At 41.9% G+C, this 576,716-nt stretch overlaps 5 protein-coding genes and 1 long non-coding RNA gene across 15 annotated transcripts; 4 read left to right on the forward strand and 2 right to left on the reverse strand.

Annotated features, from left to right (window-relative positions):
• The first annotated feature begins 44,915 nt into the window (after positions 1 to 44,915).
• Positions 44,916 to 105,469, forward strand: ches1 (checkpoint suppressor 1). 2 transcript variants are annotated; one of them, XM_071478679.1, is made up of 7 exons: positions 44,916 to 45,353; positions 52,704 to 52,786; positions 72,114 to 72,713; positions 85,243 to 85,394; positions 92,666 to 92,724; positions 100,243 to 100,351; positions 101,497 to 105,469. In XM_071478679.1, the coding sequence occupies exons 3-7, from the start codon at positions 72,132 to 72,134 to the stop codon at positions 102,050 to 102,052; spliced, it is 1,458 nt and encodes a 485-aa protein (XP_071334780.1). In that variant the 5' UTR covers positions 44,916 to 45,353; positions 52,704 to 52,786; positions 72,114 to 72,131; the 3' UTR covers positions 102,053 to 105,469. The 2 variants fall into 2 exon arrangements, with proteins under 2 accessions (XP_071334780.1, XP_071334781.1); XM_071478680.1 differs by lacking the exon at positions 52,704 to 52,786.
• Positions 105,470 to 110,256: 4,787 nt separating this feature from the next.
• gtf2a1 (general transcription factor IIA, 1) lies at positions 110,257 to 119,079 on the forward strand. The gene is made up of 10 exons (XM_071478684.1): positions 110,257 to 110,493; positions 112,285 to 112,386; positions 112,751 to 112,940; positions 113,198 to 113,262; positions 114,424 to 114,499; positions 114,699 to 114,820; positions 115,416 to 115,514; positions 115,904 to 116,206; positions 116,643 to 116,732; positions 117,408 to 119,079. The coding sequence occupies exons 1-10, from the start codon at positions 110,464 to 110,466 to the stop codon at positions 117,513 to 117,515; spliced, it is 1,185 nt and encodes a 394-aa protein (XP_071334785.1). The 5' UTR covers positions 110,257 to 110,463; the 3' UTR covers positions 117,516 to 119,079.
• Positions 119,080 to 124,783: 5,704 nt separating this feature from the next.
• Positions 124,784 to 143,370, reverse strand: tshr (thyroid stimulating hormone receptor). The gene is made up of 10 exons (XM_071478683.1): positions 142,934 to 143,370; positions 136,999 to 137,070; positions 135,865 to 135,939; positions 133,415 to 133,489; positions 132,627 to 132,701; positions 131,813 to 131,890; positions 131,048 to 131,116; positions 129,463 to 129,540; positions 127,496 to 127,684; positions 124,784 to 127,067 (listed from the first exon to the last, which is right to left on the reverse strand). The coding sequence occupies exons 1-10, from the start codon at positions 143,101 to 143,103 to the stop codon at positions 125,612 to 125,614; spliced, it is 2,337 nt and encodes a 778-aa protein (XP_071334784.1). The 5' UTR covers positions 143,104 to 143,370; the 3' UTR covers positions 124,784 to 125,611.
• An 894-nt stretch (positions 143,371 to 144,264) lies between these two features.
• On the forward strand, positions 144,265 to 181,904 carry LOC139621815 (centrosomal protein of 128 kDa). Of its 2 annotated transcripts, XM_071478682.1 has the most exons (25): positions 144,265 to 144,884; positions 145,118 to 145,204; positions 145,730 to 145,862; positions 146,175 to 146,293; positions 146,636 to 146,727; positions 147,574 to 147,646; positions 148,190 to 148,312; positions 150,955 to 151,041; positions 151,467 to 151,541; positions 151,711 to 151,858; positions 152,879 to 153,009; positions 154,336 to 154,407; positions 154,725 to 154,910; positions 157,609 to 157,797; positions 158,347 to 158,808; positions 160,885 to 161,049; positions 161,895 to 162,050; positions 167,389 to 167,448; positions 168,778 to 168,970; positions 173,208 to 173,257; positions 174,518 to 174,541; positions 178,408 to 178,485; positions 178,671 to 178,784; positions 180,256 to 180,364; positions 181,091 to 181,904. In XM_071478682.1, the coding sequence occupies exons 1-25, from the start codon at positions 144,693 to 144,695 to the stop codon at positions 181,162 to 181,164; spliced, it is 3,192 nt and encodes a 1,063-aa protein (XP_071334783.1). In that variant the 5' UTR covers positions 144,265 to 144,692; the 3' UTR covers positions 181,165 to 181,904. The 2 variants fall into 2 exon arrangements, 1 of the variants encoding a protein (XP_071334783.1); XR_011691089.1 differs by lacking the exons at positions 180,256 to 180,364; positions 181,091 to 181,904 and having other exon boundaries at positions 174,518 to 176,892; positions 178,671 to 178,725.
• Positions 181,905 to 193,661: 11,757 nt separating this feature from the next.
• Positions 193,662 to 483,832, reverse strand: LOC139621818 (neurexin-3b). 8 transcript variants are annotated; one of them, XM_071478685.1, is made up of 24 exons: positions 483,607 to 483,832; positions 478,515 to 479,636; positions 473,203 to 473,220; positions 472,829 to 472,855; positions 414,770 to 415,071; positions 413,225 to 413,269; positions 411,411 to 411,572; positions 398,476 to 398,914; positions 394,097 to 394,480; positions 369,536 to 369,739; positions 367,847 to 367,873; positions 366,116 to 366,235; positions 365,398 to 365,510; positions 364,764 to 365,032; positions 364,227 to 364,417; positions 363,277 to 363,450; positions 362,343 to 362,369; positions 360,148 to 360,267; positions 266,617 to 266,798; positions 238,491 to 238,662; positions 228,203 to 228,292; positions 226,159 to 226,469; positions 207,042 to 207,120; positions 193,662 to 196,616 (listed from the first exon to the last, which is right to left on the reverse strand). In XM_071478685.1, the coding sequence occupies exons 2-24, from the start codon at positions 479,209 to 479,211 to the stop codon at positions 195,631 to 195,633; spliced, it is 5,139 nt and encodes a 1,712-aa protein (XP_071334786.1). In that variant the 5' UTR covers positions 479,212 to 479,636; positions 483,607 to 483,832; the 3' UTR covers positions 193,662 to 195,630. The 8 variants fall into 8 exon arrangements, 7 of the variants coding, with proteins under 7 accessions (XP_071334786.1, XP_071334787.1, XP_071334791.1 ...); XR_011691090.1 differs by lacking the exon at positions 362,343 to 362,369 and adding an exon at positions 198,289 to 198,873 and having other exon boundaries at positions 196,477 to 196,616; XM_071478686.1 differs by lacking the exon at positions 362,343 to 362,369.
• LOC139621820 (uncharacterized) lies at positions 317,145 to 321,981 on the forward strand. The gene is made up of 3 exons (XR_011691091.1): positions 317,145 to 317,638; positions 320,206 to 320,323; positions 321,619 to 321,981. It is a non-coding gene; the product is annotated as an uncharacterized lncRNA (long non-coding RNA).
• Positions 483,833 to 576,716: the final 92,884 nt, after the last annotated feature.

The following is a 576,716-nucleotide window of genomic DNA, read 5'->3' on the forward strand; positions in this document are numbered from 1 at the left end:
ACCAAAATATAAACCAGCCTCAGCTCTGATTTTTGTAAACATAAGTTCTTTTAATGTCACGTTGTTCAATACATGAATAAAATGTACATGATATTAGTGAATTGGTGTTTGTACCACACAAGTCAGTACAGTAACTTTCACAGGTGGGCCTAAAAGTTCACACCTGTTATTACTCAAGTGGTCGCTGTTTATTATTGTAATAGAAACCATTAGTTAATGTGTTTCCATGTAAATCATATACATTTTATTATGATGAGAGACAAAGAAAATCTCCTTTCTCTTTGTGCCTTTAACTTGCAGCATATATTGACTCCAGTATTACTTTTAAGCAAATCACATATTCGCGGACAAACAAAATAAGCAGCACTCTGAAGTATGCAAGTAATTCTCAAGCGTATGGCAAATCACAGAAGTGTGTAATGGAGTGAGCTGAAATGAGCCTTGAAGATTTTCTCAAATAACATGCAAAGATTAAGCAAAGCAGTTTTCAGCAGAGTCACATACACTGTATAAAGCCTTGATTAAATTGGACTTTAGTTTATTTCAGAAACCTTTCAAATGTAATGACAGCCCTGTAATCACAGTAGTAACAGGTGTGGTGGTAATGGCAGAAGAAGTTGGCAGAAGCAGGATAAAGAAGACAGAAGAAGAATGCTGGACTCCAAGTTTTAGATCTTAAAGAAACTTTGAATCTCTTACTTCTGATCAAAGAAACATGGTGACTCAGCCCGAGCTTTAGTTTAGCCACTTGTTCTCTCCTCGGAGTTGGGATTCAAGTTCGCCTGGAATAATAATAGCACCTTGATGAGGCTCTGTGCCACACACAGCAGCATTAGGGTGAGCAGTTTGATTCATGGCTCTGACAAAAATCCTCTTGTTTATGATCACACAACATCTGTTGATGGTGAATCGCTGCATGTAATCAGCACTCTGCTGCCATTTGATGATTTTATCAGTCATAACTTTGTGTGGCCGTGTTTGTGTGTGTGTGTCAACGCTTTGTAATACAACACAATATGGGAGGTTCTATAGAACAATATATCGCTGTAGTTCATTTTCTTTTTTTGTGTATGTGTATGTGTATGTGTATGTGTTTGTGTGATTGTGTGTGTGTGTGTGTGTGTGTGTGTGTGTGTGTGTGTAGGTGCTGGGATAATTTCCAGCATAGATTCAGTGTCAGATGAAAAAAGCTATAATCGCGGCTCGTGATGGTGGCAGTTTTCTCTCATCAAAGCCGATAAACATCAATGAGCTGTTCAAACATCCTCGGCTGCCATTAATTAGAATGAACCGAAAACCAAAGACGATGATGTAGCAGCTCGAACAAATAAAGATGAAGCCTGACCCTGAAAATCAGAACCTGACTATTCTCCTGCCACTCCTAATCCAAACACTAATTCAGAGAGGATTCGTAGGCATTTTTTCTAGGTCAAACATCACAACTTTGAAAAGCTCTTTTCTTTCCCCCCCTCCTTCTCTTGCTGTTACTGTTTTTTTCTGGTGTTGCTGCTTTACTAAATAGCACTTGTGTAAAAAAAAAAAAAAAAAAAAAAATACGGTTGAAGATAAAATGCAAAATGCTCACACAAGTTGGTATTCTTGATCCCCAAAAAATACTTGTTACTCTGAGAGGCATTGCTTTTCTTATGTCTATTTGTTTTTGTGTCTGCCCAGCTAGACGTCATACCCCAAATCTTCTTCTGCTCCCAGCAGAGCCACGAGACAAAAACCAGAACATCAAGTGAGGCTGTGGGACCAAATATGACGGACCTTTATCCGGAGGGATTAGCCTTCAGATAGCTGTTGGGATGTGTTGTAGTTGTAATCTGTCTTTTTGTCTCTTTTTAATTTGGCTAACGTTGGTGCTAAATGATCATCTCTGTGGTGTTTTTCAGTCCTCTGCCCGGTGATCACTTCAGACCGGTGTCAGACTTACTTTGACTTCACTGGACTGACAGCAGCTGCCAAAATCACGAGCACAGGCTCCTCCACTGAGATGAGTAAAGAGACTATAAATAACAGGCTGAGATTTATGTGTGTGGACATTTATGTCTACATTATGCAAAGTCATCAAATATATTCTGTTTGGCAGCATAGTGGTTAATTTGGCTGCAAACAAATGCCTGAAAGCATATATTTACTTATATATTTACTTGTATACTTAGTCGTACTTATTGGGTCACAATTTTACACACACACAAAAAACCTTTTATTTCTCCACAGTGAAGCACCTCTTAAATTAGTGCTCCCCAGTGTTGCCAGTGGATGTGAATTTTTGGTTAAGAAAATGTTGGTACTGGTGAACTGATTGGATCAGTATCTGTGGAGACTGCCAAAATGGTTTGTAATATAACTTTAATTCCAGTACAGGCAGGTAACCAGCTGGGGCTTGACGTGATTTGAGCACTGCCAACATTTCCCTGTAACTTCATGTATTATTAATATGTTGTGATTTGTCAGTGTAATGTACAGAGAGCCTAAGTTTTATCCCAGGACTGCCCACTGCTGTGAGTTTTAACGATCTGATCATTTGCCATCACCACAAGTGAACTCACAACAGAGAAACTAGACCACTGTCTTTCTATAATGTGGGACAAACACTACACCTGGTGCATGAATGCAAACAAAACGTAACATAGAGTGGGAACCCCTATTAACGTTAGCAAGCTAGGCTAATTACCTTCAATTTTCCAAGTGGAAAAACAATACGTCCATCGGTGTATGAGCATGTGTGAATGGTAGAAGCGCTCTATGTGTAGAAGTATGCTCTGTATGACTGTGTGTGTGAACGGGTGAATGTGGCTTCCATTGTAAAGCTCTTTGAGTGGTTTATAAGACTAGAAAAAGTGCCATGTCAGTGTGGCCCATTTACCATTCACATGTACATATACATTTTTTAGCAGCGACAGTGAACTGACAACTCTTTACAATACTGACTAGTTAAAAGCTTCTAGAAAACAATCATGATGTGGTGACTCTGTTTTAAATAGCTGGCTGCTAAACTATTAAATATATGTTTGTACAGGTTAGTTTTACACTGAGCTGAACACAACAGCCTCAACCAGCAACAGAACTTACTACTGAACTGAATCGATGCTGAATGTCGTGATGACACATTCACTTACTGTCGTACATAGTAAAGGTGCATTTGAACAATGATGCAATGATGCTTAGTTTAGAAAAAGTGAACTAACTAAAGTCACTCAAAAGTGACAAATCTTTCAACTGTATGAAGAAAATGATTCGATTCATTATGGTTGCAGATGTTTGACAGACACAAACTCTGGTCTCCTACGTGAAAGTCAGGCACACTGCACCTCCATCTACCAACCCCAACCTCCACACTCACTTTCTGCTGTGCTCCATAAAGGGCAAACTGTAGTTCTTCCTACATTGGCACTGGACGAAGCCTCTGAATGTAAATTGTGAGGTGCTGAAAAATGAAAACAGACTTAAAAACACAATAAATCTGCCAAAGTCTAACACAGCATTTCTGTCTGTTCTGTTTCCAGATTTTAAATATCTACACTATTTCCAATACAAATAACACATTGAGTATGGACAGCAGCTTCTACGACATCTCAGACATAAAATCTACAGTAAGTCCAAATGAAACACTTCACTCCCCTTCAGTCCAGTCTCTTGGAAAGGATCTCATTCAACCTTTGGCATGAAGACACTTTTCTTCATCTGTCAAATAGTGTTTGATTTCCCTCGATTTTTCCGTCGGTGCAGTGGGTACTATACTGGAGCAGATACTGATTGTTTCTTTGTGTGTTTAGCCAGGGTGCTTTCTGATGCTACGTGCCCGGCTCTGCTATCTATTCTAAACAAACCACTATTTGCTGCTTCGAGAGAAACATCAAATTCATTAATGCCTGTGCACCCAAGGGTTTCTCCTTGCAAACACCGAAGAAACAGCAACCCGCTTATCAGTGTTTACAACCGCAAATACAAAAGAAAAAGTGAAAATGACTTTTATTCATATTAAAATGTCACATATTATTGCCGGGATTCTTGGCTTTTATGCATGGCCAGGCTCACAGACACTAATTTACAGTAATACATGAGTGGAACTAAAGCACTACCCTGGGAACTCTGCAGTCGATCAGAATGATCCTCTGAGGTCTATGTTTAGACATGAGAAACCCCTGAGGCTGAGGAGGTTTGTTTTGTTCAACAGGGAACACAGTTAAACTACACCATGATGAAAGTGTGTCACACACACAGCGTGGCACCCGCAGTGATAAAAGATCATAACTGACTATTCAGCTCCCGAAGAAAAGCAGCACGCTGACAACATTGGCAGCATAATGCCATTTGAAAACATAGAAATATGAGTGTTGACATTTCCTTTTAATGCCTCTGCCAGGTATTACAGTCTATGCTACAGCTAATGTATGAACTGGCTCCTTGGCAAACAAGTTCTTTGATCAAGCCAAGTTCATTCCTGTGCAACCACCAAAAAGTTTGCAATGGTACAAATGTTCTCGTGAAAAACACTCTTGTGGTACATTTTGGACACATTATATAAACAGACAGAAAACAAAACAGATTTCTCCACGTGAAAACTCCACATTATACAAATCCTTGTGTTTCTGTTCTGTGTCACTGTTGTTTGCTGGTTTGCTGAAGTCGCTCCAAAATGAGCTAGAGCAGCAGACTTTCACTACCACAAATGATGCTTTTTCACCTTTGATGTTCACTACAAGGTTGGCCAAATATCTTTTTTGCAATGATTTTAAATCACCTCCAAAATGGCGGCAAAAGAGTTAAAGCCAGGCCTGCACACTCAAGTGAGATGAAAAGGTGAGCAACTCTGAAATGAAGCCCCTGTTTAAATGACAAATTCTGGGAAACTGACAGAAACTAAACAGAAAAGACACATGTTGATCAGGGATTTATTTTTGTCTGTCAGTAATTAAAGCTGCTGTGTGGTCTACACATTACTTAGCAATGACGCACATTAAGACACCACTGGGTGTGTGGGCTTACATAGAAAACAATGGGTACAGGTGTTTTTAATTGCATAACTATGCACAGTGCAGCATCAGCCAATCACACTTTCCATTGTTTCAGTTAGCAGGATAATGTTTAGCCACCCCAAACAAAAAAGCAGGTCACAGAAGAGGAATGATAGAAGAGAACAGGATGAGTTTTTTGCTAACCTGATGAAATTAGATACCTTTTCACTCAGCATGCTTTAGGTTCAATGGAGTGAGATCAGGGATCAGGACAAGAATATTTGACCAGGGCCAATCACAACTATGTTGATGCATGTCGTACATCCCTGGGTAAACTAATGTAGCTGGTAGCTGTCAGTGGTCCTTGTCTCAGCTGACTTAATACTGCAGTACAAAGGTAGCAACCAAAGGCCAGCATCAGCCAAGTTACATGGATTGGGTCATTTGCTTGTAGAAGCTCTAAGCTCTAAGCTCTACCTCGTTACCCTCCACATGAAAGCACCAAACTCGACACATCTCTGAGTCGGGGGTGACAATGATAACCCACCCCCTTCATGAACATAAGCTGTTTCTCAATACAGACTAAGCCAAGTTCAGACTCCCATACTTGGGAGATTGAACTTGATAATTCCAACCCAGAAGTTCAGACCCCTGAGGACTATTTGCAGTTTTAACAGTAGCGTTCTCCCTGATATCAGCCACTCAGCTCGGCACTCATGATTACTCTTCAAAACAACTGTACCTGATTGTACTTTGACAACAACGCCAGAGCAAATTTCCAAACAGGCATTATTTAGATAAACTGACCACATATCAAAATCTAAATGGTTACTTTCTGGCCTGATAAAACACCAAAACTTAATGAGGTGATATTAACAATCCTACAACGAAAATTGTTACAGCTTTGAGACTGGCCCAGAATCTCTGCATTTGCCACAGCAAAATGCATTCTGGGATACTTAGCTGTCCCCAAGTCCGCACAAGTCACATCCCAATGGATCCTTGATAAAACGGGTGGAGCGAGAACAATTGTGGATATTTGATCTGTACTTGGCTAGTTGCTGACTTTGAACTGGAATGGGACTTGAGGTGCAGCTTTAGGAATGACACATAAATAGTTAGAGCAGTAGAAGGAAGAGACAGAACAGCCTTTAGATGAGCAGTGTGAAACAGGTGCGGCAACAAGAGTCAGCAGAACATTGGTGTGGTACATCGTCACCTTAGCAGTGAATATACGCAACCTGATCAACTGCACATCCTTGAATATAAATCTTAGCTCATGATGGCCTTTTTGTGAGTAGGCATTCAGACTCACGTTTTGTAGTTGGCATTGCTCCACTTGCTCCTGTTGCCTCCCTTTGGTTGCATCTAGCGGGTGGGTCCTCAGATTTGTTCTGGGCAGCTGCAACTAATTTTGCTGATAGTTTGCCGTCTATGGTGTACATCCCAAAATACTTCCACACATGTTTAGATGATTGTCTTAGAGCACGGCTCTGCCCACTATTGTCCTCCTCCCTTCATCTGTTATCTTAGTTTACTGATAGGTCAGTAGGGAACGCTGTAGTTCAAGCTTGACCTTAAAGCACTACTTCAAATGATCTGTTGCACTTGTAGACTGTAAAAATTGAATCCATATAAGTCAAATATTTCATATTTTTCCACATTCAAACAAACATTCAAATTCAGTTGAGAAGGTTCCTGCATCAAGCACAGGTATGTCTGCATGAACATTTACGTGCAAGAGAGGGTTTGAAAATCAAATTCAAAAAATCAAGTTCACCCTTATTTGCTTCACTTGCCCTGATCACAACAAACCGAGGCGAAGTTACAACAGTGAATGATCGGTGAAGTAATATTTTTGGTTGACACGAACCATCCGAATACATTTTTTTCAGTATCTGCTGTAATCTTTACAGATGCCGGATCTTTCAGCCCAAGGCTACATCCTTCTTCAAAGCAGACAGCTCATCATGATGAGTGACAGGTGTTCAGGTGTGAACTTGACCAATTGAGTAGGAGGAAGCGGGCGGAGCTGATGAGACACTTTCTGCCTCAAGGCACAAACTTGCATCTTGTAGCTGAGCATTACTATGATCATTCGAGAGGTTTTTCCTGTAAGGGCTCACAAGTGAAGTCTGAACAGCAGCAACCATCTCATCACACAGTAAATAGGATGGTAAAATCACTATAACTCATAATTTTGTTGTTGTTTTTAAAGAGAGACTCACATTAAAGCAACAATGTGCAACTTCTGATGGTACACTGACTTGTAATAGTGAGAAAGTCGCCTCTTTTATTCCCGCTCAGAAACCTGAGCACCTATTCTTGTGTAATGCTCAAGGGCCCTATGTCACATATTTGTGATCAGCTAGGTATAAGAAGAAACTAGCTTGATAGTCTTAGTGTGGACATTGTGGCAGAGGAAAAAAGACTAGCTACAGTATCAGTATTTTAGCACACAAGTTCTGTGGGTTCAGATGTTTTCAGATTAACCAAATGCTGACTTGACATGAGTGGACAGTGGGAATGCTGGTTTGTCCTGTGATGATGATTTTGTGTTTGCTGCCGGATTGACAGGCTTTTCTTTCTGTGCATGAGCTGCTAGTTTGTAGGGTACTCTGCCTCCAGAAGACTGAAGTTTAATGCACCTTGCATGTCCTGTAATTACAACATGTGGCTGCAGAGTGCTACAAAACTTGCATAGTCCAGCTTTGTAATGAGATAAAAATTACAAAGCTTCTCTGACACCTATTCAGATGCCATGGGCTTTGTGGCTTTATGTGCCTATTTATGACCACTTCCTGGGTGCAGCTGAGAGGAGGGGTGGCAAGCGCAGGGTGCCACTGTGGCTCTATCACTCTATTAACAAAGGGAGGACACACAGCAGAGCAGCACATTCATCATCTAGCCAGCAGCCGGCCCTGTGGAAAAGACAATGCACATTGCTCTGAGCTCACATTTGCTTGTGGTGTGGCAGGTGTGTGTGTGTGTGTGTGTGTGTGTGTGTGTGTGTGTGTTTGTGTGTGTGTGTGTGTGTAGTTGATGGTGTTAGATCCCTATGTAGTTGAGGTAAGTGATGGCGACATCCCACAGATCCTCTCCAGACAGCTGGGAAAACTCTAATGAGCCTGTGAACCTGCTGAGAAAAAGTGTGTATATGTGTCTGAGGATGTGCGAGGATTTGTGTGTGTGTGTGTGTGTGTGTCTGTTTGTATCTATTTACCTGGATGTGTACACAGATAAGAATCACAGATTTGCTTTCAAATCTGTGATTCTTATCCCCATACTCAATAAAAATAGGGCACTTTTAAAGTGATACATCTCCTATGGTTTGAAAATGCAGCTCTTCATATTCCCTTAATATTAATACAAAATGAAATCAACTTTGTTTGAACCACAACATCAGCTGTCTCCCGTGGTAACATGAAATCCTTCCTGCTTCCTGCCAAACCAGCCAAAAAAAAAAACAGTTGGTGATAAACAACATTATGTGCAGCAGTTTATTGTTGATTTGTGTGTGTGTGTGTGTGTGTATTTAGTTGTGTGTCATTCTTGACAGCCACCCAGCAGGAGGGGAACGCACACTCCATCTTGTGACCTTCGCGGGTGCTAACATCGTTGCCATGGCAGCACGGCTTGATGCTTTCTGACAGGTCTGATTTGCCCTTGACAGAAATACGGCTGCAGGCCTTGCATCTCCCCTTGTCCTTGTCTTACAGTATAGGCACGGTCATATTCACACACACACATATCCATATGCCCACACACATGCTCTCATGCAGTTAAATTACATTTTAACTGTATGAGCTCATGGCGAGCTTCCCGGCTGCGAGGCCCCCTGCTGGCCCGTTACAGCTCAAGACTAAAGTGAGACGAAGCCGTTTGAAGAACAGAGACTTTGCATGCTCACAGAGAGCGCAACATGCTCCATCTATCCTCCCTCCTTTTCTCTCCTCACTTGACTTCGCCTTGTGACTCTTTATCTTGGGCTGGTTCACAGGCTAAAGGTTCAATAAGGGTTGGATGGAATCACAGGATGGGGGGGGGTGTGACTTCACATCCCAGCCGTTAGTGTAGTGAGTCATGAGAAGATATTTCACTATATAATAGATGGTGGTGTAGTGAGATAACCTGATATATCTGATGATGGTGCAAGTACACAATAACACACACACACACACACACACACACACACACCACTTCCACTATCCTCCCTGCTCTTAATCTCTGTCTGGGCTGCATGGGGACCCTGAGTGCACCTCCCTGACGTTGACAAAGCGCTACGGGTGTTTTTGGCAGTCATCCTCCACTCACCTCCCCCCTCAGCTACCTGCTCACCACTTCATCAAAACCACGGGCAACAAAATGGCGAGGGATCCATCAACTTCCCACGCTGAGAGATGATGTCATCAGCGAGGGACGTGTCCTCTGGGATTGTTGCTGATGGCTGACATGTATCAGACACACAGAGCAGGTATGTAGCCTGCAGCACTGCAGAGGGAAACAGGAATAACACCACTTGTTAGACGTAAAAATATTTGTGCTTATTTCTCTTTACCCCAGTACAAGAAAATTTCTGCTCTCAGCAAACATGAAAGTTACTATTTATGACTGTTCATCCTTGACTCATCCTTGTTAAGTGGTATTGTAATTGAACAGCACAAACATGCACAGACACTACTGTATACTTAGGAATTGTGCAACAGAATGAGAGTTATGAGCTATCACTTGTTTTTATCTTGCACTGTGGGTGTGTGTGTAAGTTTTTTGAGTTAAAGTTTTCATATCCCAGGAAGCAAAATTAAAAGTACTTTCATAATGAAGATTTATAAAACACACAAAAAATATTTTCTAAAAGTGTAACTTACTGTGGCCCCTAAAGACAAAATAAATAAAAAATATTGAAAAAATAACGCAAATCAAGTAAAAACAGTACATTAAAGCAATGTACTTCAAATACATAAATGCTACATATACCAAAATATAAAGAAAAACCTAAGATATTGCATATAAAACAGAAATACCAAAGAGGCACACAAAAGTGATTAAGACGTTCTTGGATAACATTCAAAGTGAATATGTTTATTTGAAAATTACAGTCAGTCAAAATAAAGAGCATCCATTGAACTATGGGTAATTAGCAGTGTTACAGTTTCAGTTATCTGAAAAATGTGATCAATTATATATCCCTAATTACTCAACAGCAGAAGTAATAAGTTAATTATATTATATATGACTTACAAAGCTGCAACACTCACTTCCCACATCTTCTGTTTAACATACAGTAATAGAGTGCTGCAGGAATGAGTCCTGAAACCCGGAAACTACTTAGCATTTTTGCACTTTGGTTTCCTTTGCCGGTTTCCTTAAAAGTCTAATGGTTTTTTGGTTAGATGGCTGGAATATGGTATGTGGTTAACACAAGTTCTATTCTACAGCATTAAATATGTTGGTCAAGACCCCATTTCTTTCTTTCTTTCATTCTTTCTTTCTTTCTTTCTGTCTCTTAAAAAAGGGCAGTTGCTGACAAGAGGCTAAAGGAGACTACAGAGGTTATTGTGGAGACATTGTGGTTGAAAGGCCCTAAAAGTCTTTACCTACTAACCATCAAAAGCTAGCTTAGCTCTGGTGACTGTATTACAGAAGTCCCGTCCTCACTGTGAAGCTGCAGAGTTGTTTACCTTCTAACTCAGAACAAAACCAAGTTATTCTTGAATGCAGGTTTGCCACTTACTGACTGTTCACCAGCTAAGTTATGCAAAAATAAGACAACTTTGTAGTTACTGTCCTCGTGTAGGCTAGCTTCTTTGCTACACCTCATGCCTAGCTCTGAGCGAACACGTCCCTCCACTGAGTTCACAACCTTGTTCATCTCCCAGTAAGACAACAAGCAAGCAAACCCCTCAAAATGTTTCACTGTTATTATGAACTGTAAAGAAATGCAGCATTTCAAGCTTACACTACTCATTACAAAAAAATAAAGTTACCTATAACTCTAAAAAGTTACATGACTAGTACTAATATTATTAACACCAACTCACCAACAGCCCTAACCCTGGTTGAACCTTAACAGGACTTTACAGCTAGATTGATAGTGTTGAATTACAAGGTGAGGTTAACTGACTTGGTAATGTTGGTAAGTTATTGCTATAATGCTACAATCTCTTTCTTCAGGACAGCGGTTCTACTAAATGGAATTCATTATCATTAGTATTATTAATTACACCTGTGCTTTTCCTATTAAGCCAAATGAAAATGTTTGTTTTGAAGAAGTTCTGTTCGAGCAGTTCACATAAATGATGTTACCTGAATTTGTTTACCTCCAGCTCCTCCAGTTAGTCTTGTAAGTGTTTATGTGTGTGTTGCATCACATTTTCTATGCTTCCTGGGAGTTTTCTGCTGTACACATATTTTTTGTGATTTTATATTTCGAACGCATTTCTTTTAATGTTTGTGCTTTCACCCTTGTATTGTGGTATATGCAGCAAGTTCGTGGTTTAGCATGTGTTTTGCCTGCGTGTCAGATCAGCAAGGCTTTTTTGTTCACTTTGTCATCAGAGTGACAGGTCTTTCTTTCAGAAATTAGTAAATTGGGTTTTTGTTTGTCCTTGACCAACACTGCACACCCACCCCAGCTGCTACAGCATGTTTCAGTGCATTTTTGCCTGTTTTGTGTGTTACAGTCATAGAGGCAGACAGCCTGTAAAACAAATGACAAACAGCGGTCCCCCACAGGACTTTGACGTACATGATTAGTCCATGACTGTGTACCCTGTGTTATTGTGTAATCTCTCTCTATGGCTGCTGTAAATCCTATTTGAGGTAATGTACAACACTTCAAGGCTCCCTAAGTCCTTTTGCCTGACACTCATCCTGAATTTGCATTTTGCTCTTTTCTTCATTATTCCGGCTATATCTGGTTTTCTTTCGGTGGCTCTCAGTAATACAGGCGACAGTGATAGGACCTGGTTCAATTAAAAAAAAACAAAAAAAAAAACCTAACACAATAACTGAGAGTACATCCTCCTTTTTGTCTTTTGGGTGTTTTTGTGGTGTGTATGTGTCACCGTACCTGTATGGCATACACCTGAGTGTGTCATTTTGCTCTCCCTTCTTTACAAGAATTTAGATTCCCCCCTCCATTCTTCAGCCCCGTAATTGACATAATTACAGGATTACAGTGTAAAGCTGCTACTCTGTCACTCCTGGGCTGCAACCAGCGAGGTGACAGTGCCGAGGCAGGATCCGCACACTGCCTCTTGGTTTGACACCAACATCCAGGAGGACAACAAAGATAAGGGCGGCGAGAGGGAAAGCTCTCTTTCTGACAAGAGCAAATTAACCTGCTGTGCCCAACAGAGAGCTCCCACTATCTCCTCCCTTTGCCCCATTCATACTCATTCTTCCCTTGTTTCCTCCTCTCCCATGGACCTCCCTTTGAAATGATGGTTTGTGTTTTCCTCTCTGTTTTGAATCATTACAACTTAAAAACTTAAGCGCTGTCATCAACTGTGGTAGTGCAAGGCCAAATACTTTCTGGTTCACTGATATGTACTGCCTCCAGGAAATAGCCCTATGACTGACACAAACAAAAGCTTTCACTTTCTCCCACCTGCTTGCCTTTTAAATGTTACCAAACTAAATGTCAACCAAATACAGAACAAACTGTACAAACTTGACTCAACCCAGATGATGCTGATGCAAGCTTTCGTAAATACTTGCTGCCCTCAACACTTCCAGTACATGCCGAACTGCAGCCCGTGTGCTGAAGAGACCACCTGTAAGAGTGGGCTCACTGGATTAGTTTGTGTCAGACAATAAATTCCGTCCTTATTGGCCTGTGAACATTATTCCTGATTCCTGCTGCCTGCGGGATTTCTTAAGTTACACAGCTTTTATAGCCTGTTGAATTTTAATTTAATATATCTATGGTTCTCAGATTCTTTTTTTTGTATGTCATTATACAACATACAAACAAGTTGGTAGATTTTTTTAAAAATTTACTGTAATTATGCTCACCTAGTATCAACACAGTAATCACAGTAAGTAAAAACACATATTAATTTTTTATGTAGCCTTCTGCTTAATATTTTGGGAGGATCCAAGTGTATTGTTTAATTTACACTAAATACATATCATCCTAATGTGCCCCGTTCTCTTGTGGTCTGAAAGGTGTGCAACACCCAATAATAGAAAACTCAAAATACTCATAATACATTTAGAAGTTCACACCTAGTCTATACTGAGAAAAAAAACATTCAAAGATCCCAGCAAGAAATGGTGGGCGTGCATCTTTAATTATTTATTTCCAATTATCAAATTATACCTTTCACTCTTGTGTTCTTTAAAAGATGCATTTAATTTCCCTACAAGATGACCACTCACTCTTTCAAAGACTTCCTCCTTCTGCCTCCATCGCTATCTTTCTTCCTCTCTCAGTCCTCTCTCATTATTGGCGTAGCGGCGAATTAGCCTCAGGCATCTCACCTGGTGTGGGTCGTTACTAATCATATCCTGGAGCTAAACTGACTAAAATGGCATCTTTATCAGGCCTTTGTTGTCCATAATACCCCTGCAGCACCTCAGGCGTGGATTAAATCCTTACATATCTGAAGTCATCTGCTGCTGCCTAAGAGTGTGTGTGGATGTGTCTGTTTGTGAGTGTGTGAGTGTGTGTGTGTGTGTGTGTGTGTTTGGTCCTCTTCACCTCGGAGGAGCCCTAGCAGGAGGTTATACAGAGCAGCAGGTTGGCAAAGGGAAACTATGGCTGCTCATAGATACAAGTTTGTGATGTGTATAGGGGTTGCCTGTGTGGTTGTGTTTGCCCATGTGCACAGGGAGGACCCACAGTCTCCTGTCCAATTAAGAACAGCAGCTTGGTTGATAGAAGTGCTTGTTGGTTTGTTTGTTAACATGTGACCTCCCTTAACATTCTTTGCCACTAAAGACCTTTACTTTGCCCCCTGTGCTGAAGTTACAGGTAGACTCAATCTCTCACCATGACCTCTGCTGTCAGCACAGAGTCAGCCTGAGTGACGTGTTGTTCATTTGTCTCTCCCTCCCTCTGCCTCCGCAACATCCGCCCTCCCTTTGTTGTCATTCTCTATAGCTAAAGCTCTCACTCAGCTCCTTCTAATCACAAAGTTACACATCAGTTCGATGTGTGTCTGGTATACAGCATACTATGCAGTTTCCACAGCTACACGTAGCATTGTGCGTGCACACGTGTACACTCAGTGCACACATGCTAATTAGAGATTGATGAAATTCTACAGGTGACTATATAGAGCTTAACAAGGCCTGCATGTGTTGGCTCCTGTTGAAACAGGATGTTGGTGTTGGACAAAAGTGCAGAGAGGTCACCTTCAATCGTGCTGTCAAATGCAGTTTACTGCTTGCTTCCGTTGTTGTTGTCTGTGGGTGTAAGCCTGCCATTGGGCACCTATTTCAGGTGGCGTATGTCAGACTGCCAATATGTCATCCACATACTACACACATACATTACCATATTCTCTCATACCATTTGCTGTGGCACTTCAATTGTTGTCAGGTGCATACTGTTTGCTTTAATTTATCAATGAGATGAACTTGACTGGGGTCCACCGTTGGCAAATTGAACTGATTGAACATAGTTTGGAAAGATATGGTCCCAAAATTCACATTGCATGTCAAAACAAAAACCAAGCCTGTGAATCTAAGTAACTCTCTGTAGACCTTCATGATAACATTGCAGCGAGGCATACAGTAGGTCAGGGCAAGAGTATAAAACCATTTCTAAAGCACTGAGCATTCCCAGGAACATACTAGCCTTGATTGGAAGAAGTTTGACACCACCAGGACTCTTCCTAGTTGGCCATCTGACTAAACTGACTTACCAGGTAAGAAGGGCCTCAGTCAATGAGGTGACCAAGACCAAAACGCTTTTGGAAAGAAGGAAGGTAAAGGTGGTCATTGATTGGCTCTTGCAAACAACTCCAACAGTTCTTGAGGTTTGACAGCTTCTATAGGCGTTTTATCAGGAACTGGAGCTCTGTAGCTTGCCCCCCCCACCCCACTCACCACTCTTATCTGAGTTCATAAGGCATTCTCCTGGTCCCCACTTTTTCAAGAGGCCTTTGACAGGCTTCCAGACCCATTCAAGAGTTCCTGGTGGGGGTTGACTTTATTCTGGCCTATCGCCCAGGTTCCAAGAATATAAAACCTGACGCCCTCTCCCAGCAGTTCCGACATGAAGAGGATACCACAAAACCACAGGAAATCCTACCGCAGAACTGTATCATCACCAATTTTGCTCATTTCATTCCTCTGTGCCAAGTTACCCATTGCTAGAGGCTGCGAAGATCATACTACAACATGTTTTCCAGCTTCATGGGCTTTCCAAGGAATCATCTCTGATTGGGGGCATCAATTCAAATCCTGGTTCTGGAAGAAGTTTTTCAGTTTGTTGGGTGCCAAGGTCAGTAACTCCTTCAGATTTCACCCACAATCCAATAGCCAGGCGGAGCGGAAAAACCAGGATATGGAGATGGTGCTGTACTGCACCACGGCTTACCCCATCTTGTCCTGACCCAAGCAGATTTTCTGTGTAGAGTGCGTGCACAACACCCAGTTCACCCACAAGGTTATTCCCTCTCCAATGTACACCTGGGTTTTCAACCTCCCTTGCTCCTGGCCCAGCGAAGGGAGGTCAGTGTTCCCTCAGTCCAGGCATACATCTGGCAATGCCAATGCATGTGGCCGTGAGCCAGGGCCACCCTCCTCTGCACTCCAGACCAGTCAGCAGTCTGCCAACCATCAGCATTCAACCACTCCATTCTGTCTTCCAGGGCAAAGGGTAAGGAAGATAATAGATAGATAAAGGGTAATTGGGTCTTTAAACCATGGATTGGTCTCGGTATTTCTAACTGCAGATGAAATTGGTGTCCCTACTGTTGCCAACACCATATCACTAAGCAATGATGTCAATTTTCTGACCAAATTATCCTGAATTGTAATCCATAATGATCAGTTTCCCTTGCCTTGTCAGACTAAAGGGAAAATGAAAAGGGGTATAAAGTGCCATCTTCAAAATATATCAGAGCCTTTGACTGTTTACCCAAGATTTTCGGATTGAATATGGATTTCTCACTAAAGATCCTTGGATTAATATGGATTTCTGTGTATCTAATATATATTGCAGTCGCTCATCTTCTGCTGACAGTCAGCTGCTGAATATTCCAGTGTCTGTCTGCAGCGACAAAACAGATGCAATCATCAGGTTTATCTCTCAAGTACTGGAATGCATATTGTACAATTTACTAAATTGTAAAAACAAATTGATGAGGAGCACATGAAGACATAATTAGTCATAAAAACAAACGATCCAAAATGGTCTGATTGTTTGAGAGCACTGCTGGCTCCATCATGTAACAAAAAAATGTTGGTTCGAGGCCACTGGCAACTTGGCAAAAACAGGTTGTGCATTTATCCACTCCTCTTTTTTCTTGTCATTGCTGGTTTCAGACCAGTTCTGGGAACACACAGCAAATGTTTAAAAAAACTTGCCTCTTTGCGTGAGACACACAAGATATATACTTCACAATGCTCAAGAAGAAGAACACAATTGGGGCCACAATCGTCTTGACACAGCCGATTTGGGCTCCTTCAACATTTCCATAGTTTGTCAGCAAGAAATCTGCTTCTCCTAGAAACCTCATTCTGCCTCCTGACTCTGGCTGTAGCACTCACTTTGTCGTTTGGATCGCTCTCTCAGTTCTCTCTTTATTTTTCCTTCATTTACTCAGCCCCTTCATCCCACTTTCTCTCTGTCTTTGGCTCTTTTCGTATTGACTCTGCATAACAGTCCCAGATATGACAGCCTACCATTACTGATGTGAGTCAACCATTACGGTACAACCGTCTGCTTATTTGACCTACATCTCTAATTGACTGACAGCTGTGAACCCAGTTTCACAGATATGCATGTATGCATGTGTGTGCTTGTGTTTGTCACGTGTTAGATAGATTTATCCTTACATTGGCAGCCAGGAATAGCTCTCATGACCTCGCTTCGCTCACGTGTGGAAGCTGCCATGACAAGTTAACATGATACTACATCATTTCAGTATACTCTACATGGGCGTCTTAGCTGAGAGGTGTTACAGATGGCCACTATTTTGGGGGTTGAATCATCCAGTTTGTCTGTTCTTGTCTTTGTTTTTGTCTCATTTGATCTTGCTTCTCACCGACTTTCAACCCCGTGCTAAATACTTATCATTATTCTCTCTCTCTCTCTCTCTCTCTGTGTCCTCTGTCTGTGCGAGTCATCCCAACAGAAGGACGGCGTAGGTTCAAAGTGACGGAGCGCGATGGAGGTCACAGCATATTGTGTCAACACTGACAAATTGTCATGTTTGATGACGAAAATAATGTCAAACAAAAGCACGAGGGAGGCAGAGAGAAAGGACAAAAAAGACGAAAACGGCAGAAGGAATTAAAGAAGTAAGAGACAAAGAGAGAGTGAGAGTTAGAGAGGGAGAGATAGTGAGTGACAGTTGGAGAAAGTGAGCCACAGAGAAACAGGCAGATAGGCATTATCAGGATGCATGCAGGGACTTGTTTTCTGCCTGGACAGAGGCTGGCAGTGTTAGTGAGTCCATCCTGCTAGGAGAATGAAAGCATCTGTATCAGCCCACGGGCATCTGGTTGACATTGCAAAAAGCTGCGTGACCACTCGGGACCTGTCTTTACAGTGTTGGCCTCTTTTCCTTGTTGTTTTCAATGGTAAGAACACGTTTCTGTGTATTCCCAGCAGAATGGGAAAGAACATATTTTTAGCATTCAGTATGCCAGGTGCTGAAAGTTGAAAACATTTCAGATTTCCCGAAACCACATCGTTTTAAAACATGTTTACAGTAGGATTAACCAGCACAGTCTTCTGCTTAATGCAACTTCTCAAAAAGGCCCACACCATTATGGTGAATCCTGAAGCACAAAGAGTGCACTGAATTAATAAGCAGATGACCATGTGATTGTTTGATTTATACGCTCAAATTGCAACCAGTTGGAACAGTTTCTTGTTTCTTCATTTCTTTTCTTCAGTTGGCCAGTTCAGCAGAAGAAAAAAAAAAATAATGCATGACATGTTGATGGATGGTGATAATAACAGGTTTGTATAGGGTACTGCGGCATCCAAATGATCTCCAGTAGCCTACATACTGTAGTGTACCATATAAATATATGTCTCGGCTTTGCTTTGTCTGCATAGTTTTACAGCCATGTGGAAACACATGGTATGATTCTGGTTGCACATGTTTAGTCCTGAATATGGTTGCTTGGTATTTATTTGTCTGATTATTATTGAGATATTTGGCTTTTTGCATGTTTTTGAGCCACATAATTTTACATGTCCAGGCTTTGTTTTGATCCAATAAGTCTTGTTATGTAGCTTTCAGTGGTGTTGTTTTGAGATTAAAGCCTAAACTCTTTGAACCGGTCAGACTGAATGTGGACAGTGTCACTGATAAACACCACAGGAACTGAGAGCTGAATGTTACCTAGCGTTTCACGGAGATGAAAAACAGATTCTGCAGAGTGGTTCCACATGAAGCCGCTATCATAACTTCTTCTTCCTGCTGCATAAATCGGTTGCATTATTGTTTAGATATTAGACATTTTTCTGTCTGGCCAGCAAATACAGTATTTAAGGGCATTTTTATAGATCGACTTTGCAGCTTTAAATGTTGTAACTGGATACATTTTGTAATTCTTAATGCTATACTGTATGTTCCTGCTTTGAACTTTAAAAAAGGAATCTGTAGTGTCCATTAGCATGGCCAGGATGTTTCCTTGGTCAGTGGTGTTGTTATATGTATATAACAATGACCCACTTTCCTTTAGCAATGTTATTGATTGTTACTGGAAATTGGGTTCATCTTAGACATTGTCTTTTGTTCCTTGAGGAATCTGTTATCTGATCTGAGTGATTTACATGTTTCCCGTCTAAGAAACTGTAATTCATTACAAGTTTGTGAGTTCTTCACAATCAAATTACTATATTCTTTTCACTTGTGATGCATTTCCTTCCAAGCCTGGATCTTGGCTGCACAAGTAAGGAAATATGTGCATGCAGGGAGTGCTGGTGATGAAGGCCATTGGAAAAGGGATAAGTGATTCAGCAGGCGGATCAATAGAGAAAGATCCATGCCTCCCAGCCGGCTCAATCAGACCCCCTGGGGGGGTGAGAGAAACATTAGGAGACGGAAAGATGGACAGAGAGTGTGTGTGCGTCTGTGTGTGTGTGAGAGAGAGAGAGAGAAAGTGTATGCTTTCATTTAAGACCTGATTAGGCCAGCAGAAAGAGAGAAAGAGAGAAAATGTGGATCTTTTGTCTTGATGCTTTGGCATTTCATTCTCAACCGCCATGCCAATAAACCACATTGTGCTGAAATGAATTATAATAAATTGAACTGAACTGAAAAGAACTGAGAAATAGAGACAAAGTGCATTGGGATGGGGGCTTTTTTCATGGTTTGAAAAGGCACACAACACAAATAAGATGTTTGACTCATTAGTGGAGTCGGAGAAATGACACTGTGCCCTTGACACAATGCTGAACTTAAATGCTGGCTCGCGCTCAGGTTCATTAAAGCCCGTTCTTAATACCTAAATTACTCCTTTTCCTCCATCAGATGATTCACTTTCCACAGTAGTTAATACTCTTAACCATTTGATCTGTGATTGATTCAAATAGAAGCTGATGCATCACCGGTTAGGACGCCTCATCACACCGCTGCACTGATGTTCACATCTCTAGCTGCCGGTGTGGATTTCAGCATTGACCTCTGCTGAGATGTGTAAGTCAACCCCACAGCACCCCATTGTCCTTGTATGACCGTCACACTAATGCCCCCAAGACAGTTCAGTTAAGCCCTGACAAGCGAGCGCACACGGCAGCACACCTCCCATCCGCCAGCACTCACTCTGAGATGTTTTCCTTACTTGAATAATGTATCAGTTTCTACAGAAATGGCAATGTTTGCATTTCTCTCTCCCTCGCTCTCTTCCTCTCTTTCTGGATGGTTCTCCCTTTTCAGTCTGAAAATAGAGTGCAGAAGAAGGCTGTTGCTATGGTGATACATCCACTGGCGTTGCCCGGGACATTTTTAGCCACGCGATGCGCGGGGGGATTTAGCTCGCCTGTAACTTTCTGTAATTTCCATTCTAATTATATCACTCCTGCCAGCGCTGTGTGCCACCGCATGGGGTAAAACAGCAGAGCACGGCTGGGTGAGGATCCTAGTCACTGCTCTCTCCGCTGCCCTCACACCATATTATGCCATGCTATTGTATAATATCACCATTCAAAGACAGAGAAAAGACGGGGACAGGGAGAATGAATTTGTGCATGCATGCTCGTTGCACCGTTGTGTGAATGAAACACAGAGACAGACAGAGAACTGCCAGAGCAAAAACAGTAATGCTGCTGCTGCGCTGTACATGACATAAATCGTGGTTTTACAACGTGATATAAGACTCTGTTACCACTCAGTGAACAAATCACATGAGAGACAAGCTGAGATTAGTTGGGAGTTCTGTTGATGCTCACTGGACTTAGTGTTGAGGACCAGCAGGGGGTCTCAGCTATCAAGCCTATCAACTGTGCACATAATATTACACCTTGCTAAAAAATGGTGATGAACACACCAGTGAGGGTAAATTATGAATGCAATTTTCCCCCTTTTTCCCCATATTGGCATTCCATATACACTAAATCAGTATTTTTAACATTTAAAAGAAAAAAAGTGGACATGTGATGATGAAGAATTCAGTTGAGTTAGACAGATATGGTTTTAAAAAAGTAAATCAATGTGATAGTTTTAAAGGTCTCATATTGTATAAAGTGAGATTTCCATGTTTTATTTTTTAATTATAAAGCAGGTCTAGGTGATAAATTAATAATGTGAAAGTATCAAAGTCCAGAAACTGAGCCTTAAAATGAGCCGTCAGGACGTCTGTAACTTTGTGATGTCACAACAAAGCAATCACCACTCTCAGTCATGCCCCAAGCCCCGCCCACCTGGACCCACCATCCAACCTTGCAGGATTTGGTTTCTCTGAAAGTTTACCTGAAATCCACTATATTTCTATTCGCTCACTCAGCTAAGACGAAGAGAGGTTCAGAGCCTCTCCTCTGATTGGCTGACTGACCTGTTGTTACTGAGCTCCAGAGAGAGGAGATGTAAAACTACACTGAGATGGTTTTTGATACTTAAAACCACAAATACATCTTCTTATAGAGATTAACATTTTTAATAAAACACCAAAAAAGTGTAAAATATGAGACCTTTAATGTGCAACATTGTTTGAAGAGTAGTACACTGTAAACATACTGTACATACAAACATACTCGACAATAATAGTGCAAAAATATTTCAAAGTACATTCATTTAAATATTACACATTATGAAAACAGTAAATGATACACAAGAAATGATGACACGACAACAAAACTGTTTCACAGTATACTGATATGTACCTGTATCATGAAAACCTTTAATGAAAGTGGCTGATGTACTTCTGCATGTCAGTGATGTTATAGAAGAGGAATGTAAAGAAGTTCATGATCTATGTTCCCCTTGTGTGAATGACATATCTTCATGAGCCTGTGGCAATTTAAATATTGGGTATTATGGGTAAATATCACTGAAGCTGTTATATTTAATTAAAAATGATAATAACTGAGCAAATAACTGGAAAATTTCACCAATAATTACAATTTTCAACCATGCAGAAATTTGATTATCAGTGCAGGTCTCAGGTGAAACAGCATGTATCAAACACTACATTTGACATCAGATAAAGATATCTCAATGATAAAACATCTAATCATTCAGTTAGAGGCGACAGTTTTACGTGTCAGCGTGTCAGATTAGCAAACACCCAGTGAACACTGTCAACATCAAAAGTAGGATGGCTCTGTCCAGCGTTTTTTTAATCTAGTTTCTTTTTTTAAGTATATCTCAGCCTTAATCCTGTCCCAGCAGTAACACTCAAACAGCATCTTTGAATTTAACTTATATAGCATACTGAATGTTGCATTTGTCTTTTTTATGGTTTTCTCTGTCCCCAAGACGGAAATGAAGAGGGCAGATGACAAAGTGCAGGTAAGGGCTTCATGGACCACTACTTTAAAATAATACAAGAAAATGCTTATATTTTTAAGCCACTTACTGTAGGTACTTGGACAGCAGCGTCAACCAACTGTGTTAAAAAGAGTTTTGTTCCAAGATGAGATGCTGTGCCCACCATTTGGAAATAAAGTGAGACACCTACTCTTATGAAAACATCTGAGGAATAGCGTGAAGGAATTTTTCCTTCTTTAAGTCTGTAAGTATTAGACAGTGTTTCCACAGGTCACTTAGATGTAAGCCCTAAAAGCAAGACGTCATTGTCTGTCTCTGGGATGACTGCGAAGACACTGATAGAGTCCAGCTGGCCCAGTCTCTAATCACAGTTGCCATAGCAACCAAGGTCGTAGCACAGACCACACTCGTAAGAGATATGATAAACCGAGCCTCCGGTCAAGGGAGTAAAAAGTCATAATACTGGGGCCCTTCAGGGTCACAAGGCAGACGGTCTTGCTTTGGGGAGGACTTACTGTAGGTATTTCATTAGGGGGGCCTGGTTTAATGTTTAGGATTTTGTATCCAGCTGAATCTTCACTCCTGTATGGATAGGTGTTGCAGCCCCATGGAGAATAACCTTATTTGTACATGCAGTAAGTTTTGTATGAGCTTCATATGGGTTTAAAGAAGAAAGGTGACCTTCAGAATTCAATGGCATTGACCCTGGTTTTCCTCATCTCTCTTCTCCTCGATGGATCTAACATCATGAAACACGAAGCTTCTTCTATCGCCAGTTAAGATTTCCATCACAAATTGGCGTCACACACAGGATCCCAGGAGAGCTACTTCATCTTGTCGTTGCCATTTTTGTGTTTGATGGGATAATAAAGAAACTGTGTATATTTTCTGCAGCTGGTCTGTGAACATCTAAGGCCTGAATAATGTCAGGGTTCAGTGTCTAGGAGTGTCGACAGACCTCCTGGCTGAATGCCTCAAGATGTATGTGCTGTGCGAACCTCCCAGTGGATGCTCAGTCAGAGTTGATAAGTTTTAAGTACGCACAAAAGAGTGAAATAAAGTGAGCTAAAATGTGGTGTGTATTTTTGATCATATAAAGCCTATGTATAAATTACTATCTATAAATGTGTTAAATTATATCTTGAGGTGAGTAGCTGGTCGGTAGATTTCACATGAAAGACTGTGGCATGTGGCATGTGTTTCACCGTTGGTGATGCCATATGCATCACCAACGGTGTTTTTTTCCAGGACAACTTCAGGTTGTGCCTGAAACAGTGAGCTCACAACCGTGGGGAGAGGTTCTGAGAAAGAGAAAAGACAAGAGTTTAGGAAACACTTTTCCTGGTTGAGAAAATGTGCGAGTTTATAGAAAGATGAGTAGTAAACACGGTAGCACAGCCTCAGGCCTTTTCAGCTGTGCTTTTCCAGCCACATGCTTTATTGATTTGTGTCCCCTGTCACTTTTGTCTCTCATATCTGTCCAGGTGTCATCATCCCTCTAAGCACCACAGTGATAAAGACTTGGTGGGGCAGCACGGGGAAGTATTTACCAAAGTGAGGGATTATTTAAAAAAGTGTTGCCTTTAAATAATTCATGGACATCAAAGGCCTTCCTCATTGAACCTCATGAATAAACCAAAGCCTCGGTCAAGCTCAGTGTTCCACAGCACAAGTTCACACCAGAGAAACCTGGGGAAAATATTTAAAGTTATTAAAATAAAACAGAAGTAGACAGAGGGAGGAGAGTAAAAGGAGCACAGTAAATAGGACAGCTCAGATCTGAGCCGTTCTTACTGAAGTAGACAGATCAAGTTGTTGAAACTCTTTAAGAGTCCAAAAAAGTTAAATGAAGCATGTTTAGATGTTTAAATGTCGAAAATATACTCTGATCATAAATAGAAATGTGATGTCATGGTCTAAATAGACAGAGGAAGCCAGAGATGGGGAGCATCTGCAGTATTGAGTCAGCTTTCTAAACTGAAGCATATGTAAGGCAATGGAGGGCCTGACTGATGTAGCTGTTCCCTTGTTGACCACGACATCTTGTATTTCCTGTGTCATTTTACGCTCCATTAGGGCTGCTGATGTTCATTAAAGATGACTGCCCTTCAGCAGATGTGGCACCGCAAACTAATTACAACTTTTAGCAGCCAATGCCCCGCAACCCTCATCCACTGTCATGTTGCCTCGAAAGAAAAAAAAAGAAAAAATGGCTCAGGATATCATCTGGGATTATGTCACAGATTATGTTTTGGAAGTTTAGAAAGAGTCAAAAACACCTGTGTTCTAGTAAAAAAAAAAAGTGAGTTCAACAAGTGTCAAGTGCAGGAAACACTACCTCCCTTACTGCATCTTTTATTCCAGCATATCATCCTGCAGGTAAAAGGTCCTCTTTTTAATTATTCATTATTAATGTATCAAAGTTATAGGTTTGCAGGGAAGCTTTCCTGCCATAGCTAGTCCATTATCTACTTTCCTGTATTCTCAATCAATCTCAATCCCTCTCATGGTTTAAATTTACCCTCTTGGGATGAAAAACAATTATTGGAAGGTAAAATACTAGTTATTCTTCCTGGAAATTGTTCAATGTTTTTATTGTTTTAGGGGCCATTTAATGCTTTTATTTGATTGATTTGTAGTGATATGAGAGGAAATGAGGGAGATAGAGAGATGGGAAATCATATGCGACTAAGTATCCCGGCCCGACACAAACAGGAATATGGTTGGTGCAGTTTGGGTTTTTTTTTTTTTTTGTCATTTTGCATGTGTATTCATAAATTGAGTCTTAAAACAAGCCTTCAGGGTTTCTGTAACTTTGTGATGTCACAACAAAGCAGTCAGTGCTCTCAGCCATGCTCCAAGCCCCGCCCACCTGGACCCACTGTCCAACCATGCAGGATTTGGTTTCTCTGAGTTTATACCTGAAATCGGCTATATTTTTATCCGAATATTTAGAAAACAATCAGCCAATCAGAAGAGAGGTTCTGAGCCTCTCTTCTGATTGGCTGACTGACCTGTTGTTACTAGAGCTCCAGAGAGAAGCCTGAGAGAGGAGATGTAAAACTACACTGAGATTGTTTTTGGTGCTTAAAACCACAAATATACTATATATTGTTATGGATATCAACACTTCAAATAAAACACCAGAAATGTGTAAAATATGAGACCTTTAAACATGGCAGTGTTTTGAGCTAAATGCTAACATCAGCATGCTAATATGCTCACAATGACAATGCTAACATGCTGATTATTAGCAGGTGTAATGTTTACCATATTTACCACCTTAGTTTAGTTTGTTACCAGGGTAACATTTGCTAATTAGCTCTGAACAAAACATACAGCTGAGGCAGATGGAAATGTCAGAGTGGGAGACATGAATGTCTGTACCAAATTTCATGGAAGTCACTCAAAACCACAAACCTCATGGAGGCGCTAGAGTCCAGATCACAAAAATCAATAGACTCGGGGGACTATGAACGTCTGGAACAAATTTCATGCCATTAAATAGTTGTTTAGTTATCTCAGTCTGGATCAAAGTGGTGGACCGGCAGACTGACAAAAAACAAAAAAACAGACAAAACTGATCAGTCACAGGGGAAGGTGAACAGGTCAAGAGGGTTTCATCATTCTGTTGTTGTAAACCAGATTCTGGCTGCGTCCAATTGCCTTTCTTTGGAAACTTGTTTTTTTCAGACGCACACATGCTGCATCACTTCTGGCACTAATGATATGCTGTAACCACACTCTACATGCCATTTCTTACAGACAGGGAACAACTTTCCTCTGCGGGTCAGCATTGCATGAATCCTCCTCCCTCTGTCTCTCTTGCTCCCTGTTGTTAGCCCTGTACACATTTGCTGTTGTGCGTCTGACCCACTTTTTCCAGCCAGTACAAAAGATGGTTAACATGTGTCAGCTTGTGCAAACAAGTTCCCTGTACCTTTAAATACTCCTCTATTCATTTCTAGGATGAAAAACCTTTTTTTTTTTTTTTTTTTTTTTTCTTGCCTGCTGGTTTTTGCTATTGGTAATGTCTGATTTTAAATTGGCCTATGACAAATTCACAGTAGTCACTGAATCAGTCAGCCTACTTCTGCTTAGTTATCAATTATATTAATGTTTTATTTCACCACTTTCTGCTTCAGAATGAGTCTAACACAGATTTTATTCTTTGGTTGTGTGTATTTCTGGGTTTGGCAAAGGGTCCTGGGTCTTTCTGTGTGAGTTAACATTAGCAGTGCTAAACAGCACTTGCCAAGTCTTATTATTAGTGCCACTAAAATTACTCTAAGTGCAGCAGTTCAGTGATGCCTCTTGCTTATTTTAACAGCAGAGAAAATATTTAGTAGTTTGAACATGGGATCTAAATAGTCTCCACCATATATAGCAAGGTGGGTATAATTATCAAATATTTTCAGTGAGCTCTGGTGATGATCGGCCTCACTTGGCTTCTGGAAGTGAACTGGATATTATATATACAAATGTCCTTTGTAAGAGGCTGCACACACTAGCAAATATAGAACACTGCAGTATTTGGATTTAGCACAAGAGTGAAATCAATAGGATTCTGGACCCCCTACCCCCTCTCCCCCAGTCTTTCTGTGTGTGTCTTTTCCTCACACACACACTCTCTCCTCTTTCTCTCTCTCCATCTTCCTCAATGCCTCCCCCCTCACCCTCCTGATTGGAAGCGAAGCAGGCAGGCAGGCAGGCTCGGTTCCATGGGAGGGCCTCTCCACAGCAGATAATGGTCCATTCCACTCATTTTGGCTTCCTTTTATTTGTTCACATCAACATCAAAGCCTGTCCGTTTCCTCCGTTGGGGAGCGGGGCTTTAAGTCTTTGACTGATCTGCCTCGTTCACTCGTACCGCTGCCCTGGTGATGTCCATCCCTCAACGCATGTGCAGCAAACACACACATTACAAAGGCGTTCACACATACATGCTTGCACTCAAACACAGAAGACAAGGAGCTGGATAGACACACACAGTGCATGTATATACTATGACACACATACAAAACCTTTATGTGTGCTATAACAGAATGAATTAGGTTCTTCCCTGCATTAATTATGGTTGAGGTTTGGATACACTGAGCAGTGCTGAATTTACAGCACAACATAATAAACAAACACAACACAAATCACAGAACCCCCTCATGGTATTAAAGGTCCCATATTGTATAAAGTGAGATTTCTATGTCTTTTTTGATTATAAAACAGGTCTAGTTGCTATATGCACACAGCCTGTATTCAGTAATGGAGCCGTCAGGACTTCTGTAACTTTGTGATGTCACAGCAAAGCAGTCACCACTCTCAGCCATGTCCCAAGCCCCGCCCACCTGGACCCACCACCCAAATTTGCAGGATTTGGCTTCTCTGAGTGTTTACCAGAAATGTGCTATATTCTTATTCAATCACTCAGAAAACAGTCGGCCAATCAGAAGAGAGACTCAGAACCTCTCTCGTGATTGGCTCACTGACCTGTTGTTGTTACAGCTCCAGAGAGAAGCCTGAAAGAGGAGATGTCGATATATCATATTGATGGTTACATTAGATGGTTTGAGATGGTTTTTGGAACTTAAAACCACAAATATATCTTCTTATGGATATGAACACTTCACATAAAACAGAAAAGTGTAAAATATGGGACATTTAATCAGATAACAACATATTCTCAATCACCCAGACAAAAAGAAGCCAACAGTGATATTTCTGTACAGATTTCTAAACTTTGACTAAACTAAATGTGAACACCACATAAGAATTTTTGTTTTTCAGGTTTTCAGGAACAAAAAAAACCAAAAAAACAAAAAACAAAACACACATAACATAATCAATTACTTCTGTCTTTAATTTACTTGCCCTTGCTGCTTGATGTATTCCAAATTTTTGCTGGTTTAAAAGGGCTGCTTTGTCTTGAAGTGGTTCTTTATTTGGACTGCTTTCAGTGTAATTATTATATTTATATATTTTTCATAGTTGGTCTTAAGGAATCTTATATCATAATGTGATTTAAAGTTTGATTGTTTTTAAAGCTGTAAATCTCCATCATTTATCACTCCCCAGATATGGCCTCACTGTATCCCAGAGCACAGGGGTCATATGATAAGCTGCTCCCTTCCATCCCAAACAGTTGTTTCGGACATAAAGGTGACCATGTTTTTTTCTGTGGCCGGACTCAAGTTGTGGAATAGCCTCCTCCTCCATGTTCAGTCAGCCCCTATGATTGAATATTTAAAATCAAGGCTAAAAACCCACATGTATTTGTTGGCTTTCTAGGTGTGTGTGCATGTGTGTTTTCTGTCATTGGCTCTGTGGGTTTTTTTTTTTTATTTCTTTGTGCATTTTACTTTTCTTTATGTAAAACACTTTGGTCTGTTCTTTTTAAATGGTGTTGTATGAAAAAAATGATGATGATGATATTCATCAGAACAGACACTACAGTATTACTATAGTTATAACCAACAACTTATGCATACAAAGCTCCTCCTGTGCCTCAAGTACATGTTCTGAATATGGGTATTTTATCATGAAATAAAAGGAATTTCCTGGAGACTGTCAGCACAGCAAAATAATGTTACTTAAAATTCAAAGTAAGCTTGATAAGCTTGAATAATATGATAAAAACATGTGCTCTGCTTATCATTAATAAGTTCCCCTCCAGAAAGTGCCGTCCACGGGCTTAATGCTAGGAGAGGTCCACTCTTAAACTGTAGTTCAGTGCAACCCCCCCTCCACACACAAACACACACACACACACACACACACACACACACACTCATATGGATACAGGAGGTGCAATGGCACAAGATCAATTACTGATCAGAGGATGGGAGCTCCTTCTCTTGGCTTTCTTTAGAAGTCAGCCTCTCCAGTTTGCTCTTAATTGGCCCCTAATCTCTTCTTTTCTGAATTCTCGTCCTTCCTCTCTCTTACACTGGCTTTATTCTGTCTGTCTGAATATCTGTCCTCTCTGTCTTCCTTTCTCTCTTGGCCTGTTTCATTTTGCCCGTTGTCTGACCACCCCCATTTCTCCCCCTGCGTCTCTTGACACTGCTCCTAATTACAAAACACACAGGGGCCATTAGCGCAGACCTCCAGCTGACGCCTGTCCCTTTATCCATTCATCCCCTCCCCTCTGTCACTATCTCTCCATCTCTGCCCTCCGTCTTTCTCTGTTCTTGGTCAAAAGTCGCTTTGTGTGGGACCCGTTAGGCGAACAAAGGCAGTGGGCTGCAGCGGTGCTCAGAAAGGTCACAGTGATGTACGGCCCTCAGCGCTGCCGCCAGGGTCAGGCCTGTCTCAATGGGGACGCACTTAACGCTCACACAGCCAAAAGCATTATGGCATTTTGAAGGAAATGCATGTTGTCTTGGTTCTGCTTAAAGGGGAATACCACTCAATGTAAGAATTAAGATCTTTTCTTATTGTCAAGCAAACCTCACTGTTTTCATAAACATGGATAGTTTCCTTCCAGAGCTTAAAACCAAACATACATTTGTTTCTCTAAATTGTCGTTTTCAGCAAAGATTTAGTTTGTAAGGTTATATAATATTGTATGAAGGTGCAAATATTTCATAAAAGCTAAAAGAGCAATGCAAATTGGAAATATTCTGTAAGCAGAAAAGTGCTCAGAGAGCTGTGACAGTCTTATTTTCACTGCACTACATCTCTAAAGATACAACCAATATTCTGCTAATTACACTTTGGAGGAAGTGTAATTGCTGCCTGAAACATGCTCACTGATAATGTTGTTTTCCAATTCAGGAAGTGGCATAACGAGGAGGTCAGGGTGAATGGGAGGCATGCAAAGCACATGAGACAGGAGTTTGCTTCCTGCATCCCACATCGACAAATCCTCCTCACCGAACAACAAACTGCATTGTTTGTCAGGGCTTTTTGAAACTGTTACAGGTGACCATTGACTAGATGATTAAAATGGGTTTTGGTTAAATGCATACACAAAGACTGCTGTGGCATCTTTATTTAAAGAAAGAAATACTAATGTTGATTGACTGAATGCTCCCAGTAGTCTCCCATGTTAAAGTTACAGATACGTTAGGTTTAATACGTTTGATATGATACTTGTTTTGCTGTGGTGATAAGAAAATCACTGGCTAGATTATGTTCAGTGATGACTTTTTTTTTTTTTTTTATGAATGAAGTGCTACATTTATTAACAACAGCCAAGTCTCCAGGAGGCGGTTGGGTTAGATGGCTGGTGTACGTGTCACACCACAGACCAGAGTTTGCATCCACGATCCCTTCTGTGGTTTGGTTCAGGCAACAAAAGCAAGTTCTTAAAGGTCAGTGAAAGATTGTGGTTTTGGTTAGATTCAGATTCACATTCAGACATTTTATTATCCCAAGTGGGAAACTTAATTTTGCAATCAGGGGTACAGATAGAAAAACAGATAAGAACAACAGTATACACAATACAATAAAGACACGATACTGTAAAAAGACACTAAAAACATAAAACACTTTAAAATGACAGCTTACATGTGGAAATTTAGCAAAGAGTTTTTAGTCCTATCACATCTGAATTGGGGAAATGCAAATAAACACGTTGTGAACTTTTTCAGTGTTGAATCAGTGTGTGAACATTTTACTGATATGTTCAGTAAAATTATGTTTTCATTTTAAATGGCATTTGAAAACATATACCGGGCATGCACCGATGCAGTTTGTTGACTCTGAAGTTGTTTAGCTGCAGAAAATACTACCAACGAGGAACAGTGAAGCCAGTTCTAGCATTAAAATGCAGAATTAAACTGCACAACAGTAACACTTGTTATTGGTTATCCATGTTGCCATGCATTCACTGTTTCCAGAACACAGTGCAACCCTGGGGTTGGCAAAAGTGATGCGTTGTAAAACTAAAACACTGCAGCATGACTGTAGCAAGTATCAATGTATTTGCAGCTTGCCAAATATGTAAATAAACAACATATCCTCATTATGTTAATAAAAACGAAATCCAGTCGCAGTTACATTTCCTTCAGAACACACTTGCTGTTGCACATTAGTTGTATATAATCTGAATTTCCAGGAGACACAGTTACCAGAACAGACACTGATGTGGACAGTGGCTGGCTGCAAGGTCGGATTAATCTGCTAGTGGACGCCAGGGCAAAAACTGATCTGTGGGCTTCCGTTAAGCCTCCATGTTCCCCAGTTTAGTTTGGCTGTAAGGTGATTAAAGAGTCGCCTTAAGGCTATTCACGTTTCTATCAATATTAATCAGTTAATCAAATTACTACGGGCCCATGCTGGGGTCAGAAAGATTTTCAGCTTGTAAAGTGATGTTAATAAATGATTCCACAGTCTGTGGCTGTAGATCAACCTTTACAAACCTGTAAAATAAATCATGTTTGTGCATGTGTAAAAAAGATTTGTAAGACTATGAACAAAATCCGTGAACAAATGTTATCAGTGGTGAGGCTGCACAACTTTTGTCAACATGTGTGTACAGATCTAAAGCAGAAAACTGTGTGTAAAGCTCAGCGCTCAAAAGTTCCTACCCTGTGTGGAACGCTTCATGGATTCTGACCTTGTCTTTACACCTGCATCTGATTGGAAAACGACAATCCAATCACAGAGCAGAGTCCAGTCGGAGGGCAGTCGGTTCTGTTGCCTGAAAGGTGTAGTAGATTTTCAAGATGGACGCCGCCGTGGGCTCTTCCGTGACCCTGCTGAGTTCAATTATATTTGATGATGCTGCAGAAAATAGCGGTAAACATTTGACGTGCTGTGTGTGTGTGTACGCAAAAATTAAAAATGCACTTTAACATCCAAGTTTCTAAATTCCTGACTCAGTGTGGTACGAGCGCTCTCCGTCACACTGCTGGTGCCTTGTGTTTCTATGAAATTGTACAGCCTGTAGGAAGACAAGCTGTTTAAAGGGCTCGTATCCATTGTCCCTTCTCTTGTGAATGGCTCTCTGTGTTGTGTGCTGTGTGAGTGATATTTGTGTTAGGCTGTGCAGCTTGTATCGAGGCTCTGGAGGACCAAGAAAATTGAATCCCATTAGCGTTGTATTCAGCCTGTGTTTCTGGATATGTATACAGCGCTATCTGAGAACTGTGCATGAGTAGCATGTCAAACCAGTCAGGTACGTTGACGAGAGCTCAGTTGCATTACTGTACATTGTGTCTGGCTGCGTGGCGCTGATACCGCAGCCTTGACCCTGCGCGCGCTGTGCGAGCCGTACATCCGTCGGGCTCCTGTTGCCATCCATTTGTCAGTCAGGATGCTGCGGCTCTTGGTCATTACGGCAATCACATGTTAGATTTATGCCACTGCCTGATGTTTCATGGCTTTATAAAAGGAGATGAAAGTGGATCTCGATGGCTGGAAAGAGAGAGCGAGAGAGAGAGAGAGAGAGCGAGGGGGGGAGTGGGAGTGAAAGAGGAAAGAACAAGAAAATAAGAGAGAATAAAAGAGAGAGGGAGAGAGGGAAGTCAGTGGCGTCCTTAGCATGACGCCTCGTCATTAAATAAAAGCTCTTCATCGGTCACTAATGAAAATGGACAATTACTTTCTGCAGCTAAGTGATTGTTGTTTAAAAGAAGACGGAGAGATAAGCAAATATATTTTTCTTAAATTGGCATGGGTGACATGGGAGCAGTTATAGGCTAAACCAGGATTGACCCCCCCCCCCCCCCCTCCATAAACACACACACACACACACACACACACACACACACACACACACACACACATACACAACCCCCATCCCAGCCCCACTCTGGTTCACCCGGCTCCAAACGGCAGATGGAAGACTTCATTACTGCTGCAGACACACACACACACACACACACACACACATACACACACACACACAGATGCAACTAAAAATAAAAATAAATAATTAAAACCCGTGGTCGTGCCCTGTGCTGTGTTCCCACCGTTTGTCATCACACACACCTGTACAGTAGATCGAGATATGAAAGCTGTGACTCATACATGAAGAGCACAACACACAGTCCTCCTCTGTACAGACACACACACACACACACACACACACACACATATACATGTCACTCTTGCAAGACAGCCATCATGCTATGTCTCTGCAATACCATAAGCTTGTTGGTTTTGTTTATTGTTTGTCTCCGGGCACTGGGAGGCCTTTTTACACACACACACACACACACACACACACACACACACACACACACACACACACGTGCGCACACACATACATACGCAGGCGCTCCAAATTGTTCGATTAAGTGGGTCATCCTCTCCTACAGTCTCTTGAAAGAGAAAAGAGCTTTTTTGTGCGTTTCTAGCCGAGAGGCAATCGCGCCCTTCCATGGTTTTGGCTGCACCTTTTAAGAGTATTTATGGAAATGACAGTACAGCACTCTGGAGGGCTGCATGCTGCTTGGTTGCTTAATGTGTGTTTGTGTGTGTGTTGCATGCGTATCCATGTGTGTATAAGCACAGGGGGGGTGTTTCAAAAGCTCACTTGTGTGAATACCAGCCAGTTTGTGTGTGGATATGCACGAGCACAGCAAATGATATGTATGTCCAAGTGTGTGTTCCGTCATGACGGGAGGTTTATTATTCATATATATATATTTTTTTATTTTATTTTTTTAACGTTTTTTTTGTTTGGTTTTTTTGGTTGGGGGGGTGGACTGAGCTGTGACTCTGCTCCACATTTGGCGAGACTGCACAGAGTCTGACCTGTCCCTGCAAATGAAAGCCAAATATCTTACAGCCGATCCACTCTGGCTGTCTGAGAGAGAGAGAGAGACACTGACAAGGAGGGAGAAAGAAAGGGAGAGCGAGAGCTCAAGTGTCCATCTCTTTCCATCTCCGTCTGTCTCTTTAGACAGCTCCGTGGCAGGCCAGTCGGATCAGACTCCCTATCATTGAGTATTTGGACTGATACGCCTCCAAAAGCCACAGCTGCAGAGGAAACGTTGACGCTGCGTGAAATAAACAGGCTTCAAATTAACTGAGGGTGCACGAGTCATCAGACACCATTCAAGGCTCTGGGTTGAAGATGCATGTTATTTTTCTCTTCTTTGGTCAGTGGCTCAGGCACCTGAGATACTCTAGCTCTTCAGTATACAGTGTAGCCAGTACATTACCATAGCAACACAGATGGCACTGTTAACGTGTGTTTCTGTGTCGTCTCACAGAATAAATACTGAATAATGTGTCACAATGACAAGTTCTATTGAATTTTTGATCTATTTAAATGATCACTTTACCTAATTCAGTTGTTATTGTTATAAACTGACTGGCACTTTATATCATATCTATTTATTTATTTTTAATCTAGACCAGGTGGTTTTTAACAGTGCGATATATTGTGTGCAGTGTGTTCCTTTTAACTTGCATACACCACTCAGGAGTAGAAATCCTAATTTCATTCTATTTTAAATACAATGACTATTCAAGTCTATTCTATTCTATTCTGTTCTCACATTTTACCTTATCATGATCATATACTTTTGATTGTCCCTCTTTGTCTACATGTTCAGCTGGACATTTTTATGCTTCTTTGCAACTTTTCTCTGACACGTAGATAAATTGAACATTTTTCTGTAATATTCTCATACTCAACTACATTGAACTTTTAATCTTATTTTGTCAAAGAGAGCTAATGGGGTAATACCCTAATCTTGCCCTTTTCGAACACTTTGTGCAAACTTCAAACACATCACAACTTGCGGCACAACCAATCAGGTTTTGATATGCAAATTAGCTGTGTCCAATTAAACTGATGTGTTTTATTTTCAGTATTTGTACTCCAGTCAAAATATAATTTCCTGCTTAGGTTCTTTTCAAACATGCACTGCATGTTTGTCAGTTCCACACTGCACACCATTAACTATACACAAATGGTCCTCTGTCTTGCACTTACAGAAATATCACAATATGTGACCTGCATCACATCATTTCAAATCTGAAAAGATTTACTTTATTCTTTGTCTTGTGAGCTATTTGTGCAGAACTGTTACATTAGTGTTTTTAAATATTTTCATCTCTGAAGACCACCTTCATTGTCATCATGAGGGGCAATAGTGTCCTTCAACTAGTCCTTCAAAAATCAAATGATTTTTACATGTCTTACTGGCATTTCTAAGTACATCTTATTTGGTAATTAATCTTCCTTGAAGCTGGCTACATACTCACACACTTGCTTACACCAATGCCAGATGTCATTCCCATGAAATGTTTATATAGTTGTTATATTATCATCTCTTTTTTTGTTTTGAAAATATCAGGACTAATCCATCACTTGCCTCAGTGACAGGACAGATAAATTTCATCCTGGCCAGTTTGTCAAAAGTGGACAACAACACAGGTGGTAAAGTGACAGAGATGTATTGGCGCTGCTGAAAAGACTGATGCACATTACAGGTGTTTATTCTCTTGTCTGCCCTACAGGTGCAAAATAATTTCCCACTGGAGTCTTTCTGTGTTTTATGCTGTAATATAACGAGTATATTAAGAGAAAGATCTTCTATTGAGTCTTAAATTCTAATTCTATGTAACAGCAATAAACAATTGTGTTTCCATTTTTGCCTTTTTTCAAAAATTCAAAAAAAATTTGGTTTCCTTTAGTCGGTAGAATAAATAAAAACATTGTATCTGCTGTAATGCACGCCACTTAAAGGTACCCTGCAGTGTTTTGTTTGTACACAGTGCATGCACACATGGATGCAGGTGTATGTAAACAATCCTGGCTGACAAGATACACGTTCCTGCCAAAATTTTTTATGCTATTCCATTAATCGACAGCCGGCAGTGGAAATGTTCCAAGACATATAGCAAATGTAAGGAGGAGGAAAACGAGCTATAATATGGACGTAAACAATGCAGGGAAGATTTTTAGTCATTATATTTGTCTTGTAATATAACTGCTTATTTACAGAACAACTCAGGGTACCTTTAAATTCGACATACAGGGCCTTGAAAATAAGTGGCAAGCTACCTTAAAACAAAGTAGATGATGTGAAGTGATCTCACATTATTTTTAATGTGCAAATGAGTGGGAAAAAAATGTTGTAACAAAAGGTATTTCTGCTGTATTGTGTTTGTTTGTTAGGGATGGCAAATGTAAAACCCTTGTGGGTGACTTTATTGTTTACTAGGAACAAAAGTAGGTGGTCACAATGTAGGTGGTTCCATCCTATCATGTGAGAAATATTTACACAACAGTGCATTTAACACTAAGAAATAACTTGTATTTTTGGACAAAAGGCCGGTGAGGTAAGACGTTCATCATGGCATACACAGACATCAGAGTAAAGTTGTGTGTGTAATGTGTGTGTGTGCTATGCGTGTAGCACTCCTTTGGAGCTTACGTCTGGACTCCAGCAGCAAGGTTGACATGAAGCTGAGAGGGAGTGTGAAGGGCACAGCACCTCAGGAGGAATGACACAACACATGCGCGCGCACAAACACACACACACACACACACACAAATACATACAGTACACACAAATACACCTCCTCTCCTTTCTTTTCTTCTCTCTCTTCGATGACTCATCCCACCCAGGGACAGCGAGTGAGGGAGAGGGAGGGAGGAGAAAGAGAGAGGAGAAGGATGGGAGAGTGTGAGAGGCGACAACAACAGTGAAGAGGAAAATCTAGTTAATAGATTCACAGAGAAGACATATGGCATAAAGCATTTTCTTACTGACCTTTTATTTCAGTGCTATGCTAATCCGATTGTGTGTGTCATTGTAAAAGTTATTCACAGCTGTTTATTCCCAGCAAACATTATGCAAGCATTGTGATTCTCTCTATTCCCACATGGAGTCTCACAGATGATTTCCTCACCGTTCTTGTTTTGTTTTAAAATGATTTTTCCTTTTTTTTTTTTTGCAACGCGGTGCCTCAGCTAAAAACAACGGAAACCCTCCTAACCAGCTCAGCAACACGCTGAGCTTTGCTCCAGTCTGCCCTGCCGCTCTGCTGTGCTCATTTGATGGTATCTGTTAGAGAGATCCCAAACTTCTTAGGCGTTCCAAGTCTGTATCACTGTGTATCACAGACTGTGGACCCAAAGCTTAGCTCTCTCCAAATCCCATAGTCTCTAATGTCTTTATCTTATGGTGCGAGGGTATTTGAGGAGGTAGATAGACTCCTGAGAAGCCAGGGTTGTTGTCACAAGAGGTGATTATACTGCATTGAAGGAGGTACACTATTGAGCCGGCTGTATTGCTGAGGATAAGGGTGTTTTGCTGAGGATATGTCTGTATTGCTGACTGCTGCAAAGCCCAGAGATAGTTGAGTGGTCAGGTCCCATGTGCCTGTAGAGCAACATACAGCATGTGCCCCCACTGCACCATTATTCCATCCTTACTGACCTCGGGTTGCTCGGGTTAGATGTATCATCTGATAGTAGAAAGGTACGGTTGGTGGAGACAGTGTTGAGTCGCTCATGATACAGTCGAATCACAGTATGGTTTAAAATTAGCCTCAGATAATATCCAAATCGGACCTCAGTTTAAACCGTGAACTGCTCATTCAGCGTAAAAGCATTAACTAAATGGATTCAAGTTAGCAAAGATCAATTTCCTCACCGGTGTTTACTGCAGCGTGTCATTCCATACTGTGCACTTTTACGTTGAAAATGACACTTTTTCAGCTTTATGCTCATTCCCCTGCTTTTGGTCATTTTTACTGCTCTCACTTTGCCCTGCAGAAATGGCAGCGGGATTCGTTGTGATGCTAGATTGCCTCAGATAATGCAATGTTCTCAGGCGAAGCACAGGTGTGTGTGTGTGTATGTGTGTGTGTGTGTGTGCGTGTGTGTGTATGTGTGGTGTGTTGGCCAGCCCGGCTGCCTCTGAGGGGAGCGTCTCTGCCCAGAGATCCAAACTGATCCCCACAAAAGTCCCAGCAGCAAGCCCAGACAAGCCCTCACAGCATGCTGCCAAACAAACCCTCCAGAGATCTTGGTGTGATTATTGGACCCCGATACAAATCATTCGCAGCATCCTGTCTGAAAATTTATTAGCTTATTTGCAATGATTTCTTAAATTATATGCAAGAAATTGGTGTTAATTAGTAAAAGTGCCAGTGGAGCAACATGATCAAAAAACTAACTTGGCGCTGCAGAAAGCGGCACATTGGCTGTAGAGGCTTGGAGAGATGGTGGAGACACGAGCAAACCTGGGAACATGCAGGAAGTAGTCAGTCACAATAGATCCCCAAGCTTCTTTCTGTTTGTACTCTATTTTTACATTTACTTTCTTGTGGCTTTTTTTCTTCTGCAGTTTATTCAACACAGTGTTATCAAAGAGAGGCAGGAAAAAAGCTATCAGAGGTAGCTAGCTTGGTACTGGTTTTTAGCTGGACCACAGGGCCTAAAAATGTGAATATCTGTAAATGACTGAATGATCAAGCTACACCACTGGTCAGCTAAATGCCACATGACTGAGTCATGATGTTACACCATTGGTTGGTGTTGAGTGTTGATGTTTCCCCATTGGCTGTTGCTCTTTCAAAATGAAATTACGCAGTTTCTATTAGGGGAGTTTTTACAGCCTCCACTGTTTTCAGTGCATTTCTCACTAGATTTAGAGACTTTTTTCAAAAAACAGCTAGCAACAAATCTAGCAACTTTTTGGACACAAACTTTGGCTACTTTCCGTAGCAGAGTCACCAGCAGCGTTTAAAGTGGTCCGAAACAATCTGACACGTTCAATTAATAAGTAAACAAATCTGACTGTCTAAAAAGAGTTAGACAGTTATGAGTACACACACACACACACACACACACACACAGTCTGGGGAGAAGCTTCTCTCTGCACATCATCACACAAGGCAATGGTCCTTTTAACTTCATTGTTGCAGAACAAGCACCACCCAGTTTATTGATGCCAGCTTATCCAGGAACACATTAAAAAGCTCGACATTATAAATTCATGAGGCTATTATAAAGATCAGCTCTACAAGTGATTTAAAAAGAGCAGAGGAGCAGAATCATTTGTTGACCAGCGGAGAAATACGAAGAGCCAGACTACTTCTGGTGATACACAGAGTCAGAGTCACTTGTTCTTTTCTCTGTCAACAGACACAGAAAAAAACATGTTAATGAGAACATCTTAATTGTAAATTCAGCTGTATTAAAATACTATATTTGCGAGCATAGAGGAGGAGGGAAACGGATAATGGGCTAAAAGCAGCTGACACTGGGCAGAATGACACCATGATATCAGTTGTTTACAGTGGTTCCACAACAGTTTTAAAACACATCCTCATTTTCAACCACTGACCAAACACAGTCCAGCCATATACAAGATTTTGACCTGGTCGGGGACATGTTGGACATGACAGCTTGGATGCTGACAGGACAAAAAGTTAACACAGTTTATTCATGAGCCATATTTCTACCACAGTCTTTTAACTGCTTGAAGACTATTCTCAGGCAGATGAGCTGTTGAATACAGCTAACAAACTATAATAATATTACCCTCCATTTTAGACTCACTGGCTCTGACTCTCAGCATTGTGGAGAGTTTATTTATTTATTTATTTGATTTATTTTGGGCACCAGAAGTAAAAATCCCAATTTTAGGCAACTCACAGTTGGAGCACTTCTACAACTTTGATGGGAATGAAACCGTCCTAGTTGAATAATAAGTCCAAAAGAAAGAAAACTGTTAAGAATATCTGCTTAAAAAGTCGAAGGAACAAGACGTGTGCATGAAAAGGTAAGGCGAGAGGTTAATTTCAAGGTCCATTTCGGCAAGTGACATCCAGTCATGAAGCTTTGAATTTGGTTTCAGCTGCCGAGGCTCAAGGGTTTTGCAGTATTTAGTATTTGCTCCATGCCAAACTTAGGGGCAAAATCTGACTTCTTAGAAAAGAAGTTGAAATAATGGGAATATAGAATGGGAAAAAGACTTCCGCCCTCTCCCACTTCGTAACTTCATTGGTCAACAGTGCAAATTCACAAGTCAAAGTTCACCAGAGTTGAGCTTAACATGAAAGATGGTGGGGATTTATTATGACCACACGAGCAAATCCACTAATGACCGTGATTCCACTGAACTGATCTTGCTGAAATTTTGCTGTTTTATTTTGAAAAAAAATCACAACCTGACCATTATTCTGTGTCTGCTCTATTATATAAAAAAAGCCTTGCTTATATTAGGGATGGAGGAAAAAAAAGTTCCTCTGTGATTGTAGAATTATAAATTCCTGGCAGGACCAGACAGCCAGCGGCTTGGAGTCAGCATACAGAGAGCTCCAGCCTAGCCAGCTGCTGAGAGCTGCCATCCCCAGAAACAGAGACCTTGGCAGGGGACGGTGTTGAGACACACTGGGTCCCCTCCTCCAGCCTGGAGCCCTGTGAGTTCTGCTCAGTGGAGGAGGGAAGAGAGCCCAGCCCAACAGGAGGCCTTGCTTGTCAGGCCCTGAGCGTGTTGAGTGTGTACTTGTCGGCGTGCGTAAGATTGTGTGTCACTGTGTCTGCACCAGCGCGTGCAGTGTTGTGCTTATGTGTGCAAGTGCAGCACCAACTCCAGCTGCAGCGAGATTTATAATGTTGCACGCATGTGCGAGTGTGAATGTGGATTTTGTCACCCACTGGGCCTCACACATTCCAAAATAAACGGCTCCCACCGAGGATTACTATCGATCCGTGTGGAGCACTCAACTGCATTTGGAAAGAGAGAGCGTTCAACTTCCTTTCTCTCTTAGCTCGGCCTGTCTTCTGAGGAATGTAATGTGTCTGCAGAAAAAGTGTAAGGAATGATTTTGAAACACAGCCCACTACAATGACAAACCACTGCTAGCTGTCTTTCAGACATGTGAGACAAAGTGTGTGTGTGTATATGTGTGTGTGTGTGTGTGTGTGTGTGTGTGAGAGAGAGAGAGAGAGAGGGAGAGAGAGTGGTAAAAGGAGACAGGGAGACTCTTACACTTCCTTCTCATTTATTTTCTCTCTCTGAAGAAAGTGAAAATCTTTTGCTTGTCAGACTTGAAGGAGAGACGGGGTGAGAAAAAAGAGACAGTGAAAAGCACAGAAACACACATGGAGAGACAGAGCGGAGGAAGAAAATAAAGAGGCCGGGTGATTGACAGCCAATACGCCTGCCTGTTTCCTGTCACACACATGATTGCTGACCCACCCCTCTGCCCGGCTGACGCCCCTGGGTAGACAGGCCAAGATGGCAGCCCCATTTGAAGAATGAAGGACCATGAATGGATGGACGCTTCCCACTGTCTGTGAACTGTGTGTGTCACTGTGAGTGTATGTACAGTAAGTGCATATTCTTAGTGTGTGAATGGATGATTCAGAGGTTTAGTCCATTTCACCTTGTGGCCTTTATCCTTAATCCCTGCTGTTTATTTGCAGCATGTGAAGTCCAGCTGAGTCCTTCTGACGTAACTGGAACACAAACTTTTGTCGTTTTAATCAAGTGCTACTTTATAGCCAGGACATCGGTGCTATATACTCCAGGACGTATTTTTCAGGGCAGCAAACATTTGTTTCACATAGAAACCTTATGAGTGACACATAATTAACACAAGTATGTGTTCAACTGTTCCTATGACTGTTGAGGTTGTTGGTTATTATTTTCCAATCTGATTTTTTTTGCATTGTTTTTTTTTCAGTTACAATAACGTAACATTGTGCTCACCACAATAATTGCTGGGATCAGGGAACACAGAGCTACAGTGAAGTCTGACAGGAGCGGGACCACAAGCAGTCAGACGATGAGATGACTTGTACACAAGTTGACAAAGGAGTCAGATCGTCTAAACCACTTTATTCTGAGGTAGGACTGACAGTGAGGGAACCAGTGAGTAATAATCCCTATTTTGCACAGCAAGTGCAGCAGGTCAAAGTTCAAGCAAGACATCGGTTTGTAGACTTTATTTAATGTGCACAATGATGTAACTGCCAGTGAAAATAACGTCCAAAACAAAAATAAGATAGAAATTGTAATAAAATTTGATGATATGACTTCCCAGATACAAACTTGGCCCAACTTCAATTATAGTGAGAGCTGTCTATTCTGCTTATAACAGAAGTTGATTATTAGCAGAAAATGGCCCATGTCTGAACTCTAGTACCTGTGCAGATCTAGTTGATCTAGATCTGGTTGCCATGCATGGGCCCGAGCCATGTAATCACTCGGATGGTTGCCTTGGTTACCAGCTGGAAATGAAATTCAAGCATCTTTGGGATCGGTTACGGAAAAAATGTATGACTGATCTGGTTGGACATCATCGGGAATATCTGTAGTAAACCTAAAGTAGCCCTGTCGTTGCTATGGCAACATGTGTTCACCCTTTCAAACTAAAGCTGAGCAGGGTCAGACTGCAGCGCTGGAGTCATCAGCAAGGCTGCAGACCTATTCACACATACAAAGGAGTAACATTAACGTGTAATTATTCTTTACATTGGTTTTCATATTTATCTCTAACCACCATCAAATGCACTGGATTACACTCAGTATTTTAGTATAGTAGTAATAGTATGTTTACATTCTGTATAATAATCATCAATAGGAGTTAATTTCACACTGAATGATTTGACACCATTTTCACACTCTAGAGCTGTTTCAGCCCAGTTTCTTTAGAAATGTGAACTTGTTTTTTCAGTAGATTGACCCAACCCAGTTATATTTTGTTTGGTCACTTGTTGCTCGTAAAAATCATCATTTATCTCTGAGCTTAACCATGCTACATGAACTTTGTCTTGTTCTTTTCCTGCAACTGTGTCTTATCTAAAGTTCCACCTCAGTCCTCCTATTGTATTTTTTATTTCTCATTCTTCCTCCTCTCCTCTCCTCTCCTTTCCTTTGTTGTTTCTTGGACTTAGAGATAGGATTTCCCTCAATAGCAAACTTTGGAAGACATCTTAAAGATCCCCACTGTCACTTCAGCTTAATGCAGCCCTCCAGGCTTGGACTACAAACACACACACATATACACGTACACACATGCCCCCCCCCACAGTAAGAACAGGGGCAGGGAGAAGCAGCCTGGATTTGATGACTTGTAAACACACTTCATTCTCCTAACAATTCCCTTTGATCTTTATCAAACAAAACAGTTTCCTTGGTGTATTTTGTGCTTCCATCTCTCCACTTGAGCACTTGCGTTGCACTTTTCCCACTTCGATTTCCCCACCCATAAATAAAATGAGAGCACATTTGGATTTCCTGACTGTGGCTTTCAGTAGGCCGATCACTGCCACGTCTGTCAGATCCATTAATTCAGAAGCGTGTGTGCAAGTTCTGTTTAACTGTTTCTTGAGGCAACATGTTTACACCTCAAAGCAGTCCATTTGCATATCTCGTCAAATTAGCTTTATTTTTAGCAACATGCTGGGATGGTAGACATGCATTACTTGTGTTTTTGAAGGGCTTAAATGGATCAACACAGTTCCTGTCTACCCCAAACAGCACTCAGCAAAACTTCCTTCTGCAAAGCCACGCAGCGCTGCACTGGCTGTTTAACCAAGAACAAGTTCAAGCTTTCCTGTTAAGGGCTCCCACTTCCTGTGTTCACAGAAAAAAACCATGTCCTTCAGTTTCTGGATCCCATGGTCCATAATGAACTGATCTCTGTCTCCCATAGGCGGGCCGTTGCTATGGCAACCTGATGACGCTCTGAGAAAGGACGGGAGGGAGAAGAGGGAGGGAGGGGTAGGGAGAGGAGGAAGAAGGTAGCTGCACCAAAGATTGAATATTTTCGAGAGGATGAGTCACTCTGTCGGGGAGTGGGGGTGGGGGGAGTGGGGTGTGTACGCCATCACTCACATGTTTTAATCTTTGCCTGTGTCTCACACAGTGATGCAGCTCAGAGATCTGATTTTGGAGGTGGGCAGGGGGGCACTGTGGATTTGTACGCGGCGGGGTAGAGGGTGGGAAGGATTTTCACACACACCATAAAGGAATCAGGTTTAAAAGCTCCTCCGTCAGAGTCTGACTTCGCTGCAGACAATGTGAAATTATGATTTATGGTCTGAACAAACAGGTGAGACAGAGCTCAGACTCGATCATGTGCAGAGGACACGTCCCCTCCATCCTCCATCTATAACAGCTCCTACACCCTTGCATGGCTCTCAGCCTCTGCTTCTGCCCTGCTGTTGCCATAGCGACCACTGGGGTACAGACTCAAAACAACTTACTGACTAAAAAAAAGAAAAACCTACTACCTTTGGATGTTAAATTCTCTAAATGAGCCTCCTTGGATGGCTGAAGCAGCAGCTATCTGTAGCACTGCACAGTTGTCTCTCAGTGAAGCCCATTACAAGCTGATTTGTTTGCTCTGCAAATTTCTGACTTGACGTATTTTGCAATTATGGCTGTGCTACCTGGAAATGTATGTGCTTCCAATTTATAATTTTCCTGCACCAAAAACTCACTAATTAATTCAAGGGTGAAGTATTTTTTGTGATTTTTTTTAAAGATTAATTTTCTCCACTTGCTTCACTGTATGATGGTGTTGGTATAGTGTGTGTTTTTGTGTGGTATGGCATAACCTAAAATAGATTTTTCTGAGGCCATTGGGATAAAATTTGTGGTGAAACACATTTTTTGGTGACCCCCCCCCCCCCCCCACTTTTTCATCTATTACATATAATAAGCTATTATTATTTATCACACGTGCTTAAAGGCACAATTAAAGATGCGTTAATGCCAGAATATTTCCCCTTTTGTGCCAAGCTATTGAGTGAGTCGTCTTGTCAAAACCATAGACGATCTTTGGGTATACCTTCCGTACACAATGGCATTCTTTCAGTGAACCCAACTAGCGCTAGGACCCGGGTCGGGCGCCGGGGGAAGTCCTCTGCTGCTGGCGGGGCAAGGCAGAGCACAGAAACACACGCATCCCCGCACACACACATACACACACACACACACACACCGAGCTCTTTCCGACAGAGGAGAGAGAGAGAGTGTGTGAGCGCAGAGAGGGATAAACAGGGAGAGAGAGAGAGAGAGAGAGAGAGAGACTATAGGAACGCAGCGGCTTGTGTGCGTGTGCGTGTGTGTGTGTGTAGGTACGCTCGCTCGGTGGTAGAAGCGACTGGCGGGGCGGATATGGAGGGGCTCGGGAAAAACGCTGGGAACTGACCGAGCACCAAGACGAAGAGAGGGAGAGAGAGAGAGAGAGAGAGAGAGAGAGAGAGAAGAAGGACGGACGGACAGCACGGAAGGAAGGAAGGAAGGAAAGGAGGAGAGGAGGAGAGAGAGAAGTCTGACAGAGGAGAGGAAGAGTGTGAAGAAGGGGCTCGCCTGGAACACAGAAGGATCCTAAGGTGACTTTATGGGGCTTTCATGGCTGTACGCAGAGGTGTGTGTGTGTGTGTGTGTGTGTGTGTGTGTGTGTGTGTGTGTGTGTGTGTGTGCGGGGTGTTGACATATGCTGCATGGCTCCTCACTTAAAGGGAATAGTGGATGTGGAGGTGTGTGTGTGTGTGTGTGTGTGTGTGTGTGTGTGGAGGGGGGGGGGCACATGTGTCTGTGACTGTGTAAGTGTGTGTGTCGCCTATATATACATTGGTTTGTGTGTGTGTGTTTGTGTATGTGGGTATGTGTGTGTGTGTGTGTGAGTTTTAAGGGTTGTTTTTCCACAAGCTAAAAAGGGGGCCAAAGTGTGTAAGCGAGCTGAGCTGACCGCTGTAAACTGGAGTGAAGGGATCAAAAGGAGTGGATACTTTTTAGGGAACAACGTGATCCCATTCCAACACACACACACACACACACACACACACACACACACACACACACACTTCTCCAGTAGGCTACTTTAAGTTAAGCTCAAGCAAAATGGTGGGGGGGGTAGCACTCCCTTTTAAGAAGTCCCTTTAACCCCTCTTTCTCTTACTCTCTCTCATCTCTCTCTCTCTCTCTCTCTCTCTCTGTGTGTGTGTGTGTGTGTGTGTCCATTTGCATGTGAGTGTTAAGGAGTTTTTAGCGCAGCAGGTAACACACACACAGTCACTGCTTGGAGGTTGCACTGAATGAATTTTCTGTTTTCCCAAAGCTTGGCTGACACTGAATGAGGCTGGATAAGTAGTAGCAGCTTCTATATGTGTGTGAGAGTGCGTGTGTGTGCGCGCGCGTGCGTGTGTGTGTGTGCCATAGACGGCAAACAGGTTGAGGGAGGCAGATCTGATCAGACGCACAGCAACAGAGGAGAGAGCGTGGCACAGGCTGAGCAGCAGCACATTGGATTACACACAGACGAATACACACACACACACACACACACACACACACACGGGCGAGCTCTGTGGCCAGGAGAACAGCTGGGAGAAATGTGTGTGTGTCAGTGCCTGTGAGCGTTTCACTTAATGCATGCGTCTGCCTTTGCACGTGCAGGACTGTTTGCTTTTGTATTATCTTTTGCTACTGTGTGTGTGTGTGTGTGTGTGTGTGTCTGTGTGTGTGTAAGGCTGTGTAAATATGTATGTGCAGGGGGGAAGAATGTTCTGTCGTCTCTTCAGACAGACGGCGTGTGTGTCTACCTCCATCTCCCCCTGGTCTGGAGACAGGAGGTGGAGGATGAAGGGGGTGTGTGTGTGTGTGTGTGTGTGTGTGTGTGTGTGTGGAGGGAGGTAAAGCGATCAGATGACCGAGAATAAGGCAGATGAGAAGATTAATCCAGTAGTGAGAGATGAAACAGAGGCAGAGAGGAAGGGAAGGGACGGCTGATGGAGATTTTAGGACAGGAGGAGGAGGAGGAGGAGGAGGAGCGGAGGAGATGGAGTGAAGGAGACGGAGGCTGACATGCTCTCTCCAGGAGTGCTCAGAGTGCTGCTCATTCATAATTCACCTCCATGGCAAACGTTCATTCACATATTGACCCCCCATGGCTGCGCTCAATGGAGTTCTCGCCCCTCCACCTCTCCCTGTCTCTCAATGGACACCCCTGTGGTGCGGCGTTCAGTTAGCCCGCTTCTTTTTCACTTTGGAGACAGTTGGGGCTCTCGCAGGCAGCCCGCACTGTTTTTGTCGGTTCCTGGCGGTTTCTCAATCGGAAGCTCTGACGAAAAAAATTGAACAGTGTAAATTGAATATTGAATTCAGGCTCCACCCCAGACACAGATAATTGGTAAGGATGGCTAGTGTGCACTCAGTACAACTGTTGTTCGTGTGATTCCCTCAACACAGCTCAAACAGTCCATAATGGATCTATAATTCATGTGTGAATGAATTGAACAGTCTGGGTTTTGAATAAAAGCATCAGACCGTTTTCTTCATGATTTATTCAGGGTAAAAATACTCAGAAATTGCCATTTTAATATTTCTGATTGTATTAGCCTTGCCTGGAGCTACACTATAACCCACTGCTGTGCTGTGGTCAGCTGTGGCCCATGAGCCATATGGCAGCCTGTCTAAAATGCACAGTCAGAAAAAGTGTACTGCAGAGGTACAGAACATGTAGTTCTAAAAGGTAAACACTACAGAAGAGCAGCTTATCAGCAAAAGTGAAAAAAAAAATACCCCGACTTCTTTAGTGTTATAGTTATGATGGACTCGCTGTGTGTTTACTCAGCAAAAAGAGGACAGAGACGCTGCGGTGTTGATGCTGTGTGTTGGACTGTCAGTCGAAAAATCCTCGTGACCTTTTGTTATGCACTCGCGCAGCGCAATAAGTTGTGTTTCCCACAGATGCAGTAATGTAAAGCATTCACAGCGAGACACTCAGTTCAGTAAATCATGGCGCTACAACTTCTATTGTGAAGGGTTTGATTCCCACTGGATCCAAGACGACTAAAAATAGTTAAACTAATTAAAGGCATTGTTCACCCCCCCCCCCCCCCCCCAAAAAAAAAAAAGATTAAAGCAACCTCAGTCATTAACCGTTCATCTCTGGCTCAGTGAAAACTTGACTAAAGGTTGCACGAAAATAAACACACAGGAAATAACCTTGTACTTCCATCTCTGCCTTTTTCTAAACTCTCATTAACACAAAAACAGCACACAAATATTTTTAGGATTGCTAACAAATGTGCAGGTGTTGTTAGCCCTGCTAATTTGTGTACTCGTGGTGGAAGAAGGTGATCACTGAAGAAGAGCAAAACTTTTTACTGTCCTTGAAAAAGTAGCGAAGCACACACGCATTTATGTAAGTTACTCACCTGTCGTCCAGCAAAAACTTCTATTAACTCTGTTCAGAGTGAGTGGATGGAGAAATATCAGATTATTAAGAGGGCGCAGCTCAATCAGGAATAGCACAGACAAAAATCACCATTTTCTATAATTACTTCCTGTTGAACCTCATCCATTGTAAGGTGTTTAAATAAAGTTTAAATAAAGTCATGAAACAATGTTGTCAAACCCACAGCCGTTGTGTTCAAAAGGATAGCAGCCTGTTGTAGAGACTAAATTTAATTTTGTGTTACTCCATCCATTCGTCCTGACATTGTACTCATCTCAACAATTAGGACAGATTATTTTAGTGTATATTGCCCAAACCAATCAGTTGTGAGTGGTCCAGCTTCCAGTTAACACTGAAGCTGTGGTCGCGGTTGTTATTAATGGTTAACTTTTCAAGATAATCAAAGTATGTGCTGTTTTAAGAGTTGCTATTCCTTTAAGTTGACTTACCTTACATCAACCTGCACTGCTGCGTCAGTCTCATCACTTGTCTCTATTTTTCTGTTGCTATTTTTTATGAATATAGCAATTTAGCTAGCTAGGTAAGTAGCAAGATGATGCGTCTGATCTTTCTCTCAACTACAAAGCTCGGACCAGACGCCTGTTTCTTCAGCTGGCTGAAATAACAGTTAGTGGGCAGAGCTCCAGACTTGAATTGTTGGTAGCAGTCATATGGCTGTAAATATGCAGGCAGATTAGTTTGCTAGCGGTATCTTGTATGCTGTAGCAGCCGCTCGTAACCGTTATGTGTCTCAACCACATTAAAATTTCTCCCAAACAGCCTTTGCAGCATAACCCACGTATTTTGTGTGTTACATTTTGCCCCCAGCGGCACCTTCCAATGCTGAAATGCCCTCTCAGTTAACTTTATAATGTTTTAAACTTAGATGTGAACTGTGTTGACTTTCAAAACATTCACACTGAGCTGGGAGGAAATTTTAGGCTTATGCACAACAACAGACACAGAGTGTCTCTTAAAGGTTTTTGCTGTACTATTCACTTTTTTTTAACTTGGTATTAAGTGTGTTTTGCCATAATTAGTGTATGAATTCCTGAGTTATAGCTAAAAATGTGTTTTGTAAGGTCACATGACCTTGACCTTTGACCTTTGACCACCAAAAGCTAATCAGTTCATCCTGTGCTGGATGAAAGGAAATTCCCTCCAGTCTTTCCTGTTAAGACGTACTCCCAAGAATGGGATGGACCTGAGGTCACAGTGACCTTGACCTTTGACCTTTGACCACCAAAGTCTGATCAGTTCATCCTTGAGTCCAAGTGAATGTTTGTGCTAAATTTGAGGAAATTTCCTCGAGGCGTTACTGAGATATCACGCTCATGAGAATGAGACAGATGGACAGATGGCTGGACGGACAGATGCTGTTATTAATTAGAGTTTAGAGGAAGACGGTGACGTGTTTGGTTGTCATACTTTCTGTCTCTATAATAGGAATGATTAGGTAATACGCTTGCAATCAGTTATTTAATGTCTGCATGTTTTGGTAGGTGAACTGTGCCTTTCATGTTCTGCTGAATGTGTTAAAACAACTGAAGAGTTAAAAGCAGGTTTTAAAATTGCAGTGGAAACACAGCCGGCCTGAGTGGCCAAGATGGCTGAGAAGAATAATGCTCCTCTGTATCCCCCAGGTCATAATTGTCTTCAATAGGCCTCCTGCTGATTTGAAATGGACTCATTGTCCACAGTGCTGGGCACCTCAGCTCAATTAGCCTCCGTCTACTTAGGCGTGCTGAGCTATTGCTGGTCGCATCCTCGCACAGTGGCACACAAGTGCATGCGCATAAACACACACTGACACATACAGAGCAGACTCACAGACACATGTGTGTGCGCACTATCACGCATTGAAAGACGTCAGCGGGTGTAAAAATAGAACTTATAAATGGGGGAAAAAGTGTTTTATGTTTACAAGGGGTGATGTCATGTTTGGTTTAGATCCATAGCTGACGGACTGGAGGGCAGCTGTGGTGAATATCAGCCTGCTCAGCTCTGGCTCAGTTATCTGGTGGTTTTTTTTGTTTTTTTTTTGGGCGCTTTTAAAGGAGCAGAGTTCAAGGAGTCGCAGTTTTGTATGTGTGTGTGTGTGTGTGTGTGTCTCTGTCTTCATGTTTGTGTGTATGTGCTGTTTGCAGCGGTGGAGGCATGCACACGGTGACGCTGCTCTGGTTGCCAGGCAACACAGGAACGTGGGTGGAAGGATTTCCTGTCCTTAGGAAGCTTTGTTTATAAGTGGGGGTAGAGTGAGTGTGTATGTATATGCATGTGTTTGTGTGTGTTTGTGTTTGTGTGTGTGTGTGTATATTTCAGTGTGCGTTTCAGGAATATGCTTGAGTGCTTGTGTGTTTTTAATGTGTTCTTTGCCTCAAGTAAAAGTGCTACAGAAAAGTCACTTAAGACAAACGCACGCACACATACACACGTTGTGTATACACTGTACTCACACAGAGAAAAGACAAAAAAGGCCCTTTCTAGTCTGTTGAGTTGGATTTGTGTTGCATAACTCCTCCAGCCGGGTCTGTTCACAGCGCTCTGTCTCCTCCTCTTCTACCCAAACACTCTCAGCCATGTCACACTAACGCCAGGCCGCCACACTCACGCCAGGCCGCCTCCCACTAATGATGTCATAAGCATGCCTCATTTTATGTCTCCTCTCACACATGAGATTGCAATTATGTGTTCTTGCCCTGCATGCGATCACAAAAAAAAAAAAAAAAAAAACGCACACACACACACACACACACTCACAGCATGTCTGTCCCGCAGGCGTTGGACACCATGATTACGTAATTGACATTGAATGAATGGGATGACGTCAGCTTGGCTCTCTGTGACTCTCCTGTCTTTCTGGCTAGCTACAGTGATGTCATAAGTGGATGCAGCCATACACTGTGTGCGTGTGTGTGTGTATGTTGGCATGCATACTTGTGTGTGGAGACAAAAATGACCTCAGGAACCATCTGATTTATATAATGTGTTTCCTCCTCCCCACTTTCCCCCTCGTCCTTTCCCTTAAAGTGGAAAGAGTTTACAGCTGATAGATACTTTATTGTTCTTTATATGTTGTTCTCAGCAACATGAAGTGCTTAAAGATGCTGCTACAACACACGCACACACAAACACACACACACACACACACACACAGTGTTGCAGCCTGTTGCAGCCCTTGGAGAGTGGCTTCTATTTGAAATGGATACCCCAGTGTCTCGCAACTGGTAACTCCATCTCCTTGTTGCCCTCCGTCTGCGACTGTCTGACCTTTGTTGATTCGCATCCCGAGAAGCTGCTGTACTCACAGGCAGTGAATGAAAGGATAAAGAGATGATGCTGGGTCGTCTCCACAGATACTGTACGTGCCAGTTCTTATTTTAGCAAAAGAAAACAGCGTCATGGAGAAAGAAGAGTAATTTTTTGGTGGTTGGCCTTCTTCAGCTCCCGACAAAAATATCTGTTTTTAGCTCGCCGTTTGAGCTACGGGATGTTAAGCACAGAGGAAAAGAGCTCTATTTGTGTCTTGGGTTGAATAGGCCGCCTGTTGTGTTCTCCAAGCGTTGTGGTTGGAGCTCTGAACATCAGCCATCAGCCAGCTTTGGATTGGAGAACTGGGAGCTTTTAACAGACATGAATACGCACACAAAGACGCACAAACACACTTTGTCTTTTCTCCCGTCCTCTCCCACTTTTCCTCTCTCTAACCTCAAACCCCAAACCGAAGGGAAATCACACCACACAGTGACTTAAAGGTTTATGAACTGAGCAGCAACACACACACACACACACAAACACACACACAGACACACAAATGGTTTGAATACACACAAAAAAATATGCAGATTTTCAGGATAAACTGATTAGCATTAGCTCCGCCCCGCTAAAGCCACAAACTCTCTACTGTACATTCCACTAACCACATAAGAGCTTAACACCAAACAGGATGATTTGATGCCACTACACAAACATACACACACACAGACACACACACACACCCTTAAATACACACAAACATGAAACCCACACACATACTTCACACTGTAGCAGCACAAATAAATCATTTCAGCAATGATGTTGGAGCTTCACTTAACAAGTGCGACACAGATACACAACATTAATTATATACATATGCACACACACTTGTACACATGTACACGCTCAACCCCCCCACCCCAGAAGTCTTAAGACCTTAGTCAGCGTCTGTGTGTCCATGCGTGGGCCTGTTCCCTGGCAGTGTAAGGGGAAAAAATACCTTCCCATATGATGTAAACACCAAAGTCCCTGTGAGAGTGTGTTAGTGTGTGTGTGTGTGTGTTAGTGTGTGTGTGTGTGTGTGTGTGTGCGTGCATGCTTGTAAGCTTGTGTGTGTGTGTGACTGGCATTCTCTGAGATAGGGTTCGCTCTCTGTGACAGTTTTCCAAATTATTCCACAACACTGTGCAGTTTCTTTTTAAAGATAAGTTTCTCTGCCATCTCTGCTTTGTTCCACTGCGCACAGTGGAAAGAGACGGCAGAGACGCGGGAGACGGAGGAGACGGAGGGGCTGACATGTGACATCACTGACTAAAACAAGGCAGCAAGGTAAAAACAGAGGCCACTGCTTTTAACTCCATTTAAAAAAAAATCTCATTTATCGATTTGATGATGGTTTTAGTGCGCGCAGCAGGTTATTTTGAGTAATGCCAAACAAGTCAACTTCATTATTTTTTTTACTGTGTTATAGAGAATATAATTATTGAGTCTTCAGGAAGAAACGTATTTTTGCTTTGATATGACTCAGATATTAAATGTGTGACTGTGTGTGTGCACATATGAGAAAATGTCAGACTGACTGTAATTATAACGTCACTTATAACAACTCACTCCTCACTCACTGAGGACTCTAAGCTGAAATACAGTTTATCCTTCACCTAAAAAGTATTAAACCTGTTCATATAGATCAGGGATCAGTACGTAAGAATACAACATCACATTATTACAGCTACACTGTGTGATTTTGAGACAGTTTGAGACAGATAAAAAACAGAACGGGGAACATCAGTGCCGCAGAAGGCTGGCGTTCAATCTTTACTGTGGATTGAGCTTCAAAAACTACCCTTCCCATAATACAGCTCATCAGGATCTCTTCCTTTGACCCTCCCTTTTCATTTCAGCGTTAATTTATGTTCTGTCACATCCTGTGCCCTGAGCTACCATTTCCTTTAGGCGAATGATACAAATCTCCTGCGGGTGGTGTTTACCATTGTAGCCGGTAAGACATCTAAAAGTGGTCCATAATTCAGCTCCGGCAGAATCCCAAGTTCCTCCCCAGCTCACTGTTTGGAAAAAGTAGTGTGCACAAAGGGATAGAGGTAGATAGGACAGCAGCCTTGTTGCTGTGTTAACCTATAAAGAATTCAGTACACAGATGGGCTGAGCTACCTGCAGTCCTGATGAAACACACTTTTCTAGGTTGTAGTCAATGTCACTTTCCTGTTACTGTACTCTGTGTTTGGTAATGCTTTCTGCTGTACAGCAGTATGGCAAGCCTCAAGGGACAATAGCGGCAAATACAGAATGAGGAATAAGGTCAGAACGGGAATATGACTTGATGGATTTAACGTGTGTCTACTGATGATTTTATTGTGCATTTGTCATTTGCACTTGACTGAGTTTGTAAGACATTTACACAAAGAAGAAGATAAATATTTACATCCTTCAACCTGTGAGTGTATGTGCTCCTCTTTAACCCCACAGTAGTTGCAAACTTCCAAGCCGGCATGCCGCTAACTGTAGCCTTTGGTTTCACTGTGGCGTGCTAACAATGGTGCGAGATTTGCTGAGGTCTGTAATGAAGCACCAGCACATTGGACACATTTCTTCAAAAACAGGTGCGAAACAATCATCAACGGGCAACAAATTCATCATACATACATCCAGATCTGGTCAGGGGCACACAGGAGATCACTCTGGAAATTATGTGTGCCTTGTATTTGTTGCTAGGCAACTTTGTCACAATACCCCCTGTGACCTTCCGACCCTGCCAAGTCTGGTGTTACTGTCCCCGTCTCACACTTCTATGTGTGTGTGTGTGTGTGTTATCTGAGACGATGGTGCGACTGCCGCATAGCAACTGAGAACAGCTGTGATTTCACAGCAGTTTGGACGAGTGTGTGTGCGCAGTTTTCTGTGTGTGTGCGTGCATGTTGTGTGTGTGTGTGTGTGTGTGTGTGTGTGTGTGTGTGTGTGTGTGTGTGTGTTCGTGTGTGTGTGCGCGTGTTGTTGTCCGCGTCACTGTTCATCTATGCAAGCACCCACAACAACATAATATGGCACGCTGTCACTTCCACAGCGTGATAGCAGCATAGACTCAATCAGCCAAAATGAACCCCCCCCCCACACGCGCGCACACACACACACACACACACACACACTCACACTCAAGTCTGTTGTCAAATCGCAGCCGAAAATACAGAGCAGAGGGAGCGACGGAGCAGTCATTTCCCTGAAGATCCATTCATATAAAATACTGTTATTCAAACCTCTCTCCCCTCCATTCAATAGTCTTATTCATCTCTCTCTTGACTGCAAAACCAAACACGCCTTGTCTTCTGCTTCCCGGCAAGAGCCTTTGTGCCTGGGCACACGCGAGCGGGTGCTTGTGTGTGGGTTTTCTCCGCTCCTCTCCTTAAGAGGAATGTCCTTGGCCTGTCCGACCTGCATGCTCCCACAGAGCCCCTCCGTCAAACACCTGGGGCGGGCTCTCCCGCGCTCCTCCAGCCAATCGGGAGCCCCGGCGGTTAATGACATCAGTTAGCGGAGGATCTTTAGGGCCGGCCCCTCGAGGTGATTCGTCAGAGAGAGAGTGCTCTTATTGTTATGATGATTAAGTGTTATATGAAGGGCTATCAGAGGAGAGCCCCTTAATGAAAGTGGAGCACAGAGAGCAGAGGCAGCGGTGGCGGCAGATTGAGCTAGAAGTAGAGAAAGAATGGAGCGAGAGAGGGAGGAATGAGGAGGGTTTGAGGTGAGAGAAAACGAGAGATGGTGAGAGAAAAGAGGGAGCGCGGGGCTGAATATTCAGCAGCTGTGTCCAGACTTGCTGACTCTGGCGTTCATGCTCTGAATGTGCCATGAGACATAGAGAGAGAGAGAAAGAGAGAGAGAGAGAGAGAGAGAGGGAGAGAGAGAGAGCGCACAGGAAACTGCTGTAAAAGAGCAAAAAGGGGAAGAGATGTATGTGTAAATGCGTGCAAATGCGCATGGCTTTCGTCTTCCAGTATTCGGCTTTCATCTGTGTATCTGTGCAGGAATGCAAGCTTGTGTGCGCGTGCGTGTGTGCAAGTGTGAACACTGGAGTTTCCCTTGCTGTTTGGTAAAAGAGTGGAACGCCCTGCCTCAGAGGAAAATTCCAGCCTCAGCTGCTCCTACGCTGTTGTAAATCATTAGGCTGGGATGTCCAACGCATTCAGTTATTTTGTGAATAAGCAGTTGTCATTTTTTTTTTTTTTGTTGTATCCACATTCCCTCAGCTTCTCTCGTCATCTTTATTTTGTGTTTTCCTACACTTCCCTGAATGCCTTTTGACACCCCAACTCCCCGCTCATCCCCTACCTCAGATTGTGATTTTCAGCTGCTGGTGTAACATATCTGTGGAGCGAGTTAGAGATTTCTTTTCCAGTCAAGAAAAAGTGAGATGCATCCTTTCAAATGCATCCCGTCTTGAGCATTGCATTATGGTCTCCCGTGGATGCTGTCACTGGAGCTCCTCTCCTCTTTTATAACTGCCGATTAAAACTAGTGTTACGTTGTGCACATCGTCCAAAATCTGTCACTAAACAGCAACACTTGACCAGGTTTTTTTCAGCTGTTAAATTGTGTAAAGGGTGTATTTTTTCATCTGAGTAGCTTCCAGCAAACCTAAAAATATTTCATTAGTATGGGTTCCACTGGAGAGTTGTCGTGTCTGATGCTATTTCACAGGTTTTTCCACCCTAACAAGAATACGATTATAGGGGAAACACTAGAGAACAAAGTTTTTATTTGCCTGTCTAGTTGATGGCTTTTCTCCATGCTGTGGTATTTCTCAGGAGCAGTGACTGAAATTAACTTTGTGCCTCACCTGCCAACAGCTGTTAAACTAAAAAGTATGAACCCTCCAGGAATCATATTTACCATGGACTGCAACTATGACTGCTTTTTTAGATTGAAGTATGTTCACCGACTTGTTTTCAGAGCTTTTTCATGAATAAAATGAAATAAGAAACTCTCTCGCTAAGACTGTGGAAGAGGGATAATGTATACTGCATAACTGAAGCATTTGAATGTTACCAGCCAGTGACCCTTAATGAGTAGATCTTATCTGCAGCTTACAGATTACAGAATATGACTGGTTAGAGACATGCGCCCTTTAGAGACAGCTATGAATAGGGTAAACCTAAGGCTTTCTGCACATGATCAGTGGCCTGAGCTGCACTCAGCACACGCTCAGTGCTGAGTCCCAGCTCGGCTCAGCTCAAAGCTGATTCATCATAAATGCTGTGTATACAAGAACTGCTCAAGAAAAGCCAAAACACACCTACATCTAGACCATGAGACCACTGCGTTCAAGCTGCGAGGAAGCAAACACCAATAATCGTAACAAAAGATAGCTGCTACGATAACTTTCCAGGGTTGTTAAGTTTTCCTCAGAGCCTTATAGACCTCTGTGTGTCTGATGTGCCTTTGAAGTTATGGATTTATCGCTCAAACTCAACTTGCTGGATGGCAATTCTCACCTCTACCTGCATCAACACTTCGCACCTCGTCTGCGAGTTCCCCCTCTGTACAAAAATACTTCTTCATGCCTAATCTTCTGTCAGTCAGCTGTAATCAGATTGTACATCATACACAGGTCAGCAACCACCAGGGTTGAAATTCTAATAACAGTTGAGTGCAGCAATGAGGTGTAAAATCTGAACAAATGTAGCACCGCTGCAAGATTTGTCTTGGCCTTTTTTCTTGGAAACAATGGCTCAAAAGCCGTTCTGCTCAGAATCGTGCGTGGAAGGCATTCGGCTATGTTTAGACCAACAGTAACACTGAGTGAAACAGTGCAACATTGTCATTCATTTCACTGAGGAGCTTCTGTTGATGCACTAGGGGCACCGGCACCAACCATAGACTGTGAATAAAGAAAAATGTAGCCTCTGTGACGTCAGCGGTAGGTTTCTGAAGAGCGGTTCTGAAGCTCAAGGTGGGCTGCTCCATCATCGCCATCTTGGCAGCGCCTGACTCCACCTAAGTCCTAGCTAATTGAAAAATGGGCAAAGACGTGGGGCGTGTATGGAGCTGAGACTTTGGTTGATGCAGGTTTGTTGGAAGCATACTCTCACTTGTCACTCAATTATGTATAACTTTGTACTTTTGGAGGCAGCCTTAAGGAGTCATCCAAGGAACTGCAGTTTTTAGCACTTCCATGTTGGCTTTATTTTTCTGCCCCGGTGGTTGCTACTTGGTACCAACAAGGAGACCTGGAGTCAGACAAAAAATCCACAGTTGAACCTGGAATGACTTTGTCCTCCACACAATACGATGTGCTGTGGGAACTTGCTGCATTGACCAATCAAATACACTGATCATGTTACCAGGTCATCTTGCTGATAGATTAGTTTGTAGCATAAGCAGCATAGTTGTATTGTTAACCTCACGATTTTGACGACAAAGGATATAAAACATAAAATTCAGAACTGAAGGTTCATGAGCATCACCTTCATGGACCTTCTACTCCTGGATCATATCTCCTCATCACAGTGGTACCTGTGGCCCCACATCCACCACCACTCAGCCCCTTGTGTTGCTTTCAACTCCTGCTCAAGGGTTAGCCTGTCTTTGAGCGGCCGTGTTGGTTGTGTTTAGGGTTAATGTTAGAGTGAGTGTGTCTTTAAGTGAGTCTGCAACAGATGGACCCTTCTCAGTTTATCCAACAAATGCTACTATCACTGGCATTCATTTGGCACCAGGCAGATGGAAACTTCAGACTTTGCTCCAGAGTTGACGTCGGGGAGGAATGAGACAGAAAGCTGTAAGACGAACTGAAAGTATCCAGCAGGAGGTTTGAAGTACCCTCCTGAGGTAATGCGGAGAAAGATACAGGGATAGACAATTGTTGCATGGGAGCTCAAGCAAAGCTAGATCATGTTATACTGTAATAAAAGGCTGAAGAGGCAGAGGCAGATAAAGCATTATTTGCCCCCCACTTTACTCTAGAAACCTCAAGCTAACAAGGACGCTTCGCCGCATATTTTGCACTGGCACTGAGGATGCCAGCCCCCCTTTTTCTCCCACGCATCACCCCTGGCTAAAGGAATGTAGCGGAAAACGAGGGACTCGAGATAGAAGATCAGAGGCCTTAATATGAACCACATTGTGTGTTGTTCTCCTGTTTCCCATCTCCTGTGTTCTCCGCATCAGGAGTGAAACAGCCTTTGATGAATATCTACAAAGAGATTTGAGATTTATAAAGCGCGGCAATTTAGCCAGGTATGTTATCTTAAGCCTGGTAATTTGGGAATTCAATTCACTCATAGGGGGAGCCAGGGGAGTCACGGCGTTTATCAGGCTGACTCGCATCAGGTCTGTGCATTGAAACAGAGGGTCTGGGGGCTCTCTAATCAATGCTTGAAAGCATCTTAAGACTAGAGTTATCATATCTCTCTTCTCCTCACTCTTTCCTTCATGGTTTTTCTTTCTACAGCCGTGCATAGATGTGAGTGTGTGAGTGTACTGTAACCATGGCTCAGGCCCTGTCTTTCCCCTGAGTTACACATCTAATCACGGCACCATCATCCCTCATCCCTAATTCTGTTGGCAGGGCCTGTCAAACAGCATACGCTGAAATACCGGGTGACTTTGAAATGCTGCTAATGACCCTAGGATATAACTACCCTCTTTCTTTTACTCCCCCTCACTCTTTCTTTCTTGTCCACTCCTGTCAGTTGCACTCGTGGTCACCCTCTATGTGTTTCGCTGCTGTTCTCTGGAACTGCTGATTAGAAAAATGCAAGAGAGAGGTTGTGAAAGAAAGCAAGGAATCATAGCATCTGCTTTTCTGGGAGGCAAAGTTGTTAAGGGTTAACATGTAGACGAACTTCTGTCCAAATGTTATTTAACCTTTATTTAAACTGGGCAGCCCCACGGATGAAAAAAAACCCCTCTGTCAGGGGAGTTTGGCAAAGGCGCAGCATACAAACAGAAAAGTCCCAAACAGAAAAACACAAAAAAGCTAAATACAATCAAAGCCACGTAGCCGAGAGACTACTTTATAAGCCCTTCAATAGGCAACACTTCAGCGTCAAACCAGCAGGCTCATTGCCAAACCTATTTAAATCTTGACTAAACAAAGCAAAGACAGCTCCTTATTGAGTCTGCCACAAGAACCTTCATTAACCGTGTAAACTCACCGAGAGAGCTTTCAGCTTTAAATAATTTTGCAGCCAGCTCCATGAAGAGGGAACAGAGTACATAAAGGCACATTTGCCTAATTCATCTCTGACCTCAGGGACAGAGATAACTACAACAAATCCTGGGATTGCAGAGAGTAAAACGTGAGAAAGCAGAGTTAGCAGAACCTGAGTGGCCTTATACTGTATATTTATATAAGACTGTTAGGGGGAATAAGTCGAGCAGTGGATGAGGAGGCTGTCACCTCGAACATGGAAGGTGACACTGATCACAGACAGATGTGCTGTCAGTAACACCGCTCAGTGCTACAGCAGCTCGAACAAAAAAGTGGTAATGCATATGACAATAAAACAACATAGTGCTAGTATGTTAATGGGTGCAACCTCTCTGTCTCAGGAAAAGGAAAAAAAACATGACTTGTGTCTTGAGTAAAATCTGATTTCAGCCTTAAAGGACCAAACCTTTCATGGATTGTAGCTGCTTTACTCCTCTGCACATATTTTTCCTACTTTCCAGGCAGCCATTTTTTTCCATTGAGCTTAGGCTGCAAAGAAATCAAATTGCAGAGATTTTAAAGTTGCCTTAGAAAAATCATCCATCACAGTGAGAGCAACCTGCACAGGTTTATTTTTGTCAAACCTGATTCATCAGTCAATGGTCCTTTATAGGACTGCACACATCTTCTCATAGACTTCCAGCTGACTTTAAGAAATCTGTGTTACTTTGTCAGAAAATCAAATCTGGAGTCGTCTTGGTCCTTGAATGTGTTAAGGTGCAGCTGGTTCTCTGTGTTTCCTATTAAACTATCAAATAAAATATAGAAAACCATAGAAAATATACTATAAACTGAATATATACCTGTATGCTTTTAAAGTTCACAGTGCCGATATGATACATGAGGTTTGGATCTGATACCAAAAAGTTCCTCAAACAAATACAAATACCACGTCCCAGTGTCCCAGGTTTTCCACCTAGTTGGCAGGATGTGATGCAGTGCGATTATACGACCTATTTTTTTCTGGCAGTGCAGTGGGGATGAACTACAAAATAAAATACCATATGTTTTGAAATCTCAACATATACTAGTTTTTTATTTAACAAAAGAATCCAAACTTCTAAAATATTAGATTTTATCGTAACACAATCAGCCATACAAAAACTTAAGCAGAAGAAAAGATCAGACGTTTGATGCCAGGTGTTTGATACTTGACATTTTTGTGCTGTGGAAACATTTTGGTCAAGTAGCAAAAAAAGTAATGAGCTGTGATACCAGAAAAAAAGTCTAGAAATTTTGTGTAATTACATAGAATACACCTTTGTTTACATGTAAAGTTGATTCACAGTTTATCTGTTGGGGCTGTGAAGATATAATATGCTATGAAAATGTTCATAAATAAATAAAGTCCTCATGTGATGTGTTATTTGATTGGATATTAACTTCTGCTCAAACCTGCCCTCATGAAGAGAAAAAGCATCTGAAGGTCTCATACTTGTGATTCCTCATATCACTTTTCTGTTTTTGGCCTGTTTGTGAGTTTGTAAACAGCCTGAATTTTGTTTTATCAGCATTCAGAACACGTTTCATTTGACATCTTGTGCAGTGTTAAAAACAGCTTGTAGGAGTGGGAGGGAGGAGTGAAGGATGTAAGCAGAGTTGTATCATCAGCAGAAGCGGTGTAAGTATCGTCAGCAAAGGCAGGCTGGAGAGGACAGGACGGGCTACTGACAAACTGCTGCCTCACTGCCTTGTCCTTCTCTCACTTTTTTTTTTTTTTTTTTTAAATCCCACTCTCTCTTCCCAACCGGGGCACTTTTTTTGTGTGTGGGCTCTGACCGCCTTTCTCAGCCAAAGTTGATCTAATCAGCTCTACAATCTCAACCTGTTTCTCAACCAAACGTGAGGCCGTGCGGTTTCTTGATCACCACCACGTTTTAGGTCATTTGCTTATTGATCGAAATCTTCCGTTTCAGCCAAATTTGCTAAAGGCTCAAAGAGCAAGGGGAGTTGGAGAAGCCAGCGAGGGCGGACCTTTGGAACCGGACGGGCTCTTCCAGTGGTTGTTGCCATGGTTTTTTGTTGTTGGGACAAACTGTCGGCCAGTGGCTGAGAGCCTGAGCTGCTGTTTGTTAAAGATAAGTGGAAAAGCCAGAGGCGAAAGAGACAGAGGGAGACAGACAGACACAGAGAGGGAGCCCTGCTTAATTTTTTCTGACTGCAGGACATCCAGCTGAAAAACACTCACTACCTCAAAGCCTCATCCACCCCACTCTCCCCTCAATGTAGGGCTCCCAACAGATCGCGCTCCCCTCTTTAAACAGTTCACCGAGACTCTCTCCTCGTGTTTTTTCTCTGACCCGCACCCCTCCCTGCCTGCTATCAAAGCTCTGTTGGCTGTGCACTGGCTGCTTTGATATTGTATAGTGTTTCTGGCAGTCTCCCTCTCTCTTTCTTTTTCTCACTCCCTCTCTCTCTCTCTCTCTCTGTCTGTCTCTTTCTCCTTTCTCACAATATTGTAAAAGAGCACGGAGTGCCAACAGGGACCTGCTCACTGTCAAAGAGAAAAGACAGGGAGGCCTTAGAGGGAGCGAGGGAGGGACTGGGAGAGGGAGGGGGAGGGTTGAAGGAGGGGAGGAGGGAAAGGTGGCGAGAGTGAGGTGAGTGTTATCTTTTATCAGCATTACTGTAATGGTTGGCATCCAGGTTTTAGCAGCAGTTTATCGAATCTAAATCCAGTATCAGCTCCTTGTTGATTTTTTTTTTAGGTTCAGCTTTCAACACTTGCAAAAGTTAAAAATCACAAATAACAGATGTCGTCTTCTTACTTGTGCACACCTTATCTCACACATGCTGGTGGTCCCACTTCACAGTTGATAAATCCAATTTAGGCTTAACAACAACTTTTATGATAGGCATGAACATTTGAACAGGAAGACTACAGTGACTAAAATGAACAGAAGCTGATCTTTCCACGAGATAAGACTCACCACAGAGTGCATTAAAGAAGTAATGCATTTTGGGAAATGTGCTTAATGGCCTTCTTTCCAAGAGGTAGATGAAATGATCAGTGCCACTCTTACGTCTGTGTGTTAAAGGAGCTATTTGTAAGTTATGCTATTGCTACATAGCTAACATTAGCATTAACAGCTGTTTCCTCACCGGTCTAGAAGAATTGCCGGGAGTTCAGCATCAAACTTTATTCCTTTACTCAACAAGAGCCGTCTCCAGCGGTGGAAACCAATGCCAGTGTTAACTCTTGTCTCTATCACGTCTTTTCTTCTGCTGAAGTTAGCATGCTAACCAGCTAGCTCTGACCCTGATTCTGATAGTGACTCACTGTAGCCTTCAGTCTGCCCTGAAGGCGTAGAGGGTGTATTATAACCTCTTCACACTCACCACCACCCGCTCCCAGCACGAAACCACATTTAGTGGCAGAGAACACTTACAAGTAGCCCCGCAAAGTATGGCACGAAAGCGGGGAGGGGATTAGCTTAGCTTAGCTTAGCATTAAGACTGGAAGCAGGGGGAAACGGCTAGCCTGGCTCTCTCCAAAGTTCAGAAGTGACCAACCAAAAAAAGCTCATTCATTAACATGTTGTGTCTTCCTTGTTTTACACAAACAGCAATGTAAAAATCATCATTTGTTATGGGAGCCACACACACACACACACACACACACACACACACACACACACACTCTCTCTCTCTCTCTCTCTCTCTCTCTCTCTCTCTCTGTCTCTCTAACTGACATTTCTATGTGTCTGTTTCTGTATGAATTAAACAAATGAGATTCAACTTGCTAATGCTAAGCAAATCTAATCACTTCCTGGCTCTAGCTCTGTACAGAAAGATAATGAATATGCATGTTTCCTAAAATGTTGAACTGCCCCTTTAAGTTCATAAGCTGAAATCATATTTATGAAGCTGTCTGAAAGTTTAACTTAGAGACTCTGACCACTGAAACTGATATGACACAGTCAGCTGGGGAGAATAACTGCTCTGTTGGTCTAGTTAAACTGCACAAACACACAGTCCACTTGCTAGTAAGTGCTGTTTCTTTATCTAACTAATGATTGTTAGCCAAGTACACACTTCGGATTGCAAGAGCACATTGGCTAGACAACAGCCAAGAGTTTTATTTGGGCCTTTTGGCTACATTTGTCAGTTGAACCAACTGGCATGTCTTGTTGTTTGCTTTGAGACAAATGACACAATAATTGATTCGTTTGCATATTCGCTTATTTAATATGGCTGTTTCAACTTTTTGGATCCTGATCTGAAGTAGAACCTAACCAGAGTATTAGTGGTAATGATATTTTCTCACACACACATCACAGATGCCAAATTCTACGCCGGGAGAGCGCACTGACCTGACCTGAACAGAATAGGTGAGAACAGAACAGACCGAACGAACAAGCGAGTAAACGAGTGAGCGCGCACGATGGTGTGATCGCATGCTGGCCTGTGGTGTGTCAGTGCCATTGCCATGGAAGTCTAGAGCCCTGGGCCTGGGCTTTTTTTAAGCTTGACCTGACTGTCACAGTCAGTCCACCACACACGTGCACACACACACACCCATGTACACACTCCACCGAGGGACCTCCAGGCTGCACACACACAAGTCACCTTCAAGCGTCCACATTCACAACCTTAGTTTGCTTTTGTGTGTGTGTGTGTGTGTGTGTGTCTGCATGCATGTCTGAGTCTGATTGTTCACCATCCTCAGAGAGCGAGGGTGAGCGTGACTTCATGATCACTGGCTGCTGATGAATCATACCAAACTTACTCTGTGTTTGCTGGATGCAAATGCCTGTTTGCTTTGTTGGTTAGCCTACTTTGGAGGACGGAGGCAGTGTGTGTGTGTGTGTGTGTGTGTGTGTGTGTGTGTGTGTGTGCGCCTGTGCCTGTGCCTGTGTGTCGTCTTGAATTATTCACTGACAATATTTGGTTTTCTTGCACCATACATCACACGTGTCCCGTCTGAGCTTCTCCCTCTTACTTACTGTGTGTGTTTTTTAGTAAAACAGTGCAGTCTTCTTATGGCACAAGCAGCGGCCCCATTGATGTGTTATGTGCTATCATTTTTCAATTTGAAAGTTCTGGGGCTCAGTTCCTCTAAATATACTGTATATTATGTGCTTATTATCTGCTTAGTTGGTTTGCCAATAGACAGAGGGGATAATGTTTACTCCTCTGGCAGAACAGGCTCTGAACTCAGAGTTACAATAATGAGTGTGCAAAGCCAGAGCCTTGACCTCTTTTACTAGAGGCCCACATGATTAAGGTTCTTACACCATAAAGAGTACATTATGGCTATTCCAGATTTGTACTTTGGACATGATATATTATAACAGCAACTAACAACTATTTTCATAGTGATTTAATACTTTAATTATTTTCAGATTAATCAATTAATTACTCATTTTGAAAATAAAAAATGTCAGATTCATTTTCTCAGAGCCCAGTTTTTTTCTTATCAGTGGTTCAAAACGTAAAAATGTTTATTACATAAAACAGAGGCGCAGCAGATTCTCATATTTTGAGAAGCTGCAACTATTGAGCGTCCTTGTTATTTTTATTCGGGCTGCCCGACATGGCTCTGTGTATGGCATGGTGTGATGTTGGTCCAGATTGAAATATCCCAACAACTGGATAACCCTGCAATTCTTTGTCGTCCCCAGAGGATGAATCATACTGACTTTGACAGATGATTTTTTTTTTACTGTATTCCCACCATGAAGTCGACATTTGTGGTTAGGTTTACGAAACAAAAGCACTTTGGTAAAGGTTATGGAAAGATTGTGGTTTTGGTTCAGTGTAAATAAACATGTTGTGTCAGTATTAAACCAGACATTACCACATTAACTATCAACCTATTTAAATTAATATCAATATATATAAATTAATAACATGTCCTCTTTATGTTGCAATTACATTTCCTACAAAACGTATTTGCTGATGTACGTTGTATTTGAACGTCATTTCTATCAGACAGGGTTGGTCTATTTGTGTATGTCTGAATGCAGGCATATTTAGATGTGTGTGTGCATGTGTGTGCACAACTGTGTGAGTTGCCAGGCAGCCAGGAGCAGCAGCCTGGACCGAGGGGTCAGGAGCAGTCCTCCGGGACACCCCGACCCCTGACCTCTATTCCATAACTCTTTGCTGCTCCAGATGACATAAAAGGAAGACACACTCAGACCTTATAGGATGTGATTGGTCTTGCTCCGCTTCCTTAAAGCCCTCTGGAACCCTGATATTTGTCATCAGGGGAAAGCAGGAAACACACAGGGTGGAGGGAGAACGATTTCATGGGCTGAAAATGGGGAACATCACAAGGCTTCCTGCAACCGGTGTTGACATATATGTAGCAGAAGTTATTATTTCCCAGCCTCGGAGAGAGTTCTCATTTTCTCCTTCTCTCTGTTGGTCTTGCTCTCCCCTTCCACCCATCCAGTGTATGTGTAGGAGGGATAAAGGTCGTCCTTTTGTCATCAAAACTCCAGATTAGTTTTGCCTCGGTGCATCTGACTCTGCTTTATCACTGTGGCCAGAGGAGCCACAAGGTTCAGCTCACCCCTCTGCAAAGTAATAACTCCTACCAGCTACTATCCCATTCTTCGCCACTATCTCCTACACTACTATTACTACTCCATTCTGGGGTAGGAGGGGGGGATTATTTTCATGGCACTGGCTCTATTGGGCTGTATAGTGAAGACTGACAGGAAAGCGAGGAGCAGGAGGATGTGACATGCAACATATGTCATGAGCTGCGATCAAACTGACAAAGTTGTAATTGTCGCTTCAGTCCGCCGAGGCCCAGGGCAGAGCATAAACGCGCTGCTGACAGCATGTCATAAGCCTATCTTGGTTTTATTTAATATTTCTGCACTGATGTGGTTTTTGGGGGTTCTGCAACTTGATGACTTGGGTATTTTGCTGAAAGTCAGTTTGGCTAATATAGCAGCAGAATCTAGTACAAGACGGTGAAACGAAGTACATTATTGAAATGTTTCTTCTGGCGTAGGCACACAAAACGCCTGCGAGTCAGACAGAAAAGCTGCCAACAGGGACTGGAGATCTTCTGAGGATTACGTAATTGTGGCATGTGATTTAGACAAGTATCTGTGAGAGCATGAATGCAGTGTAAGATGATTACGCTGTCAATTAATGCAGATGAATTAGCAGAGGCCCTCTCCACTCTCAGAGGGGTTTGTTAACCTTTCTTCCCTCCATGTAAACACTGGTGGCCTGTGCCTCCACTTACAAAGGCTTCAGAGGGTTGGAGCGGGTCAGAGGTCAGCAGGGTTACATCAAGGTCAATGACATTCTTCATTTTCGCTTTTCTTTTTTTCTTTTTTCCTCACATTCAAACCCTAGAAACATCAAACTTCTCATCTTAATTTATTGAAATGCACCAGTTGTTTGCCACAGACGCATCTTTGAAAACTCCAAACTTGGATCATGTTTTATTGTTGCACTGTTAGCTCTTGAACCTAAAATAGCGCTGTGCCCTATCCCTTAATTTTTTGCAGATGTGACAACAACAGAGTGTATTGACTGTAAAAATGCTTTGCTTTTAATGGCACACCATTGTTAGCTGAGGCTCGATCCTGCTGGAACCAAGCACAAGACCGAGGCCGAGGACCTCTAGGTTTGTCAATATCCTGTCAGAGAACCGTGACAACCAAGTCCTGGCTAAAGCACAGCTGTCTGAAAAATAAAGCCCAGATTTAGCTTTCAGGGTTTCTTTTTTTTAGCAGACTGGGGTGAAATTGGGTTGCACATCTTATGTTGGTCTGCTACCTTAAAAATGGGACTTTTTAAAAATTGTTTTATGAGATGTTGTCATGGTTGTTGCCAAAGTGACCGAGATAGAAAGGACACTTCTGGGTTTTGGCTGCTATTTAGTTTCATTATTGATTAATTAGCAATTAGTCGTTTATATTAATTGTGCATCCCATACACAGTCTCTAACAAGTTTTTTATATATAAAGCGTGAGAGTTCATTTGTAACCTTGTAAATAATAGTTTGACAAAACTATCTCAATTCAACGTCTCCTCATAGCATTTTTCAGAGCTTTCAACCGTATCCTCATCAGTAAATAGAATTGCCTCAGTTGTGAAGTTAACTTAAGTCAAGTTGTTAAGTTAACCTTGTGTCGTTTGGCTATAAATCAGGGATTAAAAGGACCGCTCCAGATTTTAGGAGTATGCTCATTTGCTTTCTTGCTGAGAGCTTGATGAGAAGATCGATGCCACTCTGGTATCTGTGCACTGAATGTGAAGCTACCACCAGCAGTCAGTTAGCTTAGCTTAGCATAGAGATGAGAAAAAAGGAAAACCTGGCTGTTCACCTACCAGCACCTGTAAGGCACACTAGTTGACATATCCTGTTTATTTAATCCGTACAAAAACTGAAGTATAAAAATGACACGTTGAAGTATTATGTGGGTTTTCTATCTGACTGTTTCTTGACCAGGCAGCCCCCCCCCTGAAGTTACTGTGAGGTTGCCAGGCAACCAGTGGCTAAGCTAATAGTAACCACATGCCACATACAACTGGACACAGTAGCTGTGTCCAGTTGTATGTGGCACGTAGTCGTCATAGGCTGAACCGAAAGGAAATGGTCTGGCCTAGCTAGGATTTCTGCTTTGCATCTTCAGCTGTGTTGCGTCTCAAAGTGCCACTCCTGTCACCTAGCAACTCTGACGACTCATAACTTTTTTGTGTAAAAACTTGAGGTTTTAAGGGCAGTGGTTTTTAACAGTTGTGCTGTTCAACTGAGCTGAAACTCCATCCTTACGTTTAAAAGTGTAATCCTCAGGTCCTCATTGTTTGCTGCCGTATTATTTTCATTACTGGAGCACAATGAATCTTGGGATGGGCTGCACCACGTTGGATCCACCCGTTGGAGCCTACATCGCCAATGAAAAGACGAACACATTTGTTTGCTGAATTTGAAGGTGCATTCAAAATGGTGCAGCCCGGTCGCGCCGCTGTGATGCAGTCAGTCTTCAAATGCAGTCTCAGAAGGATGTGGCCCCTGAATTGGAACGCAGCTGCCATATATCATGAAGACATAAAAATGTCAAAATATCCCTTTAACTTTTAAGCCAACCGTGTGTGCGGTGAATGAAAACTTAAGAGTCAGCAGCTGTAGGGATCGCTGATAAAGACCATGTGATGAGGTGGAAACTTTGAATAAAATGTATCAAGTGGACCTTGAGTTTTCATATCCCAGAGCTTGTTATTCAGATTTGTTTTGTATGACCAAAGTACAATATCACCAAAACCTAACCTAACCTAAACTAAGACTTGAACAATTAATCCATTTAAGTAGTTTATTTTCCGGTCAGTTTCTGTTATCAATAAATCTGCTGATAATTTAAGATCTGCCGTCATTTATGTCAGTGCCACTGAAAAGGCTGTTTCACCTGTGGAGTCTGAGGATGTTTGAATGTTCAACGCAGCTGCCACAGCAATTTTCAGCCTTTGTTTCTTGTCACAGTCTTGTGGAACCTATATTCACAGGAGCATAATAACAGGAACAGTTTGACTTAAGTGTACCACCAGTCACGCACAGTTCAAGACTGGTGTTTTGAATGGAGAAAGCCATTTATTCTAATTGAATGCTGTCTTTTAAAATCCATGTTATCAGGGTGCAGAGTGCAAACAGAAGCAGTGTGGTGCCAGTGTTACAGTGTGAACAGACTCACTGTACAGATTACAGCAGCTTTAAATCACATCGGTATGCACAAACACTTAGATGGAGAGTGTACTTATAGGCAGATAGTCAGAGTGTACTGGTAGTCTGATGCACACACACACACACACACACACACACACACACACACAAAAAAAACACATGCACACGCTAAGCCAAATGTGGACATGCCAAACAGAGACGAACACAAATGAAAACAAAGCATGCAAACACAAACGAGATCCAGAGAATGAAGAAGACAGAGAGAATAGCACAGTCCCATCTGTCAAACAAATGTGAGGATGCTTCTCACACACACACTCAAATGCATTCCCACAGACACACACACACACACACACACACACAACAGGCATCATTTAGTCTGAACTTGAGCGATATCTGCCTTTGTCCTTTAGCAGTTGGTCCTCAGGGGCCGCTGTAGAAGTTGCATGAAAAGTTTGTTTAAAGCTGAGCGAGTGTGTTAAGCTTTATGAGAGCCCATGGGAGACATGGTGGCACACACACACATTCACACACACACACACACATACATTCACACACATACACACACACACACACACACACACACAAACATTCATCCACTCATACACACACACACACTCAGGCACGAGGCTTGGGCGGCAGCTCGCACTGGCCCCAACCAACAGTGAGGAGTTTGTTGTCATAGCAACAGTAAAATGAGATGACTTTACTGTCAGCCGTAATGTTTCATGGCCCCCTTGCCGCTATGGCAACATAACAAGGAGGAGGAAGAGGAGATTGAGAGAAAGGGAGCATCAGGGCCATCTCTGCATTCCAGTAGACTCCTACCAGGAACAATGTCACCACGATGCCCTCACTTCCCTCCCAAGACACACACACACACACCGTGACAAGCCTGTCAAACACATGCATAAACACACACACACACACACACAGCCACCTTGAAAAGCCTGTCAAACACCCTTTCCACCTCGCCCATCTCTTTGATTGTGCGTTCACTATTTTCAGCTACAGCGTTATCGTCGCCGGGGCAATTTGAATTCATTATGCTCAATGTCAATATTGGTGCAACAACGCCGTGCCTCAGACAGGTACAGCTTGTTGAATGAGCGCCTGTGCTGTCAGAAAGTGTGAGGAGTGAAAAGAGAGGAGAGAGGAAGAAGAAGAAGAAGAAGTGGAGAGGAGATCAAAGACATTCAGCTCCGCCGAGCGTCTCCCTGCGCCGCGGAGAGAGTCGGATGGAGCAGCAGGGTGACTATAGGCTGGCCGACTATATGCGGGAGCAACAGCGCAGCAGCCATACATCACAATGCTATATTTAGCTCAGTACTTCCACTACAGCCTATCAACGCTGTTAAGCAGAGTTTATCTGCGCTGGTAGAAAAGTGCAAAAAAATAAAATAAAAGAGGAGATAGGTGGAGGAGCGACAGAGGAGACGGGGGGGGGGGGGATAAAGCATCAGGACGAGAGAGGAGCTGAGTTGTTTTGCTCTGTTGCCATGGTGACACGGCGGCCAGAGCTGTAGCGAACTGACAGTTGTCACGGCACAGCGGGTTGCCATGGGTGACAGCTGTCAGTCAATCAGGCGGAGTGAGGGGACAGATCGGCAGATGATCACCTTGGATTAGAGAACGATCGCACTACACGGGGGCCAGACAGAACATATCTGGACTTAATTCATGTCCTAATGGTGCAGCTCTGTGGTGTGTGTGTGTGTGTGTGTGTGTGTGTTCATATTTGTATGTGTGTACACGCTTTTAGTTTTGCAACCTTTTTGTACTCCTGTCTGTTCGTGTTTGTGGATCTGTGCTTTTTTTTTCCCAGAATTTGTGTGTCCATGCAAATTTAGGTTCGCGCCTTCATTTGCATGCGCCTCTGTCTGTGTGTGTGTGTGTGTATGTGTGGGTGAGCACGTGTGCATCCTACTGAGGGAGGGTGTGTATGTGTGTCCTGACTCTGAAACATGTTCACAGGGCGAGTGGAGCAGATTACATTTTGCTGTAGCTGCTGCCTGGGTCCTTCCCACAGCTGTCTGTGCTAGAGGACAATCAAAGGCCTGGTTGTGAGCCTTCTGATTGTGGTGTGATACTCAGGGCCGTTCCCCTTCAATTACCACACTCTGCCTGCATCTAACGAGCACAGCATTGCTCTTATGTTAGGAGAATAATGGTCTGATTAGACTAGGGATGGATTTGAACTCACACTCTTAATTTGTTTCTTTCCCTCCCTGGCAAATCTTCTGATCATGATCATCTCTGGTCACAGATATCGTGCTGTGGAACTAAGCCCAGCAGTTTTAGTTTATTTTGCTCTCATTCACAGCTCGAACCTTAAAAATTAAATTTTCTCCTGCTGTCGAGATGTTAAAGCACCAGAATCGCTCCTGTGACCCTGCGACTATTAGACCTTTAACAGCATTCATATGTTATGACAGCAACCCCGTGTAATGTCAATACTTTGCTGGTACACTTGTAATTAGAGGGTAGTTGTACAAGGCAAGATTTCCTCAACCAGTGAAGCACTAAATTTGCCGTCCCACTCAGAGCTGGACAGAAAGCCCCAGAGAGAAATGATGATGTATACTTTTCCCCTCAGATCTAACGCAGCCTAATTCAGAATGTGGAGCCTCCCTTTGGCCTTTAACAAAAATGAAGGCTTTATGTGAGAAGCCAAGTGAATTTCACAAGCTGACCTTGTTTCTTTTCTCTCTCTCTTTTCTGTTTTCCTCTCTGCCTCTCTTTGGCCTCCCCTCTCCCCTGTCTCTGCTGCTTCCCTGTAGGAGTGAGCCCTGGGCTGGATGGGACCCACCATGCCCCCCAGTAAGAAGGCCCAGAGCCCCAGTAGTGGAGCCAGTGCCTCGCAGGGCATGAGCCCGCCGTACCGGCAGGGGGACGCCGCCACAGCAGCATCTGAGGCCGAGGCGGCTGACCTCTCCCTGTCCCTGTCCGCCTCCTTCTCCAAGGCTGAGGACGAGGAGCTCACCAGCCTCTCGTGGCTCCACGAGAGCACGGACCTCCTCAACAGCTTCAGCCACTCGGGACTGCGTAGCGTCTCCCCTCTACAGGACCCTGACGGTCAGCACCCCCGTTCGCCCTCGTCCTCGTCTCCCTCCCCAGACGACCCCCTGCTCGGCGATGCACACTCGGCGTACGACTTGGCGGCAGGGGCTAACCGAAAACCGCCGTATTCCTTCAGCTGCCTGATCTTCATGGCCATTGAGGATGCGCCGAACAAACGGCTGCCTGTTAAGGATATCTACGGCTGGATCCTGGAGCACTTCCCGTACTTTGCAAACGCCCCCACAGGCTGGAAGAACTCAGTTCGCCACAATCTGTCGCTCAACAAGTGCTTCAAGAAGGTGGATAAAGACCGGAGCCAGGTAAAGACATCAGCAGTTGTGTAGAGAAATGTTGGATCGTATTGACTTTCCTTCCAGCTAAGGGCTGTGGATCAAACCTCAGTATTTGATTAACAAATGATGTGCCCATCGTAGAAAAATCTGAAACCACTTTCATCATATATTTTCTGACCTTCACTACCAAACATTTCAGAACTCCTCAGTTTTTCCAGCTGTTATTTTCCTTACTTTACTTATTTTACTCATTTACTTCAGCAGAAATTTCATCTTATTCTGAAAGTTCGTCCCAACACTGTTTCATTTCCCACAAATGTGTTGCATTTGCAGTTTGCTTTGCTTTCGACTTCAGTCCAGTTCATCCCAAACCAGCTCCATGAGGTTTCAGTCTGTAGACTGGTCTGGTCTTCATCATGTGACGCCACCAGCTAGTTCTTCTTTTCTAATGTTGTGGGTCATGATCTTGCTGTAGGATGAACCTCTGACCGACCACACAGTACTACTTCCTGCACTACAGTGTTGTCTAGTAGTAACAGAGTTTGTTCCACCGCTGTCTCTGTACAGACAGCGGGTTTGTAGGTCCTCGACACCTTGATACATCTGGAGGGATGGTTTGCCTTTACTTTCATTTACTTTCATTTACTTTCATTTCTGCAAGAAAGCAGTAAGTGAATCAGTTCCTTAATCCATGAAACACATCTGTTTGGTTTTTGGTTGTTTTGTTGTTTCAGTGTTTGGTCACATTGAAAACTGGAAGCTGGAAACAGGGGGTGTTCTGGGACTTTTGACCAGTAGTTTGATTATTTAGATAAACCTCTTGTTAAGACAACATTAAACACTGATGCATTTTGAATTCTGGCTCATTTTGTTGAGTGAAAAAAGAAGATTGTGGAAAAAATTTGTTTATTTTCCATAAACTAAGACATTAAAAAAGTCCAGCCCAGAGTCACCACCTTAAAACATGAATTGTCCTGTCACTGAAACCTCCCTTCACCCAGTTGTCCCTGTCAAATCAAGGCCATATGTTCAAAGATGGACTGTCATGAAAAGAAAGCAGAGATAGCGAGCCGATTGTTGTCTTTTTTGCCATCCAAAAAAAAAAAAAACACCAGAGTGTGGAGTCTGTCTGAAACCATCTAGCATTAGCTATCTGTGCGTGTTACTCTAGCGCAGAGCCCCCCAGGTCAGCTGTGGGAAAAAAAAGAGCCATGTGTAAATCTGTACTCTCGGTTTACAAATCCATGCACACGGTTTATAAACCGTGCTCTCAGGTTCATAATCTGTGCCGACAGTTTTCCAATCCGTGCCCACAGATTAGCAATCCCAGACTGGGAACTGTGGTTCCGATCACTCTTGTGCTTTAAAACACGTCTCACAACCCGAGCAACTCATCCTATCAGTACGTGAAGCTAGTTAACATTAGCCAACTTTAATTTAGCAGCCAAAATGCAGATTACAAAGCAGTATGTGAAATAGCGTTTGCTAATGCACAATCCTGCCTCGGCTTTCAAAGGCAGTTTCACACGATTCCCACCCCTAATTCAAACTAATGCAGTGACTTCTCTCTATCAGTCTTCATTCATCACATTCTGAATTGTTAAAGGTAAAATAATTCTGCAGCCATGTGGTAAATACTGGCCCATTATTCGCTCTATCTTGTGTGGTTATAACTTATTTCACAGCCAGACAGTTATCAGCGGTTTGCAGGCATATCCAACTTGAAGTCAAATATATTCTGTATTTTGTCTACAGCTGTACCAGATTCGGCCTTATCAATAGTTGATGATCTCTGCTTTCATAGTTCTCTTTCACTCTGACGTTCTGTGCTTCCCCAGTGGGAACAGCATTTCGCTTTTGATTTAAGTCTTGATACAGTCTTTTATACTGGCTTTCCCATCCAGATTTTGCTCCATTAAAGACTCGGGGTAAATGGGGAATGAATCCCTCACTCAATTAGTGCTAAATTAATACTGGAGGATTTAATAACACAGATGCCAGCAGACTTTAGATTTCATCTTGCCCGAGGGTGTTGGGGGTGGGGGACAAACAGCGAGGATCAATGCTGGCTTTGCGTGTTTAGCTGATTGAGATTGTACTAGAGGATATGGGAGCTCTTTATGCTTTCCTTGACCAGCGTGTGAACCTGAACTCTTCCTTTTGAGTGAGCTGCGTGTGTGCGTAAGAACAAAATGGATGAAGGATGAAGAGGACAGGGTTTGTGTGTGTGTGTGTGTGTGTGTGTGTGTGTGTGTGTGTGTGTATTCATGTGTGTCTGTGCAGACGCCCTCACGCTATGCTGTCATCTGGCCCATGACTACGACGGCACAGAGTTTCTCTTGTATACATATCTCCATAGTAACTAGGTTGCAGTTGACATAAAAGTATGCTGTTGCTGTAGCAACGGGAAAACTGATTTGGCTTTACTGACTTAGGTGCGTGTGTGTGTGTGTGTGTGTGTGTGTGTGTGAAAATATGTTCGTGTGTATGAGCTTCAAATGGGCACAGAGGTGCTGAGTGGGGGAGAATGATTGTATGTCCTCATGTTGTATTATATGCACATATGTGCTGGTGCATGCGTGTGTGTGTGTGTGTGTGTGTGTGTGTGTGTGTGTGTGTGTGTGTGTGTGTGTTCTGCACATGTGGAGCAGCATGTGTAGAGGTGATTTTGGCAAGGACAGCCTGTCTTGTCTTCCTGTCACTGCACACCGTTTAAGACAGCACGCTAATTAACCCTTCAAACCTATTCCCCTCTCTCTCACACACACACACACACACACACACACACACACTCCTCCAAACACACACAGGGCATGTCTGACACACAAACAACTGCACACATATATGCACACACACTCTTGCAAGCACGCATGAATGCTTTAAAGGACTCACACACACACACCCGAGCGCTGTGTCGGTGTGGAAATGAGGGCACATCTCTGCAGACTCCTACTCTACCTGCCAAGTGCTGCGCTTTATCTGAAGCTGCAATTACAGAATCTCTGTAATTTTAGTCAGACTCTGCCATTCAACGCTTTTCACTGAGAATATCTGCATGTGAATACTCCTTTTTTCCCTCCCTGCTTTGCTTTTTCCTTACCTGTTTACGTCTTTTTGAATCGAGCACGCAATTACAGGGTCTCAGATATTTTTCTTTACGTTGCATTATATTTTACTCATTGTTTGCTGCGGAAAAGAAGAGAGATGGGTGGGGGGGGGGGGGGGGTTGTTTAAGGGGAGGTCAAGTTATCGTTGTGAGGGACAGACAGAGAGGCAAAGGGCCACAGTGAGAGAGAAGAAGGGGAAAGCGGAGAGACGTGGCTTACTGTGAACGCACCAAATCATATTTCCATCAATTTACAGAGGTGGAGATTAATATGACAGTGGCCTATTTGTTCCAGTGACTGTATTTCTGGGTCATATCCAGGCAGATGACAAGATGGGAGATTAGTTTAGAATAAGCTCGCTGCTCTATGTGTGTGTGTGTTTATGTGTGTGTGTGTGTGTGTCAGTCTTGCGTGTGGGAGTGCAAACTTGTGAGGGAGAGCGTGAGAGAGAGAGTGCGAGTCCCACGGTTGCCATGGCTTTGTTTACAAACAGGATTCTTGACTGTGCTGAATGACATGCCTTAATGACAAGTGTTGTTGCCCTCAGACTCCTGGATCAGTGCTGAAGATCAGTAACAGCAAAACACACACACAAACTCAAAAACTCACAGTGATATATCTCTCAAAGCCTCTTATGAAATCACAGCAGAGAGAACAGGCAGTTTTGTAATCCAAGACTCCCTATGAAGTCTCTCTGTGTTGCACTTAAGTGTGTCACCTCTAACTTAACCTTGTCCTGTTCAGATGAGAGGCGTCCTTGATTCTTTTACCCTTTAACTCGGATCATTTTGAACTGTAGCGTCGCGGGTGAGCGAAGGTTGTCTGCTTATGGTGGTTTGTCGATGTTCATTCATCAGCAGGTTATTTGTGGCACAAAGTTTCCACTGCTGTATGCAAAAAAAAGATATGATTTTTAAATTCATGTTTTTTCTTCAAGTGCAACTTTCTGGTTTTTTGTTGTTGTACAGTATGGATACGGAGGAACATTTGTAATCGACAGACGGATGGAAGTGAACATGTTGTGGTCATTTACAGCTCTATATTTTCACTCTGGGGCTCCACTCTAGTAGCTTTGTAGGATTCACAGTTCAAATAAAGTCTTTATTTACCTCAAACTGCCTGTTATGCAGCCGCTCAGTTAAGCCTCTGACTGAAACAGGTAATATTAGCTCAGGCCTCCTTAAGAGACCTCCTAAAAAACCCAGTTTCATCTGATTGGCCGAACATCTGGAAGCACACCCAGCACTTGTCAGCAGGACGTCTCTGTTTGGTTAATGTTCTGTCCATTAACTTATCAGCTTATTGTGTGACACAGACCTTTGGTGGACTCACTCTTTCAATAACAATCTGTATATAAAATGTTTCTGTACATGTCCCTGTATGTTAACAGCTGCACATGTGGGAAATGTGCTGAAATGAGGTGGAAAACATTTGCTGTCAGGAAATACAAAAGCCAACATTGCTAGTAAAATCTTACTCTGCTGTACAGTAAACCTGCACTGGTGGTTATTTGTATGCTGAATTACATTAAATGCCTGTAATACTACTCAAGCAGACTGTTTTGGGAGAAGCAGCTGTGCTTGGAGCAAATGATTGTATTAAGAAATCCATGATGAGCCGACATCAGCTCATCGCAGTAGTAGAAAGAACCACTGGAAACCCAGCAGCTTTTGTTACTTATACGTTTACCTCATTAATTGAAACTTTAGCCACATTTAATGTGAACAGCTAACATTATATATAACATACGATAGGGAAAAGCATAATAGATCCCCTTTAATGATTTTTTAAAAGTTGCTCTAATCAATATTTTGACTATAAAAATGGGTCAGATTACTGTGTGTGAGTCACTCACAGAGAGTGTGTTGCCACCCCGCTCTGCTTTAGGGAGCGTTGTAGCTTCTTTATGCTAAATGTTTTGGTTTTATGGTCCGCAGCGTCACTGGTGTGGTTCTGTCTCGCTGCTCTCATTGTGAATTAAATTCTTCCTTTCTTTTTCAATTAGTCTTTATTCCTTAATTCAGTGTCTGTGCACAAGGTCAGTCACAGGTCACCATAGTTCATTGTTTATCTCTAACCTAGTGAGTGTGCAGCTGCTCCACTCCCATCAGCAGTAACCATAGTAACCAAGGTTACAACAGGGCCCCTTATCGATAGCAAGTGTAGGGAGGTGTAAACATCTGAGAGTCCCAGGGACACATAGTGCACATCATGCTCTTCAAGACAAAAGTCGCGTGAGTTAGGAAAGAGGTGATCATGTTTAGATTTAGGTATCAAAGAGAACTTTCACACATGTAGGCTATATGAGAGACAGGGAATAGTTTATGTGGGAATATAGTTGGTGAAATGGCATTATACTAGTTAGCCTGTTAGCAACTGTAATTGTCCATCGTCTATCTCCTTGATGTATCAAGCTGTAATAAATCCTCCTGCTTAAGACATCGGGCGTCTCCTGTAAACACCGTCATCCAGCTCACAAGATTTCCATCACGCTCATCAACCCTATTTTCAGCCACAACAGAGAAATTTTCTTTGAGAAAAGCCTGGGGTAAACCCACTGTCTGCTACATGCTCAGAAAAAGTTAGTAACTAGCTGGTAAACAAAGTAGAGCATTTAGAGGCTAATGAGACAGATGTTTCCCACAGGATTTGATGGTGACCAAAACATGGCTAAATGGAGGGAAACGCAACCCCAAATAAACGCTAATGTTGCGTGTCTGCTAGATGTGTAAACTACCAGTTGTTTGCTAACATGTTAGCCGTATCAATTAACAAGGAGATAATGCGTTCATGTGTTTTCAGCTTGATCTTCTGTCCCAATGTGGCAAAAAAAAAACAACAAATGCCTAGCGTTGTTTTTGCTATCTGTTTTCTTACCTTGTTTAAAGGAGCTATATGTAAGTTTTGCTATTGCTACATAGCCAATGTTAGCATTAACAGCTGTTTACTTATCAGTCTACAAGAAACGTTGTGAGTTCAGGGTCAAATTTCATTCCTTTACTCATCAAGAGCTGTCTCCAGCTGTGGGAAACAACACTAATGTTAACCCTTGTGTCTATCACACCTTGTATTCTACTGAAGTTAGCATGCTAACTAGTTAACCCTGATCAGTCTTGCCACTTTCCAATAGTGACCCACTGACTGTAATGTGCTCAGAGGGTGTATTATAACATCTTTTCTTGTAAACACAACGATGGTCGAAGCTCTTGTCAAGCGACAATCACAACCGCCTGATCCTGGCAGGAAACCACGTTCAGAGGCAGAGAAAAATTCACAAATAGCCCCTTTAAAACTGGTGTGACATGTTTTTTCTGTCTCTGTGAGGCCTGAATATAAAGACCAGCCTCGTCATGACATACCATGCATGATGTAGCCTAAGGGAAGAAATTTAAACATCTATCAGACTGCTACAAACCAAAGACGAACCAAAACCCAAATGACCTCAGTGAAATGAATTGCCAGGATATCAGATTGTTTACATTGGACTAGGCCCCGTTTGTTTCTCTCATGTAATTTCAGACTTTTGCTTTCGAATCACAAGTAGAAGCTACTGTTTGGTCAAAGTAACAAACTTTTTGAAATCGATTAAAAATGTACTTTACAGCAGACGGGATATTTTTCAGCAGTAAGTGAAAATGACCAGCCAAGTTTTTAAAAGTTTGCCTTGTATTAATCTTCGAAGAAAACAGCGCCATATCTGTGAATTGTCTGTAATCTCTAATGCAGAAAAAACTGAAATGTAAAAATGATGTCTGCATGAGAAGCATAAACTGGGGCAGACTAAATTAAAACCACATGGAAAACAGGTTTGTGGAAGAAAAGTCAATTCATAACACCTGTAGAAGAAATTTCCACATATTACCCTGCTCAGTTTTTCTGTGCTCAGACAAAAAAAAAAAACCTGTTGTCCAAGCAGCATGTAACTTTTACACCCAACAGGCCGCCTTTGTCCTTGAGTCTCTTTGCCGTCAAATGGCCTTCAACAAGAACAGAAGTGGCAGGTTTCAAGCAGCTTTACCAGAAGAAGCATCGCTGCTCTCCTCCTGCCTCTCTTGTATACTAAATTGTATGTTATCACAATACTTTACATTGGTAGTATAGGTTAAGTTGTATTGCAGATGAAAATGTAGAGGACAACAAAGCCTCTTACACTGATGCTGCGCATGTTTCTGTGCAGGGAGAGAGGCAGCTGTGTGCTCTCAGTGCATCATACGTCTTCTTTAATCTCATCCGATTACTGAGTGGAAAACAAAATTTACTCTCTGCTCTCATAATAGACAATATGTCACTACAGTATATGCCATTGTTAAAGATAATTAAATGGTTTAAAGCTGTAGATTCACTGGTGGACACAGAGAGTATAAACTGTATTATTATATTATATTGCAGCAGCCAGTAAAAGAAAGGATGATTTTTCTTACTGTCACAGGCACTAGGGATGACAATATTAGTTGGTCGGTTGATTAGTCCACCACTTTTAGCCTGACTGAAATATCTCAACTCTCAGATGGATTACCATGAAATTTGATAAAGATATTCATGACGCCCTGAGGATAAATCCTACTCACTTTCATGATACACTGACTTTTCTTCTAGCGCCACCATGAGGTTAACATTTTTTTTTTTATGGTAAAATGTCTCAAGAACTATTGGATGGATTGTTTATTATATTATTGATGCCATAGTATGTGGTACAGAATTTCATGTTCTCCACAGGCTCCATCAGGTAACAATGTGAAAAAAAAAGCCTTATTCTTTAAATATAAGTAAAATGTATTAAATTGACAAAGTAGAGAAGTAAAGGTTAGTGGGTTAATATTAGCAATGTAAACTCTTTGTATTGCCCTTTAAGTATTTGTGTGTAGTCCATATTTTTGCTGTGCTTTGTCTGACAGGAAGGTATCCTCTCAATATTGATGGTTAATGTAAATGTGAAAAGATAATATTACAGTCAGGAGTGCAGTAGCAGTAATGTAGTGCTACTAGCGGGGTCAGCGGCAGCACGACTTTTTAATATCTCCCATTTCCAAGGGAGACCAGCCCCCACGGCTTATATAACACAGGAAACAGATGTTGGCAACACACAATCATCTCTCTCTCTTTGTTTTTGTCTCCCTCGCTCTCTCCCTGTCTCTTCGTTTATGTCCTCTTTCTTCCTCTTTTGTCCTTTACTCACACTGTGACATGTCCCAAGTATATATTGTATGTTTTCCCCATCGTGAAGATACCTGTTCATTGTTCAGTATCCCACAGAGGCTGCTTCTATAATCAAAACCACTACAAACTAGTGTAGTGACACAGATACATATAATTAAATCCATTTCTTTTAATATTGCTTAAACTTGCAATTTAGAATCTGATGCAGTGCCAAGTCACTTTTAGTTTCACACTGTGTGAAAGGAGGGGTTAATGTTTCGAGTGTGGATTATTTGTTGTGTAATCTGTCTCTTTAGCTGCAAACACCACAGTGACGTGATGGGACTATTTTATATCACATAGATGCAACAGAAATAAACACATGATCCAGACAGTCCTGGTCTCAGATGAGTAAGACCAGATGGGAGCACAGGATAGCGAGAGGAAAAATGGAGATCACACATATAGTTTCAGGTGGATGTCCTCCATCGCCTGCTTTGCTGCCGTAAGATCCACCATTGTGGACATTCTATTTTTAAAATCTGTGTCATGCTGTATCAAACTCAGAAAACGTAAAACCCATCTCTGACCTCAAATACTTTCTGTGATAATTTGATTTTGAGATGCGCTGCCTTTTTCTCAACTTTCATCAGGAAATGAAAAGTCCATTTCACCTCCTCTTGCTTCCAAGCCCAGATGATGCCTGTTGCCAAGGCGACTGCTATAACCCAGGTGACAGACCCTTCCTGCGAGCTGCGTCCTGTGATTGGCCTGTCGACCCTGGTGTGGATGGGGGAGGGGGGGTGGAGGGTGTCTGCAGATTGAGCCTTTTGATTGGCTGGCTGTTGGCAGAGGCAGGGGCCCCGGCAGACAGAGATTCAGTAGAGAACATTGATTTAATCGGCTGGCAAGCGGGCAGACAGTAGGAGCACGCGCACACACACACGCAGACACACACACACACACACACTTATACAAACGGCTGGCGGGCTGGAGGTGCAAGGGGAAATTTGGCCCAGTGGGGGTCACCTCTGTGGGAGCGATTGTATGTGTGTGTAATATCATGCTCTCCAGGAGAGGCGTTGCTGGCAGTAATAGAAGCACTCCCAGGAGCAGACCACGCTGGGTAATATCACACTCCCTAGGGAACTTGCCATACACACACTCACTCACTCACACTTACACACACACACACACACACACACACGGCGCGAAACACAGCACATATGGCCTGTGTTCAACATGAATGACATACTAATGCAAAGATCCAGACAGGGGGGACACAAATCAACAGTGCACACACATGCTATTAGCTTCATTCTTACAAGGTCAGATGATGTAGTGACTGATTCTCTGGACCTCGCAGGAATCAGGAGACACAGAGAGAGCAGTATTCACAGGGGCTCTGGATGGCAATCTTTCATGAGAAATTATTTAAGTTGAATTGTAATTTATTTTACCAGAGAGTCTATAAAACAGGAAAAATCAGGTGTCAGACATGAATGTGGAGGTTAATTTAATCTGGGTTTTTGAAGCCTGCAGCAGATCAGATGCCAGTGCTTTTTAATATTCCGTCTTTGCACTGACAGTGATGTTTATAAAATTACATTTCAGGTGATTTAATTCAAAACTTTGGATGGTATGTATTATATTCTGATTTTGCAACGTAATCAGAACAGAGCTCTTGCTGTTGTCAGTGAGACAACGTCTTTAGAGCTTAGTGCAACATAGTACAGTGTAGTGTGGTGGTGCTGAACTGATCTAAGTTGAATTTTGGACTTTTGGACTGAAAACAACAAAAAATCAGCTGCAACACCCTGTCAATATGTTGACCCTCTGACCCATGAGTATTTGGTGGTCATTACTACATTATTACACGACTGCTCAGAACTCATTCGTTTGGATCTCATCTACACACCTGTGAAGTTTTGTGACTGTATCTTGCACAGTTGTGACACAGTCTGTCCACAAACAGACAGACATATCAACACCTGTCAAAGTGCTCAAAACTGCCTCTGTGGTAGTTCTCGCTACAGTAGGTGTCTTCAGGACCACGTTTATCCATGATGAGACACACACACACACACACACCCACACACACACACACACTGACTCACACGGTGAAAAAATAACCAGCCATGCTGTCAGGGCTTGTGATCGTGTAGTAATGACTACTGAGAATCATGGGGTTGAACATCAGCATGTTGATGGTTTATGTGATGTCATCACAAGATGGTCTCTACTTTTACCGAATGTCTTGAATGGGACGGGAACTGAACAAACTGGGATACAGTGATAGACAAGTTATGTTTCCTATAAGGCCTGAACAGTTATTGGAAATATTATTGAAATCACAATATGGCCAAGTGCAATATCCAGATCACAGGAGCTGCAGTTTTTCAATTAAGGTCAAATGTATCACAGTAGACCATAATAAATGACGCACTGAGGTGTTGATGTCCCGGCCGACAAATCATATTCTCCAGACAGAAGGGAACACACTTGTTTGGTAACAGACTCCTGCAAAAATCACATCATCGTTATTTGTATTTATTTATTTTTTCATGTGAAAATGAAATTCAAATAAAATCAAAAATGACCATTCCCACTAAAATTGTGACTCAATCACAACACCTGTCAAAATAATTGCAATATGATTTTATTTTTGTGTGTTTGGTTCAGGATGCAGGATAAATCCTTGTCTCTGATTGGCTAAGTCTCCCCAGAACACACGTGATCAATCATGAGATCACTGGAGAGCTTGTTAGTCTTACACCTCGATGTGAGTGAGATTAAGATGCTTGATAAATATGTTTTATTTTTCACTTTTAGTGAAAAACTGTTGTACTTTTTCCACATTCCGAAGGGTTTTTCTTGTCCGTTGATGTTTGATGAATCTGGGCGCAGGACAGCCTAAGAGGTGGCAAAATTATTAAATAAATCTAAGTGGTCACAATTTGATTAACATGATAGTAAAGCAGAAAAAACATCCTCTCTCTTTCCCAGGGAATATGTTTTAGGTATAAAGTAGTTCCTGAGGACAGTGCACACAGTGATGCCTGTGGATTATCTTTTATTATAGATGTATATATATATATTTACCACAGACAAAATGTCATTCACTTTTGTTTTATTGCAGAAGTCTCAGATATCTCAAATAATGTGTAACTAAAACTAAAAGCATCTGCATGATGAGCAGAAACTATGATTTGGGTGAAGTGACCCTGTAAAGTGGCATCACGCCAGAACACTGGGAACCGCTGATGTCGTGGAAACATTTAAGTGTGTTTTTCTCAACCACAAAATGCTCCTCAGGTTTTAGAATTTGTCTCCGGCGCTCACATGCACGTCTCTGGCACATCTGACATTTCCCTCTTAATAGATTCCTTGCAGTATTTGCAGAAATCAGAAGCCTGCAGTCATGACATCTCCCCGCCCTGTAGCCTGTACCTGTAACACATCACAGAGCACTACAAAGTGAGCTGAACAGCTTTAATTTTATATTTACTTCTCCCTCGCTCTCCCTCTTCCTCTGCCATTCTCAGCCTCTGCCGTGCACAAACTCCAGATTTTTGCCACATTCCGATGACGGGGCAGATGAAAGTGTGCGGAAGAGGGCTGCGAGAGATAGAGGCAGGGAGTGTGTTTTCACGCCGGCCTGAGATCTGAGATCCCTCCCCATTTCTATAATCTATAGGCTGCTTTTCACTCAGATCGGGAGCCGACAGCTTCATTAGGTGAGGGGGAAGCTGCTTTGATCTAAAAATACACACCGTCATCGCCTCTGGAGTGGGAAAAGTTAAAGAGTTTCCCTGTGTCTTAATAAGAAAAAAAGATGATTTTTATTCCGGGGAGAGGCGGAGGATTGGAAAATATTGAGCGAGGTGGCATTGAGGATGCTTTCATTCTCATTCCTGCAAGTGTTATCTTCCTTGGGAATATGGGAATGTTGAGTGTGTGTGTGTGTCTGTGTTTTGTTTCTTTGTTTTGTTTTGAGGGGGGAGGGAGGCAGTAATCTATCTGTGTTTGAGCCAGTAGATGCTGTTGTTTTTCTCAGGCTCTTTATCTCGGAGGGACTGCAGCATTGCTGTGTGTACAGGTGGTTTGGTAAATAAGAATCCAGCACAAGGTCCGGACTTTGAGCTTGTGTTTGGGCTTCCGACTTGTTGGCTCAGGCCAGAGCGCTGTGATGTGTTTGTGATGTGCTTTGAGGGGCCCGATAGCACTTCCAATAACATCGCTCTCATCTCGCTCGCTGTCCCCTCTCCGCCCCTCCCTCGCTCACCACCTCTGTCCGTCTCCCTCTCTTTCAGAGCATAGGCAAAGGCTCCCTGTGGTCCATAGATCCGGAGTATAGGCACAACCTGATCCAGGCGCTGAAGAAGACACCGTACCATCCCTACTCGCCCGGCCTGGCCACCCCCTCCACCTCTCCACCCACCCTGCCTCAGACATTTCACCACAGGTAAGAGGCGTTAGCTGACTGGCTGATTGATAAGTGTATATGACGCATCTGATTTACTTAATTGCTAATTGCTTAATCACTTTGCTTAATTAGATTGGATTATTTAGTTTAATAAACACATTCACTGGTAGAGGGGGGACAGATAGATACACACATACATACAGTAGACATACACACACGTATAGATACATACACACACAGATGCTACAGCACACTGCTACTCTAGAGCCAATAAGAACAGATTCGTTCTGTGATTCAAGAGAATTTGAGGCGTTCACCACTTTACTCATGAGCAGTTCAGAGCTGTCGCACTAATCATCTGCCAGTTTTTTTATTTTATGATTTTATTGGTATATTTTGGCACAGTAACGTATACATTACAGTAGTGTTGCTGGTGTTTATGTCCAGGATCATCCTCACCCAACAACGTAACATGACCTACTGTCACTGTCACACCCCCTGACCACCTCCCATCTGACTCATTGACCACTTTGCTTCTGAGAGTTTTTGGTTTTTTAATTAAGTAGGTTTTAGACATAGTCTCTTTTTTATTTTATTTATTATTTATTTATGTTGTAAATTGTATTTTATTCTATTGTATATGTTATTTTATTAATAATATTCTTACATGGGTTTTTCTTTTGTTTGTTTTTTAATGTTGTTGTAGCTTTTAACATAATTAACTATTGTATCATATCTCATTGTCAGCTTTCTTATTTGATTTGTCCTTTTTTGGCTGATCAGTCAAGTGAAGCACTTTGAACCAAACTAACCTGTATGAAAAGTGCAATTCAAATACAGTTTGACTGATTCGTTGATTGATTGATTGATTGACAGTACACTGCAGCAGATATACTGTTAATGTTTTCTAATAGATTTTGGTCCCTTTAAAACCGACACTGAGTCTCCTAAAAGCCTTGAAGTTTCTTTCTTCTTCTTCTTTGACTCTTAGTTTTTTAACTAAACTTGTATAACAGAGCAGGTTGCCTTATATGGCAGTTTAGATAAGTTGATTATGCTAATGATCAAACCTCTCAAACACTCACAGCCTGATGAACAGGTGGCAGTTTGACATCAGCGACTTCCAACAAGTTTGTGCAGTTGAGACTTTGATGAGTCCGACTTTGAACACTGATAAAAACGAGCCACACAGAGGAAAGTAAAGGCCCATTTATCTGATTAATCGATTGGTCAGTTAGAATAAAATGAATGGGCAACAATTTTGATGATTGATTATTAAGTCAATTATCAAGCAGAAACATTCTCCAGATCCATCTTTTCAGATGTGAGAATTTTCTACTTTTTTCTCTTTAAAAAAAAAAAAGATTTACTGATTGATTGTAATTTTCACGTCAACGATTGGATACTGAGTCTTAAAATGAAGAATCTTTGCCTTTTATGTACTTGGTTGCCTATTTTCTTCTGCAATTTTGTGACAATTTTTGTAGCAGGGAAATGGGTTTTCAACTGTTGCTCACTTGTGGAATAAAAATAAAAATATTCGAGTTCCCAGGATAAATTCAGAGAAGCACTTTTGTATTTATGCAGGGTTGGTGTTTATTTGACGTTAGTGTTTCTTAAAGAATCAAATCAAAACAAATTAAATCTGGACAGTCCTAATTAGAATTTAATGAAATGGGAAAATCTGTGCCAATATTCAGCCATGTATATTTTATTAAATTTCTTTTGTTATTTCCTGAACAATTAATCAAAAATAGATCTATGCACACATAAAAATATCTGTGAGTTGCAGCTCGGAGGCAGATAGAATATAAAACATATAGGCTACACTCCTCCACCTCTCTCACTCTCTCCACCCACCTGCCCCTGGCGTTATGTAGCTGACCCGCCCCATCCTTCCTATAAATCTTTTTTTTTCTTTTTCTTACCTCTTTTTTTTTCATGCAACAACACTCCCGCCCCTCTTCCTATCTCCCCCTCCCTGAGGCACATCACAGGTAAAACCGCTCGTTTCCTTTTCTTCTCTCCACTTGTTCACTCCCTCACCTCCTCCCCAGTCTTTCCCATCCATCCCCCTGTTTCGCCTCTCCTCCAGCTCCTCACACTCCTCCGTTCTCCTCCTCTCACTCTCTTGTTTCCTCTTTTAACATCTCACACACCCTCCCGCTCATCCTCAGGCGTACATTACAACTGGTGGGGGCACCCAGTGCTCCGGCTTCTTTATTTATCCCTGCTGTGATTTATTCCCACTCTCTCTCTCTCTCTCTCTCTCTCTCTCTCTCTCCAATCTTCTCACTGTCTCTCCACCACTTTATCATTCAATTAAATCCTCTTTTGTCTACATTCACTTCTGTTAGTCCCTAACAGCCCCCCCCCCCCCCCATGTGCACACACACCTCTCCACTCCACTCCACAGCAGCATCCACCTGTGCTGTTTCCTCCACACTCCTCCCCTGACCTCTCCTACACCCTCCATCCTCCTCCTTCGCTAACGTCTTGGTTTCCGACTCTTTTGCCCATCCCTCTGGATATGTCAGCGAGAGCTACTATTAGTCGTCTTTTTTCCTTTCTTCACTTTCTCTCTCTCTCTCTCTGTCTCTCTCATTCCCTCTTTCTCTCTCCACGAATACCCCACCACCACCTCCCCTCCACCCCGCTCCCCAGTTGATCCGGGCAGGTTGGCTTGCAGAGCCAGCGGACTGTGTAAGACAGAATAATTGGTTCACCATAAAATGTAAAAGTGTCATTTTGAACAATGAGGTATGGGGAAGTGGAACAAATTGGGGGGATATGGGGGGGAGCGAAGGCTGGGTGTAGTGGGGGAGGAGTGGGAGGGAAGGAAGGGGAGGTTGTTCATTTGCATTGTGACACACAGTGGAGAGAGAAACTGAGGAGAGTCCATTTCTTGGTTGGAGCAGAGCCGAGGTCCCTTGTGATGCAGCACCTGAGGAGTGTGTGTGTGTGTGTGTGTGTGTGTGTGTGTGTGTGTGTGTGTGTGTGTGCTTGTTTTACTGTGTTCATAGGATTTGCTATACTTCTGGAATCTGTGGGATCTGGGACCCCACAACTTTCACAGGCTGTTGGAGGGTTAAGACTTAGTTTAAGGGTTAGGGTTAAATTTAGGATTAGGTTAAGGTTAGGGTAAGGGTTGAGTTGTGATGCTTAAGGTTATCTTAAAGGGACAGGGAATGCATTATTTCAGTGATGGGTCCCCACAAAGGTAGCTGTACAAAAATCTTACCTTCCCAGCAGCCATAAGTTTCCATTATAACTGCAGCTAACAATTATTCTCATTATTAGTCATCATTCCTTTCTTGATTCATTGATCAATTATTTTATCTACAAAATGCCATAAAATATTGAAAATTGTCCATAAAAGTTCCCTTAGAGTCCAAGGTGACATCTTCAAATACCTTGAGTGATCTAAAACAGAGAAAAGAAGCAAATGCTGTCAGTGAAGAAGCTTCAACCAGAGAACAGTGGCCATTTTTACTTGTTTATGAGAATAGTTGATACAGTTATTGACTGCAGAAAGTGTTGCAACTTAAGTTTCCATTAATTTCTTCACAATATGAAAATCAACAGAGGCTGAAAACTCCTTTGTTGCCTTTCTTGTTGACAACACAACAGTTGTTTGCAGTTATGAGCACGGTTCAGGTGCGTTTAAGTGCAGTTCAGCATCAAACTCTTGAGAATGAGCTGGTGAACAAACTGTAATGCAAGAAATACCTATTATTGTTTGTGTTTGCCATCTATTCTTTTTGCTTTTTGTCCAAGAGAAAGCAGCTCTCTTTGACTCAGATATCAGAACATATTTGAACCCTTGAAAGTGAGAACTTTCAAAAATGTCACTGCTTCACAATGACTACTATGAGACATAGAAAGGTTTCCAAATGATACCTATGATTGAATAGCAAGCATCTTTCAGGTCTCTGTGAGTTGACTTTTTCATATTGTCCTAAATTAATGGAAACCAGCAGCTGCATGGAAGGTAGAAAATCAATCTGAGAGAAACTGGCCAGCAGCAATGTAATGTACACGCACAGCATGTACAGTATATGCACAATTTGTAACTAATGGGCTACAACATGAAAACCACTTGCATGGTCCTTTAACCTCTTTAACATTATGCTGCTGCTGTATTATACAGTAATGCTGCTGAGTCCATATCCCAAAGTTTCCAAAGATATCAAACATGTCAGTCTCAATAAGCAAAGCACGTTGATGATTATCCACAAGATATCTGTACTGCTTCCAATTGATCCAATAGTGCAGCAATAAAAAATACATTTGTGTTGGAACAAGCAGATACAGAACAGATGTGTGATAGTTTCCTGCAGTGTGGAAGGAAAGTATTCTCTAACTTTAAAGGCACTTAGTGGTGAATTTAAGAAAAAAAATGGACATGGAGTTAGTTTTGCATCTCCTCTCTCAGGCTTCTCTCTGGAGCTCCAGTAACAACAGGTCAGTCAGCCAATCAGAAGAGAGGCTCTGACTAAATCAAAATGTAGCAGATTTCAGGTAAACACTCAGAGAAACCAAATCCTGCAAGGTTGGATGGTGGGTCCAGGTGGGCGGGGCATGGGGGATAGCTGAGGGTGGTGACTGCTTTGTTGTGACATCACAAAGTTCCAGAAGTCCTGACGGCTGGTTTTAAGGCTCAGTTTCTGAATACAGGCTGTGTGCATTTCTCTGTGGACTGAGGCTTTGATACTTTCACTGTATTAATATAGAACCTGGACCCGCTTTATTAAAAAAAAAAAAAAAAAAGATATGGAAATCCTGCTTTCTATAATATGGGACCTTTAAGGTGTAGATTAGAGGATCAGTGAATAAAGAAGACGGTCCATGTTAAAACAAGAGAACTAACACAAATGTACAGTCTGTGTTAGAGTAATGGAACAAGATATTAACAGTTTCCTTTATATGTATCTTGGAACTCAGTAGATCCAATCAATATAACACAATATCTCTTTGAAGAGCACTCACTCTCAAGAATATTATGTTATGAAGTGTAATGACTGTGAATGGTTACACAGCGTGTCTATTATGTTAAGGTCAAGGACTGTCTCAAGCTGTTCTACACAACTCAGAAGTGGACGATGAACACAGCGAATGAGAAGATAGAGAGAGAGGAAGAGATGGAGAAAGAGGCTGAGATGGGAGGAGGGGGTTAGAGGGAGAGCAGTGACGCTTCTTTGTCCTCTACTCTTTGTAGCTTTACACCTCTTGGTTTTTCATGGACCATAATAACTCACGCCGCACCGGTCGACCCCCACATGCAGTTTGCTCCAGTGTGTGTGTCCGTGTGTGTGTTCCTATCTGCATATGTGTGCAAGTCCAACTCTGTGCATGACATGTGTTTCTAAATGGGTGTATGTGGATGTGTCTGACATATGAAAGAGAGTGTGTGTGTATGTGTATGTGTGTGTGTGTGTGTGTATGTGTGTGTGTGTGTGTGTGTGTGTGTGTGTGTGTGTGTGGAAGGGAGAGAGAGAGCATGCTGGGTAGGAGGTCAGCTCCATGGTGCATTCCTTCACACCCCATCAGCATCTGGATGGGAGGAGGAGGGGAGGGAAAAATGGATGGAGGGAGAGAAGGGTGTCTCAGTGGGGTTGGGGAGGAGCTCTCTCCCTCTCTCCCTTCATTTCTTTCTTTCTTTCTTTCTTCCTCTCACCTCCCTCTCCCTCCTCCCTTGGAGAGAAAAGATGAGGAGAGATGTTGGTGGTGGTGGGGGTGAGCGTCTGCCACGAGTTTAGTCCCTCGCCTACTACATTAAATGTACAGGGTTGCCTTGGCAACGGGAACGCCGCCATGGCAACACATGTAGTATAAGGCAGGTGCTGTCGCACTGTGAAGCCATTTGTTGAGAGAGAGAGTGAGAGAGAGAGAGTGAGAGAGAGAGAGACAGCGCGGGGATGGGAAGAGAGACGGAGAGAAAGAGTGAGAGAAGGGAGAGGGAGCAGGGTTGAGTGAGAGGGGGGAGAATGAGCTGGGCAGGGGGTGGGGTGGTAGGGAAAACAGACAGGCTGTTAGCGCAGGAAAAATATGTTATCGCCGTGGCAACGCAATGTGGCAACTCTCCATGGCAACAGCAGGTGGCTCAGGGCTGAAATTTGCGTTCTGCTTTTGCTTTTTCGTGTTGCTTTGTGTGTGTGCGTGTGTGTGTGTGTACAGTAAGGGAGTGTGTCTGCGTGCAGCCACACACCTTTGTGTTTGTGTGTGTGTGTGTGAGTCCATCTTTTCCCTGCATCTGGTGGGGTGAGAGCCACATCACAAGTGCAGACGTCCAAATCCTCTCATTCAGCAGCTTAGCAGAACATAAAACAGGACTCATATTACAAAGGAAACTCTCCTGATGAGTGGAAACGAGTGGGTTGCTTTTTTCAGAGTTCACAGCGTCCCCAGGTGTTTTCCCTCCTGTTTGTGTGTGTGTATGTGTGTGTGTGTGTGTGTGTACATATGACCAAGATGTATGTTATCAGCTGCACGCTGACTGTGTTTGAGAGCAGCTTGTCTAACCACAGAGAGAAAAAGAAAGGAGCAGTCAGACGTGTTGCCTAATGGGGAACTAAAGACCACTCAACCTGGGAAAGCTCCTACATCCTCTCTCTGTCGCTCTCTCTCTCTCTCTATCCTCATCCCTCCATCTTTCTCCTTCTGTCTCAAAATTATGGATTCACCAGCAGAACTGTATCTCTTCTTGTGAGTGTGTGTGTGTGAGTGAAGATGTCTCTGTCTATGTGAGAAATGCCGTCATTACCTCCCTCATTAGTGGTGCAATGATCACGTAAACTGAATCCCCGGCTTTGTGTGTTCTTCTTCTCCTGTGTGTGTGTGTGTGTGTGTGTGTGTGTGTGTGTTTGCAGCATGAGTGTATGAGCGTGTGTTTTAATGTGTCACACTGTATGCACGTCTGTCTTAAACATGCCTGTGTGTGACATGAGCGTGTGTTAAATGTGTGTGCGCTGATGAGGTTTTTTTTTTTTTTTTTTTTTTGAATGTGTGTGAATGGACCAGTGGCGGGCGGTGGGGGGTTGTCATGAGAAATTACCCCCATGGACTACAGCAGCGAGGCTGTAATTCTCTGAGGTAATCACAGGGAATAATGGCAACAGTGGGACACCCGGGAATCTAATCACTATAATCAGAACCACTGGCTTATGGGCTCAAATTCCTGCTTTGCTATCTGCCTCATGATGAAGCCTGCCGGGCTGGTTGGCTGCTGCAACACGATCAAATGATTGACCAGTTTTCTCTTTCTCTTTCCTCACCCCCCCCTTCATCCCTTCTTCTTCTTTCCTCTCTAGTCCTCCATTGTGGTCGGGGAGTCCCCTCTTCAGAAAGAACGGAGGAGTTCTCCTACAAGGTACCGTTTCACCTCTGCAAGTCTTGCACTGTGTGATGTGTGTGATCTCCTCTCTTCCTCTCTCACTCTCTCTCTCTGGCTCTCTCACCCTCTTCCTCACCGCCCCACAACCCCAAACCAGCCCCTCCCTCCACCCTCCACGGATGTGCCTACTCCAATCATCTCAATTCCAAATCCCTCTTTTTAGAAGCGCACCTTGAGAATACCGAGCGCTGAGTTCTGACACTTGGCTCGCCGCCAGAGGAGGGATGTTTTTTTTTTGTTTTTTGTTTTTTTTTACCACGGAGGCATATTTGAAGGTTAAAAAAAAAGGAGTGATGGAGACAAAGTGAGAGAGGTAAAGAGAGAAAGAAAGGGGGTGAGAAAATCCCATCTTCAAATCAGAAGCTGGGGAGCAATCCCCCTGCCTCCTTTCCTCACTCAACACAGCATAGTGTCTCACTCTTTTACTCATACACCTTTTCCCTGTATTTCCCATTATTCCTCTCCTCCTTTCCCCCCCCCCCCCCACCACACCACCTCCTCCCTGGTGGCTGGACGGCAGTTTAAATGGACATTCAATCCCAATCAGGGAGCACTCCGGGAGCTCGCTGGGCTGCCGAGTCCTAAATGGAGGGGGAAATGGATACATTAGGCGTCTGCGGCGCGCCCTCCATTGCCGCTGATAATGGAGTAGTAATGGTCAAGGAGCCGAGGTTGGAGAGAGCAGCTGAAAACCTGGTCTCCCCCTAGACACACACACAGTCTGAGAGTGATGTGTCTGAGCAGCTGGATGGACAGACAGACAGAGAGGGAGACAGTCCGTCAGTGCACATGTGACAGGGCGAGACAGGAAAAGAGAAACTTTTTAAATGTGTAATGTGTTTTTGAAGGGAGAGAGGGTGCAGAAGGGCCGGGCGTGATATTTGGAGGCAGCAGGGAGAAGGAAAGTTGTGGCAGACAGCCAGAGGCAAAGACAAGGAAAAAGAGTCGGGGGGGGGCAGCCAGAGAGAGTGAGTTTGGGGCTGTTAGTGCCCTGTGTTATTACTTCCATCTCCCATTCCCAGAGCTTTCAGAGCTGCTCCGTTCTGAGGTGATGTGGGCTGAAATCTGCCTCTCCCTGTGGCCCAGCACCAGCTCAGGATGAACACACGGACAATGGCTGGCAACCGTGTCCTTAACCCAACCCCTCACCCCACCCCCATAACCCCCAAAGTTCATCATTCAGTGGCTCTAAATGATAGAGGACGGCTTCAGCCAAAGTGTTACCTGCTATTATTTAAGAAGGAACCTAATTTCAGAAGGATTAATTTGGAGCCAGTTCTAAGTCTTTATTAACCTGTCAGCTACAAACAAAGTGTGTATCCCAGCCAATAGAAACACTGACCAGCTCTTAAATGTTTTATTGCAGTATATTTGTTTTGGAGGATGTTTTTTATTGCAGCTGCAGACAGCTAGAAAGCAGCAGACTGAACTTTGAGTATTTTATGTTATTCTACTCCGAACTTGTACCCATATATGTTGCACTACAGCTCCACTGTAACCTATAATCAGCCTATAAAATATGATGCATTGTTATACAGTTAGCGAAACCAAACAACAGTATATAAGATTGCTAATATTAGCTCCACCTCAACATTAAAATGCTGCTTACATGTTAATGCATGGGACGGGGGCCAATCTGCCTGTTTAATGAGTGCCAGTATTTCTGATAAATACATTTTGCTGATAAAATGTAACTTTAAATAAGGAGTGGTGGAAGAAGTCTCCTGCTAAAATGAAAGAAATAAAATTTAAATAAAAGTAGCAATACTGCAATATAAATATACCCCTGCATTCAAAAATTGAGTTAATTAAAAGTACACAAGTATTAACAGCAAAATGCACTTACCAACAATAAAAGTTCTAATTGTGCAGAATGGCTCCTTTCAGATTGTGCTATGATGTTATTACCAATACAAACAGCATTTTAATGGTCAAGCTGAAGCTTAGTTAAACTATTTTATATACACTACTACATACTTTCATAAACTCCTAGGTGTTCTTCTCATATTCTGATGATACAGTTTGTTTGAAACTTGTGTAAAATCAGTAAAATAACTAATAACTAATAGTGAAATCAATGTTGTCGAGTAAAAAGTACAAGCATCTGAAATGTAGTGGAGTGGAGTTGTAAAGTCGCATAAAATGACGCGTGTCATTACTGAATTAGAAGCCTTTTTCGTCCATTAAAAAACCCTGACAATCAGCACTTTAACCCCCAAAACACTGGATCCTTGATGCAATGATTTTCCATAATGCAACTCAACTGAATATCATTAGACTGTGAGAAATGTCCATAGCTGCGTCAGGGGCTGCATCCTTCAGAGGCTGCATTTGAAGACCGATTGCATCACAGCAGTGTGACTAGGCTGTCCTAGTCAACAAAGGATCCTGCGGGTGGATCCTATCCCAAGATTCATTGCGTGCCAGTAATGAAATCAAACGACACTGACAGACAGTGAGAGGAAACAGTTAACGGTACCGCTGTTAATCCAAGAGGAGAAAAACCCTGAAAACCTCAAGTTTTTGTGAAAAAAAAGTCACGCGTTGTCACGGTCGCTAGGTGCTGTGCTTTGCGATGCAACGGTAGGGGGGAGGGCACAGGTGGTGACGCAAGGCAAAAATCAGGACCCCAGACTATCTCATTTCGGTTCGGCCTTCACGGTCTGCAACTGCTACGAAGGGCCAAACCTATGTAGATCACGTCCTCCGAAGGAAATGGCCCCTGAATTGGGACACAACTACACAGTTTGTATCACAGGCTTTGTGTCATAAATTTGTGCGACCAGAGCCACAGGAGGCGTAATACAACTGTTTTCACCGGCTGAGTTTGAACTCCTCATTACGAATAAACTGAAGGTCAGGTGTAAAATCGATGGAGTGGTCCTTTCAGTTTTCATCCCAAATCATCTGTGCCTAAATAACAGAGTAAAAAGTTAATATACTTATGAGAATAGACTTGAAGATCATAGAAAACGCGCAGGTAAACTGCATCACAGACCAGAAATGTAAAAGTTCAACCCAGCCAGCAAGGATGTGATTTATTTATTGTGTTTGCTGCTGATCATCCAGCCTGATATTCATGATATCCGTGTTTGTAGCACGGTTTAAAACGCTTACTAAGTCACTGTAATTAAGTGTTGCTTTTATTTTGTCTCACCCCTGGAAGTCATAGCACATGTCACTCAGCCAACCACTTAAACACTCAGCTGGAGTGTCAGATAGAGGAGCCAGTTAGCCATCCAGTTAAACTGCCAGCAACATCAACCCACCAGCAATCCAGTCAGTCAGTCAGTCAGTCAGTCAGTCAGCCAGCCAGCCAGCCAGCCAGTCAGTCAGACAACATTAGTATGCATCCTGCCCTCAGACTCTGTACTCAGTTTAACACACAGCAGCCAAGCAGGCCGATAGACAGGAGGGGATGGGAGGGGATGGGGGGGGGGGGGGGGGGGGGGGGGGGGGGGGGTGTTTTGACTGAATGAGAGGCCACTTTCAAACGGTTGCGTTCTCAAGGTCTGCTGGAGGTGACCTTTGAACCTTTGGACTGCATGTGTGAGTTCAGTGAGCGTGTGTGTGTGTGTGTGTGTGTGTGTGTGTTAGTGCGTGCTGTCTGCTGCTCCTCTGTCGGCCGTGTGGAGACTGCAGCCTGCAGGGCCATGTGGAACTCATTTAACAGGAGAGCAGAGGAGGCTCAGTGTGTATACGGCACATGAGAGCGGAGACGGGAGGGAAGCTGAGGGCTTCGCTTGCCCTGGAAAACAGGCAGGCAGGCAGGCAGGCAGGGAGGGAGACGGGCGGCGGGTGAAGACGTAGGAAGCAGACAGAAAAGGCAGAGCAGCTGACCAGACGTAGGAAAAAAGACAGACTAGAGGATATTTTCTCTCCAGGAAAAAGCCAGAGATGCAGACAAACACCTCTCCTCTTCTGTATTTACATTTTCTTTCCCTCAGCACATCCTGCTTTCTGCTACCAAGCCGAGTTTTTTTATTTACTTATTTTTTTTATTTTTTTTATTATTATTCTTATTGCTTTGAGCTTGCAAAATGTATTGCTCCATCTCAATCTCAGCGAGTGAGGACGGGCTTTTGGGAGCGCTGCCTGCTCTTTCCCAGCTTAGTTTGTCACCTCATCTCCTCAGCATATGTCCCTGGCTTTTTACCTGCAGAGACAGCATGCATGCTCAGTCGGAGATATGAGTCACCACTATACATAGAATGACAGCGAGACTGATAGAGAGAGAAAGAAATCAACAAGAGAGGGCGGACTTAGAAAGACAAAGAGAAGCGTTTGCTGAGAAATTCAAACAGCAAAGCCAGGAGGTAAAGATACAGAACGCAGACAGGAGAGGAGAGTTGTCTTGTGCTCGTGCTGGGGAGGTGTGTGTGTGTGTGTATCTAGGGTAAACACTGGTGGTCAGGAGTGTGTGGCTGAGCTATGAGAGGCCATGTCAAACAGAGCTTGGTATTTCCTTTCCCCCTCTCTCTCTCTCTCTCTCTCTCTCTCTCTATCACTTTCTCTGCTGATGCATGATCTACCACTCTGTGGCATGTGGAAGGGGAGTCGTTGCTATGGCAACCCAAAGCCTGACTTGAGCGAGAGGTGGGGAAGGAGGGGTGGGCGCATGTCAACCCGGGGAGACCTAATGCACTGCCCACACACACACACACACACACACACATGCACGCGCACAACCATGCAGCGAGTGATCAAGATTACAAAAGAGACTCTGTGCAGGGACTTACTTATAAGGTTATGGAGAGCAGAGCTGGAGATATCAGGGGCAGAGCCACACTAACTGGAGTCAATAAGATTACTGTGGACACAGGCGGCCGGGGAAAGCCTACAGAAACACACCAACAATGACAAACGACAAACAGATCTATCATAATTCATCTTTGTGTGTCACAGCATGAATCAAATACACGTTGTGGGATTGTTTTCTTGGGGTGGAGGGGGACCTTGTCATTACAACTTGTATGTTTTAATGAGCCTGTGGGTCCTGGGGGTGAATTAAATCTCTCCTCATGGCATCGATCATAAATTTACTGTATCGGCTTAAGATTAAAAACTCAAAAAAGATGAAAAAAGAGCAGCTTCAGCTACAGTTTATTGATGCTGTGGTGAAACGTTTTAAGCATTTACACCTTAACAAATGCTCCAGCCGCAGACAAAGCAAACAGCAGGTCATCATTTGTGAAATGCAAACTGACCCCAGAGATGAAAATGACAGCTGTTTTAGTGAACAGGGATGGCTGTGGTGAGCGGCCAGCCCTGAGTAATGAGAGCTGTTGGCTGACATGTCCGCACACTCTTCTCTTCTTCTCTTCTCTTCTCTTCTCTTCTCTTCTCTTCTCTTCTCTTCTCTTCTCTTCTCTTCTCTTCTCTCCTGCAACACATCATAAAAATGTAGATATAAATTCACTGCTCTCGCCGTGTTGAAAGCGTCTACGCAGCTCTCCCTTCTGGTCTGTCACAGTTTATTCAGTGTTTGTGAAAATGGTCTTTTCAGGTCAGGTCTTTTCACAAGTAGGAAACCAGAGGCAAGAGTTTGACCTTGATGGAAAGTCTGAAGCTGTGTAAGACACAGTTTTTTATTTTGGAGGATCTGAATGTTTGTTTTCATTCTGAAGTGGTTTTTATCCTGAGACACTGTTGGTTCTGAACCAGAAAATGTTCCAGTGTCTCAGTGGACACACTGGAAACTGAACTGAAATATTTTAAAATAAATTCTCTGTAAAGTAGGTTAATTTTTTTTCACTCATTCCTAATGGAAAAATGAAATCAGAAAGTTTTAAAAATATATATAGCTTGATATGTTGGGAAATGTGCTTATTCACTTTCTTGGTGAGAAGTGGATGAGAAGATTGATACCTCTCCTGTCATGTCTGTATCCAGTAGCTGGTTAGCTTATCTTAGCATAAAGATTTAAAACGGCTAGCCAAAACAAAATCCACCTATCAGCACCTCTAAAGCTCAATAATAAAAATTGTTTATGTCTGATTTGTTTAATCTGTACAAAAAACAAAATGTAACAATAACTTGTTGTCTCCAGTTTTTATGCTAAGCTAATCTAACCGGCTGCTAGCTCTGTTTCATATTTTAGCATATGCACACACAGAGCGGTATCTTTCCATCTGGCGTAATTCTCATCAGCGTATTTCCCAGAATGTTTCATATTACTTAACTGCAGGAGTATTAAAAATCAAACACTGAGTATCACTTCAATATGTAGAACCTGCACTGACAGCGATGGCAGCTTTAAGCCTGACGTCTACCAGCTGTCAGACTGGATCAGGAGCGTTAGTAACCTGTGATTTTCAGCTCTCCCCATAGATTTTCAAATGGCTTCAAGTGCGGGCTTTGGGTGGGCCACTCGAGGACGTTCAGGGATTTGTTCCAAAGCCTGTCTATTATCCTGGAAGTGTGGCTCAGGGTGTTGTGTTGCAGGAAGGTGAATCTTTGTCCCATTCTCTAGTGTTTTCATTGAGGACTTGTCTGTGTTTGGCTGCGTTCGTGATGCAGTGTAGTGACACCAGGTGATCAGCGGCAGCTGGTTGTTCAAATACCTGGTTTTCAGGCCTGAGGATTCAGGTTTTGTAAACTCCAGGTTCAGGTTTGCCATATGCCTGTTTATTCAGAGGAGCAAAATGGCACTTAGACGGTGTGCTATAGAGACGGTTGTCCTTGTGGCAGGTTCTCCAGTTTCTTTGGGTTAGCCGTGGACTCCTCCCTGACCAAGGCCCTTCCTGCCTGGTCACTGTTGACCAGAGCCTTAATGAAGGACTCTCTGTGGAAACTTTGAATCTTTCATCAACATTTTTTCTGCATTTACTTCTCTGCACAGTCCCCTCCTGGAGGTCGACTGAGGGTTTGTTGAACTTTTACTTCACAGTGAACTGTGAGACATAATGAAGACTGTTCACCTTGACGTGATGCATCTAAGTAAATCTAAAACAATTTGTTGACAGAAAATTAATAGTTGGCAACTATTTTCATAACTGATTAATTGTTAAAGTAATTTTTTAAGCAAAATACCAGTTCCAGCTTCTCCAGTTTAAATATTTCTTGGTTTTCTTGGTCATCTGTGTTATTAAACTAAATATTTTTGGGTAACTTGAACAGTAAATGTGTCAATACCCTCATATTTTAAAGTCTGTGTTATCCCCTTTTAAGTTCCAGCCGCCTGCTGTTCAGCCCACAGCATCAGACAGGCTGGATTTAGCCGAGCCCAGCGGTCGTTGGTAATTGAATGACTCGCAGCGGCCTTAACTCATTTATGACGCTTTCCCGCTCAATTTAACCTTGCCTTGCTCATCAATATTGCCCTGTTGGCCTCCTCAGACGGTCAGTGAATGCTCATCGAGTTGCTCCCGGGTCATATCGGGGTCCAAACACGTTTTGGAAGAAGCTTCCTGTGTGTTTTTCCTTCAACAATGTGGCGTGGATCTGTGTTTATATCTTGTGTAACTCCCTGCATCTCCTGTATCTTTCTTCTAGTTCCTCGTGGTGTGATCCAAAATGGCGCCCGCGTCAGGAGCCAGGCCCTCTTTCCTGTGATCAGACCCCTACCTGTTAGCCCTGTGGGGAGCAGAACCTCGGCCATAAGGTGGGTAAACTTTGCTGCTGTTGCCCTCAACCATATAATTAATGTCAGTCAGGGCTTTTCCCTGCTCAAACGCATTCCCGCACAGACACAGACAGACACTCCCTCACCCACATGCACACATGCAGTAGCCTCCAAACAAACACCAAAACACACACCTACACAAACCAGACCTTTGACTGAAAAATTTCCACTGATAGTTTACATAATTACATCTTTATTGTGTTGAAAAGTCAGAGGCATTCACACACTCCCCACGGTGCAGAACATTTTATCCAGGTGTGTTTATATAACGGTCTCTCACATGCACACACACACACACACACACACACACACAAACAGGTTTATTAGTGGGAGAGGCCTCGTGATTCAAAAAACATTCGGAGCATGCATGGACATGCACATCCATCACAGGAGCATAAGAATATGATGGTCTTCAGTGCATAATGAATTAAACATATCCAAAGGCTCACTAAAGGTATGCAGTGAATATTTGATCACTGTAAGGGTGCATGTTTTTCTTATAAGATATTAATATGCTAACCCTCTTATTCTGAAGGGGGTGGAAATGTCCGGAGGACAGGGCACGCTGCTGAAGCTCCTTTTGATTTATTGGTTGTCTGAATACGCCCCTGTCCTTTAATGCCTCACAGAGGAAGGTGTCTCCTGACTAATGGAGTAAAAGATATGTTGCAATGTAATGTATAAGCTGATGTACAATGGACAGTGGTTAAATGGCTTCGCTGCAGAGGCGTCACTCTGTTGTGATCTGACTTCAGAGCTTGCAAGGTCCTTTATGTGCTGAGCAAGTTGCACATCCTTAAGGAGCCCGAGAGCTGCTCAAAATACATGACGATTTGAAAAATGCATAGGTGGCAATCTGAAAATGAGTCTGCTCATTTCTAAAGGAAAGGTCAACTCTTTTTGGAGATACAAGGTTTTAATCTGACCGGGGAAATATGCACATTAGGCCCAAGGGGGCTATTTGTGGGTGATAGATTATCAGATGAACTTTTTTCCTGCTTTGCAGCCAAACGCAGAGTGAAGTGGAGCAGTGAGGGGTTTACAGGCAGGCAGGCCACCTGGCTGGCTGTGTGACAGCAGGAGTAACAATATTCTCTCCCGCTCTGTGTCCTCGCTTCATACAGATCATCCCTAGGAGATTATCTAAGCCGGGGACAGGACAGCCCATCCTGCTACTCTCCTCCGCCCGGCAGCGAGGACCTCCAGGATGACCACACTTACAGCACCGCCAAATCCCCCAGCAGGCTGTGCTCCTCCCAGGTCGGAGACCCTTCCTCCCCCCTGGACGACGACGACATCATCGCCGTAGAGATCCAATCAGACGTCAAACCCGAGCCCCGGGAGATCCCACTTGATTCTCACATCACCACTGCCGCCGCTACCTACATTTCCCAGCAGCCCCTGCGCGGACAGAGACGTAGTTCTGGGGCGGGAGCTGGGACTCTGGCAGGAAGCAGTTTGCCCTGGACCAAAAACCGAGCAAGGGGCATTAGCGACACACTGCCGCTGAAGAAGCGGCGCGCGGCGGCGGTGGAGAAGCCGCCGGAGAGCGACGACGAGGAGATGAAGGAGGCGGCGGGGTCGCTGCTCCACCTGGCAGGGGTCAGAGCCTGCCTCAACAACATCACAAACCGCACCGCCAAGGGCCAGAAGGAGCAGAAAGAGGCCCTGAGAAACTAAGACACACACATAGAACAAGAACATAGTCATGCAAACACACACAGGTCAAAGCACGCACACACACATTAACACACAGACACATATACAACACACAAATAGGTCAACAGGTAATGTTACAACAGCATTAGTCTCAACGGACAATTCTCATCTCCCTCTATCTATCTGCAGGGCATTAGGTGAATCCTACTTATTTGTGGCAATATCAAAAATCTATGTTTTCCTACATGTTCAGCAACACTAACATCAATGGGTATTTCTCATGTGTCTTTGTTGTTTTTGTTGTTTAAAAGGGGATGAAAGCCATAAAAAAAAGCATGTTTTGTCACTAATTTGGACACGTCGAACACGACTAAACTGAATCACATTGGAGGAGCGTACAGTACATGAGCAGAGGATGGCTGTTTGTCTTACCTGTTTGTTTCTATGTGAATCTGTAGCAATCTTGCAGTGGTGCCAGCAGAGACGGCAGAGCCGGCGAGACAAGCCTGTTTAACAAGACGTAGAGCCTCTCGTGGCCGCCCGCTGGCATCACTCTCCTACATCCACGAGCACAAATGTGAGACTGTGCCAAAGATAAGCGACCAGGTTGCTTCATGTAGCCGATATGACAGCTGACAAAAAAAAAGAAAAAAAAAAAAAAGAAGAAGACGAAGAAGGCATAGTAGTAAAGAAGAGCTAGAGAGAATGACCTTAAGTGTCAAAATAATTGTAAAACCCAATGTGATATATATTCATGCACTTCAGATTATTTTACGCCACTTATAATAAAAGCATCATGGGTAAAGACATGGTTTATTTCAAGAGCACTCATAGTATTTAAGAATAGATATATTAAAATTAAAAAAATGGTCATGTTTATCACCATAGAGATGGATAGTGTGCCGGGTCTGAGGCAATATCTCCTTCATTTTGTTGTTGTTGTTGCATAATGTAAACGTCCCTAAAACTTCCCCCAGTACTTCTGTCCATAGACGTAGACACCTGGTATAGATACCGTAGCTACCAGTAGCTACCACACCTTCCTATTCATTTGACAGTGTCAAAGAACTATATACATAAACTGTGGGTTTAGATTTCTGTTTGTGTCTGTTTACCCTCACTCTACCCTCATAAAGATATAAGCAATTTGTCCCGTGCGGACAACTCTGTAAAAAGGTTAGAAAATATTTTATTTTTTTCCTTTCTTAATTGAAGCAATTTGACCTGCAGGACTTTCTCAGTTATATTGCATGGGTGCTTGTAAATAAGATAAAAAGCAAATCTTTTTTATTCAAAGATCATGTAAGATAAACAATGTATTTAGCATGAAGCATGACTTATTTTCATATAAACCTTGATCCTAGAGGAAAGAAAAAAAGTTTTGCCGCCAATTCTTATACCCGTGATTATATTGGAGTTTTTTTGTTTTGTTTTGTTTTGTTTTGTTTTGTTTTGTTTTGTTTTGTTTTTATTTTTTTCTTTGAATCTTTTGGGTTCTTTTTTTCTGAGCGGGCTTTCAAAGACACGTCTTCAGGGAGGAACGTGGGAGATCACTCTGCAATTAGAGGCCCAAGGGTGCCACCTCTGGGCCTCGGGTTCAGGCTATGTAGGCCAGCTGAATCACCTCTTAGGGGTGGGCTTCCGTCTTCTTCTGCCTGTACAGTGATTTTTAGGTGTTCAGTGTTAACCCCAGTGTTATTTCAGAACACGTCTGTAGAGTGTGTGAGTTTGTGTGCCCAAGAACACACACCCTTTAACATTGTGCCTGCCTGCCTGCCTGCCCTCAGTACCTCTGTTGTCATGTCTCTGACATGTTTTGACAGAACGTTACCTGTCTTTATTTATAACAGTGTTGTTTTTATTTCTCTCCTGTGTGTATATGTACATGTGTCCTTATTTTCCATCAGCATTGTTCAGTGTAAATGTATGGATCCGATGGGCATGGGAAACTTTGTAGGTGTCCTGAAAGAACCTCATATCTCCAAAAAGGCTACTTGGGAGTTGTATTGAAAAGGAAGAGGAATGTAGACACAAAATGACACAAAAAAAAAAAGTTTGTTTTCTAACTTACATACAGTATTGTTAACCCTTTGATTAAAGGTACTGCTTGCCATTGTGGATGTCAAGCTTGTCACATATTTATCTCAAGAGGCCAATCTGGAGATCAGAGGTTGATTTTTTTTTTTTTTAATATGTTTTGCCACTCTACAACGTGTATGTGTATCTCACTTGACATTGACATTGGCTTGAGTGAAATTGGCAACGGCAGTATTGAGCTGTGACATTCTTTGCATCAGAAGCCATTATTCGGCATGCTTTTGCTTAAACAGCGGTGCATTAAAGTATTCTTTTTTTCCCCCCTCACCTGCAGAGATGCAGCGCATATAAAAAGCAGCTTTGTAGGAGAAAACGTCAGCTGGGTTTGGTCGTAGCAGCAGAGTCACACAGCTTTTGTTAAAGCTGAATAGACACTGAGTGATTGTAAGCGAGCCAAGCTGAAAAAACAAATGCATGTCCCATCCACTGGTACAGTCTTTTGCCACCTGTAGCATGCATCACTGGCTTTGCATTTTGTATGGTATCCATGCCGGCATATAAAAAAAGGCTAAAAGGAAACACTGTCAGTGTTCTTGTTGTGTGCCATCCGTCTCTTGTCTGATATCTGTCTGAGTGCTCCCGCGGCCCAGGTCAAGCACTCTGCTGTATTTGCAGTAACAATCCACTGTTGTGGTGACTAATAACGTGTTCAGTTGGCAAGAGGCATGTCAAGGGGAGTATGTGTTGCTCTAGCAACCATCGTTTTTTCCTCTGACTCACTCGGTGACATGCAGGAAAGATGAACTCCTGACCTACGCGTCCTGGAAAAACAGAGCAACACATAAAATATACCTGGGACATTTTAAAGCAAAGGAAATACACTTCACTGCCTGAAAAGCCCCTAAAACAAGTGTTTCTTTCAAACCTGCCAAACATACAGTGAAATGCTCCAAAAGATATAGATGCCATTTTTTATTTGTTGATGCTTTTATGCGCATTTTCATTTTCTGTTTTGTTTTCTCTCTGACAAAATTATCTCTACAATACTGCCATTATTTTTCGGTGACTGTCTGAGCTGAATATTGGAAAGCCATAGGTTAGAGATGTCAAAATGCAAAACTGTTATTGATCTGTGAGATGTGATGCAGAGTACGCCCAGGTGTTGGTTTTTTTCAGTAAATGTTCAATTCTCTTCTTATTGTGCAATCATATTGCCAAAGAATGATTTCAAGACCTATTTCATCACTACATGTAAATATCAACGTTGTCCAATACCGTGGCAAAAAATATATAAATGTTGTTTTATTTTGTTTTCCATTTTCTGAAAAACTACAATGATGTTTATGTGATGTATTGTCTTCCAGTTGGTTGCAATAATAAAAAAATACAAGTTGCAGAAGATTAGTTTGGCTGTTCTGTTCTGATGGGATTGAGAAGTCATTGGTAGAAACAGAGTTTGAATTAATAACAGCGGCACTGGCTGGCAGCTCATAAGAAAAGCACTATATGATTGCATCAAATTTAACAATTTTTCTGTAAAAGTCTCAAGCTGAGTTCCTAAGCCCCCCCCCCCTTTCACCACTTCATCATGCAACGCACTCTAACTCCCATTTCCTGGTTGTGAGAGTGGAGACTTTCTGATTTGCTCTCAAGACTGACCCCAATAATTAACCTCACATATTCCTATCAACAAGGGTCTTATCATAACCATGCCTCTTCCGCCAGTTAATTATTCATTTACTTCCTCTAATCATTTAAGTTCAATACTTCTGATTAAAGTCAGACTCAGCTCCCCCTTTAGGGAGAGAAGTAAAAGAGTTAAGTGAACCAAAGAATTCCTCAGTGTCTTATCAGTTTGAGTGGTGCCATTTTGGAGCCGTGTGGCAGTGGAAGCCCATTCATAATTGAAGCCGAGACAGGCTTAATCTCGAGCCAGTGCCTCCCTGTGCAGCGCGCTCCCACCACCAACACAACTGGAGCTAGCAGCTCCTCTGTTGCTATGCAACTACAGCAAAGAAAAAGGGGGGGGGGGGAGAAAAAAGTGTGCCTTCTCCAGATCTTTAGAGGGCATCATACTACTCAGTAACAGAGAGGGAGACTCAAAGGTAGAGACAACATGCACAACAACACAGCTTTATGTCTGATCACAGCTCATAGTTTGAGAAGCACCTGCGAGACACAAGTCTCCAATCATCTTTATCACAACACTTTCTTTTTTTTTAAAGAAATTGATGACAAGTAAAAACAAGCGCATGTCCCCGTAAGTGCCAGGTTGGCCTTCAATTTCATCTCAAGGAAATAAACGTAATGAAATCAATAGCTGTAAGATTCCAGCGTAAAGGAGGCACACTGAAGTGCTAAGTGGATTGATGCGCAGAGAGCTGTGTGTTCCCCGGTCTATATCATCCATATCCACAGAATGACCAGCGAGGCAAGTTTCCATGGAGACAGAAGTGGAGGTAACGTTCTCTTGTCAGTTCTCATTTATTGCAAAGCTCTATTGTTTTTGGAAATTTTCCCCTGGTAGTCAGGCCAAGTGTGTTTCTGATTAAGCATACAAGACCTATAGACATGGCTCATCCAAGAATTCACTTAAATCCCCCTTTATTGAATTACATGTAAAACAGTTGTGCGCTGCACAAAGTGAATGGACTGTGTGTGTGTATGTGTGTGTGTGTGCGTGTGTTGTGGAATTGGAAAAGGAAAGCTTGTTTTCTGGGGTTCATCCGAAGATGTAGTGTGATCACACTCTAGTGGCAGAATGATGGCACTACAGGAAATACAAGAAAACAAAACAGAGGTGCCTGTTTCAGGGTAGAAACTTATTATGAAAAGGATTAAAATGATTAACATTAAAAACTCATGTCATGTTTTTATGCACTTTGGGTCATTTATATCTCTCCAAGCTGTTAGAGCATCCCAGTAGTTCACATTAAACTTTTCATTAGAAAACGCCACCATCAACCACCATCACACAGGATCTCAAATGGGAGCTGAACATCAGCTCCCTCATCAAAAAAGCTCAGCAGAGGATGTATTTCCTGAGGCAGTTGAAGAAGTTCAACCTGCCAAGGACTATGATAGTGAACTTCTACACCTCCATCATTGAGTCCATCCTCACCTCCTCCATCACCATCTGGTTCGCTGCTGCCACTGAGAAGGACAATAACAGACTGCAGCGTATCATCCACTCTGCGGAAAAGGTGATTGGCTGCAATCTTCCAACCCTCCAGGACCTGTACGCCTCAAGGACTCTGAGGCGTGCAAGGAAGATTGTAGCTGACTCCTCCCACCCTGGACACAAACTCTTTGTGACACTCCCCTCTGGCAGGAGGCTGCGGTCCTTCAGGACCAAAACCTCTCGCCACAAAAATAGCATCTTCCCATCTGCTATTAGCCTCATCAACAAGGCTAGAGAGCCCCACTGTTGCTGATCCCCCTGATCCTCAATTGCACCAATCACCAGAAAAAATTCCTTGTATGTGAAAACATACTTGGCAATAAAACTGATTCTGATTCTGATCAAGGCCGTTAATGTAAAACAGCTGTAAAAGTTGCTCAAAGCGTCATTTATGATGTATCAAAGTCAGCACCAGTTTTTTTTAGACCCTTTACTTGAGAAAAAGTACTAATACACCAGGATAAAGTACTGCATTACAACTAAAGGGTCTGCATTTAAAATCTTACTCGAGTGAAAGAAATGTTATCCACTAATTGCTGCTCTTACTATAATATTCTACAATAAAATTATTAGTATTGATGCCTAAACGTACAGTCACCGAGCACTTTATCAGGAACACCATACAAATGCTGGGAGGCTCCTCCCTTCACTCTCAAACAGCCTCAATTCTTCATGTCATGGATTCCTCAAGATGCTGCAAACTTTCCTTTGAGATTCTGGTCCATGTTGACATGATTACATCACATCATTTCTGCAGATTTGTCAGCTCCACATTCATGCTGCCAATTTCCTGTTCTATTGGATTCAGATCTGGTGATTGGCGAGGCCACTGGAGTACACTGGACTATTTGTCACGTTCATGAAACCAGTTTGAGACGATTATTGCTTTGTGACACGGTGCATTATCATGCTGGAAGCAGCTATTAGACGATGGTCAATTGTGGCCATAAAGGGATTCAAACCATGATTGATTGGTATTAAGGGGCTCAAAGTGTACCTGCCGAGAAAACATCCCCACACCATGTCATCACCGCCACCAGCCTGGACTGTTGACACCAGGCAGGTTGGGTCCATGGATTCTGCTGTTGAAGCCAAATTCTCACCCTACCATCTGCTGCCTCAGCAGAAATCCAGATATGTCAGACCAGGCTACGTTTTCCAGTCCTCAGCTCTCCAGGTTTGGTGAGCCTCAGATGTCTGTGGTTATCTGGGTTTCCATAGCCTGTCAGCTCAAACCAGTCTAGTCGTTCTCCTCCAACCTCTCTCATCAGCAAGACGTTTCCATCCACAGAACTGCTGCTCACTGGATGTTTTTTTGGTTTTTTGCACCATTCTGAGTAAAATCTCTCATACCAGCCCATCTGGCACCAACAGTCATACCACAGTCATAGTCACTGGGATCAGATTTTCTCCCCCATCCTGATGTTTGATGGGAACATTAACTGAAGTTCTTCACCTGTGTCTGCAGGATTTTATACATTGCACTGTTCCCACATGACTGGCTGGTTGGATAACTGAATAAATAAGCAGGTGTATACAGTAGGTGTTCTTAAGAAAGTGCTTGGTGAGTGTATAAGAAGGAATTTCACTGCAAGGATCAATAAATCTTTGCAATTCTGTAGCATTTAAATGTTGTAGTTGGTCTTGGCTGTGTTCATTTTAACTACTTTATATAGCCTGCTGTTTATACTGAAGTCTGTAAAAATGTAAGATATTTTATGAACTAGTCATGTTCTGTATCTAAAATTTTAATCTGTAAAGTAACTAGTTACTACAGCTGTCAGACAATGAATGTAGTGGAGTGAAAAGTGCAATACATCCTTCTAAAACATATAATGGGTGTAAGGAACAGAAAATGGAAGTCCTTAAGTAAAGTACAATTAGCTTAAAATTGTACTTAAGTACAGTACCTGGAAATTTCTACTCAGTTATTGCAGCACTGGTACTATATACTATAGAGTAAAAAATGCCACCTGTAGCATGCATCACAAAAAGTGTGTATCACTTCCAAAGAAATATTTCATTTCATTTTAAATGCTTTTGGTTGAGAAAACAAAATTACTACAGTGCTTAAAATGTCAACTGTGAAAAGGATGGGAACAAACTTTGAATTAGAAGTTTTTATTTTACATATTAAACTAGGCAAAGTTTGAGAGACGTGAGAAAAAAAATCTGGTGATGCATTTTCTAATTTTCTTGCTTAGATTTATTTTCCTCCAGTGTTTATGACTTGAGAACAGGTAGGAAATAGGTTCTGCCAGGATTATCCTTCTAAAGTCCCTTTATTTTTATTTTTTTATTCTTGGAAACAGTTGGGAGATAAAGTTGTCCAACTTCTTTTTTTGGCATTTGTAAAAAACACTGAAAATTCTTTTTTTTACCAGGATAATTTTTCTAAGTTACTTTTTTTTCATTTGTGAAAACTGAAATTAATATTACAACAACAAACAAAACTATTTTTTTCCCACCCTTTGTCACTAATGAAAAAAAGACACAAAAGATTATCTTGGCATATACTTTTTAAATCTGTTCTTAAGTCTTAAACACAGGAGAGGAAACAGTTTAGATCTGACTTGAAAATGGAGGACTTGCTTTTCAGAGCTTCCACACTATACAAATGTATAAATTAACATAAATAAGTAGATAAATTAGACAGGTCATATGCTCACTCCCTTTGTACCGCAAACCTTAAATAAAGCTTAACCCTTTGCTTATGAATTTATTCTATAGCTATCATATCTGACTCTTATGATCAACAATTACCTACTAATGTATGGCTCCTGAAATATTGTGATTTACTTTTTTTCTTTGGGCCGTAATAGTTACAGTGAGCCCATTCTGTTACCAAGATAACCAACAAATGCACTTTTTTTTTAACCACTTGCGGCATTTAAACTACATTTCCCAGCATCAGCCGCACTGATTGGTCGTCATGTTCCGCACGAAATCTCGCGTTATGTGCGGTTTGACCCTGCCCTATGTCTCGCGCACTCGCAGCTCCATCGCTCAGTATATAAAGCAGGACAACGACGGAAGGAGGACGGCTGGGGAGTCGCAGCCCGGGATTGTAAATAAGACCGTTAAAACTGTGTTTTATTTACAAAAGTGATGCCGGCTGTTTTAAAATATCGTTCCCAGTTGTTTTAATTCGTTTTTCGTAATTTTTGGCTCTATTTATCGCCTATTTCCGTGTGGTTTTTACACTACGCGTATAATGGCGAGCTCGGCAAACTCGAACCCAGTGGTAAGGATCAATCTCTAAGGATTGTCAGCGGGGGAATATGGGGGTAAAGTTAATGGAAAGCTGTCGACGAGCTGGTTTTATTTGTTGCAGTAAAATGAGTCTGCTTTTGTACAAACACTTCACTGTTTGGTCAAATAAAATGAAGACTTAAGTTCAGTCAATCGGCCATTTTAATCAGTTTTTCGAAACTAGTTTTTTTTTTTTCCCCCAGGTAAAACCATCTGGTAGGAGCAGTGGCTAATGGAAGAGGGGCTGTAACGTGTTATTTCGTTTAAAAATAAGAAAACAAGTGAAATGGTGCAGAAGTTCAGGTCTAGTGGTGAAAATGCAATTTTAAGTTGTGAGTTATGGGCTGTTCGTCAGGTTGAAGGTTTCATGAGTTGGCCGTTGGTCGGTTCATGGTAGTGTCTCTCAGCCGTTTGACTTTAACCGTAACCGTTGAAGCTAAATACGGATTATTGGTATTTCATGTCTGTGCTCTTACTTCAGTCATGGGACAAAGCCTTGCCTGTGTCTTTTGAATGGGTGATAAAGGGACCAATTGTAATTGTAAGCTAAATAGTTTATTTTTGAATAATTTATAAAAATCCAAATGTACGCAAAGCACCTTGCCATCATCCACTGCGAATGAATAGAGTTAAACGTTTTTGAAAAATTAAAGTATCCTTAGTCGAAAGTCGTCAACGCTCAGTCAAATGCCTCATCATTGTCCACCATTCCACGCCCAGAAGGCAGGTCAGCCGTCCCAAACCACCACTTCTACCCATCTCATGTCAAATTTGTCCTGCTCCCTACCGACAGAACCATACTGCTTGGTTAAAGCTGAGCACTCATAAGATAATACACCGAAAAGATCCTTCACATTCCGCCACATCACGTTCAAAGTACGAGGCTGTCGAGCGCGCAGTTCGCCGCTCTGTAAAATGGCTTCCACGGCTCCTCTCTCTCCGGGTCTGGCCCTCCTCCTTTCCGCTGCCTGGTTTTATACAGCCATATTGGCTCTCTAATATAGACTGCCCGGGATGGGAAGGTGCTACTCGACGCTACGTCACCGGCTCTACATATAAACACCAGACTGTGCTTTAAATAGTGGAGAGCAGACAGGCCGAGGGGGAGGGAAGGAGAGACCGAGGGCCGTGCTGCGGACACGGGGGGGGGGGGGGGACAGTGCAGTCGGTGCGGTGGAGGCGGTGCGGTGGCCTGCGTGTGTGTGTGTCGCTTTTCGGTTAACGTTGTAGCCACCGCTTTCCTCTGGTGCTAAAACGCGACCGTAGTGCTGCGGTAGACCTTTAAACCCACATGCATTTGGCGGTGTCGTCGTATGCGCCATGTATGTCACGGTGTCCCGAGGGGGATGTACTGTATAGGTGGTGAGACACAGACACACGTAGACCTGGTTCATATGGATTAGTATATGGGGATGTTCGTTATAGCTAAATCCCAGGGATTATATAGCAGTAGACCAGGGCTACAGTGAGCTATACACCAGTTAATACCGTATTATACACATTGATGCTTATTGGCAAGGCAAATTGTAATGTAATGTAACACCAGTTATGGTTTGTTATACATGTGTTTTGCTGTTTTTATGATAAAGCTAAGTGTTCCCATTAAAAAACATAATTTTGAATAACAGACCATAATTTCTATGTAAAAGTTGGTCCTAACTGGTAAACATTAATCGTATCAGATATGTTGTTTCCTTAAATATAAAGTTTAAGTCAAGTTTTTAAGTTTTTTTTTTTTTCCAAAAAAGTAATGAAGAAGTGTTTTGTCTCCTGTTCCTCATAGCCTAAACTATATAAGTCTGTGATTGAAGATGTGATCAATGAGGTGCGAGAGCTGTTCCTGGACGAGGGAGTGGATGAGCAAGTGCTTCTGGAGCTGAAAACGGTAACTGTCCTCAGCGTTATTGTTTCTGTGTACAACCACTACAGAAGAAATATCACCGGTTCAGAGATGGGCTGAGATGTGCTTCATCTTCTGCTTCAGATTGGTGTAGAAAGTAGTTAGTTTCAAGCTTGTCCCAGACAGTAATAAAGCATATGTCTGTTGAAGAGAACCCTGGAAGACTTGGATTTATTTCTTAATAAAGTATTGCATCACAAAATTATTTAAAGCCTGTGCTTGAATAATAGTCTTAAATCAATTCCAAAAAATTTACAGTCACAACTTATTGCTCATTTTTGGTCATGCAACACTGAGATGATCAAAGATGGCCAACTAACAAAGGATGCCCTTCTGCCCAACTCTTCAGCTATGGGAGAACAAACTGTTGCAGTCCAAGGCAGTGGATGGCTTCCACACTGAGGAGCAGGCAGCCCTGCAGGCTGCTCAGCAGCAGCAGCAACAGCAGGTTCAACAGGTCCAACAGGTCCAACAAGTCCAGCCAGTGACTCAGCCAGCACAGACCCAGCAAGTCATCCTGCCCCCCCAGCAGCAGCAAGGTTGGTCAGCACCAGCACTCTTCTTTAAAAAACTAGAAACAAATGCATATAAAACCTGTGAATGCCATTTCTATACACTGCAAAAATGTTGATCTGAAGGTTATACACTGATTTCTTGACAGAATTTGAAATTCAATTGATCATGACAACTTAGATTTAATGAGTCAGAAGTATATTAAATTATTCAATAAATAAAGGATGTTATCAGTTGTTTTGGGGCATGTTACTGTGTAACTCAAACATGTTTATCTCTTCAGCTCCCCAGCAGCAAGTCATTGTTCAAGATTCCAAGATTCTTCAGCACATGAGTGCAACGGGGATGGTAAGTGGATTATGTGCATATAAATTGAACGTTAAATGGTTTTTTTTTTTTTTGCACACATAAGAAAAACAGTGGGACCGTTTTGCAGTATGTAATGTTTAATTGAGTAATTTAATTGAGTACTCTGGGTGGCAGCTTATGGGGATTCAACTAAATAAATAAGTATGATCTCGTTTACAAGTTGCAGGCGACAATTTCTGATGGGCAGTGAACAAGACTGCAGGATTTTCAATAGGCTCAACTGATCTACCTGTACACACTACAGTGATTAAAGCTTCCTTTTGCTCACAAAGTTATGTTGCCTGTGACATGATGCCAAATTCAGTGTCTGTCAGATTTATTTTGTTGCAGTGGAACTTGTCTCTAAAACTTACAAGGACTCTGTTAGCTTTATATATTTTTATTGAGAAAACACAAGAGTTCAACATTATTACAAGTTTTTTCCACTCATACACCGAGTAGCCTGCCAAAAAGAAGACAGCAAAGGATCTTTGTGTCCCTGCAGGCCTTCTCCTCAGAGGCAACAGAACAGAGCAGAGGAGTTGTTTAGTAGCCTGGGTTATAGTTAAAGCCAGGAACAATACATCCTTTTTCGCGCTCCCGTTTTGTCTTGTACACTGGCAAACACCTATTTCCGGATGAGTTTAAATTTCACACAATGGAGCATGAACACTTTCCTTCCTTTTTGTACTGGCTCCTCTCAACAACACTTGTGTTCAGCACGCCATCTGTTAATGTCAAGGCCTGCATCTGTGCCACTTCAGTAAATTGTCCCCTTAATCCTCCAGCCTTTCACTATCAAACCTGGAAGATAAAACAAATGAATGAAAGTATGTAAATGTTGCCTTTATCACATCAGCCAAGGGAATACGAATATTAGTGCTTTAGTTGTTAAGAGGTTGTGCTGTGTTTCATAAATATTTGAATTTCTCCAGAGAAATGTACTTCACACTAACCTGTGTGTGTACCTGGGGTGTACTTTGATACCTGTATACAGCATTTACACCTTGACAACCATTGATTTCCACATTGATATATCCAATCCTTTAGGCCACAGTTAGATATATTATTTTGCCTCAGGACCGAGTGCTGCGTGTGTGAATGAGTTTTCCCGACTGCCTCATTTCAATCACTCTTGTGTTTTCTCCGTTTCTCCTCTAGAGTGCAGCAGCTACCGCGGCAACGCTTGCTTTGCCCACAGGGGTCACCCCGTACCAACAGCTCATCACCAGCCAAGGTAAAACACTCACACAAGCATCTCTGCACATCATGTTGTGTGTTTTATGACCCCATGTAAAAATAGTCATATTAAGTTAAATCATAGATATCATTTACACAACCTTGTTATTAATGCAATAAGACTGACTGCTCCAAATGTCCTTGTCTGCTGACAGAGATCCATACAATCATCTCTTCTCTGTTTTGTGGTCTCTCAGGTCAGATCTTGCAGGTGGTCCGTGCTCCCAATGGGGCTCAGTACATCATCCAGCCCCAGCAGCAGATCCTCCTGCAGCAGCAGATGCAGCCTGGTGGTGTGCAGGCACCGGTTATACAACAGGTACGCCCAGCCACACGGAAAGGAACATCTAGCTTTGATAAAAAGAGAGAAAGAAAAGTGGGTTGGAAGTACCACACAGCTGCATGTACCTTGTTTGTCTGTGGTCTTCAGATCGGTAATCAACAATTTACACTATGTAATAATTGTCATCCTGTCTCTGAGCGATCCATAAATCCGCTCATGTTAGGTTAAATGAAGCAGTTTAGGTGCATAGCTGTGGGTCCTCTGGCATGGAAGCAGTGGAAGAACCAAGTTTTGGAAATATGGGAAAAGAAATGCCATGAAAAACATGAAATGATTCTGGGAAATCAGGACTGTCTGCTCACCTCTTTTCCCTAGAGAAATATTCTCCATGACCCTGCTATCCATTACTTCAAATGAAGCAGAAACAGTTAAATGAGATGTAATACAAAAACTACAACTCTGCTTTTTAACTTTTAGCTTATTACTGCTTGAAAACTACCATACGTTTATTGAGACTTAGCCATGCTTGTAATATAATTCCCATAGAAAGTCCAAAAACAAGACTATTTTCCAAATGTTAATCTGAGTGCTTCTATAAAATGTGGACTCGTCCTGTTTACTTTGTGTCCAGGTCCTGGCTCCTCTGCAGGGAGGCCCCCAGCAAACAGGTGTCATCATCCAGCCACAGCAGATTGTTTTAGCTTCAAACAAAGTCCAAGGCAACACACAGGTCAGCACTTCTCCAGTTCCTTCATGACTGATTATATTATTCTTATCTGGAACATTACAATGCAGTTCTGTTTTTCTCTAGTGTACTGCGCTGCTTTCCCACCATATTTTACAGCCTTAATTATCTTTTCATATTATAGATGGAGATATAAGTGTATTCTAGTTTGTCAGCTACTTTGGGTTTGTTAGAATTATTCTTCTGTAGTCAGCATTGACGAAGCCTGGGTGTAAACCTACAGGAAGCTCGGCATAAATAGTTATTTTTCCAGATTCATAATTCTGCGTATACGCTGCTCTCTGATTGTTAATTAGATTGATGACAATCGCACATCAAAGATGAACCAGCATCATCTTGACCTTGTTTTCTCTCTGGGTCCATCTACCCATCAGGTGATGCAGGCTGCGGCTATGGCACCGCAGCCTGGTCAGGCAACAACAGCTGCTCTGGTGCGGCAGATTCAACAGGCCCAGGGTGCGGCTGCACCACAGGCTCCACCACAGCCTCAGGCCCAACAGCAAGACCAGTCCCAGGGTCAACCCCAGCCTCAGGCACAGCAGCCTCCTGTGATGCTGCAGGTGGACGGAACTGGAGACACTTCCTCAGAGGAGGACGAAGATGATGATGATGAGTATGAGGATGATGAAGAGGAGGAGAAGGACAAGGATGGGGGAGAGGATGGGCAGGTGGAGGAGGTGGGCACAAGAGGAGATCTTTGAAAACTAAACAGAAGACCCTAAATCAATGCTACTGTTTTATGGCAGCTGATTTTCAGTGATTTTTCTGAAATGGTTAGAAATCATTTTTTTCATACAGGACTTTGAATGAGGACTTAAGAACACAGCTCATACAGATGTCAAGTATTTTTCACATGCATTTCTTTTTTAGTGTGACAGTTTGACAAAAGTTTAAAGTTAAACTGGTCAAAAACCAGAATATTCCAAGTTCTTCTCCCTTCTTCTCATTAGTCGATAGACACTTCACTAGCACGTTTCCCTTCAACAGAATCAGCAGGATGTTTCATGTCACCAAAGATGTGTTTTAATGTTGTATGCACCAGATGCCATTTAAAGTCCTCCTCATCTGGGACATAACACATTGTTCAAGCTGTTGGTTGTGTTTGTTTGTCAGGAGCCACTGAACAGCGGGGATGATGTCAGTGATGAGGAAGACCAGGAGCTGTTTGATACCGAGAATGTAGTGGTGTGCCAGTATGACAAGGTAAGAAATGATCTACTCTGTGAGAGATGACCATCTGTGTGTGTGTGTGTGTGTGTGTGTGTGTGTGAGTGTGAGAGAGTGTGAGTGATATAGAATGTTTATTAGAATATACTGGTTTGTTAAATCCGTAACTCATGTACTGTTACATATGAACATGTAGACAAAGATAAGAGTAATATAAAGAGGTTATAGTTTTTGTGGTGATAACTTGGGAGAAAATGAAAGCCACAGGTTTTATAGATATTTTGATAACGCTGATAATAAGTTATGATATTTCATCCATATAATACAACTCCAGTGTAAAGGCTATCATGCACTAAAAGATGAGCATATGCTAAATACATCATAAATTGTTTAATCGTTTATTTCATGGCTTGTTCTGTCTTCTTTCTTTATTTTTAATTTATTGCCATGGAGACATATTCACAATCCCTCATTACGTCAGAGCCTACTGTTGACGCACCTTTTTCTCTTGATCTCCAGTATCAAGTGTATTACAACACTATTTGTTGCTAATTCACTGCTGCGAAAGAGCTATATGTCAGTGTATGTGTCCCGCTGAGCATTCGTTGTGCACGGGCTAAAGACATTACAACCTGTGTCCACTGTAAGCTGAAACAGTGTCCAACTGTCCTTGACGCCCACCACGTTCATTTCTTTCCCTCTGCTTCCCAGATTCACAGAAGTAAGAACAAATGGAAATTCCACCTGAAGGATGGGATCATGAATCTGAACGGGAGAGACTATGTCTTCTCCAAAGCCATTGGGGATGCCGAATGGTGAATTAAAAGAAGAAAAAAAAGAAGAGAAAAAAAACAGGAGCAGGAACTCTGTAACTCCTTCTATCCAGTTAACAGACACTTCAATATCCTTCCATATCCTGTGACTGGATTCATTTCAGGAAACTTCTTCTGAGTCTTTGAGAACTCTGACAAACCCAAGGACTTTGAGGGTACTGTAAAAACCTGGGTGTCGTCAAAAATACTCGACTAGCCTTGCGAGATGAGAAACTTACAGGAGAAGGGAAAGCCTGTGTGAACAGAGCATTGTTTCTCTCTTTTTTTTCTTCCTCTTCCAGGCTTCTCCACCTTTTTTCCTGAGAGAATTCACATACCTTGAAAGTAAGCATTTCACATCGTACAGGTGTAGTGGACCAGGGTGACGCGACTTGCTCTGTCACAGGAGGTCAGAGGTCATTCATTATAACCCCGTAGATGAGAAACATCTTCATAATGCACTGTAGTCGGTTGACTGGATTGACTCGTGTCTACATTTAAGTCTGAACTTAGTGCCACCAGTCGAGATCGCTGCCTTTAGAACGACCAGAATCAACCCTTTTGGCTTCTAATTTTTGTTCTTGGATCGTAATTCTGTCTCGATTGATGTTTATGAAAATGGTGCTCCAGAGTGTTTTATGTAGTTAACAGCCTGTTATTGTTTTAAACATTTTTTAAATATGTTCAATGAAGGGTTAAGACAAAGAAGGTAAAATTACATTAATCTCTAAATAAGTAATAGTTGCTCAAAGGCATTTTTTAAAATCTCGTAGGGAGTGCTGAATCCATAAAAAAGATTATTTTTCTCATCTGCTTCTCTGGAGCTTCATTCCATCTTTATCACAAAAACAAAACAAAAAAGGAAGAACAGATCCAACACCGAGTTCATTTAAGAATTGTACAAAATGTTTGTCCTGTTGGTGTTTCTTCTTTGCTCTTATTTTAGTTCTCTGCAGCCGTCTGAAAATTTGCACTGTCAGGTTATCAATGTGTCGTGAAATCAGTCAAGTTAATCAATAACCATAGCGTGCTCTGTTCTGTCCAGTTGTGTGTGTGAGTGTGAGAGAGGCATGTGGTGAGTGTGTGTGTGATGACTGATGTGTGTTGTCACTGCTTTTCTCTGGAAATCTGTTAGTTTATTTTTCTTGCACACCCCCATAATCTCAGTATCAGTTAAAATAGTAAAATGTTTTTTTGGTTTTTTTGGGGTTTTTTTGGTGGTGCAGGGCGGTGTCCTGTTTTTTTTTTTTTTTTTTTTTTTTTTTATATTTATTCCTGAAAGTTCATGAAATGTTCTATTTTTTGAAAAGGTTGGAAAGCCGCACCAAACTGTGCTCTTATAATCTAATAAGTGTTCCTTTTTTTCTGTTGGCTGGACAAAGCTACATAACGCTGTGTTCCAAACTATTTCGTCCACCATATGTTCTCCTGTGCTTTCATTTTACTCATGATTTTTAAAATGAGAATATTTTCTATCAAAGTGAGTTTAACTTGGGGGCCCGTGTGTTTCTCTGCAGTTTGTTTTTAGTGCCCCTGTTGCAGCAATTTGAAATAAAGTATGTGTTTTTTGACTTCTGCGTTGATTTGGTTGTTGGCCAGCTCTATAGAGTAGAAAGGTTTTAAAGAAATCACAAACACCAAGGAATCACTGATAAAGTCATTGAACCATTCAACCAAGAAGTAAAAAATAAAAGATATTATAAAACTTTTGACATAAATAAATTGGACAAATTTATTCATGATTTTTTCCCACTGACACTGAAAAAAATTGCATCTGTTTTGTTTTATGGACACTGAAAGAGAGGTGTCTACAAAAACGACTCACTTTTGAATAGACACTGTGAATGGCCCATTATCATCTGTAAAAAACAAATATAACTTAGGGAGACATGTCCAACATGTTTCAAGTGGAGCACTTTTCAGAAAAATATCACCCTGCAAGATCTTGGGCAGTGAGAACAAAGCATCCAGTAATCAAAAAAAAAAAAAAATTAACTTCATATTATTTTATGTTAATCTCCATATTTTTGGGTGTTGGATCTGCCTGCTGAGCTTTATTTCAGTTCATAAATGAGAGATGAGTTTATGAAAAGGATGTCTATTAAAAATGTATTCGCCACATGCTTAACTGTTTTGTCATATGTGTTCTAATGGATAATTAAGGAAATGTGTTCATGTTATTCATTACATTTTTTAAATTAAATCAAGTTTGGAACAAAAGGAGGTTGTGCTTTTAATGCATGACGTTGTCATTTGCAGAACAAAAAAGTGTCTCTTTTACTTTTTTCAACTCAAATTTTCATCAGGTGGATGAATCAGTGTCAGCCTTTTTAATTCAGATCCAATAGTCTTCAACCTCTTGCTACATTGCCTTCCTTTTTTGTTGGTACCCACAGCTTTGAACTCCAGCTGTGTTCCTAATGTGCTCTGATGAACTGATTTTAACACTGTTGATATTGGCAATCAGTGGATATTGTCACCACATTTTTTTAAATCACGCAGTGAATTGTTTCAGTCAGTTTGGTAATTTGTACCACTACTGCTTTAGCGGCAGTGGCTGAATGTTTCAACCATTTATCCATTACAGTTATTTCCATCACTTTTAGCTAATGTTACCAGTTTTCTCCATTACTTGTTCCACCTTTAATCCATCACTTAAAGCTATTTCAACTGTTAAAGTTCCTCTCCAGACATGTTTTAAATTATATAAACATACTCTGCTATGATTCATATTTTGTTTAACATGGTTTTCCCCAATAAAAAGTGACTAAACAAATCAAAAACAGGCTGTAAGCACATCAACTCGTACTTCCTCATTGAAATGCTTGGATCAGGTCTTATGCCTTGCCCACCGCCACTGCTTGTGCTCGGCTGACAGGTGAAACAGCAGGGCTATCGAGATGATCACTGGGTGAAACATCAGAGGCACTCAGCCGCATGTTTGAGCCTCAGTCAGAGTCTTTGAACGGTAAGTAGTATATTGGTTATGCTGTTTGTTAGCTTGTAACTGGCAATGGCTGACAGTGTTAGCGGCTGTGCTAATGCAAACGATTGCTCTGTGCTGACAGGGTTGCGGGGACCAGTGAGGGAGCAGCATGTGTCAAAGTGGTTTGCGTTAGAGGAAACATCAGAGGGGCTCAGCCACATGTTTGAGCCTCAGTCAGATGTGGAGTTTGTTGTGCACCAAAATCAGAGATTGGCAGACGTATCGGAATAGTCAGTATAGTTAGCATCTTTTGTTTGTTTATGCTGTTTGTTAGGTCACAACTGGCAGCGGCTGACACAGTGTTAGAGGCTGTGTTAACGCAAACTCTGGCTCTCTGTACTAACAGGGTTTCAGGTTTATTTTTCCTACCTCTCCGGAAGTTGACCGGGTTGGATCTTTATTTATATGACGTATGAATCTCTGGCTGTCTGAATCTGTTTTTATGAGACTGTCATTGGTTCACTGTAGTTCCAAGGTGCAGCCATGGCGTTGTCTGCTTATATGTCTTGTAATATATAAAAAACATCATATGGACATGTTAACAAGGTTAAAACTTGATTTTCATCAGAGGGGGTCTGTTATCGATTACTTTAAGCAAACAGTTTCAACTCTATCCGTTACTTTTACCTGTTAATTTAAACCATTTATCTATCACCTTTGCTAACTATTTAGATATGCTCACTTGCTAACTAGCTTTCATTCACTCTGAATGCATCTGCGACGCATTGTGTTACAGGTGCCTCAATATGAGCATAATTTTGATTTGACTGAATCTTAATTTCTTTCTTTCTTTTTTATCAGTCAAACTACTCCAATCTTTCCACCTATCTCATGTTAACTGCATAGGTACCCCCTGGAGTACAAGCACTCCTGAATGGTATCACTTCCTAACAACATCTGATCCCACGTGCGCGTGAGACCCAGAATCTGCCCCAGCCTGTCTTCAATTCCACTTTTCTAGCTGTATAATCCAGTGTCTGGATGGCTGTCAGGGTTTGCACAGCATGGGCGTTTTCCCTGCCTTCCCTCTAATTCCTACCCAAACTGATACAATCCCTGTGTATTTCCTTGTGGGTAATTATGAGATAAAGGTGAGGTGCTGTCTGGGATTACGGCTGAATCAGAAACTACATGGAGATTTTTGCCCTTGATTGTAAATGGATTTGAGGCAGGCTGTCACTTCTACAATATATCACACTTCACAAAGACGTATTCAGCCCTGAACAGACCTAGTGGAGGAAGAATGTATCCCTGGCTGCTCCTGATGAAGTGGGCCCTCCTGCTACTCCTGGGCACTCAGACATAAGAGTCTGAGTTGCTGGCAAATGAGACATATAATGAGGCCCTGGAGATGTCTAGCTTAGACTCTATAGCTTTCTCTGCTTACCAGCTAACTGATGATGACTGCCAATCAGCTGCATGGCAAAATAGAGTTTGTTGGCTTCAGTGCAGTGTAGTAGCCAAGGCCTGTTGGCCGTGGCATTTTGAGTTCACCACAGTCTCAGAAAATGTGAAGCTCTTTGGAACAAAGAGCCTCTATCCATTTCTAATGGAGATTCCTCCTTTGCTGGTTTTTCTCCATTGTCTCATGAATTTTACAGTGTCCCACAATGGATCCAGTGTGTCTGATAGCCAGAGCTGGGTAAAAGTCTTGGCTATGAAGTCTTGACTTAAGTCCCACATCAAGAAAAAACCCTAACTTTATGTTTAAAGTCCTAAAGAAGTTATTATTTATCTGTCTGCCTGTATGCTCCATTGAATACACCTTTCCCACAACGTGACAGACCTTTGTCACAGCATGAAAAATATTGATGTAAATAATAAAATTAATTATTTCTATCCTTAATGTTATTAGTAACAAGTATAAACATCTGCTGTGAAAAAAGCCTATAGGCTGCTGATTTAATTATATTGATGATTTGCTGTTCATGATGTAATTTTTCATCTTTGGGTCATTGGGTCATAAAGCAATTAGCCCAAGCAATGTTACAAGTTGTGTTAAAGTCAAGATGCAAGTTTGTCAAGTCTAAAGGTGTCAGTATACTTTGACCAAAGTACATACAGCGTCTGAAGCCTCCCCTCACGCTTTTCTGACCTTGATTTTGAAGGCAAACAGTGTTCAGCAATTTCTGCAGTTTTTCCAAAACCAACAATCGGACAAGCGTGGCCTCTGAGCAACCGAGCAGGGGTGTTGAGGTGAGAAGCTGGTTTTTCACTCTGCCTTAAAACATGGTCATTCAAAACAGCTAGAAACACTTTTGCCTTTTAATGTGATCTGAAGACACAATCAGACACAATTCTTCATTTTGAGAATACCCCAGCAGAGTTCAGCAGTATGGCTTGAGTGCACACCTCTCCTGAGAGGTCACAGTTTCTTTAGGAAAAAAATGTTGTGCAGGAAGCTGGATAAAAGTGCAGCCCCAGCCTCTTTTGGTGTCTATTCCAAGATTTTTTAAAAAATGAGATAGGTAGCAAAATCCTTTTAAAATACATACAGCGATTCTTAATTTACTACATGAATGCATGAGTAACCTGTATGCCACTGTGAAATATAGTTTATTAAATGATATAAAAGCAAAATAAATAAATAAAACTCTTATCCTGTTTTTGTGTGTGTGTGTGTGTAGTGATTGAAACAGCTTGCAAAACACAGGGACAAATGTTTTCATACAACTCTGTGGTACAATCAAGTAGTCATTCAAGGGTTTTCTGTGAGAGAGGGGAACTTGACTCTTCAAGATGACGGTGCTTGTCTGGTGGCCCATGGAATAATGTGAGGAATGACATCACAAATGCAGCTCATGTTCCCAGGAACAAGACCTGGATGGATACTTGGAGACGCTGGCCTCCTCCGAGTGACCGAGGCTATTCTAAATCTCCTGACGGAAACCTCAATTTCTTCGCTCACTTCTTCTCATGATTCGGTTCCCACTGTGTTTGACTTCGGCAACCTAATCTGGTGTTAGAGAGGTGCATCATTGGGCCCTGCCCTGCTCAGGAGAGAGACGGGTTTATTTGAAATACTGGGAGAGGAATTATCAGGCCGGCCTGAGAACCAGCTAGTAGAAGAATGTCAAAATAAATCCAGTCCAAGTCTCAATCGGTCCGTTTGACCATTTCTGTCTCTCGGTTGGGCTGTGCACCTACCCACAAATCTCTGTGAAATTCTGTATGATGGTCCTGATGGCTCTGAGGAAACACTTAATGACTGGCTGAACGTGGAGGTGCAGATTCAGAGGGTTTTACAGATACATGTCACCACCCGCAGCCTCTTCCTGTGCACCCAGACACCCCCACACAATTTGTGCAGTGACTTTGATTTTTATCAACCTTGACATGCAAACACTTGTGAAACAAGTATGAACTGTGAGTTAACATTAACTGGCAGTGGAAGGGAGGGGGCCCTCACAAACGCAGCCAGGCACATCATGCTCCAGCTCTGAGTGCCTAGCATTTGAAGGGTCAGCACTGGATTGTTGTTAATGGGTGACTGGAAGAGATGGACACAGCGCTGTGGAAAACATTCAGCTGAAAATGATGTCCCATTAGTCTGTTAGGAATTTACAGTGTGAGTTAAGTCTGGAACAGAATGAGCAGATGCCACTCTTAATTTTTCAACTTTAAAAGTAGAAATCCCTCCAGTTTTGAGGTTTCAACCAATTCAAACTCACTGATGCTTGGAGATTGCAACAGAGTTATATAGGTTTAGGAACATACTATATTTTCCACACTGAAACAAACTGTCCAACATTTTTTTTTTAAAAGTCTGAAATGATCCCCTTTTCCTGGAAAGTCCCCCCGTTCATCTGTATATTTCCTCTAAAAAATGTCACCCAGCAGATGAAATGCTAACCAGATGTTAAGCTGCCATTGGCAGAAGGTGTCCTTTAACTCCTAATAGCTCAATATCGCACAAGCTACAGCGCTGCAGCTCACACACGTCTCAGCTGTATTTGCTTTAAGCTCTCCCGGCGAAGGCAAAGCTATCTCCACTGATTGTATAAGTCACTTGTTTCCGTAAGAGGATGGAAAAATATCACAATCATGCTAGAAAAACAACCATGACATTCCAGAGGAGAGACACGGCCTTAACAGTATATATTTGTGATTATCATACCGGTCTGTAATTTGTAGAAAATGGCTAATAATCAAAATATGCCTCGTGTTTACTTTTGTAATTGGATCACATGCTCTTTGGAGATGAAGAGGCACCTGCAGATCAATGCGCAATGAGTCAAAGTAATAATATTTGATAGCATTAAAAAAAAAACTCATAAGAACATAAAGAACAAAAGTAAGCACACATTTTATGAATCTAAGAAAGTGATATGTATCAATTTGGTGCAGGTATAACATTAAAGTACAAGTTCAGAGTCAACTTCTTCTGTAAAAACACTCTGCTCAGCCCAGCTCTATACTTTTCAGCTTCAGGTAAACACACTTCAAAAATGCATAAAAATCAAAGACAATGTATCCTGCTTTACATTAGCATGTTCTTACATTATATACAGAGGTACTGATAAGACGATGAGAAATGTAGTGTTTTTATATTTGCATAAACTGCATGAACGGCACTGAGCCAGCAGGCTGTCCTTGAACACAATAGCCAAGTATAAATAGTTTACCCCAGAAAGGTCTTCTTATCTTTGGAAAATGAAGTGCTTGATACAATTTGTCATATTTCGTTTGTGTCTCAATGCCAGACTGCTCACAGATAATTTGAATTAAACTCAAGATATAATTAAAGATACAGAAAAATAGATTTTATTTATAGTTATATGTGTTATGTTTGAGTATTATCTTTATGTTTTCCTTGCAATAATCTCTGTTCTATTCTAGCCAGTCCGTCAGAATAAAAAAAGGGCTACAAGTGAGATGAAGTCAAGCTCATATTTCAGCGACACTTGATATTCTCCAACAACTGGAACCATAAAATCATCACAGCCCAAATTGTGAAAACAGCTGAACTTGGCCTGAAAATTGAAGCAGATACAGAATACTGGAGCTTTCTGTTAAATATCCAAACAGATCTGTCCACAAACACTTCAAGGCCTCTCCTCTCCTCTCCCACCTGAACTTGTCTTACTTTTTTTTACTACTTCAAGCTGGTGTTCGGCTCACGTGTTCAGGCTCTGGCTCTCTTCATGGCTTGTCTGCTGGCCGGCTGCTTGATGGCAGGCATGTCCGGAGCATTTCTTCAGGTGGATGGGCACCTCTTCCTGGCCTCCACTTCCTCCTTTCCTAACCTTATCCTTGTCTCGACGGACCTGAGATGTCCCACTGCTTCCTTTTGACGAGACCGTCTGGCCTCTGAAAAGCTGCGCTTGCTGCTGACATAGCCCCACCTTACTGAGGAGGATGAATACATCGCCCCTGAATGCTTTAGTGAAGATGGCGTAGAGGAACGGGTTGGCACAGGAGTTGAGTGGGTAGAAGAGCACCAGTAAAATCTTTGAGTTGGAGACAGTGATGAGCGGGCGGTCCAGCACGGCGGACATGGCATAGAAGGAAATGGGCGCCATGCACAAGAAGTCAGTAAAAATGAGGACAGCCATGCGCTTGGCAATGTTGGTATCTTTGGATCCAGAGTGGTAGTGAGGGTTGTGCACTGCGCAGTAGATCTTGACGTAGCAAGCGCAGATAACAAGAAAGGCCAGAATGTTGAGGACCAGCACTGACAAGATGTAGACCTGAGCCACCGTGGACTGGGTGTCCATCGGGAGACAGATGCTGACCTTCTGGTAACTGCTCACCCCAAACAGTGGAAGCAGCGCCAGGACAAGGCAGAAGATCCAGCCTCCTAGCATCACAACCGCTGCATGGTGCAGCCGCAGCTTGCGATCCAGCCTCATGGCAAAGGTGATAGCGTACCACCTCTCCAGAGTGATCACTGTCAAGGTGTAGACAGACAGTTCACTGGCAAACACCGTAAAAAAACCTGCAAGTCCACAACCAGGACCTGTCTGCCAGTCTATGGCATGGTTGAAGTACTCAGCCCGCGTGTGGAGGTCCACAGAGGCAATAAGCAGCAGATAAATCCCCATGCACAGGTCTGCAAAGGCCAGGTGACACATGAGGAAGCGGGAGACTGACAGCTTGTAGTGGCTGGTGAGCAGCACCAGGAGCACCACCACATTTCCCAGAATGGCCAGCAGACTCACAAACCACACAGACACTCGCAGGAAGCCAAAACCCATTATGTCCTCACAAGGATTGAACTCATCGGGCACTGGTGCACACGCCACCTCCTCTCCCTCCTCACACACCACATAATCGTAACGACTGTCAAAATCTTGGCTGGTGTCCTCTTGGGGATTCTTGAGGGTCTCTCCAAAACCCACATCCTCATCTGGCTGCCCCCCAAAATAGGCGTGGTAGTGGAGGCTGCCATGGAAGTCACCTCTCCTCCAGTCTTGCTGGGACTCTCTGTGACCTCCGTCATTTGGCTCCTGGTCTGGGACAGTCTCCACTACGCTGTCCCCCTGGAGGGAAGGCATGCGGAGAGGCCCCACAGAGCGTTTGTGATGCTGGTCGTTGAGAGCAGTCAGGTTACAGAAGAAGTACTCCAAAAAGCTGAAAAACAAATGCACACAAATACACATAAGAGTGAGTCTGTAAAGAAAAATCTGACCTGGCTGCAGTCCTCACTAGCACTAAGAGTACTATCAAATCATTTATATATCCAATTGAAGAAAAGGGATTGCTGTTTTGAGAGTCATTATGAGTCTGACTCAACCTTCTTCCTACAATAACAGCAATGAGTGACACTAATTATGGCAGCACTGTATGAAGTTATAGGTAAACACGTCAGAGAGTTGATTCAGTGCATGCCAAGATCCACACCATACAAGTGCAGCTGCCCTATTCACTGTGGTAGATCATCCAAATACATTACATACACAGACTCTGGACACACTTCCTGTGATGCCTCCGCTTCACTCTTCTGACTGTCATTAGTTTGTTTGACAAAAACAAAATGAAGACTTGAGACGAAGGCTCACCCTCGTTTCTTTTTGAGGTTTTTGAAGCCGCAGCAGTGGCTGGGGTAGGTGAGGTTGGCGATGGTGAGGTGCTTGAAGGTTTTGATAGGTGGCAGTTTCTTGAGGGCCCAGGTGTTGCGCGCTTTCAACTCTCGGAGAGAGTCCATACCTGTGGTCGGCAGCGAGCTGATCCCCGTCAGGGACACATCTCTTTAAGAGAGAAAAGAGAATGAAAGAATTTAAGAAGATCCAGTTACATAAAGTTTTACTTTTGCCCTCTACAGTGGCGGAGGGGTAATGAGAGGACGGTGGTGGGGTACTTAATAATTCCTGACTTTGTCCTAAACCAAGTCTGACCTAACAACTTTTTACATTACTCCCTGAGTCAGACATAAACAACACAGAAATATTAGGGGGAAATGTCAGAACATTTTTTCCCCCAACATTTTCACAGTGCTGCTCCACTCTGCTCCTCTTCTTTGCAACGTACATTAAGTCTATAGTGTGTGAAATGTTTTGCTATGGGAAAATACTCAACAAGGATTACAAGAAGTCCCTTGCAGATACAACTTGCTGCTGGATATCAGGTTAAAAAAATAACATTTTGATTTTTTTCCTTTAAGGATTATGACAGGAAAACTATGTCATTGAGACTAAGCTACTAAGCTACTCTCTGTTACGGTTGATAATGTGCAATTTTCTGAATCCCACCATCCCATTATATTACACACTGTATTCTAATAAATAACACTGAGCACCACCTGTCATCTAAGTGAAATAACGGCCCGCCGTCACCACCCAGCACCTTTCAGCTGTAGTTTTAGCAGCTCTACAGAGATCTGATGAGACCAGAGAGCTCGCAGATGGATTAAACAACATCCTCCATCTGTTTCCTTGAGTGAGCTTCTCACTCCTCCTTCATCTTTAAGCAATTACATGTGGTATTTCTTGTGCTCGGCTGTCATGCCAAAGCCAGCTCAACCTCATCGGGACAAAGATGTGCAGGGGACTGACAATCTCACCAACATCCTGTGTGATCCCATTATCAGGACATTCCTCTTATCGGGACATTCGGCCGTACAACGCCGGACACAAGGGGCCAAGGAGAGGCCAAGTTCTCTTGTGCTTTCTTTAGTTTCCTAACCCATTACACCTCTAAGTCAATGATTAATTTTATTAAATAAAATAAACATAAGACAAATAATTTGATATTTGCCAAGAGCTCAATTGTTCTTTTTTAGTCCCATTTGCTCTCCCCACTTCTCTGTCCTCTTCTCTCTTTTCCTCTCATGGGGCACATTGTGTAAGGCTGTACAAAAAAAACGCAGCACATACCCTGTGAGTGTCAGCCTGATTTTGTCATTCCCAGATGTTTAGCTCATGACCTCAAAGAGGTGACCTCACTCAGGACATGTTACTCAGTGGAACAGAAGAAGAAGACCTGCACACGAACCCCATTTACCTAACCAGATACTGAGAGCCTAGATTGGAGCCACAACAGCAACTAGATAGCCGTGGTAAAGGGGTTTGGCATCGAGCACCTTTAAAAACAAGCGACTCGGCTTAAAAAAAAAAAAAACCTTGAGAACGGCAAAAAGACAACAGTATCAAACGTCGGAAGTTTCTCCCTCACATGCTTGCACACTATGCGTGTCAGTTTTCCTGCTCCAGCTGTGGATTTTTATTCTTTGATGATATCCAATGTCGCAGACATGTCTCATCCAGTCTGCACATTATGAACGAGGAAACTGTTGACACCTAACTTGACATGATGTAAGTAATGTAATTACCAAACTAGGCCCATTTTTTATTGATTTGCTATATGTAAATTTGAAATACATCATTGAAATAGTCATTTGCAGAGTGTTAGATGAGCCACTTTCAGTTCAAAACACCACGAGTGGATGCGACTCACCTTTTTGGATTGTGTGTAACTATAAACAGTCGATAAGAGGGGCTCAGAGTACTCAGGTAGTTCAGGTACTTACAGAAGCATGGGGCCGGTGATGACGCCAGCAAAAGCCCTTTCATCCATCTTGGTCAAATACTTATTCCTGTGAAGGTCGCTGGGACAGGAAAGCACAAATTTAAGTTTATTAGGAGAAAAGTTATCCTTCAAGTTTCAATCAGACTGACAGAGGCGAGGCATGGCATAATATTTTCCCAAGCCTCATCACCGCACTTTTCTGTGTTTATTTTCTCTCATTTCAGGGGTGAAACATGGCAGAAAAAAGGTCTCAATCAAGATCAAGTTGTTGATTCAATTTAGATAGTATAAGATGCAATGGCATACTCCTTAAACATACTGCACCCTCACTACACATCTCCCTGAATCCCGTAAATCTAATAAGGATAATAGACTTGTGAGGGATGTGTTTGTCTTGGTCAGGCTGCGCTGGGATCAGTTCTCCCCTCAGAGCAGATCAGGTGCCAACACAAACACCCATGTGGTAAGACTCACTAGTCACAGACCAATGGCTTAATTAGGCTCTTATAAAGACCCGAGCTGTGTGTAGGTGTTGTAAAAGAGGAGAGGGGCTTTAAATTAATATCATTAATACCTCATATCCTGAATATGCAGGACCAGGCAGTGAAAAGAAGAGAAAACTCGTCAAAAGAGAAAAAGGAAGCAATACTTACCTATTCTCTCCTCACTGAATCATAATTCATCCTAGTGAGGCTATTGAATATACAAGTGTGAAATTGTTTTCTGCAAGTCTGACACAAACCTAGGGTCCAGTGTCACTAAGTGTATGGGAGAGGGGGACTCTTAATGCAGACTTCCTGATACCTACTTTTGGAAACATATTTTCCCATGAGAACTCCAGCTTGCTAATCAAGAGCTGGGCTTAAGCCCTTTTTCAGGGCATATGAGAAGGCCCATAGAGACCCAGCTGTGATCCTCCTGCTTTTGTAGTGTAATTTGGGGTAAGGAAATACACATGCCAGATGTCAGAAATGGTTTAATCCAGGCAAAACACCACCTAATTTTTTGAGAAATAAAGTAAAGCTTCTAAATCGACAGATACCACACCAGATAAAATAAAATTGTGTCTCCCGAGTTGAATATATTTTAAAAGATATTTCAACTAAACAGTTGGCTGATCTGTGTCTGAAACTGCTGAACAAAATGATTAAAGGAACAGTTTGACATTTTGGGAAATGCCATTATTTGCTATCCTGCTGAGAATTACAAGATTGAAACCACTCTTATGTGTGCACGATAAATACAGCCAGACAGCAGCCAGTTAGCCTAGCCTAGCCAGATTGGAAACAGTTAAGAAATAGTCTTGCACAAACTCAACCATTTTTACACTCCAGTTTTCCTATGGATTGAACAAACTAGCTATGACGTGTTAGTGAGCTTTTCAGGCGCTGGTTGGTGGATTTCTGCTTAGAGCCAGGCTAGCTCAGTCTTTAAGCTAGGCTAGCTAACCTGTTTCTGGCTGTGGCTTCATATTTATCGTGCAGACATGATGTTCTCATCTAACTCTGTGCAACAAAGCTGCATTTCCCACAATGTCACACTATGAAAATCATTTTTTTCACAGAATAGAAATACCATCGACCTACACTTGATCTAGCTTGGTCCCATTGAAGGCATGATGTTGTATTTCTCGGAAGCCATTTCCATACAGCATCCTGGAACAAAAGAATAAGTTTAAACAATTATTACTGGTAGTATTTTCTTCTTTAGGTTTAATAACCTTTCCACTGACTGAAAATATTTCCCATGTGTTGATGTTTCAGAGACAGCAATAAGTGGGACTTATTCTACATTTTATGGTGAGGTTTTGCGGTTTTCCCTCCAACATTTTCTGTAACATGCTGCTCTGTGCATTAAAATTGCAGTCCCTCTACTTTAGCTCCCAAACCTAACCACATATATGTGATTGCCTGCTCTGTGTGAGTGCCTGTGTACTTGTTTTTGCTATCTCAGTGAGATTGAACTTAGTTCAGAGTGAGGACATGTTTTCAAAGTGAGGTCATTTTGGCCGATCCCTGCTTCTTCTAGTGGCTATTTTGGGGTTTGGGTTGGATTTAGGGATAAAGGACAATACCAGTGTTACAGCACTCATTTTACTAGGGTCTATATCATATACAGTGTATAGTTCGCCTTTACTTTACACAGTTTGCTAATTGGGTATGAGTACATTTATGTACATTATATATATATATATGTATATTAGGAATTGTTGGGTCTCTTTAATCAGTGTTAAGAGTATGGTCTCGCTCTATTGTGTGTAAAGTGCTTGAGATAACTTCTGTTGTGATTTGGCACGTTATAAATAAAAACTGACTTGACTTAGAATATGTGTGTTACATGTGATATCTTACACTGTCAGCACATCGCTGGTGATGCCACAGAAGGAGTTGGCTGGGATCTCAGTGATGTAAGGATGATCAACAATTTCCCTGCAAATGCAAAGGCACCGAACAGAGAGGAAATGAAGTGGTGTTGTAAGTAAATACCTTTCACAGGAAAATGGCACAGGGAGGAATGTAGGGTTGATGAATGTATGCTCAAGTATTCGGCTGGGTAGGAAAATTAAATTAGATAGAACAGCTGTCTGAGAGGGTGATGACAGAGATGTGGATGCAGCTCATTTCATAGCGACATGGAGAAGCAGACGAGGTGCACACACACACACACACACACATACACGCGCACACACAGCACAAACTGCTTAGCTAGCATTTTGTATAGCAAATTTATGAAGTGGTCTTGTTAGTGGTACCATTTCTCAAAATTGACACCACATTACCCATGATCCCTGCTGTGTTGTGTTCCAGGCAAAAATGCTCCTACTTGCCCATCTTTACATGGAATATAATGAGAATAAACATGTAAGGGGTAATTTTTTTCATTTCCTTTATATTGCTTCTACTTTATTACATTGTCAATCAATATCATGAAAACTTAAACACTCCCTTCGCAGTGGAGCACATCCATCCATCTACCTGTGCTTTAAACAGTGTGAATATAGTGCAGGAAAGCGCTGGGGCTTATTGTTTTCCTGAAACAGCCATGTTTGTTTGTTGTATTAGACAAATGACAGCTGATGTTAAGATGATAGAGGGAGCAGTTTTAGCTAGCATAAATGTTGATTAGTGTGCTCGAATTAAAACCTGTAAGGTTGCAGTAACTTACAGTATGAAGTTCATGTCATCAGAGTGGATGTTGCTCAGGTCAGGAAAGAAGGCAAGGCCGGTGTTGAAGATCCCCCTGAGCAGCACAGGCGGAAACAGTCAGGATATACAGGAGATGCAGCAGAGATTACGCAGGATTTTGCAAAAGTGCACATTATTGCTCCATTATTAATCCTCTGCAGAACTATATAACACAACAGTGTAATACAAAAATGCAATATAGTGAGCATTGCTACCATTAATACAGTCCCAAGATCTGATGTGGGCTTTACACCTCAATACATTATTGTTCAGAGGAGACTACATCTTTTAAGAATTAGCTAGCCAGCTAATTTATTTAATAGGCAGCTTGAAGAGTCACTGTCAGACTCTGGCTTCTTATTGGCCACGGCCTATTAAAAAGATCTTAAGTAATGGTGGCATCACTCTAAACTTTGGAAGGAAACAACAGCTTATGCTTGTCTACCCGAGTTAAGAGTTAACACGAGATTGACATCTTTCATTTTTAGGCCAAATATGTTTAACCAGTGTGTAGAGTGTGCAGTAACTTTTCTGAACTCAGCCTGTACCACTGCATTAAATCCAAATGAAGCATGACTCAGTCTTGCCCATACTGCCACACATAATTCTATGAATAGATCACAATGTCTAAATTATTACCAGACGTTAAGTATTTTAAATCTACACCCTCATCTTTTTTGGCTTGCCATAATGTTGTCAATATGTGGAATTCAATGGCAAAAATGGTATGAGATAAAAAGAAAAGAGCATGCAGTGAAAAATACTCACAGGTATTTCAGGTTTGGGAGATTCTTAAAGGCTTCTGGGTCGATGTAGTTCAGACTCTTTGCGTTACGTATCTCTCTGGAAGAAAAAACAGAGAGGAAAGGGAAGTACTGAAAACTTTCTTACACATAAATATACGTTAAGGACAGAAATGTTGTGACCACCACAACCTTATTTGCAGAAACACACTGTTCAGTCTTAAAACCTGACAGAACATAGAAAGGTGCATGCCAGTGTGCAAGAGAAGGGAAACTCAGTGCAGACAGCCAGGCCTGGAAGCAGAGTCCAATTAGTGTTTCATTAGTGTGTTTACTCTGGTCCACCCTGTGTTGGACTGAACACTCTGCTGTCTGAAGCCTCGTGGTGCTCTTGAACGTGCATTCTGGCCCTTCTTCACACATCTGGCAGACCACACTGAACCCAGGAGACAGACGTGGTCAGGTCAGTGGAAGTCCCTGAGCTGGTGAGGTTCATCTTCCCAGTGCTGCTGGGTAAAAACTAGGGCTCAAACCTCAAAGGTCAATTAAACAGTGTCAGTGGGAATTAGATTTTCTTTTACTTGGATTTTTCGCTTGATAAAATTTTTCTTTCTGTGTGTGGTCCTCTTTGATTTGTAATGCCATGGTGACTTTGGCTGGTCGTATTAATTAAACAATATGGAAAGTTTCGCACTCTTGAATCTATCCTTCCTATCAGGCTCGTGAAGCCAAGGTAAACAATATCATCATCACATAGGAAGAAGGCCTATGTAAATGTTGCAGCGGCTATTCATATGCAAACAGGTGCCAATCTTGCTTCTACCAGACAAATGTAAGTCACTCTCATTTTAGCCCCTGCTTGATCTCCAGCAAAAGCGTCTCTTAGCTGCTAATTGCTCAACCAAATTCATCAGCCAGTCGCCGGCCAGGCAGGTGGCATAGAGTTGTATGTTAATCAGGGCTGCGTTAGGCAGCTTGAAATTGGGTTGATAAGAAGCTTGAACCACAACAGTAAAGTTAAAAAAAACAGTTTTTAAAAGATACTAAAACACTCCAGAGAGTTATGGTAAGTTGCAGAGTCAAGTGATGATTCTTGGTGGGTTTGTCACTATATCACAACACATTTATGAGTTGAGTTATTTGACCCATAGTTAATGCAGCTTATCCAAATGTATTTCCTGTTTATAATTCAAACAAACTGCCGTTGCTGCTGCTGTGAAGATAAAACATATACCTGTCCCACAAATTACCTAGAATGTAGGAGTTTTTATAAACTGAGTGTGTATCATTTCCCACTACAGCACTGCAACAAAGATTTATCTACTTTAGTATTAAAATATGTGCATTTTTACATCTGTGTATCCTTGAAAGCGGTGGTTTCATCGATGGTGGCAGGATACAAACTTCACCAGCCCCTTCTGAATTTTCAGCTCCAACTGCACTCCTCGATCCACAGCTGCTGTCGGCCTCAAGCAGCCAACAGGAAGCGCAGCATTAATTTGTGTCTGACCCTGAAGGAAACCTGAGAGATGCCATTTTCTGATGTACGGCAACTACACCCCACCAATCAGAGGCAAATAGGCTCCACAGATCCAAAATACACCCCCAGAACACAGATACAACCGTCAGCTAGCGGTTTGAATTATTGTCTCCGTCTGCATTTTGATATCTGGATTTAGGAAGCAAATAAAGAAAGACTAAAGGGAAGGATAATTAAGATAAAAATGACAGCCAAATGATATGCACATATGCATCAAGTCATGTCAAATTAACGTCTGTGGCTGTTAATCATAGTTACTGTCTCAAATGGCTGCACATGCCCACATTTTATACAGTAATTGAAGAGTGGAAACAAACTGCGTGCATGCAAACCGCTGTGTTACAAGACGCTGTAACTTGGAACAAATCATTCACATGGGCAGGAAGTCTCACAGTAATATATGAAGTACTAGGAGGTGTTCTGCTGGAAAGTGTGTGGTCCACCCGGGGACTCAGCCATAAATCTCTATCCCATAATTGAGAATAGAGTGCACCTTGCTAGACTTTTTACCCTGAGCTGCTTCAACAAGAGCTGGAGCATGAAGAAGACGCAGAGAGAAGCCAAATACCGGCTGCCGTTTAGGCTCTCTGCTCTAACATGCTTATTAGACTGGGCTCTGTAATAATGCACCAAATACATCCAGATAATGAGTTACTTCATTGAGTTGAATAGTTTCTTATCTAATCTGCATTTAGTAATCCCACGACAGGGTTATTTTTTCAGCCTCATGAATTGGCAAATCTGCTCTGTACCATTCTGATGAGGAGCAGTAAGTGATGTGCAGGAGAGAAATTAGCTTCTAATGCGTTTCCTCCACACTTCCATTTGCTGCCGGCAAGGTTTAAAATTAAGGTTTTTTCTCTTCAGAGAGCAAATGGAACAGCTTAATCAATACAGATCAATAAATAGCATGCCCTTTTCCTTTAGGTACTCACATGTGGGTGATTTTCCTCAGGTTGTAGAATGAGTGCCTCTCCAGCCTCTGCAGCGTCATGTCCACTGACATATATCTAAAAGACATAAACAAACTTGCACCAAATCTAATGCGCAAATCACCTCTGTAATATTGAAAATAATGAGTTTTCATAACCATCTGATTTTTAAGAACGAAAGCACTGTTTTCATAACCATCTGATTTTTAAGAACGAAAGCACTGTGGCACCGTGAAAGTGAAATATAAGACCTGTTTTCATAAATGACTGTAAGTATGTGGTTCTAAAAATGATCCCAAAGCCTGCAACTCTTTCCTGAATTTATCAACCCAAATCGTCTCCCAAACCCCCCAAGTCACGGGCAATTTTAAAGGTATGCACCTCACATATACATTTCCTCAACATCAGTCACTCTGCTCTCATTTGTTATTACTTGGTAACAAGTATGCACTTAAAATAAACCATGAACCTAGCACTGGATTAACTTAAAAAAAAAACAACACATATATTCTGTTTACTTAGAGATATTACTGGACCACTACTACACACCTCAATATTCACAAACTAAAAAAGAACTTCTATTTGAGAGTCCGCTGGCATTTTATTGGTTTTCTATCATGTAGTCAATCACTTTATCTGGGTAGCGAACAGGGAGTCACTGGCTGTGAGCACTTGTAGCTGTTTGAGGCTTCCACAAAACCTCTCATCCGCCTCCGTTTCCCTTCATGCATGACTTGGACGCAGACGTCAGTCTCAGCGGTCGAGGATCAAGTCTCAAGTGTATATTTTACCGCTACACAGAGGAGACTCCACCTCTACAGGGAGTCTACAGTCACCACACATCTAAAAAGCTCTGCTGGAATGCCTAACCAATGTCCAAGCCCCGCTGCGGTCGAAGGACCAACATTCCTGATGAAGGAACGCATTAGTGCTTCCAGCTGTGATTAGGAGCCAGCAGTGATGCTAAACAGAGAGCATATCATCTGCTTGGGTGGGAGACAAAAAGGAAAGGGGTGGGAAGCTTGAAACTGGGAAAGAATCCCATTTCTTAGGAGAAGGAGTCGAAAGACAACAGGTGCACGAGAGCAACTTTGAAGGCTCTGTGAACAGAATAAATTTAGATAAATCGATACTCACATCCTTGAGATGTTGACCATGTTGGCAAAGACATCTGCTGGAACAGCCGACAGACGGGTCTCAAAAAGCCACCTGGTTAAAAAAAGAAATAAGGACATTTTAGTTGTCACAAACACATTTTGCTCTTAATATCATCTGTTTGTTGGACCAAACGTTTGCAAAGTGTTGCTGACATTTTCGCAGGAACAGGTTGATATTTTGAACTATTACTCGCTTGTTGCTGAGAATTAGATGAGAAAATCAATGCACGTAGCAAGAGCCAGCAGACTGTTAGCTTAGCTTAGCACAAAGACTGGAGACAGGGAGGAACAGCTTTTTGAACCAGGTTAGCTTCTATGGTTTGGAGACCTTATGCTAAGCTAACGTCTCCTGGATATACGTAGCTTCATTTTAAATGCACACCTTTGACAGTGGTATCATTCTTCTCATCTAACTCTCAATAACAAATACATTAAACCATTTCTGTAATGGACAATGTTAAACTCTTGCACCTGAAGATTCCCTCAGTATATGAACTCCAATACAGGACTTATGGAAAGTGATTCAATCATCAATAAGTAAATTCACATATAGAACAGAGAAAAGAGAAAAGAGAAAGGGAATCACAGATAAAGGCTCAACACTGATGAATTTCAGTATTGGATAAAAGGTTTCTTTGAAGTTAATGGTAAAACAGATCCCCCTATTCTAGGAACAAGGGAAAAAACAAAAACTTGGAACTGAATGGACCTGATCTGGCAGCTAAATCAAACAATGTCTGGGTCTGTTTAGGACAATGTCTCAGAAAGCAAGGTTAAGACCTAAGTATGCGATACACACCTCCACAATAAGGTTTAAGTTATGAGTTATATAAAATATTTAAAATCTGATTTATATTTCTGTATGTCACCCACAAGTCAAACCTGTTAGCTTGCTGCAAGTTTTTTTTGCATAAAAGGAACAGGAATTGATAAAAAATTATATATATATATATATAAAAAAAAAAAACATGAAATTTTGGGGAGAATATGCCATAATTAGAACATTTAGAAGATCAATACCACTCTCATTCTGTCACTCTGTCTTTAAATATGAAGCCATGTTTGCCTTAGCACTGCAAACAGGCTGGAAGTAGGGGGAAGCAGCTAGCCTAGGTCTCTCCAAGCGTTAAAAAAAAAAATCAGCATTTCTACAGCTCACAAATTTACATGTTGTATCTCTTTTGTTTAATCCATACAAAAACTGAAGCGTAAAAACAACATGTTGGACTTTTATGAAGGGTAATGTGCCAAACTATTTCTTGGCAGGGAGCAGTGAATTCCTGGAGTCTCTGCTGGCGGCTGTCTGGCAAGAGTAAACTGTCATTTTAACACTGGGGTTCTTGTTCATATTGATAAGTTCAGATATGATGTGTTAATGTGTGAGCTATAGATGCACTTTTAGGTGGGATTTGTTACCTTTGGACAGTGCAGGCTAGTCCCTGTTTCCTGTCTTTGTGCTGGTTAAGCTAACTTGGTGTTGGTGGTAGATTCATATGTAGCGCACAGTACAGGCGTGAGAGTAGTATTGATCTTCTCATTTAACCTTTGGCAACAGAAGCAAATACGCGTATCTCCCAGAATGTCGAACTCGTACCTCTACGTCGCTAGTGAAAATCTGTTGCATCTTTTCTATGATCTTGCCGCAGACTTTGTTGTGGTGAATTTGGGAATCACAACATCATAATAGAAGAAAGAGATTAAGCTGGTATCCACATGTGTAGACGTCATGCGGTATTCCAGGATGCACACTCAGACTTTGTTCAACCGCATCCTGTCTCAACTTGCAACATTACGTGTGTCCATTTGGAAACAGGTATGAAAAGCGACTCAGCCGCAGTCACCATCTTCACGCACCTCTGCTTCATCAGAGGAACAATAGACTAATTCAGAAGTTGCAGATCTGAACCAGGAGTCTGAATCACGCTCACATGGGGGGGGGGGGTTGAGTCACTAAGTAGACACCGGAGCACAGCGCCCTGCACACGCTTTGACAAACTCAAACAAACAGAGGGACACAGAGCAGACCCTGACACCAAACACCCCTGTCAGAACCACGCTGTTTCGCCGCCGTGCTCAAACCCAAATAACCAGCACGCATTTTCCCTCAGGAGCGAGCGCGAAGAGAGAAGACCAATGAGCCGATTTTGCAGGCTTAAGGAGAAAATTACTCCTTCACTTTGTCATTTTGGATAGAAACCCGAGAAAACAAACAGGCTGGGAATTGAGTTTGAAGTGGGGAGAAGCCACATAATTCATAATAGTGTCAACATTGGATTGACAACATAGCTGTGTTTACTATGGGCTCTGTCTCATTTTGATGTGTAATGGTCTGTGGTGACTGGTAGAGAGGGTCGGTTACATATTCAACCTGCTCTTTCTCCAGCGTGATTCAGTGTAAATCTCCTCTCATGTGGAAATGCTGTCGCAGTAAAAATCCTTAGTGTCTTCTCAGTCCGCATGCTTGAACACATACTATGAGTTAAGAGACAAAACAACAGTATTTAAGACAATTAATCATTTTTTCAATGATTTTTATTTAAGATTTTAGAAAAGATTACAATCCTGTTTTCTCATAAACACAGGAGGTAATTATTGTAGAATATGACGTAATAGGAACAATTTCCATTATATGATCCATCGGTACAAATTAATAGCTGGGAAAGTGTCAGTATTTCCAGTAATCTCAGCTACAGCTCATCAAAGTCCCACTTCTTATTTTACAATTAATCCCAGTGCTCATCTGTTACCATTCAGGAAACAGCATTAGAATTTCACTCTTCAGTCAGTTTTATTGGATGAGAGGGCGAGGGACAACGAATATCACGAGTTATCACTTTTATACTCCAATCCAAAAATTCAGAGGCTTTTGAAAGACTGGAACTGCTGTGTCCCCCCCCCCCCCCCCGTTTCCCTTGAAGTCTTTTTTCCACCTTAATTATTCTCAAATGGAACTCTCTGGGTGTTTGAGAAATGTGCTGTAAAAAGTAAATATTGTATTTGAATGCATCGTCCAGACGCAGCCGGGAGTCACGCTACGCAGGCTTTTGAGCATGTCTGTGCTTTCCTTTCCACCTCCCTGACTCCCAGTGGCGCATGGAGTAACCTCTACAAGTACACACACACACAAAGGACTCCAAACTCTAAGTATCCACATGTGCACACTCATACACAGACACACACACACACAGACGTCTGCCTTGCATTCACATTTTGTTTTGTGAATAGAACCTTTACTCATTTTATTCACAAAGGCGATTTTAACCAAAGTCCTACATTAATAATCAGTGTGAAAAATAGAAAGCTTTGAAAGGAGCAGGTTTGGGAAATATGTTCAATTGCTCTCTAGCAGAGGGTTAGAAGAAAAGACTGACACCACTCTCAAATGTGTACGCTAAATATGCTAAAGCCAGCAGCCAGCTCCATCAAGGCTAGCTTAGCATAAAGACTGCAGACTGGTGATAAATTTGTCTCATTTGTTATGTCCTGATCTGTGCACCCCTGCTTCTGGTGTTTGTGCTGAGCTAAGCTAAGCTAACCAGACGCTAGCTTGTCTTCAGAAAGTACATATTAAAAACTTTTCACATGCTATTTGACCCAAAGAAAGCTTGAATTGAGACCCTGTCAAAATGAAGTTAAGTGTCTTTGTAAGCTCAGTAAGCGTCTAAAATACCAAGTCTTGACCACTGTAAAAATTTAGTGTGATTTCTCATCAGTCCCCTTCATGAAACTTGTGAGGATTTTGAAATTGTTTGCTGACGGACAGAGTAACAGACCAAATCGAAGCTCCTTGGCAGTGATAACAAGCCACAGGATGAAAGGCCAATAGCACAAATGAACTGACAGCCAGGCTTGGCCAGAATCAGTGGAGCTGGATGCCACTGGCCTGACCAGGGCACAGGGGTCATTCAATCCTCAGTGTGCTTACAACAAAACCAAACTTCCTTACGCCTCATCTGCTAGAACATCCCCCTCAACACACAGTCTATTTTGGGATTATTGGCCGATATTTTTATCAGGGTGGTGACAGGACAGCGCTTGGTGGCATGCTTTCATGTCTTTCTATCCTCCTAGAGGGCTCTGGGTAAACTTTGGGCAGGAATGTGAGGAAATCGTAGGGGACATCGGGGCACGTGTACACGTGAATTGGAGCAGTGATCGGGAGATAATTTCATGTGATGGGTGCTGTTGGAGGCGATGCAAAGTGGTGTTTGGGATTGAAGGATGGAGGGATGTTCCAATAAACTGTAAGAGAGGAATGAGGATTATCATAACACAGCGCAGAATCCTCTCCTTGGCTTAGTGAGCCCTACATCAGTGCTTTAGAGGAATTTTATGTAAGAGTAGCAAGTGTTAAAATAAACACAATGACAATGATAACATGCTGATATATTGCAGGTATGATATTTACCCTTTTCACAAACAGTACAGCTGACGCTGATGGGAATGTCATCCATTTTGCAGGCCATAAACCAACAAAACTATTCATCATATATATTTAAAATAGTGTTTGAAATATTAGGAAATGTACCAACTTCCACAACATTGTTACCAAAAGTGCAGTTTGAACAATGCAAAAGGTTACTGTCTGATTTATCGTTCAAGAATGCTGACTTAAATGGAAATACCCTTTCCCACTCTTCCAGCTCTGTGTTTCCACATCTGCCATGGAGTCCCTCTGAAGGGCATGTGTTTCCATCACTCAAGGCCACAGCAAACCAGTCACTCTCTATTGCATAATTTTTTCTTTTTTGCCCTATACTTAAGCAATTTAGGAAGTGTAAAAACCCTGAAACATTTTTCAGAGGTGACCCTGACATATTACATCATGTCGGCTCCCAGGATCCTTGTCAGATGCTCTGGGTTCTCAGATAACAAGATAGCAGAAGTGTATCAATAGCGGTTTGGCTGTAAATTAGTTGATTGCGGGTATGGTGTGTCTGTATGCAAAGGTCAAAGTAGAAACTGAACTAATTTAGATGAGAAGTTCGGGTTGTTGTTTTTCTATTTTCCTCACTAAATGCTGGAGTGGTAAGGTGTGGTAACCGCATTTAGTAATGAAGCGCATCCCTGGTTTCCAAACTTCCTCTTGTCTACGGTCTTGTCTGCAGTATGGGCGCTTTGCACAAGGATTCAGTACCCTGTAGCACAAACCTGATGAACTGCACATCTCACCTCTGTCTCTCTTCTCTCTCTCTCTTTCTCTCTGTCCCTGTCTCTTCCTCCACCTCAGTTTCTCATACAGTAAATTCATAAAAGCACAAAGACTCAGGGGACAAACCATGTTGATAGTAGGTATCTGAAGTGCTAGGAGATGCTGTTTTAGTCTAAATTTCTATGGGCAAATTATAGATAATTAAACAATAATCCCAATACAGCTGTGGCCATTTTAAAGCAAACAACAACCTGAATCAACTATATATATGTTCAGCTGCACTTAACTGCTGTATGATTTCAGGTGATAAAGGTGGGCTTTTGGTTTTATGTATCTTTTTAATAACATGCTTGAATGAATTATTTATTGCAGTAATTGCAGTCACATTATCCCAATATTAAAGTACTTTCAAGTTAATCGTCATGAAAAGAATTGTGATAAATGCAGTGCTCTTTTAAAACGTTTTAAGAGCGGCTGTATTTCACACCAAATCAAGAATAAAAGCCTCACTGACAACTTTGGAGCATAGCTTGTTAGCAACCTTATAATAGACACAAATACCTGGAAATGGAATAAGTGCTTGACATCACAGACAGCCTCGAAATCCCTGTGGGAACACTTTGAAGGAACATTCATGATATAATGATTTTTCCTCGGGGTTAAGAGCACTTTACTTTCAAAATGCACGGGGAAAAAAAAAAAAAAAAAAAAAAAAAAGACAGTAGAATCACTTTTACAGATGCGTTTTTTTACGCCTACTTACAGCGTCTCCGTGCTTGCAGGAAACCCTGGGAGAATATCAATGTCAAAGCAGGAGATGGTGCGAGTCCTCCACTCAGCGCACTCGCAGACAGCAGGGCAGGAGTCAGCCTGAGACACGCAGCTGACAGGGAGAGTGACGAGCACCAGCACCGCGCATGTTATCACCCGCATGCCGGGGAGCTGCTCTGGCAGAGTCGGTCCAAAATATCCCCCAGGCCACTTCTTCTTCTCCACCTGACAGTCCTCTTGGTGTCCACCTCAACGGACAGCCTGAGTGTATGAATTTAAGTAAAGTTGCCTACAGACTGTGATGTTTGTTGTTGGTGTAGGCTACAATCAGTGGAGCTACACCGTGATGCTCAGTTTTCTTTACAGGGCCCCAGGAGTCTCTGTGAGGTTGTGAAGGTGGAGATGCTGTAGGACGGACAGCTGCAGCTCGGTGGTGGGTTTGGAGGTGGTCTTCAACTTGAGGGGAGGGTGGACTTCTGAGGCACTCTTGTGTTAGACTTGAGAATAGTATTTTTCCATTTTTCGATTTCGTTTGTTGCATGCTGCATGCTTTTAAGAAAAATATATATCCCAGGTTTTCATATTTGTAACTGTCGGTATATTTCCATAGGCCTAAATCTTTTATATATCAGTCATTTCTTTTGTTAAATTCTTGAAGCTTGTGTTGAATTCTTCCTTTAGTCGTTGACATAAACTGTCCTATGCAATATATGTCATAAAGTGTTTCAGTATGTTTCTCTAAGTTTATATCCCCAACACAGTGTTTTAAAAATCTTTTCTCCTTTCTGTATGTTTTATTCTAGTCCGTTATTCTGATCAGTACAATACAGTCGGTTGACATGCAATTTCTAGGTCTAGTCCAATAAATTTAAAAACATTGTCTGACTTCTCTTGCCTTTTCTATTCTTTACTCCTTTTACTGACTGGAGAAAGAGTGGACCTTTCATGTCTTGAGAGATACACAATTATTTTCTTTTCTTTTCTTTTCTTTTCTTTTCTTTTCTTTTCTTTTCTTTTCTTTTCTAACTGAAAAGCGGCATAACTGGCGCAAACGCATTAAACTTTGGACAATGTAGTTCACTATTAATAAATTGCCACACTGCTCCATTGTGAACATCCTACAGTTCCCGGCGTCCTTTGGGGCAGCCGTGGTCTGTTATTTTCCTGCTCAGACGCGGCTAGTTCAAGTTGCCATAGCACAGTGAAACTGAGGGCTGTTCTTCTGTTAGCTACCACTTGCAAGGCGAAAAACTAACGTCTCATTTGTAGTGTATTTAGATCGATTGCACGTATTTCCTCTGTTTTCTCTGGACACATGCAGTATTTTGCAGTTTTACGGTTTTATTTCAGAGCTAAATTAGTTGGCTAACGTTGGGTTAGCTAGCTAACGTTCACAGTAGTTGCCACTTGTTGCTAACCAGGAGCAGCATCACTCACAACAATGCGCTGGACTGTGATTGATTGGGAAGGGGACAGAGTGAATTGTAGTGTTTTGCTGGTCAGATAGTTTTTTTTTGTGTGTGTCCACCGGTTGTGAAGGTAACGATGACAAAGCTTTCATATCAGTTTGCTATGACAAAAATATCTGTTGTAAAGAAACTTAAAAATCATCCCACTTTGTGCGTTAATCTGATTAACGTTACGGTTGACAGTTAGCGTTTTGCGCCGACGAAGCTAGTGCTGGTCACTAATCGTCATATTCGCCCAGTCAGCCGATTTTCGTCGCCACTCCCGCGGATTTGTCCCAAACTATGGACACATCCAGCGAGTCGGATTCATACGACAGGACCTCGGGACACAGGGGTCGGGGGCGTGAAGCGCACCGCAGACCCGGTCGGGACAGGGACAGGGGCAGGGACAGGGGCAGAGGTAGCGGGAGTGGAGGTGATGATCGAGCAGTAGATATCTCCAAGAAGATCAGCACCCTGGCCAACACTTTACAGGTACAGACAGATGCACCTGCATGTTCAGATTTCATCCAGATACAAATATTGAATATGTATCTGTTTTTGTAGTCTTCCCATACTACCAAGTCAAGTATTCTGGCTGTACCAAAACTAATGGCGGCAGTATATAAATTTCCGTTCACACATTTTGTGTCTATATGTTTATAGTGTGTATTGATCCCTACATTTATTCCAATAATTGTTAACTAATGCCGTCTTTTCTCTGGTAGGACACCAGTAGAAACTTGACCAAAGTAGACCGAATGCTGGGTCAGTACAGGGAGCATACAGATGATCAGGCTGAAGCCATGACACTGGTGAGACACCTTTTATATTATCTATGTATTTACACCCTAAAGATACAGATCGTTGCACATATGGCCATATTTTGATGTCAGGTTTGCTTCAGATGCATGTTGTTGAAGTGCTAAACTGATACTTATTGGAACGATTTAGGATAAAACTAGCCAGGCTGAAGGAATCTTTGGACAAAATGCCATTTTTTTTCTCTGGCAGCAACACTGCAGAAGAATAGATGAGACAGTATGAGGGGTTTGGCAGTTTCATAAATCCACATCTTTAGTGCATAGCCATAACATACCAATCCGAATACCTAATGATATTATTCAAGTTATCTTTCAGTCATTTATGGCATTGTTTATTCAGTACTCGGTATTCAATGTAATTTTTTTTTTTTTTAAAACCTTTCAATTTCTTTGACTCCCTGTCCTCTATTTCTCCCCCTTCACTTCTCATCTTCAGGTGTTTGATTTTAAGGAGCTGTGATATTTTCTGTTTCCTTGGTTAGTCAATCCTGTGTGCTTTTTTATTTCCTGCACCAGCTCAGGGAAAACCTGGAGGAGTCAATCAGTCAGCTGCAGACGCAGAGGCTGAGCAGATCCAATGGGGCTCGGAGTGCTTCAGCCTCGGCCTCAACCCTGCATACCAGTGACCTGGAGGCTTGCTCAGGGTCAGGTATGGAGAGACAGAAAGGCTTTAGCTGACATGTATTCTGGCTGAGCTTAGTTTTGAATGAAACATATTGGCAGATAACACAGAGGTAAAATACAGAAGTGAAAACCAAAGACCACCTTAATTATTCATGTCTGCTGCCAATTTAATGTAATAGATAAAAACAGTAAATAATCTAGTGGTTTGTGTGGCACCATTAGCGATTTTGTGGAGTTGTGTGTGGCTAAACATTTTTCTAAGGCTTCAAAAGCTCCTGCTCATCCTTAATCATATTGTTTGCAAAAACAAACACTTCCTATCTTTCTGTGATTTCAGAAGGCCAACGTTTCTACCCTACCTCTCCTCTGAGGGACTACACAGGCACTCCAGCAAGGAGGAGGAGGTCTCAGTCTGCCGGTGTTCGCTTCAAGGACTCCAGCGTGAAAGGAGAGGATGTAAGCAAGGCCGACAGACCAACTACCAATCAGCTCCACTTATTGTGTCATGTAGTTTCAGAAACTTGCCACAAGAGAGTACACAGAGTCAGCAACATAGAAAATTTGTTATGCTAATCTTCATACGTAAAAAAGGGTTTGATAAGACTTCATTAAAATCAGATATTGATCATGCTGGTATTTTTCTTTACAGATGTCTACAGTGCATTCGCAGTCAAAATGTAGTTTGAATGTATACCTACTCCAGTTGTTGCTATAAATGTGCAACAATGTTAATGCGATCACGGCTACCCCTGCTTTGCTTTGCCTGCGTCTTAAGTTTTGTGTTCATGTCTCACATAGGTTCATTCTTTACACCAATCATTGAGGGATCTGCGTTGTGACCAGCAGAGAATGTCTGAAGACCTGGATAGGGAAATCCTCAGGAGGAATAGGTACCTGAGAGGAAGGACAAAGTCTGAACATTAAAATCCAAAAACCAAGCTTTCTGATTCCTCACAGCAGAGCGGTTAGTTATTTGAAAAGCTTCAACACAAACCTGACATGGTGATAATGCACAGTAAAAGGTGTTTACTGTCAGATATTCCTGTGTAATTGTCTCTGAAATTAAATCTTATTAAACAGGCTTTTTTTCCTCTTCATTTTGCAAAGGAAACTGATAAATCTGTGTTTATAAGCTCCACACCGCTCTTAATTTATTAAAATGAATCAATAAATTGTCTTTGTTGCATTCCCCTAAAATTTAATTTAGATTCCTTTTTCTGTTTTAACACCAGTTTGGATGTTTGGATGTTTGGATAAGGCTTTACTAATTTAGAACACACCGGTCCGCCCACAGATTTGCTATATTATTTTGTTACGCTAACCACTGCAGGCTATTCATCTAATATGTTCATATCCACTGTACATAAAAAAAAAAGTTTTTTCTTGAGCTTTAAAAATAAATGCATGAATTTCAGGTCTTTGAAATCTCCTTGATGAGAAAGTGATAAGTGCCATGGGAAGCTTAAGTCAAAAGGCAGCAGATCTTTCTCTCAACATCCATTAAAATTTGACATTTTGAAGTTATTAAAAAATCTCTCCATCCTAGCCCCGCTGACCAAACCAAAATTGATCCACCACGATATTTCAGCATCTGAAGCTGCATAATTAATTTTAGTGGCGTCACATTATGCATTCATATTTTGATCAGTGATGTCCTGGAACAGGATTTTGTACAACGGTGGAGAACTCTGCTGTGTAAATATCTTCAATCTGCTGGATTTGTCTGTTTTTTACAGGTCTGAAATTGACACCAGGCGGGCGATGGAGAGCCTCACAGGGCACCTGACAAGTTCTCAGAGACAAGACTCAGTGAGTTGTGGCTGTGTATTTCACTACCAATACTTCAAGTTCGCTTTCTAGTGGATGCATCCTGAATTTAAGGACATCACATCACGCTTACTGATGGATGAAAGCTGTGGTACAAAGCATGAAATATGTAAATGTTTTTATTTTCCGATCAGAAAACAGCTACAGACAAATGGCTTCCCTTTTCATAAAACTCTAACTTTAGCAGAATAATATCCAAGTACATGGCTCCTCACTACACCAGCACTACTATGACAGATATGCTGTTTGAAATGACGGCCAGCATATTTAATATTTTTTTATCTTGTCGTGTCTGTGGATGTGACAAGATAAAGGTATTAACTGTCTCATACAGGTGGATGTGATGCTTCCTGATTAGATGGGGAATTCTTGCATCACAAATGTAATACATCCAGTCAGCTCTAAAAGATATTTTTGTCACCCACCCTTTTAATTTCCTGTTGTCTCATTTATCATATCTTGCTGCCATTCCTGTACCGGTGATGTTTGCGTGACCTGAAGCCTCCTCTCTCTGACGGTCTGCAGGTGTCGTCTCGCGTGGAGCGGCGTCTGCTGGAGCTGGAGAGAGAGATGCACGCTGATGAGAGGAACATGGAGAGAGAGAGAAGGCCTGAGCAGCGGGTGGCCATGTCTGACGAGCTGCAGGAGGTGACACTGCTCCCCACCACTCATCTGCTGCAATCCCGTCGTCCCACACCTCCCTGTTAACACTCATGTTCTGTCACATTCAAAAAGAAAGCCAAAAAATCTAGAGGCAATGTGAAGGCACATAAATTCATAAATTGTTGATAGGACAAGATGGAACATAACTATATTTAACTTTACTCATTTATTTATTAAGGAAACCACACAGAAGCACAAAGAACAGTCAGAAATTTACAAGAAAAAAATCGACTAAACATCACAAAGCAGAGCAAAACTACTGTATTACAAGCAACAGCGAAGGACACATGATGCATACACACATGTAATCATAAAAGGACACACAAGTCAATCAGTGTTAGACATTACATATGGGATGCAGACTTCAAATACACTAGAAACACAATGATTGTCAGAGCAGCTAAAAAGTATTCCAAATGTCATCCTGACACTGTTGTGTCTCCCATTTTTCAACTTTCTAGCAAAAGTATTGTAGTTGGTTAAGTTCCTCAAATTAGTTGGAGCATTCCAGTCAAGTGACTTCAGTACTTTTGTGTCTGCGACCTTCAAAGCTGGAGTGGATTTTGTCTCTTGAGGGTGGCTCTGCAGGTCTGAGACTGACTGGTCAAATCCCACTTCTTGAGGGAGAAGAATTTTAGTCATGTTTTTTAATACTAAAAGGAAGTCAATGAAATTCAATCTTTAGCCTCAATAGCAGCAGCTATGCAACATTCATGGTCTCCAGAGGACGAACCCCGTTGACTTTTTATGATCCTCTAACTTTTTGTCTCATACCACCTCAAAGTCAAAATGTCATTTTGTGGCATGTGCTGGTTTTATGACTCCCACACCTTCCATTCATTCCCAGCAACCTCAGATTTACTTTGTTTTGTGCTAATTGGCAAATGCTAGCATGCTAACATGCTGAATTAAGATTGTGAATATGGTAGACCTGCTAAACATAAGCATGTTAACGTTGTCATTGTGAGCATGTTAGCATTTAGCTGAAAACACTGGTATGCCTCACAGTACAGCCTCACAGAGCTGCTAGCATGACCATAGACTCTTAGTCTTGTTTTTCAACATGAGGAGAAATTTAACAGATGCAGTACAGGGAAATAAAGTCAGTGGACTAGCAGAGGGAATAAATGCCTGTTGGCAATTCTGGAGTAATAATACAGACCACTAACATTTACACAATATATTAAACTTCAATATTCTACAAAATGAAAGTCATAAGCTATTCTGACTGCCCACCTTCATCAAAAAGATTATAATCCAAGTGTGGTAGTGTTAAAGAAATGACAGCTGAAACATTTTTCAAGTGTTCTCTGTTGAGTAGTTATTCCTCACCTTTTGAAAAAGAAGTCAGAAAAGATGTCAACCGAAACCTCCTTATAAATGGTGTAATTAGTAATCTTCCAGGCAATTAAATACTAGTGATTTATTGCTGTGGTGACAAGTGTTGTCCATAAAATTACAGTCACAGAACATGGAAAAAAAATCCTAATTTCTCCGTACTTGCTGGGTCACCGTGTCTTACTGAAAGGTTTTCTCTCTAATGTACCGCCTTCTTCCATTGTTTGTTAAAGCAGCGCTCCCACTGTGTCACCTAGCCCTCTTGCTCTGCTTTATGAGACTATAAAGCACACCTAGGCAATTACTTTGATGCACTGCAAATGTTCGCTAAGCAAGCAATTACAGCTTTTCTGCATTTCAAGTCATGTGTGGTTTTTTTCGCCATGCATTTGTCTAAAAGCATTAATAGCTGAGAGAGCTCTGTCATTAGGTGCACTTTAGTGATGTAGACTCATAGCTAGATGCACTCAGCATGCCCACAGTGACAGTAAAGACACATTATCCTGTATTATTGCTCTCTTACATTGCTACTTTGCATTTAGCAACACAAATCATTCATATTATACATCATCAGCATAACGTTATTTCATATGAAATAACTGAACCATGTATTTCTTGGTTACTGGTGTGGAGGACAGTGTTTTGTATAAGATAATGAGTGTCGTGGCATGTGTCTGTTTTAATCTCTCACGCCTGCTGCAGTTTATTATTAGACCACACAGGGTCACTGTGTAGCTGTATGCAGACTGATAACCTTCTCGGGTAAGACTTTTCAACATACTGTGTAATGATAGTAGCTAACAATTCATTTGCATCCCTTTTCTCTGTAGTGCCCTAATGGGACACCAGCGGGGCCCGGGGCGATGGGAAATAATGCATTTGTCCAAAAATTAAGGGTAAATAAACAAGCTTGAGGAAATGAAGAGGAAAATAATCTCTTTTACTACTAAAGAGCAGGAGAGGAGGGAGAGCAGAGGGCACATTTATTCCCCACCGATGGGCCCGCTGTGATGTGAATCAAATAGATGATGAGTCACTTGGGTAGCTGTTATTGCTAGCAGCCGGTAATTCATCACCACAGCCTGCTCAGAATGAGTGGGATTGAGTGGGATCTAAGCTCTTGTACAAATCCACCATGATGCCAGCATCTTGTTCCAAGAAGATGAGATGGGGGGCATACTGTGATGCAATAGTACCTCTCATGTTGCATTCGTACAGTGCTCATATATATGTGTGCTCTTATAATAATACGTGTGTGTCCTGTGTGTGATTTTGCTTGTATTTTGAAGGTTTTAGGGAGACGCCAAGTTCAAGCCCATGAGAGAGAGGAAGCCATGACAGCCAGGTTGTTGAAAGCAGAGAAGGAGAAGTCCAAGGTGACAGAATTTAGTCTTATAGGAATATTTTTGTGTTAAAATAGAATTCCTCTGTGGTTTAGTTGTAAAAGTTTGTCTTATAAAAGTCCCTACCTCATTTTTTCTAGCATCGTTTTACTGAATTTGGCTGCGTAGGTAGTTGGCATTCAAAGTTTTTTTTTTTTTATTCAAAGGTACAGAGTATATCAACACTTTTTCGCCATAAATGAAATTAAAGTTTGTAATTAAATTATTTCTTGATTGTGCCTTAACTCAAATTGTATACGTTCTAAACTTGTAGATCGTATATGCTGCAGGCCTAATGATATCCTTTAGGAGCTCATTCTGAAGCTTGCAAGACATCACACCCCCTGCTGACTCCACATTAATTTAACTCTTGATTATGTTGTATTGGCCTGACAGTCTTGTTGTTATTCTCTCCTCAGGTGGAGCAGGATCTGGGGAGAGCTAGAAGACTATTAGAACAGTCAGAGGACACCAGAGAGTCACTCGCTCAGCAGGTTTGTCTGTTGGTACTGTGCCTGATTGTATATGTAGATGTACATTAAACCCCTGTGAGACAAAACAAGAAGCTGTGAAGAGAAACCGTCTGTGTTGTTTTTTCAACTGATGTTTTTTCAGTCAGATGCCTTTCTCTTTGTGTCTGCTCACATGGCTGATGATCCCCAGGTGGAGGACATGCGTGGTGAGCTGCTGAGGACAAGGAAGGAGAACACTGAGCTTCAGAGGGCCCGGCTGGAGACTTCTCAGCCCACTGCTCAGCCACATGGCAGCCGCACTGACAGGGAAGAGGGAAGAGGTGGACTGCGAGGGCCAGGTACTGAATTTAGGTCTGGACTCTGGAGATGAGGGAAAGCAGCATAAACAGGGATGTTGGTGAAAGGGACAGGTTAAGATTGTTATGCTGACCCTGTAGCCATATGCATAGCTGGAAATACAAAATGGTATTTTTGTCAGTTTCTCCTTGAAGAAGAACTTCAGATGGTACATTGGCACTGCAAACAGGTGAATCAAAATACCCCTTAAGAGTGTGTGAGAATGGGTGAATGCAGGGCAGTGGGAAGGGAGCAGCCTGGAGAGGGTTAACATGGACTGCTGGTCATAGGACAGAAAATTGATTAGACTGTGGCACAAAAAGAGAGGAGAAAGAGAATGTCAAAGTTATGACCAGAAAAGGGGAGAAAATTGAGAGTAGATTATAGAAAAGTATCAAAAATCTTACCTTTCTGTGCCTCACTTTATTTTTGTAATGGTATTGATTTTAGGGCATCAGAGGGCCTTAAGAAGCAGTGAAAGCTTGAAAGTGACAGATTATTATAACAGTGTCTCAACTGGTATAGTATTTCAATATGCAGTAGGGATTTTCAGCTGATTTAGTTTATATATTGGATAAAAGATGGTTCATTGCATCATGACATCATCACAATCACCACAGATTATTTGTTTATACATCAGCATATTTGTTTATTGATATCATATATAGAAAGCCCTGCATCATTCACTTCTGTTATCACTTCATTCGTATTCTGCTCACATCTATCAACTTTTGTTCTGCCCCAAGTGACCAAGGGAAGTGATTGACAGTGAACCATGCATAGTAGGTAGAAAAGTGAAAAAAACAGGGTAAGGTTAGAAAATAATTCTAAATTCACATCTGCTTGAATATTTATCCTACAGAAAAGATGTTCCCAAGAGTTTTTTGAAAGATAATTTGTTCCTCTTGTTTCCTAATCCTATTTCCTAGTCACTATATGTTCTGCTTTTCCTGTCTCCACCTCCAGTAATCAACAATTTGCTTATGTGTCCTTGGGTGTGTGTGCATGTATACATGTGTTAGACCTAGAGAAAGAAGTGGCGGAGCTGCGAGCCCAGCTGTGCAAGGCCTCCGTCCTCGGTGAGGTTGAAGAACTGAAGAGGGCTTTGGAGCGTAAGGAGAAGGAGAGGGTCACACTCTGTTTACAGGTGGAGGTGTGTGCGTCAGAGAAATTGTTTCACACTGCGTGTTTATATAAAACAACAGGAGCTTATAACAGCAGTGATTCAGAGAAGGTGTCGCATGTCTTCCCTGAGTCATCCATTTGGCTGTCTTTGCCGTATGCTATAAAGAATAAATGGGAAATACTGAGGAGCTCTCAGCTAGAGTGCAAATGAGCACAACACAAGCATGCCTTTTGACTTTGCCCATGTTGGCGTCCCCATCCTGAGCTGGGTTATTTCAGTTTGTAGGGTGCCTCTCATCCGTGGTCGTATCCTCCGCCAACTCCATGCCACTTGATCCTCTTAAGATCGTCAGATGAAGTGACAGTTGGAATAGGAGATCAGAAGTCACCCAGCAGTCATTTATCCTTCTCAGACTGGTGCAATGTGTCACTTCCATCACTGTAACAAGACATTAAAAAAAAAAAAAATCGAGAAAAACACATCCCCATGCTAAGCGGGGCTATTCAAGGCCATGGTGGGTATCAATAAAATGTTGGTAGGAATCACTGCTCTTTAAGCTCTGGCACATTCCTCTAATCTCTGATGTTTCTTTCACTGAAAATGCGTTTAAACTGCCACGCTTCTCCTATTGCTGAGTAGGCGTTAAAAGATGAAGTGGGTGGATGTATCACCTGGGGCGTCTCTTATGGTTTTTATGTCTAGATCAAAATAGACGTCTGAAATGTTTCATTTTAACGGTAAATGAGCAAAAATGAAGTACGATGAGGAGAATGGTGTGGAAGATTAAATTTTTCAGTCGCTGAATTTATATACAGTCTAATAGGTCTATGACTAATCAGGCTACGACTAATTACTCCTAACCGATAGACTTATTCAGTATAAATACCTAAACGGCACCATGGTAACCTTACTTGCCCTCAGTTTAGACTTCAGTCAAACCTCAAACTTTAAAGTGATTGTGATTTTCTTGTGGATATGAAGTTAATCCAGTGCAGCTCTCCTCTCCGACTACTTTTCAGACCAACATAGCAGATAATCCCATTGTAAGCAGCATGTAAACACAGTCTCAGTCTTCTTTGACCTTTTTGTCTTTGTCTGCTGTCCTCTTCTTTGCTCACCATAGCTGCCCTTTACTGTTTATCTTTTCCTATGATCTGTCATACTTTTTTTCTCACTTCCCTTCTTAAACATCGCCTGTCTTTTTCTACCTTTTTCTAGCTTCCATTGCCTGAGCACAGTCTTCCACAACCCTGTGTGTCCATTTGCTTTTCTGTCTTTTTTTTCCTCCATTTAGCAGTAGCACTCACACAAGTAAACACTCATCCTTGACCTTTTCACTTCTGTATATACTAGGAATTGTCATCAGACCTGGCACGGCGGGAACAACAGCAGCTACGAATGCTGGAACAGCTGAGGGAGATACAGGTATTTTTGATTGGTTACTATGTTGCACGGCAATTCATCAGTGCACCGGTAATTTAAATCAGTGGCTCTACACAGACGGTGCTTTTTCTAGTGGTAATTTAAATTAGAAACATGCTGTGTTTAGTGGCTTGTCTGGGCCATGAAATCACAAAATGACACTGCAAAGAACTGAAAAACTAAAGTTGCAATAATGAGATCCTTCACAGTCAGACCTGTGAGACATTTTAGAATCCACCCCATGTTTAAAAAAACACCTTCAGATTGAGATTATAAAGAATGAATATACACCTTATTCATAAATTCTATCATCCTTTCAGAGCCGAGGGCAGGCAGAGAGGAGGGATACGGAGGCGTTACTCCAGGAGAGCACAAGGAGCAGAGATGAATTGAAGAACAGGGCCCAGGAGGCTGTGCGCCAGTGGAGGGCAAAGTGCAAGAGACTGCAGAAAGAGCTGGAGGAGACCAGGGCGGAGGCTCAATTCCACACTGACAAGGCTTTGCAGGTCGGTTGAGGCGGATGCATTCATTACACGAGTTTTGACACCATCGCCTACCTACAGTGGCAGCTGTGACTAAGTAACGGCTGATCTTTATAATGTTGGCTATCTTTCTACATTGAAAATCTATCTCAACTACTTAGTGGGAGTCCAGTGAACTGAACGGCTTTATTCTCTCTTCTTGAGAAGTGTAAAAACAAAATAATCTCATCATGTTTACTTTAAAGGGCCACTCAGCCGATTTATCACGAGAATTTCAGTTTACTTGTTATGAAGAGTACTCGTCAGCCTGTGAACACAGTTGTAAACTCTTCTGTAGCCGTGGACGGAGCTTTCCAGAGATTAAAAAAAAAAAACAACCCTGATGAGGTCAGAGAGCTAATGTCAGCTTGAGCCTGAGAGTTTTTTTAACAGGAAGTCTGCATTACAGACTGGAGGAGTGGGGTTTGAAGGCATTCAGGAAAGATGCTGTTGAGTTGCATTGTGGAAAATGTAGGATTTGGTGTCTTTTTGGTGAGCTTGACCTGCTTGACCCATACACAAGATTAACAGTCAGGATGTCTCTCTCTGTTTCTATTGATTTAGAAAAGTGCAGCACTAAATCACTGATTGCCTCTTAAAGCAACATTTTGCATCTAAGTATATGAATGTCCAGTCTTTATCTATGGCAGGCATGGGCTATTAAAACTAAAACCACTGTAACAACAGTGATATTGACAAAGAAATTGCCATTCTTCTGTTTAGAAAGTATCAATATGCATTGTTTATGAGGTACTTGAAGGTACAGCCTCTGAACAGCCTGCAGGAAATGTACAAACACACTGTGTATTGCAGATACAATAATGATATCCAATAACAAACGTATGCATTTAATAACAGCCATACGGAACTGTGATTGTTATTGTACATTAACTGGAGTTAAACTATCTCCGTGTCTGTGTCTGTGTACGCTCTCCAGCTAAAGTTATTGACTACATATCAGTTGGCACTGTTGAGCAACAGCAGCACAAATATGAGTCTCTCTCACTCTACTCATCTACATCATCTCCAGGCAGCTCTGTCTCAAACATTGCTGCTGCTGCTGGCTGGACTAGCAGCGAACCATCTGGCTGCACTATTAGCAGCAACTGAGCTTCTGACTCTTCTTAGTTGCATTTTCATAGCAGCGGACTCTGGCTAATGCTTAACTGCTTTGACTTTGACAGTGTGTTCTGAAAAGTGAAGTAATCAATAATGTCAGTACTGAAATGCATTTTTCAAGCCCAGCAGTAGAATGATTTCAAGTTCCACCCCAGGCGGTGAGGAGAAAACAAAACTTCTCTCAGCCAAGTTCCCCCTGTGGTTGTGCAACCCACTGATGTCAGGATACATTAGTGGATGGTGGAAGGTTGCTACATCTGACTAAGAACACAATATTGGCATGTATTGTGGAAATTATAGACATCACAGCACAAAAAAGTCCACGCCGTTACTACTGTGTTACTACTGTCACGTGTCAAATGTGTTTGGCAGCTCTGTGTTCCTGAGCCCCTTTATTCATTTACACTGAGGAGATGTCCTCCATACAACATAAGTTAGATCTCTATTCATTCATTCTATTATTTCAGAGAAATGCATTAACACCCTCACATCACCAGGGAAATACAGAAATTGAAATATTTTTCAGGGTCCGAAACCTCCATTAGCTTCCATACTTGAAATGGGCTGGAAAATCAGCAAATCAGCACCTTCTGTACCTTTAAGTATAATGATTGGGAAGGGGCGGTATAAACACATGCATCCTTCACAGTCCATATTTATCTGACACATGAGGAGAAGGAAACTGGTCTCAGCATTAAAGGAAATAATGAAAGTGAAATGCTATTTAGAAATTCCCTATAAAAGTAAAACTGGAGAAATGTTATGGAGGTCTTTATCAATGTTGCTATTCAATCTGAACAAAGCAAATAGGTGAAATACCTGTGCATGCCTTTCTCTGTTCATTTCAATTCATACTTTGTTTTGTCTTTATAGCCAAGAGAACTTAGTATCATAGCAAGATTAAAACTCTTCAATAAAGTATTTTGAATTAACTTCATAATAATATAACCAAATATGAAGTCAAGTAGTCTGAGTACCTTTGCATGGTATGTAACGGTGTTTGTGCGTAGTTGAATAATTAACAGCTGACTATTACTGTTGGCTTGAAAGTCACCTCCCAGTGATTTCCATCCCATTTGAACTGAGTGAGTCACCTCCAAACTCACAGTCAGCAGCCTCACGCCTCACAGAGACAGACAGACAGACTCCCACCTGGCATACTCGACGTGACGCGAATTAATTACAAAATCATTTCTGCCCCCTTAATGAATTAGGGGAGAGAATCAAGTGCTCAATTAAATGATTAGGTTCTGAGCTACAGCAAAGACTTTGCAAATTCCAGTCAAAGCCAGAGTATTAGAAGCAATCTGCTTTGAACAGACCTGACCATTGTCCCTTATCGGGGAGCTGAGTGCAAGCATTTTCCTATCAGTGCAAGAGCTGGTACTGCATATGTTTCTCCCCCTCTGTCTCTCTGTCACTCTTTCTCTTGCTCTCATCATTATTGTTTGAGCGCCTCTTTGTACACCATCTTCCTCCTCCTCTTCATTTGTCATTCTTCATTTCCCCTCTCCCTCTCCCACCCCTTCTCTCTCACTCTCGTGCTCTCTGTTTCTCCCTCCAGGCAGCCAGGGAAAAGGAGAGCTCTCAGGCCCAGCTGAAGGCGCTGAGCCAGCAGACTGAGGCAGCCCGCCGGGAGCTCGCTGAAATCCTAGTTCGTTTGGCCCAGCGAGAGGAAGAACTCCACCGCAAGGACGTGGAGCTGTCCGAGACCCGCCAGCGCCAGTTGTCACTGGAGCAGGAAATCCGGGAGGTGTGGGGTTCAACATCCAGAAATAGAATTTCACTTTCAGATCACTAGAGACGCAACATATTTTTTTCACTTATATGAGCAAAGACTGTGGGTCAGGTTTTCACTGAATAATGTGCTTCTAGTGATTTTTATTGTTCCTTAATTTTAAATCCATCGACCTACCTGCAAGACAATTTCATGGTTTCAAATCCAGTTTCCTCAGCTTTTCAAAAATTACTTCGATCAGCATTGAGGTTGAATCAAATAGCATCATACTACCACCATGAAACATGCTATTTGGATGTAGTGTAACAATGACACCTATTTGAAAGATGTCAGCAAGCACTGAAGTTGTGCTGTCTTGCCAAGATATACATCTCAAATCTCCTTTCCAGAATGCTTGTTAGTTGGTCACAAGCACATTAGCAGTCTTATACAAATCCCAGTGTAACCACAAGTGGGGCTGAAATTTGTAGAAGAATTTGAAGTGAAAATTAATTTGTAACACAAGTTCAGCTAAAGAGTCATTAAAGAGCTTTGATAAGATCCTAATAGTTCTCCTAACCCCAGGTAAGAGAGGCCTCAGCTGCCCTGGAGGAAGAGACTCAGCGTCAGGCCGCCATCCAAGCAAGACTAAGGGAAGAGAACCACAGGCTGGAGGAACAAGCTGACACCCAAGCCCGACGTTGTCAAAGAGACCAGGGCACACAGGCCGAGCTCCAGGCCTCCCTGAAGCAGATGACTTCAGCCTGTGCTCAGCTAACTCAGCGGTTAGCTGAGGAGGAGAGCTCCAGGAAGGAGCTCCAGAAGGGTGCTACAGAACTGCAGGCGAAGCTGACAGCGGTGCAGGAGGAGCGGGCTGCACTGGGAAAGCAGCTGCAGCTTGAGAGAGAGGTTCACCAGAAGGAACTGGACAATACTAAGGCAATGATGGAGGACAGCAGGATAAAGAAGGATCGGGAAGTGCAGGAGACACTTCAGCTCTGCCGTCAGGAGCGAGATGAAATGCAGGCACTCCTGAGGGAGGTTAAGGTAGGTGCTTTTTAGGAACATGTATTCATTAACATGTCCTTTTTCTGTAAAGACAATGTACAGTTACAGGAACAGTTTAACATAATAGAAAATAGGCTTATTTGCTTTTTTGACTAAAGTTAGATGATACTACTCTCATGTCTGTACAGTAAATATGTCACTAGAGCCAGTAGCTGGTTATCTTAGCTTAGCATAAAGACTGGAAACAGCTAGACTGGGTCTGTCCCAAGCTAACAAAATCTGGTACCATCAACTTCCTGGAGTCTGTACTGGTTGTCTGGCAGCTGGCAGCCAAGAAATATTGTGGCACAAAATCACTTAGGTTTTTGTACAGATTAAACAAACTGGACATAATTTGTTGATCATGGAGCTTCAGAGGTGCTGGTAAGTGGATATTGTGCCTTTAAACCAGAGCCAGGCTAGCTGATCTGAGTCTTTATGTTAAGGTAAGCTAACTGGCTGCTGGCTTTCACTATATATTTAGCTGGAAACATGACATGAGTATCAATCTTTACATTTAACTCTTGGCAAGAAGATGAATAAATGTATTTCCAAAGATGTTTCAAACTCACCTTTAAAAAGCGGTGCAGAGCTCTGGTTAATGTATCAGATGTAAGTGCAACACACTCTTGTCTTTTGAGATGTCAAGGTCATAAGTCAACCAGAGAGATTTATTTTCTTCACACCTTGGCATGGATCACAGAGTGCCATACTCTAATTGACATTTAGAGTATCATTGGCATGCACTTCAAATTCAGCACAGGGTAACATGCCTCAGCCACTAAACATCTGGCATATTTCCGACTCAGCGAGACACAGACAAAATTCTCATTTAGAGTAATTTTCCTCATTGGCCAGGGCTCTGTCCTCTGAGTGTGGGTGAATCGAGGATAGCTGAGCTCTTAATGGTGTGTGGTGCCCCGTGGATCCTCACGGCCATTCCACAGCTCCAAGCGTGAATATTTAAAAACCCTGATATCAGACCTCTGAAGTCTCATCAAGGCAGTGTTAGAGATAGGGGACTCCTCTTGATTTACTCCTGCATCACCCTACCCCCGTGATGAGTCCTCATGGGTACATTGTTTCTTAAGGGGCATGGTCTTCTCTGATATGGCTGAGTTTAGCCCATTAGCTGCGCTGAATGGTATTAATATCTGACATAGCTCATTGTAATGGTGTCATTTCAGAGTGCAGGAAGGACAAGGGCGTTTGCTAGAGTGTTTTTAAGTGCTAGCCTAGGGGTGCTGCAGATGTCCCTAAGAAGCCCACCCAATATTCATAGAGCATAGCCAGGAGCCTATATTACAATTTTGATACAGTCAACTGTCAGAAAAAGCTTAAAATATTCTTATTTTCTTGTCCTTGTCCTCTCACTCTTGATTTCTCCCCCACTCTATCTCCCCTCCCACCATCTCTCTCTGTCTTAATCCCTCTCTTACTGCCTCCCTCCAGTTCTAATTTTGCATTTTCCATCTGTTTTTCTCTCTCCTCACAACAAGCAGTTCTGTTTTTCCATTTTTTTTCTTTGTTTGTGTCATTCCCGACTTTCCTAGTACTCAGTCATTGTTGTTCATTCCACTTTACTGTATCTTGAGCTGTGTGATAATGTGATCACTGTAGATAGAAAGCTCTAATGTCTGAGCTGCATTTGCCTTTGTAAGCCTGAGACATGCATCAAGGTCTTAGACAGTGATTTCAGAGACTTGGTAATAGCATTTACCCATCCTCTTGGCCCATTACATGATGTTCTCTGTTTGAGCAGAACAGGATGTCATGTCAGACTTTACTGTGAATTCACCCTGTACCTAAGATCTTTTACAAATTGTTTGGGTCCACTAGCAAATTTGGGATGCAATATGTATGATCCACGAATGAAATGGCAACTTTGAAAACTTAATTGCACTATTTACTCATATTCATATTCGCTTTGGGTGAATATGAATATGTCACACAGAAATCCCAGAAATCCAAACTGTAACTAGCTTTAAGTTGATATTTTTGGAGCAGATAAAGACCTGATTCTCTGAAGTTATTGCCTGTGTATCGTGGCCTTTAACACATCCACTCTCTTACTAGGCAGATGCAGTGTCAGACAAAGATCTGTGTGGGGTGCTGCGCATCAAGTTGGACAGGATGAAGGATGAGTGTGATAAGCTGGCAGCGCAGCTGAGCACAAAAGACGGGGCGCATGCACTTCTCCAGAGAAAGTACCATCTACTCAAACAGGAACTGGATGACAAAGTAAGCCCTGCCTCCTTTGCTGTGTTTTTCAAGCATAGCAACTAATATCAAATGACATAAAAAAATTCCAATAAATGTAGAGTATCCATTGTCTTTGCCAATGTCAATAACAGGACATTGCTTCCCCTCCATCCTTGTATTAACATCTAGGATATCTGATAAGGTCATGTGATCATATAAACCGGAGAGTCGTTCGAAAGGTTAAGTGGTGCCAAATCAGCACTATTTTTAAAGGGCCCTTATCAATACGTCCTCAGGTGTTTTACAACAGCAGATGAAGTATTGAATACCTATTCACCTCTGTGACAGGCCTCTGATAAGTTGTGTGGAGCTCTTTGGGGGGATCCATGTATTGATTTGAAATCGGCTAAATGGAGAAAAAAGGGGGCACTTATTAATGTAACATGGATGGTTTATTATCCCAGGGACAGGATAACGATTCACGGTCCCTGGGCAGCGCTGATATGTTGGTTCCTGTGCCTTGGACATATCGATTGACTATGTCCTGGTAGAGATCCTGAACTATTGACGGTGCTGACCAGAGAAGGAAACTTGACCAGATCTGTTTGTGTGAGAAGAAATTGAATTGGCTCTCAGATGCACAGAGTTGTCTATTTATCTTTCTGTGTATTTGTATTATTGAGTAAACTGTAATAACCACTCACTATTGAACTTGTCATAAGCAAAACTGGGTTTGTTTACTCTGTTCACCCTCAGAAAATCTGCTGTAAGTGAATGTTTTTATACGGTCTTGTAAAATCCAAATGACATAACTAAAAACACTAGAAAGTGGTTGCTAATTTGCATCCATTGTACCCCACTCAGCTCTCTGCTGCCCTCCACAGGTCAGTTCAAATGATCGGAGACGTGCTTTGGAGTCGGAGCTGGAGGAGAAGGTGTTGCGGATGGAAGCAGAGCGAGAAGCAGTCCTTACCTCCATGGGTGAGGAGCTAGATGCAGCCTGCCACAGCCTTGCAAGGAACGGTGAAGACAAACTACAGGTATTTCATTTCATTACATTATATTTTCTTCCATTTTATTTAGTTAGTTTGTTTTAAAGCTGCATTTAACAGTGTGTGGCCACTTTGGGGCAGAAAGGCTGCAAAACAAGCTCACAGAAACACAATGCTGATACAACATTGGCTTGTTAATGAACATGAAGGCAAACCGTTGCCCATGTGCACAACCAGCATACCCAGAGCAACATGAGCATTAATTGCAGTTTTCAGATACTGGTCCAATATTGAAAAAACCTGCTGGGTCAATAGTTTACTAGATGGTCAACTTTCCAAACCAGTCACTTGTTTATTTCAGCCTTTTGTTGATTCATCCTTGGCTTACCCAGCCAGTGCTGGCTAAAGAACATGAACAGTTCTGTCTATACAGCCTTCATCTGAGCACACACATGCATGCACCCTCATCAAGGAATGCTTATCTTACACATGCATACTGTACTGAGTGCAAGGATGAAGGCTGCATCATCTGGAGGCCTGTATTGAAGATTAAAAGAGGGTGAAGTTGTTTGTTCTTCTAATGGGTAAAAATTAAGTTGCTGACTAAAGAAAAAATCATGTTTATATAAGACTGTGTTTTTTGTACAAATAGGCAGAATTACTGTTTATTTGTATTACAATTACCAGGGCTCTGGCCTTGTATGAGAAATGCTGAGCTACGTTGTGGTGTTAAGCGTCTTGTGAATGTAAAGCCTTTTATACTAAGTTCACACTACACAATTTCAGCCCTGATTGTCCTCTTGCTGACATTTTTTGGAGATCACGCTGACAAACGCCCAACAGGTATCTAGCAGGCTAAATATCCGGACATGTCAGGGCATCTGAATTTGGTAAGGTGAAAAATGTTGTGACTCGGATGTGACTGGCAGTGAATGCAGCAAGGAGCTATAGCCAATGAGAGCGCAGGTCACGTTGCAAGGGGAAACCTGGGGGAGAAGTTGTACAACATCAATCCCTGTTGCCCATCTCATTCCATTCTCTCACCCATATTCTCTTCTTCTTCGTCTTTCTTGTTTTTTCACTGCATATCATCCCATTTGGAAGGAAAATCAAATCTTCTCTCGTGCATGTATGGCGTCATTTCCGGTTTTACTTCTCACCTGTTTATGTGAGTGTTAAGACTCGTTGGAGATTCCTCCTGGTGAAAGATCTTGTAATTTGTGACCCCCCTATTGGTGATCAGTCATGTACTGTGCAAACCACAACGATTCAAGATTCCTGATTACAAGACAACAGGTTGCGCAGTGTGAGCAGTTGAAAGTCATGTAGTGTGCACATGGTGTTACAGATGTCTTAGCACAGGTGTAGTTTACAGTATATTGTATATAATAATAACTGGTGACTTCCAATAAATGTACTCCTGTACATTCTGATAAATGCTGCTTTGCTTCTTGTTTGGATTTTGCATGATGACAAAATGTCCAATGGAAATACTTCTCTCATCTCACTGTGACTTTTCCTCTTTCTGTCTTTACCTGCGGCTGTTTCATGGGTCAGAGTTTACTTGACAATAGTTACTGGATGCAGCTTTTCAGCTATTTCTAATGTCAAGCCCACTTACCATCACACTGCCACAGAGGTCCATTCTTGGCCCAGTACTATTTACATTATACTTAAACAAGATTATTCTTCCTTATCAGTACCTTAATATCACATCTTTTGTCTGCGTTTGATGCTTTCAGATGATCACTTCTTAATCATAGACTTGTTTTAAATGCAGATATGTCAGCCTGCTGTTAAAACGTTAAATAGTACCAGTATCACTATTTCTGAGTCATAGTTCTTTGTCGATTTGTGATTGAGTGTGCTGTTTGTGCTGCTGATTGTGTGGTTGTCTGGTTATGAAAAAAGATCTCAATCTCAACAAGGCTACCTGATTAAATAAAGTTTATACTAAAATGCCTATTATGCACTATAACGTTTCCAGTGCCTACTGACAAACAGTTTAATGCATGTTGCCAATCGGAAATACCCACATCTTCATACACTAATAAACACATTGTACACACACATACACACACACTCACTCCCCCCTACATGCATGGAGCCAGTTTTCCTCTACTACTCCAGGCTAATGAACCCAGGCAGCTCTTATCTGCTCTTATAGATTTCCCAATCGGCTCCAGCAGTGCAACAGCCAGACATGCGAGCCAACACCTCTCCTCATCTGTAATCTGTCATGTTGAAAAGAAGTCAAACTCGCTAGTGATTGGCCTAATGAGGGGAATCATTAACGGTTAAGGGGTGTATTAGATTTCAGTTACCTTGTGATACTCTCCTTCCTTATTTCTTTTTAGAGGCAGGAATGCAGGAAGTTGTAGGACAATATAACACTACTTTAAAGTTAAAGCAAAAGAAAAGAAGCAGTACACTGTCATACAGATATTACCACTGGGCATTTAGTGAATGTTGGTAAATCATTTACCAAGGGAGATTCTGAGTTCGTGAAACTGCTTTCTTAACCTCTTGACCCCACTTGACTCACTTGTGACCTACTTCCTGTAGACATCTTTTTCTATTCTGTGCACAGCTGGCTGTGAGTGCACACGCTGTAACAGCAGAGTTCTGTGTGTGAATCCAGCCTTGGACATTTGTCATTCTATGTTGTTTCTCCTCTGACTTTCCCGTCTCCTTTCACTTTAAACTGTTTGATGAGGTGAAATGCCCCAGTGAAAATATCTATAAAAACATCCTCCTGTGTCCGTCCCACTCGTTGTTAGTTGTAACATCTCTGCTTCTGTGTTTCTTAGCTATCTTTACCATTCTCACAGCGGGAGGTGAAACAAACTGTAACCAAAGACGTGCAGTCACAGATTTACTCGCTTTCTGAAAGAGATACATAAACCACGCAGTCACACATTTAAATTAGCAGTGGCAGACACTTGGATTCCACGGCAGTGCTGCTGACAAAATAGTGGCATTTCTTTCACTTCAGACCCACAGACAACACTTTCAACTCCCAGCCTACTTGTTCAGTTTTCCAGCAGTTTCACCTCCTTTTTGTCTGCCACTGCACCGAGCTGCCTTCTTTACTCTTTCAGGAAAGAGTAAAGAGAGAGAGCGAGCAAGAGGCACACAGGCATGTTTTATCCTCCCACACAGTCATACTCTCTGCCATGTGGTTGTACTCCCAGAGATGGGGACCTCTGTACAGCAGCACTCCATTGGCGTACTTTGTGCTGCTGTGGAAACAACTTGGGAAATTTGTTTTGCTTGGATCTGGATTTGAGTGACAGGTTGAAAAAGTGCAGTGTGCAGTAACAATGTTGTCTGTCATGGCATGGGACAGAAAGGGTCAAAAGGAAATCCTGCAGTGTGACTTTCCATGTCAGTGGATTATGCATAAAAAACCTTGCCACTAGTGTGTGTTTTACTTTTTTGTTGACTTTGTTCATGGCTGTGTGTGTACCTGTGAATATGTTATGTCTTTTTACCTATGTAGCAGGAGGGGAGTTAGGTTTTCCTCTGTCTGCTTGCGTGTCACCAGCGAAGCATAGGTTTCTGTATAAATGGGTTTGCACATAAACCTTTTTGTAAAGATTGATCATGGTACAAAGAGGCAATTATTTACTTTCAGTTTTTCTCAAATGAGTGTGTGACTTCTTTTCTGGTGTGTAACATCAAGGCAGATTTGAAATGTTTTGCCATTCTAGAGGTATGGCTCTGGGGACCACAATGTCTGTTAGTTGCTCTACAACTTTGGTTCAGACTGAAATATCTCAATCTTTTTGATGGGCTGTCATGAATTTTAGTACAAATTGCCATTGTGTCCTGACAACGAATCCTACTGTGAAAGTGTGGTCCTACTGTAGCGTCACTAGCAGGGCAGAGCTTTCACTTTGTCTGAAATACCTCAACCAACCTCTATTAATTATTAATTATTGGTGCAAAATTCTGTAGAAACTCCAAGATGATGAATCCAACCAACAGGCCTTGGTAACTATTGGATTCTCATCAGATTTGGTACAGACATTCATGTTTACATCAGGATGAATTGTAATATCTTTTTTCTCTCTCTTTTTTCTTGTTCCATCTAGTGTCGCTATCATTTTATCATCATTTTACTTTACTTAACTCAAGTATGTCAACATTGTCTTTGTGCTCATGCTGATGTTAGCATGTAGCTCAAAGCTGTGTCATAAGCTGTGTTCAGAAAGAAGCAGGACCTGGCTCAACTGTTGCACCACCTCATCATGACATTATCCAGCAATACACTGCAGTGACTGATCAAATATGTGCAAGCACACATTTCTGTTAGCTTCGTAACAAGAATGAAGTATTTCTGATTCTTCGCAGTGTCGTGGAGGCCTTGTGGTTAAGATGCATAATGTATAACCACAGTGTCCTTTGTTGCATTGTCATTTGTTTCTCTCCATGTTTCTGCTTTTTGTCAGAACCATCAAAAAAATATATATAAAATTACATTTATTCCAAAACTTGGCACAGTGGTTAAAGTGGAGCCATAATGGCCACAGAACAGACAGAGACCAGTGTGGCTTCTGGAAGTTATAATAATCAACTCAGGTACTTGAAAGTGGTTAGGATATCTAATGTTTCATTTTATGTACTGGCCTGCACATGTGTTCACCTCCTTATTTCAAACAAGCAGGTAATGAAGCGTAGGAGAGATTGTTAACCTTTGGTGAAACAGCCACATATGGAGCTGGCACATTTCAACAGCTGCAAAGCTTCAGCAGAGGTGTGCTCTCGACTGAGCATCAGCTAGTTATGTGACTGTTTATCTGTATCTTTTTGTCTTGAGAGTGTGTGTGCGTGTGTGTGTGTGCGTGTGTGTGTGTGTGTCAGCAGTCATTAGGAGTTGGAAGACAGTCAGTTTGTGTTGTCGATGCTGACAAGCTTGTCTGGGAAGGATGGAACCTACTCCCTGAGCTCATTTTTATGACACACACACAACCTCAGTGTGCAGGTGTGTGTATGCATGTGCACCTGTGTGAACGGTGTCATATGCTGTTTAACACATACGCATGCCACTTTAAATTGGCAAAAGTCATTCTTCACAAAAGTTCAGGGTTTAACAGGAGGCTGTTCTTCTGATTGTTATCCTGTTTTCTGTCCTTCCACATTTTCAGTCACTATTTGTTTTTTCTCTCTCTTCTACAGTGTCTCTTATATATTATATTATATTATTAATTAATTATTATATATGTAAGACAACTTACATCCATAAAATCCTGATTACAAATTCTCTCAGATTTGCACTCTTTTGCATTGAATCGCCTTTTAAGAGCAGAATTTTATATAGCATGGTATCAAAGGCCAGAAAAGCTCACATTTGCATTAATCTCTCTCTGTTCTGTTCTAACAGGCGATCTCACAGAAACCTGGATTAGTAAAAGACCCCCACCGTTGGCTAGCTGAGACAAAGGTATGATCATTACATGCAGAAAGTGCTATCTTCCATACACAGGATTTCTCTAAATAATCAATTGTATAATGGATTAAGTAACAGTGTTACCATGAACACCAAGACCATTCATGCAATATAGGAGATTAATGAAAGACAACAGCATAAAGTATATGGAATCAATGATTTGATCTTTGCAAACTAGAATTTTTCATACTGTAGTATAACCTCTGAGAAAAAGATGATTCATTGTTGAGGAAACCACTTTGAGCGGCTGAGCACTGATGTGTGGTGAGAGTCAGCAGTGATTACAATGAAACTGTGATGTTCAGGGATTTTTGACAGAATGTCTTTCCATAATAATCATAAGAGTATGGCACCTGGCTCCTTTCTAAGAGAAATCAGTCTCCATTTGTTATTGCAGTGGTGCACTGTACGAAAGAAACATGTAATTATGGCTGTGGCAGTGATGCATGATACTGTGTTAAAATGTGTTTGCACAATTCACAGTGTTTATCACCATAATGTATATCTCCTGTCAGAAATGCTTTCAGAGAACGGTGCATTTACAAAAATAAAACACTGGAGAACAACAGAGATAATTAGCGCCCTTGTTAAGAGTTTTCATGTTAGTAAAATCTAGACATGATTTACAGGCTTACAGAGCACAGTTAGAATATCCATTTAACCAATAATTTTCCTTGGCTGTAACAATCCGTTATATGAAACATTGTAAATTGATTTACCTCCCCTTTTGTATTGACACTGTGCCGCATTTTAATTTTTCTTACTGGGCCACTATATTTTCTCTGAGCTTTTATCACACTCATTTTGTCTGGACTCTTTCCTGATCCTGAGGTTAAAAGTCAAAATGACAGAAGACTGATAGACTTCATGTTGCGTGGACATTTAAGCAGAGATTTCAAGAGAATCATAAACTCGTTGATTGGACAATTCTGGAGGTTTTAAATAGAAGAGGAATTAAAGAAAATTTTTCATGAGAGGATTTTACTTTACAGGGAAAACAGAATTCCCATGTGATAGTCTTATATCTGACAGGGGACTTAATTGAGTTCCTGTGTGAGGTCTTTTGCATTAATTAGTGTGCAGACCTTTGCATGAGAAAACCTATGGGAGCAGTATATATGAGGACAATAATTTTTATTATCAGATGGGCCTGGAATGCAGGCTCTCAAGGTGGACTTAAATCAGTGACTTCCCCTTCCCAAGGCGCTAAATCTCTTCATGTCTTTAATTAAACCTTTGAATATAAGAACCCATCCAAAGCCATCCCACTACACCTCTATCAAATACATTCTGCGCTGATCATATATTTATTTAACCAACCAGACAAAGCTACGCTGGCTGTTTGAGGAGGTGCGGGAGCGTGACACAAGAGAGCAGCGCCTGAGGAGACAGCATCAGCAAACCAGGGATCAGTTGAAGACCCTCAGGCAGAGCCGGGACTCAGAACAGGCCGCTCTCCTGCAGCGCCTGGACCAGCAGGAGAAGTTACTACACTCCCTCAGCACTGAAAAGAAAGGTACACAAACAGTATTTAGTTAAAGAAAATTCAATGTATGTGCAGTGTGTGGTGTTTTTGTTTTTATGCCTCTGTGCCAGCAACAGCCAGAGACGGAGGCATTATGTTTTCAGGTTGTCCGTCTATCTGTCCCATTCCTGTGAATGCAATACCTCAGTAATGCCTGGAGGGAATTTCGTCAAATTTGGCACAAATGTTCACTTCGACTGAAGGATGAACTGAATAGATTTTGGTGGTGAAAGGTCAAAGATCAAGGTCACAATGACCTCACGTTCTTGTGAATGCAATATATCAGGAACGCCTAGGGAATTTCATTACATCTGGCACTAACACATACTCAAGGATAAACTCATTAGATTTTGGTGATCAAAGGTCACATAACGCGTTTTTGGCCATAATTCTCAAATTCATTCACTAATTGTGACACAATTTAACTCAAATGTGTATAAGGATAAAATAAAGTGATGACATTTTATATACAAATGGTCAAAGGTCAACTTCACTGTGACATCATAATGTTCTGCAAAAACACCTCTGGCTATTATTCAATGCTGTAGCTCAGGAGGAGGAGAGTGTGACCATATTTCCTGCAAAGTGGCTGGTTTTGCGGAGGCATACAACCATGAGGTGGTAATTCCATTCTTTTTTTCTCGTTGTCAAACTGTGGTACTATGATCATCAGAGCATTCCAGTGAGTCACATTCCCATGCTATATAAAATTTGTCACAGAGCAGCATCATGTGAGACTAATCAGACCGTTTTCTTTATTCAGCAGCCAATACCTTACCAGAAAAGCATTGGACAGGAAATCCTTTGGCTGTCCACGTCTGAATTTATGATTATTTACTATTGCAGGCTCCTAATGAAAATGTAATCGTTCATTGACTATGTCTTTTGATTGACACAGCCCAGTCATATGCTGACTTCCTGTTTTCTCCCTCTCCCATTTACACTTAATCACACTGTCATTAAGAGCAGAAACTAATTCATTGCCTTCATGTAAGTGAAGTATCTTTGTCTGTCTGTGTTGTAAAGGATGCTTGGGGAAATGGTTGTCTGTGCCCATGCACACGGGACAGTCTGTTTACGATTACAAATGTTTGAGAAAGCATCTTAATGTGTGTGAACTTTGAGTCTTCTATGGAAAATTGGCTTGTTTTTCTTGTCCAGAGTCGCATTTCTGACTGAATTTCTTTTAATGAGCTGTAAGGCAGAGGAAGAACAACCGCGTTGTCCGAACAATACAGGGAAATGAGCCTAATTTGTGTTCCATTAAGAGAAAAAGAGAGTTAATAGACACCCCGAGACCATGGTGGGAGTCATAGATGGAGGAGAGATGGAAGACCTGTACAGAGAGACAATAAATTGTCCATAATTTCACTGTATATTGTTAGCTAGAGAGGTAAGGCATGGCGCCAATAAGCAATCTGATGTTACAGCCTCACCTACAGACCTCTCTCTCTGAAACACAGTTCACTGTCTTTGGACCCAATCAGCCATTTGACAAACTTGTCTGTCTTCTCTGCAGGCAGAAGCACTGATATGGTCTCCTTAGTAATTAGACCCAAGAATAATCTGTGCGTCACAACAGCTACAAGATCTGGCTGTTTGTATTGAAGGTGCGGGAATTAAGATTTTATCGCCTGTGTTTTGAATATAGCTCCTCAGTAATGTGGCTTCTCGGTGATTCTGTTGTTGTATTATTGCAGAGCAACACAAGACTTACAAATCCCTACCATGCATGAATGCATGCAGCAAGCAGTGATGACATGATGCATTTGCAACAATGCAGTATGGCAGATAGGTTTACCCTTCCCCATCACAACTGTTTATTCTCAGTTCTGCTGTATTATATTATCAAGCTGGGAATTGTATTTTTATGAGATGTATTTTTCTTATACATACTTGTCTTCTTATCTTAGGAGATTTGCTGTTAATACCTACAGTCTGCAGAAGCCTGTCTGACCCACTGTAATCGTCTCACAGTGAATTATTAGTGTCAGATTAAGGTTTACAGTCTGTGTATTTCACTGGTGCAGCACTCTCTATAGGCCTCCCCCTTTCAAACAAGTCTACACTGCATATGTAGATGACAAGTCCTAGCTATTACAGGACCTACCACAGGTTTTACAGTAGGCGTGATGTGAATGGGTGAGAGTCAGAACAGCACCCTGGCAGAGGACTAACACCACCATCTCTCTTGGTGACTTCAGGGTGCATTTTAACAGGCAAGCTAAAAACAGAGGTTTAAGACACTGGAGGTTTATTTCATAGCCAGAAATGGAATTTGGCTTTTTCAAGCATTTCTGCCAAGTGGGTTGACCTGAGTAGAAAGATGTTTGTTCACATATACACATTTTTGAGGAAATTCAGTCATTCCCAGGTAAATGGATATTGAACTTAAGAACATGTTACGTAGATGAAGGTGAGGCGAATTAAAGAGCACTTCTAGTTATACTAGTTACACTTTAGTCATTAGTCGTTGGAAGAATAATACTTCCTAATTATATTTTACAAAGAGGAATTAAATGAAATTATCTTTAACATTTTCTTTCTTTTTATTGTTCCAATAGTATGTTTGTACCATTTTATTGAAACAGCTGCACAAAGCTTACCCTGCTCAGCTTTTATGCCAAGCTGAGTAAAAGTGGGTAAATATTGTGGCATTTGTTTAATAAAACTCTATTGCGACATGAATTCAGAGCTATTCCTCTAAAACAACATCTCATTAAGCAGACAACCAGTGCTTATAATTGAAAACAAAATCATGGGTAAAAATAATCCAGTGGCAGCAAACTGTGCTTGAAACAGTCGGACCTGTTGACATGAGCAGCATTTATCACATGATTAAAACACAATTAATTGATAGTAAAAGAATAATCTTATCTAGTGTGCTGGGAGGTTAAATGTCTGAGTCTCAACTTTTTCGTAACTCATAGATTTAAAAACTGATCGTTGTTGTTGTTGTGTGCGTCTGCACTTATTCCTAATTGTTTCAGATCTCAGGTATGCTACCGTTGAATAGCTCTGCAAGAGCAGACATTTAAATCCTTTATAACATTTTCATTTTTAATAATAGGTTGGGTAAATGTATAGACATAGATGTTTAGGGTGAAACTTTTTTTTATTTATTTATTTATTCTAATTGTCTATAACATGTCAGAACTAGAATTACCACCTCACGGTTATATCCCTCCGCCAACCAGCCAAGTTGCAGGAAATATGGTCACAATCTTCCTCAGTTACAGCATTGAATAATGGCTAGAGGTGTTTTTTTTGCATAACATTATGATGTCACAGTGAAGTTGACTTTTGACCTTTTGGATATAAAATGTCAACACTTCATTTTATCCTTATAGATATTTGAAGTAAATTGTCATAAACGGTGAATGAATTCATGGGGCCAAATACATGCTTTGTAAGGTCACAGCGACCTTTCACCTTTGATCACCAAAATCTAATCAGTTCATCCTTGAGTCAAGGTGAATGTTTGTGCCAGCTGTAATGAAATTCCCTCTGAACATTCCTGATATATTGCATTCACAAGAACGTGAGGTCACTGTGACCTTGAATGTTGACCTTTGACCACCAAAATCTAATCAGTTCTTTCTTGAGTCCAAGTGAATGTTTGAGCCAAATTTGAAAAAAATCCCTCAAAGCGTTACAGAGATATTGCATTCACGAGCATGGGGACCGACAGACAATGCAGAACCATAATGCCTCTGGCTGTGGCTGTGGCTGACGCAGAGGCATAAAATCCCCATCACTCCTCCCTAAAGCTCATGGTGATGCGTGGAAATTGCTGTTTGTCTGACCAACATTACAAAACCCAAATTTATGACTGCACCACTGTCACTTAGGACAAAGAAAAGCAGAAGGTTCTCGCATTTGAGAAGCTGGAACAAGGAAGTGCTTGGCATTTTGCTTAAAACATTATCCAAATAATTCTGGACTGACTGACTGTTGGACTAATCATGTAGCTTCTACAATTGTCATATGTTACACATGCAAATGAATAGTGCGTGTACGTGACACCTGCCGTTAATGGAGCACGCTGTCATAAAAAAGACCACTGATCAAAATGTATCTGGCTTAATACAGCCAGTACTCATCATTTAACATATGCATAGTTATACACAGGTATCAGTACTTTAAGACCGGACCGGTAAGTCCGTAGTGCTTCTCAACTCAATTCATCAACAGCAGCCTCTTGTCTTACACAGTTTTCTCATTTCAGAGCTGCTGGAGAGGAGTCGCAGGAAGGAGGAAGAAATGAGGAGCCTTCAGGTCAGTGTCGTATGTCTTTACTAATCTGTTAACCTGCCCTCTAGATAGTAGACATTTATTATCTAGCTGAACTAATTTCAGCTGTGTGTTGCCAAAAAGTGACAGCTTGTACTGTTTTTGTTTATAAACAATTTTGGCTGCAAAGACTCTTTCCTTTTTGCATATCAGTTGGTTTGGTTTTGAGTAACTGCTGGGCTTCAGTCATCTGAGTCCTGTGATGCAGTGCTACAAACATTAGTACACAGCCGTGGGCCTGACAGACTCCTTGCAGCCTTGCTTGAACAAGTAGCTAATTACTGCAGACACAAGGCCTTGGAGTTTAAAAGCCACCAGGGGCCTTGTCTCTGTCTTTCAGTACCGCAGCATCTACACTTGGCAGGCCACCAACTCACCTAGTCTGTAGTGGACTGGCCCCCAGCGCCTCACTGGCCCTTTACTCGCCATTAAACAGTGTCACAAACGCGCAGACACACACTAAAATGTCTGCTAAGCAATCGTTTCCAAATGTGTGTGTGTGTGTGTGTGTGTTGGGTAGCGTGTGTGTTGGGTAGCTGGGTCCCATCTGTGGCTGCATGATGGCACCTGCCAGAGCTCGTGTGCAATTAATCAGCCCTCTCAGACCCAGCCGAGCTTTTAATTATGAAGGATGAGGAGAGAGAGATGTTGTGAGGAAAGACAGATAGAGTGAGGAATGTGGACGAGTTTAAAAAAAAAAAAAGAAGAAGAAGTTGGGGGGTGGGCTGATGAAAAGAACGTACCCTTGTTACAAACCATCAACACATTGCAGGCAGAAAGGGAGAGGCAGCCGGTTGGGGGAGGGAGAGCAGGTGTGCGTTTGAGTGGCAGATAAGAGGCATAGCATCACTTATGCATCGTTAGAGAGGGAACATCAGTCAGGAGCTGGATGAGCGGCGAGAGCGGTTTGTCTTTGTGTGTGTGTGTGTGTGTGTGTGTGTGTGTGTGTGTGTGTGTGTGTGTGTGATAAGAAGCCTGTTGTGTGCTGCAGACTCTCCCTAGCCTCTGCATTTCTTTCCCTTGTTGCCCATTTGTTGGAACACTCTATTCCTCTCTTCTGTCACTTTTCTCCCACACACATGTTCTGAGTTTCTCTCTGCTAATCCACCATTTGGACATTGAGTCCAGTTACCTGGACTCAATGTCTTGCAACGTTTTCTGTCTCATTTTGTTACATCAGCATTGGTTCTTACTTTATATGCATATAAAGTAAAGTAACGTTGCTGTGTTTGTGTGTATTTACAGGACCGCATTTTGGATCTAGAGATGGTAAGGTTTGATTATTTCGATCAAAGTAATGAATTTACCGTAAAACTTCAATTAATAGGCCGGGCTTTTATTTGCTTCAGTCACTGGCCGGCTTATATTAGAAACAGGGATTTACATGGGACAGGCTTTTAATTCCTTTTGCACAAAACTCGTACACAGCAAAGATGGGAAATGCTTTCAAAGTGATTATTTAAACCAGAATGATTATACTCATATAAGTGTTACTAGGCTATCAAATAGGGTTGGCCTATCATTTGGCCCATCATTTAGACCAACCCCATGCACAGAGAGAGAGAGAGAGAGATATGTCAAAACACAGGTAGCCTACCTTAGAAAGGATGAAAGCCAAAGGTTTCCATAGTTATTTAAACCTTTATTTGCATGAGGAAATTTGCTCTGCTTTGCTGCAATCGTTTTTGAACGCAAGCGTCGTTCACCCTCATGGCAATACATCCACAGAGCTGGACGTCTAATTGAGACCTGCGTTTATTTGACAAAATGTGCAGCCACACCAGGACAGTAAAAGGGACTCCACATTTAATTGGGACTCACCTTCTAACTGAGGTTTTACGGCAGTTAAAAGAGAATTGCTATGTATGTATTGGTTTGGCAAACTGTTGTGAAATTGTTAAATTCAGTTGACTTCATGTTGACTTTCAGCAGGATTTGTGTAGGCAGATTCACCTCACAGCAAACACAGGGTAAAACAGAACACAGGGTTGGAAATTACAGCTTCAGTCAAGACTCAGACCTGTGTTAATCATCATAAGTCTTGCTGACAGGGTGAAGAAAGGAGCTGTACTGACAATACAGTATTGACCTCACCATCCAAACTGTTAACGTCCACCGCTAACATCGTTAATCAGCTATTAGATGTCAGGCAGAAATTACTTTGCACTGCTGAAAGGTTATATTGACCCAAACCCTTTTTACTCTCTTGAAGAAAAAAATAAATAAATGAAGCTGTCTAACACACGCTGTCCATCCATCACATTTATACACCTCGCTTGACCACTTCAACCTTTAATTGGCCATTGTGGAAAAAAGAAGAGGAAATACCTCAGACCACCATCAAATGAAATCATTTCTGCTTACCACAACAATGCAGCAGCGGGATGCATCGACCCGTCCTCCACTCAGCCCAGGTGGTGGGGATCATCCAGCGACTCTTTCTTGTATGCCAGTGTGCCATTCAGTGTAGCGATCAGCGTGACGCCTTGTAACACCCAGTTCTTTTGATGCTTAAATGCTCCTGAATGGGAATGGGAAGGCTATTGAAACGTACAGTGGAGGAATGAATAGAACAGAGAGCAGCTAAAGTAGTTACTTAATCAAAGAATGTGAAGTGTGTTGTAACAAAAGTCCTCAATTAGCCTTTTAATTGACCAGACGGTATGACATCAGTGCCTATTACTGTGTGGGCTTGAGCACATTCATACACAGCAGCTGTGAGTGTCATAGCATCCAGAGAAAATGTTTGAATTACATTTCCCAGCAATGCCCCTTTTCTGTCAGTCTTGTACACTGTCACTATCCTGTAAAGACAAAAAAAATCTCCATATTTTCCCCCTCACAATTTGAGAGATTTAATTAAAGTTTGTCTCTTGCACCTCTGATGAGGATTTCAGCTGTAATTTGTTTAGATTTAAATCAGTCACAATGAAATCTACCAGTGGCCCAGAGTCATGGCCGAAAAACAAGTGTGTAAAACCTTCTCAACACCCCTGCAGCATAATCCATTTCTCCACCATTAATCCATGCCCTCTATATATACACATATGCTGTTTCAAATGAAATATTTTTAGTCTTGTGTTGATTACATCCATATTTGCTAGCTTGTAGTTTTCTTCCTCACTGACTTTGTTGGCACGTAGCTGTTATATCACTCACCTGAATTGTATCAAACCAGCAGCAGCATATGACTCATGGTGCGCACATGATCACATACAGAAAAAAGTTACTTATTTTTACTTTGAAAATATATGAAAACTGATTTTTTTTAACAATCATACAATAAAGATATAAAAAATATATGTAGTATATAGTAAGCATTTCAACAGGAACAATGGCTAAAGTGACATCTGCATTAACAGAGCATTTCGAAAGCATTCACACAGCTTCACTTTTTGGCCCATATGGTGACACACTGTTGTTTTTTTCGTTTAATTTGTCACCTGTGGTTTGAATCTTGTGAGCTGGAGAAAAAGAGGATCGGCAGGAGTTCAGATGTCTCAGCCAGAGGTATTTATTGTAAGCTTGGCACCAAGGAGAAGAAGGTGAGCGGTACACAGCCAGCAAGGGACTCAGAGCAGTGCCACACCAATTTCTGAAGATGTTTGGTTCTACAGGGTGTAGGTATCACATGGTTGCGACACTCTTCTGTATCTTACCAAAACAAGACTAAATTATAGTTTATAAACCAGATTATTTAAAAACATTACTTATATTTTTATGTTTTCATGGTTATTTTTTCACCAAACCACTTAAAGTGAGAGTTTGGGTTATTTGACGTGGGGCTGTGTAAGGCAGTCACACATACTCAGTGTGTTACCTGCAGTAGATTCAAAATAAAGTGGAGTTTAGCTCTTTCTGATTCACTCAGCTGATCTGCAGCTGTAATACAGTGCGTGCTGTAGCTCCACTTGTGTGTAGGAATACAGTAATTCAGCAGTTATGAAAAAATGTAGTAGTAGACAGGAAGATAAAGCGCTGAAAATATTCAAAATGAAGCAAACATTTAAACAGATATTGGATTGTTGCAGTGGGCATCTTTTAAACGTGTATAAAACAAGTGAATTTATTCCAGGTGATACACTGACTATGGACTATGACTACTCCACGTCAAATAACCCCGACTATCCCTTTATCAGTGAACCATTGCCTAACAATGTGAGTTTGTTATAACCAGAACTCTTGAGTGAGTCAGACCAAAAAAATAATAAAACACTAAAGAAAGAAAATTCAGTCTGTAGGTCTGTGGTCGATGTGTCAGTGGTTCTCACCCAATTTATTTGAAAGTACCTGACATATTTTATATGCAGTCCAATATTTCACATTCCTTTTTGTCATGCGGGAGGAGGTAAATAATATATAACAGTGCTAATAGTATCAGCTGTGCAGCCCTGTTATTTGGGCAGTACATCCCATTATCTGTGCAAATACTAAAGCATCAGTCAACTTCACAGAGCAGCTAAAGCCCACAGACAGCTGATCCAGCTGTGCAGCCGTCGTCAGTGATCATTGCCCTGCATGACCTTTGACCGGGCATGATGTTTTACTTCACTAAATGTTTTGTTTCATCGATTACTCCCTCCTTGCTTCTCTCACCTCTCTGTCCTCTGTCCTTTCACCCTCTCCTCGGTTTAAGTGCTGAGGAGCGATCAAAAGACACGTGAGGGAAAAGGAGAGGAAATTAAGGGAAATGGGATGATGCCCTAATATTAACCACCTGTATAATTCTGTATCATAATGTATAATTCTCCATCTACTGTTCATGTCTTGTAGTGTGCAGTGCCTTCTGCTTGCCACTGACTTTGTAATGTATAGTTCATGTGAGCCTTTACTTAATTTCTTTGTTTTAAAAATGATAATCATGAAAATCATTACACTAAAACAGTATCTGTGACCTACCGTCTCCTGCCCACGCTTCTTAGCTTTTCTCTTTCACTTCCAGGTTCATTATGTTGAGATTTTATGATTTTAGCACACATATATTGTATTGATTTCTCAGATAAATCTTCAAAGTTAGTCATGTTTGTAGTTGTTCTTGCACATTTAAATGGCTGCAATAGAGTCTAAGATGTGTATTAATATTGATGTGTTACTTGTGATACTTCTAATTTTCTGTGTGTGTCTTGCATTTTCAGAACACAAGAGTAGCTCTGGATCACTTGGAATCAGTTCCTGAAAGACAATGTCTTATGGAGAACTTCAAAGATCTGGAAGTGGGTTCACTGGATTTTTTTTTTGATTGTCTATTAACTTCAGTGTTTTTCCTCGACTATAATACCAGGCTGAAGAACATTTAGATGCCCAGGCTTCTGTCCTTTTGCTTGGTTAAGGACTGTTGTGTCTCTTGTGTCGTTGTGTTGTTGTGTGTGATGACACAGTCTCCATTTTGTGCCTTCAGGAGTCACAGCGGCAGAGGGAGATGGTGGAGCAGCGTTACACCAAATACAAAGAGATCGTCTGGGACCTGCAGCACCAGCTGGACGAGTCCAAACGCAGAATCCAAGAGTACAGAGTATGACACACACACAGACAATTGCAACTCTACTTTAGAAAAATGAGCTTTATAATGCCTTACAAGAGCTTGTACTCCTAAACAACAACCCACACTTTTTCTATTTCAGTCGCTAATTGCACTGCTTTGTTCCAACAGCAGCCGTTTGGATAAGGATAGCCTGACTTTGAGAGCCATTTATGAGTCTAGCTCGCCCACACTGGTGCCAATGTGTGCACCGCACCTAATTTGCAACTTGTATGAATAAATGAATAATTTCACATGCTGGTAATGCATGGCGGATGGACAGAGAGGGGCAAGCTCGAGCTGTGGCACAAATACAGAGTCAAACAAAAGCTGAATTTTACCAGTCACTGTTAATTGCTAGTCATCTTCTGAGTTATAGAGCAGTCAAGGGAGCCATCAAGACATCATTGCTGACAGCTGATTGCCATTAGCAGTATGCACCGTCCCCAAAACAGCCATACAGTCACTTTTTAAATGGTTTTAATCTGCCAGATTACCCCCTTGGTTTGCCAAATGACTCCTGTGTTGAGTGATAAGTGGCGATAGCATTATCTTAATAGCTGCTGCCCACTCGGGGTTTGTTTAAGGAAAAGCGATGAATGAAATGTCTTTACCAAACTTCCATATTGATCAGTCAGCAAGTCAGCAATGCCAACAAACAAACAACCCGTGCACCACATATAACAGTGGTTCTCTGCTTGAAACACTAGTCTGTAAAGCTGTATTCAGACAGCATTATTGTTGGGTCAGTGCTTGTCCTGGACATTACAGGACATCTGTCAAATTTCAAGAGACTGCACTGACTTGCAACAGAATCGCAAAATATTTAGAGATATCTTCAGGCTGGGTCACTTGAGCCTGCATGTTCACAAGCAAATAAATGTCTCTAAAAGAAGCTTGTATCATACATGGGTGCACTCACTTCCTGAACAGAATATTTTATTTATCTGTGGAACACTTGGGATGTCCAAACAAGCATTTTGGGGAAAAACCAGATTTAGTCCACAGCTCTCATTTTATAGTGCACTAAATTAGACTTTGTGTCGTCTCTGTGCTCTGTAAAGTGCAGCACTGTAAAACATACAAAGCTGCTCACATTGATGGATGTAGAGCGCCCAGGAAATGTTCACATTTGGAAATTAAGCCATGCAAACGTCACTGTCAGTAGTCATTGCCAGTCATTGGTTGGATAGTTATTAGACTGTGGCACAGGCATTTGGTCCATCTGTCACTGACGTTTGTTCATTCAGTTTGTTAAGTCTTCCCATCATCACATCATGAGCTGAATGTCATCAGACAACTCAAGATGGCAGTTGCCAGCATGTACGCTGGCGCCATCCTCAGGCTAACCCCCTACTGGTTGCTCTCCTTTTTTTAGATTTTTTTTCTGGTGTGTATCATTACAGCCTCACTGTTCTGCTAGTGCAGCTGTAGACTTTTAGTCTTGTGTCTACTTGTCTTCCAGGACGAGAGGACGGACACCACGTCCAGGAGCCTGAGACTGGCTGCTCTTTCTTCCTCCATCAAAGACCCCAGCACATTCCTTAGCAGCTCACTGATGTCCGACACACTGTGTGAGTATCCGTACTAAAACCTGTGTCCTGACAGCTTATCTATTGGCTGGTTTGATTGTTTTATTTTCTGCATTGCTGCATAGCTAGATCATTTGAAAATCTACACTTGTATCTTTAAACTTTTTGTACTATAACATCACAAATGGAAATCCAGCTCAGATTATGCACATCGATTTCTTAATCATTTTCAATCAAAGCCAGTATTTTAGGGACAGTTTTAACTGTGTATGTGTTTCATGTAGCTCTACCCCACACTATATCATCACTGTAAAGCTTACATAATATCTCGTGGTGAATTTCACCATGACACCCAGAGCTCAACTTGATTGAACTTTCCATCAATGCTCTGGATGTGTGTGTGTGCGTCTGTATCAGTGCCAGCAACTCACAGCCAGAATCAATTGTCGCACTTTCCTAAGCTGCTTACAGATATTTGGCACCGTGTGAGTGGAGCGTACTTTTCTGTGGCTTTGTGTCTGTTTTACCTCCAAGAGTGATGGTGTCCAAAACATATTTATGGCTGTTGAACACCACTGTTAATCCACAATACAATTATCACACATATTCATGACTGCTTTGGCAGTAACAGGTGGCACTAATCATTTAGGCTCTACTTTCTATTAGGAACACATTCATGGAACAATAGAAAGGAATAATAGACTGGGAATAGAATTGTTTTTCTTTGTTTTACCTTCCTTCTTCACTCGATCCATCTCTCTGCTGCAGCTCCGAGCAAACGCCTGACCAGCTCAGAGTTGGATGACTCTGCCGTCCAGAGGCCTAGACCCCTCACAGATTAGCTTCAACCTCAAGTGAACCTTTATCTGTATCTCTGCAAACCCAAACACATGGTGCTTAAAGCTGATTCTACCTGCCTGGTGTTCATCCAAAACAAAGAACAACTTGACTATCCTAGGAGGCCTTGCACTCGACACTAATCCACCTCGACTACCTCAAGCAGGCAATCACTGAGGGTGCTCGACAGCAGAGGGTGGGTGAGACTGTGAGATTTAAGAGAGATATTTTGAAGGAGGAAATCTGTTTGTACACTGTGAAGGAGGATATACTGTCCATGGTTTTAATGTTATTTATAAGAACCTGAACTGAATGTATGGTTTGGAAAAAGGTTTAAACCAAAATAGATTCACTGTTACATGTTATTTGCCATTATTCCCACATTTTAACTACTGTTGACCTTATGACCAATCTGTACTCTTATTATCATGCCAATGTGTTTGTGCTAAAATGATTTAGAATAGTTACTCTACACAAACAGAACTAACAGTGCCTGTATGCAGGTTATAAATATGCAGTTTTGTGTTGTTTTTTTACCAACAAACTGAATTGTCTTTATCATGAAGATGAGACAAATCTGTTGTTTTTTGTTTTACCACCCCTTTTAATGTATTGACCAATTTTATGACTGTTTTTATTTCATGCAGTATATATTTGTAAACAGAGACAATGAGCACAAATGGATGTCTATTTTATATGAAATGCTAAAATATATGCACAAAGAATAAATCCCCATGCAGCTAAATGTCTGTTTTTATAAGCACACTTGATGTCCCCTTCATTTCAGAGTGAAGTGTTTGCTTTGTAGCAGCCGAGAGACTCCAGCTACTCTCACTAGTGTATCTTTTGCATTTTGCTAAAATCCCTCATCGGAGAGAGCAACCTAAAGACACACAAAGAAAAATGTCCTCTTAATTTACTGCTCGACTTCAAAGGAGTAAACACAGTACCTGCTGTGTAAACATTTCTTAAAGTTGTACATTATCTTGTTTTAGCCGTATGTTTCGAGACTTTGTGCTGTTCTTTAGAGAGGTAATGTTGTACAAACTAAACCTGTAAATGCTCTCAGAACTCCTAATGTGACTGAACATGCTGGCAGACCACAAACTGATCAAATGTAGTAAAAGGTTAGAGTCAAAAAAACAACTGAATGCATCATTAAATAACGCATTAAATAATTAAAATGGGTGTAAAATGAAATAAAACTTTCAACAATCAGTTGGTTTAAAAAAATGCAAAAGGCATTTTTATCACAATGATGAAATAAATTTAAATGGAAGATAAATTTAAATAAATTATATTTCACTAGGTCATTTTATTTTCCCTTTCTCAACTTGGCACACATTTATCTATTTAATGTTTTTCCAAAGTAAACTTTACTGTTTAATTTTTTTTCCCCACCACAATTTTATGACTACATGATGATGGGTGTATCCATGCATGCTCAGAGCAGCTGTGTAATAGGCTACTTTTGGGGATAAATTTCATTCTAAAGACCAGTTATTTGGGTACGGCTTGTCTGACTGGGGATAAAAGCCATGTCCCCTATTGAGAAGAAGTCGATTTTAAGGGTTTAGGGAAAGTTTCCAGGAATTGAAAGTAGGAAAAATGTGTATAAAGTGGACCCTAGAACAACATCTGTCTGTCTCTGCGTTTGTGGTTTTAACAGCAGCAGAGAAATGGAGGAGGCTACATGGTTAGCTTAACAAAACACTGGTGGCCAAAGACATGTAACACCAGCCTGTACAGGTAGCAACCCAGCCGAACTAACGCTTCTCACAAAACTATCAGCCAGTGCACAAAATGTTAATCATCCAGAAACTGCACTGCAAACTGCGGCAGCATCACTGTGCTAACTGATAACTAACATTAGTTACTTAGAGGTTTTTAGTGTGGTCTGTTTGACATTGAGAAAACATTTATGTTACAAAATGACATGCATACTGCGTAAATTTCTTTAAATGATTAGCGTACACTGGCTGCTGCAGTTTTATGACGAAAGTTAGCTTTAGCTGAGTAGCTAGCTGAAAAAGCAGTTTTTTGTTTTGTTTTTTAAGTTAAGCTGGTTAGACACACAGAAGGAATTGACTAAATTACATGATGAAAAATATTCACTACAATATTAAATTTGCTTAAGAATTTGAGCCTCAACGTAAACTGCCCACTGTCTTTATAGTGCCTTTGTGCTATTTCTGTGCTTGATGACTCTCCCAAAATTATCGATTACACCACTTGGTAATAATTTCAGCTTCACTCATTGCAATCATGTTTCTCTTGAGAAGCGTTTTAGCTTTTAAATCTGAAAATAAACATACAAATTTATCAAGCTAAACTTCTCAAAGGAAATATGCTTCATGCACCCTTTCCTAAATCCAAGCTTGTGGGGTTTTGGAGCTTTGTGTGTGCCAGCTGTACAACACAAATCCTCTTCTTTAAAAGCTTATGCAGGTGTCTTTTGTACAGCAGCCTGTAATATTCAAAGAGAAGGGGGGGGGGGGGGGGGGAACTTAAATCGAAAGTTGTCTTCCTCATAAAAATGAAAGCTTAGAAGACTTTAGGCATTTCTGAGCACACTTCAGTACTAATGTGGCGTCTTCATCCTCTGAAGAAGCAGCACTGTTATCTCTTTAACATCATTTTCAAAAAGGCTTATTTTTAAAATAAGTTTTTGTTGGACTCAATGAAGGCAGGAAAAAAGGTGTTTCACACAGTCCAGGCGATTACGAGTCCAGTCTGACAAAACGCGTCTGTGATTTATGAAGCAGCATCCAGAGGAAAGCAAAGCTCAACCAAGCTTAGAGCAAAAATGAGCTGCGAAGCTGTACTAAGCCTTCGCTCAATCCATGTTTCCCCTTTAAGTACTGGTTCTAAGCACATTTGGAAAGCTGAGGTCCAGAGGAAAAACTTACTGAATGACTGCACTTGTTTGATGACTTCTTAAACTTCAGTGCTTTAGTGCTAAATGAGTCAATAGATAAATGTAAAAATCTAAACACCGAGGGACGATGAGGTCTCAACCACTCCAGAAAGTCTAGCAGATAATCAGGAGTATAAAATTGAAAATTCAGGATCGTTTTTGCTGTGTAACTCCTATTAAAGTCAGATGAGAGCAGAGTCTCAGTTTCAGCAATGAGATTTGTTCAAATAAGGGATCAAACTTATGCTCAGATTTAAATTTGAAGATCATGAGCAGTCAAAGTTTTGCTTCCCCTGCCTCTCATTCATCATATATTCACATTTGTTTAAATGAATAACATTTAGCAGGTTCTGTCAGAGCTCACACACACACACACAGAGACAACACTGGCTCCCTAATGTCCTTCTTTATACTGTAACTGCGTCCCTAGGAAAGTGTCTGCTTATCTAAGCTATATTAGGTTGCAAAACACATGCAAACTCATAGATCAGCCCTGCTGCTCCCTGCAGACTAGTTTCCCCATTTACATTCTGCCCCATCATTAGTCCAGCTTTACTCCACTTTGTCAGGTTGAGAGATGGTAATGAATAAATTCAGAGGTTTCCACTGGTTTGTGTTTGTATTTTCCAGCAGAGGAAAATACAGCCCCCTACCTCAAAAAAAAAGGAGTCTGTAATCTGCATTTGCACAAGCATGAGAAACTTAACACACATCTATCTGAGCTTGTCAAAATAAATTGCCGCGTGACAGTCAAAGGTATTTAAAATGTGCCAGAAGTATGCAGATCTATACACAAGGACTCAGAATGATTCTTCCCCTGCCTGAATGAATGCAGAGAGACTGAGGGATCAGGTCATTAGCAGGGTGATGCGTGTTCAGAGCTGACAATCATCACACACAAACATGTGCCAGAGCATATTCGGACACACAAGCATCCTTTCTCAGAACCCAGCCACATGTATTGTTGCGTGACTAACATAAGAAGGTTCGCATGTGTCGCCTACCCTCAGCTGCGCTGTGCCCTCGGTGTGTCTCAGCTCAACTCTCCACCTTTGCACCACCGGCGTCCCTCAGGTGTGTCGCATCGGTGGCTAATTACAGCCCTGTTGTTTCTGCCTTGATTCCACCTCAACACAATGGAAGCTAACAGGATTTAGTTTGTGGTGCTCACAGCACTGAAGAATTATATTCTATATTTAACAGACTGTTACTTTAGTAGAAGTACGTCCAGTGAAAAGTTTGACTGTTCTGTGAATTACTCAGTGTGACAAGCTTCACGTTGAGTTTGAAGGTTCAGCGATGACCTTAGAAATATCAGTTTGGCCAAAAAACACCCAAAAATTCCCAACATTAGCGTTTCCAAAGCTTTTGGCCACATCTCATGACTTTCTTCAGCAGATAGATTTGCTCAGTTGTCATGGAGACGGTCTAGTTGTCATCAAGTGACCTATGCTTGGAATATTGGTCACGTGATAACAGGTATGGGGAGAGACTGTAACCTCTGTCTCTGTTCAAGGATGGTCTCTGATGCTGAATGTGAATGGCCTCCTTGATCTTTTACCGACCCTCCACTGCCTCCTGGTTGATGTCTTTGACCCCTTCCTTCTCCTCCTGTTACCATCTCCATGACAACTAAGCAACTCTGTCCAATGAGAAAAGCCATGGAATGTAGATGAAAACTTTGGAAATACCAAGTAAGTTGTGTTGAGAATTTCTTTTCTATTTTCTGTCGTATTTCTGTGTGTAATGTAATTTTTATCCTGTCCTTCAATTAACAAGAATGAAATTCCATTTGTCTCCAGTTTGCTGTGATTGCAGGAGAAAATTTCTGTCACATATCTTAAAACGTGGGCCAGTGGAACGTGGCTACATTCCAATAGGGATAAAAAAAAAAAAAAATAAATAAATATATTAATAAAGATAATTTAACTTTAGATATCTCCACAGGAAATTCAGAATATTGGGTCAGCTATGTAACAGTCAATGTTTAGCTCAAGGGCACCATGGCAGGATGTCTAATTTTAAACCCCTGTCACAGTGGAGACACAATAAGACCACCTGAGCAAGCGAAGCCTGTCACACAATGTGCACATACTCATGCAAACATGCACAAACCCTTCCTCAAAAATCCAGTGGTTCCTAAAGTCAAGGCTCATTGAATATTACCCCACTAAAACGGCTATTAGTAAACACAGCAACCCCTTAGCGTTGCCTCTGCCTCTCATAGCCAATCAAACAGCGATGGGGTGTTTGCAACTGCTGCTTACTGCTGTTGTGGCACTGGCATAAGCCTCTGCAGCCGTCTCTGAGGCTGATTCCCATTAGAACAAACCTATTTGGCTTGCATTACAAACCCATTCAATCAAGCAACCATGCTCTGCTTTTTCGTTTAAGCCCGGAGGCTGAGAGTGTATCCAGCCGCTGTCGTTCAATAAGTGAATGGGTTATTGCAGCTGAGTCTCCGTATCAACCTCATTTTCCTCTGGGCTTAGAATAAAAAAAAAACAAAAAAAACATGTTTTTTGTGCTATTGTTGTGCAACAATCTGTATTTATAACCCACTTTGAAATAAGATAAAGTGCTGCACACTGTGTTTTCTCATGGAATATGCAACAGTCACGGGTGAGTAGGGTGATTTCCATGTTTGATGGCAGACAGGTGTGGAGGAGCAGCCATTCAGCCTGACAATCGTGCTGCCAGAATGACCTCTCCTGGCACTGTGAGCGGGAGCCTCTTCACACCCTTTATGCCACACTCGAGTGTCATCACTTGTGAGGACCTGTGCTAAATCACATGGAGCAGCTCTACCTATCCTCACGACAACCAGATGGTGACGGTTAAAACCCAGGTGTGAATTTACTTGAGTGATGTGGCTGAAACAGTCACAGATTTCAGTGTCGTTAGTTTATCACTTATCACTCACTGCATCATATGAATATGCGATTACCCTGCAGAGGGGGATAAGGGTACTGACTCAGGCCTCCAGGCAGAGTCTAAACATCTCTTCATAATCCTCTTGTGTACATTTCTAATTAGCTTATTATACTTTTATTTCATACTGTGTTGATTTTGAAACTGAGTTTGGATGAAATCTACAAAACAAATGAAATGAAACCTGCTCTGTGCAGCTGCTGTATTGTCTGTGACCAACTGGAGTCAGCAGGGATAAAATTTGGCTGGCCGAGACAGATTTGAGCAGCTGTGGGAAAATTATGGTAAAAACAGGTGCAGTGTAGAGTTCAATATTATGAAGGCCGAGCCAAAAAACACCAAATTTCAATTGGACCGGGGCAGTTGATGGGAAGGTTAATGTTGGATGTTGATTTAAGTTGTGGGTAGACATGAATGTTTAGATGAAATAATGGTGGTATGGGATCAGGACACTGAGAGAGAAAGAGAGCAGTCACCTCCTGCACGCAGAGCCATTTAATTCCTATAATTCCTAGCTATCTGTATGTAGCATTAGCTGCACCTGCATTTACAAATAAAAAAAGTTAACACCTACATTTACAAATGATTGGCAGTTAAGTTTAATACATGTTTTTGCACCTAAAACTATCATTTATGGATGTTATGTTGCACCTTGTGATGCTAAAGAGACTTTCTGTTGATATAGCTGATTGCTTTAGATGGGATGATGCTAACAATGTTGGCAACTTATTCATCCATTACTACTAGCAAAGTAATTTAACTCCTCTCCAGAGGTGTTTTAAACAATGTAAAAATAAAAATACTTAGCTACAATTAATATTTTCTTTAACATGATTTTCCAACATAAAAAGGCAAAAAGAAATTGAAAGCTAGGGCTGGAAATAATTCTGCCTCAACCACATCCACTGCGTGGTCTGGGTTGAAAGGTGGAAGAGCAGAGCACATGAAGAACGTAAGTGTTAGAGGAAACATAAGAAAGACCTGACGACTAGAAGACGTATCAGAACGTTAAGTGTACTTATTTGTTAACTTGTAACTGGCAGTGGCTGACACAGTGTTGTGGCTGTGCAAATGCAAATTCTTGCTGTCTGTACTGACTGAAGTTTTCGGTAACCGGTGAAAGAGCAGACAATATCAAGATGTTTAGTGTTAGAGGAAACATCAAAGAGGCTCAGCCGCATGTTTGAGCCTTAGTCAGGCCAAGACTCAGATGAGGAGTTTGTTGTGCACAAAAATTGGTGATGAGGGGACATATAAGAACAGTTAGTGCGGTTAGCATCTTTTATTACAATGTTAGTGTTTGTGCTAGTGCAAACTCTCACTCTCTGTTCTAACAAGGTTTTGGGGTTTACTCTGATTGTCATCAGAGGAGTGTTTTCATGGTGCGAGCAAGTGGCACCCCACTCCGTCACCCATTGGTTTGTGAACTGCCGTTTTGAAGCCTTGAGTTTGTAATTTGCCCGTCGCCATCTTGGTTTTTTAAAACCACAAGAAACCATATTTGAATGTGAAGGTGGAGCTGCTCTGTATCCCCTCTCTCTCTATCCTCATTTTCAGGCAGGTTGCTGTGTGTGGTACAGTCTGTCAATCACAAGGTAGCCACACCCTAATGCATAGCCTGCTTTATTTTTTATTTTCCTGGAAATGGGGCCATAATTTAAAAGGAACATCATGTTGTAATGAAGAAGCTTGACACTAGTGATTGAGACCATAAACTCATTAGGAAAACGTTTTCTGAGGTAATGAATCAAGTCAGAATTAGAGCCATTTTCCCATAGACATCAATACTTCAATACAATCGGACTTCTGTTTGCAACCAGTGGAGTCGCCCCCTGTTGGTCATTCGACAGAATATAGGTTTAAGGCACTTCCACATTGGTTTCACTTTTCAGACCTGAAGTCTACATCCATTTTATATACAGTCTATGGGTGCAACACAATTTAGTGAATCACAAGTTTGAAACTTGCTAGCCGCTTAGAACTTAGGAAGGAATGAGAACACAAACCTAGTGACAGATTTACGAATGGCTGGTGCAGCCTAATGCTGGTAGTGTATTTCTGTGCGCCTATAAATCTTGTTTCACCTGCCAGAACCAAGCTAAGAGCCATTCAATTCAACCAGATGGATGTTTTTTAAAGTTTTATATAACTTGGCAACTCCATTAATAACAGATTGTTATTTGCTATGACTGACTGGCAGGAGACAAAAGGCCTCTTTAAGTAGTAAATATGGAGTGTCTTTTCAGGAGGAAAGTCACCTTTACAAGCATCACTCATATCTCACTGCTTATGTCTCATTGTTTGAATTTTCCATTTTTGTCAATCATTATCACGTCTGTGTCCAAAACATTTAAAATCCATGATGTGATGTTATGAACTCAAACTGATTTGAGCTGCACACAGAACCCCCATTAGACAGCCTCAACAATTATCTGCCACCATCACTTACGATCAGATAACATTTACCGCTGGTTTTGCCGCAGTCACCTTCACAGCAGTTGAGGCGGTATGAAGTTCACTTGCCTTTTTTCCCCTTCCTGGGTCCAATCTCGCCTCAACTCTCCATCTGGTCTAAACAGGCAGGGCTGGGGCCGACCTGTGGGCTGCCTGGGGGCCCTGGGGGAACGGAGCTGCTACTGAGATTCTCATTGCTTCATTGGGATTCTCACTGGATCCAATCACCCTGTCAAGCTTGGATAGGAGGCCTGTCTGTCTGGTAAACGCACAAACACACACACTCGCTCAAACAGAGTTTTGAACAACGCTCACTGACACATACAGATGGAGACAGACACATACAGTATAAATGTGCACCCACGTACTCATGCACTCTCCAGCGGTATAATACAAGCTCTGTCTTGATCCTCACAGGCCTGTTGATGCTCTTGACTGCAGAACAATAGTGAAGCAGTGTTTTAGTGTGCAGCTCAGGCTCGCTCCTGCATTTTGCATCCCAGTCTCATCTGGGCGAATGAACCTGCTTTTTTTTTTTTTTTGTTCCATTTCAGTGATAATCAATTCAAAGATATGGAAATATTACTCTAATGTCTGTAAAATTAAAACACCAAGGAGATTCACTTTGAGAAATTGCTCAAAATTACGGTATATTTTGGTGCTTGTGGAGGTTTTATAAAAAAAAAAAAGTAAAAAAAGACTTTTTGAGCATATGCTCTGACATTCATTATGTATGGCAACAAATACCCTCAAGACTGAAACGCTGAGCTGCCAGACTTGGTCCCTAGATGGCACTGTGTCCTCTAGACGAGAGAGCAGCCCTGCTGTTTATCATGCAGCTGTGACAGCCTGTAAAAGCTTTTGTCAGTGGAACTGAAGATTTAGAGCCCAGATTAGCGCATTCATATCTTGGCAGTTAATTAGGGCTGAGGAGCTAACTGAAAGCTTTGGCTGCTGAGTGATGGAGCGGAAGAATAAGAAGGAGGTGTGCTCCTCGCAGAGAGACACAAAAGTGAATTAAGTGCACATATATACACCTGACTATTCTGCTAATGCATCACTGTGTGCACCCACTGAGATGTATGAATATGAATGCATAACCCACACATGTGCAACCACTTTTTTTTTTTTTCGGTGAACTTTGATGTGGCGTGCCTAATGTGCACACATGCCTACACACACAGACAAGAGAAACACACATACTTCTTTTTGAGGTCTGCACATGTATGTATGTATGTGCCCTTCATAATGCTGGAGTTAAGGTCAGCGGGCTCATATTTTACCTGTCAGGACAGATCACCATCGCCTTCACAGCTGCTTTGCTTCGGTCCCTGGAGGATGTAGCATCTCTCCTGAATCTTTACTGGAGAAAAAACTACAATCTATACAGGAGAGCCATAAAATGCTACAGCTGCAGACACTCCCTTTGCTCGGTGCTTTACAGCGTCCTGCCTCGGTGTAGGGAGCAACAACAACAGATTTCATCTGTAATCAGTGACAGAGCTGATGTATTGCTCTTATAAAGCCGCTGTTTATTTGAAAGGAAAAACATGCTATAAATTGTTTAAGTGGAATTAACCAGTTCATTAGCTGAAGTAAAATTTCATGACAGGTCAACTGTCAGCCTTTAAATGTGTGAAAGGGAGCCGAGCTGCTCCCTTGTTGGCGTACCAGAGACCTTATACAGGGCGAAGGCAGAGCTAATGCAGTCAAATGCACACAGAAATCCATTTGGAAAAGCCATTAGCAAATGTAAATTGTTTTTCTGTCAATTAAGATATGAATTATCCAGCCGACATCAGCGGGATTGATGTAATCTACTTTTACTAATTTGACTAAAAGGAAAAGTAGTTGCTACACATAAAATCTAATCAATAAACTTTGTCAGCCAACAACTGTGTAAGCAAATGGGTTGTGAATTTCAAATGGATACGTTTCCTCTGCTGGCACCCTGCTGGTATAAATTTGAAAGTGACTAATGGTTGTGAAAACGGCAATACCTCACTGTTTCAGGGTTTGTGCGAGGAAGCTTACAGGAGCTAAATGTAGACCTGCATTCCCTTTTTCAGCATTAACACAGCTCTTGAATTAATTGCAAAAATATATTTATTTGCTATTTGAAAAAATATCTCGCTCGACTACAATGCTTTTTTAAATTCTTTGACTCACTTTATGCTGCAGTTACCTTCCCTGGTGCTTGTTTTTGTTTTTCTCCTCTCTTGATGTTAAGTGCCTCATAGAATTTGCTTTTTATTTTAATCTCTGCCCTCTGCACCGTGGAAAAGGCCAATTACTTTTCACCAGGATGTCATAAAAAGCAGCTTTCTTTATGTACAATTAGACCGAGTTTCATATTCCAGTGTAATGTGAATGAAGCTAAGTGTCGCAGACAGATTCTCCTGATCACAAATCAGCTCTGACAGTTCAGAGATAAAGGCAGAGAAGTTCTACCCCGGTGCACAGTGAGCTGCGGCTTGAGGCTCAATTTACAGAAGACCAGATAAATATTGAGTGATTCCAAAAAGGGCAGTCAGCTTAGAAAAGAACTAATCAGAGATAGCAAACAGCCTCACAGCTTCACATTCCTCAAGCTCTGAAATACCTTAAAATGAGACTGTGTGATATTAGTATTCTGTCGGACAAAATGCAGCAGCAACATATTTGGTCAGAACTGAATTAAGACTCTGACATGCTGTACATCCAATTTAACATAGGAAAAAAAGATTGTGCAGTGAAAATGTAAAAGTCCTGAGAAAGCGGCCTATTGAATTTGCTGTAAGAACAAACATCAAGTTAAATTGTTGGGCAGCCACAGTTAGCCTAAGCTAAAGTTAAAAAAATAACTTTACCGTCTGATTTTTGCCTAGCTGTTAATGAAAATGAAAAAGTCCACGTATTTAAATGAAGCAGTAACTAAAACCAGTCATAATGGAGTGAAAATTGCTAGGTCAGGTCCTGATTGCTAAATTCCTGCTAGCTAACTAGGTAAATGAATAAGATTTGGTGATGTTAAGCTACTTTTAGAATGCTTATTATATTCAGCAAATTGTAAATTTAAGTATTTTATTGACCTCCATATAAATATTATATATAAAGGAACGCTTGTTCCTTTAGCAAAGGAGAGATATAATAATTTCCTATATGGGTTGTAAATAAAGCTGATTTCTCAAACAAATTTAAAAAAGTAAACAAGAAAGCTTAAGGGACACATTTTGTTAATAGATTGTATAGCTGCATAGCAGAGGGGTACTACAGAGTTCAGCGACTCCCTCTACATACAAGTAGAACCATTGTTAATATGACATTATTGATTATAGCATTTTTGCTAAATTGCACTGCCCCTGTAGTTTCTGGTGTCTGCCTTTAGGGTGCTACTGCAGTGAGATGAAGTGTACAAGGACTGACTGTCATTACTTGCTAAAATTAATGTTGTTTTGTTACACATACATTTTTTTTTATTGTGTTGCCTTATGCAGAACAAATTTCCACACATTTTTGGTGAAGGACAAAAAAGGAATATTGAAATGTGGGTCTGCCTCAGAATGTAAAAAAAGAAAAAAAAAAAACAGTCCCCACAGTGGAACGAATCCCTGCTGGCCTCCTTGTTCCCATTGCCTGTGGCAGGATGAATGAGTTAATATGTAGTCATTGTACGAGCTGGATATACTCACACACGCTGCTCTGATATCCTACATCAATGGGCTATTGCAAGTTAATGACCAGCTCTGTGAAGGCCCATTTGCACGAAATATGGACAGTGTAAAAACGAGGTTGGAAAGCAGGTGCTGCTGCCATTGAGTAGCTCATAACGCGGCCATATGGTTGTGGAGAATCTCATTTGACTGCACACTCACTGAAAGACCTGACTCTAAAGAAACCCAAAGCCATTCCTCTGTTGTTGTGAAGACTCTGGACGCTCTGATAACCGTTTTCTCCCCTCATTTCTTTTTTCTCTTGTTGCATCAATGAACAGTGTATGAATTAGCATAATCATCTAAAGGTAAATGATAGTGTTGAGCTACTCTGCTCTGGACTTCATTTGAATAGAAATGATACCACTTTTTAGTATAAAAGGAAATCACTGAAGTGATAGCAAATGGATGAGAAATTCAGGTTTCGGTGAACAGTATTCTGCGTAGATGGTTCTGTATCTCCATCTCCTCCCAGTGTCTTCTCCCCCGCAGTCTAACATCCAAAAAGTTTGGGAACAACATTTTTTTTTATTTCTGGGAATTGTTTGGAGTCAAAGGAGCATAAGACAATAATAATTAATTGGTCAAAAAAGCCAAGTACCAACACAAAAAATGAAAGTGAACAGACACACTGACTGATTTTGCATGAAAATGAATGAGAACAAATAACTTCAGCAATAAATAATGACATAAAAAAAAACCAACATATTGCCGGAAGATAATGTCATAAAAATGAGACATAAAATTAAGCTACACAATAACAGAAAAAACCCCCAAAAAAAATCAAATGCAAAAAGACAAGCTGAGCAGACGAGAACACTGACGTCACAGATAAAAAAATTAATCATAATAAGAAAAGAGAGAAAAAAACACCTGTAAGTCAGTAAGGTGCTAGCAGTAGATCTCCAAATCCATCATAATCTGTCTTTATTCTCTTGTTCTATTTTTTTTAAATTTCCAATAAAAAAATAAATAACATGATGAAAGTAATTTCAGAATAGGAGGAGTCCCTAATACAAGATCTGAGGGAGGCATTTTCTATTTGACTTGACAGCTTCCAATGGTCAAATATTCATGCGACTGAAGAGAAACACCATCCAGAGAGACTAGACTTCTAATCTAACAACATTTGCTCCTGCCTAAACAAATGTTCCTGTGCACATCATTTTTTATCTCCAGGCGTTCCTGGCAAAAGAATAAAAATGATTTTTTTGTCATGTTGCTACAGCAGAAAAATCAAATCAAATGGTCCGTCTATACAAGAAGAGGGTTTAAAAAAAAAACCTGAACAGAAACTTGAATTTTCTGTACAATATTGACCTGCAAAGCACAACGGCTATGATGTAATAAAATATGTAAACATATTTGCTGTTTTTGACACAGTCGTCTGTGACAACAGATAGGATCACACTTGTTCACACTGGAGTAAGTCTTTAGCCTGGATTTTTTTTCTTTTTTAAGATTGCAACAATTAAATCTCAGCCGAACACAAATTATGATAATGCATTTTGCCACAGCATCTCTCAGGAAATGTAAAGGAAACTGGATGAAAAAAAAATGAAATGAAAGAAAAGAAAAATGCTATCAGAGATTGTAAAATTCAGAGAAATAACAATGTGTTGTGCAATTTGCCTGGTGGATCCACTTTTGCACGCTTGAACACCATCTAGAATTTGGATGCCATGCAGAGCAGTCCAATCCTTAGCTGAGACATGAGGGAGAGAGAGGGAAATATTGAGATACATTACTGTATCACATCCTGCTGAGCGGTCACTGAGCACTGCCTAGTCAACCCTAGGACATCATCCTTCAAAAAAAAAAAAAAAAAGATCCAAAATAAATAAATAAATAAATAAATGAATGAATAAATAAAAAACAAACAAAAAAGAAATAAAAAGACAGCTTTAAGTTTACATATACTTTACCTCACATCGCATCCATGAAAGCTACATTTAATGAAACCATTTGTAATGCAAAATCATGTTTTGACTTCCAACTTTCCCGACAATCATTGTTTCTTGAGGTCCCTCACTTACACAGATGCCAGCACCACGTCACATACACCTCACATGCATGCTCAGAATGGCTGAAATGACAGTGATCGTATTTTACAGGGTTACAATGGACAAGGTCATTAGAACTCCAAGGATCACACACCTCTTGACAGTCACTTGGGGTAGTGTGGATGTTAGCGATGTTATTCACACTGCCAAATGTCTCCAGCAGGGACTTCTTAAAAAGGTCCACGCTGAGTCCCGGTGAAGTTGTACTGCATTGTCTCTCTGTAATGCTTACAATAGTAAGTGTGCTTCCATAAGCCAAAGTTCTTCTGTAAATGTCTCAGTGACTCAGTAAGTCTTGAGTTCTCAGGAGGTTTTATCCTTTTTAAATCACAGTTGCCAATATGGTACTGTCAAAATGTTTATAACTTTGTTTCAAACAGTTTATTTTTTATGTGTTGGGAAATGACTTGATTTCTATACATAATATTCCTTGTCCTTGTCTTTCGGTCTCTTGCTACTGGCGCTGCCTTTGGCGCTGCCACTGGGTGTTTTATCCTTCACCACGGCGCCATTGGTTTGCGCTGAGTTGCTGATGTAGTTGCGCGTCTCGTCCACCTGGTAGGAACCCTCGTCCCTGTTCCTGTACTTGTACATGGCGTAGAGGAGGATGAGGATGCAGAGGGCAGCGGCTGAGACAATGCCTACCACCATCCCCGTTGTACTGCTGGATTCTCGGATCACCTCTGAGGCCCCTGGGGGCACCCGCCGCACCACGCCAGGCACTGTGGGCAAGGCCGCAGGCACCGTGCGCAGCATGGGCGAGGTGATGAAGGGGCCCCGTGGCTTGGTGCCGTCCAGATCGAAGGACGTGGGCAGGGGAAGCAGGACTATGTCCGGCTGTGGGGGTTTTACCTCGCGGTTGTTCATTTTCCCGGCGGGCAGCTTGGGTGGCGTGTCTGAGGGGACTGCCACCGGTGGCGTGCCCCGGAGGTCGGGTAGAGGCGAGGTGGGTGTAGTCCTACCTGCCTCAGAGGCTTTGCTAGGCCTCAAGTCCTTGGCCTCCCACTTGGGTGCGAGGGCTTTGTAGCCACCTTCATAGGCCGATGTGGTCAAGATCTTATCTGTTACCAGGGAGAAGGTCGTGTAAAAATCTTCATCGTCAGTCGGGGGCAGGCTAGAGTCGAAAGCTTCGCCAGAGCCAAACCCCGAAATCACCATGCCATCATCATCATCATCATCACCATCATCACCACCATCACCATCATCACAATCATCGCTGCCTCGGTCCGACAAGCAAGGTACCCCCGCCTCAGTGGCCATGGCCAAGGATTCTTTGGTGGTCTCAATAATGGTGAGGACGGGACGGAGGGTTGGGGGAAGGGGGATGAAGGGAGAACGGGTGGATACAGAGGGGATGTCTATGGGGTCCTCGACTAGCACGGGGATGACTAGCTCCCCTCCTGGAAAGTAAAGGAAAGAAACAAACACCAGTCAGAGGGCAGAAAGTCTTTCGTCAGCAAAGCAAGAAGCAAACACCAAAAGAACCGGTAACCAAAAAACGTAAAAAGCAAAGCTCAACATAGGGAGGAAAGGAACTGAAGATAAACAAAGAGATAAAGAACAGAAAATACTATACCAGTGCAAAAACAATGAAACTCAGAACCAAACAAGACCCAAACTGAAAGAAAACAACAGCCATAAATAAAGTATACATTGCATCAAAAGGCTTTGAGGGATGCACAAGGGTGAGCCACAATAAACTGACCACTCATACATATCCTACATCTTGGCAGTATGCTTTATCAGAGTTACATCTCTACTGCACTATGAACTAGTCATGGTTATTATATGTTCTATGTGCTGCATGTTAATTCAGAATTGATCAGTGTGAATTACTATATGTGTATATTCCATAGAGTTTTGGTCCTTTATTTAGCTTTATCTGATAATTCTGCATATTTCCCCACATAAACTGAGGCTTTTAAGAGGCTTGTTTCATTTATCATATCAAATGTAAGTCCTTTTCAGTCTATTCAAAAACTCTAAATACCAAAACATGCGCTCTGTGGGTAAAAAGAAGTATTAGCAATTGTTTGCAATTCAAGTGCAAGCCAGTGGACCTGAAAGCAAGTTAACTAAGTCTGAAATGAGAAACTTGTTTGTAGGTTGTTTCATATAGCTGCTCAGAAAGAGGCACTTTTTAACCCTGCTGACCTACATGAGCGGACAAATACTAACAACGCCAGCATCATAAAGCTGAGAAACAACAGAAAACTTATAAGGGAAAGGTAATGTTTATGGACTGGAAGTGCTCCAAAGTCAAAAAACATTGTTTTGAGCCTCTTAAAAACCTGACTGGTACTTGAGGTCTAACAGAGGGTGACACATTGATCTAAAAAAGAAAACTGTCAACACTCACAAGTTGTCCTGAAAAACTGAGGGAACTGTTCTCTCTCAGCTTTAGTAGGCTCCCCTATTTGCCCTAGCCTCTTGCCTTTTGACCCCTATAGTCACCACAATGGCACAAAGTCACCGGGCAGTTCAGTGACACCTGAATGTTTGCTGATTTGTACCGTTTGATGGAAGAATCCTGCTTGTAAGATCGTTGCGTACTTCATTTTAGAGAGAGATATTACAATATGATTCATCAAAGTGTCAGACTCAAGGACCTAAAAACATTTCCACGTTCACCCATTTATACTTTTATACTTGATGCCACATGCTTTATTGATTAAATCTAATGTTTAAGCACTAAAAAAGAATTTGAAACATTCAGATGTCTACTGAAGCTGCTTATCCTCTTGCCAAAGTGGCTGGTTTGTACATTGCAAAGGCTCACAAACAGGGCACTATAAAGAGATGCAAACCTTTTGGAACAATAAAGAAAAAGAACACAACAGAAACGAAGGAAACCAAAATAATAATTAAGGCATTGCAAAAAGAGTTCAGAGTTAGAGCAAACATTGTAAAAACATTCACAAAGTAAAGCCACAGATAGAGCTATCCAGAAAGGGATTAGTAATAAGTAAGTAGAAAAAACAGGTAAAAAGAAAGTCAGCTCGGAAAATCATAAAAGCCTACAAAAAACAGTTTTCAAAGGAAGAAAGCATACCATCAGTTTTGTCAACTTACATCAACAAATTGCCCGCATGATTTTGGCAGGAAGAAAAAAAAAATTTACAAAAGAAAGTTGTGTAAGAATGCCTTTGGACAAGTTAGGTTAGTTTCGTTTTAACAATTTCTGATTAATTAGTATATATTTCTCTTTTTAGACAGGATGGTACAGGGAGGCAACAACACATACATCCACACATCATGACATGAAAAATAATCTTCGCCATTCTGTTCAGGATATCTTTTTTTTTTGTTCTTTTGATAATCATTTAATTTTTTTATAAAAAAGAAAACTGTATATCTATAATTCTTGCTTTGATAGATAAGTTTCTTCATAAATATCTACAGCCTGATTAGATGACTCTCTCTTTTTTTTTTTTTTTTTTGCTCGACTTTAACATGTTCATCAGTAATGAACAAATGGATGACTGTACATATCTTAGAATCTCTACGTAAAGGGTTTGGGAGCAGGGAATGTGAGACGGGGTGGGACCTATGAACATACTAGGAAGGAAATGACATAGATGGGGGTGAACGTGTACATCAGTTGCCATGTCCATGTAAAGGCGGCACGAAGCGGTCGGGCGGCATTAGAGCTTTTGGCTGTAAGGAAGGGATGGGGATATACAAACAATGAGCATATACATGCCCATCTACAAAAGAGAACAGCACTCTCAACACTGACAGTTTTACAAACCCTAAGCTGCAACTTCTTTGCCATGCACAAAAATTAACCGACTCATTCATTGATTAAATCCAAATTTCAATCAGATATAGCTATTGTCAAATAACAGGAGAATATTAGAGATCAGCATAGAAACAGCTTGGAACAGTTTTCACAGATAGTGGTGAGGGTCTACTTTGGAGGTAGCTTCTCTTTTTTCTCTATGAAAGCATTAATTTGAAATTCCAATACAGCTGCATTGTTTTGACATCCAATCTTAAAAACCTTCTGCTGTTCATTAAATAGCAATTAATTCATAGAGAAAAGAGGAAGTTTCATTCTAATTAGGGAAAAAAAAATCATCAAAACATTGGCAATAGTGATTCTTAGCAAATTAGCAGATAGTTAAAATTTGAACATTTTCAGAAAAGAAACAGAGATACACATATATGTGTTTTAACATATATGTACAAAAAGACAAAAATAAAACAGATTAGCAAGCAAGAAAGTAAGGCATTAAATTTCTCACACTATAAAAGATGAACAACCAGAAAGCACACACTGAGGCAGACAAAGAGAGGGGGACAGTTTATAGGCAAAGTGTCACCACCTTCACTTAACTAATAATAAACTCTTTATTATTAGTTACTTCAATACATTTCTCTTGTTAGTATTTTAAAACACAGGACAGGGCGTGCAATCTGGATGTACGTCAGAGAAAGAGAGGTAAATCAGACATGGTTTTATTTTGGATTTTAGTTCCACTATAAGAAGTTGGGTTAATGCATGCTTAAGTAAGTTGCATTTAGGGAGAGTAATATACAATAACAATACAGCAAGCCAGGGGTCAGGTAGGGGAAGGGGCTTGAGAAGGGGTCAAAGGTCAGTAAAAGGTCACTGCCACCAAAGGGCTGTAGGATATTCTCTCAGGCAAAGAAAACCATTCATCAGCAGTTAACAGGAGGGAGACGGTGCACTATGGGTGATATATAACCGACATTATGTGGCATTTAGCCCCACCGCATACGCTAATTAATCAAGAGGGTGAGTAGACTGATAATTAATGAGCTTCTTTTTTATTAAATGTTTAGATGCTTTTGTGTTATGCGCATAACCAACAGCCTTCGTTTGACAGATTAACACAGTGTTGGGAAGGAGTTCCACAAGAGGGCACATGGTGGCGCGTTTATTTGTGCCGCTGGTGAGTTTAAGGAGATGTGAGAGGCACATTTGTCTTCAGATATCGGGTTTTGGTTCCTCCTCTGCAGGCTGGTAGCAGAAACCTATTTCATTTAGCAAAACTGGGTCTAAGAGCTAAGCGCTATTGAGGAAATATGGCATCTGTCACGCTGCACTGACTGTGTATTATCAACACTGACGTCTTAAATGTGAATTCCCTGACTGTCCAACCGTGCTCCAGAGGACGCAGCAACATCTGACATGAGAACAGAGTGGCTTTTTACTGTATGAATGTAGTGCCTGATCTTCTCTTTTACAAACATTTAATACTCGTGTGAGAATATTCCAATAACAGAGCCAAACTTGATTTGTTAATCAAACAACAGCAGCACATAATAAGTGATTTCAACCGAGGCTTTATTTATCCAACTCTGCCCTTGTTGTCTCGGCCTTGTTTGCATCCGTTTGCTCCATTCTTGGTTAACTGCTTTCGGCGACTGTTAGCTTTGCGCTATATCAACAACACCCTTGGATGGGAGGGGAACCGCTGCAGTTAAGGGTCTCCAGGAAAGCCAGTGCAGAGGACCTTGATGTTTTGGTAAACACTTTAATCCTATGTAAGCTCTTGCACAAGCGTTGCACATCTTGCTGCATTTCTGAAAATGACAAACACTGCGGTTTCTAATGGGTTTGCTTAACCAGATTGCATTTGTTTTTCACCATCGTCAAGATGGATGGGGATTTTATTCTAAGCCTCTGCCTCCCTGGCAAATAATTCTCCACTCTGATAGACCTACAGCCAGTTACCAAAGAGTCAGGACTTCAGATTAAAAAGTGTATTTGTGCCTCCTGACTAGCCTTTGCTTCAATAAGAAAAAACTGATCTACAAAAACGAGAGCATAAAAGAAACTGAATTTTAAAGCCATTCCCCTTTTCATCCTGCTATGTAAGAAAGACACTATCTGCTGCATGCCTGTGCCGGCCTTTGAAGAGGAATTAAAGTAAATATAGTTACTACTAAATGGCTGATTGACTGACTAACTCAGCAGCTTGAACGCTACAGATGCAGAAATCTTGGGAGCAGCACTTTCTCTTCACTTTCCTGTACTCCTTCTTTCATTTCCCTCTCTTCTCTCTCCTGGCCTGATCCCCGTGTCCATCCAGCATTTGCTGAGGCTTCCGAATGGAGATGAATCCCAACGGTGTGTCAGGGATTTGACGCCGCTACACCATAAAAGCGGAAAGCCGGTGCACCAGCACCAGCCATGGATGAACTGAGTCAATGGGATTTCGACGCTGCAAATTGTGGGTGAGTCAGTGGTTTGGGGCCCTGAAATCCCATTGTAGCTGCGTGTATTGTACCCGGAGACCTTGCTGTAGCAGATTCATTCACCTCTAACCACTACAGGTGGGGAGCTGATTACCAGAGAGCCAGCAACACACAGATTCTCAGTGTGGACACACTTAAAGGGACATGCCAGGGATTATACTGGTGCGCTCTGCAATGGCTGTGCATTCCAGAAACATGTACAGCTGAGCACTTTACCCTGCCATTAAATTATCTTATCTAGCCGGTGCACACCTGTGCCAAGAGGAGCCTAATTTTGCACTGATGGACATTCACTTCCATCCTAAAATTTGAACGACGCTCCGTTTTCCACTCCAGGGAGTGAAGAGGTCTGCACTGTAAGGATGCACGAACCACCTCTTCTCCTGAAGCCACGGCGCATGGCAGATAGCTCTTAATAGATCATCATGTGACTGGGGGCAGCCTGGCGTATTAAATTGGCATCTCCACCAGGCGTGGCGACTCGCCCCTGTCAGCCGGTCGATTTGCTGTACAGCCATTAGGCTGCACCTCTGCATTCGGCAGACATGTGTCAGCTGAATAACCTTTAAACTGATCTGAGGCCTGTGTTGAAGTGACAGCTGGCCCGATGGGGCTTGACGGAAGCCATAGCTGACGCCACAAGTAAACTCAGTGATCCATTCCTCTCGTACTTCATTCTGTACCCTACACGTGGCTCATCATATACAGCAACGGAGAAATCACACAACATTATCTTGACTCTCCACTTTTCCCACCTCAGGTCAATGAGATTAGGACACACCTATACATATGTTACATCTGTTTGATCTGTGTTCCGCTTCATCCAAGACTGACAGGGTAATGGTTCATGCAGGACCTTTTATGGCCCTTTTATTAAATACACAATCATTTTACAATCTATTCGACTGCCACGAACAGTGCAACAGTTACCCTGTTTGCAGAGATTTGTAGGAGGGCTGTCTTCTCCTCCTACAACAACCTACCTGTAGGTTTATGCTCAGTAGCAGTGTGGGAAGTGGTATGATGTTTTTATAGCGCAGCAAAAAGTAAAGGTGTGGAGGCTGGGGTCATGGATGGGTGCAGAAAGCATATGCCCATCCACCAGAGTCTGTGTCCCATCTCCTACCAACAGTCAGTGTTTGTTCCCTTTACTGATACCAACAATTCTTCCCTATTTCTCAACCTGATTGTTTGACCTGACTTGGGGGCAGCAAAACAAGCCGTAAACACAACACTGACATATTATCATCTGTGTGGAGTGGATGTGGTAAATGTCTTAGCCGTTGCCTATTAACACATTCAACGGAGCAACATTTTCATTCATTTAGAGTCATATCTTCTGGCCACCTGGTGAATGTAAGTCTAATACTTGCTCTCCGTTTGGTTCTGTTTTCATCTCCACTGACTCCTGAGAAAAATATCTGACTCTGAAGCTTTTATGTTCACCAGCTAGTTGCTAACTTCACTTAGTTGTTTGGTGCTGGCATGGTAGCGTGCGGCGGATTTATCTGAAAACAGCTGAACATTAAAGTTGCTGGTTGTATAACCAAAACAATGATCTGAGAGAGGCTAAAATGCTCCATAGAGCTAAGGTGAAGTGCAGAGTAGGATAATAAATCTCTATGTTCACCATGAGCTACTCCTCCTTTCATATGAAACAGTATCTTTATTTATTGTTATTATAAAAAATATCACTGACAGCAGCTTTAACCAAGTGACTTCAGTGGCCTAGACTCACACATAGAGGATGAAGGTTAGAAAATGTTCTTGTGGATAATTTTGAAGACCTTGACCAAGAGTATTTTGTCATTTGGGTTTGAGCATTTCTTTGTAAATATTACAGGTACTGTTCATATTATACTATTTAGTTTGCAGTGGAGTCACTGCAATACAGCTTTCTCATGGTAGACATGTTGAACTGCTGTAGCAGGAAGTAACACAGGTGTACGTAATGTCGATAATGATGGCTCCATTCCATTTATGTGTTTTAGCTCCTAGGGATTGTGGACACTGTCTCTGACACAGTTTGCTGGCACCACAAGAGTAAATGGAACAAAACCATCATTAATGTGATTAATAACAACTCTGCTGTTCCTGGTATAACAGGTCAAAATCTCTGCTGTGACAAAGATCTGTCATTCTGTATTTTTAGCACTGGTTAGTCTGAGTAAAAGTTTTTTACATGAGCTTGTTCTGAGAATTATTTTCATCGGGTCTAAGTGTTAACATCTTATAGGATTTTAGAAAGTCATAGGTACTGCATGTACAAATCAAACGTTCTGATTTGTACTTGGATTTATGAAAATCATTTGCATCAATTACTACAATATAATTACATATTAATCACAAAATTGCTCTGATTACATGGTAATGACAAGCTGCAGCACTGTTAATCACTGTAAAATTAAATCAGAAATTGACTTGGTGTTTGCTGTTCTCTAAACTGAGCATCTCTTCTGTCTCATCTGTCATTTCCAGGTAGTAGTTTTTTTTTTTTTACAAACTAGTGCATTTCTGCATATAGTCAGTTCTTATTCAGAGGACTGTCAGGAATCACTGCACACTCTTTATTTGCTCTCTTGTGGAACTCACATGGGATAAAGGGAAAAGGTAAGGTTTAACACTTTTATTAAACACACAGACAACACAACCACGGGACGACCACGTACAGCTGACAAGACAGGCTGTTTGGCAGACACAGACGGAGCGCAGACAGAGACAGCAGGCACAAGCACAAACACAAGACGCCTCTGAGGGAGGTGCTGCTGCGGGGCTACAGCGGCGGTGCAGGCCCACCGCTGTAGCCCCGAACACACACTGACATGTAGTAGAAGCCAGCTGGGGGTTAGCCTGAGACTTATGGGTGGAAAAGAAGCAGCACACAAAATGGATGCCAATCATATCCATGCAGAAGCAGGGGAGTGGGGGGAGAGGATTATTAGTTAGTCTATAGAGCTGCGGTACAGTCCAGTACAGTGTGCATGCCACAAATGCCTTCTACTTGGAGCAACAGATAGAATAGAAAAACAGATATACTTTGTGGCAATAAAAGTCTTTTTATGCCATCTGCATTCAAACAGACATGTATATGCAGAAAGGCTGAAAGAAAAAAGGTGGGTGAGTCGGGATGGAGGGGGGAGGGGTGGGGGGTTAACGCTCGGGAGTGGAGACGGGGAGTCATTCTTTCACACACAACTTTCTTGAGACAGAATGGGGTTGCCTGCACAAGGCCAAAAAAAGGATGATGGCAAGAAAAGATTTTGTTGCCGTTCATTTCCCTATGTTGTATCGAAAATGGGGGGAGGATGTTTCTTTAGAAGCCTTATGGCACAAAAAAATAAACACAAAACTTGATGAGGAGGAGAACTTTGAAATTTTCCAACCACCAAAAGTTCATGCGGCACAAGATGAGGCAAAAACGGGAGGAGCGGCTCTATCCTTGCTTGGAGGATGGACGACGGATGATGAGGAGGACACCAAAGAAAAAAATAAAAACAACCACAACAAAAACAAGAAAATCAAATCACCCCACTCAACCCGCCCCGGCCCCAAAGTAAAGCAAAAACGAAAAAAAAAAAAAAATAAAAAAAAAAAAAGCTCAAATCTTAAGCAACCCAGCAGCTGGGTCCAAATCGATACAGAAGAGAGATGTTCATATGTGCATCACAGGAGAAAAAAATAAGAAATAAAATGCAACAGAAAAGAAATCAACATCATGTCATGCAACTGTTCATACGACTGGAAGCGGGGCAAGGAATGAGGATATGAATTTCTGTGTCAACACGGTGAAATGTACAGTATGTATGAGTGTGTATGACTACGTATGTTGCCACTATATGAGGGGAGGGCACCATGTTCTCTGAGTAAAAAAAAAACTTTCTTGCAGTTCCACTTTTGAGAATACTTGGGTTTGAGGTTTTTTATCAGTCGGGAACACATAAAATGAAGCACATGAGCCGTAAAAAATTTGCCCATTCAATTTCAATAATCTCTGATTTAAGAAAGCAACTCATGCTTCTAGATGAAGCACCTAAATACTGCATGAAGGCACGGAGAAAATGGCTTTCTCTTCACATCAAAAAGCCATAAGCACGAGGGCCTAAATGTGGTCATAATTTCAAGGAAACAAACGCTATTACAGTGTGATAAGGCTTCAAAGTAAACGAGTTCCTTTCACAGATTGGAGGAAAACGGTAAAATGACTAGCAGAATATCTACTAAATTACACGGAAAGACCTCCTGTTTCAGAGAGAAATAAATAAATGCTCAATTATCTGTTATGTTCTCTGAGCGCGCATAACAAAGTGAAAGGGCAATGCATTGTTCCAACCTAGGCTTATTATTAGCAGTGAAAAGTGGACATATGCTTGGTGCTATGCTGAGCCATATTTAGCCAGATTAACCCAGCATCAATTAGTCTGCTGTGATGGCGTTTTGAAGGACAGTGAAGCAATCAAACAGCCCGAGCTGTTAATGATTTCCAGGGTGCCTAAGGGGAGACGCCTCTCACATACTGAGCCAGTTTCAGCAGAGCTCATGCTCCCCTGCTTTACTCCATACTATCGGGATATGTGCCAACTGCTCTTGGGCACAAGTGCGATTTACAGCTGCTTGTTCAAAAGTCATCCAAACCCAAGTTGCCTCAAAATAACCACTCCTCTTAAATCTGCGGTTTTATTTCCAGCTCTGTTTTTATTTTCTAACTCCACTGAGTGAATGTCTTATCACTTTGATCTAATCACAAAGTGATGTGTGTGTTAGTGTGTGTGTTGTCAGTATGTGTGTGTGTGTATGTGTAAAGGGAGGAGGGAAGAGAGACGATGCGCACAGAAATTCGAGGATATCTGTTCTCTATTAGAATGTTTCAGGTAAGGCAAGCCTCCGACGAAGGAAACAGAGGTACAAACAAGAGAAGAAGGAGAAGGGAGGAAGAGGCTCTGTTGCAGTTAGTCTGCTACATATCACAGTATCTATGCTGAAAGCATCTTTGTTCTCGAAAGAATCTCAAAATGTATCCTCTGTCAAGAGAGACGCACACACACGCACAGCAAGAGGAAATCAACCATGTACAGGACAGATACATTTTGAAGCATCAGTGCGGGCGACATGGGGCTTGATACTAATTTCGTACTTTGTTGAGTAAAGTTTTGCTCTCGACCGAATGCTGAGAGAACAAAATTAGTATCAATGCTTCGTCATGTCTGCAACCAGTGGCCCCATAGCTAAGTGTAACTTGTTTTAGAGATGAAAGGTATGAGCTTTAGCTACAGTGGCTGACTATATGATGTGTGCATTTACTGATTTACACTTAAAGTTGTGACTTCCTGCAGACAGCGTGCTAAGGATATAGAAACTTAATTTTTACTGCTTTCATCCAGCTCCAAAGAGTTCTTTAAACTTTAGATATACACTGAGAACCCTTCACACTAGTGTGTATTACTCACAGTGGCTACTTTGCGGAGGGCTTTTTGAAGTTACACTTGAAGCTCCCATGGGACATGATGCTAAGAGGAGAGGCTCCTCGGTAGCAAATCAAAGAAAGATAAGGAGAAATAGACCAGGTTCAGAGCAAGCACAACTCGACACACCCATCCCACCTGCATGTCCGGAGTCACACTCTTCCAGGTCCTCATCATCGCTGGAGCACTCTGCCGATGAAACAATGTCATCTGTCGTCTGCGGAAAAAGAGACATTTTCACACACAAACACACACACACACGCGCGCGCACACACACACACACAGGAAAGTGTGGTTAGGCCCGAGGCAGCACAGTGAGTCCTCAGCTTGCACACAGCCATTCCATTCAAGGATATCTCTGCACACACAGACCTCTCCGCCTGTCCTTCGGCTTCCATATATCACTTGGAGTCAATCATATTTCACAGTGTTTATCATTCTTCACTTTATGTGCTTTCCACCTCCGCAGATAATTGTTTTCCTTCACCCTCCGCACTCTGCCTCCGATTATTTATCGCCCCTCTCCTCCTCCGTCGTCCACAATCAATGGCCCCACCAAGCCCTCACAGATCAACACCGTCCCGGCTTCTGATTTGTGCTAAAGGGTGTGGTGGGAGGGAGGGATGGGGTGGCAGACTTGCTAGCTACAGCCGGACCAGCGATGGATTATCTCCACCCTCCAGTTCCCACAATTCTGATTTATCCTCTGCCCCCGCCATCCCCCACCCCCTCCCTTCCCTTTTTTTCGGGTCGACCCATGGAGGACAGAGGGGGGGAGGTTGTATTTCAGCTGTGGTGCGCTGGGCAGCCGGCGTTTATTAGAATGAATCAGTGGGGCGATAAAATAAGCCCTGTCACCAGGCAGGGTTATGAAATCAGAGTACTGATTGAGTTTTCCAGTCCTGGCCGAGGGTGTGGAGCTCTAAATATCATTGAGTTTGACAGACTAATGAAACGCGCCCCCATGCTCGTGCTGCTGCTTTCAACAGGGCCCAGAGAAAGCTGTCCACCTCTACCATGAGCACACACACACACACACTCCCACACATGCTGATATTCAACATCCATGTCTACCGAACCTCACAGTGAGACAGTTGATTTTTTTTAAAGCATACTCCTAATGTGTCTCATAATTATGCACGACAGACTGTGCTATTCTCTGTATCCGAACATTTGATAATGCGTTAATGCGTGTTGATGCAATTGTGCATAATGCACCACATTATGTACTGTACTCCAGCATGAGGAGGCAAAAAAAACGAAGCAAGAGAGGAAGCTGTAAACTAAATTGCTGTAAAATATGGGCCCTTGGTAAACATGACATTATTTATTGAAGCCACATTAGGAGCGTAAAAGTCTTGGTTATTGTTGAAAGAGGGTTATTGTTTGTTATTATGATAGCAGCAGATGTGGGAGGCAGGGACACAGAGGGAGAGAGAGATGAAAACCTCGAGCCACTTCAAAGTCTGTTCCAGCAATTCCAGGCTGAGACCATCACACTATAACCCAGGATCAGCTGAAAACACTGCCTTTCTCTTGTCCATTCATGCTGAATTTCTCTGCAGCCGACAGCATCTCGGCACAGAGCAAATACTTTCACTGCCTCAGATTTAGCAGCTTCACATAGCCTCACACACTGATCCATATATTCAATATAAGGCAGTGTACGTCAATGCTTCTTGTGATTTCTCTGAAAAACTCATAACCTAAGTGCATAGGTGCAATGACACAGGCTGCAGCAACACAAGGTTACATTAAGCATGGAGAGAAAGATATTAAATGGCATCTTGTTCGACCAGCTTAAGTGCACTGTAATAAATGTGTAATGTCATTCATTTTTTATGCATAAGGGAAATAAAATCAATTGCATAAACCATGAAATGCTGTAATGAGATATATTTAAGTTGGAGAGGAGATTCTTTTCATGTAAAATCTGTCTTAAAAATGAGCTTTCATTTATATTCCCTCCTGCGATGGGCAAAAGAGGAGAGAACCCTAACCACAATAATCAAGTTTTAGATGCTTATAGCATCAGTGCAGCAATTCATGACATAAGCAGAGAGGAATTTTATGACAATCACAACCTAATATTTTGTTTGAACTATGCCTGGGCATGCTCACGTTTTAGGCTAAAAACAGAAATCTATCTAATAAATGATGAGAACATTTATTAGAGCCCCACAGCCTCATCAAATGAGCTCAAATAGCCTATTGTATTACTTTTTAAGTAAGGATGCACCTGATTTTATATTAATTACATAAAAGTGTGTGTTGTTGGGGTGCCTCCCTAGCCTAGGAGTTTTTGATAGGCTATTGATAGGACTTATTATTAACTAATTATTTTAAGGATGTTACAACTGACTGATGGTTTATTATATTATATTTAAAAATGATACATACTTATTGTTCAATGCTTTTAATTTCGAAAGTCAGAAGTCATTGAACAACAAGTGCCTCCCAGCTGGGTTCATCATTTTTTTGTGTCCTCTGGAAACACTTAGATTGTGTTGTGAGTATTTGCAACACTTGTGTTGTCAAATTGATGATGTTTTCTGAATTTGCTTGTGTTTTGTCTATTTGCATATGTTTTCTTGAGCTGCAGTGCCTTTGAGCTCTCAAGGCCACCACACGTATCTTTTGCGGTTGTCCTGGTGTTTTATTGATTATTTATTGTTTTATTGATGACACATCTGAAAAGATATTTGGTAATAGTTCTATGACTGGCTGTGACTGGGTCAAAGTAGGTGTGTTGGTCTAATCAATGTAATTGACAGTCAATTAGCATGGCTTTTAGCCCTGAGGTAATCCTCATAAGAAATGCTTCTACTGTCTGTGCTCTCTTGACTTGTCAGCACGCTGAGGCCAATGCCCTGCACAGCACTGCAGAAACTCCAAGAACTGCAAGGAGAAAATCATTAAGCACTTCATCTTTGAGCCTATCCACATTGAAGCAGAGGACTGACTGCCTCAGCTCATGCATTGTAAAGGTTGCATTTAAATGGTCTAAGGACGTACTCCAATGTATTCGCTTTCCATTCCATTGAAAATCATCCGCAGACTCGGAGTAAGAGACCCTCTCATCTGAGCAACTTTGATTCCACTCAGAGAAATTGAAGAGGGCCTTTTGAAGTGTGATGTATGACATTTGTAGATTCCCTAGATGTGTGCCTGATTCATTTTCATAAACACATGATGTATCTCCGCCCATCACAATGGTTCAGATTGAAGTGCTTCTCATGAGGGGCTTAGGGTGCTATTTTTCCGCATTTTGGCTAATGCAGAACCAATGAAGTGACACACAGAGCTCACAGTCTTCTCTCAGTTGACCAGAGATGTCGATAATAACATATGGCATGAGGCTAGATGTTGCAAATGCAAAGAGAGCTCATGGAGCGGAAAAGGCATAGGCTGCATTTGTGCAGCGATGGGAGCCTACAGCGGGGTAAAGCATAATGATGCGGTTGGCCAGCGGGACTACAAAAACTGATTTCACAGCTGGGGAAATCCAATTCTCTGTCTAAATCTCCATAACATAGAGTGGGATATATTTTGGCAGCAAAGTGATTTCTTTTTTGGTGTAATTATTCTCAACAAACATTCTCATCGTCATTTGAAGAGAAGCTGGGTGGTGGGATTTACAGTGCTGGTTTGTTGTGTGTGTGTGTGTGTGTGTGTGTGTGAAGCTTTAATATGTGTGCCTTCTACTTCCTGTGTGTGAAGAACGCATATTATACACGATGATTTCAGGACATAAAAACTCACAGGCTATGTGCATCATGCCTGATCATCCTGATTACCCTGCTTTTGAGAGATACTCAAATTCCTAACTCCACAAACAAACACCAGAGCCAGATCAATAGCCAGACTTCATTAAAACAGCATTTACCTCTGACCACTTCAGCACATCAACTAAAAGGATCACACTGGCAATCGATAAAGATAGACAGCCTCCTTGGGAGACAACTCTCAAAATACACAGCTTTTAGTTTCACAGCTGACGGCATTGACACAAACAAAATGAAGAACGTGCACGGATGCTGGGCGGTCTCGGCCTCGACAAAGCTTCTCTGGTGTTTAATCAGAAATTCTGGGCTGACTACTGTGATCCAGCCAGCAGCAATGCAGAGACCATTAACAGGCGAAGCTGCAATTACCTCAGCCAGTGAATGGGGTGTATGCTACATCACCAGTCAGGCCTGACCTCAGAGTGAACAAAGAGGCTCCAAGATTGATTAACAATAAACTTGAAGGTTGGGAAACAACACTTATTAAAAAAAAACTTTTTCACCACAGGAAAAAGAAGAGATGCCCGTCCAGAGGAGATTTATAATTTATTACACAAAGATGTTTGACTGCAGTTTGCAGACTGATGGGGCTGTGTGGAAACAAAAGCTTTGCCGATAAATGGTGGACCTGAATTAATGTGTTTGCTTTGTTTCATTTGTAAAAAGGTCACATTTTTTCCAAGTTTGTCTTAAAACAACACTCACATGTCCATGTGGAGATTCAAACTGTTTTTGGTTGTGATAATTGTTCCTCCAGGCTGCACTGGCCCTGACAAGATCGCTTCCAGATTATACTGCAGACAATCCTTACCTTTGTCAAATATATATCGTCTGTGTATTAGTCTGCTAAAGTAGCACTGCAGGCTGCGGCACCCTGCTATATCAAGTCCATAAATGCAACCGGTGCCCGACAGATTTCTTCCACAGTGAAATCAAATCCACTATTCAATATAGCTGAGCGAGTTTTCCAGCACAGGGCAGTCCACCTGGTTCAAACGGGGCATGAAAACTCTGAAAAAAAAGACATTTGGTTTCTAATGTTGGTTCATTATTTCTAATTATTTTCAGGATTGTGTTTAACTACTGAGGCATTCACACCCTCTCTGCACACCTGTGCATAATACTAAACGTGAACTCGGAAACTCATTTGCGTGCTAAATGGCACGTAAGGATTCTGAAACCAAGATTGAAACCGCAAGTCGAAAGTCTGCAATCTTGTATCGTGATACAGAACGACAGAACTGCAATACCGCAGCCCTCTACCACTCCTTAATAATGTAACAAAAATGAACATTAAAAAAACCAAAGGCAAACAAAAAATACTTGCCATTTCCAGCATACGTCCTTGCACGTACGCTGGAGCTGCGCAAGAGCTGCGCAAGAAGCCTCTGCAGACTGTTAAACTTAAAGAAGGTATTGCACACTATCGAATTGTCTGTCACAGAAAAGGAAGCACAACACTTTTTAAATAATAAATAATACAACCTGTAAGTTTTTTTTAAATGTCATATACTTATTTTACTAGAATTGTTTTGACAAAACAGACCATAATTTAATCATGTGCTGACACCTGCCGTTTAAAGATCGCACCAATATAACAGCGAGTGTTTCGACTTGCAGTGAAACTCTTCAAATACATGGATGATAACAAGAGCAGCTGCTGCATGCGCGGCTCTGGCTGCAGTTGAATATTCTGCTGAGCATGACGCTGATTTGATCGGTCACATCAAAGCAACAGCTTGTGCTCGGCGGGGGAAAGCAAGACATAATGTACTCAACCACTGTCTATAGTTTTCCCCTGGGTCAGTAAAAGCAGCGTAAAAGGCTAAAACGCAGCCATGGCCTCTGGGTTAAAGGCATGACATGAAATATGAGTGTGAGCAGCACTGTGTCTTCTGGAGGTGAGGGGGAATCACATGCTTAAGTACAGTGCATATTATCAGGGAGGGCACGGGAGGTTGCTCCTGAACAAACTACAGTCTTATCATAACTAATGACCTTCACATGTTTTTGTGCCCAGAGGGTGAAGGAAACACTGAGAAACAAAGCCTTTTGAGAATAAAGGAAGAGACACAATATTATAGATCCACATTATAGCCCTGCTATCAAACCTAATTTGGTTTATTTACAATGCCACAGTGCCCAATGGCTAAAGCTGATTTTTTTTTTAGCACTGATGGGAATAAACCCCAAACAAATCAATTTTCCTCAAGCGCCTTATCCTGGCAGTCAGTTGCCATGGATATCCAATATGGTTGCATGTTCAGAGATCAAAGTGACGACGCAGAGGCAAGGGCAAATCAAAGACACACAATTCAAAGCAACTTCTTCTTGCCCCAAGGTGCTCCTTGGTCACCTTGGAAATATTTGTCACACGTTAGAAGGGGATACATACGGCAGACTATTTCTCAGGTTGAGAAACGGCCCAGAGAGTGACAGAAATCAGAGGTCAGACTGACTCCCACTCCCATCTCTGCTTTCTCGCTATCTCACTAGTTCCCATTCCTCCACTCCACCAGCCCTCGTACCAAAATAAGATAGTCATCTCCATGGCGGAAGCCTCGCCTTTCTATTGACGGCTGTCTGATGTGCGCGTTATCATGTCTGATCTGGGCTTTGACAGCCTGACAAGGGAGAGGCTTGTATTACAAGGGGAATCAATGGCGCTAGGCCATATCCCTATCAATAGGCTGCCACAACTCTTTTTGCTCATGCTCCCTGCTCTGTGACAGATAAGATGCTTTATCAGAAAAAAAAAAAAAAAAAATAGGGAGGATGAAAAGGTGGGAGATGGAAACGAAAGCAGAGACTTGTCCTAAAAATAACACACAAAGGTGAGTCTAATAAAACATTTGATCATGATGTTTAATCTTCATTAGTAACCATATTATTGAAAGATGCAAGCAAACACAAGCAGTGCAAAAAGCTTAGAAGTCCTGCTGTTAACCTTCTCTGTCAATATAGTGGATAAATTACACCAGAATGAGCAGCAGAATCAACATGTAGGACCTTGTAAGCCACATGCTAAATGATTTCCAAGATCAAATATTGATATTGCGAATGGGTACCCTCAGTGGGCCTTTCTGAGAGGCCTCCTGTAGTCAGCACATTTTTTTTCTTTCTAGGTTTATGGAGAAATTGAAAGCGGGCGGGAGAAGTGGGTGAGGAGAGCAAGAGGGAAACAGCTGGAAAGGAAAAAAAATAAAAAAAGAGAATGCATTTAATTTGTTCATTATCACTGTGGTGTGTTGGTTTCAGCAGAATGGGTTTGGTGCCAGTATTTCTCTTTTCTCAAGGACCTGCCTTTGCACACAGAGCAGTGAGGGTTGCTGGCTCACAGCAAACTCTAATTGCCCTGAGGCCATAGGCAGCCGCTTTCAAACAGGGTCATTCATCTTCCCATGGAAAAGGAAATGGTCTTTGGCCTTGATCCTTAATCACCCCCCTGCTGCAGTGTACAAGGTCATCAGGGAAACCCTGTGACAAACACTCACACACATACATGTATGTACACACAAAGACGGAATAACTGAAAAATTGAGTAGGTGTATGTGTTGGTCACATGGACAGAGACAGGAAGAGAGTGATGTGAGATGAGCAGAGAAGAGATTGATGGAATTTTTTTTTTTCTCCATACAAGTCCATGACGTCCTCAGGTGAAATTGGAGCAGCGATTACAGCTCAGAGTTATGGTCTGTGTTACCGTTTGTGGTTCTCCCTTCAAAGAGGAAGTGAGGAATTCATGTGGATGTGGTGGTGAGCTGCTCTGAAAGCCGTGACCAAAGAAGACGCAGGGAGAAGATGAGAGTACCGGGGAGGAAAGGGAAATGGAAAGGGCTCCATTTCACTGAAGATCACAAGACACTGGCTGAAACTGGTCCTCTAAATGAAAATAAGGTAACAGTATTCCTGCTCGGAGACCAGCAGAGGGGGTGTTTCATAACCCAAGATTACTAGTTGAACTAGGATTACTTGAGTAAACCAGGCTCATTTTCACAAAATGTTTAATAAAGCAGGTTCTCTGTCAGGCTAACATCCAGGCTTAGCCTCAGTCTCAGTGCCCAGATGGTGCAAAACGGTCCAAAAGTTGAGTGTAACAAGAGCTCACCCTCAATGGTAGCCATACTGGCTACGTGGCGGGGGGGGGGGGGGGGATTTTCAAGCTTGTGAAAACGGCGACTGAGGAAGCCGTGTGAGCAAAGCAACGTGTGACAATCGTGGTCACAAGGCACAATGGCATTGTTAGATTTGGGACAACACGACCCTGTCAGAATCCACACACCATGTCAGCGAGTGTACTGTGTACTGTGTGCCACTTGTCAGTGTACTGACAGAAGGATCCAATTTGAGACACAGCGACAAGCTTTTCTCTACAAAATGCCAAGAAACTGTGAAAAATTCACTTCACAACTTCCCCAGCTGACATATCTGAACAGCTTGTTTTGTCCAACAAATGGTCAAAGAAATTCACTTTACTATCATACAAAACTAAAATAGAAAGTAAAGCAAATAATCACATCTTAGATGCCAGAACTATTGAATTTTTTTTGGCATTTTTTATTGATGAAATCAAATGCCAAATTTGTTGCCAATTCATTTTGTGGGTTTTAAGTCTCCACACTACTCATACAGGACTAAAATCCAAGATGATATGGTTACAAGAACAAGCTCATTCAACAGAGGAGCAAACAGTGACACATCAGTACTTTACTTACTGTGCTCATCTTTGGATTTTAAAAGCGCTGCCAAACTTTGTCTTGGTTTGTTTTTTTGCTGCATTATTTTCTTGTTCATATTAATTCATATGTTTGATATTTGCTGAACATCATCTAACATCTTTGTCCTCACTGTGAAGTGATGGGATCTGTGTTACAGTCATGAATATATATACAGTATTTTAACAAGGCTTGAATGAATCTGATCACATCAGTTATGAGTTAGTTTCATAAAACAATCTAATTCTGGATCAGTTTGTTAGACTCACTTAATCCAAGCTTTTCAAAATAAATTGTGCTTTTCTTTGCCTTCTAATTCAAAACACCAATGAAACTACATCTCAAACAATGTTGCTCTAATTGTGTCTTGTTATAGTAAACAGTTTTTGTGAATGGTTGCTGATTAGCCAAATCTAGCAAGGCTTGTGCTTGCACTGTTGTTTGGGACTTGCTTTTGAGTCAAAGAGCTTTATAAATAGACCTGAGTTGACCTCACTAATTGCAACGATACAATCAATGAGTAAGACGATATGTTCAATTGGGAGAGCTATTGGCTTTCTATTGAGAATGTGTGAAGTCTGAAACAAGTAGCTGCAATTGGACCCTGCACCTTCTCCTTGTGGACTACATTTTGAGCTCCCTATTCGATCCATTTCAATATTGCTATATTTCTCACAGTCAAAGACTATTATGACTTCAAGGCTGTAATACCAAATCAATGTAGGCGTTATGTAATGGCTGATGCTGGCAGCTTTATGTTTCCCAAATTAGCCAGAGGTCCCATTTGGGTTCAGTTCCTAATGAGCACAAACCAAATTAAGCATTCGATTTACTCTCTTTTTAGAAGATGAAAGTTGAAGCGTAATCACTAACCAACAGAGAAATGATTTTAAAAAATGCTGTACATCTGAGCCCTCCCACAGTACCCCCACATGCTTACACACGTAGGGATGACTTCCCATGGATGCACACAGACACACAAATCCTTACAATTATTCTTCACTCGTTGCTATTAAGAGCAACAGGTTTAAATGCAGTTTGGACCAACTCTCTGGCGACACAAAAACATTACTGGGCCTTTCTAACAGCTCAGCTGAGCAATGAAACAGAAGACATTATTGCTGTGAAACATCAAAGGCTGTGTCTGTGTGATACATACTTAATTAAATCCCACTGACTCCAGAAGACACATGGTGTATTCTGTGCACACAGATACAGTAATGCATATATAGATCCCCGAATACCCTTGCAAAGTCTCCCTCTTTCTCTCCCACATACAGACATAAACTCATGCACTCAAAGTGCATATCACAGGCTGGCAGCACATATATTCACTGTACAGCAGTCGGCAGAGATTCATTGCCCCCCACTGTGGAATAAGTCAACAGCTCTGTGAGCGCAGCCTAAAACACACCTGAAGTTACCATTTTTCATGTCTGTGTTGCATTCAATATATAAGATATCTCTGTGACAGGTTTAGCCTAGCTTGACAGTGTAAAGCAACTTGCATCTGTCAAGCGCAAGAAAAATAAAATAAAGACAGATATATGTCTATCATCATCTCCAAAAATGTCTCATTGGCATGTTCAGTATTAAGCTAGTGGCCACCATATTCAAGAGTCAACTGGGTTTTATTCAGTTAAGCTAGCTGTTTGTCGAGGACAGGATTTCTGCAATGCCATAAGCCGAAAAATGAAAAATGAACCCAATATTGTTGGTTTTATTAAACTGCAATGTCTAATTTGCATGTCTTGTTAGGTATTATGCTACTGGCCACCACTTGTAAGAGCAAACTGGTTTTATTCAGTTACCAATGTTTAAGCTAGCTGTTTGTCAAAGACAGGATTTCTGCAATGCTATAAGCAGAAAAATGTAAACATATCCAAATATTGTTGGTTTTATTAAACCACAATGTCAAATTTTCTATTTCTATAAATTAAATACATATAAATATGGCAATGATTAAGTTGTGCGAACACTCCTAAGACAGGTTAGCTGCATTTAGACTTTGAGTTAAGCTAGGCTAATTAGATCACTGAGCTACTTCTGTGTCAAACACTGATGACATTAATATTGATTTCCTCATGCAACCTTAATGACAGGAAGAAACAACTAGAATAATCTTGTGTGCTGAAAGAGAGAGAGAGAGAGGGGGGGGGGGGGGGGGGGGGGGGGGACTGACTGACTGACTGGTGCAGTTTTTGAACAGCAAAAGCAGCAACTTTCTAAGCCTGATATAAAGTTACTTGCAGTGTTAAGGAAAAAATGCTGGCAATAGAAGTTTCACTTGTGTAACAGTTTTGTTCCCAAAACCGGTGTGCTGGAAAAAAGTTAATTAAACACCATCAAGAGTGTGGGATCTCACAGCAACCTCACTACTTTTTTTTTTTTTTTTTAAATAGCTTGGCACAGGATTTAATACCGACTGTTCCACTTTGATAATCCATGTAAGTCTACTGGCATGTGCTCGGGGATAGATGACATCTGTACTGAACGAAGGAGAATCTGGATTTGATATGTAAGGCCCTGAATAACATTTGGGATCATTTTTAATCCACAGTTGTTCTGTTAAACTCAAGGACAGATATGCCGTGTAATTAGAAGGCATTTAAATTCTCTCAACTAAAGTGATCTGTTAAAGCTAATTGCATTGCTTAGTTGGAAATCGCTTTCATAAACACTATCAGTGTTTTGTGGCTGGCAGTGTCACTTTGCAGCTTCAGTTGTAAGTTTGAGATTTTAGCTGGGGATGTGTATCGTGTTTATAACCAGTCAGCCATGTCTGGAGGCAGCACAGCATGAGGTGAGTCTGTATACCACCCAGAGCATGTTCTGATGTCCTGCTGGTCAGCTCTGAAACAGACTGCACTGCATGTGTAACCGATGTGTGCTGTTTGCTTGCCCCTTTGAGAGTGAGTGCCCCGCCGTGGCAGTGGCGGCTGACAAGACAGCGGGTTTACACATACACAAACACATGCATTCCCGCAGGATCTATATAAGCTGTGTTGTGAGGCATGGGGGACATCCATTACAAAAACCCCTGTGGTTCAAAACCCCTGGAGCTAGCTGCTGGTTCTCACACACTGAGAGACAAACTGCTCCTGAGCATACACTCACAAACACACACACACAAAGCAACACATAATCTACAGACATGAAATTGCAAACATCTACAAACACGTTCACACAGAGAAGTCTAATGGAAATAGCTCTATGTACATATTCTCTTGCGCACCAAGTGACATGAAAAATTCATAAAAGGGAATCACAATGTCGCCTACACACTCCGGCGACAGAAAAGACAGACAATCCATGACAGTGCTGGAATGAGTTTGTCATGTTGATGGTAGGGGGGAACTGTTTGGCAGCGCACACTGAAAATCCTGATACTGTGCTACTGTTCTGTTCTGACACTGTGGCAGCAACAGGGTTGACTGATTTTTGAGTGTGCATGTGTGTGTGTGTGTGTGTGTGTGTGTGTGTGTTAGTGTGTGCAAATTTATGCAAGTTACGGCAGCTAAAATTGGCTGCGCGTGTATGCAGGTGTGTGAGATGAAGATGAAGAGATCCTAGTGCAAAATGTGTGCATGGATGTGTGTGTGTGTGCCTGTCCCTCTAATGAGCCACACACACCAGCAGGGTCCCCATCAGTCTGCTGTCTGCTAATTGGACCTACTGAGCAACTAGTGGACCTCCAGCATTCCTCTACCACAATTCACTGGGAGCTTGGGTGTCTGGCAGGGACAGCCAGAATAAACAGGTAGAAAGAGGGATACCAATGAAGAAAAAAAAAAAGAAGAGAAGGGAGGGAATGGATACGGAAAACATCCCGAGGAAAACCTGTCTACTAGTTTGACCTTTACAGGCAGGTTCTGGGCACTGGTTGTAAGGGAACGTGATCACATAGACTAACTAACTAAAAATAAGACGACTGTCAGCAGGTGGAGAAGTGGAACGCATCCGCCTACGCGCACTCATGTTCACACACACCTGTGTGCTTACACAATACGGCCAGATGAGCACACAAATGAACACACTCATCAAACATCATCTAGCAGACTACCACATGGAGACACACAGCGTGCCGCACAGCGCCTTCCTCACTGCCTCTTGAAGACAGCATAAATCAGTGATTATCGCATATCCCCAGGCGTTAAGCAACATCCCTGACGTCCTTTAGATTGACAGTGTAAAATAGACGAGTCCAGGAAAACAAGTGTGGAAAAAAAAAACAAGGAGGGAGAGTGGGCACTGTGGTAGCTTAGTGTGCAAAACATTATCTAGCAACAGTGTGAGTGGATTCTGGTTTCTGACCTCTGCTGCATGTTGCCCTGTTTCTCTTAACTTTCCTCCAACTCTGCACCTCATTGTATCTATCCGAATCACCTTGAAAAAGATCTGAAAATAGAGAAATCACACTGTGCCACAGAAGAGTCCGTCTCTATTCAATGTAATATTATTTTCATCATGGAGAGTCTATCCAAGCGCGTAGTTATGGCATTATTTCCCGCTTCTTGGCAGAAAAAAAAAGCCCAATTAAACTACAAACAATTTACCTCTCATTTTCCCGTCTCCTGAGCACCAGGCCAGTTGAAGATGATGGACGCAAGCAATTTCTTTAACACGGCAGCCATGCAAATCGCTTTCAGTGTCTCTCCTTCAGCTGTTTTCCCCCACGGTACTCTAGATTGCAGCCTCCTGTCCTAATTGTTCCCAAACATCTCAGGCCAGCAGCGTGAGTTAATTGAGAACGAAAGACGCTGATCTCCCACGAGACCCTTGCATAAATGAACATTCCCAAAAAGACTATCCACATCAAACTGGCAAGCGTAAAATCAGTTCTTTGGTTCATCCAGAATTCTGCAGAGCTGAAAGCTCAGGTAGCCACTTTGTAAACTATACCTGTGTCAGTGCATTTACTCATGGGCAGCTTCCAAATATTCCAAGTTACCAGTGTTAGCAATGTAAAACAGACCTTTGTGTCATCTATCACTTGGATTGATGATCAACAGGAATGAATGAATTTGCCTTGAAGAACTTTGGCCATCAGCACTTAGTACTCAAAGGTTACTGCTAAACAAAAAACTTTTTCCCAACTTTAATTGTTGTTTCAATCCACTGATTAAGCATTGCACTTAGTACCTTAGTACTGTCGAACTCACAATGGACAGTATCAAGTATCAAAATTGCAGCAGATCAAGAAATATCGTTTTTTTTTTATTCAACTCATTCTTCTTCTTTTTTTAAAAAAACTGGCACCTTACTCGAAAAGCAACACGTGGTCTAAAGTCTGGTAAGTTCATTTTCTTCCTAGATTTTTTTCATAATCAGACTTGTAGTCTTCAGACTCAACCAACGCTGACTCAAATGACATCACTTCAGGCTTTTGATTGAATTTTGTGCAGCTCTTTCTGGAGCCATGAAAGGCTTGATAAAATGCTTTTTTCACTTATGTAGTAACACTCAACAAGACTTGTAGACTTTGATGAGCAAAACTGGTTTCCTCCCTGAAGGGTTCCCCTTTATCATCCTCCTTATGGGCTTTTCATGCTGCAAGCTGCAAGCAGAATTTTAATTGTGTTGTGCAACTTCCACAATAATTGTCAATCCATTTAAATTTCAACACAAAGCAGTTATGAGCACTGGAGCTAACAGAGCTAATGTGAGGCTGTTTATTCTTTTAGAGAGAGCAAGCTGTTTGATAAAAGCAGGCCATGCCCCCCCAAGGGGTGTCCAGGGGCCCCAAAGGAGTGTGTACTTAGCCAACTGCTGTACGTCCTCTACACCCACGACTGCACAGCCATGCCATGCACAGCTGACACTGTGGCAGTGGGGTGCATCTCAGGGGATGACCAACCACCTCGGAACATCATAAAGACCAAAGAGATGGTTGTGGATTTCAGGAGGGCTTGACAGAGGAGCTCCACCCCCTCCGGCATCAACAGGACCCCTGTTGAGAGGGTGAGCAGCCGACTTGACATGGACCACACACATGAACACAGCAGTCGGTAAAGCCCAGCAAAGACTTTTTTGAGGCTATCCTCACTGGGTGCATCACTGCCTGGTATGGGAGCTGCTCTGTCCAGGAGCAGAAATCACTGCAGAGGGTTTTGTGCTTAGCCGAGCACACCATTGGAACTGCACTCCCCGCCCTTCAAGACATCCACACCAGGCGGTGTCTGGTCAGGGCTCTCAGGGTCTCCAGGGACTCTAGTCACCCCAGTAATAAACTGTGAAAGCTGCTGAAGTCAGGCAGACGACTCTGCAGCATGAAAGCTCGAACTGAGAGACTCTGCAAGAGCTTTGCACGCAATCAGACTGTTAAACAGACAACACTGCTAGGGCTCAGTGTTCCTCTCTTGCTCTCTCTCTTTACTCATAACAATACTCTGAGGAATATTGCTCCGTCTAACAGTTTATTTATTATTTATTTTCATTTAATTTATTGCTCACATGTTTAGATACAGTATTTGAGTTATTTGTTTGCACATTACTCGTTGCACATTTTGTTTGTTTGCAGAGCTGGAGAGTATCAGGGAAAAACATTTTACTGCACTGTTACTATGTTGCATGTTGCAAATAAATCTTGAATCTTGAATCAGTCAGGGGTCCTTGTGAGACTAAAATAAAGTAAACAGATTTATAATGGGACAATATTTATTCAGTTATTCTTGTTTATATATACTGACCGCTGCATTACTCCTCTTCTAGACCTTATTTGCTTGTCTTGCCAAGTCAACAAAGAACTAATAACATTTATGATGATGGAATAGAGAAAAGTAAAGGGATTTTTGAAGTGTGAGATTTGTTTACAGTGAACCTCTTGGTTTTACCAAAGCATGTTAAAGAGCAGAAATTCAGCGTGCAAATCTCACAGCAGTGCGACAAGTAAAATTACATTCCCCTTATGTTTGCATTTCTATGTGCATGAATTATCATGGCTATATACAGGGTATAGGGAAGAGTTGAGGGCAGGCAGCTGAAGCTAACATGGTTAGCATTAGTCACCCCCCTCTGAGGCACATGATCAAAGAAATGTTCCAGCTGCTAAGTGGATGAAACACAGAATGATGACTCAGGTTGAATCTTCAAAAGACGCGCAGGCTCTGATGGTGAGAACGAGGGGAGGCGGTGGGCACGATCTCCAGAAGGAGGCAGCTTGTTGACATATCCAACGCCAGGTCTCAGACCATTTATAACATTCATAAAGAAACGGATGCGATACAGCAATTGCTTGCAATTGCTTACAATTGCTAGTGTAGTGGTTTGGAAAATGATGCCATGACCATGATCCTCAGACAGCAGCAGACTTCATTTAATGGAAAATCAGATTACAAAAATATTCTGTATGGCTGATTAACCTTTGCTGAAAAACCTCTCAGTACTTAAAGACGCTGATTATGGCTGAGCTGATTAAGAGGACCATTCATTTGACATTTTCTGACTTTGTCTTTAAGCTGATTTTTAAGATACATAAGGCCCTGAAGTATTTCTGTATCAAGTTAATAATAAGAAATCAAAGTTGCAAACACATCTTTATTAAGACTGACTGACTCTATCAAGACTGTGTGTGGCTGTGGTTTCATTACATGGTTTGACTGTCATCACTTTCAAATTTTGATTGTTGCACTGAAATATGTGACACTATGATTTCCCCACAGAAGCCCACCCACCTCAAACCAGAGAGAAGAGAGAGTGCTAAGAAAAACACAAATACAGAATCCTGTTATGTGAAGTAACAAAAATGGTTCTGGATTTGGCAGAAAACATTGTGTTCACGTAAGATGACACTGCTCAGAGTAAAAAGGAGACTGAGAAAACAGGTTTTCAGGACTAGAAGTGGTGCACTGCATAAAAAGCTACTGTTTGGTGTAATAGTCTTATTATAACAAACAGTATTATTTACTTAATGATTTCTAAAAAACACAATCTCCCGTAATTAACCTGTGTTTTTCTAAAGCCATATTGTTGAGGCTCTTCCTCCTCTGGTTTAGGGATTTTCACAAAAAAATGATTTTTAAACTGGGTCGATCAGTTTAAACTGACATATAAAAACCGGATATTTGTCTTATATATTTTCAAAATCAGATTCCACATGTTATATTTCCAATAAATTCCCAACATATTTTCAAAATAAATAAGAAAACAATCATTTACTCAGACTTTGAGTTGAGCTGAGGTGAAATCTTTAAAATGTCCACGCTAATCCTTAGTCCCCCGGTTGACTGTTTGACCCACAGAGTGGCTAAGTAACAGAGACAGAGAGCGAGAGGGAGAGCAAAAGAGAAAGAAACGTGTGTGTCGTGTCGGTGCGTCCCTGCGGAGCTATCATTAATTAAGCATGAGATTGGTTCTCTTCACTTCCCACCCCTGTCTTTCATTCTGTTGATCCTGAGATGTCGAGGGATTCGCCACTTCTCACCTCTGAAAAAGAAGCAAGTGTTGGTGAGGTGGACCAAAAATAGATGTGTGAAAAGATACCAAAACACACACACACCCTACTCCTTAAACACTGTGTCAGGTGCCTATAGCTCTCTGTCAGCACTGCAATACATCACTAATGATAGCTCAACTCCCTCTACTCCCCGGCCCTGAGGGGTGGAGAAATCTGCCAGACAGGTACAGGTCCTCTCCCTACCTCTCACGCCACATATTTGACAGCCAACAGGGGAACTGTAAAATTAAAGGGCTTGGCAAATGAAATTCTGTGACACTGCAGTGTGAATAAAGGCAGATGCTGCGAGGGGAACGAACAAGGTGCGATCTCAGAAGCAGCACAAAAGTGAAGTGAAAAGTCAGCGAGGGCAAAAAAAAAAACCAAAAACCCTATTTTTTATTTTTAAGTGACAAAAGCGCAGTATCTTGTATCTAACAGCCTCATCCGGGGTATTGACAGAAGAGGTATCACATCATCATTTCACCTTGAAATGGAGAGTGATTCATATAAAAGCATTTCATAGCACACAGAACTTTATTGACTCCCTTTGATATAAATAGTGTATGACAGTAAATGCCATGTTCCCAGAGATGCCACGTTATTTTTCCTTATCTGATGTGACCTTGTTGATTGTGCTGGAGACAGTGGTGTAATGTATCTCAACTCAGCCATCATCATCATCATCACAGATCACTGATGCCACACAAACGGAGTATGACTATGGACTGCTCTACTTTTGCTCCAGACCTTCAAACCCCAAATATGACAGTTTGACACCAGGTCTCCCTGTGTCAGTTCTGTCCAAATCACAGGGTACTTAGCGGCTCTGACTCTGGTCTCCCCATACCTGCACCGACAGAGACATACAAGTGACAACACTGACATGAAAGGCCGTCATCACTGCACGCCAGGCAATCCGCTGTCGAGGTGAAGAGGCTGATAACAGTAGTCCCTGTTTGTCGTCCACCAACCAACCTCTTCCCCCCAACCCTGTCTCACCCGTGAGGGAGAGTTATTGCTTTAATATGAACAACGAATGGTTCAATTTGTCCTCTGGGTGTCAAAGAACTGCTCCGTGTGATTACTTTCTTGGCACGGCAGTAACATTCATTGGCTTGGACTCAGGACGTATTGGAGAAAGGCCTCTGTTAGGCTGGGCCGGGTGAGTGACAGATAGAGACAGACAGAGACAGAAAGAGAGGGAAATGTAGAGAAAGAGAGCAGTGGCGATGCCGGATTTGCACACCTCAATGAACAGCAGCACTTCAATCCTCGATAGAATGAGAAATACAGTATCCTGACCTTGAGTGATTTAGCTGGGAAAAAAGCAGCGTGGCTACAATCCACCCACGCTCAGCCACAAAACACATAAAAAACTGGAATGAGTGGAAAGAGGATTTTTTTTTTTTTTTTTGACACTTCACTTTGTCAATTTCTAAACCTGATTATCAACAAAACAAAACATTTAGCCCACAGATAGCTGTGTTCCACACAACTCAGAAAGCCAGTGTCTGAAGTATTCAAATCTCCCACCCAGGAAAATCCAACTGAACGCCACACTGCACCACACTCTGAGGGGTAAACAGTGGATTTAAGATCATTTATGATATCAAAGGAAGGGTTTGTCATTTAGGGAAATACAATCATTTGCTTTCTTGCTGATAGTGAGATCAGAAGACCAATAGCGCTGTCATGTCTGGATGCTAAATATGAAGCCAGCAGGCAGTTATCTTAGCTTATTTAACACATAATCCCCTGCAAGACAGCAAAATGTCATTTTTACACTTTGGTTTCTGAGTTTGAAGCTTTTAATTAGAGAGAGATGCTGGTAGGTGGATTATGTTACCTTTGAACAGCGCTAAACTGCTGTTTTCCCCTGTCCCCTGTCTTGTGCTAAACTAAACTAACCACCTGCTGGCTTTAGTTTCTCACTCTGCAAGAAAACAAATCAGTCATTCCCAAAATGTAAAACGTCCTTTAAAATAATGATTTAAAAAAATATTAAAAAGCATTTTCCACTCAGATTTCCTTTGAAATCCCCGGCATTCAGAGATCTGGTTACACCAATTATGCACAAAATAGCACAGTTAGCATGTGCACTGTAGTTCTTGAACATCTCAAGAATGTCCATGTTTCTTCCCTGTTTTATTGGGTTTTTTCAGTTATTGGAGCACACAGAGATCAGAGGTTGAAACTTCTGACTTCGAATTGGATCTGATACCAATTCAGTTTCATTTCTGCATTTGAAAGAGAAAACAGATAAACACACATGCACTCCTTCTGTATCTCCCCACGACTCTCATCAGTTGCTGCTGTACCTGAATAGTGGGTGGTGAGCGCTGTTTCCTGGTGGTCGTGGTGGACAGGGTGGTGGTGGTCTCGATAAAGGTGGTGGACATCTCAGGCGGTACCGAGGTGGTGGTACGTGCTGCGCCACGACTGGCCGGGACGTCGCCCACCAGCCGCACACTGCCGTTCACCTTGATGTTGGCGTGGCCCTCGGCGGCCATGTTGAGGACTTTGAGGCCATTGTAGTAGAGGCCGGAGAGCTGGCCCTGGTAGGGCCGCTTCCGGTCGTTTCCGCCAATGGAGATGGTGGCCTGGGTGTTGAAGATTGTCAGCTGCCGGCCTGGTTCAGGAGGGAGGAAGGACTGTTAATACGTGTTTGAGGCAGGAGGAAGGAATAATGTGAAGTGACAGATAAGGCTGTTATAAAAGGCACTAGATTTTGACATGCACCTTTACGAGCGTCTATACTTCAACTGCAAAGTAGATGCAGCGATAAAAGGTTAAGCATGTATGTTAAAACTCTATATATTACTTAACTGCTTGATTCAATGAGAGTGGATGAAATTACAACTGTAATGGTGATGTAACATGCTTTTACACTGAGAAAAAGTAGGTATCAGTTCACAACAACCCCACCTTTCTGTTCTTTTTAAAAGACTGCAGCTAGATGTCAAGAGTAGGAAGGCTTTTTCTTTTGATATATAAGAAAAAGCACCACTGAAAGAGACTACTAATGCTGAAAACAACAGACACTATGCAGCTATAGCAGCAATATCATAAAGTCAACACATGCAGGTGGGAAAAAAAATACTGGGACAAGGACACTCTTAATATTCTCTGGACAAAACAGTGGACTCATGCCGTAAAATGATTAATAAATATGTATACAGGCTTTGGCATATTATGATAAAGTATGAGCAATACACACTCACTACATGTCATGGTGAATTTCATTAGGAGAAGCCTAAATATCATTGTCAAAACACGCTGCTCATGCATTAATTATGAAATGAAAATACACAACTTTCACAATAAAGGAATCATAATTAAAAATCTCATTGTATAATTTACAGGCACATAGCACTGCAAGCTTGTTGCATTCTCGGCATCTGCACAATTATAATACATAATACATTGGGCATGGAATGACAGGGACAGGACATTCATATCACAGAAGCGAAAATGAAATAGCATGTGTGGAGTCATGCATGCAGCAGTAATGGGATTCTTCAGACCTGTCTGTGTTTTAGCAGTTGTTAAAGGGACTTTATAATCAGGTTAAGATGTTTACGTGCAATGAACTTTAAATGCAGTTTATAATGATATTATGTTGAAGGAGGTAAATCTCAAAACGCACCAAAATAAAAAAAAAAAGAAGAAGAAAAAAAAGTAGGGGGAGCAGACTTTTTAAATCCCCAGCAAAAATGTTAAACATAGACGAGGTGCTGACTTGATAATCTGAGTGAGAAAGCAGAAGTCTATCGGGGCGCAGTGCACCATGGCACGCTTTGCGTCAAAAAGGCTCCAATTAGCTCTCCATCGCCAAACAAGTGAGGATTTTATAGTGTGTGATGTGTATAACTACAATCAGATCAATTACAGCAGGGAAAGGTACCTGCTGTTTGGAAAGTTTTCAGGGGGATATGCCCACTGATTGGTTTGTTCTCAAACATTGCAGAGGATTTGAGCCAAGGGAGCAAATTCTCCTCTCAAAACAATCGGCCTACTGTTGCAGCATAGATAATGCCTTCTCCAAGTCAATTTTGCACAGAAGATTAGGAACACTTGATACATTAAATCTCGTGGCTGCACCATTTATAAAATCTCTTCTCAGTCCCTTTAACTGGACACCATGAGTCAACAGAATTTAAAAAGATGACAATGACAAAAAAGGGGGAAAAAATAAATAAAAACAAAGGAAAGGAAAGTACAAAAAGTACGGTTTACTGTTTTACTTGTTTTTTTAAATGGTTTAAGGGATGGTTATTCATTCTCAGAGGTCGAGGGGGAACAAGCCGATGAAATGACAGAAAATCAAAAGAAAAACATTCTAGAAGTTCAATAAAGATTTACCTTTCTCCTGAAGCCAATCTTCTACTGGCCGGGTATATTTGAACGGGATTTTCTTATTTGCCATTTGATAGCGCTCAATGTCGCTGTTGCCTTTAAAGTTTGAGAGTTTAACAAACAGCTTGAAACAGGTGGCAACAGCAACAGACATCACACATTTATACACTGGTTTATATTGAGTTTTATCTTTGTTTAGAAATATTTATAGAAGCTTTATGATGAGTTTTTTTTTTTTTTTACCAAGAAGATTAACTTTAGTTTAATTTTTTAAGATTCATATTTATAAAGCACACTCCACACCAATATTTAAGAAAATATCTATGGATTAAAAGCACAGCACATATATAGTCAAGGAAACAACAAACTGCATCAATAACCTGCAACAAGGTAAAAATACAGGAAATGCATCACAGTCTACATAACAAGTCCTAATAATACATTTATCATATTTCATTGTAAAGACAAAAGGAGGGTTATCAAGTGGTTAAAAAGGTAGACATGTATTAACTGCCTTTCTCTGAAGCAACATGGAGGTAATTTATGTGCACTAATTCTTCCCACTGGACACCACCCGCTTTTACATTTCAAGGGCCAATGAATGATTTGGTTTAGTAGCTCATTTAGAGGAAAAGGAGCTGTGCAGCAGGTTTGCAGGGAAGGGTGGGGGCACTGTTCGAGGAGGAAGTGGTAATTTGAGGTACTGCGGGCCCATTGGGAGGGAAGTCCCATAGTGACACAGATTTGAAGAGGACAATGCATACAAATGAGATCATTACTGACGTGGTAGGAGGCCTTTTGGGTAAAAAAAGCGCTATGCCCCAGCTGCCACATTCTCCTCTTCTGAGACCATGGCTAACGTGTTCCAGGTATATGGGAATAAAAGATAACAGACTAGCTTTTACAGGGGAATGTTGTGTGTATATATTATTTCTGGCATGATAAGATTTCTCGTTTTGTATATGCCAAGATGCAATATTTTGTCTGACAATCACAGGAGCAGTCCCTCTGAGAGCCACCGTGAGTCTGTCGACACTGACAACTTGAGACGTACAGCTCTGTCTTCAAACACTTTGAGGTATCACAAAAGAGTGTGAAGGCTGTGTAGAATTATGAATGACACCATGATGTCACTCAGTACCCAGGTGGGAAGGTATTTGGAGGAAAAAAAAAAAGGTGCTGCCGCGGCATCGTTTATAACACAACTGAAAGGGCAAGGCTTCATAATAATTGTGAGAAAAGACCTCCTGGAAATGTGTCCAGTTTGGCTGCGAGAATTCTCTCAGGTGACTGAACTGTTTACAACATCATTCACACACACACACACACACACACACACACACATACACACAGAAACACATAAGCACACACAGAAAGACACACAAACACACATAGTTGTTTTACTCGACTTGGGGGGAACTGTCATTGACATAATGCCTTCCCTTGCCCATTACTCTAAGCTTAACCATCACAACTGAAGCCTGATCCTAACCCTACCCCTAACACCAAGTCTTTAGCCATTTAAACCATTGAACCATTGTGAACTCAAGCATTTTGGTCACATAAAGCTACTGGACCCCACAAGCATAGTGGTTGCTCCTGATTTTTGGACCTCACGAATATAGTAAAACAAGCCCACACACATTCACACATGCTCATAGAGATCCACCTGACCGAGCTTTGACATCATGCGTATCCTCTATACCCAGAGGTCTTTTAAAGCATTGTATTCATGTAGTCCAACCTACTGATTGAAATTATGGAGTGAATGCACCACAGTTTGTATTGAATTATTAAATTTCATTAAGCCACTTACACTCCAGAGTAGTTAGGTAAATCATAAGCTTGCCTCCATTTCCTCCTGCATCTCTCAGTTCTATCTTTCCATCATTCCTTTCTACCTTTTCGTATTCAGAGAGAGACCAGGCAAGAGCTCAGTTCTTAGCCAGCAGGGAGGGAGTGTGGATATGGCTGCAAGGGAGCTCAAGGAGCTAAAGGACTGTGTGTGCAGCGTGCCAGCAGGTTAATCAGCAACTAGCAGGACTCCCTCCCCATTCCTTTGATCTCAAGCAGGTGTCGGGTGGCAACCAAACACACTTTGCTCTGGACAAGGGCCACAGAGGGAGGCATGATGGTTGTATGTGAAACCAAGGCGACAGACAGAAAGGTTAGGGGTTTTGAGGACTGGGGTGCGAATAACAGGGGAGGGAGGACCACCACCATCTCGAAAACGTGACTGCAATCTCTCCAACATGTATCTTTTGCTAAATAGACCACACTGTTATTTAGCTGGAGTGAAATCACATCTGGAACCAAGAAAGAGTGGGGTTTAAGCTTGCTGGGCATTGCTAATGGCGTGGTCTCAGGTATAGCTCTTACATTGTTCTGGGTGATTAATGAGGTGACAGTCCCCCCTGTAATGAATACACCACAAGCTAATTGTCCAACTAATGAGAAAAATCTCTCTAGTTTGTCAATTTGATATTCAATTTCCAAAGGTGACTTCAGAACGGATGACCTTGCCAATAAAAGCACTATTGTTTATTATAAAATCACTCTGCCTTCAAGGTTTTTTTTTTTTTGCCAAAGCAGAGTGGACAGATATTTCCTCTCAGATTTTTCATCAACCTTTCAGTTTACTGGAGGGAAGAGGAAAGTGCAATTTAGCACCATTATGGGTTTGATGTTTTGTCACCATCACACAGCCAATGTTACTGGAACCAAAATCCATATTTCAGTTTTTGGGTCACTCACATACAATACATGCACGCTTCAACCTAGATTTCTATGTTCGCAAGGGTAATTTTGGTGTTTTGTATTTTAATGTATGTTTACTTCCGTTTTGCGTTTATAAAGGTCTGGCTATGAACTCCCTTAATTGCTTTGGAGCAATATGTTGAGGCAGGACATTAGACAGTGAGGGATCAGTCTGAATGTGAGCTTATGTAGCTTTTTAAATAAGAAGTAACACAGTTTTATTTGTACAGATAAAAAAGTTGACTTCATAAGCAATAAAACAAACCCTCACTCATTTCAATACTCTCAGGGTTTTGGCAGCTACAGCCTGACTTGATCTGGTATGAGCAGTAGCTAATGGTGGCTAATATTAGCTAACGTTAGCAGTGTGGTTTGTGGCTAACTACTATGTGTTCTACTTTGGCATTATATATTGGTGCACATGTACTTTACCATCTTGAGCAAATACATCAAGTTATTTATATTCATTTTTAAAAAAATGTTATTTTATTCTATTTTTAGATAGTCATGCTAACATCTGACAGCGGTAAACAGATTATAGACAAATCAGCCCTCTAAGCTAACACATCTACTGGCTCATTTATAGATCTTTTTTTTCTTTTGATATATAAACTAATAATAGAAAATAAATAATATCAGGAATAAATACATTTTCTTGTTTTTATGCTAATGTTACACCACAATTTATTATTTACCATTATCCTGTTATTGCCACCTATTGCCAAAGTTGTGGCTGCTAAAATTACATATGATGGCTTTAAGTGTAAATGGTCCATTTGTTTGTACTGGCACAAAGATAGGTTTCTTTTGGTTGGTGTTTTTAGTGAAGCCTGATAATGAAGCATGAGGTCACTACAGAAGATAGATGCACTGTTTTCCTGGAAGTTCAAGTAGCCATTTAATGGGATCTTAAAAGACCCTCAAAACAAGTTTTTCTTACTCAGTTTTTTGTTTTTTTAAATCAGCAACGGGGTCCTACATGAACACACACCAATTGAGCAATATTTAAATCAAAATGTGATGATGGTTGTTTATATACACATTTTTCCTGATTTTTTTTTTAACAACATACAGTCTCAGAATATATGCTGATGCATTACACGTTTTAAGGCATGGATTGGTACATTCAAGTGGTTTAATGCAAACTTTTTTAATGCTAAAGAAAGGCCTACATATTACTGAATGAAGCAGCTAATTTTTGACACTTTTTTATGTTTGCTTGTGTGTCTTTTAGCCATAATGCATGCCTTCACCGTTTTTCTCCCCCAGCCAAAACAATGTCTAAATGTTTGGTGGCAGCTATTCAGTCAACACAAACACTGGCACGGCGACAGTCGTCTGCTGGTTTGTTGCTTCGTTTTATTCAGTTTGCTTGCCAGACTAATCTCACTGTGGGGTTCCATCACGGGGCCGGTGCTGAGAGTGCATCAAAACTGTGAAAATGGCTACCGTGACATACTCCTGGCATTTTCTCCATTTGGGGATGATAAGTACATTTGATATACCGCGGCCCTGTCCAAAAATCATCATTCTGCGGCTCAGCACCATAGCTAGCTGTTGCAGCCGCTGGTTATGAATATCCTGCACCACCCACCTGCTTTCCAATCTACACCTGACTTTCATCTTTGTCTCTCCTCCTCTCTCTCCCTGGCTATTCATCCATCTTCTCAAGTTTCTCTCTATTCTCTCTTTCCCTTCAGCCCATCATCCACCCAACTATCCTCTGCTCCTTCATCTACTCGTTGCTGTTCTCTTTCTCTCTGTCTCTCTCTGGTGCAATCAGCCCTCTTTGCTCTTCTTGGCTGAATCAGGCTTCTTCAGCTACAGCCACAATTCTGGTGTCATTTATCTACATTCCACTCACTCTCTATTCTCTTTCTCTTCTTTTCTTCTCTACCCATCTGTCTATATGTCAGCTGTTCCTCTCTTTTGTCAACTTATTCCTGTCATCTACTCCATTAAATGTTTCTGTATTCCCTCAGTGGCTGCATTTCTTTTCTGTTCATCCATGTCCCCCTGTTTCTCCTCCTTGCTTTCCTTCTATCCTCCTTCCATTCTCTCTCAGACATCAGACAAAGCCAGGGAGTAAATTCATCATTTATCAGGTCGCTCTGAAATTTATGGTGTTGAAAGGATGAATTAGACTGGCGGCTTCTACTCTCAGCTTAGTCTGAGTTCTGAGAGCGACAGAGATTGTGTCTCAGATAGGGCTAATCATGTTTGGCCCCGGGGAGGCGTGGGGATTTATCTCGCTCCCAAGGAATTGTTTTGTCTGTGTTTCAAGACAAAGATTGGCAGATGTGTTCGATGAGCCTGTTTCAGGTTGTGGGAGTCGTAACATTGTGTGCACCAGTGCACGGATTAGGGTCTTTGTATGTTGCAGTGCCTGCATGAATCTGAAAATGAACACAAGGCCATTCTCATTATGACCAACCCTCTTGTACCCACCACAAAGGATGGAACACACACACACAAACACACTTTCCCTGAGGCCAAAGCAGAGTAGTTAGGCCAATGGTCATTCATCTGAGACAACTCCTGAACCTCAGCCAGCACTGGCAAAGTGTGATGCACAATTTCCGCCCAGCTCGGTCTAGTAATTCTTTGATTCAAAGATTCAAACTCACGCAAAAAGATCATGTAATCCAAAATCAAAGAGCACAGGGATTCAGAGTGTTATATAAGGAAATTGGAACCCTCTCGATAAACAAAGACAAGCCCCTGCAGTAATGTGGGTTGTCACAAAAGTACACAGCATTGTAGGAGAGAAGCCCTGATGAACACCGACTGAAAAAGGATGAGAAACGCGCATGGAAAAAAAGGAATTTGGGGACAAAAAAAGACTGGGGATATGACAGGGCACCGTTAGAGGGGGAGAATAATTAGAGAAAGGGAGAGAACACACACACACACACACACACACACACACACACACATACACTCAACGCCCACACGCAAACACACACTGAACACGTGTAAGCTGCAGGAGCCTGATGGAAACGCTGCTGTATGGGATCAGTGTGGGTATATTGTTCTATAGAAGAATGGGACGGTGAGGCACAGAACTCATTCTCTGCCTTATTTCCAGCATTAAAATTGCACAATTTGTATTTTGTAAAGCTATTTTGTGAAAATCACGCTGGGTAAATCGTATATTGATTAAATAATAACTTAGTGGGAATTACATCTTTGGTGCTAGTATCTTAATCACATCTCATCCTGACTCATCAATAAAAACAAAAACAGAAATAATCATTATAGTACAGTATTTCTGAGAGTTTCAGAGTGATGCCACAGTATTATGGCATCACTCTGAGAACTCCAAGTAATTGCTGAGATCTGGGAACACATAAACATTTCTTTAACAATGTCCAACGGGGCAACAAAAGTAGTCACACCATCAGGTTGCAAAAAAAAAGCCAACGGTAACAGTTTGCATCATTCAGTTATGTAATAAATTCAATCCATCAAGTTCAATGATTCACCAGCTAGTGTCAGAATTAGCTTACCTCTGTTTCGTCTAACTAGACAAGTCAACACCTGGGACACACTGCAGAGGTACCAACAGGTCTCAGGCTGATTGTTGTTCTTTCAATGTGTGTTACTCGCTCCCTCGACACTCTGTCAGGTACACCTATTCAGTCTAATGCAATCAAGTACAACAGCTCCGCTACGCTGTGTTTATTGATGAAGTCACAGTTAGTGGTGGTGTTGTAATTGGACTACATTATATTAAATTGTGTTCCTAATATTCTTCCCCTCCTCCGGTGGGCAAAACATCAGAAACACCTTTCACTACAACGCAGACCAGTTCAACACCACTGCAAACTACAACCTTAATAATGAACATTTAGTTGGATTAATACCTCTCTGAAGGTGTCATGGTAGAATTTATGTCTTAACTGTTGTGACTGGTTGTAGATAATTCAGGTAAAAGATATAAGATAGATGCAGTGCAATATGCAACAAGTGTACCTTTGTACAGAATGTAATTTTCATATTATGTGCAGATTGCCCTGCACCTAATAAAGGTTACTGCTGAACTTATTCTTCTGACCTGGACGTTGCCCACTCCACGCTGCCTTTGCATATTGGATGTTACTAATTGTGCAAATTGGAAGATCATGTCTGCTGAACCCCAACACATACTGTGGAATAGATTTTAGAGAAAATGGAGACTTTGTATTATGCCACATTCATACTTGTCCTTGTCAGTTGTCCTTGCTCCAGAGATGTACAGTAAGCACTGCGATAACATCTTTAAATGACAACTTAGTCATGTTATCTTTTGACCGGCAGCATTTTTGTTCTGTCTAATTTCATTTCCCTTTCTCTTGTTTCATAAGTCCTTTATTTTGAAATTAAATAAAATATTGAAAAATAAGATCAAGGTTTAGCCAGGTTATCAAAACCACATCATTTGATAATTTTAAAAATAAACACACCAGAAATGTCAGCAATAATCTCTTATTGCAGAAGGAAACTGTGTATGCACAACTACAGCAAGTACAGTTAAAGGTGAAGTGAACTGTTCTTTAGCAAACTTCAACGATGTTTAAATAGATGGGTTTATTAACAACTTTACCACTGACCTCTTCCAAATAATTTTAGTTAATCTGGAGGTCTGTCTGATACATATATGATCATCTGCTCACTTCCTCATCCCACCAATATAAAGATGGACATAGCACCTGTGACAGCACCCATAGGTTTCTGAGATTCTGAAGTGGTTTTGAAGCTCTGCTGAGCTCCGCTGACGCCATCTTGCCATTATTATGCATAACTTTAAGCCTTGATAAAATTTAAATGGCTGAGTCATAAAAAACGTACCCCCAGTCACAAAGGGGGAAATTATCTATAGAGATGAAAACAGTTTTTTGTACCAGGTTGTCAACATATTTATTTCTGCTGTAAACACAAGAGTAAACTGGGGTCGACTCGGTTTTGGAGCCAGCCTCAAGTGGCTTTTTGAGGAACTGCAGTTCTTGTCGCTTGCTATGTTGGCTTCATTTTTCAACCCTGGAAGTTGCCTCTTGAGTACTCCCTGTACATTCCCAGATGTCAGTAATTTACTTAGTGATCACGTTATTATCAGAGTTATGAAGCTAAGGCCCAAGTTGTAATTAATTTGAATAATCCTTTAAGAAGTTAATGGACAAGCAATAAAAATAGAAATCTGCCCAAAAATTGATCAAGTAATAATTAAAAGCAGGTCATGGTGAAAAAAACCTTCTGCTGCCATTCAAAGCAGATCCTAACACCTCTATACTTTGGTGGGCCAACTTTACAAACATCACTTTTAAAATGTCCAATTTACAAGTCACAGGCTATTTTGCAAACAGCTTTGACTGACAAGCAATCCACCAACACCTTTGTCTTCACCTATTCCCCACCAGGGAGAGAGGGCATGCCCAGATCCGGTAACTGTTTATTGAACGACCTGTGATCCTTGTGGTGGCTGCTGCCTTCAAGTTAAGTGTTGGGAGTGTGAGAAAGCAGTCGATGAGTCTGCACCCTGACATGTAATTACTCATGAGATGACAACGCCTTTACAAGGGAGGGAGGGCGGGAAAAAAAAAAAAAAAAAAAAAAATCAATCATTGTTGAATTACTATCACTGAGTGTCCTGCAAATTACCTGAGCAGAAGAGAAAAAGAAATTACCATGCATTCGATCCTCCCGACCTCAACTCCTTTCCAAGACAATGGCAGGCAGACAGAAAAGGGAACGAGCCTTGATGGGATCACTTTGAAGGAATCCAAAGCTCCAAATGAAGCCTTCTCTCTGTTGTGCATCACTTGAACTGAGACGCAAACTGTAGGGCCATTTAGCAGTCATTTCTGAATGGATGCTGGCTTTGGATTATAGATATTGACAGACTTATTGATAGAAGGTTGAGAAAACAAAGCAAAACCATTCAATGCTGATGCATGAGGCACTTTGAGATAATTATAACGGCAGCAGGGGGTCAATTGCAACCCGAAATGACTGGCCATTAAAGATGGAGAGTTCTTGTGTACTGCGGGGGCCGAGATCTAAAGGCACACGATGAAACGATCTCTGTGCAGATATGCGGTCAGTGTGAACGTGTACGTGCCGGAGACGTCACTCGTGTACATGTGCGTGCCACATGTTATGGAGTTTCTCGGTATTTTCCAGCATTACTGCGGCTATGACGCAGTTATGAAACCCGTCCGACTTTATCTGATCAAAGATAAGCGAAAGACAGCCAACGGCAAAAGAAAGCCAGAGACAGAAGAGATTAACATCACCTGCGCTGGCACTGAACCAAACCAAAACAGCATGCCAGGTCACGCCAGGAGAGGATGCTGCCCTGTCCTCGGTGCAGGCATGCAACTAGGAGCTGTAGGGCTGCTGAGACATAGGGCTGAGAAGTGAAAGGGATCAACTCCTATTTATTTGCTCCTTGCCACTGTGTAGCATCAGCATTTTTTGAAAAGTTTTTCTGTTTCTTTATCAGGTGTTTTATTTTAGCTCGTGATGCACAGTTGTGTTCCTGCTCACGTTAGCCGCACGTCTTTGCAGCGTAACACTATTTAATCTTCAACATTATCTATTTATTCTACACCTGTTTCTGTCCAATTGTGTTGTGCCGCTGTGGCGCAATTGTACCTCGGAGATCAATGAAGTTTCATATTATCTTTTGTCATCCCAACTTCTCTTTGCCTCAACTGCCACTTTGTGCCCACGTTGCTTCCCTGTGCATCTGCTGTGTTTGGCTAAGTGAAATAACGAACAAGGAAACAAAGGTGGCTTCTCCTGAAGTGGCTAACAAGGAGACACAGATATCAAAGACCAGGAAAAGCAACTCAATTTAATGGAGTCTTAAATAGAAGCAGGAGGGGATTTTTTTCCCCCTTCCTTCCTCCTCTCTCTCACCCTATCTCTCATTCTCTCGCCTAGCAAGCTGAGCGGCACATCTCTGTTCCAAACAAAGGGAGTGCCTGAGCTCCCAAATGGAGCGAGCTCTGTTTGATGACCCTATTTGTATTCTGCTGCTGTGTTGCTTCTGCTGACCTGGGAATGAGAGATACAGGCAGGCAGCAGCTTTATCTGGCCAACAGGACACCCTTGGTTTCTGCCTCTATCCTCTCCTTGCTTGCCCACCTACCAAATGCCTCTTGGTCCCTTCCAATCCCTTTCCTGAAATGAACTGGCCAGATGTTGCACAGTCAATGCCTCTTGCAAGACAAAAGATTCGAGCTTGGTGTGCTCCTCTCCTGTGGAGCCAGGTGTGAGGGCATAAAAGAAGTTTTTTTTATTTTTTTTATTTTGAGGAATGGTTTGCCACAGGAGCATAAGTGTGTGCCACTAATGCAACTGCAAGCTACCTTGTCCACAGAGACGTTTTACCCAGAACAACAGGACAAGGTGAAACTTTCTGTATCAGCTGTTTTTCCTTCCTGGTGGTGCCCCTTGCTTTAACAAAAATAGGTGGTGTCCAGTGGTTTTAAGACTATAATTTCATTCTAAGTTTTCAGAATTTCATCAGAAAAAGCATTGAGGTGGACAGTACCTGTGGGAAAGTGCTCATTGACTGGCCAGTTGTCCACCTGCAAGGTGGCGTTGCCCCCGTTCCTGGTGAATCGGACCAAATGGTATTTGCCATCGTTTACCGCTGTGGTTGTCTCTTTAACACTGATGTCCACTGTCCCAATGTTGAAAGTCACACCGACTTTGCCTTGCTCCTGGAAAATAAACACAGAGAAGAAGAGCAGAGAGAGAGTTGGTGGCCTGATTTCAGCATTGAATGAATCCAAACCTTTCAATACAACATTTTACCAAACTGCCATTAAATGCAGTGAGCACGCCTTCTCAATAAGTACAAGTCACATCAAATCTGTCACGACTGTTGAAGCTGTTCAAATTTGAAAATTGGAACAGCTACTGTACCAAAATCCCACCTCCATGCATTGTTGTGCAGTAATGAATTAATTATACAATAAACTAACTGTAAAAAGTTCAATAAAGCTACTTGGATGAATGCCCTCGGCTGGTGCTAATGGTGAACTACTCAGAGAACCTGAGGACGCTAGCGCGCTACGCTTCATTATACCACTGTAATGTGATGAAAATAGGCTGCCAGCAGAGATTGTAATGATGAGTAATGCTCCCTGCAGCCTGTCACAGTAAAACTGGCAGGACAGATGCCTTTTCCGCCGCTGTCCTTACAAACTATATGAATACCATATGTTTTGTTTAGCTCCTAATGCTTAACCAGTTATACCATGAGCATAAATTGTGATGCCACCCATCATTTCCTGACTCCTCTCCCCTCGACCCCACTAATTTTCATGAGCGCTCCATTGTATTTCATTGTGCTTGTGTATTCGTGGGCATGTAGGCGTTACAAGCAAAAGATTTCAGAGCAGAGGCGTGAGGGGCTTGAGTGAGTGGCCATGGAGAAGGGCTGTGTTTTCTGTGTCATTTGTTTTAATCCCCCACAGGGAGTCTCTCAGTGTAATTACCTACTTTAGAAGCCCGGAGAAGAGGGACTGTTTCTCATAACAAAACCAAAATTAAGAAGGCTCGCACAGGGGGGCACACACACATATTGTTAATTGATCAGCTGAGACACTGGCCCTGCATGGCTGACTGTTACAGGGCAGACCCGGATAATGTCAAGCTAAATTTAAAAGCGCTCGTCAGCATGAAAGCAAGATTACAGCAACTTAAACGACACAACACTTAAACCTGCTGACCTCTATTTAATGTTACAGCCTCTTAATACTGTAGAAGAGCACTTAATAAGGCCAACCTATACTTAGCATAATCTCTCACGGTTTTACATTCTCAAATATACTACGAGTTGAGGAATATATTAAACTACCACCACGCGGTTTTTATAGAAAGCTGCAGCGCAAAGTAATAAATGAAATGTGTGATTTTATTGGTGCCAGCGTATCCTCAGACTTTTTGTTTTGTTCTTCAGCAACACATTCTGCTGAGTTAGCGCACTCTGCATTTTTGCTGTATTTATATGAAGGTGCATATATGAACTTTTGAATCAAGTTTATTCCTACATTTCCACCTTTTAAAGTAGAGCACAGAGAAAACCTTGGGGGAGAGGCGACAGGTCTCTTTTCAGCCCTCTAAATCAGGCTCCTGCTTCTTGTTTCTAAGTATCTTTTTTAAGTGCAACGGGGCAGGAGTATATTCTTGTCTTGGTTTAAGGCACAGTGCCTCCACCACAGCTAATATATCTTCAAGTTCTTAAGGAAGTAGAGAGTTGCCTAAAGTATGCAGCAAAATGTCTTTGTGCGAAACCCTGCGGTGACCGTGCATGCTGGAGTTTCCTCGACAAGTCCTTTTAACTGCCAAGACGTGTCTAGAAGACCTGCACATTATTCAATACCGCACCTGTGCTTACAGTTCAAACATCCCTTTGTCTGTTCAGGAGAAGACATACAGTACAGCATTACAACGTGGAGACCACAATGCAAGCAGTGACAGAGTGCCTCTCCTTTGTAACAATCTCCAGCTCGGCTGATAATGGAAAAAGAATGTCACCAAAGACATGAGGAAGCCATCTCCTAAAAGCCCAGGTAGAGCGCAGAGTGTGAGTCCCACGAGCAGAATATCTGAACACGCACTTAACATCTCTGTCAGAGATGCTGTAAATGGCCTCTTAATTGAAGTAGTTGTCATTAAAACTTAGAGCAACAGACAAACGCGTACAATAAAAGTGTGTGTGCACGAGTGTATCGACATGCACGCTGCTCATCTGGCAGCAGATACGCATAATCCGTGAATCCATGCACCTACACAGGCTAAAGTAAGCCCACACGCGAATATGTTGATGATTTAATGTGACAAGGTGATGTTCAGTGTGTGTGTTGTACCGTGAAAAATACTACTAAAGCATCCTGGCCCTCCTGACTAATGACAGGACCTTTCCCTGGTATGAAAAAACAACATGTCTGATGGCCAAAGCGCATACAAAGCACAGACAGACACATCAGCGCTAGTACATCCACTGTGACCTTCAGAGGCTCTGGCAGCCCTGGCTCTCCTGTGTAGTCGCATCAAAGCCACATCACCGACCCACTAATACCTACAAACAAAGACAGATCGTCACCCCCCTGGCCCTGGTACAAACAAACAACAAAACACAGCAATTGTACACCTCTGTAACCGTTGCTGAGTGCCTGCGGGCAGTGTGCAGAGAGGGATCTGTGTGTGGTGGTCTCTGTAACGGCTAAACCTCCTCCCTCTCTCTTTCCTCCTTCCTCTCTGCTCTACTCCTGTTGTCCGGCTACCCTCCCGCCTCCGCCACTGCCACCCACCCACCCACCCACCTGCCTGCCTGCCCACCCCCTCATCCCCCACGCTGCAGCAATGTTTGATTGACAGATCCAATTACGTTTTTTATTGGCCTGTCGCTTGCAAGGCGGGAAGGCACTTCATTGTCTCCCGAGCAAAGTGGGGAAAAATGGCTATTGTTCTCTTAGTGGAAAAGATGATGGCCACTGTTCTAGGCGTAAACAAATGATGCGCGGAGAATCACTTCCAAACTTACACACACTTGAATGCAAACAGACACCAAACCACACACACACAAAGTCATAGAGTGTAGTCTTACACTAAAGAAGCTTTGTGTCAGTGGCGTCACATGGCAAAATAATACAAAGCAGTGCCCAAACGTTCAATCAGTCGCCCTCACTAACTCTCTAAACAAACACTCTACATATAAAAGCACAGTACAGGAAGTGGTAATTTGCTGGTATGATGTGCTAAAGCCCTTTCATAGTCTAACATGCCCCCACACTCTCTGTCTAATGCCAATCACGAACATCGACTGTTCTACGGCCACAGGAATGGAATGAGATTATACTCGCAGTTTGTGTGTGCGTCACTTAAGTGTACAGTATGTGTGGGCATGTTGTATTCACGCTCTGTGTAACTAAGACTGATAAATGTAATTCCAGCGAGCAACCCTCCCCCCCCCAATCCCCTTCTCTGCTGCGAGCTGGCCTGGGCTTGGCACGAGGAGCTCCAGCGGTCCCACGTGACCCGGCACACACTGACATCAGTAATCAGGCCCGCCGCAATCCAATTCAGGGCCGATCAATGCCTCCAACACATGGAGCGCCCCAGGCGGAGTGAAAGAGAGAGAATCACTCAAAGCAGTGGTGGGCGATCCTGCAGACAGCCATCACAGCCCTTAGCAGACAGCTGCTGTACAGGGCACGAGCCGCTCACAACAGCCCCCATCCCCAGCTCGCTGAATGGTCATTCTGTTACGCCACAGGCAGACAGATACATACATTTGGAAGCCATTTTATGGGGGCGAGATGGGTAGAGTTAGCACATTTAGCTCTGGTGGGGAGGAAAGAGCTGACAAAAGAGCAATGGAGAAAGAGAAAGAGATGAATAAATGTATGTAGTTATGTGCCAGATATCTGCTGTACAAAGATGTGCACTGAAAGCACTTTAAGGTCAAAGAATGTTATTAAAGTGGGAGTTTTTCCCCCCACAAAAGGTATTGGATTGCATTCAAAACCTGATTGAAATCTGGTACGGGCACAGAGTAGTTGTAGTGGGATGACTCCAGTGGATCTATATTAAGTCTCAGTTGGGTAGGGAGGAAGATCTGATATCAAGAATGTGAACATGTCCCAGGGTGGGAGTTTGGGTTACATATCCACCCTTTCATCTGACATCAGTGCTCAAGTTAGCTTTTGTGGTCAGGGGCCATCAAAACTGGATCATGGAAGCAGCAGAAGTAGAATCAATAGAGTGGAGAAGCTAGGACAACGTGAGACGTGTTGGATTGATGCACCTGGCCTTCACAGCGCCAAAGCCATTTATCGTCAGTAATTGACAGAGATAACTCATAGACAGTGCAGTGATTTGTAGCTGTCTGTTCTTGTGCGTATCAGCCTCTAGAGTCAGAAATTTGCCAAAGGGTGGGATGTTACAAGCTGCTGAGGAGATGTCTCTGTGTGTGTGCTGGCCTGGATTGTACTGACAAGTTGACAGGCCCTGGGACAGACAAGAGCCTGGCATTTTTTTTTTTTTTTTTTTGTGGTCTTGAAATTGAAATTGAAAACACAATTGGTGAAATTGAAAGTCTGAGTCACAGAAGGAATGTCTCTATTTATAAAATAAATGATTAAGCCCAACAAACATATACAACTGAACAAAGTGTGAAAATTCATCCACTGACCTTGTCACACACCTGCCTGCATCTGAAAATTATGACCTAAAAAAGCCTGGTTCACCAAAATTACAAAAACATATAAAGCATACCCCAATTTGATGGAGGTAAATGGGATCTAGAGTTAAAGTCTATTTTTTTCTTGTTGTCAACAAATCCCATTGAAAGACTAAGACTACTGGTGGATTGATGTTGCCAGGAAGTATTTTCTGTGTCATTCCTCTTTGCAAAGACAATTTAAAAGACACTAATGAGCAACACTCTTACAATTAACGTGGGCACTGCAGTTTATTCTGACTCAATCCCTCATTTATTGCAAGAGGATACTGACCACTGTTGTTGTAAATACTTACTAGAGCAAAAAAATGTGTATTAATCCGCCACTGAAAATAGGTCCCTACAAATGCACTACTTAACTCCTGCTTGAGTAATGTTTGCTAAAACACTGCAGTGCCCACTTGTTTCAAGAAATCACTTGTTTCAAGTTTTCCTAAAATATGAAAGTATACATTTGTAATTTATTTTTAAACATTTACATCTTTAGTAGAACCACTGAGGAAGTCAGAAAGATACACTAATGGGTTGCTGATGTTGGTGTTTCAATGGCAGTTGTTAACCAAAAGAAAAATATATATCACAGCAGCTTCATCCTTTGATTTGTGATCTTCAAGGCGTTGAATAAGTTCATTTACAAACTTGAACACGAGTGTGTCTTTCTAAAAACAATGTCTCTGGCTATTTCTCTGAGAAAGTTGAAAACCTGGCACAGAGAGTTCTGGAGATTACACAGAGCAACAAGGTCAATAACTCCAAAAAGAGAAGTTATGACTTTTAAATGTAATTTCTCAGTGCTGTGGGCACCACAAAGAAAATTCCATTCACCAACATTGTGCCACTGTGGCAGCAGAAATCTCACAGACTGATGTCTCAAAATCTGGGCACAGATGTTTAGTACAAACATTATTTTTTTTAATGATTTGAATAAAGCTACAAATTAAGCATGTGTACTGTAACTCATGGGCAACCATCGGCTTTGTCTGGTTCTTTATAAAAGGGACATAAAGTCTTGAAAAAGAAAGAAGGGGGAGAAATATATATCTTAATGTCATGAATAAAGCTGAATTTGATATACTTGCAGTGATGCATATGAAGTGGTGCCGACAGACAAGAACCACAAAAAGCTAAAGATAAATTCTACAGTGGGACTGAATAAAACACTGCAGACACAGTTTTACTTTCTCATATAAGAAGACTTCCTGCCTTTGTACAGTGACAGGCTGAATGCACTATTAAAATAAACATTCCTCTGAAAACTGTGAAACTCCATTAATCATTAATTGGTTCAAACGTTCATTCAGACATTTATAATCAGCTGCAGAGCTGTTGTGAGAGGCGATGTGGGAGGGTACACGGCACAGAGGCCTGGTGCCTCTGAAATATTGATCACACCTAAAAGAACCCAGAGGTCTAACACAGGCTATATTTCACACCTGAGAGAGCCAGGAACAGCTTCATCGAATGGACAGGAACAAAATGGCTTCCGCCTCGCTTTACTTAGTGCTACTGTAGGTAATTGCTGTGGTAATACCAGCGAGTCCATTAGCCAGTTGGTTAATGCCCAGGAGTGCCAGGTAGTGTTAGCCCAGACTGAGGAGGAAGAGTCATTGCATTTTTAATATAAACACAAGAAGCAGCAGCGTTGCCGGGGAAGGTAATGGCTTTGACTCCTGCGCTCGGGCTCAATGTCAAACTCTGAGCCCCGCTCTTTGATCCTCTGCCGCAGAATATGAATCGCGCAGGGTCAGCCTTATCAATTATTTACACCCACTCTTTCTCTATTTCCTGTTTGTCCGCTCTTGTGGCTGTAACTTGCCCTGACACTAATGGTGGACGGCCTGGTGAAAACATTTATCAATGTTACCGCAGAGTCCTCTCCAGCTCTATACTATCACTTTCAACCTTTTGGAACTTAGAGTACTGACACTGCACTGATCCTAATCATCGCTACTTTAGTACTTTAGATACTTTACTGCATGTGTCTCGGCTGCATTGTCTCAGTAAAGTCACTGTCCCTGAAAGAACCTTTGGTTGCTGCATCCTGCACTGCCATCAAACCTGTATCTAATTTTAAGCCCTATAGTGTCTAATAGGTTTTCACCTAATGCATTTTATACAACTATAACTTCTTCTATCAGGCCAACAACATTGTGAACACCCCTTTGCAATAAACTCCTCCACAAACTGCATTTAATTAAAAAAAAAACAAAAAAACAAAAAAACATATATATATATATATATATATATATATATTACAGTTTTTCATGTGTGTACATTTCATATTTTCAAACCCTAAAAAAATATATTATTTATATATATCTTAATGCTTATTTTTTAATAAATCTCGTCTTAGTTATTAGTTTCACTCCTGCCTTTTCAGCAAAGCTTCATGAGTATGTCACCTGCATTACTTACTTTACATACCTGTATTGTCTGAGCATGCAACAGATAAAAGCTTTGAATCTTACATTTTGTCATTTATACATCACCATATTTAAGAAATTTTTGAAATGTATTAGATTTTTTGTTTTATATTCAAGTGATAAATTTGGATTGTTTGTTGCTAAAAGGAAAGAGCAGTGCTTTTGAGTCCAGAGGTTTAAGCTATTCATTTACATTATCGTAGGTTTTGACACAAACAGTATGGCTGATTAAAAGGTATCAGTACCTATCACCTTTTTCATCGTCTATATAATTATGAATCTTTCGATACATTAAATAAATATATAACCACAGACTAATTGGTCACAATATATTTTTATACATTGCAATCATAAAAAATAAAAAACACATTTATAGAGAGCAGGTTCATTTAAAGGTGTTGAGTGTTGTGCCATCTCTGTTCATGGACAGCATACGCCACAGCTGAAATAATTATAATGCATACTGCATAATTACAAGCTTGCTAAAACACAGCAGTGTGGTAAAACTTCAGCCGTGATTTTTTCATCTGCCCGACCTGCTGCTTCTCTACTTACAATGCAGGCCGCCAACAACATGGAATCAGACCGTATGCAAACTCACAGGCTTCAGTCACCAGCACCTTCGTACACACATGTTCTCAATGTGGCCACGAGTGTATCAATACTCTGCTTGGACTGATGTTTTGCAACAGCTGGAAAGAAGGTGCTGGGCATAAATCTGAAGTCTCACTGTGGCATCAGATTTGATTCCATTTACTGACTGCAGCTCTGCTCCAGCGTCCATTAAGGAAAAAGCAGGTTTTGTGTGACCTCACACTGCCTTGGGCCACATGGTCCTCACACGCCAGGGGCCTCATTTAGAAAAAAAAAAGAGCCAATGAATGGGATTTGTGCTAGATGAAATAATATGCTGTGAAAGTCCATTAGGGACTAGGCTAATGAAATTGAAACAGCTTGGTGATCAAATTAGAATCTGTTCGGCAGATATTTAATTTAATGTGCTGCTGAATTTAAGCACTTTCTGTTTGGTAGCCCCAGAATGAAACCAGCGCACGATAAATCAAGCGAGGACACAGTTCATCCTACAATCGCTCCTCTCCTCATTTTTCTGAAATGAACAATTCTCCAACGTCTATATTTGTAAAAAACCTACCTTGTCTGCTACATATTCTGAAACAAAACAGACTGAAGCTTTTGAGTAAAAACAGATGGAGAAAAAAGTAAGGACATACTACCACAGGAAAAAAAAAAAAAAATCACAAAGAGACTTTATCTTTGACCTTTCAGCATGTTTTCCCACAGAGAACACCTTCAGTCACAATCACATGCTTCGCTGCAGCTGCTTGGTAAAGAGTCACGGGGTGAAATTATTTGAATAGACATAGAAAAGATTTCAGCTTGTTTGAAGAGGTGCCCTCTGTATTTTGCACGCTCTCCTTACCATGTCTGGGCTAATATGCAAAGCAAAACCACACTGGGAGAAAGGGAAAGAGAGAGAGGGAGGGAGCTATATTCAGATAGCTGCACATCATACCAATTAACAGAATGCACCGTAATTACCGGAGCAAGAGACACAGATTCTAAATAGCAGGTAAAGCTGTACAGAGACTCTGTGGAATAAAATGGGATGGACAGAGTTGGTCTCGGGTCGTTGTGCGTGGCGGCCACAAACACGTCTGTGAACGCTGAGCAAAGCTTGGGCCACAGTTCAGTTAGTGAGAAAAAAGACACAGACAAAGGCATGGAGAGAACGACAGAGAGAGAGAGAGAGAGAGAGAGAGAGACGGCTCCTCATCCATCTGTTTATATAAACATCGTCTTCTGGGCAAGCACTTCCAGGCGTAAACAGACAGGCTGATGAACGTAAACACACAAACGTGCACGTGAACGCACACAAATAGACACAGGTAGTTCTTTTTTCATTTTGTCACAGTCCTTGTTTGGCCTATGTTGCGCCGCATTAAAATTAGATGTGCTACCACCCTTGCCCAGGAACAGGTGTTAAAATGCTAATGCTAATGGCTGGCATCTACAGTAGGCAGTGTTCTGATCCCTCGCCGGCTATGTCAGGAGAAGAGGGGAGGGGTGCTTGTTCGCCAATCACTGGAGACCATGAGGCAGGAGAAGAAAGGGCCTCCTCTGTTCTCTGAGGCGGGGTAAAGGGGGGGGGGGGGGGGGGGGGGGGTAGTTGCCAACATTCGCACCAAAGCTAGTTGGAGGGGTTGACAGCAGAGGGGTGGGTGGTCTGTTGCCAAGGGTAACCTGCCTGGGATCAAGACTGTACCCTCCACCTTGCCTGCTGAGGTGTCAGGGATGAAGGCAAAGGGAAGGGAAGGAAAAGAGAGAGAAAAGACTCACAGGATGAAAGTGGACGTGTAGAAAGAAAATACACGAGAGGCTATGAGGTGGGGGGGGGGGGTGGGGGTGGGGGTGGGGGTGGGTGGGGGGGGGGGTGGGGGGGGTGATTAACTGAGAACAGAATGCATTAAGTGTCCAGCTCCCAGCCAAACTCCTTTTTTTCCCCTCTTTCCATTTCTCTCTCTTTGATAGTCTACTGAGGAGGAGATTCATTTTATTTTGAGTCTCTATGATAATATCAAGACACTGATTGTCGCTGTTTAAATTCGCACCATTTGCAGTGTAATTACTTCAAGTTGGTGAGATTATGATTTGGTAAGAAGATAGTGTATCTTCAGTTGGTATAAACACTGTTGAAATGGAGATGTGTTAGTGGAGCTTGTGAAATTTGTACAAAACAATAACTACTTACAACATTATAAACCAAACCAACACAGTAAATTAAACAGGTCACGTTTACATCGCTGCCATTTGTCATCTTTCAGCAGTAATAGGAAGTAATTAAATACATTTATCAAGTACTGTGTGTCACTATAATTTTCAGGCACTTGTACTTTCCTTTAGTATTATGATACTCATATTTGTCAGAGGGAAACACTGTACTTTTTAATCCACTACAATTATTTGACAATTGTAGTAACTTTAGAGATTAAGCTTTTACACAAAAACACACAATAAGTTAAATACCGTGCATTATTAAAGATTAAACCTGTTCCCAGTCTTTTTGATTTGTGTGTCTAGTTTGGGCTCTTAATCATTCAGATGTCTATGAGTTATTAGCAGTCTCACCTTAGACAAATCCTCTCTAAACTTCTCAGATGGTTTCATTTAAATATTTTATTAAGGCGCAAAGAGGTCCAATCATCCTATATTGCACAAAAAAAGTGAGAGAACATGCCATAAAATTAAAGGTCCCATATTGTAGAAAGTGACTTCTATGTCTTTTTCGATTATAAAACAGCTCTAGGTGCTATATGAAGACTGGCAAAGTATCAAAATGCTCAATCCACAGAGAAATGCACACAGCCCATATTCAGAAACTGTGCCTTAAGACGAGCTGTCAGGACTTCTATAATTTTGTGATGTCACAACTATATAGTCATCGCCTTAAGAAATGTCCCCAGCACAGTCCAGCTGAACCTACTGTCCAACCTTCTGTTGTTTTAACATAATTAACAACAAAAACACCAAGCAGTCATTCCATCACTGAGCTAGCAAGCTACAACACAGAAAATGTCAATCACTGGATGTCAGGAAGCCGATATATCATTGCTCAGCCTTCTCTAGGATGGTAATATTAGAGACCAGTGGCTGAAGTTTATTTTTGCTGAAATACCACAGCATTTTAGAATTAGTTTGACTCATTTCAGTGCTGACTGACATTTCCATTTGCATTTACCAGTGAGTTTTCCCAAGCTAAAGGTTTTTCTCATGGATATAACACAGGAAATATGGGACCTTTAATACAAACTTGTGTAGAAGAACTGCTCAATTAACCACATCACAACCCCTCAGATTTATATTGTGTACCCTTAGGGACTAAATATAAAGAAGTTAACGCAAGCTCCACCTTTACCCGCCGTTATGCAAAATCCTACTCATGAATAGATACATAAATATTAACAATATATTATCATTAAATCATATAATAAACATTTTTTGCAGCAGAACCAGTACTTTCGATATTTCGAGTACATTTTGCTGACAATATTTCTGTAGTTTAGTATGCTTTTGAATGCAGGATCTGAATACTTCTCCCAGCACTCTGTTTCAGTGAGAGTTATCTAGAAGCCTCTTGCTGTAACCTACACTGTAACCTCAGACAGATCTGATCTAATGTATGAATGAACACCTGAATGGAGATAATGCAGCAGCGGAGTCAAAGCTCTCCTGTGGTGGTGGCTCAGAGGCCACACTGGGTAACATATGCCATCTCTGTGTGCATAGCTGTCATGTCAGCTTGATACTGGTCAACAGTCCAAGTCTCACTTTGCATTTATTCATTTCCAATTCATAACCACATCCGGTGCATTAGAGCTGTGTTAAATCAAGCAGAAATGCACCAATCTCCCTGGAATGCGTAACAAGATGATGAGCTCTGATGACTGATTAAAAGGTGTTTTTAAAGCAACTGTTTGACCACTTAATAGGCTTTACATTATGGAGTGATATTATATATAAGTTATCAGCTGGTGATGAATCCAGTGTTGTATAAATGAGATAAGGTGGGGTTTTTCAGGGAAAAGTAAAATTTGGGAGCAGGTTACACCAGGGCTTTTTGAGATAAGTCAAGCTATCAGACTCCTGCTGCTCCGCAGTATGGGGCATCTCAGCATCTGTCTAAATGTGTCACTGCCATTTAAAGCTACTTTCATGTATGTTTTTGGGAGTGAGCGGTGATAGACAGAGGGCACAGCGGAGGAAGAAAGAGCAAGAATGAACAACAAACAACAAACTAGAGCCAGCCATCACAGCAGCCAACGACACATGTCAACATGTTGACATTCTCATCCACAAGTACTCAGTAGTCATTACTACATTATTGCAAGAACTCATACTGAGCATATATTTTGATCTCAACTACACATCTGTAAAATTTCATAACTGTATCTTGCACATTTGTGATGCTATCGCTGTGACAGAATCTGTCCACAGACACATAAACACCTGCCAAACGACTCAAAACCACCTCTGAGGTAGTTCCCACTACAGGAGTTGTCTCCAGGTCCACATTTTGCCATGATGACACACACACACACACACACACACACACACACACACACACACACACACAAGGTGAAAACAATACCAGCCACCCTGTCGCAGCCGGTAAACAAAAGTGGCCATATTCGGCAGCAGATAATACAGACACAGAGAAAGGGGAGCACTGAAATGGAGACATGAATAGCCAGCACCTAAAATGGCTGAATAAACAGGAGAAAATCTAGGTCGGTCTGTCTCTCCCACTTCAAGGAACATTGAGGCAAGTGTCCTACTTCTTGAACGCTTTGGACACTTTCAGGGCAAAGCTGTCGTCAAACCGAGTCTCCCCTGTACTTCTGGATATGTTGGAGTTATGAGGCCTGTCTGAGAAAGATCCAAATAATAGTACATTTGCATTCACGTCTACTTACATCCTCCCTACGTGCTTGTCCTTCCTTGTCAATTATTCTTTATAATTATTTTTTCCTTGCTATTTCGAAAAGGCATTATTTTTCATGAAATTAATTGGCCCAAAAGTAATAAGGCACCAGTCATTTTTTAAAGGCAATTTTCTTTCCCATAATATTAAACTGCTAAAAGATAAGTGCGTATCAAAGGCTCAGCAGATAGCACTCATTGCTGCTCTCCTCTCTCACAATTAACAGGGCTGCCTGCAGAGAGGAGGCATGAAATCTAGGTGATTGGAATGCAAGGAGATGCCAATGTAATTCTGAGAAACGCCATTAACGTTAATCAGGGGGCTCCAAATGATTGATTATGCCGTCGCCTTCGTGCATGTTGGGAGCCCCGCATGCATGCCGATACGCCTTGCCTGCAGTAAGCATGTCAGAGTGCGCGATCAAAGAAACTGATGCTTTTATCACCGTGCTTTTATCTGGCCTTTTAGGATTCTAATTGCATGGGTGGGAAAAAAATTACGATGGCTGCTGATAAACGCGGCAAACGGCAGCGTGTGTGCAAACATGAGTGATGTGACGCCAAATCCTGTGTGCGCTTGCATGCATTATCCCACGCACTAACAGCACGAATGTGTCAGAGAGAGACATACAGATATAGATAGGTATGCTGGCACCTATATATCTTTATCTTTTTCCATTCAGAGATAAATACATAGAGGTTCGCAGAGGGCAGGGAATGGTGAGAGGTGAGGTGACAAATATATTGTCTATCTTGTGAGATGGTGGGAGGTTGTTTTTAAATGTCACGGGGACTCTCTGGGTCTGTCTCAGGTCGGCCTGTGTCACCGCTCTCGAACAGGACTGCAGAAGACTCATTGCTGCGTCACACGCACACACACACACGCAAACCCACATAATCAGGCCCTGCCACCTTGAATGCTCGAAAGTATTCAGAAGCACTGATTTCACACTGAAGGCTGGAGGAGGTGGAGATGAGCGCATGGCAACCTGATATATATATATATATATATAAATAAGTTTGACGTGTGTGAGAGAAGGTAAACTGAAGCAAAAGGGCTACCCTCATCTACAAGGTTTCCTTTTAAATACATAGTCAAATTTTCCCGAGGCCTTCCTTTGAGCTGCCTTCACAGTTTGACCGATGTTTGCTTGTTTTTTGGGGGAAGACTAAGCTGCAGAAACGGAGACGAAGGGCGGCGCAGCCTGACAAAAACACATAAAACTGCAGAGGCTTTCACAGGCAATTTTTCCTTCGCTAATGTCGAGTGAGTGCGCTGTACTCCAAAGGAATTAGGGGAGAGAGAAAGCTTGTTCATACATGGACTCCGGCGTGCATTATCTCAATCAAAGGCCAAAAAACCAAACAGGCGATGAACAGTTCATATGGCGAGTCCAGCCCTCCCTTAAAACCTAAACAATCCTCAGCACAGTGAAGGAAGGAGAGACTGAGAGAAAGAGAATCAAACAGCACCTCCTGCTGCTTCCTTCCCATCTGTGTTTGCCACAGTAGAGCAAACATTACTCTACTCGCTCTCCTTTTCTCATCTCCCTGCTCCCCTGCCCTACTAACAAAACCGCCCACCCACCACCACCACCATCTTCTCCTTCTTCTTTTTCCACCAAAGCTGTATGGAAACTAGGTGCTGCCTCCCTCCCTCTGCCAGATGCCGTGGAGACTCTGGGCCGAGTCGGGCACAGTGGGTCTCTGTCATTTCGGGCTGGCTGTCGGGCAAGTTTATCTGTCATAGGAGGCGTCCTTACACCGTCGCCCCTGAAGGGAGATTAGACACACTGCACTGACTCTCTCTACTGCTATCTGTTTTCCCTCTCTCTCCATATCTGTAGCCCTTGTCTGTTGCTCCCTCTCCCCATCAACATTCCCTCTCTCAAGCCATCACTGTCTGTCCTCTATCTCTTTCTCTCTACCTCCTCCTTCTCACTATTTGTCAGTGTGTGCTCCACTGAGCCAGGACTGTGAACAGGTTACAGTAGTCGAGAGGGGAGGTCCACCAGGATCAGCCATGCGAGGCACAGATGGGCCTCCTTGTCCGTTCAGCGGGACCGCTGACACAGGTTAAAGCATAAAAATGGACATGATGTATTTCAATCTCTCCTTTCCGCTGGAGTTGACAGCTAAACTAGTGCAGTAATGTTGTATAATCCTTTGTATCATGTCAAAAATACACGTCTGTCACTGTCAACATTCACCGTTCCTTCCTCTTCAGTTGCGGGACACATTTGTAAAAGACATTTGCAAAATTTAGACGTTTGTGAATTTAAAACCTGTGAAAAAAGCTTATACTGCAGGAAGTTTGACAATAATTGCACAAATGCCAAAAGCTCACAGTATCCATACAGTAGCTATAGAGTCTGGGGCACAAGCAGCTCAAATAAACTAAAGCCAAAACAAGGTTTAATCTCATCCCTGCCAGCACTGCAGAAGACATTTTTTGTAGTGGATTTTATAATTAGAGTGTTATCCAACTTGTGCCAACCCCCGTGTGGCAGCATTGGCACACAAGAGGAGAGGGCCCCTCGGAGGCTTTTCCGAGCAAAAGGCATATGTAATGAGTCATGAGGTCCCTCTTCGCTCCAAATGACATTAAATGCTGTCCAGGCAGAAGCCTGCTGGTAAAGGGCCAACACATGCGCAGGTCAGGGCAATTCAACACCAGGAACGCTGCAAAACAGCCACAGCTCATTTGTTTTCTAAAACATGTGCAATTACATCATGTGTATGTAAAGAACATACTTCTTATCTGGAAGAGAGAAAATATGAGGAATGCTGGGTGTTCGAGTGAATCTGCTGAGTGAACGTGCTGGGTAAACCATCAAAGAAGTCAAGGAAAAGATGTCTTTCTTTCTTCGGCTTTGGCCGGTCTGGCGTGTTCCAGCAAGATGTGAATGAATTAAAGATAACGTGGGAAGAATGAATTAACCATGTGCTCTTCAGCCTTCAAACCAACTTAATCAAAGGGGTCTTGTGAAATTCAGAGGGAGGGGGGAGGCGGGGGGTGGCGGGGGGTTGCGGTGCCTTCACCTGTGTCCATCGTCTCATCATGACATCTTTGTGCTTCTTCCAGAGGGTGGGATGGTCATCAGACGAGGTCTGAGTTTACACACACACAGTGAACCCTGGCCCTACTTTGAATTTCTACTGAATGTGCATATACTACATAGAAAATGAAACGTCATCATAATCTTAATATAATATCTATAATATAATAAGGAATATCTGACCTTAAATTACTTTTTTCTTGTATTTCTGGTTTAAATTTGTTGTTTGTTGTTTGGTATGTTGCTACTTTTTTTTTTGGTAATGCTCTATTTCATTGGTTCTGTAATATCTCAAACGGGTACATCAATGATTTAGCATGCCACTTCTGTAAAACTGAGACCTGTGAGAGACAGATTAAGAAAGCAGCAGAGGCTGACACATCTGTACTTTCAGTTCCTTGTATGGGTCAAGCTCCAAAATCACTGGATCCTACATTTCCCAAAATGCAACACGTAGTTGCATTTAGCTTAGTATTTGCATAGTATTTTCTACACAAGCCCCGTGGTAACAGCAGAGTTTCTGTTGATGACATCATTATGACAGGTTGAATCGTGCTCTCCATAATCACACAGTAACTACCCGCTCACCTCCTCAAGTTAAGTTTAAGAAAGGCCATGGACGAGAAGATTTAGATTGTGAGTTTATAAATAACTGCTGTACTGCGTTTATTAAAACCTGGATGACTGTAAAACTAACAGCATCTAACAGATCTAACACAATTAGAACTGAGCAGATGTTCAGCTGAGCTCAGATGTGCCCTGACTCTGTTTTACACTAACTCATGAGACTTAATTGAAGGTGCACCAGTTAAACAACGAGTCCATTCTCCCTGTAATTATTCTTCCTCAGAATCTCCTGAAGAAATTACAGTTGCAAATAATTTTCTTTCTGATTAGAGGGAAATTATGGGACCTGTAAGATAAAGCATTATCTCTCTTTTTGTTTTTTTCTCCTGCTGTGAATTAACCACATTCAGACACCGGAAAACTATTACCATCATGATGTACTGATCAATTATGATTCAAACTACATGAGCAGGTTTCTTTCTTCCATTTCAACCCTTTCGATTTAATCTCTGATCTTTAACCTTTAACCCTACGCAAAAACTATGAACCACACAGAAGGAAAACCTCAACCCAACTGACACACATGCATACATATCTCAGAGGCACGTAAAGTATGTCATCAGGATAAAAAGGTCATAACCTTATTGGTCGACTTGGGCGCCCAATCAGGCTGGATTCTATTGGGGTCTGCAGCCTCTTTGGAGCCAGCTTTGACCTGACAGGAAATGTAGTATGTGTGTGTGTCTGAGTGTGTGTGAGTGCTGGGGCATAGGAGAAATGCTTTGTAGAACTGGAGCTCAAACTAAAAATAGGAAATATAGTTTTCTCTTTCCCACTATAGAGGGACAGAGGAAATGGCTGAGGGCAATGGAGGAGCAGAACAAGAGATGTGGAGATGGAAGACTTGGCTGTCACGTCCTTGGCCATCTGCCCCGCTGCCTGCCCAGAACATTTGAGGATCAATAAAACCCCGAGATACACTCCATAACCTTCACTGATTCAGTGCTTATAATAATTCTATATAAGAGCCATCCAGTAGGAAATATCTTTCATCCCTATAGATTGGTTTTCTGATGATCCCAGCTTCATAAAAAAGTGATATAGTCTTTTTTGTCTCCTTGTCAATAGAGCTTTGTCATGGTGAGAGTCAATAATGGGAGGATTAAATAAATACAAACTGCACTCGGTAAAATGCACACATACTCACTTTCACATTTTCCCTCCATCTGTGAAGGAGCCTCGCACTCAAATTTGATCCCCTCTCTTTTTTATCAGCAGGAGAGAGAGAGAGAGAGAGAAAAAAGACACAACTTCTTGCTTCTTCTTTTTTTTTTTTTTAACCAGCAGGAGCTTAATCCTCCATGAATACATTTGCAGTGTGTACATATGTGTATGTACGTGTGTGTTTGTGAGTGAGCCAATCTGCCACACCGTCGCTGATATTGAAGGCAGAAGATTTTTTTTCTCCTTGGCTTCTTTCCGCTAGATTTATTTTCTAATGTTGACGTTTATCACTTCAGCAGGCCCGCAATTCATCACCCCCCCCCCCCCTTCTTGTCGATAATCCCGAAAGGGAGTCAATTTGCTAAAACGTGAATCTCTTTTATTTTGGTTTTACCCCCCACCACTCCCCTCCCTCCCTCCCTCCCTCGCTGCCTGCTACCTCTCTCTCCATCTCTGTCTTCCTATCCGTCTCTTTGTCCTGTGGCGGCTCAGGTGAGAGACGACACAGGAGCAGAGAGTGGCTGGAACAGGGTAACGCCGAGCCTTGTGGGAGGATTTAGGAGTGTCTTTGGAGCTGAGATGGCACCTAGCCTTCTGTGTGAGCTACACCTCAATCGATTCCAAATCCCTCTGATCTTTCATTAGCTTCTCGTCACAAGCTGTCCTGCTCATCACTCAAGCACACACAGCACAGTGACTGGAGCAGGGTAAATAGAGGAAATTATAAAATGATGCTGCTGCTAACTGAAGTGGGGTGCTTTGATCTCGCAGAGCATCTGTCTCCATCTAATGCAGAGCATGCTACTTAAAGACAGAGTTATGTCTAGTCAGGGCCAATGCTGGGCAGATACGAGTCGGTATGGTGAACCTGTCAGCAAACAGCAGCTATGTTTTTGGTCTCTACCAACTCCTGAGGGAAATGTCTGGCTCTTTAGCTGCTAAATGCTGCACTCTGTGGGACTCTGTTCAGCAAGAGATGCTCCTACTAGGCGCAGGCCCGTGGGCCCGAAAGGTCAGGGGGACCCTGGACAAGAGCATCTGAATGATGTGACTGGTAATATGTCCTGTTTGAAACTCATAGAGCTCGATTAAAAGACTCAAAATGACTACAAAGAGACACAGAATGACTACAGATGCAAAATGACCACAAATAGAACCACTAAGAGACACAAACTGATGCAAAATGACCACAAAGAGACTCTAAACTACAAACGCTGAATTATGGGAGGGTTGGGTTTTACCAGTCTGTGCACAGGAGCCTATTTTCTCATAATCTGTCCATACACTACCAAAAGTAATTCGACCGATTGTTAATATAAAAATATTGATTAGCGCAGCTTTAACCAAGCTAGCAGCAATTTGAGAGTTGTAACCCTTTGTTTTATGTTTAAGATAACGACCAGTCCGCTGATGTAAATTCAAACCTTTCACTAATTATTTCTGCCGTTGAGTAATAGGTAAAGTAATGTAATTACTTTCTAAATTAGAATGAGCAACCGATTACGTTTTTCAATACTTTGCTGAACAAAAGAGTTTTTAAGGTAAAATGGCCGCCACAGAATTGGCCACATTCTGTCCACAGCCCTGTGAATATAACCTTGGCCTCAACCAGGAGCTTCAGCAGAGTCACTTTGTGCACTGCAGCTGAATCCAGGCCGACTGACCGACCTGCTACCATCGCCCGATCTAGCCTTTGGTATGAAAACAATAGAGCTGTGGCACTGTGGAAGAAAAAGAAAGAAGAGCGAGATAAAAAGGAGCAAGAGATAAGAGGGAGAAAGCGGGTGGTGGGTGGCGTCAGAGTGAGACAGAAAGGCAACACAATTTGGAATTCACAGCCAATGTGCTTGTGTGCTGAGACCTATCTGAGCCAAGTTTGTCTCTGATCCTGCTCTGAATTTTAAAATACCCACATATCTCTATCTCCCTCTTCAACTCCTTTCCTCCCACCTCCCCTTCTTACTCTGTGTTTCTTTTTTTCTCTTTTTCATTCAGCCTCTTGTATTTATTCTACTTTCGGATGTACACGATGCTCTACTCTCTGTCTTTCATCTTCTCCTTCTGTCTCTTCATCACTCCGAGAATGGGATTCGTGTCCTATCATGAAGCTGTGAAAACACGAGCATCCCCCAGGGGAGTGGCTGTCAGAGAGCAAAGTTGGGAGAGGGAGGCACACTATTTGTTGTTTCTCATTGAATTTTTCATCTTAATCCATGAAATATACATCGCTGAGGCCAGGACTAAGGCCAGGGACCACATGGGTGCATTGTAATAATGTTACTCTGTTTGTCCAGCTTGAGCAGTTATTACTTGCTGTTGCTCTTCTGAAATAGGGGTGGGAGGGTGTTGCGGGGTGTGCATGTGTGTGTGTGTGTGTTTGAGGGTGTGCTACATGAACTGTTTCCCCTCTGAAGTGCCTTCGGTTGACATGAGTGACAGGCAGATGTCCCTGAAGAGCCCTTGTATCATGTATAGTGGAGTGTCAGTGAAAATATACCACAGTGAGAATTTGTTGAAGGAGCCTGTGGAAATGTGTCTGTGTGTGTGTGTGTGTGTGTGTGTGTGCGTGTGTGTGTTCATATATGCACATAGCTATAGCAGCAGGTGAGAGAGAAGAAGTCAGAGCGAGTGTGTGGGCGGGTGTGTATGAGAGCCAGAGAGGGAGAAAATAAAAGAGCGTGAGTGCTCGTGTTACATATGTTTGTGTGTATTCATGCGTGTGCTGCTTGAGAAAATACAAGATGCAAAAAAGGCCTTTGGTGTAATGTGCAATCAAGTGTGTCTGTGCATGTTTTTGCGTGTTCTCAATCAAAGTGAAAGGTGCCCGCTGAAGATGTTAATTATTAATAACCACAGGCCCCTCCTTGATTAGTCATCTCATGAATGTCAGTGACATGACTTAGCCCGAGGAGCAAATAAGTTTAAATCAACACTTCAGCACTTTTACCAATACCCTTTGTTTTTTTTTTTGTTTTTTTTTTTTTTTTTTTACAAGGGCAGACATTTTACTGAAAACTCAAGGTACTGGTGAAGGTCCACTTTTTACAAAATAAGAAGTTCTTATTTGAAAAAACAAGTCAAATTTAACTGCATGTTCCCAGGGGTCCTTTCAGTCTTTGGTACATCGCAGTCAGTTGGTGGTAATTAAGTCAATGCAAATTTGTTTGGCAACTTTGCACCACTAAAGTGTAACATCAGCTGAGGCGACTTCTGCATTATCAGCTTATCTTGTGGCCCTGTCTTGTTGAGGGGTGATGTGTGGGAATCTAATTTTAAGACTTCTGATATTTCAGTTAATAGTGTTTAATAAAACTGACACAAACTAACTGACACATGGAAAAGATGTGGCCAAGTAGCATTACTGTAGAGGAGGAGTAAAGGATGCACCGATCCGAGAAATACTCCCCTAATAATTAGTTTTTAGTGTCATAGCAATCCCAGAGCTCATTACCTTATACACAGAGATGATTCCAATAGGCCTCTTTTAAGACTGTCCCCGCAAGAACAACAACATCAGTTGGTTTAGCGAGAACCAAAAAGGTCTTACGCTTCCATTTCACATGACAAATTCATCTAGTGACATGTATAAGCGTCTTCTATGAAAAAATATTTTTGCAATGAGATGTGCTGGTTTTAAATGTAGGAAAAACACGTCAGTGGAAAGAGGTTGGTGCTTGGGATTGGATGATACCCAGAGATGAGAAAATAAAATTTGTATTGGGAGAGAAAAAGTTGGATTTGTGCGTTCTTATAGTGGAGCACTGTTTGGTTCTCAGGACATAAATAAAGCCAAATGAAGTATCGTCTGCTGTTTGAACTTTAGATAATGGAAACGCAGAGGCACCAGGGTACATACAAAATGCCAAGTTGTAGTTTGGGAGTGGGAATGTCAAACAGCAATTTTTTTTAACCCAGCCACAACTGCACAAACATCAGTGATGTTTGCCACCACTGATTAAGAGCAAATAAATCTAATTTTACATGTTTCCAGATTAAAAAAAACATCCATGAAAAACAGCTAAATTCTCGAGCCAATTCTGTATTGTCGATAAAATCTAGCCACTCACAAACCAGAAATTACCAATAAAAACAAACATATGATCATACAGTGCTTCCCAGCTTCTCATGTAAGTCCCCACTGTAGCATGCAAAGATTTACCTTGCACATACACGTGCACCCACCATCTGGTAGCTCGTACGCCTGTGAAGCTCAGCCCACTGTGAAAATCAGCCCCGGGGATGCTATAGTGCTAATAATCTGGTATTATATATTGACCTCATAAGAAGCAACCTGTGCTAGTGCCAGTAACATTATTGTAATGATAACACTAAGCTGTTTAAGGTGAAATAATGAAGTCTGTTGTTTCACAGGGAAAATCTGAATAACAAAGCAGCGGAGCTGAAAATGCCTGTGCTGTTCAGATTCAGAGAAATACTTATTTATCAACAAAGTTACCATAATGCTGACCGCATGTACTGCATGCAACTAGTTGTGAAAACAGCTGCGGGCATATTTTCACAGCTCTTTATTTCCATGGGGGGAATCAAATGTGGGAGGTAAGGAAATACAAAGTCAAATAAGAAGCTGTAATGTTATCAGAGGCCATGAGCCATAACCGCGATAATATCTATCTTTCCCTGCCGAGGTGGGGTAACTTGATAGAGGCAATACATCGCTGGCCATATACGCGCTGATGCACACAGGTACACATCAAACATCTTATATTAGGTCTGTCAGAGGGAGAGGGAGCAAGAGCGAGGATGGGGGGGGGTCGATGGGGAAACAGACACTGTTAGACGTAAACACATAGAGACAGGAGTGGAACTGATGGATGGATGGATGGTGAGAGACAGAAAAAGAGAGAGGGACCGAATGAATAATGCATCTGTGCTCCTGCATTAAAACATTAAAGTACACATGCATTTGTGTATGTGTGAATGTAATGTATGTAAAAATGGATACAGCATGGGTCCGTGTAGTGAAGCATTCAGCCTCCACAGCCATCATCTCTTTCCACATCAGAGTGTCTGCACTAGGGTTTTCAATTATACAACAGCCACACCTTTAGTCTCCCTGAATTAACACGAGGGGGATTTGGGGGGGACTCAAGTGGGTAATGGAAGCGTGTGTGTGTGCTGTTGCTCCATTTGAAAACAAGAGCCTGATTGGTTGTCAGTGTATCTTTTTTTTTGAGACAGAGTTAAGATTTAAAATGTCTCCGGGGATGGAGATGAAAGTGTTAAAACATGTGCTGGACACGTGCTGGGTGAAATCAAATGGAAAATATGCGCATGTTAAGACATCTGGAGCATCTGTCCATCCAGCCGGGAGACGTTTTATGAAGACCGTTAATATTATCACCAAGAACTTGTGCTCTTATTTTCCATGTAAAACACAAGTGCACACCATAAAAAATGTGACTACAAGCTTTTCTAACATAACTTAAAATTAAAATTAAATAATCCCTGTTACACTTGAAATGCTAAAAGCAAACAAACAAGTAATAAAGTAGACATTACACCAGGAAAGGTTTATAGTTTTTAAAAAAAGCAGCTCCTCTTTTAAGAGCTTTGAAATTGTATTTATGACTTAAATGTCATATTTATCCATTTTCTGGTAAATGGAGCTTTCATTGTTATGACGTTGTGTGGAGAGCGGCATAGTTTTAAGTTACCTGCTACAGATGATGTGTCGTAATACTTGCAGAGTCTTTATCTTGTCAGGTGTCTTGCTGTGATTTCCCACCTTAATTGGAAACCAAAAGAGTTGCCAGACAGGAAACATGATGGAGCATTCTCAGTGTCTGCTTCGCCTGACTCCAACCTGTCACCTATGAGTTTGTCTGGGCTCAACTTCATTCGTGCTCACACACTCTGTGCGGTGGTGTTCGAACGATGCACAAGAGAAAAGATGATGGGCTCTGGTGGCTGAGGCGAGCACAAGTGTTGCAGTGCTGTAATGTGATCAAACACAGCTCAGGCCTTTTTGTCGCACATTGTCACCCTCGCGTCTCCATTCTGAATTTTACCTCTTAGACAGCAGAGCACAGCTTGTACATGTGCAGATTAAATATTGGCCCATGTTAAGGAATCTAAAGCTTGAATCTGAGCTCTGTGAGACCACGAGCAGGTGAAGTGAGAAGGGGCCGTCACTGTAAATGAGGGCTGGATGTTTTCTGTTCAAATCCTTCGTCTGACACCATGCTGCTACACCAGCAAGTTTGTCTTCTGATATGTTTGAGATCAGTGGCTCTCAAACCTCTTCACCTCAAGGACCCCTACACTGACACAAATTAGACCATGGATCCCCATCTGATGAGATTTGTTGCTTTTAGAAAGTGTTTAAAAACCAAGAACCAAACAAGTCATACTTGCTATCATTGTGTTACTGATGCATCAAATTGTAGTGAAAATAAATGATTCCCTTTTTTGCTGAGGAGCCCCAGTGACCCTGGACCCCACTTTGAGAACCACTGTACATTAAGTTAAGTCTATATGCTGTGCATCCTGATTCAACGTGTGTATCTGACTCCTATGAAATGATCATGTCTTGTTTTGGACCTATTAGATGTACCTATGTAGTATAAGGCAGAAATGTATGGAAGCAGATCATGAACTGTGTTACCACTCAGCATACTTACCTGTAGGAGCCATGTATTTGATTGGCCACAGAAAACTTAAAGGCAGTGAACACAGTTGTTGCTCAGGGTGATGGAGCAAACAGCTTTTGACTGTTCTTGGACTTTGTGGCCATTTATTTGTTGTATACAAATCCTATTGGTTAATTATGGACAGTGCAGATCGTGGACACATCACGAGGCCATGCACTGGTAAGGACTGGATGTCATTATCCTGAGGACAAGTGTAAACTATTAGTCTGCAGTGAGCAGCGGGTAGCAGCTAAAGTATTTGGCCTAAGTCACTTCATTACCTGTGAGATAGTTGAAAACTGTGAGTTAAGCAAACTGTTTCAATTCAGATGAGAAAGTGGTTTTATTTTCTGTTATCCTGCATTAACTTATGTTTCCATAAATAGGACCAATAAATAAGACTCCCTCTTAACCTCCGTGGATGCATTAATAATGTAAGCCATCTTATATACTTTTGTTTATATTACATATGCATGGCAATATATGCACTTATATTGTTTACTGTACAGAGAAATCATCCATTTATCTTCCTACTCCCTCACTCAGTAAGTGTTTAACTGGCTCTTGGATCCTTGTGTTTAAATAAGCACATCAGTTAAAGGCTCTATGGTCCAGTCACCCTTACGCCACCTAATCAGGCAGGAATCATCTTTACAACACATGTAAGGTTTAGAGGTTGTATTTACGACATATGCTGAATCCATAATCTTATTTACCTTCAGATTCCTCCAGCTACTAGTGATTAAAATTGATGATATCCCAATCACAAGGTTGTGTCTTCAAAGAAATAGACGGCACTGTTTCTCCTTTAATATCCAGACAATATTTTGACCGATCTGAAGCTTCAGCTTTTAGTAGAATTTACCATCATCAGCAGATTGACGTCTTTCGTGCAGCTTCTTTAAGCTTGCACCATTAATTGTCCCGCCTTGTCTGTTTGTGGCAACTGCTCTTGTAATTACGAGAAAGAATTTCTGCCTAAACGATGTAGCAGAGGTGAGACTCTGAAGGATTTCTCTCTCGCTCAGTGCATGTGTGTTTGTGTGTGTTTGTGTGTGTGTGTGTGTTTGTGTGTGTTACATCCTTGGCAATCTTCACGTGCAGTCAAGTGCAGTCCCTGGCAAGAGACTGTGTGAGTCACAACCGGCAAATCTAGCCCACGGCTTAGAGTTTTTCTGTCATGGATTTAAGCTTACACAGACACACTTTAATGTGTACACCCCCCACATACACACACACACACACTTCCGCTAATCACTGCGGTACTGCCACAAGCTCCCCCCTTCTGACTCATCTTTTACCAAAAAGTCACCTGCGATACAAACACCTTTGATATTTGTTTACCAGGCTGCTTTAGGTTCATATCTGAGCATTAGATTTTTTTTTTTTTCCAACGCGCGACATGAAACACAAGATGTCACCTGAGAAGGGATCATCATCTGATTTTCCGACGCACATTCGGAAATCAAATGAACTTGTAAACGAAATACCAGCAATAGCAAAATGCTGCGCTCACCTCCGCAAATTACCTCAAATTGCCCCTCAGTTTTCAAACCAAGCATGCAGTTGTTCTTAGCAGTTAAAATGTAAACACTACAATCAGCATTTTAATTCATGATTGCCAAACAAGCCGTAAGCTAATCACAGAGAGGAGGGGGAGCAGATAATGAAGAAAGCAAAAGAGGGAGAGCTAAGGAGGGAGTTAGTGATTAGGTCTTGCCTCGAAATTGCTGCTGTTTTTTTTGTTTTGTTTTTTTTTTTTTTTCTCTGTGCTCTGTACGCAATAAAAATGTGAGTGTAAAACTGCAGAGGTTATTTTCCTTTTCTGTTGACTCTGCCACCTCATACATTCAGCTGTTTAAGACATTATACTGTGCCTATCTAGACTTTTAGTGTGCTGATTCTCAAGTAGTGACCTGATAATTGCAAAGGCTAAGGTAATGGCCCTGGGCCTGATAAGACCTTTGGTTAGACATATATCCAGAATCGACAGGCGTAATGCCTTTAACCTTTTCCTACGGATTCATCACCAAGTGCAAAACACTGACAACCAAGACCTGACACCTGTCATTAGGAGTTATTATCTAATGGCATTTTAGTGAAGTCTGGAATCTCTGCTAATTTAATAGCATTTACACCACACATAAATCAGCAAAGTTGTCTCACCTGGAAATTAGTAAGTAGATAACTCCCATATTGTTGTCATCATCCTAGAGAGCCAATATTCTGCATAACTGGAGAGCAGCAAAAGTCTAATGTGGAGCAAATGATAATGTGGTATCCAGATAACAACAACAAACATTGCAAGTGAGGTCAGGCAGTGGTTTATTTGCCTCAAGTTGCAACCAAATCCACAGCTAAATATTCACTCAAGGTCCAATTAATTATTTATACTTTACCTGTGGCAAAAGGAGCCGGCTTCCTTCATTTGGTTTCCAGTCAATACCGGTGTAATTGTGGAAAAAAGGGAGCCAAGAGTTTTTTTTTTCAAGTATTTTATAGTTTAAGGCTATAACCATTGTTAATATTAAATGAAGCCCACTTTGTTTGTACACCCTTGGCTGTCAGTAAATCATTTGGAATATTAGCGGTGCATTGTTGCCCATGTAGCAAGGAAAAAAAAAAAAAAAAAAAGGAGCACCCCTACACTTTGTTCCGGACATGCTGCTTCTCTGAATGAATTGGTGAAATCTCCAGTTGCTTTTGTCTATTAATAAATTCATTAGCACCATGAGACTGGAGGAATGAAGACATTCGCCGCCCAAAGACTCACAGCCAAATGATTAGAGATCCCTGCTTGGCTAGCGACGCTGTGATATCTAAAAAGCAGAATTAAAAATGCATCCCTTTTCCTTCCTTTAGAGGTTCCTGCAATTACTCAGCCGCTTAGAAACACACAGGGAGGCGTTTCCCCACATGGCTCCCTCACAGGCTACTGTACCGTCTTTATCGCCTCTCTCCATCAATGCCACTCCACTTCCTCTATCTCTTGCCCATACACACATGCAAACACACACACACACACACACACACACTCACACACACATTCGCTTCATCTTTCTATACTGTAAAGGCAGCCCAAAACTGCTTGTTGTTGGCCCTCATCTTTGCAGAGCAGATGGCTGCATTTCGGCGCCACATGGCTGGCACTCAGGAGATGAGGGGAGCTCTTTAAGAAGAAAAAGACTTTCAATCTGCTTTAGCAACTGTAACTCCTCCTCATCATCATCATCACCACATCTATTTATTTATTTATTTTTTTCACAAAGCGTCAGCAGCTACCACCTCCACCACCATCTCTACATACCTCCACCGTGGCGATTTGACGCCCTGCATTCGTCTCGCTGCTGTTGACAATCATGTAAATAGTTAATGCTTATGTAAACGAGTCAAACGCAAGGTCGCAAAGTGAGATTATTGAGATGCTGCGTGGATGCACAGTCCAGGCCAAGAATTCTAACTCCAGCTCCCCCCTCAACGCGCTTTCTATCATGTTTCTCCAACATGTGGGAACACACTGCATATGTATGGAGAGCTGCATTCATTATTCATGCTGGGAGTCAGCTTGAATGTGGTGGGGAAGCAGGGTGATTTGGGAAGAGGATGGCGAGCAGAGACTAGGGAGGCTAGAGTAGGGGAGTTTGTTATCTCTGTTTTTTTTCTGTTATAGATCTACACTATTTGTATAATTCAGTTTGCGCATGATGAGCTGGATTCAGCCTGAAGAGTGTAATGAGTAAACCTTGAAGAATAATTCAGAGGTGTATTTGTGGTCATCATGTCGGCCTGCCCTGTCGGCTGTGTGCTTGTGGTTGTAAAGTTAGAAATGCGTGAGTGCCTATGGACAGCAAGGAATGAGCGTAACAGAACGTGTAAGATTCTGTTCATAAAGAAGCATAAAGAAGTTTGGCCTCAAATTAATTACTTCAGTGACTTCATAAGAGTGGGCGATGTTAAGCTGTTCAATAATACCGGAGTCTGAGAGTGCAGAGGTACTACTCACAATGTGGAGCATGATGTAGTCACCCAGACGCGGGGCGCTGTCGATGCGGACGAGGATGCCATCCTTGATGGTCGTGCTAAAGCCCACTGCCAGCCGGTCTGTCCGTGTGCTTGGCCGCTCGTTGTTGGGCCACGTGTATGTGATCAGACCCCCTCCTTTACCGAAGATGTAGGTGGTGCCAGCTATGGAAACACAAGTGAGGAAAAAGGGTAGAAATTAGATTTGTTGTCGGAGAAACAGCAGCAGATAAAAGAGATGGGGTTAAATTGGATTCTGTGATGTACAAACATAGTCTAACTAGACACCAGGGAGCACGGTGTCATCACACCATCACCTTTCTGACAAAACTGGATCCAGTCTTCCTCTATGAGCAGCTAAGTCTGCTCTAATGCCTTTACAGCTACCTTGCCACAGCTCCAATGTAATTGTGTTGAGTTCTATTTTGGGTTTTAATGTTATTCAGCCACCACCACTTTTGGGTAGAAGTCAGTGACTCCCACGGCGCCATCTATGACTTATCCAGCTCTCAAATATAGCCCCTTTCCAGGGAATAACAGCCAGTATGGCCAGAACCGGATAAGTCTCCCAATCCTCATGTATTATATATGAGACCTGCAACCAAAGAACAAAGGCTGGCAGAAGAAAGGAGAAAAGAGCGGAGAAAAAAAAAAAAATATATATATATAAATATATAAAATATATAAAACATATATATATAAAACAATCCTAGAACCTTTGTTGGGTTTAATTTGACAAATACAGAGTAGGAAAAAGTGTCCCAGTGGGTGGGAAGATGAAAATTTTCATTATTACATGAGTCACTATGCAGATTTGTGTCAGATTAGAGGCTGTGATTGGATCAGTCTTGGCCCTGAGCCACAGAATATGGGCAAGTTGTTTGTGGATTTCCTTTTTCTTCTTCTTCTTTTTATCATCACGTGGAGCAGAAAAAAAAAAAAGTTTCATTATTTGGTTTCAGGGTCAGATTCAATTCCAACTTCTGAATGTTCCCTAAGGTGCGTCAGAATTAAAGCACTGAATCCTTGAGCCGCTTAGCCAAGTCGTCCACATTTAGGCAAAGATAATCAAGAGATCAAAGGCATTAGACCTACAGCAGATCGACTAGTGGGTGAATCAATATGGGAGACGAAACAGACTCCTGTGGCCCCCGGATAGTGGGAAACATTTGGCTAACCTCAGACGCTGATGGGGGATTGCTAATGAAGTCTCTGAGTTCTTTCTTGCATCAATGTTTTAATTCATTTTTTTTCCTGCCTCCATCATCTCTCTACCCCCCCCCCCCCACACACACACACACACACACACACACACACACACACACACACACACAGTTGCTCTCGTTTCCATTCACTTCCTCTCCAAGTCACCTGAACATCTGTTTGGCCTTGTGATGGGTGCCCAGCTGTCTCGCTGTTTCCCCTATGAAGCGGCCAACAATCTGCTCTGTGGTCCAAAAAACCCCGGGGACTGTGAGAACATATGGATATGAGGGAGTAAGAGAGTGGGAGAGACTGTGTGGACCAGATGAGTGTCTCTGTTTGCCTTCAGGCACACAAACAGGTCTGCATTTCATACTCCTCAGGTGTCAGAATTGCAAACCACCAACTAAGGTCGTTACGTGACATTAAAAAAAAAAAAAAAATATATATATATATATATATATATATCGAAACAAGTGAAGCATCCCGAGCCTCAAACAACTGCCTCAGCTTTTGTAACTAATAACCATACATGGCTGGTTTAACACAGACACCTCCCTTTGAGATTTCTTTTTTTTTTTTTTTTTTAATCCCCTGAGAAGAAACAAATCTGTCGATCGCTCTCAATGACACAGCAACAACTGAAGCTGATGTTTGCATCATGAATCACCTGCCCTCAAATAGCTCATTTCCTCCCTGGCAGCGTGTCTGTGTGAAAACAAGGCGCTGATGTCGTAGCAGCAGAAAGCAGCCTGCAGCCGGGTCGCACTGGATGTGGCCCCGCTGTCTCATTGCCTCAAAGTTTCTTCTTGCCAGAAGAGTTCAGACAGACTTGGGATCAGTTTCCCCTCCAAACGAGCAAACTTCGCCTATCTCATCTAACACTCTCTCTCTCTCTTTTTCTTTTTTTTTTTTTCTGGAGGGGATGACGATGATGAGCAGCAAAGATACAAGCACCCCAGGGAGCCAATTATCACATTGAGGAGATTTGCTTAGTGTTTCAAGAAGACAATGTTCGCAATGAAACACACACAGGATGCCACACGCACACTGACTGACTGACTGACTCATACACATACACACACGTACACACTCACACACACACACGTATACACACACACACACACACACACACACACAAACAGGCGGCTTGACGGAGGCACAAATGCACATTGTGACGCTCCACTGTATGAAAGTGTGCAAACATGTGCGCACACACACAAGCACTCAAAACATGATGGCTTCTCACGTACAATCACACAAGTGGGTGATTATCTGCACAAGTACAGAGAGGAGAGAGAAAACCCGAGATCGCCGAAATGTAGCACATTTCCCTAACAACCTGCTGGGCCCAGACTGCGCCGGCTGTATTTCCACACAGAGAGGAAGTCCACTGCATACCAGTTCATCCACTTTGCAAAACTGGAGGGTGGCATCATTTCTGCTTCTACTCATCTCGAGGTTTCAACAGAGGGAGAGACCTGTAGGCTGCTGATGGGTGGTAGAATTGTAGCAGCTAGGCTAAACTCCCAAGGTCAACAGTTCGATTTGAGTAACTTCACTACAGAGGGAGACGGCTTCTCCAGGTGACTCCAGTGATCCTGCAAGGAGCACACCGACATAATTGAATTTCAGTGATTTTTGCAAGGAGACTAATTACATGAAAGCGTGGATGAGCAATGGCATATTTTAGCATTTCTAGCATATTTTAGCATGCATACACCCAATTACTTCAACTAACACCTCCTTGGGCAATAACCTGGCCCCAAAACTGTTAATAAACAATGCACTTTTCAAGGTTTCTTTTTGTTTTTCTTTTGTTTTTGTTTTTTTATTAAAAATTAGCTTCACTGAAACGAGAATGCCAAAATTGGATGAAAATTTGGGTGTCTGTAATGAAATGAAATAAATCAACATGTACCTCTTGCTTTCAGTATTTTGTAACAACGTGTTCTCTACATTAGCATGAACGCCTCACATTAGTAAAAACCTTTTAAAATGTGCATCTAATTAAAAGTGCAAGCATGCATCAAAGGAAGAATGTCATTCATTGTCTGGAAAATAACTTGGTTCATTAATGGGACAAGCTATTAAAAGGGATCTCTGTAACAAAATGTGCCAAAGTGATGGGCTTGTGCACTCTCCCTTTACCTTGATTTTCTCGGTAACGGTGCAAATCGAGACTTTGATCCAGTAAAACACATTAAAGCAGTAAGGTAAAAGCAGCCCCCATTTGTTCTTTGCTTCTTTTCAAAGTTTTGTAACCACTCCTGTGTCCTTTTATTTTCTCTCTCTTGTAATTACTGCAGAATTTCCAGCTGCTACCGTGGTCATTCTTGGCGTTCTTTAAGAGCTGGGGCTCTGACAGCTTTGTGCCATCGTTGCTTACAAGGTACACGAGTGTTATGCCAGTAAACAGCAGAAAGGGTGTGTTCAACAGACACACACACCCACACACACCCACCCACACACACACACACGTGCGTGGCTTTCACTGCTATGACGACCTGGTGAAAAGCCAACTGCAGGGGAAATATCATCAAAGGAATCAAATCTACAAACAGATTACTGCACAAGATGTTATTTTGGTGGATCAGAGGGGACTTTCATCTCCATCTCTGAATAATGCAATCTTACCATGGCCAGTGGGTATTGGAGGGAGAAATCTAATTGTAGCATATGGGTGCTCAATTGATTTGTGAGTGAAGGGATGGGAGAGAGACAGCCCTCAGATGAAAATAATGGCCAACACTGATTTTCTTTGATTTGTTCTTTGATAGTCAAAATACCTCCAAATGAGCCTTAAAAACCCATGATTTTAGTTTTGAAAAAAAAAAAAAAAAAAAAAAAAGGCCTTTTGCTGGTGCATTTCTCTCCAGCGTTTTGATTCATTGCATCTGCAGCGTGCCTCGATTTAGAGACAAACTGTAGATGAGAGACTAGGTCAAAGCCTTGGCCTCTATTTCACAGAGGTCCCCTGAGGCGTGGGAGAGCAGACAGAAGGTCAGGACACCTGTCTGCAGAACAGAACTATGTCCTGTCCTTCAGGCCCCCACATGACATTACCCACCTAGCAAAAGAAGAAAAAAGAGCAGGATACAACATTTTCACACAGGGGCAGACACGACGGAAGGTCACTGGTATCAATCCACTTAACCAGCAGGAAAAATCTGGGTGGATCACATTTTTGCCTGTTGTGCCTCTGCTAAAAAAAAACAAAAACAAAAAAAAAAAACACAAAAAATAAACCCTATGAAAAACCTTTTACATGCGTTTATTTACAGGCGTGTGTGCACACTCTCTTCCCTCTCTATCTCACACACACACATTTAAACTGTACCAGGCAACAATGCTATCTATAAAAGAGCAAAAAGAGCAGAGCAGCTGCCACGGCACACGTCTGTTAAAACTGGGTAATTGGTTGTATTCAGGCTTCACACCATGCTGTGATAAAACCCTCTGTTTAGAGGCAGCTGGTAGAAGACCTACACTAAAAGACTGCTACTCTCTGTCTAACTGCAAAGGCTGCTGGGAGGCGGTGGTCAAGAGTTTTTTTTTTTCCTTTTTAATGGGGAAATTGGATGGGGTGGTGTGTCTACCTGTGTGTGCATGTGTGTATCCCTGCCACAAAGTTAAAACGTGGCAGGGATACACCTGCCAGCTGCTTAACTTGAACTCTTTCTGTAAAGTATGCATGCACACACGCACACACACACACACACACACACACACACACACACACACACACACACACACACACACACACACTCAAAATCATCTGCATAGACATGAATGAGTCTGAACTTTTGTACACACATCTATGAGCACATACTTACTCTCCCTTCTCCTTGCTGTGTATGTGTGTGTGTGTGTGTGTGTGTGTGTGTTGTTTATGTGCTTTTATGTCTATCCCCTTGTTATCTCTTGGGCTTTCTGCAGCGCCGGCACCCCGGGGGATGGAAAAAGAAGACAAACACGGTTTGATGTGGTCGAATTTTCTGCCATCGGAGAACGAGGAAAAGACAGAAGAGCATTAGAAAAAAAAATCCTGAAAGTGAGATGCAAAATGTAATTGCCTCCTCAATCACGTTGAAAAGCAGTCTATCATCACAATGCCTTTCCCTGCCGTGCTTCATACACGGGGAATTATTAGGCTTGCTGTCCTTCACACAACTACAATAAAGAATCATTGACAGAGGAATCGAATTGTGAGATACTGAGCTGTGTAATCACCGGGATTTATCTCCATTTTACAACCTCTTATCATTTCATAATTCATATTTCCAACTGTTGCCTCTCCCCTCTGGGACAGAATGAGCGGCAAGACAGATGATTGAACACACTCTCTCTCTCTCTCTGGCTCTGGCTTTACCCTCAATCAGCTGCCAGAAGCAAGTTTATAGCAAATGGCTAAAAACACTATAGATATCTGTGTGTGCATGTGAGCTGTTGGACTTTTAGTTCGCAATACAGCGTCATCTCTGCACTGTCACCACACACGGTGGCTACGTGTCCCGTCTTTCATCAGCGACGCCGGAGAAAATACTGAGCATGATTGATGGAGGACAGTGTGTGTGTGAAGAATGGCTATGTAAAGAAAACAGCCAGCCCTGAATGATTTACACTGTCTGTTCCCCTGCTATACTAAGCGCTAGGATTACCCGACTATATGGATTCACGCGCCAAAAACCAGGGTTGATAGCAGTGGGAGAAAAAGGGAAAAGAGAGAGGAAATGGTGTGTTGAGTGTGTGTTGTGAAAAGTGGAAGGTTGTTTTCCGACAGCCAGAGCTGCATTAAGATGTATGGGCAGACAACAGGCTGTGAAATACATACAAATATGGGATTAAGACACACACTCGTTTATGGTTTCTCACCAATGTTTGCCCTTAGCTAGACTGCTATTGACAACACTCATGACTTCAGCCTAATTAAGCTTTATATGAATGTAATTAGTGTGTGTGTCATGTGTGGTTCCTGGAGGGAACTTTGATGTGTAAACTCGAAGGGAAGCTAAAGGAGCATTAAGGTGGCGGAAAAACTGCTGGGTGATAACACAACATAATCTGAAATTATGTCTGTCTACAAACTGCATACAGAGGATTGTATGGATTTCTCCACATTCTGTAACATTTTGTCAGACTCGTATTCTAACTTTATGAGCCAGAGCCCTCAAGCAAATGCAGCAAATCGAGGCGGAGGCTCAGGCAGCTTCTGCTTCTGCTGCTGCCGCTGCTGCTGCAGCAGCACTGGTAGCCAGGATGATAAAGTCTGAGCCGCTGGGAAGCAGCTCCACTTGCTGGGATTGAGCAGTCAAATACTACAGAGGTTGTATTTGTGCTACAGTTGACCAACAATGCCAAGACAAGCTAAGGCCTCACTGCTGCAGTGAGATTCAGTGTTGACAGTTTTGTTGGAGTCAGTCGTTGGTGCCGGTGCAGAGAAAGTGCAGGTGTGTGACGGGAAACAACCAAAGTCAAAAGTCCCCCGTGCCGGGCTCAAACTAAGGATTAAGAGTCACTATTTTTAGGAGGAGAGAAATGTCTAAGACGGGTAAAAACTCTCTTCATTTTTACAGTTCAAAACTTAAAAGTATTTAGTTTTTTTTCACACTTGAGAAGCTGGAACCAGCAACTGTTCTGCTTTTTTGCTGGAAAAATGCCCTGAGTGATTATTGAAATAGTTTGCAGTTAATTTTGTTGATTGGCCAATCAATTAATCTAACAAATGTTATGGCTACTGTGCACTCAGTTTATCAGGCACACACGGCTAAAACTACACAATCCTGTAATAAATCCCTCCTTCATGGAGGTTATAAGCTTCAGCTGAGCTGCATCAATAAGAGCTGTGTAGTATTTTGTCCGGCTGCCCACAGAGTGGTGCTGTCTATAGTGTGACATTTTGAAAAACCCTGTGCACCCACACAGGTGTTTAAATTCATTCTGATCACTTACACCTCAGCTCAGGCTGAAGATGGGCAGGGTGTGCTGGGACTCAGCTCACTGAGAGGGCAGATTAGGCCACGAGAAGCTATTTTCCAACCTTTTCCACTTGCTTGAACATTAGTCCTGGGACTAGCTTGGCTAGCATAATGAATTAGCCAACTGCTAAAGGATTATTATACTGTAGGTCTCCTGCAACTGCTCACTCTTTCCTGCAACTTGAAATTAATGTGTAATGTACCTAATTGGTTTGAGTTCCAAAAACACTTGAGGTGCGATGACTTCCAACGACGCGCAGCACACGGTGAGACGGCTCAATCAAAAAAGTTCTTATCCTTTTCACCACCCTCCACTGGCGGGGGACATACTTGACATATTTCGACGATGAACAGCTTGATTTGCCATCTGTATCGTGTTGCTGAGGCAAATGTGGGGAGTTGTGGAGAGGGGAGAACAGTGGAGAGCGGTGAAAGAGTCACTTTTTGCAGGAGGAGAGACACGGAGAAGAGAGAAATGCAGTCAAGTGGCGGAGATGTAAGTCTGAGATGTAGCCCCCCCCCCCCTCTACTCTACCTCCCTCGCCCTTCTAAGAGCAACAGGAAGGGGCTTTGTAGCATTGGTTCCTTACTCACAGCCATGTCAAATCACTCTCAGATCGCGACAAGGGAACAGTACGACCGACCCACAGACACCTATTAACGAAGCTTCATGTTACACTGCAAAGGCACAAATGTGAGTACGCGGACGTGAAAATACCCCCCCACACACACACACACACACATACACACACACACACAGACTCCAACAGCAGAAGGTGATCCATAACAACTCCCCCCTCATTACAGCGAAAGTCGGATAGCCAGTCTCACCCTCACGCCCTCTTCTCTCCTTCTCCCTCCTCTCTGTCTCCTCTCCTGCTGCATTACTGGCACTCTCTCTGTTGTAGCGGCGAGCGGACAGAGAGGAAGAGCTTTAAATGATTTTTTTCTTGGCTCCCTGGAGATGTCAGCTCCTATTCTCTCTGGTTGGAAAAGGAAGAGGGCGAGGGAGAGGGAAGGGGGTCTGAGGAGGATTTCAGAGACTGAGGGAGAAAGGAAGGGGTGGGGGGCGGTGGGGGAGGGGGGCTGCAGCTGAGATCCACGCAGCACTCAAGGCTACAAAGAGGACCTGTCTGCTGACTTCAATGCTGCACGCTGCCACCAGTAGAATTTTTAGAGAGGGGAGAGAGACGTTGCAGAGAGATGAAAGAGAAGGAGGTACGAGGTAGGAGAGATGCAAAGGGATGCTGGGTAAAAGAAGAAGAGGCAGACAGACAAAGATGGGCAGAAAAGGTGGAGCAAAGTCAGTTTGAGATGGCGTAAACACACAGAGATTGCAAATAAATAGCTGCGACACTTCCACACCAGAGCTCTGTGAAAACCCCGCCTCAATCTTGCTCATTTCTATGGCCAAAATTTGCATTCTGTCAGCTCAAGTGTTAACGTTCACACTGCTCTCAGCAAAATTAGGACATGAGTGTCTCTTTCCCATCATTCATAATGCATGACACACAATGTGTGCAAGGCATATCACTTCAGACGCAGGCCACACCAAACCCTGCTGAGGATTAGGTGAAGAAGATCTCCTAAAGAATAAGGGATTCCAAGATGGCTCCGAGTGGAAGCATCATTTATAATTGAATCTTCCCCAGAGGATAGTGCAGCCTGTCTGCCTTTGCCAGGGCTTCGCGGAGAGCCCACTGCTCCTCTCTCACAGTCTGTCTCTGTCTGTCTCTCATACACAAATACTACACAGCAACCTCAGCCACTGATCGTATCCCAAGGCCTTTATGACTCAAACCTCAGTTGGACACATTTACTCATTCTGAACTTTTTACTTACTTGCCTTTTTTTAATTTATTTTTTGGTTGGTCCATGGAGTCGGAAAAGTTTTTACAAACAACACATTGTAAAATTGCTTGTGTGTTGTCCTTCACAGCACGTGGGGACAGTGATTCAGATGAGGACATGACGTCCACAGAGGTAGAAATAGCGTCAACTGCAAAGTCACACAACCTCTGGCATATTGCACTTCATCTGCAATTTTTAAAAGGTAAAAGGTGGGGTAAAAGGTGTTTTTTTTTTTCATGAAATGTTTTTCAGTGTGAGTCCATGTTTGTGAGGATGTTGGCGACAGATTCCTGCTACTGGTACCACTCTATTCTGCTAACGGACATATGGCAGTGGCAATGTGTAAAGAAACACAGTAAGGTGCAAATTAGCAAACATGTAACCATTTATATTCAAAAATGGCTTTACACATGTTTTATGAGGAAGGAAATGCACTCTAATACACTAAAAATACTAAATGATAATATTAATGTTAATATTTTTCTGATTTTAAATACTACTACTACTATCCTTATTTCAATGATTGTATTTTGTTATGGTGTGGTAACATTTTGTAATAAAACTGTGATTTCATTCTAAATCTTCTATCTATAGGCAGTTTTTTAATGACAAAAGCAGTGTTGGCTGAATAAAGAGCAGCCTCTTTCAGCGGGGCAGATAGTGTTGCAGAGTTATTTTTCACATGGTGCCCACAAACCACTGCGGCAAATGGATTTTGCTGGTTCTATTTGTTTGCCTCAGACTAGTTGTGTACACAATGTATTCAGTCAAGACTGACTGACTATCTGTCAAATTGGCTGCCACCTTTTACACACAGCAAGCAGCCAGCTCCAGCGTTTGCTGGATGGTAGGTAGCTGGTGTTAATTTCAAGCACTGATGATAAAGAAAGCTACCTAACTTCTTCGAAAATGTGGGAAGTGATAATTAAAGCAGCACTTCTGCATATAGTGCTCCCGCAAGTACAGTAATTGCAGTTTGCAGAAACAAACTGTTGCAAACTGAGGGAGCGATGCTTCCTTTTCCATGCCAATCATGTCTAATCCATTCTTTTGACATGCAGCCTGTGTATTTAAATTACAGGGAGAGTCCATTTACAAAATGACTTGAGAATCAGTGTCTCAGATGCCCACCTGCCTTTGAAGAATATGGATTAGAGAGCTGGACAGACGGATACTAAGAGGAATCGGCATCTTGTATGAAGCAAGGCTAATCTTCCCTTTGATATTGACAACATCAAATAGAAAAGTACTTGAACCTAAAGTGTTTTAGACAGTGATGGCTGTTCCTCACAGGGGAAAACAAACAATGTAATCAAGCTGACAATACAGATCTGTTTTTGAGATCAAAATCAAACTGAATAAACATGCCTGATGACCGTTTTTTTTTTTTTTGTTTGCTGTGTGTCTTTTGTCTGAATTTGACGATGGCCCACTGAAACACAGCTTCATTGTCTTCTCTAAAGCCAGACCAGCTGTGCCTGCAGTTGGCATAGCAACCCCACATCCTAGCCACCAGTGTCTGTGACAAACCTGATATCGTCTCCAACCCTACCTACATCAAACACCTTTACATCTCACTGATTATCTCACAAGCAGTTCCTCCCCAGTAATGATGAACAAAAAAAAAAAAAGTGCATTGCAATGTGGCTCCCACACTTCCTGTTCTCTATCTATCACAGGAACACAAATAGAAAAAAGCCATACACAAACAGACTGCAGGCTGGAGTGTGAGACAGGAAAAAAAAATTCAATCAAGTTTGTACTTTTCAGAAGTTTACTCAGCCACCTCCCTCTGAGCCAAGGACTTCAATCCCACAGTAACATTTAAGGCAGCGCTCGCTGTGGCCATGTGTTTCTCACAAAACAACTCTCCAATTCAAGCTGAGGCATGCCATCAATGGCAGCCTTGATGAAGTGATTGGTTTTGACAGGTAGCTCTTATTTCAGAGCGACATGCATTGCAACCTGTAAGGTACACAAGGTTCACAGCTAAGTGCACCACTCTCTTTCAGAAAGCAATCAGTGGACTACATGATAATGGTCATTCGCCACATGGATCAGAATCCATCTCTCTGTGGGGCTTCACCTGTGTGCAATGCCGAGCGTCATGCAAACCTCGATGGTGCTTCTTGTGCTCTTACTTCATGCAGAGAGAGGTGGGCATTTCCATGTAAAGGTCTTCAATGAGTTGCTCCTGCAATTTTTTGCTGCTTCTGCGATTTGGATGTTGCACTTGGCCATACTGCAGTTTTTATTATATTTCAATTAAATGTGCAGCCCAATTTGACAAGTATAAAACTCATATCTCGCTGAAGCAGTCATCCAGTGTGACTAAGGTGTTTGACAGAGCTTTCCTTCACTGTCATCAAAGCACCTCTGGTTCATCCCTCTGGTAAAACTCCAGAGTTGTCAAATCTATGCCAAGGAACATTAAAGTCTTGCTAATGTCATATGCACAACTTCACACATTGACAAATTAATGGAGATGGAAGTCATTCAATCCAACACATGGTGAATGACAGATGGCACTGGACTAGTGCCCCCTTGCAACCACTGAATCTGCTGGCCATCGGATCATGGGTACGTTTGGATCATTATTGGGGGGCTATGGTGCTCAGGAACATAAATACTTAACTTAGCATCATTTAGCCATTTTACTAATCATGACAGCCGAGCTACACACAGCAAGCTTCACATTTTGGTCACATTAACAGTCTGCTGTTGGGTCATTAAGGCAAAGGAACAGAGCTTCCTCCATGTTGTTTTGCCGTCATCCAATTCCGTCAGACAAGACATCCACTTTTCAGGAGGTGGGGATTGTGTCGACCGACATTGTATTAATACTATTTAAGCTTCGCTCCTTCTCTTAGTCTCAAAATCACACAGTTATACACACACATACACAAGGACACACTAGGGATAGATAACACACTCTGACTGAGACAGTCTTTATCACTGCTATTGGGCTCCGATATTGGAATGGTACTCTGTAGTCGCTGTTTTCCAATTCCCTCCGGCAGGTGGTTTGACTTCAGCCCTCTATTGAATGTGTCAACTTTATAATTAATGTCCTCCCTCTCTTCAATTCACCTCCACTCTCCCCTATCCATTCTTCTCCCCCTGATTCCTCTTCCTCTGCCACTGACCAGCTACCTTGACCAAGTCTTGCTGTTAGTTCTACCCCTGCTCCAAGGACATTGAACCTGAGACAAAACACAGCAGTGACTTAAGCCATGGAGGTCAGTCCTGCACCAACACCTCCTCTGTTATCTGTTTCCAAACCTTTATCAAAAGGAGGAGAATGAGTTGAGGAGGAGGGTAAGGGAGGGCAGCATCGGAGATATATGCTTAAAAGGCCACTGCCACACAGCCTATCTACAAATAAACAAGAAGAGTTGCAATCGATGAGCGAGCAGGGAGGAAGGGAAAGATGTGGGGTAAAGGGTTTTTCTTGAAAGCTGTAATTAACGAAATCCTTAAGTGGGAGTTATGGATTGGCGATAGGCAGGAGGGAGTATGCCAGTCTCGCTAAGGACAAGACAAAGACACCAAGTGAGCATGTGTTCGAGGAGCGTGCACACATCTGCATGTGCATGTGAGCCTGTGAATATGCAAGTGTGTTTGTGTGGAAGTACGTGCAGTTGTGTATGCTGATCAGCGGCCGAGGCTTAGCTGGATTTGCCCAGGGTGAGGTTGAGGGGGCCCGGGGGAGTTTGGAGGGCAGCGGGATGGAACATGCAGGCCTCTCAGTGTGTCTTAGTGCCGGCCTAATTAAAGGCGCGGCAAAAGAGCTCTCTGTGCTGTTGTTGTTACCACTCTTCTGTGTGTGTGTGTGTGTGAGCATGTGGAAGTGCCCGCAATTGAGTGTGTCTGTGGATGTTCAAGGGTTTGAAAACTTGCGTTTACATTTTTACGTGTTCCTAAATATTCTATGACGAGTTTTCCCAACCTTGTTTGACCTGTGACCCCAATTTTATGTCTGAAATCGCTCACAATGCCAGACACAAGAGCTGTTAAGTTGTTATGTGAATCTGAGTAATGCATATTTTGTTTTCAAGAACACATTAAATTTGATTAAATGCCCTGAGGAAGAGGAGGCTTTCCTGGAGCATATTGACACAACAAAAATGTATTGAGAAAGTCAAGTTTTCTTCCTGAACTGTATGTTCAGTGAAATGTCAAATCTCCATGGACTGTTCTACAAATGACTTGGGACCATATTTGTTTACTCATTATCACACTTGGGGTCCTGACCCCAAAGCTGAGAAACTGCTCTCCTGTGTGGATTAATTTGTAATGTGTAAGTGCATGTGGATTTTTTTTTTCTGGTGTGCAGATTTTGATTTAAGTAAGTAGATGTATACCTAGAAGCTAAGCTACAAAGTGTTTCTCTCTCATCTTCTACACTCGCTTTCTTCCTCTTCTTCTTCTCTCAATCACATACCTCCACCCCACCCATACCAGTCAGCACCCAGTTGCTGCCTTTGAAGATGTACTTAGCCGAACTGACGAGAAATTTAAAGCGAGTGACGGCGGCTTTCAACAGCTCATGAAAGGCAAAAGAAATCTGCCACTCTGTGTGTGTCAAATGGTTGGGGGAATTGTTGCAGTGGCATGGGTAGCGGGGATGGGGACTATAGGCGAAACATCTGTACAAAGCTTACTTCAATCCCCTCAGCCCAGGCACACATTGCACACATCTTGGCTCATATATCACGCATGAAAATGAGCAAATGCACAGGAAAAGACAAAGAAAGTTTCAGCCAGTGGAACCCCTGAGCTACCTCTGACAAAACAGGAACCAAAAATGCATCATTCAAATACATTTTGGCATGTCTTCATTCAGTAAGTTTTTTTTCCCTCTCCTTGCCTAGGGACAATACATTGGCACAAAGCACGGGCTTTCGAAAATTTTCCCCTCGGTCCGACGCCAAATTGAGAAATTTATTCCATCCCCCTCAGGAGTCAAGCTCATTAAAACATATTACTACTCCTGTCACATTGGGGACCTACCTATAGGCCCACAATCAATTTCTGTTCGAAAGAAAAAAAAAACTGTGGATGCTCAGTGACCTACACACTTTAAATATGTGGCACTAGAATGGCAAGGTGACAGGGGCCCATTGTATAGTCTAGACATGAGCTCTTGTTTCATTGGCTGAGCCAATAGGGCAACAGGTGCCACAGTCACACACGGCCTATCAGGATCTGACTTCATTTTACTGCGGCACTGGATATGAATACTGATAAGGATGAGTTTGAGTGTGTCACAGGAGGCATAAACAGCAGCACAGACACAGAAAGAAGAGCAATAAATATCTCTGAACTTTTACGCTCCAGCTTTATGTATGGATATACACGTATAGCATTATTTGTATTGCTCTGTATGTAGGTGAGGTCTCTTAACAGGAGATTCAATATTACAGTAATAGTCTCCTGTCTGGTGTTATGAACATATGTTCTATATTACATACAGTGGTTGAGCTTTTCACCTTGCAGCAGCACAGCAGGCTGCAGGAGTGGAATAATAACACACGGAGGAAAATCCATAAAAAAAGGTAAGAAAACTAGACTGCAGCTCTTTCAAGTCCATCATTTGTCCCCACCAGGACCCAGAGCACCGTGCACCAACACAATAGGATATGAAAAATGAATCCTCTCCTCTTGAAAATCCCCCCTCTGCCACCTGCATTTCAAAATCACCACTTATCAAAGCGCTTCTTGTGCACAACCTGGCACAACCCTCCCAGTCCCATCCTCGCACTTGACCCTTAGCTTCATCATGGAGGTTGTCAATGAATGGCAGATCAATGGCAGAAAAAGCAGCCCGAGGTGTGTGATATGTAGTTTGGTAAGACCCAGCAGTGCAAAGGGCAGGGAGGTCACCAGGGCAACTAAAAAATAGCTACTTCATCAATTTTTAGTAAATGGATGATTGTATCTTTTTACTAATCATAAAGACGGCAATAACGGACAGAAGTAGGCCACGGTGCACATTTGGGAATAAACTAGGTGCAGCACTGACCGATACCGTACGACTGATACAACGCACAACGCTCAAATCCTTCTCATTATTTCGAAACCTGGCATTAGATGCTCTGCTCGAAACACTAGGATATGACAATAATGGAATATTAAATGAAAGAGACGTCAGTGAAGTGAGCTGGGATGAAAGATAGGACTGGAAGGCATCTCTCTGCCATAACAGAGCATGTATACATCGACTGAACGAGCAAACCCTGACATCAAACATTGAAACAAAGCGAGAACATCAAAGCTGTCTTGGGGAGAACGTTTTGCTCCGTCAAATTTCACATTACCTTGATCAATTTAAACTTTTATTTTGTTCCATCAAGTGCACCACAAGCACCCTGCCAGCGAGCACAATAGAAGTTCTTCAGACTGATGGCATTTCTATCCAGGCAGAGAGGCATTCACTGCTTTGAAAGAGGGAACTGTTGTTGAGACAGAGAAAGGAAAAGCTTACGTGAGTGAGTGCCAGTGCCTTCGCGTTACGTGTGTCTGTGCATGTAAACACAGGTGCGTCTGCGAGCATGTGCACAGGTGCATGTTTGCATATGCAGTCTGCAAGTATAAATTTCATCTGGAGACTCTCGTACTTATTCAAGCTGGCTCTGGGTCTTTACAAAACAGCCCCAGGCAAATATTTACATTACAGTATGATGATTGCCTCGCTAATGGCCAGTGAGGAGTGCGCTATTGTGGCGAGATGAAGGGGCCAGTGAAGCGAGATACATGGTTTCTAGCATCGTAACTAAGGGTGGCAGGAGTGAGAGGCGTAGTGTTGGGAAACAAACTGTTAATGTGGCTGGCTGACAGAGAAAAACACACAGACACACACACACAGAAATGGGAAAATATGAAACCTCACATCCCATTACCCACCACAATATTCTCACACACAAACGTTCTCCACGCAGGCCTCCCATGACTAACTGTCCTGCTCATTCTGGCCAGCTGCGTTTGTATGTAAAAACGGGTGAAGAAGAACCATTACTCATGGGGAGTAATTTGTGCCGGCATAACTTGAACAAAAAAAAAAAACCATTAGTTGAATGCTAAATATTCCCATTTTATTGCATCAAGATTGTGGTTCTTCCACCCTCCTCAGAATCTAATAAAAGATTTAGACAGTCATCTGAGCTTGCAAAACCAAGCGGGAGAGATTAGACTAACAAACAAACTCCAAAGAAAACTCTTCTCTCCCTTTATCTCAGTTTGTTTTTCGGCATCTCTGCACGGAATTTGATGATAATCAGGCTTCATTGAAAGTGAGGGACGCTACAGTGCTTCTAAACATTTCTCTTTCTCTCAGAGACATGCTCGATTGTGTTATCAGATAGCACAACAAGTATGTGTGTCTGGGTTTTAGAAGTTGGAAGGAGGCATGGGGGGATCCAGTGTGTGTCAGGAGCAGGAGCCATAGTCAGCGTGCTGGCTGTGGCCCTGTGTAGCACTACGGGTCCTTTCTCATTATATCCAATCAGCGCTATCAGGTTTGGCTTGAAGGTATTTCACTTATCAGAGAGGAAACCCAACAGGCTCCGGAGCTCCTCTCTCACCAAACACTTTAATTGGATCTTTTAAGCGCTAATCTGCTGCCCCCAACACGCCTGGCTTTTAATTAAACAAACGCCATTTTAGATTTCACTTAGGGCTCCTTGAAATGCCACATTTAAGTCATTCTCAACCACAGTGCCACAGGGAGGTGACGCAACCCTCACCCCAAACCCCGAAATAATCATTTTATGGTGCTCAGTGTTTACAAACAATTCCTTGATAGCGCTATAATCCATTTAAAGCAATACATTCAAAGTGATGATTTTACTTTCCCAATATGATGGATCGGGGCTCCTGTGCTAAGCTCGTATCACCACCCCAGCGCCAAATAGCCTCATTCGGACGCCACGTCTACTGCAGACCCCCAACAGCCCAATCGCCTCATCTTGACACTCCTTGGCTTCGATTAATACCAGGATTATTCAGCCAGAACGCATCAAACAACACTCATATTTCTCTCTGAGATGGGGATAAATGGATCATTCTCATTCTGCCGATAAATCAATAAAACATTACACTGATGCAAAAAGAGTTCCCACGAGAAAGGTGACAGGCGAGGGAATGGCTGCGAATGCTTTGCCTATTTGTCTTTTTCATCTTTCTCTCTCGCTCTCGCCAGGAGGAGAGCCGCCTGACAGAGGACGGGATAAAGACATGAAAGGAGGAGAGAGACGCTTTCAATTTCATCATTCGCCTGTGTGACGGACAATTTCATCTCAACTAAAACATAAAATCATTTGTTACACTCAGATCAGCGAATCATCCCGAGGACCAATTAAAACTTTTAGCGGTTGATTGAAAGCTCCGTGATGAGTGGAGACTGAGGAGGGGAAAAAAAAAAATCACACCGTTCTGTCACTTGTTACCCAGACAGTGCCACACTACAAAGAAAGGAAGGAAGGAAGGAAGGAAGGAAGGAGCCACTAATGCAGCCTTGTGAAAGCCTAAGAGAGCTATCACCAAGTCGAGCCCAATGAGAGTTTGACTATTTCCTCACTTACAACCACTTACAGCAGTCACATTGAATCAGTGCCTGTGGATAGTTTGATTGGGCCAACCTCCTCACCCTCCCCAAAGCAAAGCCTGTCTCCTACTATATATCCTGAGCACACTTATTCCTTTGCATTGCCTTCCACCCAACCACTTCTACTCTTTACTGCCCAAGGGTGCTTTTTACGTCTATTACAAGATTTTAATTCTCTTTGATGATAGGCATCTAACACAGTGCCCTTAACCCTAATCTCTCTCACTCCCTGCCTCCTCCTTTCCTCTTTCACTGTGGCACTGGGGCGATCATTACTATGCATGGCGTGATTTTGAATTTGGAGCCGGCGGGTGGGGAGGGCTGTAGTTTGCGTCTTCCCATGTGAGCATTTCAGTGTATGTGCGTGTGCTTGTGTAGGAGCGATGTAAAGGTGTGCACATGTCCCCGAAGCAGCGAAAACCATAATTTAGCAACACTGCTGAGACGGAAGTGTGCTGGCGGTGGAGGTAGTCACGGCTTCAGTCCCCTAACTACCGATTTTATTACCGCTCATCGTCAATGCAAATGAGAACAGCTAAAGCTATCAACGCCACCTGAGCGGTGCCAGAAGGGACAGCAGGCAAACACATTCCTGCAAGTTGATAAAACAATTGTGTAACATTTGAAGAGGAATAACTCCATAAGTGATGAATATTACTGCCCCCCCCCCCCCCCTCCTCTTTTTTAGAGCACTTTTTGATTCTATCTCAAAGCGCACACACACTGCAGATTTGGGTTTTGCTGGGTGGTTATTGCACCATTTGAGAGCATTGGTATTCTGTTGGAACTGTAGCTTTTTGGATGTCTGCGACCACTTCGGGGGAAGAGGAGAGCGAGAAAAAAAAAAGAAAGAGAGAAAGGGAGAAGAGAGTGAACTGCATTAAAGTTTCGATGACGACAGTGAAATATCGCTGAGAGTGAAACCTCAGAAATTGATTTGGATATGAAAAGCAATGGAGAAGGCGTAGGGGAGGGAGAGACAATGTGACAGGACACACACACACACACACACACACACACACACACACGCACGAAAGAGAGTAATACCAAAAGTCTTGCAGTGGGGATCTTCAGGATTTGCAGGGGAGTAAAAAAGAAGGGTGACATATAAAGAACCAAACAATCTTTGTCGCGACTTTTACACATTTCCCTCCGGTGGCTCCGATTCCCTCAGTAGGCTCCAATCCCCCCTCTAGCTACAACAGGCCACTATCCCCTACCTTTGTGTGTGTCTGTGTGTGTGTGTTGAACTGGCTCTCTGCCTAGCCAATTATGTCCTTGTGCTAGAGCCATCTCCCTGTCCCTGACCTTTACCGTCCAGCTCCCAACAGACCGCCTTCCACTCCACCACTTTGTCTGAATGTCTGTCCCACTATTGCTCTTTGCTGGCCCAATAAAAAGAAAAGAGAGGAGAAATGTGCTTTCTGTGTTCTTCATTTCACATGAAAGCGCACAACCCCAAAATCCTCTCCTTTCTGCACTTGCCAAGTGTTAGAAATATTGTCTGTATCTCTGTGCGCTTGTTCTTACATGCTTTGTCTGCGCTCACCGTCTACCATCCTTCTCGCTGTGATCAAAGCTATTAATAGCTGTGAATATATTCCGGGTTTTTGTAGGTGAATTGCTATCTAGGGTGAGGACCAATGAAAATAAAATAATAATGCTACCAGATCTGCCCATTACTTCCTGATGGCGTTCCTCAGCAGGACTCCGCAATCCAATCAAACGGCAGATAATGAAAGCAAGGAAGCAATTTAAAACCTTGAGGGTCCTTCAAAAGCAAAAAAAAGGCAGAGAATAAAGCAGATCAGCCAACGTTATGGCAGATAATCCATACACCTCACACCTCTTCTTTCCCTCATTCCTCATCTTTCTTTCTCCGTCTCTCTTGCTGCACAATTTTTTTTTCTGCGTCCGTTCTATCACTTTGTCACTCTCATTGCGGGGCAGGATAATTAAAGTTCTTTGATGCTCTACCTCTCCAACTACTTCACAGGGACAGAGTTAATGGAAGTCCCAGGCTTCTACCAGACCTTAGACTTTAAATTGAATGTCTCCACTCCATTTGAGAGCTGCAGGAAGATAAAAGGGCAAAGTGATAGGCTCTTTGCTTCTTGTGCGTGGAGCTCTAACTAGACAACTGGAGACACTTTAATGGTCACTGTTCTGCATCACATTCAACACAAATGAATACCAGTTGAATTAGAGTGCCAGTATTATGGGTGGTGTATCTGCTGCATGGCAACATGTATGCACAATGATACATGGAAGAGTGGAGAGTGAAATGGCCTGCTTTGAGATTTGAGTCTGATGGTTTTGGCTGGAAAATCATCTGTCCACTCTCCTAACTTCTCTTTTCCTCAGGCTCTTACCTCGTCCCAACATTTCTGAAGATGCCATGCTTCCAATAGAAAAACCAAAAAAAAAAAGAAAAAAAAGAAAAAGGAAATCCTGGTGTCTCTAAGTGTGGTGCAGTTTGTGAGTGCCAGAAATGTTACTTCTCATTTAGCTGTCTCTCTTAACTTTATGCTGTTATCAAAAGCACAGCAGGGTTAAAGCAACAAACTGTCGGAAGCTTTGTTGCCGTCTACTTCCCTAGATGCCACTTCTCATTAACAACTGGGCACGAATCTTGTGTACAAATGATGTGGGAGTATCTTTACTGTAAACATTGGACAGAAATGACTCCCTTTTATTTTGCGCACCTTGTTTTTGCACCACAACGGGTAACCAAAGGGAGCACGGCCGGGGGGCAAAGTGTGTGGCTTTGATGTATCCTTAAAGCTCGAGCCGCAAAACGGACGCATACAGGACTGTCTCACATAAATGCACAAGTATGCACTCGTCAATTTATTCGCCCACGCGCTTCAGCTGTGTGTAGCATCAAAGCGGCAGCCTGCTCGCCACTGACGCCCCTAAACTGATTAGAAGAGCTCGCCTCTATTAGTCTAGGATGTGTCCAGTGTACAAAATGCACACATATATTTCTATCATTTTCTTCATGAAGCTGAATGACAGCTCCAATCAGCAGCCTCTTATCGCTCTTTTTTTTTTTTTTTAATTCTATTTTTATTTGCCTGTGATGTTACGGTTTCTGATGAGTCCTCCGCAGGATCAGAATGAACACACGCCCTCGTGCCCTGGCTGTCGGTGTGTACAGGCTTGTTCTGCTGGAGAGTACTCACTCCACAACAGACCTCATGACTTGTTCGCGCTCATTTCCCAAATCATTGTCAGCGCAGAGATGCGGGTTAAGACCTCTACTTTGCTTTGGCACTGAGGTTTATGTAAGTGCATTGTCTAAATATCCCTGGATGCACCAAAGTCCGCCTTCGTCTTGATGTGTGTGTTGAGGAAGTTGTGCAGTGTAGGGGAGGGTGCATATAGAAGTGTGTATATGTTTTTTTTCCCCCCCATACCGCCTGAGTCTGTGAGCGTCTGTGTGTACGTGGAGAGGCTTTGAAGTGGATCCATGCTAGAGCCCATTCCACACAGCAGGAGAGTTGCTCTTGGCCATAGCACGGCTACGTAACACGGTGAAAACGTGCACACGCACACAGATGCATAAACATGCAGTATACATGCGGACGCACACCGTTGGAGGCAGTTTGCGATGGAGGAGCAACAGTATTCTGTGAGACAGGAGAGTGGGCTGCAAAGCACCATACCTGCCAGCTCCTATCTAGTCGACAGGCTTCTGGAAACCAGACCTAACCAGACTCGCCAAGCTTGGTCGGTTAAAAAAGCATGCAAGTTACAATTCGGCACACGTTCGCTCATTTCTCTGGTTTGCCTTCCTTATAAATTTTGAAATATCATAGCCACCAGTATTGACATTATGAGCTTGCTTCATCATCCGCAGCGAAAAAGTTCCACAGCGAGTCAAGTGTTTTCAATTTGCTGCAACAGCCACGTGTAGACACTTCTGATTGTGACTGTGCCATAAGATTTAGTCATACCATAAAAAGTCTTAACAAGTGAGACATACATGCGCACATGCTCCACACAAAAGGTCAGTGCTGTAATTCCAGGCAGAGATCCGGGCCAAAATGTTAAACCAAATCAACACCAAAGGTCTGAACTTTAACAAAACCCGCTGGACAACAGTCTTAACCCCTCAATAAAAACCCATCTGCTCACTGAATCATCGTCCAGCGCACATCTCCCAGGGAGCCTCTCCACTTCATCAGCAACGGCCATGAGGATCAATACGGCACTTCAGTATTGATTCTGCATTCAGTGGTCAATGCCAGCTCCAATAATCACCTCTGTTCGCTCATCAATTACACCAGTTCCTCTGCTAAAGGTTAGATAAGATGTTGTTTTTTCACTGAGAATCACTGCCCAGAACCAGTAACAATAACTAAATGGATCCTAAGGAGAAAGATAATGAAGTTAGAGCGTGCGTCGTCTAATGGTGTCTGCAGCCTTGTGATTGCGCTCCACGACAAATCCTAATCGGTGATGATGAACGGCCAGAATTGATGGATGGTATTTTAAAGCGCGCATGTGAAATAGGTGAAAGTATTCCGTCAAGGAGAAATACTCTTTCAAAGGAGTGTCATACAGGACCATACATCACTATCAGTAACTGTGTTTGGAGTTGAGAAAGTTTCCGTACTTTGTCCTGGTATTAAAGAAGACGTATTTTGCTTTCTGTGCGTTAGTGAAGCAGAGAAGCAGAGCAGCCTTCTACACCGAGAACATTAAGGTCAGCTGAAACATTAATTCACTCAACTGTATGAGTTATTCGAGCCCAAAACTCGCACAGACACCCACACCCACACATATACATAAGAATTTGACATTTGAAAACTGTGACTATGTTGTCTGGACTGGCACTGATATGTACACTATGGCATTGCAGTGGGGTGAATATCCGCTTCTCTTTCCTCTCCTCTAGTAGAGCCTGATAAGCTCTGCTCCGGCTTGGCCAGATAGACAGAACGGGGGCTGAGTTTTTTTTTTTTTCCTCTCTGCTGTGTGTCCTAGATGTCTGCACACAGTGGCAGCACTGCGTTAATTCACTCAGACGCTGTCACGAATGCGGCTCAACGTAGCCCGAGCCTACAACTTGGCATGAGGGCAAAACGGAAGAAGGGGGAGAGAGAGAGTGAGAGAGAGAGAGAGAGAGAGAGAGAGAAAGATTGGACAGAGGGCTGGATAGAAAGAAAAGCAGAGATAAAACAAGAGAATTAACTAAGAGATAAAGAAGAAAAGACAACGGGACAGATAGACAAGGGATAGAGATATAAACGGAACATGGGCTATTTATGAAAATGAATGGCTTGGGATGTTGGTTTGTGGAATTAACGCTGGTGACAAATCATGCGTGGGCATCAGTATTGAATTCCATTCAGGCGACACATGGCCGCATGCTAACGCCTATGGATCTGGGAGAGTGATACTGTATCAGGATAAGCCTGCCTCTCTCTCTCTCTCTCTCTCTCTGCCGCATTCAGAGATGTAATCTGTACTTTATGCTGCCTATTCTAAGGCCAGGTCCTTTTCATGTAAGTCTCTTCAATAGAGAAAAAGAAAATGAAGGGTGCTTGAAATTCAGAAACACAATGCAGTTTTATCACTTGGGAGCTGACTAGATACCTGGACATCTAGGTAGCAGATTTCAAGGTGGCTAGATAGCTGATAGTTTGATACCATTCATTTTATCACTTAATCTTTGAGTGTTTAGCATGGATTAGCATAAATTCCATAAATACCACACTGCAGAGAGAACCAGGCCTTTATGTATTATATATGAATATAGCTCACATTAGAGTAAGGTCTGTATTTCAAAGTTATAGAGTATATATATATATGTATGTATAAGTATATCTTATCATATAGTAGATACATTTTCTGATTTGTGTCTGTTTTAATTCGCTGCTGATGTATCTTACCTGTTGTAGTCATAAATAAATATGGTAAAATGCACATTACTATGACACTAATTCGTACAACAACAGGTAAAAGTCATGTCATGCTCATCATTCTGCTGCTAAAAGATTAATATTTTCATTCACTATTGATTTTCAATCACTTCTAATTTGTCGTTTTATTGATCGCTGATAAGATACTGCTACTTTCCTGCAGAGGTGTTTCACATTAAAAGCCTTCCAGTGCATAGTCTTGGTTTTACATGAAATAACTGAAGAAAGTATCTCTGGTGAAATGACACGACTATGTTCTTGCAATATTAAATTAGTGTTATGAGTTTTACATCATGACAAATTTACAACATGCTTTTTTAAGGACAGATAACTCCAGTCCCTGTCCCCATATTTTTAGCTGACCTTTATTAACTTTTATTAACAGGTGATTTATGGCAGCAGGATACAGAGCGGAGAGAGAGAGAGAGAGATGGCAGAATAGCTAGATGGAGACAGATAAATAGATTGATTTTGCAATGTTGAAAGAATGGAATAGCAAGCCCCCTTTTTGTTAGATAAATCTGCTTAGTTTAGAGTCAGCACTGATAAGGGCAGGCAGAGGTAAGAGAGGAATAAAGATCAAATGTGGTGGCTAGAGGACAGCCATAGAGAGGAGAAAATCAATTAGAGGTAGAGAGGAAGGGAAAAGGAGTTTTTTTTTTTCTTTTTGTGTGTGTGTATATGTGTGTGTGTTAGTATCATCAAGTTCACAGCGCAGGGAGTAGAGTTGAGTGATTTTACGTGAGTGACGGACAAGAGAGGGGGAAGGTAGAAGAGGGGTGACTCATCTCTGGGTGCGGATACAGTAGCGCCAGCTGCAGTGTGTTTGTTTACATCCTGTGTGTAGACCTCACAAAAAGACCTCTCGTCATGGGCGCACACTTCAAGCTGCATCGCATAAGTAGATTACAAGCACGAACCCTCTCCTCTGTCTACAATTCAATCTGCTCTTCAAAGGAAAGTAGCAGCAGCACATCACAAACAAAAGGACAGACGTATTCAGACACGTGCAGCAAACACCATGCATGAACCACAATAACTTCTTCTAAACTTCAGCCTGCTTCCTATAAGCAGAGGAGGCACAGTCTCTCTCACACAAACACACACACACACACAGTTAGTAGCAAGTTGGAGTCAGCATCTTCAGATAAAGCAATGTAGATAATAGCTTGGCATACTATCATTGCTGTGATTAATCCTTCGGCCTGCTTTTGAGAACTTGATAAATCAAATCAAGGAAACACCCACTTCCACCCACACACACACACACACAGATGCTGGCACGCATGGAGTAATGAGCGTCTAATCAATCTTATTCAGGCGGGGCGGTTGCAGCTTCATCCTGCTAGCGTGGCTGAATTGCTCCTTGCACTCTTCATTCTGACAAATATGGGACATATATTGTTTACATCAACAGCGCACAAGGGGGCTTTTGGGATCCATATGAATTATCCATATCCACTAAGTGCCCTGTAAAACAGGATGAATCTCAGGTTAAGACTTGCAAAGTCTCAACCCGTTATGTAAGACAGTATGTAAGGAGAGGTCTGCCCCCCCCCCATCTTTCTCACTCTCTCTTATCTTTTTATGTTAATTTCTCCTGTTTATTTTACACTCAGGATTGCAGCAAAATTAAAAACATGCATTGCTTACTGTGGATGTACAAAGCATTATTTATGATTCCAAGCTTTCCACATAGTTAGAGAGAGGCGGCTACAGCAAGGCAGCTCTCTACACAATAAACAAGAGGTCAAGGAATGGGGGAGAAAAACACTCATGCCCTCTGACCCGCTCTTAAACTTGTGACCGACCATGGCACAATATTGCCCATCAGAGAGTGCTAATGGTTCCCGAGGGAGTGCTGGTGCTGTGCAGGGGAGTCTGTGTGTGCAGTGTGGGGTGCTGTGCAGTGCAGTGCGGCTGGGAGGCAGAGATTTGTAGCATGTGTCGGTGCACGTGCATGCCCTCGCTGATGGCGTCAGGCAGTGTGCAACTTTAACGCATATTTATTTTGCAAATGTGCAAGTTTGGAGCAAATTTCTAATAATAAAAAAAAAAATGGCCAAAAATAAAATGTGAATCAGCTCAATTATTTTTATGTGAAAAGAGATTAGGAGGATGTGACAAGATTGCATAATGAATTAAGCATCAGTAACTGGTGTCTCTAATCAGCCAGTATGGTGATTAAAGAGGTGTGACATGCAACAAGGGGTCCCCATCTGGACTCAAAACAGGGACATTGTGGTTATGTACATCCCCCCAGATAGTTTGCTGTTTTTACTGTTGAACTTTTGATCTTTCTGCTGGAGTGGAGGCAGGTAACAGTGAGTAGCAGTATGATATGAATATACATCCACAGTAGAAGAAGCAGAAGTGTTTTTTTTTTTCTTTTAATTTCCTGCATTACCAATCTAACAATATTTTGTGGGTCAGACAAAGTTGACACAATCAGAATAATTTGGTCTCCAATGATGCTTCAATCATTAGCAGCAAAGAAACAGGAATGAAAGTTTAGGTCTTTGACAATTCACTGAGGATTTTTGAATGACCTAGTTCATCCCATGACCATGACTCTGAGCTCCTCCACAACAGCACAAGCTGTGACACTCATTGTAAAACAGGAAGGAAGGAAGGAAGCATGTCAGGCTGGGAAACAGCATTCACCCTCTCACCTTGGCTACTTGTTAGTCATTCTTCAGACACATCCTCCTAGACGTTATTTTACAGGCTGTGTGCGTCAGGACACATCACGTGCATGTCAGAACACCTTCATTGACCCATCAGCGTGCCCAATCAATTCTCCCTACAGGTGTCCCTTCATAGGCTCTCTCAAAATTGGGTTCATGCTGGCTCGCCCTGCCTGCCTGCCTGTCTGTCTGTCTCTCTCTCTCTGTCCATATTAGCGGTGCTAGCAAGATGATATCATGTTTCCGGCTGGCCAGCGAGCCTCTTAGCCAACCCTGACTGTCTGTTTGCTGAGGGACTGCAGGAAGTCCCAACGCAATATCCACTCGGTGCGTCTGGGCAAGCCCATTAGCTACTTTAGCCTGGACTAGAGTGGGTCGGAGAGGCTATCCCAATCTCTCTTTCTCTGTCTGCCTCTCTGCTGTACCTCTTCTTCTTTCACATGCACACTCTCTCCATCTTTCTCTCACTTTATCTGCCACCTCTCTGCTATCTCTCTTTCTTTCCAAATAGTTCTGTATCTCCCTGCTGCTTATTCACTCTTTATGTCGCCATGCTTCGTTCTCCCTCTGCTATTTTTCCCCCTCCCCTTCCGCCGTGATAAACCACAATAAAAAAGAAATCCTACGTCGGGAACCTGGCAGAGCAAAAGATATTTATCCAGTCCTTGCAGGGCAAGATTGAGGGGATTACAAATATTATATTTACTTGGATGTAAACTTATTTATCAGGGGATGAATTATCTATTGGTTGTGCATGTGTCTGCAGAAACATTTTTTTGTCTAGATGCTTGCTCCCAGCTCTGGGGTGCTGAGCAATAACAAAAATCACCTTTGACACGGTGCTACTCTCTAAACTGGCAAAAACACAGAGTGCATTTAGGCATCTGATGCTTTACCCATGCAAATATGGCTACTACTTAGGTAACCTCATATTAAAAAGGAAGTCATTAATTTTATTTCTTTTGAAACACTTAATTTCTATGGCACACTCTACTATTAAACTATTAAGACAGCCCATTAACCCTCAGGTGAATATGAAAATAACTGACATTATGAATCATTGTCGATGGAAGTGCTCCATCTTGCTGCCAATAGCACTAAGAGTCTTTCTCTGAGAATCAAAAATCAATCACCAAAGTGCTAATTACTGCCAAGAGACACATCCTGCAGAGAGGTGTGAGTGTGACAGCGAGGTAGTGAGGTAGCGAGGTAGGGAGGCGGGGGTGGGGTGGGGGTTGGGGGTGGGGGGCTTTCTGTTCTCTATATAAATCATTAATCCCCTCTCTCTGTGACCCCTCAAGGTCACAGTGTTCAGTGCAAATAATATCCCAGTGACTCCAGTGAAGCGAGCCAGCCCGGATAACTGACTCAGTCTTGTGGTGTCACGTGGTGAGCGGCGGATCTGAGTGAGAAAATGAAGTATTTGAAATGTGTACTCAAGTCCTTTTTTATTTATTTATTTTTTTTTTGATGGAGACCATAATGAGCTCCGAGAGAAGTCACTGAAGGCTGCGAGGGCCAGTGAGCCACCTATTAGTTAACCATATGATGTCACTGTAGGTCACACCCAACATGTCTCATGACCTCCACAGGAAGTCTCCATTCTGTCAAGTCTCTGGAGGTGCTGTCTCTATCTCCATGGAGACAGACGTGACACAAGGGGCACAGCCATTCAAACTAATTGGCTCCAGGATCAACACTAGAAAGAGTAACTATTCTTCTACACCCACATTTGTGGAGTGAGTGATTATAGGAAAAATCCTCGCACAAAAAAAGAAACGATTTCATTTAAAAATGGCTGAATATTAAGAAAAATATAAAAAGGAATTAAATATTAAATATCTATAGGCTTTTTCCAATTCATGCTCATCCGATTATTCATTTGCATCAAGTATGGAGCTACAATCAGTAGGGGTTTGTTCAAATGAATAATCATTTGATGGATAATTATGAAACCTGTTCAACTACTTCCTGTTGGAGCCACAGCCATAATTAGATGAGCTAGAGAGCATAAATATAATTAATAACCCAAGGCTGGAGTGACCGAGGAGCAGCTATAAAAGCAAGTGCTGAGTTTCTGGAGGATGAGTTTGCGAGGACAGAGTTTCCTTGTTTTATCTGCAGAGCAAGCTGATTTAGGAGAGAAAAAAATTACAGTGAAGCAAAGAGTTTTGGAGAAAACAAAAGATGTTTATCTATATGGTGTGGAAGAAAAGGACTATGAGCAAAGAGGGAAAGTCGGGGGGAGAGAGAGGAGAGGAAGGTAAAAAGTGAGGCTGTGAGCTGAGCAGGCATAAAAGTGAGATAAAGGTCAGGATGAGAGGGAAATGCAGGAGCGGAGCCACAGCGATGTCACTGTCACCTCATTAACGTTTTCAACTTTGTTTTTTCACGTTTGTTTTATTTCATTCTCTCCCCTGCTCTCTCCTTTCCTCACCTTCTTTCCCTCCTCTCTGGCAGCCTGAAAAATGCTCCTGCCTTTTGCCGAGATATAATGCCCGAGCTTGTGAGGGCAGAAAGAGGGGCAGAGATTGCAAAAACCCAAAATAACCACATAATTAAGTCCCTAAAACGGCTCTTCATATTGATTTACTGTCATGGACATAAACAAGGAGCAGAAAGAAAAGTAAAAAAAAAAAAAAAAGGGCAAGAAGTCAAGCGAAGAGGAGCAGGATGAAGAGAGAAGGAAGGCAGGCGAGGAAATGTTTTCAAATGAGAAACCAGCTTGCTGTGTCTTATAGACACGGAGAAAAACACCAAGACCACCACAGGAATCTCTCCTCCTCTATCCCTCAACCATCTCACGCCCTTGTTCTTTACTCTGCTTTTTTTTTCTCATCTAATTCTGCACCCATCATGAATAGCCAGAGGGCAATATCATTTAAGTCTACCAATGTGCTGCATTATGCCTGCACACATGTACGCACACCTCATCAAGGTAGACAAAGCGCACAATGCTCCTGGTTCATCGGAATAATTTATATACATGCTACATGTGGGGAAAAGTTATTATGCAGCCGCTGCACCTGGCCCAATACATTTTACAGGAGACTGCGGGGTCAAATACATTTTTCATAACTTCAGCTGTGACAACACAAACCGTTCCAGTATGTTGACATGCCATCTCCACCAGCCACTGAACCAGCTGAGAAGGAAAACGAACACTTTTGCCATTTGGAATCTGCGGTTATTTCTTTTGCCCTTGTCACAGTATGAAAAATAATTTTCAACTATTGCCCTTTGTATACTCTGGGGTAATAGTGACAATGTCAAAGTTAGCATTTTTTCACTGGAAGCACATTACCCTGGTAGCCAGAGAGATTTAGTGCAGTCACTTGTGGCTAATGGTTTCTGCCTTTTAAAAGGAAGTTTCTCCTTGCTGCTGTTGCCAGGTTCTTGTTCATGGTGGGAGTTGTTGGGTCTACATATGAACAGTGTCCTGATATAACTTCTGTTATGATTGGGCTCTATGGAAATCCAAGTTGACTTGACATTTTTTCCCTCTGGTTTCAATGAGAGTACGGCCACAGGGGTCAAATTAGGAGAGGATTACAAGGAGGGGAAGCTAATTGTGAAAACCTAAACTGATAGAAATTTGTTAACACACATAACAGTGTTAACAAGACTAGGAGGTTACAGCATAGACTGTTAATAAAGATGAACGTAGCCTCTGTGACATCACCCATAGGTTTCTTTAGAGTGGTTTTGAAGCTCAGAGTGGGCTGTTCCACCGTCGCCATCTTGGCAGTGCCTGACTCCACCTGACTCCTGGCTAATCCAAAAATGGGCCGAGAGGTGGGGCATGTGTGGAGCCGAGACTTCAGTGCATTCTGGTTTGTGGCAAGCATACGCTCACCCACCTGTCACTTAACGTGGCCACGCCCTCAATTATGCAGAACTTCGAGCCTTGATATATATATATATATATATATATATATATATATATATATATATATATATAGATATAAATTCAGCCCCCGCACAGTTGTCATGAAGGAGAAAATTAGCTACACAGATCAAAATCATTTTTTGTACCAGGCTCTAAATATTTCTGCTGTAAAGTTGGGCATTTTGACATGAGAGTCTGTGGGGACTGATTTGCTTTTGAAGCCAGGCTCAAGCAGCCATTTGAAGAACTGCAGTTTTTAGTTTTTCTGTGTTGGCTTCATTTTTCAGCCCCGGAGGTTGCTGCTTGGGTTGCAGTCACACCAGCAACTATGTGATGCTGTATTTAGGCAAATGGGGCTTTGAGCTAGATGCTAATGTCAACAAATGATGTTAACATGCTCACGACAACAATGCAATATAACTAATAACATATGGTAGATATAATGTTTACCATGATCATCACATTTGCTTAGCATGTTAGGATGCTTATCTTTGCTAATTAGCGTTATATACAAAGTAAAGCTGAGGAACGTCATTAGATTTGCAGGCTGAAACTTTGACCTGATAATAGTGCTAGATGACAGGTTAGAGGCCCCACCATCACCATCATTATAATTCATCCTAAGGGTGACATGACTGTTTCATGGCAATCCATTCAGAGAATATGGCTACATTACAAAAACGTCAACATGCTTCCAGTGCAGGTTACTGATCGGGGAGCAGTACTCCCGCTCTATACCTGAGGTGAGCACATAGCATATTTTTAAAAATATTTACCACTTCACAATCTTGAATACACTTTGATCCAAAGTTTCAATAGAATCTTTTTGCACTCGAATTTGTTCACCTTCTTTTCAATTATTCTTGCAGCAGCAAGAAGAAGCCGCTCTTTAGTTAGACTAAGTGCCAATACTGCCACTTTTCCCTTGCAGTGACAAGGGCCCGAGGTTGAAAAACAGCAGACTCAAACTAAAAAATGTCAACCCTTTGATAATTTGTGAATGAAAAGAAGGATTTGATGCAGCCTTTATTTAAATCACAGAGCCAAAGCTTACCTCAGAGAAAAATACGACAGTACCTCAGCCTCCCTTCCACCCTCCATTTTAACCTTCTCAAGACGTTACAGGTCCACTCTATGTGGAAGATGGTGCTTCCAAGCCACTCTCTGCAAGGTGATCCTGCATCAAACAGCTGCTACACACACACACACACACACACACACAGAAGCAAACCACACACTCTCTCTCTTTTATTCTTCTTAAGTGCTAAGGGCAAAGCTTCAAAGCAAACCACTCTCACAGTTGCTATTTAGTTGACTCATTCACTTTTAAACAATGTCTGCTCAATTTATAGCAAAGCAACAATGCTTTTACAATCACTTGTAGTCTACTCTCTGTCCATATATTCAATGCACATTATTACTTGAAGCAATACCTGTGGGTGGAATTACTATATGTTATAGCAGAGATATTTTTGTCTAACTTCAATACTGAATAATTGATATAGTAGGTCAGTTGTCAGCATCTTAACATTGACTACAAGCTGCTGGAGGGAACATGAAAAATATATTGTACAATGTTTATTTCAGTTCTATTCATAAACACACAACCAAAAATACACACCCCTGAGCACGTACACTGATGCTGACACTTGATGAAATGAAGAAATCACCAGAGACTTTGTTGTGCAATGAGTCAAATCAAAAGATTCAATACTGAGGAAATAGTGTCTAATGAAATAGAACATATTATGCTTTAAGTAACTTATTACTGTTTCTGTGTTTCTTTCTTCCATCCTGAGGACAACTAATGAAATACTGACTATTGAGAGAGTGTTTCTTTTCAGTTTGGTGATACATAAATTAAAAAAAAAAAAAAGCAAAAATAAATTGTTATTGGATATTCATGCCTATGGCAGTCTGAACACATTCCCTTATTTATGAATACCTCCGCTCTGTTTTGCCCTAACAGAGAGGATCACTCCTAGTCACTGGCTCTAATTAAGAGTTTACATACGCAGAGGGCGTGAGTCCCCAGGGTGTGTTGTGTTTGTGTTTGCATGTGAGTGTGTTGTTAAGGTGTGTGACTGTATACATAAAAATATGTACATATGTATCATGCCTCCTTGTGTTGAGGTGTGTGTGCACATACTGTACAGTGTGTGTGTGTGTGTGTTTAAGTGAGTAGAAGCATGTATCTGTTGTGTCTGTATGTTTTCAAGGTCTCCTCTGCCTCTGTAATTACAGTCACGCCAAAACCAGGGTCACTGTGTTGCTGCTGAATTGTAAATACGCAACACACACACACACACACACACACACGTATGCACAGTAACGAGCCTCCTAATCTCCTGATTTTATCCTCTCTTATCTCACTCTGTACTGAGTCACCACATTCTGCATGCAAATTTACACAAGAGTCAACCAGAACCAACCTCAACCAACTAATATACAGTTATAAAAACTGTGACATATGAATCATACAGTAATGTGGCTGATAAAGAGCTCTCAGTGCTTATAGCAAGTGAAAAACAACATATATATGATTTGGGCAAAAAGCTATTTCATCCACAAACCAGACTCCATCCATAAAAGCAAATATTTTAAATGAATCAAATAGATGGAAATGATCTCATTCATGTCAAGACAAACATAATCTACAGTAACTTCCTAGTGTTGCACCCTCAATCTTAAGAAAATGAAATGAGACTGAGTCTGTAACAGCACATCAGGATGAAATTGATGACGGCATAAATCAATCAGTGTGCCGCTTTTGAATTTACACAAACAAGCATCATACCTATGGCGTTCTAAATGGCTGCCACCCAGTCCCTGCGCAGACCCTCGTACTTTGTATGGTCTGCACATTCCACATTAGTAATGCAGATCCTCTCTCTCTCCCTCTCCGCCTGTCAGGCTCATCTGCTCCAATAGCCCTCAGCGTGCTAAAAATGAGCCCTCGATGTGTTAAAAGGAGTCAAGCATAGACCTGGCTCAAATTTATTTTTCAAACAGATTCGATCCCCCCACAGGGACTGATTGATCTAGTGTGACACAAAAAGCACCGACTGGATTGTCCCAGATGCTACGAATGCAGAATTCAGCAAAGACCCCTTGAATTTGGCCTGCTATTTTTCTGTTTCAGGCATCTTTTGCATCATGTCTCAAAAAAATAAATAAAAAAATATTCTGTGGTATTTTGTTTAGACATTATAACCCAGCAGTGTTGCAACAATTTGATAAGGCAGCTTCTTGAAACGTGGCTACAGTATTCTATTGAGAATTCATCATTGTTAAAATGATGTTGCTGTCACTTTTCATTATAACAACAACAACAACCTACAAAACAAGATTTAAAAATAAATGGGCTTTAAATGCTGCACCACTTTTGAGTGGTAGGGACTATGTAATGTTCGTGGATGAGGGTCATTTGCTCCAATTTTAAATGTAGATTCTGACATTTGTTATAGAGGTCAACATAGTCAGAACTCATTATACATGCTCCTACACATGTGGTAACTGCTCACTCTCTATTTACAGTTACAGTTTAGCCATTCATTGATGCACAGGTAACTGCAGCACAGTTATGTAAGAAATTGATGATAGAAAAAATGAATAAATAAATATAGTTTTGAAATAACAGCCACCTAATGATGCCATGATAACACAGCAGAGCTGTGGCAAGCATGGACTTTGTGCTGCCAGAGAACCTGAAGATCCTTACACTGATATCTGTGCAGCCGCTAATGGTGCAAATAGATCACAGTAAGTACCTATAAAACATAAGTCAATATTGAAAAGGCATTTGATCACCAGTGCTAATCCTCCCTCCTGGGTGTGTACATCCAATTGCAGAGAAGAAAAGCTGGTGCTGCTGTTAGAGGAGATAACAGATGCATGAAATCCTGCCTGGAAATTTTTAAACAGGGTTATTAAATTTTAAGGCAACTTCAAAAAGCCAGATGTCATCGCGCATTTTGTCGAACAGAGACCTAACATGTAAGAGGACAAGCCCCTCGACAATAGTGGGGAACAGTAGCAGTCTTATTAAAGCTGAGGAAACCCAGCGTCCATTTCTCCGCGCCATCAATCATCAGTTACAAGGTGGGATCATGGTAATTCAGAGGAGCTGCTTGCTCCTCGGTTGATAGAGTCACTGTGGGTGTTTTGCTTGTCAGTGCCTTTCACTGACAATTAAACCTATAATCTCATAAACGATATACAGCTCCATGATGCAGAGCTGCTGTCAACTATCGTTAGCTCTCCGTGCTGTGGTGGATGGAAGAGTGAGAGGGAGAGCGGGGAAGAAAGACAGAGACAGAGGGACAGTGGGAGGGAGGAAGTGAGTGAGTCAGTTACAGAGAGAAGTAAGTGATAGAGAGGTTGCTACAGATGGCTCCTTTTGACTCCGATCAGTTAAGATGATAAATGGACAGAAACAGGGAGGAGGGGGGAGAAAGAGGCTGGAGGCGAGAGGTGGTGACAGGACTCACCGTGGCCGGCTCGTAGTGAGGCTGGGGAGCGGTATATGGACACAGGTGGCAGGTGGTGCCTGGGCCCCTGAGGGCCCTGAGGGTGATCAGGTCGGGGCAAGGCATGGGGCAGAGGGGCTCCGGGGGTAGGGGACAGGAGATGGAGGTCTGAAGATGAGGAGGAGGAGCCCCAGGCAGAGCCCAGCAACATCCATCCCACTGCCAGAGGCAACATCCAGAACAGCTGGCCCTCTTGGGACTTTCCTTTGGGGAGCATGCTTCACGCCCCCCCCCCCTCAACTGGATATTTAGAAGATAGTAAAGCAGATGTGCAAGGATCTCAGAAAAAGTGACCTTCCTGTGGCCAGGATACAGCAGCAAACTCCATAGCAGAGAGAAATCGACACAAGCTCCTTGTTAATGTAAGATCCAGCAGTTCCCTCCAAACAGAACGCAGCTCGGGCTCGTCTCCTGGACTCCACTCGGAGGAAGGCAGCAGATCTCCCGCTGGTCTTCGTTACCTCGCTGGCTCTTTGAACCAGAATCCAATATGTCTTTACTTTCTGTTCTCGGCAGGATCACCCTGTGGCTCTTCCTTTGATGACCATGCAGCCCGCTTGTGTATGCGTGCGTGCGTGAGTGTGTGCAGGCAACCGACGGGGTTGTGAATGCACGCTCTCGCAGGCGACACCTGGAATGTGTCCCCGCGCGCCCCTTCTTCACCTGCAGGTGCAGCGTGAGTGACAGGAGGGGGAACAACCTGCGCTGCAGCCTTCTGTCCGCTCGCTCCGCTTCGTTCTGCTCTGCACAGCTCCGCTCTGTCAAGCTACAGATAATACACAGCCTCGGCTATGAGACCGAGGAGGAGGGAGAGACGGAGGGAGGGAACAACAGAGAGACGAGGAGCTCCACACACTCCGGCACGGACAAACTGTCAGCTTTCTGTCTCTCTATCCTCTCAGCAGTAACCAGCTCCCTGCTCCCTCACAGTTCGGCTACAGACTCTCAAGGCAAGGTGAAGATCCCCACTCGTGCTTTATCTCCGTCTTTAAGTTTGGATCCAATATTTGTCTGACTTTTTTTCTCCAGCTCTTTCTTTCTTCTTTTTTTTTTTTTATGTCCCTAGAGAAGTGAAGTGGTCTGGCTTGTTAACCCAGAGAGACCCAGACTGATAGCTCTTTGTATTACTCCACAGGAGAAAGAGACAGATTTGCAGACAGATAAAGGAAGAGAAAAGCCAGGGAGAAAGAATCGGATGAGAAAATGAGAAACTGCTGGGAGGGAGCGAGATGGAGAGGTGGGGATGGGAGGTTTGGGGGGGAGAGAGAGAGAGAGTGAGCGAGGAGGGGAGAGTGGGAGAAAGAGAACGGAGGACAGAGAGAGAGAGAGAGAGAGAGAGAGAGTTGGGACGAGAGGATGAGGGCTCAGGTGAAACTAAGTGAAGATGATGGGGCAGAGGCAGGGAGGGAGAGGAGGGGAGGGAAAGGGGGAGGGGAGAAGCGGCAAGTGGGCCAGCCTATGCAAATCCTCCCTGAGCAGCGAGCAAATCAGGGAGGCAGGCAGCCACTGCAGAGGAGTGGGCTGCCTTTAGTAACAGGGAGAGGAGATGTGAGGGAGGGAAGAGAGGAGTAAGTGAGGGAATGAACGGTGGAGAGTGAGGGAAAAAAATGAAAGGGATGGATAATAGTCGCGCTACTAGCACGGCAGCAAGGTATTCCTAGGATCACATTTTCCAACCCAGCTTGGGGTAACTTGGTGTCACTTCCCCCTCCAACAGCATGTGACCTCTCCCTCTATGTTTTGATGGTTCTGAAAGCCCATTGAAGCCAAACCACTGAACTAAAAGAAGGGAAAAAAAAAAATACATGCATTGTGCACACGGCAACAGATTTTGTGAATTTCAAAAGAGTGAAATCTCTCCACACTCAAACAGAAATGACAGAAAAGAAAAGCTTCTAGTCCCTGTTCTGTCAATCTTTGAGTTTTCTGAGGGAGGGGGCAAGGGTGGGGGAGCCAGTCTCAAGGCCTTGGGAGGAATAAACACTCAAAGTCAAATTGCAGTTTAATCGTGTGGCATTTCAAAACGTAATTTGATTTGACACATGAGTTCAGTATTTTGCTGCTGACCTTCTGAATTACACTGAGATATTCCAAAATGACAAGAGGAGAGCACGCACACGTGCACATCCAGAGCGCCGCCACCGATGTGCTGTAAGTGAGGCGAAACTTTCCATATGCATGACTCATTGTTAGCTTTGAGGAGGCACTGTGCACAGCCCCTGCACAGCTCCAGCTTTACTGCGTTTCTTTGCATTTGTCAAGATGTCCCTTCATATTTTTTTCATTTAGGAGGAGTCCTTATCTGAGACACCCGGGGGCGCAATTATTGCACCGCTTGTTGTGAGCACAGAACACAGAGATAATGTTTCATGGGCAAATGAACGACAGAGGAGAGAGGACGTTCTGACAACCATCTATGTTAAAGGGAGGCAGCAGTTGAGATCAGAGTATATTTATATGAATATAATTGCCAATGCAAGGGAATGTGGTTCAAATGTGTAAGTGCATATATTGTACATTGAAAGATCCAATTTATGTCTTTGTGAGTAGTAGCAGAAGTACTATTTCAGTTGCTTTTTACTACCCTCTATCTTTCCTTTACTTTGTATAGACATACAGATAATTTTAGTTGTTCATGTGCCCAGGTTTTTGCGATACCTTTGAGATAAAACTTGAGTTAACCAAAATTTTGGTTGTTGTGCTTACAGCATTGAAAGATTACATTTAAAAATCTCTTTCCAGAACCTGTTTCACCTCCACTCTGGAAAATCCACAGATCTTGATGTTGACATTGTAGTATCTGAAGTTCTGTATGTTATGTTGTGTGAATTTATGGATTTGGTATGTTTAGCTAGTAGTCCCCTGGTCAAAAAGATTTAATGGCCTTAGTCAGAAGGTACTAGGGTAAAAAGATTTAAGGACCTTAGCTAAAAGGTCTTAAGTCAAAAGGTTTTAGGTCAAAAGGTCTAGGTGCCACTGGGAGATGGGTGACTCCCTCATTTTACGTAAGGAAGCCTTTTTTCTGCATTTACAGAAACCATATGTTTTACCTTAGGTTCACGAAAACAATCAGCCTATATAGACGGGGAGTTAGAGCAGTTATTCAGAGGAGATTCATATTGGCTTCGACTCCTCTCTCAGGCAATCCATGGTGCTTGATTTGATGCTGGACTTCTTTGTAATAAACCTCTTTATATACAAGTAAGACGGTGTCAGCGGAGTTTTCTTCATCATCATCACATCATCGCTGCTTAAGAAACAACAACATTTATTCAAAGGCACTATTTCTTTGGTAGAGAGTAGTTCCAGTATCTGCAAACTTCAAGCAAAAATAGCTACCACAAAAAGTATGAAAATACAATTTGTTTTTTTTAATTGAGGTGAAGTGATGCCTTGAACTTGGACAGTAGTTCCAGTAGCTTCCCTTTTTATTTTGAGAGCATGTTTTTTTCTAATCCTTCCGTTTTTATTTAGATTTTTTTATTTGAAAATATTTCAGAAGAAAAACATTTTCTTGAAAAAGTCTCCCTGTATAACATATTTTCCTGACCAGTCGGGTTTTGAGTCAAATGTTTCTCACGCCTGATTGGCGCTGGGAAGTATGTGACATCACACTTTTCCAGCTGAGCCCCACCCACATCAACCCAGCAAGAGGAGCACAGAGAAAAACAAAAACACAAAAATCTCTCATTTTGAACGACCAAAACTGTTCAGACTTTGAGAGGAACTAGTGTATGTGTCGACTGTAGCTAACCATCAGTCGTAGCAGGAAGCTGATTGAGGACCTTTAACTTTACATTTAACATGGCAGATGAACCGCAGATTTAGTCGTTTTTTACAAAAGGGTTTCAGCTTTTTTTTTTTTTTTGTGCATCTTCAGTTAACACAGCTACATTTTATCTTGAGCGCGCCTTTGTTGTACTTTTCCATGCGAAATAATTAGAGGCTCGGTAGAACAGTCTCTAAGTAAAATGTGAACTAGTGGTGCAGAGCGGATTGAGGTTCAACAAGACCATGGTCTTTAATACTGTATATCACCATGAGAGTGCTGTCTGGGCTAAATATATAATTACAATGAAAACTGAATTCGCATGCAATTTCGCTGAGGTTCATCATCTAGCCACTTTTTTGGTGAGCAGATTTTTTTTCTTTTTCCTCCGAGGAGGCCGCTGGAGTTAGCGCTCTGATATAGCTCTGTTTGCATGTCTTGCTCTCAGGGTAGGCCGACTGTCATTCTCATGCTGAGAGCCTGATGAAGTATAGTATGAAGAAAGCGTAACAGAAGCTGAAAAGCCGAACAAAGAGTTACATCACCACTGACATTTCATCCAAATTATCTGCTTGTGTCAATCACTTTTTGGGTGCGTGAAGAAAGATCCAAAAAAATGTCATCATCCTTTAATTTTGAAATTAACTAATCATCTCTATACCCTGCAATGGAATGGGGTGTGTTTTCACATTTTAAATTTCTTCCTTACACCTTATTGAAAAGCTGAGATCTTGTAAATTCAAGAACTTATGCATCAATTAATACCTAGAAATGAAGTGATGGCATTATAAATTTACAGAATGAAGACGAACTGCTGCTTTTAGTTTAGGTTTAATTGCAACTCAATCTATTGCTTTTTGTCTTTGCATAGTGCAGCACTCATAAATTCATTTCAGAAACACCCTCTAGGTTTGATGCTGGGTAATAGGCTGAATGTTTAAGAGAATCTCATTTCTGTTTCTCTTTGGTGAAGACAGTTCTCAAGCCCAAGCAGGAAATGGCTACAGTATACAGAGTTCCCACTCTTTTCTAGATATAATTTTCCAGGACTTTTCCAGGACATTTTCAGTGTTGTTGTAGCTCACATGACAGACAGGAATCACACCATACACTGATATGTTCCTCTCTGTGGAAGTCTTATTCAAAATAAGTGAAATCATCCAACCTGCACGCATGCAATGGGACTTTGGGGTGTGTTCACAGCACCCCAAAGTCCATAAACTAACCTACCATTGGAACGCCAGCACGATCCTGGACACAACTTTGCCTGAATGTTGACATAATGTTCCAGGACAACACAATATTTTCCAGGACATTTTACTTTTTCTCTCATTTTCCATGTGTTTTCCATGAGCCATGACCAATGGGAACCCTGGTATAAGTATATTAAGTTCAAATGACCGTTGATATCAATTTCCATGGTAAGATTATGAATGAAATACACCTGACTTTAAGAAAAACACTCATCGACAGATTGAAATTCTCTCTCCACACTTTAAAGACACATGTGCCTTGTTGGTGTATAGAAAGGAGTCATCTTGATCATTACACTCCCTCCTCTAGAACTAAAGTGGACTATCCAGGAAGTGGTTATTCTCTTTACAGCACAGTACATGACAGTGAGCAGCTGATCCGCAGTCTTGTTCAAATGACCCATCAGGGTGCTCAGCCTTTCAGCAGGGAATTCAGGGGCATTTATGCTGCAAATGGAGGCTCTCGCCTTTCTCCACGCCAGCTGCAACGGCCACTCGGCAACCCGGCACCTTCATTTGCATGCATACACTCATGCATAAGCAAAACAAGCCACCTGTACAGAACACACACACAAACACATCCGAACAGCAGCCACCACATAAAACTGATATTCCTATTTCAGACTCCGAGCCACACCCAATGCTCGGAGTCTGAAATGCTGTGTCTTCTGTTGCAAACCAGTCAACCAATAAGAATCTTGGGAGCGTGGAGTCTCATGCTGACTTGGTAATGAACCCTCGTCAGGATCAGGGCTAATTAGTGTTTTACATTCTGATTTCTCTGTGGTGTCTCTCTGTGACAGATGAAGTCTGTTCTGCCTGTCCTACACGCAGGCAAATGGAGCGCAAAACATCTTAATGTCACAGAGGAGGGAGGACACAGAGGAGACGAAGATGAAAACTCCTAACTCTATTAACCTCAACTCCTCATTCACAAATAAAGACGCATCAGTCCAAAGCAGGACGTTCAGATATGACACACTGTCCACTGTGCGCGGGTGAAACTTTAGTCATTAGCTGGGCTGCAACTAATAATTATTTTCATTATGATTTAATCTGTTGGGTTTCTTTGAATTAATCCATTAATCCGTTAATCAGTATAACATCAGATGTAGTGAAAAATTACCCAGAACCTCACGGTGACGTGTTCAAATAGCAGGTTCTGTCGGTCAAACTGTCCAGAACCAAATGATATTCAATTTACAATGATATAACATAAAAGAAGTAAATCCTTATATTTTAGCGTGGCTCAGTAAATGTGACTGCTGTTTAATTATCTGCCTGCTGACAATTTGACAGTTGGTTAAGGGGGGACACAAATGAGTATTTGCATAAAAAAAAAAAAAGGAAACATAATTTCAGAATAAGAGCACATATGCGTATGATATAGAAATCTGACCTTCTTTAGAGTTCTAGTCAGATAAAAGCTTATTTTTTTGTTGTGGTACCTGAACTGTGATTGTCAAGAGTAAAGCAAATCCATCAGGCTGCTTTCATGGTTAATTCAATGTCCTCTAGGTTTGTTCTTCCAGTTTTCTCCATTAAGTCTAAAGTAATTGCAGCAGTGTGATGTTTCAGCGTCCAAGGAAATAGCTCCAAACTTCTGCTGGTTTGAAGTGACTGGCTTTACAGGAGGATTGGCAGAGGACAAAGAGCGTTGCTGGGTATTTGGAGCATCACAGCCCGACACAGGACGCACTCCCATGTTGAACGGTGACAATAATATCGACAGCAATACGGTAAACAGCATTTGAAGCCGTTTTTCAAGTCAGATTCGCTTCTCCTCACCAAACCGTGTCTGCATGTGTGTGTGTTTGTTCATCTATTTGGAAAGCTGTTGTTTTATCTTCCACTCCGAAGTTCACATGCGCCACTGCTGTTAATCCTTTGTACTTCAGTAAGTCAGAAGAATGAAGCTGCTTCATTTCTAACACAGGTTTTGCTTTTTTAAAAATATGCCCGACACAGAACCATATTTGGGAACCAACTAAGAGAGAAATAACATCAAAAAATCTAAAGCCCCACTAGCAGCCCCTAGAGGCTGCAAAGTTTGTTATAAACAACAGGAAGAGTGTGGGAGGGAACAAGCATCATGCCTTCGCATCTCTTAACACCTTATTAATAAGTAGTGGGATAAAAATGTCAAATCTGTCCTGAGGATGGGGCAGGAAGAGGGACATTGGGGTCATTAGTGTCCCCTTGGGAATATATTTTTCAATTATATAAGATATCTAGTGTGCAGAGTTGATCTTCATGGCCCCATTTTAGTGGCAGAGAACACCTCAAAGTGATGTGGTTAAAGTGGCAATGACTGATATCAACTGAAGGGCTAGATACGTCCATCAGGAGCTGGTGGAGCGGAAAACAAAAGAAAGTGAATATTGGACTTGTGTTTGGCAGGTGGCCAGAAACACAACTCCAGATGAATGCTAATGTTCCTCTTTAACTGCTGGATGTGTAAATAAGCCACTCATTGTGAACAAGGGCATCATATCAGCTAAAATAATGTGTCAAAACCAGTTACTCCAGGTTTAATTTTTGGGGAACACTAATACGCCAAGTAAATAAGTCAATTTCATGGTATCTTACCCATTACTTTATTTTGTTCTTACTTGCTGAAGTGTTAGTTTGATGGCGATGCTACAGAAAGGATCGTGTGTTCACAAAAAACAGAAGAGATGTATTCATTTACTCAAGGACCAGATCTTAGTCAAGGGTAAATTTCAAGGCAGTCTGGTCAGTAGTTGTTGAGATACTTTGCTCTGGACCAAAATGTTGTTAAAGAAGAAGAATATACAGCAACACCTGCTATCACCATCTCAGTGCAGCAAAAAACAATCTCCAAATGAGCCAGTCTATAAAGTATTTAATACGACATTGACAACATCAGTGACATGCTGAGCTTGAAGCTTCATCCTTGACCTTGGAAGCAGCTCACTATCACAATATCTGGAAGAAATCTACAAAGAGGATCTTGAGTTTTTGTCGAGTCAGTGATACGGTTGGGACGTTTTAGATGTGTCACTGACCTGGACTGGTTCAACTCACATCTGCTGTGACACGACTAAGACGAACTTGAAAGCTACCCGTGATGAGATGCAAACTTGCACATGTTCAAGCGCTCGTTTGTCCTCCCCTCCCACAGAAACTCACCCCCCTCCCATGGCTAAAGTGCAAAAATCCATCCATTGCAGTGCACTGTAGCCTAACACATTTAATAATGAATGAATCATAAAATCAAAACTGACAAGCAGCAATTGAAACATGGCCGTTTGTTTGAAAGATTAAAAATGCAGTAACACCCGTATAACTTATGAATGAAGCTTGGAGCCTCAATTGGAGGACAGCAACTCAGGGCAAGCTGAGCTGAAGTGAGCTAAACCATGCCAAAAATAAATAGATAAATAACAGTAATACAAACAATTAGACATTTACATGATGGAAACATTCATCCTACAAATTAACATATCAAGTCGTCAACTACCAACATCCAGCTGTGCCAGCTTTTAAGTACTTGACCACTGTGAAGAAGCAGTGAAGATATTTCACCAACACTGGCTGAATCAATTAAAAATGAATGACTTAACTGCACAAATTTATTTTTGTTTTCATATTAAGCGGGAATCAAGATAAGACCCACATCACGGCATGTTCCCTTGGGTGCACCACCGGGAACAATACAATCCCCGAAGACCTAGTTTCTACAGAACAGACTATTATTCTGCACGTACAGATTTCTGTCTCACCTTTTATTTGTCACAAATAAAGATCTGTATAAGGGATTAGGCTGCTATTGCAAACCAGCTCTATGCAGGAACATGCATCAGATATTGAAGTTAGAGCCCACACTTTTTAAACACCTTTGGGAGAGGAGATTCAGGTGGTTTACAATGCTACCTTTATACAGGAGTGAAAGCAATGATAAAATACTGACCAAAGTAAATGGTGCCTGAAAGTAGGTAACTTCTCAAGCCTCAGACTAAAAAGCAGTAATGTGATGGTGTAAGAGAGCCTGATGTGTAAACTGGATCCATCTGATGTGAAAGCATGACTAAATGAGAGCTATTTATACAGCTATTTATACACCCTGCTGTATGAAGAAGAACACAGGCCAAAAGACAGTTATTAAGAAAATATGGCTGCCTTGTGGTTAGACAAATCATTCAACTGGATAACCTGGATTCAACTCATGTTGGCAGTCATCTATCTACATCTATTGCTGAAGTGTCCCTGAGCAATTCAGATTCTGAATCTATCCCAGCTCTTGGAAAGCTGTCTTCACTGGATGAGGCAGTGAAAAGAAAACTTCCCCATAGGGACAAAAGAAAACCTTCCTTGGTGTGAAACAGCTGCAGCTTCAAGAATCAGCACCATATGACATCTACCAGCAACACAGCAAACAAGTACTGTGTGCCTCACTGCTATATAGGGGATTTAGGAAGCGCAGAATAGGATGTAATCTAAAGTTCCTCTGACATTAGCTTTCATAATGGCTGCTTTTTGGGGCCTAACTTTCCACACAGGCAATCTGTACAAGACAGCAGGTACCACAGTGGACACACAGTCAAGCTCAGCATAATGCCTTGCATTGCCCATAGATATTACTTTGAAAAAAAGCAGATGTAAATTGATTGGCCTGGCTGGGCAAAAAAAAAGGAATAAATTACCTCAAGAGGGAGTCTATCTCCATTTTTATGCATCAAAGCTATCGAACAGAGCTCTAAGTGTACTCTTGTGAAAATAAAGCCCCCCCCCAAGAGTAGATAACTGCTCTCTGTGGGGTTACACTGCTTTGGCCCAGTACAGTCTCTCATCCAGCACTCTGTATATGGCCTTTCTCTACTATATTACTATAATAGTTAACAAAACAGTTCATATTGTATTTTTAAATTATCACGTGCAAGGTAAAGCTGGTGAATTCTGACAAAAAATAAATAAATTCTTAAGTAAAACCTACGAATATATTCCTGGCTCTGTTGTTATTTTACTGGCAAACACTGATCTGGTGATATCACACCCTGCACCTACACCCAGTCATGCATTTAGTCAGCACAGAGATAAGTGACAAAGTGATGTTATCATGTTGCCTTTTTGTGTGATGGGATGTCTCTGAAGGCATCCCATGAAAGGTCCTGGAGATAAATATACACTCTAAAAACAAGAAGAAAAAAAACATGAGAAAGGATGGAACAGTTTTTAGCATTGAGGTGGGATGTCTACAATGCAATGCAACCAAACACAATATCCATGAAATAGATACTAAATACTAATAACAGCACTACAAACACTGGCAGTAAAAATCACCAGAGCTGAATCAACAAAAAATCAACACTAAACCTTCACACAGTATTTATTACAGAATGATTGTGTTGGATTGCTTTATAGTGTGCAGAGGTTTCTTTAAGGAATGCATTATGTGAGTCATGTCTTGTATATGGTATTATATATAATGTACATAACTTCTGAATGTAATTTACTTAATTTTCTTACTTAGCCGTATTTGTCATTTTAAACAGCTCTTTATCTTATTCCTACCTCTTCAGATTGGTTCCTGCACTGCTGTAACATGTGAACTTGCCCTCTGGGAATCAATAATGTCTTATCTTAGTTCGACATTTTGGGAATACTCTTATGCACTGTCTTGCAGAGACCTAGATGAGAAGGTCAATATCACCCTTATATCCAGCTGAATATTTTTTTATTGGTATTTTCGATTGTTCAGTATGAATCGACTTCACACTGGTGTGTACTGCCTCTGGGAAATAGTCATGCTCATACTATAAAGTCCAACACAGACTAAGACTTTCACCTTCTTCTGCCTATGCTTTATCTTACCAAACTGTCAGCTTTATAAATGAAAACATAACAACCCTAAACAGTATTTTATCATTAAATACTCACACAAGTACTGTCTGACAAAGTTTAGCCTTAAGCAGTGCAGGTAGGGATTGACAGACACACATCTTCCTCTCGGGGCTTACTATAGTTGTATGTGCTCAAACTGCAGCCAGTATGCTGAAGAATGCCAAAGATACCACTTGGGCTCTTCAGGGCTCAATGGATTTGTTCATGTACCAGAGTCAGACAGTAGATTCAATGCTTGTTAGCCTGTGGATATTACTCCTGATTCCTGCTGCCTGCGGACTTTGCAGAAACTCATTGCTGCAGTTTGCTTAAGTTACACTACTTTTGGTGCCTATTAGTGCTAATAATTGCTTTACATTTTAGATTTTGTGCTTTTATCAGGTTATGTCTTAATTCTGCTAATGTCATGAAAAAACATAATATAAGTTGGTAGGTTTGTCTTTATTTACTGTAGAAGGACATATATTTAGTAAATAAATAATGAAGTATATTGTTTAATTTCCACTCCATACCAGTATATCATGTTAGTGTATCCTGGACTCTTGTGGCAACACCCAATATTGAATGACTTTTAGCGATTCGCACCCTTTACAGTATTTACTGAGGGAAAATAACATTTGAACCCCCCAGCACTACTATGCAGCTGGTTAGCTTAGCATAAAGGCTGGGAACAAGGGGAACTACCTAGCCTGAAGCTAACAAATTTTTAGTGACCAGCACTTTTAAACCTCCCCAATTAACATAAAAGTGTTCTGTATACTCTGTTGAACAGCTTATGTCTGTGTTATGTCTCTAAGTATTCAGACATAACCAGGATTGCCGTTTCCCTCTATTTCCACTCTTTATGCGAAGCCACGATAACTGGCTGCGCACTGTAACTTCATATTGAACGGACAGTTATGAGGAGTAACAATCTTATGATCTATATCTTGGCAAGAAAGCAAATAATAAAGCAAACTTTAAAATGTCCCTTTCCTTTAACTGTGTTCATCATATGTACATACAATAGTAAAAAATGTATGTTAAAAACTTTGGCCTTCGCTGGTAAAAATTCCCTTTGGTCTTTGCAAATCCCATGTGCAAAGGTGCACAAACAGAAACACACACACACACACACACACACACACACAACAAAACCTCTCACCCCACTGATCCCCTTTGTCTCCTGGTCCCTTGACATTAAACTTCTGCAGACGTTGCAGGTATAAGTACACATCCACATCCATTTTGTCTCCCACATGGCATTGCCTGAGCCACTGTCCTCAAGGTGATCCAGGATCAAAGGATCAGCATGTATAAACACACAGCCTCACACGCGCTCACACATGCACAAACACAGACCTGAGAGCCTACATTTAAGGAGAGGGAGAGATAAACTTTGACACTGAAGGATCAAGCTAAAACATTCAGGAAGCTCAGATGACACAGATGACTTGACAAAATAGTTTTTCATTTTAAAAACCCAGAGCAGTGTGCAGACATACTTGACAAATTCTGCACTAGTCCCTCTTCATATGCTTACAGTACAGATGATGTGTTATTTGATGTAAGACAGAGGGAGGAGAGGGCTTGTGGAATTGGCACTACTTTACAGCAGAATGGGAGTTTGATTGCTCTATTTCTCGAAGCCTGATGATGTCTTTTCCCATTTCTCAACATTTAATCCCTGTCTTAATGCACTCTGGCAAATTGGTTCCAATGAATACACACTGGTTTGCCAGTATGATGATAAACTGGTACAACACTCTCGATTGCTATATGAAATGGTAATAGAGAGCATTTCAACCTTGAAAACTGACACTAAAAATACCCATATACAGCATTTTACAGTTTCTGTGGAAGGCTTGTTTGTATTCTGGGTACAGTAGGAGTCAGGCACAGAGCCAATCTGCCCCCTGCCACTTCCTGGGCTTCGTCAAAACAGTTCTGGCCAAGCGATTTACAGGCAATATATGAAATATGGATCATACCTCGTTGAGGGAGAAAGTGCCCGGGGATTTTGTGCTGTGTGTGTGATACATGTGACGGCTGAGTGGGTGAGAGACAGAGATGATTGCTTATGGGATGGTGTAGGAATGAGAAACCATCACAACAGTAATATGTTCATGTTGCCCGTTCTCATCTGCACACTCACATGCTCGAGTATGGATGACAGACACATGTACACATACTGATACGAACACAGGCACATGTCCTCTTCCATGTGCCCAAAAAAGTGTGTAGCTTTAATATTTTGTTCAGACCGACAAAAGCACTGCATCCACAAAAACGAAACTGTCCTCATATCTTAATGACAACATAGGCCGCTTGTCAGTATCTTCAAAAGAACAACCAGAACAACCACAAAAAAAAAAAAAAGATGAATATGAGCTGATCTGCCAGCTCTATGATCAAGGTCTAAAATCAAAAGTTCACAACTCCTTGGTCATGGTAAGAGAAAGATCACGGGCACAGTTAAAAGAAACTTATGTTGACTGTGGGAATGAGATTGGGTGTGAACTTGTGTCTCCTGTGTCAAAGCTTGTTAACTCAACTATCTATCTCAGCCTCATCCCAAAACAACCACATTTTTTTTTTTTTTTTTTTTTAAATAAATGAAGCGCTGCATTTATCAACAGCAACGGAGTCACCAGGAGGTGGTTGGGGGAAATGGAGGGCGGTGGGTGAGGATTAGAGAAAAATTGTGGTTTTAGTAAAATGTAAATAAACACACTGTGTCTTCAGTCACTGCAGACACTAAAGATTTTCACGACCACAAGACGTTGCCTGTCAGGAGGCCATGAAGACAAGTTGCATTAAGTGGCATCCATGAGAGGATGAAATAGCAACCACAAAGTCTACTTAATAGACTTATCACATGCCAAGACACTGCGCAACAGTTAATCTTCCCCACGGGAGAGTTTTATAAGTCTGGGAATAGGTTTTTGTTGCTCTGGAGGGAAGCAGTAGAATTAGCACCTAGCTACCACGTACTACAATGTATTACACTTGGTATAGAAGGTGACTGGGAGGTGCAGCATATTTCTGTATGACCAAAAACTGCACTGCAAACATTGAATTGTGATCACTTTTTTTTTTTTTTTGTCACGACATCCCTTTCATGCTGGAGACCTCTACGCTAGAGCCCCATGCTGCACAACAGAGCGTATCCTCAAATGTTTGACACACAGCTGTAAAACGTAGCCTAACAGTGGATTTTGTGGCTAAAATGTTTTTTATGGGGAGAAGGGAACAAAATAACCCAAATGGCTACAAAACACTCAACAAGGAAGAGTCAGAAATTCAATTCAACACCTCCTCTAAAAGCCATCATGATGTTGTCCAAGATTCCACACACTCAGCTCCACTTGTGAGATGACAACAACACACACCAGTCTCCAGGTTGAAAAAAAGCATTATTGCGCGTTCAAGAGCGGCGCAGAGTGACTATTCACAAGCAAACCCCCCCACGCCTCCGCTATCGCTCGAAACCTCAATTTTGCTTGTTTTTGACAAAAGCAACACGGAGCAGCTACAGAGCTCTTGAATCGCTCGCACTTGCCACTCAGCCCACGTGTGTCACCCACAGGCCAGCTGGAGGTTGACTGGCAGCTAATTTGTAGAACAATAGACAATCAACTGTTCCCCTCCACTCCCACATACATACATACACACACACGCACACACGTGCGTAAACAAACACCCACACGCACAAACACCTCAGCCCTCTCCTGTCTCTCTGTCGGTCCTTCCCTGCCTCACTTCACCTGCAAACCTGACGGGGATGAGGCTCAGCTGCAGAGCTGTCTCCGTGCTCTGTTAGTGTGTATGCACGTGCTGGCATAAGCGCTTTTGCATCGAAACACACTTAATCGGGCCCGTATAACAGATGCTAGTGTACAGCAGGTATGTGGTGCTGTCCGCCAGGTGTGCCTCCACAACACTGCTGTCACTGCAGAATTGTCAGCACCCTGGAAGTACACATGATGTGCAGAGATGTTTTGGGTCACATCCTAAGGGGGAATGGAGAGGATGACATAATGCACAGAGGACCACTGCACCTTTTCTTCTGGCTCAAATAAACCAGTGCTTAGAAGCACAGCACTGTAATAGGTTTCGACCATCTTACGTTTGCCTGTTCTAAAACACAGCAGACCCATAATAACCTTGAATTATAATGGATTCCAATAATGATATCATGCTTCACCAGCCGGGTGTAAATTAAACGGAAGACATTTTTAATTACCCCAGGGTAGCTGAATATTGGCCATCCTGCCCTGGTGAGACTCTGTGCTAATACTGCGGTGGGGTGATAAAATTCAACCACAGGCCCCTTTGACCACAATCCAAGCTGGCTTCTATTTTCCCCTTCGCTTAGGCTACCTGTGCTCGTCCAATTAGAGTTGGCTGAGGATAGTACAAAGCATGGTGGGAAACACTGACATTTCACACTGGGCACTCTCTCATGAATATGGAGCAGAGTAATTATGGCTGTAAAGCAGTCTCCCCTTTCCCCACGTGCAGATGCACAGATTTTAGGTCACTTTCAGGAGAGGCAAATGATGCGACGGTAGACAGGAGGAAGACTGGAGGCGACTTATAATTGCATGCAGCTCTTCAATAACAAATGAATGTGTGATTAGTTACATGGAAAATAAGCTTCGTCTGTGCATGGTTTCCATTTTCAGTTCCTCTTTAGGTCACCAACACATTTCAAACAGGACTTAACTATTTTGTCAAAGCCAATAATGTCATAATTGCCAGATGCTTGGCTGGCATAAAAACAAAACCTCTCTCCCCAAACGACTGGGTGAGGGGGCAAATTACCTGTAAAGTGATTTCATAAATTCAATACAATACAAAAACTTTTCCACAGCATTTTCCATCATCATAACAACACAGTCAAACAGCCCCAAACTATTTCACTCTAACTTTGCTGTTTTCAGTCAGTAATCAATTTCAGATAAGTTAGTTAGTTATTATTACTTTACTGTTCTTTCTGTCAGTGTTAAGCTTTCACATTAAAGCCTGTTAGGCTACGTAAGGATTATGCAAATATGATCTATTGGGAGGCTTTTAATGTGAAATATCAATGCAGGAAGTGTAAAGCTTTGTTTAGAGGAGCATTTTATTGAAATAATTAGCAAGTGAGAAAAGTAAAAAAAAAGTAAAAAAGGGGAATTTAAGAGCAGCAGAGCCGTGAGTATGATTCTGTTCTATAATGATGCTTTGAAAACCTTCATTATCCCGACTGTCCTCCTGTAAAAAATGAGCCCGTAGGGGCTTTGTGCAGCAGGTTATTTATTTAACCCTTGTTACCTTTTGTTGTTAGGTGACGTCTAGTGGCCATAGTTATTATGACAAGAGCAAAGGGAAAAGTGCGGTGACGTAGTTTATAGAGCGACAGAGTCCATGTCAGGAGGAGGTTGGGATGAATGGGTCAACAAAACACAAGAATATGACACAGGTGAGCTGTGTTCGATTCCCACATGGAAGTAGCAGTTTATGTTGTTTCTGTTATCAGTGACAAGTTAACCACGTTGTTATAATTGTAACCATGGCAACAAAGATCTTCAAGTACTTATTTTAACCCAAATCACGATCTTCTCCTAAACCTAACTCAGCCATGATGGTTATCATAGTAATAATGACAACACAGGTAGAAACACTGCTCTCAGTACGGTCCATATGTTTATTTTTGTAACCATGACAACCAAGGTCCAATATGCCTGCCACTGTAGGGGTGCTATTTCAAGAGATACTCCTAAGGAGGGTGACGACCTAAATGGTTGTTCAGGTTGGAGCTTGTGTTAACAGCAAATTTAAAATGCTTGCAGATCAGAAATCAGGTGGTAATCTGACTAAAATATTATAAAATATCAATAAAACAGGGGGACTTTGCTCTATTATAAGTCTGTTTCATATAAAGGTTTGGCTCTCACTGCATTTCAGGTAAACACGAATAGGATTAGATGCAAGATGAAAGAAAGCACCATTATGCAAGAGGAAGTCTTTGGCTCATATTACTATCAAGTGTTACCAAAATAGTATGACCTGCTTCTCCCACCATAGTGTGCACCTGATAAATGTTGACATTTATCATCATGTTTTACATCTGAAATATCAAGATAAAGGGGTCCTTCTCTCAGTCTTAACCTTTAAGGCATGCAGCAGGTTAGCTTCCCAGCAGGCAGGTGACTGCACATGAGATACGAGCAGATAAAAAGATGCATTCACTCGCCTTCATTGATAGGCAGCTAAACAAGATATGAGCACACACACACACACACACACACACACACACACACACACATACACACACACCTCAGGCAGAATCATAATCTAAGGTAGAGAAACGATTCTAATGAAGTTCAAACCACTTGTTTCTCCCTGGCAGGAGTTAGTTTGCATAAAGATCAGATGAAAAGTTTTTATTATCAGGTCAGGTTCTTTCCATGTGCTGTGATTCATAAAACATATGTTTTCTGTTATTTTTAGTTTTCATTCTTTTCTGAGAACGGTTGATCCTTTATGAAAAGCAGATTCACTGAGAAGATATGAACTGTGTTAAAAGACCAAATAAAATAATTTTCTAAAAAAAAAAAGAATACAGAAATTAGAATCATACTATAAAACAACGATTGCCTTTGTTTGCTACTGCAAATTTTAATGGACAAATGCAACAAGGGTGACAAAGCATCACAAGTTAAAATTCAGTTTTCCCAACACTGTCCAAAAACTTCCACAGTTCATTGTTTGAATCATACATTCTTCTTGTGGTATTTGTCTGAAGCTACTGTGCATCACACTTATATTTATATTATATTTATATTTAGGTGAAACACCAAACAAGTAGGAAATCCTGATGTCTTGGCCAAACAGATCTTCAGGTTTTAATGTTTTGTGATGCAACATCAAGTTTAGAATGATGGACCAGCCAAAGTATGAAACTTCAGAGGTTAAACAGGAGACTGGAGACAAAAGCACATGGCTGTCGACAGCTTTGCTCAAACAGGAATCAATCAGGCAATGGCAAATTTGTGACTCTGAGCAGCTAGGAGAAAGACAAATGCACAAAAAGGCACTGACACAGAAATCTAGTCCAACTAATTCTTGACCTTAGGTATGCAAGCTACATGGAGGGAAGCAGTGGAAAAAAGCAAGCGGCGTCAATATTTCAGCTGTGCCTAATGGAGGAACTGAGCATAGCTAAAATAACTTGGGACTCTGTGTCTTTTTTAGCCAGCTCTAGCTAGGCTAAGTGCAATCCCTGATGGGCCTTGGCGAAGGCAATCAAGCCTGAGCAGGAACATCTGCCTGGATGTCTCTGAACATTGTGCATGCTGACAACAGCTTTAGGCTTTTAAAAAGACACTGACTTCCATATACTTGCATGTTACTGTGTCTCACGCCTAGGTTATGCTCTGTCCTGCCATTCTTTTCGCTTTTCAGAGGAGAAAGGGAAGCTGCCTGCCTCTATGTAAATGCAAATCCATTTCGGAAAAAAAAAACCTGCGAGGGGAACAAGCTATTCCCTTTGCTGTATCTGAGAAGTGGAAAGTTTGAAAGGTTTCATTTTAAATGAGGACTTTTTTAAATTTCAGTAGCTTGTGTAAATGGTGACTAGTGACAGCAATGAAAGAGCAGACCTTAAAAGACACTCTGTAAGAAAAGTAGTCCCACACCATCAATCGCTTTCATTAACCTAAATTATAAAGTTATCTTTGAAAAAGATTAAAAGTAATACATTTTTTTCCCAACTCAGGCTGGATGAATGTTCAAACAATTTTTATCTTGGAAACTGGTATCGTTTGATCTCATCTCATCTAACACTACCTTCATGCTTCTTTGGATAGCTAACCGGATTCCACTGCAGTTTAGACTCCACATTCACTGGCTTCCCTAATCTCAAATAATCCCCAATGGAATAGCACCCTTGTGCTAAAATAAGGGGGTTTATTTAGATTTCACACCAATTGTGACAGTTTCCCCAATTTTATTTGCTTTTTTTTTCTCTCTCTCTCCACTTTCCAGCACTGGGTTGCAACTCCCTCTGAAAATGGAAACCCTGGCACCCATCTGTGAAAACACCTGATTGTGAGCAACTGTGAATTGTCACTTCCTCATGGAAAAGAAACCCAAAGATGCAAAGGTGCAACAAAATCTGGAACTCTTTAACATGTGACCTAAGAACCAGCTGTTTTATAAGTCTTTTCCCACAAAAGCATAGGAGAGAGCGAGGTGACCAAAGAGACAACCAGAGTGAGGTTGAAAACAGAGGAACAGATACTGAATGATGGAGTTGAAGAAATTACAAATGGCTCCACTAATCAGGAGATTTTCAGACGAGGTAGTATCTATTTTACCCCCATCCCAGCCCCCATTTACGCCCGTATGAAAGAGCAATGAGACGAGTGCCGGTTTCCTACTTAATTATCTCTCTAATGAAGGAAGAGAATGGCATTTAATTACTTGGCCTCAGATTTAGACTCATGGCATGCAAGAGGTAAATGGATTTAATGTTGCGAGGATAAATGGAGCTACGGCGATGATATGCAGATGTTTGCACATGTGCAGCAGGCGTAACAAACTACCACACGGCACTTGATATGCCGTTAAAGCCTCCCGTCCAAATCTGCTGCGTACTATAAGAGCCCTAAGGAGTAATCACATGGCATTTAAAGCCCGAGCACAGAGCGACGCCTCTGTGTGTGTGTGTGTCTGTGTGTTCTTGAGTGATTATCTATTCGAAAGTGTGTTAAAAATAATGTCACTGCATAAGAGAACCGGGGCTGATGCCCAGAGAGTTCAGGCTCTGAAGATTTCAGGGCACCAACTTTCAGGAGCAGCTGCCAGTTAGGATTCGCTCAAATTCTGCAACATGGGATGAGGGCAGGGTTGGTGGGGTGGGGAGGGGTGACATCACATCACCCCGATCCTTGCTTCCCTTCATTGGCTCAACATCTGATGTCATCTTTTTATTTTATCTTTTATTTTATTTGTTTATTCTTTACTTTTATTTTTTTATATTTGTATTGTAATAATAATAATAATAATAATCATTATTATTATTATTATTATTATTATTATTATTATAAATGCTTCACACAGATGTTACGCACTCTCCTATGTGTCATGCTTTTAGTCATCAACATGATAACAACTAAAGTGGGTGGGTTTTTCAGTTTCACTTAAGGAAAAAAAAAAATCACACAGTTCAATGTCCATCAATTGTCACTTGTCCATTCAGTGAGACACATGAGCCTTTTCGTCCTCCAGACATATGAAGCCCTGAGAAAATAAGAGTCAAAAACAACTGTCATCTTTCAAAAGAGTAAACTTTTCTTATTTCTGAAGATGTTTATTTCCGAAGAATATATTTCTTGTCGGCACTTCTCTCATCAGATGACAGACATGGTTGGCTGTGCTATCTTTGCTTATCTACAGAAATCCACACTCTGGCGGAGAGGAGGCAGCGGCTGGGGGAGCCAGACAGATTGACGTGACTGCATCGGCTCTGCAACACGTGCTTCACGTTGGTGAGCAAATTGGAGTAAATGATTTCAGAAGACCAACAGGCTGAACCAAAACCATTTGGAACTGAAACAACAGCTGAAGTTACAAATTAGCTTAATGGCAACTTTTACCAGTCCACAGAGTTTTCCAGCCATCTGTGTGCAGTGATCCCACGCAGGGTATTGCCATGAGAGTTTTACCTATCAACATATTCATATAAAACACAGCCAGATACATTTATATCACATGAAGAAAACAAAATACATCTTTAACCCAAGGGACAATCTGAAAAACTAGGACACTTGAAGAGTCCAATGTTGGAGGCCATTATTTACCTAATTTACATCATCTCAGAACTGAGGAACCTTATTTAATATTTCTGTCTCCAGCACCGTTTTTTTAAACTTAACATTAATTTAGTCCTGCAGTACATACTGTACATGTACAAACTTACTTCTACACTCATCATAGTTTTAGTATTATTATTTTTAATCATTTTGTTTACTGTCTTATATTTTCTTTTAAATTTTTACTCTGTGAAGGAGATTTTCTTCACTTCCCAGTGTTCCTCTTGTTTTCCTAGGCCTCACACGCTCCAAGAGTTCAGGTCATAACAATCTTCGCATTATTAGACAATGTTTCACAATGTTTAGCTTCTGTTATGACTTTTTGTGTCTAGATGGAGCCACTGTTATCCTCTGTAACTGGGGTATCCAAGGTCTGAGAGATAAGACGGTAGAAGCACAAACTTAGAAAATACTGTTTAAGGTCTCATTGTTGTCGACTACCAACTACGTAGGGAAAAGACTCTAGTAATATCAATTTACTATAAATATGTGACAATGCGGATTTTTAGCATCTTCCCACGCAAATGTTTTTATGAAATAAGGTGTAGTGAAATGTGACTATATATACCCATTGTCAGACAAGGCATCTTCAGGAAATTGGTGGGGCACTACTACGGTTAACCTGCTGTCATTAAATTGCTCATCACTTTCTCTGCGGCGCGTCGGCTTGCAATAAATACTTCTGCCTGAGACATGTGAACTCCTGGTCATCGTGTCTTTTTTAGCTCACAAGAATTTCAGTCACAACTCTACTATCAGTCATAATCCCACAGCTCCAGTTAAGATAGCTGCTGCACTGGAGTTACAGAGATCACCAGAGCAACATCACTGATATCTCGACCGTATTCGCACTGAAATTCATCTGGCCAGAACATTTTAGAATTCCAGATATAGTCTCCCCATTTGAATCATGACTTGTTGAAACTCTGCAATATAATCAATTTGACTTGACATATACTCACTTCACCTCAAGTGCACTTTGTGCCGTTTTTGCCAAAGGCCACCATTGTAGACTTTACGTCTGCTGACTGCATTAATCCACAGTAATCTGTCTTCAAAGTGGGGCTGCAAAACTGTGGGGAACAGCGCGCTGTCAACAGGAGTTAGCTGGCTCGTCACCACTCCCTGCTCCTCTATTTAAATCTTGTTCTACTGCTCCCTCTCGCAGACTAAATGGAGAGGTAGAGCTTTTTGTGATTTTCTTCTGGATTATAACTTGCTGTTTCTAATCTGCAGACAAATTTAATTGGTCAGTGTACAGTGGTCTCAGATGTTTGGACACCTCTGTATGTGCAGGGATGCATTTGTATATGATTCCAGTTACAGAAAGTGAAATCATGCATTTGCTTATTCATACACAAGCACTCGTGCAGCATCCTCATCAGCAAAGAGGGGAGCGCTCATCAGCAGAAAGAGAGACCAACAGCTCCGAAGCAGCCCACGCTATACCTTCAAGCAGCTGTAGCATCAGGCTACTGGAGTGTAATCAAAAGCCTGGGTCCGCCTCAAGGTCAATTCATCAGTGAAGTTATCACGCCTGAATTATACATGACAGCTTCTGTAAACCATAAATGTTGAATATCCAGTTTGCGCGCAAGAAATGACAGAAAAGATGGAAAACAGGAGAGAGGTAGAAAGGAGAGGGAGAGAGAGATGACAAAGAGCGGTGGCTGAGCATCCCGCCACTTACAATAAAATGTCAGCAGGGCGAAACGGTTTGTGTGCCACGGCAGATGGATTCGAGACAAACATAAGTAAAAGCTACAGTTCATGCTCAAATGCACTTCAGGCATCCACATCCCGAGATCGAACAAATGCACAGTAAACATAAATTATGTACAGCGAAAAACAAACATCAACAAACGACATGGATACGATCAGATCAAAATAAGAGTAATATGTTTTACTCCTATATACAATTTATACTTTCACGCAGCTCTGCAGTTTTTTTGTTGTTTTTTTTTAAGACATGACAGGGAAAATAAGGTGATAAGAGGTGATCTTATTCACATCTGCTACTCAAGATGGAGCCTTCAGCTGTTAAGTTCCAATGTCAGACTCTTGCTGTGAACCCAGACGAGCAAATCAATAGCGTATCGAGTGAGGTCAGCCTCCTTGAACCCTCGCTCTCTGCTTCGCTCGCTCGCTGCGCCTCTCTCTGTGAATCTCCCACACGTATGTGCTTTTAATCTCGCCACAGAAAGACTCAGAATGTGAGCGGCCGATAGCTAGTCAAGCCAAGGCCACATTGGAGGTGTGTCAGAGCCAGTAAACACACATTGCCTATTTTACGCTGAAAAACTACATTTCCTGTTAAATATAGCTCAATGATCACCAAGCACAGCTGGGCAGGAAACTGATTTGATTATTGTTTTTAAGCACTTCAACAGCATTAAATGTACTTACTCTGTTCTTACATCTGCACGCCTGCCCATACTCTTCGATCTTCCTCCTCCATTAATCTCGCTGCACCTCCTGCCTGTCGTACCACCATGAGGTTTAGAGCCGTCAGCCGTGCTGCCCCTTGACTCTGGAACTCACTTCCACAAGACATCTCTAATATTGAGTCTCTTCCTGATTTCAAATCCCACCTCAGAAAGACACCTCTTCAAACTTGCCTGCCAGTGTTTAATCATATGTATTTTCATGCAATTACATTTTATTTATTGTAATTTATTTTGTATTGTATGCCTTGTACTTGCATTTTATCTTTTTATTGTTCCCTGTAAGGTGTCCTTGAGTGCCTATAAATAAAATGTATTATTATTATCATTATTATTAGTATCACAGCAAGTGACCTAATACCAGAAATGTAAGCATTCAGACTTAATGTACTGTAGGTGCATGAAAAGATACGCAAATGCTCACTGAAGCATTCAAAAGTTCAAAAGGAGCCTTATGGTGCACTTGGTGGTAAGATTGATGTTTCCGGAGCTAATTCAGAGGCTAAGACTTCAGGAGAAATGAACTGAAGGTACTTAAGAGAAAAATCTATTTAATTCTGACTTAACTCAGGCTCGGTATTCTCATTATTTCACTCCTATGGGCTTTGACACAACACTGGACCAGAGCCACACTGGTGAGGATTAAAACAAAACGTGCAGTCGTAGAGGCTGCCACCCCGGGTAGCTGATCAACTATCGATTTTCATTTGGGGAGGGGGAGGGGGGTGAAGGGGGAGGTGTGAAGCTTTGCAGAGCAGAGTGATGGCGAGGGAGACGCTGGGTGACAGCAAGCGAGACTCAAATTAAAGATTTCCCGTCCATGAAATGAAAGAGGGCCACCAGGGCCAATAGAGTGGCTCCTGTTGAGTGGACGCACACAAACCACATTCCACGCTGCATACTCAAGAAACCCTTCACAAACACTCGAGCCTCCGTCAGCACAAAGCCCCACGTCTGCGTACAGTATATATCCTTGTGCTGTTGGCAGGAGGACTTATTGCACTGTGCATGGGGGAGGGGAACACACTGACAGTGATGACATTATCCCTGCCCCTCTTTTGTTAGGAAACCACAGCGTCTTGTCTCATAAATAAAGCCGAGGCTCCATTAAGACCAATGACTGTATCCATCCTCCCCTGTCTCTCATTATAAGGCCATCTGCATCCATCGACACATGCATCCCTCCTGGCAAGGCCACACAGGACCCATCAGAAACAGGACAGCCGACAACAGTTCACTGCCAGAGCCCGCCGATATAGGCTGTCACGCCTTGATGAGGTCATGAAGATAGCAATAGCTGTACCACATAGCATGACGCATGGGCTGATGGAGGCGGATTAACACCTCTGGGGTTCTGTGGAATTTCGTCCTGGATGACAGCAGGTTTCAACCGAGGAGCACGAACACCTCAATTTCTGTTTACCCTCTTTAGCCAGCTTTTCTGCCCGGTCTCTCCAGTCAAAACGCAAACCGGTGTCTCCTCAGCTGGAAAATGGCCTCTGTTCCGCCCACAAACCCCACACATACACACAGCATCGCCGAGAATAAAACCGGCCTTCCTGCCCGGCTCCCCGCCTGTCAGCTCGCTACTCGTCTTCCTGTGCAAACCCGCGCTCAATCATTGATGAGACCAGGTCCTCCAGTGCGAATGAAAGGACTGGGCAAGGGAGTGAAATCACCATTAGACTGCAGGAGGAGCATTAGTGAGAACCACGTATTAAAAATCCCCCCCCCCCACACACCACCAGCCTCAGGCAGATACTACACACACACACAGAGCAGCAGAAACACAAGAGAGACTTTACATGAAACATTGATGGAGTGGAAAAGACATGAGAGGCTTGTACAGTGTGTTTGTGTTTGAAAGTTGACGCCACGGACATGTTTGTTCTGCAGTTATAATCAGTGCTACTTTATGTCTGTGCTTGCAAACATTCAGAGACACAACTGACATGGAAGAGTTTGTTGTAGAGTGTGTTATCTTTCATCCCTCCTGGGTCTCCTGTCTGCCATTACCATTTATTGATATTATTTTACAAACAATGTGTCCCCCACAATGAAGCCAAAGCACTGCCAGAGGTGAGCAGCGACTGAGAGAGGATGATCGTTTTCCCTTCCATTTCAGCAAGACAGAGAGAGAGAGAGAGAGAGAGAGAGAGAGAGAGAGAGAGAGAGAGAGAGAGAACACATATACTCAGCTTTCTTTTGAATATGTTGGATTTCATGCTGCTGTCTAGATGTGTGTAAGCTAATGTATAGAGCACTCAGTAGACTGGAGCTCAGCTAATCTGTCACTGAATAAACCTGCGAGTACATAAGCGCACATCACATTACGCTCTCCCAGTCTGCGCGAGTATAAATAATTAACCCCCGTCTCAACTTCTAACACTCCCTCCTCTCCACTGATTTCATGGCTTAACTTTTTTCACCTTGCTAGCGCAGAATAAAGGAGTAAACAGAGTGCAGAATATCTTTATTGTGGATGTTTGTTTGTGTGTGGCGGAGAGTGGATGGTGCGACGGGGGCGGGGGGTGGGGGGGGTTGTTACACTGGGAGCTATGCTCAGCACTGTTCGTTGCCGCGCTCTCAGCGGGCCAGCCTGGGGTTGACTTACTGGATCAGAAGCAACTCTCAGCCCGCTGGGTGAACTCTTCAACTCTGTGCTGAGTGAGCGCGTGAGCAGGGCGGGCAGGCGTAGCCCTCCTGAGCTCACACTGCGGCCCTGAGATAGGCCCTCTTTATGCACGTAAACACACGAGGCCAATCTGGTGCAGGGAGGCTGCTCTCGGCTGATAAAGTGCTACCCTGAGTGAACCCCGAACCTCTACATCTTCACACTCCTGTTTCGCTCCCTCGCTCCGGCTGTCCCACTTGTGCTCTGTTTAGCCTCTTTGGCCCACTCTTCACCTCGTGGTTATTTGAAGTGTTAAGAGGCGAGTGCCATGTTGGTCACAGTTCACAGTTTAATGGAGTCAAAGGTTTAGAAAGCACAGCCTGTGCTGAGTACACGTGTAAATGGACAAGTGGGGAACAACAGATTCACATGGCAACAAGTCAAAACAACATTTGACGGTGAAATGAAAATGCCCTGAGAAGAAAATCATTTCTGATGTTTGCCCCCCCCCCCTTTCTAGTACGCCTCCATTTTTTTCCCATTGTTATCATCTCCAGGTTGCTTGTTAGGCTGTGATGAAATAGCCACATCTGGATGCAGGAGAACCACGGAGTCATGAGAGCACCCAGTTGGATTGACACGCAGCTTTGTGTGGTGGATTAATTACGAGTTCTTACTCGGTTGCCACGCTGCTGCAGTGTAGGAACACAAGTGAAAGGAGAAAAAAACATGAACACAAACACACACACACAAGAAAAAAAAAAAGCTTAAATGTAGAAACAGATGTCCCTGGCATATTGATAACAGTTATTTCAACACCAACGCTGGCTTGCCTTGAAGACTAAATAACAGGCCTCTGGCAGAAGGCCGAGGAGATACATGTTATTGGAGGTTGAGCAGGGACCGCCTTTTATAGCGCCACTACAAGCAGAAATGAGAAGCCGCACTGGCCTCAGAAATGAGAAAAGACGTCAGTATCAAGGGGCCGTTTTCTTCCATTAATATGGAAATCGTGAGCATATACCTTTGGAGAGATTTGGTCCAGTCATACTGTAGCAGCAACGTCAAGAAAACACATATCCAGACGCGTGCTCACCAGGGGTCAGATGCATAAATTATGCATACACACAAAAACCATGCGTACGCCATTTCCCACACATGGATTGGTATTTATGAACACAGAATGTGTGGTCAGACTGTGTGCGCGTTTTTTTAGAGCGAGGCAAGTTAAGAATGAAGTGAAAATGGAATATAATGAAGAGACACAGACTTTAAAATAAAACAAAGTAGTTAAATTCACGGAGCTTCATTCATTATTATCATTATAAGTTTTGCTGTTTACACTATAAAAACAATTTGACAATTCATAAACAGAAATAATCGTGTTCATGTGCTTTGTGTGCTTCCTTTAGCATTGTTTAATATTATGTCCTCATTATTCATTGTGAGGTATTCTGTGAACTGTCTCCATGCTATTTTAATATTTACTAATCACAGTTGGGGACGCCTGTCTAGAGCCTAATGAAGACGTCTCTGGTCCTAACAGATGAAGTTCAGAGTAAAACAGGACTGTACAGGACTGTACAGTTGGAGTTATTTCACTAAAGTCGGTAAAATAATTTTTTGTTGTTCTATTGTGTGCCTCACCTGACAACTTGTGGCACAGACAGTGTTTCTGTCTGAAAACTGATGGATTGAGGGAGTGTCTTCATCCATCTATGGCTAATTGTTGTGCACGTGCGCCCAACTTCTCAATGAGTGAGAGTTATAAATATATAAATATTTAATTCTGACCAAAATAATGCATATGCATATTTCTGGATTTGTGCGTACTTTTAGTCATGAATCTACACAGAGTTTTATGTGTCTGGCCCCAGATCTCCAAGAAGATATCAAGGAATGCTGCAGGGAATGAGCCCCTGTGTGCAGCGAGCCCTCTCAGTGTCTGACATTACACCTGCCCTGAAAGCAAACCAGAGGTTTTGTAGTGGAAACAGAAAGGGGAAAAGAACTGGGGATAACTTACAGGAGGCTGAGCTGAAAGGTCAAAACAAAAATCAAATCCAGCATGATCGCACAGGAAAAATGGAGGCTCTGCAAACCAAAGCAAAGCCAAAAAGCCAAACAACAAAACTTTTGCATAATTCGCTGCTTCCGAATACTTTCACCAGCCACTGGTCAAAAATGTCAAAGACGCCAAAACTGGTCAAAAATGTCATGTCATTGTTTTCGTTTTTTTTTTTTTCCTTCTATACAAGCCCTCTAGGCAGCATGTTTCAAGCTCTCCCCATCACGCCAGAAACGTTTCCCTGGGGGAAAAAAACCCACATCGCTTGACTTTTCTTATTCAATGTTGAAAAGATAGAGAGTTGTGTGTGTGTGTTTCTCCAGGGAGCTGTCTCTGACTGCATCTCCTCCAACTGAACCTCACAAGCTCTATCTGGTGTGGATGTCATTAAATGAACAGACCTCCAGTTGCATCGAGTATACTGGCATTTGCTCGCTGAGCCGTATTAGACAGCAGTTCGACAGCCTTTGAGAGGACGCCAAATTCGATTGTGTTTTGAGTGCGCTGACAGCCTGAAGGAGCCGTGGAGCCCAACAACAGCAGATTGGTGTTTTTCTTGTGCGAACGTGTGGTTCATATTTTGACAAGCCCAGTATGTCACAGATGTACAGTATAGTCTCAGAAAATGGTCATCTGGACTGACTTCCAAAGACAGAGATATACTGACACACCTTAAAGAATCTTAAATCTCCACACCAATATCCAACATTTAACTTACACACAGCAAAATAATAATAAGTAGTCTGCCCAGTCCAAAATAACCAGACCTCTGCAGGAAATTTGTTTATTTTCTGCAAATTAAAATGTTTATTTGGGCCGAGGACAGAGAGAGAGAGAGAGAGAGAGAGAGAGAGAGAGGGCAACAGAACAGAGGAGAGGAGACTTTGAAAGTTGTTAAAGTTTGGCTGAAGCGTGCATTGTAATCACAGCCCTCATTTTTACTGTGGTTGAGCAAAATCAATCCCTGCGATTTGTGTGCCCCGGCAGACTTCTAACAAGAGCAGCGAGCTGGAAAATAGGTCCACCGTCACCCCACAACACCTGGCCGCTCCAGACACTGCATGGGTGCTTCCTTTGGAAAGCCACATCTGCGCACACACACCTGAGCTTGCTCTCACTTGCACACACACACACACACACACACACACACACACACACACACACACACAAGCCAGTAAGGGCAACCTTCGGCTTTGTAATCTCAATGGCAATGATGTGGTGGCTGGATGACTGTGTGATTGTCACAGACAGCACAAAGCGGACCGAGGCAGGTTTTTGCTGTGGCTGTAATCTCTATAGAGCTGGAGAAGAATAAGACACCAGCTGAAAATTGTCGGCGACTGGCAGCGCGGTTACATCCTGTTGAACTGTATGAAAAACTAGGACAGATATAAGTTACACAGATCAGCATGTTGAATCTTTGAACATTTTCCTTTTGCTGTTTCTTTGAGCAGAATTTCAATGTATTATTGCTGCCAGGGGAGACGCAGGGTAATGTAACACCTTAAAGAATTTATAATCCTCATTTTATATGGCGTGTCAGCGGTGAACTCTTTTATTCAGGGGAACAGTGGAGTCCTGGGACTGCAGCGACAAGAGGGAAGCAATTAGGGTGGGCTTTTAAAATTATTACTTCCTGGAAATGTAACTCTGTTTCTCCTGGAAAGCTGGAGTTTCTCTCCATACAAATATATGCTCAGATTTTAAACACAGACCTGTGGACAATTCAGCAATATGCTTTCATATTCGTTAGATTATCTGGCAATATTTTTTAGTTAAACAACGATTCCTCAGCATATTCTAATAAAGCTTTAATACATTTGCGTGGTTATATATGACTGAGTGAGCCTCTTTAACTGAAACCAACATGTTGCTGTCGTGATTTGAGACACAGGAACTGGTCTGATGCACTTGATGCTCTACCTGTTGAGTGCTGCTCTTCCTTCTGATTTTGCGGATGAAATCCTGCATATGCTGGAATTTTTTGAGGGGGGGGGGGGCTTTCTTATGCCTTTATTTGACCATGAAAATGGAGACAGACAGGAAATGCAGGGAAGGAGAGTAACCAGCCAGCTGGGAGTCAAACCTGCAGCTCAGGGCTTTTTACGCCCATGTGGTGTGTGTCCTAACCACCCAGCCATTGGGTTGTCTGATTTTTTTCAGGATAAAAAATAATTGGATGACACCACTGCAGCTGAAATGTTTGCCCAATTATATTTCCAACAGCATTTCAAGGTCAAACGCAAACATATGTTGAAGCTCATGGGTCCCTGCAGGTATTTTTATCCCCAGGAAAGGAGAAGACTTTGGCATGAATTTGCAGTAAATACCAGTGTCTCAACTCCTGGCATTTATCCACTGGTGTAGCAGATACTGTACAAGTCTATTACATTCATTCCTGCTACCATCTGCCTAATTATGTGTCATATTTTAACATACTGTATCGGAGAAAAAAAAGAAAGAATATTCCACTGTAGATCTTGGCTTTACCATTATTCAGCAGTGTGACCCTGACTGCCGCTTTCCTCTCATTTTCACAGCGCCTCTTGTTATCTAACCTCAAAACTGAGAAAATGTGTTTGCTCAGCTGACGTCACGTTTCTTTCTTCGAGTGTGACCTAAATATGCATGAGGTGTTAGATTTAAGAAAAAATAAAAAAGAAAAAGCACAGTGCTGCCCTGCCGCCACACTGGCTGGCTTTTGTCTATCCAAATCAAATTATTTGCGCCAACGAGGGCAGACCTGCTGTCCAAACAACATGTCAGCCTGCCGTAATGGCTCTTTGTAATGGAAACAAATGCCATTGATCAACACTGCCATCCACATTCTAAGCTGGCCTAAGAGGCTGCCTTTGTCAAACAGCATATTAAATGACTGGTTACGCTGCAGAGTGATATGTGGAAACAAGTCTTTTCAGCATTAGAATGAGTGTGATTTTGTGTCATTTTCCAGCTGGCCGTCTGCTGATGTCTTTTCTTTTTTACTCACTCAGACTATCTGGTGTGATGATGATAATGATGATGATAATAATGATTATTATTGTTGTGTTTTTGCACCAAATTTGTGAAAAGTTTGGTTGGTTTCAGGGGTTAAGTGTCAGGTGCAATAATAACACAATGGCTGATCCCTCACTCTGCTGGTTTGTCTTTCTCTTTATCCCTGAGCAGCGTGCACAGCCTGTATCCACTCGCCCGTCCGACTGCAGCCAAGGGATGGGATGGGAAGAGATGGGAATATCTGGCGCACAATATAATGCATCACCAGTCCCATCAAAGCCCACAATGCAGAACGCTAACCGTAACCCAAGCACCTGCCTCCCAGGATGGAGCCGTGGGAGCAGGGAGCAGGGCTGAGAGAGAGAAAACAAACAATTATAAATCATGAATCATGTGTTCGTCATTCTCCGGCTGCAGCTCGAGGTGACTTAAGTTTCAAATTGTTAAAGCGAGATACATAAAAATGAAAGGATTTAAAAAGAAAACGCGGAACCCTGCCTCTTTCAGCCACATCAAAGCACACATTTCTCTTGAGCAGCAGGGGGGTGAAATCGTGAGGCAGACTCAACTCTTTGGGTCCCTTTCATGAGTTCTCCCCTAACATTACAGACTTAATGAAGTCAAATTACAGCAGGGTTTCCAAGGGAACACTGTGACTGAAACATCACTTATTACTGAAATAACAGGAGCCAGCGATTGAATGACTGAATGATGTATTTATCATTAATGGTAGTCATTTGCAAAGTAATCTCTAAATATCTTATTGCTAGACTATTATGATGTAGCCTACCAAATACTACTTCTTCATCACTACTTATTTAACTAGTTTTATGAAAATTCAAATTGAATACTTTTGATATATGTTTGAATTTTGTTCCAAATGTATTGATTTAATTTGAAAAGAAGTTAGTATATCAAGTTTAATGGAGGAGTTCGACATGTGGGAAATATGTATGTACTCTCATGTCTGTATGTTAACCAGCAGCTGGTTAGTTCAACACAAAGACTAGAAAAGAGACAGTTCTGCTTAAAGGTAACAAAAAGAAAAAAATCTTCCTGCAGCCCCTCAAACTGCATGTTGAGACAAAACAATGTGATTGGACATTAATCCACCCAGAGCGGTTTTGATGGGCGATCGGTGCGAACACGCATCAGCAACAGTTTTATAATGTTTCAACTTGAGCTTCATGGATCTTCATCATAAACACACAGGCATGATGGGAAACATGAGAGAGACCAGAATTAACATAAAGAACTGAAGTTCCTGGAAAGTTCAGTCAGCTGGGAGCTGCCACACAAACTAAAAACAAAGGCACACTTCCATATACACTTTCAGTGTTGCTAGGCAGCATGAAGGTAATATCTGTATAGTCAGTATGTTTGCTGTTTGTCCAAGACATTTTCTTCCAGACCAGTTGTGAGGCAAAAGCAGAGACTCCAGGAAGTTGCTGATCCCGTGGCAGTTTTTAGATTTGTCTGGACTTTGTTACCTGACAAACCAGGCTCACTGTTTCCCCTGCTTCAGAACTGTGTTTTTTAAATTTTGGCAAATACAAATAAATTGTCCATTTATTAAAGGTCCAATATTTTAGTTTTCCTGTGTTTTATTTGAAGTGTTATCATCCATAAGAAAGTTTTAGGCACCAAAAACCATCTCAATGTAGTTTTACATCTCCTCTCTCAGGCTTCTCTTTGGAGCTGTAGTAACAACAGGTCAGTGAGCCGAGCCTCTCTTCTGATTGGCTGACTGTTTTCTGAATGATTGAATAGAAATATAGCAGATTTCAGGTAAACACTCAGAGAAACAAAATCCTGCAAGGTTAGATGGTGGGTAGTAGCGGGCTGGGGTTGAGGCATGGCTGAGAGCAGTGACTACTTTGTTGTGACATCACAAAGTTACAGAAGTCCTAACAGCTCGTTTTAAGGCTCAGTTTCTGAATACAGGCTGTGTGCATTTCTCTGTGGACTGTGCTTTGATAATTTCACTGTATTAATATAGAACCTAGACCTGCTTTATGATCTGAAAAGACACAGGGATATGACTTTAATACTATATGGGACATTTAAAATACACAGATTCCAAACTGTGATGGGGAATAATCTTGTTTAAAAAATGACCACAGCACACCTATGCAAATTCAAGCCAACCGTCAAGATATATGTTCTGACATCTCCGGGGAGCATGTGTAGCCTAATTTGCAACACGGTGAGGTGACACATGGATGTGAGTGGGGAGGGAGAGCCGTTGTGGCCCGTGGCACAGCTCCCTCCCTCTCTCTCAGTCTCTCCCTCCTCTTCTGTCTCTCGTGATCTCTCTCAAGCTCGCTCCTTGTCCTCCCATCCCCTTTAACTTTTCTCTGCCCCTGTCCCCTAAACCCCCAACACCCCCCTCTGTCTCCCGTCCTGCCTCCTTCTATGAGTGAGGCAGGAGATGCTGTGAGTTGCCCTGATGATGAGGTGCTGTTGATGGGAACAGTTGGAGGCAACAGTGAACTTGCACGGAAAGAGAAAATGAAGAAGCAGCTTCCCTTATTATGCTACACTTCTCCGCCATATGGTTTACTGTCCTAACAACATTCATTAATGTATGTGACTGACATTTTATACTGATACAGTAAATTGGAATTCAAACGAGTAGTAATGTTGTCTGGCTGTTGAAAAACATCTCCAGTAATATGTTGGTTTTATTTGCTGCACAATTATAGTAATTGCATCAAAAAATGTCAGGAAACAAAAATATACTCTCTGAGCCTGATTGTCTAAAAATGTCCTTGACTTCCTCTCAGCTATTTGATTCAATTTACCACGTTTGATACACTCTCAATTTGAGCTTTTCTCTCGTTTTGAACACGGCCTAAAAGCACAGACTTGAAACGGAAACAAAGCCTTCTGAACAACCTACATAGCATCTCCCACCTCTTTTTCAGTTTTTATCTTGTTCCAAATATGGCTTGAAGAGGGCAGCATTCATCACTTGCCAGTGGCACGTCCTAATGAAGCCGTCGTTTGTCTGCCTAATGGCACCTGGGCTCCATCTGTCATTGGCAAGCCGGTGCAGAGACATGCGGCATTCACCTTGCCAGCTCTTGTTCGCTGACAGAGGGGGGAATCACGTTCGACCTTACACCGTGTGTGTGTGTGTGTGTGTGTGTGTGCATGTGTGTGTGTGTGTGTGTGTGTGCGTGCCTTTTTGTGCATGCTGTGAAATCCCTGTAACAACACTACTGTGCAACATGGCCTCTTGCACTCGACCGGCTCAGTGTTTTTTGGCCAAAAGAAAGCGTGCCACTGCCTCCGTGCCACAGTTCCCCAATGTGGCTCAGACAGGGAGTGTGACATATGTCTGTGTTATCAGGAATGTGGGGTGGGTGTGTGTCTTTGCAGCTCGACAGCTGGAGCTGGGCTCAGCAGCCTCTCTTATGGGATCATTTCATGACTCTTGCGTCTACTACACTGCCATGGCCTGAAGGCTGGTTTGACAACAGTTAACCTTGGATTTATCTAGCCCACTGCCTAGCTCACAAGCACAGAACACACACACACACACACACACACACAAACAGGCACAAACACTACAGTATATGAACAGACTTAAACAGCACACTTCAAAGCCCCAATGTAGAGTTTTCACACCCTCCTAGAGAATTGTGCATGCAATCACACTTCAGAGGAATGCACTCCTCCCTATGTTATGCACAGATGTGTTATGCATGCATGTAGCACACACACACACACACACACACACACACACACACACACACACACACACACACACAGACACAGACACAGACACAGACACAGACACAGACACACACACCTACATACACATATGTTCTATCCTGCCAATCATCAATTTTTAGGCTTGCAACTGTCTCCCAGTCGCCCCCAAAAAATGATCCTACTTAAGTATTTTTAGTGTAAAAATCCTCTTTCCCATTCATCCTCCCTGTTTGCCATCACTTAGCCAGCCTTATTCGCGTGCCTTCACGCTAGGGGGGTGTGGGGGAAATCCATTACATTACTTTATGATGCTACATCTGTTTAGCCATCCCTGCAAATTAAAGCACCTCGAAGCAGGCTCATCGCTCAGCACACTCAATTAAAATGCCTTGTGCACAGATATGCTTCCTGGCCAACATTTTTTTTTTTTTTTTTTTTGTGCTTTTAGTCAACTGTTGGGGTTGCAGCGGAGAAGGCCTGAGATGAAGTAAAATAGATAAGCGTGGAGAAGAGGGCATTTGTCACGGAAGTAAGTAAATTATCGTTCTTTTTTTTTTTTTGATCGCTGTGCATGCATGCGCTAAAGCCAAGAGAGTGTGGATGTGCAGCAGCGCCCAGGCAGGCAAGTGTTTTATATATATATATATATATATATATATATATATATATATATATATATATATATATATATATATATATATATATATATATATATATATATATATATGTGCTCATATATGCTGTATTCCTGAAAGTATTACTTATGCATGGATGTATTCTTGTGGGTGTATCTGTGTATGCACTCCTGTGTATGATCACCTTGAAATCATCTGTATTAAAGTGCTGCCACGACGCTGGCGCTGTGGAAAACCTGATGCATCAGTATGCATGAGGTTGCATGCAAATGTTTCCAACAGCAAAAGTCAACTGATGTTTTTTTTTTTCCTTTTCTTTTTTTCCTGCAGAAATTTTCTAAAAAGACAAAAATCAGGTGAAGTTTCCGATGAGTTACTTTACAGTGGCCTTCTCAGAGCATCCTAATCCTGATGTTTTGACTGCACTCGCTTAATTAGTTCAGTAAATCTGAACTGGTTTAATTAGTTCTCACTGGATCGAGCTTTACTTATAGCCACTGGACACATCACTGGGTCCCACTGTGGCGCAAGGATTTGTAGATGAGAAACAGCAAAAGGCATAGTGAGATGTTTTTAAGGAAGAGGACTGCATTTGAATGTTCAGGGGCTGAAAACAAAAACAACAACAACAACAAAAAAAAAGGTGTGCTACGTATCTCTTAGGCCTCTCTGTCTTCGCTTTCTCCTCCTTTCTTCTTCAGACCTCTGCCTTATTGAGGCTGACAATGGACAAGAGCAGCATGGCGAAAAGTAATTATGAGGAAAAACTGCATAGCTGCCCACGCAATCATCTGTGTCAGAGGCCACACAACAAAACACAGGGCTTGCTTAAATGAGCCTGACAAGCCCAGAGAATATTAATTTTCTCTCCCCTGATTTTATCTCCTTGTAAATGTATTATTAAACCCTTTCTCATCAAGGCTACAATATGAAAGTGATGAATGGTCGTCCAGATTGGCAATGTGGTTCCTGGAGGTGCGTGTGATACTGAGGGAGGTTGAGCTAGAGGTCAGACAACAAACGCACACACACATGAACAAACACGGCGAGAGCACAAAGTCACACGCACACATACATAGGCGCTCCTCCCAGGTGGCTCACCCTGCAGGAGATGGCCTGAGCGGTCTGATTGGGGTGCTGACCAAAATGAGATGGTAGACGCCCCTCTGCCCTAACGGTGAATGGCGGCGACACAGCCTGTAATATCCGCCACTTATGTGCCCTCGCACAAACACACCAACGTACACAAACGCACAGTGCAAAGAAGTCAGAAGTTAGAATTACAGGTTTGCCCTCCTGATTGCAGGCCCCTTGGAGAGTGCAGCCTCTGCCAGCTTCATGCAGGTACACACAGACTCATTACACAGTGTTCAGGCCCAATCAGTGCAACTCCGGGTTTTGAAAAGGATCATAGATGGGTGCACTGTGTCTACAGAGGGAATTATATACTTTGAAAAAGGCACTCACCTTGCTTTCTGCCTTAAATAGAAACCTGGAATACGATCTCACCCACTTCAACCTGAGCATATTCAGTTTTACAGCCATACACATAATCTTTGTTCTCCAAAATGTGCACCGTGCCAGCTGACAATGTCGCTCAGTGTACTGAATCCCAGTTGTTAAGAATTTAAAGTGGTAGAGAGGTCGTGCCAGTCCACATGCAGCATCGTCTGGTTCATTTTTTTTTTTTTTTTTTGGTGGAAGGTTGTTTACACACGAGAGGAGTCTTCATGATGTCCCACTCCATGCACAGCATATGACAATGATATGATCTGGAAGTACATTTATGAACAGCATAAACTCTTACTGTGAAAATGTCACAGCACACAGCCTCATAGTTTACACTGAGCCATTCTGGGACAAATGTATTGTGACTAATAGGCTGGTGCATGGTGTTAATGCCAGAATAATCCATATAAGTTACACAAAGCAAACTGTAGCTATATGGTGTGAGATCATAACGTATTCTGCTGGCATCATTATACAGGGAAACAGAGACGGCAAATAATGTGTCTCCACACTTTCAATCTGTCAGATCTCCATGTATTAAACATATCATTTCCCTCCTTATGGCTTCACTCCGACTTGCATCCCTGTGCGATTATCTATCTCAGCTGTCAATCTTCACCGCTGGAGTTTACATGAGCATGTAACATCGCCGGAATACCGAACACATACATGCACAAGTATACACGCACACACATGAACACGCGCGCTCACACTCAAATGAAGCAGATACGGTTTCACCAGAAAACTACATGATGATAAGAAGGTTGCTGAGCAGCAGCGGACATGAGAGGAAAAAAAAAAAAAAAGAGAGAGAGAGAGAGAATCGTTTCTTTCATCTGATATCACAACAGATCCCAGAGAGGGGGGATGTGCTATAGTAGGAAGGCTGAAAAGATAGGGCAGGAACATGGTGTAGCTAAAACTAAGAGCAAGGCTGCCGTTTGAAAGGCTTCATTGAGTTTCTCTCTGTTGAATCCTTATTGACATCTCAAAAGTAACTTCAGAGTTCACACTGGAAATGAAAAAGAAAAAATCAGGACCTAGTTTAACATGTGTGAGTTATAATTCATGTCTGAACTAAGATACATAAAGAATTCAGAAAAGCGATATTCGCCATCTTGAGATTTCTCAACCTTCAACTCACGTTCGCTCATTGTATTTTATAACACGACTAAGTCTATAACCATGCTAGCCACTGTGTGAGGATGAAACTTGGCAAAGTGGTGCTTTGAGCTAAATGCTACCATCAACATTCTAATCCATTCACAGTGACAATGCTAACACGCTGATTTTTCTAAGGGAGCTTTACCATGTTCATCATCTTTGTTAAGTGTGCTAGCATGTTAACATTTTCTACTTAGCACCAAACACACACAGTTCAACTTCTGTTTTTTGGTATTTGGTCATAAACCAGAGGGAAAAATTGATGTGATGGGGGTGCTTGGTGAAAAGTCAGGGGGTCACCAAAGCTATCACAATTCATCCTGAGGGAAACATGAATGTATGCACCAAATTTCACAGCAATCCAGCGGCTGCGGAAATATTTCACTAAAAAGCAAAAATGTTAACTTAATGGTGGTGTCTTTGGAGAGGTGGGGGCGGTCAGCAGAGCCCAGAGCAGTAATACGATGGGCCGACGCGGTGGACCGACTGACTTATCAACTAACCACCCTACCAACCATCATCCCTAAGGCCCCCACTTCTGGTGAGGCTAGAGCAAAGATTGCATGGTGTGTGAGGGGACGACTTGAAAACTGAATTTGTATTTACAACTCCTGGTAAATACAGAGAGCAATGTGGTAGACCTGAGACTCCCCTCAATCACAGTACACATGCTCCTTTAAAACCTAAATGTGCTTTTAAAGAAAATGTTTTCAAGACTGAAGCCATAACTGCTAGATTTTGTAGCACTTCCAGAATAGCTTGAGTGTTTAGCTATGGTGCCGGCCATATTACACTCTTAAGAAATAAAAACATGTTTTGGAAAATGAATGAAAGAAACATTTTGAGATATTGGTTTCATATAAATGCAGCATTTTATAAAAGCACAAATATAAAGTGAAGGGTTGTGATTGCATTTCATTCTGTATTGTCTAAACGGTCCAGACTCTAAAACAGCCTCATCAGATGTTTATGTTCCAAATATGACTGCAGCTCCCCAGTGCGTTTACTCACTACAAACTGCAGAGGAAATAGTGTTACAGTATATTACTGCACGTCTTATTATTATCATATAAACTGCCCGTGTTCACACAAACAGCTCCGCTTCATGTGACATTTCAGTCGCTATCACGGAACAATCTCCTCCACAGTGTTATCTATCCCCTGGCTTCTTCTTCACAGTCAATAAACCCCTGGATGAGTCTCAGCACTCTGATGTAACTTTCTATCTTCTTCTTTTTTTTCCCACACACTGTATTTTCATTCCAGCGAGTTACAAGTAAAGCTCATTATTCTTTAAACATGTTTTGGACCAGAACAAACAGGAGGGGTTCTATTGTTTCATGCGATGTACAGAGTGGGAAACTGAGGAAACGTGTTAAATTTAAAAATGCTTTGAATGGCTACTGACAGTCCACTAACATTTTACCTGTAGGAAAAATATCATAAATATGCCTTTCTAGCTTTATTGCCAAGAAACAAGAGTTGAATTTGAACTGGATTCACTTCCATCTCCTTGAAGGGGTTGCACCTTTTCACTTTTTGAAATTGTTTCTTAACAAAGCCGCACATCAGTATTTACTCATGGGCAAAGAAGCCACGACTATTCACTTATATAAACGGAAGTATTCTAAAGTAATAGGATAGACTTAACCTTTTTGTACTGAAATTCAGCAGTAATTCACAGCAGCCCCCTCAACCATTTAATCCTCATACACACAGATTTACATATCCCACTTGGTTGTTCATGCAGACACATATCAAGCCTCTCTCTCTCTTTAGAATACACTGCGCTCACTCACACACACACACACACACACACGTCACATGCCAGGCTAACGTGTCCTGAGGACACAGAACATCTGAAAGAAAGCAACACTGCTGAGCCCAAACAAAATCAGCCGGCCCATTAAATGAGGCGTGACTCAGGAATCGTGCGTAATTTCTCTTGATGGTGTCTCAACGTGTTTTAAAGTCATTTATATAACGACGCCGATGATTCACAGAGGAGGCGAGCAGAAATGGAGCAGAAAAAGAGCATATTGACTCTGCTGAGTGTCCCATGAATTATGTCCCCAAATGTACAGTGGGGCAGTTAGCAGAAGGTCAGCGTCGTGATGTCAGCTCTGGAGGTCAGCACTGTGACACTGTGGCACCAACAAAGTGTTTCTCTGCTATTCAATTAGCTTTACAACGGCAGCACACAGCTGTTAAATTTTTATTTGTATATTTATCCCCATGCTTCCAAGCCTAACTGCGAACGCTCACGCTGCATATGACAAAGCTGAGCCTTTAAAAACACCTTCTGTTATAGGTAAAATGATAAACCACAAATTAAGGCTAGATCACATAATTCCTGAGCAGCTGTGCGGATGCTTTCAAGTGCATTTACAGGCAAAGCAAAGTGAGAATCATGTGCTTGTGTCGATCCACTTTATCTGACACCTTAAAGTGAGAGACTCTGGTGTCTGTGCCCTGTGAAGTGAAAATGAAGACGCGAAAACCAGCAGTAAAATATGAAAGTGGGCGAAGGGAAGGTTCCCACCATAAAAGACTGTACTCAGCAGCCAGGAAGGAAACTTTATGGTGCTTCTCAAGGTGTCTCTGAGCATGTGCCCGGAGAAGCCAGGTGGCTTTGCTCAAACCACAGGATCACTGGGATGGAGATTAAGGAATCGCTGGAACACTCCAACAGCCAGGGATATCCTCTGTGATTAGAGAGGCTTAGATGGCAGCACTGGCAGCAAGTCGTCACTTTTTATGCTTTTCACTGGGTGGTTTCATTCAAAGTGACTTACAGTATTGTGCAGAAATGAAATTCTAGCACTGGTTTCCCCAGTTGGGATCAAACCTAACTATGAAAATTGGTGCCTGTCTTTGTATGGCACTATCGGGAAATCTGACAGATATTTTCAGTCAGATTTTCAGTCAGCCACTTATCGCTGAATTATGCTAACATACTGAGAACATGTCAGATGAAATGAAGGTGAGGCAGAGAGGAGACGAGGAATCCATTAGATTACACAGCGGAAGGCCAAAATATCTTAATGGAGGAGGTTATTTTCACATGATTGCAGGGGTGTGTAATTGCGATGCCAATCTTCAAGGTTTAGCAGGAACTTAAAACCAAATCTATCACCGCTCTGGAGTTTCACATAAATGTGATAGAGAAGTATGGATGTGAGATCTGAGGTTCCATTTTTACCAAAAATACCTTGCTGTAAAATATCAAACCACCATACAGGAAGAGGAATTATCCCTTCAGCCGCATCAATCTGTCTGCATATAGACAAACATCAGAGACGCTGTAACTATAAAAATGATTTAGAAGGGACAGACACTTCAACTTTGCACTGGATACATACATCTATAATTCTCTAGTATCACAGTTGTTAACACAAATACAACACTATGATTCAGGTGACTTATGAAATCATTAATGTTCAATAGTTTATGTATTTCAAGGTTACTCACACAGCTGTGGTGATGTAATTGTGTCACGATCGACCATGAAGTCTGAGCTCAGCCTCCCCCCTGACCGTTAGTAGCATGTGATAATGGGCTACTGTCCAGAGACTACTACATAAACTGTAATTTAACAGCCCCCTCTCCACCTTCTCAATTATTCCATTTCAGATTTGTTAGCGTGCAAGTTGACACGGATTGAAAAGCTAAAGGGTTTGTATCTTTTCAAATTTAGCAAGAAAAGAAAAAAAAAAAAAAGAAAAAAAGAAGTCGTCTCCGGGGGGGAAGCCTGATCACTTTCATTCTGCATCTCTGAAGAATTAGACCGAGTTAAACAGAGTGACGCCACCACAAAAAGCAGCAGAAAGAGATGCCAAGCTGGAGATCTGATAATGGACGACTTTCACCTCGAGGTCATTAAATAATTATCTTGTCGTAGGTTTAAGAGCTCGTGTTTAATACAGGACCTTCTGTCACTCTAGTCTAGAGCTGTTCATATGGAAAAGACTATAAAAGAATTTTTCTCTTAAAATATGTACAGTGTGGGATCTGCATGTGTGAACAAATATTATGCCATGTTAGATCTATTATTCTTGTTTGTGTGGGGTAAACTACTATATATGTAACTTGCAGCATGTGTGTCTTGGTGAAGGATTATAGGGACATTAATTGTTAAGAGATTAGGCTGATATGTTGCAAGTTATTTTCTAAATGTCTAAATCAATATTAGATCTTATAAGGGTATAACTCGTCTTCATCTTAGATCTATAGGCCTCCGAGCCATTAAGTGCGAACAAAACGGAGCCCTCCAGATGTCTGCCGGCCTCTGTAGTCCCTAATAAGAGAGACAAAAGGAAAGAGCCACGTTTCCAATTTGTGCTGTAAGAACAGTCTTCGCTTCCATTCTCCCTGCTTCATTTTTCGCCTCCTGTGCCCTTTCCTGTTTTTTCCCCTCTCACTGGGCTTTACTGGAACAAATCATTAGTAACACATACTGCTGTTTTTCTCTGGGTGAGCCAGGCTAATTTTGACACACTCATTATGTCTCTCTCTCTCTCTCTCTCTTTCCTCTACCTCACACAGACTTTCTCTCTTTTTATGCCCTGACCTTCCTTCCTCCCCAGACACTGCACACTGTGCCGTGCAATACATCACTGTAAAAGCTGCCTCTCTCTTGGGGGGGGGGTGTCTGGGGTGAAAGCCCTGCTGGGCAGGGGTTGAACCCGGGCCACAGACCAATCTCTGCCCAAAGATGGCAAACTCTGCTCCTGATCAGAGGTCTGCTTTCCCACCAAGAGCCCGCTGATGCTGACAGCTCAGACACGCTAGTGTGCTCCCACCTTCTATGTTCTCAAATTTGTGTTCTCTCCCTCCTACTTGATGTCTTGTCTGTTTGTGTTTTCCAATCTTTTCCTCCCTCCTTGCTCCATGTTGGACCAGTGCAGGGCATGCTTGGAGCCAACTGCAGCGCATGCCAGGAGGAGAAAAAGAAGGAGGGAGGGAAGCAGATGCTTGTGACAGTGTGGGGGCTGTAATGAGGGTCCCTACGATGGAGAAACAATCAGTAAGGCCTGAACACACAGCCCACTTGCACACACACGCACACACACACACACACGCCGAACAGCAAGGGAGTAATGGGTTGGCAAAGGCCCGAGGCCGGTCTCACTGACACACACACATTTTCACCACACACTGCATGGTGAATAATGAAGAGGGAAACCAACACCATCACCGTTGACCACTCACTGAGCAGAATAAAACCGGCCAGAAAGATTATTACCTGCACCATTTTTGTAAAATATTCATTTAGAGCAAACAAATACTCAGCCTGGCTCAGGTGAATCAGCTCAGTGTGCAGCTACAGTAAGGGAAAGTGTGTGTGTGTGTGTGTGTGTGTGTGTGTGTGTGTGGGGGGGGGGGGGGGGGGGGGGGGGCTCTGGCACTCTCAGTCGTTCTGTCTCATGCCAGGACGGCACATATGACATCCCAGTATGTTCCCCGAGCCTGCCTCTAATACGCACGCAAAGCCTTTCAAAAGAATTACCCCGCCGATGGGAGACACTTTTATTGTGGCGGACGTTTCAGTGAGAGGGAGGTTCGATTCACCAGAGCGAGGGGCGTCGAGGAGGGAAAACAAACGGTACTTGCAGAGTGTGGGGTTCATGTTGCCGCAGAGACGTTTCAAGAAGTGGGACAGAGGAGAGAGTGCACGCTGGAGCGAGCAAGGTTTGAAAATAGCCTGGGACAAAACAGAGACAGCACGGCTGCTAATGCGTGCACGCACAGAACGCTGCAAAAAGGCACATGACGACGGCGGGAAGAGAAAAAAAAAACAAAACAAAAACTCACACATAAACAAAAATGCATGCATAAATACGTGCTCAACACGTGCTCGCTTGCCCAAACAGGATGCAATCTAGTGTCTAAGTCAGCGGCATGTTGGACAGTCTCGGCCAAGGAAGATTGATTATAATTGATTATATCACCACAGGAAGTGGTAAGTCTCCCGTTTTAAAGCCCAGAGATCAATCCACCGAGCGTGATTTGGTTAAGGTAGCTGTCAGGCCGAGGAAAGACCTACAGCATGGGAGATGCTGAATAATATGATATACACAGAAGACCTCTGCTGTGTCATGTTGTGTCTGATGTGGTGCAATACTCGCTCACTACCCTGCATCATCATCATGACCTTTGGAAATTGCTCATTATATTGAGGCTGAGTACACATTTGTAGTTTATGAGGCTCAGCTGTTAGAGGTTTTTATTTTTAGAAACACAACTTGTTTCACTTTTAATGCTAAGAAAAAAATGATTATGGGGATGTATTGCATATGCAGGCAGCTTCCTCTGTGTTATGGAGCCTTGATTCAGTGTACCATGCATCGATACATTTTATCAGTAATGCAAAGCCTCTTACTTCCCCAGCATTGCACTCTTCACAAGCTGATGGGCTGGACATCACTGTCCACTCACAGACAACAGCACTGGTATATTTTTATCTAAGAAACGATACTGGGTAAACTTCCTCTGTCCTCTCTTCTGTCTTAGCTCGGGCAGCTATCAGCTACACTCCTCTAGATGGTTGCTTTTCAATGAACCACAGACCTGGAGAAAACTGCATTTTTTTATAATGTACCTTGGACATGGAATAATCTGCAGAAAGACCTACAATTAGATCAACTTATATCCATTGATAACTTAAAAGGCATCATAAAGAAATTGGTAAATGAGACATGTACTTGTTTTCCTTGAGAGGACATCAAGCTCAAATTGCTGTCATGTCATATATGTGGTATATTATGTTTTATGCTGTATTTTAAGATGTGGTGTGTTTGTACGGCTGTACTTGTAATTTAATCTCAATGTGACTTCCTGGTAAAATAAAAATAAAAATAAAAATAAAAATAAAAATAAAAATAAAAATAAAAATAAAAATAAAAATAAAAATAAAAACAAAAATAAAAATAAAAATAATAAATGCACCATCCACCCTCCAATGGTCCTTAAGGTGGTATTGTGAGTTTCTCACTGTAGATGTAAACTGCGCTCAAGACAAAGATGAACTGGAAGGTTTTAAAGCCTTTCATTGTTTTTATTTTATTTTTTTAAAGTTGCCAAGACGCTAACCAAGGCTGAGGGGGCATGCTGGCTCCACAGTACCACCTGAAGTCTTTGTATTTGTGTGTGCACGTAGGTGTGTGCATGTGTCAGTTTATAACTTGTACCAGGCATCTCAAGACTGACAGCAGTCACTTTGCATTACTGTTAAAGTTACAGTGATGCATTTGACCCCGGTGTTTAAACTAGCCTCTCCCCCGCAGATGTGAACAGACAGTGACACAGTTACAGCCCCATACACAGGCTCACAGTCACACACACATATATACACACACACACACACACACACAGGCAGAAACACTCACGATTACACATTTTTCTGTTCCCTGCTTGGCGCTTGGGAGACAATTTGAAACGGTGGGTCCGTGGACGATCAGCCCTCTGCTGTAATTGGGTCCCTTGTCACCCAGGAAATTCATGTCAGCATTGGTCACATGGGATACTAATCTAAATGGCATCAGTGTCCTACTTGTGTGTGTGTGTGTGTGTGTGTGAGTGTGAGAGAGAGAGAGAGAGAGAGAGAGAGAGAGAGAGAGAGAGAGAGAGAGAGAGAGAGAGAGAGAGAGAGAGAGAGAGAGAGAGAGAGAGAGAGAGAGAGAGGTATGGATAGGAAAAATAAGGTGTGGTAACTTTGAGAAGCAAACTGAGATGCTGCTTGTGAATTCTTGTCAGTGGGCTACATTACAACAGAGCTGTATTACAACTCTGAATGTAACAACTGAACACACAGCCCGGTGCAGTTTGTTTCCTTTAGTTCCTAAGAAGTAAATACAGAGGCCTATCAATGGTCTGGACATACACAAACAATTTCCTGCGATCGATTTTGTTCATTGACCTCACACAGCTTAAAAATTGGGCTGCATTTGAAACTTCAAATCAATCAGAGTTTTTTAAAATGGGAACTCTATACAGCCGAGAAGGAGAATGGGCAACATTTGAAAAAAAGAAAAAAAGAAAAAAAATCCAAATCAATGTGGGTGCAAAGGCAGTTTAATATAACCTGTGGAGCTGCCAAGGAGTGGTGAGATGACCCTGAGAAAGTGATAACCAAAGCTGCCTTGTGATCTTTACTCAATCAACACCCAATAGTTGACTAAATATTCTGCAGTGGTGAACAGCAGGTTGTGCGTTTTCCTGCTTTTCAGTGCAACATATAAGCTCTGTTCAGGGTCAGATGCAAAAGGTGACAGGTTAAAATCCTTCTGTAAAAACGCCTGTGCAGCAGGTTATTATGACCCATAGTTACGTTTTGTTGTTAGGTGACATCTAGTGGCCGTAGTAATTATGACAGAAGCAAAGGGAAAAGAGCGACAAAGTCCGCATCAGGAGGAGGTTGGGCTGGATGGATGGACTGTGAGAATGTGGAATAATTCCCATGTGGAGTTATAGCAGTTTATGTTGCTTCTATTATCCATGACCATTTGACAAAGTTAACCTTGTTGTTATCATTGTAACCATGACAACAGAGATCGTGTTTTTTTTTTTTTTTTAACCAAAATCATGATCTTTTCCTAAAGTTAACCAAGCCATGACCGTAATCATAATAACCATGGCGACGAAGGTAGGTCCATCGCTCTAAATGGAATTGGCATGTTTATTATTGTAACCATGACAACCAAGGTCCGGTTGAGTATTGACAGCCAAATTTCAGCATGGTCAGGCCTGTATGTTTGGATGGTGGGGGCGTCACAGCTGGACCCACGTTCCTCTTTCTACATGCCGACGGCCATTCCCAACTGTGAGTGGGTGAACAAGGTGCATAAATTTGGGTAAAAGAGTAAGAGGGATAAGGACTTACTATGTCAGAGTGCTGTAATGTGAAATTAATCAACAGCCCTTTAGCAAATCAGAATTACATATTCATCCTGGCCATTGTATAATGAATATAAATGACCTTTTGAGAGCTGGCTTTTTTTCATGTCCGGCTCCCTCAAGTAGGATGAGCCACTTTGGTGGAAATGCTACTAAAATATGAAACTAGTGGATTGTATTTTTAAAAGGTAATGTTCATTTACATCGTAATAAATATTAAAAAAGACAGCAGAGAGTAAAAAAGAGGCAGAAGCACTACTAACTTTAAATCCATAGTGAGTCTTATGTGGAAAGAAATTGTGTTTTTTTTTTTCTGAATAAGGTTTTAGGAACACATTTGAGCAGATGTCCCACTTTGTGTTTATTTGGGTTATTACCACATTAAATCAAACTGTCAAAACAAAGGAGGATGTGGTTTCGTCTAGCCATTATTACTGGCTGTAGAATCACTTCATGACACTGGAAATCCTCCTCCACGTCTCATTTTAATGAGTGGATGGATTTAATGTGTAAAATGGACCCAACTGGTGACAGGGACTGCAGAGAGTAGGAGAGAAGATCTCTAATGAGGTTTGTGACCCATTCTTTTCTCAATTAGAGAAACAGTGATATAAATGTTTGATTGACAGTTTGATTAACTATTCATTAGACAGTGTAGGTTATCTATAATAGCTGATCAATGTGTCCAGGGCCCTCTGGTTATATCTATATATATATATATATATATATATATATATATATAAAAGACTATTCAAGGCTTTTTTCTTTTATTTGTGCCATTTTGTTTTTGTCTTTGTTTCTTTTGGTTGCTGCTTTATTATTATTATTATTATTATTATTATTATTATTAATTTTTTTTTTACAATTTGTGAATTTGGCTGTGGTCATTTTACTTTCATTCAGCAAATTTATGACTGACTCGCAGAGTCTGGTCCTGTGAGGTTGTTACCAGACAACCTTGCTTGCTTTTTTGTTTGTCTCTTCGTATGCTGTTGGTTAAAGGTTGCAAATTTTTGCTATTGTTACGTAGCAAGTGTTAGCATTAACAGCTGTTTACTTAACATTCTGGAAGAAATGTCATGAGTTCAGCATCAAACTTCATTCACTCCCCAAGAGCTGTCTCAAGCGGTGGAAAGCAACACCAGTGTTAGCTCTTGTCTTTATCACGTCTTTAATTCTACTGAGGTTAGCATGCTAACCAGCTAGCACCGGCCTGTCTCAACACTTTTCGATAGTGACTCACTGTAGCCTCCAATCTGCCCTGAAGACATAGCACTGCTCAGAGGGCGTATTATAACATCTTGTCTTGTAAACGCAACGATGGCTGAAGCTCCTGTCAAGCTACAATCACCACCACCCGCTCCCAGCAAGAAACCATGTACTGCAGCAGAGCAAATTGAGAAATGGCCCCTTTAACAAAACAGACAAAATGACAATTTTTAACCAATCTTTATGGCAGAAGAATAAGTTTGTCAAAAACATCAATTAAAATAATAATATGGTGATGACAGACTAGTGTGAAGCAGACTGTATACAGGTTTACAATAAAACTCCAACACTGGATCGGTGAGTGTTTTGCTTGAAAGTCAGGAAATATTCTAACTAACACCTTCAAATATAAAAGTCACTGATAAATTTGAGGATTGCAGTGTTTCTGGAAAGGATCTATTGGGGGTCAAATTATCTCCAACATGAGCAACTAAAACTGTCATTTAGTGTAACATGCTGTCAACATAAAGAGGTTTCTCCATCTGTGATCCATAGTCAGTACAGATCAAGCAATCTGGATTGTTTATGATAAGCCGCACCTGCCTGCACTTCAGACAGCAGGAAGCTGATCAGGATTCTTGCCTCGACGGCTCCGTGTCGAGGCAGGTGGGGAGTCTGTAGGCTATGGCTTAAAACTCTGAGAGCAAGTTTGTACAATCTACTGTGAAAGTCTGCAAGTACCATCTGTGGGGGCTAAGTGATGAACTAGGAAGCTGCTGACAAAATAATTGCAGGCATCTAGCAATGAGGCTGAGAGAAAAGAAGGGAACAAAAAAAGGAGTGTGAAGCAAAGTGCTCGAAAGACAGGATGGACAGAGAGAAAGAGAGAGACAGAAACTTTGAGTGAGAGGTTGATAATTATCAGGAGGTGAACATTAAGCACTGAGCATGTGGGCTTTCTCAGCTCTTAACACTGCACTAACACAGTGTTTGGTTGGACGTCAGTATCAGGACACGCGTCATTCCCAGCTTTTGTATGTGTTTGAGTTACCAAGACAAGAAATACACCCTCAGTGAAGAGAGTAACAGAGAATTATGCAAGGACTTAACAGTCGTGTCAAAGTAATGTGTTTACTAAGAACTAAGAACCCCAAACTTGTTGGGCATACTCAAGTGCTCTTGGCAGCAGCCCCCAGGAGAGAGGAGTCCAATTTAAAATTTGCAAAGTCTCAACAAGACATAGCCAGCAGGAAGTCAGCCGCTCTCGATGGGAGGTTCGGTGTCTTTCTTTCTACGCTTCGCCATGTGGACACGGTGAGCAACAACCTGCTTTAAGTCCTCAACCATAGCTGCCCAATCAGTGCAACTGTGAGATGCATGATTAGTGACAGGCATTTCCAATATTAACAATTATTAAGCACATTTTGTGGCAATATTTTGTGGCTTTACTACCAAACTTTGAGTAGACCATTTGTTGGGGTTACAGAAAGACAAATGTGCTGTCTAGAAAAAAAACCTACTTTTAAAAGAAAATACTGTGCTCACATTGTATGAGAGCTAATGGCACTTTTCTGAGCATTTTACAGAAGAAGCTCCAGGGCAACAACAAAAACAAGATTTGGCAGTGAGTTGTTTTGTCAACTCTTTTCCAAGGTCAAGAATGAGCTTTTAGTGTTAACTTTAAAAGCCAATGTAGATGGCAACCCCTTAAAGTGCTCAAATTAAAAAAAGAGTAAAAACAATGGAATCAGCCATTTCCTGTTTCAAGGATACTTCCCATACGTGAAAGCTGCTGTTTAAGGACTGGCAGACACCACAGTCTGCCTTTAAATGGTCAGATGGGTGGGTGACATCCAACTCTCCCCACTGGTTGAACTAAGGTGTGTCTCAGTGTAATAAGTGTGTGTGTGGGTGTGTGTGTGTGTGTGTGTGTGTGTGTGTGTGTGTGTGTGTGTGTGTGTGTGGGGGGGGGGGGGGGGGGGGATGTCTACTCTTTTTGGACATTAAATTGTCAGAGGCAAACGCCTTTAAAATGCCTTCATCTGATGAAAACCATCAGTGTTACGTGATGGAGACCGAACGTCTTGTCCTGCTGCTCACAGGAGCATATTCCTGCATGAGTGCCCTTCAGACACACCACAGGGTTCTTCTGCTGAGAGCCCTTTAATGGTTAAAATGAATGGCTGTAAGCCATCACGCAGTGCAATTTCATATTTTTTTGCTCAAAGGGCTGAACCGCCTCATCCCACAACCTTCTGATGATTGAACTTACTATGGCAACTGAACTCAATGAGTGACTACCCTGTGGGTAAACCCACCCCTCTAATTGTGAGACCAAACACTGGCAATTACCTGAGGGACAGTGCAACCCTGCATGTAAGGTCGGTAGGTAGGTAAGGAGTGTTAGACGGTATCTGTCAGTACACATCAGAGATACGGCATGGCCTTTTATCAGGCCTATTTAAGGCTGGCACTAGTTGAAATGCAGTCAGACTGATGTCTGATATGAGACAGGGGCTGGTAGATCCATGCTCCTTGTTTCCGATGAAGTACCCCCCCGTAAGCGCTGAGCAGAGGAGGGCTTTGTTCTTCGTGGTCTGCTTTGAGTGGTTTAGCTCCCTACTGGTGATGACTACCTATCAGCCTCACTGCTGAGAGACAAAAGAGGGAGAAGAGGGAGAGGAGTGCAACAAGAACAATAGAGCGGTAGAATGAGACCAACTCACCTTTCTTTTTGATCCATGCACATCTAAATTGGTGTTGCGAGGCTGCAGGGAGGGGGTTATTGTACACACTCGGTGGTGCAATTAAGTGCAGAGTGGGAATGCTGTCTACCCGTGACAAATTACTTGTATTTGTGTGGCCTTTCAAAACCATCCACCACGCCGCACAAGTACTGCAATTCAGAGGAGCCATGAGAGAAGCTGATGAGATTCTGACTATTGATTCTGCCCATTGTTCTGACCAGGTAAGCAAATATGACATGAAATGTGACTGTGTGTGGTCATATACACAAACTAAAACTTACAAGCAATTTGTACAAGAGGGAAATACTGGAAGGCACAGGCAAGTTTGCCACCTTTGCGCGCACAGATGCAACAAGGAGACAAAAAAATTCACTTATTCTATCACAAGGTCAAACACACACACATTTAAGCCTGAGAAGCGAAGCTAATTAAGAGAATGTCATAATACAAATTGGTGCAAAGAACATTGCCATAGCCTGCAGGCTTTACATTTTATATGGAATAAATATTTGTATCCACCAAGCTTTTACAACTATGTTGCTGTAGAAACAAAGAAATACATTGCATAATACTGCGTTGTCCCAATATATATATATTTTAACAGAATAGAATAAATTAGAACAATAAGTAGTTCTTTTTACAGCTACTTACAGCAGGACACATGATGCAGGGGGAGAAAGGATCACTTGATCTTTACTGAACTACCCGAGGAAACAGATACCAGAGGTAAGAAATTGATAAAAGAGAGATGTATAAAAGAAAGACTGGCGCACAAAGAAATATCTCAGCTGCAAAAGAAAACGTGAGCGTGAGCTGCACTTACTCAAGACATGTTCCTGCCCAAAAACCCTGAAGTTCAGTTGAGGTGTTCGAGGTATTGATTGGATGATTTGTATGTGTTGCTGGCGCTCCTGAAATGTGTCTAGGAACACGTGTTGATGGATGTGTCTGTGCCTGAGCTCTCAGCCTGTGAGGGCCAGGGATGGTGCTGGGAACGCTCTGACAGCCTCAAGGTTACCCGCCTGGCACCAAAACAGATGGATGCTCCTCATCGTAACTGTCTGTAATGTGTTCAACTCAATCATTCCCTCCCTCTCCCTCTCTCTTCCCGTAAAACATCTCTGTGCTTCGCTCTCGGAGGCAGTTTGCTGGAGGTCTGAGAGGAGCTGTACTGTATGTGTCCAGAGACGGCGGTCGAAGACGTGATTTTATTTATCACACCTCCACGTCTTCTCCTGGGTGCAGCAACTACAATGTAAAGCTGTTAACTATTATGTACCTGGCCTTTAACTGTGTCTTAAAAGAATTGCTCAACATTTTGAAAAACAACTGTATTTGCTTTCCCTCTGAGGATGAGACGAGAAGATCAATATCAGTCTGACAGCCGTGCACCAAGTATGGAGTCAGGATGTGTCTAGCCTAGCTTAGCATAAAGTGTGGAGGAAGGGGGGGGGCATTAAATGTTGGTACTGATCTGGTCAAAGTCACAAAAAGAAGTTGGGGCATTTTCCAACATTTCTGTCAGTCTCTCAGGAAATAATGTTTGGACCTTGTTGCAAATAATCAGATATGTTTATGGTGTTGAGATCTATGACTTTGTACAGTTTGGTGCGGATCCAGATAATAAACCCGATCTGGTGGAAGACAATGTTTGGCCTTGGAGAAGGTATACGCTGCACTGAGTGCAAGTTACCACACTCCGTCTTGTTTGTTTAACTCTATTACAAAAATGAAATGTAAAATGTCAATTGTCAGTTTAATGAGTACTTATTGGGCTGGAGCTGTTCCCCTGTCGACAGTGTTCGTGCTCTGCTTGACTAAACACATCCAGACTTGATATTGTACTTAACATACATGAGGTTCATACTCATATTCTTATCTCAATCTCAGACAGAAACCAAATAGATATGGTTAACCATTACTTTAAAGTTGCATTAATCATTTTTGCCTAATTAGAGGCAGCAAACACAACTGAAAACACAACACTGACTTATTATCACCTTATGAAGTTGTCTCCACAATCTTCTAAGGAAGATATCTGTCTCTTTAGCTGCTAAATATTCCACCATGTTCACTAAGCTAGTTTCTAATTTTGTCTGTATACCATGTGGTGCTGGTCACAACCAAGCAGGTGGTGCAATTCACAATTCTGCCATTGGTTTCATGGATTGACAGTCAGTGGCAGTGGATCAACAAAGGCAGTGGAGAAAACAACTTTTTTTTTTTTTTTTTTTACTAGAATGGCATTCAGTAGAGTGTATACCTCCACCAAGGCCAAACAATGCTACACATACAACCAGATTTTTTATCAGGTTATTATCTGCATCCGCACCAAACTGAACATGTTCACAGAGTTTGTTCAGTTTTACAAAAGAGTTTGTATAATTTAATGGGTTCCTCGCTGGCTCATGCCCCATCACTCCATCAAGTTTGGTGCAAATTGGTTCAGTGCTTTGTTAGTAATCCTGCTGACAAACAAACAAACAAACATGGGCCACATGATAATCTCCTTGGTGGAGGTTAAGGTGGATTTGTAAACAGTTTTAATGATTGAGGAAACGCGCTCAGTATGTTAGTTAGAGGGATATGGGCAATGAGTACTGGTGAGTAACAGTAACTTAAATTTGTTTACAAGTAAACCCCGCAGGGTGTTGTTAATAAGAGCAGAGGCCCGGGCCAGAGAACCAAAGCAATGAGCTGAAACGGCTAAAAGGCTCAATACAAGTGAGTGAAACTGCAGAGTCAGGTGCTCATACTCATTTGTTGGGGTTTGTCATTACAAGTGACAATTTCCACTTTACATTGAGTCGTTGCTCATGTAAACATATTGAGCAAGTGCAGCTTTAAGTCAACCGCCGATACTCATCCTGCAGTAAGAGTAAAGGCTGAGAAATACAGCCAGATATTCACGTATGAAAATAAAAATGGAAAACTGCTCATTTCCTCAACACACCCATGTATTGACACTCATGAGGAGTAACATCTCCCACTCTTCTCCTCCATCTTCTCACCCGGTTTACATTCTCTTTCTTGGTGCCCCGGGGCATTTAGGCTCTGCAGCGCTGCATATATCCAATTATACCACAGCTCTGAGCGCGGCAGTGACACATCGATTGACACAAGCGACATCCAGCCTTATCACAGTGACATGATGCAGTGCTGGGCAAGCATCATTAGCCTGATCAGCCAATAGCGGGACAGCTCGTTAGACCCCCAAGGGCCAGACGTGCAGCTCTGGCTTTAATACAGATATCATAAGACAAGGAAGAGGAGTGATAAAGTGACGGTGAGGGGAAGAGAGATTATAAACCTTGGAGGGACAACGTTATGTTTGTGCACTCTTGTGTGTTATGTATCTGTTTCGGGCACTTCCACTGGGTTGATGGTGGGCAATTACATGTTTCCTCGAGCTACAGTTACACAACAACAGGAGCAGCTCCCTCAAAGCAGCACACCTCCATCATCCAGAACATGTTCGCGTGTGATGATACTGCAGGCAGCGGTCAAACCTTTAAGGAGCTGTTGAAGTGTTCGAGCCACCTGATCACATGATCCCGCGGGAATTTTCGAGCCTCTGCTACTATAACAAACACAGTGAGATCATTTCAAAGTGTGCTTTTGGGATGGGTGGTGCCCCGAGGACAAATCATTCTCTTTGGGACTCTTTTGGCCCATTTCTGATCTACCTGTGGTATTTATAGGCAAATGTTCTCATATTTCTTTGCTCCACTTGTAAGCCCTCTCTAGCCAAAAGCTACTTTCACATATTGTATGAAAACTTTCTTTAAGTCTTTTGCAAAAGAAGAAAAACAACATTTAATCTTTTGTTCACTGCACAAATTACTCCACAATATGGGGATGTAGCTGCGCAGATATTTCAAACTATGACCCAAACATGATGAAATCTGGACTGGACATGGTCTGATCACACCACTGTAAGATACCAAAAAATCTCCAAGAATATGACCAAGATTCTTGCAACAACCTAAGATATTTCCACATTCTCGACACACTGGCACAGCGTTCACTGCTCTCTTCTCCCGATAAACCTTAATGCCGATTGGCTGAGAAAGTTGTCCATCTATCATGATCTAAAGTTGCTGCATCTGTGTGCGCAGCTGAAACTATGCCAAGCTTCGTGGTGCCCCGGTGGTTCTGTTTTATAGCCAGCTCACCCCTGCCCCACACCTGTTTGCTCATCCCAGCCACCTCCAGCTATTTAATCCCATTTACAGAGACAGCAGGTTCAATTATTCAAAGCTCAAATAAAAACTCCTCCAGTATGCATGAGGAGGTCTATAGATACCCTCCACCAGCAGCCTGCTCGTGTGTGTGTGTGTGTGTGTGTGTGTGTGTGTGTGTGTGTGTGTGTGTGTGTGTGTGTGTGTGTGTGCGTGCGCGTGTGCGTTTCACATTTGTTTGTTTATTCAAAAACTCTCACTCATCATTGACGTCATGTCAAAGTAAATGGTGCCATTGTGTGGCTAACTTTTTTTTTTTTTTTTTTTTTCCCTCCTCCAGGTTTATTACTGTTGAGCAGACGCATCAGTCAATGGGGAGAAAACGCTGCTATTATTGATGATTTTCTCCTCAATGGAACATTGTGGACCAGAGGAAACGCAGCTCATTCCCTCAACTCCCACCTCTTTTGTCCTGTTTTTTCTTTTCCCCTCCTCTCTCCAATGAGCAGAGGAGAAATGACTACGAGGCGAATGCCATGATTATTTTCGTTTAAATAGTGAAGGAAGCCGTGCCGCTGCTGCGTTAGCAGTTAGCCAGATATGGTTACAGCCTTCTGAACAAGCCTTGAGAAGCAAATGAAGGACATTGGGTTAAGCAGGAGCAGAGGGTTTGTCGGGATCATCGCACTGACAGAGAAATTCACCACTAAATCTATCTGAGCAATTACTGATTTCTGCATCAAACTGACGAACACTTTCCTGCTGCCTGTCTTCAGCCCCCCTCTCCCTTCTTCACTCTCTCTGTTTGTTTACTGTGTTCCTGACTGTGGAACAATGCAGCGACCTTTGCAGAAATAATTCTATTACGTAAGTTGAGTAATTGCTCTGGATGTGGAAGAGGAGTGTCCGCTGCTCCTCTTGCGTGGCCCTCAGCTCCTATGTCCTTGGATTTAAATGAAACTCTGCGGTATTCATAGAACCTGACAGGGAGAGGCCCGCTCAGAAAACAGAGAGGCGGGGAGGAGGAATAAAAAGACAAAGGGGAAAAAAAGAGAGGGATAGATATGAGACGACAGGGAGATGGAGATGGGCATGACAAAAGCAGTGAGCCAGAACCAAGCAGGATGAGAATGCTATAAAAATAGTCCATCCTCTACCCCCCTGTTTTTCTAAGCAGTGCCAGGCATGACATGTACCTCCAGATTGTCCAAGTGGCTCTAAGAATGGCCTGTACGGTGCAAAGAGCCCTGTAAAATCTTTCTTTGTGTCTTGTTCCCATAAGTACAGGTGTGCAGTCACAAAGTGCAGGCTGCAGGGGTACACAAGAATAAATGAAAGGAGTGTAAATAGTCTGCTTGCCTGCTGAGGTTCTTTTTTTTTTTCCCCCTCTTCTCCGCCACCTACAGCCCTGTTGGCTACAGTGGGAGAAGTGCGGAGAGGGCACAGAGGCTTGACGCTGGCACAGATGAAACTGCGAGAGGCTTTACTGGCAGAAATGTTCGCTTTACTTTGTTCAAGTTTCTTTATTTGGACGATGGCGAGAGACGGAGTCAGAGAGGACAATTACTGATATTTGCTGTGAGCTATCAGAGAGAGAGAGACCAAGAGAAACAGAGGGACAGGCTCCACTCCCACACTGTTAATTAGAATCTCTCTCTCTCACTCACTCAGCGCTGTGCTCACTGAATAACACAGTCACAGGACACAGACGCCAGCACAAGGCGAAGACTGTGTTCATCGATTCCATCTTCATCAAGCCACCTCAATCCAACAATAAAAATGTTGGTAATGTGATTGTATCGCACTACACCAGGTTTTGCATTGTTTAGGAGATAACACAATATTCTCTCTGTGATCCATAAGTATAGAAATTGGATGGGGGGGTGGGGGGAGGGGGGTGCAGATAAAGAGAGAGAGTACAAGAGGCAAAGCAGTGGATGAAAATAACAGGAAAGCTGATTTCATGCTCAGGGGATTGCATCTCATTTTCTCCCAGCGCGGAGAGGGGCAGTGTGCGGTCCTGCTTGTGGACTTACTGCCACCTGGTGGGGAATGACTGCACTGCCGAAACCTCACAGGAGCACAGGCCGCCATCAGAGTCAACATCAGAAGATTGGGTTAATCCAAGAGGAGTAAACTCGACCCCTAATCTTGGGCAGACGGTGTCATGTTGACTCATGTGTGTGCTCTCTTCCTGCCTCTTTTATCCTTTTTCAAGTTCTCTTTATTATTTATTTTCCTGCTCCTAACACAGGAAATGAAAAGAAATTGCTTGAACGAGTTCCATAAGAAAAAGAAAATCAACTCCAGAATTCCCATTAAGGGCAATACCGCTCAGTTAAGAATGCTATTATACGCTTGGACCGTCCAGTCAATATTAGTGAACATCTATCTCCAAAACCAGCAACAGAACCAAGACTTAAAACCTGCAATGTCACGAGGATGTGAAATACATTACTATCTGCGCTCCTGTGATTCAAGAAGAAATATGTCTGTGTCGATATGAAATCAGTGAAACCTCACTTTAAGTCATCCCAGGCAGCGCCGGGGGTTGAATTAATGAGGACTTCTCATCACTAATTAACACATAAACACACAGCTCCCATCACCAAGTGGGAACTGGAGTCGATTACTCGCCCTGCACAGAAACGATTGTGTCAGATGATCTTCTGCAGAGGAAGAGAGAGAGGAGTGTGAGAAAGAAAAGCGAGAAAAGAGAGAGAGAGAGAGAGAAGAAAAGAAAATTGGGATTTGAGAGATATGAAGTCATACACAGTGGCTGGGTCTAACATCAGAAAGGTCTGGATGATTAGGGGGATGCCAGGGCTCACAGAGAGCAGCTCTCCTAACAGCCTTCACCACCTCATTAGTCTGGCCCAGCAGCAGTATGCCCCCACTATTAACCGCTAAATGAAAGACCGCCAACCATGATTACTGAGGGGAAGTCCCTTGTCGTCATGGGGATGAGAGATCCCTACACACATGCACGCACACACACGAGCGCACACTTCAACTTCTACGATAGCTTTTTGAAGGGCATTTATGAAAAGACGATTGAGGCAGAAGTGGATATTTTGCACATCATCAGTCACGGCCGTTTACTCCCAAGCCCAATATGTGAAAGCGTGGGACATCAAGCAAACCTGTTTCGACAAATTGCCTGCAATGCAGTAAGAAAAAAAAACAAAAAAAAAACACCCTAAACAAATGCCAGCATCTCTCAGCTGCTTCATTTAAAGATCACATGAAGCTTTCAGCACCACTTTCATGCAGCAAATCTGGTTTAATAGGCACATGAGTGAAACACCATCAGAGAGCTTGAGAAGAGGATATGGGACACACTGTTGTGGGTGCATCCAGTCTGGCTGGGCATGAATGTGTATGTGAGTGGGAATTTACTGCATATTATCAGAAAGATGTGTGTTTGTGTGCACCTCTGCACACAGGATATTGCTATGCAATGTCATCATAATATTGCAGGGGTGTGTACCAGGAGTTGACTGACCGCATATGTGTTAAAGGAGCCCTCCAACAATTTAGTGTTGCACCTCTGTAAAAGGGGGGGGGGTTGCACCATAGGCCAAGATATAAGATATAAGAAGATATAAGATGAGAAAAATACAGGATCCTACAATTCCCATAATGCAACTTGACTTTTGTTAGATGCTCCCTGATGGGTAAGTGCTCGTGCCTGTCAACAACAATGCCCACACTGGCTATACGTTAAAACTTTCTGGTCTCTAAACTGAAGACAAAATTCACAAAATTCATTTCTTGACTTCACAAAGCTCTCTCCAGAGCCCCAGAAGACATTACTCATCAGCTGTCAAACGCCTTTTAAATGGACTGTGGCATATAAAAATCAGTGGAGTGCTCCTTTAATGAACAGACAATCAAATGCAGGTAAATCTTAAGCCAAGCAGTACTCACGATCGTTGCAGTGAGTCCCCGTGTAAGAGGTCATCGAGCAGTCACAAGTGAAGTTCTCCCACTGCTGGATACACACGCCCATGTTGGCACACGAGTCCTCCTGGCAAGTCGTACTCGGGCCTGGAAAAAGGCGGGAGGTAGAGAGAGAGATACAACAGGTGCACAGTCAAGCAGCAATAAGAGCTACTGCTGAGCCTTAACAATGCAGGACCCATGCAGAAGAAATGCACTCTAGATAAACAGCATGTGGGCCTAGAAGAAAGAACAAGGAGCAAACAGTGCCACCACAGGAAGCCGGACCTGGAGTAAAACACACTTAAAAACAGACTAAGGAATCCTGTTTCATGCTGGGTAAAAGCATGGCACTAGCAAGAAGAGGCACTGAAGAAGAGGCGCCAGGTTTTCACAGGATCAACAGCACGCTTCTCAGGCAGTGGGAGCATCAGCATAGACTCTGAATGACTTACTGAAAACCAGCTACAGGATGCTGGTTTACCTCTAATCTGCATTTAAGACATGATACTGCAGATGAATTAGATCCCAGCTTGGCTGATGTGATGACACTGTCAACATCCCTTAATTTCCTTCTTTCTGTGAGTGTGTACAGGTGGATTTGCATGCAATTTTTTTTCATCATTCCAACATGTTTCCAAAAAAGTTTTAGCAGAGTAAAACTTAGAACACTGCATTCCCTCTATGAACAAGCAAGACAAGACATAACAAAACCTTTCGGCAAAAGACTCATGGATAAAAACTCCATTAAACTATACCCATTTAAAAAAAAATGGCCCTGGTAATCATTTTCATTCTAAACATCTCTTTTACTGTGAAGACGGTGAACATTGGACACACTTGACAGACAGAATTCATGAAGAGCAGAGGAGAAAAGAAACGTAAAGAGCCCTTGAGAACACGCAGTGCATATCCTCACGTATGCACTTCAGGCAGACAGGAGTTGAGGAGGGTATTCAAAGTCAAACTGGATGTGTGTTTGCTATTCCTCGACACCACACATAGCTCTTAGTTTTGAATACTTTGACTGAGAGGGAATGCAGATAAGGACAAGCGCACAGCAGAGATAACAAGATAAACAATCCCCGTCGGAGTCTAGACAGACACGGGGGGGGAAAAAACCTCAACAGAAACCCCTTCGTATAACCACAGAGGAAACAAACAAAAAAAGTAAGTGAAGTCAAATGAAATAAACAGTCCAAATAAAATGGCAGACAAATGCAGGTAAACGGTGTTTAAGAGCAATTGTCTTGTGCAAGAAAACGTGAAGAGAAGACACTTGAAGTTTGCCGGCTGAAAGTGCATTTACTGTGTAATGGAGAGTGATGGTGGTCGACCAGGCGTCCCCCATAGTGTGAGCATACATGTGTTTCTATGTATCGCATCAGTGTGAATCTAGCGTCTGTATGCACACAACGGTGCTCATCTGTTAGTGTGAGCAGTGGAGGATTTCTCTGTGTTTGATTGTTGCAGCAGGAGGCCGCTCGCTCTCTGAAAAACACTCGTCTGGGTAAAACAGCAAACATGATGGGTTTTTGAAAAAAAATAAATAAAAAAAAAAGAGAGAGAGAGAGAGAGAGACAAGGGCCTGATACATCAGCAGCATGCTGACGGTGTTTGGATGCGCAGTGACAGCCTCTTTCTTCTGTCTCAACTGGCATTTTCATACAAGAACACAGTGCTCGAGCTGTCTGCCTCTGCTTTTAGACAATCTACATGACAGCCACGGATTTGTCACATATACGTCACTTGTCTGGCCTCGACTGTTTACGCTCTCTAATTATAATGTGTACCCAAATTCTTTGCAGCTCTACAGGTAATGTCCTTCCACCTAGCCGGGTAGTTAGCAGGGGACATGCTATAATGTCTAACACATGTACTGTGTATCTATATTCACACTGCAGCAGTGCTGTAGTGTGAACCATCCAATAATCAAACACTTTTTCTCCCTCTGGTTGCTTAATCATTTGTTTTGCCTGCCAATTGTCTCTCTCTCTCTCTCTCTCTCTCTCTCTGTCTGTCTCTCTCTCTCTTATTCTCTTCATATTACTTTTTCTTTTCAGAGAGCAAGTCACCTCTGCCGCACCAGGGGGACATTATTGCCATAGTGACACCCACGATACATTGCACACAGCAGACTTTCAGGCGAGCAGGCCTCCGAGAGGCGGAGTTTAACCCTCTACCTTGCAGGTCGGCTTTGGTGAAACCAACTTTGTTAGCGCAGAAAGAAAATAACAAACAGAACAGAGCAGAGCGGAAACAAGAGTAAAGGTTAGTGAGGGAGCAGCATTGTTAGAGTTCTTTAAACTTGCACAAGTTTGTTAGAGAGCAACGTGGGCTGTTAGTGGGGTTCAGCTACTGTGAAAGCTCCTACATAGTGGCATCTTTTTTTTTTTTTTTTAATTTAAGTTTGTTTGGCTTTAAGTATTATGGGTCCTCCTCATAGAGGCTGCTGTGTTTGAACTTTTCTCAATCTTCTGCTGCCCTCTAGAGGAAATATGTTGAGGCCTGCACTGTACACAAGGGATATCACACTATTATGTTTTAAACGGGAAATAGAAATAATCTATAAAGCACTAAATTGGTCCAAATAGTTTTAGCATGGGAGCATAGCAGAGCACCTAATATGGATGGAAACAACCTCAAGTCAAATCTGACTATAACAGTAACAGTTTATTTGTATTCTGTTTTAGTAACTCGCTAAAATGCCTGAATATGGTCATTTCAGGCGCTGGAGAGGGGAAGAGATCATGATGGTGGTTAAACATAAGAGCACTCAGGGGGTTAATTTAAAATATCTTACCCTGTAAAATGATCTACAATTTAGAATAACTGATTTCTTTTTTCACTTTCATTGCTTTTGTCGCCTAAGTTTTAGTGCTTCCATTTATCCAAAAATAAATTGATGCAACATAAAAAGTTAACAAGCCATTATTAAAGAAACTGAATGACAAATTTTATCCTCTAATGCGACAAATACCTGGCGAAGAAGAAAGAAAATAAGCAGGATTAACAATGCCAGCCGATGGCTTTAAGGGCCACTGAAGAGCCGTCTAATTAGACTAATAAATCTCACACGGCAAGTCATGATTCTTATACGCTACGGGCCATCTGTACCTTCACAGCCACGCTCAATCTGCCCGCTGCGGAAAAGGGCATCATTGATGAGGTCTGGCAGGCGGCCATTGAGGTCAACTGAGGCCAAGCAGCCCTGGAAGCCTTCCCGAGAAACCACCAGCTTAGGGAGGTTCTGGTACATGTTGGGTCCCAGACCTCCGATGAACAGGTCACCTGAAGGGAGATGGGGAGGGAGGGAGGAAGGGAGGGAGAGGCAAAAGAATGTGTAAACGAAGCAGATATCAGGCTAATTTGGGGCTGATTCCATTAAAGTCAAATAACACACAACTATGAAATCTGATGGTTCATTTCAACCTGAAGAACATCGCCTGTTCATGAGAAGACACATGTGATTTGATATACTGTAAGTCTTCCTGTTCCACTCCATTTTTGGGCTTGTTTCATTCACAAAAGTGTCACTAAAGACTAAAAAGGTCAGAGTTCACACAGCAGACTTGCTGTTAGAAACCAGCAGACAAAAGCGTAACAATGCTAACAGTGTCAGAAGAGGCACTAGAGGACTTGAAACTATTGTATTTGCATTTTGATTGCGTTGTTCCAGATCTCTGACTTCATGTAAAACTCAAATGTGGATGTTTAATTAAAATGTTTAAGTACCTCTGATTCAAAGTGTATCTGCTGTGAGGAAAATTAAATGCTGATTCACTCTAACACTGTTTTATAACATATCTCCTCATCTGTGGGGAGGAGGTGAAGTCACAACATTAAAATTCAATCAGTCATAAGTCTTAAGTGTTACAGTAAAGTCAAGCTTCTTGATTGTGTCATGTCTGAAGATTTCAGATTTATGACTCAGGTCTAAATGAAGTCCAGGTGATGTGTGGGAACACTGTTGAGGATGTGGGGATACTGTTGGGGTTGTATGATTATCTTTGACTTAGAACATGATGATGATAATTTGAATTTCTCTGAAAGGGAGGATGTGGTACCTTTAAGGTCGAGGTTCTTGGCTCCGTTGACATTCTGGGTAACTGACTTTGAGTCCACCTTGAGTGTGTGTGTGTTGGAAACATCCCGTGTGATAACCACGTTGTGCCACTGGTTATCGTTCAGTGGGTTGTCGCTGTTCCCCTTCAGCAGACTTGGCCCATTCCCCAGGTCGAACACATAGTGGATGAACCTGGTAGGGAAGATCAGGGTTTGTTAGTGTATGTTTGTGTGTGTGTGTGTGTGTGTGTATGTGTGTGTGTGTGTGTGTGTGTGTATGTGCTATATGACTATTCTTATCATCCTAGACTGATTGATTTTAGCAGAAAAACTCCCACAAACACAACTGGCAGTTAAACTGATGACAATCTTTACTGCGACTCAGTGATTTTTATTCTTTTACAATCTCAGAAAAGGTGCAACAGAGATTTGGGATCAATAGTTGGTCAGCATTGTTCAATTAATCACACCTTAAGAAACAAACCACCTAAGATGCTATTTTAATTGTAATAACAGTCGCTGGACTAGAGGACCCTCACCCTTTGACCAGCTCGACAGCGATGAAGTCATTCCCGTCTCCGCTGTTGAAGATGATGAAACCGTCCGGCGAGGTGGTTTTGAACTGAAAGAAGAGGTGCATTGTGGTGTACGCCTGCAGAGTGGCCAAGCCCAGGTAACTGCCCTTGGTCTTGAAGGTCACGGGGTCAGCGATGATGAAGCGCATGCCGAAACGGGCGTTGAGCTCGCAGAAGTCGATGTCCCCGTTCTTGCACATGTCGATGTACTGCATCCCGTTGAACTTCAGGCTCTGTGGGGAGAGTCATTGAGAGATGGTGTAAGAGATAAATTGTGAAGCGACTTTTACTTAATTGGACCCAGATTTCCATGGTAACAGAGTACACAAAGTTGCCAAAGGACAAACCCACAATTACGTGTTTCAGTCCGACCCAATCAAAGGAAACAATCATCATGAACATATTTTAAGGCACAAAGAGTTAGATTATAACCTGTACATATACTGTACCTTTCATTCTCACATTTACCCACTGAGGCCCTGATCCTTGGCTTAGGTGATGAATAAAAAAACCCTCCTCTTCATATCAAGAGTTTATCAATGATCGACATTTGCTACAATTAACATCTGTGGCATCGTGAATGTCTTGCACTTCATACCTGAAGATGCCCGATGAAGGAGGAGGGAGCAGAAGAGACAAAGCGTCTCTCTGTCAAGATGCCCGTCTCCACGTTGTTGAACTCAAGACGGGTGTGGTCGCCCGCCATCTGGCCTGCGATGGAAAAGGGAGGAGAAAGGAGAAGAAGCCAAGGGATGAGGGGGTTGAAGAGGAGGAGGGCTAAGGCAACCTAATCTGAACACAACATTGGCACAATTTCACTTTCACCTCACCCAAGCTTACAGTCAAGCAAATTCAAAACTGACATATAAAGACACATTAACTGATGTCAAATGTTGAAATCACAGAACAGTAAATTGTTACATCAGGCCATTATTTATATTTTATTAATTGTCAATTTCCAAAATTGTAGCTTATATAAGTCAGACATAATCAATATTACACACGTGCTTCAAATAAGAAGCACAACATAAATTTTAATGGCAAATGACCCACATAAGTATTTTTCTTGGATTTTTATGAGACGATCAAAATGCTGTTTTACATCTTTTTCCTCAGAAAAATGAATCAGTATTGGTATCTCGCTCATTAAATTTAATTTGGCTGACTCATAAAATGGCATCGTTAATACCAAATATGATATCAAATAAAGATATTGGAACCGTCTTCATTGCCAAAAAAGAAAGAAAGAAAAGGAAAAAGACATGTATACCATGGATATTGCAAAACAGCAGGTAAACTGTTCACAAGAGAAATACCTTCAGCCATGTCGTCGTCCACAGTGAGCTTGAAGTTTTTACCGCGGCGGACTACTCGTACCGAGTGCCACTCATTGTCGTTGAGCTTTTGTCCGGCATAAAGAACCTCAGGACCCTTGCCTGAAGAGGAGGGTTAGTTAGTGAAGGGATGGGGGAAGCACAGGCACAAACCAAATCTTTGTTTTCAGGCAGGAGATTGGTTAAGTTAACCAGGAAAAGATTCCTTATTTGATGTGAAACAAATGTCTCAGATTAAAAAAAGATACTTCTCATTTAGAAATAGTAGGTTCACTTGCCAAACAAAAATTTGGTTTGGTTCAGACAACAGAGGAAAACAATACAAATCACAACTGACGGCAAAATAAAAGAAAACATTTGCTGTTACTCAGAGAGGACTCAAAATCCATGACTCAACCAAAAGAGTCCAGGTAGAATTTAATATAACTGTCTCCCTCTCTCTCTTGCTCATATCCCATTGGCTGATAGATTTGAATGATCCCTCCAAGTTATACCCTAACCTCATTCAGACTTAATTAATTCCAGTTTAATTACAGTGAACAGATTTACAGAAATGGAGTTTTACTGCAGCTTTTAATACAGTAGGTATAGCCGGCAGAGCCTTAGTAAAGTAATTCATGTAACCAACCACTTGAGGGCAGTCGAGCCACACTGTTCACGTTTAAGGTCTGAGCAGCTAATTCAGAGTCCTGAGGCCGCTGAATAATATTGAATCCAGGTTTTAAATTCAGAGAAGCAGTATTGTTTAGTCGCTCAGTGATTTCTTGACCAGAATAAGGATTTTAATTTGGTGACTAAACTTATGTTGTCCATTGCAGGCGCAGCTCTGCAGACAACGTCTATAATTTGTATATGAAGAGGGCAAAATTAAGTCTCCATGTTTCTCAATCTTTCACCTATGCTTCAAGACAACATTTCTAATCCTTTTTATGTTTCTGGTGTGACTGTTCATCACATCAGGATGCACTGGTTGCAAGCTGAAGAAAACTTGTGACGGCCAAGAAATCAAAATGCACTAAGCAGCTCTCTTATAAGCGTGCTGTTGCAACACATTGAGTTGGATCTGTGAAATGCTGGGATCAGCAGTATGCTAAATATGTCTAAATTATTATTAAGTGCAAAACTGACATAACTGGATTGATTAACGTGCACTGAAGAATTAGATTTAAATGAAATATAAAAAAATATGGAGACCTAATCTCCTTTAGAATTTTAACCTTGCGCTTTGCGACCAGAAACCCCTTTTCCATTTCCACCTTGAAAAATAAGAGTCCTCTTCATGAGTAAGAGCATGTCTGCTAACACCTTCTGTTTATCATATTAGGAGCCTATATACTGCAGTACGTAAAATAATGAAGGCAAGAAAACAAAGCAAGTGAGACACACAGCAATATATTACAGTATAATTGGGAAAACAATATGGCCCATAGAGAAAGTGCAAATGTTCAGTGAGTAGCTATAGGCACACAGGGGAAGATTAAGAACTAGTTGCCTGAATTAATTTGAAAAAAATGGGCCATTTAAAATATATAGAGTACATTAAGTCTGATTTGCATAACTTTGATCTCTGGCTATGACTTTTCCCATTCTTATCTGAGAAATCCTCTTATCAGTCCCCTGCATTCACACATTCCTGCCCTTACATCTAGCACACAGGCTATAATCAAACATTGATTGAAGGAAGAAGGCTGCAGAAGAAGAATGTTGACTTACTGGTGTTACAGTTTATCCTGACACAGTCTAGATGGGGAGGGGAGAATAAGTGACAGATGAAATCGCATCCTTCAAGGTTATGGCTGCAGACATCCAAGAGTAAGAAAAGCCACCTTCCGGGGACGGTCACATGACGCCGGCAGCCATTTTTGCCTGGATGGCTACTGATGGTCAATATTAGACTGATAGTGGAAATCCAATTTAATCCCAATCCAATTCTTTCAAAATAACATTATGCTAATACTGTTCAATGTGAATCAACTGATTAAAATAAGATGTTTTCTTTGGTTTAATTTGATCAAACTTGCATTTCATTAGAGGTCTGAGTGTTATTGTCCGAAAAGTCAAAATGGGGTTTGGCTACACGTTCAATTGTTCAATTTCAAAATGGTCGCTTGCAATTCAATGGCCACATCGATTTCGCAACCCAGCAAATGGAGCTAAAATACTGTACTAGTAGCCCACTGTATGAAGTGAAATGAAGCAGTTTTAGATCACATCTCATTAAAATTAGGGCTCTTTTTGAAAATCTCCACCCAAGGGAGAGCGCTGAACCTGTGATCGGCAGGTGCAGGTTGAAATCCATGTGACCAGGCTGGTCATGTGCCGTCAACCGCAACAGAAAAGTGGGAGCAAACAGCCTCGAGCCACGCAGCACCAACACCGTACAGAGGCCTAAAGACCCCATCTCAGAGGATCCTATGGAAGCTATGGAAAACAGGGCCCTATGAATTAAATGGATGAAGTTAGAATTTGAAATTTATTAAGATTTTAAAGGTGAACAGTTTGGAAAAGAGACCACATTGCACATTAAAAACATGAAATATGGACTACATATGGTCCATGTTTTTAGCAGATGTGGTAACCAAGTATATTGGATTCCATAATAAAGGAGTTACATTCAGGTGCTTTGTATTTTTACATAGGCTTCAATTTTAGGCTCATTGGTATAAAGGGCTGCACTCTACTTAAGTGTACCACTCATGCCACCATCTGCAGGCGCGCTGGGTGCAGTGGCATCGGGCTGTTTGCCAGATGGGCCGCAGGCTCAGGGCCTTTGAAGGGGTGAGTGCCATCTTTGAACAAGGCATGGGAGATGCCAGCTAGACCAAGGGTTACTAATGGAAAGAGAGAAACATGAACCTGCTATCATGAGGAAAAGAATGAAAAAAAAAAAAGACCACAGGGACAAAAATGCACACAATCAGTGCAGCACTAAAATCTACAAAATGCTTACCTGCACTTCTGAATAGATGGCAGAATATAATCTGAAATGTTGCTATGTCTGAGGACAGTGCCATCTATTAAAGTAATTTAAAAAGCAAAATGCTGTGCCTTTGGGAAAAATCTTTTTGTCCACAATAATGAGCGTGACTTAAATGATCTATGATCTGTTCAAAAGATGTGCTGCAGAGCATGGATAACTTTGTTAAGTGTTAGATTGATGGATAAAAGATTAAAAATCTACAAAGACAACTCAGCATCAAGGCAGAAAAAGTTACAATTCAGGCAAAAACAGTACATGCAACTACAAAGACAAACTAGAAAAACTGGGTTTAGTACGTGTTAGGTCTAGTATCACGTCTGGACCATAAAGAAAATATACAAAAGAACGAAAAACACAGAAACAGCTGGGCCTCCTCTTGAACTTGAGGGGAGGTAAACCAACAGGGGCGGCTTATACGATACCTAGGTTGACAGTCAGTTTGACCCTGCCGCTGTCCAGCTCGAGCCGCAACGTGTCCGCCGACTCGCGGGACGTGGCGGCCATGAGCAGGCCAAAGGCCCGCTGGGACATGAAGCGGAGGGAGACGTCCTCGGCCTCGGTGTGCATGACGTTTGGCATCACAACCTTCATGTACATGCTGCCATCGTACGACAGGATCGAAGACTCTGTGAGAGGAAGAGACAAAGTGTTGAAATATTGATGGTGATTTAAGCACAAATATCTTTGATGTATGTGGTACCAGCAAGGAGAGGCTGTGTCCATTTCTGTGTGTGTGTGTGTGTGTGTGTGTGTGTGTGTGTGTGATCATAACAGCATAAATACAGCAATATATTTCATACACTTCACCTCCTTCTGACAGCTTTGTTTATGCTACCAAGGCTTCCGATAAGATAAAAGAGAATGCGTGCTGTGAAAGCAAACACACATATACACACGCACACATACGCACACGCATGCTTGGTGAAGAAAAGTGAACCTAATTTAAAGTTGGAACCCGCTTGCATGTGGGTCCCTTTATAGTTTATCTGTGGGAAACACACAGTGACAGACACGCACACAAGTGTCTCACATGCCCAGTTGCAGCTGTATTCATCATCCATCGAGTGACAGGTGAGTGTCTGGGAGCTCAGGCTGCTGAAGGCAGCACACAGGCTGCTCAGCGTGCAGAAAATTAAATCATCATGCTACTTCCTCCTCTCCCTGGCGACTCCTCTCTATAGCTGTTGGTTGTTGTCTTTACTCTAACTGTGAAATCCTGACATTTAAAATCGGCGTGGAAGACGCAAGAACAACTGCACTTGAACGCCACACAAACTGTCTTGTAGTTAAAAAAGAGACAACGAGAATAAATAGGTGGTGTTGGTCGAAAGGCTGCTGGGCTGGGCTGGACTGGATCGTATTCCCCTTCTTATGGGTTGGAAAGGCAGAGGAGAGAGCCAGAGCGAGTGTGGCAAAGAGAGAGGAGGCCTGTCAGCAGACTGGAAGCCTCTTGGGGAGAGAGAGACAGATTAAAAAGGGTATCCAACCATGAAATACCTGTTTTGACACCTCAGCTTTTAAAGAAAAAATAGCCCTGTGGCCTCTGAAATGCACCACCATTTGGCTGCATCTAGGGAACCACTGAGGCTGTAGGTGAACATCACACGAGAGAGGGGTTGTACCTGTAAGCAATGCAATGTCACATGTCGCATACTGCTTTTCCTTCTCTTTTACACGTGGTCTGCTGAACAAGGTGCCGTTTTCAGGTCAATGTGTTGAAGAAAAAAATGTTCACTTATGCAAAAGGTAATGCATTATAAGTACTATTGGATTTTGCTTCACTTAGATGTCAAAATTCATGCGACATGCTGCAAAATTCATGTATAAGCAGAGTGAGATCGCTAGACCATTCATCTCAGCAAGAAGCGCTCTGCTATAAAAATCCCACATTTGTCTGTGTTGCTTTTAGGGCTGTTGTAAAATCCATTCCATGAACAAGCTGTCGACTGTGTGGGTACAGTAGCCTGGAGGATAATGAAACCTTGGCTCACCATTGTTCTGCTCAATTTTAAATTGCACAGGCTCCCTCTCTCTTCCAGTCTCCTTTGCTCTCTCTCTCTCTCTCTCTCTCTCTTACACACACACATTAAAAAAAAGGAAGGCCTCAAATATCCACACATGCATGCACCCCAGCCAGTTCACAGACGGATCTCCTAACTGACAGAGGCATATATTGATTTGTGAGCCAGGTCAGGTCCTGGCCTTACACTGAGAAAAAAAAAAAAAAAAAAAAAAAACGTGGTGAGAGTCAATCTGAAGCTCAGAAAACTCAAAGAGACAAGGAAGGACGTGAAAAACACCCGATAAAACAAACTGTGATGTCCACTCTGGAGTTTAAGAACACATGGCGCAGAGCTTCAGGTAAACCATCTCTGAAAATTGTAGCTATGAGAATTTGAAATTGGAGCTTGTTGTCATTTGTTTGTCATTTCTTAAAGATCAGAGTTGCTCACTGGCTTTCAAATACATTTCTTTATGCACCCTGTTTAAATTGCAGGGTCTAAAACAGACCTCTGCCGGAATTCAGTTGCATCTTTAATGTAGTTATTGACCCACAGGTTGGAATAATAAAACCACTGGAACCCAATAGGTAACAGTAATACACTATAATGTTATATATATAGTGTTATCATACGTGACAAAAAGAGACGAGTGTACAGCCACATTTAATGGCCAATGACTGTAAATAAATGTAGCTTTAGGATTCTGACATTATGCTATGCTACCACACTGCTGTTTACCAGATATGTTTGCCATGTTCACAATCCTTGTTTAGCGTGTTAGCATGCTTACATTTGCAAATTAGCACTAAACACAAAGAATTTTATGGAATTTCATTACATTTTGAAGTATTTAGTCATGACTTTATGAATATTTTAGAAATGCCTAAACAAAAGATATCTAATACAATAGGAGTGATTTGCCCCTTTAAATGTTTTTTAACTATTTATGGTTGCAAAATACCCCAACAAATCAATTTAAAAATCTTCCTACCAGATAAACAGACTGTGTTCCACAGTGTTCTGTTGCTTTTTAAGTAAGACACAACAGACTAACAATCAATTTTTAAGGTCTGTTTTGGTGCACTGGATCCTTTTTGGAGCAAAGTAGTCCCCATCATGTCTGACTGTCATCGATTACTTTCAGCAGGGATCAGCTGTGTTGCAGTCAAATGGCTTTTTATTGTCTTAGAAAGGAGTAGGGACGTTTTTGGTTGACTGCAGTTCAATGTATTTTATTCCCACGGCATGACTCTCTCAGCTTTGAGTGGCAGAAAACCAAAACAGAAAAAAGGCTGAGTTTATTTTGAACACTCCACTCGGTTTATTTAGAATTACTGAAGGTAGGTTTAAGAGGTGGGTCAACGAGAAATCCCAGTAAATTTCAACTCCTTACTGACAAGGAGTGATTGACAGGACAGAATCACCTCTCTGCCTCATACAATACTTCTCTTCACCAGTCAAGTGTGCCGTTTTTCTGTACAACTAACTTTGAAATTAGACTAGGACTCCATAATCAGTAATAAAATACTAATTATGAACAATAAGACAAAAACAAGACTACCAGACATGAGGGGTTGAGTAAAAGATGTTGATTTGTTATCTTGCTAATCTTTGTCCACCAAAGTGTTAATTTATTAGTAGTGATAACTGAATCTAGATTTAAGAGTATGGTACACAAACACACCAGCTGTAGCTGTGTTGGTCATCAACTCTTAATTCCCCTCAGCAGTGTCCTCCTTTTCTAGGTTCATATTGGTGGGCCTGCCCACAGCCCTGCAGTGCTGAGCACACCCTCCTGTTCTCATAAGGAAAATTCAAAGTGACATGGTTTGCAATAAACAACTTGCCCATATTGAACTAACTGTACTAGACATTGGTATTTTTAAAAGCGTGAGATGCTTTAAAGGAAGGTTCAGTTCATTACAACTTGGATCTCATTTGGTAGTTTCAGGCCATTATTTCTAATAGTTGTGATAGTATTACATTTCACATAATCGTGATATAGGAACACAGCAACATAACTATAACACAGTCCAGTGGGGCAAAGGACACAGGCAGTCAGACGATCTAACAGGTTATCAACAAGCAATTTAAACAGATTATATTATTTGAGGGTAAACTGAAGGTGAGTGTCCACAAAATGCCGATAATAATCCCTCGTTGACACAGGCAACTGTGGTTGAACCACACAGGTTATCTTAACCTAACCACAGAGTGTAAAGAATGATAATTTGTGGTTTTATGGGTTATCCTCAGGAAGTCAGAATACAGTCGTGGCCAAAAGTTTTGAGAATGACACAAATATTAATTTTCACAAAGTCTACTGCTTCAGTTTTTATAATGGCAATTTGCATATACTCCAGAATGTTATGAGGAGTGATCAGCTCAACAGCAATTAATTGCAAACTCCCTCTTTGCCTTGAAAATGAACTTTATCCCCAAAAAAACATTTCCACTGCATTTCAGCCCTGCCACAAAAGGACCAGCTAACATCATTTCAATGATTCCTCCGTTAACACAGGTGTGGGTGTTGATGAGGACAAGGCTGGAGATCAATCTGTCATGAATGAGTTAGAATAACAGACTGGACACTTTAAAAGGAGGATGGTGCTTGACATCATTGTTCCTCTTCTGTTAACCATGGTTACCTGGAAACTCGTGTAGTCATCATTGCATTGCACAAAAAGGGCCTATAACAGCAAAGTTTATAGCAGCTAGTAAGATTGCATCTCAGTCAACCATCTATCGGATTATCAAGAACTTCAAGGAGAGAGGTTCAATTGTTGCCAAACAGGCTCCAGGGCACCCAAGAAAGTCCAGCAAGCACCAGGACCGTCTCCTAAAGTTGTTTCAGCTGCGGGATCAGGCCACCACCAGTGCAGAGCTTGCTCAGGAATGGCAGCAGGCAGGTGTGAGTGCATCTGCACGCACAGTGAGGCGAAGACTTTTGGAGGAAGGCCTGGTGTCAAGAAGGGCAGCAAAGAAGCCACTTCTCTCCAGAAAAAACATCAGGGACAGACTGATATTCTGCAAAAGGTACAGGGATTGGACTGCTGAGGACTGGGGTAAAGTCATTTTCTCTGATGAATCCCCTTTCCGATTGTTTGGGGAATCTGGAAAAAAGCTTGTTCAGAGAAGACGAGGTGAGCGCTACCATCAGTCCTGTCTCATGCCAACAGTAAAGCATCCTGAGACCATTCATGTGTGGGGTTGCTTCTCAGTCAAGGGAGTGGGCTCTCTCACAATCTTGCCTAAAAACACAGCCATGAATAAAGAATGGTACCAGAACGTCCTCCGAGAGCAACTTCTCCCAACCATCCAAGAGCAGTTTGGTGATGAACAATGCCTTTTCCAGCATGATGGAGCACCTTGCCATAAAGCAAAAGTAATAACTAAATGGCTCGGGGAACAAAACATAAAGATTTTGGGTCCATGGCCAGGAAACTCCCCATATCTTAATCCCATTGAGAACTTGTGGTCAATCCTCAAGAGGCGGGTGGACAAACAAAAACCCACAAATTCTGACAAACTCCAAGCATTGATTATGCAAGAATGGACTGCCATCAGTCAGGAATTGGTCCAGAAGTTGACTGACCGCATGCCAGTGAGAATTGCAGAGGTCTTGAAAAAGAAGGGTCAACACTGCAAATATTGACTTGTTGCATGAACTCAGTGTAATTGTCAATAAAAGCTTTTGATACTTATGAAATGCTTGTAATTATATTTCAGTATACCATAGAAACATCTGACACAAACACTTAAAAACCCTGAAGCAGCAGACCCTGTGAAAATGTAATATTTGTGTCATTCTCAAAACTTTTGGCCACGACTGTACCTGGCCAAGGAAAGGTCCCAAACTTTGGGACAGAAGCAAGCTAACTGTTTCCAGTCTTTATGCTACACTAAGCTAACTAGCTGCCTGCTATAGCTTCATATTCAACAAAGTAATTTTCTTATAAAACCTAGAAGCAAATAAGCTTATTTCCCAAAAAGTAACAATTTGTTTGAACCCAGTAACCCCCCAGCAGACTTATCTTTTGCACTCCTGCTATGTTCCCAGATTTCAGAAATTACGGTTGGTAAATACCAATTGGAATGGTGTTGTATGAAACCTAAATTTCCCTTTAAGCTAGTCAGGTATCACAGCATCTCGGAGCAAGATATAGTCTCATGCAAAGCTTTCTATTGCAATTGTCAGAGCTGTAAGAAGTGGAAGCAGCTGAGCTACTGAACCAAACAGCACTTTACATTTGTAGAGAATTAAACATCAATCTCTGCAGAAAGTGAAGCCCGCTGCTGTGATTATAGTCATTCATACCCAATGCAAAGCTAATAACGGGTCTCAGCAAGATACTGCAGGTGATTGCACTCCATGTAGCCACAGTGTGTGTGCGTTCAGTGTGTGCGTTTGCATTTCGAGTCCTTTGATTGCACAACACAACATGTATGAAAGCTTAGACACAGACACAAGGCAGCGGCACAGTTGCTGCTCTGTGTCTTCGTATTTCTTAAGAAAGATATCAGCAGCAATGAGGATGTCATTTCAGATGGTAATGAAGCTGCTACTTGTCAGTCTGTGTATGTGAGTGCATGTGTGGATGCGTGTGTTTTCCAGCAAGCCCCACACTTTACATAATTAGCAGTCCAATTGAAGCAGAAGATGGAGGAGGAGGAGGAAGGCTATTAAGTGAGAAGCTTCACAAATATTCGGGGTACAGAGGGGGGAGTGCACTCGTCAAATCTCTTCAGCGTAGACACACAAACACAGACAAATACGCAAATACACAAACACACACACACACACACACACACACACACACACACACACACACACACACACACACACACGCTCATAAGTCCCGTTCAAACTCTAAAATCTGTTTTCTTTCTCTCCATTTTCCCTCTCACAGTGTTCCCATTGTTTACTTGCCTTGGCTGTGACTGTGTAGGATTATCTAATCTTTTTTTTTTTTTTCCGTAACAGAGTGACAAGTCTTTGTTTTAAATAAACAAACCAACAAGAGCCTTGACTGTGATTGTGGTGTTTAATGTGAATGCCTGTCAACCATTCTCCCACACACACACACACACACAAATGCACACACATTTTAGAGTCTGCTGTCAACAACCTTTAAAGATCAAAAATCACATCCTTATCCTGACAGCAAGGATAAGGACAGAATCTTACAGCGATAAAGAATCTTACAGGCACTAAGTGTGTCTTTGTCTCCTTTTCGTATAACAGCCTGTGAGTGAGTGTGTGTGTGTGTGTGTGTGTGTGTGTGTGTGTGTGTGTGTGTTTGTACTGTGTTTTTGTAATATGCGTATACACAATAAGGCAGTAGGAAATGCCTGCACTCAACGGAGGAGGCTGTTGGATGTGGACGTTATCCACAGTAATCCACATCACGTGATTCACTCTAGAGACACTCCCACACTTGCACACACACACACACACACACATACACACATACACACAAACTGACTGAGTCAATGATTGATTAACTGAGTGCTGATATTGATGAATTTTATAGGTCATATTTAAAGTCAAGATGTACGTTTGCCATGGCACTACGTTTTTTTTTTTCATTTGGGGTCAGAAGAGCTAACCCGGCTAAAAGCTAAAAGCACAGTCCCTCTAACTTGTTAAGGCTTAAAGCAAACTACACGTTTAGACATCCAACAGACACAGCAACATTAGTATTCAGTTGGAGTCATGTTTCTGGTCACCTGATGAATGTAAATTTAAAACGTATTTTTCTCTTACCTCTGTTTTGGTCATGACCAACTCCTGGGGGAAATATCTGGCTCACTAGCTAGCTAGTTACATCATCTTTATTCATTAGCGAGCTAGCCGCTAATTTTGTCTGCTATTTAGTTCTGGGTACAAGCTGTGCTAGCTAGCTAGCTAGCATACAGTGTAATTTGCTGAAAATGGCTGCCTGTTGCTAGAAACAGGGTTTATAATAAGAGAATGTGCAGGCGTTAAAGCCAAACCCAAGAACTCAATCTGTATGCAGCTTGTTCAGAAGTTTGAAAATGTACATGATGACAAGGGTAGCAGTGATGAGCTATGGCTTTAGCCTACATGTACACTCGTCCTTCACTGCTATCATCTGTTTTTGATACTTGCTCATTATTTCACGGCTGTTTAAGCTTGTGTGCACTGCAGTTTTTAGTTTTCAGATCATGTATTCTTTAAATTGATTGATTGATTGAATTGAAAAGAGACTAAAAAGCTTTGTAGGGCTGGGGATCTACAGAGCTGGGCAATTCTCTTTTGGTTCATCTCTACTAGTGACCTCTTTAATATTATACGAGGTCGCTTGATGTACTGTTTTAGTATTGACAGGTTGGGCTAAGACAACTAAAATATTGTACAGCCTTACTACGTCATTGTAGTATCTGTGGACACGTGGTTTTCTAAAAAGGTCACAAACCAAATTTCTTTTTAATCTCTCTTTTTTTTTTTTTTTTTACTATGTTTCTGCTATTCTAACTTAACCCAGATTTAGGAAATGAAACATACGAAGCACTTTGACGAATGACATCCCCTTCAGACAGTGAAAACTCAGGAAGAGGTCAGTACGCTCACAGGGATTACCAAATATTCTGCTGTGCTCAACCTAAGCAGGCTGAGATGAATTTATCAGGATATCAAAAATCACAAGGGCTGGTGTAGCATCAATATGAAACAGTAAGCGGTTTTGTGCATCAGACATATTGAACAGGCTTTACGCGGGGATAAGGTAAATCCGTAGAGATTTATCAACATGTGACAGATACAATCGGTATTTGAAACACGGCTCTGCACATTATAAATTAAGTATGATTTTGTAAAGGACATACTTTACTATTTATTCTTGCTGCATTTCTAGGCCAGAAACATCACGGTGAATTAATCATTCGCACGGTGTTGTTGGCTTAACCCCCCTGCTGGAATGATATTCTCCAACAGTCGCTCGTTGCTTACGCCACCATAAAATGGATTATTTAAAGCCAAGTGGCTATATTTGACCTGAAGGCCGTTGACATTTTGATTAATGACAGTTTGTGATGATTTATGGGTGTAAAACTCTTGCTTAGTGGGTCGCGGCACACATGGGCACGCATGGGTCATGTACACACACCTACAACAATTTGCAAACCCCAAACAGCGTGCATTAACCTGAAGCAGTGAATGGACTCTCTAAAAGGCAGAGGTGAAAAAGATTAAACCCTCTACAGTGCACAGGGTTAGCCTTCATGTTTGAGTTATGTCCACGTTTAAAGTACCCAAAGTAGCACTTGGGACGAACAGAAGGGCACTTTGGGGGCAAATGGACTAAACAGAGGCTCACCCAGGCCAAAGAGGGTAAATTGAAGGCAAGTCAGGTTGTGACTTTAGGGCAAAAGTGAAGACTGGAAGTGTCTGATTAGAAAATGGAAGAGGGTATAATAGAAGAACACCTCAGGACAAAAAGGCCATTCCTCCCAGCTCTTGTGATTAGAGCTGGTGACTATAAACTTTGTGAAATAAAACAATGTTTTGGGCAACTTTTACAGGCCGCTGGGATTCTCTGCTGGGAGAATTTGTTGATAAAGTAACTTTGATTTATGGTTTTGCTCTTTGAGTTTCCCCACCTTGACTGTGCATTCTGTTCTTGCATCTGCCATGAGTTGATAAAGATAAATCAGTAGATGTATTTAATGTTTGTGTTGTTGTGATGTGTTTTGCGGATAAGGAAAAAAGTAAGGGGGGATTTTAAAGGTACTTAAGATTAAAGAGCTCATCTGACGAGCAGATTGAGGATGGAGTGAGAGAGTGAGCGTGTGTGTGTGTGTGAGGCCAGTACATTCACTGCTGGCTGTAACTGTCAAGCTAACAGTATGATTGTAAATTGTAAGGTTTAAAATATGTAGAATGGGAAAGTGTGGGGGAAGAGCAGACAGCTCTCCTGTGGGTTTTCTTTTTTCCAGGCTTTTTTAAATTTCAGGAAACGCGACTTGAACTCTTCTACCAGGAGAACTTTGATCTGCCTCATTTGCAGCAACGTGTTCAACAAATGGAACAGGCTTATATTGCTGTAAAACTCCTCCACATCTGCTATACTGTGCAGTGCCTCCTGTGTAGTGTTTAAACCACTGAGTATGCAAATTAAATGTACAGCAGCTACCAATATAGGACTCCAGAGGAGAAGCTTGGCGTGATACAGCAGGCACTCACCAGTGTGTGTTTAGCTGTTACAAGCTTTACCTCACAAACTCTCAACAAAGCCAGTGCTGTCACTGACACGTCACTACAAAGATAACTCAAATATTTAAACAGAGAGAGAGAGAAACAAAATGCAGGATGTACACTCAACCAGTGAAGCACAGCTCCATCAGGGGGCAGCAAAGTCAAAGGCTGCCAGCTGCTGCTGACACCAGCTTCTCAGCTGAGCTGCTGGGCGATGCACAGGGTGGAGATGAGAGGGGTGGAAACAGGAGCAAATGGTAGAAAAAAGAAGGAGGAAGGTGACAAAATGAAGCAATGAGGAATGTGGAAAGCACAAAAGAACAGACGGGATATTAAGAGATAAAAAATAAGTAGGAGGTAAAGGTTAAAAGCTATGGGAAAAGCGAATAAAATAAATATGACAATGAAGGCATATGACATATTAAACATAATAGACCTTGAATATCATGTTCCAAAAGAAATTAATAGTAGTGAGTCCTCTCAAGCATGAGAATACAAGAAAATGCAAATTCATGCTATTTTATAAAACATACAATCACAAATACGACTGTAAAACCCCAGAGAGGGTGAGGTACTGAAGCCAGCAAAGTACTATTATGTATTTTTCCCCCCTTTTTTATCGTAAAATCAGTTAGTCTCTCTGGGAGACCTTCTCCCTGCCACCGTGAGAGGTTTGGAGACTTGTCAATTTCTCAGATGGCCGAACACTGAAGGCATGATTTCCTCTGTGTGTTCTCTCTCTCTCTCTCTCTCTCTCTCTCTCTCTCTCATGCTCCCTGTGTGTGTATGTGTGTGTGTGAGAGTGAGTGGGACAACCACACAGGCGGAAGAGGGAGGGTTTGCGTGCGAGCGTGCATTTGGAAGAACAAGAGAATGAAATGAGACACAAGACACAGAAAGCAGGGGGAAGATGGATGCAGCACATTCCCATCCTCCCTATTCAGCATAGTGTGCCACAATGAGAGTCAGGGTTTACATAACCCAGAACAGCTCCTAAGCACGCATTTAATTACAAATGGGGATTAGGGAGCAACAGCATAGTGTTCCAAGCAGCGAAAAAACGGAAACGAACAGATCGTTTTTAAAGTGCAGGAGGATCTGTTCTTCTCCCGGGTAAACATTGTCAAACAAATCTCTGCCTCTCTTACTGCTGCCTCTCTGGCATTTTCAACGATTCAGTCAACAGTTTATACTCCTCTCTCTCCCTCTCCATTTCCATCCATCCACTACTACCTCAGCCTCTTCTTGTTCCCTTTTCATTTCCATGAACTGTATGAATCGGTGGAGCCGAGTTGCGTCAGGCACTACTGGCATACTGTTCCAGCACAGGAGGATGACTGTCAGCTCGGCATGAGTCTGTCTTGTGGCGCCGCAGGCAGGAAACACCATCTTTAATGGCAGGCAACTCAAATCTCCTCGGCAGGAGAGGAGAGGAGAGGACATTTCACTCTGTATTTCTTCTGCATGTGTTCAGCGAAAATTACCACAGCTGGCATCCGCGAGAATTAAAATTCAATCGACATGACCTCCGATCACTTAGGAGCGTCTCTCTGCAAAACCATCATCTCAGCAAATGGAAAGAGGGAAAAAAGAATAAGAGGATAGTGAAATGTGGATGGATCCATTTCAGGGAGAGAGAAAAATATAAAAATAAAAAAACCTTCCAAGTCACAGCACAGTACTGTGCCCATAGCCAAACCACAGAACTCGGTTCCAAAAAAAACATGTGACACGCTTGATAATGCAGAAGATACCAAACTCATTATTCTGCTCAATTCAACGATTATTCAACAGCGGGAAAGAGATAAGTGTTAAAAGACAAGTGGAACAAAGCTGAGATGAGAGTGAACAGAGAGGCCTGTTTTTCATTGTTGGGACTGGGAAATATTTAGATAGATAGATAGATAGATAGATAGATAGATAGATAGATAGATAGATAGATATTTCTAAATGTAGGCCTGGGCAGTTTCTACACCCAGCACAACACAGGCACGTTTCAGCTTCAATTGAAATAGGATTAATTCAGCATGCTTCCCTAGGCTGCAAAACTGCAAAACAGCTCCAACATACAAACTCACACACTTCTACCAGCACACAAAATCTCAGCAGTTGGGCTTAGACCTGCATATGTGCAGCTATGTATCGTAAGATGGAGAAAAAAATGTAAGAGTGAAAAGCAAATTGCAGGAATGTCAGAGCAAAAATCCCTAACAGGACCACACATTCATTTACATACCCAGACTGCAATATTCTACTAATCTATGATGCATTTATGGCTTTATTTTGACGTTGGCTATTGGAACCACAGGAAGGATCAGATGCACATGTTTTGACATGTACCTATTGTTTTCAAAGGCTCAAGCAGCCACTAAAGATTTCAAGCAGAGTGTCAGAGTATCTTGACATATTTATTCTAAACTTAGTCAAACAATTCCTGGAAATATATCTTTTTTTTTCTCCACACATAAGGAAATACACTGTATTCATCATTCATCTTGATATATGGTGACACATTCTTGTGTATTTGTATTTCTGGAGGTACATGCCTGTCAATCACACTGCGTGTTTGTTAGCTGCACCCAAGCGGAGGAACAAATAGTTCCGGTGCTGAGAAAATAAGACAGGTCATTTATCTTGTGGCACACTGACGGGTTGAAGAGATAAAATATGAAGCACACAGCGGTTACTCACGCTACTACACATATTATTATCACTCTAATGTGAGCGTGATATAGTAACTTTAGGTGTAACGAGGAAGTGCAGGTGCGGCTGCTGCTGATGCTTCAAATCTACCACCTGCAGTGCACCACAGAGGCATCATGTGCTAAATGATGCGAACCACTTACCACATCGAGGGCCAGTGAGCCCTCACTGCCGGACTGACTATGAAATTTCAAGTGCTAAAAAAAAACGAAGAATAAAGTCATAATTTATTAAATCTATTCTGTCTAATCTACATAGTGAGGATGATGTATTTAAAGCCATGAATAAAACAATATTTGAAACATAGTGCTGAGTTGAATATATGTGTATCACATGCTGATTGCTCCGCCATTCTCCCCACTCATCAGTCTCCATTGTTAATTTGTATAACCGCCCTTCCTTTGTATTTTTAATCTCATTCTCTTTTCTTTCCTCCATTTTACACCCCCCCCCCCCCCTTGTCCTGTGTATGTATGTAAGCACTGGCCTGTTAGTCAGGGCAGACCTTGAAGTGTCATTTTCTCTGTCTGCTGAGATAAATGTCCCGGCAAAGGTGCTTATCACCCGTTTACGCTGAGAAGTGGGGCTGGGAGAAGAGGAGGGCGAGAGAAAGGCGAAGGTGAAAAGGGAGTTACAGCACAGCGGGCAGGCAGAGGAAGGGGAGGGTCATAGATGTGTGGTGGATTTCGTTTAAATCTGATAATTTCATTAAGAAGGAAGACAAGTCAAGGGAGAAACACAAACTGCTGTTTTCCACAAATTTGGCTGTCTGGAGAGAGAAGAGGAAGATGAAACTATTTTCACTTCAAGTGACAAAGCTATGGACAGCACCAAATGATTCCTCATCTTCTAAAGGCTTCCTCACCCCTCCCTCTCTGTGGGGATATCTACTTTATGATAACAGTGGAAAAGTATCTGGAAGGCGCCAGTTGTACATCTCATTCTATCACACTCAGCGATAATGGCTTTCTCCAAATGCCAACAGCTAAGCTAGGAAAAAAAAAAAAAAAAGAAAAACTGCTGAAAGGTGAGTGGCTGTGCAGCGCAAACTAAGACAGCTGCACTGTTATCAACCTTGAAGTGATGTTCTTCTATTCAAACCAAATTGTCAACCGTTAGATGGGAGTTTTATGCTGCACAAATCAACTCATCCTGTCAAACAGAAACATGACCTTGGAGACTGAGCTACAAACACTCTAATTCTTCTTTTCTTAAAATCACAAAAGCAGCATAGTGGCTCTGTGTGACTATGATTCGTATACTTTATCAAAACCAAAAAGATATGAGCTGTTTAATGTTGGCCATTTAAAACAAGAGACACAAAAACTACCAAGAGAAAACCCAAAACAAAAATGATAAACTACAGAGAGCACCATTAAAGGTAAACGCCAAAAACGATTGACTGCCTTTCATTAAAAAACAACGACAGGTACACAGTTTTATGAAGGCACCATTTCATTGATTTTACCCAACAGGTTCAGTTTAGAAGTCAGGGAGTTGGCTACTACTTGGAAAAAAATTTATTGTGGCGTCTGTGGCACTGGAGGAGCTTTCTAAAACTGAGAGGCTGAACTCAGCCTGCGTTACAAACTAGGGCTCTAGGGTTTGAAAGACCTCAACCAGACAGTAGGGCCGGGCAATTAAATGAAAGAGTATCAAAACTGACAATTGAACCTCTCACTGACTTAATCATGCTCAGTTAATTCGGTTAATACTTTCCCCAGTGCATTCATTAGCCGTCCCCTTAAAAATACCACCTTGTGTTCAGTCATGCATCACTTTTGCTACGTTAACAACTGGTGTCCACGAGGTCGGAGTTTTCGAGCCCCTAAAACAGAGACTTATGCAGCTTGACATGTTTAAGTTTTGGCTGCAGGGTTGTGTTGTAGTCTGGTTTTGCAGAAACAGAGGCTTTTGGAAACAACGGTGCAGAAACCTGCCTCACCTCCTGACTGGATCTTATCAGTCACGAGTCCCAGATGGTGGTGAAAGCAGCATGGATTGCGACCAAAGGTAACACCACCAACAACTTGGAACACAATCATATTGCCGAATATGAAGAGTGCAAGGCTCGAAAAAGAAAGAGGCCGATAAGCGCCAAAGTAATTGCTCATTATCAAGTATAGTCATCAAGGTAAAAGTTTTAAATAATCGTGATATTGATTTGAAGTCAGATCACCCAGCCCTACCAGACAGGGTCTAAAGCAGGGGTCTTCAACAGGTGGCTCGCGAGCTACTAGTAGCCCACCCCATGATTTGGAATAGCTCACCCAAAGGATGTGAGAGTGTAGTCTGTACCAGCTACAGAATCATAGCACAAACTTTAAGTAACACAACTTCACTCGGTAAATCTACTCCAAATGTAACTAAATCAAACACACAGACGTCCCCCGTGTAGAAACTGAAGTGAAATGAATTAGCTATTATAAATTCCTGTTTGTTTTGTACCATTGGATGTACTGACAACCATCACTGGATTACTTACTTTTTTCTCTGATTTCTAAGAAGATCTACGGACATTTATTTGCTCTGATGTTATCATGTCTGTGTATTCAGTTTGGATATTGATATTTGATGACTTGTTAAATTATCTTATTCATTTGATTTGTTTTGAGATCAGTTTGAGTGTTTTTATACGATATGAGAATAAATGTCACCAGTAAAATAAGACATGAGGAGCTCTCAGCCCCTTTCATTTTGTCGAGGTAGCTCTCACAGTAAAAAAGGTTGGTCGAAAGAAAGCCAGCTGTATTATGGGAAATGTAGGATCTAGTGTTTTTGGAAATTGACCCATGGTAGGAACTACAAGCCAGCATGTCTCTGCTGCTTGATTTTGATCATTCCTCTTTAATCTGTATCTCCCTCAAACATAATGGAGCTTTCAACACTAAACCAGAGGAATCTATGAGACCTTGAGTGTTCTGGAGATAATACTGGATTACACTGTATCACATTCCTTCACCGCAAATTAGAAGAGGTGATGACAGCATGACATTTTGCATGAAACTAGACTAGAGGTCACAACCTCATGCAGCTAAGCCATGTAAAGGTGACATTAAAGGTACAATACCATCAGTATAATGTAGATTCATATTCTGATTGGATGTTTAATGTTTAACATATACAATAGATACAGTATATACAAGAATGCATGTGTGCTGAGTTTCTTGTATTTGTATTCGTTGTTGGTATTTATTTAAGGAGCCTCTTCAAAAAGTGGTTGTTTTAAATAGATTAATGAGAAAATATAATGGGTTTGCATTTGGTGTGTATTGAATAAGATCCATGTACAAAATACAGCCCATACACAGGTCGACATGTGCAATCAAAATCATACAGCGGTAATTGGTACCTGACCTTAAGAAATTATTCACACAAAGGCAACCTCGTAATTACGCAAGGGTTATTATAGGGCTCGAGGATTAAGCGAGACTTTCAAAAAGATCAAGGATTTTTTTTTTTTTTTTTTTTTCCCTCCCTCTGTGGGTGGGAAAGACATTTAGATGAGCATTTGAATTATGCCACTCTAACACTGTTGGAACTGGCTTTTAGCATATCTGAGGAACTGACCCCATATGAATACAAATGGGTTTGGAAACATTTTTTTAAAGATGATTAATGGGTTATCAACTTGGGTGGAGAGATGGTGCAGCAGGAGAACCCAACCCAACAATATTTCTGCCCTTAATACCCCCATCATGTTATTAGTAGACGAATTGTAAACAACACATTGCACAAGAGATTTTATGAGAACCACATCACCATGTGGTGACCTTTAGGAGTCAGCACCATGACAGAATATAACTATGTTAAGACGTTCCCTCTTTGAAATTTATATTATTTCTCTTGCCATTTGCAGTAGAAAAATTTTATCAGCCACAAAAGATAATTAGCAAATCATCTGCAAAATAAGGCATTTTATTGTGAAAGTAAACCCTCTCTCACTCTTTAGGCACAACCTAAAGGTAAAGTGGAATAATGTTATAGCCAGGTTACAAGATTTTATGTGGGAAGGTGACAAGCATCAATGTCATTCATCTCTGTTCTGCAATTACTACCTATGATTAAACTGTAAAAGCCATGTGGCAGCCTATTATTTCACTGCCACTATGAATGAACATCGAGCAAAATGAGCAGGTAATTGCATGGTGTGTGTCTTCTGGTGTTTCTATCTTTATGAGAACCAGTGTGATTGATGCGATTAAGACGTGTATGAATTTAGGCAGAAATGTAATGATACAAACAGACACAAAAAAAGACTTGTCTAAATGCTAACAAGATGAGCTTGACCAATTTCACCTAGAATTCTTCTAATTAATCAATCACCTAAATTATCATATAAATAAATTTGAATTCAAATTAAATTGAATAGAATTAAATGAATTTACCGATGTGTCAACGGATGGTAGCTAAGAAAGCCTATCGTCTCCAGCACAAACATTAAGAAAGAAGAAGCCTGCGCTACAATGAGTGATGTCACCACTGAGCCACGGTGGACACACTTCCAGCCATCAGCTCAGGCCCGGAGCCATCACGACTGCTCTCCACTGACAGTAGGGAAAACACAGGCACTTACTGTATGTGGGCGGTGGCATCTTGTCAGGGAAAATGCAATATGCATTAGACACAAACCAATCTGTCTCCAGTGGATTGGTGTGTGTGTGTTCCTAACTGTGCATCTGAGTCTGATGGTGTCTGAGTGTGTGTGTGTGTGTGTGTGTGTGTGTGTGCACATGTGTGTGTGGATGCAGCGGAAAAGACAGAAAGAGGAGAGTCTCAGTGGGATCGCTTGGCGCTGGGCTGGCACACCGTCAGACAAACACACTTCATTACAGGCCTATTTACCTGATTAACTGGGCTACTTTATCAGCTGCACAGCACTCTGCAAGCAACGACTGTCAGCAACACCCCCGGCTTCCTAAAAGCTCCCACACCCACACAAACAGACCCACACATGGTTTACAAACGCAAAGCCCCGCTTCCTGGCTGACTGTTTGAGTAACTGACTGGCTTGCTGAACCGAGGCAGTGCACATGATTCCCCCTCTCTTGGCGGAGTCAGTGCTTGACATCAAATACACTTCCCTGTAGTCTTGAATTAATGTCACCTCTTACCAGTTAGACTCAAATACGACCTGAATAATCTGCTGTACTTGAGTTTTCCTTATGGGGAATAACATTTGGGTAACCTTTTCATGTAATGGAATGTAACAATCAAAAAGGAACAGAGCCTGGAGCTGCCTCCCAAAGATGAGAGAGAGGACAAAGCCCACCTTGAAACATTATCATTACAGCAGCGTAATGATTTCCTTTCTCTTTGCTTTCTGGGGATCTGACTACAGGCAATTTGAGAAGAAAATCATTTTTCAGCATCAATTTTTAAAGTACTACTCTGAACTACACCCGTACGCCTGAATCAACCCAATTAGACGTATTGCAGATGGAGTGCTAAGTTACAAAAACAACCTTCTCACACACAGGCCAGTGATTAAAGCTGGCACATAAGAAAACAATAAAAACAGGTCACAAAAATAAATAATTAACACATCAATTCCACAAGCCTCACCAGGCAACAGTGTGTGAGGGCAGTCGTTTCCCCTCAAACTATGTTAATACATGGGCACAATGTTGTATTTAAAGCAATCAGCACATCTTTTTTCTCCGCCCTGTGTGCCTGATGGGGCCACACCGAGCCAGGCTGCCCTATTTGAATTCACATCACAGACAGATGGGTTTTTGGCAGGGCTACGCTTCCAGTCACAACCCAGACGAGAGGGGTCTATCGGGGCCAGGGCCCCGGTATCACACTCCTGCATGGGGCATTGACACCGCCTGGCTGGTACAAAGACACACACACACTCACACACACAGACACACACACACACACACAGTCACTCACTCACAAGCGTTGGCGGTCATAAAAAAGGCATACCTAATCATGTGACAGAGCGCAGACACAGAAACATATGGTCACAGAGAAACAGCGAATTATGATATTCATTGCTTTTTATACATCATATTCAGTATGTGCACATATTTATAACTGACACACACACACACACACACACACACACACACACACACACACACACACACACACACACACACACACACACACACAGTGACTGGCTCCCATGCTGACACTACATCTGTTTCTGTGATACCACAGCAGAACTCTGATCACAGGTGCTGTCGTGTCTCATGGGCTGGGTTAAAGAAGACATGCCAAACAGAGGCAGCGCGCGTGTGTGTGTGTGTGTGTGTGTGTGTGTGTGTGTGTGTGTGTGAGTGAGTGAGTGAGTGAGTGTGTTTGTGTATGTGTGTGTGAAAGAGGAGGGGAGGGAGAAACAGGGAGAAGAGAGAGGGAGGGATTTGAAGAAAGAGAATGAAAAAGAGACACATAGCAAAAGAAAAACAAGAGACACATGAGATAAGAGACAGATATCATCTGTATACTCAACCTGGCAGAGATACCAGGTAGAAAACAGAGAACAGACACGAGCACTGTTGTCTCTTAGTTATCTCCTGGTACGATCTTTGATCTCCTCAAACAGGCTAAAATATCTGTCAGGCTGCATTTCGTTCTGGTAAACAGAGTAAGAAAATTGCTAGCTTTTTAGCTCCCAGTGGAAGGGAAGAAATTACACAGAGCGATGTGCTCTGTTCAATACAAATATGATGAAATTATCTGGAGACTTTCATTTCTGATGATTCCATTATTCGAGCTCCAAAAATATCATCAGTGCAAAATGTGCTGAAACTACTTCCATGTGTTCTGGGTTCGGAAAACAAAAAACAAACAAAAAAAAAAAACAACTGCACATGTGGAGGAGTTTTTGAATGCAGATGTTATGTGGTAGCAGTAAAATATGTAATGGCACCAAGAACTAGATTTATAGAGTACAGTAATGGTGTGAAGCTCAGTTTACCTGCTTCCACACCACCTCACTCTGCTCACGGTCATTTCCCTACTCACCAACAGATCATTACGTTATTCAATGATATGAATCGTCTTTGAAGAAACAATTTATATTTAGGAAAAGTCAGCTGTTTGCGGGCATGAGGAGCCTGTAGCCCTGGTTTTTGACTTGCGGGAAGCATTTTTATATATGCTCACCTCAAGTTTTAGAACTGTGACCATGTTTTTTCTAAAATATCTCTTACTCACTGGGTTATATTATAATATACAGTGAAAGTCAAACGTTTCAGCTCAGTGGCTTAAAACCACTGTTTTCTTGATTAATATCTTATTGTGTGAAAAAAACATAAGTGAATTTCATTAAATTTATTAAATATTTCATAAGAATTTACAACTTATTTTGTATATTTATATTATTTTGTATATGTGTGCATTTTCGGGTACAAAAACTTATGCTGTGAAAACAAAAACACTGTCAGTCTCTCCCTGTCAGTGTCCTCCTCATCTATCGCCATGTTAACTTCAAAGTCTTCTTTTGTTCAGACCAGAAAACAACATGAGGAGACAGTGACTCTCTAATTTGGTTATTGTCTTTACTCAAAAGAGTTTACACTGGGATGAAACTAAAAAAATTACTTAAAAAAAAAACAAAAAAAAAAAACTAAACTAAATGTACACTCCGGTTCCCAAGTCTGGCCCATATTCTTCAACATCTGGGTGGATTCTGGCTGTTATCCTCTGGTGTTGACTGACAGCTGGAAGGTTCTCTGTGTGTGTGCCAGAATTGGTCCAGATGTGGAAGTAGCATCTGACAATCATGCTGTATATGGGCCAGACTTGGGCCATGGAACCAGGGCGTGTACTGGGCCAGAAGAAACCCAAACATGTGGGCCAAGTGGGCCACATGTATCTTGGTATCTGGGCACAAATGACCTGAGTGATTCAGATTACATGATTTCCATTTCATGTTTTAATGTAAGGTAAAATCTTGCATCCTGCTTCTGCTGTAGTAGCATTAGTTAGCATTAGCATTAGTAGTTTGTGCCAGTACCAGAAGAACTTGCATATACTGACTTTGGTTGTGCTGATATGAAAGGTCTTTGACTTTATGACTTTATAGATGGAAATACTAATACAATGTGACAAATACTTCCAATGCCTGCCAAGGAAATCCATTTGAATTAAATGATATCACAAAAAAGTGTAGGCTGATCTGAACACAGACAGACAAAAGAGCTTATTTACATTCCAGCACAAAGTCAACCGCAAAGGCCAATCATTGTAATGTAAATGTATAACCTTTGTTGCACTCCCCGGGTGAGCACTGATCTCTATCATTTCACCCCTTGTCTCATCATACAAGCACAATTCTCTGTTGCGCCATATAGTGTGGTTGAGATCAATAGTGAGCGCCATGTGTGAATACATCTCAGTGGTTGTTTGATATTGTCACCAGGGAGCTCCAGGGGCTGCTTAAAAGCACGGAGAAGGAGGAAAATAAACTATTCTACCAGCATGACTAATGCAATTCCATTTGTTCCAAATGTTGTACATTTATTTTGAAATAAAGAAAATACCACATCATTTCAAACCCAACATTTCAAATCAGAGTGATTTCATCATCTCCAGGGGTGCCGTTCTCTAAGCAGACAAGAGTTAGCTTCAGAAATATTCTACTGTGAACGCTAATACAAGCAATTGTTAGAGGATATAGACACTAATGAGATCGGACTAATTTGTAAATTTAGTTCACCAACATCCAGACCTTGTGCTATTTGCAGATGATGTTGTCTTCCCGGTTTTATCAGACCGTGACCTCCCATGTGCCGATTGCAGCTTGGGGTCAAACAGTCAGGATGAAGCCCAACATCTGAGCCTGACAGCAGAGAAAAAAAAGGTTTATTGCTCAGAATATGTGAGCTGTTACTAACAAGAGATGGTGAAGACAGAGAAATAAAGCAGGCTTTTTATTGTACCACAGAGGGAATGGTACTGAGGGCTGTCTTCAGTGTGGTGCCGAGGAGGGGGCTGCAAATCAAAGCTCTCAATTTACTGCTCAGTCTTCTTTGCAACCCTTTTACCTGTGGCCACACACTTTGGGTAGTGACCGAAAAAATAAGATCGCTGACACAAGCAGCCCGAGATGAGATTCCTCCACAGGGTGGCCCGGCCTCACTGCGTGTGACAAAGTGAGCAGTTGAGCAAACTGAGAGCGTTTCAGTATCGAGCTATTGTACCTTTGCACTGACAGGAGCTCTAGCTGAGGTAGTTCAGGCTGTTCAGGCCTGACCACAGAGCAGACCCAGAATGCACCAGAGGGATTACTGCTCCCCCAGTGTGATCCCACACTGCTGACTTCACTGTGCCAGGGATTCTGCCGTTTCAAGGTTATTGTCCATCTTGAGCTAATGAAATCTAGCCTAGTTTTTACAGCAGGCGCAGTCACTTGATCATGATTAGACCATAACAGTCATATGAGGCGCAGTTGGAAGACAATAAATTGGATTTAATGTGCAATATTTACAACATATACAGATCCATTTGGAGCAGTTTCGTCTTCCAGTATCTTCCAGTATCTTCCAGTATCTTCCAGTATGGACATTTGTTTCGTGGTTGCAGTCTCCATTTCAGAATCATTACATCCCTATTCATCAGTGTCTAGAAAGGAAAGACAGTGGGTGGATGGATGGATGGATGGATGGATTGTTGGGACTATGTAATCAATGTTATAAAGAGTATGGTCTAGACCTGCTCTATTTGAAAAGTGCCTTGAGATAACTGCTGCTGTAATTTGGCGCCATATAAATGAAAATTGACTTGAATTGATTTGATGGATGGAGATTAAGGCCCAAAGGATGCTCTAAAAAAGTCTGTTGATGTGATACATGCAGTATCTCGATTTATGCTGAAATTTTACCTAAATCTAAAGGGAACTGTATTTTTAGCAGTGCAGACTGTACCTTACACCTCACTTTTGGATTGCAACTAATGTAATGTAGAAAATGTAAATGTAAGAAATAAAAGGAAATGAACAACAACTGCTCATGCAAAGCTCTCAGAAGCTAAGGGGTCGTTCCCCAAGTGCTTATTTTATTTGCACAACTCTGAAATGTTTGGCAGTAGTTGTTGATTGAACACATCAAGGTGTACCCCAATTATTTAGTGTTACACCACGAGAGTGAAGAGCAAGGTGAAAAGAACTGCCAAAACTGAAGCAGCAGGGGACGAGATATCCTGAGTTTTAGTTCTTAGTCTAGGAAAATGATTTATATCTTTTCATTAAGATGTTGCCCTGTTACATCTTCCCAACTCCTGTCTTTCACAGCTACAGTGTCTCCAAACCCAGGTCAATATTACCCCAATGACATCATCAGGGTCATTTCCTCAAACCTTGGAAAGCTCCTCCAAATGAAAAATTGTTAAAACTGTAGCAGGTAAATTTTCTGTTCATCAACTTTGACTGTTTTGGAGTATTGGAACAATTTCTAATGCAACCTCCATTTGTAACCACATACCTCCAAAAAACTAAACTGCCCTGGAGGGATTCAAACAAGAGACTGAAATCCAGAGGCATGAATTCCGTCATGACAGCTCTACCTCCATCAGCACATTTCTCCATATCTCAAGTCTCATTGTGCAAAAATCAACTGCTGAACACGCTGAAGCTTTCTTCTCCAGCTCCAGAACCGGAGAGCCGACACATGGTCCCGTGGGTTATCACCCAACGGCAACAGCACTTACTGAATGCAGAGATATGACCATATACAGACCGATGTGTAGGAGGGAATGAAACAGGACAGAAGAAGTAGTGGTGGGGACTGTATGGAGAGTTAGGGACATGTGACTTAATGGTTTCTTCCTGTGGGTGGAAGGTCAGTGAGCCACATTGGCTCTGTTTGAGTGTTTCCTAGCCAGTACGCTGCTGCTGCCTTCACAGCTGCCTTTTTTCCCATTTGTGCAGATACAACAGCATGGGATTGCTACAAAAATAGACACAACAGCCAGGCTAAGCTGAGGTTAACTCCATCAGACAGCCCCGGCTCCAAACTCAGCTCCCACTGGAAGTTTAGCTCTTCCACAAAAGTATAGGACATGTACTCTGCATTATTGCCATGTAAAATTAACTTTTATTTTTTATTATTTATGGCTGTATATTTTGAACATGTGTTTCTATGTTTGACACTGAATTTCATCTGCTTCTAAGAAGAGTTACTTTATGATTCCTTCCTAAACTTTACCCAGATATTAATTCTTTATGTTACATTGTCAGTAACGTGTTTCAGTCTCCATACAATGCTCTATAAACCAGGTCATGTCCTGTATAAGATACGAGCAACTGCCGCCTATAGTCACACTTATAGCCAGTTGTAGCAACCTTCCCTCCAGATACTCATTATTCCTCCGACAAGTACATTTCTTTACACACCTCAAGTTCTTTGGAAAGTACTTAAAGCCCTCTACTGACCCCGAAAGGCTCTGCAAAATAGCAAAAAAAAAAAGTCAAGAACAATCTGAACAATAGTCAGATAACATACTCTCCCACAGCTAGGAGTGTACCTATCTCCGCCGTCTCATAAAAACTTAATGCGTCCAAGCTCTTAAAACCCAGACAAGGAGAGGCCATTTCACCACCAGAGAAAAGTTCAATTTCACTCCAGAACCTTCCCCAGTAAGAGAGAAAAAAAATGTCCCTTTTCCAAAGCCACTTGGCAGAAAAGTGAAATCCTATTAAATCTTTCAGCAAAGCTTCCATAAATATTGTGAGGGAACTGTCCCAAGTCACAGTTGTGCCCGTCTGCTGAAACAGAGCATTGTCCACTTGCTCAGAAAAGCTATTGTTAGCAGACAGTGACTACATCACTGCCACTTTACAGCCATATTTAGGAGAACACAAAAGATAATTCAGCTTTGTAAGGCTACTTCTTATCTGGGGTTTGTAATCTACACAAAGTTACACAACACTATTCCATAAGCACAACGACAAGCACATAAAGCATGCAGCTGCTGCAGCCTCTTTAAAAAGCCCTTTTGTAGCAAATCAATGAGCTCCCTGACACACCCAATAAGACTTCAAAACATATCACTATAAGAGAGAAAACACAATCAGCACAGACAGGAAAATGATTGTAAAGAAGTCCCACCTCTCTCACAGGTACTGTCCCAGAAGCCGGTCCCGGTGCAGTCACAGACGAAGCGGTTCCACCCTTCCTTACATGCCCCATTGTTCTTGCAGGGGTGGCTGTCGCACTGTTTCCCCGTCACTTTATTGCAGGAAGACTTGATGCCGGTCATATTCTGCGACTGGGCTATCTGTCTGATGTCCTTGCTCCGTCCGTCGATGAACAGATCCCGGACGCAGCCAACGTAGCCGTAGTTGAGCATAGCAGTCCACAGCTCGGTGGGGAGCACCAAACCCACCCGGTTGTCAGGCAGGCCACCCAGATAAAGGTCTCCCTCCAGGTCCAAGATCTCATTTTCCCCGCTGGCAGTGAAAGGGGTCCGGCGGCTGTTTACTGAGATGATGCCTGAGGGAAGAAAAACACATTACTAAATACTAGCAAGATACAACACTTTAAAAATGTAGAGTGTCAATATGCCATGGAATCTACTCCTGTGATATATGTTCAAAAACAGCAAGTGGAGTGGGATAATGTCAGAGGTTTCTTGCTTGAGTTTTAGAAATTAAGTGTCATGTACTACTAGTTGTGTGATTTGTCATGTTTTGCTTGCTGCCAGAAAACAGCATTTGCTTCTGCTAAAGTCCTGAAATAACAGGATCTCCAATGGAAAACAAGTGACATCTACTGCCCTCAATTTACAGTATTTGGCACCTCCTCAAAACTGACATTTCAAGACTGACTAAAATGATATTTTAAAACTGAATTTGAGACTGGTGACCCCATTCATATTCATCTATGTGAAGACAGAGGTGAAGAGTAATTCTCAATCAAAAGCAATAGTGGATGTGCACGCACAGTCGAGGCACACCGATTGTAAAAGAGGGCAACAAAAATAGCACAACACTCCTGTGCCCAGGCTAAGATGAGGTCTGTGTGGGTGGAGGTGCAAACCTGTGTTTGGCAGCCAAAATTGCACTGATCACTGAGTTTGTAACACTCTCTTCAGGGGAACTATATTTAAGTCACAAAATTACAGAATGGGGGGCAGAGAAAAAAAAAAGCTTGTATCCAACAAAATAACCAGTCCACTGGCACAAGGTCACTGTATAAATTCTACACTGGCACAGAGAGCCATGTGTTTCCACAGGCTATGTTCCCTGACACAGATTTATGTTTTATATTATATATGTATGTATGTATTTTTTTTTACATATGGAACTGTAAACCTCAAGTACATTGAGGCAGATCTGATTTCAGATTTATGATTTCTGTAAAACCACCAGATTGGTAAGAAATTTACTGACTCTTAGTCACTTGCATTATCGCATAGAGTGAATCCAAACCCAGCATTTGTAAAGCAAAGGTGCAGTGAACGGATTCCCTTATTTATATTGCAAAAATATACAGTCAAGCCACAGACTGAAATCACTGGAGACCTTGCGTGTTATCTCAGCTAGACTCTATCAACAATTCTGTATCACACATATTAACATGGTTTCATTCATCTTTTTTTTTGACAGTGAGTAGTAGAGTGAGTCAAAAGGAGCAAAAAAGGTAAAAACTGTCATCCAAACACCAAAATTAAAACTACAAGGTTGGAATCTGCTGTGAATCCCATGATGATTGACAGGTTTTTTGAACCAGTACTTATAGTTTGCAGATGTTGTTTAAGATTTCATCAGGAAAACAGGACTAGAATTCAAATCATGATCACAATGATTTTTTTTTTGTTTGTTTTTGTTTTGGTTTTTTTTTTCATTATGTCAGGTCTTTCACTTTCAAATGCATTCACCTGCAGTGTGGTGTAATCATTACATATTGGGCGTTTACACATAAATAAACTATTAATGAAAAAAGAAAAAGATGATCTCTCCTTCGAATGTATGACCTCTATCTGCACCTCTCTGTCAGAGCCTTGTTGAGGTCAAGAAAGAAAACCTTTTACTTACTTTTCACTTTTTACATAAAGCCCAAATTTAGCTTGTCTGAAAATGGTGTAATATGAACTCTCACATTTTACTTGTGTTACATTCACCTTGCAGCCAGACAGCGAGATCTCGGCCAGAGCTCTTTGTGGACAAGAAATTTAATTCACTCCCAACTTCTATTAACATTTCACTCAAGCCACAAGTGTGATTATGCCTGTTCTTAACCATCCCTCAATCTGGTATCCATATATCTGTCTCATTCCTCTTTTTCCCGGTGAAAATCCTACTTTCTGCTCTGCTATCGCACTGGGGGCTGTGCCGGTGATTAATCAAAGCAGCGAGCTCTGACACATGGCTAAATTGGCTGCTCTAACCTGATATATAACACAGGCTGTAGCGCCGACTAACGCATCCGAGTCCTCTAGAGGATCCTGCCTAATGCAGAGATTGTGTTGGGTTTGGAGCTCAAGGCAACAGAAGTTTCGAACCCTTTTCTCTAATATAATCTCCTTCTAATACTTTCTGTGTATTTGGTCATGTTTTGGGGTCAGAGGGCATACAAATGGAAGGAAACGAGGGGAAACAGAAGCAGTAGCTATTTAGAGAGGGGTATGACTTTGTCCTGGCAATAAATCACTGCTGAAATTAATATATTGAGGAGATCTACATCATTCTGTGGATGTGATGCTGAAATAAGCAGTAACATGATTCCAACTTTGATTCTTTCTGCTGGTGCAGTTCCACTGTGGCAGCTAAACAATTTCACTATATTTAAACTAGTTGCACCATTATTATCAGTATTGTAGAATAGAAACCTTTATAAAGGAATAAGGTCTTACAAGTTAGAGCAAAGTGCATGTGATTGATAACGATGGGGAAAATCATTTCCATGTTTTCCTATTTTTATTTCCCATTTCTTGTGTCAAGTTCATGTTAATGAGTCAGTTATTAGAAAATTAATAAATTGCAATTCTTCAATACCAAATAGCATTCGGCTAACATTTTTGCTGTGACAATACTGACATTTTGCTGGTGTAACGTTTACCAGGTTTACCTTCTTAGTTTAGCATGTTAGCATGCTGTAATCTGCTAATTAGCTGTAAACACCAAGTGAAGCTTTAGCCCAAATTTAGCTTTGCAGGTAGTAGCATCGCGTTGGTTACAGCCTCTAAAATATAATCGTCTGTTGTTTTATATTGTTAATTAAATACCTTTGGGCTTGATGGCTCTTGGTCAGAATCAACACTATTAGCCATTTGAAAACAGCACTTTAGTCTCTATTAGTGAGGGGCATCGAGGATGGGCATTTGTCATTATTTTAGGGAGTAGAGACCATTACTTAGCTGAGGACATGAGTAGTTTAATTGTTATAATAATTAAAACAATTGTGGATTTTTTTTAAACTGCAGATTTCCCATTTGAAATGATAAATGATGACACACAGTCTGCACAAAGTGGTATACAAGCTAAGTCCCTCGAGCAATACTGCAGAGAATATTAGTCATTCTCCACTGAGTATTTTAGGATATATTGTACAGTAGTGTGCCTTTATTTCTCAAGGCTTGATTACTCTGTTCTCTGGCAGATTATTTGCCTTGTCAGCTCTCTGCCTATAAATTCATAAAGTGCATGGCCAAAGGCAACATATTTCTAATTGAGCCAGGAGTTTTCTGATTGAAGCCATTCTTGATTATGTGTTTGTGCTTGTGTGTGAAAGAGAGAGAGAAATGAAAAACACTGACATAACGAGCCCTCAGTGCCTTTTCCAAAGCACCAAGCTGATCACAGTACTTTAACAAACTGCTACAGTAGTGTTAAACCACAGACTGTATATAAAGATGGATGTGGCCTTCAAGACGTCACCTATAGGTTTCTGAAGAGCGGTTTTGAAGCTCAGAGTGGGCAGCTCCGCCGTCATCATCTTGGCAGTCACCTGACTCCCAGCTAATCCAAAAGTGGGCCAAAAGGTGGGCTGTGTGTGGAGCCGAGACTTTAGTGCGTGGCTTTTTGCGGCAAGCATACACTCACCTACCTGTCACTCACAGCACCCATGCCCTCAATTATGCATAACTTTAAACTTTAATAAACTTTAAACGGGTGAGTTATATAAAGATTCACCCTCACATAAAACTATCTCTGTACCAAGTTGTAAACATGTTTATTTCTGATGTAAAGTTGAGCATTTTAACACAGGAGTCTATGGAGATTGACTTGTTTTTGGAGCCAGCCTCAAGAGGCCATTCGAGGAACTGCAGTTTTTTGCACTTCTGTGCATAATTTTTTTTTTTTTAGCACTGGAGGTTGCTCATAGTGGTAAACAGAAATCAAGTTTCTAATATTGGCACACTGTGTAGCTACAACTACGTAATTGCACAACATACATGAAGTTTTAGTTACAACTGCTTCAAAAAGAGAAAATAGAAATCTGAAATTTCCTTTGTTTTCCTTCTTCCCTTTCCCATCCATCCTTACCTGAGCGACCATCTCTCTGGATGTCCACATGATGCCAGGCACCATCATTGACCTTAGCCTGTGTGGCCTTGACCTTGATGGTCCCAGAGCCCATATCCAGCAGCAGGTACAGCCCTCCATCCAGCAGCTCCACCGCGAAGAAGTCAACCTTGTTGTTCTTCTGGCCCCTAGCATCCCGTCGGTCCTGGGGCTTACCATGGGTGAAGAGTATCAGCCCGTTGGGTTCGGAGGTGCGGAAGTCGAAGGAGATGGAGCCCACACGTTTGGTGTTCCATTTTGGCAAAGCCAGGTAGGAGTCAGGGGTCTCGAAGTTGATGGGGTCAAGGGTGGGGACATTTTCACACTTGAAGACGATGTCGCCCTGGAGCTTCATCTTGGGGTCTGAAATGCGAGCAAGGCGGGACAGCTCCAAGCGGATATCGTTGTTCTTGTACACCACCTGGGGAAGAAATACAAGAGTTGGAGGCTTCTCATATATGCAACAAATACATGACATGCATGAAAGTTGAAAGATGATGATCATACCACGGTGCATATTGTTTTTGTTTTTTTGGTTGTTCACCATTTGCCGCTGTAGGGGGTAAATTGCCACTGCAGTAATGGATGAAAAATATTTATTTCTATGTGAATGAACTGAATACCATTGCAAAACTGTAATATTGTAGCATCATACTCTGGTTATATTATATATTGCTGGTTGGAGGACAGAAGGATCAATACTAATAACTCATATTTTAAGGTGTGTGTGGCCCACTTTGTTTCTCAATCATTTTCTATTTCAACTTCAATTTATGTGCAATGAAAAGGAGATTGTACACAAATCCATGACTATATTATTTGATTGAACAGCTGCCGACTGGATCAAATGTGAGAAGCAATGGCTAAATTATCGGTGAGTCATCCTCTGTAATGTTAAAAAAGAGCAGGCTTCATGAATTTAGGGTGAACCCCCACAGGGGCATCTGTGACCCTGTGAGAATATACCCAATATCATACTTATTTACCCACAATAAATTTAGCTCAACCCTCTAATCCATAAAAGTAGAACGCAGTCCCACATTACAGTCAAATACAACAAATTACCACAGAAAAAGAGAGCAGAATATTGTCAATTGGAATCCATTGAGGCAGAAAATTAGTGTTTTTTCTTAGTTTTTTTCTTTTCTGGGGAGGAAGACGGGCCTTTTCTGGTATATAGGGCAGTGTGTGCACAGGAAACAGCAACAGTGTTAGAGGGAGCACAGCTGTCAGCAAACAGATTTTTACTGCTGTGGGATTACAGATAATCCTAGAAGATTTGACAGTAAATCAACACAGGTGACCCAAGCGCTGAGGAGGACTGACGAGACGGGGGGAAAGAAAGGGAAAAAAACAACCAAAAAAAACAAAAACAAGGGGAGACTGGTGGGAATAAGGGCAGCAGAAAGGAATGAAACTGCATGAGAAAGAAAATATGTCAGGAGGCAAGTAGAGAAAAAGAGAGGGAGAGATCTCGAAGATTAAATGTGCCAGTGGCTTTCAAAATAAACCTGTGTGTATGTTTGTGTGTATGTGTACATCTATGTGCAGTACAAACACAGCGATGCAGCTGTCAATGCGGTTAACGACCACACTTAATCTCCCGAACATGTCACACAACAAAATACTTACCACACACTTTGTCGAGCACTTAATCTACTGGTAATGCACCATGCAGTACTAATGAAGTTAATTTTATCTTAAACACAGTAAAGCTAGGCAACCAGCAATGACTGCATGAACAGTGAGCTACATTAGAGACAAGGGTTGCAACTACTGATTATTTTTTATTATCGATAAATCTGTTGATTATTTTCTCAATTAATCACCCCCCCCCCAAAGGTAGTGAATGTAAATATTAATCAGAGCACTTGTCTAATAATTATTATGACACAGCCTTTGGGTAAAAAAACAACATTAATGTACCACATTTCTTTGACCCAGTAATTAATTAGTGATTATATCTAATGGAATTAGGTTTAAGATTAAAATCATTAAACTCCGTGATTTCTTGTGTTGTTATCAGAAGAAATGTATCATTTAATAAAAACTGGAAACACACTTCAACACTATTGAAGTGGCATCTCTACCAGAAACCAAGCGAGTGGCCAGCTAGCAAGAAATAAAGGGTGGCAGCTCACCATATAGGCAGCTCGCTCAGTCTTTACCGGTTCACGGTCAGTCCTTTGTTGGCAAGCCAGTCAGAATGTGATCGAAGCATGAGCAATTAAATGACATTTATAAGTAAAACTGATTTTATGGAGCAGAGGCCGATGGCTTTTATTTTCTGTTTCCTTCCTTAGCTTAAGTTTAGTGTTGGAACAAACTGCACTAAACTCAAAGTTAAAATATTAAGCTTTTGTAGATTATAACCTTCACTGTAATGGCATTTGATAATTCTGTTTTTGTCATGTATAGAGGCTGTACAGAATTTCTTGGTAAAAGTGCTCAGTAGGTGAAATCTGGCTTGTCTCCCTTCTCCAATGCAGATTTGTGTATAAAATGTCAGGAAATTGTAAAAAAAAAAAAAAAAAAAATCATAATAATATCATCATGATTTACTCATTTATAATTTACATAATGTCTCAAAAGAGTAAATCAAATAAAAGTCAAAACCACAAAGATTTCCAGACAAATATAAGCAAGATCTTCTTATAATTGAGAACCAGAAACAACAGAGAGTTTTGGGTATTTCTGCTTCAGAAATTACTTAAACAATGAATCAATTATGAAAACAGTTTCAAATTAATTTTCTGTAGTTAATTAACCGATTAATTGTTTCAGCTCTACAAGGACATGTCCAGCAGTAAGTCAAGCTTCAAGTAGCTGCCACAGTGTTTGGCGAGGCTGAGGATGCTAGCACTTCTTATGGCTTGAGGATAAAATTCTGTTTATTCTTTGTGTTTGCATGCGATTATCAGCCAGGTATGATCTGGCTCTGTTATCATTCAGAGTGTGAGTGCGAGTTTCCCAAACAGCTGCCACCTTCAATGCACATTCTGAAAATGTGATAAACATCAAATGAAAAACGGGGATGATTTTGAAAATGATATTTCACAGAAGTGTTCCAGCTGCCCTGTAGCTCAACCACCATTACTGACTGTCTGAAACGCTGATGTTTTCTACGGAAACCAAATACCTTGCATTCCATTTTCAGCAAGCTTTTAGACTACTCTTGGGCAAGAGAACAAACTGAATATTACATGAAAAGAGACAGAGAGAAGAAAAATATGCTTTAATGCTGCTCATTTGCAATGGCAAATTTTTTATTTATTTATTTATTTTTTCTAATATCACTGTGATGGCCACTGTGCATTTCTTAGATGTAAACTGCTAAAATTCGCCCAAGTTCCAAGGCTCTCTGTCTCTGTCTTTGAGACATATTGAATAGTTTTCCTAGACAGGGACAGAATAATTATCCTCTGTGATTCCCTCACAACACAAGGTCTCCATCAGAGCTACAACAGGCTCTTCTTTTACCCTGAAAACCACAATTTCTCTGCCAGACTCGTGAAGTCCTTGCTCTCTATCTTAGTTTTCTTGACAGTCGAAAGTCTTTACAAACTCTCCCAGGCACTGCAATGTTATTCCAGGACGTACTAATCTTACAATCAACTATCTCCGATCTGTTTGGGGATTATGATTTTGTCTGTTCTGCTGCAGGCTGATCAATAAGGTAATCGAAATGATGTTATAAAAGAGGAACTGACTACTGCTGAACGGCTATGTGTACCTCATCTTCTCCTTTGTTATGGCTGTGCTTTGCTAGGCTATCCTTCGGTCTATCAACAGCCTTATGGGACCCATTCATAATGCACGCACAGGGGACAGTAACGACTCCATAAAGCCAAGATCCTCCATCTCTGCTCCAGGATGGTGTATTGATCGGGCCCTGGTAAGGCTACATGGAGCGGGGCGAGGGAAGGGCAGGTGGGTGGAAGCGCACTGTGTGTATGTGTGCGCACAGATACAGTCTCCTCCCTAATCTACTTCAGATCAGTGCTCATGTCCTCTTGGCCACGGCCACAGCTGCTGTCAGCTGCTGATTTAGCCCTGGTGTTAATGAAGAAGCAGAGTAATTCCACTGAAGTGGACACACACAAGGTGCTCCTGAAGCATCTCGATTTGCTCAAACACACGCACGCTAGAAAAAAAAGACATGCAAATACATTCAGTTGTATGTGCAAATACACAAATGTAACCGCACAGACAGGAACACATACAATACTGTATCTCTTCGGGGTCAGATCAATGTAAAGTAAATATTATAACTGGATGAAGGACAGACCTGATGAATCCTTAGTGAGAATATTCAGTAATCATTACCAGGATCAATATGAAGCTATTTACCATATTATAATAACTGGGATGTAACAGAGCACCAGTATTAGAGTGAGATGCTTTCCCACATACTTTAGTTTTAGTGCCTGGGTTCTGGGATATCCAGTGCTGAGACCAGTATAATGGAAGTGAATGAAATTTGATTTTGTTTTCCCAAACATATTGAACATTTCAAAAAGAAACAGAAACAATACTGGGAGCACGAGAAATTAAATTCCATTCACCTCTACTATATTGTAGTGCAGTTTCAGCGGTGGAAAATTTAAACCTCAGGCTATCTTGGCACATAAAGCCGAAACTCTCTATATCACTAGATACCACAAGAGAGGCAAGAGGGAGATGTTAGTTCAGGCAGATGTTCACTGCAACACAGAGAATGTCCTCTCAAACACACACACACACACACACACACACACACACACACACACACACACACACACACAACGAGGTGGTCCACTGTGAAGTTGCTCATACCCTCCCTGCAAACTTTTACCTCTGCAATTAAACCCCTCCTTCCTCACAGCATTCATGTAGCATCTAGCGTCTAGTTCTAAGTTTCCACCTCCGTCACTTCCTGCTCCCAGCTCAATAAATCTGTCTCATCAGCTGTCAGCCTAAAATACAACAGTCAAACATGGCACGTTCACTGCAGCTATAAGATTAACTGCTGCACTCTTAGATTCAGTACAACAGCAGCAGGTGCTTTAGTTCAGTCACCACTAATCATAACTACAAATGTTAATTCTGAAATCAATTAGTTAATTTCCCTCCTTTTCTGAGGTCCTAAACCACACATCCCTGTCATATACTCATGCACATACATGTGCTGTTATCTGCTACTATTGCTTCTGAGCCTTCGGTGCACCACAGCACTCCCCCTCTCCTCCATGTCTGTCCTCCTGGATCTTGACTGGCTCAGCACCAGAGAACACATCCGGAGTCTATAAGTGCACTAACTTCCACTCTCATGAACCAAAACAAACAAAATATGAAACATTAGAGCTGTAGCCACGGTTTGTATCAGAACTAACAATTAATTTAATCTCAGGTTGGTCCTGTCTGAAAAACTGTGGGCCATTAGCAAACCTCAGAATGCCTCTGTATTGACAGATAGAAATGGAAGCAAGGGTTTCTGTTACAGAGATATTCTATTGACTTCTAATCATCACCTCTACTGCATTCATAAGCGACTGCTACTGTTTGCTCGATGAGTGATGGGTGCTGGTGGTGTTAGCTTGAGCTGCTGTTTTTTAGCTGTCCACCATAGATTAATCTTGTCCATCAATGTGTTTCTTTGATCTCAGCCACTCAATTGGTTGAAAGAAGACCTTGTGACATATTTCAGAAGGGAAATACTCCTCAGGTGCTCAAGTGCCTTGTAGCTTTTTAGTTTTGTACATTTTCTTTATGATCTTATTTGTTTTTAGGTGGGCCTACTTAAGTACTTTGAATTATTTTCTATTTATGAACTGAATATAAACTATATCAAAGAAAATTAATCTCATAATTCACATTACATTTTAAGGCCTGATTGTAATATGTTAGATGGTAACATTGGTGCCACATAAATCAGAGAAAAAAAAACAAAAAACATAAAAGCAAATGGGGGCACCAGTAAGTAGACCAGAAGTGTGCTCATGTATTGATTCACAGCCATGAGCTCCCACCACTGCTTTTAGGCTTCTCCTATTGGTTAGAAGAGCAAAGCTTGCTCAAAAACAAAGCATATTTCAACTAAAAAAATATTACAAAAAAAATTGCATACTGTAGCTTTAAACAAACAAGATATAATATAGGGTGGTTTTTCATTTTTGGGCAGAGCGAGGCTAGCTGTCTTATGCTAAGTTAAGCCAATTGCTTCTTGCCACATACAGATACGAGACTGGTATCAATCTTCTCATCTCACTCTCAGGAAGGAAGCAGAGTATTGCCAAAAGTCAACAAACGTAGAATGCAAGCCAACATTGGTTCAGGAATGTCCTGATATTCTAGCAAATACAGTATAGTATATGATTAGGTCAGTGTGTGATGGGGAAATTGGCTTTATCACTGTAAAGTTCCTGTAGAAAGTTAGTGTGAGATCATCTTATAAGTAGTATAATACAGCACAGTGCTGACAGCAGAGAGATAGCACTTACTGCGAGTCAGAATCATGAAAAGGTAATGGTTTCAAAAAGTGAAGATAATGAGTTATACTCTCTGTTTTAGCAGTGCTCTTTAAAAAAAAGTATGATTTACCAAAAAGTTCTAATTTTGTCAACAGTAAAAACAACATTCATCTCATACACTATCAGTTATCATAGGTGTAATTGTGCTCCTTGGGTCGGTGACTCTACAATTCAAAAATATAAGGTTTACAATTACCCACAACTTTGGATACAAATTTGTGCATAAAGTGTCGCCTAAAGCAAAATCCTGTGAACGAATGATGTTTATCAGTGTCGCAGCTTAGCCTGTAGGGGGGTGGGGGTGAAAGGTGAAGGCATTTCATTAAAGTCTGAGGTTTAAAGTCATCCATCACTGTTTGGCTTCTGAAGGGACATAAAAAAAAAGTAAAATAATTAAAAGGACAGGGTGACATTTGCATTTGTATTGGAGGGGAAAACAAGCACTGCCTGAACATAGTGTGGTGACTAACAAAACTGATGACGATAAATGTTCCTCTAAAATGCCAAATATTGGTCCCCTGCCCTCTCTCTGCTTCTTCTCACTTACTCATCATTCTCTTGATCTCTGTCCATATTAGTGTTTTTTTGTTCCTATCTCTCACCTGCTGACAATCACCTCACCTGCACCTGTCTTCTCCATCCTATCACTCCCCCTTTTTTTTTTCAAACGCTCCCACCTTCAATACTTGCTTCCCTGCTTGTTACTTGTCATCATCCCCCCATTCTTTCACCTCCTGCATGTACTTCCTCCTCTCTCAGCAGAGATGACAGCGCATGCCCCGGCCGCCCCCACATTCTGATACAAGTTGCCACAACACAGCTCCAGTGCCGCCACGGGTGCCCCGTGACACCAGAAGGAGGGGCTGCGTGGCGTGAGAGCTGACGGGGGCGGTGCAGAACACACTGACTACGTGATCCTGCAAAAAAAAAAAAAAAAAAAATCAGGCTGACCGGAGAGTGAGCGGCTGCCCACTGGCCCCTCGGTCTTGTGACACAGCGCAGTCCACATGGCAAAACACGAGCATGGGCGGAGCCTGTTTGTGTGTGTTGTGTTTGGATGACATCCCATTTAGCCTAAGGGGTCAGAATGAACGCAGTGAGGACTGAAGGAGGGAGGGGTTGTGATGGCAACACTCAGCATCTCTTTTGTTGTCAGACAGAAGAGAAAGGGAGGTATTCTCTTGCTGTAGCAACACATGCCCCCATCAGCTTGTTCATCAGCTCTAAGTGATGCACTTTTTTTTTTTTTTAATCCCATAGGGAACAGAGACTAACATGCAACAACATTCCTGCTGCTGTAGCATTTGAAGTGCTCTAGCCAGACATTTATGCACGCAGTCAAACAGAAATACTGATGCACTCTGATCCAAGCAAAGGGCCAAACTCAACTGAATCACTCCATCATTACCTGAGGATACTGAATCCAAAGAAAGAGGTGGAGGAGGTAGGAAGGAATAAATATGATGTAGGAGAGCATGAGTGAGGCAGAGAGACAAGAGATGCTGCATAAAGAGTTCATGTGGTGTGAGCGTGCATGCAAATGCACACACAAAATCCACAGAAAAACTCAACTTGGGCTTAATGGCATGATCAAAGAGATATTGTGAATGAAGGGAGATCACATGGTCGGTCATTTCCATGGTCCTGGGTAGCAGATGGCATCATGCCTGCTTAATGGAGCAAAGCATGATGAACAGTTGAGGACCACACAATACTATCGCTACTCAACCACATGGTGAATCACCTCCATGATTCTGTCCACAGAGCGCTCTCTCTCTCAAGGGCCAACTCATGCTGAGTCACACGCGTTCGGATAATATGGGAAACACAGGGAAGACACGACTCCCTCAGCATCACGGCCCATGATGAAATATGCAGTCTTTACATGAACGCATTTGCCTCTTTAAAGCTGCAATAGTCAATATTTTTATATGAACAATGAATCACATAACTGTGCCAAGTGAAAAAGAGTCACTCCTGTTGACTAACTTACAATTGGTCTTTACTCCTTCCAAATTAGTTAAATGGTAACTAGCAGTGTTGACAACTTGGTGCCTTTGTCACTCGATTTACCAACTTTTCAGACCCCATTAGTGACTTTTTGTCAAAGAAGCACCGAGGAACAAATCTAGCACCTTTTTGAACAAACCTTATCTTCTTTCTGTGGAGGAGTTGTCAGTACTGCCCCATGTGTGCAAGGTGGGGCTTTCCCTCCACAGGCACCCCTCTCTATGCTGACGGCATGACAGCTGAGAAAAATGACCTTCTACTCTTCTCTCTGAGTAATCATTTTACAAGTAAATGTAGCCAAAATCACAGCATGGCCATTTTCTTTCACTTATGGTGATTTTGACAGATGACGTCATGGCAGTAAAAGCGGTGCAGACCAGCAGCTTGGAAGTGACTGCTAGTTAACACGCAGTCTTGATGGGCTGCATCTCAGTCAATATTTCACACTTGCTCCACTGTCTGACAACAGAAATAGAAAAACATGTAAATGAGAAGAGCTTTATAGGGAATTTGTCCGCATTAAAATGCTGTATATGTGAGCAGAGAGAGTAGGAGAGAAGCAAACAGATGAGGAGCTGAAACCAGCTGACACCAGGCAGAATGATAATACTACACAGTCCAACAATATACTAGGTTTTGGCCTGGTCTTGTGGACTGTTTGATTCTTCTTAGTGTTGTGCAAATGGATTATGGAGGTTAGATTTAGATGAAAAAGAGTTCGTTTAGCAAATGTGAAACCTTGAGAAAAAAAGAACAACTGTCCCTGGCTTTCCATGCTTTCAGTAAATACTGATGCATCTGTCTTCGTTTTTGATCCCAGTAGATGCAGACAATGGTGCCAGCACCAGCATTTTCACAGGCTCGATTGCAAAGCGAATTAAAGTGTTTTGCTAACACGCTAACTTTAACACTATAGGAATGGCTAACCTGGCTGAGTGGACAAAAGCTGTGTAATAGATTTATTCACATGGAGTGTGTCATATTTGCCTACACTGGAGGATGAGTGAGGAGGCTCAGGCGAGGATTTGTTTAGCCCTTGTGTGGGCATTTGCTGCATCAACATATAGAACAGAATCAGTTACAATACCTCGTCAAACAATGTTCTTCATCCTACTGCTTGGTATCAACTAAACCATTAGTGGGGGAGTCAAATTTAAGCAATTAAATACATCTACTGTATATTTACAATTTATATAATTCTCTATTTACAGATTGATAATTAATTACTCAGCTAAAAACTGATGCAATTATTAGCTTTGGGGAAAAGCTGCAATCATCGAAGTGTGTCCACCTCCCTTAAACACAGGAAGTCTGACAACCACAATTCAGCAGAAGTAACAATGGTAAGAACTTCACCTTGCTTTGATGCTGCAGATGTGTTAGCAGTGTTTAGAGCATACATAAAGCTATATACACCTGGCAGGCCTCCTCGCAGCACTGGCCCAGCTGCTCATTTATGTTTCATGCTCTGTGTTGGACTGGCTACCATGGCTGTCAAGAGCTGCAAATCAACAAATCCTCCCATGTTGCAAAAGCACAATCATAAATACACAAATGGCATGAAACAACACCAGAAGGAGGAGTAGATCCATCACAGGGCGTATAATATTCCTTCTTGCCGCACACCAGGTGGCTTTTAATGTATTTGTTCAGCTTCGACTTTGATGATACAAAGAAGGAGCATCTTATCCTTGTTTTAGAAGCTCCCCCTCCTTTCTGTTGTGTATCAATTTGGCACTTTTTGTGCTAATTTGTAAACTGGGAACCACAGACTTGAAGCAAACAATCAAATGAGCCAGTTTTCATAAAAGACAACACATGCTGGGTGTTAATGACAATCGCATGCAGAGTGAAGCCAAAGCTCAGGATATGTTAACTATTTATTTATGGAGACTCAGGTAAAAGTCCAGGCATGGCTGGGTCAGTGCTAAAAAATGCATGTCTGCATATACACCATGTGTCTGCGGTGTTAGAGAGAAAAAGACAAAGTGTCATGGCAGCTTGAGGATGGATGAGGGGATGCATTAGCCAATGTGGTAATGACTGGAGGAACAGGAGCCTGAGCCACTCAGTTGAAACATAAAACAATGCAGACAAGGTGACTTTCTCTAAGCCATCACCAAAGTGTGCTTATGTGTGTGCGTACACACACGCACGCCCTCAAAACAGAACAAAGTAAGAGTGCATTGTGGTTTGATGGAAGCTAACTTGGCTAAATAAATGGGATGTTGGAAAGTGTTAGACTGAAGTTGGCAGCGAATCACTAGACTTTACTGGCTCTTATCAAAATTGAGTAGGTTGTGATGGAAGTAAAATAAAAAAAAACTGTCAAAATGAGAGGGTGGAATACAGCCAGATAAAGTGAGATAAAGTGGTGTATTATCCCTATAGTACATTTAAAAATGTCATGAAGGCTGTTGAAATAACACAAAAACAAATATGGATTTCTATAGTCATGCGTGCCTGAGTTAAAGTAAACTTTCTGAGTGTACAATGTTGTTTTGATTGTGGAATAAGGTAAAAACACAAACCAATGGACAGTATTTGGTGGTGGTAATTTTTGCACACACACTTGCACACTTTTTTGCAACTAGACCATCAACAAACCTTAGATTATAAATAGATTACCAACACTGTTTGAAGGAGTAAGTGGTTACAAATCGCTGACTCTATGGTCTATTCACTTTTTTCTAAGGGAAGCCACTGAGTCACTGTATAAATGCCCTTGGTCCATACATCAATAAGTGACTGACTTCAGTTCAGTAGTAATATCACAACAAAACCAGTCCTATACAATCACTCTTTACAGTGTCAATAGCTGAGCAGCTAGCTGTTCGCGAGTTATCACATCTTGATTTTCTTCTGTGGCTTTCACACTTTTAATTAGATTTTAATTAAGAAGTAATGTTTTGTGTTTCGTCAACTGGTGTCTCACAGGTCAACAGTGAGCTGCGATGCTCAAGCGTACCCCTGTTGGTTAGCGATTGATCTCTGAGTTTACACCTGTATTTGATGTGCCAAATTAATATGTGAACTAAGATGTTCTGTTTCCATGTTTGAGAAAAACAAAGACGTATTTTTCTTCTCAAGCTCGTGGCAGAAGTCACCGTGAGCTTGTCATTGAGTTTAGTCAAAATAGCTTCAAAACTTTGTCGACTGTCTGTGAGAAGAGGGTGTTTTAAATAGAGCTAAACTCAGCTCTATGCTTAAGTGTTGAAACAGAAGGCTTTTCATTGGTTGACATCTGATCCAAGCTAGAAACTTCCACCAGTTTCTCAGCAGGATTAAAACACAGAGGATCATGGTCAAATCTTCTCATTATACGTGATCTGTCTATTGAGTATGAAGAAGATCTTGCAGTAGCAAGACCTGAGTTTTAGAGGCAGGCCTAAATTTTTATGTCCTCCTGCTATAACTGTTGCGACTACATATCACCGCCGCTGTTAAGTACAGTTCACATTTCAGCCTGCAAAGCTGCAGCAGCCTCTGCCAGGGCTGTTTGCCTGTGTCTGCTGGCTGTGGTTGCCAGGGCTGTTTATCCTGTCCCAGTATGAGATGACGTTCTGTTAGAGCAGAAGAGCTGCTGTATCTGTATCTGCCTCAACAGCAAATTATGGCAGCGCCGCAATCATCTGAGGCACATTAGACCAGTAGCTTCACACTGCAGTTCATGCACAAGGACATAGATAGAAGGAAAAACATAATGCTCTTCCTGGGACTGCTGCTAAACTGAAGAAATCAATGCAGCCTTTTTTTTTTTTTTTTTTTTTTAACACCACTCTGAAGAGTCACCAGTCCTCCCTTTATTATCATTACTTGCTACAGAATAATAAGTAATGGTGAGCAAAATGTAAATAACAGGGCACTTGATATATTTTTTTTCTATTCACAAGCTCAAAGAGCCAGCAGATGCATTATGAATGTCCCGAAACAATAGCCCCTTTTTTCGTATTTCATCATAAGCAAATATTTCTTTCAGATTGCCGCCCCATTGGGAGGTGTCTTAGTGGCACTCTCGAGCTGATGCTGCAAATTACATATGACAGAAGCAATTTTGGGATATTTTCTCACACAAACTGCAGTAAGTGTTATGAATTAGATTAAGCAAGGGAATATTGAAAGTCTGATACTTCTTCTGCCAGCTCAGCGGCTTTAATTGATAATGCAATTGTGTTTTTCTCCCCGTTTCCTTCCTTCCAGGGAAAAGTGAGCTGATTATTATTTTTGTCCATATCTTAAAACAGCTGCTCTGGCTGAGTAAATATTAAGGAAGCAGTTGCATGAATGACAAGAGCAGTAAATAGAAATTTGATGCAAATGCGGATATAATATCGGCGATGAACAAACCACGTAGTCGTGCACCTGTTCTCTGTCTGTATTCATTTGAGTCCCTCCTACCTCTCTGAGGCAGCCCATGAAGTTGTTGCTAACTGGAGATCCAGGCAGGTCCGCAGTGCTGGGGCTCCCGCCCACGTAGAAGAAATCGTCAGAGCCCAGCATGGTGTAGTCTTCCTGGGTGTAGCCAGTGGTGGTGAGGATGCCATCGACGGAGATTGTCACCTGTTGAGGGGTAACACATAGCCAAAGCCAAGCCATTACACTCTGGTATTTGATCCATGCTCTGTATAGAACACACCTCCCTCCTTTGTCTGCATTCGAAATGAGCTATTTGAACTTTTCTTTAGGTTCCAGACTGTAGGTTGGTTTCTTATTTAACCTTTTTTTTCATTGAATCGTTTGGTACCTTGAAGCGATTGTTTTGGACCAGACAGTGTTTGGATTTTGTTAATGGATTTTTTGCCATAGGATTCACAGGACAGGTAAAGAAAATATGGCACAGGCATATTTTCTTTATCTTTGATGGGAGTAAGAGAATGGATCCGAGGTTTGGTTCTGAAACTTCAGGTTGGGGAAGGGTTAGTACAATGTTCAAACCAAGGACAAATTGATTGCACTTGTCTTAGGTTTCGGGATTTATCCGGTAACTGCAGACACACACATATACAGTACACACATATGTGAACACACACAAGCACACAGACGTGCGCACGCACGCCGACACTCGCACACACGTTCGTTCTCTCACTGTCAGTCTCACGTTCTCCCCTCTCTCGCACACATCTACATCTATATATCCACACACATGCAAAACAAAGGGAGGCTTCTCACACCACATCAATGTGCAAACCAAGGTCATCACTGTTAGAAGGCAAATTAAACACACTTAATTGGACATGTAAGGGAGTAAGTGGATCAATGGTGCCATACAAAGCTGGAGCAGGCCACACAGGGTGCAGAGACTCATGCACAATCAAGACCAAAGCCCATATTCAAACATGCTCTCGGAATAGCTGATGCTGATCTGTGATCAGGTTTAGCTCAGGTGTCATGGTTATAATTTCAATGTCACTGGACCAGACCGATAATCCTAGATCAGTATGCTTATTCTTAGAAATGTTATGCATATGGGCCCAGGTGTGAGGGTGATCAAGGTTAGCCAAAACACACAAACATCACTTTCACCAGCATGCTACAAAAACACACACAGGGAGGGCAGAGTGAGTGACACAGTGATAGGTGGAGGATGAGTGAATGGATTAGAGTGTTAGTGGTTATTTTGGGTGACAGGTTTGAGGTTTGATGAGTTTGGGAGGTGAGAGGTCAATGAGGTGTGGGCATGCCATGCGCCATAGTGAGTTGGAAACAACTGTCAGAGCTCCCGCAATGAAAGTTAAGGGTTGCCATTTTTTGGTAGTTTCTCTTTTAGGGCTCGGTGTCGAGGTCACCATCATTGGGATTGTGGTAAGCTTCTGTCAGTTCTGGACGACAGTCCTCACAAAAAATGGGGACTTTTTGTGTGAAAAAAATAAAATAAAAAGTAAGTTGCCCTGACAAAAGGCAAAGAAGTCAATTTTTTTTTTTTAAAAACTTGTTGTAAATCTGCAGTAATGTGGAAGAAACAAAGAGAAAAAAGTAAAAGCCAAAGTGAAAAAAAAACAGGATGGGGGATTGTGGGGTAAAGAAGGAGGTTGTTGGCAGGTCAGGGAGGAAATTGAGAAGAAGCGAAGAAAGAATTGCCTGGTAATACAAACCCATCTCCTCATTTTTTGATAAGAGTGTCTAGGATGGAACTCAAAGAGAACGAATAAAAGAAGAGAGGGGGAGGGGACACACGGCAAACCCAAAAAAAAGACAATAAGAATGATATCTACCAGACAATGTAGTTTGTTTACCATAGCGTGTCCAATGCCTGATTGCTTTCCAGAAAAAGGGGAAGAAAGGAAATCAAAAGAATAGTGAACAAAAAAGGTTGTTAATAAGGATGGACAGAAAACAAAAACCCAAAGCAACGATGAAGAATTAGGATGTTAGTTAGTACATTAGTTGGTTAGATACTGGTTAGTAGTAAAAAAACTCATGGATGAGTTAGTGTTGTGGTGAGTAAACACTACATGATTTGTCAGAGATTCGCTGCAGTAAAAATATGCCTTCGTGTCATCCTAGCCAAATTTTCCTACATCAGAGTCCTGCAAGAAAAAACAAAGAAAGACAAGTACTGTAAGGTGTGGGACTTTCGGATAAAAATTTGTGTAGGATGACTGCAAACCCAACAAAACCTGTAGTGTTTTCTTTCACCCGCAGTCTAACAAAGTGAGCCTTTCATAGAGGAAAGAAAATGATAGTGAAAGAAAGACAGATCTGTAGGAAGAAAGAAAGGAGAAAGCAAGGCAAGCTCTTGGCTCTTAGCTTCTAACCCTCTAAACTGTGTGTTATCCTGTTGGGATTTTCAGCTGTAACTATTTACTAACCTGTGGGGCAAAAGCTCACTGTCAAGGAGGGTCAGGAAATCGGCACTTACTTGTTGTGCTGCTCTGAGAGCAACACTAAATGCTGTCTCACCTTGCAGACAAACTAAAGGTCTGCCAAGACAACGAACAACTCCACGCTTTGGAGCTAGCACTACCTCCACACGGCACTGGGTTCATTATTTTACATCTCTGTTCTGCAGCCTCAACGCTGATAACAGACTAGCTCCACCCAACAGCAATAAAAGCTCATTTTAACTTACTTTAAGAAAATGGCAAACAGTATCCCTCAAATAACAAATTCTGCTTATGCACAGCCAATGCACATCTTTGATGGAAACGTATCTCTGTCTTTAAAAAGCATCATGATCATCTGAGCTATAAATACTGCATTAATAGATGGCTCAAAGGCAAACACTGTGTGCCTGGCTTGAAAGTGAACGTCTACTTTCTACATAAAGCATAAAAACTGTTTATGAAAGCAAGGAGACAGCAACAGCGCCTGGTAGAAGTGTCAACTTAGGTGAGTGTGAAGCAAAATAGAAATATCAGAAAGCTTTAATTTGAGGACAAGTTGAGTGCGCTGATAAACAGGAGAGAAGAAGACACCCAGCATAACAGTACCTTTGCTAAGCTATCGCTCACATGCTGAAGAACTGCTCTGCTTTTTTTTTAACCTGCTCATTTAGAAGAAGAAAAAAATAAACAATGAAATTACATGAGAAATAATTTCATGTAAGTATAAAGACAACTGAAAAATCATGAGATCTATTTCAATAATGTTTCTGAACCGTGGCGATGGAATGACAACCAATCAGAACAAGGTGACATTCTTAATGCCAGCTGTCTCTCAAAAGCTCTTGGAAGCAGCTAATCTAGAGCAAAAAAAAAACAAAAAAAAAAACATCCACCTGTCTCCAAACTCCGTCCATCACTGCTACCCCCGATTACCTGTCTCAGGTTGCGTGTCACTTTGATGTCATGCCAGGCGTTGTCATTGAATTTTCCATTGACTGGCTCCACGATGGCCTCGAAGGCCCCGGAGCCCAGATTGATGACGAGCGACACTGCCCCATCTTTTAGTGCCAGGTTGACATAGTCGGCGGACTTCCCCGTGTGGAGGAGGAGGCCGTTGCGTTGCCAGGTTTTGAAGGACAGCGTGATCTCGTCGCTGCTGCTCTGGATGGGGTTCTGCGACAGGTCGTAGCAGAAGTACTCCGAGCCGCGGAAGGTGGCCACGTTCTCCTCCCTCGCTGGAATGACAGAGGAGAGACCCAAAACTGTTACTTTAAGGTGCGATAAACATCCACCACATTTAGCAAGTGAGCAGCGCTCTGCAAATGGTTCACAATGTGTTCTTCAAATATAGACTTTATGCATCATGAAGACAGTTATTCTTCCATTTTTATTGTTAAATCTTTTATGCAGCAGACAAGCTTAGCATCCGTGTTGGTGCCTGCATCAATCAAGAGGCAGCCCCAGTAAATATGAGAACTTCTGCATGCTGCAGAGAAGGTTACATCAAGCAAACACTCTCTCTCTCTCTCTCTCTCTCTCACACACACACACACACACACACACACAATGCTCTGCTCACAATAATTACAGCTATGATAATCCCATCATTCAGTTCAGATCATAAAATCCTATCTGTACGACCGTGGGTTTAGGTTTCGCATACAGCCTCTAGACAGACAGACTACTTATGATGGAACACTATTCCCCGCTAATGGTGCGCATAAATCAAACTTAGTCTGATTCTACAGTTTTATATCACTCGGTTGTTGCAAAGTGACTTCCTGAGCCCATTTTTTAGATCAACACGGAGAGTAAGGTGAGACAGCTCGAGACAGAGAGGGAGTGCTGCGCCGGGGGAAAGCGAAGCCTCTACGAGAAAGGAGTGGATCAGAGGAGTTGTGTTTCATTATGATCTGTGATGAAATAATTGACCCGTCACCTGCTTCCTCTTAAAAGGTGGTTTGGCCAGCTTCTCTAAGAACACAGTGTTTGGGGCAGCATCTTTCAGAAACTGCAACTTTCAGAACACGTCCAGCCAACAGACCAAACCAGCCGACCACTGTGGCACTCGGTAGCAGGTAACTACATCATTACCTGCCAACAGTGCCATTTCCAGCATGTCGTTTCATTTCCTCTCCATCCTGCATTTTCATCTGTGTGCTCACGGAGAAAACACGAGAGCCACGAGTGACAGGAGAAAAAGCACAAGCGGGAAGTCAGACGAGAAAAAGAAAGAGAAAGAGAGAGAGAGAGAGAGCACAAGGGCTGCAGGCTGTAAAGCTTCAGACTGTTGTTTTGGATCAGGCTATATGTAAACATGAGGGAGCAGTGTTGTAGTGCTGGCAGAAAGCTGCAGTAGGAGGAAAAAAAAAAGCGAATACAGAGAGAGAAACAAAAGGAAAGAGGACTGAGGCCGCGGGATGATGGGGTGCTGATTCCGGTCATGGAGAAATTCTCCCCTCGGCATCAAACTCATGTCTTTGCGCAACACAGAGATGAGAGGAAATAGTACGGGAGGCAACAAAGGCCCCGTGAAAGCCCTCATCCATGTGCCAGAGGAATAAATAGAAACCCATTATTACCAGAGAGACAGAGCAACACAGGGAGGCAGCAGAATATACATTCCAGAATCAAAAATCCTTTCCATCTCCTCTGATTTCATGCATTTGATCTAAGAAATTACACCGGCATTCACTGTGTGGAGAAGCCCGTCGATTGTATATCCATATAAAATTGTTCTCGCACAATTGTCTCAGACATCAAACGCAAAATGATAGTTCTGTAGTAGTAGTGGGGAAAAACAATAAGTGGTGTGGCAGTTCCATCAATTCTGCCAGCAATGTTTTTTTCCAAAGAAATACTCTTTCTGATGATTAATAAAATATTGATTTATATATCCACAGTGTGGTTTCATCAGTACCTATAATGAAATGGGTTTCTAGCTCCTTGCCCCAGTTGGCTTTATTGTACATCTGGACTGGGCCCATACCCTTGGGGGTCCTCGAGCATGAGAGAAAGCTTGAAACGTTTGGCACTGACCCATGTTCTGTAGAAACTCTACACACACGGGTGGGCCCTCTGTAACGTCTCTGCCTGCAGGCCCCTTGCATATGCCTGATGGCAAATGTGAGTAGAAGGCTGACTGTCTTTGCAAGACTGATAAAATTAATTCCTTTCATTTTTTTTTTCAAGGCATGATCCAAGTGACATCTTTGAAATCATTCAAACTTGTTTATTAAACAAACTGGCATCACTTAAAAAGCAGACTTGATTTAAAATGCTAAAACCACACCACAAAGGAAGCAGCCTTTGTGTCTATATCTATATCTTTAATTTTAGGCATGCAGCATGGCAATCGTTCAGATCCACTGCATACACCTGATCTCATCTGCTCTCACCCGTCCTATGGTAGTACAGTTATTGTCAAGGCAACTCCTCTAATCTAACCAGCATGCTCTAATTAGTTTGTCTATCTGACGATTCCTGCTCACAACATTATTTAAAAGGTGCAAAGTGCAAACACAGCCATTAGTGGCTGTTTACTAAGTGCTGGATGATGCGTGAAATGTATGATGGAGTTAAGGAGCAGCGACCTGTTGACCAGTGTCACAGAGGTTTTGTCAGTGCAATAGTTTCTTTTCCAGCCTCACTAAAGCCAGTGCCACAGCTCAGGGAAGGCAGTGACAGTCAGTCCAACACTTTGGTCCATGTCACAATAACTACTAAAAAGATTGCTGTTAAGATTTTGCACAGACAATCAAACTGACTTTTGCCATTTTTTACTAGTAGGCTTTTGGTCTTGTTGAAGATGAATAAATCCTTTTAAAACTGTATGTTCATTGGAAAATAAATAGCACCAAATCTCCCCCTTTCCTGCTTAACTTGTATTGTGCAATATTATGTCTAAAAATGTATCATATATTATATTTTATCCATAAAAGGTTACCCATTTATGGTATGTTTGACTGTTCCTATATGTATTAATTATAATGATGTAATTATAAAGTTGCTGTGCAGCTGTAAAGACTATCAGTATGACATTGCTCCTATGAATAATAGAGAGAGCAAATTGATATAATGCAATATTTGTGCACCTCAGCAATATTAAACCCATGGTAAGTATATACGGATCCATAAAAACCAGGGGAAATGTATTGCCTGTTGAGACATGTCCTGCACAGATCTGTGGCTTTCATATCGATCATATCGCAGGGTCATTTTCCCTTATTTTCGCCATAGTCATCAATATTCCATTTGCGTGCTGCCTGGCCCATGCACTGGGGGCTGGGGTTCGATTTCAAAATCCACTGGAAGCAATTAGCTCCTTCATTACCATCTCCCATTTTCTTCCGTTTTCCTCCCCTCCACCACACACACCCATGCTGCCTGAGCTCGCTCTCCAGTCTGACCCCACGGGGCCTTCGAGTGGAGAGTGCTGTCACCTTACAGAGCTCCGGTGCACAACCTTCAACCTCCTTAAGATCACTGCAGGATAATAATCACTGCAGGTGGCAAAAGACTTAAAATACATAAAGGGAAATCAGATGAGTTTAATGATAGGATTAGAGACAGGAGGTATTGTGATTATCGAGGCAAAATACTGCCTTTAGCTGGAGAGGCTACCGCTGCAAAGGCCATAAGCCTCACTGCTTACCAAGGCTAGCTGGGCGCTCGTGCTAGTCCCAGGGAGACTTCTGTGCTGACATCCAACACATCAAATGCATGTTTGCACTACATTTGCAGATAAACAAGCCTGAAGTTCCAGGCCTAAACATAGAAAGCTAAGTTGCGCTTTTAGCCGTTGATGTTTGTGTGACACCCTCGGGAACCGAAGCCATTCAAGGCTGTGGTGTCATCCCACACAATGCATTTAACAAAATCCATCCAAGTGCTTCATCACATCCTCGCTCTCACATTCTGTCTTTTCACTTCTCTTTCCCTAAAGTGAGAAATCAGCATCATTTTTCTAATAACAGCTAAAGCAGCATGGTTAGCCTGACGCACCCAAACATGAACAATGTGCTCCACTGCTTCCTGACAGGAGGCTAATGCTAACCATGGTACTGCGTGGCTTAAAGCTCACGGTGAGCCTCGTGTGTCAAATGAATCTGGAGCATCAGGGGTGATGTCTCTCTTCAAAGGCAGGCCACACTGTCAGACAGGCTTATGCTGAGGGGAGATTTGGTACAATGTGTTGTATTGTAATATTTAACCGGCCAATTACAACCAATGTACTGTAGCGACAATTACATCCAACCCAGGATACAAAAGAGAAGTGAGAAAGTCGTGTACGTAGGGTTTCTCTGGGATTTATTTTCCTGTCAAAAAATATATATAAACCTCGCTGAATTCGTCCTCCTCACGACAACTTTCAAGATGTCTCATGACATATCTAAGAGGTTGAAGCGAATTGTCACCCCTGACACTTCTTTTCTTATCGTGTTTCACGTAACCTTGTGAAGCCACGGCGGACGACCTGTCTGAGACTGCCTTAGATGTCTGCGCGCACACAGACCGAGGAGGGAAGAGCGACAAAGACAGAGACAAAGAGAGAGATGAACGTAAACAGAAGTGACACAGAGGAAGCAAAAGAGTCTAGAACAAAAGGAAGCCAGAGTTGGAAGCAGAGACCGCGAGGGAGAAAGAGAAAGAAAAGAAAAGCAGAGAGAGTTTGGGAGAGAGAGAGAGGCGGCGAGAGAGGACAGCGAGAGTGGCAGATGGAGGGAAAGAGAGACAGAGGCACTTCCAATGGCTCTCCAGAGAAACAAAGTGACACTGTGTGTTAAGACTAGCAGTGAAGAGCAGTCCCTGTGGCTCGTGGCATTAGTACAGCTTATTACTACACCTGATAACACAGCACACCCACCGAATCCCACTCTCGGTTTCTCGCCCTTCACCTCCCTCAAAGCACCACTGAAAATACAAAACTTTCTCTCTGTATTTTTACGCTCAGAAGATCATTTCTGCAACAGTAGAATCCCCAGTGAAAGAAATTTTAATTAGTATCTAAGAATTGTGGTTTCAAACATTCTTGAAAGACCGCCTGCTGAAAAACACATTGCAGTGAGATGTAAAATAGTGTCTTTTTTACTGCAATACTCACAAAGTACATAAATAAAGTAAATCCATCTCAACTTCAAAATGTTCAAGCAGAAACTCTCCTCACAGGGAGAAATGAGGCAGACTTCAATGCAAAGTCTTCACTGGGACAGAGTATGACTCATTATAGGAGATGGGCTGTAGCTGTGTGGAACGGGAGCAGGGTGGTCAGCTTCTACAATATATGAGACAATTAGTCTACACTTTGATCACCCTCAGTGAGTCAGTCATTTTATTAATAGACCTGCACAGAGAGCAGGTCAACAGGTTGGCGAGTCCTCCTACTGGCAGCTTATACGCATAGGCTTGACCCATAGACTGGATATAAAGATGGACATAATCTCTGTGACGTCACCCATAGGTTTCTGAAGAGTGGTTGTAAAGCTCAGAGTGGGCTGCTCAGAGTGGGCTGCTCTGCCGTCGCCATCTTGGCAGTGCCTGACTCTGCCTAACTCCCGGCTAATGCAAAAATGGAGTCGATGGGGACTGACTCGTGTTTTGAGCCAACCTCAAGTGGTCATTCAAGGAACTTCAGTTTTTGGCACCTCCACTTTGGCTTAATCTTTCAGCCCTGGAGTATACCACTTGTTTGGCTTTAGGGATGTCACTGCTGCCTGCAAGTCCAACACTTTGGTCCAAAGTAAAATATCTGAAAAGTGACTCTTAATAGTATATAATACAGATTTTCATTTTCTTCAGAGGACAAGTTCCCATCATTTTGAGGATACTCTGCGTTTTTGTTGATGCTACCTCTGTTATCAATATGATGCTACAATTTCTATTTGTCAGACACTTTGGTTCTTGATTAGAAAATAATCACTGGATTTGCACAATATTTGCACAATATTTGCACAATATTTGCTTTGGATATTCGTAGTCCTCAAAGGATGAATCTATTTATTTTGAAGATCGCTTGATCTTTCCTTTAGCAGTACCTACTGATCAGTCCATCAACATTTTACAAAAGGTATCATGAGTGGATAGGCCATTAATAAGTGGGTATTTTAGCTGGACTTAATACTTTTTCAAAATCACCCCCTAAAGTAAGGTTAGCATGTAAAACTCCGCAGGTTCCTTCAACTCTACGGAGCATTTTTAGCATCTTTCAATTCATTGTTTTGGTTTTACGGCCCGCAGCTTTAGAGTTTTGGTTCAGTCTCACTGCTCTCATCAATCTTGTTTGTAGCTCCAGCAAGCAGCTGTTTTCAGCTCTCAGCCTGAGAAAATAATCTGATAATGATCTGTAAAACTTTGGAAAGGTAAATGTAATTTTAAAATGTATCTGCATTAATGTGGACACAGCCCAAGGCTCCCCTCTGGCTACTGGCTCTGACAAGCTAGTCACTGTCACCTTCAGTGTGTTTTTCTGCATGTTTGTATGTGTGTGTATGTGTGTGCGTGTCACTGAAGCGCCTTATTGGCTGCTGATGGTGGAGTCTCCATGGAGTGAGTGATGAGGTTTGGACTGACAGCAGTGGGGGGTGGGGGGTGGGGGGGTGGGGGGGGGTTAGAGGGACTGAAGGATGGAGGGATGGAGGGTGTCTGACGAATGGGGGCAGGTGCCTGAGGACCAATCCCATCAACTGAGGCAATTGTGCGGAGCGAAAACTGGAGTGAGGAGGTAGGGGTTGGGGATGAGTTTGCAAAGAAGAGAGAGAGACGGAGTAAAGCAGGACTGCACTCCTATTACTAATACTGGACAATTAAATAGAGGTAGAAGTGATGTTTGAAAACACATAGGGGAGAGAGGGAATGAAGCAGGACGACTCAGACGAGTCTTTTAGTGATCCTGTCAAAGCTCTAGGAACAAAGGAAAGTTAGGAGAGTTGGTCCAAGATGTTCAGAGACCTGAAAGCTGCTTGAAATATAGTATGTAATACATCACTGTGTGCACTGAAGGCCAGATTTGTCCATGAAAACCTTTCTATTTGCTCCCACAGCCTGCATCTAATTAACATCTGATTTACGAAAGCAGCAGCCCATTATGCAATCAGTAGTGGGACTGCTCTCTACATTTATTCTGAGTGAAAGAGGGCTCAAAAGGCTCAGTGATGGGAATTGTGAAAGATCACCAAGCCCAAAGGAGAACTAAAAATGCAGTGATGTTGAAAAAAAATAAAAAATGCTGAAGAAATTTCAAAACATGTAGTAAGACTACGGTTACAGAAGTCATTAAGATTTCAAAGATTCCCTGGTTTACTTGTCACATTCTGATTCAGTGTGTGCACTGAAAGGCAGCGTGACATACTCTTCAGGATGTGCTAAGAGGCTGGAGCCCGATCAAGAATACTAAACAAAATACCTGTAAAAAAAAAATATAAATGTGTGTTAAAGTACTAAAATAAAGTGTAACGCTATTTTTCAGGACATTGAAAATGTTAAATGTTTTTGTGTTGCAGTTGTAAAATAAAAAATATTGGGGAAAAATATATATGTTTTTTATATTATTATTTTTTGTGTATTTATGCCTTATATATAAAATATACTTCAATAAACTCTTCAGCTTGCAGATAAAAAAAAGTGGAAACAGACAAAAAATCTTGAAATATTGACAAAATGATTTTTGGTTGGTGTATCAATGAAAGCAAAATGTGACTAACTTCAATGGTAACAGGCTTAATGAATAAATCACGACCTACATGAAGCATGTGACTTAAAATCAATGAAACTCAACATTTCTTCCAGAATTTTCTCAATAAATATCTTGCCAGCCTTCCCTTCATTGGTGGGCTTTTGATGTGAAAAAGCATGAAGAAATTTTTATTTTTAAGTTTTATTGACAGTAGCTTAACAAAGAGCCGCACTACAGCAAACATGAAATTACTGGAATTAATATGCTAAGAATTATGAATTATGAATTACTTCTGTTAAATAAGAGAAACTCAGAACAGCAGAATGGTGAGTTATTAGTGACCAGCCTCACATTTGTTTGTGCTATTTGAAAACCAGCTTTTACATGAGAATCTACTGAATAAAGAAAATATTGTTTAACTGTATGTACTGCATGTAAGAATAGAAACAATACAAATGTAAATGACTTATTAAGAGTGCAATCGCTACAGTGCACTTGGTGAACCGTTCCCGTTTGATTAGTTTAAAACATGTAATGCTGCTTTTCTTTGCCCTGGTCTTTTTTTTTTTTTTTTTTTAACATAATTATGTTTTTTTTCCCGTGCAGGCATCCTGCAACATGTAATGCTGCTTTTCTTTGCCCTGGTCTTTTTTTTTTTTTTTTTTAACATAATTATGTTTTTTTTCCCGTGCAGTCATCCTGCTCTGCTGTCAGGAAATGTGAGTTAATTATCTTTTATCTTCTCCAGTGCATGAATGTAGCAGGTTTGTAGCTGGTGCATAGAGAACTTTCCACACAGAACTGACCCTTGAGAATTGTGGGAACCTGTGTGAAAACCAGCAGAACATGCAGTCCCATCTGCTCCCATTGTTTGGCTGGCTAAGCGTCTGCTTTTTTTTTTTTTTTATCTGAGATGTAAGAGAAGAAGGAAGGAAATGATCAAGTTCATATTCTTCATTCAGATCATTTAGTTTGCTGATCAACAGGGGGTATAATGATTAAAGTTTAAAACGCAGAAAAACACAGAATCCGTCATGACTGCAGGAGGGAGAAAGATCTGAGGAATGTCCATTGGCAAATGTGTAATATGCTTTTAACACAGGAATACTGAATACAGCTTGAGAGAACATCCTGATGCAGCTCACGATTTTACATCTTGACGCTTCTTTAGCCGCCTGGTCTTTATCTTCCAGTGTGTGTTTTTACTGTCTCATACTGACTGCACTACTGTACACTGCAGACACAGCTTTCATGAATCCTTGAGTGGTTTCCTTTTTTTTTTTTTTGTTTTTTTGTTTTGTTTTTTAAATGGCTGTAACTATGGATTTCAATATTATGGAGTCATCCACGGTCTGCATTATTTCCGGCAACAATCAAACGATCTTTGACAGTGTGTCTCCTGAACGCTGGCTATTGCATCAGCCTGACAGCTGCCATCCTGAGCCGAAATGCGAAGTGACAGCAGCGAGCATTGTATCAGTTTCACATTCTCCACCTTTCTGCAGAGCAGCGCCTTGATAGACTCGCATCACTCAGCACCTGTGTGGGTTAGTGAGTTAGTTGTTTTCATCTGCCTGTCTGACACATTATGTGTTTTACCATAAAACGCGCTTTTCTGTTTGTGATCCAAATCATTTAATTACTTTAAGCTACACAGAATGGATGTGCTTGTGTATTGCACTGGACTGCCTACCTAATTTACTGTGAGCATTCACTGACTAGTAAGCAACCCGTCAATAATGTGAATTGTTTGTATGTGCAAGTGTGCAAGTATGCATGTATAAACAAGCATCTTTGTGTATTTGTCTATGCACGTGTGCATGTTTGCTGTAGTATTTGAGTGGACACTTGCTCCACTCCAGGGCTGTGGGCAGGAGAGGCCTTCCCTGGAGCTTGTCAGTCATCCAGAGTGGCGTTGCCTTATTGGCCATTATCTCTCCTGTCAGAGGCCCGGCCGTGCCTCCACCCCACCACATCAGTCTCTGTCAGTTCACACTCTGCCTGTGGATAGAGACATGGAGCATGAAGCTACATGTTAGTGTTATCATTATTTTTAGTGGCATATGTGGTGTCAGCCCAAGACGCCATCGACAAATGGCTGATAAAAAAATATATATATATTTGACTTTGTTTATTGGGAGGAGCACTTATGCTGAAGGATATTTGATATATGAAGTTATTTTCCAATTTATTTGTCCAGTACTTTATCACCTACTTGGCTGTTGAACTTGTAGCTTCAGTATGTTATGTTGCTGCTCTCCTCCCCCACACATGCCGGAATTAACATTTCCTTTTAAGTCAACTCAAACTGCAGTAACACATGTAATATCATAGAATAAGTGACACTTGTTCTTGACACTTGTTCTATAATGTAAGCATGCATTTTTATCATTTTCTCATGGCATATTCATACTCACATTTGCTGTCATGTTTCATTCTATTCGCGACAGTGACCACGTCCAAAATCCTATGCATTTCTTAAATCAAGCATGTTTTTTTTTTGTTTGTTTTTTTTTTAATGTAGTACTGAGCGTATGACAGATTAATTGTGCATTTAATATCATGGATTTCACGGGTTCCCTGGTTTGTTTACGGCTTATGGTGACACAGTTTCTGAATTTGTAATGCCACATGGGAGATATGAGAGCCAATATAAAATTCACATTTGTAATTACCACTGTGAGGTTGATGTGAAGGGTTATCATTTCCCACTTCAACATCCAAACTGTATTGAAATTAACATGTGTAGTTAAGATTAAATGACATATTAAATGCTTATTAAAATAACAAATGTGATCTCACAATACACGCAAGTTTCAAGAATTGGACTTTAGGTTATTGTGTGTCTATTAAGTGCTCAGACCTTTGGCTGACTAAAGATATATCAAGCTCCACAGTGAGATGTTACTATTCTTAGGATGAAGAACAGTTCGCCCACCAACTGGAAGGTCAGTGGCTCAAATCTGGGCTCCTCCAGAGCGCATGTGGAAGTATCCTTCGGCAAGACACTAAACCCCAAATCGTCCCCTATAGATCATCAGTGAGATTATGGTAGAAAAAAACACTGTATGGGTGATTGTGGCTTGTAATGTGAGGCACTTTGGGTGGTTGATAAGACTAGAAAAGTGTTATTTTAAGTGCAGCCTTTATACCATTTTTAAAAATTTGATATTATAATATTTTTTTTTTTTTTTAATTGTTGAATGTTTGCAGATGTTCCTCTCTAAGGGCCAGAAACAATAGAAATTACACAATGTGTCAATATACTGTATGTTAGGAAAGGCACTCACTGTGACATAATATGCATGTGTTTCCAATTTGTGGAATACATCCAATACATCAGAGATCTTTTAAATTTGACTTTTACTTTGAAAATGATACTACAACGGTCTCAGGCAGCAATTGGAAGCAGAATGCAGCAGTTACAAGTTGTGGGCCAGACGGCATGTCTTTTATTTTTTAATTGTCTTTCAATACTATTACATCATTAAAATTTTTGACTTAGTTTAAAATAATACAACACAACTCCAAGCAGAAATCATGAACTAATGAGAGCGGTAGAGAAGCAAAGTCCCTCTCCTCCACTTGAAACAGATTAGCACACATTCCTAGTCGAAGCTGAGGCCATCTAATATTTATTACCTCTATAACTTACTCTCCTGTGTACTGGCAGACCATTTAGTTGCATGCAGGGAGGCAAGGGGTTAAAAGGGGAACAGCGGTGCCATAAAAGGGACAATGAAATAAACATGACTCACCGTGAAAGAGCCCTTAAAGCCAATATAATCTAGATGGTGGCGAGTTGGGGGGGGGGGGGGGGGGGGGGGTTAGGTGCCAAAGGCTGTTAACGACAAGCACCCCCGCCTCAGGCTTGAACTATGACCTCATCTCAACAACCAATCACATCGAGTGCTGTTTTAAGATGGAGGTGAACAGCACTTTGGTTACATTATCATCTACTTAAATACTGTGTAAATCAGTTTATGTTGCTGCGACAGACAAGGGATGAAGAGTATCCCTTCTCTTATTCAAATGTCCACGCTCCCCATTCACTTGACTGTTGGTCTCAGACTTCAGGACCCAACCGGATGTAGGAATTGAGTACAACAATTATTTCTTGGATAGCAATAGAGAGTGAGGAATAAAGCTGCAGACGACTCAGGGAAACATATTCAACATTGAGCTTAGCAAAATGAAGAAGAAAAAAAAAACTGCTGTAGCTTTAAATCCAGCTAGAACCAGTTGTAGCCTGTAGCCAAAACAATATGTGACTCTCACTGTGCGTGCGAGAGTGTGTGCTCCTGTGTTAAGAGTGTGCGCGCGCATGTCAGGAGGCTGTGCAGGCATTTGCAACGATGTGGTCCTCCAGAAGATAAGAGTAACGATGGATTACTCTCACCTTTCTCTTGCTTTCTCCTATTAAGCTTTAACTGCGGGGCTGATTGCAAACTTTACACATGCAAATAAACAAGGTGTGATGCTGGGATCATAAAGGGGTATCTACACAGACTATGCCTCACTACACAAGCACATAAATAAGAGGATGCACACAAACACAAACATCAGTGGGTGAACGGTAATCTCAGCATATGCTGGCGACAAACAGCCACACTAATCACACAGTTCAAACAAGCACACACTCACATGCACATCCCCCATCACGTGGCAGGAACAGTGATTCTAGAGGCCGGGCCTGTGCACGCTGGGATGCATTTTTTTTCTACTTTTTCACTCTGGATTATGCTCTCTTCACCTCTCTCTTTCAGCCTGTCCCTTTCCCTCCATAGGTTTTCTTGAAAAGTGTGCACGCAGCTTCAGGCAGAGAGGGGAGGAGGCTTAAGCCTTCCCAAGCTTGATTTGGCTAAACCAAAGTTAGCAGCTCCAGCGTTCCCCAGACCTCCTCGCAGCTTTCTAAAATTAGCAGAAAGGATTCACTGCCTCCCCAGGGAGGAGCGGGGATTGACTCACATGTCTGCAGTCTCATGGAATCATCTGAGCCATCATGCTTCCCTCCTGTGAAGTCAGATCTGTACTGCATATGTTGTCTGTGTAGGCTTTTTCTCTGCACGTACCGAGCCACTGTGTTCATACATGTTTAAAAACATTAAAATAAGTGAATATGCGTGGGTGTGTTTCATGGAAAAACAAATGCCAGCTGCTTTCCAAATCCTATTTTCTGCAATCAAATCCACTGATCCTGACATGCTGAGGTAAGTACAGAATAACTATCATTGAGGAAAGTGGTATTTACTATTTGTGGAGCAAGGTCTGCCCACAGTTTCTATAACTATGCTAATCCAAGCTCGTTAGAGCAGCACTGCTGACTGTTTGTCTGGCGAATGGGAATGTAAGGGTTTGTTTTTTGTTTTTTTTTTACCTTGCAGCATGCATGTACATACATCTACAAACAACATGCAGGAGGATGTGCAGGATAAATATCATGACATCCACCTTGCAAAGTTGTCTCCTGCAAGAAGAAAGTGACCTAGTACAATAGAAAGGGCTGATTTCTCCCTAACTGACAGAAGGTGAAAAAACTCACACACAAAATCAGAAATGCATGCTGGAAATCAAAAAAGTTACACAGGTATATGTAACCGAGGATGACTGTACATTCACATGAACTAACACAGACACTCACTCACACACACACACACACACACACGTGCACACACACACACACACAGGCAGGCTGCTGTCTAGCTTGGAAGTCAATAACATTATCCCCTCTCCATCTCTGCGACGGTTATTAGTCTGCAGATCCAAATGGCTCTCTTCAATGACACTCTGGAGATGAAGGGATAAATCAGAAAGGACGAGTACGTGCGGGGAGAAGTGACAGAGAAGAGGAATAAGAATCACAAAGAGAGAGGAAGAAAGAAGAAGACTCTCCAGCACAGATTCAGATGTAGAGACAATTAAGTCAAGGTGGTATGACTTTATATTCTTTGTAAAGTGCAGACGATGTGGGGGCAGGTCTTTCCGAACGCACGGACTGATGTTGAGCTTCACAAATCTGCCTGTCTCTGAGTGCCGCCCCCACCCTCCTCCCTTCCCTCCTCTGTCGCTCTGTCACACTCACTCTCCATCTTCCCTCCCGTTTTGCTTTATCAAATAGAGAAAAAGGTGCTTTATTAGGTCTGCTACTCTAAAAGCATCCCCTTTGTCGCCCCCCCTGCTCCACCACCACCACCACCACCATCACCACCCGCCACCAACCCCCCCTCTCCATTTCACCCTGCTCTCTCTCCCCCGGGATCCTTCAAAATACAAGGAGAGCGGAACAAACGCCAGGAGGCTCACTGCTGGTTGGATAACACACAAGTGAACACCTCATGGACTCGTGTGCCCTATTTTCATTGTGCTAAGGACGTTGCATCAACAAATTTAGGCTGGTTCCAGAAATTTATGCAACTGATGAGTCATTTTATTGCTCTGTGTCAGAATGCACCCAAAAAAAGGAAATACACCCATTTCTATTTAATGCTTTTCTCATTTAAATTATCTTAAAGTTTCTTGAATTACTGTATCAAGAGGTTGAAAACCCAAACATATGAAGATGAACTTAAATTAAAATTCATCTTAAAAAGAAACATATATATATTTTTTACTTTATTTGGTCAAAATTGTAATAATTGCCACAATTAGATTTAGAATCATTCTCAATTCAAAAGTGTTCATTGATTCAGTGAATAGAGAAAGGGGGCTCTATTCTTAGGCTCCAGGACACTGTGTGCCAAACCATTCACTTGTGTACTTATACTCCATTACAGTGAATTATTAAATGTACCTGACAGTGAATCAAACTGGTCTTGGTTAAACTGAGAGTCTGACAAAGTGTAATGTGCTTCCAAAATGACTGCAGTTAAGTTTTTTTTAATTAAAAAGAAAAAACCTGCAGGCTTTTAGTATTCTACCTGTATGATAATATGATAATAATGAAATCAAAGTGTAATTTACTGCCTGACATCACTAACTAAATATAAAACAGAAGTTGGTGTGTGTGGGTTCTGATGAAATAAGTTCTCTGTTGTGCTTTTACTGGCTTATGTCTGTAGCAGTAGAGAACTCCCATCTGCTGCAGCACTGGTACTAATGAAACCCATTGTTATCTACAGCACTGCATGGCCAGAGAGGTTTGAAATGAAACAGACTATAGAATGATTTTTTTTTTTTTTTTTTTACCCTACCCCAGTCTCCTATTTCTGTTTTGCAGGACTAATACAGCACTGAATGTGCAGAAGCTGTCAATGACAATATATAGAATAGAAAATGAGCCTCCACATTCCCGGTGGGAGCTAGTTAGCCTCCGCTGCTAGCTTCCACCTTTCCAAGTGGAATACAAACTCATCAGCACAGTGGGTCCTCCAAACGCTGTGAATGTTGGCTGAATTAGGCTCTGCAGTACAATGTGCTACAGTTAGTGGCCAACAAGAGTTGCTGTTTCGATAAAAACTTAATCCTGTTTTGGGAAAATGGAAAACTCCAGCTGCAGTGTCATTATCGTTCTTATTTCCCTTCACAAAATGTGAGGAGAACTCAACTGCCCAGATCTACATACACATCTCTCTGCTCGTCTCGTTCTCCAACTCACAGGAGGAAGAGACACATCTGAGAGATGAAAAAGTAAAGTTGGTGCAATAGGTGCGTGTATGTGTGTGTGTGTGTGTGTGTGTGTGTGTGTGTGTGTGTGTGTGTGTGTGTGTGTGTGTGTGTGTGTGTGTGTGTAGTGGGGACCAATCTGAGTAAATGCCAATTCCTGTGGGACAGCTGGCTGTATGGTAGAGTGGTCAGCTCCACCACTGCGGGCTATCACTCCAAATGTCTATTTCTGGATGCTTGTGCGAGTGTGTGCGTCTGTGCATATGCGTTTGACCGGTTAGAGCTGGTGAGGAGTGTGACTGTTGCGCTCACACCAGAGGCTGCTCCAGATGGATGAGGGGCTGAAGCCCAGGTGGGTTTGAGTACAGGGGTGTGTGTGTATATGTGTGTGTGTGTGTGTGTGTGTGTGTGTGTGTGTGTGTGTGTGTGTGTGTGTGTGTGCGCTCGCGCATGGTGGCTGAAAATGATGCAGGAGACAGTAAAGACTGTATTAAACCCTGACTTTAAAAATGTTGGTTGTTTAGTGTCATTTTTACCTCAATGGTTTTTAGCTTTGCTGCATTATTCCTGACCACCACCTCCCCCACTTCACTGATTTGTTTAATTGGCTGTCGTGCCACAAAGGCCATGTGGTGGGAGAGAGCGCTCAGTAAATAACCACACGTACACACACACACACACACACACATTCATCGCTTCATTATCTGGGTGAGTGGATAACGATGGAGATGATGATGGTGGTGATGGTGATGATGATCATGATGGTTTATTTAAGTGTCTCTGTGGAACTGGGTGGGGGAACCAGTGATGAGGAGCTAATTCACACTGAGGATACAGGCCGAGGAGGAAGACCGGAAATAAAACACACAAAAAAGGAGGAACAAAGAGACAAAACAACAAAATGCGGCGGCTTAACCTCAGAAGGGGCCATTTAGAGTTTTACAGCGAGCTCATGAAGTCGCCATTAGAGGAATAGAGAGCCTAGTGATGCATGTTTATTGCACATTTGTGTATCTGTGTGTTCCTTGGTATTTAGTCAAACACTTTGTCCACAGTGTGCTACATCTGAAACATTAATGAGCAGTGGTGAGATGAGAAGAGGGAAATTTGCTGAATTGCCACGATGAGCACGCTTGATTTGTAATTATTCATGGTGACACATTTAATCTGATGTGGTTGAGGAATCAGGAGGCTGCGGCTCCACAATGGAAGCTTCTGTTACCCAAGTCGGGCCGGCTATCTCTGCTTCAGCTTTAATTTTCCCCTGAACTGCACTGAGATAAACAATCTGCAAACTCACAGGGCTGAAATATTGTATATCAAATCTTTTAGCCTGTGCCATGATGAAATAATCAAATCCAAACGATAGCAGAAAAAAAAAAAAAAAAAAAAAAATTACAGAGCCCAACAGTGTGTGTTCAGATTCCCTGCTTTCAACTACCTCTGGAGGTTTGGATACACAGAGACCATATACGTCACTCATACACACACAAAAACGCACTCTCACAAACCACAGCAATGATGACCTCGCCAGCTGAGTGTAACTGGTAGATAGCAGCAGTCCATTAAGTAAAAACTCCAGAGGTTGACTCCTATTTTTGCACTTCACAGCGGAGGACATGCAGGGCAGAACACCACATAAATGCTCAAAAACTTATTAGACCATAAATTTAGACCAGTAATTCATAAAAGATGACCTCAAACCAGGCGAAGGCTGGGCATAACGAATGAGGAATACCGAGGTCGGAGGCTTCGGAGGAAATCTCCATGTGAGCTGTGTGTGTGTGTGTGTGTGTGAGTGTTTGCGAGTGCGTGCGCATATGAATGGAGCTCTTTTATAGAACTTTCAGTTTCAATTTATGATCCATTAACTTGTAATAAGTGCCATACGTTCCCTCCTGCCCTGAGAATCAACAGCGAGGAGAGTGAGATGGAGAAGGGAAAGGGCGTTTAGAAGTCGGCCACACAGCTACACAATGCAGCAATTAGCTCGGTTCCAGTCTGTGATGTGGCATTTAACGGACGCCCACATAAGTATAGAGCCAGAGAGGTTCATGCAACAGTCACATCATGCTATATTCACCATCAGGCCTCCTCCTTTTTTTTTTTTTTTTTTTACATAAAAAGGTAGAAGCAACAACCACCTCCTAATCCACTGAATCTGCAGTGACTTGACTTGTTGTTAACCCCGGACATAGCTTTTCCTGCAGTGTCCCTGCTCATCAAAGAGGCGAACAGAGGAGCTGTCCTCGAGGGTGGGGCAGCATTAAACTCCCTTCTGCCTCCACAAGGGCAAATATCTGTGTATGGACAGAGGAGCCTTTCACAGTTCAGTGAATATAAGAACCATGCTGATGATATTACATTATTAAAATGTGACATTATGAGCTTTACAATGTCTAACAGTGTTCTGATAGTTCAAACCAAACCATATTATTGGATTTTGTCAGTCCTGACAAAATCCAATAATATGAGTGAGTAAATTCCTTCACTCACTTCTATTTGACTTTTGGAACTACACTTCCCATAACACTTTGGGGGATGAAGCAGGGAGCATAATGTTGCCACCAAGTTAGTAACCTAGGTGTGGTCTACACACCATTTTAGCTTATATTTCTATAAGTCATGCTGGATTAGCTATTAGCTATTAGCTGTCATCAAGTATCACTGGATTTTGACTATTAGGAAAAAAATAATAATTCTAAAGTCACAGGAAGCGTCTTGGACTTGACTGATATCGATGTGCTGGATTTAACAGAATGTCTCTGTGTTCACAAGCATGTTATTACTCTGGAGTGGAAGGAGTGGACCAATCAGGTCCAAAGGGTTAATGTGCTAAGACAGGCAGAGGCGTTAAAGAGCGAGCAGTGGGTTAACTGTCTTTTATGGGTTTGGATAGGCTTCTCCTGACTGGCTGAGCACATGCATGCAAAAGTCCGTGTGCTGAGGTAATGAGCGACTGAGCCAAAAGAAAACCGTCGGAGGGTGAAGTCTGTGTGAAATATAACTTGAAACTGGATCCGAGGGCAGAAAAGCAAAGAATGCATTCCTCACAATTCTTTATTCTCCAAGAATTTCAGTGCATGTAATAGATGTGAGAGCCGCAAACCAAAGCCGAGAAGTGAACATGTAATAGATGTACACCAAGTTAAAATCCTTGAGCACATCAATATTTACTGAGCTTCCTTTTCTCGTCTCTTTGTTACAGTGGAATATTTCAGATATGGAGGGTATTGCCGGGATAATCATGCATATCGAGCATAAGCATGCAATCTGGAGAGAGGATTACTGCATAAGTTTATTGAGTCTCTGCCAATTCTTATCGTCATGCACTGCAGGTATATCACAGAGAAGATCATCCCAACATTGCTGCCCTTTCTCTCAGAAAAACTGTCCTTGCCAAATACTTGACATCTCTTCTCAGAGAACCTGGCAACAGCAAGGTTCAGAAGTAAAATGGCTGCAGCTGCAAATGTCAAAGACTCCGTGTTGTCATTTGCACAGAATCCTGCACAGCGTGGAAATGAGGATGAGGGTCGTATCCGGGGCTAAAGAGGTAATCACAGCGCTTTCTTGAGCAAACACAAGCAGTGTAAAAACACTGCCAAGAAAAGAAAAGCAAAGAGGGGGGAAAAAAATCAAATACTGGCTAAATCAACAAACTTGAAACAAGTGGTGCCATGAATATTCCCGAATGTCCTGAGGGCAACACTACATTCTGCATTTAGTAGTCTTTTTCTCTTGTTCCCCTCTTTTTCTTTTCTACAGCTCGACTTCAAAGACTAACTCTCTTGCAGAATCCGAGTCAGGTGGTGGTGGTGGTGGTGGTGGTGGTGGTGGGGGAGGCAGATGGGTTGGGTTGGGGTGGAATAGAGGGGAAGTAAAGCACACAATATGCTGAGTGCACGCCATATCACACATCTCTCACTCTTTTATGTGTTAATCACCATCAGCGCAGCAGTGGATGGAAGACGAATGAGAATGTAGTGAAGATTTAGGTCGTGGGAAGTGACTGGCACAGCCCACCACCCCACCCCATGAAAACATTCTGACCTTTTGAGCTCGATCATAAAACGTGACGACGGTGATGAGCTGGGCATCTCCCCGAAAACTCAACTGGTGACTCTTTTAAACATCTGAGAGGGAAAGCTACGCGGGCTGAGTGAGTTCACGCGCCCTCATTGGATGTGGTCCCATCTAAGCCGTGAGGAGCAGATAGTAAAGACTGTGATGTCACCTGGGCGAGAGGAAGAGGATGGAGGTAGGTCTTCTCAAAAAGAGCCCCAGCTTTGATACAGTAGCAAGTAGGACCTCACTCTTTTTAAAAAAAAAAATAAATAAATAAATAAAAAAGCCAAGCTTCAGTCTGGCAGGCAGAGAGCTCTATCAGGGCCAAGCCACACATCTATCAGGGAAAGGCACTAAGGCTATTGGGGATAAGGCACAGAGGCATGAAGAGAGGCTATTTCCATGGGGAGTCCTTGGAGAGGCCAGGCCCAACCTGCCAGTGAAGCCCAGCAATGAGAGGTCTCTCTGGGGGACTGCAGAGGATAAGAGGCCCCGGCGGAAGAACTCTCACGTCAGCACTTCAATCACGCCTAATCCCTGCTTAGTACACCCACTGCTATGGCAAGGAGAGAGAGGGAGAGAGAGAGAAGAGGACAGGAGGGGGAGTGCAGAGTGAAAATGGTGAGAAGGGAGGCTAAGAGAAAGAAAGATGAAGAGAAACAGAGGAAAGATAAAAGCTAGGAGAAAGGAAAAAAGATTAAGAGTAGGGAGGAGATGAGAGACAAAGGGAAAAATTGCCAAAGGAACCATCAAAGGTGAGCAAGTGGAGCCAGAGTGTGAAATTGAGAGAGACAATGCAAACTCCAGCATTATAAAAAAAAAAAAACCCAAAAAACAAAGGCCTATGCCAACACCTTCCTGTTTCTGTCATTTCAAATACTATCCAGGTCAGAAGAAATCAGAGCAAACAGAGGTAATGCGGGAAATATTAGTGATTGTGAAAGTACAAGGAAAAATGAATCTCCTGAGTGATTGCAAAATTATACTTCTGAAGAAAAACTGAGTTTCAGCTAAAAAAAAAAAAAAATCATAATCAAGGCATTCTGGAAAACACGGCCCTCAGTTTATATTCATTCCCACATCACACATCAAATTACAAGGCGACGTGGGTCCAATTTAAGCAGGGTGAAAGAGGATATCCTCGGCTGTCTTTTAGAAAGAAAAGAGTCCCTGCAACACCACCAGAAATATAACCAGAAAACCAAGTGTTCCACTTGTCAAACAAATTACATATTCTCAGTGTTCTGGTCTTCTTCTGAGACTGCTTGTGTTGTTCAGCAGCGGCTAGGATTATCCCAAAAAAGGCAAAGTGATACAATCTCTGTGCAGATGTTAAAAAAAAAAAAAAAAGTGGCACACAACTGTAAAGAGACATCAAGTCTATTTTTCTTAGACCAGCTCCTTGTGATATTTGGTAACTTTTGCTGCAGAGGATGAGACGGAGGGGAGACATCAAAGGATGCAGGGGTGCTGACGGGGGGAGAGAGGGATGGAAATCTGCTCCGTTGACCTGCGATTACTTTGCAGAGACGCCACAGGACAGCGGAGAAGATCTAAACCTAATCTGATGAATGCTGTGCATATGTACAGTACGTGTGTATTTAGGTGCTTATATTTTTGTGTATGTGCATCTGGAAGAGTGTCTACATGCATATGTGTGCGTGTGTGTGTGTGTGTGTCTGGATGGAGAGACGAAAGGGGTGAGAGAGAGGAGAGGAGAGAGGGATGGAGATAGAGCAGATGGACGAGGGGAGATCAGTGAAAGAGGATTACGCCACGTCAAACCATCATCGCACTCATAAAATCAGTCCACCCACACTGCTTCAGAGGCTTCAGAGCCAATGTAGAGCAGGGATAATTTAAGGCCCACAATCTTTCTCTCTTTCTTACTCCAGATAGTAAAATACTGCTGAGAGGGAAAGGACAGAAGAGACAGTTTAAATTAAGTGCAGGGGATTCTACAAGAAAGGGCGATTGAGAGTACGTCGAGATAAATTGTAAAGGGTGATTGTGCAGGAAAGCTGTGAGGGGATTTCTAGGCAACAGGGCAAAGGCTGTGTATATATTACTAAGTCTCAAAAACCGGGACTAGGAAGTCATAAATGTGTTGTCTGTTCATGCTTGTGTGTGGAGGAGGGAAGGGCTGCATGTGGTGGAAATGTTGCATTAAATGTAGAACAGAGACCCACAGAGTGCTTTCAGCACTGGCCTGACATTTGATTCGCACTGAGAGCTGCAGCATGATTATTAGCCCCCAGGAAAACGATGACTAGTGTGCGTGACTTTGCATTAAAATCAAAAGAATCAAAGCCGCTTTACAGTTTACATAATTTGTACCTTCCGTGTTGCTGCTTGTTGCTTGTGACAGAATCTGACAACTTTTCAGCGGCAAAACTTCCCGAGGATAGCTTCCCCCGGAGCAGACGTACGAGCTAACACATCCTCTGAGCTGCTTTGAACAGTAAGAGGAAAATGAGGTGAAATAGGCCACCTTTAAAATCAACATTTCAACATGCTCTCAGTAGCAACTGCATTTTCTGCAAAGGGTCCAGGAGGAACATGGCCGACACAAAATGTTTACAGAACAAGGCTGCTGACAAATCTTCTCCACTAAGGGAACCAGAAAAAGCCTCTGGCAAAACTTGCTCACACAGTTACGCTTGTTATTCAATAAACATACCCTATTGAAGAATATTGATATGAGCCGCCTGCTGTGGAACATGTCACTTTTGATTTTTGTTTTTTTGTCAGTCTACTTTGTTGATGAACGCAATGTCCTATATTTTGTTTTGCCGGAATTCACAAACTTGGGGTTTTAGTCTTGCTTTTATTTTTGTCATTAACCTAAAATCAGCTCAGATATTGATATTTGGCCTTGGACTGCAATCTCTGGTGTGTATCGTAGTGATGTGTTGCAGAATCCTGAGTGTGTCATTTCAGCACCATGGTCAGCGCCAGTGGTGAGCAGCAGTGTGTTGGATTAGTCTCAGTAACTGAGCACGATTGAAGATTTCAGCACCATGGACAAGGCCACTCTCGCACCCGCCCTAGCTGGGCCCATTCAGGAGCCACCGCAGCTGCAACAACCTGGAATTCAACTCACAATGAAACGAAAAATAACTTAACAATTTTCTCACATTTTACCTCAAATTAGATGAAGAATGTGATGACTAGCTGCATTTTTTTTTTCATCTGCAACCCTTCCTACACTACTAATTTGTTTTGCCAGTTATGTTTGCTGCTGGATTGTGTTCACTCGCAACATTTATCCCAAAGATCTGAACCCACAAAGATCTGGGTTCTCATCTTGAGTCCCATGTGTGGTTACATTTAGACTACTAAAGCACTTTGCTCAAAACCACAAATGTCAACTTCATTGTGGTGCTAAAGGAAAAGTCAAGGGATTAACCAAAGTCAGTTGGTGTCATGCTCTGGAGACCAGGAAAGCTTGTGGAAAGTTTTATGAGAGTCAGATAGCTGTTGAGATATTTGAATGTGTGCAACAGTGCTGGAGCCACTGAAATCACCATCCCTGAAGCCACACAACCTTCTCTAATATTAGACCAAAGGCCATAGTCGTTTCTTAACCTTAACCAAGAACTGTGAGTCCCTAAACATAACCATAAAAATCACATTTTATTTGCTACGGGCACATATTTCTTTCATTAAAACTGATGTACCAAAAAACATGAAAATCACACAGCTCCATTTATTCTAATATACAGCATGCTGAGCTAAGACGTGGTGACTCTGCTAAAAGCCTGTAAATAAAGACTTCAGGCTTGGTGAAAACCAAGCACAAAGGCCTGGAAACACAACCACATGTGCTGTATCTGGGTATGTATACTCTTGTGCACATTAAACAGTACTGACTAAAGCTTTTCCTGGCAGCCACTGTGGCTTTAAGAGGTGAGCGCTGGTGGAATGGGTTCCCCCAGAGAGAAGGTCTCATCTTCTCTTTGAAGACCTGCCAACAAGGAAGGCTCACTGGTCAGTTATGTAAACGCTCCTGTCCCATCCCACTGCCCAAGCTACCAGCTGCCCTTGAAAGGAAATGACATCTCCCACAGGCGGGCTGAGGGAGGACTAATCCGTTTTCTTACGATCTCCTTTAGTTGCGTCACGTGAATCTATGCAATTCCCATCACTGGTGTTGTCCCATGTGTCCCCTCTACACTCACTCACTGATTTCCCACGTCCCTACACTCTCAGCGCTACGTCACGCTCACAATGTCCGATGATTAACGCCATCTGCGGTGGGCGGGTGCCATGCTAACACCCTGGAACGGAATGGATGGTGCATTCCAGGTCCATCTGTGCCTGTACATACAGATATACACACAGGGGAGGAGCACGGACATGCCTATGTACTCTCTCATGTATTGTATGTATGCACACAAAAACAAAGTCACAAACAAACTGCAACACACACACACGCACGCAGAATACAAAAATAACACCACAGAGGGAGAGAGACCGAGGAGGAGGGGGGACTCATGCTGCTCCAACCCCTATTGATAGCAAAGAGGCTTAGACTTGGCTTTTTTCAATAAACCAACTTCATGTCCCTGGCACTACTTCCCAGCAGATACACTCTGCAGCATTTCCAAAACAGCAAGAGAGCAGGAGGTTATTAATTAGCACAGCGCGAGGTCCTTCACGTCCATTTAAAGAGGCACTGATTCGCCCAGCGTTTGATGAGTTGTCATCAGGTCACTGAAAATAAACACATTGCACAGCCTCGGAAAAAATTGCTTCACCAGAGCAGAAAAAGAACACAAGAAGTGCTCCAGTACATGCCGCAGTTAATATGTCAAAGAGTTTCTTTGCAAATGCCATTATGTGGTTTTTTTTTTGCGACTGTGACTCACTCAGCTGATTTGAGTCACAATTATACGACCTCAAGGCAAATACGACGTCTTTAAAGATGCACATTTTCCTTCCGATAAATGAGTTAATGATTAGCATGTATGTCATCTTGGAGAGAAAAAGCAGGTAATGCATTCAGAGGTAATGGACTTACACCTTCTCTTGTACTCCAGGCCATCACTTCTCCAATATTTATGTCACCATGGGCGTTTAGAGTCCATTATGCACAAGGGTCAAGGTGCTGGAAGACGTTTTATATGAGTGACATAATAGCTCTAACACTCCCAGGCAAAGAGGAACGGGAGAATTATGTAGCTTTCAGAAGAGCCATTTGTCATCATCTTTTTTTTTTGCTTTTTAGTTGGCCTACTCTGCTGTGTCTGTTTGTTTATTTGCTTCCCTCTTTTTTTTTTTTTTTTTTTTTTTTTTCCCCTGTGCTAAAAGGAGATGAATCCATTTTGTGTTTTAGTGTGTGGGAAAAATTCCAACAACAAACGTTTTACAGCCCCCCCCCCCTTCACAGGAGCTAAGAGGAGCTCAGCTATTTTTTGCTGCGGGTGAGATGAGGCGAGGTGAGGCAAGTGGAAATGCAAACTCGCTCAGTGTTTGGCTGCTGGTGGAGATGGGGAAGATGTGAAAGATAAATCGCTTTGTTCTTTACACACTTGCGGCAGTACAAAATTCTTTTAATATTTACTTTTACCTATAAAATACAAGCATACGGGGGAACCGTTTTCATTCGCGGCATGTATGTCATGACAGCGCACATATGGACACACGGACAAAACAGCTTTGATTGTCCCTCCACATCCCCTCCCCACACTTGACAGGGGGAAATAGGACTGTTCATGGGAAAATTGTGAAAAGGGAAAAAGAGTAATGGAGCTCATTTATAATCAAAATGACAACCAGCTCCAGTTGAGACAGAGAGAGACTGAGGGAGAGAAACGCTGGAAGACAGATCGAAAGGGGAGGACTGGGAGGTGAGGCGGAGATTGGAAAGGGACTGTGGGCTACTGGGAGGCTGTGGCTCCCCTTAGCATCTGGGTGAAGTTCATTAAGCAACGGGTCTGTTGTGGAGGGACTCGTTACGAAGCAGACCCGGAGCGAATGGAGACGGCTGAGGCTGTCGCTCCAAGGTCACAGCTTTGTCCCAGGGGTCAGCGACTTTAAGAAGGGGAGCGGAGATGATAATGACAAAGCTGATGGTGACAATGATGATAGATGATGCACAGATAGTTATATTCCTTTTTCTGCTCTACACTGTGTATGTCCCATTGGAACAGGACACAGGCATGAGTCAATGGCCGGTAACAAAAATGGAAATCAAGTGCTGCCTGTGACAGGGGTACATATAGAAATGTGTTTCATATCTCAGCACTTATATGCACTGTTATGTATCACAGCACTCAGCTGTGACATTAGATGTCGCTGTATTTGTCTCATATTTAGTATAAGTGACAGCAGAGGAGAAGGAATAAGGAGACGTCTTTGTGAACAACCCGACTCCTAGAAATTCTGTTTCTGTATCACTCATTTGCAGCAAACACATAAGAGGGAAACATAATCCCAACTGAAATTTCTTTTTCTTTTTTAATGACAAACTTTATGCCCTGTTCACACATTCAGATTCAAAGTTGCATTTTCCCACTTTACCACTTTTACTGGCACACGACAAAGTAGTCCATTTCCCAAGCTGTGTGTTTGCGCACAACACTTTCAAGTGCTAGGAGCTTGGAAGCCACTGACCACCACCATCTGCTTTAAATGCTGTTGTTTGAGGTGTTTTTAACGCAACTGAGTGGGATTAGAAAATAGCTGCACTTCCGTTTCTCGAGGGAATAAAAACAAGCACAACTGGCTTGTCTCCGAGTTGTCACTCCCACACCTTTACAAGAAATAAAGCTGAACCTTCCTCCACTTATTCATGTCCCCACACTTTGAGTTATAAATTGCGGGGTGCAGCAACAGGATGTTATCTGAAACTGTTCTATTCACAGTGAATTGTTGCCCGTTATAATGCAGGTGTTTGAGTCTGTGTGTGTGCACTGGGGGTTACTGAGTGTATCTGTAAAGTCCCAAAATGTTCATCCTAAACATATGTGTAAAAAAGCACGATTAATGTTTTTTATGTCACTCTCTAGGATACATGTTCTGAATAAACAATACATATATATCATAAATACAGAAAAACATGCAAGTCCAGTACAGCAGCTCAATATCTTCAAGGAAAGAGATTCAAGCAGACTCTTGCTTTTGCAATCATCACGTTCATTAATTCAGAACATTAGTCCCATGTTTCAGTCCAAACAGACTGTCATCACAGTGCCAACTCCTTCTATGAAGTAAAATACAATGCCATCTTTTCTAAGGATTCTGCTTGATCTAATAATGTGTGTTCTCTCATTTGGTCCCTCAGTCCCATTTGTTCTCCATCGACTCCATTTCTTCCCCTCCTGCCCCTGATCTCTCGATGTGATCTATATATGTCAAAGATGATTTATACAATCTCAGAGAGAAATAATGTTCCTTCAAATCATTAATCTTTCGTTTTTAACAATCAGTGACGTGCAGGGTATATAAGAGAGTTAGGGAATATAATACAGTGTGGCGCCAGTCCTACATGAATGAGGGTATCCATAAAGGGCTGTCAGATTAGGTGTGCCAATTCCTCAGTCTGGATTTATTATTATTATGGGCTGTGGAATGCTGGTGAATACTGCCTGCATGCAGATGAGGGCCCCGACGCCGAGACGTCAAACCAGATCACCCTCCATTAAGTTCCACCCTGGAGTGTGAGTGCGTGTCTCTGTGTGTGACTGTGTGTGTGTGGGGAAACAGTAATTTTATGTGTTTACGTATATGTGAAGGATGGAGGGTGAGATTGTACACAGTATGAAACATGCTGGCAGAAAGTGTGGATTGTGCGTACTTTTCTCTGTCACGTTTCATACAATATGTTCTACTATAATGTCTTGTTCGGCCTCAACATAAGAAAAACACATATTTATTACAGCTGCTTTACACACGAAATAAAGAGAATATCGAGACACTTCAGACAGTCTAACTCTACATCAGAATCTTCTGCACAGGGAGACTGCAGGGGAGGACAGCAGCAATAATTTGCATTCATATCCAAGTCTTCAACTCTCTCCCAGGGGTTGGCACAGAGCGATCCAAAGCTATGAGTGTTTGTTCTCTCACAGTTTCATCCTCGTATACACTCCACCTATAAGCATGACTTTGAGCGCACCTTTGGCATATGTGAGCATCTACATAGCAAACAAAGCCCCGGAGCTGCTAAGATGCAGCTCATATCTTCTTTCTGCTTCCGTGCCATCTCTCTCTTCTCTCTTGATCTTTACAGTCACTGTTTGCCTTCTCCTTCCCTCCTCTCCCGCTTCCCATTATTATTTCTTTCCTCTCATTGCTCGTCTCAGTTTTGCTCCTCTCATCTTACTGTTTCTTTCCCTCTCTTTTGCTTTGTCTCACTCGCTCTCACCCTTCCTTCCTCCACATCACTATCTCTGCTTTATGCTTGTTCAAGAGACATATGTGGTGAGTGTGCACACAACTGCACCCTTATAAGATATAAGATAAAAAGTAAAGCCACACAGTAAACCCGCTGTCTTTTTAAAAGACAAGGAGCGACTGACAGACAGATGGGGAGGGGAGGGGAGGGCCGGGAGTCTGAAGGTGAGAAAAGAAATATTGACTTTAACTGTTCAATGGTGAGTCAATGTTTGAAGTTTGAGGGAAGTTTTGCCTGAAAGCCTTGATGTTCAGGGGTATTGACTGCAGAAAATAACGGCTGAGAGGACTACAAATGAGGATGAGAAAAGGAATAGATGGACTTCTGCTTCAGTGTTTGAGTATGTAATATTTCAGATGGATACACAAAATGTAAAATGTTAATGTCTTGCTGTTGCCAGAAGATGATGTTAATGGTTTGCCATTTATTGCTGTGTAATGGTCTGGAAAGTGTTGATATTTCTTCTACACAATGATGACTTTGGACTGCTACAGGTATAAATAGAATTAGAGGCAGTATTTCTACAGCTACTGCATTCATGTACCCTCAAAGCTCTACATGCTGCCTCCACTCTGATCAAATCATATGTTAAACAGCAAAAAGAAAAAAACTCTGTCAAACTTTCCACAGTATATTTAGCTGCCTAAAACCCCTATATATCTTAACACATAGGATTCATTACATCTGCTCAGGAGTTCAAGTTTTTCAAGAATGGTTTTTGCTTGTGTTGCATCATTGGTTAAGAGACACGTGAATACCTCAAAATAGTATTTCCCTGCCTGAAGGCTTGTATCTCTACAGATTTCTTCTTCTTCCTCTGAATTTCCCCTATCTATCTATCTATCTATCTATCTATCTATCTATCTATCTATCTATCTATATTTTATTATTCCCAGAATAACAGGTTTAAAGAGAAATTGAACAAAAGATTGAATGCAGATCCACTGCAGAAACTCACTGAGAATTTGCAAAATATTATTTTAGTGTCCCCTGATTAACCCCAAGGCTCAATATTTAAAAGTGTTACAGTTGATGATTTTGGTTTATTTTCATTCTAATCCACTTTTGATACCATACCATTCACATTAATTACAGCTACTGTATGGGGAGGCTTTTAGATTATTGTCAGACCAGTTGTACATGTGACAACCTGTGCCAACTGTAGGAAAGGGGAGTAATTGCAGCAGTAGTGGCTTAAGACCAACATGCACAATGTAAACATGTTAATGCTGCCACCTACAAGCAAAGAAAGTAACATCTGCTAACATTTGCTAAATATGACTGTCTGTACCAAACTTCATGACAATCCATCCAGTCACTGGTGAGACATTTCACTTAAAGACACAACAGTTGTCTGAGCAACAGACTGGTGCCATCTCTAGAGCCACACCGTTAGCTTGGCTAAATCATTGCTGTGTCATGCTAACCTCTTGAGTAGTGGTTCTCAAACTTTTCACATCAAGGACCCCTTAACTGACACAAATTTGATAAGATTTTGTCCCAGGGTCCAGCTTTTGCTTTTAGATGTTTTATTATAGAAAGTGTTTGACACCCATATCCATACCTTCTGTCACTGTGGATGGAATTATGGTGAAAATAAATGATTCCCCTCTTTGCTGGGGACCCCCAGGAACACCCTCAAGGACCCTGGGGGGTCCCCAGATCCCACTTTGGGAACTACTACTCTCGAGGATATCAGGAATAACAATAAACTGTATCAGGCACTTGGCCAACAAACAACTGAGCTTTAGTGATAATGACCAACAGAGACCTGTGCAGAGCTAATTACTGAACAAATAAAAAACACAATGTTACACTCATTGCCTGCAGGTGGCACTAGTATTAAAATTACAGGCACAATTATTTCCTCGCCTGTAGGTGGCACATGCTGGACTTGAAATGCATTGAGATGATACTGACTGTGCCTGGTTTAGCCGCATCATCGACACCAGCAGTCACCGACACCTTACACTATGCCTTTGTTATCTCTTCATCCATTTGTATGTCAGCTGAGCTCCCAGTCATCACATTCTCAACACTGCTGTGGTGCTTTAAATTTAAACAAGTTCATTTATTAACTCGCTTGTGCCTGGCTCGGGCTGAGCACTCACAAAACAAGCACTAAACATTCTGTCGCAGCAAGTGTTTCAACCACATAAACTCTGTCTGAATGTGTGGTTGTCAACATCAGTTGGTCTTGAAGCACAAACACTTTTAAGGGCAGCAGAGCTTATCGCTTAGGGATATTTGTCAGCTGAGTCATGTTAACCACAGCATCCAACAGAACCTGACCTCAAATATCACTCCCTCCAAGTCCACAGTGTGTGGCAGAAAGGATATGAACACATATGTGCACCAAAAGCCATATGTTCCTCCGTTTTTTGCTACACAAAAACATATAATGATATGTAAAGTCCTTGATTTAAAAAGAAAAGAGACAAAGAGCAAAAGATGCGGATAAACAAAGGTAACACAAACAGTAACAAGAAGCAAAAAAAAGACAGTGACAGAAGAATGAAAATAAGTCAGAGGGCTGAGGTGTCAGCATCACAAGAGTCCGTATCCCATCTGGGAAAAGAAAGATGAATGATGGAAGCTAAATGAAATGCCACTCTGGGTAATGGGAAATAGCCAGCGTCAGGAAAGCAGGTCACTTGAATTGCAGGGGATGTTCTTGAGTGGCTTTGCCCTCGGGCCTTGTGCATTCAAGCTTCCTCCTCAAGAGTCAATAATATTAGCTCTAACACACACACACACACACACACACACACACACACACACACACACACACACACACAAGCAGGCAGTGCACTAGTCACTGCAGGCTACTTGTGTAGAAATCTGAATGCATTTCTGTGCAGGTGACAAACAAGCAGCCCAAACTAAATCTCCTCTCCTGTGTTTTCTGGCCCTTTTGTCTTCACTGAATATTTTAACGTACACAGAGCAAAGCAGAAACTGTAGCCATGGTGATGTTAATCATTATGGAGGTGACGATATTCTCTCTCATGCTTTTCCTCTCCCGTCCCTGCATTCTTTGCTCTTAATGCCTCAATCTCTGACCTCTTCTCTTTTTTTGCATGTGCTCTGCCTTCATCCCTTTCTCCAGCACTCTCCCTCCCCTCCTCCCCTCTCTCCATCCCTCTGACCTGGATTATACATTTTTTTCAGCTCCCTGAGCTGAACAATACGCTCTGGCGTATTAGCATGCAGCCCAGCCAAAAAACAGAAATCCTGCTCTGGCCCCTCCTCTCTGTGTCGGCCCCCCTCCTCCTCTCCTCTTCCTCCCCGTGGCCTCAGCCCTCCATCTTGCACTCTGTGACTCTCATGTCTGTTTTCTGGTCACTCTCCATTTCCACTGCTTTCTCTTTATCCACAAGGTCTCCATCTATCTTTATCCTCTCCTTGTTTTTTTTGTCTTAAATTCCCTGTGTCCCCTCCCTCCATCCTCTCTTTCCCCTTCTTTAGCCACTCTCCTGCTTTCTGCCCCCCCCCCCCCCCCCCCCCCCCCCCCCCCCCCCCGCCAAATTCACAATTCCCTTTCTCATTCCCTCACCACCGTCCACACTTCAGTGCCCTGCCACTTGAGTGGGAGAGGGGGAGCAGCATGCTTCATTTAATGACAATAAGTAATTCTCCTTCTACCGATCTTAATGAGCCAAATCAGTCACGAGCCAGAAAAAGAGAGAGAGTGAACGGAGGAGAAAGAAACGAAGGAACGAGACAAGTGCCTCTCATCCTTAATGCCTGTAAATGCAGCTCTGACAGCCACCCGCAGCTCAGCCTCACTCACGAGGCATCCCTCACTCTCTTTCAACTGCCAGCTTACTTGTACTCACCTGGTGATCAGATACCACTCTCTGAAGTTTGAATGATGACACTTCAGTGCAGATGATTTCAAACCATTTTTTTTTTTTGTTCTTTTACAGCCCACGACCCACACCCTCAACCTCCGACTCTTGTTTTCCAGGTGAGCTATATCTATTTAAAGCCAACACTATGATGCAAGTGACTAAAAACCTACAGTCCATCGCTCCATCGTTCCTTTCTCCTCACATGAACTCATATCTAATGAGCTTTAGCCTCTTCCTATGTTGTGCTTTATACAATAAAAGCATCTACTGTTTTGTGTCCTTGGTTCCTGCTCTTGATGATAATGGACCATGTCATTGTAATTAGTATGCATATGCAACTGGAATTATAATTATTAACAAACTAGCTGTTTATTTGCCATCTCGTCAGAAATTCATCAAAGCAGCTTCAGTTTTCCAGCCCCTGCATCCTAAACATCAGACATCTTGTCTCTACCATGTGAGTGACACATCCACCAGTGGATAAAGAGAAGCACACATTCCTGCATCCTCACCACCGCCGTTAAACAACCTCCAGTTCAACTATAGTTGCCATGACTCCTAACCTGAAAGCTCTTTTCCAAGCCAGAGGCCATAAATGACTTTCCAGGCCAAAGCCAAGCTTATATAGCCAGGGGCGGCGCGGTCTCTCTGTGGTCCAAACCAGATTGTTTTACTGAAGCTAATTTGACGTAGCCGACAGCTCGTAGCCAGTAAAACGGAGGTTGTTTCATTTCTGATCAGAGAACAACACCGTCTGCAGGTCAGGTCCACCGAGGCACTTCCGCTGATGTGCAGATTCAACACAAAGTGCAATTTTGTGCATACAAATGATGTACCAGCCAGTTAATCATGAAGGCCAAGTCTTAAACAAGCTACGATTGTGTAAAATGATTACTCTCTATTATTCGGGCGCATCAAGCACTTAAGCAGAAATGGGGTCAATTTAGTGTGACTTTAGAACAAAAACACAGAGGAAAGCCTTATTAAATTGGCTGTAAAACTTAAATTTTGAATAATGTAGTAATAGAAAAGGCTTGGCACTGAGCCATCTCAAGCCCCAAGAACAAGAACATCATAATAATAAAACTCCCTGAATTCCATTTAAAATGTCATGTTTTTTAAGGCATTGAATTCACTCTCAGTAGCCACTCTGTGCAACAGAAGAAGATGAATCTCTGTAGCTAAACTAGTTTTACCACTTCCTCTTTTAATTGCCTGGGGTCATCGTTTGAATGCCATTTAAATCCAGTGTGGGGAGGTGATAATACGTCCTCAGGGCAGGCGTGCTAACTTCAGCATTTCCCATTGACTGGTAAGTAAACAGCTGTTAATGCTCACATTGCCTGTGTAGCAATAGCAACACTTAGAGATAGCTATATAAAAATCGGGTTTAATATAATGAAGACTGGGATAAGGTTGTACCTTTAATATCACCATAAAGAACCAAAAAACAACACCATTACAAAACATTTCACTAATGAGTGAGAGTATGTGTGTAGTGTGTCTGGTACCAGAATGACTTTTCTGCCCCCTGCTTTGGATTCACAGGCCAGCTGTTTTCACAGCTTGATCTCAAAGCTCCTTGAGATCGTGGTGATCAACACTCTATCGAGATGATCTCACAGGATTTGTGGATAAAGATCCAGCCTTGTCCCAACCTGCTCCTCCTCTGCAATCTTACAGTAACCTATAGGTTCATCTTCACTCTTTTGATGTCGTTATTTCCCACAGAAACTGATTTGATACTGAGGATGGGGGACACAGATGTACTGAGTCCCTGCTGTTTGGATCTCTTTCCCAGCCCCAGACACACAGAAAAAAAAGACAGAAAGATGTCAGGTACCATCTAGTGCAAGTCAAAAAGATGTAATTTTAAAAGCCCCATAACTCTGCGTGCCTGTTTTAAATTTGAAGTTACGTCACTGAAACTTTGTTGTCATGCGGCTAAATAAAGGTTGAATAACAGTAAAATCAATGTAATTACCCTGCCTGTCCAGCCTGCCTACAAGACACTAATGCTACAATTAATAGATGGGGATTGACAGATGGATTAGTGCTTTAAACAGACAGAGAGATTATTCCTCTAAGGTAACTACACTCCACGCAGAGGAGAGGAGAGGAGATCCAACTCCCTGCAGATCCCAATTTCCCCTTTGGCTGTTCAAGAGGGAGAAGCTGAGTAAAAACAGCCCACAATGAGCGCTCCGAGGGAGACGGGCACATAAGAAGGGGACTGCAGTATTACATCACTACATTCATTGTCGTACCTCCTTGCCTCTTCGCTGACATTTCTAACTGTGAAGCAAGGTATCCAGGGTCAGAAATGATGTCTCACTGCCACAGCTGACCCATTACATTGCTTGAAAGGCAGTGATTATGTTGGCGAGGTAGCGAGACAAAAACACAGAGGCCCAAACAATAGCGGGAGGTCACCTTGATACAGCTGCCTGCCGGAGACAGTGCTCGAACGAGGAGAAAATGACTCAATTACAACCAAGCACACAGCGGAGGACTGGGGGGAAAAGGGGCATGGATGGAGGGATACCAGCAGAGAGAAAGGAGGGAAAAATAAAGTAAAAAATAAAGATGTAGCATTTGTTAAGCCCCAGCATTTGATTATATACATGCTGTGCTGCACTGCTGAGAAAACTCTGTAAACCAGCTTCCTGCATTGTGCTCGCTTTAATTGCAAAACACCCCATAAACTCCAGCTCAGTTCTTAACCTGAATTTAAGCCATAACATGGAAAACAAAGAGCACTCTGTGTTAAAGGGGGGTAAAATTAAATGGCATATTTTACCGGACAATTATTTTTGCTGTAATGGGAAAAAATACAACACTACCCACAATCCATTTGACTTTGAAAGGAGTGCAGCCAAAATAAAATGTTTGACAGCGGTGTTACGGGGTGCATTGTGAGAAAGCTGCTGTCATTTGACTTTAAATGAAAGTGATGTGTCATGTGCATGACCATGGACACTTTTCGAAGCTATGTTTGGTGCCCTAGCTGGACTGGATTTTTACAACAAATTCATAATATTACAGAGTTTTCCTCCTTGTTCTGGTCAACACTTTTTGTGGACCATAAATGCTCACAAGGTCTAGTTTAATTTAAATCATCAATCAGGCATCTGTGGGTATGTTAGAGGCCTTGTTATCCTGTATCACATTTGAATTGAACGCTGTCCTAATAGTTTGTTCTGTAGCAGGCATCTCTCCTCATACTGGTATTGACAAAAGCAATTCTCCCACCAGTACTGTTTTAATGGCAAGCTTGTTGCAGGAGCTCCACCTCCCAGTCCTCCAGCTCTAAATGGGTGACATCTGACAGCCGTCAAGCTGAACTGACAGCATCGTCCCATACATTGCCTCTGGCCTCTTATTTATATCCACTGTGGGAAACAACGGTTTTCACTAAATTCAGAGCCACAGCTTAAACATTCCCACCAGAAGCTGCCCATGTCAAACAGGTTCATGACAGGAGCGCTTTGGCATTGCAGGACATTTCACTGCAGATTTTTTTTTTTTTTTTTTACTTGAAGTGTGTTAGGTTTGCACTTTAGAGAGAAAAATACAGCTGACTATGTAGAGTTATCAGGAAGCCCTTGAGTTTTACTTCCATTTCAGATACACTGCCAAAGTTCACCCTTCTTGACCTGGAATGATGCAGAAAAACTAATACATTATTCACAGGCCTTCCAAAAACACTCTACAGAGAGGCTTCGGCTGGTTCAGAACTCCAGCTGCTGGGTGGCCAACCAGGAGAAAAAACAGAGGAGCCAGTCCGAGCCAGGTTGCACTGGTTCCTCTTCTTATATACAGTATATAAAGCTTTAAAGGGCCTTTGACCACTTTATATTGGACAATCTCCACCAAACAGGTCTCATCATGTACTCCCAGATCGTTCCCTGACCTTCTTCTATATGTATCTACACTCAAACAAAAGGTAGGAATGCAATCCGTCTCTTTCTCTTTACTGGATGACTAACTTCACTAAGACTCTTTGGCATGTTGCACACCCATGGTCTGCGATGCCATGGATCAAAGAAACAATGCAAAAGGAAAGACCTTTGACGTCCTGAAAAAAACGCTTCAAAGTGAGATATTGACAGAGCCCCCATCAGCACACAAGGCCTGGCAGAATTTTTTTTTTAAAAAAAGGTATTGGAGCTCTTCAGAGAGAAGACTGCACAACACTTGGTTCAGAAAGTGGCCACATCAAGCTTTGTCAGCGGCTGTGGTCACCGAGGTCGCTCCTCGCGGCTCACTGTGCTGTCAAAGATTTGACCGTGACCGGCAGCAACAGGCTGAGTTTCTCTGTGCGGATTTCTATTGAGGAACTTCAGCCTTGTTTCAAGCTTTCACTCGGAATATCTGGAGTATTTTGTTGAATTAATGTACACAATGAACTTCAATGACTGTTCTGCTTCACTGAGAGAAGCTGAACATTTCTTTATATCAAAAAAAAAATACAGAACTATCATCCAGCAGAGCCTCCAGTGCCATACTGTACCAAATTAAACAAGATAATTAACTTAGATAAATAACTTTTCTCAGGACTATTAGAATATTAATCCTTTCATTTATTTTCCAAGGGCATTATAGGTAACTTTCATTTTCTCATGTATAAAACATATTTTACTGTACTTTCAGAGTAGAAAACTCATTGTCCAGAAGTATTTTCAGTGGTTATTGTTAACCAAAAATAAATAATGAGTATTTCATTTAATTTTTTTTTTTTTTAGTCCGTTAGTTTTTTAAATGTCATTCTAAATTTGAAGATTATGGTGATCTTGTAACATTAAAATAAAACGTGTTTAATTTTTTGTCACTCAAAATATGCCTCACAACCGCCGATGTGTGACACCCGCCAACACGCGATTTATTGAGCTTTTCGACCCTTGGTAATTTCGTTTTCTCTGTAGCAGTTAACTGATTTCATAAATGCAACACACTATAGTTTTTTTATCCATAGCATAAAGGTAAAAAACAATATATGCAGTGTTATCTTCATTTTAAAGGGTATTGTGGCTCCCAGTGTTTTCTCTTCTGTGGGAAACGGGTCCAAATGGCTCTTTGAGTGTTTAAGGTTGCCGACCCCTGCTGTAGGCTATTCATTTTTCATAACAGGCCCTGTGAGCGTTACAATTCATATTATTTAACTTTTTCATACTGGTTTACTCAGTGTGGAAGTGTCTCTGTTGCACCTGTGTTGCATCTCAAGGCTGGAAGACCGTGCTCAGGGAAAAGAACAAAACAAAACAAAACAAAAAAAAAGTCACATTTTATCTTTCTATGGGCAACAGATGGTGAAAGAATGAAAAATCAAGTTGCGACAGGCGAAGAGATTACAGCCATTGTTGCAAACTTTGCTCGACCTTTGGGGGAGGAACGCACGGCAGGGCCTGTCGCAGCACATGTGGAGAATAATATGACCAAAGAGAAGACAAAGGATTCATTACAGCGAGATAGAAATGCACGGATGTGGGAGGAGAGGAGGCATATGAAAAAAAAAAACAATAAGGATGATTACATTAAGAAAGAGAAGTCATACAGTGTATTCCCCAGTCACAGCCACATCTCTTTTCCACGACTCTATCAGTCTCAAAAATTAGCTCTTGACAGGCTCCCAGAAGAGTCAGAGGCAGCATGTAGGCCAAAATATATATAAAGCTGTTCCTGCGCCTGGGGCTGGCCAAGAAGCAGCAACCTGCCAGCTCCTCTGCGGCTGCATACAAATGCACAGATATGAACATGTATATACACACACACAAATACATACACATACAAATATGTGGTTATTTACCAGCTGGAAGCCGTGGGGGTGTGAGTACAGTGCATGCTTGTGTTTATCAGAGTGAAAGATAGAGAAGACTGCTGACTGAGACTTTTCAGGGACAAACAATGAGTGATTGAGCGGGCCGAACCTGTGCGTGTGTGTGTGTGTGTCTGCACATGCATGAAAGCCTGAATGATAATCTTGACATTCATTCGTGCAGCACACACACATTTATCATGTTACAATCTAATTCCTGTGCAGCGGTGAGGCACACAGGACACTGGAGGACACACATCATCCACATGTTTACATCAAAGGTAACGCTAAGCTTAAGGGCGGGTTGGGCACCGTGCGGTTCCTCAAACCTGCCCCTCCTAAAGAAAGCAAATGCTTTCACTATAATCATCTCATAACATTGGTAGAAAAAGTTTTTCTTACTAATGCAAGTCTAGATAAATGAAAAATGAAAATAAGTCAAAATCACACACTGTCATAAATTATGTATTTTCACCTTTACAACACAGAACATTGTACGTGATGTTCAAGTCTGGTGTCTTTTTCTGAGAATATTATATAAATATATACACTATTTAGTTGGACCTGAGACGGTGTCTTTCAGCCCTGAGTAGTGTCTGCAGGTCTTCCCTTCAGAAAAAAAAAGCCTTCAAACCATTTGGTGCTTCTTGTTTGGCTTCTTTCTTATTTGGTGATAATAACTGAAGCTGAACAAGGTGACAACATTTGCATCAGGATCTCTTTTCACTTCTCTGGATTTTGGCAGTTGAACAGTCAGAGGACGCCGCGCTGTTTAAAGATATTTAAATGTGTGTGAATCAAACAGAAACTGTACAACCTCCATCCACTGTGGCAATTGTGCTCTTTTAGTGGCACATTTGTGAGATTCATATTGCCGTCTCGATTCTGACCTTGGGGAAGGAGTATTAGTTCAATCAGAGGGGAAAAATTTGTAGATTTCTAATATTAATTTCAGTTGGAAAAAGCCATTATGCTTAAGGTTTGACAAATGAATTGATGTTTGCACCCACAGCAGTTATCTCTCTATGTTCAGACAGAACCTGTGTTTGTAAAGAGTACAGCTTAAACCTGCTCTATATGAAAAGTGCTCATAGACAACTTCTGTTATGATTTATATTAATATATACCCTGGGTTGAGCAGGCTAGTGTCCCTGACAAGACCTGAGCTACAGAAGAGTTCACACTGGCCCTAAGCTACAGCCATGGCCCCATTCTGCCAGGAAAACCAATTACTTAGTGTTTCAAAGCCCTCTGAGTGCCCGAAAGGGGCCCATCATTTAACCATGAGACACTCCAACTTCGCTCACTGCCGGCCTTTCAGCACTGGGTCATGCTGACACGCAAATACACATGCATACATACGTAAAAATCATATCAGCGCGCACACACACACACAAACACACACACATCAAAACAGAAATCAACGTTAAAATTAGCACAAGGAGAGAGAGGCTTACTTTGGATGCTGTTGATGTAATTTATCACTTGAAAAAAGGAGGCATTTCTACCTGTTACCTAGCATCGAAACCTGAGCACGACATGAAGCATGCTTTTTCGAAAGCACAAATATATCAACATCATTAACAATAATCTACAAAAAAAAAAGACACATAGTCCATTAAAATATAAACAGAAACACTTGCCAAAGAACTTCAGTCCAGATCTCTATAAACTATATTTTCTAATTAATTTTTAAGGAGTGTCGGACAGTGAGTCAGCGGCTCACAGAGTGACCTCTCAGCACAGCACATAGGGTAAGCTTTCTACTGCTCAGTGTCGTCTTACCACCGTCACTCACACACCGCCAACAGGTAAGCTCATGCTCTCTCACACACACACACACACACACACACACACACACACACACACACACAATCCCCCACATGCAGACACGGGTCAGGTCTGTTGTACCAGACATGGTGTCATACATTACCCTTTTACGAGAAGCCTCATTTAGCTAACGAAGAAGCTGTTCTTGGTTTACACTGTGAAGTTGTGATGATGTATTGTGAGGCAAAAACCTTTAACTCAAATCTTTTTTTGCCCCCAGTATACTCAATATGCTCGTTCTTTGTCTGTCTCGCTCGATCTGTCTCTGCAGGACAAGTTAATGAGTCTAATGAGAATAAAGACTGAGGGGGAGAGAGAGGAAAAGACGAGGAGGGAAGGAGAAAGGGGGGAAGCAATCAGATGTGGCTCTGCCCAGCCCTTGGCAATGACAAAGTGGAGCAATTATGCATGAAGGCTGTGACATTGACTGTGGCATCACCTCTTCTGCTGATCTGTTAAAAAGCAAACATACTCTATAATTCAGTAAGACATTCACTCAGTCACACACACACACACACACACACACACACACACACACTGCAACCCTGCCAAACATATTCAAGGACACAGATGATCATGCTTTGACAAGTTAACGCGTGTGCGCACGCGGACTCGTCACTGGCTGGTCGCTGGTGTTTCACAGAGGAGGGCAGCAGGAGGTCAGAGCGCTCCTCCTTTGATCTCTCACCCACTGGGCGTGTTAGCTTCTGAGAGAGGAGACTGTTCCCTTCACCAGTCCATCACCCACTTTCAGCCTCTCTGGGCGCGCACACACACACACACACACACACACACACACACACACACAGATAAAGCTTACCCCCTTAACAAAGTGCACGCTCACAGGCTCCATCATACCTCTCCATTGCTTCACTTGATGCTCGAGTGCATGGTGATGGTGTCGTGCTTGAAAGAAATATTGAGTACTCACAAGTGCAGGCCTTCAGTGGCTCTGGTTTACACACTCGCTCAGAAACTCAGGTTCCCACAGAGCCATTGTTTGGTCATAGAAACATCCAGAGGGGTGAAGTGGAACCAGTAACAGGTAACAATAGGAAAAAAAAAAAAAAGAACGATGCCAATCTTGACTGTCTTTAAAGAGGCAGTTTTATGTAGAACAAGAAGTGATTAATATGGAGGTGCATTTTGTTGTTGTTACCCAGGCGCTGTTAAAAAAAAACCAATTAGGATTAATTACACCTGGAGTCTTGTTTGTGCAGTTTTGCCCATCGTTTGGATCAGTAACAAACGGATTGGGCTCACCATGGTAACTGCTGAGATCTTTCGAAACGGCCAACATCGCTAAAAATGGATCCAATGGGGCAAGAAACAGGAGCAGGCAGGTTGTAAACAAACACCCTCACAAGCCAAAGTTATTTGGAAAGAGAATCAAGACGAACTGTAAACTCACTCTCTAAAATGTTCATTGTTGGACAGTTTTCTTCTGCAGTGAAGAATTATTTTGCACATTTCTGGGGTGCTCGCCTTTGGTTTTACTATGTCTTAGTTGTACGTTTTTCACTCTCTCTCAGCGACGTACGTTGTCACTGTTACTGACAGAATCAATGGGTAGACAGCAGCAGAAAATTTTACCTTTGGTGGGAACCAGTGTCACCAAGCTGCTGTATAGTTGTGTATAGAGACTCCTCACCCTCAAAATATACGGCTGGTGGTATTCTTTATTGTTTTTATTGTCGACAAATCCCATAAAAAGACCAAAATTACAACACATATATACTTTCCAGCTTCCCTTTCCCAATGGTTCCTGCTCCAGACATACATTTTTAAAAACATATATGCTTTAAAGTTATTTTGTAAAACAGCTGGGTGCTGTAGTTTTTAACATAAAAAATGGGATATTTAAGTGATAAAACTACAGTCCTATTTCCTATTATCCATTCAGCTCATTCTCATTCAGAAAGAAAAGGCGAGTGACACAACAAGATGACTGTATGTGAAACATGTCACCTCCTTCAGCAGACACAAATCATTAAGGATTCATTTTAATGAATCCGTCTAACTGTGCTTTAATGAATCTAATAGTACGTGATTAGATATTGTTATTACCGGCACAAAGAATCCCCGGTGTGCTGTGAAACATTATACACTGGGAAAAGACGCTCGCAAAGCCTCACACCTGTCAAAATCTACTGTAGGGTCAAAACGTTGCAGCAGCAGAGTGTGTTAACTCAGCATATTTCTGGGCAGCTGATCAGCCAATTACCAGACTAATTACTGCCTCTCGCAGATCTGTCAGACGGTGCAGGCGCAGGGTAGCGGAGATCAATAGGATGTGTTAATCCGAGCAACACACACATGTGCACAGGCACACCAGAGAAAGGGAAGGAGATGATCAAACGCTATCAAATGCCTTTGTGAGTCTCTCAGAGGGCCCCTAGTCAGGCGCTGAGGCAATAGGGGTTAATGGGTGTGCTGCAATGCTTTGAGACTCGCCCACGAAAACATGCAAGTTGAATCATTATGTGCTCAGCTACACTCAATTTTTAAAAAGCAGGAAGAGAAAGAGGAGATAAAAGAGTGAAGTGATGTTTTGTTTGCTCGAGGCTTGAGGGAGGGTCAGGACTAGGACTGAAGCAGATTGGGAACAGGTAGCACAGTGGAGGAGGGGACTAAGGGCCAGGTGGAGGGCGGGGAAGGGGGCCGTTACAAAACGGCACTGAACTACAGCTGAACTGGGGAAAATGGAAGTGAGTGTAAGAGATCAAGAAAGAGCTGAAAAAGGGAGGGACATGATTTAATCATGAGAGAAGTACTACTATTTTCACATTTCACAGAGCAGCAAATAAAGTGACAGAGGGGGAGGTGGGGAGGGAGAAAAGTGAACTGATGACTGTCTGATAGCCAAATAAGAGGAATGGGGGAGGTGGGTGTGTGACGAATGGGTAAAGGGGGGGAGGGGTGGCAAGAGGTTGAAGAGGAGAGAAAGGACGGGGGGATGAAAGAGAGGACAGAGAGGCTAAAATAGACAGAGGGACTTCAGGCGGAGAAGGAGGGAGAGAAATCTGGAGTGATAGCAACAAAAAAAAAATTAAAGTAATCAAGAGAAAATCGGTCGATACAAGGTGAGAACGTAAGAGACAGGAGAAGCTGAAGCACCTCTAACAACTGAACTCTAAAAAATGAATAAATACCAGAGCCTTGTAGCAGAGTCCCAGTACATCTGTTGTGACAGCACCAGGGATGTAGCTACCATTAAGGACACTGAGGTCATGTCCTCTTTTTTTGTGTGTGAGAATTCGGAGAGTATTTCTATACTACAGTCAAAAACCTACCAGTGGGGGGTGTTTTTTAGAGTCTGAGTCCAGTGTGTTTAGACTTAATATACTTCAATTTGACCAACAACAACAGTATCAATGTCAGTGCATTAGTTTAAGGAAAAGGGTTTGACCATTTTTTCCATCAGCTCAGTGGATCAGTGTTTTATAAAATACAGTCTGCTTTTTATATATAAGCTGGATTTCTGAGGCTAGAAGTTATACTGATATTTGGGAGCATACAGTCTTTTTAGTTATTTATTTGTATTCATTTAAGACACAATATACAGTACATATAATATATAATGGTGAGACTATTTACTGTTTTTACTGCTTATCGGTCAATTTTACAGAGATACCAATATATCTGCAATATGCTAATGTCTCCTGATCGCCCTCACCACATTAGTGCTCTCATTTCACCAAATTTAGAAAAGTTGATTTATTTCAAAATGAAGAGAAAATGTCTGATTTAAAAAAAAAAAAAAGTGTTAAAAAGCCTAAGAATCTAATTGAGCGATACCAATTTCTGATGCTTGACACATTTCTGTACGCTACAGATGCATTTTGATCAGCACTCATAATCTAGATTTAACACCCAGCCCTACAGAAGATTTAAGTATTTTTCTACCAGGGTGTTATTTCTGGCAGTTTTTGAAGTTTTTGAAATGAGTTGAAATCTTACAGAGAAAATAAATGAAGAATTCATTTCATAAATAAAATATGAAAGCAGGTGTGGCACAATATTTCTAAAATCCTGGCCCTGCGAACCCCATAATACATTGACTCTTTGCAGCAGCTACATCTGTATTATTAGCAAACAAAGTAAGACAGTCTGTGTCAAAGAAGGCAGTTTGTGTATTAAACAGAAAAAACACAACCACAACTAATTACAGACCCACACATACAGTACATACTTTCTCTCTCCCAAAGCCCAACCAGCACAAGACTGCACACATGGCTGGATCCGTTCAACACACACGCACGCGCACACACACACACACACACACACACACAAGCACACAGCCAGTGCAGCGTTGGGAGCTGATCAGGGCTTGATTATCTTCCCTCAGTGCAGCGCACCCTAAGCAGAACCAAATCGGATGACTTCATTAGCATATCATCTGCATAATGGCTCCGCCAGAGCAAGGGCATTTGCCTGCTACGTGGCTCCTACCATGTCTCATTCTGAAGGGGGGGGCGGGGGGTTGCAGATTCTCTTCAACATTGGTTATAACTAAGGGGCCTTTTTGAAGTCACATGACTGCCTCAGACATCTCAACTGACCAGTTAATTGAGGGCACGTTAAAAAAATTTTTTAAAAAAAGAAAGAAAGAAAAAAGTCAACTGAAGATAATTTCTCTCTATTGTGCACAATCGCTGGAGTTTCCTCGCTGATATATCCAATTATAAGCCTTTCTGCTGCACATTAAAGTATGAACACGTGGGCACGGATGTTTGTTCAGTGAATATTAATTGCATGAATATTTCTATTTCAGCATTCTGAACATTTCTCTTTTGCAAATGACCTGGGGAATGTTTGGTTAAATAAATGGCTTATATAAACATGTGAACGAATAAGAGTAATATATAAAACCCTTAAGAGAAATTATTAATATAAATTCTGTCATTCTGGTCATATCACACAAAAGACCACCAGGTCCTCACCTGTCTCATATTTTCCTCTTCAGTTTTTCTCAGGATAAAAGCCGCACAATATTATCAAGACTCCTGGAATATTTATTCACCTTCAAATGGTGGACCATGGTTTCTATTCCTCACCTCACCAGAGTCTGCCCTTGGTATCTGTTTGAAGAGCCCCTCTTTCTTTTTTTCACCTTTTTTAACATTTCATATCAGTCTCTTTGTAACTCTAATGTGAATACAAGTCATGGACATTTTTTTCCATTTGTTATGCTTCTTTTTCTTGTTCTTATTCGCTGCTTTCATCATGTTCCCAGCTCAAACTTCGATGAAAAAAAACAACAACATTATTTTGAAATAAGCCAGCACCGTTTAGTCATCATCAGTATCAGGATGTTTGAACAGGAAACATGTTGCATGAGGACACACAGACACATGAAGGAAAAGCAGCCACATCCTGTCAGACGAGAGCACTGCCAAGCAATGTCAGACTCCATAGACGTGAAAGCTTACGAGGCTGCTGTGTCATTGATGGGAAAAGAAAGAGAAGCATGAAAAGGTAGAAGGTAAAAGTGAACGTTTGGTGCCGGCGCACATACTTTTGGACCTCAGCCTCCGCTTTTAATACATCCATTGTCAGGCCTGTACAACGAAGTGAATCAACAAGTATCAAGCATATAACACAGTAAAGAATGTCTGAGGAATCTGGAATCTTTCACTCATCTTTTCTAAACATACTGTAGTTACTGTGTGAAGGTCACACATTAGGTTTTTACAGCTTGATTTCCATCATGGTTTTTTTCAGGTTTAAACAAGGCAACGAGTGCTAGTGCTAGCCCAGTCTGCTGCTACGTAGAAGAAAAACAATCAAGCTTGAGAAACTTTTTTTTTGCTCCTTTCTATCTTTTCTCTTTTGATAGTGATTTTACTTTGAAAAAATAAAATAATAAAACATTAGATTAAAAAAAAAAAAAATCTAATTTCCAGGTTTCTGAGCCCCTCCGTCCCCATGTTGTCTGGATACTTACATCCACTGTTCCCCTAACAACAAAGCCCCTGGAGCTCAGATACTATAAGTAAGGAAAACAGAAAAAAATAAGGACTAGAAAAGAACTTAGCTGCTAATCTCCATCAAACATATTCATGGTGATCAAGCAGATTTTGGGAGAACAGACATCCTGGTGATATAAATGTAAAAAATTTGAAGTGAGACAGACTCCATGACTGCTGAGTTAAAGCCATTTAAATATTTAATCTTGCTACAGCAATGTCAAATGTCATCACATTGCTCAGATTGCTCAGTTAATATGTGCTCAGACCTAAATTTGGTTGTACAACCAATGTCTGACACCAATTCAAATGTCAAATATTCCACCCTGCCTCATAGTTACAGGAAAATAGTATAGAAAGTCAAAGAAACTATTGAACAATTTTTTTTTTTATGAAGGTAATAAGATGTTGGTGTAAAATCTGGAAACTGGATAGAGACATGTAGGATAGGAAACAAAATTATAGTATCAAGGAAGGAAATCTGTTTTTGTGCTTCACAGTTAAAGAGTTGTAAATGGCAACATTGGGGTATTTGGGGAATTTGTCTTTGTCCACTGCAAAGAAAAATGTTTTCGCAAACCTTAAATGTAGTGCCTGAGATATCATGCTAACTAACAGACAGACTGACTGAAAACATCCCAGCCTTGTTGGAGGTAGCAAACAGTGGCCAAGAGGATGAATTAAATAAAGAAGCAGCAGAGAGAGAGACAGAGGAGAGGAAGAGAGAGAGAGAGAGAGATGCAGTGTGCTCTGACAGTGGCTGCTGCATTTCTTACCATTCTGCTGCCATGTTTGTTTACTTTCTCCCTGGTGTGAACATCTATGCATGGCTGCAACCATCACATCTACACATGTCACCCCTCTGCACAATCACACAAACACTCACTGCACAGACACACGCTGCTTCCACATATTCCTAAGCCTCTCTGCGCTCATACATAAGACTCTCACAATACAGCCCTTCAAGCCACATCTTAACCTAGTTCTTCGTATAAATCCCACTCATAAGGTCTCAGGCACTTCACAAACAATACACAGCATCCCTGAGTTTTCAGCCAAATGTGATCACTCAGTGTACTACTACTCCCGAATGAAAACCTCATCACATTTTTGCTTTTTGTGTGTGTGTGTGTGTGTGTGTGTGTGTGTGTGTGTGTGTGTGTGTGTGTGTGTGTGTGTGTGTGTGTGTGTGTGTGTGTGTGTGTGTGTGTGGCACATTTATCTGACTCGTGAGTCATGAAAACATGTTTTTAAATTGCAACACTGTGTGGTCATTAAAAATTAACAGTATTTGAAGCTAGAGTAAGATAGCTATAACTTGCATCTGTGATGATACAGATGTACATTTATGTAATGCGTCAACAGATTATCTATTTGTTGCTGTGTGAGAGCCCAGTCCATATTTTATGTTTGCCCAGCAGCAAGGCCCATAATGATATCTCAGATATTTCATGCAAGCATATTAAATATTTTGTTGGGAATGTGACTTAACCAAGAGCAATATTCTTGTGTTAGTAAGAAGCAATGAAAATAAAGATGGACAAATATGTCAGTTACATATTCATGCCCCCCCCCCACCCTTTCTCTCTCCCCCTCTTTTCCTCTTCCTCTTTCTCTCTGGCTGTTGCGTAACCACTGACGCACTCATGATCCGTGAAAAAGTGGGAATCAGTTTTGCTCGGTTGATCCCAGAGGTCAGCAACAGAGAGAGAGAGAACAGAGGGAGAGGAGTAAAGAGAGCACAGAGCCAAAAGAGAGAGGGGAAGAAAGTGAAGGAGGGAGGGACGACAGATCGTCAGGCTGGCATCAGCGAGCTGGTGTCTGGGTAAGAAGCGTGCAGAGTGGCTGATAGTGTTTTAGGGAACTGGAGACACAGGAAATGACTCAGACAAAAGGGGATAAGACAGAGCAGAACATGACATGAGAGAGAATAATATAAACTAAATGGAAAACAAAAACCCATATAACAGAAAGGAACAAGAGTGTAGGGGGAGAACGACACAGCACTGAGACACAACACAAAAGCAGACAAATAAGAAAACATGTAAAGGAAATTAGAAGAGAAGAGACAATCAATACCTCTCTCAGCTTCTAGTGACAAATGTAATAGAACCGGTGCAAAATCTTCTTTATTCCTTGATAATAAAGCTTTGAAACACAAACAGAATTGCTTGTAGCCTCCACTTTCCAGGCACAGTTCAGGTTCTGGCTTCGATGAAGTGAAAGGAGGAAAACCCACACGTGTAGAGGAGGAGATCTGTGTTTACAGCTCATATTTTCTGACTACTTGAGTAACAGCCGGTCAGTGCTGAAATCAATTTGACCAATGCCCTCAATTTTTAGCAACTTTGAAATCCACCTCAAGCATTGTGGTGTAGTCTCAGACAGAGTAATGAGGAGAGGCAAAGTTAAACTCAATTTCAGGGTGAGCGTCTGGCCATTAATAGCCGTTTATCAACAGCACGGCCAACGCGCGCCAAGGCCAATAAGTGCCAGCTGGTGCTCTGAGTCCCAACGTCTGAGGCATAACAGGAAAACCCGTTCTCACTGCCTCTGTGACACTGCATGGATGCAAACAAACCAAACCTCTGGTGACACTGAGCCTATCTGTATCTCATGCATTACAAAGGACATGAAAGGAAAAATGCCTCATTTCCCAACATGCAATCATGTGTCAGTAGGTTAAAGACTGTTTTTAGGGGGAGAGAGTTGCTGAGAAAATGTTTCTACCTCATTTTATTCTTTTGAGCAGCAGTGAATCAGTTCAGCAACAATTCGTTTCTGTTTCTTTTGTCATGTGCAGTAATAGCCTTCGCGGCTGTCAGCACCTCAGCTGCCACTGAGTGAACAGACTGTTCACCCATTGACGTCTAACTGAACTCAACAAGATGCCGAAACACAATTGGTGCATTAAAGGTACCGTTTGCCACAAGTAGCGTGTGCAGCAACGGTCTGATAAGATGGCTGCAGTTTTGTTTGTGTGGTTTGCATGAGACAAGGACATACGCGCACGAACCTGAGTTGCAACACCATGAGAACGAGCAGAGAAGCTAGCAAACATGGATGTAAAAAATACAGGATTTTAAATATTAACATTGAGTTCTGAAAAGAAAGTTTTGAAAAGAAAGTCCAAATGTATACATAACTTCCTCTGTCTACAAGAAATCTCTGCAGTGTACTGCACCACTAGCCAGAGCAGGTTACAGAGGTCTAGTCTGCTCACTTCTTTCAAACGCACCCAGATTTGTTTTCATCTTCTTCAGCACCGACCAACACTGACTAAAGTGATACAGTTTTTTTTTTTTTCATATATGCAGATGCACTACTACCAGACCTGTAAAAAGACAATGAAAAACCAATATCTGTCATCTGGAATTTATTTTCTTGTCCAATCTGTGGTAATGTGTACAACAAGAAAGCTCTCTCCCTAAAGCACTCTGTTCAGTTCAAACTAAAGATCTCAAGTTAGTGAGTGACTCACTTAAGTGCTGTGCACACTGGCAGCATCTGGCTGGCATCAAAGCACCAGCATCTGTCGTTTCATGCGTAAGCTCACAGACCGACAGTGCTGTGATGCGTCATCACCGACTGACAGAGGTCAATTCATCATTATATGCCACTGGCCAATTTACAAGTATTGATACACATTATTTCTCTAAAACGGCAGCAGTAACAGTTTATTATTATTTGCTCCCCAGAACAGCAGATTAAATAATACAACGCAATGTCACACTGTGCACCAAAACATAACTTTTCAGTTGGTTTTTCACTATATATTCACTATACATTTTTGGATTTATTGACTTTGAGCACAGTTGCCTGTGTTTGTGTGTGATTATGCTTCTAAGTTTCTATGGTGTTTGTATGCGGTTTTTATGTGGTTTCTAGGCGGTTTTTATGTGGTTTTTATGTATATGAGCTGCTGGACACAATAATTTCCCTATGGGGATAAATAAATTATCTATCAATCAATCTATCTATCTATATGATCACTATTTTTGAGGGAGAGAGTATATTGGTTTCCTATTGACTGAAACTACTGTGTAACACCAGAAACATGGCACTGTAAACTTGAAAAGTCACTGAGGTATATCTGTTTCAGTTATGGCAAAGTCCAGTGAACTAACAAAAAAAAAAAAAAGCTCTGAAGAGAATGGACAGAGCTGTACATGAATCCCACTGAAGCCTGGCAGTAAGCACCAGCACACTGCTCCCATCTTGAGCATGACTGTGATGTGAGGCTCATGAATGTCCACAGTATTTTGAACTGGAGAAACACAAAAAGGCGAGGAGAGAGAAAGTGAGAAAGGCTAACTAGAAGACTGGGGCCGACAGAGATGAATAGGGTGGGACAAAGGCAGAGAGGGAGAGTGAGAGAGATGGAGTCGGAGTCAGAGGAGAGGTGACAGGCAGGGAGAGAATATACAGAGAGAGGGACGGGAGGGAGAGAGGCAGAAACAGAGCGTGTGACAGAGGCAGAAAGCAAAAATCTTGTCTGTGTGAACTTTGCGGCAGGACTTTGAGGGGATAATTAGGGAGAGTGACTCCAGAAGCAGAGAATAAGTTCTCAGTCCTAAGCCTTCATGCAGGGGGATTAGGCTGGAGCTGAACTCCGCACTCCTCCTCTCCCTCCCCCCCAGCACTCTCACTGCTCTCTAGAGTGGACTCGCCCCCATTGCCAAGTTATGTCCGAAGCAACTATAGCAGTGCTCTTTCTCTGTCCACCCCTGGAGACCAAACAGTTTCATTACAGAGTGAGATATTCACCATCATCTACAGCACAGGGAGTGAGAACAGTCATAGAAAACCACATGCACACTGCATTTCTCCTCATTACCCTGCAATAATATGCAGTATATTACCATCATGTACAGTTTGAGTATAGTATAACACTGATGAGACATAGAGGAAGAAATAATTATCACAAGTCAGTGAGTGCAAAATGGGACTTCATGTACATTGCTTGTGATATGTTAGCACATAATATGCTAAGGAAGTGCTTTTGATCAAAGCTTTGCAAGCAGGTCCAAGTAATAGATCTAAGTGAGTTGTGACACTCAGACAAACAGTGTACAAGCAGTAAAGGTAGGGTGCTCAGTAAGCTGTCTCATCAGAATAACAAGTGCACATATAGACATGGTCAAAATGACTGGTACCCTTCCACTTAAAAGAAAAACCGTTGAAACTAACGAAAGTAATTAACTACTCTAACTATTCTCTATTCCATATGTACTAGAACAGAAAAGTTGCTTTTGATTTCCTGTATTATTTTGAATAATTCAAAGAATGAAAATGGCTTGAATAAAAATATTGGGTTCCTTAAGCTAATATTTTGTAGCACATCCTTTGAGGCAATCACTGCAATCACACACTTTTTGTAGCTCTTAATGAGACGTCTACACTTCCCAGCTGGGAGTTTGGCTGAACTCTTCCTCTGCAAACTGCTCCACTTCTCTCAGCTTTGATGGGTGCCTTCTCCCAACCAGTTTTCAGCTCTTTCCACAGATGTTCAACTGGATTAGGACCAGGACTCACAGCAGGCCACTTTAGAACGGTCCAATGTTCCCTTCTCATCCTTTCCTGGCTGCTTTTAAATGAATGTTGCAGGTCACTATGCTCTTGGAGGAGACATGACCTGAGACTGAGACATAGATCTCTGACACTTGGCAGTGTATGTTTTGTTCATGATAATCTTCTGATTTCATTCAGATTTGAGGCCCCCTGTTCCAGATGGTGCAAAGAAAATATAAACACAACTGAGCCTCCTCCATGTGCCATGCTGAGGATGGTGTTCTTTTCTTAGAAAGCTTGTGATCTGATGTGACTCACCAAAAACGCTCTAATTTTGTTTCATCTGTCAAATGCTTCTCCCAGAAGCATTATGACTTGTAAACATGCATTTGAGCAAACACCAATAAAGCTTTTTATGTTTCTTTGCTTCCATGGTGGCCACTTTCATTCCAAGAGTGACGTAAAGGTGCATTCAGGCGCTGTTGCTTCTTGATCTTGGAGGTCATCATGCATCTATTTTGGAGTTATCCTTGGTTCTTTTTCCATCATTCAAACTATCCTTCTGTTCAATCAGGGGTCGGTTTTCCTCCTGCAACCACATCCAGGGAGGTTACAGACTATGGCTACAGTCCTATGGACCTTTAACTTCTTCATAATATGTGGTCAGGAACATCAAGCTGCAGCCTTAACTTTGACCAGGCTTGGCAATTATTTTCGTCCTTATTAACTCAGACAACTCTTTCTATCACTATCTCCAGTCTGTGTTCAGTGTGATGCACAGACTGATACCAAACAGCATAATGAACACTTTTCTCCATTAAATGATAAGAAGATTGAAGACAATAGTTATATCACTGCAATCCACTTATTTATCCTCACTTTCGTAGGGGTAGCAATAGTGTTGTCAGGCCGTTTTAGTAGATCTTTGTAAAATAAGAAAACATTTAGCTCTTTTCACAGCTTCTTTGTTTTTTTTTTCTTGGCAAGCCAAAGGCACTACACTTTCCAGGATGAACATAGCATTGTCCCAATGAGGCGTAAGGGTACCAACACTTTCGGCCACATCTGTTATAACGACAGAGTGTAAATGCAAGCCCTAATGATCCAATCTCATTATCCAGATGACATATTTAGATATGATCACATTCAGGATATCAGCTGTAAATGGGGATCTTGGATTGGCATTCGGCCTCACATGAAGACTGTCCTTTCTCCAATTATAAAATTAGCCTACTACCATCTGAAAAACATTGATTGTAATGGTGTCGTCACAGGTCTGAAAAAAAAAAAAAAGAAAATCAACCAGGCAGCTGCAGCTCATCCAGAATGCTACTGCCAGAGTCCTAACTAACACCAAGAAAGTGGAGCACATCACTCCGGTCCTTAAATCACTGCACTGGCTTCTTGTGTGTCAAAGGATACATTTTAAAATCTTACTACTTGTCTATAAAGCACTAAATGGTCTTGGGCCAAAATAAATGTCCGATCTACTTGTACAAAATGAAATATCCAGACCCCTCAGGTCATCTGGGTTTACTCAGTATTCTCGGGATAAGAACCAAGCAAGGTGAAGCAGCTTTTAGTTTCTCTGCTCCCCATCTGTGGAACAAGCTTCCTGAACACCTGAGATCTGCTCATTGAAATCATAGCTTAAAATGATACTACATGCTGCAGCTTGCCAATAAATCACATACGTAACATCTTTTTAATCTTGTGGATTCCCTTGTCTCCTATCTTTCATGCAACCCTCAAATGACTTAATCAAATATTTTTATTTTATTTATTCACACTCGTTTTTAAATGCTATTTTAATATCATCTTAATGTTCTATTTTTAATGTGTTTCCATGCCTCTGCAAAGTACTTTGAATTGCCTTGTGTCTGAATGGTGCTATATAAATAAACTTGTCTTGCCTTTAGTTGTCTTACTCTTCCACCAAGCACAGAACAGGTAGAATTCAGTTAATTAAATGAATCAATTTGCAACGAGAAGAAGATATTATATGGGTGCAGTCCAACGTCTGCAGGTTGAAGTGCAGCATGTTACTAACTGGAGCAATGTTGCTAACTGGAGCACAGGCCCTGGTCCACTGCCATGGCTTCTAAAAAGTTTGCTACATCGTCACAGCTATGCATCAAAAAAAAAAAAAAAAGAAAAAAGTTGCATCTCTGAGCCAAGAACAATCGGGGCCTCTCTTACTAAAACTTTCTGGATGGATGGCTCTGGGTATATGCAGCATCAGCCCCAGATTTGAGCACAGGGATGACAAGGTGCTCCATATTTTTCATTAGAAATATGTAGCCTCACAACACTGACATGCTCCCCTGGTCCCTTCATTTGCAGCACTCCATCCTTTTCCCCTTCTGTCTTTTTCTGTCCTTCTTTTGCCTTCAGCCCCTTCCTTCCTCTCTCTGGCTCTTCCTCTCGGGGCTGTTCTCTTGTCTGTTCTCCCCAGCCTCCCACTTACTGTGCCCTTTGACCACTCTGCCATTTACAGTACATACACACAGAGACATGAATCTAATATCACAGGGACCTGCTGGAAGGCATATCTTCATTTTCCACATCATGATCTCAGTATTTCCCTATAAAAAAAATCATATAATAAGTTACATAAAATTAATACTGCCCTGTCTGTGTGCCTTAGAATCATCTTCTTTTATATCTCTCATTCATTCATTTTCTTAAGATAGTGATTCCTTTCCACACAAAACTTGGGAGCCCATCCAGGGATCATTGTACGGTTAATGCAGATATAGGGACACTCAATCACACTTAGACATATGGGTTATTTCAAGTCCCCAATCCATCTGATTTGCATGTTGGAGCAAACTGGAACACCCAGAGGAAACCCCCACCGACTCCACATATTAAGGGCCAGAGCCATGCATCAAACCTGGGTCTCTCTTGTTGTGTTATGCAACAACGCTAACAACTAAACCACCGTGGGACGTCTCACTACGCACTGATCGGCTCACTGCTACCTGATATGCTGATGTGATATGAGAGTAAGGGAATTCTGTTATTGGTTTACTCCATCCTCAGGGAGAAAACAGTGCTGGGTCTGACACAGCGGGAGCGGTTCTGAATAGTGAAGACTCATTGTGTTCACATTTCAGTCAGACGTCAGAAAATACACAACTTTACTTCAGATCAATCAAGATAGATGATCATACAGTAACGCCTGTTCCCTTCCCCAGAACAACAACTGTCCAATCATAGCTTAGCAACTGTAACTAGGCATGACAAGTCTGTCAAGCTTTGGATTTCTGCACATGAAGACACAGGGTGCATGAGGCTGTAGTAAGGCCTATACGCTGCATCCAAAGCATTTTTAGCGTTTACACCAAAAACACAAAGAAAAAGCATAAAGATCAGATTAAAAAGTGTGTTTTTCTGCTCTAACATAAGATGCAAGCATGCAGCATGTCTGACTAACTAGCACTGTAGCCCTGCGTTACTTGCAAAGCTGAGTATCACAACACACTGCTAAAGGCTGTGAAATGGGCCATTAGCCCATCCATCGTGTAGTATTTCCCCAGACAGTGTCCAGGATCTGCTCGTAGAAGCAGTTCAGAGTTAACTTTAGTGGCTCTGTCCTGGTCTTTATTTGAGTTGGATAAATTTACACTCCAGCAACAACCAGCAACATTAACCAAGACAGCATTACAGCTGCCAAGCATGCTAGTTCGTTCCAATCCGAAAAGACTTTTCTCTCAGCATGACAGTAAAAATGAAGACAGTTTGAAAATATGAACGTACATAAGCTGAGGAGTCAAACAGGTTGAACTAATTACATTTTTGCAGCACACTTAACAGTAAAGCTGTTTCCTCTATTTCCATGTCTTCTACCTGTATCATCAGCTGATGAGGATGCTGGCCTTTTGCTGGAATAGCCCCAGATTTAGCCTCAAACATTTACCAAGACATATGCCTGTATTCATATTTAAGACCCCTTTTGCTGAGTCAAATGGAAAAATTGAACTTGGTCAGAGAGAGCCTTTCAACCAATGCAAGCAGTTAACAGCAGCTTAGAGCTGATGAATCTGCCAGGCACAGCTGCAAGTAAAACAACAGCTGCAGGCTAAAAACAAGGAGCCCCTTCTTTTGTATACCTGTCTGCAATTATGGACCCATTGTTTATAAAATGACAGGCGTAGCAACAGTAACTAAGAGGGGTGGGCTTAGCGCACATTCAGTTGTTCACACATACCATTGTAGTCAATCTCATTGTAGCCACGTTTCAGTCAAAAGTCAAAAAACACACAACTTTCCTTCATCTGATATCAATCAGGATCATAATTCACAGGCGCACACACATGCATGACCACACACATCTACACAGTGTATCACATGGCTTTGATAAATGAATAATGAGGATATTCTCTGCGCGATGGCAACACACAAAGGCCACTGCTATGACCTCATTCAAATGAAGCCAAATGTCAGATGAAATTCACCAATCAGCTCCTTTTCAACAGACACGGATCTGTCACGTTCAATTAAGTGCGCACACACACACACACACACACACACGTATGCCTCATCTCCACACAGACAGTCCATCATCAGTTTACACCTCACAAGAGCTGGCTCATAGTTCAGTTCACTCAGACTAAAATCAACTAGTTCACGTTCATAGTTCACAATTTTGAATTCTGGACTAAGTTCACATTCCCAAAAAATGAACTAGTTCATGTTCATTTCTTCCATTTTTTTTTTTTTTTTTTTTTTTAAACCAGCTGCTCTGGGCTTTTCTCTTTCAGTAGAACCTCCTCCAGCCTAATCACTGACACTTCCCAAACTAAATTAATTACTCAATACTACCATAGAATCACAGAGAGCTTGGTTTTATTTAAACAGTGGGGTTGTCTGGTTCTGCACCACTTCGAAGTCAGCTGTTGGGCACCAGCTAAGGCAACACACCTGAGCACACACGAACACACCCTAAGAGGCTGTCACCGCTGAGCCCCTCTGCCAGCCCACCTTCAGTTCAGTGCTTTGCGTTCACCCCCATATGGTTTTAATTGCTGCCACTAGCCATGCCGAACACAAGCTGGGGGTCACCATAAAATACAGTTCTTCTTCTTCTGGCATTTTCTGGCGGGGGGCTAACAGCCCTTTGGTGCATCACCTCCACCCACTGGTGCGTGAGCGTCGCTAACCCTTGTAAGAGTTACTGATGCTCGTGCTAATTAGTTACAAACTGCCACAATCAGTTAAAAAAAACATGAGCACATGCGATGATAGCGCTCATTTAGCATGTTCATGCACAACGCTGTCCATGTTTAATATTATCCCTTTGCAAAGACACTGCATAATTCAAACTACGACTAACATCATTTTAAATTTAACAGTGATAATCAAGTGAAAATCTCCAGTCTCCAGTACTGACGCCATATTTCTCTCCTTCTCAACTCATTTCTCTGCTCGCTCACTCATCGTTCATGCAACAGTAAATACGGGTGCTCGTTAGCTGGAAAGCATCGAGTTCCCTGATTTCTTTTTTTTTTCTCTCAAACACACAGATGAGCATATGCACACTTTTAATGAACACACATAATGAATGATTAACCAGTGGCAGCCCAAGCACAAATTCAACATACACACACACACACACACACACACACACACACACACACACACACACACACACACACACACACACACACACACACACACACACACACGCACACCGCTTGTAGCGCAGATATGAGTACAGTAAAGAAAAAAGGGATTGCTGTACCTTTGTTTCTACCTACAGTTTGTGGAGAGGAGAAAGGATCCGCAGAGATAAAAGAGGGAAGAGTGTCATCCCGCGCAGAGCACCAGAGAGAGACAGCAAAAAGTGGGGATGAGCTATTGTTAGTCTACCATAAGTCTGCACACTGGCAACTGACAATTTCATGCAAAATGTTGACAATCATGCAAATGGTGGGGAAATGAGAGAAGCAAACAGGGGCAGCAGACAACTGACACTTCACAATTTTAGCATCCTCTGTTTTCTTTCATCTCTACACTGAGGTCACACCAGAAAGAGGCAATGAACAATTTATCTGCACATCCTCTGAAAAGTAGCGGTACCAGAAGCCTGGTAACTTGAGGGTTTTGCAGTGGTGACCATTCGTTGTGGCCAGTTGTGTTTGTGGCAAAATGGAAATGAAGAGGAGCACTCTATTAATCCTCTCGTTATTCAGAGGAGGAGGGCTATGAAGAAAAGCTTTACAGCACAGTTAATAAAATCACTTTCTCAATTTTGAACTCTCCAGTTATCTCCGTCACCTTAAAGGTGGTGCTGTCATGACGGTTTGCAACCGGTTGGCAAGGTCGGAGGTGAATTATATACGAGAGCACATCAGGATCAGAATTTACATTTGCATGCAAATCCAAAGATTTTGCTAATGTGCAAAATTTCACTGCTCTAAATGCTGCTGTGACAGAACCTTCTTAAACCTATTGCCAGAATACAGCATTGATACTGGATGGTTCTACAAAATCATACCAATCTCATGTGGTATGATTTAAAGTAAAAATTAAAGAAAACATTTTTAAATCTAGCTCTAGATGAACCTTAAGGTAAGTTCATTTTGTCAAGTGTTTCCAATGTCAAGAATGGATTTAAAATGACTAAAATATCAGCTCATGGTACTTATAGTTTTGTTTATTGTGATAAAGGAAAATAAACTACAGTTGAAGTATAGTTAAGGTTATGCAACTCAAACACTTGTACTTTATCTAACCATGACAATCTTTCCTCCTCTTCTCTCCTCTTCATCTCCCATAGCAATCCTTGTCTTCTTCCTCTAAACTGTCTCCCCAAATTCCAGTGATTTCCTCATCCACCCTCCTGCTCCCCTGCTTTCCATCCTCCCTCCCTCCCGCCTCCACTACCCCATCACTGCAGAGGTCGAGTAGAAACAGTGGAGTGTGTCACTGCATGTTAGCTGTTGCACTGAAAACAGTCCACAATTATGTAATACACAGAAACCTGGGTGAAAAGAGGGTGAGGAGACACAGAATCATAGAGAGAGAGAGAAAGAGAGAGATGAAGGTGAGATGAGGAACATGCCATGCCGCCATGCACCCATCCCCACCAACACACACACAAATCCTCCCACTTCTCTGCAGCAACAGTGGGAGCACTGCAACACACAAATGCACATGGACAGGTAGTGAAGGCACACAGCCCCAAAACCAAGCCAGGCGGTGAGTGAACCAAAAAAAAAAAAGAAAAACACAATAGAGATCTACAAAGAAAAAGAAGAGAGTACCTTGCTCTGTCTTCAGGTGTGCGAGGCCTTGAAGAGAAAAATCAAACAGACAGCAACAGAGAGAAAATTTGAGGAACAACAGCACACCAATACTACACTTGTATTGTCATTATGCATGCTTTGCATGATGGCAAACCATGGCTATCACGCTAAAAGCAAAGCTTTCCCAAGTGCATTTGAAAGCTTTCTGTCGAAACAGACAAATGACTAATAAAGAGAGCAACACAGTATGTGAATATAAAGTAGCTCTGCAGGTTGTTTACTGAATAAATGCTCCAAGTTTGAAACTGAATGCATAATAGATTACATAATCTAATATGAAATTAAGTGTAGCTAAAGAAGTCAAAGTGTGACCTGTCCTTCTTGAGACTCACCTGGTTTTCTCTGGACTGCTGTGGAGTTGTCAGAAGAAAAGGAGAGAAAGCAAAGAGAAGTCCCGCATTAGTGACACACTACAGCCGCTTTTGCATGTGGGTCTACCATGCAAAACATACCACGCTGCTAAGCATTGTGTGGCCATGTAAGGAGCACAGAGCTGCCCCTTGACATGCTTGATCATAATCACTACTTCAGTATAAATCCCTGTGGAGAGAAAAACACATAGAGTTTCATCTGTCCCGTCCTCTCAGGGAACCAGATCGACACGACACCTTTGGCAGTCAACTCTTTCACATTTCGAATATTGTTACAGTAGCATAATATTCTGCAGCTTGTATCACACAGAGGGCCTCACACACATAAAAGGAGACATAAATCCACACCCACACTGAGGATTTATGGTGTTGTGAGGTTTGTGGATCCCAGGACGCTCCTTCTCAGACCCATATCTTTCTCCTCCACTTTCCCCCCTTTTTGCCCCTTTAACCCACCCACCAACGTTTTCTTCAGTGCCAACCCAAATTCAACACACCCCTTGTGGTTTCTCAGGGGAATGCTCACTGTGGGGTTCCTGTAGTTCACAGCATGGTATGACAAAAAAAAAAAAAAAAAAAAAAAAAAAGCCACACATTAAGCTTCATCCCTTGCAGCAAACATCCTCACCAGGATCTCACCAGTGGATGACACCTTGCAGGCATCAAACATGCCAGTCTGATTTAGGGCACATGAGAGATCACTCAGTCTCAGTTGTATACGTGGTTATATGTTGCTCTATGTTCCAGGATTTTTTTTTTTTTTGGTCTCAAACCTGGTGCCTGTACCCTAAAATGAATTTTGAGAAATTCCTGCAATGAGAGCATCTAAAGACCATCAAGGACTGACGCAAGGAAATTAAATAAATCTCAATTAAGTGTTGGCTCTAAAGCACAAATATCAGATGTTAATTTGACTGCCTTGATCTCTGCTCAGGATGAACAGAGGCCTGGTCCATTTCCCACCACTTGATATAACTGGGGATTTTCATGATTCTTTTTTTCTCCCTGACTGTATTAAGTCCTTGTTAAATGTTAAATTTAAGAAACTCAACACAAGACAGAAATATCATTTGAGGGGAGGCGCAGGGAGACGGATTCTGTAGAAGCTGTCGGTGAAGACAAGGTGAGATTTTCTCCCGTCTCTTTTAGGGAGCCCAAAATGGCTGCTAGTTCTCCTCCCACATGAGAAAAGGATGACATTGGCAGAGGAAAGGGAAGGACGAAGCATGGAAGTGGGGGGAAGGGAGATAGTGTCCAGCTGATGGACAGCAGCGCAGCTCCAGCTCTCCAGAACTGGGGGACTTAGGACCTATGAATGTAGCTGGCACATGTTTTTTTTTTTTGTTTGTTTTTTTTCTGACTTTGCAAATGCTTGCCCTCAGTAAGTGCACCTATAAAGTGTGTGCATGTTTGTGTGTTAAATGCTCAGTTTCCCATGTAGATAAAACCTTTTCTCTTGATGCGACAGCATCCAGAACAAGCCAATGTGCTGTGGAGGACATGTGGTCCGAGTATAATCCCCTGCTCTATTTTACCAGCAGCTTCACCACTCAAATCCAAACATAATTTTCAGCTCGGGCACTAGACACAAATGCCCTCTGCACTGGAATCAGGCAAGTCCCTGCACCATTTTTTTCTTTTTTTCCCCCTGACCTACTTTTTATAGTAAGATTATTGTAACTGTCATTTTTTCCATGTCTGTTTATTAATCCCCAAAGCTAAGCCTGAAGGCACCATTTCAGCACTTGCTTAACAGTTTGCTTGCCCTAGCATTCAATTACTAGCCTTCCATCAAGCCAGTGAATATTTTTTGAGCAAACGGGGCCTCAAAGTGTTCATTACCAATGCAGGATGTAGGACTGCGACAGAGGAAATGAACGATCATTTTACATATTCATTAAACAATCCAGTGTAGCTCTTAATAACCTTGACCTTATGCACATCTCATTGTAACTGAAAAAACCCCGAGGTATCCAAGAGACTTCATAATGTCACCCCCATTAATTTAATTGAACAGAAGGAGGGACAATATCCAGATCATTACCATAAAAGAAACTGATATTTGCACAGCTAATAATGGGAGCAGAATCAAGTTAATATTAAAGATGACTCTGCAGAAAGACGCAGTTTAAGAGTTATCAAACAATAGTCTGAAGCTGCAGCAGCGGATACGCCTGCCAAAGTCAACACATGTGCAGAGCAAGTGGTGAGTGGTGTCTAATTTCAGCTCATTGCCCTGACACAGTTAGTCACACTGATACATCCTGATCCACATGGGACGAGAGACTGAACATGTGTTTTATGGCCAACTGTCTGCGCCGCTAAGCTGCAAGCCGAGCTGGATGGTTTGGGGAAGAGAGAGCTGCATGGGCTCAGACAGAGATGGGGCCGTCTCACGATGATCAGGTAATAATAATGCTTCAGCAGTGTGCTAACCCAGCTATCCTTCAATGCCAGAATTGCACACCCAAAAATGGATGAACGAGGTGGGAATGGGTGGTTTTTCTGTGCACAAGTGGCGCAGGCAGGCTCTGCCCGACTCCTCCCTTGCCATTTCCTCATTTCTCATCTCGCATGTTAATTCTGCACACTTCTTGTGTTTCCCTTCTAGGCCAGTGGGCTAGCAGGCTACCATTAGGAATACGGCTGGCAAAATGCGTCCAAGGCCCAGTCCACTCAGTCAGTCAGCCATCTGCCGGTTTAACGAGCAGCTCCGGGGCCTCGTTGCTCCGCGTGTATGTGTGTGTGTGTGTGTGTTTGTGTGCACGACTGCGAATGCAAATGTATCTGAGTGCATGCATGCAAGGCCCGGGCCGCGCAGCCTGATAATGTTACATATAAATATTCACAGGTTTGACAGATTGCTTTCATCGCTCATTAATGTGCAGCATAATCAACAGTATGCCGACAGAGACAGGTGTGCTAAGCAGTTGTTCCCATCTAACTGCAAACAACTGATGAAAGTTTGATCGCTCCGAGTGTCCCCCACAAACGTTCTGTGCTCCAGGGCTGCTTGAAGTATTTTGCCACTTGTGGACATGTGGGCTTAGCAATAAAAAAATAAATAAATAAAATACCTTGCTAGTTTGCCAACAGATAGTTTGAATTTGACGGTGGTGTTTGTGCAAGCATTTTCCAGGCAAATTAGCCATCTCTGTTCTCATTATCCTCCTAATTATGGTTCCCAGTCTCTGTGGCATAATCAACAATCGACCATATCAGTTAATGGGAAGGCAGACAAGAGCAGCAGTCAGATCAGCTGGGAAGCTACCATGACAGTCCTCCCTGCCTCGTTCTTGTGTTGCCTCAGAGCAGAGGAAAATGGAGATTAGGTGTGCGACTGACAGACAGACAGGAAGTAAGCATGGGGTGGTTCATGGTTCGCTTCCCAACAGCTGACCTCCTGGGACAAAGTGGGGTACAACAGGCATGTGGTGAATTCAGTCATCATACTTGCTCTGCCCTGCGGCTGAGATATGACCATCTTTCCTTGTCCAAGCTGTCTGGCTGAGTCGCAAGCGCACTCTTAAAACCTTGTTGTTCTTAGACAAGGATGTCATAGTTCCCCTGTCAGCTCTCAGGAAGCTCTCAGACAAATGGACCACCTCCTCCTCCTCCTCCTCCTCCTCATCCTTCTCCTCCATCGACTGTTCGACACAGCCTATGAGCAAATGGGATGAAGCGAAAAGGGGGCAAGTCCAGTCCTTCCGCCTGACTGCTCTGCAACCAGCACATCGCGTGCTGTCCTGAACAATGCCACAGGCTAGCGCTCAGGATTTAAGCTCCAAACAGCTTCGTTTGAGCAGCAAATGATCGGACACATTATGAAACCAAATGCAGCAAAACCGCTGCACGGAAAAAATCTGGAAATGCATACTTTAAATGCCTGCTGAAATGCTGGAAAAATAATAACATCTTAACTGTATTAGACACAGTTTAAAATAACTTGCAAGTGCTGTAGCGTTCAGTGAGCATTCCCCTGATTTTTGGCAAAATGGAGTCATCCCTCAGCCATGTCAGTCAGATTTAGGCAGGCAGGAAGTGGGTCAGCAGTGGAGGAAATTAGACATGGGTCAGTCCACACAAAGTTATCCTTTACAATCCATACACATCAAGAAAAGAGTTAAGCATGTGAGATTATAGTGAGATCCTATAGTATTTAATGATGTACATATGAAAATAAGAGTACCAAAAAAAGAAGAAATGAAGCAAGTTATTATTGAAAGATGTAGGTTTCAACATTAGACAGTCCTCATCCAGCAGCATAGGAAAATTGAAAGTGTATAGTACAAGGGAAAAGGATTTTTTAGCATTTCCTGGAGTGGGAGGAAAGGACCACTTCTGAAAGTGGGTGCTGCATTATATCACTGTCACTGGGCCATTTGAGAGTATACATAAGCACTGTATTAGCTGGAGAAAAAAAAGCCTTGTATGCCTATATCTTTAAAGGCGTGAAGATGGGATAGAGTAGAACATTGTCAAAGTGCTGCATCTCATTACACTCCCCCCAAAAAAGAGATGGCCTTGGCACAGAAGCAGAGGAAAAATAGATGAAGTTGTTTCTCATCCAAACATTGAGTGTACCTTCAGGTCCCTGCACCACCTTGCAGGAGCTGAATACATTTAACGGAGAAAAGAGAATTGAGTGTTGTAATTTTAGTCATATCAGCTAATACCATATCCACCGCTTCCTCATCAAAAGTAATAACTGTGACGGGAGAGGAAATGCTGAGCACATCACCTCCAATTTAACTCCCACATGAAATATGAAGACTTTCTAAAAGAAGCTGCAAGAGCAACAACCCAAAATGTGTGAATTGCATTAAATCTTTCAAACACACGGGAGTATACCTGCCCATGCTTCATATAAATTACACTGTTGTGTAAAATGCTACATTGCAATCAATGCACATTTTTCAAGGCCTTTTATAAATGAAGTTGGGGTGGCACAAATCAAATTAGGTGTAGCGGGAATAGCAACACAGTTATGGAAATTAAATCTAATTTCAGCAGTCCTTATTGAAATTTATGGTTTAGCAAAATACATTGAGTTTTAAGCCACACACCATAAGATCATTTTATCAAGTCATATCTTATGCAAAAAGCAGGTGTGAGGGGTTAATGTGGTACTTTTTTACTGTATACCTCCAGGCAGACAGTAAACCTGCTGTTAGGTCAATTTTAAAATTATAAGCAATATTCTGAATTTTATACAGAGATTTTAATCAATATTCAGTGCTTGACACAGAAAGCTCTGGAGCCAGCCCTCTTACCTTCAGTGCAGTATCGACCTACATATCCAGTTTTGGAGCAGTCACAGTAGGTTTCTCCATCTGCCAGCGAGCAGATCCCACCATTCTCGCAGGGATTCTCTGTGCAGAGGCCCATCATCTCCAAGCGTACTTTCTGACTATTGATGAGTGTGGGCAGCTTACTCCCATAACTGAGGTCTGTAATAATTCCTTTGAATGGTGGTAGCTCACGGACAGAGGGCAGGGTGATGGCAGATGTACGGATGTCCCCCGGCAGCCCTCCAAGGAAGAGGTCACTGATGATCTTCATGAACTGACGCTGGGGCCGCACCTCTTCCGTCTTGGTCTGGCCATCCACGGCCAAGCCAGTCCGCAAATTGTGCCTGTTGATGGCGGCAAAGTGCCAGCGGCTGTCGTTGATCATTTTATCAGAGGTGATGGTGGTCTCAGCGCAGTCGATGCTGACGCGAAGCTGCAGCTTACCCTCAGATACCATGAGAAGCAGGAAGTCGCAGTATCCGCCGTCGTCGAAGTAGAGCAGCAGGCCTTCCGATTCTGAAGTCTTGAATTGAAATGTCAGGTCACTTCTGGAGCTGGCGTCCCAGCGCAGGTAGCGAGCCCACTGACCCTCAGAGCCAGTAAACTCCAAGCCTACGCTCAGGCCCAGAACAGTACTTAGCAGCAAGAGGACATGCCCAGGTAGGCTGTTGGGATTCATCGTAGAGAATAACACGGTATACCAGAAGAGGGTTAGAACTGGGGATAGATCCTCAAAGTGATAATAACATCTGATTACGGCTGTGTTCCAGGATTTATCTGCTAAATGTTATATTCCACATAGATAATTTTGCAGTCAAGCGGAGAATGCAATATCCGTTTTTTTTTATTTTTGAGGCAGATCTAATGTTGATAATGGACGGAATCTAATCTTCTCAGCCAAGTCTTTGCAGAGATGCATGGAAAAATATCAAATTTCCACACAAAGTGGACTGGTTGAAAGTGCTAAGATGAAGGTGTTGGGTCAGTGATTCAGAGCTGCATCTTGAGATTTTTCTTTAAGGCGACTTCCTGGATTGAAGTACATAACCTTCATCGCCAGTCCAGTTCCGTACCCCATGGTCTGAGCTCCAGTTTCGGATACACCTTTGACAGAAAAAAGAAGAAAAAAACAACAACATATTTTTATGTATGTTTTTTAAATGTCAATAGGCCTAACTTAGAAGCCAACTACAAATAAAATGTGTTGTGGTGGTCCACTGGTGGTAAATACACAAACTTAAGATACACAAAAATAAACACAATGTCATATGTGAAATCAAATACTATCCAGTACACTAGCTCTGGAAAAAATAGATAATTTGTTAAGGTTAAAGAGGTTGCATTTTGATTGACACTGATTGAGATAGGGGTTAATTTGACGGTGAGGTCATTTTATGCTGCATTGTGTAACGTTATTCTTATTGTAATGAAGTTAGGTCCAATTAAAAATGTTATTCAAAACAAGCACAATAGAGGAAGCAGTGCCAGCTTTTGTGACAATGAGTTAAATAAAATATACAGAAGTGCCTTGCAGATAAGCAAAATCATGCCTGTGAGTTTGTTTCAAACTGAAAGAGGATATTGAAAGCACCATTCAGTGCAGATTTGTCTCTCCATGTGGTCATTAAATACCACTAAATAACCACTAATAACCTCTATTAAAGGTTTATGAGCAATTTATGCCGGGATCCATTTCTACCAATTACCCATTTTATTTGAAGATCAACGCAAATAATCATTCAGAGTTTTAAAGCCTTAATTTAAGAGTTACAAACAGTAGTAGCACAACACAGAAATTTTGCGAGAAAAAAACAAAAAACAAAAAACATAGTGTAGACCACTGTTGCTGATTCTGTGATGAGGGGAAATCCATTGAGGTGAGCCAGAACATGTGTTTTGCCTCAAACGGTAGCCCGCTATCTGTAAGGGTCTGCTGGGATCCTGATAAATATGACTAATTATCCACTGCCACTCTTTCTCTCATTTGCATGTCTTTGGAGGATTACAATCATAAACAGCTAGAAAGATGTTATGGCGGTACTGGTGTCTGAATGTCTGAACCCCCATCCCCACCCCCATTATCATTTTTGAAATTTTCTTTCAGTGAATATATTCAAATTACTGCAATCATTCAAACCCAGTTGACACTGGTATGGAATATTAACCAGCTCACTAGCCCTCAATAGTTACACCTGTACTTATTCAGTTCTGTTTAAATTTGCTCTGCAGTGCTTGAAATGATTCACATGGCGAAACCTTATATGTGTGTGTACTCTTCCAGCCCTTTGCCCTTGCAATTGTTTTGGCAGTGGGCTGCCCACCAGACAAACGCATTGTCCAATCATGACAGTAGCACAGAGCCATGCAACACAATAGGCCCTTTAACCACCTGCCCTGAATAGTTAATCTTGCTGCAGCAGGCAAGCTATTGAATTCTAGTAACTGATACCTATGCTAATGCACTGTGTGTGCACGCATGTGTGTCCCTGTGCTTGAGTGAGCAAGTGTGTATCTTTCTGGTAACACTGCGTTGCCTGGTTCAATCATTGTCTTTGTCTTAAAAGTGACTCTGTGAGACAGCAGAGAGGTTTAAAGGTTCTGTGTGGTGACAGAAACCCTGAACACGGCGGTGTCAGTCCAACCCACTAACACAGAGATGTGCTGCGTGTGTCCCTTCAATAAACAAAGCTTGATATGCCCATGAAACCTGAGATCCCATTCTCCTATGAAAACTGGCCTTGGCCTGTATTCAGTTAACATGACTTATTGTGTGTATTGCCTAACTGAGGCATTGGGTGTCCCTGTGAGACATAGACGTGACAAGTGAATGCTAACAATGCTAACATGTTCTCTTTCAGTTAACTAAAGCACTAATAGAGATTTCTTCCCCCCAGCGTAAGAAATAGCTCTTTGCAACAACTCCACTCACATTTAACCCTCAATACAACATTTTAAATAAGGCTACAACCCCCGTTCATAGTCAGTTATTTGACATCTGACGAACTCCAATATCTGTTTTCATGTCAAAACTGTTCAGCTGCTGGCTAGCCCGTAGGCTAAGCTAAATGAGGCTAATGTGGTGACAAGTCACATTTCACACTATATATTTTACTGACACTTTCCCTCACAGGCGTGTTATGAAAGGTGCCCTTCAGCTAACCCCACCCCTGGTGATAGCATACTTAGCAGCCCTCAATCCAGAGGGAGCTGTTTTTGGCTAAGTTAAAGTGTGTGTGGGGGAAAAAAAACCCAGCGCGCCACAAGTGTCAAAACATACAGGTATGGCCGCCTTGAGGTCGACGACCCTTCACAGTAATGTTAGCTAGCTGCTGTTCCAAGTATGCTAGAATAAACACACATTTTCCGGGATATATACATGTTGAATTATTAAAGAGTGCAGGATATGAGATGACCTGCACGGGATACCGCCGCTGACTGGATATAAATGATGCATTGATGCGTCCAGCTTTGGTGCAGCAGATTTATTGACATGTTTTGTAATATAGCCTAGCCCCCACCCCCCAATCACGCACTGGAGACCTGTGCTCCCTGTCTATCACAAGCTTCAGCCTGGGGGAAGGATTTAATCCGACATCAGTCACAGCAGACAAGGGTATCCTGCTCTGGGGGTGCGTGTGTGCGGACCTGCCAGACCACTGGTTGGACAAAATGGGGTCCAGGTACCAGCAGGAGGGCTTTAGGGAGCACCAAGCGGTCCCCAGCAACAATGCTTGATCATTTCAGCATTTCCATCTACTTGACAATGAGAAAATGTATCAGACATGTGTATTGATCATGTGTAACTGTATCTCTAAAACATTCAACCACACAAATCCAACTCAGATGATTCGGCACACAAATGAAACTTGTTTCGGGGGGGGGGTCTAAGACATGAAGGCTGTGTCCTTTCAATGTGGCCTTTACTGTGCTACATATAATGAATGAACACATATGAACACATTAAGACTGCTCCGTCTGTCTGTCACCCAGTGAACATCTGTGCCAAACTCCAGATGTTATTAAAAGACAGCTTCATATTGAACCACATGCTTTAGATGAGAAAAAAATTGCTCACAGTATAACGGCAGAACGATGTAATTCTATAGTCTGCATTTAATATTATTAATATTATTATAATGGACAACAATCCCTGGAGAAAAATACCCAAAAGCTGTTCTTGAGGTGACTGGAAGCACAGAGGCGGGTTCCTGCGGGAGAATTAATTTGCAGCGATGTGACTGTCTCTATTGCGCCGCTGGATTTGTCAGTCCCTCACAGACATGCCTCCACAGAACGATCCCAACAACCAGCGGTCTTGGAGGTCATGAAAGTAGTTTTGATCCGTTAATGGAATATTTGATATCTGATTTCTGCTGAAAGTAAAACGCTTCAAACTGATGAGAAATCCGAGCCTGCACCACTGAATTAAACAGCGGACACCATTTTTTTTTTTTTTTTTTTTTTTTTTTTTTTTTTTCCCCAGCAGCGCTCCCAGCTCCAGCTCTCCCTCCGACTCTCGCACGGTGGCAGTCTGACTGTTGCTCAAGGGTTTCCCTGCCCTTGCCTTCAAAAATTACCAAGCGTACATTTTCAACATCAGCCGGGATTATATTTGTAAGAAATCATTTCCAAATCGTGAGCAGTTCTGGCAGTTTCTGCTGCCGCGCTGTCCGCCCCCCACCCCCCGCCGAGAGACGCGAGTCAGTGGTGCTGAAACTTTCCGTCTCGACGCGCATCACTCATTCACCACAGATTCATTTGTCACAAATTCAGCTTGAATAAGTCAATGTGGTGGCTTGAGGTGTGGTTTGCCCCACGTATCACCCTCTCCCCTGTGGCTGAACTGCGGGCGAGTGCTTTCAAACTAATCATCCACACCATCCTATTGCGCTTAAATCCCCATCTCAGCCCAAACTCACCAATTCCACATCGGATTCACGCCACAAGAAAATGCATGGAGGGAAACTTAAGGATCCTACAACACCAGTACCTTCACAGCACACATCATGCATCAGGCACGGGATGAAAGAAATAAAATAAAAACACGAATAGCCCAGTTTTAATCTGCTCCTACCTTTTCGGACGGTTCCGGACGCATAAAGCCTATTTATAAGTAGGCTATAGTAAATTATAATAATCCAAAGCAAAATTCCATCCAGTAACGGTGGTATTTTTAATTATAGTTTGCCCGGGGCGGTGAGATGCTGATGCTGGTGACTAGGAGGTTATTATAAGTGAGGAGCGGCGGAGGGAAAGGCAGCGGTCCTCCTTCCCCCGGCTCAGTGAACGCACATCTCTCAGCTCGGCTCACTCAGCGCAACTGATGATGGGCCCCTGGATTTCTCCCACACTGACGCTCTGACCCGCCTTCTACACGGTACTCTGAATAGTGGTGGCGGCGGTGGGGGGGGGGGGGGGGGGGGGGGATCATTCCATTTGGCGAGAAAATAGGGAAAAAAAAAAGCCCTCAGGACAAAATACCAATAATGAAAACTCTTTATTCCTTATTCCTAGATAGGCTTTTAAATCCTGTTTACGGTAAAATTGCACCAGTCTATTTGTGTGTTGGAATTATTAACAGGACAGGGTACACAGTATGGCAGTGGATTTTTTTTATTGTATTTATTTTTTCTACACATAAAAGTGCCTGTTTGCACGGGTTGTCTCCTCTGTCCGTTTTGCTGACACTCTGGATCTACGATCTAAAGGTTTGAAGGTAACCAACGACAGTGTGGGGATGTGCAGGTTTTGCTTACCCTCATGGTGCTTCTGATTAAACCGGGAATTTCAGTGCAATGACAACAAGAGTGAAATGTGACTTGTTTCACTGTCAGGTTCCTAATATGTTAACACCGAACCTGCATCTAGGGTCCAGCACCTTGGACAGCACCCCCAGCATCAGGAGTGTTGGGGGAGACAGGCAAAATTCCAGCTCGGTCCAGGGTTCAGCACCTTGGACAGCGCCCTGGATTTTTGCATGCAGACCGAAATGCAGGGAGCTGTCCAAGGTCTGAACTCCTGTCAGGCGGAAAAGAGACCAAGAGGATTATGCAGAGAGGAGAGGAAAAGTGCAGAGAATGGCTTTTTCGTACCTAAAATACAACAGCACTTGAATATGTTCTAGTGCATTTTTTATAATGAAGCTGATGCTAGTAACTACTTCTATTGCAACAGCTACTAATGATAATGATGGGCTTATATCGGGGTATAACATACAGTATATAAAGTACAGATTTATTTATGTATTTTGTATGGCACCTGTGAAAGTAATGTTCCACCACCCATGTTTGTTACACTTTGTTATTGTGCAAGTTTGAAATGACAGTTAATATTTTGCAGTGATGTGCAAAAGCGTTTTTTTCACACTTATCGTACACCATTAACCATCGCATAGCTTTATTTTTATCCTGTTTTTTTCCCCATCAGGTAGCTGTCTGCTGCTAGTGATGATGCTTGTTCTTGCTGTTACATAAAACTGATCTAAAAGCAGAGTTTACAAAGAGCTACAGGAAGAAAACAAGAATAACCTAAAGAAAATGCATGATGAGAAGATTACAGTGATGAGAAAACACAACCAAAGGAATGAACAGATTTCTAATGTACAAGAACATATTTGACAGTATGAAAACAGCAAGAGGATTAAAAAACTGCATCAAAGCCAAATCCATGCACAAGATTATACTAATTTAGCGGTTCTAAATTCAACATGCAGGTTCTTGAAAGCGTGATGAAGGACCTTTAGTTCTGGGTCTAGACAGAGGGTCAGTGATAAAGGTTATGCCTGCAGGTCTAGACCTGATCTCTGACTTACAGCGACCCAAGAGGTCTTCACATATTGTGGCATCAGGCAAAGTATTTGTAACCAATGCTAAATCTAATACATAGACTATCTATTTAAATTCAAATCCTAGCCAATGCAGTGAGAAATAGCTCGGGGCATATGAGTGACCTTTGACTGAGGTAGGACAAGGGGAAGATGAGAAGAAAAGCATCAATGATCTTTTCTTGTTCTTTGAAGAATAAAAGAACTTGGACAGACTGGAGGTTTCTGGATGTAGTACAGCAAAAAATAAATAAATAACCTAAAACAAAATTTTGCTTTATCCAGGGCAATTTCTAAAGGATTAACAGACTACTTCCTGACTCAAGTGTTACTTTTAATGCACTTGCTAGGGCAGGCCAACTTGGAATTTTATCATTGCCTTCATTATATGTATTTAGATTGAATCCAATTGCAGAGCATTACCTTGGTTTCCCCTGAATACAGGTCTAATCGCCAAATCTAACTAAAGACATGCGTGTACTATGCATTCATTAAGTAGTATTTCAAAGTAGTTCAAAGTAACTTGCAGACAGAAAAAATGATTAGGTCTAAAATGTGGGCATGGGGAACTCCACAGGTGATATCTGTTGACATTCATTAGAGATTGGTTATAGTAACAAAACCTATTCTATTACAGATGTAGGTTCTGAGGCAAGACAGTGAAAATCCAGAGATAGTAACCTACTGCTAGAGGAGGTGAATTACAACTGCATGATGAACCATGTTAAATGAGGCACTAAGGTCTAATAGGACTGAAATGAAACAATCCCCTGCATCTGCTGTAAAATTGAGGCCATTTATTGCTTTGAATAGGGCTGCAAGGCTAAAACAACATCTGGGCTCCTCTGCTTGCCCTGTTGCCACTGCAACCCTGACCTGGATAACATGAAGAAAAAATGAAAGGGTAACTGGACTAATGGTTTGAGGAATGATGGATTCATGTCTCCCTATTGTTTGTCACATTCTCACTACTAAGAGCTGCTAAAGAGGCTACTTAAGCCAAAACCTTCAAAGGCAAAACACATTTAGCCCACAAATATGTTAAAAAATATCAAATGATGATTATAATATTAATAAATAGAAACCTTTTTGCCTATTTGTAATGTTTGATTGGGATGATTCCAGGAAGACACTGGAAGATATTTTTCTAAAGGCTGCAGCAGACTGCTCACATCTTTTTTTCCCCCATGTTTAACACACCTGTGACAGCATGAAACAAGCATTTCGATTTGCCAGTGCATTACCTGGACCCTCCATGGGTTCAATATTAAAGCTAATCCAGTGACATATTAACTGGGTCTTCGGGGCTAATTAAAACAGAGCAGTGACGAGAGCTCTCCCTAATGAGCAACAGCAGAGAGAGACAGACAGCAAAGAGGAGGCACAGGACAGAGAGTTCCATCCCCAGAGAGAAAAAAAAAAAGTGAAGACATGTTACAGGACATGTGCGCAAACATTCACGAGCCATTAAACATCTGTCGGACCTTCACAATCCAGACAAAAATACATGCACACACACAACAACAAACAAAAGATTTCCTCCACAAACATATCGCTAAAATCAAAGACAATAATGCCTCAAGCACACGGGGGTTTCTCACACAACGTTTTCTGCCCTCCTTTCCTCTGTACTAAAAGGCATAATAAATGAATTATAAGCCTTTGATAATGTCTTCAAACTGAATTCAACACAAGCCTCTGGTTAACTTTAATAACACCCGAGCTACTTGTTCTGTAATCATGAAATGGATTTCAAACTGCCACAACTCCTGTTGTAATATTTACAATGTCTTATATATGCTAGTTGCAAATAATATATTAATCATGTATGAAACATATTCCCACAGCATACATCGTGGCTATGCTCAGTCACCCTGCACAGGAATCGTATGCAGCTGCTGTGTCGCACGTTGCTGTGACATGAGAGAAGGCTGCAAAATGAAAGATGTGACAGGTTGACCAGGCAGTCCAGCAGGGGTTTCTCACTAGTGACATGTCACCTGTTACATATTTCATTTTATCCTCCAATGGCTTCTTCCTCTCCATGACAATATGTCAGATTGTTCTACCTGCTCTTTCTGATTTTGTACCTTAGCGAACAGACTTTCCACTTTTCTGTAATTCCACCTCTCTCTCTGTATTTCTATTTTCAGTCTGGCTTATTTGATACACTTTTTCATACATTTTCTCCTAGCACACATACAAGCCACACACTCATTTCTAAAGAAAGCATGTGGCCTTGTGGCTCCACAATCTGCCCCAGTGGTGGGAGTTTTGGAGAGGAGCTTGATCTTTAGCTGACTCCTCTCTGCATGATACTAAGTGCAGCCCGGTACAACAGAGTGTGCTAAGCCTCCACTTACTACAGATACAGCAGCTGAGCGACTAACCTATTAGCCTTCAGTTTGAACAAGGCTTATACTTAAACCACAGATAGATGACACTCTGCCACCAATGTCCGAATGTGTGTGTGCTCAGTGTGTGTATGCCCAATGCAAATATTCATTATCTCCTCTGATTGTTCCCATTGTGTTATCACTCATTTAATCGCAGAGGCACTGCATTTATAAACTCGTATTTCTCTGAGAGGTGCAGTGTATGCATCAGCCATCTGTGTGTGGATATCTTATGTAATTTTGAAAGTCGTAAAATAAATGGTGTCAAAGAACAGGCAGAAAGCACAGCAGACACTCATTGCAAGATACGGCACAGGAGAGGCTCTTGCTCTTTTCAGTTACATCCTTTGAACCTGCTCTCACATGAAAGTTCAATGAGCTGCAGATTGTTCTAAAGATTTTTTCATGACCGGGGTGCAAAATGAGAAAAGGATGTTTTTCTTTTGTTGTTGTTGTTCTAAGCAAATCTCTGGTACCTGAAGGAAGCAGCCATCAAGTCAAATGAGACAAATAATACTGTAGCTGCTTAGTGGAGTTTATCTAATATGGCTTTGTAGATACAAAAACGTCTATCATGCTAATGATGATGAGGCCATATAATAGCAGGTACTGTGATGTGAATGGGACAGCACTTTGCTCATAAATGAAAGTGTAGAAAGTATGCTTGGAAATCATGTTGCTGCGTCAAGAAAACAAGCCTTATTTTAAACTTAATTACAAAGTAACAGCCAGGAGAAGGTTGGCTTAGCTTTGGCAAAAAGACTGTGAGCGAACCTGGCTCTGTGTGAAGGTAACAAAATCTGCCTTCCAGCATTTCTAAGGCTCACTAATTAACACATATCATCTTGTTTATTTAATTTGATTCAAGCTCTGAAGTCTAAAAATGACAAGCTATGGGGATATGACAGTGGGCAGGTTTGTTTTAACTTTGGGGAAAGACAGGCCAGCTGGTTTCCTCTTACTTTATTGCCACCTTCAGGAAATCTTTCTTGGGCTAATGTCACTGCATTTATGTCATTCTATGTTTTACATACAGAGTATGTAGACACATGATAAATCAACCACATACAACAATACACTATTTATGTACATACATCCAAGTTAAAACAACACTGCACAACTTTAAGACAATTGCACAACCAATCCATCCTAACAAAGTCCCTTTGGGGACTATGGCCTGTACTTCACTGGTCTTACCATGTCTGCCTGATAGAACAGATACATATGTTTCTGGTCAACCCCATACAATCTGAACCTTCTCAAAAAGTGCGACCTCTGTTGCAGCCTGAGGCATATGGTGTCAACATAGACTTACAAGGTAAACATTATCAGTATGGACACCAAGATACGTATTGGACTATACCTGATTAATGGGAGTGTTGTGGATAATCACCAGTTATTGCCCTTAGGTTTTTCCCCACATTCAAAATGAGGTGGTTAGCATCACACCAATGCACAATTCTCTATCTCAGAGTAGTGTGCTGATCACTGTCTCTATACAGTAAACTACTGATAATGGCGTCATCGGAGAATTTAAATATGTAGTTATCTGGGTGTGTTGTTCACACAATCATTTGTATACAACACGAAAAGCACTGGAGAGCTCACACAACCCTGGTACTGATTGATTTGGGATCAGAGAGGGTGTTGTTGATCTGTACAAGGTGGATATGATCTGTCAGAAAACAGACGTACCATTTGATTAAAAAAAAAAAAAAAAAAAAAAAGGGGGGTGACACTCATCTGTTCTATTTTTTGAATCAATAGGTAAGGCTGAAGGGTGTTAAAAGCTGCACTAAAACAAAAATCAGGTCTGCATAAGCTTTGGTGTCTTCCAAATGCTTAAGAATCAGATGGGTGGTGCTGTTAACAGCATCATCAGTGCCCTGGGCACATTAGAAAGCATCTAATAATAGATTTATATCTATTTATATATATATATTGATTTATATCTGCTTTGAATAAAAAAACTGTTGGGAAAAAGAGCACCAGGCTGGAGTCCACTCCTCTGCAAATGTCCTCTGCAGAAAAGCAAAGCTGCCGTCTGGACCTTTGGACCTTTTGATGCATACTGGACCTTGTGTCAATGCACAACCAGCAAAACCTGGGTCTCAAACCTGTGGTAAGATTCATTCTTTCTAAAGATCATCTGTGGTGATCAAGGGCCTGTTGCTTGGTTCCATGTTAGTTATGGCTTTCATAGAATCCCACAGTTGAGTTAGAGTTTGTTGTGGTGAAGTTTTGTTCTGTCATGTCCATATGCCGATTCCTGGCATTCCTTAACAACTGAATGAGTTCCTTTTGTATTGTTTTTAGCTGCACCTGGATACAAATTCTGAGGGCTACAAAAACGTTCCACACAAAAGTTTACGTAACTTGTTACTGACTCAGCAACCTCATCTACATGTGTGTCATGAAAACTAGTTGAGTTAGTGCACATAAAGCAGCTTTTGCTGTCGCTATGGTGTCTTCTGACCACACAGTCGCTGTTTTAACCTGTGTGTGCTTGAGATGGTTTGGGTTTAGTAGCATCAGCATTTTTAGACTCAGAAAACCAGAAAGGACGAGTATCTTGAGTTTGCAGTGGTGAAGGTCACCCATAATGAAAATAGGTGAAATAAACAGGTATATGCTGTAGCTGGTGGTTCACACAGTTTTCTATGCAGGCCACATTCTCACCACATTCCCATTGGGTGGGCCACAGACCAAACAGATGATAATGTTCCCAAACGCCCTCGGGAGGAAAAACAGTCTCTAACTTAGACAAAGAGGTTCAATGCCAGGGTTACAGGCAGTTTCTCTAACTGTGTATTTTTTGCATCAGTTGTTACTCACAAACACACAGATTCCTCCACCTTCGCCTTCACTGACAATTCATTTCTGTCTGCACGGATGAGAGAGAAACCGTTAACCTCAACCAGGGAGTTGGGAATATCCATGTGGAGCGAGGTTTCTGTGAGTACCATGACACTTGATTCACGGCACAGAAAACATGCTCTGGCACTGATGCGGAGTTCCTCAATTTTACTTCTGAGTGACCTCAAGTTGCACAGTATCACAGAGGACAATAGAGTTCTGTTTCTATGTTGTCTGAGGCACTGCCTTATCCCCCGTCATCTACCTCTTCTATGCTGCCGCCTGCATCACTCAGGCTGCACTTTCACAGCTTTGGGCAGGCCTGTGATGGGAGTAAATCCAGCAGGGCGGAGTGACAGCAGTATCTCTCTGCTGTAGGAGATAGGTAGCTGAGCAATGAAAATGCAAGCATTAAAACAATCAAATACAATTAAAAGGAATAAAATGGAGCAGCACATAAGTCTGAGTCACAAATGGAGCAGCACCACCGGAAGTAGGACTGCACATCATGGATGTAGCTTCATATTTTACAGACAGATATGCGAGCGGTGTCAATTTTTTCATCTTAGTCTTGGCAAGGAAGCAAAGGGCATTCGTAGATGAAGGTACTGCCCAAAATGTCAAATGATTCCTTTAATTCACACACCTTTTAATTAGCTCCTGTAAGATAATAGTCCCAACTAAAGGTGTGAATGCTAATATAATCAGATTAATGTGTGTGGATGTGTATCATTTTCCCGACTGTAAGCCTAAACAATACATTTTAACAAGCCTGCTGCCAGCGGGCACCACCTGCTATGCTGTTATCAATAATCCATGAGGGTCCTAATAATGCTGCATCATGGTTTACCACCTCCACACTGAAGGTCACGTGTTTTCTCTCTCACACACAAAAAAAAGACACACATACTTACTGTGATGCTGATTGATCCTAATTGTACTTATTTTACCTCAAATCCCAGCTGCCTGAATGTCTGCCTGTCTGACTGGCCAGTCATTAAACAGGCCGTTAGCAGGTCAAAGTGATTACACTATCAAGGACATCTATTAGAGGCCAATTTGGCCACGTTGGGTCCTCAAACAGACCCAGCTAACCTCCCTAATGGACATTCATTTATCTCCTGTTGTTTGGGAGCTGTTGCGTGTGAGGTCCACAGCTTTGGTGCTAAGCAGGATGGATGTGATATTTAGATCAATAAGTCCGGCTTATGGGGAAAAATGTGATGGTATACTGATGATAAGAGGGTGATATTTCTTTGTAAATGTCATTGTAATGTAACCATCAATGCCCAGGGTGGGGGACTGTGCATACACACTATAGAAGGCTATATACTGTATGCATGGCAACTTATAGACCACGGCACAAGAAACCACTTCTTCTATCGCTCCCTCTCACACTGGTGAGAATCTATTTGAATAATGAGGAGAAGCACCTGTCAGGCTTGGTTATCTTGACACACGGACTGTAGTCCTAACACCTACATACATCTGAAGGGAGAGAGAGAGAGTGACAAAGAGACTGAGAGCACACTCACTGCACTGCAGGGTACCTGCATGTTTTTTTAACCACATACCTCAGAGCTTGAATAGACAATCGGCAGAGAGGTGCTGCTGCCGTAATACTGCATCAATCACCGGCCTCACCATGAGAAACTGCTGCTCCGAGATGAGATCCATCACTCTCGCAAGACCGCAGCTTTAAAATATGCCACTTGAAGAACATATGCAGAACGCGCAGTATGTCCTCTTTGGTGAGCGTTTTTTATTTAAAAGCCCTTCATCACAACTTGAGTTTATTTATAGTATTTTGAGTAGTAACTTTGAAGCGTGGATGATCCCGGTGCACATTAGACTGTGAATAGCAACTGTTATGTTACAGTCCACCCACTGGGCTCCACAGATCTTTCTCACTTTGCATGTTCCTTCCCTCTGTCGCAGCCATTCTCTGAGCCTATCATCTCAGTTCCCCATCTGTGAAAGCACATGCAACCCCATTAACCTCTGACCAAATCCCACTACAGCTTTCTGTGCCATGTTTCATCTAATAAACCGCTGTCTGTACAGGGAGTAGAAAAATGAAACCGGGACAGACAGTACAGTAGGCTTCACCGATAAGTCGATGTGGTAAAATACATGTACATTTTGTAACCTTGGTCTTTTGAACTCAATATCTGTGGAACAAAATTGTGCATCACACATTGTTGTTTTTGTGATAAAAGTGGAATTGATCTTTAACTTCAGGATTAATTCTCGCTTGCTCGCTGACAGGAAATCATTGTGCTCAGATAGAGATTCTGTCAGACCTCCACTACGGGCAACTGATATTTCATCATCTCCACCATAGATTTCAGTAGCATTGATAAAATTAAAGATAGATCAGGGTATCCTGGTGACTCAGAGGGTTATGACATAGGGCCATGTGCTGCTAGGATCCTAGCTTGTGCAACGGTAGCAGCTGTCTTGAAACCTTTCTGCATCACTTGTTATTGTTTCCAACCTCTTGTCTGTTCTTTCAAGAGCCAGCCACAGTGAACTTCCAAAATGACTGTTTTTGCAGATCAAAAGGATAAACAAAAAGCAGATAACAATGCATAGACGGTGCTCAGCTTTCATATCAAATACTGTGTTATAGTGGTATAGTAGGACGTTGTGTTTCACATGAGCTGAATCATTTGAAAGAAAACACTGCACTCGCACAAACTTGCACATCTTGCTCATGCCAAAGGTCAACTGTTTATTTAGTCACGTCAAGGTTAATGTAACAGAAAATATAAACCTTGATATCAAAGTGAAATATTGCTTTAAGCGTCCGACGCCACAGATCCAGACGGGCAAAGGTCTTGGCAAGACACCCCCACCACCTGGGCGCCCGGACACCCTGACACCTGGCAGGGCCGACTGTGTGATACCTAAGTGTTTCAGACTCCGGCCAGATGGTTGCGTGAGGAGCGATCACACACGCAGACAAACGCGTACTCACAGACACATACAGTTTGGCATACAGTTGCCTCACACAAATTATTAATGTGAGCCAGATGCACTGCAGATCTGCAGTCTTAAACACATGCATTTAAACTGATACTGCTGAGGTCCTGTGCATGTGTTCTATCCATGGGAAGGTGACAGGCTTTCACACTTAATAGATATTATTGTGCAAATTAGTCTTTACATCACCTTGAACTTTAATGTATATAATAAGAGAATTACTGATAAATGGATTCTCATGAAACTATTTATGCCAATGTCAATAAAATATACTAAGCCTCTTGGATGACTTTTATGACAAATGTGAGTACTGAGCAGAGGTTCAGGTCCAGAAAAAGTTGTAGCACCCTAGCATGACTCCACTTCCTCCACCCGCTGCCTTGTAGACAGACTTGGAGAAAGAAAAATGGTTCATCTTGGTTACTCAAACTTTTTGTGTGGGAGCAGAGACAAAGGCCAGGCTCCAGATTTTGAATAAGCAGGATGACAAAGAGAGAAAAGGAGAGAGAAAGACAGACACTGAAAGATACAATGAAGCCCTCTGCCCCTCAAAACTACTTCAGAGGCAGAGTGGGTGAAACAAAAGCAGGCACGGAGGGACAAACAAAGTGATGAAAGCTTGGAGAATTTAAAAAAAAAAAAAAAAGATGACACATTTCTTTCATTTGCGGAGGGAACGGCTGCTTATCAAAGCTACGTACAATACAATGCTGAGGCACGAGTCATTTTTTTCCTTTTGTTCTCGACGCAATTGTACTGAAAATCATATGGCACATAAATCATGTGGACATTTCTTTATTTTCCATCACAAACGCTCCACTGCTATATGCTTTCAAGAGGGAGACCATTTGTTTTTCAAGGGGCCCTTGGAAAAGAGCTTTGATGACATCCAAGGGAGGGAAAAAAGAGAACAGGCACATTTCATTGAAGTTGCCCCCCCTCCCTCCAGAAGATAAAGCCAATGTGTATTAGAAGAAGAGGGGGCGCCATCTTCTATCAAAACCCTCTCTCAGGTTTGTTGGAGGTGTAGTGCACCAGAGAGTGAGGAAATCCCACGACTCCCAGTCTTCAACTAAGGTGTAGCTCCAGCACCACCCTCTCTCTGTCTCACTAAGATCAGTTCATTCATATCCCCTGCCTTCCATCTCCAAGGCAATCACTCATGTCTCAATCGTAATGGAAGGTACAGCAGTCACTTCAACCTAGCGAGAGAGAGCTCCTATTATTCCCTCATTGCATTGACGGATGATTCCTGGATGCGATAGCAAGAGAGGGAGAGAGAGAGAGAGAGAGAGAGAGAGAGAGAGGGAGATATAATGTAGAGAGAGAGGGAGAGAAAGAGATAGAATATAAGGGAGAAGGGTAATGTTCAGGCTGCTAATGTTTGCTTTCAGATTTGAAATAAAGCTGCTGCGGGGAGATAGGAGACAGATCAATCAATGCACAGAGAACGGGGTTAGCATTCTGGGTCTAAGCAGGTGATTTGTCTATGGCTGAAATAGAATTGGACATTCATACAGGAATCGTTATGAATATGGAACCAGGCAGGGACTTTGAAAATGGAACAGTTCAGGATGAAGCGCTTCAGTAAGCCACAGAGACTGCAGTGGGAACAAGTGATGTCCGCTGCAAGGCAACCATTTTTCATACTCCGTGTATAAATTCCCCAACGAGGGCTTGGGTTCACCTCCTTTGGTATTTTATGTGCTGTGATCCCTCTTCCTCCGTAACATTCGCTGACCTCTCAGCATTTAAATGAAGAGGACACAAAGAAAGTAAGGGGCTCGGAAGGTGGAATTCATCCCACATCCTGTGAAAAAGAATGCGCTCGTGCTTGTGCTGCCTATTCTCTTGTCATACATTACTCAGTTATTGCTCACTATAATCATTCTCTTGTCCATATATATTGTCCATTAAGCAGGCCTTCTCTGACATCACGACATTGTAAAACACGAATAAAAAATACAGCTTGTGTTCAATGCAAAAATGCATTCTTGATTTTTCAAACAAAATTCCCTCTTTGGCGTTTTCCTGGACTTCCTTTGCCGAGACATGGTAGTAACATGAAGGTTTGTTGGATGCAGCACTATCAATGAACTTATACACAACTGCCAAGGCAAACACAAATCTACCCAGACTGCTGAACTTTTGAATGAACAGAGACTGTGGATTTTTGTTCTTACAATGTTGTTGCTCTCCAAAGGAACTGCCTCAAGGAGACGGGGGATGATTACAGAAACACTTTCTGCAGTATGTACATATGGCATGTTGGTATTTTATTAAGAAATACACAAAGCATCTAAATCCCTTTTTACAGTAAGGACACTAAATTGTAAGTCTAACAGCAATGAAGTCAGCAAACTTACAAAGAAAACTGAGTGCGTAATGTCAGTTACACAGCATAGCTAAATATGTACAGTATAAGCTACTGGTCATACCTGACCAAATATGACTGTAGCAGGCAAGCAAAATCCTTGAGTGTTGGTAACATGGTCCACATAAATGCACAGATGAGTGAGTGGAATAACAGACACGTCAGTTAGTGGCCAACAGACAGGAATGTGATATAATACTTACAGTTATTTGCCTTTGTGTTGAGAGTTAGATGAGAAGATTGATGCCACATATCTGTACAGTGAATATGAAGCTACAGCTAGTTAGCTTAGCTTAGCATAATGACTGGAAACAAGGAGAAGCAGGTAGTCTGACTTTGTCTGAAGACTGGACCACAATGACAAGAGTGGAGCACATTGACAATTTGGACAATGAGCAACAGGTGTGGAGGGAGGAGCAGGAACCCAAAGACTGGCAAAGGAAGGGAGAGTGTGAGGACATCTGGTGGACAGGTGGGGAACTGCAGGGTCTGGAATGATCCATAATAAAGGGCCAATGGGAAGAAAGCGGATGGGGTACCATGACAAGTGAACTAAACTGAGCAAGGATGCATTTAATTTTTTCTGTAAGAGGAAGATGTGTTGCTACTTCTTTCAACAGTTACATAGTTCTCCTTTCAGTGTATTTGGAATCGAGCTAGTGAGCACACGTGCACACATGTGGGCCCACATGCAGTAAAGTGTGTATGTAAATAACAATGAACTCCGAAGCCATGAGTAAATGTCAAAAGTACAAGCACAGCTCATTCTGAAGCTGAGGTGCAATTTAGTGCAGCCAGTTTGTTGTTGAATCATGCCGATCCAGCCCTAAATCAAACCGTGCCCTATGAATCAGCTGTGCCCTTGTGATTCATTGCAGCTGATTTGGATCTGAAATGTCCTTCCCTCCCACTTATGCTATCTGATTGGCTTCCCGATGTAGCTTCCTCCCATCTCCTTCCATTTGTCTAATGAAGAGGGTATTGATTACTCATTCAGACAGATGGACAGACAGATGGACACAGAAGCATTGACAGAGAGAGGAATAAACAAAGCCTACAAACAAATGCAGAGGCGATGTAGGCACAGGCAGACGGACCATCAGCAATGTGTATGTGTGATCACACCCCAAGGGACAATCAAAGCCAAATCAGTTTATAGTTGATTCATTCCATGTTTCATGACAGGCTCTTAAAAAACACATTTGTAGCAATTGAGATGTCTCCTTAAGGTAAACACATGGGTAAACATTAAACTACAAAATTATTCATCATTTCTCAATACACTGTACAGTACTGGTAGATGCTTTCGGCCACTACTTTTGTCCAGATTGAGTTATCTCAACAGCTATTGTATGGATCACAGTGAGATTTTGTACAGCTATCCATGGTGCACAGAGGATGAATCCTAGTGACACTGGTGATCCCCTAAGTTTTCACTTATTCAGTACAATAACTCCTCATCTAGTTGCCCCAAAATTTTGGTTCCCAGTGCCACCAGGTTCACATTTGTTGTTTTAGGTGCTTGATCATCATAAAACCTAATGACGTTCCCACTCACCTCAGGTAGACTTTGTGTTTAGTGCTAGTTAGCAAATGGTGACATGCTAACATGCTAAACTTAGAGGTTGAACAAGTTAGGTAATAAACCTACTTAACATTTATATGTTGGCATTGTCATTGGGAGCACGTTAGCATGCTGACATTAGCATTTAGTTCTTGGCCTGACAGTAATCCTCACACAGCTGTGAGTGTGCCTGCAAAAAGCATTTAACCTGTGTTGTTCAGTTGTTTGTCTCACACGCATCTGATCACCAGGACGAATAACTTACACCAACAGGCAAAATAAATTCCTCTTTGACTTCTTCATCCCTGCTGCCCCACTAGCAGGTCAGTCAGTACAAGCTACAAACTTTGTTCAAACCCAAAGACAAAAATTCTAGTGGAGATGCCAAAGTTTCAAAAATACCAACTATCCCAAAATGAATGTAGGAATCTAGAATATTTCCGTTTCATGGAACAACATAAATAATACGGAGGCTTGGGTTTGAAAATTTCACACCGACTAAACATCATATACCCTCAATGAAAAGCTAGAACAAACTGTTGTAGAATATAATGTACTGTTACAATGATCTCTCTTTCTCTTTCTTAAAGAAATTTAAAGGCATATGAAATTTTATTTTATTTAATTTTCTCTTTATCTCAAAGTATTACTCAGACAGACAGACAAACATAGTAATACATATATATATATATATATATATATATATATATATATATATATATATATATATATATATATATACACAATAAACAACAATATAACCTGACTCAGATTGGGTTTCGTATTTAAAAATTCAGTTAAATTGTTAAAAACGACAAAATGCATATATTCATTCAAGTATACATTCATCCAGTGTTCTCTGTGTTGCCCTCTGAGTTACTTCTACCAGATGAGTATGCCCCCCACCCCACTTCCTCACTCTCCTTCCTCTGTAGTCAAACCCCTCTAAGACAGGGCTGTAAGGGAGCTGATCTCCTTTGATTCTCTTCGACTGGGAGGAGACAGACAGGGAGAGAGAGAGAGAGAGAGAGAGAGAGAAAGAAGGAGCCACTCTGAGAGAGGGAAACAGAGGATTCACTCAGCAACAGCCCTGGTCCTCTCATCCTGCCGCTGGAGCACACTTGTTTCTCTTAGAACTTCTGTATTCTTCCCAGGACCAGAGTGATGTGGTGAACAGGGGGGTTGGGAGGGAGAGAGAAAGGTGTGAGGAGAGGCAAGAACAGGCTCTGCATACACACAAAGATTTAGTCAAGAAAGAGAAAGACTCACAGAGGGAAAACGGGGAGAAAGAGAAAGGGTAGAAAAGTCAGGGATTAGACACAAAAAGAGATTTGAACTGCCTCTGTTGAATCTCTGCCACACTGTCTAAGTAGTAGTTGAATGTGTTTCTTTTAATAGAATTAAACAAACCTCTGGCTCTGAGTCACATGTGCTCTATGGCACCATGTGAAAAGAGGTTCAGTATGGAGCAGGAAAGTGGCTCCAATTATCCAACTGTTATTAATGATTATAATTACAAGCCAGGAACAACTGCTGCTATATATAATGTACTTAAGCACCTTTTGTTTTTGGCTGCACGCAGAGAGAGGAAATAAGTGAGAGGGAGGAAGAGATAGCAGGAGACTTCTGCTTCTTAGCCACAGCTTCTAATTGATTTGGTTGCTTAATCCCTCTTGGATTGAGTTAGGGAGAGAGAGCAGCGTGATTGAGGCATTTGAATTCCCTCGGTGAGACGCGGCGGCAGCGTGGAGGTCATTTAAATTGAATGTGGATCAGCTCGTGTTTACTCGGAGGATTTGGCTCCCGCTGACAGCCAGGACTCTCAGTCTGTTAGGACAGATCATCAGCGAGGCCATCGACTCCGGTCTGTTTGTTTGTGCCCACGCTGGCTCGCTGAGGACGCCACGTCACTTGTGGTTTTTGCAGCATGTGCTCCAGTAGACTGGAGTGTGTCAGAGTGGGAGCCGGGAGTATTCCTCCTGCTGTTCCAAGCAGTCGCAGCTCAAAATATCTATCAAATGTCCATTTTCACACTCATGTTCCTCGTTGCCACATGTTATTCCCCTAACCCCTCTTTTTCCACATGGCTTTAGATGAGTGGAGCGGCTAACTTCGCTGGCAGCAGAAGAGAATATCATGCCAGAAGTGACTATGGGTCTCTTGACATTATGAGGTTAAGCACAAAAGAAACACATATTGAGGCTTAGCTCTGGACTAATATTGGAATGTGACCATGAAAGACATTTCTAATCTGCTCAGCCAAAATCACATTAACTCCCCTAATGTATTTTCTCCACACTAACAGAGCCGGGTCTGGGAACATTTTTAATGGGAAACTTTCCTCTTTACACTGTGGCTGGTGAAGGAGAAGGGAGGAAGGGGGCAGAACAAGAAAATGCTTCTTCTGTAACTAATCTATGCTGATTTTGGAAGCGTGGTGAAAATTTTCATACACTCCAGTGTGCACAGATGGCTGGAAACAAAGCTCTGCAGATTTCCCCCCAATAAACAAAGTGAAGATCTATAAGAGTCACTTTCAACAGCATGTCAGGGCAAAGAAAAACTACCGGTCCATTCCAAACATGAAACAGCTCTCCGGGCAGGAATATAAGAAATGGCACCCTCCTGAAATGTGAAGCCAAGCAGGACGCCGCTATAAGACAGATGATTGGCCGTCAGGATCTCTCTAAGACTCACTGATCATCATACGGAGCACGCAGGCTCTCTCCCAGGTCCCCTGGGCGATTGTGAGAGCTCAGTCGACGCAGAAAGGGAAGGAGAGAGGAGTGGGAGTGAAGAGGAGGTCATTAGGAGCTGCTTTATTGAGGAGTGGGCTATGAAAATGAGGGCAGCACTGACCAACTACAGCACCCGACACAGCATCCTTAATCACATTCCATGCACTTTCTCCGCATATGTCACATTTCCATAAGTGGTGATCATTAGCTGTCAGAAGGGTTTGATCAACGTGCCCTTTTCTGTGACTGACGCATTTGTCTAGGCTGCCATAGTCACATAACAGAGAGCAGTGATGAGATATTTCCAGTACTGCAGACAGACACTTATTGTTGGGGAAGTGAAAGCCAACACTGAGCTACACAGGCTGTTACTGGAGTGGCACAAAGTAATCAGATTGTTGTGTTAATTATATTATTCTGCCTTTTTACGTGAAAGTACAGCACATTCATCCGAGCAGCCTTGGTCACAAATTTACCCCGAGTCAAGCCTTTCAGGCTACGCACTGACCACAACATGCTCTATCAATCAAATGCTTTATGTCACAGGTTAATGTTTACGTGTTCGCGGTTGGGAGGATGAGGGGAGAAAGACGCCATCCATTAAATGAATTAAGTTACATACTGTGCATATGCAGAAAAGGTTCTACGGGATTCTGCCATTTTAGGCTCATAGCACATAAATGAAACATGCAGCACCTTGATAGGCTTCTTTGTCACTTTTTAATGTTTTTTCATGGCAACAGCTGTGACAATACAAAGAGTCACAGCTGTTTCTTTTGTATTGGTTAGGTCTGCAGCCAAGCCTGACACTTGGCACGCACCTGAAACCTGTCTGGCCACTGCGAGTCTGTGCTAGGGATGTAAATGAATGAATTGTTTCGATATGAACAGATTCTAATTATTGCCGTACTATTCATCACACACACTTCAGGCTAACCTCACATTCATTTGGGTCTCCCTCTATTATTGACACTTTTTAAAGAGAGGACAGAAGTAGAGGACCAGAGGAGTAATGCAGCTGACATTTCTAATTCCCCTCTGTTAAAACCTTCAGTTCTATTCCCAGTCTTCCTTAACAGTCATATAGTTTGTATTTAGACTCAGTTTACACTTACATTGCTTCTGAAGGTGGGATTGAAATACAGGCAATTCTGTATTATGTGACTGATAACTCTACATATTTAAAATACTATGTTATTTTGTTTATTCTACTAGGACCTGGACTCATGTGCATAAGATTAGTTTACAGTAAACAGCAGGAGAAGAGAGAAAACAGAGCAATCTAGACCATCTCTAACAACTTCCAACATCGGTCCTGCCCACTATCAACAGATAGTATCTTTGTGCCCTGCATTGGTTGAGATATTCAAAAGTGCTAACACACACCTCCCACTGTCTATCACTGAGCTATCACACACATATTCACACCTATAAGCAAGTTCCAGTTCCACAAAGTTAGGTTTAAATCTCGCCACCGCTGATGGGAAAGGTTTGTGAAATACATAAGGGAGCCCTGTTTGACCTATCAATCCAAATGAGTGACTGCACCTGAAGAGCTGTGTAATAAAAACACAAATTTCACCTCCATACAAAAGTTTATTTCAGTCTCACTATTCCATTTATATGATGACAGGCGCATTTCACCACTTTTCAGTACATTCTGTTTGTTTTCTCTCTCCAGTCTGCAGAAAGGTTGAGTCATCTTTGCACCTTGATGTAAAACACTACGCTCCTATGGGACCCAAAGTCAAGACTTTTCATATTCTATTGGTCGTGGCTTTAAATTAAAAGAACATATGCACCCGGCTGGACCAGATGAATGCACTGGCCAAACATACTGATGTGGAAAATTGGGTTGGAAAGGGATTTGTGGTGTTGGTTTCAGCAGTAGTGTAGATTCACACTATTTACCAAAATGTAATTCTGGTCACTTCTCCACCCCTGAAAAGTGATAAATTGAAATGCAGACTCTCTCCACACAGACAGAAGCAGCTTTCCATTGAGAGAAAGCTGGACTTTGCTTTTTTATTTGATATTTTTTTATTTAAAAAATATTAGAATCTGGCTAACCTGACTACATTTGGTGTTTGTAGTTCACTTCATCATGCTGCATGATTTTGGCATCGCAAACAAGCTTTTAGACAAAGTAATGCCACATAGAGGAGCTCTGGAAGTTTAGTGGTAGTGGTGTACTGTAGGTAGTGATATCAGAGGTAGATATTGTGGCTGAGATAATAGCTGCTGGAATAGCACCAGTGGGCCTCCTGATAGTCTGCATCAGCTATTCTAAAATAGAACAAAAGCAGATAAGACTCTAATCTCAGTAATAGCAGAAATGGCTTTTCTGTCCCCATGGAAACGGATGAGGGTCAGTAAGCCATGATTGTCCTGGTGTGATCCCAAACAGCGAAATGGCTGAGAGGCAGCAAATGTGGCTCTCCTCAGAGAATATGTTGGTTTTTTTTTCCAGCAGTGGAAGACTTTCAAACTCCCTCTTGATTTCAGCAGAGGGCTTCAATTGTACAGTCGACAGGAGTATTTATCCATCTTCCAGTCCTGCTAATCCATTCTCTCATATCTATAGCTGGATTAAACATACTCATTTTTCACCAACAAGATGAATGGAATTACCTGGCACAATGGGACAGGGGGCGCGTACATGCTGGACAGGTGTTTATGCTGTTTCGCCATGTACACACTTCGGCTAATTGCTAGTTACTTTGAGTGATAAATTTGACTGCAACGCATGGTGCCAGAACAGGCAATGAAACCACTTGGGATGCCAACAGTTGTGATATGATTTAAACATTGTGGAAATTAAAAAGTGCGGATATACAGTAAAAGCTTTTAGAGTCCTTCAGAGGTAATGTGGAAACGCTAGTGAGTCAGAGGGGGATGTTGTTGCCATAAAGAATTCAAGGATCCAATTATGTCTTGCAGACTCGGCTACCTCTACACCTCAATCATTCAGAGAGCAGAAGGAAAGGGAGAGTATGGAAGAGATGGACACAAATAGAAAGGAGTTGAAAGGAGAGTATGTGATAGAGAAATGAAGAGAGACAGGGAATGAAAGATTTTTTTTTTTTTGGTGCACACAGAATATTACTCATACTATTCTTTGACCTGGAATTAATCGACAGGAGATGCCATTAATCTAGAGGGACTGTAGTACATTGTACTGTCTCCACTGTTAGTTCAGGCCCACCACCACCTCAATTACAGCCTGTTTAATTCAGCAGTGCCCACTTCATCAGTCCCGAGTTTTATTATTCACAGGAACATTTGATTTAGCGCGGCGTTCAGATTTAATAGGGTAAACATTGAAAGTCACAATTACAAACATACTGCCGCTGTGAATCCTCCTTCGTTAAATTTGCTTTAGCTTGCAGGGGTAAATTTCATTTTGCTACTCAGAGTACACAGTATCCACACAGCCCCGCTTCTTCTCGATTGAAATTACCTTGATACTGTTTATGCAGACACAAATGGATGTCAACAAATATGGCGCGCTCACTGCAAATCAGGCAGTGAGAGGTGAAGACTGCAACAGCCCTGAGGCCTACAAGGACTGTAGCAAACAAGGTGCTGTCCATTATAAACACTAATATTTCATAAGCACTTGGATTTGAATGGAGCTTAAAATTGTCTTTTAATATCCTCAGTGCTCCTCAGTAGAAATACTAAATCATTTATTGATGCTGTATCTTTGGGTCTCACCATCAGTTTTAATGATTCCAACTGTTCTTCTGTTTTTTTTTTTCCTGCATCAGTCCGGTGTGGTGAATGTCTCTAAATATCATAAGCGTCAAAATGCTTCTTTATAGCGAATGGGAACAAAACATTCAGAAGAAAATTGATCCTAAATGAGAAAGTGAGCTGACTCAAGCAGCATTCTCAGTTTCTACAAAGCATAATCTTTAGCTTCCGCCTGCTGTTCATGAGGTTAAAAATAGACTTTTAAGCAGAAGCCATAATTGACTGCTCTCTTTTATAACCACAGGGTTGTATGTTTGACATTTTTGACAAGAGCCGGATATTTTCTGACACAGTCGCTCATTTTTTTTGTACTGATGATTCACCAGGTTTCAGGTCCATCTCAGCCTTGGACGTGCTCCAACTACCCGTCGTCCAACACTGTCTCTACAGAATGTGACTCTTCATAACTGCACATCTTCAGTTACTGGCTTACCCTTGTATTCTGAACACATTGGTTGGAGTATTTGAACACCCTCTAGGTTTCTCTCTCCCGTGCCATTTTGCATCCCCCAAATGAATGAATGAAACCATATGCTCATGCTAGGTAAAACACCTGATGCAAAATGATTGCAGATGGTTGCAGCATGGCACCGAGTGAAAATAAAGGACAGTTGAACCACAAAGGAGACACGGGTAATCAGAGTGGAGAAATGTCACTTTGGCTCCTGCTGCCTTTTGCATTGATTGGATAGAGACATAATTAAAAGCGACAGCTGTGCAATCAATAACAATCCCCATACTCACCCATGGGCAGGACTGCAGACCACCCTCTCAGCACCAACCCTCTCTCTCTCTCTGTCTTACGCACATGCCTACACCCACACACACATACACACACACACACACACACACACATACACACACACCTCTTGATGCTGGACTGAGTAGTGATTCGGAGCGTGACCAAACGTTTCATGCAGAAGGAGCAGACGTTATGTAAGAGTGTCATCCCTGCCTGGCTTGCTATCGCTCTCTCTCTCTCTCTCTCTCTCTCTCGCACTCACTCATTGGCTCACACCTCCAAAGAGTGGGAGTGAGGAGTCAGCAAAAACGGCCAGAAAACACCCATGAAGCACTCAAAAGCCTCCCACGTACTCTCATCTCCTCACGTTTTCATATGTCGCTGTGGCTCACATCAACACCCTGGCCTGTTTGTTGAATCCTAGTGTGAAAACTGCAGGGAAGAAGAGGAGAACGCCAGTTAGAATGCAGGCACAACAGACGTGCTGTGCACAATTCATAGATATGAAACTTTCTGAAAGGGTGAGTCCTATTTTAGATTTAGCTGTTGTCATTTTGAGTAGAAAGCCCAAAAACCAGCTGAGAATAGGATGGATTTTTTTTTTTGCTCCAGTAATCATGGATGAAAGGGAGAGGGAGCGGCAGTCACAATAGCTTCTGCTCAAAATCTAAAACAAGTTGTGGATGCTTCTGTGAATTCCCACATTCACACTCTAGTAACAGTGGGTGAATAATGTACAAAGAACCAAAAAAAAAAAAAACCTTTCTGGTGTACACTCACTGGATGGCTAACCTCCAGAAGACTATTATTAATTCTAAGTGGTTAAAAAAACTGACAATTTGGGAAACACACACACTTTCTTGTGAGAGTCTAATGAGCAGATTTCAACTGAATATAAAGGTATATGCATGACACAGTTAGCTTAGCATAGCACAAAGACAAGAAGCAGGGGGAACAGCCCACCTGAGTTTGGAAGTCACTACACCCAGCCATAAAATAGTCCAGTGCATAACCCATATTAAATCTACCTATTGTCTTTGGACAGAACCAGACTAGCTGTGTCCCCTGCTTCCACTCCATGTGTGAAGCTAAGCTAATCAGCTGCTGGCTGTAGTTTCAGATTGCAGGCAGATACAAGAGCTCAATGCACTGCAGCATAAGAAAACACATGCAAATAGAAAGACACACTGCAAACACTCAACACGTGCAAATACAGAAACGCGCTGCATGTAGCACAGACGATTTCCAGGGGACACAAAAAAGTGATGGACTTGGCTGGGACACACTTATTGTTCAATGTTCTTCCCTTCAGAAGTCACATGTCACGTTGTTGTCTGTGTTTCTGTACTTGCTTGTGTTGTGCATATTTGCATATTTGCGAAATTGATGACAATGTTTTCTGAATTTGCGTTTAGTCTATTTGCATGTGTTTTCTTAAGCTGCAGTGCATTGAGCTCTCAGGACCACCTTAAGAAAGCAAGTTGAAAGGTTGAACTGCTCTACTAACTGATCCACAGTTTGATATCAGTGACAAGGAACGAAAATCCTTCAATTTAGATTTATTGAAAATCCATTTCCAGAGTGTGTGATCTTTAGCCCACCCTGTTAACATACTGGACGAGCAGAATTGGGATCAGTCAGTTGGTGTGTCCTCTGCTTACACAGGCTTATTGCATTAGAGCCCTCCCATCATGTGAAGTGGGACAGTATATTTATTTAGGGATCATCTGTCCACAATTCCACTATGTATTAAATATCCAGCACTGGGGAGAGGGGTGGATGTGTAGGGATTGTGGAGGCGTAGGCATTGTAACAGTTGGAATAATTTTACAACATTTCCATGAGATAATGCATTTACAGGGGGATCAGCTGAAGTTCTGTAGATTTCCCCTGGTACCCTGTGCTGCATGTTGCTCTAGTCAGGGACAGGAAATAAGATCAGATTTTCTCCAGCAAATACTTTTTGCTCTTTTTTTTGTCATCATGGTAGTTGTCCTACACATAAGGCTGTTTTTTTGTCAGGTTTGAGAAGTCATTGATATCTGAACTTAAAGTTATAAGAACAAGTGACATCAGTGTGTCTGTGTGTGTAGTGTTTACTGTACATCTGGGGTGCCCCCCGGGGCTGACAGGGGCCCTGTAAGCTCCTTTAGCAGGAGATAACTCCATGAGTAGATTAGTTGGGGGTTTGAAGCCGGTTACACCCTCTGTCCTGTCTGTGTGCCTGACGGTCACTCACACTGTGGATCAAAACCACTAAATCCCAGCTAGATCCAGGCTACAATGTCAAAGAGTGACACTCAGACCCCTGCCCCCAAGAACACGCACAAACTCACACAATGAAATACACAGAACACACACACACACACACATCTTGATGTACATACAACCAGTAAATTATTCTGATCAAGTATGAGTCAACAATTACTGTGACATGCAAACAATTGATTTCTTTCATACAGTAGGCTTTGAGGATACTGAATATGTGATGCCAGCCCTTTCTCTCTGCACTTAAAAAAAATCTTTTTTGAGTTTTGGCAGCTGGGAGCAGGGGTTGTTCGCTTTTCGTCTGACATGTTTTCCATAGTATTAGAACTCAAATTTAAATAGAACGGGAATTAAAATAGGATTTATCAGTCAAATAGTCCTCTTACGCTCAGTGACTTAGGCTTTACTATAATGTCTGTGCACTGTGTTCTCTAACCTCAGTCACGGTCTAAATGTAGGATGTATTCTAGTAGGTATTCATCTTCATCTCTTCACCTGATGCAGATTCCTTTGTGACAGTCCTGGCATCACGCTGAATGATCGCTGTACAGAATGTGCCTTTGGGAAGCATTAAAGTGGTTTAGACAGTGGAAAAACTGCGTCTCGCAAATGTCAAGTCCTTAATAATGAAACCAGTTTTGAAGTAATGGCTCATTCTGAAACAACATGAGGGTGTAACTGGATGTTTCCAGGATTATTGTACAGTAAAGAGTTTGGTATGGGATGAAAGTAGCACAAGCTTTTTTGGAAATTTCATTTTGAAATACTCAAAGTTATTGAGTTGAAAAATTGTATTTGCACCACAAATGAGCCCAAGGTTGGTGTGAGATATATATATATATATATATATATATATATATATATATATATATATATATATATATATATATATATATATATATATATATATATATATATAATGAGAAGCATTAATGGCTCATTGCCTTTCCAAAACCAAAAATACAAAAACAAAAGCATAAGGAATGGATAAAACAGTGTGTTTATCTGCTACAATGTAAGCTGAAAACAGTAGCATACAATTAGGTCAATACACAGAAGTAATCCTAACAGATTTCCAAGACTAAGGAGCATTTCTAACTACATATCTTAGGGTTAGGGTTGAGGCAGGGTGGGTCAGGTTAAAAAGACCTGGCATGTCTTTCCCTACTGTGTGGAGGTTTAGGCTATTTGTTGGATTTGAGGAAAGTTTACAATGTCCTGTCACTCATTCTTACCTTACAGTATAAAAACATAAACAATGCAACACAATTGGTCTGTAAAAGTATCAATCAATCAGTGGGTCGTTGTCAGGCTGTTGCTATGAGTCAAAGACACATGTGATAGGCTGTGACGCTGGCAGCTCTTTCTGAAAGAGCCGGCCACTAAGCTAATGGTTAGCTGTCATGCTGAAGAGACAGTCGGCCATTTCTAGAGAGCTCCAGGAGACTTACTCCTTCCTTTGAGAGGTACCCGGTAATGAAAATGCTGCGTTCAAGGTAACCATGGTATTGAAAGGCGCCCTCAGTAGGTGTGTTAGCGATGAAATTAATTGTCCCCCATCCTGCTGAAAACACCTGTGGTGTGTGCATAAGTGCATACATGTGTGAAAATATGGTCATCCTATAATCACCAGCTCCCATCTCCTTGTTCCTCTTCACCCCCATATGCTCTCCTGCCTCACCCCCCTTTAGGATTCAGTCACAGTCTGGTCTAGCAGCACTGTCACTTCCAACCATCATACTAACTTACCTCTTGTTGATTTTCTGACAGCATCTAGAATATACTACATTTTGACAAAGAGAAGCATCAATTAAGTTTCCCTAGCTCACCACAAATCTATCAAAACCTATTTCTGTTGGATCCAACACAGCAAAAGTTTGACAGAAAGTTTTAAAGTCACTAAATTGTATATAACTTATAGTTCCCTATTGACTTTGTCAAGTGCCACCATGAGATATTTGTTTGCAGAGGCCACACACTCCTGTTCCTTTGAGAAACTCCAAAAAATATCAGAAAAAGTTTCTTAAACCTTCCAAGATCTCATTGCATATGAAAACATATATGTCTGGGATTTCTTTTTCATCACTTATGGACATTAATGGGCATGCCCTATATTTAAAGAATGATGATTTGAAAATTTGAAGTTAAAATACACAAAAGAATAATTAACTCTCCGTATCTAGAAGAGCAGGCTTGGTGGTTCAGAGAAGAAGTGAAGGACATATCTGACCAACGTAATTCAGTGATGTGAGACCAATTGTAAGACTGATACAGCCCCAACGCTCCCTTGTAACTTCTGTTAAGCACAGTGTCCTTTCCAGTAAATTGGAGCGCTGTTTGAGAGCAAGCGGAGAGTCGGTGGGCCGGGGCTGGTAGCCTGTTGTGATTGGGTAATGGGCCTAATGTCCCATGCAGTGCTTATCCTGCCTCCCAGATGGATGATGATGAGGTGATGGGGGGAAGGCAGAAACGAGTATGTTCCCTTGGGGCCTGAGAAGAGGAAGAAAACACTCTGATGCTGATTCTGTGCAGAAGTGAGGAAAGAGGGACACAGAGAGGTGGAAATCATGTTGGTGTGCAGTAGGGGATGCAACGACCATTCCCTTTGCTCTACATGCGTCAAACACTGTAAACAAAACACTAGGTATATCAGGCGTGCACTTTAAGTCAGACTAAAATCATGTCATTGTATACGATGTTCTCTTTGGCTCCCTAATTCCTACCTTTGAGAAAAATTTGCTTATGTTTCCAAATATCAAGTGAACTGCCACAGGCCACGACAGCGCCTGAAATCTCCCTTTTAACAATGAGAATTATTCTCCAATCAAGCCAACCATAAATAGATTCCTACTGGGCCCCAGCTGAAAGTGGATTTGTGTGATTGCTTGTGTACACAGCCAAAGCATTCAACAAGTAATCACAGCCAGAGAATTAGCATCACAGGAGAATTGTCTTGACATTTGTTCCAGAGAATTAGGTGCCAAAAAGCTGTTCTGTCTCAGGCCTAAGTCCATCTTCTGCTGTCCATTGGCTCCCTCACCCACGAGTATAATAAACAACTTTCACACAAATCTGTGCGAATGAGAGATGATAGAAGAAAAAGGGCAAACAAAGATGTGAAAGTGCATCTACTATAAAAAAAAAAAGAACTGTCTCAGACTTGTGGGGCGGCACTCTGAGAATTCAGCAGACACGGGGAAGGTGCAGTTAAAGGAGGCGTGAGAGAGCACAGAGAGAGACAGATTGTGTCAAAGTCAGAGGAAAGATGAAAGGGGTTTTCTTCTCCCCCTCTATTGACCCTGGGGCTGGATTGATAGCTGTCACCTGCTGAGATGGGTCTCCTTTTCAAGGGGCTGCAGTTAAAGGTAAGACTACTGACGAGCCTGAGAGCACGCGAGAATATAATCAAAGAAAACTGGATGGGTCGACTGCTGAGATCAATGTGCTGTGACCTACAGAGAGTTTTTTTTTTTTCAATGTCATCATCAGATTAATTGCTCAGAGTTATAAAAGATATGTGATTATGTATGGATACAGGCTGACAAGTGATGCAACTACTAACGGCTCCAAACACAGGGCTCCACTTCACTGGAGACAGTGGTGATGGAAAGCCCCTCTCAGGAGCTCATAATGCTAGTATCTGCTTCCTTGAATGGAGAGACTGCACTTAACGCTTGTGTATGTGTGTGTGTGAGAGCGAGAGAGAGAGAGAGAGAGAGAGAGAGAGAGAAAGAGTGTACGTGCAGAAAAAAAAGCATTAAGCAACAGAATTAACGGTGCATCGATGTACCTGGAGGCTGTTACTTTCACAGCTGGGCAGAGGACAGCAGCGAGTCCTTATGTGTCTAATGAAAACAGAAAACTAGCGAACGCACAAAGCAACATGCAGCACAACGCACGCGTACTCCGCACCACACACACACACACACACACACACACACACACACAGCCTAAGTGTTTTGCCAGAAAAAAACATTCACATGGTGAAAGTTAATTAGGTTGCCTTATTCACTGAATTGTCTCTGCTTCTTTGCAGTTAATTGCTGATTTTGTTAGATAACTGCGTCCAAAGCCTTTGAAGTGTTACAGTCTGAGTTGGTTTATACTGTATTCTTTTTTTTGGTGCAATTAGAGTCTAGATTAGGGCCTAGAATCAAACCAACTTTTTGCTCTTCATCCGATGTAAGTCCAGGTAAGATATGCAGAGTTAATACAACAATTAAGTCTGACATTTAAACATGCTTCATATCCTATAACTCTAGAGCCATTCTGCATTTTTATTAAACTTTCCATGGGTGAAAATGTGTCCTCCCATACACAAATGAAATGTATGTACATATATTAAATTTCCATTTATCAAACATATGTAAATATAAAATAACAACACATGTAAATATTAAATATGAAACCTGTTAGAAATTGGAACAATTTCATACATCGGCATATTTATGTATGTATGCTTATGTCTATATATATATATTTATATATATATATTTTAAGCCTATATCTTCATATATCCAGAGGATGTGATAATAATATAACCCCTTATAGGTGACATACATGGAAACATCACTCTTGATATAGGGACATATATGTAATATATTACATTTCTATATGGGCTACATTGCTATCATAATTTTTGCTTCTATGTGGGGCTCTTATTGTGGCAAGATTATTCGTATATGTGCATGCAGAGTCGTGAAATTGTATCTGAATCTGTATGTGTGGAAAAATCTGTAAAGGTGCAGTCTGTTGTGTGAATGCATCAAGGAAACTGCAAATGTGTGTTCAGCTTTGCAAGTATACTGTCAATGTGTAAAAGAAGCTGTAAACGTGTACTGAAATCTGTCAAAGTGCCGAAAAAAAAAAAGTAAAAATCTATAAATGCAAATAAGACAAGTACAACATCATCTGCAAGTGGCCACAAAAATCTGTGAACGCTGCTTTAAAGCTGTTTGGCTAAATGTGTTTCACAAATTTAAAAAAATAGTATAAAACAGTCATAATAACTTAGTAACCTGAGGCATAAACAGAGACTGATACAGTTACCAGTTAGCTGTACCAACCTTGTTAGGGAGTGTGGATTAAAATGTGTGTCTGTGTGTTTGAGTGTCTGTGTGCCAGTCAAACAGACAGAGGATGAGTCAAGTTCCCTGCTGCGCTGGAATTTCCCCCGCTGACATTCTCATGGGAAGTCATCTCGCTTTAGACAAGACAGGAAATGTGAAGTGAGAGCAACACACGCTGATATTTTCATGTACCATTATATTGGATTCTGTTTCATTCAATTTTGATCTGTTTTCTCTTCGTTTCCTTTATCCCCCCCAACCCACCCATCTGCCCCCCTTCTCTCCTCATGGCACCTCGTCTGTCTTTCCTGTGATGATGACAGCTCATGTCTGTCTCCTGATGCACAAACACTCTTCACGCTTCCTCCAAACAATTCGGCACTAATGGAAAGCTTCAATATTGCATGTTGAAGCCCCCGGGTGCTGTTGATGGCCTGTTAGTTGAGATTGGTATGTGAAAGGTGGTCAGCTGGAGCCAAGGAAGAGCTCGGCTTGGTGTAACTAAATGAAAAGAAGCTGGAGAAAAGAAGCAAAAATCTGCAAATTTTATAGCTGTACATGTAAATATATTTAAGACATCATATCTGGGAGAACAGATCAGACAAGGCTGAGAAGTTTCCTGATAACCTACAAGAGGATAAAATGGTTACAGAGCAGTGTCATAAATTAATAAATAAACAAAAACTAAATAACAGAAAGGAAGTGCAAGCCATGAAACTCCATTTGCATTTCAAATCCGCACCAAAAGCTGCATTGCAAGAGAGGAATCAAAAGTTGCCACATCCATGTCATGTCCAGCTGATTTAAAATTCGGAAAATTCACCAAAAAGTGAGATGATCGCAATTTTTTCCTCCATGAATATTTTGCAGCCTTCGCACCAACAGTCATACGGTATTCATCAAGTCATATTTTATTCATCAGCGTGTAAGTTTCTCAGCCGAAAACTGGACCTTTCGCATGAAAAGCCTTTAGCTCTGTGAATGTGGCCTTGGTTTCGCAGTCACCTCCAGCAGGTGAAAGCAGCAGCTGGAGAGAGTCGTGTTTACTCCTGCTCTCTCTCTCTCTCTCTCTCTCTCAAAGCTCACTGCATACGGATGCGACTGGATTATGCAAAGTGTCTTTTCACACACCTTTGAGTGAAGAAAGACAGGAATAGACATCTTTGGCATGAAAGGGCTTTATCTTTGTCTGTGGCTGCTGCCCCTGTGCTCAGTCTCATGGCGGCCTTAAGTTTGAAGTTACGCAACCATCTGAATGTGGATCTCAGCAGGGCAAACCTTGCCCTTTTACGTCACATTCTGGATGGAAAAAGTAAATAGCGCTCAATGACCTTTGAACTCCAAACTTTGTGCAAACACAATTGCTGCTGCCTTGGCCTGTTGTCAAGCTGTGACATGCAGCAAATCTCCTATTCCAGCCCTCTGCCAACACACACACACACACACACACACACACACACAGAGAGCTTGCTCTTTTGCCTTAACTTATCGCCCTCTCTTGCCTTTCATCCACCTCTTCTGCAACATCTCACATCCTTCCATTTATCCCTGCCCCTCCCTCTGACAACCTCTGGCCTCATTATGGGAACGCTTTAGCGTGCACAACGGTGCATGCTCACAAACTGTAGCGGAGTGTGAGCATCAAACGGCATCGTAATAGAGAGAGACAAAAGAGGAGGGGAAAAAGTGAGCGAGTGAATGAGATAGAGAAAGAGAGGGAGGGAGGTCTGCGGCGCTGGGGCTGCCTCCATACAACAAGCCCCAGGGACAAACCTATTTCCTCCCATTAAAGACTATTTGCTGTGATCCAACATTTGAAAGGTACTGCAGGAAAAAACACATCTACTGTAATACAGCCCAGCTTTCTGGTAAAATGCTCTGCAGTGTTTGGGACCAAAACACAACAAGTTAAAGGCAACATTAGTGAGAAGCTTATATTTAAAGCAAGAAGGGTTTTGGCAGGTTGGTCACACACACACACACACAGAACGTATTTGTCTTCGAGAGGTTTGTTTGTTTGTTAAGCTCCACAATAGCGTTTCGATACCAGTAACTACTCTTCCTTGGGTCCACACAGTTTACATGGTACCAATACCATAACACAATACACTAACATAACACACAATAATACACATCTACTGTAAATAAAATAATAACCATTGACACAATTTAAATAACAAAAACACAGAGAAAACAGACAGTCTCTGTCTGAATCCCTCACTGTCTACCAGAGAAATATATCACTTAACATTGGAGCCTATGAAACCATTATCAAAGACTACTTATTAATTTCTAACATTTCCTCTTAAGCAATGCTCTTTTAGCATTTTAATAAACCATATATTTTATTTTGGTGTGTAACATGATTTTACTGTTTGTTAAAGTACTGTGGTTTTTGGCTGAGCAATGATCGAGGTGAGTCAGAACCAAAGCTTGAATCACTTGTTTGATAGTTTGTTTCTATCTCATACAACATACAGACAAAATGTTTCCTATATTAGGTCCCACTTTCTCTACCTGTTTGTCCTATGATAACTTATTGTCTATGATAACTATAAACGCCATGGTGGGTTGATGTTTCTAACCGTACACTTCATTAAAGGTACATGATAGTCTACTATCATGAATCCTCATTAAAATTCAGTTGAAAGCATGAAATACTTCCTCTGGATCTTTTTCCCACACCTTTGACAAGTTAGCATTTTTAACACCTTCCTCATATTTGGTCTGATTAAAATTCAGAAATGATCTTTGCCTTGTTACTTTTGGACCAGAAACTTTTTTTCCCCACACAATTGCAATGTGATTATGGTCACTACAGCCTATTGGTCCAGATATGGAGTCAGAGCAAAACTCTGATGTATTTCTAAAGATACAAGCAGCTACTCGAGTGCTATCACGCTAACACACTACAGTTGCTTAATTAATAACCTGAGATAGATCACAAGCTAAAGATTCACTCATTCATTTCATTTATATCAGGCAAAAAAAGAAAAATCTATGTTTATGCCACCTGTAAAATACATTTTCATTTATCAAATTGTGTTGAAATACCAACTGTTAGCACTAGGGGATCTGTAACAACATCCTATTAATATCAGCTAAAGATGCTTGAAGCAAACTTGGAGCTGAATTAGTTCATTATCCAGTGACAACAAACTTAAACTGATGTTTGACTTTGAATATAACAAGCAACCCCTCCTGCATATGCATTCCTGTCTCATCTGAAATATCACATCTCTGCATCATCACTGACGTATCCTCAAATGTAGAATCGAAATTAGTCTCTGATACTGCCAATAAGAGTAAATTATTTAATAAAAGTACATCTGCTGCTACAATTAATTTATTCCTCATACTGCATGCTTTTATCTGGGCAATTTTAAAACCTCTCTCAGACAGATTATGACATTTGCCTGAGATTTATGTTTTTCTTATTGATTCTTTTTGATAAACTCAATTTCGGAGCAACACCAAATTCACACATAATTTCTAGTACTGCTGTCTCAATTGCAAACTGAACTCCTTTTCAAGTTCTTATTTCATCTTATTTATCCTATTTAAGTGAGTAGTTGTACACTAGGCATGAATTAACTATTCTTTAGTTGTGTCCTTTAATTTGTAGCGTAACAAAATTCCTACTCAGGTATTACCACAGTAAAAATAGTGGTTTTATGTAGGCCTACTTGTATTTTACCATTTTCATTTACAATACAATAAAACTAAGGTTTTGTTTCAATTCAAAAATTAGGCAACTATGTTTTTGAAATTATATCTTAAGCATTTCTAATCACGTGAAATGAATTATGTTAATTACTGTTACATTATAACAGATTTAAATTTTCCAGACGCATCCGTCAACATTTCTGACTCAAACTTTTTAAACTTGATTTTTCAGGTTTCGTCTTTCGTGCCATTTCAATCCATATTTATTGATAACCCATGTCCTCATTATATCTGTCCTCCAGTTTGAGGTATTTAGTCCTGTTCATTTCAGTTCATTTTCCACACTCTGTCATCTCCATTTTTATATCCTCTGACCGCTCACTGGTCTTTTGTATTTCACTTATCTCTTCAGCTCTCACTATCTAATTGCTTGATTGAAGAAGGTCTCGGCTGCTCTGTGATCCTGGAAATATTTTGTCTCTCCATTAAAAGTTATGATGAGCGTTACTGGATGTATCAAACCATGTTTTCTTTCTGCCTGATGCAGTTTCGTCTGGAGATCCTCGAACTGGTAAAATTGCCTGTCCACAAAGTGACTGTGAACAATGTGCCTCGGGTACAGAGGTTCATCTCCCAAAAGAAACGTTCAAGGAAAATAAAGAGTCAGTCAGAAATGGCAACACTTCACGTCCTTGATTACCAAAGATAAAGACCACAGATGAACACCACGTATATTTTACCCAAAAAGAGACCATGCTTAATACGCCAGACATATTTCTCACAGTAAACATTTTTACTTGTCATAGCAGGAAAAGCACAGATGTTACTAAAAAACATTAATGATGGCTCTGCTCTATTGAAGCGTCCCTGCAAGCCATGACAGTGAGCCATCAAGCACAATACTAAGAACTGACGCAACTAATTGGAATTCAGTCATTATAATTTTTTTAATTTCCACATTTACACCTGTGCTTTTCCCACTGTGACATGTCAAAATGTCGTCCTGTGACAAAAAAGCCTGTGACAGTCCAGCTGATCATGAGATACAAGGTAGGACATCGTATGGGAATAAAAAGAGAAGAAATACAACAAAACTAAAGGTCAGGTTATGCCAGTTCATACAATGTGTCATCCAAACATGTCTGAAAGCAACACTAGTTGAAGTTGTTCCGAAAGTTTGGAAGGGAAAGGCACGATAATCGTTCAAATAGGTGATAATGGTGCACACCTCTGGAAAGTGTTTCTTGGAAGGTGTTCATAGTGTTGTACACATTTACACACATAAAAAGTGACTGAAACAATTGTGGAAAAAAGTTGTTGAGAGAGAAATTCAAGTCCTCTCTCCCTTTTCACCTTCACACACCTGGGCAGGTGTTACTGTGTAAAACAGCCATGCCTCTAAAATTGTTTCCGAGATTTACAATGATTGTTTGACACAACCTGCCTCAGTTCTGATGTTAGAAAACTGTGGGGGTAGAGGTTTTAAGATGCTGCTCCTCCATCTGAAAGAAAAGTTTACTTGAAGCATTCTGACACCTCAAAGGCAATTTGTAAGTTTTCTCTGCCACCGAACGTGGTTTCTTGCCGGGAGCATTTGGTGGTTATTGTCGTCTGACAAGAACTTCGGTCACTGTTGTGTTTACAAGACAAGAGGTTATAATAACCCGTCTTCAGGAGGCTACATGGAGCCGCTATTGGAACGTGATGAGACAGGCCGGGGCTAGTTGGTTAGCACGCTAACTTCAGTAGAAGAAAATATATGATGGAGACAAGAGTTAACATTAGTGTTGCTTTTCAAAGCTGGAGACAGCTTTGTTAATGCTAATGCTAACATTAACAGCAAAAAGCACTTTTAAGAGTAGCAGCTCTGCAAGGCTGCACTTAGGTACAGTGGTGCTTTGGGCTAAATGCTAACATCTGCATGCTAACATCCTTACAGTAATATACTAATGTATATGAGGCATAATTTACCATGTCCACCATCTTAGTTTAGTGTGTTAGCATTAACCCAGTTAGCACTGACAAAATGTTAGTGATTGGATTTTGCAGGTCTTTGGTCCAAAATCAAACTTGTTACCAAAGTTATGTTTGTTTGTTTATTGAATGTTTGCACAAAATTTCATGGCAGTTCATTCAGTTGGTATCAAGATATGTCACTCCTGACATCGCTCCAGTTATTTTCCTCTCATGTATTTGCATAAATTCAGAGATAACCATTGGTTTCTTTGAAAGATATATGTTTACTGCTGTTCTGGCGGTATTTTCCGAATCCTTATAGATTTTTTTAATCATCTAGATGAAAAGCTATTCTGCACAGGCGTGTTTCCTTCCCATGTAGCTGGCAGGCTGCCAGCTTTGTTTTGACTTAGAAAAAGAGGTGCAACTTTGGGCTGAAATTTTTTTTTTTTTTTTATCATGCAGCAGGTAGAATATTTTTTCATCCACATGATTACACACGCGAGTCTTTGGGGATTCTGGAAACCCCCTAGATCAACAGTAAGTGTTCTTAAACACTTCACAGATTCATTGAAATATCCAAAGATGTACACGAAAGGCACGAAATGAGACTACTCTGGACCAAACTGGTGGATCAAAAGACCAACACTGTCATCCCTACACAATGCTGGTAGCAAAAAGCCCATATGTATTATATAGTGTGGAAATATAACCAGACTGTGCTTTCACAGTCTGTCACTACAAAGCTTTTACTCCTGACTATACAGAGGACATAAGCATGAATTATCTCTGAGAGATGCTGAACTAGGAATAAGTGACCAGTTATCTTGCATCAGCACTGCAGCCCAGCAGACACACTCACAGTAAGCACCCAGGCAAACAGAGAGACATGCAGATGGAAGGTTTTTTTCTTTCTAAATGCTCATTAGATGGCATTTCAGACATCTTGAGAAAGGCCCAGATTTATCATCTTTTCTGTGATCTGCAGCTCATTGCTGTTTTGGCTATGCTTTACTTCCCCTTTATAGACAGAAAAACTACCACTGTCTACCCAGCCATCAAAACAGCCACGGAGGCACAAAAGGCAAACATCCAGATGAAGAGCTGGCCTGCCGGTCATCCACACAGACATCCAGTCAGACAGGCCGACAGGCAGGTTTCCATTATGTCCTGGGCTGCGAGTGCTGATTGCTCACTGCTGCTGCCTGTGTCAGGATTAGCCATTGTGGCCGGATGAGAGTGGATGGGCTCAGAGCCCGAGAGGATGCTGAAAACCCCATCTGTAAGCAGGGAGGGGCTGGAGTGTGCTCACTGTGGACTGAATAAACATTTACAGTAGATATGCACCAATGCCCATGCTGGCTCGTAACCACGCAGGCAAGCACTTGAAATCTCACGCACGTATACAAAATGACAATCAACACTGCATGTACACAAGTGTGTACGCAGGCATGCAAGCAAACAAGTGAGAAACTACACAGGAAAACAAACAGGCTGCTCTCCCTATGTCATTCTCTCTGTCTTCATCCCCTTGCTCATCCCTCCATCCCCACAAAAGTGGCAGGCAGGCAGGCAGGCAGGCAGGGCTGGACTCACGCCCCATCAGAGTGGTCAGCAGTAACAGGATTAGCTGGGAGAGAGAGCGTGACGACAAGCCAGTTTGCCGCTGTGCACTGTCATTATTGAAATATATTACACACTCAGTATGGAGCTGCTGGAGCCAAACTGCTGTCGACTTAATTACTCCAAGAGCACTTTGTGGCTGTGGCACATTTTAATAATTTCTTCCCCCTCGCACCCCACTCTGTCCGCCCATTGGTTCGGGAGATGTACAAAAAGCTGGGCGCCCTCACTGGAGCTCCCTGTCCACTCCTGATTCACCATTCAGCTTCATTTCCACATCGTGCGCTTCTTTTTTCTCTTCAGTTATTTTACTTTCCCAAGTTTCACACTGTGTTGATTTTGCACAAGGCACAGTTATAGGTGTGTGTTGGAGTGTGTGTTGGAAGATGTGTAATATGTAGGCAAACAATGCAACACAAATGCAACCTAATATCAAAATAGATAAATAAAAAAAATGTTTAAAAACAGAAGTTGGACACTTTAATGTGTGTGTGACAGCTATGCCTATCTCCACTTACACACACACATAACTGGAGACCCGTTAAACATCCCTTAGAGCAGCCATTTTTAAAAAGCACAACTCATTTTAGGAACATCACGCTGAAACTCAGAGCGATCCCGCTGCTCTTCAGTGCACACTATGATGCACTCTCGACTCACGTCAAGTTCAATTAGCTCCCAGATCAAATCTTCCCACATGCAAACTGTTGCACTGGCAGCTGCACACGGACCCCCCCCGGTTGGCCGCTTTCTACACTTAACTTTCTCAGCAGCATCGCTCAAGGCCATATGACTGGACTCTATGAATTATGTATTGGCTCTTACTCCACTACAGCTTATAGGCTAGAACTGTCATGAGCATCTGTAGCCACCTGTGACCAATGAGGCTGTTGATTGGTTATACAGCATGTCCAATTCCTTGGGGGTAAGAGGTCACAAAGGTTCGAGTCAAGGTAGATAATATTACCAATAGATGTTAGCCACAGGCGTGATGCGAGTCCTCTGGGAGGAGTGGTTGATAGGATATGCAGCAGAGGAGTGTTGACAGTGCTGAAAGAGGAAGAAGAGTTCTGCAGAGGGAGGGAAAATAGGGGGAGATAAAGACAGAGAAAATAAACCACGATGAGGGAGTAACAGACAGAGAGTCCTTAGTACAGTCACGCAAGCATGAATTAAAATGTCAACTCTGTGCAGGAGAAACATCGGGGGGTGTGCACACAGCGCAGGCCAGAATCGTGATCCTCTATCTGTGCTGCTGAATCACACATGCACATGCAAACATACATACACGAGCACACATACCGGGAAGTTGTCAAAATACATTAGCTGTAGAGTGCTTCATTTGCATCCTTTAGATAGACTAAATATACAGTTATTACCCCAGGAGAACAGATGTAGCTGTATAACTTTAACAGGATGCGATGTTCTTTCAAACACGCCACAGTTCAACAGTTTTAGTCTCCTTCCTCCCTGCTTTTTCTCAGTGTAAAGAAAACTCCTCTAAACTCGCATCCACACAGCTGCATGCAACACTCTCCAAATGAAACTGATAAGTGAAATTCATCTGGGCAAACCTCGGTGTCTGAGTATTAAATAGCAGAGGAAAGAGAGAGACGGAGTCCCCCTCTATCTCCCATAAGGCAGCACAGAGGGGCACATATGGTAAGGTAGATTTATCTTGTTCTAAGAAGTGCATTTATCTACTTAAGAAGTCTCTCTGAATGAGATAAATGATAGCACCTGTGGTCACCAGGGAAATTAAATAGATTATTTTCTTAGTGGGCTGCAGTACAGATGGCACAGGAGCTGCAACTTCCATTTGTGTACTCATGCAATTAAAACTACAGTGGTGGATTAGAAAATGGATTTTTTTTTAACTTTGCAATTGATTGAACAGTTCTTTCCAAGCCCAGCTGCTACATGTCAAAGCTTATACAGTGCAGCAAGGTAAAACCCTATAGACTTGCATGCAGTTCTACAACACACCCTTGTATTTAGTCTAGTTTCAACCTGCTTTTTTCCTCTTGGTTTCTGAACTCTTTTGGCAGGGGATAAAGGTGAAGTCATGCACCAGTTACATCAACACTTAACAAGTTCACAAACAAAAATGTGTGAAAACAGGTGAGTGGCAAGAAGCCTTGAAAGTGTGAGGTGCAAACTAGGCCCAGGAGAGCAGTGACTGTGAAATCACACAAACAGCCAAATGCATAAAGTTGGAATCAAGTATGCACATGTAAAATGCAGTGCAAACACTTGGATATAATAAATGCGAGAATAAATGCATAGGGGATGTGAGTGCAAACACTCACACAAACACACACAAATGCATGACACACACATACACAGTGAGGGTGATTGAAGCCAATAATAGTGAAAACTAAAAAACTGATGGAAACCCCGGAGAAACATATGTTTTACCATCTCTGTCTGCTTGAGACCAATTTAAATTGTTTTGAGAGCATTACAGAGGCCTGTACGTCCATTGATTTCTTTGTTCAAGGGAGGAAGAAAAAAACAGCTTGCAACCTCCAGACATCAGCAGGAAATAAGCGATGGATGAGGAGAGATGGTTGCTACACATTCCATCTGACAAAGACTGTGGTGCTTGTTTTTAGGAGGTCAAGTTCTTGTCTCAGCCACGCTAATCTCATGAAAAAACAGGAAGTGAGCTCCTCTACACTTCACTGGGCCTGCTATGATCAAAATAGCACAGCTGATATCTGCAGTGTGGCTGCTCCCATTGCTTCTAAATATTTAAAATACAAATGTAAAGGATGAATTTCCCCCAAGGAGATTAATAGCATCACTTCAAGTAAAGTGGAATCCTGTATCTTATTCAAAGACCCCTTCTGATGAAAAAGTTTTTTAGCCTTGTTAACATGTGCAAATGGTGTTTTTTATATAATGGATACATTTCATGAGCAAAATAATCAGTCAACACCATGGCTGCGTATTTCTGCCTTGGAACTGCAGTGAGCCAATGACAGACTCATAAAAACAGGTTCAGACAGCCATACATCACATACATAAGGAACCAATCTCATCAACTTGCAGGGACATTAACCCAAACCCTTGTCAGTACAGAGAGTGACTGTTTGCATTAGCACAATCACTAACACTGTGTCAGCCACTGCTAACTGCACTCAACATTCAGATGTGTCTGCTAGCCTCTGATTTTAGTGCACAACAGACTCCTCATCTGAGTCTGAGTCTGACTGAGGCTCAAATGTGTGGCTGAGGCTCACCGATGTTTCCTCCCCTAACCAGCAGCGGTGGTGGGCGGGGCATAAGGCCTGATCCAGAATTTCTCAATGAGGAAGTAAGCATAGATGTGCTTCCAGCCTCTGTTTTCCTTTTTTTTCATGTGGGAAATCCTTCTTAAACCAAATAATAATCATGGAGCATTCTGACATAGTTTTAAACATGTCTGGAGAGGAACTTTGCATTTCTAAAGAATCAGAATTTAATGTCATGACACGGCAGGCTGCATGTTGAACTGTGATCATCAGCAAAGTCACTCTAATGTTCACTGACATGAAATGAAACTTTAGCTTTAATAACTTTTGCTTCACCATGTTTACAGTTGTGCATGAAAGAGTGTTCTGTACTCCTGTTGATCAGTCTCAGGGAACATGTTGTGGAGCTTGCCAAAACTGGAGAAAGAAGAAAAAACAATAACTTACTCTTCTTTTTGATGAGATGTTGTGAGGAATCCCAGATGTTGTGTTGGTTGCCCACTATGACACACGTACAACAAAAACTAAAATGGGCAATGGTCACACCTGGCACTCGTTTTCATACACCACCCCCACATCTACTGGGATCAGACCACAATTGGGCTGATTGTACAGTCTGAATTTGGCATAAGATGTATTTTGGAATAATAAAATCTGTGACTAGCTGTTAAGATTAATGACCATTTCCTTCCAAAAAATCTTACCCTCTCAGATGGCACCAATGCCGATCAGGCAATTTCCCCTCTTTTACATATCAAATGCCTTTTCTCTTAACTTTGTGTATAAATTGGCTGCTATGGACACAGTGGTTGAAAATATACATACAGACGTTTGGTCAGGGCCCTTTGGCATCATATATCAACATGTAGGGTAGTCTGGCCTAAACCTAACCACAGACAGGATTCTGGATACGAACCACCGTTCTCTGGTGTGACAGTCGTACACTTTAAACATCAAACATCTGTCCAAACCACCTCTAGGTGACTCCACTCTACGATAAATATAACACTTCATTCATGCATTCATCCCTGCATGTTGAAAAATGACAATAAAGGGCATCTGTGAGTGACAGCTTAGGAGTCAGAATATGTTGCACATTTAGGAAGCACCTCACCTTCAGTTTTCTACCTCCATGGTTGTCCTGACACCACTTCCCATGTGATTTCACTTCAGTTCACACTTTGTCACTCCTGTGACTCTGATGACTGTCACATGGCTGCCATTTTAACCTTAATGACTTTTATCTGAAAGAGCCAGGGAGGTTTACGTGGCTGGGATCATCCACCAGTCAGTAAAATTAATAAAAGAGAGAGAGGCAAAATGTCTTCAAATCTCTAAATGTGGTTCAAAGATAATTTAATCAAACTGTTCTATCACCTGTATAACTGAACTAAATCGACACAGACCTTCGGCCAGCAGATTGTTGCTTTCACATATTAACAATCATCTTATTTCCTTGAGTTTCGTGGGTCAATTTGAATTGATGAATATACGTAGCCTGGTTAGGGATGTCACAAGAACCAAGTCGATACCAAAATTCTGAAAATGTGACAGTACTTGTTTTCCTTCAGTATCACAAGTACTGAAGGTACCGTAGATGTTGGAGGTACTAGAGATGTGATTCTTCCAGGACTGATGAGAGCAGTATAACAACACTACAAGTGTTTTAGTCTGACATCAAACTCAGAGAGAAGAAAGCAGGCACAGTAAACAATAACAACACATAGAATGACAGCAGTAAATGTAAATGTGACTTGTGGAAAAAAAAATAAATACTGGTGAATGGAGACATTTTGTATTTGACGCAGATTATCGGGGATAAGTTATAGACAGCCAAAAGCCAGTATGCAAATGGTGCCACGTTAGGAAACACTTAAAAGTAAAGTAGCTCAGAGACAGACACCAAGGTCTGTACACAGAATTCAGGCTGAGTGAGTTTCATTTGTTAAACAATAATGGAAACATTTCAGGACATGAACAACTTGTTTAGGCTAATGTAGCGACAGCTCGTAACATGAGCTGGGTGCTCACAACGTTAGCATGCTACAATCATCACCTGTTCAGTCTGTTAAACTATTACTGATTTCTGTATATATATGACTTCTTTAATGAATATTTCATGCCATGGGTCAGCTTGTTAGTCAGTTTAAACTACTGCTTGAACACTGACTATATGAAAGTGTGCATGTGCGTGTGCATGCATTCGTACATGCAGGTGTGTTAGCACACTGTGTAGGCAGCAGCCTCTGTTTTTTTTTTTTTTGTGTGGTATCGAATTTGGTATCGGGAATCATGGAATTTCAAAGGTATTGGTGCAGACCATCAAAAATGTGGCATCGTGATATCAATTTTAGGGTATTTGTCGATTCTGATTTGCATATAGAAGAACTCAATCAGCATCATTTAATTTAATATATCCTACTAACAGACAAGAATTGTCAGTGCAGCCTGATAATGCTTATGATTAGTTGCTAGGTGAGTATATTTGGTATGTCCTTTGTGTCTATGTGACAGTTAAATTTGACTTTTGCAGATACATAGTGTTTCATACCAATTTTGTACCTCTATGCATGGAACATTAATGCTTGTATGTTTGCATGCATGTTTCCAATAGCGTCTCTGTGTTTCTGCCCTGTGGGAGCACTCTCCTCCACTCACCACCTTCATCATTTAGCCCCTATCCTTTCTTTGAAGTTCAACCTCAAAAGACCAGCTTTAAAGGTTCATCTCTTACACCAGAACATGCTTCTCCTTATGTGAGGAAAATATCAATAGGACTCTGCCTGTGCTATTATGATTTAATGGCTATGTTATTGAATGACTGGAGTTGAAGAATTTATAATTAGTTTTGCTAGGAAAAATCATTACCATTTGATTAGCTCAACCCCAGTGTTTTACTGCAGTACATACTTTTAATTAGATATATTTGTGTGCTTGAGATTTTTGTGTGTGTGGGTGGGTGTGTGTGTGAGAAAGAGAGACAGGGCGGGGGTGATGTTCAATTGCATGAGTCAGTCAACAGTTGTTATCAGAGTTGTGTGTGTACATTTTTATAATTGAGCCAGTGTGTGTTGTCATGCACATGTGACTTGTGTGTTTCTGAGTGCAAGTATAAAATACACGTATATGCAGTATAATATACAAGCAAATAAAGCTTAAGTATATTTTGTATAGATTGGATTTTACAACAAATTGATGCTGAGTGCACTAGACCACCATTAGAGCCTGTCAAGTACATGTAAATGTGGTCTTACCAAGTAAAAGTTCAGCTAATGTTAAGGCAAGACTTCGTGCATGCCAGTTTGTGGCGAGCATACACTCACCCACCTGTCACTCAAAGCCACCACTGCCTCAATTATGCAGAACTTTAAACCTTAAAATTTAAATGGGTGAGTTATATAAAAATTAACCCCCCATACAGTTGTCATGAAGGAGGAAATTAGCTAGAGATATCAAAACTATTTTTGTACCAGGATGTAAACATGTTTATTTCTGCTGTTAAGTTGTGCCTTTTAACAACAGAGTCTATGGGGATTGACTCACTTTGGGAGCCAGCTTTAAGTGGTCATTTGAAAACTGCAGTTTTTAGCACTTGCGTGTTGGCTTCTTTTTTCAGGACCTGAGGTTGTGGCTTGTTGGAAGCCCACAGCCTAGGTTTAGTTTGTTAAAACCACTGGCACCCCAAGGTGTTCACTGAGGTCCACATGGTCTAGTAGCCTACAGCTGCACAATATATTGAGTGAAGTCATTATCATTTTTTGGTTTTGCACAATGTGTAAAATTTGAACATTGTGAAAAATGCATTATCACAATGTGAAAAATGTATAAAATTAATTCAAAAATGGTTAGTTAGAGGCGACCCAAGGGCCGAGTGATTAGGGCGCATACCGCATGAGCGCAGTTGCTCTAAGGTTCAACTCCCGGCCAGCCACACTCTTTGATGCAAGTCCATTCCCTTCTCTCTGACCCATTTCTTGTCAGTCTTCACTGTCCTGTCTAACAAGGGTTTACAAATTTCCCAAAATAACTTAAAAAGTTATAAGTTGATAGCTTGCTAAAATAGCTGCTGTGAGTCAACTGTGATGTGAATAGTGAATAGTCATGACTGCAGCTGCCAAGGGCTATATCCTTGCAAATTTAACAGCCACATCTATAAGAGTGATATAGATGTGTTTGTTGATGCAGTATCATCTTCGATTACAAGAAAAGAAGCCATGGGATTCGACTGGACCTGAATGCTGAATGCTACTTGCTGGATAGTTAACACTAGCTGTCTGCTGGTATTAGGCTAACGTCCTGTCAAAAAAGCATAAATAGCATGAGCAGATGAATTAGCGTGAGCACTTTTCTGCTCTATCAGTGCTAAAACCAGTTGTTAAAATGGATGTCATGGCTCTGCTGAGTTAGAGACTCTTAGTTGTGTAGGTTAACTTATATATTTTGAATACATAATGATGACAGTCTTCCAGGTGGTGCATGACTTTGGCAATTGGCTGAAAAGAAAATCTACTAAAATTATCCCCAAGTATATCAAGATTTCATTTGTTGGCCATGTCATCCAGCCCTATGGTCCTGTTTCTGACCTAATTTGAATGATGGATAACCAGTTACACGATACTGGCTCACATATGAAATAAACAGAAGTAAAACAGAATTCTTCATGCAGGCCGCCAACCCAGAGGACTGCCAGTGGCTCTACAGAGAGTAAAATACTGAAACATTAGCCTGTTATGAATCAACTCTAACTGTGTAAAACCATGTGGCTGCTGGTGTGTGTCGTGTGCTACTCCAGCCTTATACAGTGAATGATCATTACTCCCATTCCGTGAGAGCAGCTCACCCGTCAGTTTGGCAGTGATGTGTCAAGACTGCTGGACGGTACAGGCAGCCTCTGTAGCATCGCGTACGTTCGCTCGTGTCACTCAGCATCGCGGCTGAATTTGAGTGAGGCCATGCTATGGCTGCTGCAGTGCAAATTAGCTCTGACATGTGGTGAGACAGTGGATAATGTAGGGAAAACAGAAAAACACAAGAGTGCTAAATGCAGTTAGCATAAGTCCAATTTCAAAAGTGGATGAGGAGCTAAAAAAAAAAAAAAAAAAAAAAAAAGGAGAAGCTTTTTCAGGCTCTAAGTTCATGAATTGCAATCTGACTCTGACTGCAGATGTCATGGCAGATGAATTCTGGGATTGATGGGTGCTCCTTCCACACTGTCTCTCCTAGTGTATGAGGCTGAACCACCATGCTGTGGGAGCTGTCACTTCCCTGGCTGTCTCTCACTGCCTGAGGAGATTAAAAACAAGCGGACAGGCAGATGGATGTCACTGCTAGCATTCAGCTGAGTGCTCCAGTAGACCAGTTGGCAATAATAAATTGCTGTGTGGTGATCATACACTGTTGGATGCTAATTAACCTCCAGTCAAACTTAAATCAAAGTCAGAAAAGTGTCCCGATGCAAAAAGGAAGACCCTTTATTGTTTATGATTTATTAGATGCAAGGTAGTGGCACCGTATCAATGTAGAACATCATCATATAGAACAACTTTTCTATATTGTTGATAACTTCTCTATGTGATATATAACTTTTAATATAGAGATATTCTTTGCATTAAGGCCCAGTCATGGCAGTATTTAAACAGGAAAAACTTCATCCATTTATTTTGATTAATTTAATTAATTAGTAGAATTTTTTTGTGCCCAGTTCTACTTTGGTGAACATATATTTGTGCTGTTGACCAAAAGCAAGCCATCCCGACATGACCCACCTTTGAGGGGACAAAGGATGGGAGAGACTAGAATGGAGGAAGCTATCGTAGCTTGTTAGCTTTGTTGCACATCCACTGTTATTTATTCATCTGTCAAAGTATAAACTGCTCCAGAAGGAACGGGGACGGACGCAGAGACAGTTACGGGACAGGACTCGATGGTGCAAATAAGTGTTTTGAATAAATTGTGTCAATTCATTGTCCCATCACTGACCAAGCAAAAAACTTGTTAATTAGTTAGCTTGTTAGCTCTGACAGCTTTTTCCTCCTTCAGAAACTCTTTGTTTAATGAGGAGATGTACAATTCAGGGAACAAAATGTCAGGGTGGTGTAATTACAGAGAAAAGATATTGACTGACGAGCACATTCCCAACTGGCTTGCATGTTAGCCGTTAGCTCTCCAGCTACAGCAACTAGCCGTACAAGTAGTCACGAAACCAAACATTTCGTGAAGATGTGAACAGACAAACTTAGAGCTGACCACTTGTGATCGGATCACCAAAGATGCATGTTAGTACCAGGTCTGAACAGGGCCTATGAGGGGTAAACCCCACATCTTCCAGCATTAGCCTGTTGGAGCTTGCTAAATCAGGTGCAGGAGAAAAAAACAAAGTAATGTTGAAACATCTGTTTTCACCATTAAAGGCTGCAGATCAATAAATAAAGTCAATTTTTTTCCCCCAGAAGTACAGTGCAGGTGAATATTTTGTTTGGTTTGTTGCAATAATTAACATATGGAAAATGTATTGAACAACACAGATAATGAGTTTGAGTGACTTTATTTGAGTGTAAGTATGGCTGGGTGTCATTTGAAAGCATCCAATGTTCTGCTTTTGGCAGACTTGAAACAACCTAAGGGTATAATATGTAACTTTTGTCATATCCAACTTTTCAATGTGTCAGCATTGTAGTTGTCAGAAGTCAAAACTGACTTTTTAGCCAGTTTTAAGCCACATTCTTACAATGTAGCTTAGTCGATTTCAACTCTGTATTTTAACCGGATTAAGGATTTTTGTCACTGGATGTCTGGATCTCAAGATATCAGAGAAACAAGCCAAGCAAACGTTAGCAGTAGCTTAGCTCCCACCCCCTCTGTGACATCCTGTATCCACCAAAAAGCATCCGTGAATCACTGTTTTTTAACATGAAACTGCTTTATTCAGTGTTTTTACCAGTTACAATCACCTGGTCCGTTTGCTTTGGAGAGGAGGGCTCCTCTGCAGATAATCCGGTACTCCTGAACAACTGACACTGAAGGGGTCCAAACTGGGAGTATTTGAGTTCAGTGATGACAATGGTGGTGAAGACAACAACTCCCGTGATCCCAATCATGACATCACCAAATGCCATTTTTTGTTGACGCTTTGATGGAGAGACCCCTAGCAGTAGAAGTTACATGATGAGCATTTAAGTAAAAGCTTTTGTTGAATCTGTTCTTGTCTTATTATTATTTAGTATCATTTAAGTCTTGAATGTGTCAGGAATTATACAAGGCTTTGCATTAGATTAAGATTCTCATCTGATTAATACAAATTCATACCTAAACAACCTTGTATGTAAGCTCTTTCCACCTCCCATGTGTTCAGTTTTTCATGTATATGGATGTCACCACTCTGGAGTCTGGCATGTCAGCAGTTTTCTGAAGTCCTTCACTGTGTAATAGTGTCCCTCTAAAGGTCAGAAAACACCCCTGTATTTTCAGCTGGTGGGTGATCTAAATTAGAGATAAGAGAGATCGAAAAGGAGAGACAGAGTTTGGGTGAAATGTGCTCATTTTGTTTGCTCTCAGGCATATTCTCTATTTGCTCACTCACTGCAGGGCTGACTCTTATCTGATAGGTCAGCAAGGCTTCTCCCTCCACCCCTGGGAGAGAGACTACATGACCAATAAAAAAAAAAAAAAACTCCCTGAGGTTCGGGTCAAGAGGTCATAGTCATGGTGTTGGTGCGGCATTACATTCACCGAGATGTCTATATAACCTCCATAAAGTTGAGCAGTGAGGACACTTTCTCTCATACACTCCAGTGTAACTGTTTGGAAGCAATTCAGATGGACAATATTGCCTTTGATAGAGATGGATATTGCCAGAGGGGATGTACTCAAAGTGGAAGCCATAGTAATAGACAATCTCTTGACTTCCTATTTTCAGTCTTTGCAGCGGAGCTAGTTCCAGAGTCCATTCATTAAAAAAAAGAGCTCAATAATTAAATTTAATCTACACTACTGAGATGTATTTGTAGGCTGACAGATTTTTTATTTAAAAGCTCCTCTGTGTTTGCAATTTGCTGGAAGCTGTTCAGCTCAACAGTACCTCTGCATGAACAGTGCACTCCACAGTCTCCAAAGTGAAACACACAGGTACAGTTACATTTTTATTTTATTTTATTTATTTTATTTGTTTTTACATGTGCAAAGAGCAGTAGAAAATAAAAAACCTTTCGCTTTGTGGCTCTAAGGAAATTAAATTGGATCTGTCATGAAATGTCAGAAAGAAAGAGAGTTTGAGGTAGATTTTTTTGTTTCACCACCCTGCTGATGATGTTAATTTTCATGACAATGGCATTTATAAAAAGATTATAATTATGCCACAGTTTGAACAAACAAAACCAAAGGAACAAAATGAGACACATAAAGGTAGAACATAAAATAGGAGATCAAGGGCAAATGTCATCTCCAATTTCCATTAATTAATATTCAACAACAGAAGTACTACATCTATTACTTTAAAAAGAGGGGGGGGGGGGGTTTGATGTGGTTAAGTGGTACAGTAGAACATTTCTGCAGTATAACAAGATTTGGGTTCAAAAATGTGACTCAGGTGAATTAAAAACAAAGTTTACTATTAGGCGGGTAACCAATCGAAACAGGCAACCAGAGGGCCATGTGGGTACAGAGTTCACAAAGGCAGGCGAGGAAAAACAGGACATGCAAAATGTTGGCAAAAAGACTTGAGTGCTGTATCAACTGGATTGCCCAACAGACAACATTACAAGGAATACTGAAGGTGGAAATGGGCTGGTATATAATTAGGGAACAGAAACCGGTGGGTACGGGACCTAGATGACTGGAAGAGGTGGGAACACACTGTTCAGATGAGGAATGACAAGATGTGCAACAACAGGTGTTTTAGTGTCTGGCAGGCAAATGGGGGGGGAAAAAATGCAAAAATGAAGCATTGGTTGACTCCTTGATCATTTTTGCAGCAGGAAGTCAGCACTAAAGCCTATAGCTGCAGTATTTTACATTGCTGTTGGAGCAATCCATCATCTAGATAATGAAAAAGAACATCTCCTGTGCCTCATGTCCATTGAGTCATAAAGAAAAAAAGAAAAGGATAGAAGTGTGGAGCTTTTCCTCTGCTCAGGCAATTTAAGAAATCATCAGCACTGAAGACGATGTTGTTATTTATTTATTCTGTTCTCAGGGGAAATTCAGCCAAAGATGAAGTGGATACCTGCTCTAACTACTATAGCTACAATACTCTGCAGTAAAAAGGTGAGTCTTCTGGGTAATTGCTCATACTGGAGAGTGAGAAAACAATGTTGACGGATCATGTGTCAAAGCTGGAGTGTGTAAATAAATAATTAGGCCTCAGTTCATACCCGCAGTAAGCCATGTGTAGTCGTCACTTTAGAACGTTCTGCTGCAGCTACACTGAGAAGCCGAGGCATGGCCCTGACATGATCCCAGACCTGTAGGGTCTCTGCTGCCAAAGGCTGCAGTGAGATCTTCAAAGGGGACTTTGCTACTCATGAAAACTGAAGTCTAAGAGCAACAGTTTTGTACTGTCAGCTGCTCTGGGAGAGTTTGGGATTTCAAAATAATAATTTTTTTCACCAATAAATCATATCAAAATCATATCATTTCAACCCTGAATAAAGCAGGAGCTGGGAGACAGACTAGTGTTTTCAAAGGGCAGGGCTTTTCTTTTTCAAAGGAAGAGTATCATCAACAGCAGTCAAAAGGGCAATTAAAATGATCAAAACTCTCCTCAGTATTGACCAGAGGCACGTGAGTAGCATTGGAAGTGCTTGTCAAAAAGGCCTCAGAGAATTTGCTGGAAGAGGCAGTTAAGTATGTAGGAGCAGAGAAGGGCACCGAGGCTGGGAAAGAGCAAGGAGTCAGTTCACAACAATGGCTTCATGACGGTATGATTTTAACTGGAGTGAAAACAAACAGCACTAATGCAACCTCACTTTAATGCGGGGTGATCTCGAACACCCTGAACTAATTAACTGACACAATAGGGTTCGTGAAATTTATCACAAGGAAAATAAACAAGCAGTAGTCCATAAATGTGTTTCTCGATTTCATTCAGACTGAATTCATACAGAGCTTTGATTAAGAGGCGCACTACCTGAAATACAGATGAAGTTTTAGAGGTGATGGAGCAGCATTTCAATGAGGATGCTCACTGAAATGCTTTCGACTCTTCCCAGCATTCACCTGTAGGCTCAGACTCAACTTTCTCCCAGGTAGAAAAATATTGTTTCCATTCATCTGCAGCACAAATTTTAAGCAGCTTCCCAGAAACTGTCAAAAGAAAATGCCAATTAATGCATGTTTCCACCCTCAAATATCCACATGAATATTAGGAGTTGGTTCATCAGGATAAACCTCTGGTGGTCTCCAGTCAAGTCCAACCTCAAAAGGTGGAAAACAATGATGACATGAGAAGGAAACAAGGAATCTTTATTTGTTTCCTGCCTCCTCATCGCACCACACAGGCTTTTTCATCATCTTGTCAGTGGAGTGGAAGCTTCAGTGGACGTTTATGTCTATATATATCTTGAAGTTGTGGTTTTTCACTAAGTATGTCTCCCCCTGCCCCAAATCTCCGCCCACCCCCTTTGTGGTCTTTATCATTCCGTGCGGTGCCATTTACATCTGTGAAAGAGAATCTGAATAGAGGTTGCTTACTTCATTGTCATTTGTGTCTATGGTATCTAAAAGGACCACCTGGTAGCTGGAGTAGTGGGGGAAAGCCTTCCAGGGTGCGCCTCATAATTGCCACTGGGGGGCTGGTAAATAACAGCACGCTATTTCACAGGCACACAACCCTGCCACCGTAATAAGCCACAGTGTTGTTTCCTCTTTTCAGCGGAGAAGGTCAGAGCTAATTTAGGAGGTTTTGGTGAGGGAGAGAGGTGGTTAACGTCGTGTGAGTGGGGAGGATTGGGCAGGGTGTGTGGCAACAAGATGGGAGGAGGTAAGTATTTAGCTCAGTTGCCATGGTGGTGGATGGTGCAGGGTGGGGGCGTGGAGCTGCTCCGACACTGATAAGACAAGTGAAACAACACCACCATATAACCGCTCCCCGTCCACACACATACACATAAATGTACCAAGAAGTTGTTGCCTCAAGCAGCTGATGTGAGCAGCCCCAGCCGCAGTAATTCATCCCTGATGACATGAACCACGAAGCAATTTACACTCATCACTGACATACGTGTGCAGTATTAATATGATTAAGTGAGCGGGTGTGTGCATATTAGAGCTGTAAGGTAGCAATATATACCTGAAACAAAATGGAACTGCTGTCAAACATGGAGCTAACAGCAACTGTCAGTGTGCTCACTGTAACTCAAGGAAGGTTTAGGTAATGACCCTGCACACCGGATGTGGGAGAATTAAAGCTCTCAAGATTAAGTATTAGTTAGCGGGGTTTCAAAACAGGTTTAACAGTAGAAATCCATAGTATATGTTCTAAAGTAATCGTATTATTGTTTTTTTACAGCACATGGTTAAGTCTAGACAAAGATCATGGTCCTGGTTAAATAACCAAAACCACAATCTTTCCCTAAACTGAAACAAAGCGCTTTTCTTTCCTTAACCAAACCAGTGCTTTGTACGCGCTCCAGCCACTACAATTTCACTCGAAAAAACTTGTCACTGAAAAAAACAAAAACAAAACAAAAACAAATATATTGCTTATTGCCACCCCCGGAGCCCATGTGGAGCATTTGATAAATGCAATGCCAGACATGCTCATGCATAGACTGTATATAAAGATGGATGCAACCTCCATCACATCACCTGTAAGTTTCTGAAAAGCAGTTTGAAGCCGACAGTGGGCTGCCCCACTGTCACCCTCTTGGCATTGCCTGACTCCCCCTAAGTGGGATGTGTGTGGAACAGAGACTTCGGAGCATGCCGGTTTGCAGCATACATTCACCCACCTGTCGTTCAAAGCGGCATGTTGGAGTCTATAGAGATTGGCTCGCTTTTGGAGGCCATTCAAGGAACTGCAGTTTTTGGCAGTTTGTTTTGGCTTCATTTTTCAGCCCCAAAGGTTGCTGCTTGGTCCTTATCCCCAGATTCTAGTGGGGGCAGGTCTATGATGTTGCTTCTGTGACATAGTTTTGTTCCGTCCTCCGTTCGGCTTCACACCCCAGAAGGAGTGATTTTTTTTTTGACGCGATGATTTGGTCATTTTTTCTTGATTTTTGTGCATCTATTATGGCTAAGTAGGCTACCCATAACTTCTGGCCTGGTGCTATCAGTTACAACAATTATGCAGTGATGTGATCTCCGCTCCACAAGGTGCTTTATTTTGAAAATTGACTGGATATTCTACGCCATTCCTGTGTCTAATCTCCAGCCTGGCCTGCGGCCTCTGAGAAAATAAGAAATATACATGCAAATTTTTGACTGATCCGAGAGCCGCTTCTGGGACGCCTCTGAAACACACTATGGCGCTTTGTCTGGAGTGGCCGCAATCAGCTCTCAGGTGGATTTCCGGAGTTAGAATACTCCCCAGGGAACTGCTTTCCTCTTAACCTAAATCACAATACGAATTGCTCTGTGTTTGCCTGTGGTTTATCACTCCATGCACAGCACTATCATCACTAGACACTGGACAAATCACAGGTACAGCGAGGAGGCAATTACCTGTAAATTGGTTTCATTATGTATAAAAATCAACCAGAGGACAGCTCAAGAATGCATAATATTTCCTCTCAAGGAGCAAAAGAAGGAGGATCTGATAGCAGGTAATTTAAGCACAAGATTTAATATGTCCTTTTAATGTGCTCGCATGATGCTAAATCTGCTTTTATTTTAGGTCATTTTTTTCAATTTGCAGTTACCCAAGATAAAGTCCCTCAGAGCTCTACTCAGAAAGACAGCTCCTCGAGGAGAGATGAACAGAAAGACCTCTCCAGCTGAGGTCACAGATAAATGGGCAGACTGAATGAAGTGTTACCTTGTCATTCCTAAACTGACTATCAGCAAAATCAGCTTTTACTATTTCAGGAGGAAAAGCTGTGACTGTTTGGTTTGTTAAAGCACATACTACAAGTTGTGGCCACGGGGTAAACAGACAATTTTACAGTACATTTGTGATGAACATGACAGAGGAGTGTGAAGACTGGTGTAGAAAATGGGATTGTTGTGCTGACAAAATACAGTATAAACACTTGTAATTCTAAAACACTGATAAGGTCAAAAATAATACTGTGAGTTTGAGATAACAGCCAAAGCAGAGATTTGTGTACAGGCCAGAAACATTAGCTGTTACAAGAGCAATTTGCAGGCTAATAGAAGTGCTACTGATTATCAAAATGCACTCATATGAATGAGGCCAGTCTGGAGAGATGCAAACAAAAAAACAGCATATTCATCCAGCAAAATCATTGAACCTGTTGCACTATGCAACATAACAAGACAGCAGGGCGGCCAATCAAATACATGCAAGCGCACATTCCTGGTAACCTCCTTTTTGGCGTCAAGTAGTGTCTCCATTGTTTACCACGCAACTGTTGCAACAGAGGACAAAACTGACATGCGATAACTCTCCTCTGTTGTAAAATAACGAACCACTGTACGGTGTTTTGGTGTCTTATTAGACTTCAAGCTCAGGGATCTGTTCCTCCAGTTGGCCTTCCTGGATTGTATTTCACTGGCTCACTAGTCCCTGAATCAACCTGCCCCCACCTACCTAGATAGCAAAATGAAACTTCTGTGCCAACATCTGCCCAGGTCCTCAGCCAGCATCTGGCCCATATTCTTCCACATCTGGGCATATTCCAGCTCCTATTCTCTGGTATTGACTGACAGCCAGAAGATTCTCTGTGTGCACACCAGAACTGGTCCAGATGTGGAAGAAGCATCTGACAATCATGCTGTGTTAGGGCCAGATTTGGGCCGTGGAACCAGGTGTATACTGGGCCAGAGGAGAACAAGCATGTGGCCCAAGTGTGGGGTAGATTTATTTTGCTATCAGGGTATACTCCCAGGTGCTGTATGAATATAGGGCTGTTTTCAGTCTGAATGTCGGCTTAGTCAGAAAACACAGACAGATTCCTAAAAATAATGTTACTTAGTTTAGATGTGGTGTACAACATCGGCGCCGTCAACATCAGGCTTCCGGCGCTTTGGCTGGGAATGTTCTTCAACAAGCCCCGAATCTCTCTGACAGAGGAGAAAAATCTATAACTAGTCATCAGGAAATGTAAATAATTTAATTCCCAATCACCCCCACCTCTTGCTGCTGCTGCCTGTGTGTAGATGGAGAGAGACTGAGGGAGTGGGGCTGGGTAACGTCCATTTGTATACAAGCTCATTCAGTCCTCTGTAGCCTTCTCTTGTCATGGTGTGTGTGGAATCAATGCTCCCTCTGCTCGGCTGTCAGGTTCACACAGCAGCAAACAAACAGCAACAAAAGGTAAGGGATAAACAAAGGTCCCACCAGCGACAGCTCCCCTAGACTTGAAAACCACTGGTTTGTTGACTTGTGTTAAACCCTAATTACTGTGATATCTGCTGCTGGTGCATTCTGACATTTTTGCCACAGTATGTCATCTCCAGGAACATTAGGAGCCATCCTCAATGTTCCCAGTAAAACCCGTGACCTTCCTCCTATGACAAGTTGAAATGTCTGCTGTGAAAAAGGTATATAGAAAGAAAAAGCAGTTTTGTGTTTGTTGGTGGCAGAACCAGTACATCTGTGAGCTGGTATAATCCATGTTTCAAAACAGTCGAGGTTTCATTTACTTGCTGTAAAACAGAACATATAAATATAAGCTGTTCCTCCCTCATTACTCCCTATATAACAGACAATGGGTGGTTTAAGTGAGCAGTAAATTGTAATTTCAGACACATATCTAATCACAGACAGGTATAATGGTGCACATCTGTAAACCTGCACAACATCTGGGCATCTTTAAAATGTGATGAATTGTGTCGTCGGACTCTTAGCAGATGTCTCTGCAATGGAGACAATGTTCTCTGTAACGTGACACAGTAGCAGCTTAAAGTTTGATCTCAAGTTTGGTTGTGCTTCCACTGGCACCACTGTAGATATGACAGCAGACACAAAGTCCAGCAAGTCCAGAGGTGGTGATGTTAAAGCGAGTTTGGCCATAAGTGTGTCTTCACCACCCACACACTGTGTTGTTCCCATGATACAGTTGAAAATCTCTCCATCAGCTGCCTGCTGGTCAGCAGTCAGACTTCCTCTCACATCCAGACAATAGGAGAAAAGCAGCCACACAGTTGTATTTCACATACAGTGTGAAGGGTCTGAATGTTCTGTAACTTACACCAAATGTTAAAAGTTTCTCACTTTTCCTGTTTTGTTTTTTTTTTGTTTGTCTGTTTTTTTTTTACCTTGATGAAAACTTGCAACAAGTTTTAGTTTAAAAAGTGTTAAACTCTTGATTTAAATGTCACTTCAGAGTAATTAGTCCCGACTTATAAAGAAGTAAAAAGTCTATAAGTTTTCCCTTTGATCCATACACACTCACCACAGTACTGTATGGATGCTTTTAAAATCCTAATACTGTAGCTGGACTCTCAAAACTTACATCTGCTGATTTTGCAAACAGCTTTTGACACACGTGGGGCAAAAAGCCTACATGTTATTTATAGACTAATATGACAAACAAGCAGTGATTCCTCAGGAGTCAGGTCAAGTTAATGCTTAAGAGATGCAAGGTTTTCAAGGCCACACATTTCCATTTGTTAAACAGGAGCATCTCAGGAGCCCCAGATGGTCTGGGCTTAGCCCCAGACCTTGTCAACTCCTCGAAATGCCCCAGGTGAACACATGTAAATGTTTACAGTCACAGTGTGCTCAGTGATTAAAGTGAAGTCTTATATGAAGTTTATAGCAGAACTGGAGGTTAAGGTGATTGCAGGCTAAGTCAGTAGCAGAGCTGATGCATGTTGAGTTATGAGGTGTGGAACTGACTGTTATAAGTTCTGCGCAGTGAACCTCTGTAACTAAATGTGTTGCACCTGTCTGGACCCAGTGTTTCATTCTGAGCCTGCAACATAGATAATAACAATCGCCAGGGATGAATTTGTACATGTCATATACTCTGTCCCGGCCACTGAATTCCTCTTCAACTCATTACTTTACAGCAGCTGAGGTAAGAGAAATCAATTTTGATCTATACCACCACTGAAAAAGATTCCTACACCTTCTCTTCTCTCAAGAAATTCGAATAATAAAAAAATCAAGTGAACAATAACAAATTCTTTATCTTTGCTGCCTGTGGGAAGAAACTGTAAAGAATAATGGAAAGTAAGGGAACATAATTAAGCAAGAAAAAGGAATGAGAAACCCACACACACTGCGCACACACACACACACACACACCACAAAGTTATGTAGAGGCTGGCACACAGACTGAAAGAGAGGCAGAAAGATATCAGGAAATTGAATATAAATGGAAGAGACGGAAAAAAAAGATGATGACTGAAGGAGGAAGAGAGAGAGAAAAAGGAAATGAACATAAGAAAGCAAAGTGGAAAATAGGTGTGAGGAACAGAGAGGTGGTGGGAGAGCTGGTTGGAAAGCTCCCCAGCTAAATACAGTTTAATTTTGTGTTATTGTGTAGTTCAGCCAGCTTGGCAATTAGATCCAATGGGCTTTTGGCAAATAACACTTTACACAACTGAGTTTTGGGATAATTACATGTAGATATCCGTTGGCTGGCAGGAGATTTAGTTAGGAATGCTGACACATATGGAAAAGTATTCCCGTGTGGAATGAAAATATAAAGTCAAAGATTTGTAGTTCATGTGGGCGGACAGGGGTGGGTACACAGGAAAACTACAAAGTTTTCTCTCTTTGTCTTACTTTTTGTAAAGAAAGCTTGTGACTACACACACATTCTCTAGCACACACACACATATTGCACTGAACACACACTGAAACACACACAAGTCTAAGACAGAGCAGGAGATAAATGCTGACTTAAGTGGTCAAACACACACACAGACACACACACACACACACACACACACACACACACAGAAACGCACGCTGACAAAGCCAAACAGAGACACACTCCTACACAAGTGTTTGTGTTGTAGTTCATGATGTTCTGAGGCACTGCAGACTGTGTGTTCCCCAGCAGGAAAGGTGTTGAGCTCCCTTATTGTTCAGCTCAGTAGTATAAGAACACACTCCGCATGATTCGAGGCCTACTTTCATAACCCACTTCAAAAGCGGCGGGGATACACACCTCTGTCTATATCCCCTCTCAGAACTCTTTTTGCACCCTGCCAGCTTCCACCCTGACTTCTCTCCATTCGCTCCCTCTCTCACCTTTTCCACTCCACTCACATAATCTCGCTCAGCTCTGTCTTTGCCTCCCTGCACCCCTCCCCTCCCCTCTCTGCAGCTCGCCTCCTTACCCCTCCATCCCTCTCTTCTGCTTCACCTATTGTCTCCTTCTCCTCCCCTGTCTCAGAGAAAGAGGGAGGCTTAGCTTGTGCTGTCAAGAGGGCTGACACTGGTAAACAAAGCAGGAAAAGCAGGAAAAGAAGAGCAACGCTAAAAACCATTCCAGGTAGAGAACTACATTTCCCATGTCCGCAGTGGCATGATAGAAAAAGATTATACCAAGGAGGCTTTTTGTATAGCTGTAAATCGTAACAAGTATAAAATGCTGCGCAAGTACTCCGCACCACTTTCAGAAGAGCTCTCACTACATTCTGCAGCTCAGCCAAAATCCATTAAACACTCTGCTTACTTGATTGCTTGAGAGGCAGACCCTGTGCAGTGATATTGAAGCTAATTGGACTCATTTGCATGGTGTTGGGTTGCAGTGTCTGTTTGTCCTCAGTCAAGTGGAACATTGGGTTCTTGAACTGTAATTGTCTCCTGAACCTCGTTGCTGCAACTTCAGAGTTATCTATACACAAAGTGCAGCCAATTATTCTAAATTTAAACTGGAAATGTTCAGGAGGAGTGATGTATGCCAAGAGAGCGCGTGGAAGCGTTAGAAATGTAAGATCATGATTTTTTGTGTTTGCTATGCCCTGACCGCCTTAGTTACCGTTGCTACGCTTGTTCAGCTCTCTGTATACAATGATTAGTCACGGCCCTGACGGACCGCTGAGAAAACAATCAGACTCGAATATGTAGAGAAAGTAAAAGTCACAACAAGGTTTCCGTAGGCGAACCTGCGGAAGGATCATTACTGTTCTGAAACTAATCAAGGCTTCCTGATGCGTGGCAGTTTCTGCTTTGTCTCCGCCCCCTTAGGGTCTTCCCGTCATTCCTGCCAGGGACGGGGCTTCCTGGGCAGTTAACCATCTAAATTCAATCACGTTTTGATTTTTGGACAAAGGTACACAAAAGAAGGTTTCTTATTTTAAGCCAACGACTATAAACTTTGATGGTGAAAATGACTTGTCGAGAAAATTTCATCAGCTGTAGCTAGTTAGCTACACAGTGGATATGCTATTAGGCATGCATCTTTTTTTCTTACGTAACTTGTAACCCCTGATACTCTTCGTTGTTGGTAGTAATGCCCTGTAACCCGTGAACTAGTTAGCTGGAAAAGCTAACAACTGCACCTCTAGTTAGAGCAATGTTCAGTTAAATTCAGTTCAATAGGTTTGTGTCTACATGTGTTTATTCTTGGTCCCTGTTAATATGCCACAGATTAAATTGGTCTCCATGAATCTTCAAACTTCAGTGAATTGAAAGCCATAAAAACAATCTGTAGGGCAAAATGTGACAGAGTGTCCATCTGAAAAAAATAATGTTTTTAAAGACTGAGGTTTAGAAATGCCTTCACCCTTGGAGTCTGGGCGCAATCGCTAACCTGATCAGAGGCATCAGAGAGCCAGCAGGGACCCGGAGGCAGGGTGTTTTACTGATGGATCGCAGTGGGGAGGGGAGAGAAAGAGTCAGCCGAGGGGCCGATACCGTCAGGCCATCCTGATGGTCTGAAACAGCAGATGTGAGGGAGCGATGTGGGGGGAGCACACTGTGTGTCCTAATAGGATCCTGGATCTGCACTATCTCAGAGTCTTCATGTCCCTGCAGCGGTCCTGATAGCAAACACTGGTGGATCAATCGATGGTGCCTCGCCTCTCTTTCCTTTGCTTCCTTCCTCCAGGCTGTCACAAAGCGTTAAAACCACAGCCCCGGCTTGACAGTAACCGCTCGTAAAGTAGCTCAACTCCAGTGCAAGATGATGTCAGTGCAACTCTTGCTTTGCTCATCTCAACCAAACTAATCATGATAAAAAATTCATAATATGATTATATTATTTGATAGTACTTCACGCATAAAACATAAAAAAAAACTTAAATAATTATTTCTGACAAAAACAGAATTTCCTTGTTTACATATTTATGGAGGCCAAATATGAAGTAAGCTTGTCTGTAAAACTGTCTGTAATTGATCGAACAGAAAATAAAAAACAGAATGTCTTAATGCAAGTACAGTTTCCTTTAAAGTAGTTGAATGCTAGCAAAACATTTGCACTGGACTCCATCTCATCCTGAGAACACAGCATAATGCAATGAAATATTCAGGGAATGTTAAATGAGAACTGATGGGATTTTTAAATATGCAGAAGTAAAAAATTTGGGCTGCAGGCTATATTATCACAAAGCATACCCAATCTATTTCAAAGGTGGCACATTTCAAATAGAGGGCCCCTGTCAAATGACATCAGACAGGGAAATTGATGCACTCTCTGTTGCGTGACTACAGATACAAAAAAAAAAGTGCCTCGAAACAGCCCCTGTTCAAAGATACATGAGCTGAATGATCAGAATCAGAAACACTTTTTCATCAAGTGTGCTTTTACCCAGCATGCACAGAGGACTGCATTACTAGTTCTCCATCTGAAGCTCAAGTGCCCAAAGAAACATCATCAAGGGTTCTACATCGTACTTGTAATAAATCACTACTATGCTCAGACACTACTGTCTCATATGTATGGTGCACATCATCAACTGCCACCGTGATGCGTTATTATAGACCCAGAAAACTATAATAACATTATTGATCCAGCGCATCCACTGGGATGCAGAGACCCGTTTTATATGGGAGCCAGGTTCTGCCAGGAAAGAGAAAAAAAAAATTGATGAAAAAGTAAACATTATAGAAGAAATATGCTCATGGGGAGTCAAAATTATAAAATACTAAGGCAAAACTGTTATGATAGGAAGTGGAAATGTTAACTGTCTCATTATAGGATGTATGATTTGGTAAGTAAGACTCTCCTATGTTTCTCATAATATTCTTAGTAGCTCATAATCCTGATTTATCATGTACTCTTCATCCATATTTTTCCTTCTCTTTCACTTAGTATCTCATGAATTTGACTTACTAATTACAAACTTTAACTTGAGTAATTTTTTTTTTCATGTCACACCTAACTTTCTATGTTTCTTTTTCTGGGTGTAAATGGGCTCCCATAATTTTACCACATTGCATTGTGAGAAAAGCACTTCAGAGATACTCTCTGGATTGAATTTAGCTCTGCTAAGATTTGACACATACAGCTTGCTCTTTGAACAATTTCTCTGTTATTATTTTTTTTAGAAATGCCTCTGTGAACTGTTTACCTGCTGCTTCTTTAGTCTTGTGGAGTCCCTAATACACACAAAGACCCTTCTTTTTAATGTGCAAACTGTCTAGTATCCTTTCTCTTTTTTTCCCCTCACAATCTCACTTTCTCTTCCCTTCTTCTAAAACATAATGTCAGACAAGCAGAGTGGATTTGCCAGAATGCATTTCTATCTATACCAGTGGGGCTGTATCTTCCCAGGTCATCCATCCATGAGGTGCTGCTTTAGATGAATTCCACCTCTGCCAGGGCCAATGTCTGTCCCAGCTCCCATAATGTGACCCCAAGTCCCCCATCAGAATGTACTATTCCTACAGGCTCAGAATAACTCGCATCCCCAAAATGTAACACAAGCGCCAAATTATTTTTTCTCTCTGGCAAAAAAAAAAAAAAGTCTGGGTTAGGGAAAAGCTGGTAGATTTCCCTGTTGATACATATACATATTTTTACAATGCATCAGGTTGACAAAGTCCCATAGTCATAAAAGACAGTTTTGCCACTGTAGTGTGTGCAAATGTAGATTTGGAGGAAAAAGTGAGATATTTTATTGCAAAAGGCCAAAAACACACAGTTGATTGTAGGGACTAAAAGTTTTTCTTCTACGTTTTTTTCTCAAAAGTTTGGGTTTTGAGGGTACAAACTGTCTACAATGTTGCGAGTACATACTGTATTCTAGCCAGCACTAGGTTGTGTGCACACTAGGAGCCTGTCAATTAAAGATAAGGATGTGTCAGAGCTGAAGGAAGTATATAAGTGGTTTAAAAAAAACATATATTCAGCAATGTGTTCTGCTCACATGCTGGACCTGTGCTTTTTGTTCAGGGTCTGAATCAGAGGAACTGCTATTTTTTTCCTGACCTCGCTGAGTTCTGTTTGTACGCCTCTCTGCCTGTTTGGGACTGAACACTCGGGAGGTAATTTTGTGGGAGCCAGACAATGGAGGCAGGAGTGTGTTAAGACAAAGCATTGTGAGTCTAAGACATGCTTGTAGAGCCTAAACTGCAGCCTGGACACATTCGTCATCAAGTCATGTGGGTACAAGCAGTACAGATATACACACACATATGAACAATAAGGATCAATAGCAGCAAACCCTGCTTCCTTACACATACACACACATGCAGAAGGTTAAGCCCAGTGTCTAGAACTTCCTATTAAAGTGGGAAGACATCTGCATGTACAAGATGGGGTGAGACAATATGATCAGTGCTGTGGCAAGAGAGGGCAGCTTAAAGCTAATGGCATGTGATGCCCAGCTGTTGGCTCAAATCTGTTGCAGCCATCTGTTTTTGCCTTGCTAGTTTAAAACATTCTCACTCCAACAGGAACAAACACCTTAAAAGAAGCCGTGTGTACCACGAACTGCTTACATCAAGGTTTGCAGAGCCTTGAGGTAAATCTCCCGGGATCCCCCAGTTCACCGGGGCAAGCGGCCTTCAGTCGAACTCGCAGTGACTGAAGAGATTTGCAGCACTAAGTGCAGCTAACATATTGTGACAAGCCAGTCACAGCCGGATCGATGATTCAGAAAGGCCTAATCTAGGTTTGATAAATGCTGTTTTGCATTTGGAAAAGGTCGCCTGTCAATGCTGCAAAATCAATTGTTGATTTGCAGAGGTACTTTTCCTACCACATCACATTAACCTTACAATTAACTCTTTTTACTTCTCTTTCAAACATAATTTCAAATCATGATTTAAAAAAAAAAAAAGGAAGGTTTGTGGTTTACTCTACAGAGTTATATATGGACCAAATGTGGAATTGTTGCGTGGGAAATTAAAAAGACAATGAATATCATTGTATTAAATCTCTACGTGCATATTTATACATTTGCAATATTTATTATTTATATTTATATTTTAATTAATATGAAGCTAAAAATGTGCATTATCACTGTCACAGCCTCCTTCACTGTCACAGTTGTTTTTCCACCTATGTAGACTCCCGTGGAAGTATGTGTGCTTTTATCAGAGCATCAAAGATCATTGTAATAACAACTGTTTTTTGTTGTATTGAACTCTGATACACAATGTTTTCACCTAATGTTCTTTTCATACAGGAGACGTGCATAATTTATAATTAAAAAATAAATTGGGTGGTTTGTGTTCATTTGCACTCTCTTTTCACAAGATTTGTCAGGCGTCTACGAACAAAACGTACAGTCCAGAACAAACCCAAACCTTCTCAGGTTGTTCTGATCGAGACTGGCAGGACACTGGCAGCAGTTGCACAGGCTCCACAGGCAGCGACTGGATTAAGGCTATGTAAAAGTTTACATTGGCTTGTTTTACATTTAATGTAACAGTACCTAAAAGACATAGAGGTAAGTTTTCATTTTTGTAACCGTGGCTTTGGGTTTACTTAATCATACTACTATAACTGGAGAGCAGTGTATGTGTCTGTCTGTGTGTCTCTATGTCTCGGAAGCAGCTAGGGGTATGAAAATGTGAAGGGACCTATTTCTTAATGAGGCCTTTGAAACGACACCAAGTTTGTCTGGTCCAGTCGTTCAGTTCTTTTTTCTCTTGTGCATATACCGTCTGATTTATGGTGACGCTGTGAAGAGGCTCAGTAGGTCCACTTTTCCAAAGTTTGTTTTAATTGCTATAAATACCCAAAAAAGAAGTGAAAAACAGTAACAGCACAGTTGGCCTTACATGAAAACGCCAAACGGAAGAGATTTGTATGCGGTACCGAATCTCCAGAGAAGTCAGGTTATTATTCTCAAGCACAAGAAAATGAGTGAGTTGGCATCTACCCCCTGCAACTCACTCACGGCCAGCTCCACGCAGCCTTCTCCAGGGGAAACAGAGCCACCAACGTCAAAGGAAATAAGGAAGAAATAACAGACAACACTGTGTATAAGGAGCTACTATAATTCTGTATAAATAGCTGTTATTTGGCAACTGATGTCATAGCAACTGTCAACAAACCCTCAAGTGTTTATTCTGTATTCTGTAAATTGCAAAATCTCAGAGTAACAAAACGTGACAAATAATAACTATGAGATTAATATTCAAATATACAATATTATTGTTCCTGCATCTTATGACAGTTGTGTGTGAATGTGTGTGCTTTTTGAAGTATGTGCCTTCCACTTTTTGCCACATCTCCAGATTCACCATTAATACTGCTCAAACATTTGCCCTTTGTACAAAATATCTATAATGGATAAGACAAGAGATTCAAGGGAAATCCAGGAAACTGGCAGTAAACGCAATAAAAAGGGCAAAAGGACAGGTTCTACAACGTTACAACCCCAGTCAAAGACGCATGTTGCAAGACCTAAAGGGCGATTTCTCCTACACTACCTGGATTCTCTCCACGCTTCCCTCTGGTCATACTACAACAGGGGCACGTCTTCTGAACATGCACATTTTTTATCTAACGCTCGTATTCAGCCACAAAACAGTGAGGATCTGAGGAGGCCAATTCCTTCCCAGCAACACAGGATAAACCCTATAATGTTCATTACTGACAAGTGTGTGACATTGTTATTCAAGTCACACGTTTGCTTGGATGCAGGTATTTATGACCAAGCGTATGAGTCTTATTAAAAAATATATATATATATATATATATATATATATATATATTTGAAATTACTAATTAAAATAGATAAATGAATAATTTAAAAAGGAAAAAAAAACAGTAATATTTCACATATACTGTATATTATTATGCATATTATCACTAGGACTAAAAATGCCTGTCCTAAATGGAAATAAAAGAGTTGGGTTACCTCATTGTGAATGGCTGATATGTTGTCATCAGTTGCTGGTTGTCACTGCTTAGCTTAGCTCTGCTGATGACCGGCTAAGTCACAAATGCAGTGTGAGGACTCTGGAACCAGGCTGTGGTGATTACAAGCCAGGTTACATATTGATGAGATAATGAGCCGACAAGTGACTGTGCAGATAAAATACATAATTCATCAAGGGAGCTGATTTATAAAGGAGAGCGAGTGGGATGTGTCTGACAATAAATGTGATTACTATTAATGGAGGCACAGTCATACCAGACTATGGGGTAGTTTGTGTAACTCAGTGTTTCATACGTTTCTGCTGAATAAAACTCTACATACAGTAGTGGCAGAAAAAAAGTTATTCCCACAGCAAACCACTGCACATTAATGTAAACAGTAAAGCGAGTGACATCGCTGACTCTGTTAGGAAAACCCAGTCTGCTGTTAGACCTAGGGTTATTCTTGTCTCATTCTTGTATGTGCAGTGGCCCTGAGAGCTTATCACACTGCAACTTAAGTAAACACATGGAAACAGACAAAACACAGGCAAATTCAGAAAACATCTTCTTCACTTTGACAACACAACCAACCAAATACAGAAATGTACTTTAAGTGGCACAGATGACAACAGTAGTGTTACCAGGGGACACGGAATAGGGATGAATCCAGCTGGGATGCACCTGTTCAATGCTTTGTGAAGTTAAAAGCAACGAACAATAAGTGCACATGGAATATTTGCATTAGATTAGACTACTTGCAGCATGTTTCAGAGTGGTTATGCTGTTTGTGCAGCAGTCTTTCTCGTTACGTTGTGTGCATTTGCAACACGTTGTCAAACTGATGGAGATGTTTCCTGTATTTGCTTATGTTTCCTCTACTGCATGTGTTTTCTTAAGATGCAGTGCGCTCAACTCTCATGGCCATTTGACACTTTCTTTTTACTCTGGTTGACGGTGGCTCCTCCAGTTCCCACAACATGTGTGTTGTGGTCACCTTCCTTTTTGTTCTTTTCCTGTCTTAGGGTGGAATTTTCTGCAGCTAAGTCAAGTTTTGAGCTGAGTTAGTTTACAGGCTACAACATGCAAAGGCACTAATATAGTTGATTAACAAAACAATCCCATCTTAAACTACGATGTGACTCACCCACTGCTCTGAAGTGTGTCACTGTGTCACCTTTGTTTACACCTTGTTGCTTGAACACTGCTTCTCATCTGTCACATCCAGTCTCACCTGAGTGTTTTAGTAAAACTAGGATTTTGCAGCCAAAATGAAAGTAACGGTAGGTTTGGTCAATTATTTTTATTTTTTGGAAATCTTACTTTTGTTTTTAATGAGAAAGAATTTAACTTTTTATACATTTAAAAAGGTATATACATGCATCCTAAGAGGACCACTGTGTTCATGAAGGTTTTATCTTTAACACAAAGAGCAAAGGACATTACCTGAGACATGGACTCTTCATTCAGTTGGCTCTGGGTAACATCTATATTAAGATAAAAGCCCCTCCAGCGACTGTAATGTAATCAGGAGACTAATAAGAGGAACAAAAGAATATGAGAAATGACTAAAAGCCACCGTGTCAGGTTGTGATTGGATGAAGACAAGGATGAACTGGTAAAGCTTAGAGGTAGCGGGAAACGGTGCTTGTGACTGAGAAGGCACGGGCAAGGAGATATCTTCCTGACTGAACTTTCGTGAGCTTCACATAGCAAAAACAAGAGCTGAGCATTCTGGGGAGTGTAACAAGTAAATGTATACGCCTCTTCCAGTTTGGGCCTCCTGAATTGCTACTTACAGAGGTACTGATGCAGACATAATTTCCCCTCATAACTTCGGGGCTGTTGACATTCACTGCTTTCATCCAAGTTTTCTTGTAAGTCGCCGCATGATTAAAAAAAAAAAAAAAAAAAATCCCTGAGGCAGGAAATTTTTTAACAGGGTCTCAGTTACAAGGCCTAGGGTTTTTAAAGATGCTTCTTGAACATCTGTGCAGTGCAGAGGCAATTTGAGATAAGACTCACACAGGGGAAGTTAATTAGCAATATGGATCAGGCCTAATGAATGCATGAAGTGTATCTCGAGATGTAAAAGCACTGGATGCGTCTATTAAATACAACTTTTATTTCATCCCCACGTCTTAAAAACTTACACGTATGCACTTTTACTTCATAATTATACACATTTCCCGGAACTCATTTGTATAGTACAAATCATCCCAGGCTGTGAGCATCCATGTTGGAGCCTCACAGACTGGAGAACCATGGTTCACTGAAAATGCACACTGATTTCTTTTATTTATTATTTCTTTTTTTCTGTGTGATGGGAAGTAATTTGCTGTAATGCCTGATCAGGGTGTTTTGAAAGAGCCATTTCATCTCGCTGTGCTGGTCCCTTTCTCTGTGGGGGAGCCCGGCTGTTCCTGTTCCTCTATCAACACCATCCACTGAAGCTGAAAGATTCTGCTGCTGCCGAAGCTAAATGAGACTTCACACCCCTCTGCACTCTCCTCTTCTTCTCCTTTTTTACCACATTTCTTCTGTAGCTTTTTCTCATTCTGTCTCATGCTCACTCTCAGTTTTCTTCACCTGGAAATGTGTAAATAAACTCCATAAAGAGGCAAACTAAAAGCCACAGATGTCACTAAATGAGGGAGACGGTGATGAAAAAACAACTTAAGAGAAAAAGTGTGAACTCAGACGCCGAATGTCACTCACTGCGCTTCTGATAGCTCATCATGAGTCATTTAATCCAGCAGGTGTTTGCAGCCTCAAAGCCAAGTTTAAAAGGAGAACAATGGTGTCAGCTATTGTTATAATTGTGGTTTCAGTGGGTGAATAAGCGATCAGTGTAACCACCCACCCTCTGCCCACGTTTGTTTTAATAAGAGGTTTAATGCTGCACCATTTCAGGCATTTAGCTCATTTTGCCTGGCAACAGCTGTGTCCTTAACATGATGATTCTACTTACCATTGTCTAGCTGTGAAGAAAGAATAATAAGTATTATGGTTTGCCAGATGGACATAGAGTAGGTGTTAGTCTGTTCAAATAAATAAATTAAAAACCTACAGCAGATCTCTCAGTTTGTATTTCCAAAAGCTGCAGTGGAAAAGTTCACAAAATAAAAAATTAGTGGGATGAGTCATAAATTTGACAGTGTTGAAGTGCCTGCGAAAGAAGCTGATCTAACCAAAACAAAACAAAGGCATAAGTAAAACTGTGTTTTTCAAAAATACTCAATGTTTTCTGAATAAAATAAAAGGTGTAAATGTTTGGGAAATGTCTGCATCAGTCAGCCTGTTATTCGCTCTCAATCTTATCACTTCTGGGGTTGAAATTGTCAAGAATAAACTTTGATGCTAGAAACATCTCAGGCAGATGGCCCTGAAAATGCTTTGAATGAAACTGTAACAGCCTCTGAATTTTTTGTCAGCAGATTCATCTCCATCATGGCATGAACAAACTCCCTCTACTGATAAGGGACTGTGTGATACAGTTCAGAAAAGCTCCAGAAGAAGATAGCCCCAGCAGACACGAAGCTGGCCACCGACGTCATTAGATGTTGGTATTTGGTTGAATGTAGGTTGTGACGTCGAGTGACCAAAGTTCGATGTCAGGGCAACGTCTAATGCCAACGGTAATTTGACGTAGGATACTGATATTTTGTTAGTTTTAAGTCGTGTTAAGTAACCAAAATCCAACACAAACATCAGCTAAACATCACAGTGTCAGTGAATGGTGAGTTTTGACATCAACCTGATCTTCATTTCCAACCAAAATTTCACATCGGTCCGACATTAGAGTGGTTAGAGTCAAAATGTCTTTCTGACATTAGATTGACATCCAGTGCCAGGAGGGAGTAAGATGAGATTGTTTTGTTAATCAACTGTATTAGTCCCTTTGCATGTTGTAGCCTGTAAACTTACTCAGCTCAAAACTTGACTTAGCTGCAGAAAATTCAAATTGTTCATAATGGCAAATATTTTCCAAAGAATTCTATTCATTTTTTGTTCTATCTTACGCTTCTATTAATCACAGCTGAGTATGAAGATCACCTTTCTGAGTCAAACCTACAATAATAAGGTGTGCAAGCTAGTGGCTAACTCTGTGTGTCTGCTATTTGGTGCTGGGCAGCAAATGTACAGCTACTTTTAAGAACTTTCTTTTTTTGTATATAATTGCTGAAAACTGTTCTGTGAGAACGGTGTAAGCAGTGAGCGGAAAGACGCTATATGCTCGGCTGACCTGAAGGGAAGTGCAGAGGCAGCTACAAACACAGTGGCGATCCTAGACTGCAGGGGGCCACACACGATGAAGCCCCTGACACCCCAACACCCATGAAGACAATCTGTAGTTGCTACAATTCACAGATGTCCTCTAAACACCTCACAAGCAGGCAATGGGTAGATGCCCACTAAGGTGGGTTTTCTGGGGCAACAGCAGTGACTTTATTGGAGGTTTAAGGAGATTTGTGGTTGTCACTGCAAATTGTGCCAAAATAAGTGGCCACTGGGGGGCCCTTTTCCCCTTAAGGGCCCCAAGCATTTGCCTGGTTTGCCTCTCCTGATGGTGCACCACTGTATGAACAACCCCTTTCACATTACACATATTCACTTGCTCCATTATTATTATGGTTATGATTATATGGGTTATGTTAGAATGAACATAACATAAGCAATGGGCAAAAACATCCAAAACTATCAATATATCAATATTTTCTACAGCGTCCTCGTCTCCAATACACCTGCACTTCACGTCTAATGGTCACATAAGATGCTGGTGTCACAGCTATGCATAAAAAGGTACTTATCCTGTCTGCTTTATACAGCCTCTGAAGGAATGCTGAATGTGAAGTGAAAGTGCTTTTCTATACATATAAAGTAGTACGTGTGTTTGTACTGGGCTGTTTTTGATCTGCTCTGCTGGGGATCATCATCCTGTACGCTCCTTCTAGTTTGTAGCTGTTGTCTACGTTTTTTTTCTTTTTCCCATGATGACCTTGATGAACAATGCTTAATTGCTGTGTTTTGAATGTAGGCTACTTTAAGTATTCCTGACTGTCTTTTGTGGGTCTTTATTATTCCAGATTTGAATTTTAAGGGCAAAGGTTTTCATATTCAATTGTTGTTTCATTATGTGAGCGTGGTGAACCTCTTAGAAAAACTAAAAACGTGATCAAGGGTTATATGAAATTTAATTCGATATGACAGTGAGGCAAAAAAAATGAATAAAGAAAAAAAAGGTTGGCACTGACACTACACAATAGGTGAAAAAGAGATAACCTTCAGCTAATAAGGCTTTGAAGTGAATTCAGCTCCTTTTACGTCTGATATAAAATGCTCTGTCATCTTCATGAAGACGTTGGGTGATACTGGGTGAAGACTAGTATCAATGGTTGGGTTGAATAGTAAATCAAAAATCTAGAGCAAAAAGAACTTTTGTCTAAGGATTTCACCTCTCTGCTTGTGCTGAGACATTGTGTAGAACAGGTGTGACAGAGATGAGAGGTGTCTGGCAGCTTTGCTCACTCAAAGCTAAAGACCCTCCTTTTCAGAGAGATGGAGGAGAGAGAATGACATTCAGAATAGCTGTAAAGTAGACATTTAATGCTTGGCTGATTGTACCGATCAAGGCAAGGACATCAGATAATATGATGTACCATACCACAGCTGGTTTCAATCATACAAAAGGTCATAGGTACGCCTATTTTGACAAGTAGGCTTTACACCTCAAATGATGGGCCTAAGCCTGGGAAAAGGCGCAAAAATACAGCTTTGCTCTGCTGTGAGTAATGTCTCAGAATACATAATGAAAGCACCTGCTCTTTGGGTGTGCTGTCTCAGTATTGTTAAAGGAGTTATTTATTTGCATCAAACTTGTTATCCTCTAAAATGTTTTGCTCTCTTTGCTTTCTCGCTTGCTGCTTAGCTTAGCATAAAAACAAAATAGTCCTTTTTATATGTCAGGTGTATGGAGTCAGCAAACAGGATATAATGTGTTAATTAGTGATCTTTACACATATTTTGTTATCTTTTATGAACTTAGTTAGCCTAGCTGTTCCCAGTCATTATGCTATGCTAAGCTAAACTCCCTTAATTGCCTTCAATTTTATTTCCACTTTGCCATTGTTGTATAAAGATTAAACATTCTCTATAAATGCTCTACTTGTTTTCAAATGGACTTGCACTTATATAGTGCATTTCTACACTCATCCACTCAAAGCACTTTACACTACAGGCTTCATTCACTTATTCACTCATGCATTCATTCAACACTTTCCTATAATTTACTGCTGATACATCAAGGGCAATTTCTTCTTTCTTCTTAAAATTTGGTACAAATGTTCATTAGGACTCATGGATGATGAGTAATGAATGATTAGATTTTGGTGGTAAAAGGTCAAAGGTCAAGGCCATGGTGACCTCACAAATCACAGTTTTGGCCTCTTGAACACAGAAACCCATCAATGCCTCAGGGATTTTCTTCAAATTTGGCACAAATGTTCACTTAAAAGGTCAAAGGTCAAAGTCACTGTGACCTCACAAAACACATTTTGGCCATAACTCACAAATTCATTCACTAATTAAGTCACAGTTTAACTCAAATGATAAAAGTGAAGGATAAAATTAGGTGGTAACATTTTATACCCAAATGGTCAAAGGTCAACTTCACTGTGACGTCACAATGTTCTGCAAAAACACTTCTGCGGTGTAAAACACTGCTGTAACTGAAGGGGAGATTGTGACCATGTTTCCTGCAGCTTGGCTGGTTGGCGGAGGGATGCAACAGTGAGGTGGTAATTCTAGTTCTTTCTTAATTTGGCGGTATATTTAACTGGGTTTCAAGATATGTTATCAAAATTAGATGAAACATCACATTTGTTCAATGCAATGCGATGATGCAGGAGTTCAATGGTAAGTTGTTGTTATTTTATAATTAATATTAAAAAAAATACAGTATTGTAGTACATAAACTGCTCAAATATGTTGTAGGAATTTGACTTAGCTTGCAGTTATTTTTAAGAAGAGTCTTGTCCCACACACGCACACACACTGTTGTACCCATGCACATCTGGGAGCTGCCCACTGCCGTCACCAATCTTCTGCCATTAGCTGCTGAGTAGTTACAGCAATTTGAGGTTTCTTCCCAGCTCAAGGACAATTCTGCAGCCATTGCTGAGGGAGCGTTGGGTCCTTTTCATTTATTTTCTCAACACAAACTGGCAACCTTTCAGTCAACAGACAATCCCTTAACCTCTAGGCTCCCCGGGTCTGACTTAATCTTTTTCACGAACACTTCACTTTACACTTACAGCTCTGTGCAGCTGCAGTGCAGTCACAATCTACTGTGGCTGCTGAGCGGATCCACTGAAGCAGTTAGGGGTTAATTGCCATTTTCAAGGACATCTTGACGGAGGCTGCTCTTTTAGGCTGCATCTGTGTCAGACTGTGCCTTTGACGTAATTACTGATAATAACTTAGACATTAGCAAATCTACCCAGCAGACATGGATAAAAATGTGGTGTGACAAAAGATTGAGATGAAAAGGAGAGAGAGGTTTGAGAGAGCAGGACAGAGAAATCAGAACGGCTCTTTTCGTAGATACATTTCACCAATCTGAAAATGTGTTTTTTTAAATTCTAAAAACCTAAAAAAACTAGGGCTGCACCATGAAAATCATCAGTCAAAGACTGTTCAAGTCAATTTTTTTTTTTTTTTCGTACTTCTAAGGACATTTCAGTCTCCAGAAGTAGCTGCAGTGTGAGCGCTCCCTCCTCGCTTTCAAACTGCTCTCCGGGGAAAAATCATTCCACTACGTCAAGTCATCCTGTCCACTCAGTGAAGATGTCTGCGACGGGTACAGGCAGCTGTGGACCCAGACCCACAGTGAGTCTGAGTGAGACAGAGGCAGCTGTCTGCGGGAAGAGAGGCTTCGCCTGGTCAGGCTCTGGGATTATATATAACTACATTTTTTTTTTTTTTTTTTTTAGCAGTTGCTAAGTTAAGTCCTCAACAGTCTGTCTCTAGTAACAACAATGTAACAACAGCCTACACCACACCCGTGTATGTAATGTGACTCAGTCTAACTAGCAGGTTTGTTGTGGGAAGTGAGTCTCTCCTGCGGTGTGAGAGAAGTAGCCTGACAGTTCGTTGCTGTAGCCACAGAGCGAGGAGAGAGATTAGTCGTCGCCCCGCACTAATGTCTGCTCTGTTTACCTAACCTACCTGATCTGTTTTTCTTTTCCTCGGAAAATACCTGAGTAAGCTCATTTTCTATTGGAGCTTTATCCTATATGAACGTCTGCTAAATATTACTATATCACTGAATTCCGTAATACACGCACCGCACGGGGGAACGCTGTCAAATCCCAGTGGCCTTTTGGTTAGATCAAAAAAAAATGTAATTAATTAATTTTATTTTATTTATTCATTTATTTATTTTTGCTGTGGTGAAAAAGATTTTGGCATGACGCAGAATTATTACTAGCGGAAAAAATGAAGAGTGCAGCCAAATCTGATTTGACTGAGTCGGGTACAAAATATTACACTGAGTTTCAGTCCACTCAATAATCACTTCATTTATATAGTCCAGTTGTTTATACATGTTCTAATTCTGCTGTCATTTCAGACCCTGCCTCTCCCTCCTGCCAGCCCCTCCTACCTGTAGTATCACCTGACCTGCACCTCCTCCACTTTCACCAGCTCATCTGTTCCCCATTTGCTTATCGGCTCCCTGCTCTAGATACACTGGTCTGCTTCTGCTTGCTCTCTACCAGATTAATTTTGCCTGTCTGTTTGATCTTAATCAATGTTTTGGACCTGGCCTGTGTCCCTTTACCTCAGTCTGACCCTTTGTACTTTGTTTGCCTGCTTAGATTGTTTTGTTTTTTTTAACATCTGCCTATTGAAATGTGCTTTGGGTCCCTACTCTGAGAACTGTAACATGAGGTCTGCTTGCTGTTGTCCTTCTGTTTCCTCACTTTTCTTCTGTAAAGATAATATGAACAAAGGGAACAATAACAGTAAATAAGTGGAGTGGGCGATGTGATGACTCCATGCACAGTATTTCCTTACAAAAGCTTGCCTACACACAGACCTCAGAGATGCAGAAGGCTAGGCTTTATCCTTCTTTTTGTCTCTGCATCTCTCCATCTAACACACATGCTTGCATGCATACACACGCATGCACTGATCTCCAATGATGAGTAATGGGCCATTCAGCACATTGACGGGAAGCTGCAACATGGCTGAAAATGACAAAGACCACCATTGTAATGTTCCATCATTCATATCCATGTCTCATTTCTTTCATCTACACAGAAAGATCACTGACAGATTCTGTAGATCATTATGCACGCAGCATAAGCAGGGTATATGTAGAGATCCGGTGTCGCCAACCAGACACTGGCTTCGCAATGACCTTAGCTAACAAGCCATACATAAGAGCCGCATGAAATCTTCAGCTGTGTATTGCTAAGGGAAAAAAAAGGTTTCTCATTAGAACAAGAACATTTTCTATTATATTAAGAGCTTTTCTTGTTATAATAACATATTTTCATCTTACAATGACACATTTTTCCTTTCTTTATTATGACATACCAGCCCTTTTTTTTTTTTTTTTTCTCCTCTTAGATAAAACTCGATATAACAAGGTGAGTTGATATGTTGTTATAACAAGAAACTTTTACATGCTAATATATGCTTGGAATGAGACATGGTGAGATTCTGCTGTTATTGAGCACTGTCGAGGGAAATAATAGAGCCACTGTGTAAGGAATATAATGTGCTCCACTCAGCTGATGTTGAATCTGAAAATGTGCAGCTGTTTAGTTTCAGTTAACTCTGAGGAGTTACAGGCAGAACCAGAACGCAAAACGCAGCCCGGAGAGCCAGGTGGTAGTTTAAAGGCAGTTTAATTGCAGGGGGAGCTGGATGAATGGGTAGAGGCAAGATTGTCGGGAATGCGGAGCAGGTTGAAGCAGCTGCTTCAGTGGAGTGAGGCAGGCAGATGAGGCTGTTACAGCAACGGACGGAGAAAGAGATGGACGTGGCAGACGGCGGGTGGAACAGTAGCAGAATCTGAGGCCAATAAATATACTGAGCTGAAGTAGGAAGTTGGCTGTGGCATGTGTGCCACACTGGTAGATGGAACAACCTGGCAAAGACTGGAGGGCTGAGCTGGGGCTTATATACTGGAGGAGACTGCCTAGTTGATTAGATGATCAATAGCAGCTGTTTAGGTGAACTAGTGGGAGAAGGAACTGGATAGCCAAACAATCTCTCTCTCTCACACACACACACACACACACACAGAGAGAGAGAGAGAGAAAGAAAGAGACAGACAGACTGGGGACAAAGACAACCACAAAGGGGAAACAGAAGGAAAATAAGGGAGACAGCCTTGCTCTGATTTGATGAGTAAATGCTCTACATGTTAAATTCTAATGTGCCTCCCATCAGGGCCCAAAAACCATTCACTGCCCAATGAATTTCATTAACCACTAGAAAATCATCAATAGTAACAAATGGGTACCTCTAAGCCTCACACTCTATTGACCACCAACTACAAGGTCTTCCTTTTTGTGCTTTTTTACAAAAACAACTTTCTTGTTAAAATGAAATAAGTTAGCGTGTTACAATAACAAGAAACGTTTCTTGCTGAAGCTCCTTTTTCATAACAAAGAGAAAAATCTGGTGAGGATAAGTAGTATGGCTAATGAATGGATGAATGAACGAGAAGAATCTGTAATAATACCATGAATAGTATTTGACTAAATTTTGTGTTGTCACAGTAGCAGCAATGTGCTGCAGTAGCAATCTGACTGAGCAACAAAATGCCTGAGAAACGTACTTGTAGCTCGCTGGTTGTAAAGGCCATTACATAAGTAAGTGGCTATAGATTTCTTCTCTTCAACACGCAGCGTCTCCACATGGAGCTACTTTATGTGTGCCCTTGGAAAATCCACATAACGTAACACAACAAGTCACTCTCAGTAGGACTATCTATACTGTCATTGCTCTGAAGGTGTCCCGAATAACATTAATGGTGGCCGTGCTGAAGCGTCTCATGTAGGGAGACATTATACACAAAACCAGGGTCTTGCGACTGAAACGCATGAAAGAAATGCAGCTTTTAGACTAATTAGCTACACTTGTGCTTTTCCTGTTGTGACATGTCACAGTGTCTCCTGTGAAAAAGGCAGATTGCCTCCATGTGTTAGGCGCATTCTCATTCGTGACGCTTGCTTATTTGGATTCTTTCCTCAAGAGGTTTGACAAGAACAACACCCGTCATGATTTCTGTCTCAGCCCTGTTTACTGGCTGACTGTCGCGCTCCACCCGCCCACCAGATGTCCCAGGACCTTCTTCCTGCTCCCAGATCCACCTGCTCACCTGTTTTCCATCTTCCCCGCCTACCTACACACCTGTTCAGTGGTGGTTCTAGCTTGTATGACGCCCTGGGAGAACCCGCCCTTCCTTGTTGTGCAGATTCTTTTTGAATTAATTTTAACGATTTCACACAACCCAGAAAAGTAGCATGTATGTGAAACTATAGGCCTGCAGTCACAATATCATAAATTAAACGTGCTTTATTTGGAAGCAATTCATGGTGTGATTGACTTTAACCTACTAATTACATGAGTTGTGCGCTATTAGATGGATCCCCCGCTCCAGTGCGGAGACCTGAGAGCCAGAGATCCTCCCCTCCCCTTCTTCCTCCAACCTCTGTGTTTGAGACCTTCTCAGCAGCAAACAGATGCGCCTGCACAAAACAGAGGGCGCCCACTCCCCACATGGTGACATGATATGATTGACCTGACGTGCAAATGAGCGATAGAAAACCGGTTCGCACAAATGAAAACTATGCTCTTGTTGTTGTTGTTGTTGCTGTTGTTGTTGTTGTTGCCACCCTCTCACAAGATGTCGCCCTGGGTGGCTGACCTTATCGCCCATACCAATATCCACCGCTGCGCCTGTTCCTCAGTTGCCTTTCCTGCTTCCTGATATTTATACCAGCCCTCCAGCAGCCGGATCATTTGCTAATGTCTCTGTATGTTTCACTTTATGCTGCTCATGTTGTGGACTCTCGTTCCTGCTACCTGTTTGTATTGTCGTCTGTACCAGCCTGCCTGTGTATCTTTGCTTGGGTCCCACCATGAGCTGTGATGACACCACTTATATCTGTGTCAAGAACAGTGGTAGCAAGGATGTGGTTAGCCTAGCTTAGCATAAACATTGGGAGCAAGAGGAAACTGCCAGCAGTGACTCTCTTCAACATTTAAAAAATATATATACACCCATGAACACCTCTGTTAACAGGTTAAATCTTTTTAGTATTATCTTTGCTCAAACAGATGTTATGTTGTGGTGTGTCGTGGGCTATAATGTGGGTTGCAAGATATGGTTGGTGAGCAGCAGTTGTGGTATATGTGTCTGTGCAAGCATAAAGGTGCAAAACCTGGCAACCTCACTGTGCCGACAACACTCTGGCTGCATCCACACTAACACGTTTACATTTTAAATTGCTGTTTTAAGATGAAAGCATTAAAATGCAGAATTGAACTGCACAACAGCAGCTAGCAAAGACAACAAGCTGAGTAATGCCTGTAATTCATCATCAATGTCGCGTTGGCCACTGTTAGTCCTGACTGATAAGACCCAGTGACCCAGCAACCATGGACGTCTACGTCATCATTTTCAAAGGTCTCTGCTTTTGACCATCCAGACTACAATGCAACCTAAAATGGGGCCAGCAGCATTCCCAAAAGACTCTGTTTTAGGTGCTTATAAACTATGCATAAATGAATAAAAGAGATGGGTTTTTAAACTAAAACGTTGTAGCATGGATGAAGCCTCCGAGATGCCGTGCACGTCATTTCACTCAGCTGTTGTTCCCGAAGAAAAAGATAACTTCCCTCAACCACATTTGTCTCTGTGTGAGTTAAACAAACAAGACAAAAATGTGTTAAACTGACAAATTACTGATCTTGAGAGATATCTGGAGATTAACCTTGTCATGGCTCCAGCCCTGTAGTTAACGCACAGTCAGACTGACAACAGTCTTCTCACTCTGTAGTAGGAAGTGAATAAGCGTTCAAACAGCTCCTTAAATAATAAAGCATAAAAGTTAGAAACTGAGGTGGACATGTGGTTGTGTTGTGTTCAGCTACTCACACTGGATACACACACACACACACACACACACACACACACACACACACACACACAGGTAAGTGCAGGTTGGTTCCTGAGAATGACAACCTCAGCAAACAGAAAGGCTGACATTTTTTCTGTTCTGTTTTTTCCCCTCATAAGTGACCTCTGGTGCACAACACAGTTAAAAACTTGCCTCTGTCAGATTTTTCTTTGTTTCCCCAAACTTTTTATTCTGCCAGTGAAAAATAAACTCAGGATGAACGGTGGTCTGGGAAGGGGGAGGATTTGCTAAAAGATGCTATTGATCTCTTTATTCCTGAAATAATTTGTATGGCTTGGCAACCGCAGCATCATCCCTTATCAACGTCTGCCAAAAGCCAGGCAGTAGCCTCCTGGGTGTAAAAGCTTTGAGAAATAATGCCTCTCATCACCGGCAAGAATGGCAGAAGAGGAGAAGTGAAAAGGAAGACAGGAGAGAGAGGTGGGGCAGAGGGGAAGGAGGCGGAATGAGAGCTGGATGATGGAGGCAAGAGGGGGGCTAGGAAAACAGACAAACTTTTGAAGATCCACGGAGGAGATGGTGCATCCAGGTCTCCAGAAGTAAACACGAAAAGCTGCGCTCAAAGTGCAGGGATTGTTTTCATGAACCTGAGGCCAGACTAATCTGCTCTTCTGCTACCAGCGCGTTTCAGAGCCGGCCTTGTTTGACCCTTCAGGGGTGAGCTAGCTATCCTTGAATAATTTCAAGTTGTGATACATTTTGTTCTCCTGTAATGAACCGCACCCTCTGTGGACAGCACATTTCATTATCTGATAATGCTCTGTGTTTGTCTGAATATGTGATTGGCTTTTTCCAACATGGCTGCCAGTTTTCCAGTTTGATTTCTGTATGACCACTGCCATAGGATGGTAAAAGCATTGTGAAGATGTATCATTTTATTGTGATTTTTACGTTTTTTCTTTGAAAGGACGTTAATTAATAAAACTGGTAGATATCTAAGTCCCTAATTATCTATACTATTTATGAATTGCAGATATTTCCTAAACCATTGTGTTAATAAATGAAAGTCTTGAATAATTTTTGAATAAGAAAGATAAACGAAAATGCCACATTTCTCTCATCAAATAAAGCATTCTGTGTGTGAATATAAAATACTCTCATCTAAAGCTGCTTTCTAAAGGTCAATTACTGTGTCGATAAAATTGTTTCCGTTCTTTTTTTTTTTTTCTTCATGTTGTTGATGTATGCTAATGCAAATCATGTTTATCAGCATTTGTAAAAGGGTCTGTGAATAGAACATAATACCAACCCTCTGAAAACAACAAGAGAAAGCGGGAGGAAAGATGGAGCACTTAGAGGCAGACGAAATAATACACGGCCCCTCTGTGCAGTACATCACAGGCAGCCGGGCCGACTTCAACATTCCTGTCTCGCCAAACGCTAACATCCCCATATCAGCATTCCTGAGGTGAAAAGTTGTGTATAAATCAGCTTATCTTTGAAGTCTATTCTCCTGATTCACTGTGGTTTAACTGCCTTGAGTCCGCCCGTCTCTCCTCAGGTAGAAGGAAGGAGGAAGGTGTTTTCTTTTTTCTTCCTTTTTTTTTTTTCTTTCCACTGCAGATGGATGAAAATGCAGCACTATCGTTGCAAGTGCAAAATGTGACCAGTTCAGATCTGCACATATCATTTAATGTGCATCAGTAACCAGGTATGCAAGAGCATGGCAGTAGTAGCCATACAGCCACAAATCCCAAACAATGCCAGACCTTTTTGCCACCCTGCAAGATAGTGATCCATGACCACAGTCTTAGAGCCACTGTAGCAAGATAGTGATCCATCATCCACCAGATGTCACAAGCCAAAATGAGATAGGATTTGAAATCTGGGCACCCGTGCTAAAGAAAGCTAAAGTGGGAGCAGCTTTTTGATGGCTTCTTGCTTCTAAAATTTTTATCATTTCAGTTTGAAGCAGGATATTTTGCCAGAGCATAATGTAGGGAGGGACTGAAAAGAACCTATAACAAAGAAGGGAAAGAAAGGAAGGGGAGACTGTTGCATAATTGGTGTAGCAAGCTGTTGCGAAATGATTTGTGCATTCAGAAGTTTTCACAATGAAACAGATTCCAGAAGTATAAAATATTATGGCTTATGAAATATGTATGAAAATATTTTAGCTTTATCATTCACTAAGTATAAATGGAAAATTTGCCTGCATGGAGCAGACAGCTATAGTGTGTGTGTGTGTGTGTGTGTGTGTGTGTGTGTGTGTGTGTGTGTGAGAGCAAATGATGCTCAACTGGATGTTGTCAGTGTGTCACCAGTGTGCTGCAGTTTATAGCTCATCATGAGGGTCTGCCTAAACACACTGACCTTTGTGTGTTCCTGCTAAATTGACTTTCGTTAAAGGGCAGTGCTCCTCAGTTAAATGTCACCACTGGATTGTCCCTCTTGTCCGTCCCTTGTCGAGCATGAGCAGTCCTTCTATCTGCTGACTCTTCCATGTGGTTTGACAACACATCCCTCTGGATGAATGCATGGTGTGTCAGAGTTTTCATGTGAGTCGCAGAGTCTGTATATCAATCTCTGCACGTACACGCTGGTTCCTCACTCACTATGCCTCCAACAAGACACACCACGATTGACATTATTATTGAAACAATGATTTAAATTTTTAGAGGACTGCCGTGCCCCTGTGCAGGATTGTGATTTAATTCATAATAAATCTTTCAAACCTTTCCCCAGGTGGCGGCGTGTGAGACAGACTGATGCAAACAGAGTGGGACATTGATTGAAAAAGGAAGGCGTCTGTGAAGAGAATAAAGGGCACAGGAGAAAGAAAAAAAATCGGAAAATGAGTATACGAGCACAGGAGATCGAAAGGAAGTAGACATATTCAAGTGAATGAGAAAGTGGTCTCAGACGTTTGAGACCACCACTGTATAAACACTGTGAAAAAGTTATTAATCTCATCAAAACCACACAGGTTATATGACACTGACTGACTAAGTATTAGCCATACTCATTTCACCACAAATAGCCACTTGCTTAGTTGTGGTTCTTCCAGTAATATTGGACCGAAACTCACCATCCTCATCCTCATCATAATCCAAATACTCATTTCAATTCAATAATCTCCACAGCAGACAATGGTAGCCGGTGCCACTGAGCTAGAGTCGCTGCTAACAGTCTTACCAGCTTTGGGTACCTGTCTACTGGACCACCTGAGCCTGATGTTTTTTTTTTCCGAGGGAAACCATCCATTAAGATGCACTGGACTGTGTGACTTTGTTTTATATTCCTGTGTGTCCTTCATAAGCAGCTGCAGGGTTGAATGAATGAACGAATACGCCTGCAGCAAGAGACGTCTTTAAAATACAGGCCTACTTTTTGACTTTGAAAAAAAATAAAATAAAAAAATAAGGAAGATGAGTACATTATAGTAAAACCCTGAGGCACGAGCTGGGGTGTGTGGGCATGACAGATGGGAGTGTTGAGGGCTGCACACAGCAAAATTAGATAGCACTAACAAAATAGCTCTACCTGTGCTGCACCCCCACCACCCTGTTGGTTTACTGGGACAGCTGTGAGTGAAATGAAGTTTGTTGTGAAATAAGACGAGGGAGCTAATTATGTCAAGTGGGAAATATTTCACAAAATGGACAGCCATATATGTTTAAAGCAGGAATAAGTGACTGTTTTGGCTACTTGGGACTGTAAACAAACTGGAAACACACTACTGACTACCGTAAAATCCAGACGCAGAGCATTTAGCTGGAGTTTCAGGCAACCTCACAAAGGTGCGTCTTGTTTTTGCTCTCCTTTTAGCTCTGGTTTGGACTATGTCCACTAGCCAAATGCTAACTTTGCTTCGCTGTTTGGTGCTGGGCAGCTAGATAGCACGCAATGGGTTTCTCAGAGCTTCTAGCTGCAGCTACAAATGTGGTTGATGAGTGAACAGTGAGAGTGAACTGAAACATTAAAGTTTCAAGGCTGTAAAACCAAAACAACACGCTGAAAGTGAATAAAGCGCTCTGTAGAGCTGGGGAACTGCAGAGTTGGGTGATGATTCCCTGTGAGTTCATCGCAATGAGAGATATCTTTCATGTTACACACTCTCCCCTGATCCGGTGTTAATATAAAAAAAATCGATTAGTGCAGCTTTAAAGATATGGCCCGCCTGTCTGTCAGGTGAAAATAAAAAAGGTCCAAATTGACTTTAAAGCATCGGTAGAGCATTCTGTGAGAAATCACTCTTGTGTCTTTTGATCTTGATGAATCACTGCTAAATATATGGGCATGGGCACAACTTACTGCTGTGCATATTGACAATATGGTCCACAGTGATTTTACCTCCCCAAAACCTCTGGGAATTTATTCAGTAAACCATCTGAATGATGCCTCAGCCCAGGCAGTGGATTTTAAGGAAGACCTGAGCAGACAGACAGACGGCTGAGGAGCTGAGACAGCCTACACGCCACCGCACGACAGAGATAATTCAGGGGTAAGCCACCCTCGCTTGAAATACTGAGAGCGCCGCGTTTCCCTTCGTTCAGAAGTTGAGAAGCAGCTCCTGCCATAAAGCGCGTCATCTCATGACTAACACACTCTCACAGTGCCATTAGCAGTAGCTGGTCTATCAAACAGAGCAAACACTCCCACTTTTAATATTTCATAATGGCAAACGCAGCCTCGCTGCGAGTGCCTGTGAATACAAACACACAAATGGGTGTGGGAAAGCATGCACTGAGCCGACAACTCTAGGTTGTGCGAACAGCAAGGAGTATGTTTCAAGGTGCTGTGAAATGAAAAAAGAAGAAAGAAACACTGTTCTGAAAAATGGCTTTGGTGTGCAAGTACAAAGGAAAAAACAACCTGACACTTTCTATCACTTTAGGAGTGCTTACTTTTTGAAGCATTTAACAAATTGGAGCAAAGTGCTCAGACAAACACACACACACACACACACACACACACACACACACACACTCACACACACACACACACACACACACACACACACACACACACACACCTTTCACATGATTTTTCCATTATAAACTTGTACAACACATAAGAAAAACATTTATCCTTCTGGTGTGTATTGATACTTGCATCCCTGTGTGTGTGTGTGTGTGTGTGTGTCTGTGTGTGTGTGTGTTCATGCATTTCTATGTGTATGTGCATAAGCCCCAAGTGACTGAAGGTTGGTGCTGATCCATTAGTGTCCAGGTCAGAGGGTATATTGCTTCTGTTGTGTCTCACCCATCTCTCATGGTACAGTAGATTTATCATGGGTGTAACCACAAAAGTGCTCACCCATACATATCAGACACACACACAACAGTGCAGACCTGAGTTATCTATTGTGGCAGTCAAACTCCAGAGGTACCATCTCTATTCCTCTTTCACCTATACTCAGATGCTGCAGAGCCTCGGGTTCCCTGTCTGATCGATAATATGACAAATTGACGAAAACGGCAGTGATAAGGATGAATAGCCATGGATCCTCTTTTTCTGTTCTCCTTACAGCTGAGCTGAAAGTGGATATTAAAGCCATATACAGCACTGTAACACTCTGTCCCTGGAACTGAATTGAGTATAAAACATCTAAAAAGTTTTTTAGTATAGGCCTATCAATCTCTCATAAAACAAGTGAAAAATTGAGCAGCTGGGGTGTCATCATTCTTCTTGACTTTATAGACTCAGAAGTCTTTGTTGGTTTCTTTATTTGTGTTTCTAACTTTGGAGATAAGAAAAAAAAAGAACACCACCACTCCTGGATGGGGCAGCCACAAACGCTCACAAACATTTCCAGTAAGGGATCAGAATCCGGTTAGAGTGCTTGCTGTGGTTTTTCCCACACTCATCTATCTGACTGTCTGTCTTTCCCATTATGATTGCAGGCATCTCCGCTGCTGCAAACCAATTTGTCCCATCCTCTGTCTTCTCCGCTCCTCCTCTCGCTTTTCTCTCGTTCTAATTTCCTCATATCTGTCCATCATTCTGTCTCTTACTGCACAATACTTGCCTGTCTCACCTGCTTACATGTGAGCCATCAAAGAGGTGATCGTTTCGGAAGGGTTTGTTGTGCTGCCGCCGGCAGAACTGGTGGTGATTCTGTCCCAAGGGAAAACATGTAGAAAATGTCCTTAAGTGCTAGTGTTTGATGGAGTAGGAGATAGAGAATGTAAATGTGTCATCAACGTAAATTAAAAGTGTAAAGTGTATAATTGTTATGGGAAAATGTAGCAGACATATCAGTAAAATCAATATTGCTGGCAGCTATGAAACTAAAGACAATGAGCAAGCTTTCACTGCGGGTTGATGTAAAAGTTTCCTCTCTATATGGTGTTTGCATCGTCAGTGGTTGAGCCATTTCCAGACATGATTCAAATGGCACGCACAAGAAATCTTAAGGAATATGACTTTAATGTGCCCTAATGGAATATGCATCACTGTATGCCTAAGGGTATAAACCATCCTTTGGTAGAACTGATCACTGAGATGAGTTCACCCTTGTGGAGCGAATACATGAACAGAGCTTATTTGAGGAACAAAACCTGGACACGCGCTGCTGCTTTATGACGTATCACAGGCCAGAACAACGGTATCACAAGGAATGTTCAACTTCTACACGTGAACAAAAGTTTCACTTCACAATGGTCGAATAGACTGTGTACAGAGCTGGCATTAGCTCTTGGTTGACTGAAGATTATTGCATTTGAAAACTTGTAATGACTTCCCTTTTGAAATGACTGAAAATAAGACCTTGAGTCAGGTATTAAAGCCAATTCTGAAAATGCGTTCACACGGTAGCTACGTACCAGTGCTGGTAACAATAGTGAATTAATGATAGAGTTACTCTCCAAGCGAACACTGACTGCATTTTAAATTAAGTCAAATTACAAAATGCTTGAACAGAAAAATTCTTCCAGCTGATTTCACATGTTTCTGGTTCTAACACATCATGAGAAACTTCAACTTCCTTTCAAGGCTTTAACTTTGACTCTAAAAAAGCTTTAAGTGCTTCAGTTTCTCATTCAACATATCAGATACAAACTTTCTGGGACATTTAACCTGTTTACAGTGTTTCCACAGCAAAAGTGAGCGCATTCAAACTCCAGTTTGAAAGATGTTATAATCACAAAGAAATTCAACACATGCTGACCTTCAGAGGAATTTGACAGATACTGAAAAACACAATGTTAAGGATTCAAAAGAAATAAGTTCTCGGGCATGTTTGCTCACAGCGTTTCACAGTTGTGCTTGGTCGTCCTCTTCAGCTATTCCCAGGCCCCTCTCTGACATTTGGTGAGTGCAAACCTAAATTATGTGCTTCAGAGGATCCCTGCAGAGAGCTGTGGGTCAGGCAGGCACCGCGCTCCTGTTTCTCTATGGGTCAGTATGAATGCTAAAACTATTTAACCCTTTGATTGTCAGATTAAGTTCAGCACATCAATACACTGACCCGAGGCCGCAAGCTGACTCAGCAAAATCAGCACGCGCACAACAGCTACCCCTGCAGATCATCCACTGGAGCGTGAGCTTCCCCTGAAAGCCAATTATTGTACTCCTATTTCCATCCTCTCAGCCCACGTGGAAAGGAGGAGAGGGTAAAGAAAAAGTTAGGTAGTGATCTGAGACCAAATGAGTCCGCAGGATTGATAGATGAAAATGTGAGGGAGGGAGTTGAGGGAGGTTGGGGGGAGGGGGGCGGCCCAACAGGAGGAGGTGAGGGCAGGATCGGACAGAGGGAGCGCTGCGATGAGGGGAGACAGAGGCAGCTATGGTGTGACAGTGCCCACTTAAGGCAGCCTGACAGGAGAAATCATCCACACTGTCAGTCTGGGGGAGTCAGCTCAGGGTAGGGGGGATGAAGGAAATGGAAAAGGTGTGTATGTGTGTGTGTGTGTGTGTGTGTGTGTGTGGTTAGGGTTGAAGTTTGATGACTGTATGAAGAGGAGCGCCTGCAGATGTAGAAAGCAAGATCGTCGATGTTTTGGTTTAATACATTTCTTAGTGTTTTTCTTGAACACGTCATCTGCACCAAACCATTAGTCGCTGGCTGACTTGTCAGATATTTTCTTAATATCCAGCACAGCTTGGTCAGTGCTTTCACTGTTCTGAGGATTTGATACAGACAGGAAATAGTCGAGCTACAATTGAAGTGCCTGGTGTTGGATTGCTTTTTGATTTTTAACTATTCTTTGTCCATCTATTTAGAGTTTTGGAAGTTCACAAGGCTTCTGCTGTGGTAGAGTAATTGCCGGTTGCTTTGCCAATGCTGCACTTAATTAAAGTCAAGCTGGTAAAAGAAGTTTGAAAATAAATTTGAGAGACACAGTGTTTGTCCAGGGTGTTGTGGAAAGTGTTAATGCCCTGCACTGGTGCCCTCTCTAACTCTATCACTCCTTAGTTTTATTTTTACACGCTCTATTTTAGTACTTTTCTCTGGCTCTTTTGTTTGACAGATGTGTGGCAGCCTATTTGCTTCGGAGGAGGAACAAGGCCAATTGAAGATACTGGCAGTGCTTTCTTGACCTGTCTATGTCCAAATTCAGATTCACAGAGCTTCATGACATTTTGAACACCCAACACATGTAATCAGAGTAAAGTAAATACTCAGTAAACATGGACTAAAGTAACTTGTTACATGTGTAAATAAATTGAGAAATACACACAGTCAGAAATTGAAATGAGTTTGTACGGAATCCAAACGTTTTATGTGTGCTCATAATCTATGATATGATAGCATATGTATATATATGTATTGTAATTTAAATGTCTTATGTAAAAGATTGACAAATTAAATTATGAATACGAATTAAGATAAAAAAGTGAAAAATGTCTTTGAATTGACTTTAAATTAAATGATGTGAAAAACATAAAAAAAGGGTTTTTTCGGGAGCATTTTCATGCCATTAATGGACAGGATAGTAAAGACAGAGAGGAAACGGGGGACAGAGAGCAGGGCAATGACATGCAGCAAAGAGTCCAGCTGGCTGGGAGTCAAACCCGGGACTCCCTGCTCAGGGCATTTGTGCCTATGCGGTATGTGCCCTAACCACTCAGCTTTTGGGTTGAATGCAAATGTTTTTTTGCAGTCATTTTAATAGTGGCCAGATTCTGCTAGTAACTGTTTTGTAAAATTTTCACTCTGGTTTCCGGTCAGGGCAAATTTCAGCTTGTTTTTCTTGAGAGTTAATTTTACCCTGAAGTGATTAAATTGTTTCATTTAACTATTGGCAGCAGGAGGCTTCCACAAACCACTCTATTACGTTATAAAAAAGAGAGAAAAGACCTAACTTTCCTCTCCCCTCTCTTTCATATTTCTTTTTGCCTGGAAGAAGCCACGAGGAAGGCTGCTCCAGATGAATGGCAAGAGACATTATACAAGCTAACTGTGGACATGGAGAGGCATTCTAAAAAGACAGCTCTAATTCAATATTAGACTAATCCATCTGGCCCACGTCACTGAATGCAGATGGCTATCAGGACCAGAAACAACCTTGAGCCCAAAGACAGACGAACACTGACTCTCATTACTCAGTCTCAATCTCTCGCTGTGTCTCTTTGACTTTACTCTGACATGTTGGATGTGTCTGGCCTTCTGATTGGCCCAGTTTGTTTCTTCTCCCTTTACTGGTTGATTCTCATGCACAATATTTGTGCTTATCAGTGGATCTAAGAATAAATGTCATAAAAATAATTGGTATTTCCAATTTCATAGCTTTGAATCAAAGAGTATTTAATAATGTTAATACAGAAAGCAAGACTAATTCCCTGTTTCTTCATCAGGGTTCCTGCCACATGATTAGGTGTCAGTGCTTACATTAAGCTTGTATCTAACGTGTCTCCTCCGCCATTCGAAATCCTCATGTTGCAAAGGCTACATAGATCAGTAGCACAGAGGGGGGCACAAAATCTGACGCTGCTGCAGTGCAAATGGAATTGAATTCAGTGTAAATGCAGTATTGACTGTATAGAAGGAAAATCCATGTCTTGACTCTGATGGAGTTATACACTGCTGCGAAAGGCTTGCTGACTGACTCCTTTAAAAGCAAGAACTTCAACCTGTGGGGGGAAAAAATGTTTTGGCTAAACAAAAAAAAAGGACTTAGGTTTTTGATTTTTCACTCTCATGTTTTTTTCCCCCACTACTTCTTGTTGTGAGTCTATTTCTTCATCCTTTCTGTGCTCTTTCATCAGCCATCACTTGATCATGTTCCTTCCACTTAGCCTCCTGCTCTCCCTTTTCTCTTTTCCATGTCCTTTTCTGTCCTCATGTTTTCACCCCTCCTTCCTTGTTGTCACACCCTCCCCCTCCCTTTGTTTCTAGTCCTCCTCCTGCATCCCTCCCTCTCTCTGCCTCTGTAATCAGAGCTGTGACTGAGCAGTGTTTACAGGGTCTTCCCAGGGGCCTGCCAGTGTGGCACATTGACTTTACAGCTACTCACCTCGCCTCACCCCCCATCCCCTCTCCTTGCTTTGGTCAGATTACAGAGGAAGCAACAGAAAACACCCCCCCCCCCCCCGCCCCCTCTCCACCACCTCTACACCTCCACCCTCAACCTCCCTCCCCCACCCACCCCTGCTGCGCTGCCTGAGTGAAGGCAGACCAGTAGGAGGCCGTCTTATCTTTCTGCTCAAATGGAGCCTTGTCACTGCGGGCATCTTGGTTGCACGGCAGAGCTTGGTTCGACCATCAGACTGGAACATGATCATTTAACACTGACTGGGAGTGCCGGCCTGCTGCGCGCAGCCAGATAACCTGTCCAAGATGCAGCTGCAATCATTTGTGTGCATTTAAAGTTATTCCACAAATCATGTGGATGCAAACTGGAGAAGTAAAATGGTTACCACTAGGGGGCGTGTGCACTTCTTTTGGAGGATCAAAATGTGTATTTTAATGAGACAAGCACCGATGTTCTGCTGAAGGACCCAAAAGTCTCCAGAGTGCAAAATCTTCCTAACTTCTACCTCATAGCTCCAAACACCAAAAAAGCGGAGCGTTGCAGCAGAGTATGTGTTTTTTGACATGTCTATTTGTGTGAGCGTCAGATGAGCTGATTGGCATTGGAACCGACTGATTGCTCTTGAGGGAAGGTGGTAATTTCTCTGTCATATTGTGACTGATTATAGCTCTGAAATATGTCACTGTTCCAACTCCATCAGAAGTTTTTGACAGGGGGCTTTGATGTGTGCTCACACAGGCAGGCAGACAGAAAGACAGCTATCTAACACCCACTCCATGGGATGTAACACAACTGTTTGCCGCAGATGCCTGTATGTTGCAAATTGTCACGAAAGAGTGCACTATATCAGATGAATAGGGAGTTTGAGAAATGACAGACAGACTGCTTGAAAATGTCAGACTGCTTCATACAACATGTGCCGGAGAGGTAATTGAACGCTGGACAAACAGAAAAAAATAAAAAATAAAATCTCGCTTGCAAATCTAATGCAGGCATAAAAAAAAAAAAAAAAGAAAAAAGAAAAAAAACACAGAAACCAGCAACAAAAACAAAAACAACAGATTATACAGGTCGTTCATGATTATTAGTCTAATTTGAGAACAAATTCACAGGGAAGTTTTCCTGTCTTCAACGGGAAAAAATTAAATGTCTGACGAGATCAAGCTCCCTCTACAGTTTTTGCCTGGAGGCTGCCAGAATGGCGTAACAGCAGACGTTTTATGGAGGAGCGCTTTATAAGCCAATGTTGCACTGGGGACGTGTAACATGAAAACTGAGTCACATCCTTCGCTTGTGGGCAAAATATTTAGCAAGTCATTTTTTTTCAGACACCACGCTTATAAATTCAGTTTACAGTGAGTGAGCCCACATTGCAGGTGTATTAAATATAGATTTGAATTCACCAGTAAGAATTCTGCACCTTGTAAGTTGGATGTCTCATGGATAAATTATTTTGATCTCATAGCATAATAATAACTTGATACCGCAGTTCTTTCAAAGCTATTACTTTTAAATCATATAGGTCATTTTTCTCATGGGTCTGCACTGGATCAAGCTGTGTTAATGACTGCGGGTATTCACTTATTTTCAGCGGCCAGAGGAAATTCAATCCCATCATCACACTGAGTTTGAATAAGGAGCTAAGGGTCAGAGCGTAGCATGGCTATTATCATACTGCTCATTATCACCAACTTGGTTCATTCAGTTCATGTTTCTTGGCCTTGTGCCTCAGCAGAAAGAGAAAGAAGTAGAGTACTGAGAAAGCAGAGGGAAGGACGGGGGGAGGTGGAGGAGGTGGTGAAGGTGATGTGGATGACTGGGAATTCTGGTAAGATACTGTGATGTATTGTGCATGGAGACAGTCTCACCAGTGTTGAATACATATTTACTGTAACATATTCCCCTTGTCAACCATGGACTTCAGGGAAGAAGTGAGTGACAGGCTTCCCGGGGCACTCAGAGCGTGCCGTGAAGTTTGACACAAGAGGAATCAACGCTCTCTGATGGTGAGACAGTGTGTGAGGGGTCACCGGGGTCCGATTCCTCCAAGGTGCGCAATTCCTCTCCATCTGTGCATCTAACACCAATCCTTGTGGTGTATGGCATCAATACTCTTTTATGTCAGGAGACAGCGATCAATAGACCCCCCCCCCCCCCCCCCCCCCCCGACACACACACACACACACTCCCCGGACGGAAGCACTCCATATTCAGCAGCTGATTTCACGGCTGGATATCCGACACACCGCTTAATGGATGTGCATGTGTGTATGTCTGCGTGTGCAGTGCGACTGTGCGGTTCAGTCTGCAGTTGCAGCGTTGTAATTTAAGGTGATTAATCAACATACAGTAGGTTTATTGAATTCAATGAGGGCAGCTGGGTTTTTCCACACTCAGATTAGTGTTCTCACACGTTAAGGTAATGAGAACACGACAGCACTCTGCACATGCAAATGCAGTTCACTGTTATGATTCATTACGAACAGTGAGTGTATTTAGCAGTGCAGCTCTTAACAACTTCAATTTACAAAGTAAATTCTGTTTGTTTGGCTTTATTTATATGGATCTCCAAAACTAATGAGTGTGGTAAAAGATTATCAGTCAAAACATGACTGAATATATCAATAAATAATATTGTCTGAGCCAATGTTGAGCGTAAAAAAGAAAAAGTAGCCTTAAGCTTTGTACCTTTCTTTTAATCTCCAATTTCATGGTTTAAAGAAGGAAATAAGTCATTTATTTTACTCCCTCATATTATTCTTTTTTTTCCTTTTTGTTTTATTTAATCATTTATCTATTTTCACCATGAACCATTTCCTTTTCTTTAAATATCAAGAAGTGTGTGGCTAGCTAGCTCAACTGACACACCAGTGCCTAAATACACTGAGCGCTAGCCTTTCAGCTCGCTACACTGCTGAAGCTAACTTTCTTCATAAAACTACAGTGGGAGTAGGTTTGCATAGAGGAACATGTCCCCCACCAATATTTGAGTGAATGTGTTCACACTATGTTCGGAGTGATGTCATTAGATAATTCCAATGTGCGCTCCCAGGGGCTACGTCTCCGAGGCAACTGATATAGGCATGCTAGTATTCGATTGGCTAAAAGAGTGGAGACTAGCTGGAGGCTCACATCATGTAAAAATATTGCAATACCTGCCAGACACAGAAGAGGCAAAATGTAGTATTTCAGATGACTCCTCTTTTTCCTACACTGCACAGCACACAAAGCTTTAATTTTGTCCATGCCAACACATTTTGTACTTTGTATCATGCCACCAAAAAAGCAACAGTGACGTAAAATGAAAACCTGCTGGCTAGCCAACCTAACATCAACAGCCTTACATTATCAGATTATAAATACTGATGCGTCACTGGATTAGTGGCATTTTATTGTTGTAGCTGGTCAAGGTGGAGCTAGTTTTAAATGTGAAATCATGGGGAAAAGGGGAACTGCAACAGTGGTAGGACTACTGAATATAAACAAGATGTTGGATGCAAAAATACTGTTTATTTTCTCTACTGTTTATAGTTTCTATTTCAATGGAAATACAGATTATATATTAATAAACCAATGGCTGACAGCATTAAAAAGTCCTCTCTGTTTTGGAGGGGTGGCAGGGTTGTTGTGTCCGTACCAATGTTCAGACCGAACCTACACCGTTGTACATCGGTGCGCTTAATGTTATCCACATACTGTACTGCATCAGCATTACAGCATCATTGTATAAACAGTAGGATATTAATTCTTTAAACCTAATTGTAACAAAAAATGGTGGCTAATGCTACTGGAAGTTACAGACACATATGACACAGACATGATTCTATCTTTATAATATTATCTCCAACTTCAAGAATATGTCTATTGTCTTTATCCAGGAGCACAAAGGAAATGTGTTAAAGTACAGGAGCTGTTACATAGGGATATCAGATAAATTATATAAAAATAAAAACAGGAAAATGAATAGTGCAAAAAAAAAAAAGCTAGTGTGTAAGATACTGTAAATCACTAACTAATTGTTGATTTTATGTTTTACACACCATTTTAAATATTTAACTGAAAATTCTATGCATTGATGTCTTGAGGTATGTTTTTGATTGATTGATTGATTTTGACTTGTTAATTATTTAACTATGTTTTGTCAGTTTTGGGGATCCATATACTTTCAGCTTTGTTTCTGCTTCAATAACAACTCAGAGAACGATTTGACTTTCTAAAAACATGAAAGGTAAGTGAATCTGACAGACTTTTGAGCCATAATGAAAGTGAAAAATGATATGTGTGTATTGATTGTTGTGTTCCTGAGCTTGCCTGCAGGGATAAATAATCAAAAATTCAGTTTCTCCTTTACACCTACTGCTTTTCTTGTCATGCTGAAAGATCAACTTGAGTCAGGTTAGAATCCATACCCAGCTAACATCTCAGCAGGGAACCACAAGCTTCTTTCTCACGATTTCTCTGCAATTTAGCCTGTAAATGTTGAGGCTATGTTTTTTCCAAATTGCCATGTAAGACTTTGTGGCCTAGGAGCTGGTGAAATGTCTAGAAATCTTCCATCATGGCCCAGTGGGAAGAAGAATCTCACGTAAAGCATGAAAAAGATTGCATCATTCTTACATACAATAGCCAACCATATATGACCTACACACACACACACACACACACACACACGCTATACCTGAGCATTGCAATGGTTTTTGCATGTAAATCATGCCCTTAACGGCTCGTGGAACAGGCTGAGGCGAGGAGACTCAGTCTCAGCTCTATGAATAGCAAAGCAGATCCAGCTGGGACTGCCAGTCATCAACATAAATAACAGATTAACATCTTTTCTTTTACAGATTAAACATTATCTTCCCCCGCACACCAAATGAATTGCTGCAATTCAGACAGCATTCATTTAGGATGAGTCCTGGGTGGAACACAGTGGCTGCAAGAGTCTAGTTATGTGTGCTGGTGAAGGCTCATAAAGGCAGAATTGCTAAACTAATAAACATTCCTGGATTAGCTTTCCTCCATATGCCTTGCAGTTACACTTGTGATTGCTATTGCTCTGTGAAACAGATCGAATCACAGATTTAGAGGCTTGCAGGTATCATAGCCTTAAAATGGTAGTTAGCTCAAACGAAGTTATATGAGACGTTGTTTACATTACCTCACTGTAATGGTGAGTCAGCTTGAGTTGTGTACAGTTAGCCAACAGGCTTTCAGAGGGCAATGTGAGCTACAGCGTTCGCCCAGCGCAGCTTCAATGTTTGCTGTCTGGTTTTAGATTTAAACCTAGAAAAACAAATCTTGTGGTGTTGTGTGAGAGTGCTTTGGAGATGTGCACCGTTGGGTCAGCCAGCTTAATAATGTGCTACCTTTGGTGTTACAAATGGTAGAAAATAAATTGTTTCTCGACATTTGAAGTGAAACTGGTTTCTATGAGGCAGTGTGTAAGTGAAGCCAACCGATGGCTGATGGCACACAGATCAGTATTACTCACTAGAGCAGACCTCCACAGCTGAGGGAGCGATTCGGCCCCAGTGCTGTCTGTCAGCCCTGTGATATACGCTTGGAGAGAGAGGTTGCGGGGATAGGAGGGGAGGTAGGATTTGATGGGTACATGCTGCTCAAACAACGAATGGCCGCTGGGCTTGTGCGTGTGTGTGTGTGTGTGTGAAAGACTTTTCACAGAGAGCGAAAGCGTGTAGCCTTTGAGGGATTGACTTTTATTTGTGGCACAATGTCACATTTCCAAGCGTCACACCGCCAGTTCTTTGTGTGCGCCCGAGGTTTTCTAGCCCACTTTGCTCTAAAATGCAAATGGACCTTTCTGCTTTTTTGTCCAATAAAGGGAGGAATCAAGATAGGGTAGAGGCATTGTTTGTTTGTCATCACACAGTGACATTTCTGCTCATCTCTGGGCCTGCAGCGAGGTAACAATTTAAATGTTAACATGGAACGGGTAGCACTTGCAGGATACAAAAGTAGACATGGCATCTCTTAGACAGAAAGACCCATTCCTTCCCATGGGATTTATATAAGACTCCTACTATCTATCAAGCAGGAATTACCGCATCCGCTAATAGAGATTTGGAGAGTTCTCCGTCTAGGGAAATTGTTTGGGTAATCATAATAAAAATCACAGGATAGTGATTATAAAGCAATTCTCCTGTG

This window comes from Trachinotus anak, unplaced genomic scaffold (genome assembly GCF_046630095.1).
Source record: "Trachinotus anak isolate AG129_WGS33_773 ecotype Australia unplaced genomic scaffold, CSIRO_AGI_Tana_v1 ptg000005l, whole genome shotgun sequence".
Lineage (NCBI taxonomy): Eukaryota > Metazoa > Chordata > Actinopteri > Carangiformes > Carangidae > Trachinotus > Trachinotus anak.

What these genes read in the sequence shown, in the direction of transcription:
- tshr (XM_071478683.1), bottom strand. Translation starts at nt 143,103, where the DNA reads ATGCGGGTGATAACATGCGCGGTGCTGGTGCTCGTCACTCTCCCTGTC. An exon ending in CTCCCAAACCTGAAATACCT is followed by an intron (nt 132,702 to 133,414) that starts GTGAGTATTTTT and finishes TGTGCTGCTCAG; the next exon opens with GGGGATCTTCAACACCGGCC. An exon ending in ATCACCGGCCCCATGCTTCT is followed by an intron (nt 127,685 to 129,462) that starts GTAAGTACCTGA and finishes TCTCTCTTAAAG; the next exon opens with AGATGTGTCCCTGACGGGGA.
- LOC139621818 (XM_071478685.1), bottom strand. Translation starts at nt 479,211, where the DNA reads ATGAATCCCAACAGCCTACCTGGGCATGTCCTCTTGCTGCTAAGTACT. An exon ending in TAAACAAACTACATTGTCTG is followed by an intron (nt 411,573 to 413,224) that starts GTAGATATCATT and finishes ACCCCTCAACAG; the next exon opens with GTGACAATCTCCGTCGATGG. An exon ending in GTGTGACTCCGGACATGCAG is followed by an intron (nt 196,617 to 207,041) that starts GTGGGATGGGTG and finishes TTTACTTTCCAG; the next exon opens with GAGGGGAGCTAGTCATCCCC.
- gtf2a1 (XM_071478684.1), top strand. Translation starts at nt 110,464, where the DNA reads ATGGCGAGCTCGGCAAACTCGAACCCAGTG. An exon ending in AGGCACCGGTTATACAACAG is followed by an intron (nt 114,821 to 115,415) that starts GTACGCCCAGCC and finishes CTTTGTGTCCAG; the next exon opens with GTCCTGGCTCCTCTGCAGGG. An exon ending in AGGATGGGCAGGTGGAGGAG is followed by an intron (nt 116,207 to 116,642) that starts GTGGGCACAAGA and finishes TTTGTTTGTCAG; the next exon opens with GAGCCACTGAACAGCGGGGA.
- ches1 (XM_071478679.1), top strand. Translation starts at nt 72,132, where the DNA reads ATGGGACCCACCATGCCCCCCAGTAAGAAGGCCCAGAGCCCCAGTAGT. An exon ending in TGGATAAAGACCGGAGCCAG is followed by an intron (nt 72,714 to 85,242) that starts GTAAAGACATCA and finishes CCTCTCTTTCAG; the next exon opens with AGCATAGGCAAAGGCTCCCT. An exon ending in AGCAGAACCTCGGCCATAAG is followed by an intron (nt 100,352 to 101,496) that starts GTGGGTAAACTT and finishes CGCTTCATACAG; the next exon opens with ATCATCCCTAGGAGATTATC.
- LOC139621815 (XM_071478682.1), top strand. Translation starts at nt 144,693, where the DNA reads ATGGACACATCCAGCGAGTCGGATTCATACGACAGGACCTCGGGACAC. An exon ending in AGGTGGACTGCGAGGGCCAG is followed by an intron (nt 151,859 to 152,878) that starts GTACTGAATTTA and finishes TACATGTGTTAG; the next exon opens with ACCTAGAGAAAGAAGTGGCG. An exon ending in AACAGCTGAGGGAGATACAG is followed by an intron (nt 154,408 to 154,724) that starts GTATTTTTGATT and finishes TCATCCTTTCAG; the next exon opens with AGCCGAGGGCAGGCAGAGAG.